The 556,272-nt window shown below is 40.2% G+C and overlaps 5 protein-coding genes and 1 non-coding gene across 12 annotated transcripts; 3 read left to right on the top strand and 3 right to left on the bottom strand.

Annotated features, from left to right (window-relative positions):
- Positions 1–38,071: 38,071 nt before the first annotated feature.
- On the top strand, positions 38,072–39,893 carry LOC126356260 (coenzyme Q-binding protein COQ10 homolog A, mitochondrial). Of its 2 annotated transcripts, none has more exons than XM_050007100.1 (3): positions 38,072–38,629; positions 38,719–38,871; positions 39,130–39,893. In XM_050007100.1, exons 1-3 carry the CDS (start codon positions 38,616–38,618, stop codon positions 39,587–39,589), a joined length of 627 nt encoding a protein of 208 aa, XP_049863057.1. In that variant the 5' UTR covers positions 38,072–38,615; the 3' UTR covers positions 39,590–39,893. The 2 variants fall into 2 exon arrangements, with proteins under 2 accessions (XP_049863057.1, XP_049863056.1); XM_050007099.1 differs by having other exon boundaries at positions 38,407–38,633.
- Positions 39,894–67,610: 27,717 nt separating this feature from the next.
- On the bottom strand, positions 67,611–135,440 carry LOC126356261 (protein RER1). Its single transcript, XM_050007102.1, has 6 exons — positions 135,215–135,440; positions 134,882–135,009; positions 112,148–112,252; positions 92,089–92,185; positions 76,572–76,786; positions 67,611–68,308 (listed from the first exon to the last, which is right to left on the bottom strand). Exons 2-6 carry the CDS (start codon positions 134,951–134,953, stop codon positions 68,216–68,218), a joined length of 582 nt encoding a protein of 193 aa, XP_049863059.1. The 5' UTR covers positions 134,954–135,009; positions 135,215–135,440; the 3' UTR covers positions 67,611–68,215.
- A 47,515-nt stretch (positions 135,441–182,955) lies between these two features.
- On the top strand, positions 182,956–276,776 carry LOC126356258 (tRNA pseudouridine synthase-like 1). Of its 3 annotated transcripts, none has more exons than XM_050007095.1 (6): positions 182,956–183,487; positions 183,572–183,700; positions 235,594–235,728; positions 235,820–235,996; positions 236,141–236,381; positions 275,049–276,776. In XM_050007095.1, the coding sequence occupies exons 1-6, from the start codon at positions 183,441–183,443 to the stop codon at positions 275,235–275,237; spliced, it is 918 nt and encodes a 305-aa protein (XP_049863052.1). In that variant the 5' UTR covers positions 182,956–183,440; the 3' UTR covers positions 275,238–276,776. The 3 variants fall into 3 exon arrangements, with proteins under 3 accessions (XP_049863052.1, XP_049863053.1, XP_049863054.1); XM_050007096.1 differs by lacking the exon at positions 275,049–276,776 and adding an exon at positions 255,279–255,489 and having other exon boundaries at positions 182,996–183,487; XM_050007097.1 differs by lacking the exon at positions 182,956–183,487 and adding an exon at positions 183,807–183,920 and having other exon boundaries at positions 183,618–183,700.
- LOC126356259 (dual specificity protein phosphatase 19-like) lies at positions 275,280–276,776 on the top strand. The gene has a single exon (XM_050007098.1). It carries the CDS (start codon positions 275,280–275,282, stop codon positions 275,901–275,903), a length of 624 nt encoding a protein of 207 aa, XP_049863055.1. The 3' UTR covers positions 275,904–276,776.
- Positions 276,777–277,883: 1,107 nt separating this feature from the next.
- On the bottom strand, positions 277,884–513,261 carry LOC126356257 (protein melted). 4 transcript variants are annotated; one of them, XM_050007089.1, is made up of 18 exons: positions 513,043–513,261; positions 492,041–492,183; positions 491,733–491,893; positions 480,278–480,422; positions 480,023–480,197; positions 476,011–476,174; positions 475,077–475,286; positions 469,491–469,696; positions 440,627–440,785; positions 415,822–415,964; positions 408,477–408,729; positions 404,379–404,479; positions 386,169–386,377; positions 369,940–370,075; positions 342,287–342,426; positions 323,462–323,590; positions 323,132–323,374; positions 277,884–278,780 (listed from the first exon to the last, which is right to left on the bottom strand). In XM_050007089.1, exons 2-18 carry the CDS (start codon positions 492,086–492,088, stop codon positions 278,520–278,522), a joined length of 2,883 nt encoding a protein of 960 aa, XP_049863046.1. In that variant the 5' UTR covers positions 492,089–492,183; positions 513,043–513,261; the 3' UTR covers positions 277,884–278,519. The 4 variants fall into 4 exon arrangements, with proteins under 4 accessions (XP_049863046.1, XP_049863050.1, XP_049863049.1 ...); XM_050007093.1 differs by lacking the exons at positions 492,041–492,183; positions 513,043–513,261 and adding an exon at positions 481,031–481,202 and having other exon boundaries at positions 491,733–491,813; XM_050007092.1 differs by lacking the exons at positions 323,132–323,374; positions 323,462–323,590 and having other exon boundaries at positions 513,043–513,209.
- A 1,570-nt stretch (positions 513,262–514,831) lies between these two features.
- Positions 514,832–514,905, bottom strand: Trnat-ugu (transfer RNA threonine (anticodon UGU)). Its single transcript has one exon. It is a non-coding gene; the product is annotated as a tRNA-Thr (tRNA).
- Positions 514,906–556,272: the final 41,367 nt, after the last annotated feature.

The raw sequence follows: 556,272 nt of genomic DNA, 5'->3' as shown, positions 1-556,272 counted from the left end.
TTCTGCCTGATAATGGCTTCCACTTACGTAAGCCAAAGTTGTGCTCGTGTGGGCCAGAAGGGTGGAATTTTGTTGTTGTGGTCTTCAGTCCAGAGACTGGTTTGATGCAGCTCTCCATGATACTCTATCCAGTGTTAGGTTCTTCATCTCCCAGTACCTACTGCAACCTACATCCTTCTGATTCTGTTTAATGCATTCATCTCTTGGTCTCCCTTTACAATTTTTACATTCCACGCTGCCCTCCAATACTAAATTGGTGATCCCTTGATACCTCAGAATTGCCCTACCAACCGATCCCTTCTTCTGGTCAAGTTGTGCTACAAACTTCTCTTCTCCCCAATCCTATTAAATACTTCCTCATTAGTTATGTGATCTACCCATCTAATCTTCAGCATTCTTCTGTAGCACCACATTTCGAAAGCTTCTATTCTCTTCTTGTCCAAACTATTTATCGTCCATGTTTCACTTCCATACATGGCTACACTCCATACAAATACTTTCAGAAACGACTTCCTGACACTTAAATCTATACTCAATGTTAACAAAGTTCTCTTCTTCAGAAATGCTTTCCTTGCCATTGCCAGTCTACATTTTATATCCTCTCTACTTCAACCATCATCAGTTATTTTGCTCCCCAAATAGCAAAACTCCTTTACTACTTTAAGTGTCTCATTTCCTATTCTAATTCCCTCAGCAGCACCCGACTTAATTTGACTACATTCCATTATCCTCGTTTTGCTTTTGTTGATGTTCATCGTATATCCTCCTTTCAAGACGCTATCCATTCCATTCAACTGCTCTTCCAAGTTCTTTGCTGTCTCTGACAGTATTACGATGTCATCGGCGAACCTCAAAGTTTTTATTTCTTCTCCATGGATTTTAATACCTACTCCAAATTTTTCTTTTGATTCCTTTACTGCTTGCTCAATATGCAGATTGAATAATATCGGGGAGAGGCTACAACCCTGTCTTACTCCCTTCCCAACAACTGTCTCCCTTTCATGACCCTCGACTCTTATAACTGCCATCTGGTTTCTGTACAAATTGTAAATAGCCTTTCGCTCCCTGTATTTTACCCCTGCCACCTTTAGAATTTGAAAGAGAGTATTCCAGTCAACATTGTCAAAAGCTTTCTCTAAGTCTACGAATGCTATATACTCCTTCCACCTTTCTGCTTTCCCTTCTTTGCTTAGAACTGGGTTTCCATCTGAGCTCTTGATGTTCATACAATTGGTTCTCTTATCTCCAAGGGTCTCTTTAATTTTCCTGTAGGCAGTATCTATCTTACCCCTAGTGAGATAAGCCTCTACATCCTTACATTTGTCCTCTAGCCATCCCTGCTTAGCCATTTTGCACATCCTGTCAATCTCATTTTTAAGACCTTTGTATTCATTTTTGCCTGCTTCATTTACTGCATTTTTATATTTTCTCCTTTCATGAATTAAATTCAATATCTCTTCTGTTACCCAAGGGTTTTTATTAGCCCTTGTCTTTTTACCTAATTGATCCTCTGTTACCTTCACTATTTCGTCCCTCAAAGCTATCCATTCTTCTTTTACTGTATTTCTTTCTCCCATTCTTGTCAATCGTTCCCTAATGCTCTCCCTGAAGCTCTGTACTATCTCTGGTTATTTCAGTTCATCCACGTCCCATCTCCTCAAATTCCCACCTTTTTGCAGTTTCTTCAATTTTAATCTACAGTTCATAACCAATAGATCTGCCCCTGGAAAAGTCTTACAATTTAAAACCTGGTTCCTGAATCTCTGTCTTATCATTATATAATCTCTCTGAAACCTGTCAGTATCTCGAGGCTTCTTCCATGGGCGGAATTTTGATGTTTGAAAATCTGTTACTGTTGGTGCCGTTGTCGATGTATGCAGGACCAGCAGACGCCTGTTCAACTCCAGAAGTGGACGGCCAAACTGGATCTTCTGTCATCACGTTGGCAAGATTCATTTGTGAATGGAGTGTAGCACAGTGGAAAAAATGAGAAAAATCCATTTAGTATGGGGTCACCACTTCCATCATCCTCATCAAATCGGTGATCGAGGACCCTGTAGCTCATGCGCTGACCACTTTGGAGAGCAATATTAAATGATGATCTAACACACTTTCTGATGTGAGCAGCTTTATTTTTCACAGTTTACCCATGTGTTCAGAGCACAACTTGACAAACTTTTTGGTGAACAAACACAAGACAAAAAACCAAAGGAGTACAATTGTCCATGTTGGTGTATCCAGCATGCTACATAAGTTAACAATTGATCTTCGATTTATCTGTGCATCTGCCACATCATCACTGATCGACTCTTTCTATTTCATCTACATCTACAAGGATACTCTACAAATCACATTTAAGTGCCTGGCAGAAAGTTCATCGAATCACCTTCACAATTCTCTATTATTCCACTCTCGTATAGCACGCGGAAAGAACGAACACCTATAGCTTTCCGTACAAGCTATGATTTCCCGTGTATTATCGTGGTGATCGCTTCTGCCTATGTAGGTTGGTGTCAACAAAATATTTTCACATTCGGAGGAGAAAGTTGGTGATTGGAATTTTGTGAGAAGATTTCGTTGCAACGAAAACAACGCCTTTATTTTAATGACGACAAGCTCAAACCCCGTATCATTTCTGTGACACTCTCTTCCATATTCCGCGATACTACAAAACATGCTGCCGTTCTTTGAACTTTTTCGATGTACTCCGTCAATCCTACCTGGTAAGGATCCCACACCACGCAGCAGTATTCTAGAAGAGGACAGACAAGCATAGTGTAGGCAGTCTCCTTACATTTTCTAAGTGTCCTGCCAATAAAACACAGTCTTTGGTTAGCCTTCCCCACAACATTTCCTATATGTTCCTTCCAATTTAAGTTGTTCATAATTGTGATACCTAGGTATTTAGTTGAATTTACAGCTTTTACATTAGACTAATTTATTGTATAACCAAAGTTTAATGAATTCCTTTTAGCACTCATGTGGATGACCTCACACTTTTCGTTATTTAGGGCCCACTGTCAATTTTCACACCATTCAGATCTTTTCTAAATTGTTTTGCAATTTCTTTTGATCTGAGGACTTTATTAGTTGACAAAAGACAGCATCATCTACAAACAACCTAATATGGCTGCTCAGATTGTGTCCCAAATCATTCATATAGATACGGAACAGCAAAAGGCCTATAATACTATCTTGGGAACGCCAGAAATCACTTCTGTTTTACTCGATGACTTTCAGTCAGTTACTACGAACTGTGACCTCTCTCACAGGAAATCACAAATCCAGTCACATAACTGAAACAATATTCAATAAGCACAGAATTTCACTACAAGCTGCTTGTGCGGTATAGTATCAGAAGCCTTCAGGAAATCCAAACACGCTGTATCGATCTGAAATCCCTTGTCAATAGCACTCAACACTTCATGTGAATAAAGAGCTAGTCGTGTTTCACAGGAACGATGTTTTCTAAACCCATGTTGACTGTGTGTCAGTAGACAGTTTTCTTCAAGGTAATTGATAATGTATGAAAACATTATATATTCTAAAATCCTGCTGCATATCGATGTTAACGATATAGACCTGTAATTTAGTGGATTACTCCTACTAACTTTCTTGAATATTGGTGTAACCTGTGCAACTTTCCAGTCTTTGGGTTCGGATCTTTTGTCAAGTGAATAATTGTATATTATTGTTAAGTATAGAGATAATGCATCAGCGTACTCCGAAAGGAACCTAATTGGTATACAGTCTGGGCCAGAAGATTTGCTTTTATTAAGTGATTTAAATTGCTTCACTACTCCGACAATATTTACTTCTATGTTACTCATGTTGTCAGCTGTTCTCGATTCGAATTGTGGAATATTTAGTTCATCATCTTTTGTGAAGGCATTTCGGAAGGCTGTGTTTCGTAACTCTGCTTTGGCAGCACTGTCTTCGATAGTATCTCCATTGCTATCGCGAGTGGAGAATGTCTCTCAGGAAGGTGTCAAGTGAATATTTTTCCCTTATTTCTGGAGGATGTGGGGATTCAATCTCGCTACGACAACCCTGTGTTCATTAATCCCTGTATCGGTTTTGTGCTCGTTTACTCAAGATTATTTGTTGCTAAGAGGTCAAGTGTGTTTTCACAACCGTTTACTACTTGCGTGGCTCATGAAGCAGCTACTTGAAATAATTTTCACAGAATGCGTTTAGCACCATTTCATATGATTTTTATGCGTAGCTGCAGAATTAAAAATGTATTTTCGCCAACATATCGAGGGTAAATTAAAGTCACCACCAACTATTATCGTATTAGTCAGGTACGTGTTTGAAGTCAAACTCAAGTTTTCTTTAAACCTTTGAGCAACTGTATCATCTGAATTGGGAGGTCAGTTAAAGGATCCTATCATTTTATTCCAGTTACCAACAATGACCTCTGCCCATACTAACTCACAGGAAGTATCTACTTCAGTTACGTGACAAGTTATACTACTTCTAACAGCAACTTCCTGATAATGAAAAAACAAACTACACTTCTTTGAACTTGATTGATGTCCTCTGTGAATCCTATCTGACGTGGATCCCATACCTCACAGCAATAGTACAGGATAGGACAGACAAGCGTAGTGTAGGCTGTGTAATAGACATTTTTCTTTTTCCAAATGTTTTGCCAATAAATTGCATTGTTTGTTTTGCTTTTCCCACAATATTAACTATGTGATCACTCCAGTTTTTAAGTTATTTGTAACCGTAATCACTAAGTATTTAGTTAAATTACAACTTCTAGATCTGTGTATCTTATCAAGTAAACGAAATTGAACACATACTTTGTAGTACTCGTGGATAATTTCACAAGTTTCATTATTTACAATTACCACTTTTCCATCATACACATATCTTGTCTAAATGATTTTGCAATTTATTTTGATCATCTGATGTCTATACAAGACAGGAAATGACATCATCTGCAAACAATATAAGAGAGCTGCTCAGATTATCTTATAAATCGTTTATGTAAATGATAAAACAGCAGAAGGCATATAAAACTTCCTTCGAGAACTCCAGATAACACTTCCGTTTCATTCAATAACTTTCGATCAATTACTACAAATTGTGACCTTTCTGAAAAGAAATCATAAATCCAGATGCACAACTGGGACTATATATTCCATAAGCACACAATCTAATAAGAAGTATCTCGTGAAGGACAGTGTCAAAAGCCAATTTGACGTCCCCTTTCAAGACCACTCGTTACTTCGTGAAAATAAAGAGCTAGTTGTGTTTTACAAGAATGATGTTTTCTGATTCCATGTTGGCTATCCGCCTATAAATCGTTTTGTTCAAGGTAATTCATAGTGTTCTAACATTGTATATGTTCCAAAATCCAACTGTGAATCGACGTTAGTGATATTGCTCCATAATTCAGAGGATTACTCCTATTTCATTTATTTGGTGTTGGTGTGACCTACGCAACTTTCCACTCATGAGGTACATGCCTTTTCACAAATGAGCAGTTGTGTAAGACTGACAATTTATGAAGATATTGTATCAGCATTTTCTAAAAGGAACCAAACTGATCTATGATCTGTATCAGAGGCCTTGGCTTTCTTAAGTGGCTGATGCTATTTCACTACACCGAGGATATCTGCGTCTGAGTTTCTCATGTTCGCATTTTTTATTGATTCGAAAGCAGAAATATTTAGTTCATCTTTCTGGTGAAAGAATTTCGGAACTTTGCTTTAGTGGTACTGTCATCAGTAACATCGTGCAGTGTCGGTTTTGATTGTGTCTTGCCTCAGGTGTACTGTGCATACAAGCAGAATCTATTTGGGTTTTCTGCCAGATTTTGAAGCAGTTTCGTTGTGTAAACTGTAAAAAGTATCTCGCATTGAAGATCACACTAAATTTCAAGCTTCTCTAAAACTTCGCTGATCTTAGGGTTTTGCATTCTTTTAAATTTGGATTGCTTTTTTTTTATTTTATTTTTTTTATTTTTTTATTTTCCCCCGTTGCTTCTGCAACAGTGTTCTGACATGTTTTACACAGTGTCATATTAATTTTGTGATATATATCTCTCAATTGGATCTGATTCTATTTCTTTGAATTCAAACCAAATCTTGTTTACACTCATATAGATGGGTTGGATGGAGTGCAAGACTGTCTTAGGAAGGTGTCAAGAGCATTTTTGTCTGCTTTTTCAAATAGATATATTTTGCATTTAGTTTTGGTGGGTTTGGATGTTATGGTATTCAGTCTTGCTACAGTGACCTTGTGGTCACTAATCCCTGTATCTGTCATGTATCCCTGTTTGCTCAGAATGTGTGTCCACAATCATGTGCACTTAAAGTGGGCTCCTAAACTGATTGTTCTAAATTATTTTGTGATAAATCATTTAGTTCAATTTTTGAAGATGTTTGTACCTACGACTGGCTTTGAACATGTATTTTCGCCAACATATCGAGGGTAAATTGAAGTTACTATCAATTGTAACTGTATTTGAAATGAGACTCAAGTTACCCTTAAACTGTTCTGTTTTTATATCAGCTACTTTTGATAGCAATAAACACTCCACCACCCACTGTATTTAATCTATCCTTCCTGAACATGGTTAGGTCATTCGTAAAAGTTTTTGGATGAAATTATCTTTGTGCTTGAGCCAACTTTCCATACCATAACCATTTGAGCTTAGGTGCTTTCTATTAGCGCTGGTTATTTCCCAACACAGCCTATGACAATGTACAATTGCAGTCATTATACTGTGTTTGCTCTGAATCGTTTTAGACTGACGTTCTTTCTGTAGTTTTCCAAGACCCTCAGCAGTCCCGGACCTCTACGGTCGCAGGTTCGAATCCTGCCTCGGGCATGGATGTGTGTGATGTCCTTAGGTTAGTTAGGTTTAAGTAGTTCTAAGTTCTAGGGGACTGATGACCTAAGATGTTAAGTCCCATAGTGCTCAGAGCCATTTGAACTGAGACCCTCTAACCTACCAAAACGAGCAGTCTCCTCCACACTGCACTCGCTACATATGCATCCCCTTCCTTTGTGTATTGGATACATGACCTATTAAGTGGAACTCGAAAACTCACCACTCTATGGCACATCTCGGGAATCTGCAGCCTACTCGGTTGCAGAACTGCCTGAGCCTCTGATTCAGACCCTCCACAATTGGTACTGTCAAAGACAAGGATAGTGAGCTCCACCTCCACCTTCATCTCACATCTCATCTGGACTGGCCATCTCTACAACTTCAATCAGCTGCGTGAAATCAGAGATAATCTCTTCCAATTGAAGTGACACACATTGTTTGTACCAACATGAGCAACCAACTGCAGTTGGCTGCATCCTGTGCTCTTAGTGGTATCTGCAAGCATCTGTTCCACATCTGGAATGATTCCTCCCAGTATGTACGCAGAGTGCACATTGGATTCCTTCCCCTCCTTGGCAACCATATTCCTGAGGGTCCCCATTATGTGCCTAATGTTGGAACTCCCAAATACCAGTAATACGACCCTTTGTGAATGCTCAGACTTTCTGTTAAACAGATAGAGCGACAGCATCTGTCTTAGGATTTTTGTCAACTGTAAATAGCACCTGAAACCCCTTTGTCAGATGAACCACAGAAGGCTCCGATCGGCGTCTGTACAGGAACATAATGAAAGACCCCCAGGATGCCATTGAGTTAGTATTTTAAGAACAAGTAAGGATGAAATACCGATTGAAGATAAAACGTCGCAGAGACATTAAGCATAAACCAACGGTTTTTTTTTTCACATTCATCTTTTGATGTACTGTTTTTAGTAGGAGGACACAGTCACAGTTTTTTTCCTTCTTTTTTTCAACAGAATGATGTATATTTGTAGAACATAAGTACTGCATCAAAGTGTATTTAAATGTGCCTGAATAATACAACTTAGAAGACAAATATGAAGCATTTTTATTTGTGAAAGTGTGTGAATTTTTGTGTAATTACGACAAGCGCCAGTGCTCACGGAGTCCTTTTGCTGCCTGCATTTTACCCAAAACTGTAAGGAAGCCCAGTGCACAAGCAGACATTTTTAAACATAATATTATTCATATTCAATTACTAATATTCAATCAATTATTAATTGGTTTATTTTTTTAATATATTACAATTGGCGACCTGTGTGCCAGGACTTCTGGGCACCGGTTGTGAATTGTGTTTGTTAACTATTGTTATAATTAGAAATTTCTATGACATTGTTATAAATTATAAAAATTAATTGTCTGTATTTTCTGTTTGCATAAACCATGACGGGGAGCAAGTATTAAAAAGATAAAAACTGAGAAGAAAAATTTTGAAAGCAATAAGAATTGGACGCAAGTCACATAAAATTTCCCATATTAAGCTGGTTTATTCGGCGCAGCAAAGGTAGGAGGGCTACGCAAGTTGCTTGCGTGGTTACACTTGGTAGCGCCTCTTTTGATGTAGATAGAAACGTTTTCCTCATTATTTACTTCCTTGAATTTTATTTGCGAAAAATTTACAGAAGGTTTACGGTGTGATTCGCATTGTCAGTAAAACAAAACAATGTGACACAATAGTTTGAGCGTCATAAATAGACGTAAAACAGACTTTGACATTGCGTACTTTACATTTATCAAGTGTAATAATTTGTGTATGAAATTTTTAACATTTTGTGAGATTTCCATATTTTACAAAATACATATAACATGGCCGAAAAATATATGCCAGTTGTTGATAACAATAGCGAAAATGCAATCAGCCAAGATGGCGTAGAATTGCGAGATCGAACCATTTAAGTTCAGGCGCCATAACTACTGCAGAAAGTAGATCAGAGTTGAATGTGGCAGGAGTGACACATGATAGCAACGCTTCACCACAGAATGACCTTGACGACACAATGTTTACGATTAACGAAACCAAGTCACGCATCTCCCAGAGCGACATGTTGCTCATGAATGAAACATCGGAGAGTGGTCAAAACATGTATCTTGACAACACTTAACAAACACCACTTGGTCACAGCACCAACATTAACTTGGGAAGTACAGCTGATTGCAACCACAGTAGTGCAACTGAAGCACTGCTATGGCAGTTACTATCTGACATAAATGCAAAATTAGATTATATAAAACAGCAGCAAAGATATGATTTTGGTAAGACAGCAGCAAAACACCAAATTCAGTAATTTGACACAAGGTATGAACACTGTCACACAAGATCTAAATGTAATGAAACAAGAAAAAAAACAAGTATTCAAGGAATTGCAAGACACGGTCTCACAGAAATTCGGTGACTTAGCCAAAAATATTATCACTGAAATAGACGAAAAATGTAATAATATGAAAACACAAGTAAAGCATGAAGAACTTTCTGAAGTTAACAGTAACATTTCGGAGTTAAAACATAGGTAGATTCGGTTAATGACCATCACGATCTCGTAGAACAACAGATAAAGAAAATCACAGACACAAACACGTACATTGTGTCACACAAAATCAGTTGGTTTCAACAGTAAAAAATGTAACCACTGTCGTTAACAAACTAAATAAGGAATGTGAAAGTGTACCTCTAGCTGTAGAAGAGCTTACTTTAAGGGTACCAATCTTAGAAGTTGACTCAGCATGTGCTAATAGAGGGAGAAGGTTAAAGAATATCTGAGAGATATCATTAGACAAGCTGAAGCAGGTACGTTGGATAAGGGTCACACCATTGCAGAGAAGCTAGTAACCGATGGCAAGTTTAGCACAGATGTAGATAAGTCTATTCAGAAAAAGGAAAATTAAATCGTGAACGAGGTAAACACCAACCTACAAGCCGCCGAAAATAGGATCCACAATCTTTTGAAGAAATATATTGCTGGCTCTCAAAATATAAATGTAAATAATACACAGGGTACAGTAAACAAACCACAACCTGTTGGTATACATTCACAAATTGTCACGCATCACACAGCAGGTACCAGTGACAGTTGTAGATTGCAAAATGTAAACACGCAACTCCAATACCTGCACAATAACCATCCGGAATTACAGATAACTACCATAACGACACAAACTCGACCGAAAATGCCATGTGTTTATCAGCTATTTTTGCAGACGAAGGTTTGCTGAGGCATAGACAATTTCCTTCATTCACTGGCGAAGGTAAAAATGCCGTAGTATTTATTAGTGCTTTTCGTCATGTATTTCCACGCAACTGGACGGAAGCACAGAAAATCAGATTTGTCATAGGCTATACGCAAGGTGATGTGCTCTTTTGCGCAACTGAAGTGGCCGAACGTTGCAACACTTATATTCAATTTGAAAGATCTTTCCTCAACAAATACGAGTCTGAAGCAGTGCAAGAAAGACTCAGAACGCAAGGATTTCAAACCCGCACCATTCAGTGGCAAATACGGTAGTCTACATGGTTACTCTGAAAAATGCCTGAACAAGACACGCTACTGGACGAACCCAATACCGCAGGTAGACGTGTTAAAATTTTGAAAAGAGGTTTACCATCGCACATTAGAAAAAAATTAGTCACAACGCCATAGCACGACACTTAATCTATGAGGAAAGACCTGTACCCCACAGGGCAACAGAAAATCAGGCACAACAAAAACAACATGATTACGTAAACCAGTCAGTAAAACGTGATTTAAACACACAGCAAGGTTGGTACACACGACAGCAAAATTTCTTACCCAGAGATAATGAGTACAGTAACGGGAATGGTAAAAACAAACAATTTAAAAGAAATTTCTAGAACAACATGGGTAATTTTAGCACACAAGCGAATTACAATTCAGCGTCACAAGGCTCTATGCCGAATATGAATAGAAGCACTCAGTCGCAGTAGTGGCCGACGCGCGACAACAATGTCATACCGTACGCTGTACCGCAGCCAACTGTTGGGCAACAAAATAACTGCACAGCAGCTAACGACACAAATTTGCGAAGTACACACACAGTGCAGCTTACTGAAATTTCTCCAGGTAATGAACTAAGTCACACTATGGCGTCGGAAAACACCAACTGGCCGTAGTAAAGCCAGAGGCTATTGACGTCTCAGGAAGTGGGGGCAAGGCCGAACTACAGGCATGTTTCATTAGGTTTGACAAACAAGGTGACATCACGGATGATTTGTATCAGCATGCATTAGATACCGTAGATAAGGTCAAGGAAGAACAATTACAAGCAATCATTAAGGTGAAAATCTTTAACATTGACACACAGTTAATTTTAGATACAGGTTCAACTACTAACCTAACATCAAATGCATTTATTTTTTTTATTATTGAAGAAGAGATATATGTTCCCAATATTTCGTGTTCAAAATTGCAAGGTTCTAACTGCTACAGGCAGTAAGTCTAAATTGGTTAAGCATCAAGCACATATTCCAGTACAAATTGAACATTTCACTGTAAAGTGCAACTTTCCTATAATTGACAAACTTATTGTTAATTGTCTTATTGGCATGGACAAGTTCAGAACATACAAAACACAGATTGGCATAGGTAATGATAATGTAAAAGATCAGATCTCTTCTATTGATTTTGTCAAAACACCTGATAAAAGTAAGGAAAAAAAAAAAAAGCCGAGTCAAATGTCGGAGTACCGTATTCCTTTCCAGCTGTGTATTTCACAAACCAATTTGATACTGAACAAGAAGCGAACACTGAGGATCGTTGCGAAATGATAAAGCAAAAACTAAGTGAATCAGAGGTACTGAATGAGATACGACGACGAGAACGTTCTAACTTGTTATTTAAGTATGCGAATGTTTTCAGTAAGGAGCCAGGGGTAATCAAATTCTATGAATGTAAATTAGAAGTCTATCCATATGAAACATTTTGTGTAATGTCATATCCTATTCCATGGGCAAAACGAGAGGCAGTAAAGGAAGAGATCAATCGTATGATTAAATGGGGAATTATACAACCTTCATTTTCACTGTATTGTAGTCCAATATTACCAGTAAGAAAACGAGATGGTTGTGTAAGATTAGTTCTCGATGCTAGAGGTATCAATAAGATTATATTACCAGTACACATAAGACCAGACAATTTGGACAAACACCTTCTAAAGTTGTACAATATATATAGACGACGTGCTGATTGCAACACCCAATTGGTTAGAACATATCAGGCTCATTGAACAGGTGCTTCAATGATTTGCAGTTTATTGAGTAACAGCCAACTTAAAAAAGTCTGGTTTTGGTAGGGAGCAAGTCAAATTTTTAGGACATGTGTCAGAATAAGGTATATTACTCGATCCGAAAAAACATGATGCCATACGCAAATGTCTAGCTCTAACTAAAAGACTTTTAGGACTAGCTTCGTTTTTCGTAAATTTGTACCACAACTAATGAGCAGCGATGCATTGCTCAGTCTGTTACAAAAAAATAGGTTTTGGTATGATAAGTTTCAAGAGGAATTCAATAATATTAAGCAGGCATTGGTAAATGCAAACATTTTTAGCCACCCTGATATATCCAAGGATTTTTGTCTATGCACAGATGCCTCATCTCAAGGGCTTGAGGCATACTCATTTCAGATACAAGAGAAGACGGTAAGGAAGTACCCAGAGTCATTAGTGTCGCTAGTTGCACATTACCAGAAGCAGAAAGGTCTTACTCTGTATCAGGACTCGAAAGTTTAGAGGTAATATGGACATTTAAAAAGTCTGAATATTTTTTGTAGGGCAAGAATACCAAAGTGTACTGTGACCGCCAGTCACTGTCATTTCTTTTAACATGTAAGCTATTGCGCCGTATATTAGATAGATGGTGTGTATATTTACAATAATTAAATTTTGAGATTATTTTTATTAAAGGAAGTTAGAACGTTATTGCAGATGCCTCGTCTAGGCTACCACTAGGTTTAGAGGAATTTGGTGAATTAACAGAGCAAGATGCAGAAATCAAAACTCTATTAATGCAAGGTAATACACAAAGTCTGATTACCATAAATTTTGTAATCAGATGAATATTATACAAAAGCAAGATCGCAGATGGAGCACATTCATGAAAAACCTTAAGCAAGATGAAAGTGGAAAGGTAAGTAAATGGTATCATGAGTACAAGGGCGTTTTGTTTCATAGGAAACAAGACATCTGATCAGTGGTGTGTATGTGTATTTATAAGACACACACATGAAGTATGGGGACACTATGGAGTGAGCAGATGTACTGAAAAAATTGCGACACTTTGTTATTTTCCAAATTTGAGAAGGTGAGTCCTACTGGTAATAAGAAAGTGTACAATATGTCAAAAATCAAAACAGTCCAATGTGTCAAAATATACTGAGCTACACCCAATACTCACAAAATACCCTCTAGATATAGTATCTTTGGAATAGCTGGTCCACATCCAAGAAGTAAAGGAGGAATAATATATGTATTAACACTACACGGCATTTTCTTGAAATATGTCAAAATGTATGCCATTAAAAATGCAACAGCCTCAAATATCAGAAGAAGAATTGAGTGAGACTATTTGAGAAGAGTAGGTAAACCAAAGGTAGTACTAACTGATAATGCTTCATATTTCATTGGACAAAAATGGAATTTGTGACCTCACAGGGCATAAAGCACATATTAGTAAGCTTTTTTCATCCAGAAGCAAGCCCAGTTGAACGAGTCTTTAAAGAATTTAACCGTTTTATTAGGACATACACACCACACAAACACACCACTTGGGTAGAATACGTAACTTCTTTCATGAAAGTTGTCCATAACCTTTCACATTCTTCAACAGATTTCACACCTAATGAATTGATGTTCCAGACAAAACAAATGAATTAAGGGGATTCGCCCATACCAAAGGGACCCACTACAGAAATGACACTACAAGATAAAATCAAGCAAGCCATAGTTACTTTAGAAAACAGAGCCTTGTATAGAAAGACAATTTATAACAAGAAACTGAAATTTGTTATACAATACTTTAAAGGGCAACGTGTCCTCTTACGGACGCACCCTGAATCTGGTAAACTCTAAGAAGTGTCAATTACTCTATTCAGGACCATATGTAATTTATAAAATACCATACCCAGGATGTACTGATTAGCGCTTGAGGAAACAGGAAGAGACAAGGATATAAAAGCCTTTATATTATAATGAAGCTAGATAATATATTTTCTATTAAAAGACAATTGTACATAGTTACATAATTCTAATTTTGTTGTGGAATGTAGTTTAAGATAAAGTAATGTGTTTAGGCATAAGTCATTCTTTTGATTTGCACATAGTCATAAGATTACCAGATCATAGTGCACAGCTTTATACAGTACATGACATAGCTCCATGCTGTATAATAAATCAGACTTTCAAAGCAGTGCGTTCAATTAACAATATAAATATTGCAAACTTTAGGGAAAGCCTACAGCAGCTAGACTGGGATGAAGTGTATAAGGAACCCGATGCAAACTTGAAATATAACTTATTTCACAATACATTTTTAAGGGTATTTGAAAATTGTTTTCCCAAGAAAATAGTTAAACATAATTCCAAGAAAACATATAAAAAAACCTTGGCTAACTAAAGGAATAAGAATATCTTGCAACCGTAAAAGAGAACTGTATCTAACAGCAAGAGGGAGTACTGACCCCGAAATTGTTCAATATTATAAAAACTATTGTGCGGTACTAAGAAAAGTTATTAAAAAGTCCAGAAGCATGTGTATCATGTCTGAGATCAGTAACTCTGATAATGAAATTAAAGCAATTTGGAATATTATTGAAAGGGAAACAGGGCAACCAAGAGCACAGGAAGACTTTAGTGCAATAAAACTGAATGACAAGTGCACTAACAAACAATCAGAAATTGAAAATATTTTGAATAATCATTTTTTAAATGCTGTGGAGAAAATAGGATCTAGATCTTCACTAGAAGAGGCAAGGCTATTAATAGAAGAGGCCATACCTGCGCAGTTTGAAACAACTGTAATTCCACCAACCTCTCCCTCTGAAATCAGTAAAATAATAAACTCACTGAAAAGTAAAAGCTCTTACGGAATTGATGGCATTTCCAGCAAAGTACTTAAAGCTTGTTCCCCACAGATAAGTAGGATTCTCAGCCACATGTGTAATAGCTCTTTGGAGCAGGGTGTTTTCCCTGATAGACTGAAATATGCCATTGTAAAACCATTGCATAAAAAGGGGGATACGTCGGATGTCAACAACTACCACCCAATCTCTCTTCTGACAGCTCTATCAAAAATTTTTGAGAAAGTAATGTATTCAAGAGTAGCCTCCCACATTTGTAAAAATAAAGTACTAACAAAATGTCAGTTTGGTTTTCAGAAAGGCTTTTCAACAGAAAATGCTATATATGCTTTCACCGATCAAATATTAAATGCTCTGAATAACCGGACATCACCCATTGGTATTTTTTGTGATCTCTCAAAGGCCTTTGATTGTGTAAATCATGGAATTCTTTTAGATAAGCTAAATCATTATGGTTTGAGTGGGGCAGTGCACAAATGGTTTAATTCATACTTAACTGGAAGAATGCAGAAAGTTGACATAAGTGGTTCATGTAATGTTAAAACAACAGCTGATTCCTCAAACTGGGGTGCTATCAAGCACGGGGTCCCACAGGGTTCGGTCTTAGGTCCTTTACTGTTCTTGATATACATTAATGACTTACCATTCCACATTGATGAAGATGCAAAGTTAGTTGTTTTTGCTGATGATACAAGTATAGTAATAACATCCAAAAACCAAGAACTAAGTGATGTAATTGTAAATGATGTTTTTCACAAAATTATTAAGTGGTTCTCAGCAAACGGACTCTCTTTAAATTTTGATAAAACACAGTATATACAGTTCCGTACAGTAAATGGCACAACTCCAGTAATAAATATAGAATTTGAACAGAAGTCTGTAGCTAAGGTAGAATTTTCAAAATTTTTAGGTGTGTCCATTGATGAGAGGTTAAACTGGAAGCAACACAATGATGGTCTCCTGAAACGTCTGAGTTCAGCTACGTATGCTATTAGGGTTATTGGAAATTTTGGTGATAAGAATCTCAGTAAATTAGCTTACTATGCCTACTTTCATTCACTGCTTTCGTATGGCATCATATTCTGGGGTAATTCATCGTTGAGTAGAAAAGTATTCATTGCACAAAAACGTGTAATCAGAATAATTGCTGGAGCCCACCCACGGTCATCCTGCAGACATCTATCTAGGGATCCTCACAGTATATATATTCCCTTATGAAATTTGTTGATAATAATCCAACCCAATTCAAAAGTAATAGCAGTGTGCATACCTATAACACCAGGAGAAAGGATGATCTTCACTATGCAGGGTTAAATCTGACTTTGGCACAGAAAGGGGTAAATTATGCTGCCACAAAAGTCTTTGGGCACCTACCAAACAGCATCAAAAGCCTGACAGATAGCCAACTAACATTTAAAAATAAATTAAAAGAATTTCTAGATGACAACTCCATCTACTCATTGGCTGAATTTTTAGATATAAACTAAGTAAAAAAAACTTAATCATTAGTGTCATGCAATATTTTGTGTAATGTAATTTCTTGTACAGACATCTTTTATTAACCTGACACGTTCCACATAATTACGAAGTGTCGTATTCATGATCTATGGAACAAGTATTAATCTAATCTAATCCAGCAAATGGGGAGTAAAACACTGTTTCATGCGATGCGAAAGTATAAACAAAATTAGCATATGGCTTAGCGATTCACGCTCGACTACGCGCTGACGTCAGAAGCAGGAAAGGAAGACATTGACCTGTACGCACGTGCGGCAGACTGGCTCGAGGCACAAACAAAATAGGAATGCGATGTATACTTAATCTAAGTACGGAGTAAACGGAAATACTACGCAAATACATCTACTGACTAAAAACAAAAGAACCTATTGCTATATGTTTACAAAGATCTAATTAAATACTAAGCTATTTACAACCAAATGGAAACATGAAACTATACGAACCCGCGAGAAAAGTCAAATAATTTGCTTTGCAGAGTGAATCATCATCATGGGTAAGAGAGTAAACGAAAGTCTATGAAATGAAACAAAGTATGGAAATATCTGCGGACGTATGTAATGACCAAATCAATCAGTTGCTATCGAGCTACAAAATGCAATTAGTTTTAAGTTATATTCTTTCAGCGACCGGTGCATCGCCACGGCGCAGTAGAAGAGAATTACGTCGTGTGTAGCAGGTACCAAATGGAGAAACGGGCCACACCTCGAGCAAACAATTTAGTTATAAGGATACTTATAATAAAATGGTCATAAAGCAAATGAAAAAATGTAATATGCATCGTCGTAGTATATTTCCGTGACAATTGTCACTACCTATTCACTGCAAAGCACACACAATCATTGAAGCAGGAGACTTTACAGCCGACCATTATGGCCGACCGATTCTAGGCGCTTCTGTCTGCGACCGCTACGGTCGCAGGTTCGGATCCTGCCTCGGGCATGCATGTGTGTGATGTTCTTAGGTTAGTTAGGTTTAAGCAGTGATGGGATGGCTAGGTGCGGCGACTCGAGCTCCCCGAGAATTTCTCGAGCCTATAGTTCTCAAGCAATTCTCGAGAAGCTCACGAGAAATGGCTCGGCGGCGTATGCCGCTGCGCGGCAGTTGGCTGCAACATACGCCGCGCCGCTGTTGTTTCATAAATTAAGTGCCGCCGCTAGACAAACACGCTCGCTGTGCTCGTAACTAGTATGTCTCAGGTTTCATTCGAGTAAAGTTGTTATTCATATCAAAATGGACACTTGAAAACGAACGTCATGGTGCTAGCAATACTTTACGGAGGATGGCGATAACGTTACTTGCAACATTTGTCGTAAAAATCTCCGTAATGTATCAAAAAATACAACGGGCATGATTACACATCTCAAACTGCACAATTTATCGAGCAATAAAACAGCGACGTCCGTGGATACAGATGCTCATTCTTCTAATAGTGCGAGGCAGACAAAATATCCAGGTACGTGTTGTACAAAACGTGAATTCCGTGCAAAAGTTCGGATAATGTCCGAAGCGGTCCGCCACCCTTAAAAAAAGAAAAAAAAAACTACAACATACCCCAAAATCAAACCTATACTATCCTAGCTTTTGCACGATACGATATGTAATTTTATTGGACTAGTTGTCGAGCATAACATAGCCTCTCGCAGGAGCACTGATCTAAATCTTACGTTTCTCTTCAGAGAGGGAAGTAAACGGCAACAACAGCTAGATGAAGCACGAGTGGCCATGATAATCGTCGAGGACACTGGTTTTCGACGTTTTGTTTCACTGTTGGACCCACAATACTCGATACTAAATCGAAAAAAGTTGGGCCTCATGATCGAGGGCGATTACCATAAATAGAAAGAGGCTCTAAACTTGGCTGTGGAAGACTCTACTTGTGTTTCTTTAACGACCGATATTTGGACCTCACTCAATAGTGAGGCATATATTGCTGTAACTGGTCATTTCATTAACACGAATTGGAGTCTGAAAGCTTTAGCTCTCGTGACATTTCCAGAAAAGCATACAGCGCTAAATATTAGTAAGGCGTTAGATAACGTGATTTCAAAATGGAACATTGAAAACAAAGTTGTAAGCATCACAACTGACAACGCCAGTAACATGATGGCGGCCGTACAACTTCTTCACAGTGGCAACATAGATATGCAGCATGTGCCTTGTTTACCACACACTATCAATTTAGTTGTGAAAAGTTCTTTGAACAGCAACAGTGAGCTCTGCATAATACGGGAAAAGGCGAGAAAAATTGTTAGCTATTTTAAAACAAGTTGCAATGCTAATGAAAAATTCCATGAGATCCAGGATCTAATGAAAAAACCTGTTCATAAATTGATTCAGGAAACGGAAACCGGATGGAACAGTACGTTTTATATGCTACAACGTCTAGTGGAGCAAAAGGAATGCATTGCAGCCTGTTTATCAACTTTGTATTAAGGTGTAGAGAACCTCACAGCTGACGAGTGGTGAATTTTGAGCGAATGTTTATGTGTACTAGAGCCATTTGAAGTGGTAACAAGTGAAATCTCAACTGAAGACTACACCTCTCTTTCGAAAGCTATTCCAATAATCAGACAGCTAATCATAACAGTATGCAATGGGAAGTGGGCTACCACGACAGCGCAAGAGCTACAGCAACGTCTGCACAACTCACTAATAGCCCGGCTAGGCTTAATAGAAACAAAGTACATGCCGTTGCCGGTTCAATCCCGCGTCTGGCCATCCTGATTTAGGTTTTCCTTGATTTCCCTAAATCACTCCAGGCAAATGCCGGGATGGTTCCTCTGAGAGGGCACGGCCGACTTCCTTCCACATCCTTACCTAATCCGGTGATCGATGTCCTCGCTGTCTTGTCTCCTTCCCAAAAAAAAAAAAAAAACCAACCAACATGCCATTGCCACAGTTCTCGACCCAAGATTCAAAACGTTAGCATTTACGAATACCATTCATTCAAAACATGCCGTTGCAAGCCCAATTACAGAGTGCACAAACGTGGTAGAGACCGTACGATCTACTCATTCGACTGCTAACGACACTAGCCACGAGTACTATGCCGTACAAAACGCCAGTAGTTCCTTATGGGCTTCTTTAGATGAAGAGGTTTCTAATAAAAATCTAATGAAAAGCTGTTGTGATAGCCTAGACCTGGAGGTACAACGATATTTGGAAGAACCGTACCTACAACGCACGGATAATCCTTTACACTACTGGAAAAAAAAATGAACACAGTTACCCAGATCTATACGTCGTGGCAAAAAAATAGAAAAATAATAATAATAATAATATATCTTGCAATACCTGCAACTTCTGTTCCCGGTGAAAGAATATTTTCGAAAGCAGGACTACTTTAAACAAACAAAGAAGCAGACTAAAAGGCCAATTGGTTAATAAAATCATATTTCTAAACAAAAATCGACGGCAGTGTAGCAATGCGATGTAAAAATACGTTCTGCTGAACAACTTTTGTTTCTTCTGTAAGTAAACTCATGTACGCAGTTTCTGTATATAAAAGGCTATAGTACTTCTCTTTTACGTTTAAGCATACATGCAGAATGTACAAGGTAATTTATTTTGTAAGAATAAAGCTTCTGTTTTATGCGAATTCTGTGCTTTGTTTTAAACAACAATTCTATGATTTTTGTCTTATGAGACACATACTAATACTTCAGTAAACATTAATAACGGTAGTACAGTTGATATCAATCATAGAATTTCAAAGTTTTCCGAGCACGTACGTACGACGAGTACGACCGCTGCGGCTCAGTGCTTCGTGTACTGAAGGTTTGAGCAATTTCTCAGGGAGCGCAGCACTGTCAATTTCTCGAGAGTACCCGAGAAATTGCCTTCGCGTCGCGCGTTTCTCGAGCGCGATCATAGCCCATCCCTAGGTTTAAATAGTTCTAAGTTCTAGGGGACTGATGACCTCCGATGTTAAGTCCCATAGTGCTCAGAGCCATTTGAGACCTTACAGAACCCAGTTAATTTTTAATAACATTTCCACGTATTTAAGAAAGATAAATCTACAATGGTTAACACATTAGATTTCACACTAAGCTATACGCGAATTAGAGTATATAGTATTAAAACATGAAGAAACAACATGACACTTTGTCAATGATTAGTCGGTATACATTATTTTAATGAGCCAAAGTTCATTAGCAACTAGTTCATGATTGTACGAGTAACATTTCCTCATGAATCGTTGATCCATTAGATGAGTATTTCACTCCTCCTCCCCCCCCCCCCCCCCAAACAAAGGAGGTGGCGCCAAGCGTAGTTAGGCCAGCAATGCGCGATGTTTTAGTCCTATTTCCAGCATTTGTGCACCGCCGCCGTCAGTGTCAGCCAGTTTGCCGTGGCATACGGAGCTCCATCACAGTCTTTAACACTGGTAGCATGCCGCGACAGCGTGGACGTGAACCGTATGTGCAGATGACGGACTTTGAGCGAGGGCGTATAGTGGGCATGCGGGAGGCCAGGTGGACGTACCGCCGAATTGGTCAACACGTGGGGCGTGAGGTCTCCACAGTACATCGATGTTGTCGCCAGTGGTCGGCGGAAGGTGCACGTGCCCGTCGACCTGGGACCGGACCGCAGCGACGCACAGATGCACACCAAGACTGTAGGATCCTACGCACTGCCGTGGGGGACCGCACCGCCACTTCCCAGCAAATTAGGGACACTGTTGCTCCTGGGATATCGGCGAGGACCATTCGCAACCGTCTCCATGAAGCTGGGCTACGGTCCCGCACACCGTTAGGCCGTCTTCCACTCACGCCCCAACATCGTGCTGCCCGCCTCCAGTGGTGTCGCGACAGGCGTGAATGGAGGGACGAATGGAGACGTGTTGTCTTCAGCGATGACAGTCGCTTCTGCCTTGGTGCCAATGATGGTCGTATGCGTGTTTGGCGCCGTGCAGGTGAGCGCCACAATCAGGACTGCATATGACCGAGGCACACAGGGCCAACACCGGGCATCATGGTGTGGGGAGCGATCTCCTACAATGGCCGTACACCTCTGGTGATCGTCGAGGGGACACTGAATAGTGCACGGTACATCCAAACCGTCATCGAACCCATCGTTCAACCATTCCTAGACCGGCAAGGGAACTTGCTGTTCCAACAGGACAATGAACGTCCGCATGTATCCCGTGCCACCCAACGTGCTCTAGAAGGTGTAAGTCAACTACCCTGGCCAGCAAGATCTCCGGATCTGTCCCCCATTGAGCATGTTTGGGGCTGGATGAAGCGTCGTCTCACGCGGTCTGGACGTCCAGCACGAACGCTGGTCCAACTGAGGCGCCAGGTGGAAATGGCGTGGCAAGCCGTTCCACAGGACTACATCCAGCATCTCTACGATCGTCTCCATGGGAGAATAGCAGCTTGCATAGCTGCGAAAGGTGGATATACACTGTACTAGTGCCGACATTGTGCATTCTCTGTTGCCTGTGTCTATGTGCCTGTGGTTCTGTCAGTGTGATCATGTGATGTATCTGACCCCAGGAATGTGTCAATAAAGTTTCCCCTTCCTGGGACAATGAATTCATGGTGTTCTTATTTCAATTTCCAGGAGTGTATATTGTAACTCAAGACTTGTATGAATTTTCATTGAAAACCAAACTCTATATCACGAAATGAAGTTCAAGGACAAGCAGTTTATACAATGTGTTAGACGATTGTGTGTCTTTTTTTAACAACTGTACATTCAAGTGTGGTGACATGAACATGCGTGTGCAATGAAATGAATATCGTGGCTTACAGCGCTTGATACATGGACAAGTGAACTAAAGTTGTTCGAGCAAGTACTCACTTCATCAGCAGATGTTGTTGGTCAGGATTCTCTCCACTGAAAATGCGAGTACGTGAGTTAGTACTGACGCCTCGACTGTAAAAATGGAGATCATTTGCCACAGTGTCGGATTTTGAACAATAAGCACACACACTCACTGCACCCAGCATAAGGACAAACGCCACCGCAATCCTTCGATACGTGGCACTCATGCAAAATTGTGACACTCAATGTGACAACACCAAGAAAACAAGTGCACGAAACGTCAAGGGTAGCACATAGCATGTTGACCTTTGGCAACTTGGTCCTGCTGCCCAATCAACAAGTCCGCAAGTGCAAAACACGGTAACAAGAGTGAAGCAAACTGGACATTATCGTTAACCCACAAAATTTAAATATGTAATGGACTCTCATGTTATATATGTACATAATATTATAATTTCTCCTACATTTTTTACGATAAGGTGACATCCATTCCATAAAATAAGAGAAGCTGGCAATACAGATCATCGAGCCCTATTGGCAGATGTAAACAAACAACAACGCTGTATATATCCATAACATGCCAACAGACAGTGTGGGGGCAATTGTACAGGAACATAATGTTAGACCCCCTAGGATGCCGCTAAGTTAGTATTTTAAGAACAAGCAGGGATAAAATACCGATTGAAAGTAAAAAGTCGGCAGAAACATTAAGTGGAAACGAACGAATTAATTTCTTCACACTCATCTTTTGATATACTTTTTTTTATTTTATTTTTAGTAGTAGAACACAGTCGCGTTTTTCTTTTTTTCATAAGAGAAGGATGTGCATTTGAAGAGCAAAAGTAGTGCAGTCTCAGTGTATTTAAATGTGCATGAATAATACAATATAGAAGACCAATATAAAGCATTTTTATTTATGGAAATGTGTAAATTGTTGTGTAATTACGACAAGGACCTTTAGCTGCCTGCATCTTCACAAAAATTGTAAGGAAGACCGATGCACAAGCAGACATTTTTAAATAAATTCAATTCATATTCAATTACTAATATTCAATCAGTTATTAATTCATTTATTTTTTAATATATTACACCTCCCAGAAAATCTTCTGTTGCCTGCCATACATTGGAAATACCTCTCACTGAACCATTGGTGAGAGGTGAATGTTCACCCTCAGTACAGGCAATAGACAGGTTGGCCACAGTAGTGGGCCAATTGGGAAACATCGGGACATGCTGGAGATTCCTTGGAGCCCCAGTGTGATGCCCATCAGTAGTAGCCTCAAGTTGCAATGACCAAAGTCAGCACTACTTGGAACTGTGAGTCAAGGGTCACTATCTCAGCCTTCATCTCAACACATCAATCACAGTTCTTATCCATATTAAAGATGGCAGAAATATACACTAGACCAGTGATAAAATGTGAGGCTATACGTAATAATTACCTAAACAAGCACAAAATATAGGAGTTTAAAGAGCACAGAGGAAATTTAAAATAAGTCACTTCATATGAGAAGCTGTGTCAACTCAGACAAATGCAGTAAACAATTCAATGTTGAATTTTGCCAGATAAATACTCAAACACACAGGAAATATAGGAGTTTAAACTAGTACATACAGGGAAACCTTAAGGTAACTTGCTTTTTATGAGTAGCTGTATCAACTGACAGGCAAAATGGTGTAGTCTGATGGGCTGCTGCAATAAAGAAAGCTACCGCTCGACTCTTGGATCTAATTACTGCAAGTGGCTCTTTGAATGCAAGACAAATGCCTGGTATGATTCAAAAAGCGATACTGTGCCCTATACAATTAGTAAAATGCAGAGCTGTGCCTGATAAATACATAAAACGTACATGAAATATAGGAGTTGAATTCTACACGGCTCTCCTCCTCGAAAGTTCGAGACTGTGTGTGTGTGTGTGTGTGTGTGTGTGTGTGTGTGTGTGTGTGTGTGTGTGTGTGTGCATTCTTAGCGTAAGTTAGTTTAAGTTAAATTAAGTAGTGTGTAAGCTTAGGGACCGATGACCTCAGCAGTTTGGTCCCATAAGACCTTTCCATAAATTTCAATAGGAGTTGAAACTATATATCCATGGGACCACCAGATGAGCAAGACAGTGGTTGTTGTCAGGGATCCTATGTTCCCCATTTTAAAAAGTGGAAAATGGAAATTTTGTTCTGCAGCTAACACAAGGTGGAAGGCACTGTTAGTTCTTTTACACTTAATTGTATGCTATGAGGTGTAATTATGTTATTCCAAAGCCAGCTTAAACATTAACATAATATTGGTTCAATAACTTATGGTTATCTTCATTTTGTGGAAATTTTCTAGAAGTTGTAATGAATTTTTGCCGAAAGAGCAATTTTTCGTCGTCACGTCTTATAATGGAAATAAAATTGTGTTCCATGCTTCAAATAAATCTCTCTTTTTCGTAATTTTCAGCAAATTGTGTTTCCAAAACCTTTACCTATTGTCTTACTTTAATGTTTAATAAAAATGACCACAATTCGAAGCAATATGATCATTCATAGGTAGAGCCTAGGGCGACAATGAAAATGCAGGTAGTTTTCCTCATATACAATAGAACATACCAGTAATATGCTAAACAAGGTACGTAGATATCATGCTTTCATTGGCACATGACACAATACAGTGTACACACCTCGTAAGATATTCTCGAGTAAACATCTTACAGCTACAGATATTCCACTCTTTCTTGCGACAACGTTGATCAGTGGTCATATTTTTGGTGATATCCTCTCAGAACCGCCATTCCCTTCCCTCAGCAGAGTGCAGAGCACGGGGGGATGTGTGATGAGGTTGAGTGGCAAGTGCTGCTGGTACTCTTCTGTGGTGTTGTCTGAATGTGGAGTAAAAATGTTATGGCGTGAGCCATGGGAGTCAGTGATGGGACCGACCATTGCTTGAAGTACGGGGGCTGGGGATGGTACTGCACCTGCTGTCGACAGTGGTGGACCACTTGCGTGCAGTGGTGGTAGCAGGGTCATGGATGCAGATAGTGAGAGGCTCAGAGAGTCAGCTATGTGGGCGATAGGGAGCTTGCTTGCTGGAGAAAGCCAGGAGGATATAGCCACAAAATGTACAGCTGGTGGGGGGTGGAAGGTAGAGATGAGTTAGGTAGCAATAGGGATGGAGGGGTAGTTTGGAACCACATGACTAGCTTCAACCAAGAGTTCTGTGTCAGTCAGTTTGACCATGACTTTGTCTGGTCAAAAGTAACGAATCTCAACTGTAGTAGTTCATGGTTCAGCTAGTTGCAAGTCTGATGTAGAGGGCAGTCGTCACAAGGACTTGCGTCCTGAAGAGCTATTGGATCATTCAAGGTGGAAAGTACCTTGGCAGGTATGACTACCCCAGAAGTTGTGACTCCCCGTTTCAACATTTGAAATGGACTGCTATGGGCCAGTTGTAGGTTCTCACAGTGTGCGATGTATGCACAGTCTGTGAGCTTCTTGTGGATGAATTGCGTCAGAGCGAGTGCACAGACTGGGGAGGCACTAGTGAATTATGGACATGATTTTTGTTATGCTGCACTAACATGGGAAGTTCTGTCAAGTTGGCCATAGGAGTTAATACAACTAATTCCACTGGCAGGCTAAGGGCCTCGTCTTTCAGTGCCATACAGATGTATGGAAAGGCCTCAGTCCATGCACTCCATGACACATGAGTGCCCTCTTCGTCATATAATAGCATTGTTCCATGACACCATTACCATGGAGATGGTATGCCATGGTATGATGGCAAAATATGCCACAGAAATTACAGAGGGCCCTGAACAGTGAAGATTCAAACTGATGACCCCGATCAAAGTTGATGGTATCCAGGCAATCCAAATGGGATATCCAAGCCACCACAAAGTCTCTGGCCAAGTATTCTGTTGTGATGTTTTTGACTGGCACAGCTTTCACTCACCTTGAAACATAATCAGTCAGCGAGAGTAGAAATACACACCCCTTCTTCTTTGGAGGGGGTCCACAAAGTCCAAGGGTATGTCATGAAAGCATCCATGTGGTATGTCAAAACTACAATGGGTTTATGCAAGTGGCGGCCCACCTTACTGCGTTCGCACTTGAGACATGCACAAGTATATGGATGGTAGTCATGCCTGATGCCTAGTTGCACAAAGCTCTTCTTAAAAAAGCAGAGTACCAGGTAAACGAAGTTGTGAAGACTGGCTGTCACAATGATGTGGGGAGGAACAGATGAAACCTTTGCTGGGTCACTGCGCAGAGGATGCTTGCAATCAAACTAGGAATCGATCAGCATTCAGTTTTGATATTGGAGGAACTGTAGCTGAGTAATGCAGAAGTTTTCAGGTCCACTTAGCTATTCCGTGTGTTGTACAAATAAATAAATAAATAAAATATACATATATGCATATGAGAAACATTTAAAAGGGATAATACAATTGTGTTACTAGAAATTTTTCGGCTATCCGACTTCTTATCTTACATTTCAATTGTAGATGCAGACAGCGGACTCCAAGTACTCCAGTGTGTGACATAATTACGAAAATCCTCTTTACTTGTTTTCACTTCACTAGAATAAAAAATACTTAATACTGGTATCAAATTTTTCCTTATTTCGAAACATGTATATACAAAACATTCATAGCCTGTCATCCTCCAAATGGCAATTCCTAACAGAACTTCTTCATACAAGACAGTGTGAGTAAAAAAATCTTGTACAAAACAATGAATGATGGTTTTTTCAGCTTACACATCTTGTATATTTTTTTATCATAGTGCTTCCCCTTTGCTTGTAAATATGTTGTATATAGCTTAGTATTTAATTAAATCTCTGTATATATATATATATCAATATGTTCCTTAATTCTTAGGCAGTAGATGTATTTGTATAGTATTTCCGTTTACTTTGCATTTAAGAACTTGTACATATTGCATTCCTATTTGGTTGTCCCTTCTGCCAGTCTGTTGCGCATGTGCACAGGTCAGTGCCTCCTCTCCTACTACTGACCTCAGCGCGTATTGTTCAGTGTGGACAGCTGAGCCATAAGCTAATTTTTTCTGTACCTTTGCTTCGCATTAAGCAGTGTATTACTTCTCATTGTTGTTAATTTTATGTCCATGTGTACAAATCAAATGAAATACTTTAGCCTACACACATTATCATAAAATACACCCCATAAATAAAATTACACTTAGAGTTATGTACACATATTACATATGGTCCTGAATAGAGTAATGGCAACGTTTCATTGCCAAATTATGTTGATTTAGGATGAGTTCGAAAGGGACTCATTGCCCTTCAAAAAAATTGCATAACACATTTCAGTTTCTTATTATATATTTTCTTTCCATGCTCAATCCTGTTTTCTAGTATAATCATGGCTTGTTTGATTTTGTCTTGCAGTGTCATTTCTGTAGTGGGTGCCTTTAGCATGGGCTACTCCCACTCATTTGTTTGTTATGTCTGCAACATCAATTCGTTAGGTGTGAAGCCTGTTGAAGAATGTGGAAGGCTATTGACAACTTGTATGGACGGAGTTGCAAATTCTAGCCTTTGGGTGTCTTTGTTAGGGGTTTATGTCCTAATAAACCGGTTAAATTCTGTAAAGACTCGTTCTACGGAGCTTGCTTCTGGGCGAAAAAAGCTTACTAATTTGTCCTTTATGCCCTGTAAGGTCATATATTCTTTCCATTTTTGCCCTGTGAAATACGAATCATTATCAGTTAGTACTACCTTTGATTTACCTGATCTTCTCAAATAGTCTCCCACAGTTCTTTTTCTGATGTTCTGTTGCATTTTTAATGGCGTACATTTTGATATGTTTCAAGAAAATATTGTATAGTGTTACTACGTATGTCGAGGGATACTATATCTAGAGGGCTTTTTGTGAGTATTGGATGTAGCTCAATATATTTTAACACATTGGACTGTTTTGATTTTTGACATATTGCTCATTTTCTTAATACTTGTAGGACTCACCTTCTCAAATTTGGGAAATAACAAAGTGTTGCAATTTTTCCAGTACATTTGCCTACTCCATAATGTCCCTATGCTTCATGTGTGTGTTTTATAAATTCGACGACATAATCTTCAGGAATATACACATATAATTGATTAGATTTTTCATTTTTCCTATCAAACAAAACCCCCTTGTACTCATGATACCATTTACTTACCTTTCCACCTTCATCTTGCTTAAGGTTTTGCATGACTTTACTACATCTGCGATCTTGCTGTTGCATAGTTTTCATTTGCTTAGAAAACGTATGGTAATCAGACTGTTGTACCTTGCATTAATTACGCTCTGAGTTCTGCATCTTGCTCTGTTAATTTACCAAATTCCTCTCAACCTTCTGGTAACCTGGACATACCGTGTGCAATAACATTGTGACTTCCTTCAATATAAATGATTTCGAAATTGCATTCTTGCAAATCTACAGTGTAATAGTTTACATGTTAAAAGAAGTGACAGTGATTGATGTCATAGTAAACTTTGGTATACTTGCCCCACAAAAATATATTCAGACTATTTAAATGCCCATATTACATCTAAACTTTCCTATTCTGACACAGAGTAAGATCTTTCTGCTTCTGATAATGTGCGACTAGCAAAACTGATTACCTTAGGTACTTCCTTACCTCCTTCTTCTTGCATCTGGAACAAGCATGCCCCTAGACCCTGAGATGAGGCATCTATGCATAGACAAAAATACTTGGATATGTAAGGGTGGCTATGAATGTTTGCAGTTACTAATACCTGCTTAATGTCATCAAAGTCCTCTTGACATTTATGATGCCATAACCAAAACCTATTTTTTCGTAACAGATTGAGTAATGCATCTCTGCTCATTAGTTGTTGTGGTACAAATTTACGAGAAAAAGATGCTAATGCTAAAAAGGCTTTTAGTTATCTGTATCTTGGTGCTCTTCTCATAACACGATTCTACATTTCATGTGTTAAACTCGTACACTACTAACTGCTCAACTGCAGAAATTCTTTAAACCATCTCTTAAAGTTTACAGCAACATCTAACTCCCACAGAATTGGCATAGGTCAAAATAGAACACAATTTCATGGAGAAGAATGTCACTGGTGACATGTCGACGGGAAGATTGCAGAATCTTGTTCATGCTGCTTTCGTTTCAGTTACTGCACAGGACTGGCAAGGTTGTGCATGAATGTTCAGCAACTGGAGCAAGAGTACTTGATCCGAGATGGAATAGTGGAAACGGCCATTGATGAAGTTGTCATTAATACCATGTCTTCAAGTGATGATGAAACAAACACAAATGACAGTGATCTTTAGTGAACATCATTTTGACAGTTCTTTCAGGCAGTTTCCAAAAATCAATTTCTTACTTTCGATTCACAGTGTCGTAAGTCGTACATTCATTTTTCATTGTTTTCGATACAAAAATAATAGGCTACTTAAGTTATGTAGATGTGTGAGAAAGTTAGTTGATTTCCGATCCAACGGAAATGCCACTTACGCGTACAGTGCCGACTGCAATTTCGTGTTAAGTACAAAACACAGGTAGTGGTACCAGCACTGCTGCAAGAAGCTGACGCTGCCTTCCTCTCCTCGGCAGCCGTTATGCGGGGGGCACGGCTGTTCGCGCCAATCGTCAAGTTATCCTGGACAAACAGTGTGTGAAAAATGTGAGGTTAATATGCGTGCTTCAAATATTATATTAGCACGTATTTTGAAATAAAACGTCGTGTAAGCGTTGAATGTCTTCAATATGTAAACAGTAAGTAACTCACACTATAAAGTGCAATGCACGAAAACTAGTACAGGAAAGCAGTTATCAGCCACCATGAATCACAGCCACAATAACACATCTCGATGCGGCAGATCTCATGAGCCACAAAGCCCACCCGAGATGCTGTCGTCACGAAAATGGGCAGCGGTCTTTCTTTCTCTTGTACCTCGGAGCTCACTGGACTGCATGCGGCCTCATCCCAACCCCTGCTGCAATCAAATTGGCTCTCACAATGCTAAAATACAATTGGTCATTCACGCCTTGGATCGAGCTGTGATAAGTGAAACGAAACCAATGAGGTTAGAAAAGAACCTCCTTGAACCGTGGAGGTAAATTCTTACCTCCATGCCTTGAACGAAACAGTGTTCCTCACTTGGTGTCACTAAATGCCGCTATGCAGCGTTGGCGCTTGTGTTTGTTTTTTCCATGGATGTATCATATTATACCTCCAAGGTTTTAGCACTGCCCGTAGTATTGCATGCTGTCTTTGCGGCTGTTACTTTACAGAATTTTCAATGAAGCAAAGAAGGGCATGTGAAGTGTCTGAATTCATAGTTATAAAACCATTAAACAGAAGAAGGAGGCTGCAGCTAGTAGTAAACATGGATGTGGCAGGAGAATTATCAAGTCGAGTCCCAAGTCACATTCATTGGAAGTGTGAGTGACAGTGAGGCTGACATTTCTCTATTGAAAAATGATAATTTGAAATATTTTAGATATGAAAATAAAATAAATATAGTATCAGTTAATATATATGTTTCAGTGGTATTGACATCTGCTAACTAGATTGTGTATACATAATCCATCAACCAGTGTCTCACAAACTGAAGGATTTGTTTGAGATATGACTGGCTTCGAAATGCGGAATAAATATGCAAGGCTTTGATAGTAATCTCCTGTTTCCAAAAAACGACGAATAACAGCAAGTTTATGCTTCAAAGGAACCCCTTTTCTGAAATCTGTGTTTTGCTTGGAAACAACTGACCGTGTCATATTCATTGATATTTTAAAATCGTACGGCGACTTCCTATTTAAGTTATGAAAACTGATTCCAATTTCAGCTCTCACGGCAAGCCGCACCTGCCTGTGGTTCGTTTTTGTCCACCAACGACGTTTTCTTTGTCTGCTTATTTTGTCAAGTATTTTTAAAGCAGCACCACACATTATTTTTTCCTCTTCACTTGTCATAGCGAGCTCTTGGCGCGAATACGCAATATGAGACGTTGCTGCCAGTTCAGTGTAGCAGGTTATGCGAATATGTAGAAATGTTCGTCTCTGCTACAAAAGGAGACGCGAACGACTAACAGTGTTGCCAAAATGTTGCGTGACTTGTTTCAAACAATGTTGCGAACAAAAACACGCTTTTAAGATCAGTGTAATTGTGGTTTCAAAGAAACGTGTTTTTAATCTTAAGCGTAAAAGCGGCTTAAATTTGTACCCAGATGTTATACGGAGAAAAGTCGCAACTTGTGTTGCAAAAAGTAGCAAACAAAATGCCAGAAACAGAAAGACGGGTCAAAATGGTCTACGTAGTGGCTGCTTAAACAAAGGCAGTTTTCGCACTTATATTTATTTCTCGAGTTGCAGAGCGAACTGAGCGAGTGGCGTAATTATCCGAGCATAGATTAGAAAATTGTAAATGTCTTTTGACACTCATAACGCCCAGCACAAAAGAACATGTATAAGGAAAGAAATTTCTCCACATAGGTGACTGAGGTGACGTTAAGATTCCTGGCAATGGGAGCTACAAATGTCTAGATATTGCCTCTGTAATTTCGGATCGAGCATTGATTGAAATTATACGCAGCACATCCCATTAGCTGTTTATGCTGTCCTGACAGATGATTTCATGAAGGCATTTAAAGTACTGTACCTCAATTCTGAGAAGTTACAGATCACATTTTTACAGTTTTGAACGTACACAAGACACTGTATATTTTTAAAACTTACATACATGGGCAGTGAGCTACATATCAATTTCCTGGCTGAAGTCTATCAGCAACTTTTGCACCAGAATACAAAATTCCATTCTAAACTCTAAATAGGGATTCATAGTATTGCTGTATCCTGAGAGGGAGTCAAAGGACACATAGCTACAGTAACAGTGGTCTTACCTCCGGCAAATAGTCGATGAGAGGAAGATGGTGTGAGATGCTTATAGAACTGCGACAGCTGCTAGACACAAGCCAAAAATGGTGCAGATTATGGAACTTGGTGAGGATAATTAAAGAAGCAGGGTATAAATTCTAAGTGCCCTACTTTCTAGATAAATTTTGAAGGCTCTTCTGATACCATCTCACAATGTCTCATCAGTAATCCATCTGATGCTCTGAATACTTATCTCTGTGGCTGGTGCCGAGGCTAGGCAAATAGTCCAAGTCAGACGTCTGGTGACATTTGACACAGAGATAGTGTTGACTGGAGATTACGGTGTCCTTCTCTTGCTTCTGTGTCGATGTGCTACAATTTACATGGCCCCTAGGTCTGCTTCCAGAACACTCTGAGCCACTGCTCACATACATATATTTGGTCATATCTGGAGACTCGTTCCTGTTGCCGATTGTGTGTTGGAACCCAGGCGGTCTTTTAACCTTGAGTATAACTCTGTCACAAGGCGCCTCAGGGTTGACGTGTGCGTTTCATGTTTCAAACACTGAGGCATTGCTTCCTGGTTTTCCTGTAGCATATTTCTGGGCTTTCTCAGTGTATAATCCTCAAATTTTCCCATGTGTGTATGTCTGATTGGGCCGAGACGTGCAACAGCATATCTGGGAAGTTTTACTTGTAGCATTGTGGCAGGATATTCTACAGTTCACCTCTAAATAACTCTTGTTAGGAACCACATAATTATTATGTTAGGAAATAAAAGAAGTTTAATAATAGCTATGTCCATGAAAGCACAGTTCCAAAATCGTGCATTATCAGCTTAACGCAGTTATCTGACTCTACTCTTCTGTAGAACAAATAAGGCCTACTTTTTTTCCTGCCCTGTCACAACGCACATCAGATTATGGTGAAGGACAGTACTGAGTGAAAGTATGGCAGCAATAGTGCAGCACTAGATCGAATAGATTTCGTTACTTTGCTTGGCCTCACGCAGAAAACAGCTCACAACTTTTTTTTATGTAGTGTTTCCCAGTTTGCCATAGAGTCAACCACTTCTAATTTCTCTGTAGATGCCTTCTGAATGCCTGCGCACATGCAACGATCTGTCTGCGCAATTATCTGTGGAAATGCCTGTGCATGCAATAGATTGCTGCAAATGTGGCATGTTCACCTGTCTGTGTAGAAAAGAAATTTCAATGGCAATCGAATACAGTCTCGTTGAGTGACCTCAAAGTTTTTTTCATGTATTCAGAAATGGAGTAGATTCTATTATAGTTTGTATTCGCAACTTTTGTTGCAAAAAGCAAAAAGAAAACAAAATCTCAGAAACGGTAAGACATATCAAAATAGTTACCTAGAGGGTGCTTAAGCAAAGGCAGATTTTATACACAAATTTACGGGTTCCGTGGCAAACTCGACAACTGGGGTAATTGTTTGAGGATGAATTTAGAAAAGTGTAAATATCCTTTGACATTCATATAGCCCAGTATAATAGGGGAAAAACTTGTATGAGGAGAGAAATTTCTCCACATGAACATCTGACAGTGATGTTAAAATTCCTTGCATCCTTGCAATATGAGCTACAAGGATCTAGAATTTGCGACTGCAGTTTCGAAACAACCTCTGAGCGAAATCATACCCAGCACAAGTGATCTACTTACACTGTACTGAAGGACAGTCTTATTGTTGTTGTTGTTGTTGTTGTCTTCAGTCCTGAGACTGGTTTGATGCAGATCTCCAAGCTACTCTATCCTGTGCAAGCTGCTTCATCTCCCAGTACCTACTGCAACCTACATCCTTCTGAAACTGCTAAGTGTACTCATCTCTCGGTCTCCCTCTATGATTTTTACCCTCCACACTGCCCTCCAATGCTAAATTTGTGATTCCTTGATGCCTCAAAACATGTCCTACCAACCAATCCCTTCTTCTAGTCAAGTTGTGCCACAAACTTCTCTTCTCCCCAATCCTATTCAATACCTCCTCATTAGTTACGTGATCTATCGACCTTATCTTCAGTATTCTTCTGTAGCACCACATTTCGAAAGCTTCTATTATCTTCTTGTCCAAACTAGTTATCGTCCATGTTTCACTTCCATACATGGCTACAATCCAAACAAATACTTTCAGAAACGACTTCCTGATACATAAATCTATATTCCATGTTAACAAATTCTCTTCTTCAGAAAAGCTTTCCTTGCCATTCCCAGCCTACATTTTATATCCTCTCTACTTCGACCATCATCAGTTATTTTACTTCCTAAATAGCAAAACTCCTTTACTACTTTAAGTGTCTCATTTCCTAATCTAATTCCCTCAGCATCACCCGATTTAATTTGACTACATTCCATTATCCTCGTTTTGCTTTTGTTGATGTTCGTCTTATATCCTCCTTTCAAGACACTGTCCATTCCGTTCAACTGCTCTTCCAAGTCCTTTGCCGTCTCTGACAAAATTACAATGTCATCGGCGAACCACAAAGTTTTTACTTCATCTCCATGAATTTTAATACCTACTCCAAATTTTTCTTTTGTTTCCTTTACTGCTTGCTCAATATACAGATTGAATAACGTCGGGGAGAAACTACAACCCTGTCTCACTCCTTTCCCAACCACTGCTTCCCTTTCATGTCCCTCAACTCTTATAACTGCCATCTGGTTTCTGTACAAATTGTAAATAGCCATTCGCTCCCTGTATTTTACCCCTGCCACCTTTAGAATTTGAAAGAGAGTATTCCAGGCAACATTGTCAAAAGCTTTCTCTAAGTCTACAAATGCTAGAAATTTAGGTTTGCCTTTTCTTAATCTTTCTTCTAAGATAAGTCGTAAGGTCAGTATTGCCTCACGTGTTCCAACATTTCGACGGAATCCAAACTGATCCTCCCCTCCATTCGTCTGTAAAGAATTCGCGTTAGTATTTTGCAGCTGTGACTTATTAAACTGATAGTTCGGTAATTTTCACATCTGTCAGCACCTGCTTTCTTTGGGATTGGAATTATTATATTCTTCTTGAAGTCTGAGTGTATTTCGCCTGTCTCATACATCTTGCTCACCAGCTGGTAGAGTTTTGTCATGAGTGGCTCTCCCAAGGCCGTCAGTAGTTCTAATGGAATGTTGTCTACTCCGGGGGCCTTGTTTCGACTCAGGTCTTTCAGTGCTCTGTCAAACTCTTCACACAGTATCATATCTCCCACTTCGTCTTCATCTACATCCTCTTCCATTTCCATAATATTGTCCTCAAGTACATCGCCCTTGTATAAACCTTCTATATACTCCTTCCACCTTTCTGCCTTCCCTTCTTTGCTTAGAACTGGGTTGCCATCTGAGCTCTTGATATTCATACACGTGGTTCTCTTCTCTCCAAAGGTCTCTTTAATTTTCCTGTAGGCAGTATATATCTTACCCCTAGTGAGATAAGCTTCTACATCCTTACATTTGTCCTCTAGCCATCCCTGTTTAGCCATTTTGCACTTCCTGTCGATCTCATTTTTGAGACGTTTGCATTCCTTTTTGCCAGCTTCATTTACTGCATTTTTATATTTTCTCCTTTCATCAATTAAATTCAATATTTCTTCTGTTACCCAAGGATTTCTAGCAGCCCTCGTCTTTTTACCTACTTTATCCTCTGCTGCCTTCACTACTTCATCCCTCAGAGCTACCCATTCTTCTTCTACTGTATTTCTTTCCCCTATTCCTGTCAATTGTTCCCTTATGCTCTCCCTGAAACTCTGTACAGCCTCTGGTTCTTTCAGTTTACCCAAGTCCCATCTCCTTAATTTCCCACATTTTTGCAGTTTCTTCAGTTTTAATCTATAGGTCATAACCAATAGATTGTGGTCAGAGTCCACATCTGCCCCTGGAAATGTCTTACAACTTAAAACCTGGTCCGTAAATCTCTGTCTTACCATTATATAATCTATCTGATACCTTTTAGTATCTCCAGGGTTCTTCCATGTATACAACCTTCTTTCATGATTCTTAAACCAAGTGTTAGCTATGATTTAGTTGTGCTCTGTGCAAAATTCAACTAGGCGGCTTCCTCTTTCATTTCTTAGCCCCAATCCATATTCACCTACTATGTTTCCTTCTCTCCCTTTTCCTACACTCGAATTCCAGTCACCCATTACTATTAAATTTTCGTCTCCCTTCACTATCTGAATAATTTCTTTTATTTCATCGTACATTTCTTCAATTTCTTTGTCATCTGTTGAGCTAGTTGGCATATAAACTTGTACTACTGTAGTAGGTGTGGGCTTCGTATCTATCTTGGCCACAATAATGCGTTCACTATGCTGTTTGTAGTAGCTTACCCGCATTCCTATTTTCCTATTCATTATTAAACCTACTCCTGCATTACCCCTATTTGATTTTGTGTTTATAACCCTGTAGTCACCTGACCAGAAGTCTTGCTCCTCCTGCCACCGAACTTCACTAACTCCCACTATATCTAACTTTAACCTATCCATTTCCCTTTTTAAATTTTCTAACCTACCTGCCCGATTAAGGGATCTGACATTCCGCGCTCCGATCCATAGAACGCCAGTTTTCTTTCTCCTGATAACGACATCCTCTTGAGTAGTCCCTGCCCGGAGATCCGAATGGGGGACTATTTTACCTCCGGAATATTTTACCCAAGAGGACGCCATCATCATTTAATCATACAGTAAAGCTGCATGTCCTCGGGAAAATTACGGCTGTAGTTTCCCCTTGCTTTCAGCCGTTTGCAGTACCATCACAGCAAGGCCGTTTTGGTTAATGTTGCAAGGCCAGATCAGTCAATCATCCAGCCTGTTGCCCCTGCAACTACTGAAAATGCTGCTGCCCCTCTTCAGGAACCACACGTTTGTCTGGCCTCTCAACAGATACCCCTCCGTTGTGGTTGCACCTACGGTACAGCCATCTATATCGCTGAGGCACGCAAGCCTCCCCACCAACGGCAAGGTCCATGGTTCATGGGGGGCGTCACATTGAGGCAATTAAAGTACTGGTTCTCAATTATGCCATGATACATACCATATTTTTACAGTTTTGGACGTGTTTGAGACCAGTGTATTCTTAGATGTTATACAGGTAGCCAGTGAGTTATGTTTCTCCTGTCAGAGGTTCGAGTCCTCCCTCGGGCATGGGTTTGTGTGTGTGTGTGTGTGTGTGTGTGTGTGTGTGTGTGTGTGTGTGTGTGTGTGTGTGTGTGTGTGTGTTTTGTCCTTAGTGTAAGTTAGTTTAAGTTAGATTAAGCAGTATGTATGCTTAAGGATCGATAATCTTAGCAGTTTGGTCCCACAAGACCTTACCACAAATTTCAAAAAACAAAAACAAAAAAGTTTGTTTATAGGTCGAGATTTTCAATTTGTTGCCTTTAGTATATCAGAAACTTTTGCTCCAGAATATAACATCCATACTCAATTGTAGACAGTGATCTGAAGTATCTCTGGAGAGTTTCACTTGTAATATTTTGGCAGTGAATTTTACAGCTCACCTCATAATCATGCTTTTTGTTAAGTACAAATTATATTAGGAAGCGAAAGAAGTGCAATAATAACCGTGTCTCTTAAGGCACTGTTCAAAGATCTTCCATTACCAGGTGAACACCATATTCTAGCCACACTCTTATTTAGAACAAATAGGGCTTACTTTTCTTGCTACGCTGTCACATTTTACAATAGATTATGGCATAAGACAGTATTGAGTGAAAGGATGCTAGCGATCCACTAGCGACAAATCAGACAGCTTTCCTTATACAGCTTAGCTCTGTGCCGTAAATAGTCCGCAACGATTATTTTTTTCTATGTATTGTTTCCCAGTTTGTTGCAGGGCGAACCGCTCGTAATTGCTCTGTTAAAGAATTATAATCAGATGCAATCTTATCTTTAGCGCTGTATTCCTCCATTTAATTTTCCACAAACATGTATGACTCCTATAGATTTCAACAAGTTCGGTAATGAACTATATAGAACACTGCCGTTTGTCTTTCATTTTAAAGATTCACTCTTCATACACAGACGAGAAGCACTATAATGAAGAAACAGGTGATTCAAACATGTTTTAGCCCCAGATTTTCTGTGGTCTTCTGACTGTTTGCACCACCTTGTCTGCGCAGATGTGGTTTGAACCAACAGTTTTGAGCAATTAGTTAACAAAAAATATACATGTCAGTAGAAAAGAGTAATTTTTCAACCATCATGTTACTGGTGTCAGTTTTAGGCGCACGTTGATGTTTCCATATTTGTTGTGGCTGTTGGAAGTGGGTAAAGTAGCGAGATTGAATATTTCTGCCTCAACAGCAGCCTCTACTGTATCGACATCTAGAATCTTCATGAATCAGACAATAAGTATTTTATTGTACAAGTGAAGGTATTACCTAAAACACACAAAAAAAGTCTTTGGTTTGTACTTGCGTCATTCCTTATGCTTTGGTTTGTGGCACCATCCCTAGCAGTTCACTAGGGAAAATGTGGCGATGGCAGCAGGAAGGAGTTTATGTTTTGGTCGTCAGCTGATACGCTGTAGTTGTCAAGTGAGATGCTCAGTCGCATGTAGGTAAATATGAAGACTATGTTTAAGATTGTGAACTGTAAGTTAGAAATTATGCAGACTTCATGTGATTTAATTGCGTATTTCGCAGAAACGTCTTCGTAAGACACAAGTCATGTATCAACCAAGGAAAGATTATTACCTTTTTCCCAGAAGACATAAGCAACCAAGACTACCGACCGTTCTTCAGTTTTACTGGGATCAGCGACAAAAAGAAGGAATATTCTGGGAGAAAGCTAGTTGGGTATGTAGAATTACAGAAACGTTATATATGGGCATTGCCCTTGGGATGCTTTGCATGCACTTTTGTCATGCGAAAAATCACGAAGATGTGAAACGGACTGTCCATTACAACTTCAGATTTCTCCAATGTGTGTCGTATTCAATAAATTAACATCTTCCGAAAAGCGATTATTGTTGTTTTGTTGGATAATTTTGTGTTAGTTTTTCGTCAATAAATCCCAGCCATTTCGTAAAAAGAAACTTTGCTTTTACATTACAGGTATTCCATGGAACAAATGTTTGATGTGGTTTCTGACGTTGAGAACTATAAGAAATTTGTTCCATTTTGTAAAAAATCTATAGTTTTCTCAAAACGACCAGGTCATTTGAAAGCTGATCTTGTTATTGGCTTCCCTCCAATAAATGAAAGTTACACATCAAGTGTAACTCTTGTGAAACCACATCTAGTGAAAGCAGAGTGCACAGAAGGAAAATTGTTTAACCATTTGCTAACAATATGGAAATTTAGTCCTGGTTTGAAAAATAATCCGAAATCCTGCATTATTGATTTTTCTGTATCTTTTGAATTTCGATCAACTTTGCATTCACAGCTTGCCCATATGTTCTTCAATGAGGTAGTTAGACAAATGGAAGGTGCCTTCCTGACAGAAGCAACAAGACGCTATGGGAAGGCATCAGTTCAGACAAAAAGAATTGGCATAGTTTATGCTAATTCGTAACACAATTGTTAGTTTCGAATAGTCTCTTAACTGTTTGATATGTAAGACATATTTTATCTGCAAATTTTCCAGTGCTCAATGAATTTGTGAACTGCTGCCATTTCCCATGCTTGTATTTGAATAATTCATGTACATAAAAATTGTATATATGTAAAAAATCAATATATATTTTTGTTCAAAACAGTTATGTCGCTCCCTAACACCTAGTATAATACTGTAAATCATTTTAACTGTGAGTGGAAACTGTTACCTTAAGATTGTACCTAATGTTATATACTTCATAAATAAATTTATTTTCAAAATATGTTGTTTTAGGTTGTACACTTATTTTGCTGAAATGTGTTTACTTATGACAACCATATTAATTTTTATTTAGTTTGGATGTATCCTCTCTCTCTCTCTCTCTCTCTCTCTCTCTCTCTCTCTCTCTCTCTCTCTCTCTCTCTCTCTCTCTCTCTCTCTCTCCTGTGTGTGTGTGTGTGTGTGTGTGTGTGTGTGTGTGTGTGTGTGTGTGTGTGTGTGTGTGTGTGTGTGTGTGTGTCACACTGTTACTGCTGCTTGAGACAAAAAGGATCATGTCACAAATCCAGATGTCTCTTCAAATGCTGTTACTGCTGCATAATTCACTTGTGAACTAAAATGATTATTAGTATGAATCAGGGCTAGGGTGCATGCTATAGTACTGACTTACTAGTCTTGTTTTTGTGTGACTGTTTTGCATACTGTAGGTGTTGAATGATGGGAAATTTTTGTATGAATTTGATAATTGAATGGACCCGCAATCGATAATATAGTTCACGATAAAACCTTTTCTACTCTTAATGTAAAGACATTAGCACTTCAGATTTTATTCAGTATCGTCACTGATGCATTTCGCTATTGTCTTCAACCTTATTTTATTATAGATTCTATTCTGTGTGGAAGCCTAATCTTTAATGCATTCTTGATCTGTTTTTATGAATCTGTAGCACAATTGATATTTCCGGCCGAAAATGTATGGTAGTTTGTATTAGACAACTGTAAAATATGTTGTTTCATGAAATTTCTTATTTTAAGCTTTGAAATGTTAGAGAAAAGCAAGCCATCCATTCAGTAAATTATGAAGTTTGTGCATTGCAATAAAGGCAGTGCAAATATGTCAAGTATGAGAAGTAATTGCTTTTAAAGTCGACTATTTCTTCCTTGATAATCAAGCAAGGAAGTAAGCTACCCTGGAAGCTGTAGTTCGTAGTGTCTTGGGGAAGGTGATACAAAAATATATCAGTTAAAGATTTCATACAGTGATGCAATGCGGGGAAATTACAAATCTGTCATATTTATGGGAGAGTCAAAGGACAAACTTTCTAAAGAAAGTTGAAAGCAGAGCCAATAGTTTCTTAAGATGTTCCGTACAGAGTTGCCCCCCTTCCCACCAGTTTAATAATTTAAGTATCTGCAAATTTCAGTATCCCCCATTTTCAGACACAGCCTACTGAATTGTACACTCGTAGTTGCTTTTGTTAAAACATCCCCCACTTGTTCTTAAGAGCTAATGTACTTAACATTCAGATGTCCTCCATTATACAGCTGAGGTACGAAACTGTAATTAATATCCACATGCTTCAATTGACTATGTTTGCACTTATATAATTGACATATACATGACTGATGATCGTCATCAACTAGTGGGGTTTTCACAAGTATTAAAATAGGTGATATATTCTGCTTCTGTTGAAGATAGTGAGAAACATTCTGTCTCATTGTTTTGTTAATTGTATGTATCCTGCTGTAGATCTTGTGTCTTCACTGCCCCAGTCGGTATCAACATAACAGAAAATAGCACTTGTATTTCCCTTTTTATAGGACAGCTTAACATCTAGTGTTTCTTTCATGTCCCAAAGAATTTGTTTCAAATCTTCACAGTAGAAATCTGTTGCTTTATTGTGTTACCTACTAAAATAGTTAACTGATGCACTTATTTCTGTATGCTGTCATTGCATACATTAAATAATGTATTAATTCTTTTTATGGTTTATTTTTAACCATGTCAGCACAAGCATATTCACAGAGTTTGACTTCCATTGGTGTTTTATAGGGTCTCTACATCTACACCCATAGTCCGTGAACCTCCGTACGGTGGATGGCAGAGGGTACTTTGTACCACTGCTAGTCATTTTGTTTCCTGTTCCACTTGAAAATAGAGCGATAGAAAAAGGACTGTCTAGAAGTCCCTCACAAGTCCTAATTTCTCGCATCTTTATCTTCCTTACGCAAAATCCAGTTCTCTAAATTTGTGCAATAATGCCTTGCAGGAAGAGCATTTTCTTCCCCCCCCCCCCCCCCCCCCCCCCCCCCCCCCCCCTAGGGATTTCCATTTCATTTCACAAAGCATCTCCATAATGTATGCACTCTGATAGAACCTAACGGTGACAGTTCCAGCAACATCCCTCTGAATTGTTTCGATGTCTGCCTACAACCTGACCTGATGGGGATCCCAAGCATTGTGACAGTACTCAAGAATTGGTCGCACTAGTGTTCTACAGGCCATCTTCACTGTGGATGAGATACACTTTCCCAAACTTCTCCCAATAAATTGAAGTCGAGCATTTGCCTTCCATCTCACCAACCTGATGTAGCCATTCCATTTCAATCACTTTGAAATGTTGCACATAGATATTTAGTAAGTGACTGTCTAATGCTGTACTCAAAAATTACAGGACTGGTTTGCAGTCACTGCCAAACATTTTGTAATTGGACCACCTCATATTTATTTCAGGGAATAATTTTGGATCTCGAACAAGTTCTCGAATTTGAATTTTCACTTGTTCTTATTATTTAAGATTTTGCTTTTATGATTCACAGCTATTATCATCTGCATAAAGTAGCAAATAATTATTATAATCCATGCTTTCAGCATAGATTCCTGTCAACGTGTTAAAATCAAATTTTCTTAATAAAATTGTCAAATGTAGAATTCCAAGTCCATATAAAGCTTTGAGTTTACACACAAGCCCTTCCTTAAGCTTTACATCTTGAGGAACTTTAACTTCATGATGCAAGAATGCTTTTTTGTACTTCCATTTGCCCCATAAACAAATATTGTTCCCAATGCGAGCTGAGAAACTGGAGCATATGTATCATCAGTCATATCTTTTACCTCAGCACAACCTTTAATAACTAAAAGTGCCTTATATGCTTCAGTATTTCAAGGTGCATCTCCTTTTACTTTGAACACTTACTGTCGCTGGCTCTTTTATTTGCTGGAATTGGTGCACAAGCCCAAGTTCCATTAGATGACACAAAGTCCTATTCTTCCTTTATTGCTTTTGTCCACTCTTCAAAATTATGGGGTATGTTTTCAATAAATGCTTCTGTATTCAAGGCTAATACTGTATAATCCACCAAGGATCTAGGTTTCTTTGCTATTCTATTGCTTTTTTTGCAGAGGTTTTGCTTCCTTGCTTCTTTTCAAGTCATGGGCTCTTGAGTTATCTTCAACTGTTTTTCGGTATTCTCTGTTTCATTCTGGTATCGTGGACTTTCTGCTGTGTTTTGTTTTACATTGTCCATTTGAACAGTCTCCTTTAAGATCCAATCATCATTACTTTCACCTTCAAATAGAAATGTATCTATTTCAAATACAATCTTCTGTTTTTTTGGGACACCATAATCTGTAACCATTGGGACAATGTGCAGTAATGAAACATATTAATGACCTGGTATCAAACGTATTTGTCAATAGTTCATTTGGGATGTGGAAGTATGCAACATCCAGACATACAGTTTCTACAAATTTGGCTTCCTTCTACATCATAGCATTGCTCAACTCTCTCCATCTAAAGTTGAAGCAGGACTATGATTAATGATAAACAGTTGCCAATACAGCTTTTGAGCAAAAGTGCTATTCAAGTTTGCATCAGAGACACACACAACAAGCCTTTTCGTTTATGTATTCACAACCATTGTCAAATCTAAATCTGCTGATTTTAAGATTAAATTTTACTTATGGCAGCAGTGGAATAGTGTGCTAACGTTGGAAGTGATCACTGAATTCTTGGAATTACATGACATTCATATTAACACAAGTCTTCATTTTATGAAGATAATTAATTTACTGAGTGGACAAGGGTACATACAAGAACCTGTCAACCATAGAGCATGAACAGGATTAATTATTTACTTCATGGTCGGTTGTTACCAACATCAGCAAACTATGCTGCTGCTGCCGTAAGTAAAATTTTACCAATAAAACACTTCAGATTTTGATTGAACAGTATAAGCTGTGTAAGAAGTATAGCCATTGGTGACAGTTACTGTATTTTTCATTCCATCAAAAGAAACATGTTACAATATGCCTAGCTACAGCTATAACTGTATCACCCTTTCGAATGGGACCCGTTGAATTTGTAATGAAAAACAATGCAGTTTCCATCTATTTCTAGTTTACTCACTACCAATAAATTATTCAACCTGACACTACGAGGATGTCTTTAGTTTTTGTTTGAAATTTCTTTCTACAAACAATGCTTTTAACATCAACTTTTCCAACCTTATTGACCTAGAAAAAATGTATCAGTTGTTGCAACATTTATGCCAATTAGATTTTCCAGTACCTTGACATTCACAAAAGGAACAGATTCATTAACTAAATGTTAAGATGTTAGACTGCCCTCTAGTCTAGAAATTGCTCTACTTTGCCACTTGGAAAACTTACAGTAACAGGTGAGGAAGAAAAATTACTTTCTTTTCCATCTATTTCTTGCTCATTATTTGCTACTTTTGCAGAATTACTACTTTTACGACAAATTAGGTTTGCATTGTGTCTCAATATGATCTGGTTTCCCGCATCCATAACAAATATATTTAGACTGAGCTTCAGTTGTGTTTAGAGAGCAGTAGTAACAACTTCATATTCTGGAGCAATTGTTATTAACAAAATGCACACATCAGTTTCTTCAATATTAGAAACCAATGCTTTCAAATCATGGATTAACTTACCAGACTTCTAAAAATGATTTTCAGGAGTATAGTCATTTGAATTAAACTTCGTAGTCAATACAATATTTTGTAATAAAAGCTAATTAGCTGTTGCTGGATCTGTATGGTGTTTCTTCTTTCGAAGGAACAGACACTGCAAAATAAAATAATTGATAAGCCTGACTGAGCAATGGATCCACTTTCTTCATTGTGAATGCACAAATATGTCTGACCTACTGTGGGAATCTCTATGTAGTGATCTGGAGTATAACTGACAGGGATTGCGGATAGGTGGCCCTTGGTGGGTGTGTGGATCAGCTGTGAGGAGTACTGAGATAGTCCGTTCAGTTGCGATAACACTGTGTCCTGGATGGCACAGTGGTTACCGCACCTGCCTAGTAAGCAGGAGATGCTGGACCAGTACACATTTTCACTCATTGCTGCTTTTTCTGCTTAATGTCCTGCTGCAGCTGATAGCAGTGTTCCCACTACAATATACATATAGTGTGTCACAGCTGCTGGATCTGCTTGGTGTCTGTTCTTTTGAAGGTACAGACACTGTGCATTCAAATAACTGTAGTTGTCGTGACACTTGAGGTCTTTATTTTCTTCTATCATTAATCATATCACACTTTTCATAACATCTGTATCACTTAATAGCTCTTTTATAATTTCATTTTTTGACTTCACTGGTGAAGATGTCAGTTTTTGTGTTCTAAACAGCCAGAACATGACAACTGTAAATTGTCACTAACAAATTTCAGACACAATGTGGTGCACTTTCCATTTAACCAGAAATTACAATCAATGCACACAATTCCTTTAACTACATGTTTTTGGCACTTCTTACACAATGTACTGTTAATTTTATTCTTTTTTTTTTGGGAGCGATGTGACTCTACACTCCACACCTGGTTCCATCTTACCTGTGAACAATGTTTTCTGTTACTTGTGTCCACGCACCTCACATTGGTCTGCTACATGAGAGTGGTTGCCTTTCCCTTACTTTATATATTGTTTTATCCGGGAATTTACAATTGCTAAATATTAGAGTTTTCCATTTACGAGTACTACTGTGTTCTGCAAATGCTAGCTGACAAGTCGGTGTTGATCATGGAGCCTCACCTTGTAGGCTGCATGTCTGATGTGTATATGGGTCTTCCAAAGCTGGTGTTAAACCACATGCACTACCCAAGAAACACAATATTTAACTGTTAAGGATTTTGCTGCATTTGTAGGAAATCTGCTACCAGCGGGAGTGCATAGGTAATAAACAGTACGCAGTGTAGCAGTCAAATCCTTACTTTATTTGCTGGACATGATTACATCGTGGTCTACACCAGTCAGAGGTTTATCACATACTGTCTCAGATTTTTCTATTCACTGTACTGTACAGGGCAGTGATGTTTATTTTGTCAGTCAGTGGCAATGTATAGTTGCTTTGTTGCCACAGAGCTCCCGCCACCTCCATAATGCAGAGCACAAGTGAAGGGAAGAGTTGCAAGGATGTTGATCTGTAGTGAGTCAATGTCTACCATGATGACTGAGATCTCATAGTCTCTAAAGCAGCAGGAGGCCGGAGGGCTCATCCATAGGCAGAAGTAACTGGTACTGGTGTGCTGTCATCGCTAGCAGCCTTGGCAGTGGGTGTCGAGGGTGGAGTGGCAGACAGTGTAACTCTAGTCTCAGCTGTAGATGGGACAGCCACGCCATAAACTGGGACAGTTATGATGAGGGAGCTGTTGGTAGTGAGTCGGAATGTCAGTTTCATCGAGTTCATGTTGCCCAGTAAAGGCAAGGTGCAGTGGTAACAGAGCAAAATTGTGCTGGCCCCAGATCTCGTCTTTGTACTGTGTGAAGATGACCAGGTTTTCAATCAGTGTCACAGATCCATCTTAAGGGAGAAAGTTAGAGAGATTGAGCTGCATTGTGAAAGGGGTAGAGGACAGTTGGTCAGACACAGGGCTAGATGGCAGCTATGTAGACTGTTCAGCAGTGGGCCAAGGTGGTTTCAGTCTATTAACAGACACTGTCGATTGTTTGCTCCCTGTCATAATGTTGAATGTGTTTGTGCCATGAGTAATTACTTTAGGAGGGCCTACGAATGGTGGGTGCAGGGCCAATCTCACATCAACACACAGTATCACATGTGAGCAGATGGACAGGTCCCTATGGAAGACGACCTGTGGTGTGATTGGGAGGGAGGGGATGTATGCAGGTTCTGTATGTGGCAACTGACATGGACGACAAGATTTGGCAGGTTATGATTGGTGGGAGATGCAGTGTGTACGATGAAATAATGTCTTGCTGTACAGGATCTTAGCTAAAGATGCATTAAGGTCTTCCTTATGGGTGGTGCAGACATCAAGCAATACCCAGGGAAGGGCTTCTGTCCATGATTCAGGATAGCACATTATTGCTGCTTTTTATGTGCGGTGCCATCATTCAACGGTGATACACGATTGTATGGAAATGGTGGAAGCTGCAAAGATGACACAGCTCTTTGAATAGAGAGGACTCAACTTGACAGCCATGGTCAGTAGTGAGCGACACAGAGCAGCCGAAACGTGCAATCCATGTGTTCATGAATATTTTGGCAACAGTCTTGGTGGATGTATCAGCAGTAGATGTGGACTCCACCCACCACATAATTCTATCAATCAGCGAATAATGTAACACTGTTCATCTGAGATTCGAAGTGGTCCTGTTTTGTTGAAACCTACCCTTGCGAATTGGGGATTTTTGAAGGGGGCTGAGTGTGATGGCTTGCTTTGCTCGGTTGGCATGGGATGTACTCTCTGGCGGATGTGGCAGTCTTACTGCACACGGGGCCGCATGAAACATTGTCACTAAACATACAGAGGGCCGTACCCATGGTGTGCGAGATTGTGGATGAGATCAAAGGTTCACTTATGAAAAGTGTTTCAGGTTAATTAGTCAGAGCCAGTCACAGGACATGTCAGACCAAACTGGTTTGGTGAAACCAGGGAAGGTATGTTGCTCAAGTTTGAAACCTGTGTCCGAGTCATGAAGGAGGTTCTGTAAGTCTTGAGACTGACAATCTGGTTGTAATGATGCACACCAGTCTTGAACTGTGTTATGAAATTGAGGTATCGAAAACATCTGGGGAAGGTGTCCACACACAAGTTGCATGATGCATCAGCCAGGAGACAGTGATCCGTCTAAACAGTAAGAAGTCTGACCTCTGTCTCTTCTCTAAAGTAGTAGATGGCCTCATATATGGCGAGTAGCTCATAGTCAAAGGTTGACCACTTTTGGTGCATGTCTGAAAGTTTACAAGAGGAAAAACTGCAGAGGCTGGGGAATTCTGGGTATCCCCTATTGTAACATGGCACTAACAGCGAGGTCACCTGTGTTCCCTATTGTTGTAAGGTGGGCTTCAGAAGAGGATGAGCCAGTGTAGGCTAATGCAATAAGTCGTCGTTGATTTTGATCAAAGACGGGTTGCATAGGATGTGCCCACTCAAGGCAGCTAACTAAGTGTAGTTGCTGTGCCAGGGAGTGTGAGAGGCTTTGGAGCAGTGAAACCTCAGTCATCTCGTACTTGTGAGTGGGTGGTGCCAGGAATAACTCAGGGATTATATCTGCATCATTGCCGTGGTGGCCGAGTAAGCTCATAAATCATGTGTCATCATTGACAATCCCATGGGCCATCAAGCACTTGCATGGAGCAAACCATACTCCTGGAAGGTCAGTACAGGATTGGGGCAGTTTAAAACGAGGCTGGATGGTGTGGAGACTGTCCATGGGCTTTATGCATGGAACCAGCCAGAGCATGGCATTGACCAACGTGGCCAGCACGGAGTGTTGGAGCATGTAGTATGCAGTTGCTACATCTCTTGGAAGTGCTTGTCTGGCAGTAATGCAGAAGCACGTGACACGATGGTGTGGACATCACAGTGTATCAAACATAGGGCTTGGGTGAAGTACCATACTCATGTGGGTGTCATGGAAGCGCGGTGTTGTGTGTCTCAAGATCCGATGGGGCAGGCACGGAATATATAATACTCAGTCAGTCAATGGATGCATCCTGCCTCAGTGGGTGGCATACGAGAGGTCAAAAGCATGCAGTGTGGCTGATGTGGATGTGGTGTCAGACATAAGTTGCCACTACGTAGATGGAACATGAAGTGGTGAATACTACAAAAGCTCAGGCCTGCTGAGCACTGTACACAGAATGCACCTGAGAGGCTTGAGATGTGATGTGTGTGGCAGTGGTTAGGCTAAACACAGTATGTTGTCAGAGGTGAGTCTGGGACAAGTGTGATATCACTGTTCATTGCACTGGAATCACTTTTGAGTGGAACGAATAGTGTGGAAATATTTGTGACATGAGACTCCAACACTGTTGAGGGATTGGTCATCATATTTTGCAGTCCGTATGTCAAAGCAGTAGACGAGATAACTGCAGCAGCAGTTGACAGAGACCATTGTCGATGCGTGGAAAAGTCGCTCTTAGGAGCCTGTAAAGCAATTCGGCTGGAAAATTAACTCGAAAAGTCAGTGAAAGGTTTGGAAGTCCACTGGTAGGTGCAATAATGACACAGAAGATTTACGGGATAAACAGGGTGCCATTGTTCGTTACTCCACTTGGTATTGTTTCTGTCTAAATCACTACACTGAAGTTCCTTTAGTCTAGGTCGAATGTTACTTTGTAAATTGTCACATGGAATGTTCGTATCACATCATGGCACTGTTTGCAAAATATCCTCAGAACATTCATCGACACATTGAGGCAATGCGGTGAACGACGGCAGATTTGTTGAATACCCGACTGGCGCAGCAGATTTGCGCAAAATCATGACACGATGTGGTAGAGGGGTTTACCAATGTAAGAAGGGGTTACTAGTGGGAGTACATACATAATAAATGGTATATGGAGTGTGGCAGACAAATCCTAACTTTATTAGCTGGACAGAATTACATCGTGGTCTACACCAGTCAGAGGTCTGTCACATACTGTCACAGATATGTTCATTCTACTGCACAGGGCAGCGATGTTTGTCAGTCAGACTTATAGTCACTATATTGCCACAAGTTAATTATTTGATGCCAGTAAAGTAATACTCAGAAGTTAATTTGCTGTATTTCTTCTGGATTCTCCAGTTTCTCACTAACATTCTGTCCACTGTTGCATAGTGCAAAATAGCTCTCTTTGGGTCAATACACTTTTTTCAACATTTATATGTGGAAATAGGTGGCCAACAGAGGCTTTCTAATTAGGCAAACAGTTGGAGTATCCCAGTTATTTCTCCAAATCTCCCCAGTTTTCCAATTGCTAAAGAACCTTTGTCCCCTGAGGAAAGATGACTTTCTTTTTGTGCAATGCAGATCTCTTCAGAGGGTTTTTTTTTTTCATCCTGCTGCTCAAAGCCAACTATAATAATCACCAATTGTTTTACTTTCCTAAGACTTTTTTTATGTAGAGCTACCCGTTTTCAGTTACTGCTTCACCTGCTATCTTGTTTTAGCATCAAGTGGTAGATGCATACATCCCTCACAAAATATTTTATGATAATAACCAAGTGTGTGTGTGTGTGTGTGTGTGTGTGTGTGTGTGTGTGTGTGTGTGTGTTTGGACAACACACACAAGACTTTATAAAGCTGCATTAAAAAATACAACTCAGCAGATGACAATGGGCATATCATTATACATCATGTACCAGTATATTTAATAGATGTGAACATTATCTGCATAGTATGCCATGAGCTTTTCACCCTGCCTTTATATATACTTGTATCAGCGACCTGCCCCTGCTCCACATGAGTAGCACTAAGTATCTATGACTGAACGAACTGCCTGGCGTAGCGGTGATTTTATTGATGGGCCAGTGCATAGAGTTAGGATTAAAGTTTAGAAAACAATTTTAGGCAACTGAAGCAGTGCACTTTAGGAAAATTCTCAGGAGGCACAAATGTGTGTTCCATATATAATCAGCAATTGGACTGACATGTTGTCGCAGTAATGAAACTTGTGATATGCAGTGCTGTCCAGTATGCCCTGAATCAGTGTGTGTATCTGTGAAAATCTATTAATATCGCTGCAGTGGCTCCCAGGATTAGTTTTCAGGTACAAACAGAAAAATGCAGCAGAGGACTAATTTATAAAATATATTAAGATGATGACGGGTAGGTTCTGGTAATAACAGTTCTGTATGACTCAATGGCCTGATGCGTGCTGTGACTTAGATGGCATTTCATGTCTGCACTGAACATCAACAACTTGAACCATGAACATAAGTGGACAGCATGAAATGGACAGATTCACAACTGTGACAATGGCATCGCAGAGCAAGCAGAGAACTGTTGCCAGTGCAGAAAGTGATGAAGGTGAAATGGTCACACTTGATCACGCAGCAAAAGCCAATTCTCAGCGTTCTGGCATTCCCCACTAGCTGGCAATAGCATAGTTTTCACAGTGACAGCTGACTTAAGTTCTTCATAGTCTAGCCAATTCACATGGAATGTTTTTAAATGACATACACAAACCTTCCTGATAAATCAGAATCCCTACAGTAGTTCCTGACATTAACCTGAGCGTACAGACTAAAGAGAGCACGGGAGTTAAATTTTTTTATATGTAAAGAAGAGATGCATCCATGATATAAGCAGCAGCAGTTGGGAAAGAGGTCCTCCATGTCTAAGTAGTAAGTGGTTCACGTTATACATAATACACTGAATTGGAAAGCCTTTATATCATAGCAAATAGGTAATTAGCTGGAAAGAACTGCAGAGATTTCACTTAAAATAGTTTATACCTGCAGCCTTAAATGGCGTCTCCTGGGTGCTACGGCTCGACTGCATCTGCATCCGAGGTAAGCACCAATCTTGGCTGAGGTAGGTAGTGCTGGCTCAGAAGAGGCATGGGGTAGGGAAGGGTAAAGGTAGGGGAAGATTCTAGTGTTTCCTGATGAAATGTTCAGGAATATGGTGGGGACAGGTTAGAGGGCAACATCAGGAGGCTGTGCAAAGGTTGGTCGAGAGAAGGCAGGCATGCTGGTGGGATAGAAGTCATATGTAAGGTTGGAAAGTGACAGGGGCAGACGGGAAAAAAGGATAAGCGAAGGTTGAAGTGGGGTGTGGGGGGGGGGGGGGGTAGGGGAATGAAGGATATATTACAGGAAGAGTTTCCACCTATACAGTTCAGAAATGCTGGTATTTGTGGGAAGAATCTAGATAGCACAGGCTGTGAAGCAGTTGTTGAAGTTATGTTTCGTCCAGTGATTGGCATAGACACTCAATGACAAACGAGACTGGAGAAGGTCCATCCAGTCAGCTAATGTGGAGATGGGTAACTGGACGTTTGAAAGAGTTATCGAACTTCGTCGGGAAATAATCGAACAAAGACAAGACTTGATTAACTACAATCTATAATTGCTTGTCTCAGCAAGAACTGGATAATGATTTGAATTAAAGTACACTACTCCTGATTGCAGAATTCGATGGAAGGAGGTTTGTGGCTAAGTATGAGCACGGGCAGAGCTGGAGCGAATATTACAAGTCCAGGTGCCAGACCTGACCAACACAGAAGTCCCTCCTGGACTGCTGCCTGTATTGAACTCTTTCACAGACCATGCTACTCTCACCTTTTATCTGTGCGGCAGATTGCATCGTCCCTTCCACATTGACATCTCGGACACCACGTCACCACCCTGCAGGGTCCTACATGATCATATATGGTCACTGCCAATGCACTGCAGCTCTCCACATGAGCTCATATGTAACATTTCCGGCCAACACTCAAACCAGTGCCCTTCCTGTGGCATCTCTGAATACTAACTTAATTGCTTTGGCTTCTGTTCTGTTGCCCCGTTGCATTTTTTTTAAATTTAGAATTGCTGTTTCTGTTCTTCTAAGACACCTATTTTTGCCTTGAAGGATGTGCCATAATCTTCATCTAATGTTCTGAACAGAATCTTACTGACTTTGCCCACAAATTTAAAGAGTCCTTGTTTCTTTATATGGGATTCATGCCATGCCAACTGCCCAATAAGACTTAGTGCCTTCTAAATTTTTCCTATGTTAAGATGGCACGTGTTCTGCACTCATGCAACATGACAACTAGAAAAACTTCTTCAGTCTGTTAGCATGAACCACAGTATTTTTATTTAATTTCAGACAGATTACAACATTAGGCACCTTTGTTCATACCACTGTGTATGGACCTCGTCATTGTATGTGTAACTTACGTGATCTGCCTTGCCGCACACTCTCATCAAACAACAGAGCCTTATCTCCACAATGAAATTCCTTTGGATTCTGGGTCCTATCATAAGAGTCCTCCTTTTTTTTTATCTTACATTATGCCTGCATTCTTGTAAATCGATGAATTTCTTGCTTCACATACGACCAGAATCTCTTTGGATTTTCTGCCAGGTTTCGAGACAAAGTTTCATTGTGGAAACTGTTATAAGCATCTCGCATTGAAGTCCGTGCTAAATTTGGAGCTTCTGTAAAAGATCACCAGTCTTGGGGATTTTACATCTGTTTAAATTTGACATGTTTGTTTTGTTGTTTTTGCAACAGTGTTCTAACCCATTTTGTGTACTAAGGAGGATCAGCTCTGTCATTTGTAAATGTATTTGGTATAAATCTCTCAATTGCTGCCGATACTCTCTCTTACAATTCAAGTCACATCTGGTCTACCTACACTTATATTATTAATTTGGAATGAGTGGAGATTGTCTCTCAGGAAGGCATCAAGAGAATATTTTTCGCTTATTTTTGGAGGATTTGGGAATTACAATATTCAATCTCGCTACGACAACCCTGTCTTCACTAATACCTGTATCGGTTTAGATGCTCATTATTAACTCAAGATTATTTGTTGCTAAGAGCTCAAGTGTGTTTTCACAACCGTTTTCTATTTGCAAACATGTATTTTTGCCAACAGATTGAGGGTAAATTAAAGTCACCATCAACTATTATCGGATGAGTCGGGTACGTGTTTGAAATCAACCTCAAGGTTGTTTTTTTCTTTTTTTTTTTTTTCAGCAACTGTATCACCTGAATTGGGAGGTATGTAAAAGGATCCTATTATTATTTTATTCCACTTGCCAACAATGACCTCTGCCCATACTAACTCACAGGAAGTATCTACTTCAATTTTATGACTAGTTAAACTACTTTTAACAGCAACAAACATGCCACTGCCAACTGTGTTTAGCCTATCATTTTGGAACACCATTACATTCCTCGCAAAAATTTCAGCTCAGCTTACATCCGGCTTTAGCCAGCTTTCAGTGCCTATAACAATTTGAGAATCAGTGCTTTCTATTAGTGCTTGGAGCTCTGGTACTTTCCCAACACAGCTACAATAATTTACAACTGTTATACCTATGGTTCCTATAGCTACGTTCATCCTGTTTTCAGCCTGTATCCTTTGTGACTGAAGCCCTTCTTGTGTTTTCCAGGGACCCTCTAACCCAAAAAATCACCCAGTCCATGCCACATAGCCCCTGTTACCCGTGTAGCAACCTCTTGCATATAGTGGACACCTGACCTATTCAGCGGAACCTGAAACCCACCCACCCTTTGGTGCAAGTCGAGGAAACTGCTGCCTACATGGTTGCAGAACCGTCTGAGCCTCAGATTCAGACCTTCCACTCGGCTCATAGTCAGCTCTGCTTTCATCTTGCAAGCAAGACTGACAGCCTTTACCATTTCTGTTAGCCACTTGAAACCAGAGAGAACCTTTTCTGATCCAAAGTGACACACATCATTGGTACCAACGTGAGCAACCACCTGCAGTTGGCTGCACCCTGTGCTCTTCATGGCATCCGGGAGGACCCTTGCCGCATCTGGAATGACTCCACCTAGTGTGCACACGGAGTGCACATTGGTTTTCTTTCCCTTTTTGTTAGCAAAGTCCCTAAGAGGCCCCATAATGTGCCTAACGTTGGAGCTTTCAACTACCAATAATCCCTCCCTCTGTGATTCCCCGGATCTTGCAGGCTGAGTGGTTTCCTCTGAAACAGGACAGGCCACAGCATCTGGCTCATCGACAGTGTCAGCCACAACAGCACCTGGAAACTGTTTGTCAAACAAACTGGGGAGGCCTTACGTGCAGCCGCCTGGGAAGTCTTTCGCCGCCTGCTTTGCCATGGGGCGACCTCCCACCCGACCACAGGTGAGGGGTCAACCTCAGTGCGAGCAGCAACTGGGTTGGTCACTGGTGAGGACCGATCGGAGGACTCGTACATGCTGGAAATCCGTTTGATCCCCATGGCCGCCCCACAACAGTGGTGCCCATCCACTGCAGCCTCAAGCTGCATAACCCAAGCCATCACAGCCTGAAGCTGAGAGCGAAGAAAAATTCGGAGTAGGTCCATGGAGAAGAAATAAAAACTTTGAGGTTCGCCGATGACATTGTAATTTTGTAAGAGACAACAAAGGACTTGGAAGAGCAATTAAACGGAATGGACAGTGTCTTGAAAGGAGGATATAAGATGAACATCAACAAAAGCAAAATGAGAATAATGGAATGTAGTTGAATTAAGTCGGGTGATGCTGAGGGAATTAGATTAGGAAATGAGACACTTAAAGTAGTAAATGAGTTTTGCTATTTGGGGAGCAAAATAACTGATGATGATCGTAGTAGAGAGGATATAAAATGTAGACTGGCAGTGGCAAAGAAAGCGTTTCTGAAGAAGAGAAATTTGTTAACATCAAGTATAGATTTAAGTGTCGGGAAGTCGTTTCTGAAAGTATTTGTACGGAGTGTAGCCATGTATGGAAGTGAAAGATGGACGATAAATAGTTTGGACAAGAAGAGAATAGAAGCTTTCGAAATGTGGTGCTACAGAAGAATGCTGAAGATTAGATGGGTAGATCACATAAGTAATGAGGTGGTATTTAATAGAATTGGGGAGAAGATGAGTTTGTGGCACAACTTCACAAGAAGAAGGGACTGGTTCGTAGGACATCATCTGAGGCATAAAGGTATCACAAATTTAGCATTGGAGGGCAGTGTGGAGGGAGGGAGACCAAGAGATGAATACACTAAGCAGATTCAGAAGGACATAGGTTGCAGTAAGTACTGGGAGATGAAGAAGCCAGTCTCAGGACTGAAGACCACAACAAACAAACAAAACATTTCAAGGGTTACATTAAGGGGGGGGGGGGAGGGGAAGTTTTGCAAATCAATCTATGAAATGGCACACTGGGTTTCTGCTTCCTGGAAAAGCATAAACGATCATAAAATCATTCAAAAAACAAAAAAAAACTGTTTTAAATACTGTAGATGGCAGTGATGATGATGTTGATGAGTTGGGTTGAGGGGGCACTCGACATCACGGTCATCAGTGCCCTGACGAAAAGTCAACATGAAATCTCATGGGTGGGGAGCACTTTATAATGTACTAAAGTCAGCCACCCTTCCCCACCAGTTTAGGGATGAGGCCTGATAGTTCACAAAATTTCACCACTCTGTTAACACTGGTGGGCAGATCTCCAGCGAGACCAAGGACTGCCCTAATATCAGTATACAGGACACACGTAGCCACAATAAGCTGAACTGAAAGCGGCACACCACAAACTTCACAGAAAGGTGGATCCTCCCCCTGGAGGAGGAAGCCATGTGTGATAGGGCTACGCCCGATGTGCAGTCTGGTAAGCAAAACCTTCCAACGACGAGGCTGACACTTGGTCGGTTTGAGCGACGACAGTTTGTTGTCCGACACCTGCAACCATTCAGTCTCCCACTGACGCATGATGCATCTCTCAGAAAATGAGGTAGTAGCTTGCAACAAGATGATACATTGATGGACAGCACCATCCCAACATGCTTCCTTTGCAGCTTTATCAGCCATGTCGTTACCCTGTATCCCAACGTGGACAGGTACCCAGCAAAACATCACCACCCTGACAAGGCGTTGGAGCCGCTGTAAGCAGTCATGGATGAGCTGAATCAGCGGGTCGACCGGATACCTTTGGTGAAGCACTTGCAGTGCACTAAGAGTTGGAACAGACAACAAAACTCGTACAGTGATGTCTGTGAACCCTCTCCAGTGCCAGTAGAATGCCGTGTAACTCCGATTCATAATCTGTAAATTGTTATGGAAGATGTACTTTAAAACCCCTATGAGGGAAAACCACAGAACAACCGAGAGCATCCCCCTGCTGGGATCCATCTGTATAAATAACGATAAAACTGTGGTACAAACTTAAAATAGCCGAAAACAAACTTGTAAAAACCATATCTGTAGTACAATTTTTCGGGTACTGCGTCAAGCTTAAAATCACTTTGGGCCTCCGAAGACACCAAGGCAGCAGTGCGTTTCGTCGCTGGGTGTGTATTTTCCGAGAGATATCCAGATCCTTGAGGCAGTCCGTAGCACGCATACCAAATGGCTGGGTCGCTTAGGGCCCGATTCCTGAACAGTCTTTCGAAGGGAGGGGTTGGATCACTGAACTGAAAGCCAATGACTGGGGTGATGCTGAGATTTTTAGCGCCTGTTGAGCCAAAAGGATAAGTCGCCGAATCCAGAGTGGTGGTTCACCAGTCTCTGAACTGGGCTGGTCTGAAAGGCTCCAGTCGATATCCGAATGCCCACATAGTGGACAGCATCTAACATCCAGAGGTAGGAAGGACAGGCCGATCCATAGACCACGCTAGTCTAAGTGTGACTGAACAAATTCCCTATAAAACTGTCGGGGGTGGGACCTGTCAGCTCCCCATGTTTTTTCACCAAGGCATTTCGAAATGTGCAACAACCGGAAGCCCTTTGTTCGTAGGTATTTCAGGTGTGGGAGCCATGTTAATAACGAGTGAAATAATAATCCCAAAAAAGTGCACTTTGTCCTGAAAAAGTAAAATGTGGTCCCCCATTGTAAGCTCTGGTTGGTTAAAACTTCGACGAGCACAAAGTGACACACACACACACACACACACACACACACACACACACACACACACACACACACACACACACAGTCTTCTCAGGTGAGAACCGAAAAGCAGTTGTCTGGGCCCAGGTTTCCAGCCTCCTAATGGTCAGTTGTAGCTGCCTCGTCATCGTCATAAGATCAGAGGAAGAGAAAGATTGCAAAGTCATCCACAAACAAGGAGCATTTGACAGGGCTCCTGACTGCAGAGGAAATGCCATTGATAGCGATGGCAAACAATGTGACACTGAGGACACTGCCCTGGGGCACACTTTTCTCCTGAACATAGCAATCAGATATGGCAACGCCAATGCGATAATGAAAACACTTGTCCTCGAGAAATTATTGGATCAGAAGTGGCATTCATGAAGTTGGCGAAGGATGTTGTACCTCCAAGTACTGTCATATGCTTTTTTGAGGTCAAAAAACACACAAACTAAATGGTTTCGACATGAGGACTCCTGTATTGCTGTCTCCAGTACAATTAAGTTCTCAAGGGTGGAACAGTAGTGCCTGAAACCACACTGGAAGCAGCTCAGGTAATCTCAGGACTCGAGCAGCCAGATGAGGTAGCAGTTGACATGCGTTCAAGAGTCTTACCCAACAACTAGTAAGGGTGACACTGCAATAACTGTTAGGGGCACTATGGTCCTTACCTGGTTTCCAGAATGGAATTAAGATAGCCTCCTAAGTTATGGGGTACTGTCCATCAAACCAAATCTGATTGAAACATGAGAGGAGCTGACCTTTCGCTTCAGGGCACAGATGACAAAGCATGGTAAATGGATGTCATTAGGTCCTGGAGCAGTGTCTCTGGCTGCAGATAAAGCTGATTCCAGTTCCCACATGGAGAATGGAAGGTTGTAGACTCCCTCATTATGTGAGGAGAAATAGAGCTTCCACTTATCGGCAGTCTTAAGGAATACCTGAAAGTGGGAGCTTGTCTGGATGATGTAGTAACAATCAAAAAGTGTTCAGCTAAAACGTGAGCCATCTCTTCTGGCATGTCCACCAAGACCCCATTATTTGAAAAGGCTGTAAGGAGATGTGGACTACCCTTGCCTGAAATCCGTCTTATTGATTCCCAAACGTGCGCAGCAGAAGTGGACCGATTAATGGTAGTCGTGAATTCCCTCTAGGAAGCCCTCTTCCATTCTTTGATCACTCACCTTGCATACTATCTCACAGACCTGAAGATTATCTGTAGTTGGACAACATTTGAAATTCCGAAGAGCTGTCCATCTGGCCCTGATTGCTAAAAGACAGTCAGTCATCATTCCACCAAGGTACAAGCTATTGTTCGAGGTGGTTACTGTACCTGGAGATGGACTCCGCGGGAGCCCTTTGGATATCATGAGTGACATGGGTCACCGCCTCTTGTGCATAATCTTTCCATTCAAAAATAGCCTATCAACTGTACTGTAACCAATTTGCACTTTGTATCATCCACCCGCGTGGTCTCCTGCTGGCCACTGTCCTAGGCAGCAGACGCCACTAGAATGTAAATCTGGAGCCACTTTCCTCTGAACTGAATCTGCAACAGCTGAGGAACAAAAGCAAAGCTAAGAGCAATAGCTGAAAAAGACCCTGTAGCTGTGGAAAAGTGAGTCATCTGTGACCCGTGTTTAGACGGCAGTATCCTCAGAATAGCTGAGTCACTCGATCAGCCGACCCCTGGAGCAAGTAGTAGCCGAGCCCCACAGCACATTGTGGGCACTGAAATCCCCCACAAGAAGGAATGGGCACGCGAGTGCCTGGAAGAGGTCTGCCAGTGCGTCTGCATCCAAAGCGTCATGGGAGGGGGGTGGGGGGCAGGTACAAAGAACACACTGCGATAGTAACAGGTGAAAGAACCGTCACAGCAATTGCTTGGATGGTCATGGTAAGATGGACAGGAGAGGAGTGGTATCTGTCATCAAGAAAACTAGCTACTCCACCTTTAGCCCTGCCTACAGTAGTATCATCTTTCCTGTCTATGTGGTAGCCCTATAATGTACGTGTGTCTGTGACTAAGATGCTTTTCTTGTAAGCAGATGCAGAAGGGTTTATCCTGGACCAGCAGCTGCAATTCTTCCAAATGTGAGCGATATCCAATCAAATTCCACTGCAACACGGAAGTCCCTATGGAAGCCATTGGTTAGCGATGATGGTTCTTTCCTTTCAGAGGCGGTGATTAACCGAGGTGGTCAGGGGGAATGTTAGCCGGTTCCGCATCCTCTAGTTCCTCCGATTGGAAGTCCATATCTTCAAGAGCATAGTCGTCATAAGAAAGAGAGAGCGCTCGTCGATCCGAAGGCTTACCTACTGCTTTCTTGGACTTAGAACTACTTTTAGAAGACGTTTTTCTTTACTGACAGGAGGAGGAGGCTGCCTGGGTTGCTGGGATGGCTTCTGAAGTTGGGGAGTGGTATGTGGCTTAGGTGGTAAGTCTACTGCTGACAGCTTCCGAGTGACATCAGTTGCAAGTGGAGTGTTTCCCCCCACAGGTACAGTGACAAGTGCATGTGCTCGTACTTGAATCTGTGGTCTGAGTTTATGTGAAGGCATCACACTTAGCTATCGGTGTTTTAAGGGTTGATGTAAAAACCAGTGGTTGCATGGCTTTGTAAGCCTTTTTAGCTTCACCATAGGGTACGTGTCTGTACTTTCAACTCTTGAATTTTCTTTTCCTCATTGTAAACCCCACACTTTCTGCTCCACACTGGATGATCCCCAGAGCAGTTAACACATTTTGGAGGAAGTGTACAAGAAGTCCCTGACTTGTGAGCGGAGCCTCTACAATTGCCACACGTAGCCTTCCCATTACATCCCGTAGTAGTATGGCCAACTCTTTGGCATTTATAGCATTGCATGGGGTTAGGAACAAATGGGCGGATCTTAAGGCAGATATAGCAGGCAAGGATACATTCTGGTTATTCAGGAGTACTAAACGTTAGAATAAACATTGCCGGTTTTCCAATTTGCCATTGACTCTCCTCATATAATTCTGCACCTCCGTGACACCCACATTCTTCCACTCTTCACACAACTCCACGGGGTCCATCCCATTTTATCAGAGCAGGTAACCACACCCTTACTATAGTTCATGGTGTTATGCAATTCAGCCTCGATTGGGTAGTCACCTACGGCCTTACATCCCAGAAGCTTAGATATTTGAGTGGAATTAGTAGTTTCAACCAAAAGCGTTCCATTACGTAGTCATTTGACACTTTTCAGAAACCCAGCAATAACTTCCAATGCCTTGTTAATATAGAAAGGGGATATCTTCTCAAAGCTTCTCCCATTTCCCTTGATTACAATGATAGTGTTATGGCACACTAATGACCTGTTACTATTACTCTGAGACTTCTGTTTGGGAGGACTGACCAACTGAGCTCTCTTTGAGGAGTGGATGCAGTAGGTGTTGCCTGACGGTACACCCATCCTCAAGAGTAGTGGTTTCATGAGACAGTTTCATAAGGAACCCACAAGACTCTAAAGAAACAACCGTTGACCCAAGCGGAGCCGTGCATGCCTGAGCAATCCTGATTCAACTGGGGTGCGGCAGGTGCCCCAGAGGTTGCTCGCTAAAGACTGTTTCATCTAAACAGCCACTCACCACCTCAGCACATAGCACACCTTGAGGGTGTTTATATATAGATGTGGGTACCTTCCTCGCAGTCCAGGCGGTGAAGCCAAGACCCCCATTCTCCAAAACACACAACATTCCACTGCTGCGCCACATGGTGGTCATTGAAATATGACCAGAGCTTACTGTGACAGAGGACTGGTGGCACTTACCAGTACCCACCTCAGGAACGCCAGGTAGCCAAGCCCATTCTCAGCAAACGAATGCTGAGCCCCTGAGGGGTAAATGGCAGTAAAGATGATATGCTCTGAATGACACTGAGGCTGATGGGAGACAAGGAAATGAATATGTTTCTGCTGTACACTCAGCCAGTGATACCATCAATGATGAATAAATAACGATGAGTAACATCTGTAATTTATGGTACATTTACATGTCATGTAGGCAGTCAAATCAGACATTCTTCTTAACAAAGACTGTCACTTAACAATGGGTAACTTAAAAATTCTTTTACTGATAGCCAGCGTGTACATACAGTGCATAAAATAGCCTACCATTGATGCGCCAACAAACTCTTTTTTTATGATTATACTTTTTAAAATTAGGGTTTGCGTTACATTTTATGGCACATTAGATTCACTTAAATACAGTGTATAACAGATAGTTGAAGACTGCCTGTTGGGTTCCAAGAACACTAGCTAGATCACCACAGAGAGATTGTCTTGTGGGTTGCAAATTTGGCTCACCATCACAAACTGAGACACTCACAATAGTCAAAAAAGGAAGGAAGAAGTAGCTTTGGCAGGAGGACAAGCAGCAGCAAGTAAACACCACCAACCCACAACAGCAACAATGAGACTCCCAAGGGTTCCGCGAGTAACCACTTTAGAGAGAGAATGCTGAGCAGTAAGGGGTGAATTGATGAGAAATTGTAAGGTCTGTGGTATACAATATTAGATTGCAAATCGCAAAGGTACTTACCATAATCAGTATCAAAGCACTTCTAGTAAACTATCCATTTCTGACGGCTCTCAAGAGTCACAGATACAGTATTCTGGCTCTCCCATTCACGAATGGAAACTATCCAGAAACCTGAATCAGTTCTTGTCAACAAAAGCTTATCATACACCTCTTGTATGGCCTCTGCCATATGCACCTATGTCATTGCGATGTTACAAACCAGAAGTTACAACATGAACCTGCCGTATCAATGTGTCCACACTGGCTGCCACACACTCACCATATGGGACTGTGGAGACGGAGACTCCCTGCATGTGAGTAAACTACAACCTTTACCTTGTGGGCAGCAGTCGGTCTGCAGTAGTTTGGAAGTTTCCAGGGAAGACTGAACTATTACACAATTATCTTTAAGGACCTGTTTCTTTGGTTGTGGGCAGCAATCAATAAATATCTCTATTTCAAACCATCCACTACTACCAACCTGAACTCTCAAAAAACCATTAGAGATTTACTGGAATATAAAAGAAAGAGTAATCCAAATTTTTAAATTAAATTTTATGGCAGCACCATATGCCATCTTACACTGATAGACCTAAATACTGTAGTTTTTCCTCAATCAACTCCGTACAAAGTGCTTGTCAAAGATGTCCACCACCTATGATGCAGAGGTAAATCCGATCTCATGGACACTGGAGTGGATTTAAATTTAGCAAATACCGATGTGCTCAAGTTTCCGATGGGCACTTCAAGCAATTTGGGTGCAGTATCCTTAAAAGAAACTAGGCCATCCACGAGATCTTCCATCATTTACAACAAGGAAGGAGGTGATGTTCTGCAGGACTTGTGGAATCCGAGGCAACAGAATTATACTAGTAACCTAGAAAACCTGCTACAGTGAAAACACTGCAGCCATCTGCCAAGGACTGCTGTTCAATATGTCCTCCATGAACATACGCAAAGCCATTTGGTGTAAACCACTTCATGGCCCCAGAACATGTCTAGATTCGAGAGGAAGTGATAGTGGAGGGTCGTAGGGTTAACTGAGTCCTTAGGGCCAAGTGAAAGGTCCAGAAGAATATGCGGCCTAGGTGTACACCAATGAGGTTTGTGAGACTGGACCTCAAGGAGAGGTGGTAACAGGAAGGACTCCAGTTCAGACAGAAGGGACCGGACACAAATTGCAATTGTAAGCACTGATCTGGGCTGTAGATGAGGGAGATCATCCACTGTGCTTGAGAAAAGGAGACTGTAATTTGGATGTACAGGAGAACTAAAAACGTGCAACGTAATTGGCAAACAGTTGTGCATGCCTAACCTTCAACGGAGGGACTCCGGCCTCCACCAGGACCCAGCTCACTGCTCTCATTCTAAAAGCTCCTGTCGCTACGCAAACGCCACGGTGGTGCACTGGGTCGAGTAAACGCAATGCTGAGGGTGCTACCAGACCGTAAACCACACTCCCATATTCAAGGCAGGATTAAACAAAGGCTCTGTAGAGCTGTACCCCAGTTGGTGTTGCTCAGGCAGTGGAGAGCATTGACGTGCTGCCAGCACTTCTGCTTAAGCTGACAAAGGTGAGGTAGCCAAGTCAATCAGGTGTCGAAAACCAGTACTAGAGGAGCAGTATGAAATGCAGAAGTCGTCCATATACACATTAGGTGAGACCGATGGCCCTACAGCTGCTGCTAGACTGCTAATACCCACTAAAAATAGAGAGACACTCAATACGGAGCCCTGAGGAACACCATTCTCCTGAATGTGAGGGAAACTTGGAGACACCAACTTGGACACTGAAAGTATGGAACCACAGGGAGTTTTGGATAAAAATCTTGAGTGGGCCACGGAGACCCCACTCATACAATGTGGCAAGGATGGGGTGTTGCCAGGTCATGTCGTACGCTTAACGCAAGTCAAAAAAGACGGCAACCAGATGTTGGCATCTGGAAAAGGCTGATCCGATCGCAGACTCGGGGGACACAAGATTATCAGTGGTACAGCGACCCTGGCGGAAGCCACCCTGACATGGAGCCAATAGGACATGTGACTCCAGGACCCAACCCAACCATCGACTCACTGTACATTCCAGCAGCTTACAAAGAAAGTTGGCGAGGCTGAAGGGCCGGTAGCTATCCACATCAAGCAGGTTTCGACCGGGTTTGAGCACTGGAATGATGGTGCTTTTCCACCACCATTGTGATAGAAAGATGCCATTGCAGTACATCCAGTTGAAGATGACGAGATGTCGCTTGTAGTCAGATGAGAGATGTTTAATCATCTGACTGTGGATCTGAAGGAGCTGTGTCGGGGCAATGTGCAAGGGCACGGAGGAGCTCCCACTCAATGGGGCGTTATACGGTTCACTGTGGTGTGCAGTGAACGAGAGTATTTTCCTTTCCATCCGCTGTTTGATTTGGGGTCGTATTTCTTAGCATTGAAGTTAGACCTTCATCGCTTAGAGACTGCTGGTGTTTGACCACCAGCAATTTTGTTATTGTAAATGGCACATTTCCCTTGCAACTTAAGTTTTATTTTAGCTGCAATAGTGGGATACAACAATATTCTTTGTTAGTGTGTGTGTGTGTGCGCGCATGAATAATTTTAAAAAGTGCCTTTCATTCCCTTTTGGTATTCAGTCTAGTGCAATTTTTTTTCCTTTCTTAATATTCCCCATTACTTCTTACACTTGGTTATAGAATAAATTGATTCAGTTTCTTATGATCAGATAGATGACAGGTGTTACTGTCTTCAATTTGCAGCTTGAAAAATTTGTACATGATCAACTGGAACTGTACTTACCATTTTCAAATTATCACCTTTTTTATTCAAGATAAATGCATATATCTGGCTAGCCCAGAGCACAGTGTACTTTATTTGTTGGCATCAAATTTAAGTTACAAGACCTCATATATAATCATACAGTCAGCGTATCATCTACCATGTAAAGATGATCTGATTTTGTATTCCATTCTGTAGACTGAATCTACCATTTATAACTGGACACCAATTGCTACACTTGATAACTTTCCTGGTAACACAACCATCACTCTTCCATGGAAATTTACATTTATTTTGTTGCACTCCTCATTTTGGGGCAAAGGACTCCAGCTGTCAGTTGGAAATGAAAGTGCAAACTACTCTTGATGAACTTTACAAATACTGGTGTTGTGTCACCCATAGTCTCAGAGAAAGTTTACCAGTTTTTCACAGTGGGTCAATTGTTCCTTATCTTCAGCACATGTAGCTTCTATGGCAGAGGTGTGATTTTTAACACTCACTGGTATTACTACGAGGGCTGTCTAAAAAGTATCTGACCGTTCACCAGAAAAAATATTTCGAAAACCTGATGGGGTTTGGGACCCTAATCCCCTTCAAAGTAGGCGCCTTGTGCTTGCACACACTTAGCCCAATGATCCTTCCACTGCCGGAAACCCTCTGGAACTCTTCTTTTGGAACGGTATTCAGCTCCACCGTCATCTCCCGCATTATCTCTTTTCTCTCAAAACAGGATACTTTCAATGGCGTCTTCAATTTTGGAAACAATCAGAAGTTGCAAGAAGCCATGTCTAGAGAGTAGGGAGGCTAGCTGTAATTCCATATTTGGCCATGAAATTTTGGATCAACTGAGATGAATGTCCAGGGCGTTGTGATGCAGTTGCCAGTTTTTCGTCATCCACATGTCTGGTCTTTAGCACCAAACTGCGTCACAGAGTTGCTGGAGAACATCTTGATAGTACACCTTTGTCACTGTTTGTCCTTCCGGTGTATATTCAGGAGGCACAGTTCCACAGACATTAAAGAAGACCGTCAGCATTGACTTTATTTTGCTTCACACCTGCTGCAATTTCTTCGGCCTTGGAGACTCGGGATGCATCCATGGCGTTGACTGTCTTTTTGTTTCTGTGTCATAATCTTACACCTGTAACTCATCTCAAGTTATCACGGTGTTCAGAAACCCAGGATTGGTGTTGGTGGTGTCCAAAGGTCCTGTGCAATGTCAAAACGGAGGTCTTTTGTTCCAGTGACAACAAATTGGGCACAAATTTCACAGCCAGTCACTCTGTGCATGTGCAAATCATCACACAAAATTGAATGTGCAGAATCTTTACTCGCTCCAAGCTGTTGGGCAATCTGCCGCACGGTCAGACAATGATCCGCCATCACCAAATTTTGCACCCTCTAAACAACAGTTGCACTCCGAGCAGTTTGGGGCCTGCCAGAACACTGGTCACTCTCCACTGATATGCGGTCATTTGTGAATCGGTTGAAACACTTCTTAATTTGTGTTACACCCATCGCATCTTCTCGAGACACCACCTGAATCTTACGAATTGTTTCGCTTTGAGAATCCACAAGCTTTTGACAAAATTTGATGCAGTTATCTTTGCTCAACACATTCAGTCATATTGAGAGAATTGGTAATCCAATGAACGTGTTGTGTAGCACCTCACTCAGCGACCGACAGGCAGCGACTGACTAACTGGAAGGTGGGGACAAAATTCATGCATATGCATAAAGGTCTCTTCCATTACTATGTACAGTGGTGCCATAACAATATAACTGACACACAAATATGGTAAGCCTACTTTCCATTGAGAACAGTCTCTTATTAACTGTTTCCACTACAGCAATGAGTGGTGCTTGACATTGTGAATTTTGTTTTCTATTCTGATATCGAGCCCCATTCCACACGATTTTTCGTAGCTCTCACCTGTGCCTGTCTCTAATCTGGCTGCACTAGTTGGCATCAATGCTACTTAGTGAGCATCTAGAGAAGCCTATGTTAACTGCAGCTCTTGTGTTAAGAAAAATGTTGTAATTTTTTATGTTCAAGTTCGTAGGCACAACAGGGCTAGTTCTTCATGTAAAGTCATTTTTGAGAGAGAGAGAGAGAGAGAGAGAGAGAGAGAGAGAGAGAGAGAGAGAGAGAGAGAGAGAAGCTTTTAGAGAAATGTGTAAGTCAAAATGAAGGCGACAATGATTTTCATGATGACAGTGATTCATTTCTAAACAAATCAAATGAAATTACCACGAAAACAGTCCACCACGAAAAGTTTCGAAAAATATCACGATGAAATGTTTCGTATTGTAAGCCTTCAGTAATATATTTGAATGAAAATGTACTTTTTGTTTTAATGTATATCCTGATTGTTGGTCAGTAACCTCATTGTTCCCACAGACAGACTCGTGCAATTCTCCGTGCCGCACTCACTGAGCACAACCAGTTGTTAACAGTACTATGAACCAACCAGTAGATAGCAAAATTTATTATCTTAAGAAACTTTAGCAATCTCTAATTCCAGTGTAAGTTCAGTCTTTAGTAGATAATAATTAGGAAAATACTTGAAACAAATCCTAAAGTTACAGCCCGGACAGTGTTCAATGCTTCTGTACTGAATCTTATTGCCGAAGAAAGAATAGCATAAGTTCTTACAACATAGAGTACAGTCTTTGGACTCTACACAAATTATACATCGAATCTTAAGAGCCACATTTTAATAATATGACCCCCAAGAATTATCTGACAGTTTAGTTATCTCTAAACTGATCTGATTAATTCCAGTAGGCACTCCATCATTCATTATTTGTTTCAGATCTTTTAAGTAAGGTTTTTCAATTATAAAAACTTATTACTTCACTGTAGGTAAGTGTCACCTTTACGTAATTAAGGTGCTTTAATTCACATTTGTACACAACAGGACTATTCTTAAGCAATTAAAAACTGTATTTTCCAAAGACTCAAACAAGAAAAACAATTGATGATGATTTATGGAATCTTTACATTTGTGACATCTGACATTATGGAACAATACGTAAAACATATGTACAAAAGTCAAATTTCAAAAGGTACAACTACACAGTAAAAATACGACAAAATATGGTCACCAATGATATAATTCAACAAGAATTAAGTATAAATTTGTATCATTTCTTTCTTACAGACATAAGCATTTGTAATATGCTTGATAGCAAGGAAATGAAATACAACTCTGTAAAATTATCCTGTGGGATTAGAGGTCTGATGACTTAATTGAAACAAAATAATACTTATGTCTTCACTTACAAAGAATAAAACATGGGGCAACTAGGAAAATGACAATGGTGACTAGTAACGACTTCTCTGATCCCATTTAAAAACTGTAGCAGCACCTCAAAGTTCTCAGCCAACAGCAGTACTTGCACTTCACAAAGTCATAATAAATACAATTTCGGGCTTGCCAGTGACAGTTTCTGATTTGTCACTTAGAGCTAACTGTCTTTCCACCGTCTTCATGGCCTTGATACTTGGGTTTACCATGAGTAAATGGGATGTAGCGATACTTTATCATGTGCTGAAACAAAAATTTGGTTGTTTAAAAAATACTTATCAAAGTGATTAATATGCACAACAATTGTATAGCAATTAAAAGCATTCATTTCTACTGAAACATTCATAATTAAGGCCAGAGCACCTCCATACTCAATATAAGCCCAATATTAATGTTGCAAATACACGTCCATGACATGTCACTGCTGCTAGATATGTGCTATGCACTTCTCTCAGTGATGCTGGCAGTAGTGGAGGATAGGTAGAATACTGTGGGATTTTAGAATCCATGCCTCCCTCGTGTGTGACTCCTGTGTTATGGGCAACTACGGACACAGATATTTTTTTTTATTCCGTGTATTGAGCTTTGTGTGTGTAATTCATGTAGCTTGCTTAATGTATTAATAAACTGTTCCAATCATAAACCCCCTGTAAATTACTCTGCTAACAGTTTATGGACCCAGAATTATAAATCGGGTGTAATATTCTAAAAAACAAATTACGAGATCACCGGCTCAGGCAAATTAGCAGCAGCGCGCGGTAATTTGGAACGACATAATCGCTAAAATCATGATGCCAGTAAATACCAATCACTGCCTACAATTGAAAAACTGATGGGAAGAGAAAACTACAGTACCTGGCAGTTCGCTATGCGAACATATTTAGGACACTAACAATTGTAGGGATGCATCAGTGGCAAAGTATAGGACGTAACTTAAGTTTGTGCAGCAAGACCCAAAATTATACTCTACGTCCATCCATTGATATATGTTCACCAGCAAAAGAAGCATGGGACAAGATAAAGCAAGTCTATAAAGATTCTAGTCTCTTCAGGAGAATAGAGTTATTAAAAACTTTACTGTCAACCGGACTGGATAATTGTTTGTCAGTAGAAGAATGCGTGTCAAAGATAATTTCCATGCCACAAGAATTAAATGGCTTGAATTTTGAAGTTAAAGAAGAATGGATTGGGTGTATTCTGCTTGCAGGATTACCAGACGAATATAAGCCTATGGTTATGGGCTTAGAAAATTCAAACGTGCCGATCACAGGAGACTCCCTAAAAAGTAAATTACTGCAAGAAATAAATGACGGAGCTTGTAATAAACAATCTATTAGCGATGCTGCTCTATGAGTCAACAGAAAAGAGTGATGTAATATTCAAAAAAAGGTCCCAGGTGCTATAACTGCAACAAATGCGGGCACCTAGCTAAAAACTGTTGCAGCAAGAAGAACAAAAACGAAAAAAAAACTTTGGCCAAGACAGCCAGCTACCAGACGTTTCTCACAACAGCAGCTGCAGGTAGAGATACGCGGGTAGAATGGTACGTAGACTCAGGCGCATCAGTACACATGTCTAAATATCCTTTTAACGAAGGTAATGTTGAAGCATTGGCAGGCTCACAAGTTTTAAAAGCAAATAATGAAAACTTACCCATAAAAGTTATAGGATCTTCATTTGTAGATGTTCTCACTGGTAACAAGAAAGCTAGAACCAAAGTAGATGATATTCTGTATGTGCCTCAGCTAAGCACAAATCTACTGTGTTAGTAAATAGTGGAAAAAAGTAATTCAATTTTATTCGACAAGCAAGGTTGTTGCATTTACGACAAATGCAAAAATGTGGTTGCTAATGAGTCATTAGCAAACAGAATGTACTGACTAGACCAACCATATGATTGAAATTTTGAAGCAAAATCCATATTGCAGGCAAATAGTGCAGACTTGTGGCATAAAAGACTAGGTCATCGGCATTCTGAAGCTACGGATGCACTTTATGGCCTGTCTAGTGGAATTTCATATAAGGGAACAATAAACACGCCCTGTGCAATTTGCTTAGTAGGAAAAAACAAGACTTCCTTTTGCACGATCTAGTTCAAGAGCCAAAGAAATTCTCTAGCTGGTTCACTCAGATGTGTGTGGGCCGATGCAAACTATATCAATTGGAGGAGCCAAATACTTCCTTCCTCAAATTGATGATTATTCCAGGAAAAGTATTTGTATATTTCCTCAGAAATGAACATCAAGTAGCACAACTGATACAAGAATTGAAAAATCTAGTAGAAAGGCAAACTGGAAAAAGGATCTGCACTCTACGCACCGATAATGGCACAGAATATGTGAATGATAATCTGATAACCTTTTTCAGAAAGAAAGGAAGGAATCCTACAGACAACGCCATATAAACCAGAACAAAATGGAGTGGCTGAGCGTTACAACTGTACAATAGTAGGAAAAGCAAGACGCCATCTCTTTGAAACAAATTTGCCAAATAAATTCTGGGCAGAAGCAGTCTCCACTGCTGATTGTTTAACAGGTCTGACTAGGTCTCCGACTAAAGCGCTAAAGAACAAGACCCCAGGAGGAGCTAGGACAAACAAGAAGCCGAATCTTAAGCATCTTAGAATATTTGGAAGTAAAGCATGTACTCACATTCCAAGAGCCAACAGACGAAAATGGGACAAAAAAATGTTGAGTGTATTTTGGTAGGATACTGCAAAGGTTCGAAAGCATACAAGACTTTTTGACCCTAACTGTCAGAGAATCAAAACGAGAGATGTGATTTCTGATAATACTTTGAAACAGTGTAAAGAGGGAACTGAGTCAAAGGAACCAAGTCAACTTTCTCCCAATGACAGAAGAAGCTAGATGAAGTAACAACAACTGAATTAGAAGAAATTGAACCTGAACCTGTGAGTGTAACACCAAGTAGCAGTTCAATGAATACTAGCAGCAATGACGAAACAAGTCCAGACATTCCAATTAATGATAATGAGCAAGTGCAGCAAATACAAAGGTCATCGAGAATTCCAAAGCCAAAGAAACTGCACGACTCAGTCTAAACAGCCAACTGATTCCAATCCTTCGACATTAGAGGAAACTATGATGTCAGACAACACTGAAAACTGGCTGAAGACAATGTCAGACAAGTTACAATCTCACAAAGAGAACCACACATGGGAGTCTGCCGATTTACCTTCAAATAAAAAGCCATTAAAAGCAAAATGGGTATTTAAAAGAAAGAGATGAAAGGTCTCATTGTACGCTATAAAGCACGGCTACTCATAAAAAGTAGTGCTCAGAAACAAGGCCTGGACTACGATGAAACGTATGCGCCAGTCATATAACTCATTAAGGTATTTATTTGCTATGGCTGCTAAATGTGATCTTGACATAACCACTTAGATGTTGTCACAGCTTTCTTACAAGGTGACTTACATGAAGAGAGTTGTATGAAAGCTCCAGAAGTAGATCAAGTTACAAAGACAGTGAAAGATAATGGTGTACAAAGACTGAAAAAGGCAGTATATGGATTGAAGCAAGGTGATTGCTGCTAAAACTTGAAATTAGATAGTACACTATCACTTCAAAAGGTCAACAGCTGATCCTTGTGTCTTTTATAAAAATCAAGGTTCAGATATTTTAATAGTTGCTGTTTATGTGGACGATATGCTCATTTTTAGTAACAATTCACAAGACAGAGATGCTTTTAAAAACAAACTCGGAGAAAAATTTAAGCTGAAAGATCGTGGTAGCTTCACCAACTGTTTAGGCATCAGATTTAATAGGAACCACAGAGGAGGTTATTTGTGGATGGATCAGACACACTATGTGGAACAAATTCTCAACAGATTTAATATGAAAGAGTGTAATCCAATATGTACACCACTGGACAGTAATCAGATGCTCACTCATGACAGAACAAGAGCAAGAAGCTATGAAGAACATACCTTACTGTGAAGCAATAAGTAGTTTAATGTATGTTCAATTAGCAACAAGGCTGGACCTAGCCTTTCAGATAGGAACTGTTAGCCATTTTTGTAATAATCCAGGCATATCTCACTGGCAAGCAGTCAAAAGAATCTTCAGATATCTAAAAGGTACTAAGGATATGAAACTTTAGTTTTCTAAATCAGAGGACTGCCACATAGTAGGTTACTGTGATGCAGATTGGGCTGGAGATTCTGAAGACAGAAAGTCAACAACTGGATCTCTCCTTAAATTTCAAGGAGCAGTGATATCTTGGCAGCGTAAAACTGCTAACAGTGGCCTTATCTACAACTTACGCAGAATCTATGGATCTGACCTCGTTATGTTATGAGGCTCTATGGCTTCAAAGGCTACGCAATGAAATATCACCAAACCCCAAAAAAGACCCTGTGAAACAACTATGTGACAACAAAGCAGCAATTGACCTGTCTAAGAAAAGCAGCTATAAGACTCAAACCAAACATTTAGATACAAGACTCCACTTCATAAGGGAAAAAATAGAAACGGTACAAATTACTGTGGAGCACGTACCTTCAGACCAAATGCTGGCAGATATGATGACAATCTGACAAAGGCGCGCCATCATCTGCTACTGCAAGATTTTGGACTGAGAAAGTCGTTTTTTGTTTGTGTGTGTGTGTGTGTGTGTGTGTGTGTGTGTTTTTTTTTTGCAGGCATAATTCTAGTGGGGTGTGGGATTTTATGATCTATGCCTCCCTGGTATGTGAAGATCTTGTGTGTTGCTATGGGCAACTATGGACGCTATGATTTTTTCTATTCCGTGTATTGAGCTTTGTGTGTGTAATTCGTGTAGCTTGCTTAATATTTTAATAAATTGTTCCAATCAGAAACTGCCCATAAAATACTCTGCTAACAAATACTTTACATTTACTCCAAGTACCCCTCACACTAATTGGCATGTTACAGGGTGCATATATTATACATAGGTGACGCAACACATCAGTGGGTACCTTCCATAACATACTAGACACACACTGTTTTTACAACATTCTTTGCTCTTCATACACTATTCAGTCTGTTTCAATTTAATTCTGTCTAAGAATGGATTTTAACTGTTGATTATACACTGATAGGATATGTAAGTGGGAATATGAATTGTGGTACGTAGGCTTGATTAATGGGTTCTTTTCAGGGCAACTGCAAGTGTTACTAGTTTGTTCTTTCTAGTTCTCATCAAAATACAGTGGCTTGCTTAGTATCTATACAGATTAGAATACAGAGGCTCTTATCTTTCTAAAATAAATGTTCACAATTTTAGCACTTTCATTGTGCGAGATGCAAGAAAGGTATGGTTTAACATTCCAATTACAGTAAGGTTATCAGAGACAGATTACAGCATGAGACTTGATTTGAGGAAGATGGGAAAAATTACGGGAAGATTGAGATGGGTATGTATTCAGGGCTTGATTTGTGATGGTATGTGCCAGTACACTAAGTGGTACCTCCGACAAAAAGTAAAGTATTAAAAGAACATTATAAGATGAGCTTTGAAGACATGGGGTTCGAGTGCTGCTCTAAAATGAAGAGGCTGACACAGAAAAGGAAGTGAGCAACAAGAAACCAATGTGAGACAAATTCCAGTTCCCAGGAGGGCGGTGATGCAGGTTACTATTTTCCCCATGCACCACCAGCTACAATTTGCAACTTACTGATGCCTTCACATTATGAGTAGATGGAAGCCGTTTGCAGGCATTTTGAAGAGAACTGTTGAAGGTACACCTGTAACAGTAAATGTTAAAAATAAACCCGGCCTAACAGTTACTCATTCGGGGCTCGTTACATTATGTACAATTAAATGGCAACTGCGGATGAGGCGCTTTTGTCTTGATTAAATATTGTTCACACTACTTGCCATAATGGGCATTGTTTATCTGTGAAGGAGGAGATGGACACTGTCGTCCTCGTGTAGGGGAGATATCGTCCGATGAGGCGTCGTGTTATTCGCAGGAAGAGACAATGGAGTCATAGGCGTCCGCGTATGACATCATATTACTTTGGGGAAGATGTGCCGTTGCCGAATGCAATTTGTGGAAACTATTAATGTTGAATTTAATTATGGTGGTAAAACAGATCATGTTGATGGAAAATTTGATACATATGCTGTTCAATTTCCTTCTTTTAGACAATATAATATTAAGGATGAAAATTTTTTTGCTAATAAATATCAGAATGTAATTACTAACAAGGTGAAGACATATTTATCTATTAATTTTAGGGTTGAGAGACTGACTATGGATAGTAGTGCTAATAAGAAATTTTTTGAAGAACAAGGTAATATGGAAAAAGTTAAAGCTTTGTATCAGTAATAAGCTTGGTAAATTACGTATTAAAGGAATTTAATCTACTGGTGTTCCTTAGAGGAGGTATACTGGTAAAAATTCATATCGTTTTGTCATGTATAGTCATCCAGAGAAATCTGTACCTGTGAGTAAAGTTAGTGACTGGACAAGCACTGAAAAACGGTGTGATGCTAGAAATACTCTTTTCCAAACTAATTCTTTTTATGTAGGTGTTCTTTTAAGTGGTAGTGAGTCTAAAGCTGATGATAATGTTCAATCTGAATTGAAATATGTATCTATGATGGTTAAAAATATTGAAACACTAACATTTTGTAAGAGGAAAGGCAATATAACATCTTAAATAAAAGCATATTGTTCCAGCTCATGTTGGCATATTTTTTTTGTTTTGTTTTTTGTTTTTAACGAAAACTGGGAACACATCAGACATTATCCTGATAGTCTCCGGCTAGCTTTCCTGGTTTCTGATACCGATGCTCGAATCGGTAAACTTGCAAGGACATTTCATGGAAACAAAATAAATGTATCAGCAGCTGTTATTATACTAGAGGACTTGTGGTATTACAAACCTAATATGAAGCAGCTTTTAACACAATTTAGAGAAGCGTATAGAGACTTTATGCCTAATGGTATAGGATGTGCTAAAAGTTACTAAGATTTTAAATAAGGTCGTTACAGACCTTTGTGATATACTTATTAGAACCTCAATAAAACAACCTCGAAAGTCGTGCCTCAGGCGCACAGCCGCAGGCCATCCTAGAAAAGGAGGCATCCTATATTATAGGGTAAAAAGGGTAGGCTTACACTTACTTCTAAAAAGAAAAAATGAACTTTCTTTGTGTAAGTGTGGTAATGAAAACTGCATTCACTGGAGGTTTGAAAATATTCATAGGTTGTATGAAGTACTGTATTTCACAGGATGATGTCATTCTATGTATCCAGAGAGGAGAAACATAATTCCGAAAGTGAAGCAACAAGAACGAGGACAAGCAAGCTGGGACCTGCGCCTGCATGAATTGCCAGGGCATGTTTCAACAGTTCATGATTCATCCGCTGTGGCACAAGACAAACAGGTGGCCTTGGTAGGCCCCCACCACTCCTCCTCTTTGCTGGGCTCTAGTATTACAACTCCAACGATTCCAGGATACCCATTAAGTGACGTCACAATTCCTAAAAGTATCTATTGTTCATAATTGATCACATAGCCCTGCATCTCATCTCACAAGCTTCTTTTATGGCATACGTTGTGAAGCTGGATGTCTCTGAAGATCAATCAACAGGTTCCACCACTCACCCTGTTGAATTTTTTTCACTCCAAGTGGATGTAATATGTGTAGTGGCGGCACAATATTTGTCACAATGATACTGATTATCTAAGACATGGCATACACAATTACTCGTGCCAACTTCCCCACGTCACTGCCCAAGACAGAAATAGGATTGGGAATGGAAGCATAATATGTAATATGTTTACACAATGCAGCAGTATGGATTTTGTCACATGTTGGCTCATCAGTAAATATTGCTTCTGGTCCTTGGCTTCATTAAATGTGGAAAAAGAATGTGTGTGCAACGAGGGGGGGGGGGGAGCATGCACACACGTTTCAGAAGAAGAGTGAGAGTTACAGATTCTCAGGACCACTACGGATTGGAGTAAGGTTGAGATGTAAAAACCATCACACTCAATTAATATTAGTGTAAAAATCCACAATTTTTGTAGTGTCTAAAATGATCAGCAACTTTTAGTGTCTAGAATGATCAGTTAACATAAGTAATGATATTTATATCAAAATTTAGTCCAATAGAACAATGTAAGAAATCAGCTTTACATTTCTGGAGGTTCTAAGAAACAGAGATGAAAATAAATAAAATTTGTCTTTACAACAACCCTACTCTGCAATAAACTGCCAGCACACATTAATTATCATGTTTACTCCTCAGTTCATACTGACATGGGGAGTTTCATTTTAACTAATACAATACATACTCTTAGGATTTACTAGTTTGTCATAAGTGCACCATGGCAAGACAAAAAAATTTCATTCACCTACAAAATTCAAAAAATGCAACAGTTTTGGTGCAATTAATTGTACATAGTTATTATACCTAAATTCTAGCCGAGATGATTTTGTCAGTTTTCCTTCTCTCAAATTCCCACAAAAGTGGGTGATATACAAATGTATCAGTGTAGAAACTTACCTTTATCTGCCTCTTCATTGTAATACAAAACAGAGTTATGAAATACATAACAAGAATTGGCCAGAAGACAGGAATGTTGAAGCAGTCAAAAAATGTACAGATGACTGACAATATAGTGGACTTTATCACCGAATACCAGAATTTGAACTCTGGAAGGCGACGGATAAATGGCCTGAATTCTTCATTTGCCTTTGTTGGAAGTTCAGGACCATCATCTGAAAGAAAAACATAAAAAGTGACAACTGTTCAGAGTTATGACAACAGAGACAAAAGGGAGAAGTAGAGTATCAAACAACTAATATTAAAAACAAACAATATCATGTTAAGTGAAATCAATTTATTGTCTTTATACACAAATTTTGGTTTCTTTGGGTTATGAAATTAATAGAGGACTCCCTGGACATATTCTTATGGTATGTACAAAGGGTACTAGTACAGTTTTGCAATACAACACAACAATAAGTTGCAGGAGGCTGATTGCTGTTGTGTTCTGAGAATACTTCATACCTGCATTTTAACAATTGTACTAAGTATGTGGGCACAGTCATTCACTAGCAGAGTTAGTTTGAAGTGCTTGCTATGGTATCACAGTCACAAAGAGAGATTCAGGCAGTTTTGCAGTACAACTTCACCTGTGGTTTAAACATAGACAACTGCTTTGAAGAAATGACTCTTGCACGGTGATGTGTGTCCACACCGTACAACTATATTCAGGTGGTACAGAGAATTCCAACAGAGGACAGGAAGGATACACTCATCAGTTACAGAGGAAAACACTGATGCTGCGAGGAAAATGCTAGGCGATGACATGCGAATAACCTATAAGCAGATACAGGATACCTTAGGAATAACTGCACCCACAATTCATTCGATTCCGCATGATCATTTGCAAGTAAAGAAACTTTGTTGTCTCTGGGTGCCTCATAGACTGACAGAAGAGCAGATCACATGGAATGTGACTAGGTGCTGGGACATGTTAAAGAAGTTTTATAAGGGACAATCTCAATATGTGAATAACATCGTGACAGGGAACAAGACTTTGCTGTGTTATTACGACATGCCACCTAAGACTCAAAAGAAAGTTTGGGTCTTTGAAGATGACACACCTGTAGCTGTCAGAAAATCCTGATCACTAAAGGAGGAACTGATAGGTGTTTTTTGCGACCAGAACTGCTGAGGTGTGTGCTAGTGCATTGTCATGATGGGAAAGGACTTTTTAGCGGCCCAGTAACAATGAATAATATGCACTTGTGCTAGTTTTACCCTTTCCCAGATAGTCTATGAGGATTATCCCTTGTATTATACCAAAAGACAGTTGCCATAACCTTTCAGGCCAAAGGGCTGGTCTTCGTCTTTTTTGGTGCACATTCTCCCTTGGTAACAAATTGTTTGAATTGTTGTTTGGTCTCAGGAGTATAGTAATGTAGCCATGTTTCATCCACAGTGATTAAACAACGTTTAAAGTCCTGCAGATTCTTCCTGAACAACTGCACACCATCCTTGCAACACTTCACACAATTTCGTTTTTTGTCAAGCGTGAGCGATCGCGGAACCCATCTTGCAGATAGCTTTCTCATGTCCAAATTTTTATGCAAAATATTATGTACCCGCTCATTTGAGATGCCCACAGCACTAGCAATCTCACGCACCTTAACTCTTCTGTCATTCATCACCATATCATGGATTTTATCAATGATTTCTGGAGTCTTAACCTCCACAGGGCATCCAGAGTGTTCAGCATCACTTGTGCCCATATGGCCACTCCAAAAATTTTGAGACCACTTGCAAACTTTTCTAACTGTAGGTGCAGAGTCACCGTAATGTTTATCAAGCTTCTTTTTAGTCTCCTGAGGCGTTTTGCCTTTCATAACAAAGGCATGTTTAATCACCACACGAAATTCTTCTTCATCCATTTTTCGACAGTCACTCTACTTCCTTGACTCACACGAATGCCAAACACAAAGAAATAGACCAATATGCCTGAAACTTAGTGTGCATTCTTTCCAAAGATACTACTGACTAAACAAGATCTCTCTGACTTTGCACGGTCTTTTCAAACACCCCTCATACATATAAAAGTTAAGCGAGTGTGTGTAAAGACACAGTTTTATCCGTGAACACTCACTGCCACCCACTTACAATTGTGGTGATAGATAGCCCTTGGCCCTTGATCTCCTGCTATTGGTAATGGAGTTGGGTTGCACTGGGTGGAAAAAATTGTTTTCTCACATACTGTGTTTACGAATAGTGTCAAATGCTTTGAGTGCTATTTCATGTGTCGGTACAATTGCATACATTAACCAAGAGCATCAGAATTTATTGAAAACCTTCTACAAATAGGAGAAGGCGCCTATACAACAGACAAAAATTCTGGCTAACTCATTCTGACAAATTAATTGTGTAATATCAATGACACATAAGCGAAATATACCCACTTATCATTGGAAGTTATACTAGTTCAGAATGGTTATGCGAGTGAGTTATTCTATGACTGATACAAATGAAACTAAATCACCCTACAGAAGTTTTGAACTTGTTGAATGTTCTAGGAATTCCAATATACTGCCTCACATAGAAGGTTGGTTTGCCACTTATTTTACTGCAAAAATCTAAATGCACTAAAACTGTGTAATTGTACAGGAAGATACATCAAAAATTTGTAGAATAATGTCACTGAAACCAGTGTAATGACTGGCAAAGAAAAAGGGCAGATGTACTTATACTGTGAATTCTTTTAATATCATCTGGATTGCCTTGCAGTTTAAAGTGATTGTTGTTCATGCTGTAAGCCAAACTGGAAATAACAAAGCACAGGGCCAAATATTCCAACATAATGGTATTAACTGAAGGGATTACGCTTTTCACACAGCCGGTTCAGTGGAAGAGAGGTCAAAATAAGAACACGTATCAGCTTATCCATAGTTACATTATCATTTTTGAGGACATGACGGTACAAGTTTTCAATGTACTTCAGGTGCCTTTTAACAGTGACAATTTCAATCGAAGTGGCAGCACAGCGGCTGGTGTTGCAGCTTCACACATTTGCATCCAGTGTGCAAAACCCAACAACTGCTTATTTATTTTCATTTATCTACCCTCGTTTGTAGAAGATTTCTACACTAATGTTTCTTACTAAGTCAGGGGATGTAAGGGTTTTATACTGGTTGTAAAATTACAAATAATATTTGTAATGTAACGTGCATATGATACTTTCAGAGATAATATTTTAATATTCCCATATTCTTATATTTCATTCTTAAATTACTTCTTACATTCATCCTTATATTTTATTCCAATGTTTATTCATCATGAAGTTTTGGTGCATTCACTTGCATTGTACTGATCATAGAAACATTTGCACCAAATACCATGCAATCCTGCTAAGGCAGGTTTGCCAGACATGTCCTATGAATCTCATTTGAGAAAGGAACTTTATTAACACTGCTGAATATTTCACACATTGGCAAATAATTCCATGGCAAACCGTGTACAACAGATTTTTCTGAGAACAGGTCCACGCAGTTGATTGTGAATGAATACATGTATTTTTACTGCATTGTGTCTAGTTGTGATATCCCTTTGCTGTGCCATGAACTCTTAGAACCATTCCACAGTTGTCGGATTAAATATTTTACTTGCCAGTAAAACCATATGTCACAGGGTTGGCAGTGTGGCATACACTTCAGAGGAATCACTTTTAATAAACAGGCTGGTATTCCATCTACACCCAGGAATTTTTCCATCATATGAGACTACAGGGTTATAAACACAAAATCAAATAGGGGTAATGCAGGAGTAGGTTTAATAATGAATAGGAAAATAGGAATGCGGGTAAGCTACTACAAACAGCATAGTGAACGCATTATTGTGGCCAAGATAGATACGAAGCCCACACCTACTACAGTAGTACAAGTTTATATGCCAACTAGCTCTGCAGATGATGAAGAAATAGAAGAAAAGTACGATGAAATAAAAGAAATTGTTCAGATAGTGAAGGGAGACGAAAATTTAATAGTAATGGGTGACTGGAATTCGAGTGTAGGAAAAGGGAGAGAAGGAAACATAGCAGGTAAATATGGATTGGGGCTAAGAAATGAAAGAGGAAGCCGCCTAGTAGAATTTTGCACAGAGCACAGCTTAATCATAGCTAACACTTGGTTTAAAAATCATGAAAGAAGGTTGTATACGTGGAAGAACCCTGGAGATACTAAAAGGTATCAGATAGATTATATAATGGTAAGACAGAGATTTAGGAACCAGGTTTTAAGTTGTAAGACATTTCCAGGGGCAGATGTGGACTCTGACCACAATCTATTGGTTATGACCTGTAGATTAAAACTGAAGAAACTGCAAAAATGTGGGAAATTAAGGAGATGGGACCTGGATAAACTGAAAGAACCAGAGGTTGTACAGAGTTTCAGGGAGAGCATAGGGGAACAATTGACAGGAATAGGGGAAAGAAATACAGTAGAAGAAGAATGGGTAGCTCTGAGGGATGTAGTAGTGAAGGCAGCAGAGGATAAAGTAGGTACAAAGACGAGGGCTGCTAGAAATCCTTGGGTAACAGAAGAAATATTGAATTTAATTGATGAAAGGAGAAAATATAAAAATGCAGTAAATGAAGCAGGCAAAAAGGAATACAAACGTCTCAAAAATGAGATCGACAGGAAGTGCAAAATGGCTAAGCAGGGATGGCTAGAGGACAAATGTAAGGATGTAGAAGCTTATCTCACTAGGGGTAAGATTAGATACTGCCTACTGGAAAATCAAAGAGACCTTTGGAGAGAAGAGAACCAAGTGTATGAATATCAAGAGCTCAGATGGCAGCCCAGTTCTAAGCAAAGAAGGGAAGGCAGAAAGGTGGAAGGAGTATATAGAAGGTTTATACAAGGGTGATGTACTTGAGGACAATATTATGGAAATGGAAGAGGATGTAGATGAAGACGAAATGGGAGATACGATACTGCGTGAAGAGTTTGACAGAGCACTGAAAGACCTGAGTCGAAACAAGGCCCCCGGAGTAGACAACATTCCATTAGAACTACTGACGGCCTTGGGAGAGCCAGTCCTGACTACACTCTTCCATCTGGTGAGCAAGATGTATGAGACAGGCGAAATACCCTCAGACTTCAAGAAGAATATAATAATTCCAATCCCAAAGAAAGCAGGTGCTGACAGATGTGAAAATTACCGAACTATCAGTTTAATAAGCCACGGCTGCAAAATACTAACGCGAATTCTTTACAGACGAATGGAAAAACTGGTAGATGCAGACCTCGGGGAGGATCAGTTTGGATTCCGTCGAAATGTTGGAACACGTGAGGCAATACTGACCTTACGACTTATCTTAGAAGAAAGATTAAGAAAAGGCAAACCTACGTTTCTAGCATTTGTAGACTTAGAGAAAGCTTTTGACAATGTTGACTGGAATACTCTTTTTCAAATTCTAAAGGTGGCAGGGGTAAAATACAGGGAGCGAAAGGCTATTTATAATTTGTACAGAAACCAGATGGCAGTCATAAGAGTCGAGGGGCATGAAAGGGAAGCAGTGGTTGGGAAAGGAGTGAGACAGGGTTGTAGCCTCTCCCCGATGTTATTCAATCTGTATATTGAGCAAGCAGTAAAGGAAACAAAAGAAAAATTTGGAGTAGGTATTAAAATTCATGGAGACGAAGTAAAAACTTTGAGGTTCGCCGATGACATTGTAATTCTGTCAGAGACGGCAAAGGACTTGGAAGAGCAGTTGAACGGAATGGACAGTGTCTTGAAAGGAGGATATAAGATGAACATTAACAAAAGCAAAACGAGGATAATGGAATGTAGTCAAATTAAATCGGGTGATGCTGAGGGAATTAGATTAGGAAATGAGACACTTAAAGTAGTAAAGGAGTTTTGCTATTTAGGAAGTAAAATAACTGATGATGGTCGAAGTAGAGAGGATATAAAATGTAGACTGGCAATGGCAAGGAAAGCGTTTCTGAAGAAGAGAAATTTGTTAACATCGAATATAGATTTATGTATCAGGAAGTCGTTTCTGAAAGTATTTGTTTGGAGTGTAGCCATGTATGGAAGTGAAACATGGACGATAACTAGTTTGGACAAGAAGAGAATAGAAGCTTTCGAAATGTGGTGCTACAGAAGAATACTGAAGATAAGGTGGATAGATCACGTAACTAATGAGGAGGTATTGAATAGGATTGGGGAGAAGAGAAGTTTGTGGCACAACTTGACTAGAAGAAGGGATCGGTTGGTAGGACATGTTTTGAGGCATCAAGGGATCACAAATTTAGCATTGGAGGGCAGCGTGGAGGGTAAAAATCGTAGAGGGAGACCGAGAGATGAGTACACTAAGCAGATTCAGAAGGATGTAGGTTGCAGTAGGTACTGGGAGATGAAGCAGCTTGCACAGGATAGAGTAGCATGGAGAGCTGCATCAAACCAGTCTCAGGACTGAAGACAACAACAACAACAACAACAACAACAACAACGAGATCTGTTCTAAAAATTTCAGAGCTGTCTACAGAATTTTTCTGCGCTTACCTTTTACTTATTGTGCATGATCTCCTTTGAAATACTCTCCTCCACAATTTATTCGTAGCTCCTAACATCATTTCCATTTCCGGAAGCAGTCTTGGTGCCCCTCTTGCTGGATTGCATGAAGCACTTTTTGAGAGTTTTCTTTTATCTCATCTATGGTTCCAAATCTTCTCCTTTTCAATGAGGTTTTTAACTTTATTTCTAAAGTCCACAGCAGACAGGTCTGGAGAGTACAGAGGATGAGGCGGCACAGTGATTTCATTTTTGTGCAATAGCCAGGCACTAACAGAGATGAATGTGTGAGCACATTATCGTGATGCAAGAGCCATGAATTGTCTTGCCACATTTCAGGCCATTTCCCTCCCAGATTTTTTTGCAAACATCACAACATGTCCCAGTAATAGCATTGATTAACAGTTTGTCCCTGTGGCACAAATTCATGATGAACTAACCCTTCAAATTCAAAGAAAATTATTAGCATGGCTATGACATTTGGCCTGACCAGCCTAACCTTGGTCTTCACATCATAACCATAGACCCTCATCTCTTCACCAGTTATGATTCTCACACAGAACGTCCTCTTTCTCATTTGTGTGACCCAAAAAGCTCTTTACAGATTTTGAGTCAAAGATCTTCCTGGTCCTGACTCATGAGCCATAGGATGAACTTGGCAGCAACAGGATGCATTTCCAGGTGCTGTGTCAGGATTTCACGACATGATCCAACTGAAATATTACATTCTTCTGCAATCTCTCAGACAGTCAGTCTTTGACTGGCACACACAATTTTGTTGACATTTCTGACACGAACGTTGTTGGTAGACATCAAAGGGGGTCCTTAATAAGGTTCATCTTTAACTTCTGTTTGGCCATTTTTAAACTGTGCGAACAATTCATAACACTGAGTAAGGCTTAAGCACTCATCACGATAGGCTTCCTGCATTATTTGGTATGTCTCTCTAAAGGTTTTATGAGTTTCACACAAAATTTAATGCACACATGTTGCTCCTCTAATTCTGCCGCCTTGAAATTTGCAAACTATGTGACAACGTTCTACTAAATACAGCACTGCACAATAACTGACATACAACAACAATGAAACTTACGGCAGTTGCATATTAAACATAAGTGTGTGCAGAGATGCCAACCGAATTTCGCTTCAACACATCCTTAGCATGAAATTAAGATAATGTTCTGGAATTTTTTGAACAGACTTCATACAATGCAGGATTGTTCTGCCCATCCCACGAATCACTTATGAACAAGAACGGCTCCATTTCAACATATAGTTGCTTAACTTTACCATGAACTGGTTGAATGTTTCTTTTGCCAGTGTGTCAGATTTCCTCACATTTACATACACATTCAGATCTATTGTCGTTAGTCGGTTCATCTTGTACCACTCCAGGACTGAATTTTCCACTAATTTCCATGCAATCTTAAGGTAAGAGAGGCTGATGGCAGGAGTTTCCCGGAAAGTATTTCCCTGTACTGGGTGGTACACGAATGTCAGGTGAGTTAAAAGGTTGATAGCAAGTTCCACGAGTTCTTCACCTTGATGTGGCAATGTTAATTTACTGCCAATGTGATATTCGCATCCAGTTTGATCTTTCTGATCACACAATGAGTGTCAAATTGCAGAAATATATCAGGCATCTGCTTTTTAAAGGTCTCTGCTGTTTACAATATTTCTTTGAACATACAGGGTTTTCCCCTTCTGCTAACATATTTGTTAACGTGTTGCAGCTGAATCCTGTACTTTACATTGAATGACTCAGACTATGTTTGTGACGTCTTTAGTTCAAAATCTTCGGACTGCAATGAAGCTGCTGTTGACTTTGCTTACTGCTGTAACATTTGGGTTTCAGCCAGATGGCTCTTCTTTCTGGCTTCCTCAAAATGAGTGTAAACCCACGAATTGATCTTTTTATACTTTTTGTGGTTTGTCCCACCCTTCTCTACATGGTTCTTTCATTGGCAAGACTCGTGCCATGACCACAGGTGTGTGCATGTGAGTGTCCGTGTGGTTGTGTATATGTGAAAGAGTGTACTATTGCTGGAGAAAGAGCTAGACCTCAAAATTTACTCTGAATGCTGTTTTCTGTTGTGCTGTGCTACAACCATCAATTCATTATAGGTGAGTGGGGTTGCCTTTCCCTTATTTTACATAAAATGAGTGAATTTGATTTCAACATTTTTTTGCAATTTCTTTTGAAGTGAACATGCAGCTGAAGCTTACTGACTTTCCATGCAATCTTAAGGTAAGAGAGAAGTTTCATTCTGAAGAAAATTTGGAAACTACAAGAAGTTTCCTCGTGAGCAGGTCCCACAGATCGGACTTTGTGATGACCTCAACCCACAGGAAAAATAATTATCAAAATCTGAACTGTGAAGTCATACAAAATTCTAGTTGGAAAACCACACTCTGTTATACTTCTCAATTGGTCATGATCCCACTTTGTTCATGAACTGAAAACTAATATTCACGAAAAACTGCTCTGAAATTAACCTGAATCGACAAAATTGTGTATATATTCACTGAAACTTCAAAGGCATCTAAGACAACATCTGAAAGGAATTACAAAAACTGACAATTTCGTGAATCACACACAACACTTAATAATTGCATGAACATGAGAGGGGGCGTTCACCATACATCTACCCACTTTTGTGTATAACCAGTGTGTCTTCTTACTACTACTCGTAGCAATACAGTATCAAAAACTTATTACTGGGTAAACAGTCCCTACGTGAGTTGACAGCCGACATAATTCACGCTCACATCAGGAAATGCACCAATACAGGAATAGCAGCTTTTACGTTATTGGTCAGAACGCAAGCAATTATGGTGGTTGCCGTAATTTTCGCGCGACGCCATATTTCTATTTCGCGACAAAATACTCGTCACTGTCATACGTCTAGTCTCATCACAATACATAAAACTACATAAAATAGCTACAATAATTTTGACATGCGAGAAGAATTAGTTCTAGTGAGAGGAAGAAGTTTATATTTACTGGTGTTTCAACAATGACTACCTGGCAACTTTTAATTCACTGATTGTAATTTTATTTTTGTTAGCAGAAAGCAAACAAACTAAGCAAAGAATTTATTTGAATAGAGTCTGTAATTCTTATACTTTTAATAGAGAAAGAAAGTTTCTAGGTCAGGGGACAGCGTTCGGCGAAGTCTCTGAACATTTTGTTGCATACGAAGCGTGGCGTTGCGCAGCACGATATCGGCGGGTTACGATTATGAGAGCAGGATACAGGCAGTTCCCTGGTTAATCTTCTCCGGCGAAACCTGGTTAATCTTCTCTGGCAAAATGGAAATAAAGTTCCGGCACAGCTGTATCATTAACGCTGTGGTTATTAACAAACCACAAGACAAGTATACGACCATTGTTGACATTTCCTCTCTTTCAAAGTACATTACGTAGACATCGCTCGTTTTTACACTTTATGCAATGTCCGAGACACTATCGTCCATAATTACACAGTTTGTCACATTCATATACTCTTAGCCACAAATACACAGTTCATAGAATTGTTCCTGTGTGTGAAGGACACCGTAAACAATGTCCATTCTGTTTTCGAATTTCAAACTTCGACAACGTCACTGAAAGTCACTTATATTGCACAGTTAAAATCTTCACTTTCACGGCTTGATAGAATGTGATAGACGACAGTTCCACCACCCAAAACTAATACCAGCGAAGTTGATTTGCATAAAAGCACTGTTCGTGTCGGCCACAACAAAGTATTGTTAGCGGCACTTTCACAGTCCGGTTTATTTGCTCTTAAAGTTTGCTGGTGATGGCATTACATACCGCAGTGGTAATCAGAATTAACAAGCTGATAGTTCGGTATCACAGTCCATACAATTACGTATGCTTTTCATGAAACACAGTACTACAGTACTATTTTTTTCCACACACACACACACACACACACACACACACACACACACACACACACACACACACACACACACACACACTATCCACCATCCCCTCTACTACAACAACCACCTTTCGACTATAGATATCACTATCGCTGTCCCCTGCCTATAGATGTTATATCGTTATCGTAAATTACCTAAATCTTTATAAATGTTATTGACTGCATTTTTCACAGTTAATAATATTCCAAAAGAACTTTACAAACTTTACCACAGGTAGTACAAAGCAAGAAACATTTATTAATTGGCAAACAAAACAATCACAATTACATCTTTACATTTAAGAACCACAGTAGAATGTTACATAATCACAATTACAAATGAACAAAAGAAAAAGAATAGAAATCTAAAGAAAATCATAAAAAAAATTTATACTAGTAATTAGCAATGCCTTCACAACTTCTACGGGCACATTTCCTTGCTTGGTAATTTTTGTTTCATGGGCATTAGGTCGTGGTCTACAGCATATTTCTGTGCCTAATGTTTGTCTCTTAATGCTGAAGATACCTCCACAGGCTAGAGATTTGCAAAGAAGTTTCAGACTTAAACAAGTTCAGCTTGCTGAGCTTTAATATGTTTGGAAATGATATCCTAGTTTTTACCGTCTATGATGATGTCTACAAAATTACGAGAAAAAACATTAGGCAAAGAAATACAGAGTGTGCATAAAGTCCAGGAACACTTTCAATTATTTATTGTCAAGAACCAAACATACAGATATCATACATGTCATTTTGAAGAGAAATCCTGAAAGTTTTTTTTCCCATGTGTACTACCACAGCGTAGTTTGGCAATTTGCTGATAGTCAGTGCTAGTTGCAAATATAGTGAGTTCAAGTGCTGAGTGAGCTTCCTGTGTGTTGGAGTTTGGCAAAAAGAAGTGTGCTACAGCTGCTCAACGGATGTTTAGAACCAAGTATGGTAACAAGCCACCAACAAGGAAGGCCACTTACCACTGGCACAACAAATTCATTATGACGAGTGGCTTGTGCCTGGAAAAGAGAAGCGGACGTCCCAGTGTGACTGAAGAGCATGTACAAGAGACATTCATAGGGAGTCCAAAGAAATTGGTGCATCGTGCATCCCGTGAACTCTAAATGCAATTGGTCTCTCCTTTCATCAACCACCCCATTTTCATCGTAAATGCAATCTATCTCTCCTTTCATCTTCCACCCCATTTTCATCGTGAAGTTCATGGGTACCTGAACACGGGGCTGACGGATCGACTGTGCTACAGAAGAGGACAGCTGATTCATGAAATGGCGTCCCTGATCACCAGATCTCACTCCGTGTGACTTTTTTTCTGTGAGGACACATTAAAGATCTGGTGTATGTGCTGCCTCTACCACGTGATGTGGCAGAGCTCCGGGAGAGAATACAGGAAGCGACTGCCACAGTCGACGATGCCATTCTGGGAAGGATAAGACAAGAATTCGATTACCGTATGAACACCTGCCAGGTCAGTCATGGTTAGCATATCTAATGTTTGTAAAAAGTACTTTCAGAGTTTCTCTTCAAAATGCAACATGTATGACATCTGTACAATGTTTAGTTCTTGTGAAATAAATAATTGCAAGTGTTCCCAGACTTTATGTACATCCTGTATGCTGTGGACCATAATCTAATGCCCATAAAACCAAAATAACCATGGTCTCATGGTAGTTTAAAATAACTCTCCAAGTCTGCACTATGTTCAGAATTACATATTAAAGTGGAAGTGGAAATATATTCAGTATTGTAATTAATGAAATCAGAGCTTAGAAACAGTCTTAATAGTGTTCATCTGACTGATGCAATCCATTTGATGACCTGTGGCTTCACTCCAAACAGTGAGATGTTAACCAAATTGCATTAAAAATGTTGATTGATGTAAAAACTTTCTTTTTCACAATAGTAAGCTTGTTCCTAACTTGACACTTCTGCGCAAGATTAAATAACTGAAACAAGTTAATAGATGTACATTAAATAGCATGTGTTCTTGCTTATAACCTTCTACTAAATTAAAAATGTGTGCAACATTTCAAAATGAGTGGACTAAAACTAAGAGGCAAAATAGTTGCTTCTTTTAGCTGCAACGAACAAAACCACAGCAGTCACTGCAGGCCCTTTTCCAATAAAGGAACTACATGCATATCACATTCTTACAGTGACTTGCCTGCCTGTGACCTGCCAACTGGGCAGTTCTTTTGCTCAACCCTGGTCTGGAACTAACACAAGCAACATGCTTCTGTATACAATAAGTGTTTTACTTGTAAGTTTAGTCTCTCTCCTCCCCGCCCCTTATCAAATGAGGAATGGAAATATGCAAAATAACTCATTTACTCATTTTTAAATGCTCTAACTGTCTGGAGGGCAGTCTTGTAGCTGAACTAAGGTGCTTCATTAATTCTAGGATGTGGGCTTTACAATTAAAGTTGTGATTCACTCCATATCGCCAACTGTTCTTGTCCTTTTTGTAGCATGTTTTCATAACAGAAGCATTCAGTTTGCTGGGAAAATACTACTATGAAACGATCCAGTACACAGGTAAGTCAATATATTGCAAAGCCCAGCTGAGAACATTTACTTTAAGAGAATTAACAACAAACGACAGTATTTAGGACATGTAGGATGTATTGAATATTACCAACTTGTTTTAACACTGTTCTCAGAGGGAGGGGGGGGGGGGGAGTGCAAGAGACCCAGCATTATTTTTCAATGTGTTCCAAATAGGCCTTATCTTGTAGCTGGAGAAGCCAAGTTTTTCTTCCAAATAACATGCATTTTGACATTAATGACATTAGAATCTTGCAACATAATTTGAAACATAGCTTAGTCCTGTTACCAGTGCCTCTAGATGGTAAACTATGCCTTCTATTAGTTTTCCACAATATTCTGATTTCATTTCTCACCTAGGGCTTTACATATAATTGCTCCTTAGAACAAAATTTCTCAAAGTAGATATTTTTTTGCCACTAGCCTTCTAAATAGTTTGATAGGCCCTGCCTCAATTTCCAATACTATACCAATCACTTGATTTCCCAATGGCAGATGCACCCAAAGTCCTTAATCAGTTGTTCTATACAGTGACGAAATTCTCAAATTGTATGAGAGGAGTTAGATTATGCGAAATCACATTAGACAAAGTACAGCTCTAAAACAGATGTACTCCAGAATTTTTGAAATTTACATCTTCCCTTAGGATTACCTGATACTGTTTAGAAGTTAAAAAGGTCAACAATTCATAATGTTACCTCACAAATAACTCCAAATCACTGACTCAAGCCATGTATATAGTGACTATTACTATCACCTTTCCAAAATGTTCTATTCACGTAGAGGATTTAACATGCCAAACACTGCAAAAACTAAGAACAAGAATGTTTTTGTATTTTTATCATTTCCTAAATTTCATTTCCTCAATTAAGTGGTAACTACTCATTTCACAATAACTGGATGTTAAGCTATGTCCATTCATATTCAACATTCCCATTCCATTGGTAAAACAATTTCAAAAATACAAGTTGTTATAACCTACATAGTTTGTAGCCTGATTTCATTTTTCTCCCATAATTAGGCATAGTAAATTTACTGTTTATCTTCATGCTTTTCAAGCCCAAAATTTCTATGACACTTCCATTGATACCAGTTTTATGAATGTTGAGTTCAGCACACCAACAGCATCAATCGGAACCAAACCCATATTCAATCCCATAACTGAGACAGTCTCTTGTGTTGACATGACACACACCTCTTCAGTTGGTATTAATCATTTCTACAGTTTGTTATCCAATTTATCTTTAGTAGGCCACTCTCCACATTATTGTTCTGATCCATGTCAACACACTTTCTTTCTCCACACATCATAACATGATCCTATTCTACTAAAATACAGAGGACTGTAACTTGCCCGAAGCATGTACTTTGCTATAGTAACTTCGTGGCCTGTTATATGTTAACCTAGTTCTTCCTGCAACAACTGGTCCACACCTTCTTTCATAACTATGAATTTATAGCAAACCTTCCCTTCTAGTCTGTTTTTCTATGAAATGGTTTTCTATTGAAAGCAAGATGAGCATTGGCAACATCCATGTAACATTCTGAAATGTCAAATTTAAACTAAATTCAATTGTTGTACACATGGGAAGATCTACTGGTGTTGGAGGGCACTCATGACAGTCTGAATATAAAAAGTGACTGTTCCCTCATCCTCCTCCATACCAAGCATCAAAACTTTGCAAGAATCCAGCTGTACAAACAGATTATACTTAAAATTATCAGTACAGTTAATGAAGCTATTAACATTTTAGCTGTGTGAAATGCTCAGGAAGTCACCTACCAGCAGCTAATGAAACACTAAGGAAGGAGGAGTATTTTTACAATGATGAGATACAGGTGCACTGTCATACATTGCAGATGAGAGAGCAAGACAGCATATGGCATGTATGAGGAAAAGAAAGGGAGGGAGGGAGTTAAGCAAAACTGAAGTATCAGCAGACATTCTCACTCACTGTGTTTTGGAACTGAAATGGTGTCACTAATTCATTTTCCTCTTAATACATCCCCCCCCCCCCCCCCCCCAAGTGCCATTTTCCATGTTTTTCTTTGAGCAAGGCAATAATGGTGGATCAGTTGAGGAGTTAATGTACAATCAATTGTTGGGAGCAACAATATGTTTTTCTGAGGAAGTTGTCAATATATTGTCTCATTTACAAAGGAATCAGTCTAAAAAGATCTACACATTTCTGTAATTTTATCTGTGACAAATTTAAAAAAAAAGAAAGAAGATCAGTCTGTACCAGAATGGCTCTTGTTTGAACACGAATGAGGTGAAAGTCAGCACATTACATACAGTGAGTGATGACCTCGTTTCTGAAAACTACAAAATGTTACTCAACAGACAGCATACATGAATACAAATGCCAGTAGAATATATACAACATAGGACAATCTCACCACATTTTCACAATGAATCAGCTATCTCATCTGACAGAGATAAATGTACTGCATAATGTGGGTAACTGAACTTGAAAAGTTACTTACCCTCGAAGTCTAAAGCAGGATCTATTTTAGGTGAAAGGAATGCTATAAAAAGATTTAAGTGGTAGATTCCCAGGGCATATGTAATTATGTACCAACCCTGAAAAATAAGAATAATTAATATTAATAATGTTCTGAAGTAAAAATTGTGGACTTTGAAATAAAGGAAAATGGTTTCCTCAACAGGAGTGCCAGTAAATGCAACATTTATGAACTTTTCAAAGCAGTAAACATACATTCTTAAACTGCAAAGAAAACAAAAGTGCTATGCAAATTAATCGAAATCACTGAACCCGATGAGCACATCGTGACAGATTAATCTACATTTTTTCTGTAAATAAATAAATCTATGTGTTTCAGGCACTCGAAACATCAGGTTTTATAACAGTACTTCTCAATACATTGCTGTGGGTAACACAGATAGGCTCAAAAATTAAAAAGTCTGAGTAACAAAAAAGTGCAGTTTCATAAGTGGTATCTGTCATATTCTAAACTATTGTAAATAAGTAGTGTATAAAATAGCAAGGAAACTTAATATGACTAATGACAAATGCTAAAAAGAACATGTTACGCTATGAACACTGAGGTGTCAATAAAACTATTTTCATTTTCAAATGAAGAAGTAAAGTAGCTCACAGTGCTGCAGCTGTGAGTGTAATAATAATAATAATAATAATAATAATAATAATAATAATAAAAGTGCAATGAGGTGAAAGACAATACTCACTCATCATGCCTCCAGGATAGAAAACACAACAAAACTAACAGTTTGGCCTAGATTCCTACACAAATGATTTAACTCGGAGGTAACAGGTTCTCTGTACACAGAAACTTAATCTGGCTTAAGATAACGTCTGCTACACAGAGGTTCACAGTATTTTCAATAGTGACAGGATGTGCATCCACAGTAGCCTTTCAATAGTTTCATAATACATACATTTAACTCAAACTACACAACTACTTTAGAAGAAATCTACATCAAATTAGTCATAATTTCACTGTGAGATGGACACCGACTTTTTAGATACTGAATCACTGTAAGAAGCAGTAACATATCAATGGCCTCCTCATTTAGCAGATTGGACAATTTGCAATTGCTTGATATTGGTGTACCTTAACCCTGTGGCACATAGCAACCACTATAGTGAACGGCTGTTAATGATAGATTCTTTGGTGTTTTCCATCAGTCCTGAGGCTGCAAATGCACTGAGTTCACCACAATGGGCGGTCCCTTCTGGGGTTGTGCCCTACCTGCATGTGCAACCTCATGACTGACTGAAAATTCCAGAGAAGTGACCATTGAAAGCTATCCACTGCATACTTGAACAAAATAACTGCAAATCAGCAAAACATAAATATGGAAGTCAAAACTTCTGTAAGGGAATCAGAAACACTGCCTTGTAACTGGAGTAGTTAATAGTACATTTCAACAAAGACTGACCTAATGTCAACATCAGTGGTATTGACAGCTACGATGCCACGGCGTTGATGCAAGTTCTTAGGTTGGCACTACGATACCGAGGACAGTGCCCTCTAGCCGGTGCTGTGCAGCTCTACGAGTGCTGCTCCCGATTCAGCCCATTTGATTCAGAGCTGACGAACAAGCAACTTGGCTTCTACTTCATAGGGGGCCAGCAATTACAGACTTTGTTACTACAGTTACTTCAATAATAGTTTGTACTACTACTAGAGGCTATTAGTGTAGATGCCTATCCAGCTTCGCAACCTATGTGCTCCTCAGTGCAAAGTTACGTATGTCATTGACTACTATTCTTTATTAAATGTCCTGTAAAGTTAAATGCTGTACCGAATCATTTCACCTTTTCCTGCTCCTACTCACTTCCTACATTATGCCTACCCTTCAGTTTACAGGAGAAGACCTGCGCACCGCCTTCCAGTTGGGATACAAAAGAAACAAAACAGCACAACAGACCACACAAAATACAAAGAAAAGGCAGGGTGGTGTGGAGGCAATGTCAATGCCTCCATAACCAATGCCCACGCTAACTGAGGAACTTAGATTTCAGATAAAAATTCAAGGACCAATACCTGAAAGGAGAAATACTTTCATGAAGAAAACTGGACAGAAGCAACCATGTGAGGGTTGTCTGCTAACATCCTGAGACAAGGAAGAAACTATTTAGTGCGATGATCCAAAAAATTGGAATCACAGTGAGGGCCCCTACCCACAAAAAAAAAAAGTAGAAACCATGGGTCAACCTGGTATTGGCAATACAAATATGGTAGAGGCTGGTTGATTTCCTGGGAGAGGCAGATGGAAGAATGCCATGTGGTGGAAGTCGTCTTGATTACACGAAGTTTATTAGACCGGACAGTAGCCTCCCAAGAGTCAGGCCACAATTGAGCAAAATGGGATTTGATGTGAAGCCACAAATCCTCCCCTGGTGGGAAAATAAGGAATGGGGGCGGGGTGGGGGGCAGCCAGACAATCAGCAGGTTCATTACCCAAGATACCCACATGGCCAAAATCCCAAAGGATATCAACTGAACAAGCAGCAACACCACCACCAAGATCAGCAAGAAGGTCATGGGTGGCAGAGACCAAGGAGTGGTGGGAAAAAACTGAGCAATACCTTGAAGGCAGCTCATTGAATCTGTACATAACAAAACTCGGGTGAGTGAGGACTGTTTAATGAAGCAGAGCGCCTGATACATGGCCATCGATGGCACAGTAAACACCCCTACATTCGGCAAGCAAGAGATGGTGTTCCATGCCAACAGAAGACTTGAAGGCATATTCCCCATGTTCGGTGGATTTAGAGCCACTGATGTAAGAAACAATGGCATCCTAACACTCCCCTAAGAGTGTTCAGAACAAACAATGGAACACCACTGGAGTGATGGGAGCTTTGGACCATGGAAGAGTTTCCATCCAAATCCGTGGTCAAGAAACTAACCAAGGGGGTGTTGTCAGGAGACAACACATGAAAGAGGACAAGGAGAGGAGATGGAAGTCACAGCAGAGAGAAGCAAGGCAGAGCCCAACCAGTACCACCATCCGAGGGTGAGCAGCGTGCAGGTGACAGACCGAAGATGCGAAAAGGACAGAACAAGGAGGGGTAAGCAGGAGGGAACCGTGATAGCAATGGCATAAGAAACCAGGAGCTGTGAGCACTGAATTGAAACAGGAGGGATCACAGCATCCAGCAAAAGACTATCAACAAAGCTAGTGCAAAAGGCACCAGTGGCTAAACTAGACTACGATGGTGAAATGGGACCAAGAGAAGCATTGTGGAGGGGCAGCTGATCCATAAATTTGTCAACCATAGTCCAGGCAAGACAGAACTAATGCATGGCAAAGATGGAGAAGGGATGTTGCTCATTCAGCCCAAGAGGTATGGGCAAGGAAGCAAAGAACACCGATTTTACGAAAACAACGAACCTTCAGATGACATACATGGGGCAGCCGGGTAAGGTGTTGTCAAAAAGAAGACCCAAGACATGGAATTTGGGAGACCTCGGTCAAGCGTTGGGGTGGAGCTCTGTATCATGATAGACCACAGTACGGTGGCAGAAATGCACCACCTTCGACATAAGGGGAGAGAATTGAAAACAGTGTGAGAGTGTCCACTTGGACGCATAATAGATGGCACCCTGGAGATATTCTACAGAAGCCACCAAGTGGGAGCTAGTACAAATACAGAAATTGTCCACATATGGAGCAAGGGTGATCAACGATCCAGCAGATGCCAGAAGTCCATTAATAGCTATGAGCAAAGGGACCACCATTCTCCTGGGTCCAGAGAGCTGAGAATAGTGTCAACCCAAAATCTTAACGACCAATGGGACAGCGACTGGAGAATAAAAATTGGTAGGGGGCCCAAAGGCCCTACTCCTGAAGATTAATGAAGAGGCTTGCCAAACTGAGGCTTCCAACTGAAGCAGATGACTGATTGGAGAGATAAAAGGTCCCGAGATTCAAGGATCCAATGTGCCAACAAGCCACCATCCATTCTAGTAACTTGCAGGGGACATTGGGTAGGCTGACTGGTTGGTAACTATCAAGGAATGACAGATACGTGCAGGCTTAAGGACGGGAACTACTATATTGTGTCTCCATTGAGGGGGGAAAATGCCTTGGATCCAAATATAGTTGAACACCTGGAGGAGATATTGTCATGGTGGAGGAGGATTGATGTGTTTAAGCAATTGGTTATGGATGGAATCAGGCACAAGAGCTGAATTGTGGAGAAGAAATGACCAGAAGAAGCTTCCTTCAGTAAAAGGTTCATCGTAGGATTCCACCTGACAAGAGGTAAAATATAAGCAGGAAGCTTCAGCCTGTTTCCAGACGAGGAAGGCAGCTGGATAGGAGTCTAACACTAATACCATCACAAAATGGGTTGTGAGGTTGCACGAGAACTGATGGACTGGTACAAAAGCCTCCTGCAAGAGCAAGGCCCAGAATGGGGAGGGAGCCCTTTCACTGTCAGAAAAAAAAAAGGGAGGTGGGGGAGGGGGAGGGGCAGTTCTTCAACTGGAGGGGAGGAGAGGATGGCATGGGAACAGCAAGGGGGGGGGGGGCGGGGAGGAGGAGGAGGAGGAGGAGGAGGAGGAGGAGGAGAGGAGAATGGGACTGGGGTAAGGAAGAGGGAGTAGCCAGAAAGGACCTAATAGAGTCAAAAGTGGAAGTCATTGACACAGGATTAAGTTTCTAACGAGATAAATGACACAGGGATTTATACTCTTATCTCCTTTTCTTTCTTACAAGCCAGGCAATATGGTAAACGTGGAGAATGACAGTTGTGGCAGTTAAGGCACACAGGTGGTGGGAAATAGGGGGTTCCCTTGTGGAGTAGGTGTCCACAGTCAGCACCCAGAGAGCCCACAGAACATTTGGGAGAAGTGCCAGAAACAGAAGCACCAAGAGCCCACCACGGGTGGTCGAACATGTGACTTCCCATCATGCCGTTTGACATAACCTTGACCTTCTCTGGAAGGGTATCTCCCTCAAATGCCAAAAGGTGCTAGTATCGGTGCGGTTGTCCTTCCGACCTTCCTACACATGCTAAACCAAATGAACATCCCTTCATCCCAGATTGGCCAGGAGTTCCTCATCAGTTTCAAGGATGAGATCCCTCTGGAAAATTACTCCCTTGACTTTACTAGGAGACAGGTGAGGTGTAATTGACACCAGTATGTCACCAAGATGAAGAGCTACAGATCTGGTAGCAGTAGTAGTTTTGATCAACAGGGAACCCGACTGCTTGCCAAAATTTTTCCATATTTTCCACGTAAAGTACCTGCATTGTGGCAGTGAATGTGCCCCGTGCTTCCTAGTACAGACCAGGTAGTGGGGAAAGTGTTTCCTCCTCCCAGGATGTAGCAGGGAAGGGAAGCTACAGGGTCATAAGCAGTGGCATTCAATGATTCATTGCCAATTGAGATGACTGTAGAAGAACAACCAGATTACTGGATATTGATACATTTCACATACAAAGCATTCGCCCACACACCACCCACTGTGACCAGGAGCTCTCCCCATGTGCACCAACCAGTTACAGCAAGGACAACCTGGCACAGTGGCCATTGCTGGGCTCTACATGCTCCAAAATGATAAGCAATCACTCCTAGGCAAACATGGGGATGCAACAGTTTGGGCGTCAGAAGTGTGATCCCAGTGTTGTCAGGGGGCTAAGCCAGATGGGTAAATAACAGCCTCACCATGCTAACTGGCTACAAGCCCTGCTGACCTAGTGGGGCGGGTGGGGGCTATGGTGGGGGAAGGATAAACAGAGGAATTCACACCGTGGAAGCTGGGGAGAGAGTTCTTCCCAAAATGGCTCATTACAGGCAAAAAATATGGAAGTGGAGGTCAAACCCCATACAGGAACCAAAAATGGCAAAAAGGGAAAGAGAAAAGGAAAGCAGAACGAAACCACATGGAAGACAGATTGATAGCCAGGTCGAAGGAAGTAAACACACCAAAGGAGGGGAAGGATGGGGTAGTGAGGATGGGGAGGGAGGGGCATGGAGAAGGAAATGCAGGTTGGGAAGCAAGAATGGGTTGCAGTAGCTCGTGGTCCTGTGGGCGCCACACACAAACTCACAAAAGAACCACAAGTCCTACACAGAGTGGTTCACTTGCATTGGTTCGGAAATTACCTAATTTGTTGACATTCATGTGAGATTTTTCCTGCAACTTATATACAATTTATTTATCAAAAATAATGAAATATGAAAGTAAATGAATGTGAAACTTACAATACTATGAATCAAAAGTTAAAAATTGAATTTTTGAATGTTTGCACATTGCATTTATTCAGCTCTATGCAACAGTAACGTTTACAAAATATAATTAGTTATATGTGAGACTTATCAAAATGATATCCACTAAAGGTGACTCATCTGTGTTTGGTTTAAGATTATGATTACAATTACCACCACCACCATGTGGTATTTATCACAACTTCATGGCCATTTCCATTATTCCATCTTGCCTCCAATAGTCTTGCTCGAGCTGCTGCGTTTTCCTGCAGTAGCCTTGGCAGTTCTTTGCAGTGACAGAGAGGAAAGCAGAATTTACAAGATTTTACAATGTTTCCTTCAACATATAGCAGTGACATTGTTCTCCCTGTAATTGTGTTTTATTTTGGCCCATGCCAGCCAGCTCTCTCTCTTACAGATTGCAGTTGTAAGGTGGCAAACTGACTACTCTGTGGCCTCCGCACTAAATGATTTTAACAAAGAAGGACACGTTTTTGTATGGTTTGTTTTTCTTCATTGTTGATAGCAGGCCAGCCTTCCTCATTGTGTCGGTGTAGTCTATTTTCCTGTCTTGCAGCCACTCTACATCATAATTCTGCAATCATTAATTAATATTTATTAAACATTCTGGCAACCTGCCTGCTGTGGTATGGCAGCATTATCCATCACACTCTCAGACCTGGGTGCAATATTAGGAACCAGTGTATTTGCAGATTATTTTTCAAAATTTGTGGACTTCATTTGTCCATGTTCTTGGATACTATGCTAGCAACAGTCAGTCTGAAGTGCTATCCCATGCAGTAACACCTGTAACATTCTGCTTGCCAGCATTTGCCAAATGTCACATTATCTAGCCACAACTTGTACAAGTGCCTTGCCTGATGTCTTCAATCTGTGGCATGAAACTGGAATGCAAAAACACAATGTCAGCCCACCACAGTAACAATTCAATTATTATGCACTCAACACCGAACAAGATTCATTAATTTCAATATTTTTGTGAGGTGAGTGCATCCTCATCTCCATCCAATCTTCTCTTGCAAAACTGGTAAAAGCTACTGCAAGCTTGGTACAATCTGACATTCTAGAATACCTCCAGTGCACTTTGAATAGCCTGCGTATTGTGACTGTTTTGTGCATGACCTGCCACATTTCATCCCAAGTGAAAGAAATTATATTTGTCACGCAGTTGGGCCGCACTGAAGGTATGGCAAAAGCTATATAAACTAAAAAGTCTAAAGTATCCTCTACATAAGCAATTTATGCTATGTTTAGGAATAATGTAATACATATTATTGAAAAATATAATACATGTTTCTGATTAACTACCTAATGACCATTCATCATGAATCAGTGTGAATAAAGGAAAATATTAGAGATTTGAAATTGTGATGAGACATTACTTTTCCTTTACAGGGGTATTAAATATTTGCCTGCATGAGATTTGGAAAATATAAGCAGTGTAAAACTACGACACTCTTTCCTGTGTGTGTAGCAAACCCTTAATTGAGACCATAAGTAAACTGGGCAAGGCCTTTCCCCTCTTGTTCTGCCTCTCATTTCTGTAATATAGTCTCCATCTTTTTCGTTCACTGCTGCAAATTACTGGTTTCCTTTTTTTCTTAAGACTCAATGGTGAACCAGAAGAAGAAACCTCTGATGGTCTTGGGACAGCCTCTTGACTCATTTTATAATGTAAAGATGCATGAACACAACAGCAACACACCACACAGCAGTAAGCAACAGCCCTCCCTCCTCCAAGTTGACATCCGCCAGTTCCATCAACTTCAAAAGGTTGTCTTCACAAGTTAGTGGTAACAGTTTCTTGCATGAAATTTCCTGCTAGATTAAAACTGTGTGCCAGACCAGTTTCCTACGTTCGAATCCCAGTCTGGCAACAGTTCTAATCTGTGTACAAAGTGAATTTTCAGACAAGAAAAAAATTCCCGTATTTTCCTGGTTAAAAATACACTTCTTCCTGGATGAAAATACACTTCTACCATGTTAAATGATGTGTATTTTCACCTGAAGGTGTAAAACTTAATTCTTTGAATGGTAAAGGTTTTAAACACCGACACAGAACGTCCGGGCACTTTATGATGCACTGCAACTTTTACACACTGTATTTTCTTATTATGAAAGTATAAATATGAATCCCACCAAATGCAGTACATTACTTTCTGAAGTACTGAAATCTTGATTGTGATGCACTTTTGTCAGCCAATCATAGTTCATGTCACGTGATCTCACCAGCCAATGACAACAGCTATTTAGAACGTAGGACACACGATGTAGTCAGCCAATAACAATATCACGTAATTGGCACAAACACACAAAAAAAGAAAGTTACTGGTTTAAATTAATATACATACACTCCTGGAAATGGAAAAAGAACACATTGACACCGGTGTCAGACCCACCATACTTGCTCCGGACACTGGGAGAGGGCTGTACAAGCAATCATCACACGCACGGAACAGCGGACACACCAGGAACCGCGGTGTTGGCCGTTGAATGGCGCTAGCTGCGCAGCATTTGTGCACCACTGCCGTCAGTGTCAGCCAGTTTGCCGTGGCATACGGAGCTCCGTCGCAGTCTTTAACACTGGTAGCATGCCGCGACAGCGTGGACGTGAACCGTATGTGCAGTTGACGGACTTTGAGCGAGGGCGTATAGTGGGCATGCGGGAGGCCGGGTGGACGTACCGCCGAATTGCTCAACACGTGGGGTGTGAGGTCTCCACAGTACATCGATGTTGTCGCCAGTTGTCGGCGGAAGGTGCACGTGCCCGTCGACCTGGGACCGGACCGCAGCGATGCACGGATGCACGCCAAGATCGTAGGATCCTACGCAGTGCCGTAGGGGACCGCACCGCCACTTCCCAGCAAATTAGGGACACTGTTGCTCCTGGGGTATCGGCGAGGACCATTCGCAACCATCTCCATGAAGCTGGGCTACAGTCCCGCACACCGTTAGGCCGTCTTCCGCTCACGCCCCAACATCGTGCAGCCCGCCTCCAGTGGTGTCGCGACAGACGTGAATGGAGGGACGAATGGAGATGTGTCGTCTTCAGCGATGAGAGTCACTTCTGCCTTTGTGCCCATGATGGTCGTGTGCGTGTTTGGCGCCATGCAGGTGAGCGCCACAATCAGGACTGCATACGACCAAGGCACACAGGGCCAACACCCGGCATCATGGTGTGGGGAGCGATCTCCTACACTGGCCGTACACCTCTGGTGATCGTCGAGGGGACACTGAATAGTGCACGGTACATCCAAACCGTCATCGAACCCATCATTCTACCATTCCTAGACCGGCAAGGGAACGTGCTGTTCCAACAGGACAATGCACGTCCGCATGTATCCCGTGCCACCCAACGTGCTCTAGAAGGTGTAAGTCAACTACCCTGGCCAGCAAGATATCCGGATCTGTCCCCCATTGAGCATGTTTGGGACTGGATGAAGCGTCGTCTCACGCGGTCTGCTCGTCCAGCACGAACGCTGGTCCAACTGAGGTGCCAGGTGGAAATGGCATGGCAAGCCGTTCCATAGGACTACATCCAGCATCTCTACGATCGTCTCCATGGGAGAATAGCAGCCTGCATTGCTGCCAAAGGTGGATATACACTGTACTAGTGCCGACATTGTGCATGCTCTGTTGCCTGTGTCTATGTGCCTGTGGTTCTGTCAGTGTGATCATGTGATGTATCTGACCCCAGGAATGTATCAATAAAGTTTCCCCTTCCTGGGACAATAAATTCACGGTGTTATTATTTCAATTTCCAGGAGTGTATATTATAGCTACAAGCTAAGTTAAGCTTTCACTAAAATTTTACCTAATGACAAAAATGGCTGGTCTTCTGGGAGTGAAATTTTTCTAAGGGGCTAGTTCTCAAAGTGTTAAGTTAATGAGAGTCAAAAGCTCTGTGAATTAAGAAATTCGTTGCAAATCCTCACACATATAACATAATTCATCTTGCATAAAAGACAATTTACTTCCACAGTAACACTTTTCAATTCACAATTGGCAATATTTTCGCGCGACCTATTAGAAATAGGTTCATTTGAACAGTTGCCAGAAAGTGGTGCCAGGAAACATGTATTACTGTGAATGGACAGCTGTTGTTGTTGTTGTCGTCATGGTCTTCAGTCCTGAGACTGGTTTGATGCAGCAGCTCTCCATGCTGCTCTATCCTGTGCAAGCTTTTTCATCTCCCAGTACTTACTGCAACCTACATCCTTCTGAACCTGCTTGGTGTATTCATCTCTTTGTCTCCCGCTACGATTTTTACCGATTTTTACCCTCCTGTCCTCCAATGCTAAATTTGTGATCCTTTTATGCCTCAGAAGATGTCCTACGAACCGGTCCCTTCTTCTTGTCACGTTGTGCCACAAACTCCTCTTCTCCCCAATTCTATTCAATACCTCCTCATTAGTTATGTGATCTACCCATCTAATCTTCAGCGTTCTTCTGTAGCACTACGTTTCGAAAGTTTCTATTCTCTTTTTGTATAAACCATTTATCGTCCACGTTTCACTTCCATACATGGCTACACTCCATACAAATACTTTCATAAACTACTTCCTGATACTTAAATCTGTACTCAATGTTAACAAATTTCTCTTCTTCAGAAACGCTTTCCTTGCCATTGCCAGTCTACATTTTATTTCCTCTACTTCGACCATCATCAGTTATTTTGGTCCCCAGATAGAAAAATCATCTACTTTATTTTAAGTGTCTCATTTCCTAATCTAATTCCCTCAGCATCAACCGATTTAATTCGACTACATTCCATTATCCTCGTTTTGCTTTTGTTGACGTTCATCTTAAATCCTTTTAAGAGACTGTCCATTCCATTCAACTGCTCTTCCAAGTCCTTTGCTGTCTTGTAACAGAATTACAATGACATTGGCAAATCTCAGAGTTTTTATTTCTTCTCCCTGGACTTTAACTCCTACTCCAAATTTTTCTTTTGTTTCTTTTGCTGCCTGCTCAATATACAGATTGAATAACATCATGGAGAGGCTACAACCCTGTCTCACTCCTTTCACAACCACTGCTTCCCTTTCATGTCCCTCGAATTTTATAACTGCCATCTGGTTTCTGTGTAAATTGTAAATAGCCTTTCGCTCCCTGTATTTTACCCCTGCCACCTTTCGAATTTGAAAGAGTATTCCAGTGAACATTGTCAAAAGCTTCCTCCATGTCTACAAATGCTAGAAACGACATAGGTTTGCCTTTCCTTAATCTTTCATCTAAGATAAGGCATAAGGTCAGTATTACCTCACGTGTTCCAAAATTTCTCTAGAATCCAAACTGATCTCCCTTAGGTCAGCCTCTACCAGTTTTTCCATTCGTCTGTAAAGAATTTGCGTTACTATTTTGCAGCTGGGACTTATTAAACTGATAGTTCGGTAATTTTCACATCTATCAACACCTGCCTTCTTTGGGATTGGAATTATTATATTCTTCTTGAAGTCTGAGGGTATTTCACCTGTCACACACATCTTGCTCATCAGATGGCAGAGTTTTATCACGACTGGCTCCCCCAATGCCGTCAGTAGTTCTAATGGAATGTTGTCTACTCCCAGGGCCTTGTTTCGACTCAGGTCTTTCAGTGCTCTGTCAAACTCTTCACGCAGTATCGTATCTCCCATATCGTCTTCATCTACATCCTCTTCCCTTTCAATAATATTGTCCTCAAGTACATCGCCCTTGTATTAACCCTCTATATACTCCTTCCACCTTTCTGCCTTCCCTTCTTTGCTTAGAACTAGGTTGCCATCTGAGCTCTTGATATTCATACACGTGGTTCTCTTCTCTCCAAAGGTCTCTTTAATTTTCCTGTAGGCAGTATCTATCTTACCCCTAGTGAGATAACCCTCTACATCCTTACATTTGTCCTCTAGCCATCCCTGCTTAGCCATTTTGCACTTCCTGTCGATCTCATTTTTGAGACATTTGTATTCCTTTTTGCCTGCTTCATTTACTGCATTTTTATATTTTCTCCTTCCTTCAATTAAATTCAATATTTAATCTGTTACCCACGGATTTCTACTAGCCCTCGTCTTTTTACCTACTTGATCCTCTGCTGCCTTCACTACTTCCATCCCCCAGAGCTACCCATACTACATCTACTGTATTTCTTTCCCCCCATTCCTGTCAATTGTTCCCTTATGCTCTCCCTCAAACTCTCTACAACCTCTGGTTTAATCAGTTTATCAAGGTCCCATCTCCTTAAATTCCCATCTTTTTGCAGCTTCTGTTTTAATCTAGAGTTCATAACCAATAGATTGTGGTCAGAGTCCACATCTGCCTCTGGAAATGTCTTACAATTTAAACCTGGTTCCCAAATCTCTGATACCTTCTAGTATCTCCAGGATTCTCCCATGTATACAACCTTCTTTTATCATTCTTGAACCAAGTGTTAGCTATGATTAGTTATGCTCTTTGCAAAATTCTACCAGATGGCATCCTCTTCCATTTCTTACCCCCCCAATCCATATTCACCTATTATGTTTCCTTCTCTCCCTTTTCCTATTCTCGAATTCCAGTCACCCATTACTATTAAATTTTCGTCTCCCTTCACTACCTGAATTATTTCTTTTATCTCATCATACATTTCATTAATTTCTTCATCATCTGCAGAGCTAGTTGGCATATAAACTTTTACTACTGTAGTAGGTGTGGGCTTCGTGTCTATCTTGGCCACAATAATGCGTTCAGTGTGCTGTTTGTAGTAGCTTACCCGCACTCCTATTTTTTATTCATTATTAAATCTACTTCTGCATTACCCCTGCCACTGAACTTCACTAATTCCCACTGTATCTAACTTTAACCTATCCATTTCCCTTTTTAAATTTTCTAACCTACCTACCCAATCAAGGGATCCGACATTTAACGCTCTGATCCATAGAACGCCAGTTTTCTTTCTCCTGATAATGACGTCCTCCTGAGAAGTCCTTGCCGGAGATCCGAATGGGGGACTATTTTACCTCCAGAATACTTTACCCCAAGAGGATGCCATCATTTAACCGTACAATAAAGCAGCATGCCTTGGGAAAAATTACGGCTGTAGTTTCCCCTTGCTTTCAGCCGTTCGCAGTACCAGCACAGCAAGGCCGTTTTGGTTATTGTTACAAGGCCAGATCAGTCAATCATCCAGACTGTTGCCCCTGCAACTACTGAAAAGGCTGCTGCCCCTCTTCAGGAACCACATGTTTGTCTGGCCTTTCAACAGATACCCCTCCGTTGTGGTTGCACCTACGGTACGGCCATCTGTATCGCTGAGGCACGCAAGCCTCCCCACCGACGGCAAGGTCCATGGGGGGATGGACAGCTACTGTGACAAAATATACCCATGCTTGTGTTTGCTCTGTCCTACATATTTCACCCCATTTCTGTTACGAATTTCATGCACAGTGGGCTTCACGTGACCACGTGCTGCACTGCAGTATGTTTTTCAGAGAGGAGATATAATGTTATTGTATTTAGGGCAATTCTTTAATCATATAATAACGTAAGAAATGCAAAATAAGAAATCAGTCCTTGACATAATAACAGGACTCTACAACTCAAAGTATCATAATATTTTGCTATGTGGTGTCTGACAAATTTTTCTATTCATACTCTGCAAGAATTATCTACTATTTACAATAATATTTACATCCACACAGTACTGCAGAAATGTAGCGAGAAGAAATACAAATTTCTTGCAAAAATAGAAACAAAAAATTTATTATATAAGCCAGAACTAAGAACAATAACTTTTCCATGACTTTAACAATGTTTTCTGTGAAGCCAATAAACTATACAACTGGAGTTTATATTCTACTCCAGCAGCAAACCTGAAGCTTTGTGGGGAGTTACAATGATAAAACATGGCGTGTTGCCCACTCTATAATTTACCGAAGATTGGCATTCTGTAAATTTAAGACTTAAACAACACAAATTAAGGAACAACATCAAGTCTAGTGGAGGCACCTTACGAGTGTCTGAATATTTCTGTAATAAAAAAACATTGTGTTTCATGGAAAGCAGATTTGTAAAATTATGCTAAAGCCGTCAATATATTTGAAACAAAACATTTCATTCAATAATATTGACCAAATTTGCCTGCTTAATCATCTACAAGCTAACAGATCTTACATCATGTACGAACAGGATATCAATACTCCAAGAGCTTCGTAATTTTGTAAACCATACTGAAATGCATAATTAAGCTAAAAGTGCACATTCATATGTCCAGATTCACATTGAAGTAGTCCCATACCTGATATCAAGTTTTATTAATGTGGTTTTAGGGAGGCTAATTTTCTTTGAGTAGCAGTATTGTATTCTCATGTTTGGCTCCTTATTATAACCTGGTGCCAAAAGATGAAAATATGCACTTTAAATTCAGTGAACAGTTGAAACCAGCCATAGTGCAGAATGAAACACTTTGTTTCAAATAAATTGGCTGCCTCTGCAGAAATGATTAATAAAATGCAAATTTCTTTAGCGATTTAACAAAACTAACTTCATTCTTCTGCAAGATGATTAATGCTCGACTGCCAATAATATGGAAATAAAATTTTACTCTTCTGTAATTATGTGAATGTATTTTAATTTACTTGGTAGCTCCAGCTGCAGAAATCTGTTTTGTTTTCATTTGACGTGAGAGCTGTAAACAAAGAGGAAACGCCAAACTCATGAAACAAATGTGGATCACATGGAGACTACTCCCTCCACGACAACTCTCACTGCTTTGCACATGAGCATATCTGGTAGTTTGGGCATGCTAGAAAAATTTTTCTGGCTGGCATCTGGTTGCTTGCTGCTACTGCTTACACAGCTAACAGCCACACTTCAGGTAGCCAGAAGTGAGAGAAGACACTGCTCTTATGTGACTTTAGCACTGCATATGCTCGTGAGCCCACTGGCAATTGATCAAAAGAAACTAATGCAAACAACTGCAACATCATGCTCATTGAAAGCAGTTTGTTGTTACAAAGTATTTTATAATTTTCATCCTAAAGCCTTTAATGCATTTTGCTGTCAGCAGACACTTATGTGTGCACTGTGTTTTGTTGTAAATGACACAGTTTCTTTGCAGTTTCGGTTTCATTTTAATGTTCTTCTCTTGTCTATGTTTTATATCTGCAGTATTATTCTGCATCAGTGGGATAGAGTAAAATTCTTTGTTTGAGTATCAGTTCTTATTAGTTAAAATTACAAAAATTTAACTGAAACAATCAAAAATTCCTGGAATTCTAAAAAATTGCCTTTTTTTCCAGCTTTCTCCCGGATGAAATAATTTCTGGGATTTCTCCAAATTCCCCAGGCCATACACACACTGTGCTAAGATGTTTGAAATGAGTGCACTTACCACTGAAGAATGAAAATTCATTCTAGTTTCTTGGGTTTTGCTGCAAGTACTTGCTGAAATTGTCAATTTCTGAAAGTTTTTATCAAACTTTCAGAAGCTGTGTGTGTTCAGCAGCTGTGTGAAAATATCAATGTCAAAAAGGAGAATGGCACAAAAACATATGGGCCGAAACAAATATACCATTGGACTCACTAAATACATAACTGGCACCAACAGCCAAGAAAGTGCAAAATGAATTTACCACTCAATCTGTTTCACCAGAAGGGAAAGAAGAGTGGTAGAAAGGTGTCTAAATTTTAGCAGATTTTTTGATGTTACCATTTGTAATAAAAGTAATAAATACTGAATATTAGCTTGTACAGTTAACAATAGATGTTTGCAATTAGCATATAACATCCTCAGAAAGTTTATAATGTAAATGAAGTTCTCTCATTTTAGTTCATTCAAAAGTGTTTCTTGATAACATCAATATGTCCTACGCTGTATCCATTTTTCAACCCGATATTTCTTTTTTCCCTGTTCCTTTAATTTTGCATTTCATCACTATTTTTATTCACTAATAATAATAATAATGCGATAACAGTGACAAGAGCTCTGGCTTTTAAGCACGGCTGCACTTTTGCAACAAGTAGGTGCAGAAAATTCCTGAAATTAACTTGCCCCTCAATTTGAAGTAAACCTCAAGAAGTTTTGTGCTACTGTAAATTCCTCAACAAGTACTTGCAGAAGTTACTTGATAGTGGGCAAGCCTTTCAATGCATACAGTAGTACTTTGTATCCAGTCATAGCTCAGCATAGGCAGCACTTTGGGATAGATTATCATCTTTCAAATAGTGCCAATTTTCTCTGCTTCTGGCAGCACCAGGTAAACTGTCAAGTTATCATGACAAAACAGCAGATCATTATTGGATACAGGACTGTCAGTGAATGCAAATTCATGGTGAGTAGCAGTTGATGGAATGAAACAGGAAAAAGAGGTACAGGTTAATGCACATGTAGACTAGTCATTAATGAGCAATCCTATATTCTACAGACAGTACTGAGGCAAGATGTTCAGTGCTCATCCTTTATAGGATGATTTGGCAAATTTATTTTATTTAAGTTTGTGGCTGGCTGCACTTCCTGTTGCCACAGTGGTCAGTTACTTAAGGGAGATAAGCACTTAATCTGCCTGTGAACCGTGTAAACTTTGTTGTGTGTGTATTTTAATTGTTTGTGATTTGTATTTTCGGAGGTGGCCAGTGCTACAGCTATTGTCGATCTGATGCACAGATTCCATCAGAGTCTGTGCACATCTTTCTGTTTCAAAAGCTAGTGCACTGCGTTTTATACTATATGAGCCAGTAAATCTGTTTTATTTCTAAAGATTGTAAAAAGAAGATTAACACTAATACATGTCATCTTCTGTTTGGCTTAATGTTGCCTACCACAACACTCCCTCTGTGCCTAAATATTCGTCTTCGACTAGCACTTATACATCAACTACTTGGATATATTCCAGTCACTTTGTTTCCTTACAGTTCTTGATCTCTACAGCTTCTTTTAGTAACATTTAAGTTACTATCTGATATCTCAACATTTCCTAACACTCCATCATTTTCTAGTCAGTTTTCTATCAAGTATCCCTTGCCTTGCTCATTCCACAAACAGCCACCCAATTTCTTATTGTTCCACAAAATTTCCTGCATCCTTTGCCCATATTCTGCATGCATTACATTGTCTATTCTATTTTACATTTTGTGAAATTCTTAACTTTTGCTGAGATAATGCCATTAGCAAATCTTCTCATTAACAGTCTTTTACCCTTATTTTAATTGCACTCCTGAATCTTTCTTTTATTTCCGTGTGTGTGTGTGTGTGTGTTTTAAAAAATAACATTTTTCCATGGTTAGGCACCATCAGGTCATGTGAAACTGTCAAACAAAATTCTTTCTGCTGCCTAGCAAAGTTCTTTGGCAGCTGGCATAAGAAACGTCATATGACAGTTTTATATAATCTGATGACACCTATCCCTGGTTTAAATAAAAATAACTTTGCAACTGTGACTGTTTTATTTACAATATTTAAGCCTTTGGGTAGAACAGTATTAAAATACACACACACACACACACACACACACACACACACACACACAGCTATTGTATCTAGTCACTGAACCGAACTGCAGACAGTAACTCTTTCTGAATTTTCTTTTCCATTCTTCTGCATACTCCATTTGTCAGAAAAATTCCAGGACAAGTTTTCTCAAAAGACAGAAGATCACACAAACCAAGTAATGATCCTAGCCACTATCAAAGTAGTCCCCTTCACTATCTATACAAAGGTTGCCAACATTTGTGCAGAGCTTAGATACAAGCAGGGAAATTTTCTAAGGCAATGCTTGTAAGCTCATTTGTCACAGTCCATTGGATGTCTCCAATATCTTACACTCATGGAAAGAAGAGAAGATGAGGCGAGAGGTCAGGCATTAAGTAAGTGTTTCTGTAAATCTTTGAGTCAAATCTTATGACAAACATCACAATTCAAATTAAATTCTTCTGGTTCCGCTTGCACAGTTACATGACTGTCTTCCTGCAGATACGACCTTTCACACTTCACATTTGCATTAGTATGTGCTGTAGATGGGCGACCAACTCTGGGATTGCCTTGTACTGAATCTCTGCCTTTACGAAGTCTTTTATGCCACTCGAAAACACGACTTAACGTTATGTCCATTCTTTGATCACAATCTGCATTCGCTATGTGTCACCATAACTAATGCACCAAGAACCCAAACAGCATGTTGCTAAACACAGCCCTGCCAACTAGTGATTTTATGTGGAAACATGGCCAAGGTCATTTCAGGGATGCACCCATGTCACATAACAAAAAAAAGTTTTTTCCTTTATGGTAATGCAAACTCAGAAATACAAGCCTGACGTGGAACTTTCCTGACAAATGGAGTTTTATTCTTGTCAGAAACTTAAATACACGAGCAATTGAGATGGTCATTCAACTGATCTTACTTTTATTTGCTTTTGATGTCTTCAAGACAGTTCAGATGATATTCTTCAAAAGATCCAATAGTATGTCTCCAGTCTCAAATTATACACACTAATTTGAATGACTGGTCATCACTTCTCACAATAATTTTAAGAATTAACAAAGGAAAGGAATGCTATCTATGCCTTCTGCCTTATTTGCCTGTCTTCTAAGTATGTTTCAGAGTCTGAGTAACACTGGGTCCCCATGTCTTCCAAATCAACACACAATTTTTCCTCTATCACATGAGCACATATGTTCCACCTACTCACATAGGCCCTCAATGTACTCTTTCCAACTATCCACTCTTTCCTCTGTGTTGACCATTGAGATTTCTTCTACCACTCTTAATCTTTATGTCCTTGCTTTTAATATCAACAAAAGTTATTTTGACTTGTCCTTAATCTGACATTATGGTCTTTTTCGATGTCTTCACATTTTTCCTGCAGCCATTTCCCTTTAGTTTCCCTGAATTTCCTTTTCATTTCATTCATAAGTATCTTGTATTGAAGTACCAATTTCCTCAGCATTATTATATTTAGAACGAAATTCTCTCTCTGCAGTGGAGTGTCCACTGGTATGAAACTTCCTGACAGATTGAATAGTGTGCCAGACCAAGACTCGCACTTGGAACCTTTAACTTTTGCAGACAAGTGCTGTAACAACTGGGCTACCCCAACACGACTCACGACACATCCTCACAGCTTTACTTCCACCAGTACCTCATCTCTTACTAAATTTCAGAGGATGGATCATGAGTTATGCTCGGGTAGCTCAGTTGGTAGAGCGCTTGCCCGTGGAAGGCGAAGGTCCCAAGTTCAAGTCTCGATCTGGCACACAGTTTTAATCTGCCAGGAAGTTTCAATATTATATGTAGTTTTTTTAGTCATCAACTGAAATTTCTCGCATAATCCAAGATTTCCTCATAATTATCTTACTTGTATCTTCATTTGTCTCTACATTTATCTAACTTCGGAGATTGCTATTTAACTGATGTGCTTACAGTGATATTTATTATAGCAATAGCTACAGTCTCCAGCATTTTAACAGCCTAAAACATTAACTATTACATCCAAAAATTAAAGAAATTGTTACACGTCAGTGAATACGTTTACCCTCAGTACATTAAAATACACAGCAACTAAGAAACACTTTTTGTAGATTTGCTGACAGATACCTATTGAAGAAATTATGATCAGTGAGAACTGGTATAGCTCACTACATTACTGAGACTTTAATGGGCACTTTTTGTAAAATTACTTGAATAACAAGTACAAACTTTTAAGGAGAAGCATAATCTAATTCTATTTAATGAACTGCCACACACTGGAAATTGTACGTTCAGCCATCATATCAGGTCATTTTTAAATCTGCTGAGACCACAAGAAGTATTTCAAAATCACTCACCATCTATACAAAACTGACGAATGTTCTAATGAAACATACCTGTAATACAAATATTCGAGTTAAAAAACCCAGTATGAGAAGAACTGCAAATATCCACCTCGCTGTTGTGTAAGGTGTAACATCATCTAAAAATTTTTGGTACCTCTGAAAAATAGAAAAATGAGCACTTAGAAGAATAGTTTGAAAAGACATTAGTATGAAAATGAACTTTATGTACCATATTTTTTTAATTTTAGTAACCTAGCCTTTTATTATGAAGATGCGTGCTTATCACTATCTGTGACTCAAGTTCACACTAAATGAATAAGATCTTTTGGCCCAATTCTATAAATAAAAGCACAGTGAGAGCCAAAAAATCTAACCTATGTAATCACTTATTTTCTTTAATAGACATTCCACTTATAGCAATCAATGATAAACTCTTTACTCTACAAAAGAAACTCCAATGCAAAAAAATACTACAACAAAGTTGGAAAGACTACCCCCCCCCCCTCACACACACACACACACACACACACACACACACACACACACACACACACACACACACACACACACACACGCGCGAGTGTGTGCATGTGTGCATGCCAGAAAAACAAGCAAAAATTACAAAGAATTACAACATATGTCTGATTTTCCTTATTACACCACTCCTGCTACCCTTTGTCAAAGCATTTTGTGACTGGCAAACTTAACTGCTGAGTAACACCATTTTCTCTCTCATGCCCTGGTTCCAGAAGTTCTGTTCATGTTACTTTTTGTTACGTGTATGTCACCTATTGCCATTAAGAGATAGTATTTCTACCTTTATTAGCTAGACATTTTCAAATTTAGTCTCGCACACAGTTGAACACAATGAACCGAAGTCAGTATATTTTATTAGTTTATGAAACACTTGTTAGTTTATCAATCACAAAATTTTATTTTCATTTTACTACTTATTAACAGTAAAAAACAGTTAACATATCAGAGATTTATATAATTTTATATACAGGATGAGCATAAAAATTTTACACTTTCAAAAATTCATACAAACAAACGAGTACAACTACTTGGTTGCTTTAAGCCTTATGTTAATAGGGTCTTCAGATGTTTTCTTCCTATGTGTGGCTTCAACTGTTTGGTTGCAGGCTGCTGCCACCAGAGAGCACTAATGTAAAAAATGTCATTTGCACCCGAATGAAAGAGTTGGTGTCCCCTTCAGTTAGCAAAGGATGGTCAGTAAATGCTGTTCAACAAGCATTTCACACACACTTTCACCAGGAGTCACCCAGCAGAATCTCCATTTACACCTGGTACAAACAGTTCACAGAGAAAGTCTGCATCTGCAATGACAAAAATCCCGATAGGTGACCAGTGTGAGCAAAATGCTAGTCACCTCTATGCAGCATTCCAGCAAATTCTACAAAAATCTAGATACGGAGCAAGTAGTAAGCTTCAGAAACTACAAACAAAATCCAAAATACTGCATAAACTGTTGCACATGAAACAAACAGATTTCAAATGGCCCACACCACCTCCATCCAGGAGATTATGCTGAACAATGTGATGTCTGTATGAAGACGCTAGCAAGCATGGATAATGAAGATGTATCAAAGAAGTTAATTTTTAAAGACAATGTTTCACACTAATGATAAAGCTAATTAATAAAAATCTTTATTTCTGGGGTACTGGAAACCCCCATTTCTCCACCAAAAATGAAACTCATTGATGTTCAGTGTGTGAAGTGCAGTGTTAAAAGAGGTTTATGGCTTCTTTTTCATGGAGTAAACTGTCAGTTTTATTTCCTTCCTTGACATGCTCTCTTTGTGGCTTCTGCCTCAACAGAAAGTAGACTTCATCATCATCCTCCAACAAGATGGTGCACCTCCTCACTTCCACTTCACAGTATGGGAATATTAAGTGCATCTCTGCCTTTATGACGGTTTGGCTGTGCTGGTGCAGGTCACCAGACTAAAGCCCTTGCAATTTTTTTTAATGGGGTTCTCCCACTGCTGCCATAATGTTAGCCAAAGCTACAGCAACATATCTCAGCTGCAGCAGAGCCAATCACAATGTCCTGTGCGACGTCTCGGACAAGTGTGATGATCATCTCGGCATTTGCCGTGTGATTCACAGAGCAAATATTATATTCCTGCCATATGTAAAACCTTCCAGAGATATTCTTTGAAGAGGATATGGTTTGAAGCAAATAACTGTACAGTTTTGTTTGCATGAATTTTTGAAAATTTCATGTTCCTCTGTACACCCTGCACAGAAATTCCTGGTAAAAAAGATTCTAGTTTGAAATTTCATTTTGTTCCACCCATTTGTCATCAGTGTTAGCCAATATTTCTTCAAACTTTAAAATCCATAAAAAATTTTAGGGTAAATCCTAATGTCACACATGGCTGTTATTCTCCCCATGACTTCTGTACAAAAGCCACTAGTGTGAAGATTCTCAATGGATTAAGCAGTCTTAACTATAGGGGGACCTTTTGTTCACTTTGAACAAATATAACAGCTGCTTTAGCCATCATTTTTCACATTCAGCAGGCTAACTGAAAATTATGAATAATTTAAAATTAACTGAAGTATTATGAATTGTGGCCTTCAAAGAAGCTCAACATATGTTTAGGAGAAAAGGTCTCAGGCCTATTTAGAGCATCTTGTTTGTAGACTACAGCAAGAAAAACTGCCTGACTCTACAAGTACCTGCCTTACAACAAATGATCAGGCATTTTGTTTCAGTTTTTTTGTACCAAGGTCTAACTGAGTCATAAGCAACCCATTCTACATATACATCTACACGACAAATCTGCAATTCACACTAAAGTGCTTGGCAGGAGGTTCATCGAACCACTGTCAGACTATCTCTACAGTTCCACTCTCAAATAGCTAGTTGGAGGGGGGCAGACAACTTAAAAGATGTAAGTACAAGCTCTGAATTCTCATTTTACTACAATGGTCATTTCTCCATATTTATGTGGGAGTCAAAAATATTTTCCCATTTGGAGGAGAATATTAAGTTTTAGATCACAGACAAACCATGTACACAGTCAATCTATGAACTTTCCTACTACTTATATAATTTTTCCACCACTCCTATGTTGGTAAAATTCCTTGTGATAAAGCTGCTCTGGTTTCCCAAAGACAGAGAGACTGCTTTCTGGGTCCTTCAGAATCTCTTAGTATGGGTATAGCAGCCGCTTTTTCACAGAGCCTAAAAGACGTTAATGTTGGGTGGAGAGAATATTCCACCCAAATGTCCTGCTTTCCTCCACAGTGACATATGCAGTGTAAGGCTGCATGTTATCACACCATTATTGACGTTCCATTAAGACTGAAGAAAATAAACCAGACTGAAAGCTCCTGGGGCCCCAAAGATTCTGCCTATAACTTTCCCAAATGACACCAACTTTGCTTCCTTTCTTGATAGCAAACCCAAATGGAGTTTTTAATTACTCTAGTATTTTATTTCAGGTGCATAACAATACGATCGACAATCATAGTCTGCCACAATTATCAAAAAACCTCAATTTTGAAATCACTCAAGAAGGCTTTGGGTGATGGTTCTTCTCTAAACTTTGTGGTCTTCAGCCAATAAATTTAAAATAAAAAAGAAAAATTTGACTGCACACATCAGATCTTTTCTTGTGCAAAATGTGGAGATGGAAGGCAACTGCTATTAAGCTCATATTGGTTGCTTGTGTTCCCTTGTTTGAAATGTACCATATTTCAACACTGTTAGCACCCATGTAGATATCTCCACATGCATGCTGAAGTCATATGAACTTCAGCAGCAAATTGTTTCCTTTTAAATGAGGAATCAAAGATAGCATGTTGCCAAAACAAAAGGTCGTGTGACACTATGTAAATATAAACTGTGCTCCAGTCAAAGAAATCCATGTTGTCACAATGTGTCAGCCATAGTGTAGAGAGTGAATATCTTTGTTTTTAATATATTTTTCCCATGTGGAAGTTTCTTTCTATTTTATTTACATCTTGATACTATACTCAGTTTTATAACGTTTCTGGAATTGCTGTTCTAAGAAAGCCTCACTCCAAACTTTCCATGTGACAAACTGTAAGTAATGTGAGTTCCGCACAACAGGTGTCAGTATAATTTATTACTTTTGTCCTCCTTAATTTCAAGGGCATTAAATCTTAACACTAAAGTAACAATAATATAAAACAAACAAACAAACACACACACACACACACACACACACACACACACACACACACACACACACACACACACACACACAAAGAAGTAGACACTGTCTAAGCAGTAATACTCTCGTCAGCATTTAATTCCGACATAACAAACTTGCAGTTTTAATGTACTGGTTTTCAGTTGGCAGTGGCACAGGATGACCAACAGAGAAATTATAGACACCATGTGCTTCTTGAATGCCTAAAGACACCTTTAAGAGACAAATGAAGTGAGAAGCACAACATACATAATATGGGAATATTTTAACAATACTAAAAGCGCAATGCTACAAAAATTGAGAGTATTCTGCCTTAGTGCCCAGGCAACCAATAAATAAGTAGAAATACAACATTAATTTAGTCAGAACTGTTTTTGCTTCAGCACTGTGGTCACACACGAGTGGAGCTAGTTATGAGACACCTACTAACTTGTCAGAAGCACTGTAGCATTCACCTGAAACAACTCCGAGAAAACATCAAAATGTAAACTAATGTGCCCCAATTGAGATTTTAATCTCAGTCTTGTTACAGACAATATCATCGCCTAAGCTACTATCACACTTCATCTGAAAGGCAGAATCAAGTAGAATGAGGATGCCCAGCTGTAGGGGAAGATAAGGAATCAGACCTAAAAAATGGTTATTGATAAAGTGACGTGAAACAAAGCGAAGAACCAACAAAAATTTGGAAAGTTACTGTTAGGCAGAACTACAAAATACAAATACCAATAAAGTAGCTACCACGATTCTGAAAGAAGGAATGGTCATCGGGCCCACGTTCCAATTAAAATAATTCCACAAGGGTGGGAGTAAAATAATCAAGATATGCAAAACACAGCTGGAAGAAAGGAGAAAACCACAAGAACGACAGAAGAGCAACAAACACTAAAATGGACAAGATCAGACAAGAAACCCACAGAGACACGCAAGAAACATGTAGAAGGGATCAAAACAAAAGAGCAGATTACCATGGTTGGCTGATCATGAGAATAAAAATGAGAAGCCAGCCACTGCGCAACACATTAAAATCCCCACTCTAAAAGCACTAGAGTGGAGGACACTAAGGAATGAAGGACATGCGCTAAAACTTAGATAAAATGATAAAACCCAACCTTGCGAATAAAACGTAAAATTAAAGTTGCTGTTGAGGCAGTGTTGCCCAACACCGAAGATAGGGTGCTGGGAAAGTTAAAAGACCGCTGTAGAGTGGCTAAAAGGGGGCAGTCCAGCAAGAGGTGGACGACCATCATTTCTGAGCCACAGTGACACGGAGGTGGGTCCTCACTACAGAGGAGGTAACCACGTGTTAGCCATGTATGGTCAATGCGGAGTCGGCAGAGGACAACTGATTCCCTGTAAGTACAGCGTGAAAGACATCCACACATTCATCGTCTCCTTAATGACACACAGTTTGTTGTGCATGCTGTTATCCCATTCCATCTCCCAAAGCCGAAGAACCCTTCAGCGTAAAACAGAATGCAGGTCAGTTTCAGAGATGCCCATCTCCAGAAGCTGTTTGGACAGCCTGTCGGCAAGTTCGTTGCCTGGGATTTCGATGAGTCCTGGAGTCCACACAAACACCACTGAACGATGGGACTGTTCCAGGGCATAGATGGACTCCTGAATGGATGCTACTAAAGGATGGCAAGGATAGCTAGGCGAACAACACAGTGGTGCACTGGGTTAAGTAAACACAATGCTAAGGGTGCTGCCAAACTGTAAACCAGACTCCCATAGTCAAGGCAGGATTGACCAAGCGCTCTGTAGAGCTGCAGCAGTGTAGAGCAATTTGCACTGCAGTTGGTGTTGCTCAGGCAGCAGAGGGCATTGAGGTACTGCCAGCACATCTGCTTAAGCTGACAAAGGTGAGGTAGCCAAGTCAATTGGGCACCAAACACGAGTCCTAAGAATCGATACGTCTCCACTACAGTGAATCGATCGTCATTAAGGTAAAGTTCTGGTTCTGGATGAATGTTGCTACGCCAAGAGAAATGCACGACACGACTTTGCGCCTGAAAACTGGAGTCCATGGGCTAGAGCCCATGACTGCATCTTGTGAATGGCTCCCTGTAGGCTCCGCTAAAGAACACAGGTACTGGACGAGCAGTACGAAATGCAGAAGTAATTCACATACACGGAAGGTGAGACAGATAGCCCTAAAGCTGCTGCTAAACTTAACAGCCACTAAAATTAGAGAGACACTCAATATGGAGCCATGTGGAATGCCATTCTCCTGAATACGGGGAGGGGGACTATGGCAGGCACCAACTTGGAAAGAGAAAGTACGGAGCCATAGGGAGTTTTGGACAAAAATCTTGAGTGGGCCCTGGAGACCCCACACAAACAAGGTGGCAAGGATGTGATGTTGCCAGGTCGTGTCGTAAGCTTTAAGCAAGTTAAAAAAGATGGCAACCAGGTATTGGCGTCTGGAAAAGGCTGATCCGATCGCAGACTCGAGGGACACAAGATTATCAATGGTACAGAGACCCTGGCAGAAGCCACCCTCACATGGAGCCAGTAGGCCACATGACTCCAGGACCCAACACAACCGTCGACACACCATACATTCCAGCAGCTTACAAAGAAAGTTGGTGAGGCTGACGGGCTGGTAGGTATCTACATCAAGCGGGTTTTGACCAGGTTTGAGCATAGGAATGATGGTACTTTCCCACCATTGTGATGGAAAGATGCCATTGCACCAGATCCAGTTGAAGATGACAAGGAGATGTCGCTTGTAGTCAGATGAGAGATGTTTTATCATCTGATAGTGGATCTGATACGGCTCAGGAGCTGTTTCGGGGCAATGTGCAAGGGCGCTGAGCAGCTCCCACTCTGTAAATGGGGTGTTCTAGGGTTCACTGTGGAGACTTTCCTTTCTATCCACTGTTTGTGGGTGCGAAAGGCTGGGGAAAGTTCTCCGATGCAGAGGCTCGAGCATAGTGCTCAGCAAAGTGCTCGGCAATCGTATTTGAGTCGGAAGATAACATGCCATTGATGTCAATGTCAGGGACACCTGTTAGGTTGTCTGATCTTCGTCCAGACTTGGGAAGATGACGTATGGCACCCCAATTGTCAACACATACTTCTCCCAACACTCCTGTTTCTGTCGTTTTATAAACTGGTGAACGTGGGCATGGAGCCACTTAAAGGCTAATAGGTGTTCTCAGGAAGGGTACCACTTAAGTCACTATAGAGCTTGCTGACACTCTTTAATAGCCTCAGTGAATTCCAGCGACCACAAAGGAACTGTCTTTTGCGGGGGGCCACCCTAAAGAATGAGGGATTGCACTTTCTACCGCAGAAACAGATGTTGGAAAGGAAAGAAAAGTCGCCAAAGTGAACACTATAACACCCCATTTACAGAGTGGGAGCTGCTTAGCGCCCTTGCACATTGTACCGCAGGAACATATTAGATATCTTGGCGACAAACAGACCTGATCTTTTTAAGGAAGTTAATCTATAGAAGGTATTAGCGACCATAATACGTCGCTGTGGCTTCTACATCAGTGGAAGTTGCAAAAACCAAAGAAACAGCATAGAGTTTTCTTGTTTGGGAAAGCAAATAAAAGTGTAATTAATGAATATCTTTATAGTGAGTGCCAAGCATGCACCATGGGACACAAAGATATTGAGCATCTATGGTTGGAATTTAAAGTTATTGCTCACCATGTGCTAAAGAAGTATGTGCCTAGCAAAAGTATAGTGGAGAGAAAGGATCCAACTTGATACAACAAACATATTAGGAAGTTGCTGAGAAAGCAGAGAATTTTGCACAGTCATTTTAAACGTAGTCACTGCCCCGCTGCCAACAGAAATTATGTGAAATGAAAGCAGCTGTCAGAAGGACAAAGAGATTATTTTACGAATTTGAAAGCAATATTTTATCTGCAGATTCTAAAAGTAACTCCAAAAAATTTTGGTTGTACGTAAAATCTATGAACGCTACAAATGTTTCAACACCTTCTCTTGCTGACAGTTGGGTAACGTAACTGATGATGATAAACAGATGGCCGAAATTCTAAACCTAGCTTTCAAAAACTCTTATGGTAGAGGACTGCAGCACCATTCCCCCTTTCAGTTATCGAACAAATCAAAGGATGGCTGACAATGTTTAGTGTATCTGGGATTGTAAAACAGTTAAGATCCTTAGACGCCAGGAAGGCATCTGGCCCAGATGGTATGCCCGTAAGATTTTATGTTGACTATGCTACAAATATAGCGCCATTCTTATCCATCATCTATCAGAGATCATCGCAACAGCGGAAAGTTCCACGGGACTGGAAGAAGGCCCAGGTCATAGCAATCTATAAAAAGGGTAGAAAATAGGATGCACATAATTACCAGCCAATTTCACTGACATCAATTTGTTGTAGAATCATGGAACATAGTTCGTGTTCAGACATAATGACCTTTCTAGATTGAGAAGCTCATCTGCAGAAACCAGCATGGTTTTAGGAAACAGTGGCCATGTGAGACATAGCTGGCCCTCTTTGTGCACGATATACAACAAGCTCTAGATACCGGCTCCCAGGTTGATGCCATATTTCTTGACTTTCAAAAGATGTCCGACTCAGTTCCGCACAGTCATTTGTTACAAAAAGTGTGTTCTTACGGTCTATCTGATAACATATGCGGTTGGATAGGAAGTTTTCTAACAGACAGGGAGCAGTATGCTGTCCTGAACGGGTGACAAACAGAAACAAGTGTAACATCAGGTGTGCCCCAGGGTAACAGCTCTGCTTTTTACGATTTACATAAACGATCTGGGTGATGGTATTGACAGCAGCATTAGACTGTTTGTCAATGGTTCTGTAGTCTACAGGAAAGTAGTACAATGTGAAAGTTGTGAACAAATCAATGAGGACTTGCAGTAAATAAATGTGTGGTGTTGACTGGCAGTTATCTCTCACTATTAGAAAGTGTAACCTACTGTGTGTAACAAGGTGAAAATCCCCATTAATGTACGATCACAAAATAGATGCCCAATCTTTGGAAGTGGTAACGTCCGTCAAGTATCTGGGTGTGACAGTTCAAAGTGATCTCAAATGGAATGATCAGATTACACAGGTAACGGGTAAGGAACTCTAGACTGCGCTTTATTGGTAGAATCATGAAGCGATGCAGTCCTCCAACAAGGGAAATAGCTTACAATATGTTAGCAAGTCCAGTCTGAGTATTGTTCATCTGTATGGGACCCTTACCAGTTGGGTCTGATTCAAGAGATTGAGAAGGTCCAAAGATCGGCATGATTCGTGAATGGTACATTTAGCCATTGCGAGAGCGTTTCAAATCTCAAAGAAAGTTTGAAGTGGGACACACTTGCAGACAGACGGCGTGCTAAACAGAAGGGGCTGCTCACTAAATTCCGAAATACAATCTTCACTGAGGATGTAGAGCATATATTACTACCACCAACTTTCAAATTGCACAATGACCACCATTAAAAGATAAGGGAAATAAGAGCTCATACTGAGGCATTCAGACAGTCTTTTTCTGTCGCACGATCCACAAGTGGAACAGAGGGACGGAAATATGACTGGCGCGAATTGTGCCCTCCACCACACAGCTTGGTGGCTAGTGGAGAACATATGTAGATGTAGAAACGATCGTTGTAGTGACCTGCTCAATGGCACTATGTGGGGGAGATTCAGCAGCAACAGCAGAGGTAAAGGCTTAACAGTCTGCCTTGTTTAAAGCCCATCTGGGTAGTCATCCATTGGCACGACGCCAGGGGAGTGACATGAAAATAGGGACGTGGTCGCTACCGTACAGGTCATGTGCTTTCCAGTGGATGGATGGGACAAGACCAGACATGCTAACCGGGAGATCAATGGTCAAACATTTGCCATACTGAAATGTGTGGGGGTACCTGTATTTAAGAGGCAGAGGTCAAGTTGTGACAGTAAATTTTTGACCTCCCTACTTTGTCCAGTAAACATAGTGCCACCCCACAAGGGGTTATGCGCATTAGAATATCCCAAAAGTAGTAAAGGTTTATGGAGTTGATCAATCAGTGCAACCAATATGTTCAGGGGTACTGCACCATCTGGAGGAAGATATACATTGCAGACAGCTATTTCCTGCTCCATCCTTAGTCTGACAGCCACAGCTTCAAATGGGGTTTGAAGGGGCAGAGGTCCACTACATACTGAGAACAGGACATAGATGCAAACTCCACCTGACACACTATTATAGTCACTATGGTCCCTGTAATATCCCTTATAGCCACAGAGGGCAGGGGTCCACATAGCAGGGAACCAGGTTTCCTGGAGGGTAATGCAAAAAGCGAGTGTAAAGTTTATCAGTTGCTGTAGCTCAGCCAGGTGGTGGAAAAAAAAACACCACTTCCACTGGAGGATTATGTAATCGTGAGACCAGGAAGGCATGAAACACTCAATGAGGCAGCCTACGCCTCAGAGTCATCTGCTACCACCAGATGAGTAGCTGTGCGATTGACATCCATTGTGTCCGAGGACCCAGCAAGCTCTAGGTCCTCAGGTTGGTTGGGTGTGGGATTGAAGGGACCAGACTGCTAAGGTCATCGGTCCCTTGTTCCACGATAAAATCACACGAAATAAAAACTGTCAGTCGTTAAAAACGGAGAACTGAGACAAGGGACGACACAATACAAGAAAGACAAAGACCAGACAAACGGAACTAAAATCACACCGAGTGTGAAGGTGGGTGGCCGACCATGAAAATAAGGAAAAGCCAACCACCAAATGACATTAAAACCCACAGTTTAAAACCACAGGCCAAAGGCCCAAGTCAATACAGGAAATAAAAGGACAAACACTCAAATCCTACGATAAAAACCCCCTGCCCAAATAAAACTCAACACGAGGTCCGCCATAGCAACGTCATCACATAAAAGGGCAGGGAGGGTATCAGGCAGTGCAAACGCCTGCCTGAGTCCTGTTAAAAGCGGGCAGTCCACCAAAATGTGGACCACTGTCAGAGCTGCCCCGCAGCGACATAGCGGTGGGTCCTCCCGGCGCAACAAATGGCCGTGCGTCAGCCACGTGTGGCCAACGCGCAGCCGGCAGAGGACGACAGAGTCCTTCCGAGAGGCCCGCATGGAGGAGCGCCACACACCGGTCGTCTCCTTCACTGCCCGAAGTTTGTTGGGCGTGGGCAGGGTGCGCCACTCGATACCCCAGGCACCAAGCACTTTCTGGCGCAGAAGCGACAGGAGATCACACTCCATAAGGCCGAGCTCCAGAGCCGGCGAACTCACTGCCTGTTTAGCCAGCGTGTCAACCCGCTCATTGCCCGGGATGCCGACATGACCTGGGGTCCAAACAAAGACCACGGAGCGGCCGCAACGGGCAACAGCATGGAGCGACTCGTGGATGGCCATCACCAGACGGGAACGAGGAAAGCACTGGTCAAGAGCTCGTAAACCACTCAGGGAGTCACTACAGATGACAAAGGACTCACCTGAGCGGGAGCGGATATACTCTAGGGCACGATAGATGGCAACCAACTCGGCAGTGTATACACTGTTCCCGGGTGCCAGCGACCGTTGCTCACAATGATCCTCTAGAGTAAGAGCGTAACCAGTGCGACCAGAGACCATCAAACCGTCGGTATAGGCCACGGCAGATCCGGGAAACTCGGCAAGGAGAGAAACAAAGCGGCGGCGGAGGGCCGGAGGAGGGACCGAGTCTTTCGGACCCTGTGCCAAATCCAGCCTGATGCATGGTCGGCGCACACACCAAGGGGGCAGACGGAGATTGGCCCGGAAAACAGGCGGGAGAGGAAAAAACTCAATCCCACACAGTAGAGCCCGGATGCGAACCGCGATCGTACACCCTGACCGGGGCCGCCTGTCTGGAAGATGGACGATCGAGTGCGGGAACAGGAGACGGTAGTTGGGATGCCCTGGCAAGCTACAAACATGGGCAGCATAAGCGGCCAGAAGTCGGTCGCGCCGGATCCGCAATGGAGGAACACCAGCCTCCACAAGTAAGCTGTCAACAGGGCTTGTCCGATATGCTCCTGTGGCGAGTCGGATCCCGCAGTGATGGATGGGATCCAGCAATTGCAATGCTGATGGCCATAAGCCACACACCCATAATCAAGGCGGGACTGGATCAGCGCTTGATACAGCCGGAGAAGGGTGGACCGATCGGCACCCCATCCGGTGTGGCTAAGGCAACGGAGAGCGTTTAAATGCCGCCAGCATGTTTAAGCTGCCTAATATGAGGCAGCCAAGTCAACCGGGCATCAAATACCAGTCCCAAGAACCAATGCGTCTCTACCACAGCAAGAGGTTCACCGTCAAGGTAAAGGCGTGGCTCAGGGTGAACCGTGCGACGCCGGCAGAAATGCATGACGCAGGTCTTAGCGGCCGAAAACTGGAAGCCGTGCGATATAGCCCATGACTGCGCCTTGCGGACAGCGCCCTGCAGCTGGCGCTCAGCAACTGCAATGCCAGCGGAGCTGTAGTAGAGGCAGAAGTCGTCTGCATACAACGAAACTGCGACGGACGATCCCACTGCCTCAGCGAGCCCATTGATCGCAATTAAAAACAGGGAGACACTGAGGACAGACCCCTGTGGGACCCCGTTCTCCTAGACCCGGGAGGAACTATGGGACGCAGCAACTTGTACGCGGAAGGAACGAGACGACAGAAAATTCTGAATAAAAATCGGGAGCGGGCCCCTAAGACCCCACCCATGAAGTGTGGCCAGGATGTGATATCGCCAAGTCGTATCGTACGCCTTCCGCATGTCGAAGAAGACGGCAACCAGATGTTGGCGGCGTGCAAAGGCTGTACGGATGGCAGACTCTAGGGAGACCAGATTATCGACGGCAGAGCGGCCTTCACGGAACCCACCCTGAGACGGAGCCAGAAGGCCTCGAGACTCGAGGAGCCAACTCAACCTCCGGCTCACCATACGTTCTAGCAACTTGCAAAGAACGTTGGTGAGGCTTATGGGGCGGTAGCTGTCCACCTCCAGCGGGTTCTTGCCAGGTTTCAACACGGGGAGGACGATGCTTTCTCGCCATTACGACGGGAACACACCCTCAACCCAGATGCGGTTGAAAACATCTAGGAGGCGTCGCTGGCAATTCACAGAGAGGTGTTTCACCATCTGGCTGTGGATGCGGTCTGGCCCAGGAGCCGTATCAGGGCAAGCAGATAGTGCACTCTGGAATTCCCAGTCGCTGAAAGGAGCATTGTACGACTCCGCGTGGCGCGTGTGAAAGGAAAGCCTCCAACTTTCCAACCGCTCTTTCCGGGAGCGGAAGGCCAGTGGGTAATTCGTAGATGCGGAACACTGAGCAAAATGCGCTGCTAACCGGTCCGCAATCGTGTCGGAGTCAGGACACACCACTCCATTCAGCGAAAGCCCAGGGACAGAGACAGGCGGCCGATAGCCATGGAGTCGCCTAATCTTAGCCCAAACCTGCGATGCAGAGGTACGGACGCCAATGGTGGAAACATACTGTTCCCAGCACTCCTGCTTCCGTTGGCGAATAAGGCGTCGGGCACGGGCACGGAGCTGTTTAAAAACGATGAGGTTCTCCAAGGGCGGGTGCCGCTTATGGCGTTGAAGAGCCCGCCGGCGATCTCTAATCGCCTCTGCGATCTCGGGCGCCCACCAAGGCACAGTCCTCCGCCGAGAGGACCCGGATGAACAGGGAATCGCAGATGCCGCCGCAGAAACGATGCCGGTAGTGACCGACTGAACCACCGCATCAATGGTGTCATGGGAAGGAGGTGCGATAGTGGCGAGAGAGGAGAACAAGCCCCAATCAGCCTTATTCAGAGCCCATCTGGAGGGGCGTTCAGAAGAGTGACGCTGTGGTAGTGACAGAAAGATGGGGAAATGGGCACTACCACATAAGTCGTCATGGACACTCCAGTGGATGGATGGTGAAAGTCCGGGGCTGCAGATAGAAAGGTCGATGGCCGAAAATGTGCCATGGCCTACGCTGAAATGTGTCGGCTCTCCCGTGTTTAAGAGGCAGAGGTCAAGCTGCGAGAGAAGAGTCTCGACATCTCTACCCCGGCCAGTAATCGCGGCGCTACCCCACAGGGGGTTATGGGCGTTAAGGTCGCCCAGTAACACAAAAGGAGGAGGCAGTTGTGCTATCAATGCAGCCAACACATGACGCGAGACAACACCATCTGGCGGAAGATACAAACTGCAGACAGTAATAGGCTGAGGCGTCCACATCCTTACAGCGACAGCCTCTAAAGGTGTATGAAGAGGTACACATTCGCTGTAGACAGAGTTAAGGATGTAGACGCAGACTCCACCAGATACCCTCTCATAAGCTGCCCGGTTCTTGTAATAACCCCGATACCCACGTAGGGCAGGGGTCCGCATTGCCGGAAACCAAGTTTCCTGTAGGGTAATGCAGAAGAAAGGGTGACTGCTGACGAGTTGGCGAAGCTCAGCAAGGTGGTGGAAAAAAGCGCTGCAGTTCCACTGGAGTATCGCTTTGTCCATGTCCGAAAAAGGCGTGAAGGGGCCGAGGAGGCAGATCACGCCACTGGGTTACCTGCTGCCACCGATGGAGGACCAGTACAATCTGCTTCCATGGTGTCCGAGGGTCCGGCGAGATCCAGGTCCTTAGCGGACGCCCGGATCTCCACCTTATCCTCGGACGCAGAGCCTGTAGGGAGCAGTGGGGTGGATGCCACCGCGCGTTCCTTGGCCTTAGAGGTCTTCTTCTTCGTCTTGTCTCTCTGGTCCTTGGGTTTCATTGGCTGGGAGGGCTCCAGCGAGTCAGTCTCCGGGACGGAGGAGGAGCGGGAAGCCCTGCGACCAGCCGCTGGTCTGCTTTTCTTCCATTGGCTGACATCACCCTTCCCAGAGGCGGAAACCTGGGAAGGAAGGGACCCAAGGGACCCTTTCCGTGCTATTCGAGCCGGGGAAGTTTGAGGCTTCCCCAGCTTAGAAGTGGGGACTGATGTCCCCGATGGTTGGGGGGTTGCTGCTCCTGAGGCAGGTAGTGCAGGAGCAGCAGGGAGTGAAGTGCCCCCCACCATCAAGGGGGCAGGTGTAGCATTCCGGCTCTGAGAGGTGGCAGTCTGAGGGAGAGCTAATGGGGCCATAACAGTAGTAGCCGCGGCGTAAGAGGCAGTCATTCAAACAGGATGCCTTGGTTCTTGGGGGTCTTTTGCTTTTAAGGTTTCTCTCACTACTACTTAGGTTTGTCCAGCTGGGAGGGCTTCACTGATTCAGTGTCAGGGACTGAAGAGGACTGTGAAGCCCTAGGACCAGCTGCCTGCAGTTGATTCCGCCACTGGTGGGTGTCAGCTTTGCCACTGGTAGGAACCCGGGAAGGGAGTGACCCAAGGGATACTTTCCTGGCGAGAGGAGCCGCAGAAGACTTATGGTTCTACGGCTGAGAAGTGGGGACTGATGTACGTCCCTAATGGCTGGTGTGTCAGGCGGGTGTTGCTATGAAGTAGGTTGTGCAGAAGCAACAGGGAGGGAGGTGCCCCCCACCATCACGGGGGCAGCTGGAGTCTGACGGCTCAGAGCCAGCTGTACGAGGCAGAACGGAAGATGGTAGAATTGTTGTCATAGCAGCAGCATAAGGTGACGTCATATGCACAAGATGTAGCCTCTGATATTTTCTGTTAGCCTCAGTGTAGGCCAGTTGGTCCAAGGTCTTGTATTCCATTATTTTTCTTTCTGGAGAATCTTGCAGTCTAGCAAGCAAATGGTGCTCTCCGTAGCTGACACAGATGGGAGGTGGGGCACAGGGAGTATTGAGAATTGAAGCATATCCGCAATCCCGACAGGAGACATTGGAAGTACAGCGGGTAGACGTATGGTCGAACTTCCAGCACTTAAAAGCACCGCATTAGGGGAGGGATATGGAGGGATACATGGCTCTACATTACAGTGGTAGACCATCACCCCGACCTTCTCAGGTAATGTGTCACTGTCGAAGGCCAAGATGAATGCACCAGTAATAACCTGGTTATCCTCGGACCCCAGTGGACGCACCAGACGAAATGGACACCAGGCCGCTGTAAATTGGCGCACAGCTCATTGTCAGACTGCAAAAGAGGGTCCCTGTGAAATATGATACCCTAGACCATATTTGAGCTCTTATTGGGCATGATGGAAACGAAAACATTCCCAGTTTGTCATGGGCGAGAAGTGCCCATGGCTGGGCAGAGGATGGTGTTTTGATAAAGACTGACCCGGACCGCATTTTGGACGAGCCCTCTACCTCCCCAAACTAGTAATAATAAAAAAAAACACTGCCATCCTTAGCCTGGCATGATTTAGGGTCGTATCTCTTAGCATTGAAGTTAGAGACTTTCTTTGGGATTGGAATTATTATAGTCTTCTTGAAGTCTAAGGGTATTTCACCTGCCTCATATCTTGCTTACCAAATAATAGTTTTTTCAGGGCTGGCTCTCCCAAGACTATCAGTAGTTCTAATGGAATGTTGTCAACTCCCAGTGCCTTTTTTACTTAGGTCTTTCAGTGATCTGTCAAATTCTTCATGCAGTATCATATCTCCCATTTCATCTACATCCTCTCCCATTTCCATGATATTGCCCTCACATACATTGCCCTTGTATAGCCCCTCTATATACTCCTTCCATCTTTCTGCTTTCCCTTCTTTGCTTAGGAGCTCTTGGTATTGTCTTTGTCTTTTCTCCAAAGGTCTCTCTGATTTTCCTGCAGGCAGTCTATTTTACCCTTAGTTATGTATGCCTCTAAATCCTTACATTTGTCCTCTAGCCATACCTGCTTAGCCATTTTGCAGTTCCTGTCAATCTCATTTTTGAGATGTTTGTATTCCTTTTTGCCTGCATCATTTACTGCGTTTTTATATTTTCTCCTTTCATCAATTAAATTCAGTATCTCTTCTGTTACCCAAGGATTTCTACTAGCTCTTGCCTTTTTACCTACTTGACCCCCTTCTGCCTTCACTATTCCATCTCTCAAAGTTACCCATTCTTTTTCCATTGTATTTCTTTCCCCTGTCAGTCGATCCCTAATGCTCTTTCTGAAACGCTCTAAAACCTCTAGTTCTTTGAGTTTATACAGGCCCCATGTCCTTAAATTCCCATGTTTTTGCAGCTTCTTCAGTTTTAATCTACAGATCATAACTAATAGATTGTTGTCAGAGTCCACACCTGCCCCTAGAAATTACAATTTAGAACCTGGTTCTTAAATCTCTGTCTTACCATGATATAATCTATCTGAAATCTTCCAGTGTCTCCAGGCTTCTTCCAGATATACAATGTCCTTTCATGATTTTCAAACCAAGTGTTAGCTATGATTAAGTTCTGCTCTGTACACAAAAACTCTACCAGGTGGCTTCCTCTTTTATTCCTTACCCTCAGTCCATATTCACCTACTACTTTTCCTTCTCTTCCTTTTACTACTATCGGATTCCAATGCCCATGACTTAAATTTTTGTCTCCCTTCACTATCTAAATTTCTTTTATCACATCACAGATTTCTTCAATCTCTTCATCATCTGCAGAGCTAGTTGAAATATAAAATCCCACTACTGTGGTAGGTGTCGGCTTTGTGTCTGTCTTGGCTACAATAATGCGTTAACTATGCTGTTCATAGTTGCTTAACTGTGCTCCTATTTTTCTTATTCACTATTAAACCTACTCCCGAAATACCCCTATTTGATATTGTGTTTATAATCCTGTTTTCACCTGATCATGTGTTGTTCCTTTTTCCGCCAAACTTCAAAAATTCCCACCATATCTAAGTTTAACTTATCCATTTCCCTTTTTAAATTTTCTAACATGCCTGCCCGATTAAGGGCTCTGACATTCCATACTCCGATCCGTAGAATGACAGTTTTCTTTCTCCTGATAATGTCCTCCTGCATAGTCCCCACCAACAGATCCGAATGGGAGACAATTTTATCTCTGGAATATTTCACCCAAGAGGACACTATCATCATTTAACCATACAGTAAAGCTGCATGCCCTCGGGGAAAATTACGGCTGTAATTTCCCCTTGCTTTCAGCAATTCAGAGTACAAGGACAGCAAGGCTGTTTTGGTTTATGTTACAAGGCCAGATCAGTCAATCATCCAGACTGTTGCCCCTGCAACTACTGAAAAGGCTGCTGCCCCTCTTCAGGAACCACACGTTTGTCTGGCCTCTCAACAGACACCCCTCCATTGTGGTTGCACCTATGGTACTGCTATCTGTATCGCTGAAGCACGCTAGCCTCCACCAACAGCAAGGTCCACGATTCAGGGGGGCGGGAGGGGAGGGGGGTCGACCTAGAAGATAAAACTGAGTTATAGTACAGCCTAGAAGATAAAGTTTTTAATTTTTATAAAGCCATTTTGCATAAAGTTGTTTATTACAAATGTTATGTAGGCAACACTTTGTTGTTTGTTGATAGTTCCAAGGAAGATTCAGAAGAAATAGCGAAAAAGGTTAATGATGCCCACACAAAAATTGAGTTCACTGTGCAGCATGAAACTGACGGCAATTTGAACATTTATAGGCAGGACAATAAGCATGCTTTTACAACTTACAGGAGACCGACAACAACCAATGCTGTAATTCCCAATGATTCATGTCTTCCACAAGCTTGTAAAGAGGCTGATTTTGACAGCTTAGTACATAGGGCAGTCCATGTGTCAATGAGCAGAAAGGGTCAAGGACTGAACTAAACATCCAGAAAAGATAGCGGTCAACATTTACATAGCAGTTAATGTCAATAGATTGCTGTGTAAAAGTAATAAGAATGGAAGGACCAAACAAAGAAAATATGAAGGTAGTCACTAAGCCATACAAACAGTCTTCCAAAACTTGATTTTTTGTAAGTTGGTTGGTTGATTGATATGGGGAAAGGGACCAAGCAGTGATCTCAGTTGTCCTATCAGATTAAGGAAGGATGGCTAAGAAAGTCAGTTGTGCCCTTTCAAAGGAACCATCCCTGCATTTGCCTGAAGTGATTTAGGAAAATCCCGGGAAACCTAATTCAGGACGGCTGGAAACGAGTTTGAACCGTAACCCCACCGAATGCGAGTCCATTGTGCTAACCACTGCGCCACCTCAGTTGGCGAATTTTTTGAACTTCATGGTACTGAAACTGCATTTCAGACAAATAATTTAGTGAGGTATGACTTAGTACGATGCCAGCAAAATGATAAGTTTGAAAGATCAGGAGTTTATAAAATACACTGCACTCCTGTGATTCAAAGTATATTGGAGAGATAGGAAGAACATTCTCTATCAGTTAGAAGGAAAATAAAGATGTATTCACTCTAGTACCTACACTCAATCACCCAATGCAAGCAATGTGTACGAAATGGGTCATCCTCCCTCATAAATTTAAGACAACTTAAAAATCCTGCACAAGAAAGGAAAGACAAAAATTTGACTTACTGGAATAATTAGAGCTTATCATTCATGGAAAGGAAGATAATATTCTCAAGGCACAAGTGAAATACATTGGAATGAGATTTCTTAAAGGCTTTGTAGAATTATTTTAAAGCATACATAACAAATCTGTAATATTTCTGTGACTAAATAGCTAAAAAGTGAAAATTTTACACAACAACACTCAAGACGCACCCTCAGGAACTAGGAAAGGTAGACAAAAGAACAGCATTATGGTTGACTCGTTCACTGTACTTACACAATAACCCTGCACAAGTGTTAGCCCACAACAACTCCCGGACACCTGAAGAAGCATTAACTTTACACTCGCCAGGCCCACAGCAGATCAGGACAACACAATCTGGTATGTGGTACAGTACTGAAGTTAACAGTTTTAATTTAAAACATGGACTCACAGTCCAATGTGTTTTTATTTTATGAATGTGACAAGCATGCTGGTATACTTTCTAGTATTTTGACCTCATGAACCAGGTTCGACAACCTGATCATGAGATCATTGTCTCTCAAAATGCAGTGTTGTGTGTAGGGGACAAAACGGATGAAGAGAGTTTAATGTTCTGTTGACAGCACCGCTTATGAAAGAATGGAAAGCAAACAGGCCATGCCCTTTTCAAAGGAACCATACTAGTATTTGTCAGGAGCGATTGATGTAAGTTGCGCAAATCCTAAATTTGGACAGCTTGGAGGGCATTTGAACCATTGTCATCCTGAATGTGAGCCCAGTGTGGTATCACTGTGCCACCTTGCACAGTACAATGGCTGAATGCTACCAGTTATGGCTACACAAAATTTCTACTGGAATTATTAGCGAGGGTCTATATCAAAGGAAAATCACACACATAATGAGAAGTGAGATAAATATGGAGAAAGGTAGACATTTTGCTGCACTTCAGATCAATAAGTTATTGCAAAGTTTATTTCATGTTCATCTTTGTTGTTTTCACAATTTAACAGACCATAGACTATACTACAGATCAGAGTCAATGAACCAAGATTTCAAGTCACTGTCACACACAAGCCCATTTCCACTCTGCACAACTAAGTTCAGAAGCCTACAGAGCCGGAAAAGATGACCACATAAACCATTAAAAATAAGTTATTAATCAAGCTGTCCAAAACTTATCTGAACAACTCATACCCTTTATAGTGTAATTTTTAGTTACAAGTAATGCGGGTCTTTTTCCTACTTCCAGTTGCAGCTATGAAAACAACTGATCTTTTCAAATTTTGGTGGGTTACTAAGCACCAATTTGTGACTGAATATTGTGCAGTTACAGTTACCATTCCCTGCTCTTAAAGAGGCAACTACAGGTTGGGAGTAGAGAAGGGGTGGATGCTCAGCCTTGTTTTATAGTGGAAATTTTGAGACGGTATAGCTCATCTATAGTGGAGACAGCACATTGTTAGTACGACCCATTATTGAGTACTGTTTAAATATTTAGGACCACCACCAGGTTGAATTGAAGAAAAACATTCAAGCAATTCAGAAGCATGTCACCAATAAGTTCACTCGGCATACAAGTATTATGGAGATGCTTCGCAAATTCAAATAGGAATCCTTGGAGACAAGATGACGTTTTGCGAGGCACTGTTACAGAAATTTAGAGAACTGGCAACTGAGGTTGACTTCAGGAAGATTTTAATGTTGCTTTGGTGGTAGTCTTCAGTCAAAGACAATGACTTATCAAATATTCCTCTTAACCTAAATATTGGACCTGAAAGCACATTCTAAAGATCAAGGTGTCAGAATGACACTACTGGCTGCTGTGTCATGTGATAGACCACTTTACATACACAGTACAATAAATTCTACAGACATTTGCTCAATAACACCTTTTGTATCACACTTATCAAAAATAATTATTATACTGAAGACATTCTAACTGAATGTGAGACAAAGCTATATCTACTAATGAAGAGAGAGAAAAAAAAATGCTGGGTATAAATGAACACCCATGCAGGACATGAAGAGTTAATATGCACATCTAGTCAATTCAGCACACTATGAACCAGTGCACGATATGTGGCTGGGTTAAAAAACCACCATATACTTGAACGTAGGGGAATAATAAACCTATATGAAGCAAGATGATTAACAGCAACATTGTTGTTTGTGTCACTTATGCACATACAAAGCAGTATCCACAAGTGCAAAATTGACAAAAACTCCATAGTCAACTAAGCTATCAAATGTAATCTCTGCAGTAGGATACACCATACAGGTAAAATCAGAGGTACCTTGACTGGATTGTCTAATAAAAGGAGACATTTGACAAGAAATAACTTTACCTTATGATATCGATATATCAGTTGTAAATTAGCACATATTCAAATGCATGCATCTCCATTTTCACACCATGTTCTTAGTAAGTCCCACTTTAAAGCAGACTAAAGTGAAAGCCCTACACCCACTACATAACACTACAGCTGAGTATCATATTTCACAATGAATTTTGAGCATCATACTATACAAACAATATGAATTCGTCTGTAAGATACACACAATGATCTGTACAGCACTTACACCTGACATGTAATGAAGACAAACACAATCACTATTTCAGTGTAGTTCTGTCCTATTCGTGCTAAAGTCAGCATAGCATTATCTTCTAAAATTAAGGCATAAGTAGCAATACACACACACACACACACACACACACACACACAAATATGTCCAAAATTAGTTTGGAATTTTACAATGAACTCCACCAAGCCACAGACCGAAAACTCAGTTTTGGAAGAAATTATGTTAAGGTTAGGGCAAAGTCTTATCGAATGTTGGTAGGTGAAATTTTCATTACGAGTTGGCAGACTTTTCCACACACAATTTCAGTGATAACTTGTTACCAACATCTTCACGATATATTACTTTGCTAGGTATTGGATCATTTACTTAATATTTTATTAAATTTCGTAGTTACAACATGCACATATCTCTGAGAAACAGTTGTACCAGTTAATTCGAGCGTTTGTATTTAGAGAATTGAGAAGTATAAATAAAAATTGTATTTCTGGTTTGAGATACAAACCTGGCTATAAGACCGCTTGTAACTACAAGCGAAAACTTAGTCAAACGTGCCAACAGTTACAGAAAAAACCATGTATATGCCTTTACATGAGCTCAGATAAGTACTTCATTTAAAACAGAAACGTAATGGCTGTAAACGTCAAAACATCAATAACAACGTTATGGAAACATACCTGTTGCAATCTTTTCCAAAACAAAACGACAACGTTGCCTTTGGAATTCGATACGGTGTCATCGCCCTGCATCGTGCTCAGATTTACCCCTCATCTACCTCCTCAGAACACAAAGTACAGCCTAATACCTGGAAACATCAGCAAAATAAGACACCTGTCACCACGCAAGTTATTGTCTACAGATGATTCGAGTAAATGTCCATGAAATTTATCGAGCATCATACATAAACAGGATTTTATATTATCTTCCTTTCTACAATTAATGTCATCGGGAACAAATTTCCCGTGACACACATGTTAAATATCACAAAGGACTTACTAAATCATACTCACTCTCAATCTCAGAGGACCGCTTCGCTGCGTATTTCATACGCTCGAGTATATTGCATGGATAACACGTAAACCACGTAAAAACTATTATCATTAACACATGTATATATCCTACATGTCACCGTATCCATACACTCCACGTCGATCAAAGATCACATACTTTCGATCAACACATTCTGAGATAGGAACAAGGAGGTTAGAATGCTCGCTTTTGATAGGAACAAGCCCATTCATGTCTGCAGTATAATAATCTCTGACTACGAAAGTTCTTTCCCGAATGCCAGAGGCAATTAAACCAAATACTAACAAGTACTGTATATTGTATTATTTTGTTCGTATGCGTTTCTGATATCGTCTAGATATGGTATACTGCTTGCATACGCGATGAAAAACCTGTTTATAAACTTTCCTATGAATTTGTTATTAAAGTAGCCATGTGTAAATGAAATGTGGATTTATTCATTCATTTAATCATTTCCTGTATATAATAAATAAATTGGACAAGTAACATTGCATTGAGCTGTGACCACACACTCAACAAAAGTATCGCCACATCTAGTGGCATACTGCAGTTGCATTTCTGTTACATGTATGCAATTTCAGTTTTTACTGGCGGAACTACAGAACGCAACTTTTGTCACGCAAAAAAAGGTCCGCTTGGGAGTAGTTTGTTGCCCACTTTCCTACCACCACTGCTCCCTGGCGACAATACAGTATTGCGAAACACAATCATTCTGCCGCAGTTATCGTGCAGTAACTGCTGCTACACTTCATTCGATTCCAGTGTGTTTTTACTTTATTTCTGAAAAAAATGTGAAAACAACGGTCTGCAGTATTGGAATTATGTTAACAATATATTTCCTGACTTTTATGTGTGTAATATAATGTTCCTTGCTTGTTATGTACCATGTATTCGACCTAGAAGTGCAAATGTTGCTGGTAGTAAATGTGTTTACTCATTATTACTTATTCAACTGTCTCGACTCTAATAGGTTATGGGCCCAGCGATGCATCAGGAATAAGTATATCCTCCTGAGACCTGATGTCCATTATAAAGGCCCGTCCACACGCAACGATCTGTCTGCGTAAATGTCTGCGCACAACACATGTGCGCAGAGAGATCGTTGCGTATACAGAGGATTTGCACCAAACTGAGGTGTGTGCAAACCTGGAAGTTGGAGTTGGAGGTTTGAGCGAAACCTCTCAAATCTGTGGGTTCAAACCATATCTACGCAGACAAGTTGGAGTGTGTGGACAGGAGATCGCCGCAAATCTGGAGAGAAACAGCTGTTTGCTCAGTCTAGTGTTTGTATTTGTGCGCACAGGGCAGTAAAATGGCTGTGTTCTCGACAGTTTGTAAGTGAATTCATTGAAATGTACAGAAACCACCCATGTTTGTGGAACATTAAAAGTAAAGAACATAGTGACCGATTTAAAAAAAAGACAGCAGCATACAATACTTTAATTGAAAAATTGCGGGCAGTTTACGCCTCGGCAAGCAGAGAAACGGTAATAAAAAAAATAATTTCGTTGTGAACTGGCGAAATTATTTGCGGATGGATGTCGAAACTTATAATTCTCTCTTAAAGCTTATAACCCCTCATATTATGAGAAAAAATACCTGTATGAGAAGGGCAATTTCTCCTCATGAACGGCTGGCGGTAACATTAAGATTCCTAGCAACAGGAAGGAGCTACAAAGATTTAGAATTTTCATCTGCAATATCGAAACAAGCATTGAGTGAAATAATACCCAACAGATGTGAAGCTATTTACGCTTTCCTGAAGGATGAGTTCATGAAGGCAAGTCAAGTAAATTAAGTCTGTCAGCGAATTGTTTACCGAAAAGAGTTATCCAAAGTTTAGAAATCTAGGTGATCTGGTGTAGGAGTAGATCAAGTATACCAGCCAACGTTATGGTATTTTGATCTGCTTGCCTTTCTTAGTGATCAAGAAACGCCAAGACCAAGCAGGAGTACAATTGAAGATGAAATTGGAGTGTCCATGTGCGAGGAAATGGAACACGAGGTAATGTAAAACAGAACTGGTTCGCCCTGCAACTCTCGCAGTAAATTTACGAGAGAAAACTGCTTTCGCTTTAGCAGCCACTGTCTACACCATTGTGACCGCTTTCTCTGTTTCCTGCGGTTGGTCTGAATGTTTTTTGCAACACACGTTGTGCACACATACCACAACAGAACTTCCTCCATTTCTATATTTCAAAATAACTGAATTAAATTTTGACGTTTACAGGGAGCGTAGTTGCTTGCCACTGATATTTCATTTCTACACCGACAGATGGCGGGCAAGTAGTAGATTGGTGTTTGTGTCATGTAAACACACCACATTTGCAGCGATCTTTTGCATGTGCACACATCTGCGCCGATGTCTGCGCAGAGAGATCGTTGAGCGTCGACCGGGCATAATGGACATCGAGTTTCCTGTCCTGCTGTCAAAGATTCTGCATTTTCCGTTGTAAACATCGAGGTAAAAATAATAGGAGTTCTCATGACGTCACAAACTTGAAGCCGACCGAAGTCAACATCCGCCATGTTAGCTACCCCAAAACATTCGCTTCTGGTAGTTTGATTCCGTGTAGTCGTGAAGTGTTTTGATGAAAAATGCCGACTTGCGTCACTTACTAGTGTACTAATGCTCCGATTCTAGTCTAAAGTTTAAACAAATCCCACTTCATTCGTAAGTGGACTTATTTAAGCGCTATTTTCTTATATATACGTGAAGTTCTGATGCACTGTATAGTTCTACAGTATGGTTTTATTTCTGTGATTTGAGTTTAGATTTCCTATCAGTTCAATGCCAAGAACTCTCTGGAGATGAGCAATACACTTCGTTTTCATTGTTTGGTTATTACCAAGTAACTGAAAAGTCCTGGCAAGAGATATCCTGGAAATGGGGACTAATGTTCTAAAATGCGATAATTTAATATAAAAGTAGTGTAACTTCATGTAGTTAATTAAATCTTCAGTAAAATCTTTGGAACACATGGTACAGTGGTTAAATTATGAGCACTTAAAGGGTAACATATTTGTTAAAGCAAAGTTCCCAATCTATGTCCAGGCTATTTAAATCTTTACATTAACCAGTGTTGTCGTGTTACCCTGTAAATTGCTGTTATTTGCCACACTGAATGTCACTTGGTATGTACAATTTAAAAACAAAGTAGATGTGTAAACTACAATGGGCCTGACAATCTTAAATTCCGTTCTTTTCCTTCGTAATTTAACGAACCTTTCACTTTGTTGACATGACAGCTGGCTTGTTTATATCATCCCTGCATACATCTATGGGACACCAAAGGAAATAAGGCAAGTTTCTTGCAAACTTGAACATTTAAAAGTTGCATTTGACTTGAAAATGCAACAAATACAAATCGGTGCCTCTAAACTATCAATCATTGCTTTTGGAGTTCTGGCTTTATCAATTATCGACACAGACACAATGAAAGTGAATAGAAATGGATTACGAAAGCACGCTTTTCATAGCACCTACTTCTCTTCTCGGTTATTCGAAGTGTATAAACAAAAAGGAATTACAGTACTGAGGCCAGAAGCTTCATATTTTGGTGTCGTATTACTGTATCGAATACCAGGAAAACGGTTGAAGTTGCGTTCCGCATGCTGTGTTGTTCACTAAAACAGTGTAACATTTACTACATAAAATAAATATTGCGTGCACAAGACAGAAATAACGAACAAGAAGGAATTGTAAACACTCGTCTGCTAATGTTTAGGGGGATCCAAGATGGCGGCAGGCCCCGCCCACTGGCTTCAAAACAACGTACAGCTAGGTCCCAGGCGGCATCTCCCCTCATTCTACCTCCATGGTTGTAATACCACTGGCACGTTTGGAAGGACTGTATGCTGCAGACATCTGTCGAGAGAAACGATCACTCGGAGCCAAGTAGCAGCTTTTAGAGGTGGGCCAAACGGTTATTCTGGAGTAACCCTTTGCACAGTTCCAGTTATTCTTTGATAAACGTTATCGTTAACGGTTATTAATAACTGCCAAGTTATTTTTCGCTAGGTAATACAGAATACTCCGTGGGGCTACAGTTAAATAACGACATAGTTGGAATCTATCAGTTTAGTTATCAGTATAACTGCGAGTAGTGTGAAATGGCAGGAATGTCGTAAGAATCGTGTCATAACCTTAGCTTATTAACTCCGGGTACATTTTAGTTGATGTTATAACGATTATTAGTGTTTCATATTATATGTTTGTAAGTTATCGGTCGCTATTAGAAATATTTTCTTCGCAGCTGCGACAGAAAGTACGCGGAACTTCACCTCAGCACTGTTTAAGCAAAATGTTAACAACGTGCGTTTTTAAGTATGAAGTAATATGTAAACTGAGTACTGTAAGTTAAATTCGAAGCTTAATTAGTTGTGCTGCTAACATAATAGAATAAAGTGTACAGCCTTTTAATACAACAAAAATATACGTAATGTGACAGATTCGTTTACTCCTGTGCTGTAAAAGCTAGTCCTATTGGGGAAAGAGTGAGTACGCTAATTCAAGTTTTATGTCAGATTTGGAAACTGCTCGATTTCTCCAGCTACTGCATGTTTATAACATATGAAGACATGCAGATCGAAAAGGTTGACAGTGTTACATTTCTGGGACTACAACTCGATAATAAATTTAGTTGGGAAGGGCATACCACATTTTTTCACTCTATTATTTCATAAGGAAGCATATTCTGTGATAACTTATCAAACATAGCAAAAGTTTTTCACATGTAAAAGCGTGTAATAAAAATCGTGTGTGGTATAAATTCAAGAACATCTTGTAGGAACCTGTTCAAGGAACTTTGTGTTCTAACCATTGCTTCCTAATATATTTATTTCTTAATGAAATTTGTTACAAGTATTTCCAACCAATAGCTCAATACATAATATCAGTACTAGAAAAGGGAACAGCAATCTACATAAAGACCTAAAATCACTTACCTTGGTCCAAAAGGAGTCCAATGTTCAGGAACATGCATTTTCAATAAACTGCCAGCAAGTCAGCAACCATTAAAAACTTGGTTTCAGATAAAGCACGATTTATGGTATGTTTGAAAGACTATTTGATACAGAAGTGTATGATTCCACCCGTCATCAATATGCCGGGAATTGCTATTCAAGTGTGTCCATGACGTCACTACATACAAATGGCAACAAACACGAAGATACATATAAATAATACAATAACATCTCCCACCAAAAATACAATCAAAACAACTGGACAACTACGGGAATTGGGGCTTTTAGTGTGAGGACAAGCTAGTAAAAAAAAGACATCATGATCCCAAAACACAAAATGAAGAACAAAAAGAAAAAAATCCAGCATTCTGCTACACCAACAAAAATCTGCAGGAATTGGACACTTCCCTTGAACAATATAGGTCAACCATAGGTGAACCATACCAAAACACCAATACCCACAACTAAAAGTACAAAAATTGGAATCGGACATTTCCCTTCACCTACATAGGTCAACCTCAGATGACGATACTAAAACGTCAATACATACAACTATGAAAATGGGAATCGGTCATTTCCGGTGACCTATATAGGTCCACCACACCTACTGATGCCAAAAAACCAACACCTACAACTGCGAAAAATAAAACCACAATCCCAAAAGTCCACAAATCAATCATACCTACATAAATTAAATCACATTCAATACTCAGTAAATACACAAAACATTACAGCTAGAAAAAAATTAATTACCACCAGCAAATTCCGGCATTGCAAACTAGATCGGCAGCCCCCTCTCACACACACACACAAACCAACTCATAAACACCGTGCCGTAATGACATTCACATATGATATATTTACAGCAGACTGGAAGGTCTTTAAAGCTGCCTCCCAAGGAATTGCAGGTATTTATTGGAGTAACAATACTAATGTCTTGTTTGTGATACCCTACAGTTACGATGTACTGGGGTAAAACAACGAGAGTTATTAGCATTACTGAAATAATGAATAGAGACCGATACTTCACCATTAGAAGTAATTTGAAGATGACAGACAATAATGCTGTAACAGAGGAAACTAGAAGGAAATATAGGTTGTGGAAAATATGGCCACTTTTAGAACGTGTAAAGAGAGCATGCCTCAGTTGAACATCTGAAGTGGCAGTGGATGAACAAATGATCCTGTTTACTGGAGCATGTGCAATAAAACAATTTGTCAGAGGAAAGCCAAATCCTGAAGGGCTTAAAATTTTTGTGTTGGCTGCTCCTTCAGGACAAGTCCTTGACTTTGAGATTTATCAGGGTAAAGGAACATCCCCAGAAGTTATTGGTAAACAATTAAAACAAGGAATAGGAGTCTCAGCAGTCCTCAGGCTTTGCCAGAGTCTTCCAGAAGGAAAACATGTGTTCTTTGATAGGTATTGTACCTCTGTTCCTTTACTGGAGTCATTGGCTGAAAAAAACTTGCCTGCCGCCGGATCAATCATGAAGTCAAGATTACCCAGAGTAGTCCATCTGACAGCAGACAAGATTCTTGCAAACCAAGGACGTGGGTCTGTTGACCAGACAGTGAGAAAAGACAAACGCATTTATATTGTAAAATGGTATGAATGAAATCCAGTCATAACTTTATCGATGAAGCTTGGGAAAAACCCTATGGATCAGTGTAAAAGGTGGTCGAAAAAACATCAGGGATACATTCAGGTTCCCCGTGCAGCAGTAATCAGCTTCTACAATAAAAAAAGTGGGTGGCATAGACCAGATTGATAGAATAATGAGTTTTTACAGGATCTGCACCAGAACCAAAAAGTGGACCGTAAAAACAATTTTTCATTGCATAGATCTGGGAATTGCAAATAACTTGATTCAGTACAGAAGTGACTGAATTAAGAATGACGAGCCAAAGAAGAATATTTTGCAGTACCTTGATTTCAAAATTAGAATTGCTGAGCATTTGTTAAGGGGCCAAGAGGAACAACATTCTGATGAAAATGATGAGGAGTGAACTCCTAAAAGGCGAAGATTATTGGCGCCACCATCACCTTCACCTTCTGTAACCCATTTGCCAGAAACGACTAGGAAGAAAAATACCACGAGGTGTAAGAACAGTGGTTCCACGAAGAAAACCAAAATAAGGTGCCAACGTTGTTCAGTTTTCCTCTGTCTAACATCACAGAAAAACTGTTTGTCTGAGTATCATCAGAAATAAAACTATCAAAATTTGTCATTTATTTTACTTTTTAAATATATATAAATTATTTTAAATTAATAATCAGTGTGTGATTCAAGTAATATCTGCCTAATAAGACTATATTTTGTTCAATAAACTACCAATAAAGTACTTTTTTTACATTTTCAACTTCTTTTCTAATGTTTTCTTACACGTCTGAAAGCCTAGTGTCCATTGTAATGGACACTTCAGAAAATCATGATTTTAAAAGAAAAAAAGACAAACATTTGTGAGCCTTATTTCACTATGTTCTGTTTAACAGGTACAGAATATCTGTTTCCATAAAAATCATGACAATTGTCGCCAGGTCTCAGGATGGTATCCATAATATAGCAATGAGAAAGTATTGTAAACGTTCCAAGTAGTGCACTTGCGAGAAGTTCGAGTTATCTTTACAAGACGAACGCAACTCTTTTCTATTAGCCTTTGGTATTATTCTTTACGTTAAGAAAGATTAAACTTACCGTTAAAATGGGTGCAGCGCGAATTCCGCAGATTGAAAGACTTATGAGTCACGAAAACTTTGCAACATGGAAATTTGCAGTAGAAGCGTGTTTGCGTTTGCGCGACCTATGGTATATGGTGGATGGGAGGATGAAATCGACAGACCAGAATTGTTCAAGTAAGGATAAAAAAGCAAAAACAAAGTTCATATTACTGGTAGATTCGGTGAATTATGTTCACGTTGAAAAAACTGCGACACTTCAGACTTCTTAGCCTGGTGACATTATGAAGTGCATTTGAAGATGGAGGTCTTACAAGAAAAGTAGGATTACTACATGCGTTAATTACCACTCATCAGAACAAATGCAAGAATATAAACAAATACATCAACAAACTAATAGCCACGCCGAACCGACTGAGAAACATTGAGTATGAGATCAGTGTCGAATGGATAGGGACACTACTGTTGGTAGGACTGCCCAAAGGGTATGCGCCTATGATTATCGGGCTGGAAAGCTCTGTTACACCGATCGCAGGCGGCAGTGTTAAAGTGAAAATGCTACAGGATGTAAAGAGTACTTCAAACAGTTGTGTATTGGAGAAGGAAACTGCATCTGCTCTTTATTCGAAAAGCCAAAGGAAGAAATCAGTGAGGTGCTATAGATGTCAGAAGAAGGGGCATATTGCATCTCAGTGCAGAGAAAAAGTAAACACAAGGTAAGACAGGCAGCAAAAGAGGTAAATAGTGAAGTTATAAGTACAGCAGGTAACGAAAGGGGTATTTTTAAATTGGATACCATTGACAGTAAACATAGAAATGTTAGTCATTAGTATAATCAGTGGAAGGTTTTTTTTTATGGCACCACTGACTTGGACACCTAAATAGAAAGACTATGTATTTAATAAAGGGTATGGTGAAGGGAATACATAATTATAGAGTAAAAGTAAATCTACAGAGGTGTTCCAGTTAATCCATACAGATGTATGTGGCCTGATGGATTGCAAATACGTAGGTGGGAGTTATTATTTTCTTACGTTTATTGGTGATTATTCACGATATACTCACGTTTATTTTCTTAGTTCCAAAGACCAAGCGAATGACATTTTTTAGGAATATCGTAATATGGTCGAAAGGTGGACAAGAAAGAAGATTAAGATTATAAGGTCTGATAATGGGAGAGAATATATTAACTAGAAATTGAAGACACTTCTGGAAAAATGGGAATCTAGCATCTAACTACTATAAGGTACAGGCCATCTCAAAATGGGGTTGCTGAGAGGGCTAATAGGACCATTATCAAAAAAGCAAGGAGCATGATAACTGATGCTGGATTATCAAAGGATTTTTGGGAAGAGGCGGTATCAACAGCCATATATTTGAACAATAGATCACCTACAGAAGCATTCAGGAATAGAACCCCCTTTGAGATATGGGTGGGAAGGAAATCTGACTTAAACAATAAAAGCGTTTTTGGGCGTGATGAGTGGCACACATTCCAAAACAGCTGAGAGGAAAATGGGATCCAAAAGCAAAAAAGTATATTTTTGCAGGCTGTTGTGAAAATTCAAACAGCTAGTGATTAATGGATCCATTGAATAAAAAGATAATTACAAGCAGAGATGTAGCGTTCTTTGAAAATAGAAAGGACTTTGAAGATGGAAAGACTACTAAGTTAACTGCACCTAGTTCAAGGGGAAAACCTTATGTGAAGAAACAGAAAGTGAAGAACGGGAAGATGGCACTCAAAGGCAAATGATGACAATGACTTTGAGGACGAACAAAATGAATAGAACAATGTATGACGTTCTTCTCATATACTGAAACCGAAAGAATAGCCGGATTTTGATACGTATGCAGCCCAGTCTTTTAATGATGAGCCAGCAACAGCAGAAGAAGCAAAGAGCGACCTGAACTCGAAGAATGGAAAGAAGCGATAGAGAGGGAATTGGAATCTTTATCTCAGAACGGAACCTTTGAGTAGGTAAATACGTCAGCAGATAAGAATGCATTACAGACAAGATGGGTATTCACTTTGAAGAGCCCTGAAAATTCATCACAAAGAGATAAAGCACGACTTGTAACAAAAGGATAGTCATAGAAACAAGTACATCTCATTGAGATATCTTTCAGCCTTGGCAGCAAAATGAAATTTAAAATTCATCATATTGATGTAAAAACAGCATATTTCAATGGAAAATTGGAGAAGAAGGTATATGTTATTCCACCAAAATAAGTCACGAAAACCACATTGGAATAGGAAAAGGTATGGCGTTTACGAAAAAAGTATTTACAGACTTAAACAGAGTGGACATTGCTGGAATCGATGTATGCATGAAACTCTAATATATATGAATATGAAGCAATCTAATGCAGATCCCGGTATATACTATAAAAGGGAAGAGAAGGTGTAGGGAAGCAGCCTACTCACGCCTTACAAAATTCACATCAGTCTTTCCATTGTGTGCCAGCCAGTCCGCTGTAACTATCTCTGACGTCATAAATATTGCGCAATACTTTAAAATCAAGTAAATAACCTGAAACGTTTCTAGCATGTCAGGAGTAATACTAAATCAATATGTGTTGAATATCAGTTCAATAACCTTAACTATTTTCGAAATTTGGACATTTTCCTGTAAAAATCATTGGCGCTACAGAAAAGGGCTAGAAACTTAAAAATTTATATTTAGATTCCTCTTGCATAATAATTTAGTAGAAACAGTATTCTGGATCTCACAAATTCAAATTTTAGTCGAAATTCATGATTCTCTGGTTTTTGTCTTAGAAATTAAGGAAGCAAGATAGATTAAGTAAGCGAATAAATAAAGCTAGGATGTTTAAATTTAAGTAGAAGGGAAATCCGCTATAATCATAAAAATGTGGGAAGTTTCAACAGAATAACTATAAAACTATAGCTATAGCGTATCTCCAAAGAGCAAGTTCAGAGCTCGTCTACTGCGTTTAGTGTAATTAAATTAATTATCTCACCCAAAATATTTGACTTAGCCATGTCAGACTTTTATTATGATTACTTACTTGAGTGTTGATTGCACAATTAAATCGAAAGCTTCATCGGCCATCAGCAAAGGAAGCAATGATTTATTCGATAATTTAAAGTGATGCATTACTAGCCCAGTGGCTAGTCGGGAGAGCAGATTTGATCAGGCGTTCCCTTAGCCGTCCGCACCGCGGCTTTATATGTAAGAACGCGTCGCGAGAAGGAAAAAGGCTCCAGTTCTCTCCAGAAGCTGATTTAGCGCACCACCTGTGCTGGGAGTCGCGTCGCGTCGGTATCTTTGATATAAACAGCCTCGGATGCAGTAATAAGTTACTCGGGATACGTGTAACCATGAAATCATTTTCGAGTGAAGTAATTTTGGGATGACTTTAATGATCTATCTTCAGCTTGCGTATGTCGTATTTTCACGTGCCGCTGCAGGACAGACATTCTACCATTATCAGCGTGGCGTTTGATGAACATTATCATCAAATTACGGCGAGCATTCACTTAAACATTTCATTTTAAAAGTTATAGTTGCATCAGTGCATTAGACTGTGAACTGCTCAGGTAGTTGGATTGTGTGGATTCTTTTTGGTCTGTGACTTTCAGAATATAGTGAACATTTGAGAGAGAATGGTTTTTGATTATGAATCCCAGACAATCTCCTAATTACTCAGAGCTATAAGCTGTAGCTATAAATGTATTTCTCAGATGAATTCTGATTACAGGCTTCACGTTTTGCTAGTCACTTTCTGGTTGCCAATATTGTACTTAGACAGCCAGTGTTGAGAATGGCAAACAACAGCATTAAATAAATAATAGGAACATTAACAATTATTCCACCTGCCGCCCCATAAAGGGATAATAATAATGGCAATATGGCTTGATGACTTCTTTATCCTGACTGACAATGAAAGGCTAATGAGAGTTTTTAAGAAACAGCTGAAAATCAAGTTTAAGTTTCATGATTTGGGAGATGTTAAACGTTATTTAGATATGCAGACCCCTAAGGACGAAGAGAGACAAAGAGACAAGAATTGAGCATAAATCAATCATCATGTACAAAAAAATCGTAAAGAAATTTGTCTTGAATGATTGTAAACCCACAACTACTCCAAAGTAGGAGTGAAGTTAAATATAAAAGAGACAGATGTGGAATGTGAAAAGAACGTTCTATATTTAGAAGCAGTTGGGAGTCTGTTATGTTTGTCTCAAATACCACAACCTGACATTGCTTTTGCCAGCAACGCAGTAAGGAAATATTGCAGAAACCCAAAGGAAAAGCACTGGAAAGCTGTGAAAAGTATATTCCAATAACTAAGAGGAACTTTATACCACGAATTAAGAAACCATAGAGAAGGTAATCCAAAATGTGAAGGCTACAGCGATGCAGACTGGGGGAGTGAATTGGGAGATAGGCACTCCCCTACTAGGTGCTGCTTTAAAATAATGGCGAGCCTCATTTCATGGCCCTGTCAAAAGAAAACACCTGTTGCATTGAGTACCATAGAGGCTGAGTATATAGCGCTATCTTACACCACACAGGAATCGTTGTCAGTAAGACCATTAATATGTGAAATAGAACCTACTATAATCGTGGAACCTATAACGATCTACTGTGACAATAAAGGAGCCATTAATCTAGCTAAAAATGATGTCACTAGAGCTACGACAAAACATGTTGATATAAGGCATCATTTTAATCATTTTATTCCGGACTACATAGAGCGACAGAACATCACCATGAATTACCCTGACACAGAAGACATGTTGGCCGACCTTCTGACGCAACCCTTGGACAAAGAGAAGTATGAAAAGATTGTAGGGCTACTTGGTTTATCTTGTGAGGGCAAACCACTAAATATATGGTCAAATGGGGTGTTGGAATTGTATGAATAACATCTTTCGTGTGATATGGCAGCAAAGTGCATCATGTGAAATATAATAGACCTCTCTGGTGCTATTGAACTCTCTGAGTGTTATGTGTGTAATGTAATGTTCACTGGTGTTTTAACCAATCACATATCACACAAGGGAATAAATAAATAGACTTCATATATGTAACCGAAAAAGCGAGATGTATAAACTGAATAATTTCTGAGACTAAGCATTGTATAACTTGTGGGTTATATGCAGGAAATAGCTCCAGACTGTGATGTGGCAGCTGTTAAACTAAAAATTATTTATGCAAAATGCCTATATCAACGAAAAACAATAAAATTCTAGTGTCTTGGAGGCGGGACGCGCCTGCAGGTGATATTTAAAAGCCAGGTGTTGGTTAGTTTGCCACTGCAGACAGCATTTTCGTCTGTGAATGTTATTTCTTTTATCAATGCGTTTATTCCCCTTAATTTACTCCTGTTCTAAATTTAGTTTCGAATCCAGCAATTAGTATTCGTCTTCCCTGTATTTAACTCTTGTCACAGTTCTAAGCCCATAACCTGCACTATAACATGCATACCCACCCATATGATTTGAATTGACAACGTGTTAGAAACAGTGCAACTACATAAAATTTGTGGTGTCCTGTGTGAATGGTAGCTCATGATGCCACTACAGCAAGTCACAAGCTGCGGCGCCACATTAGATGCGTGTGTGAAACCGGCTTTATTGACAGCATTTCATGATGAATAACATAAGGTACCTCTATATACTTAAGACTTATTCACAACTGATGAAACGGAACGTCACTCCAAACGTTGTACAATGCATTTCAAATTCAGGCATTCACATAGGCCATCCTCAGTACATAACAGAATGACACTCCATTCTCCAGGTTTCTCAGATGATAGTTTTGATGTTGGGTGAGGGAACTGTGTATCTGTCTGCTGACACCAGTACTTAACCTGGTTTCGATACATATACTGTAATTACAGCAGGAGATTTGGAGTATTATGGACAGATTATACATTCTCCAGTTAGCAGCCAGTTGAGCTTTATTCCTGGAATAGTGCGAGAAATACGTTGTACGAACCCGGAGTAATGCTTAACCAGAGAATAAACTTGGGATAACTTAACCAGCGATTTCTGGCTGGATACTGAACTTTTGGGTGAATAATTTTTCAAGCTAGCAGAAACAGTGAAAGATGCAGTTGCAGATAGCAATGACGAGATTTGGCCTGAACTGTTCATGAGAATGAGAAAAAAGTGACGTGTACGTTAGAAACTGGAGCATATGATTGACAGGCGAGACTATTTCTTGGTTTTCTAGAATAATAATAATGTAGTAGTATGCATTTGATTTCTGTACTTCGCGAATTCCGTCGTGTTATTTCCGTAAATCAAGAATATTAAAATGACGATTTGCTCCAAACTAGCCTATTTATCTGGCGTTTATTACAGTTGCTCCAGTAATGGGAAGGACTGTTTCGTTTTATTTAACCATGCCTTAATAGACGAAACCAAATCGAATAATCACATCAGTGTAAAAGATGGTCGAAAAAACATCAGGGATACATTCAGGTTCCCCGTGCAGCAGTAATCAGCTTCTACAATAAAAAAAGTGGGTGGCATAGACCAGATTGATAGAATAATGAGTTTTTACAGGATCTGCACCAGAACCAAAAAGTGGACCGTAAAAACAATTTTTCATTGCATAGATCTGGGAATTGCAAATAGCTTGATTCAGTACAGAAATGACTGAATTAAGAATGACGAGCCAAAGAAGAATATTTTGCAGTACCTTGATTTCAAAATTAGAATTGCTGAGCATTTGTTAAGGGGCCAAGAGGAACAACATTCTGATGATGATGATGAGGAGTGAACTTCTAAAAGGCGAAGATTATTGGCGCCACCATCACCTTCACCTTCTGTAACCCATTTGCCAGAAACGACTGGGAAGAAAAATACCACGAGGTGTAAGAACAGTGGTTCCACGAAGAAAACCAAAATAAGGTGCCAACGTTGTTCAGTTTTCCTCTGTCTAAGATCACAGAAAAACTGTTTGTCTGAGTATCATCAGAAATAAAACTATCAAAATTTGTCATTTATTTTACTTTTAAATATATATAAATTATTTTAAATTAATAATCAGTGTGTGATTCAAGTAATATCTGCCTAATAAGACTATATTTTGTTCAATAAACTACCAATAAAGTACTTTTTTTACATTTTCAACTTCTTTTCTAATGTTTTCTTACACGTCTGAAAGCCTAGTGTCCATTGTAATGGACATTTCAGAAAATCATAAATTTAAAAGAAAAAAAGACAAACATTTGTGAGCCTTATTTCACTATGTTCTGTTTAACAGGTACAGAATATCTGTTTCCATAAAAATCATGACAATTGTCGCCAGGTCTCAAGATGGTATCCATAATATAGCAATGAGAAAGTATTGTAAACGTTCCAAGTAGTGCACTTGCGAGAAGTTACAAGTGTTCACCAACAATCAGGATGGCAACTTCATCTATTGTTGGAGCGTTAAATGTATGTTCGTGTGTTCCAGATGGTCGTTTATCTGCTCTAATCACGACTTTGTAGTCATAACTTGGCATGTGCTCTAAAGCACTCTTGAACAGCCTAACCAATACATGATATTCATGAAGTAGTTGTTGCAAATCTTGAAGAGTTGCTCCGTTCATTGCTGTATTGATTTATTGACACTATCAAGTTGTTCTTCCATGTTGTCCATGAAGTATATTTGTAAAAATGTATGCTGTGCATCTTCGAGAGGTAGCAATTGATCCATTTCGATGGTGAATCTGTCCTTGTATATACAAAATAAAATATTACTGATTTATAAAAACTTTTTTTAGAATTAGTAAACATAATACGTATGAATAAGTATAGTAAGTTATTCTTCTACTATATTGTGTGTAAGTACAAAGATAAATAAATAAATACCTTGAATAAAGGATTAAATCCTCGTTCTTCGATATTGTCTGCCCCAAAGGAGGTCATTTGGAAACAACTATTATATTTTTGGGTGTTTGTAAGAAAATTACGTGAACCGGGTGTTTCGCCACAAAACAATTTCACTTTCCCACTCAGGCAGCACAATCCGTGTGTTTCTCAGGAAAACTTCAATGCGCCACAATACTCGCAAACAACGTCCATCAGCCCAATTCAAACGCAAGGACGCACGCAGTAATCAGTGCTGCAATCGTATATAAACGCTGCTCCATCATATCATCACAAGATAAATCTCTTCTTGTGCGTCGAAAATTATCTACATGCTCTTCACAGGCAACTTGTTGTTCTTCTTCAGTCCTTCCATTCGCAATGTTTTGTATCCTTCTTACATTACAGCTTTGTCGAGAAATATTCGATCGTCTTGGTCATGGCATTGTCAATGATGATTCAAAGAAAATACAAATTATTTCTTTAAATTTGTAATTAATGATATATACTGATACTTAACCATAGACGTTTAGATGACATTTGCGTTTTGTTATTCCATGCCAGATGGTTTTGTCATACCACGTTTTATAGCGGTTGAATGGGATAAAAAGTATCCTATGTCTGTCTCCTGGTTCTAAGCTACCTCTCCACCAATTTTCAGCCAAATCGGTCCAGCCGTTCTTGAGTTATAAATATTGTAACTATCACGACTTTCTTTTATATGTATAGATTATAGTTATATACGCATTTTATAGGAGCAGAGCAGGGATCTAGTCAATGAAGCTACGTAGTTGTAGCATGTGAAAAGAGTGCCCAAGAAGCTGTGTTTTTATTTTGTTCTTGAATATCAAGTTATTTTCAGTGTCGTCCCTTATTTCAGATCGTAGTTAGCTCAAGGTAACTTAAAAGAAAATATCTTATATTGCACTTCTGTGAAGTTCCATCTTTCTGAAATTTATGGCTTATTGTGACTGTTTAATGTAACAAAAAGTTTGGTAGTATACTAATGTCCAGAGCTCACCTAGCCCCACATCTATAGCCGAAAATATTGTTCAGTCCCCCATTGAGATAACAACTTACCATCTTTTATTGAATGCTTCAGAGTAAAAAGTTGTACTCTATCTAGAATAATTCCTGTAAACATATAAATTATTAGTCAATACTCAGTCTATTAAAACTAACAGGAAAGTCAGTCTTTTTAAAAAAAGGTATACGATACAGCTGTTGTGTCTTTCAGTTATTAATATTATTCATAAAATCACATCCATATTTCTCATAACGTAATTGTTATTTGGGTGTCATAAGACTGTAGGTACTTGTCATTCAGCTAATAGAAAATCTACAGTTATTGAATCCACATAACCATAACAGCAGAAGGAGTGGCTAAAAAGTTATGTTTTTAAATTTCTCTTGAACTGTCAAACAAAGTGTGTTATGTCATTTTTCTCCTTTCTTTCAGAAATGACTACGTTCCACTGACAAAGCAGCTACTATTGACACTCAAATTTCTCTAGCGATTTGTTTTTATCCATTGGAGACTTCATTGGTATTGGCAAGGGGATAGCCAGCAGGATTATTAAAAGGATCTGTATGAGACTGTACAACATGCACAAGAGAGGGTTTTTAATTATTTCAGAACTCTGATGTAATTAAGTGAAAAATAAACACACGCACATGGAATAATATACTTTTATTCTGAAAAAAATTGTTTTATTTTTTATTCTCTGATCCTAATTTTGAACTTGATGCTCAATTTTTTAACCAATACAATTTTTCACCCCTTCTCTGGCTCTTCTCATGTTACTTTTGAAGCAGCACCATCTGCAATTCTGTTAATTAGTTCACATTTGAGAACATGTATTTTTATTCTGAAAACGAAACTGTCAGTTTAAGCTGAGATGACTGTAGAAATGGAAGAACACACCTACAGTTACCTCCCCTTCCCTGCCAGTTTACGTATAGCTGCTAAAAATCATTGTACAAGCCAAAATTATGTACATGAGATATTGTTACAGGCTCCTGGTTGGGCATGTGCCATAGGTACATTTCCACACCAGGATTATAAAAAAAGATTACAGTTGCTTATTGTAAGTGTTAGCATCTTATTCTTCTTATATATGCTCAACATAATTATTAATGATCACATTATAGAAACAAGTGTTATATAAACCCAACAAGTGCAGAAGTGGGTGCACAATATTAATTAATTCAGTGAGAGTGCTTTCTGTAGAAACCCAACGCTGCTGTAATGAATTAAACATTCTAACACGTAAATGCAACATCAGACCTGCTAATGACACCTCTCAGGATAGGCTTGTCAGTTAAATCGATCTCTTTGATGTCTGTTCTTTCACAAAGCAGATCTCCTTTCACAACCACTTTCACATTATGTCCCTATCTGGACTGTAACATCCTTCCCTTGACAACTTATCAAATCATAAGTTTCCTTCTACACAACTTTGAACTTACATTTTACATATGGGGCACCACTGCAGCCTCTGCTACCTTTTATAAGCATAATATTTACATCGTTCTTTCTTTGGGGGAAAATCGCACGTCTGTTGTAGTTGCTCTGTCGATCTGTTTGAAATTGTTTATGAATTGAAACTGTTGCATATTTTCCCCTTAATTCGGCAATCCAGAAAGATATCTTACTAATCAAACAAAAGAAATCTGATCCTTCAAGTAATTTTACAATAGGTTATTATACTCTCATACCTGCAAGTATCCTACAAAATTAGTTAAATGACATGCACAACTGTTTTCATTGAATGAGACAGCAGAAGTTTTCTATAACGCTCTTGAACTTGTCTATAGTATTTACCAGCCTCAAAATATCCTCAAACGAATAATTTCGCGCTCTGGAATGCTCATCACTCACGTTAGACATGCAATTCCTGCTTGTGTCAACTAAAGTAAATATGAAATGAAGTACACGAAAATACCCAAAGCGTTCTTAAGTTGTTGTTGACTTATGTGGCTGGAATCGCTGATATGGAAATAAGTAATCAGGGAATAAAATGGTGTTATACAATGTGTTCTCCAAGTTAAATCATGGGTAGCCTCTTTATCAGTTCCCTATCCCTGGATTTAACCCGAGATTGTTCCCTGTCATCATCGATATTTTTTCCATAGAGGTTTTTTCAATATAGTTGCAGACACGCCGAGCTCTAAACGAGTTACAGAACATGTTTCCAGCTACAACAATTAGAACCATTTGGAAACACATTTTGAAGCACAAAATACAGCTCTCTGTGGCAGTGTAGGGATGTGCATTGACTTGCAACACTAATTTTTTTAAAAAAATGGAGCGAACAAGACAGCATACTGTCGAATTGCTGTCATTGTACTTGGCTGAGCAATGAAATACACAAAGCAAGCAGTACATGAACAGCAATAAAAAAAAACGAGACAGTCTGGAGAGAATTGGTGCCACATTTGGTACTGTCACATTCATAAGCATACTTGAAGTTCACAACTTTGTTAAGAAATTAATATTCGGTGATTTACTTGAAATCATACCAAATTAATAAACATCAATAATATCCATATTTAATGATTTTTTCATTTATCTACATTTACATAATCCTTCTGTGATCTACAATCTTCAGATACTGTTTGAGATAGAGCTTGCTTTGAAATGGAAAACAAATCTACAAGGCTCTGAAGAGAATCTCCGGTTAACAAAAATAGAAGATTAACTGCAGGTCTTTGATTAACTATAATTGCTCTCTCAAACTTTGTATCTTTTCTGAAAAAAAGTGTTGCTTCCATATTTGCCACAAATCGAATGCAGTGTATGATATATTCAGCTCCTTCAGCATGTAATTCCCACCATTTCTACTGTGTGTTTTGGTCTTCAAACAATGATGATACCTTTCATTTTGATGTGTTAATCTCAAAGTATTAACAATGGAACACCACACATCATTACAGCTTCCTCATCTCTTAATATACTGTTTGTAGACGATACAAAAACAGTATAACAAATAGCATTGCATACAATACACATACACTATGAGAAAGGTTTGCCACAGTGTGGACACAGGCAGAGACAAGAAACAAATGTTGCAAAATGCAGGAAAACCTGATCCAGTGATAGTGTGTATGTGACTTAAGAGAGATTTAGGTTTTACAGTAACTGAACAGAGGAACTACAGCTAAAGTTTAAAAGAGTAGTTGACCATACACTGGATAAATATGTACACAATAGAATAGTTTGTACTGGGAGGACCCTTTAAGGTACACAATTACTATAAAAAACTTCTAAAGAAACAGAGATTCCCACATACTAGGTGTAAAAGTATAGGGCTACAGATAGAGAGATACTGAATGAAATGCATTTGGCTATGAAGACAATGCATAATGCGTTCAGTGGCTACCATAACAGACTCTTGTCAGATGGTATTTTACAGAAGCCAAAGAAATTCTGGTCATATGTAAAGGCAATTAGTGGCACCAAAGTTTGTTACCAGCCCTAGTGAAAGAGACAGGAACTGAAACTGAGAGTAGCAAAGCGCACTCTGAACTGCTTAACTCCATCTTCAATTGTTCCTTTGAAAAGGAAAACCTCAGAGAATTGCCCCACTTTAATCCTTGTACCACTGGACAGATGAATGAAATAAAAATTAGTGGTATTGACAAACAGCTGAAACTGTTAAAATTGCACAAAGCTAAAGGGGCTGCTGGAAACGCTATCAGATTCTATACACAATTTGTGACAGAGTTAACCCCCCTTCTAACTGTAATCTATCATAGATCCCTCAAACAAAAATTGTGGACAGTTCTTGAGAAAAAGCACAGCTCACCCCCTTGTAAAAGAAAGGTAGTAGATATGTTCAAAAAAACAATCGTCCAATATCCCTGCTAAAAAATTTGTTGTAGAATCTTAGAACATCTCTGAGCTCAAACGTAGTGAGATATATTGAACAGCATGACCTCCTCTGTGCCAATCAGTATCGATTTCGAAAACATCAATCATGTGAAATGCAACTCGAACTTTCCTCATATGACACAGTGAAGGCTTTGGATCAAGGCAACCAGGTAGATGCAGTATTTCTTTACTTCCAAAAAAGCATTTGACTCAATACTACAGCTATGCTTATTGTCAAAAGTACGTTCATATGGGATATAAAGTGAAATTTGTGACAGTATTGTGGACTGTTTGATAGGAACGACACACCACATTGTATTGGATTGAGAGTCGTCGCCAGATGTAAAAGTAACTTCAGGTGTGCCCCAGGAAGTGTGTTGGGACCCTTGCTGTTCATATTGTATATTAATGGCCTTGCAGACAATATTAGTAGTAAAATTGTGCTTTTTGCAGACGATGCAGTTACCTATAGTGAAGTACTATCTGAAAGAAGCTACATAAATATTCAGTCAAAATTTTGATAAGATTTAAAAGTGGTACAGAGAATGGCAACTTGCTCTAAATGTTCACAAATGTAAAATTGTGCACTTCAAAACACGAAAGAAAATAATACCCTACAGATAAAATATCAATGAGACATTGTTGAGATTGGCCAACTCGTACAAGTACCTAGGTGGAGCAATTAGTAGTAATGTGAAATGGAAAGATCACATAGGCTGCGTTGTAGGTAATACAGGTGGTAGATTTAGGTTTATAGGTAGAATACTGGGGAAGTGCGATCAATCTACGGAGGACTTTGCGTATGAATCACTCATGTGACTGGTTCTAGAATTTGTTCAAGTTTGTGGGACCCATACCAAATAAGACTAACATGGGATATTGAATGTATACAGTGAAGGGCAGCATGAATGGTCACAGGTTTGTTTGATCCATGGCAGAGTGCAACAGAGATACTGAAGTAACTGAACTGGAAGACTCTTGAAAATAGATAAAAACTATCCTTAGAAAGTTTACTGACTAAGTTTCAAGAACTGGTTTTAAATTATGACTCTAGATTGTACTAGAAACTCCTATGTATCGCTCACAGATGGATAATGAGGATAAGATTAGACTTATTACTTCACACACAGAGGCATTTACACAATCATTCTTCCCATGCTTCACACGTGAATGGAACAGGGAGAAACCCAAATAAGTAGTACAATTGGTCATATCCTCTGTCATGCAACTCACAGTGGTTTGCAGAGTACAGATGTAGATGTGGATGACGCCTACACTGTGAGTAAAAGACATAAATAGTTCACATTATTGTCATTATGCAATCTGACCTTTTATCTACATCTACATGACTACTCTGCAATTCACATTTAAGTGCTTGGCAGAGGGTTCATCGAGCCACTATCATACTATCTCTCTACTATTCCACTCCCGAACAGCGAGCGGGAAAAACGAACACCTAAACCTTTCTGTTCGAGCTCTGATTTCTCTTATTTTATTTTGATGATCATTCCTACCTATGTAGGTTGGGCTCAACAAAATATTTTCGCATTCAGAAGAGAAAGTTGGTGACTGAAATTTTCGTAAAAATCTCTCGCCGCGACGAAAAACGTCTATGCTGTAATGACTTCCATCCCAACTCGTGTATCATATCTGCCACACTCTCTCCCCTATAACGCGATAATACAAAACGAGCTGCCCTTCTTTGCACCCTCTCGATGTCCTCCGTCAATCCCACCTGGTAAGGATCCCACACCGCGCAGCAATATTCTAACAGAGGACGAACGAGTGTAGTGTAAGCTGTCTCTTTAGTGGACTTGTTGCATCTTCTAAGTGTCCTGCCAATGAAACGCAACCTTTGGCTCGCCTTCCCGACAATATTATCTATGTGGTCCTTCCAACTGAAGTTGTTCGTAATTTTAACACCCAGGTACTTAGCTGAATTGACAGCCTTGAGAATTGTACTATTTATCGAGTAATCGAATTCCAACGGATTTCTTTTGGAACTCATGTGGATCATCTCACACTTTTCGTTATTTAGCGTCAACTGCCACCTGACACACCATACAGCAATCTTTTCTAAATCGCTTTGCAGCTGATACTGGTCTTCGGATGACCTTACTAGACGGTAAATTACAGCATCATCTGCGAACAGTCTAAGAGAACTGCTCAGATTGTCACCCAGGTCATTTATATAGATCAGGAACAGTAGAGGTCCCAGGACGCTTCCCTGGGGAACACCTGATATCACTTCAGTTTTACTCGATGATTTGCCGTCTATTACTACGAACTGCGACCTTCCTGACAGGAAATCACGAATCCAGTCGCACAACTGAGACGATACCCCATAGCTCCGCAGCTTGATTAGAAGTCGCTTGTGAGGAACGGTGTCAAAAGCTTTCCGGAAATCTAGAAATACGGAATCAACTTGAGATCCCCTGTCGATAGCGGCCATTACTTCGTGCGAATATAGAGCTAGCTGCGTTGCACAAGAGCGATGTTTTCTGAAGCCATGCTGATTACGTGTCAATAGATCGTTCCCTTCGAGGTGATTCATAATGTTTGAATACAGTATATGCTCCAAAACCCTACTGCAAACCGACGTCAATGATATAGGTTTGTAGTTAAATGGATTACTCCTACTACCCTTCTTGAACACTGGTGCGACCTGCGCAATTTTCCAATCTGTAGGTACAGATCTATCGGTGAGCGAGCGGTTGTATATGAGTGCTAAGTAGGGAGCTATAGTATCAGCGTAATCCGAAAGGAACCTAATCGGTATACAATCTGGACCTGAAGACTTGCCCGTATCAAGCGATTTGAGTTGCTTCGCAACCCCTAAGGTATCTACTTCTAAGAAACTCATACTAGCAGATGTTCGTGTTTCAAATTCAGGAATATTCCATTCGTCTTCCCTGGTGAAGGAATTTCGGAAAACTGCGCTCAATAATTCCGCTTTAGCGGCACAGTCGTCGATAACAGTACCATCGGCACTGCGCAGCGAAGGTATTGACTGCGTCTTGCCGCTTGTGTACTTTACATACGACCAGAATTTCTTCGGATTTTCTACCAAATTTCGAGACAATGTTTCGTTGTGGAACCTATTAAAGGCATCTCGCATCGAAGTACGTGCCAAATTTCGCGCGTCTGTAAATTTTAGCCCATCTTCAGGATTTCGCGTTCTTCTGAACTTCGCATGCTTTTTCCGTTGCCTCTGCAACAGCATTCGGACCTTTTTTGTGTACCACGGGGGATCCGTTCCATCTCTTACCAATTTATGAGGTATGAATATCTCAATTGCTGTTGCTACAATATCTTTGAATTTGAGCCACATCTCGTCTACATTCGCATAGTCAGTTCGGAAGGAATGGAAATTGTCTTTTAGGAAGGCTTCTAGTGGCACTTTATCCGCTTTTTTAAATAAAATTATTTTGCGTTTGTTTCTGATGGATTTGGAAGAAATGGTATTGAGCCTAGCTACAATGAACTTGTGATCACTAATCCCTGTATCAGTCATGATGCTCTGTATCAGCTCTGGATTGTTTGTGGCCAAGAGGTCAAGTGTGTTTTCGCAACCATTTTTAATTCGCGTGGGTTCGTGGACTAACTGCTCTAAATAATTTTCGGAGAATGCATTTAGGACAATCTCGGAAGACGTTTTCTGCCTACCACCGGTTTTGAACAAGTATTTTTGCCAACATACCGAGGGTAGGTTGAAGTCCCCACCAACTATAACCGTATGAGTGGGGTATTTATTTGTTACGAGACTCAAACTTCCTCTGAACTGTTCCGCAACTGTATCATCGGAGTCTGGGGGTCGGTAGAAGGAGCCAATTATTAACTTAATTCGGCTGTTAAGTATAACCTCCACCCACACCAATTCGCACGGAGTATCTACTTCGACTTCACTACAAGATAAACCACTACTGGCAGACACAAACACTCCACCACCAATTCTGCCTAATCTATCTTCCCTGAACACCGTCTGAGACTTCGTAAAAAGTTCTGCAGAACTTATTTCAGGCTTTAGCCAGCTTTCTGTACCTATAACGATATCAGCTTCTGTGCTTTCTATTAGCGCTTGAAGCTCAGGGACTTTTCCAGCGCAACTACAACAATTTACAACTAAAATTCCGACTGTTCCTTGATCCAAGCACGTCCTGTAATTGCCAAGCACCCTTTGACATTGCAGCCCATCCCACACTTTCCCGAGGCCTTCTAACCTAAAAAAACCGCCCAGTCCACGCCACACAGCCTCCGCTACCCGTGTAGCCACCAGCTGAGTGTAGTGAACTCCTGACCTATTCAGCGGAACCCGAAACCCCACCACCCTATGGCACAAGTCTAGGGATCTGCAGCCAATACGGTCGCAAAACCGTCTGAGCCTTTGATTCAGACCCTCCACCCGGCTCTGCACCAAAGGTCTGCAGTCGGTTCTGTCAAAGATGCTGCAGATGGTGAGCTCTGCCTTCATCTCGTAAGCAAGACCGGCAGCCTTCATCAAATTAGATAGACGCTGGAATCCAGAGAGAATTTCCTCAGATCCAAAGCGACACACGTCATTAGTGCCGACATGTGCCACCACCTGCAGCTGGCCGCACCCTGTGCTCTTCATGGCATCCGGAAGGACCCTTTCCACATCAGGAATGACTCCTCACGGAATGCACACGGAGTGCACACTGGATTTCTTCCCCTCCTTAGCCGCCGTATCCCTAAGGGGCCCCATTACGCGCCTAACATTGGAGCTCCCAACTACCAGTAATCCCACCTTCTGCGATTGCCCGGACCTTGAAGGCTGAGAATGAAAAATTCAACTCTTTTGAGGTGAAAAACTCAACTCTTTTTAAGGACAAAAATACAATTGATCAGGATGTGTGAAGCTTGGCTGACAAATCAATGTGTGTGTAGAGTTCTTACGAAGTTTGTCTTGGCTGTTATTAAGATTTATACTTGCTAGTTCCTTAATTCCTATACTATAATGTAACTTTTTGTATTGCAGATGGTATCTTACAAACTCACTTTCACCGTTCCTTATTAGGCTAAGCAAAGTGACAATGTCTTGCTTTTCCATCAGGTGTGTATTGTAGTACTGATGTTTTCTGCTATGAGAGGGTTGACTTTCTGTGTGATGCAAGTGCTGGACATTATTTGCAGCACATTTTGTTGTGTATTCTTGACTATAACAGTGTAGATTTCCCGAATTTCTTCTTCTTTAGTTTCTCTAGTCTGGAATAATCCTGGAAGTAATATGCTTTAACAAAATGCAAATTTATTTGAAAAAAAAAATACAATGAATTTCTTCAGAGATATTTTCTGTATATTATATGCAAATCAGTGGCGGCTGCTGAGGAATTCCATTGGCGGTTCCAAAAAATACGTAAAATGTATTATGGGATTTTGTTGATAATTCATATAATTCATGTCAAACGAAACATATAAGGAAACAGTAATAAACACTTATTACAACAGCGTCCTTCTTATGGACACTAAGAGTTTTATACATTCCTGGAAAACATGACAGGAAATGTTTGTATAAGAAAGAGAGCGAGAGAAGGGAGGGGGCTCCTTTAGTTATCTTTTTCTCATGTCAGCATGAGATATAAAACGTAACACTGACTCTCAAAATCTCTCTCACACACACAAATGCACGCTACACACATATACAGCAAAATTCTACACTTCTCGCATAGTATGTGCGGATACTTTTACGTGGCAGTCGTAACTCAAGGGTATTTTGGTGTATGATTGCGTAAAATCCCATTGGAGATCGGGCTTGAACTACCATGTTAACGACACTGGCAACCGCAGCTAACAATTATGCTCTAGCGGTTACCAAATGATTTATATGCTCACTTTGCTTTCAGTTGTTCTTCCTGATTGTTTCCTTTTCTTATTTTAAAGTGAGTGCAGAGACCAATTTGCTCTGTCGCAAGGTTAGAATACGATTCCCAAAACACCAGATGGAATCAGCAATCCATATGTCCATTATTACGTTGGTTCTGCCTACCCAGGAACACAGAACATGGACATAGGCTGCGAGCCCTGTAGGGGAGGGGGGGGGGGGAGGGGGGAGTGTGGAGGGCGGGCAGGCGTGGCTTTTCCCTCACTCTGTTCTTCTACCCTCGATAACCAAAACGCCTTGTTTGTTTTACATTCGCGGCTGAGAAGTGTCTGCTACAATACGAGTGCCAGTACGATAAATTATGGAACATGTATTAGTTATTCCAACTTGTAACCTGGATTTTGCGAAGAAAATTTAATCAAATTACCAACATTTGAAAGCTTCGAAATAATTAGTAGGAATGGTACTGTAAATCCATTCTGACTTCTTCTTGTTGGTAAATAAAGCTATCACTCTTGAATTGAAATCTTCAATTTTACTCATGAATGACTTTTCACAAGATAGCTTCCTTAAGGCATTTAGTATTTCTTCCTTCACGATGTTTCGTAAAAACATTTTAATTCTCTTGAGCATTGAAAATAAGTGCTCAACTTTTGACGTCGAGATAGGCATTGTGATTAACAGTTTCTTTGAATGTGTCACGAGGTTTATCCTCTTAGAATCAGAGAAAGAAACGCTACTGCGCCAGAAACTGCTCTCATCTCTGGCCCAGCTTAGAAAACTTGAAGCTCCCCTATCAACTTCCTTTTTTCCAGAAATCTATACATGTCTGTGATTTCAAGGCATTTATCCAGAATATTTGTGATGTATTTGTCAAAATGATTTACTTCAAATAAGTTGGTCAGCAAAATGAAAACGTAATTTTATTTCAAAAAGGATTGCATCACACTCTTCCAGAGCATCTATCTATTTATATTCATCAAAAATCCGTGGCTTCTTGCTTCGTCATTTTCGAAGCTAATCTCGTTAAGGATGTAGTCAATGTCAACTCTGATGATCTGCATTACCGCTTCAAAGTTCTGGATGTCTTGTTTAGCTTTGATCGTTTTGGTTACCTTATTCTGAAGCTGATTAAAAGTATGTCTGCATGAGGCATTATGTTATAGGAAAATGATAGCCAGAAAATGAATTCCTTATCTTGCAGCCTTTATTTGTATAAACCAGCTTTTTCAATAGGAGATGACAATTTTAGCTCTCACTTTTTTCAATGACTTCCATAACAGTAATAAAGAGCTTCCTTGTTTTCAAAAATGTCTTTTACTACTCGCTAATAGTAATTACATCTCGTGACACACACACATGGCACGCTTTTTTGAATAATGCTGGCGAATTAGAAAAGAAAGGACACATAGGTGAAAGATGTGCAAAAAAGATATGGGCATTGCGATTTACAGATGATTTGCCATAGGCATAATAAGCTTGAACTGATGCGCACAACAATGAATGTAGTTTGCATTTGGGTATTTGTCTTTAATTAATTTCTAAAGCCCATTCGACTTACCACTCATAACATTTGCACCACCGTAACTCTGAGCTGTTAGTTTTGCTCAGTCATAGCCAATTAATGGTTCGATGTCTTTCAGAAAACTCTCATTATACTATGAGCATTCTGATTTTCTGGATTATCAAAGTTCCAAAATTATTCAACAGGTTTTCCTTCAACAACATATTGCAAAACAATAACCAACTGAAAGTCGCAAGACACATCTGTGATGGTCTCATCCGCGATTATTACAACATAATCGGCACGTTTTATTCCTTTACAAACTTCATCATGGTACACTTCCAACATGTGTTGCAGTAGTTCGATCTGAACAGTCTTCGAATGGCCTTTAAGCACTGATGCTTGACTGAGGCGAGATCTTTATCCAGTTCCGCACGAAACTGAATTAGCTCATGAAAAAACCCTTATTTTGAAAGCCGTCAGGTCCATTGTAGCTCCTGAGTTACAGTTCCAAATCACCACACAACTGAATTCAGTTTACAATTTAATTCAATATATATATGTTCTTTTGTACACATTTGTTGTGGCTGTCAATTGTTTTGTATATATGGCGAATCTAATTTCTGGTGAATGTTGGTTTTTCCTAAAAATGTAAGACTAAGCACATTATTCATGAATCGCTTTGACATTTTATGTACTTTCATTTTATACCATATATGCTCAATACCAGTTATTCTGGTTTTACACCAAGGAACAGTTCCCCCAAATTACACCCGAGGAATACGAAAAACAGCATTGCATTCTTCACAGCCGCAAATCCATTTGTTCATTTGGTAAATTTCTTGACTGGACTTATGGCATCGATTTTCTGTTTGCTGCTGCAGATTCAGATTCAGGAGAGGCCTACCTAGTGTTTTTGTCTGAATTTTTTCACTGAGACCTGTCGCTAAATGGCGTTTGTAATGACTCCCTTATGCTTGCTATTTCCACAATCACCTTAATTTTCCCATACAGAGCACGTAGCTGTATATGGTCGGTTTGTAAAGAACTGTATTACACGAAAGCAGCGACTGTAAATAAATACTGCACTTTAGTTTGGAAAGTAGATGCTCAACAGGGGGTGAATATGTTTGGTTCTTAGCTGTACCAATAGCCCTGACTTTGTGAAATATACCAATATAGAAACAATGCCTCTTAGTTCCGAAATCTAAGGCCATAACTATATATGTAACGATATTTAAGTATGTTATTTCTATATTCGATTTAATTAAGTATTAAATTGCTTATACCAATACATTAGCATTAACTTGCAGAAAGATTGTAAGACTGGATTACAAGAAGTTAGCAGCCCGTTGTTTTCTAACATGATCGCTAGATCGCAGACATGCTTCTATGGGTTCAGCACTTTACTACCCTCTGACAGAAGCAACGTAAAGCTCTGAGTCAGACCTGCTGTGACTCCATCTCCGCCATAAGAAGCATGAAGAAACCGACAGCTGAGCCTTTCACACAGTGCAGATGGTGCCAACCTGCAGTTTGCTTTAAGCATCAGAAAACTACCACAAGAGTGCCCAAGGCAAAATGCACCTCTTCAAATCATGATTGCATACTCTGAATCAATGTTCTATGCACAATTCGCCTAGATTTCTGTTTCTTTCTTTTTCACACAAATGATGCCATGGCACAATGGCACTACCTCAGAAGCCACTCCTGTTGCAAACAATACAGTTACTTGTTCTACACAAGATCCTCTTAACACAGGAATATCACCACTATTATCTTCTCCAGGTCTTACCTATCTCAGTCAATGTCTGCTTAAAAGGCCTCACATGTGTTTGATAGATCACAATGATCTGTCACTAGGGCAACTGATGAAAACAGCAGGACCATCCAGCAGGGCTTGAGCAGCGATTTACTGTTTTGTAAATCACATGTGTGTAGGCAAATAACAGTGATCAGACACAGATCATATGAAGATCCCAAGCAATTTTACGGATTTCATGCGATTTGGGCAAGCAATATTGCTGCCTGGCTGCAGATTGTTTGTATATAAACAATTTTATTATCAGCAAAAGGACACATTAAGATAGAAAATTAAATGTTTTTGTAATAAACAAAAATGACATTCACTAATATTTCATCATCATTTGACTAACTCTTATTGTTAATCAGTAACAGATTTATATTTGATTATGAAATTAAGTTGTGGTCTATAAATAACAATCTGTTATTGCTCACTAGCATATTTCTGATAAGAGCAATTCGTTTATGCTGTTGTGTCAACTGTTAAGGATGACTGCAATGATAAAAATTTTACTGTTTAATCCATTGAAATGTTCAGAGAATCTTTGGGGAAAATAACATCGAAAGTCTATTTCAATAAAACAAAATGAGAAAAGTGCTGCGAGATGCTGGTGAATGAAGTAAAGTAACAGGTTAGAAAAAAATGTAATTTGTGTACAGTTTTCAAAAAAGGACACATAAAGGTGATTGATTGTTATGCGTCACAACATGCACAGAGAAAAATTATACACAAGAGTTGTGACATTACAACAATTTATGCTACAGAGCTATTTTCATCAGCAACCAGTCCCATGAGTAAAGTGAGTAAATTACGAATTAGTCCATATTTGGTGTGGTTAATGTATTATTTAATCAAATAAGTTCAACAATGGATATGAGGATAACTGATTTGAAGTCCATATTAATTATTTTTATGCTGAATAACATCAATAATATTCACTTCACTACAAAGAATTCGAACAGAAAATGGTAGCTATCACATGTGGACGTGTTAAAAATCAATAAAGTTGTATTGCCATGGTACTCCACCAGCTTCATTGAAATATTTGGCTTGCACTTGTTGAGATGAAGCATTTGATACACTTCTGCTTCTTTCATGCTGCAATTGGTGAGAATAACATCCTATTTCCATCACTCCTCTTCGCTGTCAGCACATGGTGACAATGAATATGTATTTCACCTGTTCCAGAGTAAGAAAATGTGAAGTGTGCAACAAGATGTTACTACTGGAGAGATGTCTTATTTTTAGATTTATTCAGAACTGAGTCTTTAGAATGCTAATTCGTGCAACTATTATCCCAAAAAATGTTCTCAACAATACTTCTGGTTCAAGAAGCTCAGTAATTATAAAACCACTTCTTTCTTTGTTCAACTGGTTCTTGTTGAACAGTTTTATTACATTTTTATGTAATGACAAACCCTCACCTTCAATAAACACATAGGGTAGTTATATCTACACAGCTTTGACAGCAGGGACAGTCACAAAGTGCTGCTGACAAGTTTCCTACAGAAAAAATTTATTTTTCATTAATGCACCATCAGAAAGACACCGTTTCTGCAATAATGAAAGAAATTCATACTCTTATCAGCAATGACGAGAGGCGCCTGCCTGTGAAACTGCTTCTAATTTCAAGAAATTAGATAATTATGAGGTGTTACCTATCATTTGCGGTCATTAAAAATTGAAATCTGTGCCCCATAAATTACTGGTATGCCACAAATACATTTTACAGATTTCTTTGATAACTACACTCCTGGAAATGGAAAAAAGAACACATTGACACCGGTGTGTCAGACCCACCATACTTGCTCCAGACACTGCGAGAGGGCTGTACAAGCAATGATCACACGCACGGCACAGCGGACACACCAGGAACCGCGGTGTTGGCCATCGAATGGCGCTAGCTGCGCAGCATTTGTGCACCGCCGCCGTCAGTGTCAGCCAGTTTGCCGTGGCATACGGAGCTCCATCGCAGTCTTTAACACTGGTAGCATGCCGCGACAGCGTGGACGTGAACCGTATGTGCAGTTGACGGACTTTGAGCGAGGGCGTATAGTGGGCATGCGGGAGGCCAGGTGGACGTACCGCCGAATTGCTCAACACGTGGGGCGTGAGGTCTCCACAGTACATCGATGTTGTCGCCAGTGGTCGGCGGAAGGTGCACGTGCCCGTCGACCTGGGACCGGACCGCAGCGACGCACGGATGCACGCCAAGACCGTAGGATCCTACGCAGTGCCGTAGGGGACCGCACCGCCACTTCCCAGCAAATTAGGGACACTGTTGCTCCTGGGGTATCGGCGAGGACCATTCGCAACCGTCTCCATGAAGCTGGGCTACAGTCCCGCACACCATTATGCCGTCTTCCGCTCACGCCCCAACATCGTGCGGCCCGCCTCCAGTGGTGTCGCGACAGGCGTGAATGGAGGGACGAATGGAGACGTGTCGTCTTCAGCGATGAGAGTCGCTTCTGCCTTGCTGCCAATGATGGTCGTATGCGTGTTTGGCGCCGTGCAGGTGAGCGCCACAATCAGGACTGCATACGACCGAGGCACACAGGGCCAACACCCGGCATCATGGTGTGGGGAGCGATCTCCTACACTGGCCGTACACCTCTGGTGATCGTCGAGGGGACACTGAATAGTTCACGGTACATCCAAACCGTCATCGAACCCATCGTTCTACCATTCCTAGACCGGCAAGGGAACTTGCTGTTCCAACAGGACAATGCACGTCCGCATGTATCCCATGCCACCCAACGTGCTCTAGAAGGTGTAAGTCAACTACCCTGGCCAGCAAGATCTCCGGATCTGTCCCCCATTGAGCATGTTTGGGACTGGATGAAGCGTCGTATCACGCGGTCTGCACGTCCAGCACGAACGCTGGTCCAACTGAGGCGCCAGGTGGAAATGGCATGGCAAGCCGTTCCACAGGACTACATCCAGCATCTCTACGATCGTCTCCATGGAAGAATAGCAGCCTGCATTGCTGCGAAAGGTGGATATACACTGTACTAGTGCCGACATTGTGCATGCTCTGTTGCCTGTGTCTATGTGCCTGTGGTTCTGTCAGTGTGATCATGTGATGTATCTGACCCCAGGAATGTGTCAATAAAGTTTCCCCTTCCTGGGACAATGAATTCACGGGGTTCTTATTTCAATTTCTAGGAGTGTATTATGAATGAAATGGCGCAGTCCATTCCAGGAGATTGGTACAAAATTTTAGTTGTCTTAAAGTTGCTGTGGTCCAAATATCAACTAATTAGTCAAAACATTTATTCACAGACCATGGCTTTTAACTACACACTTTCATTTCTTAATGCAGAGGTTTTTATATTTGACCAAAAGTCCTTCTATATTAATACATGTATGAGTAATTAAAACAATTATTTTATCTCTGATTTTTCATCACTGTTCATGACTTTTCTCTGCACATACAAATTTCTAAACGATTAGTAGGGACTGCTAAATGGCAAAAGAGAATATTTCGTGTGGTACCTCGTTCTTTAATTATGTTTTAGCGCTGCCAATAATACCTTCAGCATACATTCAAAACATTCTACTATCATTGTGCCTAATACTTTGCAACCACCTTGCCTTCTAGGTTATATGCCTAATAAACCAGAACCAACCTCTGATACTGTCTGCATCACTGCAGAGAGGAAGACAATTGAAAATCTAGAAAGTAAAACTGCAAACTGCTGCCTTGCCAGAAATCTCAAAGACGTTGTACTCAAAATACACTGATGAGAAATAACATTATGACCACTGATGTATAGATACAAATTTATAGATACAAATCTGTCCATGCAATAGCAGTGTCACCTAGAGAGGAATTACTGCTAGTCAGACACATGCACGGTGGGCTGCGCAGAGGACAAGTGTCTGAATACACTGTGCACTCTTAACGATGGGCCTCCTCAGCCAGCGATCCACGCAAGTGCCATTGTTAACACAGGGACATTTGCAACTATGACTGCTATGGGCACATGACTGTCAACACTGGATATTGGCGCAATGAGAGAGTATTGTATGGTTTAATGGACCCCGATATCATTTTCATCATGCTGATGGGAAGGCGCGAATCCGTTGTCTTCCAGGGCAGCAGCTCCTTGATACCTGTACTGAGGGACAGAGACAAGCTGCTCGGAATTCTTCACATGAGTATCCATAGGTGCATTGGAGCTCACGTAAGGCACCACGATGGCCAAGGATTATTGTGCACTGGTTTCATACCACATACACCCTGTCATGACAATCATGTTTCCCAACAGCAGTGGCTTTTTTCAGCAATATAATGTGCCATGTCATAAGGATAGGACTGTGATGGACTGGTTTAAGGAACACAGTGGTGAGTTCCAATTGAGGTGCTGCCCCCCCTCCCACTCCCCAACTCGCCAGATCCGAACCCAATGGAATACCTCTGGGATGTGATTAAACATGGCGTCAGAGCTCATCGCTCCCCTCCACGTAATTTATGGATTTAGGTAACTTGTATGTGCAGATGTGGTACTAGTTCCTTCCAGCGACCTGCCAAAGCCTCATTGCTTCCATGCAATGATACATCAGACTGTTATCCATCCCAAAGGTGGATATACTGGCAATTAGGTAGGTGGTCACAATTTTCTGGCTGATTAGTGTATATCATAAGAAAAATACACTCTCCTCACTGGAAGCATTAAGATGATACTGAAATGTTATAGCACAAGGAGCCAAAGACAATTCAAAGAGTTCAAAACTGGAAATAACACCCATAGAGCATGTTCTTACATTGTTACCAACTTACTTCTGGCTGGCCTTCAAGAATATAAAGTGCTGGAGTTCTGACCAACCAACTTCAACATGAAGCAGAACTAAATGTGGCACCACTTAGCAATGTCTGTATAGGATAACCCCCACCCCACCAACCATGTTAAGGGGCACAAAACCTAAGTATAAATATGTCGTTAAAGAAGAATTAAGTTGCATGAGTGCATGCATTGTTTAGATTTATAATACTTGTAAAATTGTCAGTTGTGTATTAAATCAGTTGGAATGTATCCAGGTGTGGTAGCAACAATATTTGAGTCAGTTATTCCTTCCACAACTAGTTTTCCCATCTTAGCAAACCAAAATAAAAGTAGTTACTACAGACATGTGATTGACTTGAATTGATGTGTCTCATCTTATAGGAACTGTTGTGCTGATACCAAAATTGTCTTTCAGATTTGCGATAAAACTATATTTCCAGAGTTATGGAGAATTTATATTATGATCAGATTTTATTAATATTAATTCATACCATGTGCTTGAGTTCCAACTATAGAAAAAACTATCTTTTCTCTTCAGATATTATGCAAACGAACTTTACTTTTGAAAATATCGTTTAAATCAATTTTGATATTGTATAACAGATCTCTTTATCAATACCTCATTCAATTTGGTAATGAGCCAAAGAGTCAGTCTGTGTATGAAACCGACTATCCTTGTGTTATCTTTAGCTACTATAGACCCTCAATCCTTGAAGGCAATACATGGGACAATGGATTTATCCAGTTTCAAGATTAGAAATATTGATTTCCCTTGCGCTGTTGTTGAAAGTATGTGTTGTATGTAACAAAAATAGATTGCAGAAAATATAAGTTGGAAGAATCTGATGTAAAATTTTTCAATCAACTTTGCTTTGATAATTTATTTATTCTAATTCATTTATTAAGAATTCTGTGAATCTATATTGTGATGAATCACAAGGTTACATAATTGTAGACATACAATAAACGAATATACAATAACAAAACTGTAGCAAATTGGTAGGTCAACTAAAAAGCTGTAATAAAATTAATAATGTATAGTCCAAGTAAACATGACATACATTACTGGGAATTGATTAAGTTACAGAAAACAGAATATTCATACATTGACCACCTTAAACAAAGAAGATAGATCATTGCTAGCACATTATAAAATGTAAGTCTCAAATCATAAATACAAATGATGGTACAAAGTTACTAAGCCAATCACTGATCAATCTGCATCTACACATCAAGAGAGTACAATGACTTATCCATAATGTATTTTCTTAATTTGGATTTAAATGTAGACACGACATTCATGTGAATTTTATTATCTGATGGAATGGAATTGAAACCTTTTGTGGCAGGAAAGTGAGAACCTTTTGGAAGAGGACTTAGATGTTTTAGATTGCTGTGTAAATCATGTTGTACCTTGTATTGTCATACTGAGCACAGTTACATGTAAAAAGAGAATGCTTAATAGAGATAAAAATCAAAAAAGAAAATAAATATTGAGATGTGGTAGCTAATATCTGGAGCTTATAGAACAAGCTTCTATGAGATTATTTTAGATGAATGCCATTTGTTATTCTACCTGCTCTCTATTGTGCAATGATCCAAAGTTATCCTTTGAGAATGCTGACAGTTACCTGAAAAATTAATACCGCATGTCATTAACAAACTAAAATAAGTAAAGTAGCCTACTTTTCATGTCTAAATATCACTTACTTCAGATACTGTTGTGATAGTAAAAATGGCAACATTATGTCTTTGCACAAGACAATGAAAATAGGCTTTTCATGACAGATTACTATCTATCTAAACACCAGGAACTCTGACCTGTACAGTTTCGCTAATCGCAAGTGCATTTTATGTAATGAAAATGTTAGGTTTTGTTGAATTGTGTGATAGAAACTTTAAAAAATGAGTCTTACTGTGGTTTAGTGTCTGTTTATTTTCTACAATCCATGAACTTATGTTCTGAACTGCACTATTTGAAACAGTGCCAACGTTTCACTGAAGAGCCTTTGCTACCAAACTTGTGCCATCAGCATACAGAAATACCTGTAATGATATAATGTGTATCATTTATAAAAACAAGAAACAGGAGTGGCTCCATAACTGATCCCCGAGACACCCCCATTTTACTGTGTCCTACTTGTACCACAGACAACAAACATTTTTTATACAGAGGGAAATGACCTTTCGCTGTCTGTTCTTAAAGTATGAGGTAAACAAATTATGAGCTACTATCCATATTCCATAATGGTCCAACTTCAAAAGCAATACCATACACATCAAACAAGTCAAAAACGATGCCTTGCATTCGAAACCTTTTATTTAATTTATCCAGTGCTTCGAAGAGAAAAGAGAATACGTCACTTTGAGTTGTTAAAACATTTCTAAAACACAGTTGTACATGTGACAGCAAATTATGTGAAATGAAATGATCAGTTAACCTTATACACACAACCTTTTCAATAACATTAGCAAACACTGATGTCACAGAAATAGGTCTAAAGTTGTCTACATTATCTCTTTCCAAATTTTTATAAAGCAGCTTTACTACTGAGTACTTTAGTCATTTAATAAACAGGCAATCCCTAAAGGAAAATTTACTAACATGGCTAAGTATAGGGCTATTTTTCCAGGTCACCACCTACATCATACTCACCATCGCTAGCAATTCTATTCACAGTCCCACCCATGGTCACTGCCTGATCTTGTTAAAACAACAGCTATCAGGTATGGGGTCCCACAGGGTTCGGTCTTAGATCCTTTACTGTTCTTGATATACATTAATGACTTACCATTCCACATTGATGAAGATGCAAAGTTAGTTCTTTTTGCTGATGATACAAGTATAGTAATAACATCCAAAAAACAAGAACTAAGTGATGTAATTTTTAAATGATGTTTTTCACAAAATTATTAAGTGGTTCTCAGCAAACGGACTTTCTTTAAATTTTGATAAAACACAGTATATACAGTTGCATACAGTAAATGGCACAACTCCAGTAATAAATATAGGCTTTGAATAGAAGTCTGTAGCTAAGGTAGAATATTCAAAAATTTTAGGTGTGTCCATTGATGAGAGGTTAAACTGGAAGCAACACATTGATGGTCTGCTGAAACGTCTGAGTTCAGCTACGTATGCTATTAGAGTTACTGCAATTTTTGGTGATAAGAATCTCAGTAAATTAGCTCACTATGCCTACTTTCATTCACTGCTTTCGTATGGCATCATATTCTGGGATAATTCATCGTTGAGTAGAAAAGTATTCATTGCTCAAAAACGTGTAATCAGAATAATTGCTGATGCCCACCCACGGTCATCCTGCAGACATCTATTTAAGGATCTAGAGATCCTTACAGTAACCTCACAGTATATATATTCACTTAAGAAATTTGTTTTTAATAATCCAACCCAGCTCAAAAGTAATAGCAGTGTGCATAGCTATAACACCAGGAAAAAGGATGATCTTCACTATGACTTTGGCACAGAAAGGAGTAAATTATGCTGCCACAAAAGTCTTTATTCACCTACCAAACAGCATCAAATGCCAGACATTCAAAAATAAATTAAAAGAATTTCTAGATGACAACTCCTTCTACTCATTGGCTGAATTTTTAGATATAAATTAAGGGAGGGGAAAAAACCAACTTAAACATTACTCTCATGCAATATTTTGTGTAATGTAATATCTTGTACATTCATCTTTTATTAACCTGACACGTTCCACATCATTATGAAATGTCGTATTCATGACCTATGGAACAAGTATTAATCTAATCTAATCTAATCTTCTTTATTAAAATTCTTACATAACATGCATAAGTTAACAGTCACCTTAGCAAACCCTGCACTAGGCTTCACAATGATGGTGACCTGATACTCACTCCCCAACACTCCATCAACTATTGTCCTTCACCTCTGTCAATTGAAATACCTAAGAGCAGGACTTTCTTCTTTCTCTTTGAAACTGTAACTGTCTTAGGATCCTTAACTACTGAGGTCTGCTGCATGTCTCCTACACAGACAGCTACAAAAGGCTCTTCTTTGCTCTCAGTGTTTGCGTAAAGGGGGATATGTTTGATGAAAATAAGTATTCGATAATCGATTACTTAAATTATTTTTCATACATCAGATCGTGACATAATTGGCACATGTTTTTCATTGACTGCAGCCACACAGTTAAGGGTAATTCACACTGACTGTCATGTCATATCATATCAAAACATTCCACAATGCATTTACAATGGCGGCACTCTCACAGGTCGTCAACAGATCGTCACATTAGCGTCACGGTTTTTTCGGGAGGAAAGTTTCGATGGTGTCTCATCTGCTACACAAGCGACTTTTTCGAGTTCTCCCACTCTACAGTATTGGATTTCACGCATTTGTGTGTCCTTAATTCTTATTTTATTATTCTGCTTTGCTTTCATGGTAAAATGAAAATGTCGTTGACGGCTCAGATATTTCTTCCATTGATAGTTCTTTCACCAGCGAGGTTAGATATCTGAAAGCGAAAAATTATTTACATTTTACAATAACAGACCAGTGCTGACATGCACATTCTATATAAGCAAGTAAATGAGATGATAAAACAATTAAAATTTATAATATTTAATATAATAAAGCTAGTTCCACTGAAAGAGAAAAAAAACATAGTTGTTCATCATGTTACTACACTGAATCACGAAGGAAGCTAATATAGGCATGTGTATTCAAATACAGAGATATCTGAACAGGCAGAATACGGCGCTGCAGTCAGCAGTTCCTATACAAGATGCTGCAAAAAACTTAATTTCTACTTGGGCGATATGTTGAACATGAAGGTCTGCATAATTCATATGACACAAATTCGTAATCAAAAGAGGCTAGGAAGTTGTCATATACTAACTGTGCACTTGATGTCTTGACAACAAAAGTTTTTAACTATGAGTACCTAAAAAGGAGAAAGATTAATTCGTTACTTTGTACCGAAGTCTTAATCCTAATTCATAGTCAGTGCTATATGTGTCCAAACTCTCTGACTGTAAATTTAAGATGAGAGGTTCAAGGTTTATATCCATCTTCACCTATCAAAGGCTTCTTTCTGAAGCTTTTCAGTATGTCGCATACAGTGCACACATGATGTAGAAGGGATGTTTTTTATTGGCTCATGTGGAAGCGATTCAGTGTCTTTTATTGACAATGTTTTATTTTCTTCCATGAGGCCTTTAAGCTGTGACCAAATCAATTCTATCGAATTATACAGGGTGTTTATAAATGAATATGGGGGTTTTAATACTTTATAATATTTATTATATTAAACTTACAGTTATAAATGATATGTCAAATGAAAGAGCAACTCAAACAGTTTTGCCAAGAACCTTATAAATGTTCAATGCGAACACCATATGTCACACAGCACACATCAATTCTGTAGCTGAGCGCTGGATACGCCACAAGGGGCCCAATGACGGCTTGCTTTGCGTGGTCTCCACATTCATCCAATCTAACGCAATGCGATTTTTTCCTGTGAGGCTTCATCAAGGATCGTGTGTACATGCCTCTGCTACCATTAGACCTCCCTGAATTAGGAAACTGGTTAAAGCAGCTGTAGCTACACACTTATCAACGTTTGGGAAAAACTCGGCTATAGACTTGATGTGTGTCGTGTGACAAATGGTGCTCACATTGAACATTTATAAGGTTCTTGGTAAAATAGTTTGAGTTGCTCTTTCATTTGACATATCAGTAATAACTGTAAGTTTAATGTAATAAATATTATAAAGCGTTAAAATCCTGATATTCATTTATAAACACCCTGTTCTTCAACGACATGTGGGTATATGCAAGACTATGTGACCACATTCTCATGTAAGAAAGTCAGATTCGTACCCTCTGTTGAGTTCTGTATCAGTCTGGCTTGCATTGCACAGAATATATTTATTTTTAAGCCAGAACACAATATCTTCTTTTCTGGTGTGTGTACTTTGTGTTTCCTCCATAATAGCTGAATTATATCTGTCACAATAATTACAGTGACTCACTTTGAAGCAAGATATGGCAAAAATTGTTCAGTGAATCAGTTACTGAAACTGATAGCGTTCATTTCCAAATGATAACCACAGCCATTTATCTTATACCTAAATACAAGTTTACTCTCAGGAGCAAAACGAGAAGAAAAGTAAGGTGTAGAATAATCATCTGAGAATCTTTTCCTTTGGGAACTTTAAAACAGCCAGTACCAACACTCATTTTCCAGAATTACTCATGGAATGATTCCGATTCACCCATATTTCAAGGAGATAATACTCTCTTGAACTGCCTCCTATGTCACTTCTTTCAAGTAAAAACTATCCATCTTAACATATTTTAAACTAACGTTTTGTATCAATTTTTAGCATTGACAAAGCACTACCTTCAAAGCCAGTTTTCTAATGCATAATTATAATAAGCTTTTGTGATGTTAGATCCCCCCTACTTATATACATTTCAAACATGGAACTCTGTAAAATATCGCTATCAAAACCATCGATTTGTGTTACTGGTTTCTTGCGATTTAGATGCTTTCCAGGCTACAAGAAACCTAATTTTCCCGAGTTTTTACAGTCCTGACACTTTTGTTCACTACTCCCCATACATGCTCTTGCCAACACATGCTCCTGCTGTTCGTTCTTGAGTACTGAAAATGTCAAAAATAGGAGTCACGCTTTGAGGTTCACGTTTGAAAAAGTTATAAAAATAAATGCACTGGCCTGCTTGGGAAGCACTTCATGCTTATTGTTGTCATCTAACATATTTATTTGGAAACCTCTCAAACACATTTACAGATACACATTCACAATTATACTGCTGCAAGAAAATAACATCGACATCTAAATGAATAATTTGGTCAATCTGTGGATGAAACTGCACTGTCGCAAAATACTGCCATAGCACAGTGTGCAGCAGAGAGATTCTCACTGTCTAGTTGCGATTCACGACTGGCTCTAAATTGGACCGCTACACTACGTGACGCGACTATAGTGAGGCCTCCGAAATTTTCCGCGACGTTTTCCTCAGGACATTTCATGTAGTTGTTTAGTAAAATCTTGCACATCACGTCGCTCCATTTGTCACCATGCGCCTTATAGTAGTAGTTATGATGGAATGACTACTGCTGTACTTCATACAATTTGTGTGTTCTCATTTTCTTAATATAAAAAATGTCGAAACATTGGTCTGCAGGTACACGTTCGCAGCTTTTGAAACTACAGGAAGAACAACCTGATTAAATTTTACGGAACAGTAACAATGTGTGAGCATGAGTGATTATTCAGATGCATGCTTTGCAAATAAATGACGTATTCCATAATCTTGAAAGATTTTTGGATGAATAAATAAACGGACTTAATGTGCACCGTAACTAAAGGACAAGGTTTGTATAGATTTCTTAGTGTAAGAGACAAAGCACTGTATAAATTTTGGCTGATTTGCGAGTAATAGCCGTTGAGTGTAATATGACTGCTGTGAAACTAAAAATTAGGTGTACCACATCCACAATGCCACCAATAACAAATTTATTTACATGCTGGTGTTGGTTGGTTTGAGACAGAATTTTCACATTCTAATAGTATTTCTCTTATAAATGTTTTTGTTGCTTTATTTCATTCCAGTGTGAAATGTATTTTCGGAGCCAACAGTTAAATTTCGGTTTCGTTGTATTCAACTCTTGTCACAGCTCTAATGCTATAATCTGCACTATAACGTTTTTATCTGAGCTTATGATTTCTGTTTACGCCATATTGAACTCTATTTATGATTTGTACTGTAGCTCACGGTTGTACTACAGAATCACAACGTTTACATGCGACGTGTCTTCTGAAAGGGGAAAATCGAATTTCAGAAATAGTCACGAGAAATGGCATCTCTGTAGGTTGCAAGTGTGAACCTGCCTTTAAGCTGGGATCACACACGCATCTAAAGTGGTACCACAGCTTGTGGCTTGCTGTAGTGGTATCGTGAGACACCGTTCATACAGGACGCCAAAAATTCTACGTACTTGCACAGATTTCAATATGGCGGGGACGGAAATCAAATGGATGGGTATGAATGTTATAGTACAGGTTATGGCCTTAGAGCTGTGACAAGAGTTAAATGCACGGACGACGAAACCTCAATCCTGGATACGAAAATAGATTCGCACCCGGATAAGTTAAAGGAAACAAACACATTTATAAAAGAAATAACACTCAGTTTTGAAAATGATGTCTGCAATGTCAAACTAACCATACCTGGCATGTAAATACACTCCTGGAAATTGAAATAAGAACACCGTGAATTCATTGTCCCAGGAAGGGGAAACTTTATTGACACATTCCTGGGGTCAGATACATCACATGATCACACTGACAGAACCACAGGCACATAGACACAGACAACAGAGCATGCACAATGTCGGCACTAGTACAGTGTATATCCACCTTTCGCAGCAATACAGGCTGCTATTCTCCCATGGAGACGATCGTAGAGATGTTGGATGTAGTCCTGTGGAACGGCTTGACATGCCATTTTCACCTGGCGCCTCAGTTGGACCAGCGTTCGTGCTGGACGTGCAGACCGCGTGAGACGACGCTTCATCCAGTCCCAAACATGCTCAATGGGGGACAGATCCGGAGATCTTGCTGGCCAGGGTAGTTGACTTACACCTTCTAGAGCACGTTGGGTGGCATGGGATACATGCGGACGTGCATTGTCCTGTTGGAACAGCAAGTTCCCTTGCCGGTCTAGGAATGGTAGAACGATGGGTTCTATGACGGTTTGGATGTACCGTGCACTATTCAGTGTCCCCTCGGCGATCACCAGAGGTTTACGGCCAGTGTAGGAGATCGCTCCCTACACCATGATGCCGGGTGTTGGCCCTGTGTGCCTCGGTCGTATGCAGTCCTGATTGTGGCGCTCACCTGCACGGCGCCAAACACGCATACCACCATCATTGGCACCAAGGCAGAAGCGACTCTCATCGCTGAAGACGACACGTCTCCATTCGTCCCTCCATTCACGCCTGTCGCGACACCACTGGAGGTGGGCTGCACGATGTTGGGGCGCGAGCGGAAGACGGCCTAACGGTGTGCGGGACCGTAGCCCAGCTTCATGGAAACGGTTGCGAATGGTCCTCGCCGATACCCCAGGAGCAACAGTGTCCCTAATTTGCTGGGAAGTGGCGGTGCGGTTCCCTACGGCACTGCGTAGGATCCTACGGTCTTGGCGTGCATCCGTGCGTCGCTGCGGTCCGGTCCCAGGCCGACGGGCACGTGCTCCTTCCGCCGACCACTGGCGACAACATCGATGTACTGTGGAGACCTCACGCCCCACGTGTTGAGCAATTCGGCGGTACGTCCATCCGGCCTCCCGCATGCCCACTATACGCCCTCGCTCAAAGTCCGTCAACTGCACATACGGTTCACGTCCACGCTGTCATGGCATGCTACCAGTGTTAAAGACTGCGATGGAGCTCCGTATGCCACGGCAAACTGGCTGACACTGACGGCGGCGGTGCACAAATGCTGCGCAGCTAGCGCCATTCGACGGCCAACACCGCGGTTCTTGGTGTGTCCGCTGTGCCGTGCGTGTGATCATTGCTTGTACAGCCCTCTCGTAGTGTCCGGAGCAAGTATGGTGGGTCTGACACACCGGTGTCAATGTGTTCTTTTTTCAATTTCCAGGAGTGTATCATCTGCAACTTTACTGTATTCTTTGATATAGGCAATTTGAATAACTAGTTTAATAGCTGCCACATGACACTCTGGAGCTATTTCTTGCACATGGTCCACAGTTTATACGGTACTTTGCCCCTCGAATTACGAGGTTTATACAACTTGCTTTTTTGGTTACATATATTAAGTATATTTATTTATTCTTTCGCAGAATATGTCATTGGTTACCACACCCACCCACCCACCCACACACACACACACACACACACACACACACACACACACACACAGATACTGCTGCAGAAAATCAAACATAGCTTGTTGTTCTTGCAGTAATGGGAGCTGCGAAAGTGTGGCTGTCGACCATTGTCTTCCCTGTTTCCAGAAATAAAATAAAAACACACAGAAACTGAATAGAGTACACCAGCAATTGCTGCACAATACCTGCAACAGAATGGTCGTGTTTGCAATACTGCAGCCAGATAGCAGTGGTGATAGGAAGGTGGCTCTACGAAGTACAACGAAGCTGAATTTTTTGTGCTGTGACAAAAGTTTCGTCTCTTAAGTTGTCCCACTAAAAAATGGAATTCTAATATTTAAAGCCGGGTTCACACAGGCAACAAAAGTATCGCCAGTGCTTATGGCGAACTGCAGTTGCTTTGCAGTTGCATGTGTGAACACCCAGTTTTCGGTGGCGCCATTTAAGAAGCGCAACTTTTGTCACGCCACAAAAAGTTGAACTTGGTTCTAATTTGTTGCGCCATTTTGCCTTCTCCACAATCGAATAACGTCATTCGATTGCTACCTCGCGGCTGGATTCAAACCTTTCTAGTGCGTATTCAGTCGCAGATTTTGTTTGTGCGTTTGCTATTAACATGGAGGTAAGAATTCTTACATGAATGAACATAAAAAAAGTACTGAAATCACTTAAGAGTGGTGCGTCTACAGACGGTATTTATAACCCCAGCCTTGCTTGGTTTGAAGCTGCAGACCGGTTCTTAAAACATGTAGTCGAGACAAGAGAGACGAGAAACACTTTGGTAAGTAATATTTTACATTTATTATGTTTCCAAAACATCTTATTTAGTAATATGTACAGCTGTTTAAGCTGTATAGGAAATCAGGTCGTAGTGTGTGCTGTGAAACATTCCCTGTTGCGATGAAACTGAAAATCTTGCGCCTAAGTAAAGTTCTGTACCTTTAAGACAAGTATTCCAGTGATTCCATGAAAAGTGAAATCAAAATGAATAATTTTGAAACCCAATAGATTTTGTCTTCTTGTACACAAATTCGCTCAGTTCTAATGGTATAATTTGCGCTACAACATTAACACAGTCCCGAATCATTTCAGCTGAGACAGGTGACGCTATTTTGCAAACTGCGCAATTACGACGAATTTGTGGCGTCCTTCGTGAACGGTAGCGCACAGCGCCACTCCAGAATGACTTGACTTGTGGCGAAACTTTCGTTGCGTGTGTGAACCCGGCGCTGCAGTATGCCGCTAGCTGTGGCGACACTTTTCTTGTTTGTGTGAACATGGCTTTACAGTATCTTTTTTCTTTATTCCATTATTAACCGTATTTAGTATAAACTTGAACTGACCTATTGCCTGGGTAAAGCAACTTCTAGGGCCTTCCACTAAAATTTATTTCAGTAAGATCTTCGTGTAACCGTGCTGACTTCTCTTCTTCAGAATCATTTAACAATTTTTTTATAAATGTATCAAAATCAGTTGCAGATGTAGATGGTTATACCAAAAAAGTAAAACTAGGTCAGAAGGCAGAAGAATGCTTCAACAAATTAAAAAAAATTCAGCCAAAGATGTAGAGAACACTATATTGCAGCTCAAAAACAAAAATTCCGCAGGGTGGGATGGCATACCTACTTAAGTAGTTAAATCAGCTGCCAAGATAATAGCTCACTCCCTTTCCTCAATAATCAATAAATCACTCGAAGAAGGCCACTTTCCAGACGCCCTGAAGCATGCAGAGGTAAAACCTTTGTTCAAAAAAGGCTCAAGAGAAGATATGGGGAACTACCGGCCAATTTCTATTCTCCCAATTTTCTCAAAAATATTTGAAAAAGTGGTAGTAATACAAATAAAAAAATTTATAGAAAAATCAAACATACTGTCAGATAATCAATACGGCTTTCAGAAAGGCAAAAACACAGTAGACGCCATAAATGAGTTTGTGAAAAAAATTTGTTCTGCCTTAGACAAGTCTAGCAAAGTTGCAGGATTGTTCTGTGACCTCACAAAAGCATTTGATTGTGTAAACCATCAATTGCTCCTGTATAAAATGGAAAAATACGGAATTGGAGGTCGTGTTTTAGAGTGGTTCAGGTCATATCTCACAAAGAGAAAACAAAGAGTAGTTATATCATCAAGCAAGGGAAATTTCTTCTCTGAATGGATGATTATTTCACAAGGCGTTCCACAAGGCTCTATTCTGGGTCCAATTTTATTCTTACTTTACATAAATGACTTGCCACTAAACATAAATTCACACTCAGTTTTATTCGCTGATGATACGTCTGCCCTCATCGAAAGCAATCACTCAGAACAAATTCCCTCAACTGTCACAAATCTACTAGACAGTTTAGAAAACTGGTTCCAACTCAGTGGGTTAAAATTGAATATTGGAAAAACACATTTACTACAGTTTAAAACTAAAAATTGTAAAATAAATGAAATTCATATTGCCTGCACAAACCAGGAACTGAAAGAATCAGATTGTGTTAAATTCTTAGGAATACATTTGGACCAAAATTTATCCTGGTCTTCACATATAGAATACTTGGCAAACAAGTTAAACAGCCTGACCTTTGCTATGAAGATTTTGTCATACTCAACTAGCATGGAGATAAGAAAAGTAGTTTGTCACAGCTATTTTGAAGCTGTTATAAGGTATGGCATTATCTTTCGGGGTAATACAAGCAAAATCATTAGAATATTAAAATTACAAAAATCAATTGTTAGAAATATGTGTAATGCAAGACCAAAAGAATCTTGCCGCCCACTATTAAGAAATCTAAAAATATTAAGTGCCCCCTGTTTGTACATCTATGAACTGATTATTTTTGTGTACAGTAACCCTACGTTATTCACAGACAACAATTTTAAGCATCAATACAGCACTAGAAATAAGACAAACTTCATGCTTCCTACTCATAGATTAAAGTTATATGCACAAACCCCAGAATATATGGGCATGAAAATCTACAACATGCTAAAAAAGAGACAAATAAACAGCATGGAGCTAGGGCAACTGAAACCAAACCTGCACAAGTTACTAGTGGAGAAATGTTATTACTCCATAGAAGAATTTATGAATGATGATGTGGGATGTGGCAGTCAGAGCAAGGAAACATCACCTGTAAATTAAGCTTAGCAGTTTTGTGTAAAATAAATGATTTTAAAAATATGTTTACTACGTAAACACTGCTGTTCTATATTACTCTGTGATACATGTAAACTGGAGTGTTGATATGTTGTTTTTGTAAAACTGTATATACAAATTGAAATTGTAATGTAAATGTAATGTTGACGAGTCCCCAGTACATCAGATCTGTGATTTGACTTTGTACGTTATGGGATAATAAAAATTCTGATTCTGATTCTGATTCTCATCCAGTCCAGTTCGACTCCAATGCAAGCGGACCGGGCTTCGATTCCCGGCCGAGTTGGAGATATTCTCCGCTCGGCGACTGGGTGCATCTTATGCAGTAGTTTCATGCTAACAGGCATTAGGTCTAACTCCGCTACAACTCATACAGCTACCAGACCAAATGGCTCTCACAAAAAGACGAAACTGAAGTGTACACTGGTAGCGCCGTGTCAACAGCATATACCAAACTATTTCACGCAGCGACTGACTCAACCCAGTGTCGTTATATAAATTACGCTTAACCTGATAAGCAATGCTGAATTACGAACGGTCTCCATTTCTAGAAAATTGCGCATGCGCATTTGCCGTTGGAAATTTAAGCGCAAGCAAGTTGAAAACTGAAAAGGAAAAAAAATAGGCATTGTGTGGGTCATAAGCTGTGCAGCGTATTTCCGATGTTTAAATTGGGCAGCTTCTAGAAGGCGTTGACTTGATACAAACAACTGAAGGCATTAGAAATATACAAAGTAAACAATAGTGCCTCTATTATAATATATTATGAGAACAGGGAAAGACGAGTGTTTGTTGGTAGTTGTTGATGTAGGGACGACATAAAACTGGAACGTGTAAACAAATTTCCTTCCATGCCCCGATATCTTCTGTATATATCATATGTCGGAACATATTTCAGGTTGTATAGTTAGTTTGCCTCTAAACACTCATTTTCCGCATATTACATCAGGAAGCAATGATTAATATTGTGCATGGTGTACAGGGCAGTGCAGAAGCAAACTTTCCGGACAGAACCTGAAGTCAAAGATCCGGAGTCTGTGCAAGGAATTCTGGAAATAGCATGTAGAAGATTTAAGCCGGCAAATGAACCAAAAGTGTATGTTTCTAGCAGGTAAATACATGCAGTATGTGTGGCACAAGTCTGTTAGCTTTTATCAACATGTAGTAGGGAGACAGTGTAATAAATGTGACATGACAACTATTTGCATTTTCTTTAGTAGTCATAATGCAGTGTACTACTGCTACTATTACTAGTAGTACTGCCACCACTGTAACTACTCTCTGCAAACCACCATGAGGTTCTTGACAGAAGATACACGCCATTTTATCAGGTATGAGGGTTTCTTCCTGTTCTATTCTCATGTGGAGTGCCAGGAAGATTGGTAGTTGTAATGCATCTGTGCATGCAGTAATTATCCTCACCTTACCCTCAAGATCTTTATGGGGGTGATATGTAGGGGGTCACAGTATATTCCTAGAGTAATCATTTAAAGCCGGTTCTAGAAACTTTGTTAATAGTCTTTCTCGGGATAGCTTACATCTCGTCTTCCAGTTCAGTTCCTTCACTATCTGTGTGTCACTCACCCACAGATAAAACAAATCTGTTACCGTTTGTGCTACACTTATCTGTATATGTTCAATATCCCCTGTTAGTCCTATCTGCTATGGGTCCCACACACTTGAGCAGTATTGTAGAACTGGTTGCATGAACGATTTATAAGCAAGGTCGCCTGTAGATTGACTACACTTCCCCAGTGTTCTGCCAATAATCTGAAGTCTACCACCTGCTTTACACTTGACTGATCCTATGTGATCATTCCATTTCATATTCCTACAAAATGCTACACCCTGATATTTGTACGAGTTGGTTGATTCCAGCTGTGACTCATTGATATTATAGTCATAGGATACTACATTTTTCGTTTTGTAAAGTGCATAATTTTACATTTATGAACATTTAAATCAAGTTACCAATCTCTGTGCACCACTTTTAAATCTTATCAATATCTGACTGAATATTTATGCAGCTTGTTTCAGATAGGCCTAATACTTCATGATATATAACTGCATAAAGCACGATTGTACTATCAGTATTATCTGCAAGGTCATTAACATACAACATGAACAACAGAAGTCCCAACACTTCCCTGGGGCACACATAAAGTTATTACATCTGACGATGACGCTCCATTCAAGATAACATGCTACAACCTCCCTACCTAAAAGTCCTCAATCCAGTCAGAAACTTCACTTGATGCCCCATAGGATTGTACTTTTGTATAATAAAATGCTTTTCGGAAGTCAAGAAATACAGCATCTACTTGAATGCAGCCTGACAAATATTTTATATTAGTGATTGCTGTACTCAGTTTGAAAACATGACCATACTGTCACATCTCCCCTGTCCCAAAACACGCATACAAATATGTGAGTTGCATGTTCCATGGATCATTTGCATGATAAATCATAATGACAAGAACAAGTTATTTTACATTGACACAGCAAATTAATTTAAATGACTATACACTAGGATCATTTTTAAGTTCATTTATTTATTTTAAAATATACAGATGTGGCTTAGTAATTCCTACCCACTACCCTTTACACATTCAATACTAGAACTGCTATGGAATAGGACTTGTCAAGAAGAAACTGTTGTTTTTATTTTAGGATTCAAAAAATGTGTTTATTTCCTGTTTTAAATCTCATCAATATGGACACAAGGTTTTTGAAGTTTCTACCCTTTTTATTCCCTCACTGTGAGTTACCTTTGACATTGGTGTAGTATCGCTATATGTGCAGGAGTCGGTATGTTGTACATTTTTGAAATTGAGTGTGAGACGATTTGCTAAGAAACCACTGAATAATACATTTAAGAACATTATGTACCAGTTCTTCTGTTGTTGTTTGTATGCTTAGATTGTTTATAATACTAGTATCATCTGCAAAAAGAACTAATTCTGTTTGTTGCATATTAGATGGAAGGTTGAGAAGTAAGAGTGGCTCTAAGACTGAGGCTTGTGGAAGTCCATAAGTGATTTCTCTGCAGTCAGAAGAAGTTCTCCTGATTACAATGGTTGAGTTATTTAGTACAATTTTCTGCATTACTTTTATAGGTATGACATCATCCAATGGTTTGTACCACCAATTTCAGAAAAACCTCAATTCATCCAGGAGGATATTGTGATTCACAGAATCATATGCCTTAGATAGTTCATAGAAAATATTAGCTGCTCCTTTTTTTTGTTATGGTAATGCTTGCAAAATGTGCCGAGTAAGTGTGTAAATGACATTCTTAGTTGAACAACTCTTCTAAAATCAGAACTGTTTTTTTAATAAGGATAATGTTGTTTCATAGGTAGATACTCTTTCTGGACTGCACTATCTTCCCCAAGATTTTGGAAAGTGATATCTATAATGAATTGGGTGGGAACTTATTGACATCTCTGCTACGTTTCTTCCATAGAGGGGTTTAACAGTGGCAAATTTTAATCTCTCTGAGAAAATGCCCCAAATTGGTGATGCATAACATATTCCAGGAAAGACAACACGTATTAGTCTTATATGGGAACAAGACTTTAGTAATGTGTTGGAAACATCGAATCCAGATGAACTTTTATTTTCATAATTTCAGAAGGAGAATTGGGGAGACATCCATATGATCGAATTTTATGTGTGTAGCTTTTCCAACATATTGCTGTGATTTTTCTATTGAAGTGCTCATCCCTATATTTTCTGCTAAGTTTAAGAAGTGATCATTAAATGTAACTGCTGTTTGTGACTGATCATTTATAGTGCTTCCATTTAAATCAGTAGTCATTATATCTTGTTCTTGTTTCATTACATTCCATATATACCTAAACACATTGTAAAAAATTACTGCTTTCTGACGTAATGTGCATTTTCCTTGAGTTTTTTTTATCACTCTTCTTACTCATTTTGAGTAGTTTTTGTAGTATGCAACTACTGCAGGTTCTTTACTTGTTCTTTCCCTTTCACAAGATGCTCTAATCTCTACAGTGATGCATGTTAGTATATGGCTTTCTAATATCCTTTCTGATTAATTTATGGGGAAAGCTATTTTCAGATAGTGATATGAATTTACCACGGATTGGATTAAGCTTAGCATTTATTTCATTACAAATTTCATTCTAGGTCATCTGTAGTAAGATATTCTTCAGAACATTTGTCCTGGATTATTTATCCTTCGTAACTTATTTCCATTGAGAGGAATTTGTACTGTGAAGTATTGTCTTATTTATCCTAAATTACTGTACATCATGATCAGAGAGATCATTTTTTACTGGGTAAACAGTTATTTTGTTGGACTGAGCTTCAGCAGGAAAACTTTATCAAAATTTTACTCAATTTATCTGCTTATTCTGGAAAGTTAAATTACTGAGATCAAATTGTAGAATTCAAATGTTTCCAGACCATTTTTTCATTGGAATCTTTTAGAAAATCTACATGGAAAACACCAAGACAATTACCTGCTTGAGCTTAAGAGATAATTCATATGCCTCATAAACAGTTCAAAATGTCTCAGTATGTTCTATATACTGTTATATTATTTGTATTTAAAATAAACATTGTAAGTGTATGTAGATGTCATTGGGACATTTTGAACTGTTTGAGGCATATAGATTCCTTACTATGCTATCTGTCTGACTACAAGAAGCAGTTACGGTTAAAAGTGGCCAGTTTTTCAGTATAATTCATGCACAAATGGTGTGATCTTTGCGAAATCTAATTGTTTCAGTATTTTTGAACTTATGTTCTGTCTTTACATTCTTATTCTTTTTCCACATTAGTTTTATATAAGTAAGGTGCTGAAGTGCAATCTTTCATGTTTAACTCTTCTAACCCTGTGGTTATGTGGTGTTCAGATAGTCACTTGACGTTATCTCTTCAGAGCTCTCTAAATTTTCCAAACAGACAAGAAGCTCTTGTACTTTATTACTCAAGCCTATAATAATCTGATGAAACAACCTAACTTACTTTTCTGTGCGTTCTTAAGCATTTTGTAAGACTTTTCAGTTACTCTAACTTCCCACAGCAGGATGCCTGAACCTTGACTCTGACCTAAAAAAGGTACCCCTATGACATAGCAATCTTACTTTGTGTATCAGTGTCCCATCTTCCATGCATTTTCTGCACGAAGCTCGGCCAATCAGCCAACCTATATTTCCAACAATATAAGGAGAAGATAGATTGCCGTTCACCATAAAGATGATGCATTTAGTTGCAGACACTTACATAGTAGCTTTTGGCCAAAGCCTTCTTTGGAAAAGGAAACATTCACACAAGCAAGCAGGGGGGAGGGAGGGGGGGGGGGGGAGAAGAATGTGGTGCAAAGGAGGAGAGGAGTGGGAAAGGAGAAAGATGTGGGGATGCATTGGCAGAGGGCTGCACACAAAGGGGGTGGGAGACGAGAGTAAGGAGGAGGTGATTGGAAATTATTGGGTGGAGGGTGTGGGGCCAGGACAATTTTGGGAGCAAAGAATGTATTGTAAGGATAACTCGCATCTGTGCAGTTGAGAAAAGCTGGTGGTGTGGGGGAGGATCACGGTGGCTCGGGTTGGGAAGCAACCATTGGAATTGTGCATGTTATATTCAGTTGCATGTTGTGCCACATAGTAGACTACATTGCTCTTGGACACAGTTTGTCAACAGCCATTCATCTTGGTGGACAACTGATTGGTAGTCATACCAATATTTAGAGCTTTGCAATGATTGCAGCAGAGCTGGTATATGACATGGCTGCTTTCACAGGTGGCCTGGCCTCTGATGAGGATAAGCCTGTGACAGGACTGGAATAAGAAATGCTCTTACAGTCCTGTCACAGGCTTATCCTACCCTACCAGAGGCTGGGTCACCTGTGAAAGCAGGCATGTCACATAGCACTCTGCTGCAATCATTGCACAGCTTGTTGTGTGGGTATGGCTACCACCAGCTGTCCACTAGGTTTAACAGCCACTGCCAAATGTGGTCAAGAGAAAAGTAGATCACCTTGTGGCACAGTATGCAGCTGAACGTAACATGCTGGATTTTTAATGGCTGCTTCACTACCTGAGCCATTGGTGTCGCTCCTCCCCCCCCCCCCCCCCCCCCCCCAGCCCTCAACCCACCCCACCACCACCACCACCACCACCACCACCACCACCATCACCAGCAGCAGCTTTTCTGAACTGCCCAGATGGGAGTTGACCTTACAACACATTCTACAGACTGAAAATTATTCTGGTCTCTACCTACTGTAACCTACTGTCCTCGCAACCACCATTCAACAGCCCTATTCTCATCTCACACCATCTATACGTACCGCCCTCTTCCAATGCACCCACCCATCTTTCCCTTTCTCACTCCTCTCATTATTTGCTCCTTCACCCCCCATCCCCCCCCCCCCCACACACACAAACACAAACACTAACCTTCCTGCCCCACAACCAACACTGCACCTATTTGCACTCTAGTTCCTGCACACTCTGCCAGATGGTGCTCTTCTCTCCCTTCCTCCCTCCTGTACCCTGCTATCCTTTCCCCTTCCCACCTCCTGCACATCTTTCTGCATGACTGCTGCATTACAATCTGAGCTGTCAGCGATGGTGGCCATGTGTGCATGAAGTGTGCTTATTTGGGTGGTTGAACGCATGTACGTTTCCTTTTTTGTTGAAGGTCTTGGCTGAAATCTGATGTGTAACTGTCCTTTCATTTTGCCTGTCTGCATGTCAATGTGTCATCTTTACATTGAGTACCAATCTACCTTTCCTTATGTTGCTGTCTTTTTGTTCTCCATTCAGTTCCCCTCTACAATTACTCCAATTGCAACAACATTTGTTATATTTTACTCACTTTGTTTTATCCCTGATAAATTCTGAATTTCAAAGAGAGTATGACAGTCTACAATGTTCAGCAACTTCTTTTTTTTTTTTTTTTTTTTAAAAAAAGATATTGATGTTTTATTCTCAGCAGATAACACCACATGCCAGTTATTAGGCAGTGTAGTCATTGAGTCCATGAGGAACAGAGATATGCAAACACTGAGAAAATAGTTTTCTCCAATTTATTCCCAAATATAGATTACAATAACACACATGTTACACCATCTGCTATCATTGTGTCTATCACCCTACTATAGTGGGAATTAGTGAAGTTCGGTGGCAGGAGGAACAAGACTTTTGGTCAGGTGAATACAGGGTTATAAATACAAAATCAAATAGGGGTAATGCAGGAGTAGGTTTAATAATGAATAAAAAAATAGGAGTGCGGCTAAGCTACTACAAACAGCATAGTGAATGCGTTATTGTGCCAAGATAGACACTAAGCCCATGCCTACTACAGTAGTACAAGTTTATATGTCAAATAGCTCTGCAGATGATGAAGAAATTGATGAAATATATGATGAGATAAAAGAAATTATTCAGATAGTGAAGGGAGACGAAAATTTAATAGTCATGGGTGACTGGAATTCGTCAGTAGGAAAAGGGAGAGAATGAAACATAGACGAAGTAAAAACTTTGAGGTTCGCCAATGACATTGTAATTCTCTCAGAGACAGCAAAGGACCTGGAAGAGCAATTGAACGGAATGGACAGTGTCTTGAAAGGAGTATGTAAGATGAACATCAACAAAAGCAAAACGAGGATAATGGAATGTAGTCAAATTAAATTGGGTGATGCTGAGAGAATTAGATTAGGAAATGAGACACTTAAAGTAGTAAATGAGTTTTGCTATTTAGGAAGTAAAATAACTGATGATGGTCGAAGTAGAGAGGATATAAAATGTATACTGGCAATGGCATGGAAAGCGTTTCAAAAGAAGAGAAATTTTTTAACATTGAGTATAGATTTATGTATCAGGAAGTCATTTCTGTAAGTATTTGTATGGAGTGTATCCATGTATGGAAGTGAAATGTGGACGATAACTAGTTTGGACAAGAAGAGAATAGAAGCTTTCGAAATGTGGTGCTACAGAAGAATACTGAAGATTAGATGAGTAGATCACATAACTAATGAGGTGGTGTTGAATAGAATTGGGTAGAAGAGGAGTTTGTGGCACAACTTGACTAGAAGAAGGGATCGGTTGCTAGGACATGTTTTGAGGCATCAAGGGATCACAAATTTAGCATTTGAGGGCATCGTGGAGGGTAAAAATCGTAGAGGGAGACCAAGAGATGAATACACTAAGCAGATTCAGAAGGATGTAGGTTGCAGTAGGTACTGGGAGATGAAGAAGCTTGCACAGGACAGAGTAGCATGGAGAGCTGCATCAAACCAGTCTCAGGACTGAAGACCACAACAGCCACTCTACCCCTTAATAATTACATACCTAATGTCCCACCAGTGAAAGTAAAGGAAGACTGACACTTCATCCAGTCCTTTGCTAGTTAAACAGATTTTAAGCTGACAGTTCACCTCGTGCAGGTAGCCAGTGACTCAGCTATGGAGACATTCTATTACGGATGCCTTCGTGGATTGATGCAAATAATCAGTCAACATTTCCAAGATGGTGGCAGGTACTCACAAATGCACACAAGTTGCTGTGTGCATGCTTTAGTCCTTACAATCACTCGCCCCAGAGAAGAGGAGCTCACAATGACCAACTGGGCGTCATGAATATGTTACACTAGTTGTGTCATCAGAAGACACAGCAACTTTTATTTGAAACTGACGAGCAAGCTTTGTATATGACATGTGCTATAGATACAAGGCAAATTAATAAAAGTATTAAGAATACAATTCTAACAGTTAATTATGGATTAACATCACTGGAAGATTAAAAACACTTAATCCATTGATAGTAGTAATTACATTTTTCTGGATATCCTTAAGTAACTTGTCCTTGGGGAAACTAGGCAGAGAATCACTTATACGTGTTGTTATATGTGATTTGTTGTAATAAACTGTTAAGTCTTGTTAATGAAAACTTTCCATCTGCATGAAAAGTAATTGGGAATATGGAAGGTGTATCAAACAGAGCACATGATAAATCACAGTGGGTAGTACTTTAAATTAATCCAATGCCATTTGAGTGTGGTAGATAGTTTAGGTATATCAAAACTTTTATATAAAAGTGTCATATTGAGGGTCAAATTGTAGTAAATTATGCAGTCTGAAAGTCATTTAAGAAATGGCCCATAAAACTGCGTTAAAATACTAGTGCAGTCATCTCTTGGAGGATTATTCGTAAACAATTCTTTCTCACAGCTGTGTACTGTACTGTCTAAGAATAAATTTCTACTCCACAAGCACACTTTGTGGTGTGTGGCAGAGAGTACTTTGTAAACCACTGTCACTTCTGCCCACTTTCCTGCTCCATTTGCAAATGGTTTTTGGGAAGAACGATTGCTTTTGACTCTTCTAGTAATGTACACTCTCCGAAAGTAAGACTAAGCCACCCCATGATGCAGAATGCCACTTGTGCAACATCTGTCACTCTCTGTTTATCTTACCTGGTAAGAGTCCCAGACTGATGAACAATAATCAGATATTGGTCGAACAAGGGTTTTGTAAGCTATTTCTTTGTTGATGGATTACATTTCCTGAGGATTCTTCCAATGAATCTCAGTGTGGCGTCTACCTGTTCTGCAGTTAGTTTTGTGTGGTTGTTCCACTTTAAAGCTATCCATCTGCATACTTCTAGATATTTTATGAAAGTAACTGCTTCCAGAGATTATTTTGTGATCATGTAATTGTACAGTAGCGGGTCTTTCTGTCTATATATAAACAATATGTTACATTTGTTTATGCTCAGGGTCGGTTACCTCTCCCTGCTCCTAGTATCGATCCTGTGCAGGTCCTCTTGCATTTCTCTAAAATTTTTGAGTATTGCAACTTGTTTATATAAAACAGCATCATCTGTGAAAATCCCCATTGAACTTCCACTGTCACCCACTAGGTCACGTACATGCATTGCGAAAAGTAATGGACTTGTAACACTACATTGGGGTAAATCTGAAGTTACTTTTACATCTGAAGACTTGTCTGCAGTGTTGAGAATGAGATGCTGTGTTCTGTTTGCTAGAAACTCATCAGTCCAATTACATAGTTTCTCCATTGATTCATTGTGCATATAGGACAGCAGCCAGTCAGATATTTATCAAAGAAAAATCACCAAACAGTAGTGTGTTTTCAGAAATTGTTATTTTATTTACACGACCAGTTTTGGCATCTCATTAATGCCGTCTTTAGGCCCCTATGCACTCCATGTATAGAGAATCAGTTACATTGATGCATGCATAAACAGAGCCATCAATACCTGAATTCCGTGAATTTTTTGTGAAGTGTGCATTTCGAAGACTTGACAATGACACAGTTGATCTGATGTTCTGTATGCTCATATTTTATTCAATAGGCAGCAGTAAGGAACTGTATTGAATGCCTTATGGAAGCCAAGGAACACAGCAACTACCAGAATGCCTGTATCTACTGCTTTGTTGGTCTTATGGATGAACACAGCATGCTGGGTTTCACACAGTTGTTGCTTTCAGAACTCATGTTTATTCTTACAGAGGAGATTTTCGGTCTGCAGAAATGTCATAATACACGAACGTGAAACATGTTCCAAAATTATGTAACAGACTGACATCAGGAGTAGGCGTTCAGTTTCATGTGTCTGTTCGGAACCCCTCCTTGAAAATACAGATGACCTGTTCTCTTGTCAAATAATCAGGAACACTTTGCTCATTCAGAGACCTGCTAGAAGAGGGAAAGTTCTTTCACATACTGTATGTAGAGTTTTATTTGTATCCCGTCAGGTCGAGAGGCGTTTCCTATGTTGAGCCATTTCAGTTGCTTTCTATCCTAGGGTCACTTATTTCAATATTGGTCATTTTGTCATTAATTCCATGATTTAAAGGAGATACTACAGTGCAGTCTTCTTGTGTGAAACAGTTATGGAAAAAGTATTTCAACCCTTTCTGTATTATCCTCCATTTCAATTCCATTGTAGTCACGGAGTGTGTGGAAAGATGGTGTCAATCCATTTACTTGTTTAACATAAGACCAGAACCACATAGGATATTCTGTCACATCAGTAGACAGAATTTTGTTTTCGAATTAATTGAATGCTTCTTGCATTACTCTCCTTACATTAATTTTGGCTACATTTAATTTTTGTTTGTCTTTGAGGCTTTGGCTGCATTTAAATTTTCAGTGATGCTCTCTTCGCTTTCGTAGAAGCTTTATAACATGGCTATCGAACCATGGCGGGTCTTTTACTTCCCTCACAATTTTGCTTGGCACATGCATGTCTAAATGGTATTGTATAATGCCCATGAACTTTCTCCATTGATGCTCAGCTTTGTTATTTCTGTAGCTGAAATTTTCATACTGAGGCCTGTTTCTTGTTACCCATCCTAAGCAGAAAGATCTTCATACCTTTCTTTGTATTCCTTATTTACAGCAGTATTCAATGATGCTGTAATGGCATTATGAGCACTGATTCCCTGCTCGACACTAACTGTGTTGAAAGGATTTGGTCTGTTTGTCACCAGCAAATTTAAGATGTTACCTTCATGAGGTAGCTTCTGTGTTAAACTGCAGAAGGTAATTGTCATATCAGACATTGAAAACAGTTTCGTGAATACCCTGTCCTTATTACCTGCCTGAATCACGTACATGTTCCAGTGTATAGTAGGTAAGTTGAAATCTCCACCTAATACTACATCATGAACTGGAAATTTACGGAAAACATTCTCTAAGCTTCCCATCAAACACTTCTTACTGTGGCTGTAGCAGGGTGTCTATAAAGACATCTGACAATCATGTTTGATCCACCTTTGACAGTTGCCTTCATGCAAATTATTTTGTATTAGGAATCGTGCAAATCTCACTAGGTAGTATTGTAATTTTTATGGCTGTAATCATGCCTCCACCACCAGTGCTCAACTTGTCTCTGCAATATGCAGTCCAACCAGAGTTTAGAATTTCATTGCAGTCATTGCTGGTTTCAGCCAGTCTTCTGTCTCTAACAATATATGGGTATTATCACCCTTTAAATGTGAGATTAATTCTGGAACCTATCCATCGGCACTCCTACAGTTACCTAATAACTGTATAAACATTTTTTTCCTCTGCTATGACAAATCCTACCCTGTGTGGAATCAGAATGCATCTTACTGGGCCTGTGGAGGGATTTGTATTCCCAATAGAAATCACATTTGCATGCCACATACTCTGCTGCCTTAGTAGTTGCTACCTGTGTGTAGTGCATATCTGACCTATTAAGGAAGGGGTCCTACAACTCTATAATTGATAGTGGAGACCAACCAATCTGCATCCAAGATCATTTCAAGATCGTTTGTGCCTCTGGTTTAAACCTGCCACACAGCTCCCAATCAAAGGAAGTAGTAGATCGGGTCTGGGAATGATGCTGCAAACAATAGCTTTGCTTCCACCCTGCAGGTCAGGCCAGCTGTCTTCACCAAATCAGCCAATTTACTGTAAGAATGTAGGGTGGTCTCTGAACCCAGGTGACAGGCATCATTTGTGCCAATATGAACCATGATTTGCAGCTGAATGCACCCAGTGCTCTCAGTTGCCGCTGGCAGAACCTTGTCCACTTTTCGAACGAGTGCCCTTGGCAAGCAAACAGAGTGGATGCTGGCCTCCTTTTCTAACTTGCTTGCTATTTCCCTGAGGGGCTTCATCATCTGTCTAACATAGCAGATCCTAAAGACAAGCGGTCACATTCTCTACGCTTGTCTGGATCTGTTATGCAGATCAGCCACATCCCAATAGGTGAGGGTCTCATGCTGGCTTATATGTGCTTGTCGCAGTAGACAGTACCTCAAACCTGTTTTTAAGACATAAGGGGAAAGTCATACCACCAGAGATTTGTCACCCTGCTACAGTTTACCAACCAGTGTCAGGTGTCAGCTGGCTGGTATGTGCGAGTCTGAAGATACAGCAGCGTCAATGGTCTCAGGTGACACTATAGGCTTCAGAGATTCCAATGCATTTATCTCGGGTGGCCCAACACCCTTGCATCCCAGGGGAGCAGCCTAAAGCCTGTTGACAGTGGCCGACACAGGTGCCATCTGTTTATGGTCAGTGGCCCATTCCCCCTGCATCCATACACAACAGAAGCAGTGTCCCTCCATCTTTAATCAACTTCTGTGTGTACTGCAGCTAATCTGACACAAACGTAAGAAGTTAAACTCACTCTACACAAACACTGAAGACTCACGAACTCCCATAATGAAATAAATAGCTCTACTAAAAACAGATAAATAAAAAGCCACTGTTCACTTCTACTCAAAAGCATGTAAAAATACCACTAAACTGAAGAATGTGTACAATCTGTGTATAGACAATAAGCTGCTGCTGAACTCCACTCTGCCAATTATGGAAAATTAACTTATTACCACATGTACACATAAGCAGATTGTGCTCATAGGCCTATTGCCACATCAGAGGATAACTGTGTATTTTTCACATTTTAATATTATAATTTGATCTAGTAGGAGGTGTAGAAACAGTAACAGTTAATTCACCCTCAGTCATCAGAGAGTGTGTTGTAGTTAACTTACTATAAGGACATAAATTATTACAATTAACAGGTAAACCATAGGAGATATTACATCTAGCTTACATTCAGTTAGTAGTTGGACCTGCAAGAACTGGTCTCAAAGCAATAGCATGGTGCACAAACAATAATTTGAACTACTTTCTAAATTCTTTAAATTGAGTGCATCAATTCTAGCTTTTTATAGACTGCCAGCAATTCATAACAAAAATGGTATGTTTAAATTTTAAGTGAGCACACACGACGCAGTTCTTCTAACAACTCATGTAGGGTTGCTTTCATCTCAGAAGTTATGTTCAGTGTGTAATGAATTACTTTACACTCTCTCCGATAAAAATTCTGTGGTTAGTAGTGGTTCTCTATGTATTTCTTAGTGTAATTATTTCATTAAAGAAGTAAATTGAATTCATATTAGACTGCTGGTCAGAAGCTAATATTTTATCTGTAATATTCAGTCAATATTGGCTGGTTAAAGTAACAAATAAAGTACTGTTATGTTTTCCTTGCATACTGTATGGTTCTTTAGTGGATACAGGAGCAAGGTACAGATGCCGTCCATGAACAGAGAATTCAGATATTAATTTATTCTGCATCCAACATCAAATGGTTAAAATAATACGTAACTTTTTTGCTGTATTTTCAATGTCAATTGTGACTAGTAGATTTGAATGTAGAAATATATGCAGATACAAAAGATGTATAAATCTGTCATTCTACAATACAATATCTATTCAGATGATGTTGAACCACGGCCATTATGAAAGTTTGCAAATGTTACTTAACTGGTAAACACTCGAAATGGGAGACAGTCCATGACTGCTTGAACGTAAGAACACCAGCCACAGAGATCCAGACAGGGGATGCTTGCATCTCATTGGCAGTGGTGTAATTGTTCATGGCAGTGCCCTCGTGCCACCGTAGTGGCTGTTTGAAATGCAGCAGCATAACTGGTGGAACATGTATTTGAAAGTGCAGGCGACTGGATATGGCCGATAACGCATGCCTTCCCACCCACCTTGGAAGGTACGGGTAGGTTTATGCCATGAATAGTGGTGAGGCTGGTTGCTTGGCTGGAGGCAGAGCAACCCACGTACTCACATTGTGTCTTGCGAGCACCAGAGAAACTGTTCTGGAAAACCAGGCACAGGATGCATCCAACAGCATGGATAGGAGCATGACGGGTGCTGCAGAGGGTGCTAGCTGACAGTGACAGCATTGATGTCCATTGGAGAGGCAACCTGCAGCATTCGCGGCAACAGTGTCGGAGGTGGGCAGGCAGAGACTTCCATTGGTGAGATGACCACAACTGGAGGCATCTGCTCGGTAAGTTGCATAGGGGACTGCGTTGTGGCAGACAGATGTGTCTGCACTGTGGGAGCCGGACACCATGCACTGAAGAAATCTGAAACAGTTTAATCTATGGCAGGATCGCTGAATTCACGGGACCACAGCTAATTTTGGTGGTGCTGATGTGTGCTTGAACTGCCGTCGAATAGTATGCTGCGCTCTGCCAGCTGATATGAGATCAGTGCCAGATTCCCATAAATGTGGTGTGTTGTACACTCAATATTGAACTCTGATGTTCGGGTGAAACTTCAGGTGAAGTCTGAAGCTAGAGCAGAGCTTCTGCCAGTGAAATATCAGGAGCAGGCAAAGTACGATATGAACTTAAAAAAAAAAAAAAAGAAGGCATTGTCAAGTGAATGTGAAGATCAAAGTTTTGACATTTGCGTCTTGAACGTTCAAACAAAACATTCGGTCTCGTCGTTAGACTGTTGTGAGAATGGTGCTATCTTGACATGCTGTATTCCATTTTGTTTGCAAAATTCGGCAAATTCCTTGGAAGAAAAAGGAGGTCCATTGTTAGAACAATTGTTTGTGGAATACCTCCAAGACAAAATACAGAAGCGAATGCCTTGACAGTGCTGGTGGCAATCGTCGACTGCATTGGGATAACAAAAGGATATTGCTGTAGATGTTGACGATATTCAACCGATATATTTGCAAAAAGGGGCAAGTAAAGTCTATATGGAAGGATCACCATGGATTATCAGAATGTAGCCAGGAGAAAAATTCTGACATTATGCTGTGACATGTTCTGTTTGCTTATCTAAACCAAGCCACATATAATGTTGGTATGCCAGATGCTTAGTGCAAACTGTTTCCAAATGTCCTCTATTGGAATACTTAACACCTCTTGTGAGGCAGGGATTAACATTCTTGTCTGTTCATTAACGGGAAGTGGAATCGTATCATTCAGAATAGGTAAACTGTAGCAGTGTACAAAATATTGTTGCACTAAAACGAATCTTTGTGAACGTAACTTTATTAGCAATCATAGTGATTGGTCATGCTCTGTGGCTTGTGCGATCCACCATGAATCAATAGGAAATAATCCAGGGTTGCTAATCAGAAAAATCAATATGTAAACAAGAAACTTGTGGTGCATTGAATACTGCATCTGTGCCTACAGGTAAATGAGACAGTATGTTGGCATTTGGCTGTTACACCTGTCGGTGATACAGAATTGCGTACTGGTAATTTCACAATAATAGTGACCAACGTTGAAGCTTGTGTGTTGTGTGGTTGGGAACTTGGTTTGACAGATGAAACTTGCAGTCTGTGAACAGGAAAAATTATCTGCCATACAGGTAATGTGAAATTTGGTGACACTATCTATTATAGCCAGTGCTTCCTTCTCCAGCTGACTATAATTAATCTGAGCACTGTTCAAAGTTTTGGAAGCAAACATGATGGGGTGTTCTGTTTTTCCAGATTTGTGGGATAAAACTGCTCCGATGCCACGGAATGAGGCATCGACTGCAAGCAAAAGTGGTTTGAGCAGATCATAGTGTGTAATGCAAGATTGATGAAGCAGTTCATTTTTCAGTCTTTGGAAAGCTCGGGTGCAGTCTTTTGTCCAATGGAACACAACATTTTTATGTCTGAGGCAGTTCAGGGGCACAGCAGTTTGTGCTGCATTAGGAGTGAACTTTAAGTAGTAAGTAAATTTTCCAAGAACAACTTGCTGTTCACGTAAATTTGTTGGAGTTGACAATTGCTGAATTGCTTGCAAATGTTTTGTTGAAGGACAAATGCCATTGGCATTGATGATAAATCCTAAGTATTCTATTGCTGTGTTGAAAAGAGAACATTTATCCTAGTTACATTTGAGGCTCACTTCAATTAAAACTTGAAAAACCCAGTCCACATTTTCAAGGTGTTGTTCCAGAATCTGTCTGGAGACAATTGTCATCAAAATAACTAAAACAAGAAGGCATCTTGGATGTTACTTGCTCAAGAAATTTCTGAAACAATGCATTCGCAAAAGCACTTTCGAAATGTAGGCATTGATATTCAAACAAGCCTCGCCCGTTCGTCCTGTCAGTGGGCAGGTGGCCGCTCCTTCAGCAGGGCCCCAGCAGGCACACGGGGGCAAAGGCTTGCTGGTTATTGGGAGCTCCAACATTAGGCGGGTGATGGAGCCCCTTAGGGAAATAGCGTACAGGGCTGGCACCAATGATGCCTGTCACTTGGGTTCTGAGGTGATCCTCAGTTCGTACAGGCAGCTGAGGGATTTGGTGAAGACCGCTGGCCTCGCACACGGGGTGCAAGCATAGCTTGAATGATTTGCAGCATCATTCCCAGAGTGGATTGGGGTCCTTTGGTTTGGAAACGAGTGGAGGGTCTCAACCAGAGGCTTTGTTGACTCTGTGATGGTCTTGGCTGCAGATTTCTAGACTTGCACTGTTGGGTGGGGAATTGTAGGATGCCCCTAGATAGGTCAGGGGTGCACTACACAAAGGAAGCGGCTAATCAGGTAGCAGAGTACTTGTGGCGTGCACATGTTTTTTTTAGGCTAGGCAGTAGTGCGAGGTGTCCCTATGAACACTCACCAGTCGACGTGCAGGCAGGGAAATCAGGATGCACTCAGTGTAAAGACACTTCAGCTATCAAGATATTAGCAGTAAATTTTCAGAGTGTTCGGAATAAAGTTCCTGAATTTACTGCCCTCCAGGAAGTGTGTGGTGTGCAAATTATTCTCAGGACTGAGACCTGGCTGATCCCTGAGATGGAAGATCTGAAATATTTATTGACGGTTGGAACATGTATCGGAAAGACAGATTAGACAACGTAGGAGGTAGTGTCTTCATTACAGTTGACAAAATATTGTGTCTACTGAGGTCAAAGTAGAGTGTGATTGTAAAGTTATCTGGACACGTTTAACAGCGCTAGGGGAGATAAAGTTAATTGTGGGGTGTTATTACTGGCCACCAGGTTCCATCGTGACAGCTCTAGAATCATTCAAAGGGAGTCTACATTCTATATCGCAGAAGTACCCAGATCATGCTATATTAGTCGGAGGCAACTTCAACCTGCCTAGTATAGACTGGTATATCTATGGATTCATTGCAGATGGTACAGACAAGCCGTCGTATGAATTACTTTTGAACACATTATCCGAAAACTGTCCTAAGCACCTAAATCGACAGCCAATACGTAATGGAAATATTTTAGATCTGGTAGCCACCTACAGACCATACCTCATTGACAGTGTCAGTGTTGAGACAGGGATTAGTGATCATGATGTTGTCATTACGACTATGGTTACGAAAGTTAAAAAGTCGGTCAAGAAGGCTAGGAGAGTATTCTTACTAGAAAGAGCAGATAAGCAGTTGTTAGCATCCAGTACGATGGATGTGTAAGAATTATGGGCAAATTTTAAACACATTGTAAATCGTGCATTGGACAAGTATGTGCTGAAAAAGTGGGTTACGGACGGAAAAGACCCACCGTGGTTTAACAGCGCAATTTGGAGAATGCTCAGGAAGCAAAGGCAGTTGCATTCACGGTACAAGAAAGATTGGGAGAATGAGGACAGGCAAAAGTTAGTAGAGATTTGTGCTGCTGTAAAAAGAGCGATGCGCGAAGCATTCAACCACTACCACTGTCATACCTTAGCAAAAGATCTTGCTGAACACCCAAGGAAATTCTGGTGTTACGTAAAATCGGTAAGCGGGTCGAAGGCGTCCATTGAGTCACTCACTGATCAGTCTGGACTGGCAAGGGAATACAGCAAAACAAAAGCTGAAATTTTAACTTTAGCATTTGAGAAATCTTTCATGCATAAGGATCGTACAAACATACTGCCGTTTGAGTCTCATACAGATTCCCATATGGAGGACATAGTGATAGACATCCATGGGGTTGTGAAGCAGCTGAATGGGTTGAAAATAAATAAATTGCCAGGTCCTGATGGATGGGATTCCAATTCGGTTTTACAGAGAGTACTCTACTGCATTGGCTCCTTACTTAGCTTGCATTTATCATGAATCTCTTGCCCAACGTAAAGTCCCGAGCGACTGGAAAAAAGTGCAGGTGACACGTGCATATAAGAAGGGTAGAAGGAAGGATCCTCAAAATTACAGACCAATATCCTTACCATCCCCCCATGAACCATGGACCTTGCCGTTGGTGGGGAGGATTGTGTGCCTCAGCGATACATGTGGCCGTACCGTAGGTGAAACAACAACGGAGGGGTATCTGTTGAGAGGCCAGACAAACGTGTGGTTCCTGAAGAGGGGCAGAAGCCTTTTCAGTAGTTGCAGGGGCAACAGTCTGGATGATTGCCTGATCTGGCCTTGTAACACTAACCAAAATGGCCTTGCTGTGCTGGTACTGCGAACAGCTGAAAGCAAGGGGAAACTATAGCCATAATTTTTCCCGAGGGCATGCAGCTTTACTGTATGGTTAAATAATGATGGCGTCCTCTTGGGTAAAATATTCCAGAGGAAAAATTTTCCCACATTTGGATCTCCAGGCAAGGACTACTCAGGAGGACGTTGTTATCAGGAGAAAGAAAACTGGCAATCTACGGATCAGAGCGTGGAATGTCAGATCCCTTAATCGGGCAGGTAGGTTAGAAAATTTAAAAAGGGAAATGGCTAGGTTAAAGTTATAGTGGGAATTAGGGAAGTTCAGTGGCAGGAGGAACAAGACTTTTGGTCAGGTGAATACAGGGTTATAAATACAAAATCAAATAGGGGTAATGCAGGAGTAGGTTTAATAATGAATAAAAAAATAGGAGTGCAGGTAAGCTACTACAAACAGCATGGTGAACGCATTATTGTTACCAAAATAGACATGAAGCCCACGCCTACCACAGAAGTACATGTTTATATGCCAACTAGCTCTGCAGATGATGAAGAAATTGATGAAATCTACATCTACATCCATTCTCCGCAAGCCACCTGACGGTGTGTGGTGGAGGGTACCCTGAGTACCTCTATCGGTTCTCCCTTCTATTCCAGTCTCGTATTGTATGTGGAAAGAAGGATTGTCGGTATGCTTCTGTGTGGGCTCTAATCTCTCTGATTTTATCCTCATGGTCTCTTCGCAGGATATACGTAGGAGGGAGCAATATACTGCTTGACTCTTCGGTGAAGGTATGTTCTCGGAACTTGAACAAAAGCCCGTACCAAGCTTCTGAGCGTCTCTCCTGCAGAGTCTTCCACTGGAGTTTATCTATCATCTCTGTAACGCTTTCGCGATTACTAAATGATCCTGTAACGAAGCGCGCTGCTCTCCGTTGGATCTTCTCTGTTTCTTCTATCAACCCTATCTGGTGCGGATCCCACACAGCTAAGCAGTATTCAAGCAGTGGGCGAACAAGCGTACTGTAACCTACTTCCTTTGTTGTCGGATTGCATTTCCTTAGGATTCTTCCAATGAATCTCAGTCTGGCATCTGCCTTACCGACGATCAACTTTATATGATCATTCCATTTTAAATCACTCCTAATGCGTACTCCCAGATAATTTATGGAATTAACTGCTTCCAGTTTCTGACCTGCTATTTTGTAGCTAAATGATAAGGGACCTATCTTTCTATGTATTCGCATCACATTACACTTGTCTACATTGAGATTCAATTGCCATTCCGTGCACCATGCGTCAATTCGGTGCAGATCCTCCTGCATTTCAGTAAATTTTCTATTGTTGCAACCTCTCAATACACCACAGCATCATCTGCAAAAAGCCTCAGTGAACTTCCGATGTCATCCACCAGGTCATTTATGTATATTGTGAATAGCAATGGTGCTATGACACTCCCCTGCGGCACACCTGAAATCACTCTTACTTCGAAAGACTTCTCTCCATTGAGAATGACACGCTGCGTTCTGTTATCTAGGAACTCCTCAATCCAATCACACAATTGATCTGATAGTCCATATGCTCTTACTTTGTTCATGTATTATGAGATAAAAGAAATTATTCAGTTGGTGAAGGGAGATGAAAATTTAATAGTCATGGGAGTCTGGAATTCTAGAGTAGGAAAAGGGAGAGAAGGGAACATAGTAGGTGAATATGGATTGGGGGTAAGAAATGAAAGAGGAAGCCGTCTGGTAGAATTTTGCACACAGTATAAATTAATCATAGCTAACACTTGGTTCAACCTTCTTTCATGAAAGAAGGTTGTATACTTGAAAGAACCCTGGAGATACTAAAAGGTATCACATAGATTATATAATGGTAAGACAGAGATTTGGGAACTACGTTCAAATTGTAAGACATTTACAGGGGCAGATGTGGACTCTGACCACAATCTATTGGTTATGAACTGTAGATTAAAACTGGAGAAACTGCAAAAAGGTGAGAAATTAAGGAGATGGGACCTTGATAAACTGATTAAACCAGAGGTTGTAGAGAGTTTGAGGGAGAGCATAAGGGAACAATTGACAGGAACGGGGGAAAGAAATACAGTAGAAGAAGAATGGGTAGCTCTGAGGGATGAAGTAGTGAAGGCAGCAAAGGATCAAGTAGGTAAAAAGACGAGGGCTGGTAGAAATCCGTGGGTAATAGAAGAAATATTGAATTTAATTGATGAAAGGAGAAAATATAAAAATGCAGTAAATGAAGCAGGCAAAAAGGAATACAAAGGTCTCAAAAATGAGATTGACAGGAAGTGCAAAATTGCTAAGCAGGGATGGCTAGAGGACAAATGGGAGGACATAGAGGCTTATCTCACTAGGGGTAAGACAGATACTGCCTACAGGAAAATTAGAGACCTTTGGAGAAAAGAGAACCACTTGTATGAATATCAAGAGCTCAGATGGAAATCCAGTTCTAAGCAAAGAAGGGAAAGCAGAAAGGTGGAAGGAGTATATAGAGGGTCTATACAAGGGTAATGTACTTGAGGACAATATTATGGAAATGGAAGAGGATGTAGATGAAGATGAAATGGGAGATACAATACTCCATGAAGAGTGACAGTGCACTGAAAGACCTGAGTCGAAACAAGGCCCCGGGAGTAGACAACATTCCATTAGAACTACTGATGGCCTTGGGAGAGCCAGTGATGACAAAACTCTACCATCTGGTGAGCAAGATGTATGAGACAGGCGAAACACCCTCAGACTTCAAGAAGAATATAATAATTCCAATCCCAAAGGAAGCAGGTGTTGACAGATGTGAAAATTACCAAACTATCACTTTAATAAGTCACAGCTGCAAAATACTAATGTGAATTATTTACAGACGAATGGAAAAACTGGTAGAAGCCAACCTCGGAGAAGATCAGTTTGGATTCCATAGAAACGTTGGAACACGTGAGGCAATACTGAGCTTATGTCTTACCTTAGAAGAAAGGTTAAGGAAAGGCAAACCTACGTTTCTAGCATTTGTAGACTTAAAGGAAGCTTTTGACAATTTTGACTGGAATACTCTCTTTCAAATTCTAAAGGTGGCAGGGATAAAATACAGGGAGCGAAAGGCTATTTACAATTTATACAGAAACCAGATGGCAGTTATAAAATTCGAGGGACATGAAAAGGAAGCAGTGGTGGGGAAGGGAATGAGACAGGGCTGTAGCCTCTCCCTGATGTTATTCAATCTGTATATTGAGCAAGCAGTAAAGGAAACAAAAGAAAAATTTGGAGTAGTTATTAAAATCCATGGAGAAGAAATAAAAACTTCGAGGTTCGCCGATGACATTGTAATTCTGTCAGAGACAGCAAAGGACTTGGGAGTGCAGTTGAACAGAATGGAGAGTGTCTTGAAAGGAGGGTGTAAGATGAACATCAACAAAAGCAAAATGAGGATAATGGAATGTAGTTGAATTAAGTCGGGTGATGCTGAGGGAATTAGTTTAGGAAATGAGACACTTAAAGTAGTAAAGGAGTTTTGCTGTTTGGGTAGCAAAATAACTGATGATGGTCGAAGTAGAGAGGATAGAAAATGTAGACTGGCAATGGCAAAGAAACCGTTTCTGAAGAAGAGTAATTTGTTAACATTGAGTATAGATTTAAGTGTCAGGAAGTCGTTTCTGAAAGTATTTGTATGGAGTGTAGCCATGTATGGAAGTGAAACGTGGACAATAAATAGTTTAGACAAGAAGAGAAGAGAATAGAAGCTTTCGAAATGTGGTGCTGCAGAAGAATGCTGAAGATTAGATGGATAGATCACGTAACTAATGATGAGGTATTGAATAGTATAGGGGAGAAGAGGAGTTTGTGGCACAACTTGACAAGAAGAAGGGACCGGTTGGTAGGGCATGTTCTGAGGCATCGAGGGATCACAAATTTAACATTGGAGTGCAGTGTAGAGGGTAAAAATTGTCGAGGCATACCACGAGATGAATACACTAAGCAGATTCAGAAGGATGTAGGTTGTAGTAAGTACTGGGAGATGAAGAAGCTTGCACAGGATAGAGTAGCATGGAGCGCTGCATCAAACCAGTCTCAGGACTAATGACCACAACAACAACAACGTCCTTACCATCGGTTTGTTGCAGGAATTTCGAACATATCCTCAGTTCGAATATAATGAATATCCTTGAGGCAGAGAAGTTGCTGTCCATGCATCAGCACGGCTTTAGAAAGCATCACTCATGCGTGCGAAACGCAACTCGCCCTTTTTTCACATGATGTCTTGCGAACGATGGATGAAGTGTATCAGACAGATGCCATATTCCTTGACTTCCAGAAAGCATTTGACTCGGTGCCCCACTGCAGACTCCTAACTAAGGTACAAGCATAAGGGATTGGTTCCCAAGTATGTGAGTGGCTTGAAGACATCTTAAGTAATATGTTGATAGAGACAATAAACAGGAAAGAGGGAAGGAGAGGGAAAGTCAAAAGGACGTGGGTTTTAAGGGAGACAGTAGGAGTCATTCCAATCCCGGGAGCGGAAAGACTTACCTTAGGGGGGGGAAAAGGACAGGTGTACACTGGTGCGCGCACACACACATATCCATCCGCACATATACAGACACAGGCAGACACATGTGAATGCAAAGAGGTTGGGCAGAGATGTCAGTCGAGGCGGAAGTACAGAGGCAAAGATGTTGTTGAATGACAGGTGAGGTACGAGCGGCTGCAACTAGAAACCACATTGGAAAGTGTGGTGTTTCCGCCGTCTATCTAACCTTTGTAACCTCTTGATTCATTCCTATGAAATCCCCAAACCACCTTCCGTACCCTCTGGCTCCTACCCTTGTAACCGCCCCTGGTGTAAGACCTGTCCCATGCACCTTCCCACCACTACCTACTCCAGTCCTGTAGCCCGGAAGGTGTACACGATCAAAGGCAGAGCCACGTGTGAAAGCACCCACGTGATTTACCAACTGACATGCCTACACTGTGAAGCCTTCTATGTGGGAATGACCAGCAACAAACTGTCCATTCGCATGAATGGACACAGGCAGACAGTGTTTGTTGGTAATGAGGATCAACCTGTGGCTAAACATGCCTTGGTGCATGGCCAGCACATCTTGGCACAGTGTGGCGCATTGTTACACTGTCTGGGTTATCTGGATACTTCCCACTGACACCAACCTATCAGAACTCCAGAGATGGGAACTTGCCCTTCAATATATTCTCTCTTCCCGTTACCCACCAGGCCTCAACCTCCGCTAATTTCTAATTGCCGCTGCTCGTACCTCACCTGTCATTCAACATCTTTGCCTCTGTACTTCTGCCTCGACTGACATCTCTGCCCAACCTCTTTGCATTTACACGTCTGCCTGTGTGTGTATATGTGCGGATGGATGTGTGTGTGTGTGTGTGTGTGTGCGCGCGCATGCACACACACACACACACACACGTGCGGCGCGCGCTCGTGCGTGTGTATATCTGTCCCTTTTCCCCCCTAAGGTAAGTCTTTCCGCTCCCGGGATTGGAATGACTGCTTACCCTCTCCCTTAAAACCCACATCCTTTCGTCTTTCCCTCTCCTTCCCTCTTTCCCGATGATGCAACCTTGGGTTGCGAAAGCCTGAAATTTGTGTGTGTGTATGTGTGTTTATTGTCTCTATCAACTTACCAACGCTTTTGTTTCGTAAGTTACAGCATCTTTGTTTTTAGATATACATAAATGATCTTTTGGATAGGGTGGATAGCAATGTGCGGTTGTTTGCTGATGATGCTGGGGTGTACGGGAAGGTGTCATCGTTGAGTGACTGTAGGAGGATACAAGATGACTTGGCCAGGATTTGTGATTGGTGTAAAGAATGGCAGCTAACTCTAAATATAGATAAATGTAAATTAATGCAGATGAATAGGAAAATGTTTGAATACTCCATTAGTAGTTTAGTGCTTGACACAGTCGATTAAATATTTGGGCATAACATTGCAGAGCGATATGAGGTGGGACAAGGATGTATGTAATGGCAGTTGTGGGGAAGGCAGATAGTCATCTTCGGTTCATTGGTAGAATTTTGGGAAGATGTGATTCATCTGTAAAGGAGACTGCTTATAAAACACTAATATGACCTATTCTTGAGTACTGCTCGAGCGTTTGGGATCCCTATCAGGTCGGATTGAGGGAGCACATAGAAGCAATTCAGAGGCGGGCTGCTAGATTTGTTACTGGTAGGTTTGATCATCATGTGAGTGTTACGGAAATGCTTCAGGAACTCGGGTGGGAGTCTCTAAAGGAAAGGAGGCGTTCTTTTCATGAATTGCTACTGAGGAAATTTAGAGAACCAGCTGACTGAAGTACAGTTTTACTGCCGCCAACTTACATTTCGCGGAAAGACCACAAAGATAAGAAAGATTAGGCCTCGTACAAAGGCATATAGGCAGTCATTTTCCCTCTTTCTGTTTGGGAGTGGAACAGGGAGAGAAGATGCTAGTAGTGATACGAGGTACCCTCCACCATGCACCGAATGGTGGATTGCGGTGTATGTATGTAGATGTAGATGAGTAATCACAACAAAAATTTTCTTTGTCTCTTTGTCCAATGGTAATTGATGATAGGCTTCTGCAAGATCAATTTTTGAGAATAACTGTCCTACTAGGCAATCCAAAATTTCCTCTGTATGTGGGACTGGGTAGGAATTAATGACTGTCTGCGAATTTACCATGCGTTTGAAATCCACACAAAGACTATTCTTCCCATTTGGCTTATGTATGATGACTAAGGGTGATACCACTGACTTGCTGAAATAGGTTTTAAGACACCAGTTGATTGCAGTCTCTAAATTCCTGTAGCCATGTCATCACTTAATGCCTGTGGCGCAGGGCGTGGATGACAACATTTGGGTTGCACATTATTTTGCAGCATAATGTGAGTGCGAAAATCTTTTGCACATTCTAGAGTACCATCAGACAAACGTTGATCATCACAGAGTTTCTGAATGGCGACGTGCAAAACTTTTGTGTCAGGGGTATGCACATTGTCCTGTATGTCTAATCCAAAGGAATCAAATGCATCCATGGGCTCACATGTGAGCAGATTACAGTGAAAGGGACTTCCTTAGTTGTGTTTTTGTACTTTGCAGGTAAGTGGCATGTTCCAAGGACTGAAATGTTGTCACTATTATAGATGGTGAGATGCAGATTAAAGTTTGCAAAGGTGTTTGGCCAATTTTTTTAATGTATATCTAGGTTAAGCAACAAAACAGTAGCTCTGGTATCTAGTTAAAAAGCATTGACTGGTTACAAATTTGAAATGTAATCCACAGTTTGCAGTGTTTTCTCTGAATTCAATTATCCTTTCTGTGTTGTGAGAAGCAGTTCTCTGTTTCCACATGCTCACTAGAGCGTTCCTGAATTTCGAGACTGAGAGAGCCTTTTAGAAGTGTGTAGTATTCGCATTAAATGCATGTTGTGTGTTTCCTGCACCTTTGCTTGTCTCGTTTTTGAGCAGGAGCAGGTGCCGAATCTGAACATGAAATGACATTGATTTCCATCTGTTTCTGCTTTGTATTATTCCAGTGTGAGGCAGAGGAGAGCTTTCTAGCCTTTTGCAGGCAGACCGGTTTTATATGTCCTATGCTATTACAAAAATTGGATTTAGTTTGTCTGAAGAAGCAGTTCTTCCAATTATTGGTGATGTAGCATTTCACACGACTTTGCTGTGCACGGAGTTGGGGCAGTGTAATTAGCGTTTTGCTGGTGCAGCAAATGCTGTATGTAGTGTGTCTGGCATTATTTACGCGGTACTGACTTGAGAGTGCTGGGACTGGGGCTTTGGCAGGGCCGTGAGTTGTTTATATCAAGTGAAGCGATAATGTAGACAAAAACCTTTCTCAGCTAAATCTTGAACTTTGCATGCATCACTAAGTTTAAACCCTTCTCTGAGGCTAGGGTGTGATGCTTTAGAATTTTGGTCCTCAGTCTCTGAGCTGATAACAGCATTGCAAAGCATTTCATCCTGATAAGTTGTGCCACAGGCACAATTCTATTTACAGTCTGTAGCCATGCCCTGCAATTCAGCAATCTATTTTTATAGGATTTGTCACTACGATGTGGCATGCAGAAAAATTTATACCGTGTAGTGGCAACGTGTATTTGACTATCTAAAACTTTGTCTGATCTTGCAATAATGATCTCATAGGGTTGGTTTTGGGGCTCACTGAGGGGAACCAATTTCACTACGAGACAGTAGGTGTACACTTCTACATATGTGATTCACCTGTGATTTTGTAACCATCAGAATGTTGATGCAGCTGTGTTACATATTCTTTCCACATTTCCTTCTTCTCATCTAACTGCCAGAAGTGCGGAGGCAGCAGCTGAATTCCTTTTTTAGCTTTTGATTCCTTTTGCTGCTGGGCTGCTTGCACTTGTAGGAGGCAAGAAATTGCTGACAGCAGTTCTGTTATTTTTTGACTCTGAAACTGAACAAGAGATGTTGGATGCTGCTCAGTACTTAGATGTTGCTCTCTATGATTTGCCTTGGTTCCTTAAATATGTCAGCTTAAGTATTTCAACCTACGTATTCCAACTTACACACACACACACACACACACACACACACACACACACACACACACACACACACACACACACACAATTCAATAGGAAGAAAAAATTGCCTTGTCCTGGTGTCTAAAGCTCCTTGTTCCACTTCCTTTTTGCTCTTCGCCAGTCTGTTATGACTTGCATGCTGTGTGGTTCTTTAGTGGATACAGGAGCAAGGTACAGATGCTGCCCATGAGCAGTGAATTCATATATTAATTTATTTCACATCTAATAACAAAAAGTAAAAATAATACAAACTTTGTTGCTGTATTTGCAACATCAGTTGGTAACAGTTGATCTGAATATAGAAATACATACAGATACGAAATATTTATAGATCTATTACTCTTTGGTACAATATGTGTCAGAAGATGTCAAGCCCTGGCCCACTATGAAAGCCTGTTAGTGTTATTCAACTGGCACACACACAAAATCAGGGACAGTGCAAGAATGTTTGAACTTAAGCGCATCTGCCACTGGAGTTCCGAAGAAGGATGCTTGGATTTCATTGGCAGCGGCTTAATTGTTCATGGTAGTGCCCTCGTGCCACGGCGGTGGCTTCAGGAAATGCAGCAGTGTAACTGGCAGTGGGCATATGTGGAAGTGCAGCCGACCAGATACTGTTGATACTGCATTTACAAAGAATACTCCTTCCAAAATTGAACCAGATATTTTGTGCCTATTTGAGGTTTTGTGTGGCAAAAGGTTTAAGAAGCAGTTACTCTAAATACACATGCATTGTGAAAGCAATTTAGGTGTTATAGTTGTTATACCGAGAAGTTCCCATTTCCAAAGCTGAGTCACTATCCGTAACTAAATGAATTGGATCAATTTGCTTCCGAATAGAATTTAGTTATTGTAGAATTTCATTTAAATTGTACTTAAGGACAAGGTCAATATTACTTGTTGAAATGACTGTGTGGTTGTTAGACTAATTCTTCTGTAATATTCTCACCTGTCAGCACCTACAGTCTTTGGAATAGGAACTCTTGCATACCAGGTGGAATACTTTTGTCATGGCTGACTCTCCCAAGGATTTCAATAATTCTGAAGGATTGCAGTTAACTCCAGGTGCCTTGTAATGACTTGGTCTTTCGGTGTTCTGTTAAGTTCTTCCTACTGTATCATAACTTCCATCTTACTTTTTTACTTCCTCTTCTCTTTCTATAATACTGTCTTCATTATTGTTTATCTTATAGAGGCCCTCCATATATTCATTTAACTTTTCAGTCTTCCCTTAATTGGTTAGTATGGGTTTGGTATATGAGCTGTCAATATACATACAGCAGCTTTACTTCTCTCCAAAGGCCTCTTTAATTATCCCATAGGCAGTATCTATCTTTCCTCTTGTCATGTGTTCTTCTACAGCCTTGCATTTCTTGTTGAGCCATTCCTGCTCTAGCCATTTTGCATTTCCTTCCAGTCTCATTTTATGGACATCTGCATTCCCATTTGCCATTTAATTTTCTGCTTTTTTATATTGTCTTCTGTTGGCAGTATGTTTAATCTCTCATGTGTTATCTAAGAGTTTCTATTGGGGTTTTTCTTTTTGCCTATTTAATCCTCTACTACTTTCTGTATTTCATGTCTGTTTTCCCATTCATCTTGTGTTGTGTTCCTTTCCATTTTTTTAGAAAATTCTTGCCTAATGCTACCTTAGAAACTAACAACCTCTGGTTTTTGCAGTTTATCCAGGTCCCATCTCCTTAATTTCCTACCTTTCTGCACTAAGCACACTGGACTCTCATTCAGGAGCATGACAATTCAAACCCACATCTGACCATCCAGAATAAGATTTTCCATGGTTTCCCTACCTTGCTTCTGATAAATTCCAGGATACTCTTTTAGAAAAGCCACAGCCAATTTCCCTCTGCAACCTTAAAATAATCTGAGCTTGCACTCCATCTCTAATGACCTCATTGTCACCAGGGTGTTAGACCCTAATCTTCCTTCATTCCTGCCTTTCTGTGTATTTTTTAATTTTAATTTGCAGTTCATGACCAATAATTTATGGTTGTAGGCAACATCTGCCCCTGAAAATGCTTCACAGCTTAAAAATTTGGTTTTGAAATCTGTCTTATATTTACATAATCTATCTAAACCTTCTGGTGTCTCCAGGTCTCTTTTATGTGTATAACAACCTTACATGATTCTGCCACTGGAAATGCTCCACTGCTTAAAAATTTGGTTTTGAAATCTGTCTTACAATCCTCCATCCTTGCTACCTTCCCTGTTTTCCTTTCCCTGTTGCTTCATAACCTGGGTTGTGAGTAACTAAATCCACTTTCCCTTCTTCCCTTTCTTTCCCCTCTCTCCTCCCTGATGAAGGAACATTTATTCCGAAAGCTAGGAGCTTAAATTTTCGGTTGTTTTTTGTGTTTCTATCGGCTGTACTGAGCTGAGGTAAGTACTGGCCAGCCCCTCTATCTCTTTGTTAGTAATTGTTACAATTACATAATCTATCTAAACCTTCTGGGGTCTCCAGTTCTCTTTGATGTATATAACAACCTTACGTGATTCTTAAATCAAGTGTCAGTGATGATTAAATTGTGCTCTGCGTAGAATTTTACCAGGTGGGTTCCTCTTTTATTTCATTCTCCTACTCCTTACTCTCTTATTATTTTTCCTCCTCTTCCTTATCCTGCTGTTGAATTACAAACCCCTATCACAGTTGAATTTTTCTCTCTTTAAATATCTGGATAATTTCTCTTATCATTTATTCTTTCAATATCTTTGTCTAGTTGGAACACGACTGTAGTGAATGTTGGATTTATATCTATCTTGGCTATCACAATGCATCCACAATAGTGTTCATAGTTGTTTACTTGTATTATTATTTTCTTATTATTAGATCAATTTCAACATTACCCTTATTTGATTTTGCATTAATTACCTTGTACTGACCTGACCAGAAGTTCCGTACATCTGAAGGGTGGACCCTTTTACCCAAGAGGATGCTATTATCACTAAGCCATTTTGAAAATATGCGCATCCTATAACGTGTGGAATGGATGAGACATATGAAATAGCTTATCTGTTCCTGTTCACACTATTCAACATGAGTGCGCAGCAAAGTAACAAGATCAGAATACTGTAAAGGCATGGACTCAGACTCTTACCATTTTAAGATGGGGAGGTGTGGAATACAGTGGTGAAAGCTAGTTAGTGCTCTGTGCACTAATGAAGTAATATTAGCAAGACAAACATTTATTTGATTTAAGTGTTACAATTATCTTCTCCGCAACTGTGGTGAGGGTAGAGGATGTAGCACCCAGCCTTGGAATGTGCTGAGTCATCCATTTCACCACCTTTTCAGTGCCACTGTCTCTGTTGCAGCTGCCCACATAACACCAAGGTACAGTGCAGGGCAGTGGGCTGATTAGCTCTTACATGGTGTCGACCACAAGATTGTAGACCCCATGGTACCAGGGCTCTCTTGTGGACATCAAAGGGATGTGCTCAAGTAAACTCCGGCAGAGTCTTTCTTGTGTTTGTTAATCCTGTATTGTCTCTATTGAATCCTTGTGCTCTAATACGAGTTTACTATTTTATTTTTTGTTTCTTATTAATACTATTTAGCTGCTCAGCAGGTATTTGATGCATTTGTTATTTGGGGAAATGAGTGGCTTTTATGTCTCAAGCAAAAGCAGAGTACACAAACTGTTGTAGAACAATGGCAGCATTCGTTGCGGTAATGCTTGTAGTTGTGATGTGATATTGTTGACGCTGAATATGCTGGAACATTTGGTCTGTGGAAATTCATCCTTTTTGTGATGCTGTCATTTCATCCATGAAGTCAGAGTTTAAGATGTTATTGAGGAATGGTAGATTTTGGGTTGGTAATACTTCTAATGGTTTTTCTGACCAATACAAGATAGGTTGTGATAACTTGATTGTGGTCAGACTGGTGATGGTAGCTGGAAGGCAGAGTTGTGCTCCGGCTATATAAAAAATCGTACCTTTTACCAACTGTGATCATGCTGGTGGGTTTTCCATTTTTGTAACAGTTAATGATGACAACCCCGGGTGAGAAAACTGAATAAATCCAGTGTGCTCCCACACTATGGAAATGTTGTCATTGGGGCAAAACTTCTCTTCAGCACTGTGCTACTTCTGCATTCCTTAAGAACAACTGTAACTGAATTTTGATGCTTTCCCTTAGACATTCTTGTAATTATGCTAGTGACACAAGGACATGAAACTCCCTCGGTCCTGAATTAATAGTACTTCCTGTGTTTGTACCTGTACGCACTTGCCTAAAGTTCCACACTTTATCAGATACAGTGAGCAGTAAAACACTGGGGTCATGCGATTGTGCCCATTCTCAGAAATAGAATGGATATATGCAATTTTATTCTATCTGAACTGACTTTAATGGTTTCTAAATGATAGAACAGTGCTAGGATCTTCTCAGTTAAGCTCATTATATGTTGCAGTAAAGTGGGAAATTGTTATTGTGTCGGGCGTAATCCTGGTAGGAACTGTTTTGTAAGTAACAGTGCAGAACTCATTCAGCTGTGTGTTGCGTGGTAAAGCGCTTCTTGCAATATTGCTACTTCTAGTCTCTGCCAGTGCTTGCAAAAGCCCAGCTACAGTCATTCTCCCATCTGAAATGCTTGACTGAGTCTGAATTCTTTCCAAGTTATTATTTGTTGTCCACATTAAACTTCTGGTACATTGCACAAGTACTTTAATTAGTTTTCTTAGTACTCTCGTATTATTTAACGCATTCTGTTCCATGTTTGATTGCGGTGTAATATCCCATTCTACTGTGGTTTTGGTGGTATCCGCTATTACACGTATTTGCTCTGCTGTATTATTTGGATTTTTTATTCTTCAGTGTTGCTGTGCTGAACACGGTTTTCAGTAATTTCCCCTCTTGCATCCATCTCTCCTCTTTTTCTTCGTATTAACTTATGTCTGTCTTTGTATTTAGTTCTGTCTCATTATTTCCATTAACTGATTCAGCTGCACTCACAATTCCACAATTTCGCATACTAGAGTCTCGGCTCTTGGTACTCATTTTGTATTTCTCCTGAGACTTTCTCTTTGTGCACTTCTTCATGTAGTTCTGTGAATATCTTCTGCAAACTGCGCATACTTTTGAGGTTAATCTCAATGTCCACTAATGGTTAGTTAGTAGCACATCCAGCTGTCTGAAGAACTTAGAGGCTGGTTTGGAACTGTATTCAGTACTCTTTCCTTGATGAAATGAATTATCAGGAATGTGATAACCTTCCTGGACATCCATGGCAGCACAGCACCTAAGAGAAAGAAACCTTTTATCAGTTCCCTCCCCCTTCCAACACAGTGTGTACATGTACAAAAATGAAAATAAAGTAGACTCTACCCAACTTATTGACCAATAATGCCCAGGAAAACGTCTGGAATCTTATCATCAATAAATTCATAGCTGTACTTAAAGATAATGAATATACAGCAAATCATAAAAACAATATAAAAATCTGGTCAAAGATAATGAATATACAGCAAACCATAAAAACAATATAAAAATCTGGTCATAAATACTTTTCTTGCAACATGAGTGCAAAAAGCATTTTGCTGTTAGGAATATTTGTTCCAACTTTTTAGCTGCTTTTTTTATACTGGGGTAGCTGATGGGACAGCTCGTTTGAATGGTTTAACCCTTCTCACATGAGTAACACGTACTGTTGGGAGCTGCAGTTTAACGTTTACTTGCGAAGTCATTTCAATGAGTTAGTATGGGCCATGTTATCTGTTAAAACTTCTTGATTTTACCTTTAGTTGTATACGGGTTTGTTAACTATAGTCACTGACCATTTCTGTATTGTGGTTGTTTCCCTACATTGTGCTCCATCTGTACCTGATGTTCCAAGGCTTTAGTGTTGGCTTGTTTCACTCTTTGTCAGACATAGTGGTTTAACATTTTGGAAACAGTATTTTACTCTCTCTCTGTACATCCATTTACTTGTGGGTGAGAAAAGCTTGTTCGTAAAAATGCAAAAGCAAATTTAAGGATCCAGTTATTTGTCATGGCTTGTGTTCCGGTGTAAAGTCAAGTGCCGGTGTGTCAGGCAGGAATGCTAGAACGGAGAGGGCTGTGAGACATCATCAGCCAATTGCACGCTGACCAATTCCTCTCCAGTACGACAGTGCAATGGCAGTACCCTCTACATGAAGAGGACATAAGCCCATGTCTAAGAGTTTCACAGCAGTGAGTTCAAGAATAGCATCAAGACTAGTCATTTTGCTTCTACTGTGTAGCATTATCTATGCTGAAGAGATTTCTTATTTTGTCTGTCGCCCTTTGCTTGCAACACATCTGTATTTCACAAAGTTAAGTATTGTAATCATTTCCTTTTGTAATAAATTTCATAAATATGATTTGTTTGAATTATTGTCTAGCAATCGAGAAAGCAGGTTTCCTAGGCACCCCATATTTGACTAGTAGGCAGGATACAACAGCTTGTGCTACCCCCCCCCCCCCCCCCCCCCCCCCGCCCCCCCAGGGGGTCCACAATTCTTTTGTGGATACGTGCATAGCGAGCACGGGACCCCGAGCTAATGTGGCCCTCCTTCCTTTCTGGATGGCATACCTTACTTTTCCGCATCCTTCCCCATCCCCCATCTCCGCCCCCCCCCCCACCCCCCACCTCCGCCTCTTTCATTCCCTTTCTCCCCCTCTGGGAATATGTTTTGTGCTTACGTCCGGAGACGGACGCTCCAGAATGTAACACATTCTTTGTTTTCTCTGCTTGCAAGTCTTCATCCTTCCTTTGTCCTTCTCTTTTCCTTACCTCTTCTCTTTACCCTTTTCTCTGCTGCAGTGTTTGAGACCTCTCTTCTTCCCTTTCCCTTTCTTTATTTTTCCCTTTCACCTTTTTTCCTCCCTGTGCGTGTCTGAAGGCTGACCCACGCATTCCCATGCGTAGCCGGTGACGGGGTAACGCGTAATTCCCTGCCCCAGGTAGACAGGTAGGACACATACGTGTTGTTGTTGTTGTCTTCAGTCCTGAGACTGGTTTGATGCAGCTCTCCATGCTACTCTATCCTGTGCAAGCTGCTTCATCTCCCAGTACCTACTGCAACCTACATCCTTCTGAATCTGCTTAGTGTACTCATCTCTCGGTCTCCCTCTACGATTTTTACCCTCCACGCTGCCCTCCAATGCTAAATTTGTGATCCCTTGATGCCTCAAAACATGTCCTACCAACCGATCCCTTCTTCTAGTCAAGTTGTGCCACAAACTTCTCTTCTCCCCAATCCTATTCAATATCTCCTCATTAGTTACGTGATCTATCCACCTTATCTTCAGTATTCTTCTGTAGCACCACATTTCGAAAGCTTCTATTCTCTTCTTGTCCAAACTAGTTATCGTCCATGTTTCACTTCCATACATGGCTACACTCCAAACAAATACTTTCAGAAACGACTTCCTGATACATAAATCTATATTCGATGTTAACAAATTTCTCTTCTTCAGAAACGCTTTCCTTGCCATTGCCAGTCTACATTTTATATCCTCTCTACTTCGACCATCATCAGTTATTTTACTTCCTAAATAGCAAAACTCCTTTACTACTTTAAGTGTCTCATTTCCTAATCTAATTCCCTCAGCATCACCCGATTTAATTTGACTACATTCCATTATCCTCGTTTTGCTTTTGTTAATGTTCATCTTATATCCTCCTTTCAAGACACTGTCCATTCCGTTCAACTGCTCTTCCAAGTCCTTTGCCGTCTCTGACAGAATTACAATGTCATCGGCGAACCTCAAAGTTTTTACTTCGTCTCCATGAATTTTAATACCTACTCCAAATTTTTCTTTTGTTTCCTTTACTGCTTGCTCAATATACAGATTGAATAACATCGGGGAGAGGCTACAACCCTGTCTTACTCCTTTCCCAACCACTGCTTCCCTTTCATGCCCCTCGACTCTTATTACTGCCATCTGATTTCTGTACAAATTATAAATAGCCTTTCGCTCCCTGTATTTTACCCCTGCCACCTTTAGAATTTGAAAAAGAGTATTCCAGTCAACATTGTCAAAAGCTTTCTCTAAGTCTACAAATGCTAGAAACGTAGGTTTGCCTTTTCTTAATCTTTCTTCTAAGATAAGTCGTAAGGTCAGTATTGCCTCACGTGTTCCAACATTTCGACGGAATCCAAACTGATCCTCCCCGAGGTCTGCATCTACCAGTTTTTCCATTCGTCTGTAAAGAATTCGCGTTAGTATTTTGCAGCCGTGGCTTATTAAACTGATAGTTCGGTAATTTTCACATCTGTCAGCACCTGCTTTCTTTGGGATTGGAATTATTATATTCTTCTTGAAGTCTGAGGGTATTTCGCCTGTCTCATACATCTTGCTCACCAGCTGGTAGAGTTTTGTCATGACTGGCTCTCCCAAGGCCGTCAGTAGTTCTAATGGAATGTTGTCTACTCCGGGGGCCTTGTTTCGACTCAGGTCTTTCAGTGCTCTGTCAAACTCTTCACGCAGTATCGTATCTCCCATTTCGTCTTCATCTACATCCTCTTCTATTTCCATAATATTGTCCTCAAGTACATCGCCCTTGTATAAGCCTTCTATATACTCCTTCCACCTTTCTGCCTTCCCTTCTTTGCTTAGAACTGGGCTGCCATCTGAGCTCTTGATATTCATACACGTGGTTCTCTTCTCTCCAAAGGTCTCTTTAATTTTCCTGTAGGCAGTATCTATCTTACCCCTAGTGAGATAAGCTTCTACATCCTTACATTTGTCCTCTAGCCATCCCTGTTTAGCCATTTTGCTCTTCCTGTCGATCTCATTTTTGAGACGTTTGTATTCCTTTTTGCCTGCTTCATTTACTGCATTTTTATATTTTCTCCTTTCATCAATTAAATTCAATATTTCTTCTGTTACCCAAGGATTTCTAGCAGCCCTCGTCTTTGTACCTACTTTATCCTCTGCTGCCTTCACTACTACATCCCTCAGAGCTACCCATTCTTCTTCTACTGTATTTCTTTCCCCTATTCCTGTCAATTGTTCCCTTATGCTCTCTCTGAAACTCTGTACAACCTCTGGTTCTTTCAGTTTATCCAGGTCCCATCTCCTTAATTTCTCACATTTTTGCAGTTTCTTCAGTTTTAATCTACAGGTCATAACCAATAGATTGTGGTCAGAGTCCACATCTGCCCCTGGAAATGTCTTACAACTTAAGACCTGGTTCCTAAATCTCTGTCTTACCATTATATAATCTATCTGATACCTTTTAGTATCTCCAGGGTTCTTCCATGTATACAACCTTCTTTCATGATTCTTAAACCAAGTGTTAGCTATGATTAAGTTGTGCTCTGTGCAAAATTCTACTAGGCGGCTTCCTCTTTCATTTCTTAGCCCCAATCCATATTCACCTACTATGTTTCCTTCTCTCCCTTTTCCTACACTCGAATTCCAGTCACCCATTACTATTAAATTTTCGTCTCCCTTCACTATCTGAATAATTTCTTTTATTTCATCATACATTTCTTCAATTTCTTCATCATCTGCAGAGCTAGTTGGCATATAAACTTGTACTACTGTAGTAGGTGTGGGCTTCGTATCTATCTTGGCCACAATAATGCGTTCACTATGCTGTTTGTAGTAGCTTACCCGCATTCCTATTTTCCTATTCATTATTAAACCTACTCCTGCATTACCCCTATTTGATTTTGTGTTTATAACCCTGTAGTCACCTGACCAGAAGTCTTGTTCCTCCTGCCACCGAACCTCACTAATTCCCACTATATCTAACTTTAACCTATCCATTTCCCTTTTTAAATTTTCTAACCTACCTGCCCGATTAAGGGATCTGACATTCCACGCTCCGATCCGTAGAATGCCAGTTTTCTTTCTCCTGATAACGACATCCTCCTGAGTAGTCCCCGCCCGGAGATCCGAATGGGGGACTATTTTACCTCCGGAATATTTTACCCAAGAGGATGCCATCATCATTTAATCATACAGTAAAGCTGCATGTCCTCGGGAAAAATTACGGCTGTAGTTTCCCCTTGCTTTCAGCTGTTCGCAGTACCAGCACAGCAAGGCCGTTTTGGTTAATGTTGCAAGGCCAGATCAGTCAATCATCCAGACTGTTGCCCCTGCAACTACTGAAAAGGCTGCTGCCCCTCTTCAGGAACCACACGTTTGTCTGGCCTCTCAACAGATACCCCTCCGTTGTGGTTGCACCTACGGTACGGCCATCTGTATCGCTGAGGCACGCAAGCCTCCCCACCAACGGCAAGGTCCATGGTTCATGGGGGGGGGACACATACGTACCCCCTGGTAATGGCCACGCCCAGGGAGGGGTGATTACGTGAGCTGATACCTGCCGAAAGTGCTGATTGGTCCCTCCATCTGTTTCTCGGGAGGTGTGTCCTGAGGTGTCAACAATCACCTAAGGCGGGAGTGCCCTTAGAGGGGGCCCCTACAAGGGAGGAGCGCGCCATAGGAGACGCCGGTAATCATGGGGGATACTTCTGCAATGGTTTCCTCATCTTTCACTCTGTCTGCTCACAAGCGTAAGTTCACTAAGTCTCAGCCACAGACAGTTCTTCCATCATTGCCACAGTTCCTTGTTGTTTCTCGGTCTGACGAAGGTCACGACTTCTCCACGGTCAACCCTTTCATTATTCAGAAAGGTGTCAACGCAGTTGCAGGTCCTGTAAAGTCTTGTTCCAGATTACGGAATGGCGCCTTGTTGTTAGAAACTGTCAGTGCCCTCGAGGCACAAAAATTTCTGTGTACTTCACTGCTACACACCTTCCCTGTCCGGGTGGAAGCGCACCGCACTTTGAATTCCTCACATGGAGTCGTTTATACACGCTCCCTAGACGGATTGCCCGCTGAGGAAATTCAACACTACCTGTCTGACCAGGGTGTAACGGCTGTTCATAGTCATGAAAAGGGTTGACACGAACATCATTCCAACCTGTACTGTCTTCTTGACATTTGACAGAGTTCAACCCCCATCGAACATAAAAGCGGGCTATGAGATAATTTCCATTTGCCCTTATGTCCCCAACACTACGCATTGCTATCGGTGTCAGTGGTTCAATTATACCAGCCAGTCCTGTTCCAACCCGGCCAAATGTGTTATGTGTGCCAAAGATGACCATAAGGGTGCTTGTCCACCTCCATCCCCTCGTCACATCAACTGTATGGGTGGCCACACTGCTTCCTCCAGAGATTGCCCTATTTCTAAAGATGAAAAGCTCATTCAGGAAATCAGAGCGAAGGAAAAGGTACCGACCTTTGCTGCTCGAAAATTATTCGCCAGTCGAAAGCCCACTGTATCTCAGATAGGAAAATACAGCATTGTCCTGGGCTCTCCTCGGCCAACAAAGGAGGTGGCCACGCAGACTTGTGATCTTACCTTTAGTTCCACAGTCGTCAGATCGGCCAGCGCAAAGATCACCCGTTCAACCTCCCCACTTTCGCCTGCTCACTCTGTGGCTCACCCTTTATCGAGTTCTGTTAAATCTCGAGCCCAAAAGTCAGACTACCTGGACTTCCAAAAAAGGATCTACTTGTGAAAATTTTTTACGTACCCCAACTTCACAACCATCGGTTCCTCCTTCATCTAAACATCCTGTTTCCAAGAAGGCTAATAAGAAACCCAGTTCCTCTCCTTCTCCGCCTTGGCGTGTCTCATCTACAGCACCACCTGGCAGTAGCCACACTCGGCCGTCTTCTGTGTCGCCGAAGCGCACTGCTGGCGGCCGATCAACCGGCTAATCGCTCGTGGCAGGAGCTGCTCCTGAACAACCTATGGATCAGGATCTTCTGCTTTCGGCTGAAAGCCGTTCCACGCTGTCTCGGTCGCAAGCTCTGAGCAGTAGTTGAGTTGACGGCAACCTTGGTCACATTCTTCCATTTTCTGTCCACCCTATGTCCAGTATCCATTTGAATATCTGTGGCATTAGAGCCAATTGGGGTGAATTGACGATCCCCTTACCATCCTACTCGCTGGTCATCTTCTGTCTTCAGGAAACAAAGCTGCATCCCCACGACCGCTTTGTTTTCCCCCATTTTCAGTCAGTCTAATTTGATCTCCCCTCTGTTGAAGGCCCTCCAGCACATGGAGGACTCACGATTCTTCTCCATGATACTCTCCATTATCACCCAATCCCCTTAAACACTTCCTTCCAAGCAGTTGCTGTCCGTCTTTCCCTTTCTGGATACACCTTCTCTCTTTGTACTGTATACATTCCATCGTCCACACCAATGGTGCGAGGTGATCTCCTTCATCTTCTTGGTCAGCTTCCACCCCCCTATTTGCTGGTTGGGGACTTCAATGCCCACCACCCGCTTTGGGGATCTCCACATCCTTGTCTGCGTGGCTCACTATTTATTGACATTTTGCCACCAAGCAGATCTTGTCTGCCTCAACACTGGGGACCCTACATTTTTGTCTGCCTCTACGAGAAATTTCTCTCATTTGGACCTTTCGGTCGGTACTGCTCCGCTAGCTCGGCGCTTCGAATGGTTCGCCCTTGCTGATACACACTCGAGTGACCACTTTCCATGTGTCCTTTGATTGCAGCCACAACTGCCATATATGCGCCCGCAACACTGGAAGTTGGCCCAAGCCGATTGGACACTTTTTTCATGTCTAGCGACATTCAATGACTGTCACTTTGCTAGCATCGACGATGAGGTCACTCATATTACAGACGTTATTCTTACAGCTGCAGAACGTTCAATACCACGCACCTCAGAATTGCCCCGGCATCCCCCCATTCCTTGGTGGAACGAGGCATGCTGTGACACAATACGTGAACGGCGATGTGCTCTTAGAGTTTTCAGACACCTTCCTACTTTGGCCAACTGTACCCACTATAAGCAGTTCCGTGTGCAATGCCGTTGTGTCATCTGCGATAGCAAGAAGGCAAGCTGGGACTTCTTTAATAGCTCATTTAACACCTTCACTCCCTCCTCGGAAGTTTGGAGTCAGATTCGACGGTTATCTGGTGCGCCTAGTTTCTCCCCGGTCTCTGGGCTCACTGTCGCGCATGATGCATTAGTGGACCCTGGGTCCACACTTTGCTGAGATTTCGAGCTCTTCAAATTACCCGCCAGTGTTTCTCCCGAAGAAACGTGCAGCGGAAGTGCAACCTCTTGCTTTCTCCTCTCAAAATCGTGAAAGCTACAATACTGTTTTCTCCATGTGGGAACTCCAACATGCACTCTCTTCTTCTCGCTCCTCCGCCCCAGGAGCGGATGGTATCCACATCCAAATGTTGCTGCATTTATCATACCCTAGTCTGTGTTACCTCCTTCGCCTTTATAATTGAATTTGGACCGACAGTACTTTTCCCAGACGATGGCGGGAAGCTATCGTCGTTCCTGTTCCGAAACCTGGAAAGGAAAAACATTTCCCCTCTAGCTATCGCCCCATTTCTCTCACGAGTAGTGTATGTAAGGTTTTAGAGCGTATGGTGAATTTCCGTTTAGCTTGGTGGCTGGAGTCCCGCAGTCTTTTTAACACCTGCCCAATGCGGTTTCTGAAAGCATCGTTCTGCAGTTGACCATCTTGTTGCTCTCTCCACTTATATCGTGAACAATTTTCTCTGGAAACACCAAACAGTAGCAATATTTTTTGATCTGGAGAGAGTGTACGATACCTGTTGGAGGACAGGCATTCTCCGCACACTGTTCTCTTGGGGCTTTCGAGGTCAGTTGCCCCCTTTTCTTTTATAATTTATGGCAGAGTGCACATTTAGAGTGCGGGTGAACTCTACTCTCTCCCTTACTTTCTCCCAAGAAAACAGGGTAACCCAGGGCTCCGTGCTAAGTGCTGTACTGTTTGCCATTGCCATAAATCCAATTATGTATTGTCTCCTTCCTGATGTTTCGGGCTCCCTCTTTGTGGACGATTTTGCAATCTACTACAGCTCTCAACGGACCAGCCTTCTTGAATGACGTCTTCAAGGCTGTCTCGATCGCCTCCACTCTTGGAGCATTGAAACAGGCTTCCGCTTTTCTCCCAGTAAGACCGTTTGTGTTAATTTTTGGTGTCGTATGGAGTTTCTTCCACCTTCCTCACATCTAGGACCTGTCAACCTTCCATTTTTGGACATCGCTAAATTCTTGGGTCTTATGTCCGACAGAAAACTGTGCTGGTCCTCCCACGTTTCCTATCTTTTGGCTCATTGTCTGCAATCCCTCAACACCCTCCGTGTCCTGAATGGTACCTCCTGGGGAGCGGACCAAGTGGTCCTTCTCCGACTCTATCGCGCCTTTGTGTGCTCGAAATTGGACTATGGAAGCATAGTTTACTCCTCTGCTCGGCCGTCTATTCTTCACCGTCTCGACTCTTTCTACCACCGTGGATTACGTTTAGTGTCTGGAGCTTTTTACACCAGCCCTGTGGAAAGCCTTTATGCTGAGACTGCTGAACCTCCGCTGTCCAATCGGTTATCTGTCCTTCTGAGTCGTTATGCTAGCCATCTGTCTTCCATGCCTGCAAATTCGGATCATGACATTTTTTTTGACGCCTCCTTGGATTTAGGGTATGCAGGCCGCCCTTCCTCCCTACTACCGCCGGGAGTCCACTTCCGTCAACTGCCCCATTCTCTTTCCTTTCGCTTTCCTAAAAGCTTGGGGTACAGCAGAGCCTTGGCTCCGTCCCCGGACCTGCCTGCTCCGTGACCTTTGTCCGTTTCCCAAGGATGGTACCCCTTCACTTGTTTTATCATCGGGCATTTTCTGCTCTATGTGCACAAATGAAGGAAGCCACATTTATTTAAACTGATGGCTCAAAAACATCGTTTGGTGTAGGGAGTGCCTATATTGTTGGCAACACCCCAAATCGATTTCAGCTTCTCGACCAGTGTTCGGTTTATATTGTGGAGCTTTAAGCTGTTCTCCAGGCTGTCCAATACATCCGTCGCCATCAGCGGATACAATATGTTATCTGTTCAGATTCTCTCAGCTCTCTCCTCAGTCTCCAAGCTCTCTACCCTATCCACCCTCTGGTCCACCAGATTCAGGACTGTCTACACTTGCTCCACTTGGGGGCGTCTCTGTGGCGTTACTCTGAATCCCAGGACACATTGGTATCTGTGGAAATGAGGCGGCCGATATAGCAGCCAAGGCTGCAGTCTCTCTTCTTCGGCCAGCTATTCGCACAATTCCCTTCGCCGATCTGTGGAGTATTTTATGTCTTTTTGTTGTTCTTTTATGGCATGCACGTTGGTCGACACTTCCCAATAATAAATTGTGGGACGTGAAAGCTCTTCCCTGTGCTTGGACCTCTTCATCCCGAACGCGTCGTCGGGAGGGGTAATTTTAACTAGACTCCGGATAGGGCACTGACTTTTTAGCCATCGACATCTTTTAAGTGGCGATCCTCCCCCACTCTGTCCCCACTGCTCTCAGCTGTGGACGGTAAGACACCTTTTATTTGAGTGCCCCTATTTTACTCCATTACGCACCTGTCTACAGCTGTTGCCTGATATATCTTCCATTTTAGCAGATGACACGCGCTCAGCCGAATGCGTTCTCGAGTTTATTAGTGCCAGTGAGACGACGTCAGTCATTTGAAGCTCTTTTTGGGGACACCCAATCCCCTTCTATAGTGGTTTTTTAAGCTTTCCTTCTGCTTTTTGTTTCTCCAATTTTTTGAGTTTCGTCCCCATTGCTGCTGGTTTCCAGTTTCGTTTTTTTACCTTTTCATTAAGTCACAGACCGGGTGCTAATGACCGTAGCAGTTTTGCGCCCTGAAACCATAACAAAAAAAAAAAAAAAAAAAAAAAAAAAAGCTTGTGCTACTGTGTTAGCTTGTTGATCTAGAATTGCTACCATTTCAGTGTAGCAAGAAAAATGATCCAGTGTTATTAATATACAACTATGTCGTGCAGGGTCCTAAAATATCCAGTCCAATCATTTCAAATGATTTTCACTTCTGGAAATCTTTGCAGTGAGAATTTCCACTGACTAATGTCAGTCCTTTGTGCATAGGGTATATAGTTTTTTACATGCTGTCCCACATTATATTTCCGGGTTTTCCACACGTATTGTTTGGCAAATTTTCTCTCCATAGCTCTGCGACCATCATAACCTGCTAACATGTGGTCATGTGCTTGTTGCAAAACCTCATCTCTGAACTCTGCCGGAATCACCACAGGTGTTCTATATTTTATTGATCATGGTTTGTACTTGATCTGCAGAGTAAGCCATCATGTGTCATGATCTGCAGCTGTAGTCTGAATGTGTGACAATCTACGTCAGCTGCCCGTGTCTTCTGCCATTGAGCCACATTCTTATCTAGTGTTTGCTGTACTATAATTTTTCTGCTCAGCATATCCATGTTTATATTCCACGTTCCTGGTTTCAGGACTACCTCATAATCAAATTCACTCACTTTACTTTAAAGATGCGTGGCTGTATACTTCTTTAAATTGCTGACCATGTAAATAACAGGAAAAGCAAGTAATTCCATAAATGACTGCTAACACTTTCTTTTCTGTTGTAGAGTAATTCCACTCCACCTTACTGAGTTGTGTAGATGCATAAGCTGCTGGATGTTCTTTACCATCTAAATTTTGACTGAGAATTCATCCGGCCACACTACTGCTGGCATCACAAGAAATGATTAATTCTCAATGCCTCAAATGCTTCTTGGCATTCTGGTCTCCATGTCAAATGTGTCACTTTTTCTTAATAGTTGGTGTAATGGTTTGGAAATTTTTAAAATATCGTTGACAATTTTTTTGTAATAACTGCATATGCCCGGGAATGACTAAAGTTGTTTGGTTGTTTGCAATGTTGCTAAGTAACAGACTGCTGCTGTAAACCCTTTCACTGCTGTGGGCGTATGTACACATCCTCTTACACTGTTCACCATGTGGTGGAGACATATATACATGCGCCGCGTGGGTTTTTCTACAGTGCTATGGACTCTGAATGCGTCCTGAGCTGCCAACCTCTCACAGCTGTGGATAAGTTATTTCCATATATTGGTGAATACAAAAGTTGCCTGAGTATTTATCATACAACATATGTGCCTCATTACATGATATAATTTACAAAATATCTCATTTTGATATCCTGAATCTTTTATGAGATATGATGATTATTATGACCACATGATTCACGATGTGCAAGGATGTGAAGCAGTGCATCATGCATGACTGTTCTTCGGATGTAAAACACAACTCAAGAATGAAATGAGGTATCCTTCTGCTCTCAATTTTAAATAAAATTTTGGAATTTTATCTACATTTCATTCACTGCAGTGTAAGTTAAAATCAACCATATGCAAAGTTTATACAATGTGTTTTTATCTCTGCAAAATCAAAATTTCATTCAGTGTTTTATATAATTTGAGGCAGCACAGTAACTATGGGATATAATGAAAAGAAATTCAGTCTTTTTCAAAAGACAATAACAGAGAGTAAGATGTGCAAAAATCAAAATTTTCCCCGTATTAGTTTTCTTAAAAGCAAATAATAAGTATTTCACAGCAGCCAGGAAGTCCGCATAAGCAACACTAGACACGTCTTGCCCAACCATCCATAGGATATAAAATGCAGTAACTAGAGAATGAAATGAGATATCATTCTGCTCTCAATTTAAATAAAATTTCAATACCTTACCTACATTTAATTCACTGGAATGTATGAGCTAAAATTAACCGCATGCAAAGTTTATGCAATGCGTTTCCACCTCTGTGAACTCTTTAAAATGTTGTGCAGTGTTTTACTTAATGTCATGCAGCCCAGTAAGTTAATGGATGACTAAAAGAAATTCATTTCTGTATCTAGTGGAGATATCAGACTGTAAGATGGGCAAAAATCAAATTTTTTTTCACCGAAGTTTTTGAAAATTGTATGATAAGTAATTCATATTGGTCAGAATGCCATCTCGAAGCATAGGCATCAGCATTTGGTTAGCAGTACGCCTCAGCACGGAATGCAAAGAGTATGTCTGGAGCAGAGAAAGGGTTAATTGGGGATCAGTTTTTGCACCATCTCCACAAATCGCTTGCTATAGGTAGCTAACCTCTGTCTGTGCAAAATGGCATTTATCTTTGTTGACCATCAGATGTGCTGTTCATAGCCTGTTAAATACTTGTTCCAAAGATTTTACATGTTCTTCCATATCATTTGAAAATACAATGTCATTCAAGTATACCATACAAAGTAACGCATCCAACTGTCTCTGAAATGTAGCTGGTGCACTTTTGAGTCCAAATGGCATTCTGCAATACTGATCCTGTCTTCTGGAATTACTTCTAACTGATGATATCCACTTGTTAAATCCATTCTTGAAAAATATCTGTATTGGCATGTATTGTACAATGTCTCAGTAATATTGGGGATAGGATGTGTGTCTGTAACAGTTTTTGCATTCAGGTATCAGTAATAACAACAGAACCAGCATTTCTTTGTACCATCTGGTGATTTCTTCAGAATAGTGATGATGATTGCCCTCCATGGACTATTAGTATGTCCTAATATTCTTCTGACAGTTGTTGATCAATGAATTCTTACATCAGTGGACACCTATGCTTTGGTAAACAGTATAAATTTCTGTAAACTGGAGTGTTGTTACCTGCGGGTTATGGTGTTGTGTAACAGGCATCACTGGTAGCAGACCATTTGTTTTAAACAAGCCTAGAAATCATAGCAATTTAGCTTCCATTGCTTGTCAAACACTTCCTTGAAAGTGATTTACTTTTTTTACATAATGCAGATGCACTAAAGGTTTGCTTGCAGCTCTGGTCATCATATGACCTATGAATAGTTCGATCCCGTGTCCGGCCATCCGGATTTAGGTTTCCTGTGATTTCCCTAAATTGCTCGAGGCAAATGCCGGGATTTTCCTTTGAAAGGGCACGGCCGACTTCCTTCCCTAATCCGATGAGATCGATGACCTCACTGTCTGGTCTCCTTCCCCAAACAATCCCCTCCCCCCCCCCCCCCCCCTCCCTGTGCCACGCATTGGCATACAGAATAGTGCATGTTATCTTACACTTTGTTGCTTTTCAGTGGTTATACCACAAATAATACTTCTTGTGGTACATCGATATATACAGGAATCCAAACCAACTTCCCTGTATACATTACTATGGGAACCAATCTTTAGCATATGTGTTGACAGTTCAGTGAGCAACACATCTATGATTGGTGTACCTTGCGACATTGCCTTACATACAGTCATTGTTCCCAGTGTAAACAAAGTTCCATTCAGTTCAATTGTACATCAGAAAAGATCAATTTAAGCACAAAGTTTATCAAGGAAGTATAGTTTGATAATTGCTGGATGACATTCACCAACATGTAGCAACACTTCTGTGTATCCATGAAAACTCTTAGGTCCAATGACTTCATGTTATTGTCACCTACTGTACATAACCTGTACTGTGGAGATTGAAGTCTCTACCTACCTAACATGCCCTGCCTAAGATCCCCTGTACTATGCCTAACAAGCAGCATTCCACCCCTACAAACGTACACGTGCAGTATTCCGTTCTACTGGAAATGCTATCCAACAGGCAATGCATTCCAGTTTTGCATTTAATGGGCACTTTTACGATGCTGTATCTCTTGTTTCCTTTTCCTGCACTCTTTCTGTATGAGCGACTCGACCATATTCGTAGCCTCCGACTGACAACAGTGATTTGCAGATGACCCTTATGTCCACATCTACAGCTCTTTACTTAGAAGTTGAAGACCTGACAGTCATTACGCACTTTCACAGCAATATTGATTTCTTCCACCAGCATGGTGATCTTAATAGCTGCAACCAGGTCAGATGGATTCTCCAACTTGGCTCTTTGTGTCGTATCAGTGGGAAAACCAAGTAAGAAGTCATCAAGAGCATTATTCTCAGCTTCAAGCAAGGTAACTGCATCAGCCTCTGCACTTCATACCAGCTCAGATTCTATTCGAGTACGATTCCACTGACTCATTGACCTGGTGCACCAAACTACTTAGTTTTACTTAGAAAATCTCGCAGTATTTTGTTTCCAGCAGTGCTGGCTCAAGCCATCAGCTAGCTCCTGGATGTTTCTGCCTTACTAAATGCCCTGTGATACATTATGTATGTTTCAGCTTCACCTTCTAATCATAAACTAGTTCCACGTAAATATGTTTAATCATCCATTTGCACAGTTTATTGGTAGCTAATGCATCCCCCATTGTCTTTCCAGTAAAAGGCTTCATCAAGATTGCTGCTGATGGATTGAGAGGAGAGAGGGGTACAGTCAACACTGTGTTAGCTTCCCCTGATCCCGATTGCAACTTCTGTACTGCACCTTGTAAACTTTCAATCTGCAAGATTGTTAATTTTCCTGCTCATATATTTATACTCATCCCTTTAAAGTGGTAATAGTTTGGCCCATTGTAGCAACTTGTGTTTGTAGTACTTTGCATTTTCTACAACAGCTGTTACAGTAGCAGAGATGTGGGAAAAATCTACACTTATATTATGTATAACAATCAAATAAATTATTTTCATGTTAGATCGTGGCCCAACACAATTCAGAACACTCCTCTGCTAAAAGACCAAACTGTGTACATATGTCACATGTAGGTGGTACTGACTTAGTAGATGGCAACTAATGCCTCACTAAATTACAACATTTGCACATCACTGGTGTTAAATAAACTTCCGTGGCATTTCCTCTAAACAGCGATAAGTCTGCAAGTTCCTGTGGTTTAACAAATGACACTTTGACGTTAGCATCAATGTCTGTACAATTCAACAAGGCCCCACACAATAAACACAACCAGAAAGAACAACAGAAAGATGCTCACTCACTGCACTGCATTACCCCAGGATGGAAGTCCAGATGGCAACGACAATGATGCTGCAGACATGCCCCACACAATATACACAACCAGAAAGAACAACAGAAAGATGCTCACTCACTACACTGCATTACAGCAGGATGGAAGTCCAGATGGCAACGACAATGATGCTGCAGACATGCCCCACACAATATACACACCCAGAAAGAACAACAGAAAGATGCTCACTCACTACACTGCATTACCCCAGGATGGAAGTCCAGATGGCAACGACAGTGATGCTGCAGACATGTTTCAACTATGGCAGCAGCAGCAGCAGCTGATGTAAACACTTCTGACTCCAAGTTGCAAGGGCTTGAGATGAAACCCTTATGTCTGCAGGATGGCGAAATGTGGAATATGGTGACGAAGACCAGTTGGCACTCTGTGCTTAATGGAATTGCATTAGCAAGACATACATCTATTCAATTTAAGTGTTACAACTGAATCATCATCCCTTGCCATGGAAAGGGCAGTGGGTCCAGCACACAGCCATGGAATGTGCTGACTCATCCACTTCAGCACGATTTTGAGTCTGTTGTCTCCGTCAAAGCTGCTCTTTTACGGTGGTGCCATGCAGGGTAGTGGGCTGCAAGCATTGCTCATACAGTGGCGTTGACCACGAGATTGTCAAGTGATTTTTACTAGGGCATTCTTGTGGACATTGAAGGCGTTATAGGTGGTAGAGCAGAGTTATGGCATGGACTCTTCACCAGAGGTAGGCTGTGGACACTGGCATCTGCTCACAAATGTGATTTGGGGGGCAGCAGCCTTAAGCACGACTCCCATATACAGTGACAAGTTGATGGTGAGCCAAACGCCACCAGTTTGACTATCAGCAAGCTGGAGGTTGAAATCCTCAAGACTTCACAACAGCAAATCAGACCTTGGCAGCTCGCAGTTAACATGTTCGTCAGATCAGGTGGGCTGGCTCTGAGCACTATGGGACTTAACTTCTGAGGTCATCAGTCCCCTAGAACTTAGAACTATTTAAACCTAACTAACCTAAGGACATCACACACATCCATGCTCGAGGCAGGATTCGAACCTGTGACCGTAGCGGTCGCGCGGCTCCAGACCGCGCCTAGAACCGCTCGGCCACTCTGGCCGGCTCAGGTGGGCAGCAGTCTCGAAAGTAGAAGTCATCTGTCAAATGATAGGCAGCACATCACAGAATCTGCATTGTTGCTGGCTCACACTCTTTAGTGTGAAAGTTGTTACTGTTTGACAATAGTGCTCCAAGTGGTGAAAAAGCAGACGTTCAGATGAGTCGTAAGGTTAATATTTGTTTTAAATTATTTTATACTTAATTAACTGATTAGTTGTTATATTTTTGTCTTCCATGCATTAGTAAGTTACCAAGAGACAAGTAAAAACAAACAGTGATTCAGTGGCATAAGCTACAACTCATTCATGAAGAAATACTTTTGAATATAACTATATTTGCAGCTTATTTTGCTGAAAGCAATCGAATATAAACACATGTCATGCATGAGGAGCATGTATTTCTGTTGTTGTCAGCTGGTATTTTCATAGGTACTTTCCTTGACACAATTTTTTTTTTTATGGAGTCTAATGATTAACCAATTCTAATACACCAATATTTTTGTAAATGTAATTACTTTTCTTTCAGAAGTGATTGTGTTGAAGATTCTTGCCATTTGTGGCTCAGATTTAGCAACAATTGTGGAATTGGTTTCTCCTGTGAACAGTTTTATTGTTGTTGATGAAATATTATCACATCTGTGTGGTTTTTCCTTACACTACAGTTGTGTTGGTTCAGTTGGTACATTGAATAATGTAGGTTGGATTTCATATAGGTTTACTGCATTCCACATTCACTGATTTGGGTGAAAGTGTAGCAAACGAAACTCTGCTTTGTTGGATCGATGTACAATGTCTTTTGTAAAATGTCTGGTCTTGTAGTGCTTACTAGGACTTTGCCAAGGAAAACAATATTATTCAGTAGCTGTCTGTACGTTGCAAGATGATCATTAAATTGTCCTGTAATGCACAATTTCATATCTCCTTAGGAAACTAAATAATCACAAATGTGGTGTAATTTTTTAGTTATCATTGATTTTTATGGCGCTACATACACACTCTATTGTAAAAACTATGTTACAAATCAGTGTTAACATTAGTATTCTCATTCAATCCATAGTGTTGGTTGCTGGCTGCTTGGCATGCTGCTATCAGTGGGGGGTAACAAAAGCAAGATGGAGTGTCATGACTGTTGGCATGGCATCTTCACCAGATGTAGGCCATGGACACCAGAATCTGCTCACAGATGCAAGCCATAAGCATGCATCCCGAATACAGTGATAAGTTGATGGTGTGCCAAACACCATCATTTTGGCTCTCAGCAAGCTGGAGGTAGAAATCCCCCAGACTTTACAACAGCATATGAGATGTTGGCAGCTCACAGCTACTATTTTTGGCAGGTCAAGTGGGCAACTATCTCGAAAGTAGAAGTCATCTGGCAAATAGTAAGGAGCACATCGCAGAGTCTGCATTGTAGCTGGTTCACTGTAACTGAATTGCATATGGGCTTGTGAACCTCAGTATTTATTAATGTTCATCTGAGGCAATGATGTTATGTCTTGCCAAGGATGACTGTGTGTGTCCTCATTTTCTGGCTTCATCAGCATTGTTCACCGCCCTTCGGTGTCATAAAAGTGACTTTCGTTGCTTGGTGGTTTTCTGCCATGTGAACTGGCTGATGGGTGTTCTTGTGGAATATTTATTCCTTCTTGTTGTTCTGTGCTGTGCTGTCAGAATGATATTATAATCTCTTCTCAGTGAGATCATTTTGCTGAATTAAGGATTCAGTCTTCTTACCCAAGTGAGGTGAAGCAGTAGTTTCCAGGGTGTGGCATGTTATTTGCAGTATTGGCTGTCTGCCTATTTGTCATTATGATTGTTACATGATGTGTTGGCCTGGTTTAACTTGGCATAGAATTGGCTGGAGATAACTCGATAAAAAATTTCCATTTGTCCATGATATCTTTCTGCAGCAAAGAAAATTTTCCATTTGTCCATGATATCTTTCTGCAGCCCAACAACACTGTTGCATGCTTACAAATGGCCCCGAAAATATGGTGGATAGCGAGGTACATGGAAACTCAGAGAAATGAGCTCACAGGTGTAGCAACTAAGGATTCTTTATGGTACTTGCAGTGTCACAAGATGATGCTCATTTGTTGGTGCAACTGCCCCACAGAGAAATGTACTTGTGTGTCAGCTGGGACAATAATAGTTGGAAGTGAGGGTCAACAAGATGCAGTAAGTGGGATCCACCATTCACCACTTGGCCACGGCCTATCACATACTGCTCCTGCTCCTAAGAAGAGAGAGTAATTACAACACTCCTCTGAATCATGCCCTCTGCTTTAAAATATAGATTTGGCTTCTAGTTATAGGGTCCACCATTGTGAACTGTTTATCATTTACAGATTTTGGTGTGCCACATTTTAAATGACTACTATATATTGTAACTAGCGACCTATCCTGGCTTCACATGGGTAGCACTAAGTATCTGTGGCTGGACTACTTCTTTGTACCATATTATGTGTAGATATACATTAACATTCCCTGTGAACCTATCTGTTAGTGACAGCTGTACTAAACTCCTTACAATAGTTCCTGAGATTAGCCATTGCATAAAGATAGAAAAATGTGGGGGGGAGGAAGGATGTGCAGCATCTGTTACTTTACTGCTTTGTCCACTAGAGATTCTGCCTCCTCTCTGACTAGGTCGTGGCTTCCATCATTGCTAAGAGATGTCACTCCAAGTGCTAATTAAATATGGAGCAGATAGAAATACATGTGTTTACACACTCATCATTACTTAACGGTAATAAATTATATACACAAACCTTCATCATGGCCCAGTCTATGTATTAGTGAGAACTGTATCAAAATCACTGGAGTAGTTTTTGAAATTAGCCCGAATCTACTAACAGAAACCACAGCGGGAGACGCTAATTTATTAAATTTACAGACAGAAGATAATAGGGAAGACATCACATTTAGTCTTTGTTCAACCTTTAGTCTTTCACGTGCTTGGCCTCCCCCCTCTCTCCTCCTCCTCCAGCTGCCTTTTTCAGGATGACTGGCCTGCATTATTTCTGGATGTGGTATTTTAGCCTTTCTCCTATTATAGTGATTGTATTGTAGCACTGTATGTTTAAAAGAAGACTACATGTAAACATTTTAATTCAGCATAATTTTGATTAAAAATTGCTTTATGAATGTTTGAATTTTAGTTTTGTAATGATACTTGTCTCCAAAACTTTTTAGGAAAACTGTAAAGAATTACTCATGCATTTTTTATTACTGTGGACCCTCCACTGTCATAGACAAAAGAAAATTGTTTTCTATAGTATGTAAAAGAAAGGAAGCGGAAAAGTGATCCCACATATTTTAATCTTTTCAGAACTGACAAAGGTGTCCATGCGTTACTTTCATCTGCCCATGTTGATCTAGAGCGCCATACAGGTGGTGGGTATGACCCAGAGTGTCTGACTGTAGGTTTCAACAGGTATTTTGAGAAGGCCAAAGTTGGACTTAGGTAAGGATTTGTGGAACAAAGAGTAAGCAAGGTGTTTTGGTACACCAAAAGGGCTGCTTAGCTCAACTGTCAATTACTTATGTCCTTTTAGAGTGCAAAAGTGTCAGCTAGTCCCAGATACATTTCATTCAAGACATAGTGCAAAGTGCAGAACCTACTTGTACCGTCTAGCTGTGAGGAAACAAAATGCACCAACACTACAAAAGATGGGCTTCAAATACTTGGCTGAAATACCATTTTCTGAATGGAGGAGATGTTATTTTATACAGTAAGCCATTTTTTTTTACCTGCCACGGCAAGTAAGATGTCTGTACTTCACATTTAAATCAGGGTACTTTTACTTACTCTCTCAGTATTAATTGTGTGCAGTGGGTTGTAGCACTTGTAATTCTTTTTATTTTTGTTTCATGAGGAATCCAGAATTCAATGTTGATGCAATGAAACAAGCCGCCGCACTTTTCCCAGGAATAAAAGATTTCAGGTCATTTATGGGTGCTTCGCGAGACGATCGGGACATCAGGACTGTAAGAAGTATGAAAGAACTCTGTATCAAACCTGGCCAGCAATTTCTGAGCGATGATTATATGCCAAGTTGTAAGCATTATGATTTTTGGGAAGTAACGTGTAAAGGGCAGTCATTTTTGTATCGACAGGTGAGTGACTTTTCAGCGAATACCACAGTGCCATGTGTAGTGCTTTTGCATTTTGTTTTGTAAAATGTCAAGCTTCTCTATGGTTCTGATGCCACATAAAACCATAAGTCCCCATACAAGATAAGATACATGTCATGATCCATTGAGGGGAGATCCTAAAGGATGTAGAACATGTTATAAAACAAAGATTCCAAGACTTACCAAGCGGGAAAGCGCCGGTAGACAGGCACAATAAAATAACACACACAATAACAGCTTTCGCAACTGGCGGCTGCTTCGTCAGGAAAGAGGGAAGGAAAAGGAAAGATGAAAGGATGTGGGTTTTAAGGGAGAGGGTAAGGAGTCATTCCAATCCCAGGAGCGGAAAGACTTACCTTAGGGGGAAAAAAGGATAGGTATATACTCGCGCACACACACATCCATCCACACATACACAGACACGAGCTTGTTGAAGTTGATGAGGTGGTAAGGTAAGGAGTATGAAATTCTATTGTGTTTTAATTTTGTCTAGCAGTATATGTCATTGATGACCATCTGTCAGTTTGTGGCAGGTTAATTGCATCATGTGAAGCTTAAAAGTGGGATGTTTGCAGTTGTAATTGATTATTTGGAACCAGTTGGACATTTTGAGCTAAATGTTTGTTAACCTCAAGTGTTTCTAGGAGGCCTAGTTCTCTTCCTTTATTGGCTATATGTAGCACTTCTGTGTGGACTTCATATCTGTGTCCTTCCATCAGCACATGTTCAGCAAAGGTGCAGTTTGACTTATGTGATCTCCAGCTGTGTTTGTGTTCAGCCTAGTTGCTATAGCCCTGTCTTTTTGTTCAATATATAGTTCGTTGCACTCATTGCAATTGATTTTATATCAAAAGATACTAGTTTAGCATTATGTGGGAGGTCTTTAGTTTTGTTGATGAGGCCCATTGAATTTAAAATTCCAAACTCAGATTTATATTTTGGCTTGGTTTCTTGATAATTTTGTAGTTTGGTGTGATGTAAGTAGGCCTTCCTTGTGTAGCTTAGGGAGTCCATACAGATTAGGAGCTTCTTTTTATGTTAATCAAATACTTAGCTTTGTGTTTGAGTATTATGCTTTTGTAGGTCTTGGTCAAGTTTTTAATTTCTTTGTTGAAGGTTTTTGTGGGATCTTTGGTGAGGATATGGTAGGAATTAGATGTAAGGAGTTGTTTCACTTTCACAGCAAAATCACTGTTGTCCTTGAGATTAAAAGTAGTACTTTTATCTGCTTTCATGAAAAATGATGTTATTTTGAGTAATTTTTTTTCTTTAGGTTGTTCTTTACACTGAAGTGGATAAAAAAAATCATGTGATACCTTCCAGTATTGTGTCAGACCTTCTGCAGAAATACTGAGCCATGCTGCTGTTATAGCAATCCATAATTGAGGAAGTGTTGCATTGCAGGATTTTGTGCCTTTACTGACATCTCAATTATGTCCCACAAATGTTAAATGGTATTCATTTCGGGTGATCTGGGTGGTCATATCATTCGCTTGAATTGTTTGAAATGTTCTTCAAACAAGATGCGAACAGTTGCGGCCTGGTGACATTTGTAAAAATTTCATCATTGTTTGAGGACATGAAGTCCATGAATGGCTGCAAATGGTCACCATGGTGATGCCTGAAATGAGATATTTTGGCACACTCTTTGCACTGTGGATCTCGGGAATGATTTCTGAAACAGTGTGTTCCATGTACCTAGCTCCAACTACCATTCCGTGTTTGGAGTCTGTTAATTCCCATTGTGCAGCCATAATCACTTCAGCAACCTTTTCACATGAATCAAATGACAGCCATGTCAATGCACTGCCCTTTTCTACCTTGTGTACCCAGTAGTACAGTAGTCTGTGTGAGTGCATATCACTATCCCATGACTTCTGCCACATCACTGAAGTGCTAATATTATCTAAATTATTACATGCATATACATTATACATACAGTTATGTAATATTAATCCATCCTGGATTTTCTATTGTTCTGCCTTGCATTTTCCAGTACAGTGCTGGCAATCTCCTCACTCGTCAAATAGCAGATATCTTCATGGACCATTTCAAAAAACGGTTCCTATATAATGAACATCTCCAGCAAAAATATCAAATATTGTCACAGATATGTAGATGGTGTAATGTGTCTGTGGTCTGCAGCAAAAGACAATTTACACATTCCTAAACTCACATCTAAACTCACATCTAAACTCACTATACAAAAACATACAGTTCACCATTGAGATTCATTGACTTCTTGGACCTTAACACAGGTTTTATTACAAATATACATAGTTTCAAAATTTACAGAACATCCACAACAGACATGGCAACACCTTCACATTCACAACAGCCAGTGACATACTAACATGCTGCCTTTCTATTCCATGGTGCCTTGTCTTATATCCATACCAGTGTTAAAACAGAGTTTTCAAACATAATTAGACACCATCGAATGTATTCCATCTAACAGTGGCTATGTCCCTGACTTAACTGACAACATTCTACACAAAAAACAAGAAGAAAAATGTTTCCCTATGTGTATACTACCTCCGTAGCAACAGTCACATGTAAAACCAACTGGTGTACTATCCCATATGCAGGAAACCTGTCTGACAAATTAGGTAAAACTCTCCAACCCTGTGATTATAAAACTTCATTTTACTTAAGATGCACCACAGCTCAAGTCTTATTCAACAGAAAGGACAAAACAGATTTATAAAGTAACAGTGATGCTTATAAAATCACTTGCAATGACTGCAACAAACTGCATACTGGTCAGACAGACAGGGCTATAGCAACTAGGCTGATTGAACACAAACACTGCTGGAGATTACGTAAGTGAGACTCCACCTTTGATGAACATGTGCTAAGGGAAGGATACAAGTACTACCGTACTTACTCGAATCCGAGCTGCACTCGAATCTAAGCCACACCTGAAAAATGGGATTCGAAATCAAGGGAAAAAAAAATTCCCGAATCTAGGCTGCACCTGCAATTTGAGACTCGAAATTCAAGGGGAGAGAAAAGTTTTAGGTCGCGCCTCCAAATCGAAACCAAGTTGGTCCATTTTAATATGAGACACAATCTAGGTCGAATGAATGACGATACAGCTACAGTAGTTTGGTTCGAGTCATAAGCTTAGCAGTTACGCTTTACCAGGTAGCTATTGCTATGTGTCGGGTGCTCCGTCCGTATTTATACGGGTACCGTACCCTTCCTTTTTCATGTGCTTCATCTGGTTTGAATTGATTGCTTATTTTTCTTTGATCTCATAAGTGCCGTTCTCTATGTTATAGGCGTTTACGTCACTCTAAGCTGAAAATGCATTACTGTACTGTGTCATGCATTGTTTTTCGCATTCTGATAATGAGTGTTACGGCCTGTAGCCGCTCGCGTCATGGCTTGCTTTTGTGTGTGCTACCGCTGCTTACAATGAAAAAAAAAAAAGAGAGTGAGAGAGAGAGAGAGAGAGAGAGAGAGAGAGAGAGAGAGAGAGAGAGAGAGAGGGGGGGGGGAACTGTCTCATATGCGAAACAATGGTAATAGACTGCTATTTGTTGTTACTTACACTGCTGCTTTCTTTGATAATGATCAACAAGAATCAAATAATTGACTGCTTATGATAGAAGATGTTCTGAATGAGAGTTTAGCGAAAAATTTTCTCCGTCTGAAAATCTTTGCAGACGCCTCTTTAGTACATAACATTCTGCACAAAAATTTGTCATCTTAGATTTAAAAATCTAGTCAATTGCTGTGCTTCATTTCTGACTGTATCAGTATTAAGCATAAGAATAATACAAATATAAACATGACATGATATGTACATTCTTCCACGTTTGCTGTTATCTCACTCTAGTTTCGTAGTTTATTAGGCAGACAGGATTTAAATGATATAGCAGCAGACATGAAAGAATACATGGCAAAATGATTATATTCGTATTATTCTTATGGTGAAGAGAATACTGCATGTGATTCACAAATCATAAAAGTTCCTATTAGCAACCATCTCTTCTCACAGGTAGTAAAAAAATTAAGAATGTAGAGTTGGCCATATTGACAAAAACCCCAAACAGTCTTGCCAGTCGGATTTTCGTAGTACATTGAAACGCTGCTTCATTCGAAGATGAACAATACGGAATTTGTATTTACTTCATTGGATAATGTAGGAAAATGCAGTGGTCGAAACTCGGGGCGGAGAAAAAAAGCTCGTCTTCCACCTTTTTTTTTAAAATTTATTTACTGACGCAGAGGTTTTGGCGCCAGAATTTATCTTTGTGCCTACAAAGCAAGCCTGTGTAGCGCTACATATATTCGACGGCAGACGTTAGTTGTGGCAGCACCTACCAACATTTTTCAGAACTTTCGCTAGGTTCTAAGCCGCAGGCGGTTTTTTGGATTACAAAAACTGGAAAAAAAGTGCGGCTTAGATTCGAGTAAATACGGTAAGTCCACACAGAACTGCTACAGATAGCCAATAAAGGAAGAGAATTAAGCCTGTTAGAAGCACTTGAGATAAACAAACGTTTAGATCAAAACATCCAGCTGCTTCTAAATATTAAATTACAACTGAGAACATCTTCACTTTTAAGCTTTGTATGATGCAATCAACCTGCCACATACCCACAGGCCGTCACCAATGACATACACTGCTAAGCACAATTAAAATGTAATAAAATTTCCTATTCCTGACCTTGCTTACTCACAAACTTCAACATTAAAACAATATAATTTGTAATACTGTATAGTTTAATAATGTACTGTTTTTAATAGTGTCCATTGTGCAAAGTATAATTTACAATGTAAAACATGTTTATTGTATAAAATAAGTGACTAGAGCTCAGTTGAACAGTTCTCAGCCAATGTCACGACCTCACAAACTACAGCATTATAACCATAAACCTTTAATGCTGAGTATTTCAACTATTTATTATGTTTAATATTGTCCATTGTGTAAAGTGTAATTTACAATGTTAAAAAGCAAGTTTGGTGCACAACATTCTGTGCAATTTGATTTTGTGTTTGTTTATAATGCTTGGTTACATAAAAACTGGAGTCCCTTGCAGACACTAGTCAGTTGCTTCCTGATGATGGCCCAGTCATCTGAAAACTAGTTAGAAATAACCAACAATCAGCAAAGCAATACAGTTTACTTGTTATTCAACAGTAAATATGGAATTGTTCTAACAAAAAGTGACAGAAGAAGGCATAAACCAGTTTACAACAGTTATTTATATCGATGACATTACTGCACTGAGGATTTTATGTGACATATTATTTGATATTAGTAACAATGTATATGTCAATTAGTGTTAAAATATTTGGTCAATGGAACAGAATGAACTGGCCAACAAGAAATCCTTTAGCTGTTCTTAAGCTGAACTTTATTAAGTTTAACTATTAATAGCTTCTGACAAGTTACTAAACCCCTCCGCACCCTGGAACATAAGAAAACACAGTGGTTGCCGACCTAGCAGATGGCCCTGCCCCTCCACAGGTTCAGCCTGGTCCATCGTCCAGTGCTGCCACTACCACTGTTGGGTTGTGACTCCAAAGCATCCTCATGCCACAAAATCTAAAGAGAGCATCAACTGCTGATGAAAATGGGAAGAAAGCAGGCTGACATTGACCATGTCACTCTCTCTCTGATGTCACTCAGAATTCATCTTCAGAACCAGTGGACCTTGATGTCTGCATGGGGCACTTATCTCGCCCCCAAGACTGTGCCTCCAAGCATTGTGGGCTCCCCTCCCTGATGGAGAGCCAGAGTGTAATGCTACCCCATTGATAAGTTGCTCCTATACTACAGTGAAACATTAATGGGTTCAGGACACATGTAGAGGAATGCCCCATGTTTGTGTTTGTAGGAAATGCATTTTAAATCATCTGATGCTCCCTGCACTATGAGGCTAAACCCTCCATCACAAGGATGACCTGACTGGGGAAAGGGCCAAGAGAGGGGTCACTACGTTTGTGATTAATACGTTCCACTCCTCTGCTCTCCCCTGGCTACTGACTTGCAAGCAGTTGAAACTCATGTGAGTCAGAGGATCACTGCTTGCTAAATTTACTTCCACAAGATGCGATAGACTCTGAGGCTCTCACAGATCTTATACAGGGTGTATACGACCCGGGACAACCGGGAGATATGGGAAAAACCGGGAATTTTTTCATCTGGGAGAAAACCAGGAAAAACCCGGGAATTTTTTATAATTCTGGGAATTTTTCATTGTTTTAGTTTTCAGTTAAATATTTGTAATTTTGACTGGTAACAACCGATACTCTAACAAAGTATACTACTGTATCTCACTACTGCAGAATATTACTTCAACAATAAAACATAAACAAGAGAAAAAAATGAAAATAACTTAAATTCAAAGGAAATGCGCCATATACAACAACGACACACAGTGCTCATGCAAGCGTTTTTCAACAGCTAAATGTGTCAAAGGCTTTAGGAAGACTATGCAATGCTTCATAACAAAAAATTGCCTCCGATGAATGTGAAGTCACAACTGTTTACATTAGATTTGTTTTAGCAGTTACAACCAGACTCATGCTCATGCACAGTTGCGTCGCAATTAAGCAGTAGATTCTCCCGCTTCTGGCTGTGCAAGCAGTCGCAGCAAGCAGCTAGATGCTACTGGGAAGAGGGGGCTCCAAATTCATATTCTTGAGGGAAAACAACTTGTTTCACAAAGCGCCTAGCATCCGGTACATGTTTGTCTATCAATTATTCAAATGATTTTGAAACGCTTCCCCGTTGATTTTTGAACACGTTTTAAGTTGATTTCTGAATGAATCATAAGTTGATTTTTGAAAGTGTGCATAGTGTACATGATGTCTCTGTCAGGAGAATCCTCGTCACATCTAGACATAAACTTTCCGCAGATGAAAGGGGACAGGGCTATATGAACTGAGTGGAGTAAAGCCAATGGATGAATGTCAGTCGCTGTCTGATAATGTGGTTGACTGGGTTTGCGAATGATAGCATTGTTATAATTACTAGCGAAATCAGCCGGCCACAGTGGCCGAGCGTTTCTAGGTGCTTCAGTCCGGAACCGCGCGACTGCTAAGGTCACAGGTTCGAATCCTGCCTCAGGCAGGATGTGTGTGATGTCCTTGAGTTAGTTAGGTTTAAGTAGTTCTAAGTTCTAGGTGGCTGATGACCTCAGATATTTAGTCTCATAGTGCTCAGAGCCATTTGAACTAGCGAAATACATAGATTCAGACTACCAGAATGGAAATAAACAACTGACAGGAATAACAGTGTGTACAAGAAAATGAAATTTTAGAAGAAAGGACCAATTGTATAGTCCTCGACTAGCAGCCGCTAAGTTCTATTCTGGAAGTAACTCGGAAAACGTGTTGTACAAACATGTAATAAAGGCTAACCGGAAAACAATCGCGGCATAAAACCTGTGATTCTGGCAGGGTTTGTGAAATTAATTGGTGAACAAATTTTGACAATGGCAGGAATAGCTGCAGAATTGATGATGACAAGATTGTTTGTTAGAACGAGGAAGTAGAAGAAACGGGGACATCACACAAACTATGCAAGAATAAGAAGATTCCAAATTTATATAGAAATTTCTTAATACTATTTCTCAATCTCATGCTTGAGAAGCTGGTGCGTATGAATGAAATGTGAAGCTATATCCTAACATAAAGCTTTTTGACATCTCGTGGAAATCGGGTTTTCTGCCGGATATCAGCGTCTTCCAAACACGATATTTCGACGTCATTACTTGACATCTTTATCAGGTGTTCCCTGAGACTGATGAAGACGTCGAAATATCGTGTTTGGAAGATACTGATATCCGGCAGAAAACCCGATTTCCACGAGATGTCATCAAATCGCCGGGAAAGTCTGCATTTGATATTGGCACTTTGTGAATTATATTCTGTCGTTTTATAGAAATGGCCATTTGTGCCAAAACAGTCTTGTTTATTTGGTGTGTCTTACAAAATGGCTCCAATATTAGAAAGGCCTCTTCTGTTTTATCTAACAAACAGTGACAAAATAGATGTAATCAGATCGAGAAACTACACCAGTCTTGGGTATTATTTGTGTTAACAGCTTTTTCAGTATTAGGTAACGATATTTAGATTTTTCATGTAGCAAATCGTTTGATGAGCTTTGATGAGGTAATAGATTCTTTTGCAGAAAGGAAAGCATGCCATGTAAAGCTGTAGCAAGATTAGAGAGAGAAAAAAATGCTAGGAGCTAAGGATTGAAGAAACATGTACTTTCTTGCTTGTCTCTTTTCTTTATTGGTTTTATGTATCCTGTATTTAATTTCACAACACACAAAACAGCAAGTTATTAGCTAATAGGCAATAAAGAGTGCAGGTTTTCTGAAGAATTCTTGTTCTCCTGATTACAAATAATCCCATCCACTATTAATTGCGAGATTTTTTTTTTTAAAGAGGGGCAGGCTGTCAAACCAGCCAACTGGGAGCAGGAGAGGCATCACAGGACATTTCACTTTCCACTGTCCTGAATATAGATTGATGGCAGCCAGTACAAAATGCACATGTTTCAATGCCACAGAGCGAAATACAGTGACGTGCGATAGAAGAATGCTTTATGAAGAGGCGTGGCACTGCACTTTGCCACACTTAAAACCTCGAACACACATGTTTTATAAATCAGACTTTTCATAAAGATGTGCGCTACAAGATGAACATATTTTTGAAAATTTGGTGCCGCGCCGGGTTAGCCGAGCAGTCTAAGGCGCTGCAGTCATGGACTGTGTGGCTGGTCGCGGCGGAGGTTCGAGTCCTCCCTTGGGCATGGGTGTATGTGTTTGTCCTTAGGATAATTTAGGTTGAGTAGTGTGTAAGCTTAGGCACTGATGACCTTAGCAGTTAAGTCCCATAAGATTTCACACACATTTGAAAAGTCGATTTTTTTAAATATTGACCCAGTTCGCAAATATTGTAGATATGGGGCTGGTGCATAGAGCAGTCTGAGTTGTAGTGGATAGTCTTCACCTGACCCATGTTTACATTTAACGATTTTGCGGTTTCCCCTTTGTTTACCCTCATGTCAAATGAAAACAAAACAGATATCTGTGGCCGGGAGCTATCAAGTGAATTAAAATACATTCACATAATTACGGAAGGCTAAAATATCTCTTCAGTTTCAGATTTTATTTTATTTCCACCTTTCTGACTGTCAAGCATTAATCGCCTTGCAGAACAATGTCGTTATTTTTGTATGTTTGCTAAAGAAATTTGACTTTATTAACATTTTCCACAAAGGCAGTCAATGTATTTGAAACGAAATGTTTAATTCCACATTACTGGCTAGTTTCAACTGTTTGCTGCATTTCAAGTGCACGTTTTCACCTTCTAGCACGTATGGCATTATGCCATAATAAAGAACTAAACATGATATAATACTGTACTGGTGCTCCAAGAAAATGTGCATCCCGAAAACCACATTGAAAAGCTTCATATCAGGTCGAGGCCTACTTGATTGGTAATCTGGACATACGAATGTGCACTTTAAGTATGCACTTTAAATGTGCACATTTTTGTATGGTTCACGAAATTTCGATGCTTTTGGAGTATTTGCTGATGTCTTGTTTCTTTTATGACATAATGTATGATCCTTCAATGTTTTACACGTATGTACATACGGGCTTCCTACGTCATGGTAACTGCGCAAGTGCAGTGACACCTGTTATCTGGCAACTAGCATGAACACACAAACAGGGAAAGTTAATACGTAGTTTAAATTAATATACAGTGTAGTTGCTGTTGGCTGACTACATCACGTGTCCTATTCTCTGAATATCCGCTGTCATCGACTGCCGAGATCACGTGACATGAGCTATGACAGGCTTACAGAAATGCATCACAATCTCGATTTCAATGATTCAGAAAGTAACGTGCGGTGTTTGATGGAATTCCAATATATACTTTCGTAATATGAAAATACGCAAAGTACATGTTGCTGCACATAAAAGATATTTCCAAAACGTCTTTTTTCTTTTAGTTTCGTTTTCTAAAGTGCTGGGAAATTCTACGCTCTTGTATAAAACCTTAATCATTCAAAGGATTTATGAGGGGAAAATACAAAACTTCCTAGCAGATTAAAACTGTCTGCCAGACCGAGACTCGAACTCAGGACCTTTGCCTTTCGTGGGCAGGTGCTCTACCGACTGAGCTACCCAAGCACGACTCACGCAATATCCTTTCTTTCAGGAGTGCTAGTTCTGCAAGGTTTGCAGGAGAGCTTCTGTAAAGTTTGGAAGGTAGGAGATGAGGTACTGGCGGAAGTAAAGATGTTGAGGACGGGGCGTGAGTTGTGCTTGGGTAGCTCAGTCGGTAGAGCACCTGCCTGTGAAAGGCAAAGGTCCCAAGTTCGAGTCTGTCTGGCAAACAGTTTTAATCTTCCAGGAAGTTTCATATCAGTGCACACTCAGCTGCAGAGTGAAAATCTCATTTAGGGAAAATACTCTCTCACTTAACATGGAAAAAGTGTGTTTTCACCTGGGAGAAAGTATTTTTAACCAGGAAATCTGGGAATTTTTCTTCCTTGTCCGCATATACACCCTGTTATAGGACAAGTGCCCCAACCGTTTCTGCTACTGGGAGACGTCAATGCCCTTCATGGATTATGGGACTTGGCTTTGACTTGCCCTTGGTATCAGATTTTGGAAAGCCTCATGACATCTCTCAAGTGTCCTCAACAAGGCACTCCCACTCGTCCAACTCTTTCTGCTCTCTGGCCCTCGTGGACTTTGTTTAATGGGAAGTCACTGATGACCTACATTCCAATGACCACTTTCCACTTTTTCAGTTACTGGATGGAGCTCTCCCTGAATGATAGTGGTTGAGCCAACTGGCCGCTGTTCAGCCAGCTGGCTATGTTTGATCACAAGAGTGATCCACTATGCTGCTGACATCTCCATCCTGAAGTCCTCAGGTCATCTTTGTAGCCAACCTGTCCCTTGGTGGATTGATGAGTGCTGTTCAGGACTCCGGGTCAGGTGTGCGGCTCCTTGATGGTTTCACTGCCATCCAATGGTGGAAAATCTTGTAGCCTTTTGATTGTGAGGGCTAAGGCTCATTGCCTCATCAAAGATAGAAAGAAAGTGCCATGAGAAGCGTTTCTGGACTCTTTAATCAACCATATCACCTGTTCTTCTACAGTAAGCGAAGCCATCAGGTGGATTTTTGAGGTCAGTAAGGTGTATGACACTACTAGGAGGCACAATATTCCTAATCAACTACATTGGTGGGGCTTTTGTGGCCACCTCCCCATCTTCATTTGGTCATTCCTCCCAAGACACCTTTTTAGGTACAGAGATGGTGAAGTGCTGTCAGATAGTTTTGTGCAGAACAGTGTTCCTCATGTCAGTGTTTTAAGTAACACCCTGTTTTTTTTAAATTAACAGTATATAATGTCTACAGTAAGTAGTTTGGTTCAGTATTTCTTATTTGTCGATGATTTCGTGGTCTTCTGCTCTTCCTCCAAGACAGCAGCAGCAAGCCTTCAGTTGAGCTTACCATGAAAAACTTCCTGGCAGATTAAAACTGTGTGCCCGACCGAGACTCGAACTCGGGACCTTTGCCTTTCGCGGGCAAGTGCTCTACCAACTGAGCTACCGAAGCACGACTCACGTCCGGTACTCACAGCTTTACTTCTGCCAGTATCCGTCTCCTACCTTCCAAACTTTACAGAAGCTCTTCTGCGAACCTTGCAGAACTAGCACTCCTGAAAGAAAGGATACTGCGGAGACATGGCTTAGCCACAGCCTGGGGGATGTTTCCAGAATGAGATTTTCACTCTGCAGCGGAGTGTGCGCTGATATGAAACTTCCTGGCAGATTAAAACTGTGTGCCCGACCGAGACTCGAACTCGGGACCTTTGCCTTTCGCGGGCAAGTGCTCTACCAACTGAGCTACCGAAGCACGACTCACGTCCGGTACTCACAGCTTTACTTCTGCCAGTATCCGTCTCCTACCTTCCAAACTTTACAGAAGCTCTTCTGCGAACCTTGCAGAACTAGCACTCCTGAAAGAAAGGATACTGCGGAGACATGGCTTAGCCACAGCCTGGGGGATGTTTCCAGAATGAGATTTTCACTCTGCAGCGGAGTGTGCGCTGATATGAAACTTCCTGGCAGATTAAAACTGTGTGCCCGACCGAGACTCGAACTCGGGACCTTTGCCTTTCGTGGGCAAGTGCTCTACCAACTGAGCTACCGAAGCACGACTCACGTCCGGTACTCACAGCTTTACTTCTGCCAGTATCCGTCTCCTACCTTCCAAACTTTACAGAAGCTCTTCTGCGAACCTTGCAGAACTAGCACTCGTTCTGCAAGGTTCGCAGAAGAGCTTCTGTAAAGTTTGGAAGGTAGGAGACGGATACTGGCAGAAGTAAAGCTGTGAGTACCGGACGTGAGTCGTGCTTCGGTAGCTCAGTTGGTAGAGCACTTGCCCGCGAAAGGCAAAGGTCCCGAGTTCGAGTCTCGGTCGGGCACACAGTTTTAATCTGCCAGGAAGTTTCATATCAGCGCACACTCCGCTGCAGAGTGAAAATCTCATTCTGGTTACCATGAAAAGATTGAAGCAGGTTGCTGGAAAGACTGGTTTTACATTTTCTGCAGGAAGTGTGTGTGGGTGTGTTCATTTTAATTGATCTTGTTGTATTTTTAATTTACCTGCATTGTGTATATGGGATACCATTCTTCCTTTTAAAGACTCGGTGTGGTTTGGGGCCTCATTTTTTACTTTAAGCAGCCGGCCGCGGTGGCCGAGCTGTTCTAGGCGCTTCAGTCCAGAACCACATGGCTGCTAAGGTCACAGGTTCAATCCTCCCTCGAGCATGGATGTGTGTGATGTTGTTAGGTTTGTTAGGCTTAAGTAGTTCTAGGTCTGGGAGACTGATGACCTCAGATGTTAAGTCCATTAGTGCTTAGAGCCATTTGAACCATTTTTTTTTTTACTCTAAGCTGTTGTGGTTACCATACCTAAAAGACCTGAAGGCAAGGGTCCACTGAATATGTTGTGGCTGTGCCCACTTTTAACATTTTGTGGATGATGGGAGGGTGGTATAAAAGTTAGGTGCGTGAGTGGTTAGAATACACTTTATTACAGGATCCAACTGAGCACTTAACTTCAGTAATGTCCAACCTGAAGTTCTGTAGTTAACAGGAAACAAATAACATCTACTAATTCTTGAATCTTGTCCAAGTCCATATCACTTCTATATACAATGACTAACGAACCCTCACAGCTAGCTAAGGTGCGAGGAGATGACTATCACTGTGGAAGATTAGAGTACAGTGCAACGTATTGAGGTGCAGTGCAAACTGAGTCCCGATGTGGCATACTGAGGTATTGAGATTGAGATGGCTTGGTCAGCGGCAGAGGTCTATATGCACGCTACCTAAGGGTGCATTATCGGTGCGTAGCCTGGGGGCATGTCTTGATCTTCTCTTGTCATAGGTGTGCTTAGATCAGTGCCTGCTATACAGTGTTTTACGCCAGCACAGAACATCTTGAAATGTTTTTGTCACAGGTATTAGGATGTGGATACGGCACCATTGCTTCAATTTTATAGGGTCTTCGTGTGATTGCACATGACCTATGGGTGCACATTGTACAGGTCAGCAAGACCTTCTTACATGAAGATCATTCATGCTGAACACCACGAGGTGATCAGGCTGGTCATGGGTGCTCACAGTACCAGCCCCGTAACCTGTTCCAGTGCTGAGGTTAGTGAACCACCACACTTACCATTTGGTGTCAACACCTCTTGGTGTGCAAGTTCTTTGCTGCCCCCAATTCACAAGCATCCCATACCATTGCTTGTCCAGCTATGGAATGACTCTTTACCAATAGTCTATGGGCAACGAGGTCGTTCGGGATCCTTGCAAAGTGTGTGCTGGAGCCCTTGGTATGGGGCACATACAGACTCAGATCCAGGATTTTAACTTACTGTGACCCTGGTTACTGCAGAGGCCCTGAATAATTTTAGACTGAACTCTGGTTTATGTTTGTAACACAATATTTTCTGACATTTTAAAGAGCACCATGCCTATGTGTAGTGTGGTGTCACCACCAGACACCACACTTGCTAGGTGGTAGCCTTTAAATCGGCCGCGGTCTGTTAGTATATGTCGGACCCGCGTGTCGCCACTATCAGTGATTGCAGACCAAGCGCCGCCACACGGCATGTCTAGAGAGACTTCCTAGCACTCGCCCCAGTTGTACAGCCGACTTTGCTAGCGATGGTTCACTGACTTCTACACTCTCATTTGCCGAGACGATAGTTAGCATAGCCTTCGGCTACATTATTTGCTACGACCTAGCAAGTCGCCAGTATCCGTACTATTGATATTGTAAATCATGTACCATAAAGAGCGATGTTTGTCATTCATAGATTAAAGTTAAGTATTCCATCAGCTACGTCCGTTTTTCTCACATCTAATTCCCTTGTCATGTTCCAGACCTCACGCCAGCCTGCATGAGCTGAGACGCGTGCATTTCGGCCTCCTTTAGAAAAACACGGTTGGCTCTCCTGCCAACCACAACATGTAGCTGTATTCAAGGATGGATGTAAATAGGAGTATTCAGTTGGCTTCTGTGTTGTTTTCCCTGATCATGTCCTCAAGATTTGTTTGTCTCTAGGCTTCATTGCTTTTGATGTTGAATTATTTGTGATCTTGATAGCTGTAGAGCAGATGATGTGTGCCATGCCTACTAAAATCCTCATGTATTCTGCTCTCTGAATGCCTTTCTGTCTCTGTGATGCTTCTATCCATTCGATAAGGTAGTCCAGGACATGCAGTACCCCCTTCTCTGCTTACAAAGGCTGGCAAAGGAGGTGTCTCTTTGCTGGGTGTCAGGGCACATGGATATTGGTGGGAATGAAAGGAAAGTTGTAGTAGGGAAGGAGACTTGTCGTGATCCTCAGTGTGCATCCACTGGTATGCTATCACTTCACTCTTGATGTACAGATCCATGTGTGAATGGGTAAAAGAGTGGCTGGAAGTGAAAGACAATAAGATGGATCTTGTGAAGTCCATGACACAGCTGTGTCGCCTTCAAATTACCCAGGCGGGATGGGGTTCTCCATACTCGTCTTTGCAAAGGCCACAGCCCATGATGCATGGCTTCTTGCTCCAGCAAGAGGACCCTTCAATATGCGGTGCTTGTGGCGTACAGATCACTGTATGCAACAGTTTACTAGGCTGTGTTTTATTTTCAGACCAGAAGGCAGCAGATTTGCTGACAAGTCTGCCATATATATTTAAGTGACATTAAAATAAATGTGGTTAAAGTTCTAAGGTTTTGTGATATGTCCAACTTTTTTCATAAGATCTTGGGGACATGTTCTTAATATATTAACTGAGTGAGCCCTCACCCAAGTTTTTTGTAAGTGGTGAGCCAGCCACTTTTCCAGGTGCTGCTATTTCAGCTCTTCTCTCATATTTCTTGTTCAACATTCGGTTTAAGCACTGTTGAGGTATTTTACAGACAGGCTCGCCCTTGTTTTTTGTAAGCGGTTAGCCAGTCACATTATTAGATCCTCTGTTTTCTTTAAGTTTTAATTCTAAATATAGCATCTTACACCCTTTCTCCATTGTCGTATGGCATGTGAGATGCAGTTATTGTGTGGGTCAATGCGAATAGGTGCAAGTGAGTGTCATTTTGTTGGTTTACTGCTGCCAGTGTGACACCATTTTTAGCTCTTTTATCCCCGTTTGTTTCTTTTAATATTTGTAATGGTGCTGATAACCTCAGCATTGAATGCCCATTAACTTAAAAACAAACACACACAATTTGTATAAATGCTTTTAGACATAGAAAACTTTAGCTTGACATGATGAGCCATCCCAAAAGTTACCCTATATGACGTTATGGAATGAAAATAAGTGAAGTCTGCTAACTTTTATATTTTTATATCACCTCTATTTTACAACATCTGCATTGCAAATAACGATTTGTTTAGGGACTTTATAAGTTCTGTAGTATGTTGCTCTTGATAGAATTTGCAATCCCTTGAATTTAACTCTGTCAGCCTCTTCTATGAGCTTGTCACCATATTTCAGACATATGCTGGGAGGAAACATCTTACAAGTTCTAAACTGTGTTCAGTTTGTCTTTTCAAAGTTTGGTGACAAAGAACTGGTTTCGAACCATTTATTAATATCCATGAAAATTTCATTTACTGATATTTTTAAAGTTGCACTATGTTTGATATTTATTGCAATGTTTGTATCACTTGCAAACTAAATTATCTTGGCCTCCGGTAAATGCTACTAATGAAAGGTCATTAATGTGTGCAAAAATATAGGGATATTAAGATGGAATCTTGTGGGAAACCAAATGTAATCAGTTCCCAGTTAGATGATGACTAAGCATGACTCTTTCCTGTTGACACTCTTTGTTTCCTGTCAGAGATATAATTTGAACAATTTTGTGGCTGTTTCTGTTACACCAAAAGATAATGTGAGTTGCACCAAAAGATGCAGTGACTTACACAGTCAGATGACATTGAAAAATCACAGAATACACCACTAGCATGTGATTTAGTGCCTAACAAATTAAGCACAGTATCGGAATTCTTTACAAATCTAAACTGTAATTGACAATATATTATTTGTTGTCAGCTTGTTAAAAGCCACTGATATAATACCTTTATGAAAAATTCAAGAATGTTGGCAAAAGTGAAATTGTACAGAAGCTTGGTGATATTTATTTCGTCAAAGTATTTAAACCAACAAACTCTGGGAGGTTGTAGGGGACATCAAAACAAATATACTTCCCTAATGTCATTTTTTCCTATCAGGATTATTTAAACCGGTGGAGGCCATACTACGCTCGTCAGTTGTTACAGGCCGTATTAAGATCTTCAGTTGTTAGAGGGCGTATTGCGCTCTTCAGTTGTAGGCAACTGCTGTCCATCAGTGTAGTAGTGCATTGTGTTTGTTTACTAATGGAGTGATACACCTGGAGTGAGTACACTGACATGGTTGGTGTGGATTACGTAGAGCACCACAGCAGACGAGCTGCACAGTGGGTTTATCAACAACAATATACTAATTGCCATGTCCTGCATCATACAACTGTTGCTGCTGTGTACCAACGTCTGCGAGAGACTGGGTCATTTAGCAGATTATCTGGACAGGGACGCTGTCGCACGGTAAGAACGCTGCAATTTGAGGAAGCTGTCTTGCAGCATGTGGAGCGGGATCCTTCAATCAGTGTGGTTCTTCATTAATGTGTGGATCGGTGTTGTTGGGACTGTTTAATTGGGCCGCATCTGCTACCTAGGCCATTAAATGACCGGCACTATTACAATTTTCTTGCCAGAGCTTTGCCAGAATTGCTGGAAGATGTCCCGCTCCCTACAAGACAACGCATGTGGTTCCAACATGACGGGGTGCCGGCACATTTCGGTCGTTGTGTGCGTCGATTCCTGGACCGACGGTTCCCAGAAACATTGATTGGTAGGGGTGGTCCTGTACCGTGGCCAGCTCAATCCCCAGATATGTCCCCTCTCGACTTTTTTGTGTGGGGCTAGATGCGCAACCCTGTTTACGCAACTCCTGTTGCATCAGAAGAGGATCTGGTTGCCCGGATAATAGCAGCAGCATGAACAATTCAGGATACTCCTGGGGTTTTGCCCATGTCAGACAAAACATGATCCGACGGTGTAACCTTTGTTTACATGTCAAGGGAGGCATTTTTGAAAAGCTACTGTAATTGAAATTTGGTTGTGTTAATGTGTTGTCCCTTGGTCAAAAAAAAATAAAAAAAAATGGAAAAGTGTTTCTTGGTTTAATTAATTTGCGACCACAGAAATCTTCCTCTACTGGATTAAATATTCCTCATAGGAAAAAATGACATTAGGGAAAAATATTTGTTTTGATGTCCCCTACAACCTCCCAGAGTTCGTCGGTTTAAACACTTTTCACCCTGTAGAGGCTTAACTTCAACTGATCTGGAAATATTTCAGTGATAGTGGTTAGACAAATAATTTAATATGTTATTAAACTCAGAAAAACACTCTTTAATTAACTGATATTTTATCATAACCACTTGTGTTTTTGATTTTGAAGATTTTCTGTTGGACATTGCTTCTGCCTGTGTAGTATGGGCCATATTCATATTACTGATGTTATTTATGGTGGCTAATGTGAGATATTTCATGACAGCATTTACTGACCGCAACAAGCCCATCTTTTCAGTGACATTTATGAAATGCTTGTTAAAAAAATATTGTCACTATATGCAGTTGGTACCAGTACATGCATATCTGTTACCGATATATTATTTACTGTTAAAACTATCTCCTCATCCTCACACCTGGTTCTGCTAGTCTCATCATTTACTATATCCCATATTGTCTTTATTTTGTTACCAGATGCAACTATCTTTTTTGTGTAATGCAGTAGCTGTGATACATGTTTTACTATTATCAGTATTTTGTGGTATGCCTTGCAGTGAGCTATAACATTATCATTGTTGTCATCATCATGGTGACTGTCACTGACAGTTTTCTTTTTGTGCTGCAAGGTACATTTATTCTGTGAGTAATTCATGAATTTTTGTAGACAGTTGTGAACTAGGTTACTTTTGGGAGAGAATAGTTTTCACTTAGGTACGGTCTTATTTATTAATACATTATTGTATTTTCTATTCATGTCATGAGGACTGTATTCCTCAGCCCAGTTTATGTTTTTAAGGAGTTTCCTAAAATAACAAATTTTCTAGCATACAGACTTCTCTTCTGAAGACAGATCTAATAGATTTTGTATCCTTGTTAGCATTAAAACTGAATATAAGGGAATGCATATCACGGTCTGACAGGCCATGAGTAGTTGTTTTTGTAATATAATTTCTTTAATTAGGCTCTTTTTCCAGTTAGCTACCCTGGAAGGAAATGTGCGTGTGGGCGGAGGGGTAAAAATTGTAGAACAAGACCATGGCTTGACTACTGGAGCAGGTTCAAAATGTATGAAAGTTGCACTAATTATGCAGAGGTGAAGAGGCTCACACAGGATAGACTAATGTGGAGATCTGCATCAAACCAATTGTTGAACTGAAGACCACAAAAGTTTGGAAATTTATAGAATTAAGTTGAGTGATAATGTTAACTAGAGCAATAAAGTCTTACTGGAAGAGTTCTATAGGAAATCTATATTAAATCACCAGTAACCACTATTTCGTTATTTTTAACTTTTAAATAGGCCAATAGAGCTACACAGAGACTTATGAACAGATTAAAATTACCTGCAGATGCTGAGTAGACACATACCGTTACAAAGGATTCATTGGGAAATTCTACTTCTTTTGCAGATACTTCCATATGCTGATCAAAGCAGAGCTTATTATTCTGTATTCTTAAATTTATGACAATTTCAGATGAATGTGGCAGCTTCCTCTTTCATCATTTCTGCTCTCCAGAAGTGAGATTCTAACCTAAATCCAATAACCTTTAACATAAATGTAACCGTAGGCTTCTGCGGCCATTGTCAATGTCAATAAAAGTCTTCTGGGTTGAGTAGTATCAACTCGCCGACCTACAAATTAGCAAAAGAATTGGCTCCGAAGCTTAGACGTTTAGTGAGACATACAGATGCATACGTCAAGGACTCCACCCATTTTATAGCACTTTTGAAAGAGAAGCGTGTCTCTGATACGGATTTGATGGTCAGTTTTGACGTGAAATCTTTGTTCACGAATGTACCCGTGACGGACACCATGAACATCTTAGAGGAACGCATGGCACCTGACATCAGCGAGCTAGTGCGCCATTGTTTGACGACCACCTATTTTAGGTGGAAAGGGGATTTTTACGAGCAGATGGACGGTGTTGCTATGGGTTCCCCTCTTTCACCTGCTGCAGCAGACATTTTTATGCAAGCATTTGAAGAAACAGCACTCCTGTCCGCGCCATTACGCCCGGAATGCTGGCTACGATATGTGGATGACACCTTTGTTATCTGGCCACACGGAGAAGAGGAGGTTCAGAACTTCCACGAACATCTTAACCAGCAGCACGGCAAAATTCATTTTACCATGGAGATTGAAAAGAACGGGGTATTGCCTTTTCTCGACGTAGAAGTTTATCATAAGCCAGACGGGAAGCTTGGACACAGAGTTTACAGGAAGCCCACCAACACGGACAGGTACCTGCATGCATCCTCCCACCACCATCCTATGCAAAAGAATTCGGCCCTGCGAACTTTAACTAAGAGAGCCTACAGGATCAGCGATGAATATAACCTGCAAGCTGAACTGCAGAACCTCAGGACCATTTTTGGAGCTAATGGCTACGACATGAGGCTGATACGCAAAACCATGGCGCCGAAGGAGGAGGGCAACAGGGTAATACAGAACGAAGCACAGAACACCGCCGTGCTACCGTATGTACAAGGGGTTACTGAACGTCTGGGCAAAATTCTCCGTCGGGCAGGTATTAAGACGATTTTTCGTAGCAACAACAAAATAAAAGACATTCTGGGCTCGACAAAAGATACAATTGACAAGTTTCATGCCGCCGGAGTTTATGAAATCGAGTGTGAATGTGGACTGGTGTATGTAGGTGAGACTGGGCGTCCAATAAGCACGAGGCTAACTGAACATGAGAGATATATCCGCCTCAAACAATATAGCAAATCAGCGGTGTCAGAACATCATGAGCAGTGCAGGATGAACATCGAATTTCGAGAGGCCCGAGTACTGGCGAAACAGCCGTTTAGTTTGAGGAGGAAGATTAGAGGGGCTATAGAAATAGCCAAGCGACCCGATAATATGAACAGAGAAGACGGGTACAGACTTCCAGCGTCTTGGCTGCCTGCTGTGACAGCTTTGCGGAAGGACAGCTCGCACAAAGCAATAGGCGTGCGGTAGGCCACAGCGGAGGATGGTACACAGAGCGCTGACGCGGCCTAGTCGATACTAGGCAGTTAGTAAACAACGCTACGCTGCAGTCGCCGCTAAGTCTCCTATTCGCCGATTTCCACCAATGGCAGGCAGTAAAGGAAACTCCAATGGAAAACGCCTATTTCCGCCAATAACAAGACGCAATGCAAACGCCAATAAAATGAACTCCTAGTACCCTTCCTCCTCATCCTCACATCCAATCACAACACTCTTCCATAGTATATATGTACCCACACTTGCGCTCATTCAGCAGTTAGCAACACACCCTGAGGAAGGCGTCTTGCAACAGACGCCGAAACGTTGGAATTTTATAAATGACAATGCGGTCTCTAACCCAGAAGAATTTTATTGACAACCTTTAACATACTTATGTCAGTGGTCACATTATAATGTCATTGGTCACATTATCTTCAGGGAGGCAGATTGTGTCAGGTGGATTTGATGACTAATTCATCAATGCAAATAAGTAGTTGATTAATTTTACTCTTCAGTGCTCAAACCTTCTGATTCAATAAGAATATCTGGCATTTCACACTGATTTCCTCCTCAAACAAAATGTTTGTTTCAGTTCTGGCTCCTCATAAAACTTGGTTTCTCTCTGTCCTCCCTTCCTTAAGAATGGTGCTGGTCTGAAATCTGTAATGACTAGTATCGTACCACTCGACAGTGCTTTCCTCTGGTTTCTGCTATTAGCCTGACCAGTGTATGCTTCCTTTTTGTGTTGAGGGAAACTGATTTTACATCTGCATCTATATCTACATACATAGTCAGCTACTGTATGGTTTGTGGCGGAAGGTACCCTGTACCACTACTAGTCATTTCCTTTCCTGTTACACTCTCAAATTGAAGGAGGAAAAAAAGAACTGTCTGTATGCCTGCATATGAGCTCTAATTTCTCTTATCTTATCTTTGGGGTCCTTAAGTGAAATGTATGTTGGCGGCAGTAGGATCATTTTGCAGTCAGCTTCAGATGCTGGTTCTCTAAATTTTCTCAATAGTGTTCCTTGAAAAGAATGTTGTCATCCCTCCAGGGATTCCAATTTGAGTTCCTGAAACATCTTTGTAATATTTGTGTGTTTCTCAAATCTATCGGTAACAAATCTAGCAGCCCACCTATGAGTTGCTTCAATGTGTTCCTTTGATCTAACCTGGTACAGACCCCAAACACTCAAGCAATATTCAATGGAGGGCCTTTCTTTCATATTATCTCACACAGAATTTATTTATAAGACCACTGTTCCATTTTAGGAAACGTTTCGTGCACTCTTAAATAGTATGTAGAGAACCTGAAGCCAGCACTTGTCAAATTTTTAGGCATGTTCTTTGGCAGTAGTGTACAATCCTTGAGTGATCACTTCAACTGTTTGTTCTGACCACAGGAGGCTGAATTGTGACAGTCAGTTTCTGTCAAAGCCGATATATGAAAATTGACTTCCAAGCCATCAGATAGCCAGCTCCTCCTTGGTATTCCATCCTTTATCACAGTGTGTTTGGTGGGCATAGCTCGACGCAACTGTTGATGTCAGCAAGCCATTGAAATGGTAACCAATACAGGCAAATCTGTTAAGACTAATGTCAATGAGTTCATTAATGGAAGATTTTAATGATAAGCATTAATATGAACATGGGAGAGGTTGAAAAAAATCAGCCATCAGTTGTAAATAAAGGTTTATTGGAATTCCTGACCTTGGTTTCAGTAATTACGAAATTATGTTCTTCAGGAGTTATAATGGACCCTGAAAATTACATTAGTGATTACAAAAATATTTTAAACAAAAAAGAAGTAACAGTAGCAGACAAAAAATTGTAAGATAAATGTACTCACTTGTTACATCACATCCTAATAAAGTACATACAATAAGACTAGACAGCTTGTCATATAGGACATTCATCTGAAGAACAAAAAATCACAAGACATAGCTTAAGACTGTACCAACATTGCATTTCAAGCTTGAAGATTAAATGTTGAATGTAGTAGTCCATTGACACAAGACTCTTATCGGAGTAAAAATTGACTTATGCAGGGTGTTACAAAAAGGTAAGACCAAACTTTCAGGAAACATTCCTCACTCACAAATACAGAAAAGATGCTATGTGGACATGTGTCCGAAAACGCTAAATTTCCATGTTAGAGCTCATTTTAGTTTCGTCAGTATGTACTGTACTTCCTCGATTCACCACCAGTTGGCCCAATTGAAGGAAGGTAATGTTGACTTCGGTGTTGTGTTGACATGCGACTCATTGCTATACAGTACTAGCATCAAGCACATCATTACGCAGCATCAACAGGTTAGTGTTCATCACGAACGTGGTTTTGCAGTCAGTGCAATGTTTACAAATGCGGAGTTGGCAGATGCCCATTTGATGTATGGATTAGTACGGGGCAATAGCCGTGGCGTGGTACGTTTGTATCGAGACAGATTTCCAGAACGAAGGTGTCCTGACAGGAAGATGTTCGGAGCAATTGATCGGCGTCTTAGGGAGCACGGAACATTCCAGACTATGACTCGCGACTGGGGAAGATCTAGAACGACACCTGCAATGGACGAGGCAATTTTTCGTGCAGTTGACGATAACCCTAATGTCAGCGTCAGAGCAGTTGCTGCTGTACAAGGTAACGTTGACCACGTCACTGTATGGAGAGTGCTACGGGAGAATGTTGTTTCTGTACCATGTACAGCGTGTGCAGGCACTATCAGCAGCTGATCGGCCTCCACGGGTACACTTCTGCGAATGGTTCATCCAACAATGTGTCAATCCTCATTTCAGTGCAAATGTTCTCTTTACGGATGAGGGGCTTCATTCCAAAGTGATCAAATTGTAAATTTTCACAATCAACATGTGTGGGCTAACGAGAATCCGCACGCAATTACGTCATCAACACAGATTTTCTGTGAATGTTTGGGCAGGCATTGTTGGTGATGTCTTGATTGGGCCCCATGTTCTTCCACCTACGCTCAATGGAGCATGTTATCATGATTTCATATGGATACTGTACCTGTGCTGCTAGAACATGTGCCTTTACAAGTACAATACAGCATGTGGTTCATGTACGATGGAGCTCCTGCACATTTCAGTCGAAGTGTTTGTACGCTTCTCAACAACAGATTCGGTGACCGATGGATTGGTAGAGGCGGACCAATTCCATGGCCTCCACGCTCTCCTGACCTCAACCCTCTTGACTTTCATTTATGGGGGCAGTTGAAAGCTCTTGTCTACGCAACTCCGGTACCAAATGTAGAGACTCTTCGTGCTCGTATTGTGGACGGCTGTGATACAATACGCCATTCTCTAGGGCTGCATCAGCGCATCAGGGATTCCATGCGACGGAAGGTGGATGCATGTATCCTCACTAATGGAGGACATTTTGAACATTTCCTGTAACAAAGTGTTTGAAGTAATGCTGGTACGTTTTGTTGCTGTTTGTTTCCGTTCCATGATTAAAATGATTTGAAGAGAAGTAATAAGATGAGCTTTAACATGGAAAGTAAGCGTTTCCGGACACATGTCCACTAAACATATTTTCTTTCTTTGTGTGTGAGTATTGTTTCCTGAAAGTTTGGCCGTACCTTTTTGTAACACCCTGTATACAGGGTGTCCCATTAATCACGACCACCCTAAATAACTGTTTGTCCAGATGCAAATTACAAAATGTTTCAAGCAAATGTTCTTTAGCCATCAGGGAGACATCAATCAACAGGATTGCCTTCGATGTAGCTTTGTTTTTTACAGAGATGGTATGACTTTTTTAAATGGTGGCCTGTATTTTTTATTCAGTAATTAATTTCCTCTCCTAAAGACCTACTCAAAAACATATCACAGTGTACCATTCACTGAAACACAATATTATTAGTTACATAACACAACATTGACGTTGACGCTCACAGCACTTAGTGCTGGTACTTGGGGTAATGGGACACATCCATGTACTCACGTTGACAGATGACAAATGTAAACATAAGTAGAATGCACACCCATAATTCCGTCAACCATTGTCATTTGAAGAGTTGTGCGAGTAGAATGTACACCAACGAAGATAAGGTAGAAATGCTACTCATCTATGGGGAATGTAAGTTAGCAGAACAGTAATTGCAATACTGTTTTCTTATGTACGGGTGCATCTAGTACAGTAGTTTAGCCCTTATACTGTTGTGTAGAGTAGGCATACAGGAACGAAGCTGCCGAAGTTACTGTTCTCGCTTTCGTTGCTATGAATCCAAATGTGAGCACATGACAGCTTGAACATGAGATTGGCATTGCTAAAACCAGTGTATATTGTATTCTTAAACATCACCAGTTCCATCCTTACTATGTACACCTACATCAAGAATTGCATGGGAATAATTTCCAGAATAGTGTACAGTTTTGTCAGAGGGCACAGTAGCAAATCCTCGCGAATCCGAACTTCTCCAATGTTCTATTTACTGATGAAAGTTGCTTCTCAAACAAAGGACAGATGAATACAAGGAACATGCATTATTGGTCCCGTGACAACCCACGATGACTTAGATAGGTGAAACATCAGTGTCAATGGAGAGTTAACGTCTGGTGTGGGATGCTTGGTACTACAATTATTGGCCCTTATTTCATCAATGATAGTCTTAACAACACAGCGAATGCCAGCTTCCTCAGACGAATTCTTCCTCCTCTTCTGGATGAAGTGTCGCTAACAACCAGAATGCTTATGTGGATGTCCAGCAGGTAATGCCTTGCATGCACGTTGTGTTCTGAACCGAAGCTACCCTGCCAGATGGATTGATCAAGGAGGAACAGTTACTTGGCCTGGTAGGTCTCCTGATTTAAATCCTCTGGACTCTTTTTCTTTGGGGATGCATTAAAGACGTTGTTGATCGCAATATTCCAACAACTCCAGAGGACGTGCAGGATTGTATCATGCTTGCTTTTAATTCTCTTCAGCAGGCAACACTGGATGCAGTAAATAATTCTTTCATTCAATGAGTGTATCGGTGTCCAGGGTCACCACTTTGACTCTCCTGTACCACTGCCCAGTAGTAGAACATTCAAAAGTGCTCAAAGTCAATTTTGTGTTAGGTTTTTACTTGGTTTTCATTTGTTTTCTGACAACTCCAGCAAGTGGACGAGTTTGTGATCGTGGGCTCAAAGTCAATGTTGTGTTATGTAATGAATACTGTTGTGTTTCAGTGAGTGGTACACTGTGATACATTTTTGAATAGGTCTTTAGGAGAGGAAATGAATTGCCAAATAAAAATACAGGGTGCCATTTAAAAAGGTGAGGGGAGGGAATATTAACTAAAAATTATTAAACCCTTATTGTTGAAATGGAGAAACTTCGTGTAGCTCCGAAGAAGTTTACAAATATTAGATGAAGTACAACAGCCAACAAATTCCATGTTCAAACACATTACAAGAAAAACATGTGGAAAAGGCTAAGAATAAAACTATGTACATATAACAATTGGCCTACAAATGTGAGCTTCACGGATTATCTATCTGTCCCATAACTTGTAACTGAGCTTTAGACTTGTAATGTCCCTTTGTCTCTACATGTGGATTCTTGCTGTCTCATTGCTTGTAATCAAGCATCGCGCCATTGTACTGTCTCCGAGTCTCTAGAGATTTAAATCTCTGTCTCACGTCTTGTAATCTTGAAGTTGCTGTTCTGCTATTTGTGAGGCTCTGGATGCAGTAGTGTGCTGCCCCTTATATTGTAGTAGGTGACATGCTGTTGGTCTTTCTCGGAGGCTCTAAATGTGGAAGCTGTGGCATGCAGCATTGGTAGACGTGTGTTCATTTCATTGATGCTCTCTTGTCTGTAATATTATTTACGTTTCATGGACCATGGGCACACCTGGCCAATTGCTGTATGTTTCCTTTGAGGCCTTTTGGTATAAGCAGTGTCTGTAAAGATGCAAGAAACAGTTAGTTGCAAAACTAAGTGGAAGGCAGCCGTATTTTGTTACCTTGTATGTTCTCCTGTAGTTGTGATGTAATGTGAGAGAGGTAAAGTTGGTGTGGCTTCGCTTGTACACACACTTGGCTTCTCCACTTATGTGATTTGAAGGTGTGCACATCTCCGTGTGTGCTTTGTGTATGTTGTCATTTGTGCATGGCGGTATAGTGATGTACATAATGAGTAGTGTACAACATTTGTAATCCTTTCGGAATGGTGTTTTGGAGCATATAAACAAAAGTTAATTATTTGTTATTACCTTACATGTAATATTGTGGGAGTGTTATAAATAACTGCATCATCTGCAAACAGCCTTAAAAAGTGTCTGACACTTTCTACTTGGTCATGTACGTACATTTTTAACAATAACTGTCCTGTCATACTTCCTAGGGGTACTCTGGAAATTACCTACATGCCTGTTCATTTTGTTCCATTAAGAGCAATTTTTTAGTTCTGTCAGCAAGAAAGTCTTGAATCCAGTCACAAATCTGGCCTGATGGTTGATAAGCTCGTATTTTTTCACTAAACAGCAGTATGAGAAGGTGTCGAATGTCTTCCTGAAGTCAAGGAACATGGCGTCTACCAACGCCCTGTGTCCAAAACACTATGAATCTCTCGGAGGAACAGAGCGAGCTGAGTTTCACAAGATCTCTGTTCGTGGAATCCATGTTGATTGTTATAGAGAAGATTTATGTTTTCCAAAAATGTCATAATTCTTGAGCATCAAACATGTTCCACAATTCTACAACAGATTGACATCAATAATGTAGGTCTAAAATTGCATCTGTCATACGGCCCTTCTTGAAAATGGAAACTACCTGTGCTTTTTTTCAGTCACTAAATACTTCATTGCTCCAGCAGTCTGTGATAAACTGCTACTAGAAGGGGAGCAAGTTCTTTCACATAATCTTTATAGAATCTTTTAGGTATCTCATCTGGTCCCAATGCCTCTCCCCTATTAAGCAATTGTAGTTCTTTTCTGTTCCTTGGCCGCTTATCTCAATATCTGCCATTTCGATGTTTGTACTATGGCGAAAGGAGGGACTGTGTTACGCTCTTTGTGGTGAAGCAATTTCAAATGACTGAATTCAGTATTTTGGCCATCTCTCATTATCTTCTGTTTCAGTGCTAGTATGGTCTCCAAGCGAATGAACAGATTTTGAACCGCTTACTGATTTTACATAAGACCAAAACCTCCTAGGGCTTTTACTCAAATCAGTTGACAAAATTTTACTTTTTTATTGAACACTTCTCTCATGCCTCTCCTAATGCTAATGTTCGCTTTGTTCAGATTTTGTTTGTCAGCTAGATTTTGACTTTTCTTGAATAAGAGATGAAGCTGTCATTGTTCACAGAGCATTTTTCTAGCACGGTGGGTCTTTCCCATCCCTTAAGATCTTGCTTGGAACCTACTTGTCTAAGGCATACTGAACACTGCTCTTTAATTTTTTCCGTTTCTGCTCCACATCTTCATTGTCATCTCTGAATATTTTATGCAGACTACTCAGATACTGTGAAATTTGTATCCTGTCACTCTTGCCAAGCATACATATCTGCCTGCATTTCTGAACATTCTTTGTAAAACCTGTAGTCACAGTTTTTATAGTAGTAAATTGTACATGTGTTGGGAAAGAACCAGAGCCCCAATCACTGATAGAAAGCACTGAAGCTCAGATCATAGATACTGAAAACTAGCTAAAATTGTAGATAAGTTTAGCTGAAATTTTTACAAATGACGTAACAGTGTGTGGAAAATATAGAATGCAGCTGGTGTTGGTATGTTTGTTGCAGTCAGAAATAGTTTTTGCAGAAGGCTTTTGGAACATATACTGTGTTAGAACATTATGAATTTGCCTTGCAGAAAAAGATAAATTGACACAGTCAGCATGGATTCAGAAGATATGATTCTTGTGACATAGGTAAGTATGGATAGAGGTTACAATTGACAACTGGTATTAATTAATAACTGGTTCCTGTTACCGACTCCCTGAGTCATATGATATAATTACTGAAAGGCTCAAAGAAAACTTCAGTATCCCACTCATGTGGTTATAGTTGGTGGTGACTTCAATTTACACTCAATATGTTGGCAAAAATATATGCTCGAAGCCAGTGGTATATAAAACATCAGAAACTGTACTAAGTGCTTTCCCCAAAAATTATTTTGTAGCAGTTAGTTTAGGGGTGCACTTGAAATGTAAATGGTTATGAAAACATACTTGACCTCTTAACAGAAAATAATCCTGAGAAAATAGGGTGCTTCATGATGGATACAAGGATTAGTGACCAAAAGGTCATTGCAACAAGATTGAATACCGTAACATCCAAGCCTGCCAAAAATAAGCACAAAATATGTCTACTTAAAGAAAGCAGAGAGAAATTTACTCATCAACTTCCAAAGAGTCAGTTTACATTCCCTCTGAACTAACCATCCAAATGCAGACCATATTTGGCTCAAATTCAAAGAAATAATATTGTCAGCAATTGAGAGATTTATACCAAATAAATTAATACAAGACAGAAATGATCCCCCATGGTGCACAGAACATGTCAGAATACTTTTGCGTAAGTCACAAAAATGGCATGGAAAATTTAAAAGAACGCAAAACCTGCAAGAGTGGCGGAGTTTTACAGAGATTTTAATGTAAAATGCTTTTAATAATTTCCACAAAGAACCACTCTCTTGGAATCTGACAGAAAATCCAAAGAGATTCTGATCATATGCAAAGTACACCAGTGGCAAGACACAATCAATACCTTCACTGTGTGATAGCAATTGCAATGTTACCAATGACAGTGCCATTAAAGCGGAGTTACTAAATACCATTTTTCGAAATTCCTCCACCAAAGAAAGTTAAGTAAATATTCCAGAATTCAAATCAAGAAGTGCAGCAAACATGAATAATTTAAAAGTAGATATCCTGAGTGTTTGAAGGCACTTAAGTCAGTTAACAAAGGCAAGTCTTTTGGCTGAGGATGCATGCCAATCAGGTCCCACTCAAAGTATGCTGTTATGATAGGTTCATAATTAGCAATCATATACAACTGCCAGCCCGACAAAAGAAAGATACACCAATACTCAAGAAAGGAAATGGGAATAATCGAATGAATTACAGACCCATACCAATGACATCGATGTGCATTAGGCTTTTGGAACATATACTGAGTTTAAACATTATGAACTACCTTGCTAAAAAAGATTGACACAATCACATGGATTCAGCAAAGGAACTTCAGTCAGTTAATAAAGGCAAGTCTTTTGGTCGAGGATGCATGCCAGTAAGGTCCCATTTGAAGTATGCTGATGTAATAGGTTCATATTTAGCAATCATATACAACTGCTTGCTCGGCAAAAGAAAGGTACACCAATACTCAAGAAAGGAAATATGAGTAATCCAATGAATTGACCCATACCACTGACATCAATTTGCTGTAGGTTTTTGGAACACATACTATGTTTAAACATTACGAATTACCTTTCCAAAAAAGATTGACACAATCACATGGATTCAGAAGATATAATTCTTGTGGAAAACAGCTAGTTATTTTTTTCTTATTAAGTAATGTGTGCTATTGACAAGGGACCTCAAATTGATTCCATATTTTAGATTTCCAGAAGGCTATTGACACCATTCCTCACAGGCAACTTCTAATAAAATTGTGTACTATAGATTTACAATTTCCTGTCAGGATGGTCACAGTTAATAGTAGCTGATGAAGAGTAATGGAGAAGTGATATCTGGCATTTCCCAAGGAAGTTTTATAGGCATAGGCCCTCTGCTGTTCCTACTCAATGTAAATTATTTACAAGACAATCTTAGCAGCCATCCTATATTTTTGCAGAAGAATCAGAAGATGAAAATCAATTGGAAAATGATTTCTACTGAATACCTTTAAAGGTACGGAATGTGGCAATAGACTCTTAAATAACAAAATGTGTGTGGTTATCCATTTGAGTACTAAAAGGAATTCGTTAAATTTTGGTTACACAGTAAACTACACAAATCTAAGGCTGTCAATTCAACTAAATATTTGGGGATAACAATTACAAGCTATTTAAATGGAAATGATCCCATAGATAATGTCATGGGGAAAGTGAGTCAAAAACTGCATTTTATTGGCAGAATACTTAGATGATGCGACAAACACACTAAAGAGACTGCCTTTACTATGCTTATCCATCCTCTGTTAGAGTATTGCTGTGCGGTATGGGATCCTTCCAAATAGGATTGATGGACAAGTTCAAAAATATTCAAAGAATGGCAGCTCATTTCCTATTACTGCAAAATAGGAGGGATCGTGTCACAGATGTGATACACGAGTTTCCATGGAAACATTAAAAGGCATTCTTTGTTGTGGCGAGATCTTTTCAAGAAAAATGCAGTCTCCAACTTTCTACTCCCCGAATGCAAAAATATTTTGTTGACGCCCACCTATGTTGGGAGAAATGATCAATGTAATAAAATAAATGTTTGTTTCCTGTGTGCAGTTTGAGTGTAACAGAAGAGAAATAATGTCAAAGTGATTCGACGAAACTCTGCCAGGCACATAAGTGTGAATTGCAGAGTAATGCTGTAGATGTACATACTTGTATGTGAATAACTTAATGAGATGAGACATATGTATCAGTAAGTTTTAGTTTCAAAGTTATACCTACCTGCTATGCAAGTTATTCAAGTCCATTGATATATAACTTTAATATTATGTTTAGTTGTATTTTGTAACATTTCTTGGGTAAGAAAGTTGTTTCATAACAGAATTCTGAAACGCATACTAGAATAACATAACCATTTTGTTAATATACTATTATACTGTAAATGTACTATCATTTTATACACTGATGAACAACTCAATCCATTATCTCTTCCGTACACTTGAATTTCAAAGATTTTATGTGCACCATCTGTCTAAGTATGTTAGATTTTACACACACACACACACACACACACACACACACACACACACACACACACACACACACACACAAGTGTGCACTCCTCTTGCAGTTATTCAAGTAATTTGGGGGGGGGGGGGGGAGTGGGATTTGCACAGTAGGGGTATTTTGCAGGAGTAGATGTAGTTCAGTTATACCCATGGGTACATAGAATCAAGGGGTGGAGATCTTTGTGAAAGGAGAGCTATCAAGAAATGGTAAATTTTGTAGTTGGAGGAGGAGGAGGGGGAGGGGCAGGTTTCATTGTCTAAGTGGCATTATATAAGTATTTATTTTTAATTATTTATTTATTTATTGTTCCGTGGGACCAAATTAAGGAGAAGTCTCCATGGTCATGGAACGAGTCAATACATGAAATTATAACACGATATTAGAAACAGATAAAATGAAATATAAAAAAACATATTCAGGTGACAAGTCGTAAGTTTAAATAAAGAAAATCAACAATGTAACACTGGAATTTCCTTAATTTTTTAGCTCTTCCAGAGCTCCTCTACAGAACAGAAGGAGTGAGCCATGAGGAAACTCTTCAGTTTAGACTTGAAAGAGTTTGGGCTACTGCTAAGATTTTGAGCTCCTCTACAGAACAGAAGGAGTGAGCCATGAGGAAACTCTTCAGTTTAGACTTGAAAGAGTTTGGGCTACTGCTAAGATTTTGAGTTCTTGTGGTAGCTTATTGAAAATGGATGCAGCAGAATACTGCACTCCTTTCTGCACAAGAGTCAAGGAAGTGCATTCCACATGCAGATTTGATTTCTGCCTAGTTTTAACTGAGTGAAAGCTACTAACTCTTGGGAATAGGCTAATATTGCTAACAACAAACGACATTAAAGAAAATATATACTGTGAGGGCAATGTCAGAATTCCCAGACTATTGAATAGGGGTCAACATATAGCTCGAACAGCCCGTTTTTGAGCCAAAAATACCCTTTTTGAATCAGAAGAATTACCCCAGAAAATCATACCATACAACATAAGCGAATAAAAATATGCGAAGTAGACTACTTATCGTGTTGAAGTGTCACTTATTTTATTTCAGATACTGTTCTAATGGTAAATAAAGCAGCATTTAGTTTCTGAACAAGATCCTGGGCATGGGCTTTCCACAACAGCTTACTATCTATCCGAACGCCTAGGAACTTGAACTGTTCCATCTCGCTTATAATATGCCCATTCTGTCTGATCAAAATATCAGTTCTTGTTGAATTGTGAGTTAGAAACTGTGAAAACTGAGTCTTACTGTGATTTAGCATCAAATTATTTTCCACAAGGCATGAACTTATTTCATGAACTACATTATTTGATACTGTTTCAATATTACACACAAGATCCTTCACTACCAACCTGGTATCATCAGCAACAGAGATATTTTTGAATCGCCTGTAATACTAGAAGGCATATCATTTATATAAATAAGAAACAGCAGTGGTCCCAGAACCGACCCTTGGGGAACGCCCCCACTTAACAGTGCCCCGTTGGGACTGAACATCACTACCACTCTCAATATTGCGAAGCATTACCTTCTGCTTTCTGTCCAAAACCTCACAGAGAAAAGAGAATATAGCATTTTCAGTTGTTAAACCATTTCTAAAACCAAACTGAACATTTGACAGCAAATTATGTGAATTTAAATGCTCCAGTAACCTTGTATATACAAGCTTCTTGATAACTTTAGCAAACACCGATGGCATAGAAATAGGTCTATAATTGTCAATATTATCCCTGTCTCCCTTTTTATAAAGTGGCTTCACTACCGAGTACTTTAATCGGTCAGGAAACCGACCACTCCTAAAGGAAAAGTTACAGATATCGCTAAGTACTTGGCTGACATACATAGAACAATATTTCAGTATTCTGCTAGATACCCTGTCATATCCATGAGAGTTCTTGGTCTTTAGTGATTTAATTATTAACGCAATCTCCCTCTTGTCAGTATCATGGAGGAGCATTTCAGGTAACAGTCTCTGAACACTTTTTTCTAAGAGCGCTATATGATTCCCTGTTGGGATTAGGTTTCTATTTAGTTCACCTGCTATATTCAGAAAGTGGTTATTAAATACTGTACATATATGCGACTTATCAGTAACACGGACATTCCCACTATGCACTGATTCTATATCCTCGAACAGACCAGCCACTTCCTTTACGACTGACCATATGGTTTAATTTTATCCTGAGACTTAGCTATTCTATCTGCATACCACATACTTTTTGCCTTCCTAATAACACTTTTAAGTACCCTACAATACTGTTTGTAATGGGCTGCTGCATTTAGATTCTGACTGTTTCTAACGTTTTGATATAATTGCCACCTTGTTCTACAAGATATTCTTAACCCTCTAGTCAGCCACCCAGGCTGTCTGTTTGTGCTAGTACCCTGTTTTGAGTGTTCTAACAGAAAGCAACTTTCAAAGAGCACGAGAAAAGTCTTGAGAAAAGCATTATATTTATCGTCTACTGTATCAGCGCTATAAACATCTTGCCACTCTTGTTCCTTGATAAGGTTTACAAAGGTCTCTACAGCAACTGGATCAGCTTTCCTAAACAGCTGATGACTATATTTAACACGTGTTGCAGTACAAAAATCTTTTAGAGTTAAAATTTGTGCATCATGATATGAACGGCCATTCACCTTTTTGCTAACAGAATGCCCTTCTAGTAACAAGGAATGAACAAAAATATTGTCTATGGTTGTTCTACTGTTCCCTTGCACTATTGTTGGAAAGAATACGGTTTGCATAAGATTATATGAATTAAGGAGGTCTACCAGCATCCTCTTCCTTGCACAATCACTTATACAATTAATATTGAAGTCACCACATATAACGAACTTTTTGTATTTTCTATAAAGTGAACCAAGAACCTCCTGTTGTGAAATCGGAGTCTGGGGATCTATAAATAACAACAGTTAGAAGTTTGGCTCCATTAAATGTAACCACGCCTGCACAGCATTCAAACACCTTTTCAGTGCAGTACTTTGAAACATCAATTGATTCAAGTGGGATGCTGTTTTTCACATACATGGCTACTCCCCCACACTGCAAAGAGCTCCTCGAAAAGCTGCCAGCCAACCTGTATCCTGGTAAAGGAAGCCTCTGAATTATCTCCTTATTTAAGAAGTGTTCAGATATACCAATAATTTCAGAGTTAACATCTATAAGCAATCCACAAACTTTATCTCTAATACCTTGTATATTTTGATGAAATATACTAGTTCCCTCATTACTCGGATACCTAAGCTTTGTCAAAAGTGGTTCCTTTGTTAGAGAGACTTCCCTTAAGCAGGAATACCTATCAGCTGACTTCAATGTAAAAAAGGTGCAGCTCTAACACCCACTACTGCCGGAATTTTTCCATGAGTGATCCCATCAATCGCACCTATGCTGTCACCTATAAGCTTTGATAACCTCCCCTTCCCATACCTGTTGAGGTGCAGGCCATGTCTAGTGAAACCCGTCCCGGTGATAGACTCCACCGACACCACTGAAATGTGACCCATGCTTTCTGTCATCAGCGCACCCCCAAGTCTCATGTTATTACGCCTGATGGCTGTATTAATATGAGGCCGATTGTGACGCTGAAACAGTTCCATGAAATGCACATTCGTGTTGCTAGTCTGAGTGGCTATCTTTTCCAGGTCACCATCTATGCCATACTCCCCATCCCTATCAATACTATTACCAGCCCCACCCACTATTACTACCTGATCCTCTTTAGTAAAGTCCCTACATAACCCCTCTTTGTTAAGTCACCTGAGCCAATCCTGCATTAGGCTTCACAATGTTGGTGACCTGGTACTCACTCCCCAGCACTTCTTGCAACTGCTGGCCTACACCTCTGCCATGAGAACTACCTAACAGCAGAACCTTCTTCTTCCTCTTCAACTTTGCAACTGTTCTAGCCACCGTAACTACTGAGGTCTGCTGCATACTTCCTACATCTACAGCTACTAGAGATTCCTTTCCACTAGACTCTGACAGTTGGTCATATCTATTGTAAACACCAATAGTAAAACTATCTGAAAATCTTCTTCTCCTAGCAGATCTCTTGCCAACAGCCAGCTCCCATTTCCCAACCCCCTTCTCCCTCCTCATCCTATCTAGCTCCTCCTGTGCTTTTTTCAACTGCACCTGAAGGGCGCGTATCTTACGCTCCTGCTCCTCTATTAACTTACTCTTGCTACATAACCTGCAGTTCCAGGAGAGGATCTCACCAGAATGCCCACTGGCTTCCCCACTGCATCCCCCCCAGTAAAAATACATTGAACAAGTCTCACACGGCAATCCACTACTCACGAACCTACAGCAAAGCCCACACTACAGCAAAGCCGACTACTAAAGTTCACTTATGGTAAAATTTTACTTTTTCTAAGTTCCGCTACTACAATAAGAAGGTGTTAAAATCCTGACTACAATAATCACACACTTACTTTACAAGGGAAATAACTACTATTATTAACAGTATTAATAAACAACAAATGTGAATATAACAAAAGACTAATACAGAAAGAGAATCAAACGTCTAATGACACAGTAAGGAAGCTGAAAACAGTTTCCAAAAGGTTCTTCTGAAATTATTTCACCAGAAAACACAAAAAACGCCGGTTGAAGACTACTAAAGTTCCTAAATAAACCACTATACACAAACAATTAATTAGTACTTAGCTTTCGATGCGCCGCTACAGCTGCAACTGCAACTGGTCAGCGCGGAATGTAAACACTGGTAAGAGGTTACCTTGCTCGATATGAAACACTCACAAATATCAGGTCACTATGCAAGAAAGGCAGATGTGAATGAAGAAACCACTAATAAGTCACTTATATAGTAAATATTATCACAAAAACCATTAAAATATGTGTCTGAAACCTAAAAATATATAAAAAACTTAGAGCGATCTGACATGCAGTCACTCGCTTATGATGTCACACCAAAGATCTAAATGGCAGATCATAAGTTAAAGTGAAATAATGTTAAAACGCTGAAGCTTTCCACACCTTTTCTAGGTCGTGCCTGAACTACCTCATTTATGACACTGCCAAATTCACTTTAATTTTTTGTTCTTTATTGCTCATTGTTTTCTTTTCTAATTTTGAAAAGTGCGAAGAGACTAATCCTGCCCCATAACAGGGTGTGAGCAAGACTCCCATGGCACCAGAAGGGAATCGGCCATCCCTATGACCATGTGTTAGTTCTGCTGTCACAGATACACAAATTGTGGGTGTAGGCTGCCAGCCCTGGGAAAAGGGGATATAACTTGTTCCCCTACACTGCTTCTTCCCTCTTGTGGTCTGAGTTCCTGTTTCTTTACACTTGAGGCTGACTACAACATTAAGGTGTCTACTTTTATTACATCCACAACTAATAGTGAATAAACACTGTATTGTTAAAGCGACTATTGGTGTACCAAATATAAAATTCCTTATACATACTGTCAGTGTAGACTCTAAAAAAAGGGGAGTACTCTGGAATCTTTTATTATTTTGCAAAGATTACTTTTATGGAAAGGTTACTGTTTCTTTTTCTCAGTGTTGAGCACACTCAAACACAATCTTAATTTTTCCTGTAATTTGTAGTAACTGTAAATTGGTTGCATGTTTTTGTAAGTAAAACCGCAGGCTACTGTGTGACAGGGGTTTATACCCTAGTGAGTCCCACAGCTGTTAGATATTTGTGTGCTGCCTCTTTAATATAAAAATGAGTAATACGTTTGTAGCGGTTGACAATTGAACCATGTACAGTCCTCACAGTAAGACCTTGTTACTATGGTATGTCAATAACTGTGGTAAAATATGTCTTTGATTGTTTTAATTATGAGAGGCTTCCAGTTTAAATAATGTTTCATGTGAGGCTAGTTGCCATTAACCCTTTGCTTGTTAACATGTTAGACGTTGAGGAGTTTGGTGTAAATAAAATGTCACATTTTGTTTGTTTAAAGAAATCATGTAGACAGTTTTATAATAATGTATTTACCTCCTCCATATATAGACCAATATTAGCTTTGAACATTACTTAACTCAAGACTTCAAGTTTATTCAAAGAACTTTCGACACAGTAGGTGTGATACATTTTTGGAAAAATTATGGTTTGCACACAGCTGTATAGTGACTTTAGAAAACAACCAGTTTCCATCAGAAAGAAACCATCAGGTATAACATGCTATCATTTATCAGATGTGTGACAAGTCATAACTTAACAAGCATCATGCCATAAACCAACATGTTAGATACAACTATAATAATGGACTACTTACAACACATGGTAGGTAATGTTTGAACTATATGGAAATACTGAAGAGACATACAATTTTGGCCTCTTTTAAAGAGCGACAATACAGATGTGTGCAAACCATTGTAATCTCCTCAAAGTGATGTTGATTGTAAAAACGATATCAATAACATTATTTGTTCACTCATAGTGGGTGCTGCAAACCTCTCTGCCCATTGATGTTCTAACTTTTATTGGATCTTGAGGCTACACATGAAAGAATGCACAGAGAGAACAAATAAATTCAACATAACATTTAAATAAGCTATCTCCAGCTGTAGTTTGTGCTTAATTTTCATGTGAGTTACTGAAAATTTCTTGATTATCATTTCACTTTCTATAGACCATTATTTAATACTTACAGCAAAATGTGTTCTCTAGTGTTCACTAGGAGACAGTTGTTGGTGCATCCATGTCTTGAGTGAGAAGTCTGTAAAGTTGTTCACAGATAATTTATTTGACAGATGTGCAATATAATATGGTGTGTGATGTGAGCGAGTATGTAGCTTCGAGATGCAGCCAGCAAGTATTACATTTCATGATTGAATGCCATTAACTTTAAAAAAAAAGTCATATAGTCACACTTTTTACACAGGTACGAAGAACTGTAGCAGCTCTGATTGCAGTGGCTCAAGGAAGACTAACTGTGGAAGACGTCCAGTACATGTTAGATGTACCTAGTAAAGACAGTTGGAATCCTAAGGCTGTTACAGTACCCCCCTATGGGTTGTTCCTTGTTAATGTAGAATATGATCCACAAGATCTTTTATATGAAATAAACTGATAATCAGTGGACAGAGAACAACAATTTGTAGAGATGTGTTAAATGTTTATAAATCTTGCAATGAGCTTCTTAAGTAGTTTAATACAAAAAAAGCAACATCTTCGGCCTTGTCAAACCACAGTAACTTCTCCAGATGGCAGAGTTCACAGAGAGATTATTAAAGATGGTAAATGCGTGCACTTGCCACAGACAGATTCATTAGCACCTGGCTATGTTGTTGATACAAATCCTGATCTGAAGGTTGCTCTCGTATTACCAGGTCTTTTCTGTGGCTCCCAGGATGTTGTACAAGATGTTAATCTTCTTCATAATTATGAAATAACACACATATTAAGTTTAGGTGTGAGAGTTGAACAGTTTGATGGTTTTGAGTATAAATTTGTTGAAGCTCTGGATCTACCTGACACAGACATTGTATCATTTTTAGAGCCAAGCTTTGAGTTTTTAAAAAAAGTGAAAGACAGTAATGGATGTGTGTTTATTCACTGCAATGCTGGTATATCTAGATCTGCTACTGTTGTAATAGCTTACCTCATGAAAGAATGTGATATGACATTTACAGAAGCATTTACATACTTGAAGGAGAGAAGGGAAGCAATTAGACCAAATGATGGGTTTATCAAACAACTTAAACAGTACGAAAATTCATTAAAAACCACAATTTAATAGTATCAACATTGATATATTATATAATAATCTCCAGCGTAAAAACAAATTTGGAATGTGTGCAAAAATATAAATAATGTATGTATATATTAAGTACATCAGTATAAATTATCAGGTCCCCAGTGAATTCAGTATGAGCAAATTCTTACAGTATTTAAACCCCTTCAGAGTCTCCAAATTAAAACAGCTTGTTAAAAAAAAATTGAAAAGTTTAAATATTTTTTACAAATATACATTTCATATACATTTTTGTTACATTGGCTAAGCCACTAAGCTGTGGAATGGTACACGATGACTTCTGCACCTTAGTTCATTCTCCATTTAAGGTTGGTTTTTTTATTTTAGGAAAAACATTCAGTAACACATTTTGTTCATTGGCAATGAATGCCATAAATCGACATTGTGATGTTGTAGTACTGTGACTGTTGTGATTACAATATCCTGAGTCATCAATATCTTAATGGTACAGGGTGTTATGTATAAGATCTAAGCCTGCTGGTTAAAAATACTCTCAACTTCATGATAGATTTCCATTTACAAGTTAAAACTGCTGTGAGTCAAATAATTCCTTTAGGTCACATTCAACTGAGATTACATTACAGTGATGAAGGTGCTGCTTGTGATGCATAAATTTATTTGGACTGATTAGTTTGGAAGAAAGCAGAGCGTTCTTGAATAACAGCAACATATTTTAAGTAAGCAGGGTTATTTTATGAACTCAGCAAGAGGTCTTATGTTACTAATACTCTACCAACATATGTAAATGCCTAAAAATAAATGCTATTAATACTGAGCATACACCAACAAGGAATTTCCATTCCTTACATAAACGTAAGAAAACAAAATTAGATGCTGACACACACACACACACACGGTGGCTGCATGTGTATACATAAAATAAAATAAAAAAAAAAGTGATAACTGAAAGGTAGTAAAATCAATTAACAGGTATGTGTAGTGTTGTCACACACCAGTCAGCTACAGGTAGATGACATTATAAAGAAATTTAAATTTTGCCTGAACATAATGTGTGTGATGTTTCTGTGCATGAGGTATGGAACAGATGTAAAGTAAGGAATCATACAATACAATCCACTTTACAAGAATGTTATTTTCTTTCTGTATTAAATCATAATATTTAACTTTGTGTGTTCAAGTAACATATTATACTGTGTTGTAAATTAAGCCATTGTGCATGAAATTAGTTATCTGAGGAAATTTCATGGGCAGCAAATAAAAATTTTATTTAATGAACTCTTCAAGGAAGACATTGTTAATTGCTTTTGTCTTATTTATAAACAGAAAAATTACATGTTACATGAAAAATAAATGTATTTTTAAAAAATCGCTGTCCTGCCACATATTATGATAAAAATTTGTCTGTAAGAAGTATTAAAAAGATGGTTTGACAGAGTACCTTAAGGTTCTTTTCATAAGAATGTGGCAACAAAAATGCAAGGTAGTGAGCAGAAGTAACTGCTTAAAATTTTAAAATCACCAGTAATTTTACAAAATGTAATATGGTCAGTTGCAAATGCCTTCAAACTACTACTACTACTACTACTACTACTACTACTCCTGCTGCTGCTGCTTCAAGATAATGATATGACAAAGGGCAGCAGGGGAATCACAATGAAAATATGACTGTAGTGAGTAGTAGTCCTTGTAGAGGAAGGGAGGTTGACAAGATCACAAAATTTAATGTAATGTTTTCATCAATAAAAGTGTAATACTGAGAAAGGTGATGTTCCTCTGGTTAACTGAGACAAATTCTTGGTAAATAGTGTGTGTTTGGTTGCATGTAATGGATGGTGTTCTATTTGTAAGATGACTGATTTCATGTATAAAAAAAAAAGCAGTTTCACAATATGCATAAAAAAAGACAGATTGGCATAATCTTGGCAACTTCTACTGAATTTTGGATTTGGCAACAACAAAAGCCTCCAGACAAGATCTGATTTTTCTGGTGTGTGTGTGTGTGTGTGTGTGTGTGTGTGTGTGTGTGTGTGTGTGTGTGTGTGTGTGTGTGAAAACACAATTCCTCAGGTTTCTCCAAGTAGACAACTAACAAGTATTTTCAATTGATGTCACAATCTGTCGGGAACCTTACAATCGATGTTCAGTCTCCCATAAAGGTGTGACAACTAAGGACTGACAGAAAGTGTAGAAAATCTCTTTATATCAAAGTATACTCTTTAAATTGATTACCATAGAAAAATCTTGAAACAAGCAATGACACATCACCATATTTACATTGGGGAACAATTTTTACAACTTGCACAAAAAGATCTTTCTGTGGGTTGGAGAGAGAGAGAGAGGATACAGACACATTACAGAAGGTATCATGTATGTTCAGTATGGCCCACATATCACTTGTGATCTTATTTAAAAGATTTCTTAAATTTACTTCTTAATATTATTAATGTCTTATTGACAATGATGCCATCACACACACACACACACACACACACACACACACACACACACACACACGGAGACCCGCATTCTAAGCAAATCCTGGAGTGTGTTAATGGCTGTTGTTCTCTATTAAGTACTATAAAAATATGTTTAGTATGATGGTGCCATATATACATTCTCAAATAAAACAATCTAACTTCAAACAGCAGTACGTAAGCTGGCTCCTCGAGCAGGAAGTGAATTACTTTTAGCAGGTACCTCCCGAGAATGAGAATGAGCAACAACAATTGAAAGGCACTGCACCCATTCTTCTGCATTTTTTCCATCCTTTGGTTTCAGTATGAGTGACTGGTCTCCAGTAAATATCTCAAATGCTTTTGGGATATTGCGAGCACCTCGACTCACTTTAACACTCCTTATTTGGTTTACTTCTATAGGGGTAACATCCTTGTCATCTTTCTGGAAGAAAACAATGGAAGGGAAGATAATGAATCATATAATAATGAGAACATTTATCAGACTCTATTGCAGACTAAAACTTAATCAAATTATTTTATTCACATCTTTGATAACAATTTCTTAACTGTCTGCACAATTAATTTTGTTTAGCTCTGAACAAAACTGATTACGTGGACTTTTAGAAAAACTGATCAATGACTGTGAATAAAATGGTTTGAATATTCCCAGTATTCCTTAACTAATGATGACATGTTGCAATAAATAAGACATAAGGTTTACAAATAATGTTGTAAACTATAAATACAAGGCAGAAAGGGTAGCGGAGATAGAATGAGATTAGCTTGATATTACAAATTACTGAAAAAACTTGTCACTTGGTGCCAACCTGTATAAGATATTTCTTGCTATATCATCACATATCTTTAAAGGTGGAATTAACATTTGTTGGTGACAAATATATCAATAAAACTGTACCTTCTAATTTTTCAAACTGACTTATAATCTATTGTGTTACATTGCTGTTGCTGATATAAGCTTGATCTGTGTGTTTTAGGATTTTCTCTTGTTCACTGTGGATGTGTTTGAATGCTGCAACTATGGCATAAACTAAACAAAGTTGTTGTAGAAACAGCCATCAATCACAATTTTATTTAAAATTCTCATACTCAGCTTTCAATCCTCAACAAGTGAAAGATATAAAACTGAGAGATTATATTGTAAAGAACATGTAAATAATTGTAATAGTTGTAATATCATCACAGCAACAAGGAGTGATCAAATCTTTTGATGACTGCAAATACACAGGTGTGAAAAACTTGAGGAGGAAAGTAACTTTTGCATGATGTGTCGCTGCCATGAATGCAGCTTGATGAAACTTAGACCATACATAAAAAGAACTGCTATAGTATAGTACATATAGTACAGAAGGTAACTGAAAAAATTCACAGTTAGGAGCAGAAGTGACACTTTTACTCAAAAGAATAATTAACTGTAGTCACTGTGATTTATGATGTATATTACAAAAGAGAGAACAAGATTCTTAATAGGATGTGTGATCACCATGGATAGCAACATGTTCCCATGCTGGGTGGTAAGGAGTGCTTGTGGCAGGGCACCATTCCTCTACCAGTGTGGCTGACAACTGCTGTATGATCGTTCGTGCATGTGGACGTGCTGCAATATGTCTCCCTAATGCTTCACACACTTGCTAAACGGTATTTACGTTGGGGAAATGGGCAAGCTAGTCTAGTACATTTGCTGAATATCCTCTTGTTCCAAGAGCTCCTCCTCCTCCTGCTCTTTCTCCTGCTACTCTGATGCAGTTGCACACTGTCATCCTTAGAAATGAAGTCGGGGTCAAATACCCCTGAAAAGACACACATGAGGAGCAAGTACAGCATCACAATAATGTTGCCCAGTGTGTGTATGTGCGAACGCGCGTGCGTGTGCACGTGTGTGTGTGTTCAAAGATTTGGAGGGCAGTATGCTCATGCAACATTACACCTCCCCACACCATAACACCTGGATCATGAAAACAATCATGTTCAACAATGTTCTTGGATACATTTCGTGTTCCCACTTCTCGTCTTATGAGGGTACAACCAGAATAACTACTTCAACCAAATCTGCTCCCATCTGAGAAGATCATGCATGCAACCACACCTCATTGGTCCAGTCCCTATGCTCTTGGCACCATTATAAACAATGCCTCTGATGTGTGGATGTCAACAGAACAGAAAATGGTGCTTTTTGGGCAGAGGCTATTCCCATGCTGTTAGCATACCAATGTGGAGTGTCAGATTCAATGTGGTTGCCATTGCTGCTGCTGTTTGACCTGAGTCCCTTCATGCATGTTGCACAATGCAGCAGTCACTGCATCTTTAGTTGACTGTGGTTATCCACCTTCCCTGCTTCCAGAAACAGTGCCTGTGGTTCAGAACACTCCCCATGCACGTGAAACAAAGCTGTGAGCAATACCAAACTCCTGCGCTGCACTCATCCCACTTTGTCTCTCTTCCAGTTTCCCGATGATTCTTGCCCATATGAAGTCATCCAAATATTTTCTCTGTGCCATGTTGACAATGAACAACACCACCATAGTGCACAGTAACTGCTAGCTGATTGAAACACACTGTGTTTCCCATTTCTTCAACTGCTTTATGTAATGGGGCCACACTAATCTCATGCCATGTGATGTCCAGGTTTCTGTGCACGACTGGGAGTCCTATGGCAAAATGCTCCTGCACTTCATTCATTCCCACCGAGCTGTTCGTATGTTATGTTGCTTTATCTATATTGCCTTCAAGTTTTGTCCATGTCGTTTCAAGTAAAAATAAGACTGGTTGTGTTTCTTCCATAATTACCTATAATTTTACAACTTCTTCATGAAATGAATAAAAACATAAATTAACAAAGTGACAGACAGGCTGCTCAGACCTTAAATATTACCAAATGCAGCACCTAGAATAGTTGCTGGAAAAAACAGACAAAGAAAACATAACACCTTGTTTTTGGAATGACAAGTTTCTTCTTCAGGGTGAGAAAAGAGGAAAACATTTGTAAGGTCAGTTAGAATATGGGTTAACAAGTAACCATAAGGTATTAGGAGTAAGGTGAACACATGTACATATATTATTTATTTACTAATGGCAATGACAGAATAGTTTCTACACAACTAATGAAATATGAACAGGTCATGGATACAAGTGGCATTCAGTAAGTAATGCAACACTTTTATTTTCTCAGTCAATTCAGTTTGAAAAATTGAGGAATTTTTTGTGGGACATAGTTGAATATTTGCATTTCAGTCCCTTCTGATAAGGTGGCTGCACTATATGTAAGCCTTCAAAGTAAACCGAAGCATCGCAGATATTTGTAGGTGTTAGCTGGGTTCCTTGCCACTTAACAGAATACTATAAAGGTCAATTAAGGACCATCTATGCGGAATCGGAGCTTTACTAAGCTGATCATGACAATTTTTTTTTTCAAACATGTCTGTACACCCCAAAGCAGCTCACAAAACTTCGCTGCACTATTCTTCCTCATCCCCCCCCCCCCCCCCCCCCCCCCCCCCGCCGCAGCCCGAATCTTGCATCTCCTGACTTCCATCTGGTTGGCCCAATGAAGGATGCACTCTGCGGGGAGCTGTATGAGGATGATGGGGAGGAATACAGTAAGATGGCACAAGTCCAGTGCCTTGAACAGAGATTGTGTTAAGAAACAGGGTTCTTTAGGCAAAAAAGTGGGGAATAATATTGTGTATTATGATCCTGAATAAAACCAACCTAAATTCAGAAAAAGATGTTTTGTGTAGCATACTGATCACCTCTGTAATTACTGAACACATCAAAACTACACTTAATGCTGCAGACAGTTACTGTATGTGTATTCTAAGAGCCACAGTAACTACTTTCATTCATTACTGGGTATCAGTCATATTTCCCACATCTAAACACTTCGCTTCACCTAGACCTCAAACTTGCATCAAAAGCAACTAGGCAAGGTTAAACCAGTTACTGTTGTTTTAAAGTAATAACATGAAATAATCACTTTTACAACTAATGACAAGCAGACTGTACCAAACTTTGGCTGAGTGCCAGACAAGTAGCATCGACAGACATTTCAGTATCTAGATGAAACATGACTGTATCTTTCAGATTAAAGCAGTAAATAACAGTAGATCATATGCTGCCGCGGTGTAGTTCTTAGTTCTCCCACTCGGACATATTTTAAGATAAGTTTAAAGGTATAACTACGTTTTTAAAAACTATGTTCTTATTTATAGTGGTTGACTTCACAGCTTGTCATTTGCATTTACACAAGGGTAATTTGTATATTTCTTGTATTACTACATTATAACATCATTCTTAAAATTTACACATGCATCCACTGAAATAAACTGTCACAGTATAGTTGAAAAGGGTTGGAGCTGGGGATGTATTAGGGTGCATAGTGGGAATGGCACATAAAGGAACTGGGAGATATATTTTATAGCTTCAGAAGCTATTGCACTAAACACAGCTATGATTATATTGCATATACATCTACATACGTTGCGTGGCGGAGGGTACCTCATACCACAACTAGCGTCTTCTCTCCCTGTTCCACTCCCAAACAGTATGAGGGAGAAATGACTGCCTATATGCCTCTATACGAGCCCTAATCTCTCTTATCTCTTTGTGGTCTTTCCACGAAATGTAAGTTGGTGGCAGTAAAATTGTACTGCGGTCAGCCTGAAATGCTGGTTCTCTAAATTTCCTCAGTAGCGATTCACGAAAAGAACGCCTCCTTTCCTCCAGAGACTCCCACCCGAGTTCCTGAAGCATTTCCGTAACACTCGCATGATGATCAAACCTACCAGTAACAAATCTAGCTGCCTGCCTCAGAATTGCTTCTATGTCCTCCCTCAATCCGAACTGATAGGGATCCCAAACGCTCGAGCAGTACTAAAGAATAGGTCGTATTAGTGTTTTATAAGCGGTCTCCTTTACAGATGAACCACATCTTCCCAAAATTCTACCAATGAACCGAATATTAAATGCTGTATCTAATGTCATTACTGTGGTTCAATGGCTAGCATATTTAACTATTAGTGTAAAGGTTCCATGTTCATTCAACACCTACATCTACGCTCACCAAATCATTGTACCATGCACGGCAGTACATTTTATTGTACCATATGTTAAGGTTTCTTCTTGGAGCATGGCAATAATGACTGCTTGTACTCATACCTCACTGCGGGCTGTTATTTGTCTTATATGAATGATCTCTACGGGGCTGTAGATAAATCACCATTTCTAACCTGAAAAACTATTTGTGAAGTTTTCTTAGCGGATTATTGCAAGGATATGTTTTTTACTACTATATGAGTCGTCCCCCGCCCCCCCTCCCCCCATGAACCATCGACCTTGCCGTTGGTGGGGAGACTTGTGTACTTCAGTGGTACAGATAGTTGTACTGTAGGTGCAACTTCAACGTAGGAGTATCTGTTGAGAGGCCAGACAAACGTGTGGTTCCTGAAGAGGGGCAGCAACCTTTTCAGTAGTTGCAGGGGCAACAGTCTGGATGATTGACTGATCTGGCCTTGTAACACTTACCAAAATGGCGTTGCTGTGCTGGTACTGTGAACGGCTGAAAGCAAGGGGAAACTAGAGCCGTAATTTTTCCCGAGGGCATGCAGCTTTACTGTATGATTAAATGATGATGGCGTCCTCTTCGGTAAAATATTCCGGAGGTAAAATAGTCCCCCATTCGGATCTCTGGGCAGGGACTACTCAAGAGGACGTCATTATCAGGAGAAAGAAAACTGGCAATCTATGGATCGGAGTGTGGAATGTCAGATACCTTAATCGGGCAGGTAGGTTAGAAAATTTAAAAAGGGAAATGGATAGGTTAAAGTTAGATACAGTGGTAATTAGTGAAGTTCAGTGGCAGGGGTAATGCAGAAGTAGGTTTAATAATGAATAAAGAATAGGAGTGCGGGTAAGCTACTACAAACAGCACACTGAAAGCATTATTATGGCCAAGATAGACACGAAGCCCACACCTACTACAGTAGTACAAGTTTATATGCCAACTAGCTCTGCAGAAGACGAAGAAACTGATGAAATGTATGATGAGATAAAAGAAATTATTCAGATAGTGAAGGGAGATGAAAATTTAATAGTAATGGATGACTGGAATTCTATAGTAGGAAAAGGGACAGAAGGAAACATAGTAGGTGAATATGGATTAGGGGGAAGAAATGAAAGAGGAAACCGCCTGATAGAATTTTGCACTGAGCATAACTTAATCATAGCTAACACTTGGTTCAGGAATCATGAAAGAAGGTTGTATACATGGAAGAAGCATGGAGATACTAGAAGGTATCAGATAGATAAGACAGAGATTTAGGAACCAGGTTTTAAATTGTAAGACATTTCCAGGGGCAAATGTAGACTCTGACCACAATCTATTATGAACTGAACTGAAGATTAAAACTGAAGAAACTGCAAAATAGTGGGAATTTAAGGAGATGGGACCTGGATAAACTGACTAAACCAGAGGTTGTATAGAGTTTCAGGGAGAGCATAAGGGAACAACTGACAGGAATAGGGGAAAGAAATACAGTAGAAGAAGAATGGGTAGCTTTGAAGGATGAAGTAGTGAAGGCAGCAGAGGATCAAGTAGGTAAAAAGAAAAGGGCTAGTAGAAATCCTTGCCTAACAGAAGAAATATTTAATTTAATTGATGAAAGAAGAAAATATAAAAATGCAGTAAATGAAGCAGGCAGAAAGGAATACAAACGTCTCAGAAATGAGATCGACAGGAAGTGCAAAATGGCTAAGCAGCGATGGCTAGAGGACAAATGTAAGGATGTAGAGGCTTATCTCACTAGGGGTAAGATACATACTGCCAACAGGAAAATTAAGAGACCTTTGGAGAAAAGAGAACCACTTGTATGAATATCAAGGGCTCAGATGGAAACCCAGTTCTAAGGAAAGAAGAGAAAGGTGGAAGGAGTATATAGAGGGTCTATACAAGGGCAATGTATTTGAGAACAATATTATGGAAATGGAAGAGGATGTAGATGAAGATGAAATGGGAGATATGATACTGCGTGACGAGTTTAACAAAGCACTGAAAGACCTGAGTCAAAACAAGGCCCCGGGAGTAGACAACATTCCATTGGAACTACTGACAGCCTTGGGAGAGCCAGTCCTGACAAAACTGTACCATCTGGTGAGCAAGATGTATGAGAAAGGCAAAATACCCTCAGACTTCTGGAAGAATATAATAATTCCAATCCAAAAGAAATCAGGTGTTGACAGATGTGAAGATTACCGAACCATCAGTTTAATAAGTCAGAGCTGCAAAATACTAACGCGAATTCTTTATAGATGAATGGAAAAACTGGTAGAAACCTACCTCGAGGAAGATCAGTTTGGATTCCGTAGAAATGTTGGAACACGTGAGGCAAAACTGACCCTATGTCTTATCTTAGAAGCTAGATTAAGGAAGGGCAAACCTACATTTCTAGCATTTGTAGACTTAGAGAAAGCTTTCGACAATGTTGACTGGAATACTCTTTTTCAAATTCTGAAGGTGGCAGGGGTAAAATACAGGGAGCGAAAGGCTATTTACAATTTGTACAGAAACCAGATGGCAGTTATAAAAGTCGAGGGACATGAAAGGGAAACAGCAGTTGGGAAGGGAGTAAGACAGGGTTGTAGCCTCTCCCCGATGTTATTCAATCTGTATATTGAGCAAGCAGTAAAGGAAACGAAAGAAAAATTTGGAGTAAGTATTAAAATCCATGGAGAAGAAACAAAAACTTTGAGGTTCGCCGATGACACTGTAATGCTGTCAGAAACAGCAAAAGACTTGGAAAAAGCAAAACGAGGATAATGGAATGTAGTCAAATTAAGCCTGGTGATGCTGATGGAATTAGATTAGGAAATGAGACATTTAAAGTAGTAAGGGAATTTTGCTATTTGGGGAACAAAATAACTGATGATGGTCGAAGTAGAGAGGTTATAAAATGTAGACTGGCAATGGCAAGGAAAGCGTTTCTGAAGAAGAGAAATTTGTTAACATTGAGTATACATGTAAGTGTCAGGAAGTCGTTTCTGAAAGTATTTGTATGGAGTGTAGCCATGTATGGATGTGAAACATGGACGATAAATAGTTTATACAAGAAGAGAATAGAAGCTTTCGAAATGTGATGCTACAGAAGAATACGTAAGATTAGATGAGTAGATCACATAACTAATGAGAAGGTGTTGAACAGAATTGGGGAGAACAGGAGTTTGTGGCACAACTTGACAAGAAGAGGGGATCGGTTGGTAGGACATGTTCTGAGGCATCAAGTGATCACAAATTTAGCATTGGAGGGCAGCGTTGTGGAGGGTAAAAATCGTAGAGGGAGACCAAGAGATGAATACACTAAGCAGATTCAGAAGGATGTAGGTTGCAGTAAGTACTGGGAGATGAAGAAGCTTGCACAGGATAGAGTAGCATGGAGAGTTGCATTAAACCAGTCTCAGGACTGAAGACCACCACAACAACCACAACAACAACTATATGAGTAGCTACTAATAGGTTTTCCAACATTTCTTTCACTCTCATCAGTCAAACAAGCCGGTGATTGTGACTCTTCAGGCTTTCCTGGCAAATCTACTATTACAGCTTCCCTACCATACTTTGGCAGTATTTCCTCAAGTATCACATGAATCCTCAACACACACATTAGATGTGTATTTCATTCCCCAATGAAACTGAAGAGTTTGTTACGTACCATCAAAGATAACCTCGGACTCAGGAAACAAAGTGTGTATGAGGTCCCCATGAGTGAGGAATGATGTACCATATATTGCCCAAACTTGTTGTGGGATGATAGAATGATGTGGTGAACATCATTGTCATACTCATCTGGGATAACCAAATAAACCAGCATGAGCAGAACACTGCTTTTAGTATAGGATACTGCATGAAATAAGAAAAGAACAATTATATCCTCAGCTTCATCTTTCTGGCATTGCATGAAAAAGAAGGCAGTACACGTTTACATGCTCTGTCAGTCACACTGCATGGAACACAGTGTAGGTCAGGCCCTTACGCCTGGGCCATTAGGCTCATGATCCCAACATATCATCGACCTCACCATTCTGTGGTACTACATCTGTCTCACTGCTGCATAGCTTCTCTACCCTGTTGCCACACTGCCTACCTCGTCTTCGGTTCACTTCCTTGCCTCTGTGCCTTACTTCCTTGAAATAACTTTGCCATCTCTCCTTTAAGGGTTTACAGGCAAAGGGATGTAGAACAACAGTTTGGTACCCCTAGACAATTTGGCTGTACCAGCCGGACAGGTTGGGCAGCAACTTGCAATTGGTTGCTGACGATGATGTGGTGTATGGGAAAATGTCGAAGATGAGTGACTGCACAAAACACAGCTATGATTATACTAAATGGTGTGTTAATAGGATTATGTGATCCACTGGAAACCATAGTTAATTATTAGTGTATAGGTCCCTTTTTCATTCAACACCTACATCTACACTCAGCAAATCACTGTGTCGTGTGTGACAGTACATTTTATGGTACCAACTTAGACAAAATTTCTAGATGGTGTGATGAATGGCATCTGTCTCAAAATGTAGAAAAATTTAAGTTAATGTAGATGAGTAGGAAAAACAAACCTGTAATGTGCAGATACAGCATTAGTAGTGCCCTGCTTGACACAATCACATCATTTCAATAATTGGGCATAATGTTCCAAAGTCATATAATAAGGTGGAACAAGCATGTTAGGATTATGGTAGGGAAGGTGAATGGTCAACTTTGGTTTATTGGGAGAATTTTAGGAAAATGTGGTTCTTTTGTAAAGGAGACTGCATACAGGACACTAGGTGTGATCCATTCTTGAGTACTGTTTGTGTGTTTGGGATCTAAAACAGGTTGGATTAAAGGAAGACATTGACGTAATTCAGAGGCGGGCTGCAATATGTTTTACCAGTTGGTTCAAACAATATGCAAGTGTTTTGGACATGCTTCGGGAATTCAAATGGGAATCCTTGGAGAGAAGGCAACATCCATTTGAGGAACCCTGCCTGACTCGGTTCACGCCTCCATCCAACTGTAACCCACCCCCACTGCCCCCTATTCAGACCTTGAAACTTGCCTCATCATCATTCCCCAAATGCCTCAACTTGTAAACTAACCTTACATCCACAGAAGGAATTGCAGTCCTCCATCTAATAACTAATCCTGACCTTAGAATCATACCTGCGGACAAACACTCCACCACTGTTTTTTGAACAGGAAGGATTACCTGGCAGAGGAAGGATTCCGCCATTTGTCAGATATATCCACCTAAAAACCTTGCCACAGTGACTCCATCCCAGAAATCCAGCAGGATCTCCAGTCTCTCCTCAAACCCTTAGACTCATCTCAGAACCTCTCTCCACAGTCCATCGCTCTCCTCATCCCTGCCACTCCCTGCACTCCTACTTTCTACAGCTTCCTAAAGTCCATAAACCTAAACACCCAAAATGCCCCATTGAGAGAATCTCTGCTCTCATAGACCAACACCTTCAGCCTATTACCCGGAACCTACCTTCTTATATAACAGATACCGACCATTTCCTCCACTGACTCTCCACAGTTCCTGTCCCTTTACCAACCACCATGGCTACATGGCTACATTAGTACCTCTGCCCAAATCAAACATACTAAACACCCCAACAATATCTCCACTTCAACAGCTGCCACCCATTTCATACCAAGAAGTCTTTTCCATACAGCCTAGCCACCTGTGGTTGTCACATCTGCAGTCTCCGTCTCAAAATATACCAACGGTCTCACTGAGACCTTTACAGGCCGTAATTACCCTTCTGACCTTGTACAAAAACAAATCTGTTATGCCTCATGTTTCCAGTGAGTCATTACTTCCCACAATTTCACTGTTCGGCAACAGAGGAGCATTCCCAGGCCTGGAGCAACTGAATTACATTCTGCACCAGGGTTTTGACTACCTCTCGTTGTGCCCTGAGATGAGAAATGTCCTGCCCACTATCAATCCCACCCCTTCCACAGTGGTAGTCCACCATCCACTGAACCTACATGATATACTTGTCTATCCCTACAAAATCCCTGCTTCCAACGCTTTACCTCATGGCTCATATCCCTGTAATAGATCTAGATGCAAGATCTGTCTCATACATCCTCCCACCGGTGTCTACTCCAGTCCCGTCACAATCCCATCAAAGGTGATGCTACGTATGAAACCAGCCATGTGATCTACAAGCTAAACTGCAAAGACTATTCTGCATTCTATGTGGGCGTAACAATCAACAAGCTGTCTGTCTGCATGAATGGCCATTGATAAACTAGCCAAGGAAAAACCATACCACCCTGTTGCTGAACATGCTGCTACATCCAGAATCCAGTGAAATTTTTTTAAGTGCTTTATCTGAAAACTACCTTGAGCAGTTAAACAGAGAACCGACTCGTGGCGATAACATATTAGACCTTCTGTTGACAAACAGCCCCGAACTATTTGAATTAGTTAATGCAGAATAGGGAATCAGCGATCATAAAGCGATTACTGCATCGATGATTTCAGCCTTAAATTGAAATATTAAAAAAGGTAGGAAGATTTTTCTGTTTAGCAAAAGTGACAAAAAGCAGATTTCAGAGTACTTGATGGCTCAACACAAAAGTTTTGTCTCAAGTACAGATAGTGTTGAGGATCAGTGGACAAAGTTCAAAACCATCGTACAATATGTGTTAGATGAGTATGTGCCAAGCAAGATCGTAAGAGATGGGAAAGAGCCACTGTGGTGCAACAACCGAGTTAGAAAACTGCTGCGGAAGCAAAGGGAATTCACAGCAAACATAAACATAGCCAAAGCCTGGCAGACAAACAAAAATTACGTGAAGCGAAATGTAGTGTGAGGAGGGTTATGCGAGAGGCGTTCAATGAATTCGAAAGTAAAGTTCTATGTACTGACTTGGCAGAAAATTCTAAGAAATTTTGGTCTTATGTCAAAGCGGAAGGTGGATCAAAACAAAATGTCCAGACACTCTGTGACCAAAATGGTACTGAAACAGAGGATGACAGTCTAAAGGCCGAAATACTAAATGTCTTCTTCCAAAGCTGTTTCACAGAGGAAGAGTGCACTGTAGTTCCTTCTCTAGATTGTCGGACAGATGACAAAATGGTAGATATCGAAATAGACGACAGAGGGATAGAGAAACAATTAAAATCGCTCAAAAGAGGAAAGGCCGCTGGACCTGATGGGATACCAGTTCGATTTTACACACAGTACGCGAAGGAACTTGCCCCCCTTCTTGCAGCGGTGTACCGTAGGTCTCTAGAAGAGCGAAGTGTTCCAAAGGATTCGAAAAGGGCACAGGTCATCCCCGTTTTCATGAAGGGACGTCAAACAGATGTGCAGAACTATAGACCTATATCTCTAACGTCGATCAGTTGTAGAATTTTGGAACATTTGGAACACGTATTATGTTAGAGTATAATGACTTTTCTGGAGACTAGAAATCTACTCTGTAGGAATCAGCAAGGGTTTCGAAAAAGCTCGCGCTAGTCGTCCACGACACTCAGAGGGCCATAGACATGGGTTCACAGGTAGATGCCGTGTTTCTTGACTTCCGCAAGGCGTTTGACACAGTTCCCCACAGTCGTTTAATGAACAAAGTAAGACCATACGGACTATCAGACCAATTGTGTGATTGGATTGAGGAGTTCCTAGATAACAGAACGCAGCACGTCATTCTCAATGGAGAGAAGTCTTCCGAAGTAAGAGTGATTTCAGGTGTGCCGCAGGGGAGTGTCATAGGACCGTTGCTATTCACAATATACATAAATGACCTGGTGGATGACATCGGAAGTTCACTGAGGCTTTTTGCAGATGATGCTGTGGTGTATCGAGAGGTTGCAACAATGAAAAATTGTACTGAAATGCAGGAGGATCTGAAGCGAATTGATGCATGGTGCAGGGAATGGCAACTGAATCTCAATGTAGACAAGTGTAATGTGCTGTGAATACACAGAAAGATAGATCCCTTATCATTTAGCTACAAAATAGCAGGTCAGCAACTGGAAGCAGTTAATTCCATAAATTATCTGGGAGTACGCATTAGGAGTGATTTAAAATGGAATGATCATATAAAGTTGATCGTCGGTAAAGCAGATGCCAGAGTTAGATTCATTGGAAGAATCCTAAGGAAATGCAATCCAAAAACAAAGGAAGTAGGTTACAGTACGCTTGTTCGCCCACTGCTTGAATACTGCTCAACATCGTCGTATCGGTACCAGATAGGGTTGATAGAAGAGATAGAGAAGATTCAACGGAGAGCAGCGCGCTTCGTTACAGGATCATTTAGTAATCGCGAAAGCGTTACGGAGATGATAGATAAACTCCAGTGGAAGACTCTGCAGAAGAGATGCTCAGTAGCTTGGTACGGGCTTTTGTTAAAGTTTCGAGGACATACCTTCACCGAAGAGTCAAGCAGTATATTGCTCCCTCCTACGTATATCTTGTGAAGAGACCATGAGGATAAAATCAGAGAGATTAGAGCCCACACAGAAGCATACCGACAATCCTTCTTTCTACGAACAATACAAGACTGGAATAGAAGGGAGAACCGTTAGAGGTACTCAGGGTACCCTCCGCCACACACCGTCAGGTGGCTTGCGGAGTATGGATGTAGATGTAGATGTAAAGATGACATTCATCATTTCCTTCCCACCAACAACAGCTTTTCTGAACTGCACAGGTGAGAGCTCTCCCTGCAATATATCCTACTTTCCCATAACCCTTCTGGCCCCCACCCCCTCCCCCAATCTTTGTCTAACCTCTCAATTTCACCTAGCTGCCCTACCCTCCCGCCACTGCAACGCTGCATGCTGCCCAGCAACACTTCATCGTCCTCCACCCCTACCCTGCTACCCCTCCTGCTTCTCCCATCATGCGCTGCTGCTGCTACTCTTAGTGAGGCTTCAGTTGCCAGACACTGTGATCACATGTGTGTGTCTATCTCCACTATATGGTGAGTAGCAACTATCTTTTTCATAATATTAATGGTAAATTAAGTTTCTCAAATAATTGGCAATGATGTGACAGTAAATAATTTGGAGTAATGATGATTTCCTAACACAAACTTTCACTAGGAAAATGGAAAGACGAAAGAATCATACGAGATTTCAGGTAGCAACTGCAAAACATATCAAATTGTGTCCTTTGCAAAACATATTGTAGGCAGCACTTAATTGTACAGTAGGTGCCAACTAAAACATTCAACATAAAAGGCCTGAACTCAATTATTTTATTCTATGTTGTTATTGTTGTTGTTGTTGTGGTCTTCAGTCCTGAGACTGGTTTGACGAAGCTCTCCATGCTACTCTATACTGTGCAAGCTTCTTCATCTCCCAGTACCTACTGCAACCTACATCTTTCTGAATCTGCTTAGTGTAGTCATCTCTTGCTCTCCCTCTACGATTTTTACCCTCCACGCTGCCCTCCAATACGAAACTGGTGATCCCTTGATGCCTCAGAACAAGTCCTACCAACCGATCCCTTCTTCTGGTCAAGTTGTGCCACAAACTTCTCTTCTCCCCAATCCGATTCAATACTTCATCATTAGTTATGTGATCTACCCATCTACTCTTCAGCATTCTTCTGTAGCACCACATTTCGAAAACTTCTATTCTCTTTTTGTCCAAACTATTTATCGTCCATGTCTCACTTCCATACATGGCTACACTCCAAACAAATACTTTCAGAATCAACTTCCTGACACTTAAATCTAGACTCGATGTTAACAAATTTCTCTTCTTCAGAAACGCTTTCCTTGCCATTACCAGTCTACATTTTATATTCTCTCTACTTCGACCATCACCAGTTATTTTGCTCCCCAAATAGCAAAATCTTTTACTACTTTAAGTGTCTCATTTCCTAATCTAATTCCCTCAGCATCACCAGACTTAATTCGACTACATTCCATTATCCTCGTTTTGCTCTTGTTGATGTTCATCTTATATCCTCCTTTCAAGACACTGTCCATTCCGTTCAACTGCTCTTCCAAGTCCTTTGATGTCTCTGACAGAATTACAATGCCATTGGCGAACCTCAAAGTTTTTATTTCTTCTCCATGGATTTTAATACCTACTCCGAATTTTTCTTTTGTTTCCTTTACTGCTTGCTCAGTATACAGATTGAATAACATCGGGGAGAGACTACAACCCTGTCTCACTCCTTTCCCAACCACTGCTTCCCTTTCATGTCCCTCGACTCTTATAACTGCCATCTGGTTCCTGTACAAATTGTAAATAGCCTTTCGCTCCCTATATTTTACCCCTGCCACCTTCAGAATTTGAAAGAGAGTATTCAAGTCAACATTGTCAAAAGCTTTCTCTAAATCTAAAAATGCTAGAAACGTAGGTTTGCCTTTCCTTAATCTATTTTCTAAGATAAGTCGTAGGGTCAGTATTGCCTCACGTGTTCCAACATTTGTACAGAATCCATACTAATCTTCCCCGAGGTTGGCTTCTACTAGTTTTTCCATTTGTCTGTAAATAATTCGCATTAGTATTTTGCAGCTGTGGCTTGTTAAACTGACAGTTCGGTAATTTTCACATCTGTCAACACCTGCTTTCTTTGGGATTGGAATTATTATATTCTTCTTGAAGGAATTACGCCTGTCTCATACATCCTGCTCACCTGATGGTAGAGTTTTGTCAGGACTGGCTCTCCCAAGGCTGTCAGTAGTTCCAATGGAATGTTATCTACTCCGGGGGCCTTGTTTCGACTCAGGTCTTTCAGTGCTCTGTCAAACTCTTCATGAAGTATCGTATCTCCCATTTCATTTTCATCTACATGTGATAATATTATGAAATATCAAAGGCACCAATTATGTTGCACTGCTTTCCCATCTCTGAGTAACACCTTGGTATATCACTGTCGTCAGATTATGCAGAATGGAGGGCAAAAGACTATTTCTGGAATACATTACAACCAAAACTACTACATTGTGGAAATGTGTACATAAGCATTCACCATGATAACATTTCTAGTAACTATTTTATTTTTGTACTTAATAGTTTAAATTAATTGCAACAGTATTACTGCCTTTTATTTCATTCAGAAGTAAATGTTTTCAGAAAATTAAAATGAAGACAAATTTCTGTCTCTGCCGCTGATCTGAAGAGCTCTAGCACACGAGATAAAACAGTAATGGTTGTCATTTAATCTAAACATGCTAGTAATGACCACAAAGGTGATTAATTCATTACCAGGGAAAATGTTTTCAATCATAATGAGAGTGGCCGAATGACTTCATGGTTCTATGAAGGTCATAATAGATAAAAATACTTTAATCATGATAAAGTGGATACCTTTTATGATAGTAGTATTAGAGTATACATAGATGGAAGGAATGTTACAAGAATTCTGAGACGTCCATGCAACTAGCTAGAGAAAAAACTTTCATTAGCCAAGATTACATAAATCATTCTTTATTGTTGACAACAACTTTTGACAGATGTAACTGTCATCTTCTCGTCTTCAAAAAATTTTTGTTATAAAATATGTTCCATTATGAGTTAGTATTCATGGAACACATTTTACACTGAAGTGCCAAAGAAACTGGTATATGCATGTGTATTCAAAAACAGAGATATGTGAACACGCAGAATGGCACTGCAGTCAGCAATACATATATAACACAACAAATGTCTGGTGCAGTGGTTAGATCAGATACTGCTGCTACAATGGCAGGTTATCAAGATTTAAGTGAGTTTCAACATGGTGTTATAGTTGGCGTACGAGCTATGGGACACAGCATCGCCAAGTTATAGATGAAGTGGGGATTCTCCCGTATGACCATTTCATGAGTTCACTGCGAATATCAGGAATCTGGTAAAACAACAAATCTCCGAGATTGCTGCGGCCGGAAAAAGATCCTGCAAGCATGGGACCAACGATGACTGAAGATAATCATTCAGTGTGACAGAAGTGCAACCCTTCTGCAAATTGCAGCAGATTTAAATGCTGGGTCATCAACGAGTGTCAGCGTGCAAACCATTCAATGAAAGATCATCAATATGGGCTTTCAGAGCCGAAGACACACTCATATAGCCTTGATGACTGCACAACACAAAGTCTTACGCCTCGCCTGGGCCCGACAACACCAACATTAGACTGTTGATGACTAGAAACATGTTGCCTGGTCGGACAAGCCTCGTTTCAAATTGTATTGAGTGGATGGATGTGTATGGGTACGGAGACAACCTCATGAATCCATGGACCCTATATGTCAGCAGGGGACTGTTCAAGCTGATAGAAGCTCTGTAATGGCGTGGGGCGTATGCAGTTGGAGTGATGTGGGACCCTGATGTGTCTAGATATGACTCTGACAGGTGACAGGTACGTAAGCATCCTGTCTGATTGCCTGCATCCATTCATGTCCGTTGAGCATTCTGATGGACTAGAGCAATCACAGCAGGACAATGTCGCACTCCACACATACAGAATTGCTACAGAGTGGCTCCAGAAACACTCTTCTGAGTTTAGACACTTCCGCTGGCCACCAGACTCCCCAGACATGGGGAGCATATCTGGAATACCTTGCAAAGTGCTGTTCAGAAGAGATCTCCACTCCCTAATACTCTTACGGATTTATGGACAGCCCTATAGGATTCACGGTGTCAATTCCCTCCAGTACTACTTCATACATTAGTCGAGTCCATGCCATATCCTGTTGCAGCACTTCTGCGTGCTCACAGGGACCTACATAATATTAGGCAGGTGTACCAGTTTCTTTGGCTCTTCAGTCTACAACAAAAATTTTTTTTGAAGCCAGAAGATGACTGTTATAAATTTTGGAACCTACTGCCAACAATAAAGCCTAATTTAAGTGAACTAGGCTATTGCAAGTTTTTCTCAGGTACATGCAGATCAGTCCTTCTGAGTTCTCAATATGGGAAAATTTACTTAATATAACTAGAGGTCTGTATGGATCTGAAAAAATGATAAATAGTTAGTTAGTTTCATATTCCATGGATCATAAATACATTTGTAGATATGGCTATATTCCGAACAATTACAAGTTTTCTTTTTTTTTCTTTTTCTTTGAAATAATTGTTATTACTAGACATCGGACTTAAATTAGGTACCTAAAATAGATTCTATAGGTGACCAAAATCTGACTTTTAACTGTCAAGAAATATAAATAGATCTGGCCTTGTAACATTAACCAAAACGGCCTTGCTGTGAAAACGGCCTTGCTGTGCTGGTACTGCGAACGGCTGAAAGCAAGGGGGAAACTACGGCCTTACTTTTGCCCGAGGGCATGCAGCTTTGCTGTATGATTAAATGATGATGGCGTCCTCTTGGGTAAAATATTCCGGAGGTAAAATAGTCCCCCATTTGGATCTCCGGGCGGGGACTACTCAAGAAGATGTCGTTATCAGGAGAAAGAAAACTGGTGTTTCTACGGATCGGAGCGTGGAATGTCAGATCCCTTAATCGGGCAGGTAGGTTAGAAAATTTAAAAAGGGAAATGGACAGGTTAAAGTTAGATATAGTGGGAATTAGTGAAGTCCGGTGGCAGGAGGAACAAGACCTCTGGTCAGGTGACTACAGGGTTATAAACACAAAATCAAATAGGGGTAATGCAGGAGTAGGTTTAATAATGAATAGGAAAATAGGAACGCGGGTAAGCTACTACAAACAGCATAGTGAACGCATTACTGTGGCCAAGATAGATACGAAGCGCACACCTACTACAGTAGTACAAGTTTATATGCCAACTAGCTCAACAGATGACGAAGAAATTGAAGAAATGTATGATGAAATAAAAGAAATTATTCAGATAGTGAAGGGAGATGAAAATTTAATAGTCATGGGTGACTGGAATTCGAGTGTAGGAAAAGGGAGAAAAGGAAACGTAGTACGTGGATATGGATTGGGGCTAAGAAATGAAAAAGGAAGCCGCCTGGTAGAATTTTGCACAGAGCACAACTTAATCATAGCTAATACTTGGTTTAAGAATCATGAAAGAAGGTTGTATACATGGAAGAACCCCGGAGATACTAAAAGTTATCAGATAGATTATATAATGGTAAGGCAGAGATTTAGGAACCAGGTTTTAAATTGTAAGACATTTCCAGGGGCAGATGTGGACTCTGAAAACTGCAAAAAGGTGGGAATTTAAGGAGATGGGACCTGGATAAACTGAAAGAACCAGAGGTTGTACAGAGTTTCAGGGAGAGCATAAGGGAACAATTGTTAGGAATGGGGGAAATAAATACAGTAGAAGAAGAATGGGTAGCTTTGAGGGATGAGGTACTGAAGCCAGCAGAGGATCAAGTAGGTAAAAAGACGGGGGCTAGTAGAAATCCTTGGGTAACAGAAGAAATACTGAATTTAATTGATGAAAGGAGAAAATATAAAAATGCAGTAAATGAAGCAGGCAAAAAGGAATACAAACGTCTCAAAAATGAGATCAACACGAAGTGCAAAATGGCTAAGCAGGGATGGCTAGAGGACAAATGTAAGGATGTAGAGGGTTATCTCACTAGGGGTAAGATAGATACTGCCTACAGGAAAATTAAAGAGACCTTTGGAGATAAGAGAACCACTTGTATGAACATCAAGAGCTCAGATGGAAACCCAGTTCTAAGCAAAGAAGGGAAAGCAGAAAGGTGGAAGGAGTATATAGAGGGTCTATCCAAGAGCGATGTACTTGAGGACAATATTATGGAAATGGAAGAGGATGTAGATGAAGATGAAATGAGAGATACGATACTGCGTGGAGAGTTTGACAGAGCACTGAAAGACCTGAGTCGAAACAAGGCTCCCGGAGTAGATAACATTCCATTGGAACTACTGACAGCCTTGGGAAAGCCAGTCCTGACAAAACTCTACCATCTGGTGAGCAAGATGTATGAAACAGGCGAAATACCCTCAGACTTCAAGAAGAATATAATAATTCCAATCCCAAAGAAAGCAGGTGTTGACAGATGTGAAAATTATCGAACAATAAGTTTAGTAAGCCATAGCTGCAAAATACTAACACGAATTCTTTACAGACGAATGGAAAAACTAGTAGAAGCCGACCTCGGGGAAGACCAGTTTGGATTCCGTAGAAATACTGGAACACGTGAGGCAATACTAACCTTACGACTTCTCTTTGAAGAAAGATTAAGGAAAGGCAAATCTACGTTTCTAGCATTTTTAGACTTAGAGAAAGCTTTTGACAATGTTGACTGGAATACTCTCTTTCAAATTCTAAAGGTGGCAGGGGTAAAATACAGGGAGCGAAAGGCTATTTACAATTTGTACAGAAACCAGATGGCAGTTATAAGAGTCGAGGGGCATGAAAGGGAAGCAGTGGTTGGGAAGGGAGTAAGACAGGGTTGTAGCCTCTCCCCGATGTTATTCAATCTGTATATTGAGCAAGCAGTAAAGGAAACAAAAGAAAATTTCGGAGTAGGTATTAAAGTCCATGGAGAAGAAATAAAAACTTTGAGGTTCGCCTATGACATTGTCATTCTGTCAGAGACAGCGAGGGACTTGGAAGAGCAGTTGAATGGAATGGACAATGCCTTGAGAGGAGTATATAAGATGAACATCAACAAAAGCAAAAAGAGGTTAATGGAATGTAGTCGAATTAAGTCGGGTGATGCTGAGGGAATTAGATTAGGAAATGAGACACTTAAAGTAGTAAAGGAGTTTTGCTATTTGGGGAGCAAAATAACTGATGATGGTCGAAGTAGAGAGGATATAAAATGTAGACTGGCAATGGCAAGGAAAGCGTTTCTGAAGAAGAGAAGTTTGTTAACATCGAATATAGATTTAAATGTCAGGAAGTCATTTCTGAAAGTATTTGTATGGAGTGTAGCCATGTATGGAAGTGAAACATGGGTGATAAATAGTTTGGACAAGAAGAGAATAGAAGCTTTCGAAATGTGGTGCTACAGAAGAATGCTGGAGCTTAGATGGGTAGATCACATAACTAATGAGGAAGTATTGAATAGGATTGGGGAGAAGAGAAGTTTGTGGCACAACTCGACAAGAAGAAGGGATCGGTTGATAGGATATGTTCTGAGGCATCAAGGGATCACCAATTTAATATTGGAGGGCAGTGTGAAGGGTAAAAATCGTAGAGGGAGAGCAAGAGATGAATACACTAAGCAGATTCAGAAGGATGTAGGTTGCAGTAGGTACTGGGAGATGAAGCAACTTGCACAGGATAGAGTAGCATGGAGAGCTGCATCAAACCAGTCTCAGGACTGAAGACCACAACAACAACAGCATTTAAATAGTTCTTTCTCAGTGTGGATTCCGATGGAATATTTCAGTGACAGTATTTCTCCAGAAAACTTTTGAACTGGCTATTTTCAACTACATTATATGGTTTGTTTCCTACAACAATGGCTCGACACAGGTCAAGATGAAATTCATTTTTGTTTGTTGCATTTGGTTTAGTTACAAACGTTTATTTCAAGTTCGATTTATTTTTTTAATTTGCCTGGTGTCCATTTGAATGTGTCTGGTCCAAGTTAACCAGGCGAGAAACAGTGGCATCACTAGACTGACAAGAAGAAGGGATCACCAATTTAGTATTGGAGGGCAGCATGGAGGATAAAAACCGAAGAGGGAGACCAAGATATTTACAGACTAAGTGGATTCAGATGTAGGTTTCAGTAGTTACTCGGAGATCAAGAAGCTTGCACGAGATCAAGAAGCTTGCACAGGATAGAGTAGCATGGAGGGCTGCATCAAACCAGTCTCTGGATGAGGCTTAGTTGTGCGGTTATCAGCGCCCATACAAATTCCCAACCTTTGCTCAGTCCAAACTCACCACTTTCATAAATGACGATGAAATGATGAGGACATCACAAATATCCAGTCATCTCGAGGCAGGTGAAGTTTCTGGACTGAAGGCCAAAACAACAACACTGTTTTCTGAGTGGGTGTAGAAGATAACAGGTTAACATTTTACCTACGTCCATGTTGCATACATTGCATTAAATAACTCTTCTGTCTGTAGAGAAATCAGGAAATTCTTGTAACCACTGATGAATCAGAGGTTATTTGGAGCTGGCTACTTTCGGCATGCTTGACTTTCCACAAATACACTGTTGATGTGAAATACTTATATTTCACCACCTCCACGCACCATGATGACTGACGGAATGAAGACAGTGCAAGAATTTTAAACAGGCTGCTCTGACAGGGCAGGAAGGTGCTGTAGGCAGATCACAAGTCCACTCAGTGTCTTGCTGGCCCATTTGACGGTTCACAGCGAGCGACAATGCTCTGTGGAGCAGGACGGGCTGGAACAGCCTGGCGTTCACACAAGCATACAAACCAGTTATCATTCAATTACTGTTTTCTAAGTTGCCGGGACGACCAGAAGAGTAGTTTTAATCACACAAATTTTATTTGACTGGATTTTAAAAAATCAGATACAGTCAGGTTCTAGCATGGGATTAGGTATTTTTAGGATTTTTAAAAATTAGGTACAATCAGGTTCTAACATGAAATTATGTATTTTAGGTACTATAAAATTACAATTTTCGATAAAATAGTTGTGCAATTCTTAGCTGGGAACACCATGAGAGAATGTTCATCATAAAAGTTTTTTACTGAATTAGGATTTTTAAAACTTGGGTACAGTCAGGTACTAACCTAAAATTAGGTATTTTTAGGTGCCTTAAAACTAGTGTTTTCGATCATGTATGTACCAGTTTTATTGTTTTATTTAATGAGGAACAAAATAGGTTTTTACCAAAACTCTGAGGTTAAGTTGTTACTCCCCCCTCCCCCGTGATCCATGGACTTTGTCATTGGTGGGGAGGCTTGCATGCCTCAGCAATACAGATAGTCGTACCTCAGGTTCAACCACAATGGAGGGGTATCTATTGAGAAACCATACAAAAGTACAAATGTGTGGTTCCTGAAAAGCGGCAGCTACTTTTTCAGTAGTTACAGGGGCAACAGTCTGGATGACTGACTGATTTGGCCTTGTCACTTCAACCAAAATGGCCTAGTTGTGCTGTGCTGGTACTGCTAACGGCTGAAAGCAAGGGTAAACTACAGCCGTAAAACCGAGCGAGGTGGTGCAGTGGTTAGCACACTGGACTCGCATTCGGGAGGACGACGCTTCAATCCTGTCTCCAGCCATCCTGATTTAGGTTTTCTGTGATTTCCCTGAATCGTTTCAGGCAAACGCCGGGATGGTTCCTTTGAAAGGGTATGGCCGATTTCCTTCCCAATCCCTCCCTAACCCGAGCTTGCGCTCCGTCCCTAATGACCTTGTTGTCGAAGGGATGTTGAGCACTAACCACCACCACCACAGCCGTAATTCTTCTCGAGGGCATGCAGCCCTACTGTATTGTTAAATGATAATGACATCCTCTTGGGTAAAATATTCGAGAGGTAAAATAGTCCCCTATTCGAATCTCTGGGTGGGGACTACTCACAAGGGAACCTCCCCATCGCACTCCCCTCAGATTTAGTTATAAGTGGGCACAGTGGATAGGCCTTGAAAAACTGAACACAGATCAATCGAGAAAACAGGAAGAAGTTGTGTGGAACCATGAAAAAAGTTAGTAAAATATACAAACTGAATATTCCATGCGCAAGATAGGCAACATGAAGGAGAATGTGAGCTCAGGAGCGCCGTGGTCCCGTGGTTAGTGTGAGTAGCTGCAGAATGAGAAGTCCTTGGTTCAAGTCTTCCCTCGACTGAAAATTTTACTTTCTTTATTTTCGCAAAGTTATGATCTGTCCATTCTTTCATTGCAATAAGTTTAGTGTCTGTGTTTTGTGACCACATCGCAAAACCATGTGATTAGTAAACGAAAGGATGTGCCTCTCCAATGGGAACCGGAAACATTTGATCGCAAGGTCATAGGTCAACCGATTCCTCCACGGGAAAACACATTTGATATATTCTATACGACACTGGTGACGCAAGGTCATAGGTCAACCGATTCCTCCACGGGAAAACACATTTAATATATTCTATACGACACTGGTGACGGCATGTGTGTCACATGACAGGAATATGTTGTCGACCCACCTAACTTGTACACTTGGCGAATGGGTAAAAAGATTCTTCTACCTTGCCCGATTTAGTTTTTCTTGTGAATGTGATAATCACTCCCAAAAAAGTGATGAAAACATAAGAGTTTGTCACATAAACTGAAAATAAAAAAATTTAACTTTCCACTCGAGTGAAGACTTGAGCCTAGGACCTCTCGTTCCGTAGCTGCTCCCGCTAACCGCAGGACCACGGCACTCCTTGACTCCCAGTATCCTTGATGTTGCCTATCTTCGCATGGACTACTCAGTTTGTATATTTTATTAATTTTTTTCATAGTTCCACACAACTTCTTCCTGTTTTCTCGATTGATCTGTGTTCACTTTTTGAAGGCCTATCCACTGTGCCAACTTATAATTAAATCTGAGGGGGGTGCGATGGGGAGGTTCCTTTGTCAGGATGATACAGGAAAATTACAGAGACCTTTGGAGAAATGAGAACCACCTGTATGCATATCAAGAGCTCAGATCCAAAACCAGTCCTAAACAAAGAAGGAAAAACAGAAAGATGGAAGAGGTATATAGAGGGGCTATACAAGGGAGATGTACTTGCAAGAAATATTATGGAAATGGAAGAGGATGTAGAGGAAAATGAGAAGGGGGATATAATACTGCATGAACAATTTGATAAAGCACTGAAAGACTTAAGTTGAAACAAGGTCCCAGGAGTAGACAACATTCCATTAGAGCTACTGAATGTCTTGGGAGAGCTAGCCATGATAAAACTCTTCCATCTGGAGAGCAAGATGTATGAGACAGGCAAAATACCCTCAGACTTCGAGAAGAATATAATAATCTCAATTCAAAAGAAAGCAGGTGCTGACAGATGTGAAAATTACCAAAGTATCATTTTAATAAGTCACGGCTGCAAAATACTAACACAAATCCTTATCAGAAGAATCAAAAAACTGGTATAAGCCGACCTTAGAGAAGATCAGTTTGGATTCCAGAGAAATGTGGGTACACTCAAGGCAATACTAACCCTAAGACTTGTCTTAGAAGATACGTTAAGCAAGTGCAAACCTACATTTATAGCATTTGCAGACTTAGAGAAAGCTTTTGACAATGTTGACTTGAATACTCCCTTTCAAATACTGAAAATGGCAGGGGTAAAATACAGGGAGCAAAAGGCTATTCACAATTAGTATAGAAACCTAATGGCATTTATAAGAGTCGAGAGGCATGAAAGGAAAGCAGTGGTTGAGAAGGAGTGAGACAGGATTGTAGTCTATCCCTGATGTTATTCAATCTGTATACTGAGCAAGCAGTAAAGGAAACAAAAGAAAAAATTTGGAGTAGGAATTAAAGTCCAGGGAGAAGAAATAAACACTTTGAGGTTTGCCGATATCATTCTAACTTAGATTAGATTAGATTAATACTTGTTCCATAGATCATGAATACGACACTTCGTAATGATGTGGAACGTGTCAGGTTAACAAAAGATGTCTGTACAAGAAATTACATTACACAAAATATTGCATGACACTAATGATTAAGTTTTTTTTTTTTCTTTTCTAGTTTATATCTAAAAATTCAGCCAATGAGTAGTAGGAGTTGTCATCTAGAAATTCTTTTAATTTATTTTTAAATGTTAGATGGCTATCTGTCAGGCTTTTGATGCTGTTTGGTAGGTGCCCAAAGACTTTTGTGGCAGCATAATTTACCCCTTTCTGTGCCAAAGTCAGATTTAACCCTGCATAGTGAAGATCATCCTTTCTCCTGGTGTTATAGGTATGCACACTGCTATTACTTTTGAATTGGGTTGGATTATTATCAACAAATTTCATAAGGGAATATATATACTGTGAGGTTACTGTGAGGATCCCTAGATCCTTAAATAGATGTCTGCAGGATGACCGTGGGTGGGCTCCAGCAATTATTCTGATTACACGTTTTTGTGCAATGAATACTTTTCTACTCAACGATGAATTACCCCAGAATATGATGCCATACGAAAGCAGTGAATGAAAGTAGGCATAGTAAGCTAATTTACTGAGATTCTTATCACCAAAATTTGCAATAACCCTAATAGCATATGTAGCTGAACTCAAACGTTTCAGCAGACCATCAATGTGTTGCTTCCAGTTTAACCTCTCATCAATGGACACACCTAAAAATTTTGAAAATTCTACCTTAGCTACAGACTTCTGTTCAAATTCTATATTTATTGCTGGAGTTGTGCCATTTACTGTACGGAACTGTATATACTGTGTTTTATCAAAATTTAAAGAGATTACGTTTGCTGAGAACCACTTAATAATTTTGTGAAAAACATCATTTACAATTACATCACTTAGTTCTTGGTTTTTGGATGTTATTACTATACTTGTATCATCAGCAAAAAGAACTAACTTTGCATCTTCATCAATGTGGAATGGTAAGTCATTAATGTATATCAAGAACAGTAAAGGACCTAAGACCGAACCCTGTGGGACCCCGTGCTTGATAGCACCCCAGTTTGAGGAATCAGCTGTTGTTTTAACATTACATGAACCACTTATGTCAACTTTCTGCATTCTTCCAGTTAAGTATGAATTAAACCATCTGTGCACTGCCCCACTCAAACCATAATGATTTAGCTTATCTAAAAGAATTCCATGATTTACACAATCAAAGGCCTTTGAGAGATCACAAAAAATACCAATGGGTGATGTCCGGTTATTCAGAGCATTTAATATTTGATCAGTGAAAGCATGTTCAGAGATAGCAAAGGACTTGGAAGAGCAGTGGAACAGAATGGTCAGTATCTTGAAAGGAGAATCTAACAAACATCAACAAAAGCAAAATGAGAATAATGGAATGTAGTCGTATTAAATCAGGTGATGCTGAGGGGCTTAGGTTAAGAAATGAGACAATTAAAATAGTAATTTAATTTTGCTATTTGGAAGGCAAAATAATTTATGATGGTTGAAGTAGGGAGGATATAAAATATAGACTGGCTATGGCCAGTAAAGTGGTTCTGAAGAAGAGAAATTTGTTAACATCGAGTATAGATTTAAGTGTCAGAAAATCCTTTCTGAAAGTATTTGTGTGGAATATAGCCATGTATGGAAGTGAAACATGGATGATAAACAGTTTAGACAAGAAAAGAATAGAAACTTTTGAAATGTGGTGCTACAGAAGAAAGCTCAACATTAGATGGGTAGATCACATAACTAATGAGGAGATAAGGCAGCACTCCATTGTCAGGCTACGAATGGCTTACTGGGACCATCCGACCGCCATGTCATCCTCAGAGGACTGAAAGGAGGCATTGGTTGGTAGGACACATTCTGAGGCATCAAGGGATCACCAGTTTATGGCTCTGAGCACTATGGGGCTTAACTTCTGAGGTCATCGGGCCCCTAGAACTTAGAACTACTTAAACCTAACTAACCTAAGGACATCATAGACATCCATGCCCGAGGCAGGATCCGAACCTGCGACCGTAATGGTCGCGCGGGTACCAGACTGTAGCCCCTAGAACTGCTTGGCCATCCCAGTCGGCAGATCAGCAGTTTACTACTGGAGGGAAGTGTGGAGGGTAAAAATTGTAGAGGGAGACCAAGAGATGATTACAATAAGCAGATTCAGCAGTAGTTACTCGGAGATGAAGATGTTTGCACAGGATAGAGTAGCATGGAGTGCCCCATCAAACCAGTCTTTGGACAGAAGACCACAACAACTGTTATTATTAAATATGCAGATGTCAGTTATTTATTCCTACTCACCAACTTTTACACATTACAATAACATAAATTATATGGAATAGAAGGATCTGTCAAGGAGAATTTTTTTCAGTTTGTTTTCAAATTTTACTTTGCTGCCTATCAGATAATTTATATCACTGGGTGAATTACCTTATTTTAGAACAGTTCATGAGGGAATAAATATACTATTGAGCAGCAGTGAGAGTGCTCAGATGTCTACAACATGGGTGAGCAGCACACAACATCCTTACAGCATGTGTTTGAGTAACGAAGCCTTTCTTTTTTAAAGATGAGTTACCAGAGAACATTATTCCATATGACATTACTGAATGAAAATATGGAAAATATGTCAACTTACTGATTTGTGTCTCACCAATATCTACAATGATTCTAAGTGCAAATGTGGCTGAAATCAGGCCACGGCGATCAACTAGTCTTCACAAGTTCTGCAACAATCATCTCATCATAGTTCTTGCAGCAGACAAGGGCAATGCAGCCGTCATAATCAACTGAGCTGATTATGATGCAAAGATCTGGTTGATGCTGGAGGAGGAGACATAGAAAAAACTATCAATGGACCCAACATCCAGAATAATGATGAAGATGTCGAAGCTTCTCAAGTGTTATTCACAAGAAGAGAATGTCGTTAAAAAGCTCTTCCCTCATGCGTGTCGACCACCTACATCTACATCATACTCCACAAGCCAGGGTATATGGGACAGGGTAATTTTTGTACCACTGTCTGAGCCCTCCAACCCTGTTCCACTCCTGAAAAACAAGTGAGAAGAATGATTGTTAGTAAGGTTCTGTATTGATTCTAAGTTATTGTATATTCTCCTCATGGACACTTCATGAGATGTATGTCAAAGGAAGAAATATGGTGTCCGACACTTGCTAGAAAGTGCTCTCTCAAAATTTCAGTAGTAAATATCTCCATGATGCACAACACCTCTCTTGTAATGGCTGGCAATGGAGTTTGATGAGCATCTCTGTAACACACTCATGCTGACTAAACAAACGATATGTGACACTCTTCATTGAATCTTCTCTCTCTCTTCTATCAGCCCTATCTGAGTCTCATCGAATGCGCTCAAGTACGTATGGTAAGGACACTATTAGCGAAAGAACATGTCGGGAGTGGTTTCAACGCTTCAAGAGCAGTGATTTTAATGTCATAGACCGGCACAGTGGTGGAAGAGAGAATGTCTTCGAAGATGCAGAATTGGAGGCATTGCTGAGTGAAGACTCATGTCAAACTCAAGAAGAATTGGCACGATTAGTGGAAGTGACACAGCAAGAATTTTCAAAATATCTCAAGGCTATGGGCATGAGTCAGAAAGAAGGTACTTGGGTCCCATGTGAGCTGAAACCAAGAAACGCTGAACATTTGTTTGTGAACATTTGCTTCAGAGGCAAAAACAGAAGGGATTTCTACATTGTATTGTGACTGGGGACAAAAAATGGGTTCATTACGATAATCCTAAAGGCAAAAGATCATGGGGGTATCCCGGTCATGTCTCCATCTCGATGGTCAAACAGAATATTCATGACTCCAAGATCATTCTCTGCATTTGGTGAGACCAGCTTGGCGTCGTGTACTATGAGGTGTTAAAACCATGTGAAACATTCACAGGTGTTCGTTATCAAACACAATTAATACGTTTGAGCAGAGCATTAAAAGACAAACGGCTGCAATACAGAGAGAGGCACGATAAAGTGATTTTGCAACACAGCACCACTCGACCCCTTGTTGCAAAAGAGGTCAGGACGTACTTGAAAACATTAAAATGGGAAGTCCTACCCCACCTGCCATGATCTCCAGATATTGCTCCCTCTCACTATCACCTGTTTAGATCAATGGAGCATGGCCTGGCTGACCAACACTTCCGATCTCATGAAGAAGTCAGAAATTGAATCAATTCGTGGATCACTTCAAAAGATGGGAGAAATTAGTGGCCAGCAATGGAAAATACTTTGAGTGATACACGTGCAACCAATTTGTTTCATTAAAGCCTCAAATGTTGGGGAAAAAATAGCAAGACCATAGTTGTACACCTTGTACATAAAATACTGTGTGAGTGTGGAGAGTTTTATGTTGGACAGACTGTATGTACTGCTGAGTAGCCCTGCGTAGAGCATGGGAGATGTGTTCGCCTATTCTATCCTGAGAAATCAATGGTAGTGGAAAATGCTCTAGAAAATTGACACCATTTTGCATTTTCCGAAGCATCTGTCATTACATCACAAAAGAAGCAATGAAGATACAAATTTCATTCACCACCATCAATAAAGCCTGTCGCCTGCAGCTGAGTACAGCTTGGAAACTTGCCACTGAAAGGATGAAGTGGGTGTGCCAAGTGCACAATGAAAACATTACCATACATGGTGCTGGAGGAAGCACCAGTGACATCACTAAAGATAGCATGGCTATATAAGGACAGCAGCAGCAGCAATCATTTAATAACTATCATTTGACTATGGCCGAGGAACACTCAGCCAAAAGCTTGTGAATTTTAAACCACTTGACGTGCTAGAAGCCCAAGAGAATTTTATCAGTATATATCACAGCAAAATATGCATTTGGACATCTCTCTTAGTGCCTTCCTTATAGGGGGTGGTGGTTTAACAATGCCATATTTCAGTCTCTCTGGAAAAATGTATTGAGTCAGTGATGCGTTGGACATTTCAGATAAGACACGGCTTTTTATATAGGAACAAATCTTTAGGACTCCATTGGAAACACCATCAAATCCAGATGAGGTTTTATTTTTGAAAGCATATGTAATTTTCTTAATTTTGGAATGAGAAGTTGCGAATATATATTCAAATGACTGAACTTTATGAGATTTTATTTTTCAACATACTGCTATGAGTTTTCTTTTCAACTGTTTGTTTCTATAGTTTCTACTATATTTAACAAATGATTATTAAATTTAATTGCAACCTGTGACTCATCGTTTATAGCCCTTCCATTCAGTTCAATACTGATGTTGTCCTGTTCTGTGGGTGGTTGTCCTGTCTCTCGTTTCACTACATTCCATATAGGCTTAAGTCTATAGTCGAGTTACTGGTTTCTGATATTATGTGCTTGTTCCTTGATTTTTTAAATATCTTTTCTTAGTAATTTTGAGTAGTTTTTGTAATGTGCAATTACTGCAGGATCTCTACTTGTTCTTGACAACAGATACAATTCCCTTTTCCTTTTACAGGACACTCTAATCTCTCCAGTCATCCATGGTTTTTTTATATTCGTGTTTAATGTCCTTTCTGATTAGCTTATGCGGAAAGCTATTTTCAAATCATGATATGAAAATATCATGGAATAGATTAAATTTATGTTACCATTTGGTTTAGTATAAATTTCATTCCAGGTCATCTCTTGCAAACTATTTTTCCTGGAGTCATTAATAATTTTAACCGATTTCCACTGATGAGTATCTGCACTGCAAAGAACTATCTCATTTATCCTAACTAACTGTGCATCATGATCAGAGATGGCATTTTTTACTGAGCACAATGTAATTCACTTGCTTTGAACTTCACCATTTCATTATGGTCTTACCGTCTTTATCCACCTGTGTTGGAAAGTTAATTACAGAAATCAAATTGCAGAGTAAAAAAAAGTGTGTACAGATCAATTTTCCTATCAGAATCCTTTAGAAAATCTACTATGAAGGCACCACAGTTTATTAACTGCTATCTGAGAGATAGCATAGTAATGAATTCAAATTCCTCATGAAAAGTTCAAAATTTTTCAGTGGGGAACTATACACAGTTATAATTAAAAGTGAACTACTATCAAACAATAGGAACTCCAGTTTGGAATAACAACTATATAAGGAAAATGACAGACTGCTACTCGCTGCAAAGGACACATTGAGTTGCAGACAGGCGCAATGAAAAGAATATTGCACAGTTAGGTTTCGGTCAAAAACTTCTTAAGAAGAGGAAACACACACACACACACACACACACACACACACACACACACACACACACAAGCAAGCAAGCACACTTCACGCACATGACCTCCATATCTGGCAGCTCAGACCAGAATGCAACTGTCAGGTTGAACGAAATCAGCTACCTGGAAGGGGCGAAAATGGGATGGGATAGCAGTGTAAGAAGAGGGAGGGGGAGGGGGAAGAAGAGCACTGCCTTGTCGAGCAAACAGAGACTATGAAGGCATGACAAGAGTGCTACCAGGCACAGTGTTGGGAGACTGTGGGGCAAGGAGGTGCTGGCAGAGGAGGGGGGGGGGGGGGGGTAATGGAAAAGGAGAGGAGCAGAGAAGGGGAAAAGACAGGTGGGTGCATTGGAAGAGGGTGGCACACAATGAGGCTAAGGGTACATAAACAGAGAGGCTGGAAACTGTTGTTGGGTGGTGTGTGGGATCAGCAGATTAGTGTAGGTTGAGGCGAAGTTAATTTTGGGAGCAGAGAATTTGCTCTAAGTATAACTCCCATATGCACAGTTCAGGAAAGCAGATGGTGAAGACGAAGATCCAGATGGGCCGTGTTGCACACCAGCCGCTGAAATCAAGCACATTATGTTCAGCATCATGTAGTGCCACAGGGTGGTCTACTTTGCTTTTATTCTACTCCATCAGAGGCTGGGTCCCTATGAAAGCAGCCATGTCATGTATCAGCTCTGCTGCAATCATTGCATGGCTTTTTATATTGGTATGACTATGAACCAGGTGTCCTCCAGGATGAATGGCTGCCACAAAACTGTGGCCAAGAGCAAAGTAGACAACCATCTGGCACAACATACAGCTAAACGTAACATACTTGATTTCAATGGCTGCTTCACAACCCAGGCCATCTGGATCCTCCCCTGTAAGACCAGCTTCTCTGAACTGAGTTATCCTTACAATGCTTTTTCCATGCTCAAAATTATCCTGGTCTCAAACTACTATGACCTACTGCCCCACACATTTAACACAACAGCTTTCACCCTCTCTGTCCTATCACTTTCTCCCTATTCATGCCCCCACCTGAGAGGAGGCAAGCTGGGATAATTTTAGTTCCCCTCTTGTTTTGTCATCTGATTCCTTAAAATTCGTTTTGTTACTTTTAACTGATTACCATTAGCATACATGGGTATAATCTGAATTTTGATATAAGAGAAAGATTGGCCCTCAGTTTTAAAGGATATAAAACCAGATCTAATTTTGTGCTTAGTTTTAGGTATGTTATTGATTTTCTAATTTATTTTGACTATTCCTTGTTAGTATCTTTTGTTATAGGGTGAAATGAGTAATTGTTTCATAACTTAAATTCTATTGTTGACGTATAAACAAATATAAATTCTGTACTAATTATAAACATTTGGAAGACGAATCAATAGCATTCTTAAAGGATCCATTGGCTCTATTCAAAAACATGTTACAAAACCAGCCCTTCATTAATTCCAAATTAATCAACAGTTTTGTCAAAAGTATTGTTTACATAACTGTTAATTTCAGCATTCAAACAAATAATTTGGGCTAAACCTTGTAGTAGATGAAATTGTTAAAAACTCGAAATTTTTCAATGTATTAAGTTAATTTAAAGAATTAAGTTTTAATTGTAATTTACATAAATTAAACATCTAAAACTGTGAAGTTTCGGCACCTATTATTGAGAGGATATATAAGGTCCCAATTTTTGGTTACGAGACAGTCAGCCCACGGCCAAGTTTCAGCCGAGTAACCTGTGCTGGTTAGAACAACAATGCTTCAATTTAACTGTGAAATAAGTGTTAAAACAATTAGCCCACATGCAAAAACCAATGACAGTGACTGCTCCATATGTATGTGATTATCCTTCAAGATCTGTGGACCTTGTGGTTATGTTTTTACTGCTCGTAGATGTTCAACAGTAAACTATTGTAGCAGTATGCAGAGTTTTGCCTGCAAACTATTAATGAGGCTTATCGCAAGTTAAACAATAGGACACTAGCCATGTAACTGTATTATATTTGGGGGGGGGTGGGGTTGTGAACAGTGAAATTAAAGTACTATGAAAAACAAATGTGCACCTGTCGGCTACATAATTTGCAGTAGTCAACATTGGAATCCACAACCCATATTTTCAGCCAGTGTAGCAACGCAGTACGTTGACACCAAGGACAACGAAAGAAGAAAATAAAAGCATGTGGGACCACCACACACCCTCACTAAGTGCCACCATGTGCAAGTGCACCCACCCTTCCCTTCCCTTCTCCTCTCCTTTTTACCCCCCGCCCCTACTAGCTCCACCTCCCTGCCTCAACACACACACACACACACACACACACACACACACACAGTGCTCTTCTCTCCCCCTGCCTGTACCGTATTATCCCTTCCCAGCCTCCTCCAGATTGCTGCTTTCATTCGCTGCATTCTGATCCAAGTTGCCAGAGATGGTGGTCATGTGTGACTGAGGTGAGCTTCATTGTGTGAACAAATGAGTGTGTGTTTTCTATTCTTAAGACTTAAGAAGGCTTTGCTGAAAGCTAAATGTGTAACAGTCTTTTTGCTGTGCCTGTCTGCAACTCAACACGTTTTGGGAGCAGAGAATTTGCTGTAAGGATAAGGTGAGTAGCAATCCTTCTCTTTTCTTACATTGTTGAACTGTTGTTCAGTACTAAGTTGGGAGTATACACTTCTGTGTGCCGGTCACTAAAAAATTTACTTGTCTCAATGTTTTTGAATGTGTGTTCTGTCTTAACGTTCCTCCTTTTTCCATACTAGTTCTACATGTGTAAGATGCTCGAGTGTAATCTTTTATGCATAATTTTTCTACCCTTGAGGTTATGTAGTGTCCAGATAGGCACAGGATGTCTACCTTCCAAGAGCTCTCTACATTTTACAAATAGACAAGAAGCTCTTCTACATTATTACTCAATCCTACAATATTTTGGGACCAATGACCTTGCTGTTTGGTCCCCTCCCCCCAACTCCACCAACCCAGGGCTCTCCCTAATGCTGTAATTTCTGCCTTTACCCTCATTGTTCCCTGCTCTGAAAACTATGGCAACCTAAGCCTCCTTTCAAAATCTTTACAAAGATACCTTAAGTCCTCTGTCACCTGGATAAGGCTCGGACTTAGCTTCACAATACTTATGACCTGGTACCTTGTCCCTTATCTCTCCTGTACCATCTGGCATACAGACCTCCCATGGCTATGACCTAGCAGCAAGACACTTTTTCTGCCTACTATCTTTTGGAACCAACCTACACTTGTGGTTTTTTTGCTAGTCATCCACTGCAGCCTACTGTTACCTACAGCTGGATGTGGCCCTTCAGCTCCTACTTCAGTAACAAGTCAAACTGATTTGAGACTCTAAGCTCAAATGTAGATGAAGAAGTTGAAGAGCTGGTCCTTTCTCAACCATTGGTGTTCATTTCCCCCCCTCAACCACTGCTTGTTTACCAACTCCTGACAGTACCTTTTCCATTTCAACATATCTAGTTCCAATTTTGTGTGATCTAAATTCAGCCTGAAGGGCACAAACTTTGCCTTCTGTTCAGTGATTTTCTTGTCTCTTCTGCAGAGCCTACAGTTCCTGGAAGAGCCTCATTGAGTTTCCTATTCAGTTCCCCACCACAATCACCCATGCAAAATTCCAACCCACAATCAACACAAACCACTCCCTCTCTGATCATTCCTTGGCAACATCCACACTAATCATGCATTGCAATACAGATTACACACTTAAAAATAGAAGTACATCACTACACTACACTAATTTTATTTACTTATGAAATTCCTGATCTGCACCTGCAAATGTTTATCACTGATCCACATCTGTGGATATTAAAAACTTGGCTTGCACCTGCTTAAGACTGTATGTAAAGCTGTGAATAAATGGCTGGATGTTGTGAATGTCATTTGTACCAAATTTTTACATTTTTATATCCAGCAGCAGTACAAAATATTTTTGTTCCATATTTCCTTTATGGACAAAAATACTTGTATCACTAGATTATTGATTTGTCAGACCAGGACTCGAACCTGGGTTATCTGTTTATCATAAGTGGTCACCTTACCACTTTGACTATCCAAGCACGCTCCCTAGACTGAACCAAATTTCCATAGACACCTATCTATTTCTTCTCAATTAATTCATTTACCCACATTCACACATCTCGTGATTTCCATGCAGGTTTTTAGAATAAAGATAAACATTAAGTCGTGCAATACCATCCTACAAAATGACATATGAAAAATTTCCTAAACATAATTAAAGCAATTCTTTGGCCAACAGAAATATAAGAAGCTGACATGCCTATCACAAGAATTGCCAGTCTCCGACCAAATGCAGCAGACAACATCCATTGTGAGGCTTAGTAGCAACAAACGGAGCGGGCACAAGAATATGTGTTTGGCAATGCACACAGGTTGTCTCTAGTGAACGTATCTGTCAGCCCCCGATAGCTGAATGGTCTGCACGACAGAATGTCAGTCCTAAGGGCCCAGGTTCGTTTCCCGGCTGGGTTGGAGATTTTCTCTGCTGAAGGACTGGGAGTTGTGTTGTCCTAATCATCATCATCATCATTTCATCCCCATCGACACGCAAGTTGCCGAAGTGACGTCAAATCAAAAGACTTGCACCCAGCGAACGGTATACCTGATGGGAGGCCCTAGTCACACGACATTTACATTTTTTTAGTGAATGTATCTTACTATAACAGATTTTTATCTTTATCATTATATACTGATATGCTTTACAATACATTAAACACAATTTGCTGCTTCAAGCACTATTTACTAATGAAATTAGCATAATGTTTTGAATTTGTAAATAACAGAGCTGTACTGTCCTGGATCTGAAAATAATAATGTTAACAGCACACTGAAACAAATATTTTAACAAATTGGTCAAAATAGCATTACTTGTAGTTATATATGGATTTTAATAAACCAGGAAAAAGCATGCTCATGAAATGAAACATATTTCTGTGTTTCACATGAGTCAAAGAGAAAAAGAATTGTGAAATCATTGCAGTTCATGTATACTGATGAAAGATACATTCTGATGGAGAGATCTCATACTGTAGTAGCCAGAGCAACTCTTCTGTCATGGAAGATCATCAGAAAATGGCTTTATCAAAAGCGCAAAGCTAATATTTATATCCTACAAATCTGGAAATTATCATGAAGAGATGAATGGTGTTGAATTTAAACACTGCTTTTTAGATGTATTACATGATTTAGATGATGCTTGTGTGATTGTCATGAATGCCTGTTGACAAAATAAGTACAAAGAAGCAACAAAAGCAAAAACTATTTCAATCTTGGGCCGCTATACGAAAGTGGAGATGTTGGAAGAAGTCATCGGCTACAAGAGCAGTTACCAGCAATTTGAATTTGACAGCTTAACAGCAGAAATGGGCCATGAGAGTGTGATGAAAAATGTGAGAGTTCTAGTTAATGGACAGGTTGTATTCTAAAAATGCATTCAGAATGAAAAATGTGCAGAAGTTAATTCAGGAACCCATTCATGAAGTTTCTGTGGAACACTGAATTACATGCATAGACTTGGTTAAAATTTTCAGAACAATGATTTTCTGAAGAAAAGCACTAACAGACACTATGTGTGTGTAAAGGAAATGAATGTGCATAAAATTGCTGAAATAGCTGCACACCGTGAGGATGTAGCCTACAAAATGACATTCCTGCACTAACTCTGCCTCACTCGGATTGAATCACATAATAACTCTATTGGACACACCTTAACACCTTAAGACAATGGAGAATGGGTGAAAGGTACTACTATACCACGGATTAAAACACAATTAAAATCACAGAAGAGCTACACCAATGACACAGGTAAATGTGACCAGCTAACCACTTACAAAAAATGTTTGTGACCCAGTCACCATCCTAAGAGACTGAGTTTTTGGATACACTTAGTTCTTCAGAACAGGACATTTAAAAATCATTACATGTCATGTTTCGTTATCTTTTCCCTTCTCAACGTTGTCTTCCCTTTCCTATCTCTTCCCAAAAATTTATCAATATGAGGCACAACAGCAATCAGGCATACACTGCCTATGCTGGCCAGTTTGTCAATGTTACTTGTGGGAAGAAAAAACCCTCGTTTCTACTTTGCTCTGTGGTTAAAACGATGTGCAAAGGTATTCCAATAATGAAATGGACATCAGTGATACATATATTGAGAGTGAAGCATTGTTTTTGAAGAGTTCACTGCAATGTGCTTTCTGTTGATTTTGGTTATGCACTGTGCATAACATGTGCCTGACAGCATTGTTTTATAGCACAAGTTTGGCTCGACATGGACAGACATAGTTGACATCAATGTTCTGACCAAGTATCATCTAACTGCCACAAGGCAGAATCACTGTATTTTGCACCAAGGTTTCAGACTTATGACATCTGAGGTGTACAATGAGTGGGAGAACTGTGCAGAGAAGGTGGAGGAGGTGCTTTTACACTTGACCCTCCTGCTGTCACTTTCGCTACTCTGTAGCAGGGTGTTATATTACTGCTTGATAATATTTTTTTTTTTTTCGAGAAAAGAGAAATATCCATACTGAAAATGGATATGAATGGTACACACCCATACTATGAGTGAAGTACTGTTCTTGAAGAGGTCACTGCAAGTTGTTCTCTTATTGACACTAGAAGTAATTCTTGCACCATCATTCAGCATTCTGAAAATACTATCCCTGTAAGTTGAATATTTGAGCAAAACTTCAAATGACTTGATCTTCAAGTATGTTTAATTTTGTAACGGACAAAAAATGTCTAGTTAAAATGTACTTCAACACTTTCACCTGTAGTACTTACAGTTACATCTGAAGAACATCAGCTGCCTTTGAGAGTTAACTTACATCAAGAAGTACTATCACCAAGAATTGCTAATATGCCTCAAGGACAGAGTACAAGATTATGACCAGTATTTGTTCCTAAAGATTATGATCAGTATTTCTTCCTACTTTGATTTGCATTCAGGGTCACAGGAAGCTGAATAATAATGCAAAGATAGATGCAATTGTCCAATGTAACCCTTTCAGGAAGATAAGCTGATAAAATTTACTTTCCATAATGTAGGGAATGTAAAAAATTAAGGTTATCCACAGGAGACATAATGGTATTTCATTATTATCCACACACAGAATTTTGGGGAAACTAGTTTGGGGATTATGCTTGAAGTATTGCTGAAAGCACAAGTAGTATGTGGCTTCCAAGAAATCGTGCACTTTCTGAAGCAAAAAAAATGTTTTAAAGCTATCTGCATAGTATTTATGATTTTGTGTGTAATGCTTTGAGATACCTGTGAATGACCATGCGGCAATTTTCAACTAGCTGCAGTTTGCCAGAATCGTGTCAGGATTGCCAGAATCGTGTCAGGAACACATAACAAAATTCCACTGCCTTGCAGAAGGGCTGTTGATCATTGTCACGGAATAAATTACACTATCTGAAGTACCCAGAAAATATGGTCGGATGTCAATGTAACTTCGTACACCCACACACAATCAGCAGGTATGTAAATGATTAGAGTTGTAATTCTCTTTGCCAGATAGAATGGCCACCAGAGAGCATTAGTGTTGTTTCATGACCTGGTAGGGCGTCCAAGGAGTGTGAATAGAGTCAGATGTTGAGCAATCACTGAGAAGGACATGGAGACACCATGTATTTGTTTGGGACACCTGACAAAGTTTAAGAGCCTCATTTTAAGTCTATATTTGGCCAGCTGGTGGAATTGTGCAATATCCAGATTTACAAGGCATTTGGAGGTAACAGTGGCCTGATGAAATACTGCATGTGGGCAGGCATAGTTGTCATCAATGTTCTGACCGAGTATCATCTAACTGCAACAAGGCAGGATCACTGTATTTTGCACCAAGCACACTGTAACACTTTTTGCTTCCATCTGAGAATAAGCAATGGACTACTTTCAACATTCTGTGTCACACTGTACCACTGGTCAGAGACTAGCAGCAGCCGGACAAGAGAATTACTGTCCCACCAGTAGGCCGCATTCGGAGTGGTGCTGTGAATGCGAAGCATGGACTGGTGACAAATAGTGTAGCACTGTGTTGCACAATGAATTGTGGTTCTGTACTACCCGGATATAGAGTATGGCAGTGACCTGCTGAGAAGTTCCATTCTTTCAATGTTTTGGAGAGGCACAATGGTACGACTTCTTGTATCATGGTGTGGGAAGCCATAGGGTATGATTTCAGGTCACAGCTGGTGGTGACTGACAGCACAGTGTTATGTCATAGACATCCTGCATCTTCATGCATTACATCTCATGCGACAGGACAATGCTCGTCAATGTATGACACATGTCTCAATGAACTGTCTGCGTAGTTGACATACTCCAGTGACCAGCAAGATCCTCAAAACTGTCCCCGATAAAATGTGTGGGACCAGCTTGGATGTCAACACAGTCCCAGTGCCAATATCCTGGATATCAAGTATCAGTAACAACTGTTGTGTGGCAGCTTGGCTCAGGAAAGTTTAGAATGGCTTTATGACAATGTTCCCAACCAAATGAGTGCATACATCCAGGCCAGTGGGGGCACAACTAAATACTAATAAGTGGCCCATACTGCAAAGTTCTTTGCCAATTTGACTTGATTTTATTATCACTGAAATAACATCACATACCATCTAAATCTGTAAAGTTTACGTCTCCCTTCTTGGGGGTTTCACCTTTTTTGTCGGGTAGTGTACTTAGTGGTAGCCACAGAAAATTCGAAACACATACAAAAGAGAATCACTATTCTTTTGGTATATCTAAAATAAGATTCTGTTCTGTTCTTGTTACTATTGTATTAGTAAGAGTCTTCAGTGGAGACATTGTGCAGACAATCTTTCAATCATGGAGAAATTGTCTCTCTGATGTTAAGCAATGGTACATTAAAAGGATAATATTTTCTAGAAGATCACACATGAGTGTAACCAAATGGTATTAAGATCATATACCTGCAAAGATAAGAATGTCTGAGCAAGAATTAGAATGTCATTGGCAAATCACTAAGTTTTTATTTCTAATCCAGAACTTTATTTGTCTTTCCTAATTTATCTTTAGTTTCCTTTACTGCTTGCTCAATTTACAGACTGAATGTCCTTTGGCTCTCATAACTGCTTTCTGTATTTCATTTCTGCTTTAAGAATTTCAAAGAGCATACTCCACTGAACATTTTGAAGACCTTTCCCTTAATTTAAAAAATCATAAATATCTTCACTTTGTGTCTATGCTGGCTGTGATTGTGTTCTCTATGTGGTTCACAGTAATTTATACACATTTTTATTTTATAATTTATTATTCAATTTACTCCTGTGTTACCTCCATTTGATTTCGTTTTGATTACCCTTTACTCCTATTCTTTCTGCATTGCATATCACTAATTCTGCCATTTCTCTATGTTCTCTAATCTATCTTGTGGATTATGGGATCCAACACACGATGCTCTGACTCATGGAGTGGCCTCCCCCCCCCCCCCCCACCCCCTTCTCATTTTGATGATGGTATCCTCCAAGTATCCACCTGAAGAAGGGACTATTTTATCCAAGAGGATGCCATCACCATTAAACTACACTGAAGAGTCACATGTCCTCAGTTAGTAGGCTGAAGTCCCCCCCATGATTAAGGGGAGGCAAGAATGAGGAGGAGAGGGGAAATGGAGAATATTTGCAGCATAGTAGTCAAGTTATTACATAATTCATGGTTATATATTTGTAAGACTGTAGTAAAATGAGAGGGCAAAACAGTTGTTCAAAGTTGCAACTTAAAATTTTTATTGACATTCATTCCCATTCTTGAGAAACAGCTGCACAAAAGCCCTGAAAGAGGATATGTGGTGGCTGCAGTTTGTCTCTCTAATGCATCTCAGATATGCTTTGTACATTTCAGATACAAAGCCCTTACTGGCCACTCCACATCTTCACTTAAGAAAAATCCATCCAGCAGTTTGACATGGACAGATATTACAATTCATGAAGAGAAAGTATGACCCACTGCACCTCTGGAAAGTTGCACAGGTTCATTCAGCCCTTATCTCTGGGCCTCTGGACATTTTTAGTATTCCTTCAACAATCAATGAAAATTCATATGATCATACTACATGGTGCCTCCCCACAATAAGCCACCACAGTTACCAACCGGCATCTTTCCACTATGCCACTGAGGTTCTACTACGACATACTAGGTTAGTGAATAAAAGTTCATAGTGTTTTTCCATTATTTTAATAAACACAACGGATACTCATAACAGTGACTTTAGTCATCAGTAATACATTCTCCTTCACTATTTACCTGAGTCTGCAAAAGCAGGGGTAACTTTTCGATTCTGCAGCTGTAGAAATCACATGGTTTTTAAGAAAAGAAATTGTCGAGCCATGTTCGGAATGCATTTTCATCTGGAAAGGAAGTTCCTTGAACAATGTTTGATAGTGTGTGGAAAAACTGAAAATCTGAGGGCGCAGGTTCATGCAAAAAAGGTGGGTGTGGAATGACACCCCAACCGAATTCCTGTGTGGTGTTTTTGGACCATCTAGCAAAATGCAGGTGGGCATTATTATCATGGAATAGTCTCACTTCATGCAGTCTTCCTGGTTATTGTTCTTTGACTGTATCTGCAAGACGTCTCAGCTGTTGACAATAAATGTCAGCATTGAAGGTTAACCCTCAGGAAGCAATTCATTGTACATAACACTGCAGCTGTTCCACCAGATGTGTAACATTATATTTTGTGGATGAATGAAGGTCTTTGTATGGAGAGTTGCTGCCATTTTCCATCACCAGTAAAGATACTGGACAGGAATGGTCGCTATTGTTCACGAGCCAATTTATAATGAGCTAGCGAGAAGCACATATAGCCAGCCACTGGTTTCTGTGATTCTGGCTTAAGAGTATGCGATAGCCATACACCTGATTTTTGAACCTCCCCCACTGCATGTAAATGTCACACGATGGTGGAATGGTCACAATTTATCACATCTGTTTTTTCTCGAGTTCACTGATTTGGATCATTGTCGATTAATGCATGTAAACGATCTTCATCAAACCGCAAAGGTCATCCTGAACATGGAGAGTCACTAATGTCAGAACGATCTTCCTTAAATTGAGAAACCCATTTCCTTGCCATGCTCTGTTCAATGGCATCACACCATGCACAACGCAAATATTTCTGGCTGCCTCCACTGCTGTCATCCCTGTACTGAACTCAAACAGAAAAATATATCAGAAATGTTTTGATTTCTCCGCTAGGCACTCCACTTTCTGGCGTCCACAGCTCCACTCACTATCTCCAAATGACAATACATAAATTCAAATAGCACAGTGACCCACAAACAAAAAACACATGCAATAAATAAACCCATGGCCACCCAAATACCAACATGCGAAGCAAAAATGCTGCAAACTTCTGCACCAACCTAATACTTTCCACCTACATAAATTTGGGAAAAAAAAGAAAGAATTTTGTTGTACACTAGAACTGAAGTGAGACTCATCTGCGAGGAATACATTCCTTCATTCTGGATCCAATCTCAAGGATACTGATCACAACAAAGGGGCCCACCTCTACAATATTGTGGGCAATAGACACACCGCTTGATGTCTGGTGTACAAATCAATTGCTCTGAGCATGTGATACATACTCTGACAGGGAAACTGCAATTTCTTAAGTAATAGCAAACTAAATACAATTTTCTTGGAATCAGCATTACAACCCACTATGCAGCTAAGGTCAGATATTGATCCTAATGTGGAGAAGTACTTTTGATTGACCTTACGCTAGCCTACAACAAATGCTTTCTCTACCTTGAAATTGATGCCGATGACTTGAAATAACAATGTGTGGAAAACTCTACGATAATGAGACAGTGGTCTGAGTCAGACTTGCTTCAAGATGTTCACAGATTCTACACTGTGAGATAGTGTTCAAATGGCATTTTTGTGATGTTATATTGCAAAAGTTAGCAGAAGACTATACTCAGCTCACAATGCATCTGCAAACATAACACACGTCATGAGCCTAACACATATTTTTCTTACGAAAAATCAAACAAAGGAAATTCCAGGATGGAATAATGACAATATTATAAGGATATTTGCTACTCACCATAGAGCGCAGATGCTGAGTAGCAACTATCCTTTTCATAGTATTGATATCTTTTACTTCTGTTTGATAACCGAATACACTTGTAGCAGCAAAGCATACTTTCCTATATAGACAGCACAATTTTTTTGGGAGAGGGGTGGGGGCTGGAAGAGTGTCTTGGCACAGCCAGTTAAAGTAAATCCTCATCTCTTCTCTTTTCTTTCCCTCTCCTGCGATTATGATTAGTTTTTGGACATTACCTAACATATTGCTTATTTTTATGAGGCACATACATAAGTACGTGACAGTCAGTGGAGAAGAAATCCTGTCTTTAAGCTACTGTGTGTCACTGTGGCTGTGGCTGGGTGTTTTTGGGTGTCTGTACGAGAGCACTTGAACTAAAAAAAAGAATGACGGCTTGAAAATCAGTGATATTCTCTGTACAATAATGTCTGATAGAGTGCCATCATTTGCAGCTAAGGTGTTGTCTATACTCATTTTTGTTTATATGTTTCATCCATGGATTAACATTATTATAATATACAGTCAAAAACAATTTATACTTATGCATTGTTCATAAGAATCTGCAAATAGTGCTATAAAATGATGCTTATGATAACGTACAGTTACAGTTTAATTAATAGCGAGGTGGCTGACATGACAGATATCACATTCTCTAAAACGAAAAAATTTTGACTGTGCTGAGTCCTTGTAAAAATTTGCAGCTTTAACATCTCACTGTTTTTAGCACCAATAGTGAAAGTTTTGAATTCCTACACAAAAAATCAACTTGTTTTTAAGTTTCCAGAGTAATTAGGATACAGAAAATGCAATGTGTTATTTAATAAATGTACAATGGCTGAAACAGCAAACTGTGTTTAATTTGTTGTTTGTTATCACAATAATCATCTACCTCACAGCAATATCCACTTCAAGAAGAAATAAATTTAAGTCTAATCTCATAAGCAAGCAAGTCATTTAAATATAACTGCATACCGAGCCTTTGTAGGAAAGATGTGCTCCAGAAAGTGTGAAATATCGCGTCCTCCACCTTCTGAAAATTTTCCAGCGACCTTTCTTTTCTTTCAACTGTCCTTCAATAACTGGCTGGCTGTCTTGAAGGAAACCCACTGCTCTCTCTGGATGGTTGCATAGAAAACAACCCCACTGTCCTCCAGAACATTCAAATACATCAAAGAAACCACTATGCCTGAGTTCATTCAATAACGCATCTTGATCCTAGAGAAACAAAAAGTTAAATTGCCAAGCATATTTAAAATCAAGTTAGTAGAAAAATATAAGAAATAGAAAACTTTTACATTTTACCTTTGAACATGGAAAAGCAGATGTGACTAGTGTCAAAAATGTCTTATTCTCGCACTTCAGAATGTCCCAACAATTTTTCAGACTACTGACAGAAGAATCACGTGAACTGAGTGCTGAATCGGAGCGTGCCTAGAAGAAAAAAGCACATATAAATAATTACTTTCATTGTTGAACTTCTTTGTTTCTTTCATGGTGCTGTGGCATATATACACTGAAAAGCCAAAAGACTGTGACCACCTGCTTAATAGCTTGTCTGTCTGTCTTGGGAACGAACATCACTGATACTGCATATCAGGGATCTGACAGTTTGTTGGTAGGTTTGTGGAGGTAAGTGGCATTAGATGCCTATGCACAAGTCATGTAAATTGTGTAAACAATGGCCTGCTGATTAGCGTACACACTAAGGGCCAGTAGCGACTCAGATGGGTTACATAGGATTTACATCAGGCGAATTAGGTCACCAAGACATCAACATGAGTTCACTATAATGCTCATCAAACCACTGTAACACAATTCTGGCCCTAGACACAGACAATTATACTGATGAAAGATGACATCGTCACCAAAAAAGACATAAAGCATGAAGAGATGCAGGTAGTTTGCAGCTGTCAGTGTGTCTTCGATTACTACCATAGATCCCATGCAAGTGCAGGAAAATGTCTCCTACAGCACAATACTGCTCCCACCAGCCTGTTACTGTGGTGCATTGCACATTTTGAGACTCCATTCACCACGATGACAGCATTTGTGGAGACGATCGTCAACCTAATGTAGCGAAAATGTGTTTTACTCAATGAGTCAATATGTTTCCATAGATCAACAGTTGAATTCCAATGGTCCCATGCCCATTGCAATTGTAATTGACAATGTTGTTGTGTCAACATGTGAACACATAGGGACATTCAACCGTGGAACTCCATTTTCACTAAAGTATAACGAACGATGTGGTCTGAAACACTCACGCGTGCACCAGCAATTTGCTCTTTCCGCAGAGATGGCACAGATCACCCTCTACCCTACTTTACAGAGCAGATAAGCCTGCAAACCCCATGTTCTGTGAAGAGTCATGGATGTCAAACCATTTAGTGGTTTCAATGTCCTTCAATCTCTTTCTATAGGTGCTCATTACAGCTGCACGTGAATATTTGACCAGCTTCACTTTTTTTGAGATATCGTTCACAGGCTCTGCATATTAATAATCTGACATTTGTCAGAGTCATTTATCTCAGTGTATTTTCCCATTTGCAGCCCATATTTTTGCTACGGTGACCCCCATCTGTGCCTGCTCTGCTTACATACCTTTGTTATCACCTAAACTGCCTGCAATGTCACCAGGCAGCATCCAATGTTACAGTGGCTTACACAGACTGACATTTTCAGCATGTTATTTACTAGGGCCAGTTGTAAACAGAAATATTTTGTGATTCTTGAAATTTTCCCAGGGTAAAGAGTTTTCCAAAAAGTCCAAAAAGTTTTGGGATTGCAGCTAGATGACATCGAGTTCATGCCACAATGTTTCAGCTGACAACCATTCAGCCACCTTCAGGTGAGTGTTTTGCATTGGAGACTGCTAGTTCACATCAGTAACTTTGTACCAAAAATTTGTACAGAGATGCCCAAGGGCTGTGTTATGCAAGCTATGAGAAGATCCTCACATCATGGATAAGTGGAAACACCACTGTGCTGTTTCCACATGAGGTCTAAGACCACAATATTTACAGCTTGATGAGTGAATCAATGTTCCATAAGATTTATAAAGACACTACAGATAGAGAAAAAGAAAAACATCAGCATTGCTGAATTCTTCTTCCATTCTGCAAGAAGCTGAGATTAAGACCTCACAGCTCTGTTCAATTGAAGTTACATGGTCTTCCAAAGATACACAAAGGTCTTCAATTATGTCTTATTGTGTGGTGTTGTGACATACAACTTCGACATCCTGTGTCTTTACTGAGACCTTTTGTGGCGAAGTGCTAGCATCATATTTGAAGCTCTGTTGACTTTATTAATAAACTAAAGTTGCTTTGACTCAGGAAGTTGAACTTACTAGTAAGCTTTAATGTCATCTCACTCTTCACTAGGGTATGATTCAACGATTTGTTGCCACTCATCAGCAGTAAGTTCAAAGTCGATATAACAGCACTGTTTCGTCATGGTCTTTCCTCAACCTATTTTTTATTCATCAGCAAATATTTTGAGCAAATTGACAATGTTGAATGGTTGTAAGCTGCAATATTGTGGCAAGAAGTCGACGTCATCCTGCTGCAATTCCAGAAATTAATGGAATAAGAAATATTTTACTTTTTAAGAAGAGAACTTTATTTTTCAAGATTATCATTGCCACAGTTTGGGAAACTATCCCTCCACCACCTCACAATTGTTGTTAAACCTTTTCTATGACTTTTTTTTAGCTGCTGAGTGCCCAAGTGTTTAGCATGAATCGTTCCTCCTTGCATTGCAACGATAAATTTTCAAATTATCCTTCAGTTTGCAAAAACCTGAAATATGCTAGATGTTAGGTCCAGCCTGTTATTGGCATCAGTCAAGCAGGTTGCATCCTAAATCAGTACAAAAGCATGAAGTATCAAGGGAGAAAAATAATTTGTCTTTTCATCATGAAGTGTTGCAACATAGCCCCATTTGACAATTGTGGCTCAGTTGTTTGACATTTTGGAACCACCTATGCAGATACTTTACAGAACTACAACTGGTGATTAGATTATTTCATATGTAAATTCATAACTGGTGTTGAGGTTCAGTATGCCAAGCAGACATGTCTACAATGACGTTTCTTACACTGATGAAATTGTGGCACTGGCTAAGGCTTGGGTCATTTTCCAGTGTGTTTACTCTTTCCATGCTGTGGCTTCATTATCATCTATCACTTGGCCCTGGGCAGTACTTCCAAAAAAGCTGACATTAATGTTTTGTTTCTACAGTGTGCTGTTATTGAATTCCTTGCCAACTGGGGAAAATGCACTGCTGAAACTCACCTCAGACTTTAATGTGCCTATGAAGAAGTCTAAAAGGGCACCAGCAGAGATGGTTGTAACATTTCAAATAGGAAACACGAGTATCCATGATAAGCCCTGTAGTGGTTGCCCTCGAACTGCCCCCATGGATGGCAAAAAGGAAAAATTCTGATTGATTTTCTTGAACCTGGGTAAACCATACAGATTGCCTACTATATTCAGACACTTTTTAGTTCTGTTGGGCATTACATGATAAATGACCTAGAAAGAAGATCATCTGCAACAGGATAATGCACATCATCACACAGCTCGTGTCACGTTGGAGGAGGTTGGGATATTTGGGTGGGAAATTCTTCCACATCCTGCCTGAAGTCACAGCTTTGCACACTCCGCTACCATCTTTTCGATTCTGATAAGGAATAGGTGTGAGACCAAAGCTAAGAGATGATGGAGGATTTTGGGCAAGCAGTGTCTCACTGTGTTTGGGAACCTAGAATGGAATTCTGTCATAAGAGTATTTTCAAACTTGCAGAACAATGGGAATAATGTGTAAAAAGAAATGGAGACTATGTTGAATAGTGGCAGAAAGTATATTAAGAGGATGTACTCAGTTTGTCTAAAAACATTAGTATGAAACATCTTGAAAATTGTTGCTCATTACTTTCGGTATAGCACTTTTTTATGCTCAGTTGTTATATTTAACTATCTGCATGTGCGCGTGTGCACACACACACACACACACACGGGGAGAGAGAGAGAGAGACAGAGAGAGAGAGAGAGAGAGAGAGAGAGAGAGAGAGAGAGAGTTTGGTCAATAGTACAATTCCTACCTACCATACCTGCTAATGAGCTGACTTGGCACCTGATTTCTTCTTTGACTGCTATTTATAATTACATGTACCCTTATGCACATGCTTCCATACAATTTAAGACAATATAAAATGACTCACAATGACAATAGATCACATAGGTTTTGTCCATCAACAGTGGCGACAAGCTTCTCATTCGCATTCGTTGTATCTATTGGCACTGTTACATTTTTCTATTATTCTCTCATGTTAAACCTTATGTATCATGTTAGGGTCTCTACTTGTATGTTTATGTTGAATAAGAGACTGACTAACAGATGTATTTATTGTTGGACCCCATTCCTTGATTCCTGACTATCAGTACTTATTTTATCCTTAAAGAGCCTTGCTTTGATTAGCTCAGAGGTATGACCATATCCCAATGAGCCCTATAACATTGACAGTTTCATGATTTTATAGAGCTGCACTCCAAGATCAGAAGCAGCCAAAATGTATTGTACTAACAGATTGCAAATGCTATATCAACATTACAAGTTAAATCACCAAATACAATATTATTTCTTTTTTGACAGTTACCATCCACACCTTGGCCTGCTCGTTCTCAAGACATCAATCCCCTAGGCTTTTGGTTATGGGGACACTTGAAGGAATTGGTCTACACTACACCAATCAAAGGTGCACAGACACTAAAAGTTCACGTTTTCAATGCGTCCCAGCAGGTACAACAACAACCGAGTATACTTCAAAGGGTGCATTGTTCCTGATGCTGAAGGGCAGAGGGGTGCATTGTTGTGAATGGGTGCCATATTGAACACCTGGAAAAGGCATGTTTATTGCAGAAAATATGCATTTCCAGACACTTATTTTTCTTGTCCCGATGAGTACTGCCACCTCTCAAAATATTAGACATTTGTTTTTGAAGACCCTGTATAATTTCAGCACTCTAATATTGTCTAGACTCTGGATCCCTCATTTATCATTCCACAATTTCATTTTTTTTTTTTTTTTTTTTTTTTTTTTTTTTTTTTTTTTTGTCTTGTTGATGTGACTCTCGTTTCAGTACCGCCTTTTAAGCGACGACTGTTATCATCCAGAATTTAAACAAAAATACCTTTTCAAAATAATTTACATTAATTTCAACAGATCTCTACATTCTTTGAGACCACTTACTGACACTTTTTATCGCAAGAGTATTCAGGGCACATCCATCATCATATGCCTGCAGCAACGCTACACCTGAAGAAAGTGATTATCTCAAAACAACTCTTCACTCTTACCTTTGTACTAGTCCAGATGATAGACACAATGTTTCCATTTCATATGAACAAAGTCTATGATGACTACACTGACCAGATACTAACATGAATAAAGAAATTTTGATATTTAATTTGACTCCTCCCCTCCCCTCCCACACACACACACACACACACACACACACACACACACACAAATTACATGTCAGACAAAAGTGTTCTTGATATAATGTGAAACTGAAGCTTTTATGTGTGAGGTCAAAGTTTATATGTATTAATCCCATGACCTAGCTTTTGACATTAACTTCAATTGTTAGTCTGTCCTGTCAGAAAAGATGCTGAACTGATACTTCAGTTTGTACTGATTTTTACAGCAATTAGCCAACATTACCACTGATGTTTTGAAGAACAACATTTTCACCTTTTGATCATCATCTTCATTTCAGGTATCATGACTGCAACTTTCACCATTTGGTCATTTTCAAGTTGAAGACTTCATGCCTATTTTATAATCACACTGTTCAAGCAATGACATCCAAATAAATTTCTGCTTAATTTTCAGAAAAACAGTGTATTACTGTACACAGATTCATATTACAATGGCAACTTACTGAGCTGGTGTAGTCAGAGTGTGGAGTTGGTGCAGAAATGTCGCATTTCACTGCTTGAACTGTACTGACTATGGTGTGGGATGTTTAAGTATGCAAGAAGATGTTTAACTATTTTAACATATGTATCAGCATGAAATTCTCCATCTGAAAATGATCATACAGCCAGAATAGGTTAAGTGGTGAAATAAAGTAGATATTCATGCTGCTGTAAAAAAGAGCGATGCGCCAAGCATTCAACCACTACCAACGTCATACCTCAGCAAAAGATCTTGCTGAAAACCCAAGGAAATTCTGTTCTTACGTAAAATCGGTAAGCGGGTCGAAGGCTTCCATCCAGTCACTCACTGATCAGTCTGGCCTGGCAACAGAAGACAACAAAATGAAAGCTGAAATTTTAAATTTAGCATTTGAGAAACCTTTCACGGAGGAGGATCGTACAAACATACTGCCGTTTGAGTCTCGTACAGATTCCCGTATGGAGGAAATAGTGATAGACGTCCCTGGGGTTGTGAAGCAGCTGAATGGGTTGAAAATAAATAAATCACCAGGTTCTGATGGGATTACAATTCGGTTTTACAGAGAGTACTCCACTGTATTGGCTCCTTACTTAGCTTGCATTTATCACAAATCTCTTGCCCAATGTAAAGTCCCAAGCGATTGGAAAAAAGCGCACGTGGCGCCTGTATATAAGAAGGGTAGAAGGATGGATCCTCAACATTACAGACCAATATCCTTAACATCGGTTTCTTGCAGGATTCTTGAACATATTCTCAGTTCGAATATAATGAATTTCCTTGAGACAGAGAAGTTGCTGTCCATGCATCAGCACAGCTTTAGAAAGCATCGCTCCTGCGAACGCAACTCGCCCTTTTTTCACGATATCTTGCGAATCATGGATGAAGGGTATCAGACGGATGCCATATTCCTTGACTTCTGGAAAGTGTTTGACTCGGTGCCACACTGCAGACTCCTAACTAGGGTACAAGCATATGGGATTGGTTCCCAAATATGTGAGTGGCTCAAAGACTTCTTAAGTAATGGAACGCAGCACGTTGTCCTCGATGGTGAGTGTTCATCGGAGGTGAGGGTATCATCTGGAGTGCCCCAGGGAAGTGTGGTAGGTCTGCTGTTGTTTTCTATCTACATAAATGATCTTTTGGATAGGGTGAATAGTAATGTGTGGCTGTTTGCTGATGATACTGTGGTGTACGGGAAGGTGTCGTCATTGAGTGACTGTAGGAGGATACAAGATGACTTGGACAGGATTTGTGATCGGTGTAAAGAATGGCAGCTAACTCTAAATATAGATAAATGTAAATTAATGCAGATGAACAGGAATAAGAATCCTGTAATGTTTAAATACTCCATTAGTAGTGTAGCACTTGGCACAGTCACGTCGATTAAATATTTAGGCGTAACACTGTAGAGCGATATGAAGTGGGACAAGCATGTAATGGCAGTTGAGGGGAAGGCGGATAGTCGTCTTAGGTTCATTGGTAGAATTTTGGGAAGATGTGGTTCATTTGTAAAGGGGACCTATTCTTGAGTACTGCTCGAGCGTTTGGGATCCCTATCAGGTCGGATTGAGGGAGGACATAGAAGCAATTCAGAAGCAGGCTGCTAGGTTTGTTACTGGTAGGTTTGATCATTACACGAGTGTTACAGAAATGCTTCAGGAACTTGAGTGGGAGTCTCTAGAGGAAAGGAGGCATTCGTTTCGTGAATCGCTGCTGAGGAAATTTAGAGAACCAGCATTTGAGGCTGACTGCAGTACAATTTTACTGCCGCCAACTTACATTTCGCGGAAAGACCACAAAGATAAGATAAGACAGATTAGGGCTTGTACAGAGGCATATAGGCAGTCATTTTTCCCTTGTTCTGTTTGGGAGTGGAACAAGGAGAGAAGATACTAGTTGTGGTACGAGGTACCCTCCGCCACACACCGTATGGTGGATTGCGAAGTATGTATGTAGATGTAGATGCAGATAAAGGTGAAAATGATGTTCTTCAAAATGCCCTACATGACTATGAACCTTGTTCAATAAAATATTACTTGTAATGTTTATTAAAGATGAGGAACATCACTTACCAACAATGCTAACATTAGTAGCTGGTGTGATGGTGTCAGATACACAAATTAAAAAACTATGTTGAATCTCAGTATTTTCAAAAATTCAAAAGTATAAAAAGGGCAAGAAGAGACACTGTGGTTTCCTGACTTGTACCACAAGGCTGAGTGTCTGCCAAATGGATCAGAAGTGCATTACACACAGAGGTGGCTACAAGAATAGCTGATTCTGAATGGAATACATAGAACAGTTTTTTTTAGAATTGGGCACTCTCCATCCAGTAAGGGATAAACATTGCTGTAGATAGCTCCAAGATATTCATATCAGAGCTAATGAAATACCACAAATAGATGAAAATATCAAGTTATTAATGATAAATAGTGCCCAAATTTGGGGCACACATAATTCTCAGCACCAAGAGTTGATTAAAGGCAGAAATTTATAACTGCAAATTTTTACTGCAAATCTCAGTGGTTGCCAAGAAGACATATTTCAAGGAACTGAAGATGGCAGTACACAATAGTCTTAAATGACTTATGTTGGAAACTGAGTCTGCATGCGAAATGATCTACACACAAATTAAATCACGAAATAATTGTAGTTGGAGCCTTCTATTGGTCACCAGTGTCAGCTGCAGAAACTATTGATAATTTCAGAGAAAATTTTGTTCCTTAGTATGTATGTTTCCAAGTCATGCTGAAATTTCAGGTAGATTTTAATTATTTCACAACTGACTGAGAAAACTTTAATATAATAAGCAGTCAACAAGAGAAAACCTACAAACAGTTATAACAGTTTTACCTGGAAATTACCTAGAATGGTCTGGCACACTAGCCATGATGGAAATACACTATGCTTGTTGGAAAAAAACTGGTCTTACCTGTTTCAGGATGTTCACATACAGCCTGGGATCAGGTAAAAAAACAAGTAGGAAAATCTTCATGCCCATAAAAATGGCTAAGGAGGTGGTTTATTTTTATTTTTTTATTTTTTTTATTTTTTTTATATTTTTTGCAGACAGGAGTTAGAATCATTTAATTAAGAAAGGAAGGGCGGAATATTAGATTTTAAATCGAGGTCATTAGAGACTGAGCACAAGCTTGGATTGTTTAAGGATGGTGAAGGAAATTGTCCATGAATCATTCTTCTGACATTTGTCTTACATGATTTAGGGAACCAAGAAAAACCTAAATCTGGATGGCCGGACATGGATTTGAACCACAATCCTCCCGAACGCAAGTCCAATGTGCTAACCTGTGCATCACCTCGCTTGCTACTTTGATTCAGAAAGTGATCAAAACCACTGACCAAGCTCTACAAAGATGTTCCTAGCAGATTTGTTGAAGAGATGGAAGGATCTCCGTACTACAGGGAAAATAAACTGAAGCATCTTAGAAAACAGCAAATATTGTACAAACATATAAAAGAAGCAGAATATGCAGATAGGCAGATGATAACTGAAAAGTATTCATCTACCAAATGTCAGTGCATGAGGCCTACAGTAATTGCAATACCAAAATATCTTATCAGGGTGCCTGTCTCAAAATCTTATGGAACTGTAATCATGTGTCAAGGCTATCAGTGGCACAAAAATCAATGTCCATACACTTTCAGTCAAAACTGGAACCAGAATAGAATTATGCCTCCAAATGATCCTTCAGATTTGAAAATCAAATACTTTTGCCATCTTTCAATACCTATGCTGCTGCTGCTAAGATTAGTAACAACCCTGACTTCAATGGCCACTTCACAATCTAAGCCACCTGAATCCTCCACTTCATCACCAGCATTTCTGAACAGTGCAGATGGGGGTAATCCTTACAAAACATTCTCTGCTCCCAAAATTATGCCAGTCTCAACCTATGAGTGTCCTTACAATCTAGACCCACAAATTTTGCCCTCTCCATCCTATTGCCTCCTTCTAATTGACATCCCCTCATCCATACTGTTCTGCTCTCTGCCATCACACCCACCAGTCTTTTCCTCTTCTCTCCTGCTTTCCTTTTCTGCTTCCCCCCCCCCCCCCCCCTTCCCCTCTATCACAGCATCCAGATGTGGTGTCTGTCAGCCTTGTCTTGCCACCTTCTGGTTATCATGGTCCACTCTTCTTTCACCCCACCCGTACCCTGTTCTCTCTCCCCCTTCCCTGCCCGACTCCAGAATGCCACTTTCATTCAATGTGACAGTTGGAGTCTGGCCAGAGATAGTGGTCATGTGTATGTGGGTTGCACTTGCTTTCTTCTCTGAAGAAGGCTTTACCTGAAAGCTCTGTGTATAACAGTCCTTTCATCAAGCCTATCTGTAATACAATGTTTCATCTTTACAGTGAGTAGCAAACTGTCCTTTTCATAATAATGTTAATCACAACTAGAGTCAGTCGGTCAGTCAACTAGATTCATACAAATATTTAGGAGTAACAGTGTACATATATTAGAAGTGTAAGGATCATGTATGTTCACGTATAAAGAAAGCAAACAGCAGGTTACAATTCATTTGTAGTATACTGGGAATTGTAGAGAGACGTATACAAAACACTTACACAACTTGTACTTGAATACTGCTCAAGTGTATTAGTTTTGCTTTAATGGCAGACACTAAATATATACCACAGGATGGTGCAAGTGGCCAAAGGTTAATTTGAATGTCAAGGAGTGAAACAAAAATTTTAGTGCCACACACTCGAAGAAAGATGCTGTCCATTTTGCAAGAAACTATTAATATTCTATTTGAAAGAGACAAAATTAAGCAAAGACCGGCTCACACAAAGGTGTAGAAGTGGTAATTCTTCTCACACTCCATCCGTAAATGGAAAGGGAAGAAACCTTAATGTCAGATGCAATGAAAAGTACAGAGAATCCATTATGACTATGGAACATCAAACGTCTCCAAGGACACTGACAACCTTGTAGTTGGTGTTAATACTGTAACTAGTAATGGTTTGCTGGAGGCCAACGATTTATGTACAGAAAAAATGCTGTAAAACTGAAGAACAATGTCACAGTTATAAGACAATACCCAATTTTGTATGACAACATCTCAGCCTACTGTGCTAAATGCTTATTATCTGAGACCTATTAGCTCTCGTTTAATCAGTGTGACTCTTCTACTTATCAGAACACTCTACTGTGGCTAAGAATGATTCTGATTTCCTAAGTACTAGAATTACATATATACTGATTGGCAAACCTGGCAATGCTCTGCAATTGCTAAATATGTACGGAATTGGGAAATTAGATATGCATCCTAGTTTGGGGCATCCCTGTGATTTGCGTCAGAACACAAATTTCAGCTCCTCATTGTAATTTCGTTCACTTTGACAGTGTGGAATTCAAAATGATAATAAATCAAATACAAACTGAATGGAAAAGAATTCTTCTTCTTTTTGTACACAATACACTTATGAAGCTTCAGAATATACAACATTTTTACTATTTTGGATACTGTGTTGAGAGTATGAACCAGTTTTCTGAACTACAAGTTCTTGAGAGGGCAATATACAATTGACCATATGAAAAATTTGTCTAAGTGCTTAAATTCCCTGCAATTGTACTTGAAACCGACTGCTACAAAGAAAACAAAATAACATATTTTCACAGCACATCTATACCTTCACATACAGGATGCTCCTCCTAGAAGCTGTCAGATGCATTTTCTCCATTATTTTGACACATATTTACAATTTTGTTTTTGGAATGTGTAGCTGGACTCAGCCCAAATAAATACTGCCCATCATGTTTTCAATGTGATGCCCAGTATTGATGGAAAGTGTCAATTTGTTTCCCATTATAAATAAAATGAATTTTGAAGTGGAATTTTAGATGCTCATTTGATAGAGCGAGCCTAAGTTAGTTTAGTACTATGTTCATTTTATTGATATGTATTAATACGGACAGGAAAACCCCAGCAGCAAAAGTAACTCCCTTGCATGCAATGGCAACTCCTATCATGCAGCAGCACTGTTCAGTCTCTGCTGAGTTACTGGTAATTCTTTCATGTTTTGCTCTCCCTGTTGACCGATATTAATAAAACGAATATCACACTTGACTCATTTGAAACCACTCCTTGTAATGGGCACATAAAATTCAGATTTACAAATCATTTTTCTTATAACGCGAAACAAACTGATGTGTTCCATCAACATTGGATGTTTGAAAAGTATCTTTTTGTGCTGACTTGAGCTACACACCGCAAAATCAAAATTTGCAAATATCTGCCAAAACACCAAAATATATGTTATTAAGTATAGAACTGTTGTTTAAAAAATGATGTCCTAATAGTATAGAGCAGGCTGTTCCGGCTCATGAGCTCATGCATAAGCCAGGAAGCACTCACTTGCTGACAGAGCACCACCCCTGTGCCATGGGTGTAGGCTGTGATTGTGTGGGGCACACAGCTGTCGCGAGCACGTGTGCAAGTGAAGAACTGGTCAGGGCGTGATGACACGACGAGCTGCACGTCCACTCTAAATGGTGCCTTGGGCACAGCTGTCTGTGAAATTGCTCTAATTCTAAATTAATTTATGCAAAATTAGTCAAATTAGAAACTGAACGCCATAAAAATGTAACAGCTGATAGGGGGTCAGCCAGCTATGTGAATGTGGCAATCAGAACAAATCAGTGTGTAACCTTTGCACAGTTAACAGACAATTTATTGATATTGTTCTTTGCTTTTTACAGATTTTTTTGTGAGACAAGTGCAATCGTATAGATGATATCTTGTTTTCTGCAGCAATGCACAGCATAGGCTTCATTGTAGGATCCTAAAGCAATGACCCTACATTGTTTTTTATCCTCTTCATTGCAGAGAATAGCTGCTCACAACAGTGCGTTGTCCTGAACAGGCAGATAATCCCAACTGCATTTGCATGAAACTTGGGGATGTTTCTACCTTTTCATTTTGATTCCACTGAGACAAATTTAAATGACTGCAGTACCTGGCCTTTAACAATGTGGTATTTTGTAAGTCAATTAGCTGCAATTGCATTACAGATAGCACACCATTTGGTACAACCGAAAAAGGCTACTGAGCAATTGCAATTTCCCCTCTATAATCTTCAATTGTTGGAACTGCAGCACGAAACTATTTATTAGTTGTTCAATTATACGTTGATAGTTTACAAAGGAGATTTCAGCAGGTAAATTTAGAAAATGTAGGTGAGAACATGGGACTTTCATTCCCCATTTGTCTCTCCAATGAATGGAGCTTATTTCTGAACACCTTGAGTTTAGTGACTCAACAAATCTTTTCTCTGCAGCTATGTAGGTGCACTGTCATATTAGCTAGAAAAGCAAGGTGGTATCCACTTTGGTCCTCTGAGGTGAGGAATTTCTTTCCCTTTCATACCTAGAAACAAAGCAAGTTCCTCACAAAACACACACAGACACACACACACACACACACACACACACACATACATTTACTTCTGCTATTTCACCAAACAGTGCTGTGGTGAGGTGTATCTCCATGCTCAGCATATCTCAAAGAATCCCTCTGAATTGAAGAGGGCTGACACTGTGCCTTCGAGCAAAATTCCCATACTTCTCGACAGGGTCCATTACATGACGAAGTTCCACAGTTTCAGCACACAGTGCCTCCTGATGAATGAAACAGTGTATACCATAGATTTCCTTTCCAAAGTCACTCTTCAGTTTATTTTTTAAGAGAGAGACAAAACCTTGATGACACTCAACAATTTGTAGCACACTTTCTGTGGACACACAATGAAGGTTTTCCCACAGCAAGTTCATTATGTCCACAGATTCACAAACAGTTTCAAAAATATTGAACCCTGTTGTCGTGTAATTCAGTGGCACCTCATCTAGCAGCTCCTCTGTAACTTGCAGTTGAATGTCCACACCACATACAATACAAACAAAGATAGTTGAGCACAATTGGATATTTTGTATTTTTATCAAGCATGAGGCAAGAAGTTGTGAAACTGTGAGCTGTATTCCTGAGTTGGGCCTCCAAATCAGCTCCCATCTCAAGAATTTTATGGGACACTGTTTTCACCATTTGTTTTGAGAGCCAAACATCTTCACAAGCCCTTCCCTTGGAACTATGCATTCTGCTGTTGTTACCAGGCATGATTTGACGAGAGGTTGCAAAGAGAATGGTTTGCCATCATTGTTATGATGTGAGCTACTATGTAACTCGCACAAATTACAGCTTTATTTAGATTTCTTCAGTAGCATTCAGCTGTAATGAATACACATATTATGTAGTACAAGTAGTTTTTTAAGAATAATTCTAAGAAATTCTCTATCACATATTTCTACACCTTCCTGTATGGTGCCCTTCAAATTAGAAACCAGTTCCTTGCAAGCACCCCCTTCTATTTTATCGTAATCTACTGTGACTGTAATGACGTTATTAATTGTATTTCTTTGCAGAAGCAAGCATTTTGTGACACCAGGCACAGTATTTCTGTTACTGGAAAGATATGTTTCTTCTAGTGAAGCAGGCCGTGGGATTTCATTACTAGGCAGTTTTGTTACTTCCACACCTGTACATCCATGAGAACTAAACAGGCAGCGGCACATCTATTTAATTGTGTCTGCAGAGCACTAGGATGTGTGACATCAGCCTGCCCCGCCACTGCAGCTCCCAGCTGAGACAGAGTGGTACTGCCTGTGGGGCACTTGTTTGAATGAAGAGTATGGCTTTAGCTTCTAGGGTATGAGTGGTAAGAGTTAGTGAAAAGGCATGTACAATTGATCTTCGTAAAAACACTCTGACTGTAAATCAACTTCAATGCACTTGAATGTCTCACCTTGAGCCTTTTTTTTTTCATTTTTACTGCAAATTAAACCTTGATTGGCTTAAATTGAATGGTTCAGTTGGTTAGGGTTTTTGGTATCCAGTGTATGAGAGAGGTATGCTCTGCTGCTGTATCTGTGAGGATAGCAGCTTGAATGACATTATTTCACATAGTTTTAACCTGGTACAATCTCTTGGAGCCAGTGGATCCTTCTTCAAACAGAAGGGTTGAAGGGGAAGGAAGAATGGTGAAGGAAAAGGACTGGGGAAGTCTAGGAAAAGGGTTAGATTTCAGGAAAGTCATCCAGAACCACGGCTCAGGAGAGACTTACCATAGGGGATGAGAGAGAAAGACTGATTGTTGGGACTCGGACAATGTCTTTCCTTGTCATCCCACATGGTAAGTATCCCCTGACCCACAGTTTGGGTGACTTTCCCAAAATCTATCCCTTTTTCTAGACCTCTCCAGTCCTTTTCCTTCACACTTCTTCCTTCCCCTTCAACGTTTCTGTCTGAAGGAGCCACCAGCTGCAACAGCTTGCCAATTAAAACCGTATTTTATGTGTGTGTTCTGCTGCCACTTGGTTAATAGATTTTTTAATCTCTTCAATTAAATAATTCTGTCAATAATTGATTGTTTTTGTTAGTGTGTGTATAAAATAAAGATGATGTAACTTACCAAATCAAAGCATTGGTATGTTGATAGAGACACTAACAAACACAAACACAAACAGACACACAAAATTCAAGCTTTCGCAACCCACGGTTGCTTCATCAGGAAAGAGGGAAGGAGAGGGAAAGACGAAAGGATGTGGGTTTTAAGGGAGAGGGTAAGGAGTCATTCCAATACCAGGAGCGGAAAGACTTACCTTAGGGGGAAAAAGGGACAGGTATACACTCACTCACTCACACACACACACACACACACACACACACACACACACACACACACACACACACATCCATCCGCACATATACAGACACAAGCAGACATATGTAAAGGCGAAGAGTTTGGGCAGAGATGTCAGTCGAGGCGGAAGTCCAGAGGCATCTGACATCATATAGATGTATACATTGCACAGATATCATATGTATGTCATTTTGAAGAGAAACGCTGAAAGTTGTTCCCCCCCCCCCCCCCGCCCCCCCCAAGTATACCGCCACAGCATAGTTTGGTACAAACATGGTGAGTTCGGGTGCAGAGCAAGCTGTCTGTGTGTTGGAGTTCAGCATAAACAAATGTGCTACAACTGTTCAACAGATGTTTAGAAGCAAATGCAATGGGACTCTCCATTCATCTTTAAGCACAACGGGGCTCCACCCCGTTTTCATTGTGAAGTTCATGGGTACCTGAACACGGAGCTGCTGCATCAGTGGATGGGCCATGCTACAGGAGAGGACATCTGTTTCATGAGATGGCCTCCTCGAGCACCAGATCTCATTCCATGCGACTTTTTTCTGCTGGGAAACATTAAAGATCTAGTGTATGTATCGCCTCCACCATGTGATGTGGCAGCGTTCTGGGAGAGAATATGGGAAACGACAGCCACCGTTGACGATTCCATGCTGGAATGGATATGGCAAGAATTCGATTACTGTATTGATGTCTGCCAGGTCACTCATGGTTTGCATATCGAATGTCTGTTAAAAAAAATCTCAGAGTTTCCCTGCAAAATGCAATATGTATGCATCTTTACAATGTTTGGTTCTTGTACAATAAATAATTGAAAGTGTTCCCAGACTATGTACAACCTGTACAGTTATAAACTATTAAAGCTTGAGAATGTACCTCTTCATTTAATGCCAATTTCTGTTGGTTCTGTTGAACATGCGAAAGGTTCTTTCTGTCTTGATCATGACTATTTGTGACGATTTTTTTCTCTGTGAGACCGCACATTTTTATTAAAGGTTTAACTGTATTTTTCAATAGTAAATCAATGCCACTAAAAGTTCACTTACTAGGTCAAATGCTGACGCTAAGAAATAAGCACTGTAATTTGGTCCAACAAATTGTTGCTACTGCAGAAATTTGATACACTTTTAATAAAAGGACACACTTCAAATTTTTTCTGTAGCTTTGCAATGAAAATATATTCCTTCAGTTCCTACTGAAATGTCACAACACACTGTTATTGAGGCTCATCTGCTTGCAGGTTTCAATATTAAGTCGTCATTACAAAGGTAAGAAATTGTTGTTTTGTCATTTTGTGTTGAAAGTGCTAATTACTGCCATTCATGGATAAGTATTAAATAAATCTGTAAATATTATTCATCTTACATATGTACAAAAATTTGTACCGGGATTTGAAATTTCAGTGGGAGCCTTTTCCTATCCCACATCATAGTTTGAACTGAAATAGTTTAAAGCAAAATTAGGCCTGAATGGATTACACTAATTACTGGGAACATCTTTTGGCAAAAAGAGTGACAGGTGACTGTACCCTTCAGGCAAAGGAAAATACTTTTATTATAGCATTGACAATGTTGTTTTTTCTGCTTTCCCTAAATGCCTGTACGTTGAGTTTTAATTTTTACATTATCCTTCCAAGTCTTTCCCTACCTCAGCCATAGTAGTATAAATTAGAAAAAGAATTGGAGTACCATGCCTATGGAGCTATTATGGCCAGCATGTTTCCCCTGTTTGCATTAAAGATGAGTTTTGCAGTACAGCTGATTCACTACATTTTTACATGACTCAGATACCATATGTGAAATGTTCACTCTGAGAATTGTAAAGATGTAAATGTCATATGCTATGTACGACGAGTTCATATGCAGGAATTAACTAAGGAGTACATTTGCCACCAAATGCTTCTTCAAATTTATTTGTTTGTCTAGTGCAACTTCTGGATTACTTCGTGGGACATAAATAACTTTGTGCACCATTTGGTGGCACTGCTATTTTGTTTACATGCAGTAGGTTGCTCGGGAGCGTTTAGAACACAAATAAAATGCTGACTGCAAGTAAACAATTGCGAAGTTATCTGTCACATATAGCAGCACCTTATGTAATTATTCTTGCCTGTAAATGAGATTTTCAAGTCAGCATGTTTGACATGTGGTGGCACATCTCTCCGGAAAGCTAGCAGGAACTTGTCGAGCCTACGAAATGCAGAATCACTGCTGTTGTTAATACGAGACAATCCACTGTGATCCACAAGTATAAATATGGATGCTAATACAGACTTTAAACTTAAAACATTTTAGGACGTAATAGTTTTCAGCAACTTTTTGAGGAAAATAACAAATAACCTGAATATGGTAGTGGGGTTTAGCAGGAACTAGCTTCACTGGGGCTGCCATGAAATAACTTCTTGTTCACTTAAATTCCCGCAAACATTAGTAACAGGTGTGAAGCACAAGGGAGCCTTTAGTGACACCTGTGGAGGACAAAACAATAGACATCTTGCTGTAAAGTTCTGGCTATAGTTTGTGAGTAAAGCAGGGGCTGAAACAATTGTCACAAGGACTCAATGGGTGGACATTCTTTTAATGATCATGAAACATATGTTACTGTCAGTAAGGAATTTATTTTCCAAAAGACTGATCACAATTAGTCAATACAGTTTCTGAAATATTTATTATCTTGAAATGAAAAAGGCAATACTCTGAAACAGGTGGAATGCCCAAAGTGGTACATTACTAAACAGAACAAAATGTATAAACACAATGCAGAGGATAATTTTCAAAAAGGTAGGACTAACAAAAATGTTTTACAAGCAGTCACTGTACACAATACTATACTCTGAAGAACTAGATTTGAGGCTACAGTCACTGGAGAAGTATGGATGAGTTGTGTGCCTATAAGAACTCTCTTGAAGTAACCATAAGCCCATGATAATGCACATGATATGCACTAATTTTATAGACTTACTGCACTGTAAAGTGAAAACCACATTACACATCAGATTAAATGGAACCAGAGAGAGAGAGAGAGAGAGTGAGCCACTTACTGCACTCCATATTCAGTCTTCTCAAAACATGGTAAAGTGTACTTATCTTCCTTGGTTTCTAGGAATCTCATGTACATCCCTAACATTATGGTTCACATGTCCGCCTCTGTACCGTAGTGGTAGTGTTACCGCCTACAACGCAGTGGGCCTGGGTTCAATTCCCGGCAGGGGACTGGGTGTTGTGTGTCCTTCCTCATAATTTTCATCATCACTGACTCGAAGACGCTGAAGTGGCATCAACTAAAAAGGACTTGCAATATGGTGGCCGAACTCCCCCGAATGGGGCCTTCCAGCCGACAATGCCTTACGATCATTTTCCATTTCCATGGTTTACATTTTAGATACATTTGTTCAGTTTTGTGTTTAATAGAATTAAAAATAGATAAATAAATAACTCACCTGTAGAGCTAAGAACATAAGATGAATCCAAATACGTGGATTTCTAGTCTTCATTGTGAAGAATGTTCTGTTGTACAGACAATGTTCACCACGTCCTTGACATGCAAAATGCAATTTTGCCACCTTTTTAGCTCGCCTCTCTGTCAAAGAATGTAAAAGAACTTAAGTCATACCTAAACACATTTTATATATAAATATGAGGTGATGAGAAGTAGCTATTGTTATCTGATGTCTGCTTACATTCTCTTCCTTACAGGGTAACATTCTGTAAACCATATTGTATATATTAAAAAAAATTCAATTTATGTATGATTTTGTTTTCATATGCAATGCATTATCATAATGTCAAGTTGTCAATAAAACTGTGAATCAAATTACTTATCATTCATATAATTAGGTTCCTTACTCCTCATTAGATGAATATCATGAAAATGTGATTGTCCACAAGAGATTCATGAACTTAAAGGAAATCTATGAATGCATACATGGAGGTGGTCACATGTAAGAGTTGTACATTTGACTACTGCTGAAATGTGATTGTGATATACAAAAGAATAATGAGATGTGAAATGAAAAGTACTAGTCCAAGTTGGAATTCTTCCTCAACATATAGTTTTTTCCAAACAACTCCCAAGGCTCCGATATTTGTCAAACAGTGACCTTCGCATACTTCTACCACATTTCTGCTCTTCATCCAATTTTCCATCCCAGCTACACTCCACCTGTACCCTCCTTTCCTTACCTCTTTCTCTTGTACCCCAGATCCTCCAGCTTCACCAGCACTAATTTCCTACAGTTTCTTCCAACAGCTCCTCATGCTGATCCTCACCATTCTACATCTACATCTACGTCTACATCCATACTCCACAAGCCACCTGACGGTGTGTGGTGGAGGGTACCTTGAGTACCTCTATCGGTTCTCCCTTCTATTCCAGTCTCGTATTGTTCATGGAGTCTCGTATTGTTTGTGGATAGAAAGATTGTCGGTATGCCTCTATGTGGGCTCTAATATCTCTGATTTTATCCTATTGATATCTTCATGAAATATACATAGGAGGGAGCAATATACTGATCGACTCCTCGGTGAAGGTATGTTCTCAAAACTTCAACAGAAGCCCGTACCGAGCTACTGAGCGTCTCTCTTGCAGAGTCTTCCACTGGAGTTTATCTATCATCTCCATAACACTTTCGCAATTACTAAATGATCCTGCTCTCTGCCGAACCTTCTCTATCTCTTCTATCAACCCTAACTGGCATGGATCCCAAGCAGTATTCAAGCAGTGGACTACAAGTGTACTGTAACATACTTCCTTTGTTTTCAGACAGCATTTCCTCAGAATGCTTCCAATGAATCTCAGTTTGACATATGCTTTACCGACGATTAATTTTATAAAGTCATTCCATTTTAAATCATTCCTAATGCCTACTCCGAGATAATTTATGGAATTAGCTACTTCCAGTTGCTGACCTGCTATATTGTAGCTAAATGATAAACGATGTTTCTTTCTATGTAATCGCAGCACATTACACTTGTCTACACCGAGATTCAATTGCCATTCCCTGAGCTATGCGTCAATTCGTTGCAGATCCTCCTGCATTTCAGTACAATTTTCCATTGTTACAACCTCTCGATATACTACAGTATCATCTCCAAAAAGCCTCCAATGTTATCCACAAGGTCATTTATATATACTGTGAATAGTAATGGTTCTACAAACTCCCCTGCAGCACACCTGAAATCACTCTTACTTCAGAAGACTTCTCTCCATTCAGAATGACATGCTGTGTCCTGTTATCTAGGAATTCTTCAATCCAATCACACAATTGGTCTGACAGTCCATATACTCTTATTTTGTTCATTAAATGACTTGCGGAAGTCAAGAAACATGGCATCTACCTGGAAACCCGTGTCTGTGGCCCTCTGAGTCTTGTGGACAAATAGTGCGACCTGGGCTTCACACGATCGTCTTATTCGAAACCCATGCTGATTCCTGCAGAGTAGATTACTAGTCTCCGAAAGTCATTATACTCTAACATGATACGTTTCCAAAATTCTAAAACTGATCAACGTTACACATATAGGTCTATAGTTCTGCACATTTGTTTGACATCCCTTCTTGAAAACGGGGATGACATGTGCCCTTTTCCAATCTTTTGGAACGCACTATGCTCTTCTAGAGACCTACGGTTTACTGCTGCAAGAAGGGGCAAGTTCCTTCGCGTACTCTATGTGAAATCAAATTGGTATCCCATCAGGCTCAGCAGCCTTTCCTCTTCTGAGTGATTTTAATTGTTTTTCTAACTCTCTGTCATCTATTTTGATAGCTACCATTTTGTCATCTGTGCGACAATCTAGAGAAGGAACTACAGTGTAGTCTACCTCTGTGAAACAGCTTTGGAAAAAGACATTTAGTATTTCGGCCTTTAGTCTGTCATCCCCTGTTTCAGTACCATTTTGGTCACAAAGTGTCTGGTCATTTTGTTTTGATCCACCTACCACTTTGACATAAGACCAAAATTTCTTAGAATTTTCTGCCAAGTCAGTACATAGAACTTTACTTTCGAATTCATTGAACGCCTCTCGCATAGCCCTCCTCACACTACATTTCGCTTCACGTAATTTTTGTTTGTCTGCCAGGCTTTGGCTATGTTTATGTTTGCTGTGAATTCCCTTTGCTTCCGCAGCAGTTTTCTAACTCGGTTGTTGCACCACGGTGGCTCTTTCCCATCTCTTACGATCTTGCTTGGCACATACTCATCTAACACATATTGTACGATGGTTTTGAACTTTGTCCACTGATTCTCAACACTATCTCTACATGGGATAAAACTTTTGTGTTGAGCCGTCAAGTACTCTGAAATCTGCTCTTTGTCACTTTTGCTGAACAGAAAAATTCTCCTACCTTTCTTAATATTTCTATTTACAGCTGAAATCACCGATGCTGTAACAGCTTTATGATCACTGATTCCCTGTTCTGCGTTAAATGTTTCAAATAATTCAGGTCTGTTTGTCACCAGAAGGTCTAATATGTTATTGCCACAAGTAGTCAGTTCCCTGTTTAACTGGTTAAGGTAGTTTTCAGATAAAGCACTTAAAAAAAATTCACTGGATTCTTTGTCCCTGCCACCCGTTATGAACGTTTGAGTCTCCCAGTCTATATCCGGTAAATTAAAATCTCCACCCAAAACTGTAACACAGTCGGGAAATCTACTCGAAATATTTTCCAAACTTTCCTTCAGGTGTTCTGCCACAACAGCGGCTGAGCCTGGGGGCCTATAGAGACATCCAATTACCATGTCTGAGCCTGCTTAAACTGTGATCTTCACCTAAATTATTTCACATTTCGGATCTCAGTCAATTTCCTATGATACATTGCACTTTTTATCACTATAATCAAGCCTCCCCCTTCACTGTCCAGCCTGTCTCTGTGGTATACATTCCAATCTGAGTTTAGAATTTCATTGCTATTTACATCTGGTTTCAGCCAACTTTCCGTCCCTAATACCATGTGGGCATTGTGACTATTTATTAATGAGAGCAGTTCTGGGACTATTCTATAGACGCTCCTGCAGTTTGCTATCACCACATTACGTTTTGCCTACCGCTACCTTGTCACATCTCAGAAGGTGTCTTGTCGGTCCTAGGGAGGGAATTCCCTAACCTAAAAAACCCACATGTGCACTCCACAAGTACTCCGCTACCCTTGTAGCCGCTTCCTGCACGTAGTGCACTTCTGACCTATTCAGGGGGACCCTACATTTCTCCATCCGATAGTGGAGGTTGAGAAATTTGCACCCCAGATCTCCGCAGAAGCAGCTGAGCCTCTGACTTAAGCCTTCCACTCAGCTCCAAATCAGAGGACCGCGATCTCAGTTCTGGGAAAGACACTACAAATAGTTAGCTCAGATTCCACCCCATGAGCAACGCTTTCCGCCTTCACCAACTCTGCCAACCACTTGTTTGAAATGAGGATGATCTCTGAACCCAGAGTGCAGGAGTCATTGGTACTGACATGAGCAACAATTTGCAGTCGGGTGCATCCAGTGCTCTGTATCGCCGCCGACAGTGCCTCCTCCACATCTCGGATGAGACCCCCGGCAAGCATACGGAGTGCACACTGGCCTTCTTCTCTGACCTTTCTGCTATTTCCCTAAGGGGCTCCATCATCCGCCTAAAATTGGAGCTCCCAATCACTAACAAACCCCTCCCGCCGTGTGCCTGCTCAGACCTTGCTGAAGGAGTGATGACATGTCCACTCACAGGCAGAGCAGGCGATGCCATACGGCCAGCCTCCACACTGACCCTCCACCTCGCGTGACGCGTCACTCCCCTTGGGGAGAATGTGGCCCAACCGCGCCCGGTACCCGCACCCGCGCCCCGTACCCACTTGTCTCGATAGCAGGGACCATGGGTGAAGCATGTAACATCTGGGGTGTACCATGCGATGCACCAGACTCCCCACTGCTGCTATGCTCTGAGGCACCAACCTAAAGATGGCTGACCATGGCGATCAGCATGTTCAACTGTTCGCAAACAATGGCCAGCTCCACCTGCGTCCGAACAAAGCAGTCACACATCCTAAGAAATCAACAGCTAGACTGCTAATTTACTAAAGGTGGCTGATAGCTGACTGAACTGTGGTTACTAGGCACTTCTTGTTGGAAGCAATGAAAATAAGAACTGACTGACTCTGGTCTGTATTCAAAACAATCACGAAATCTATGGAACATTATTACTAGTACTCGAAAATTAAAGGTTCCTAAAAGAAAAACACATGGAAAAAGAAGTGACAAGTAATAAAAACACAATTAATACCATTCTGCATTGCTGCTGGCAAATTGATCTTGAACATACCATGTTGTTGTTTTGGTCTTCAGTCTAAGAGACTGGTTTGATGCAGCTGTCCATGCTACTCTATCCTGTGCAAGCTTCATCATCTCCCAGTACCTACTGCAACCTACATCCTTCTGAATCTGTTTAATGTATTCATCTATTGGTCTCCCTCTACGATTTTTACCCTCCACGCTGCCCTCCAATACTAAATTGGTGATCCCTTGATGCCTCAGAATATGTCCTACCAACCGATCCTTTCTTCTAGTCAAGTTGTATCACAAATTTCTCTTTTCTCCAATTCTATTCAATATCTCCTCATTAGCTATGTGATCTACCCATCCAAACTTCAGCATTCTTCTGTAGCACCACATTTTGGAAGCTTCTACTCTCTTCTTGTCTAAACTATTTATCGTCCACCTTTCACTTCCAAACATGGCTACACTCCATACAAATACTTTCAGAAACGACTTCCTGACACTTAAAACTATACTCAATGTTAACAAATTTCTCTTCTTCGTAAAGGCTTTCCTTGCCATTGCCAGTCTACATTTCATGTCCTCTCTACTTCGACCATCAACAGTTATTTTGCTCCCCAAATAGCAAAGCTAATTTACTACTTTAAGCGTCTCATTTCCTAATCTAATTCCCGCAGCATCGCCAGACTTAATTCGACTACATTCCATTATCCTCTTTTTGCTTTTGTTGATGTTCATCTTATATACTCCTCTCAAGACACTGTCCATTCCGTTCAGCTGGCGGCTTCCTTTTTTATTTCTTACTCCCAATCCATATTCACCTATTACGTTACCTTCTCTTCCTTTTCCTACTATCGAATTCCGGTCACCCAAAACTATTAAATTTTTGTCTCCCTTCACTATCTGAATAATTTCTTTTATGTCATCATACATTTCATCAATCTCTTCGTCATCTGCAGAGATAGTTAGCATATAAACTTGAACTACTTTAGTAGGCATGGGCTTCGTGTCTATCTTGGCCATAAAAATGCGTTCACTATTCTGTTTGTAGTAGCTTTCCTGCACTCCTACTTTTTATTCATTATTAAACCTACTTCAGCATTTCCTCTATTTGATTTTGTATTTATAACCCTGTATTCACCTGACCAGAAGTCTTGTTCCTTCTGCCACCGAACTTTACTAATTCCCACTATATCTAATGTTAACCTATCCATTTCCCTTTCTAAATTTTCTAGCCTACCTGCCCGATTAAGGGATCTGACATTCTACGCTCCGATCTATAAAACGCCAGTTTTCTTTCTCCTGATAACAACATCCTCCTGAGTAGTGCCTGCCCGGAGATCTGAATGGGGACTATTTTATCCCCGGAATATTTTACCCAAGAGTACACCATCATCATTTAACCATAGAGTAAAGCTGTATGCCCTCGGGAAAAATTACGGTTGTAGTTTCCCCTTGCTTTCAGCCGTTCGCAGTACCAGCACAGCAAGGCCGTTTTGGTTAGTGTTACAAGGCCAGATCGGTCAATCATCCAGACTGTTGCCCCTACAACTACTTAACCTCTTCAGGAACCACACAATTGTCTGGCCACTCAACAGATACCCCTCCATTGTGGTTGCACCTACGGCACGGTAACATACCATAAGTTCCACAATCTTTTCTTATTCTTTTTTATTCTCGCCCCCCCTCCCCCTACCATCCCACCCCCCTCTCTACTCCACATCTCTTCCATGTAACCCTACCCCCATTCCCACCAATCCCAGAAGACTGACACTGTGATGGAACAGTACAACAATGTAGCATCTGAAGACATTGGGTGGAGGAATGAACATTATGAAAGGGGTACAAAAAATTTTTGGTTGGGAAAGAAACACGTCTTTAAATGCTTATAAAAGAGTTTCTCATTATGTTCAATTGCTGAGAATGATTTCACAGATCTACAACCATACATGGTGAATGGAAAAACAATAAATAATTCAAATGGATATTTAGCCAAGTCCCAAATAATAAGCATACAAACATGATGAAGTTATGCTAACTTTAATAAGCCAGTTGCATGTCCAGCCATTGGACATTGGATACAATGCTAGGAATCTTGCATTACAGTTTTGGACACGATCTTAAATACAGTTACTTTGTCATTTACTTTCTATGGCCTGCTATGTAATGGTAGACGAATGTGGTTAGCTAGCTTTTTACATTCCATAAATAATTTGGACGATTTGTTCACGGAATTGCTGTGGAATACAACAGGTTACGAGATGACACAGACTCACTCACACACACACACACACACACACACACACACACACAACTGTGGCTTCAGCTGCCAGAGACAGCAGTCGTGTGTGTGTGTGTGTGGGGGGGGGGGGGGGGGGTGTCTATTTTTGACAAAGGCCTTGTTGGCCGAAGCTTATATTGTGACAGTCTTTTTTTAGTGCCTATTTGCAACTCAGTATCTCCACTATATAGTGTGAAGCAACATTCCGTTTCATAATATTGTTACATTACCGAATACTTATATTTTTCAGTACTACTCATGTAACTACACTTAAAACTAAAAAACTATTTTTTTAAAAAGCTAGTCAGATGTTTTTAAATAAAAATTTGTCATTGGAGTAGAAGCAGTTGTCCAGAAAGAAAATATTTCAGATAAGACTTCAAACTTGCTTCGCTACCTGTCACACATTTTACATTATCAATCAAATTATCAAATATTTTTGTTGATGAATATTGAATTTTTCCCTGAGCCACTGACACCTTTAATAATGGGTAATAAAGATAATTTTTTTCTGTTGTTGTAGATATGGGCATCAGCACTCTTCTCAAATTGTGGTGGATTATTTATGTCAATTTCATTGCAAATAGACAGGGTGTCCCATTTATCATGACCACCCTAAAAAACTGTTTGTCCAGATGAAATTACACAATGTTTCAAGCAAATGTTCTTTAGCCATCAGGGGGACATCAATCAGCATGATTGCCTTCGTTGCAGCTTTGATTTTTTACAAAGATATAAACAGTGGTATGACTTTTTAAATTGCACCCAGTATTTTTTATTCAGTAGTCATTTCCTCTCCTAAAGACCCATTCACCACAGTGTATCGTTCACTGAAACACAACATTATTGTTGTATATGCGGACAAGAAAAAAAAATTCCGGTTATTTCCCAGTTAAAAATATGCTTCCTTTTGTGCAAAAACACACTTTTTCCGTGTCAAGTGACACTATATTTTCCCTCAAAATTGTAAAACTTATCAATCCTTCGAATGTTTATGGTTTTATACACGGGCGTAGAATTTCCCGACACTTTAGAAAATGAAACTCATGGGAAAAAATGCGTTCTGGAAAGCTCTTTGATGTACAGCTACATGTTCACTGCATATTTTCGTATTATGAAAGAACAAACTCGAATTACACCAAACACTGCATGTGACCTTTCGAAGCATTGAAATCGAGTTTGCGATGCGCTTTTGTAAGCCAGTCATAGCTCATGTCATGTGATCTTGCCAGCCGATGACAGCGGATATTCAGGGCATAGGACATGTGATGTAATTAGCCAATAGCAACGTCACTGTTAAGTAGTGTGAACCACAAACAGGAAAAGTTAATGGTATAAATTAATATACATAATTTTGATACAAGAAAAGGAAAGATTTCACATATGATATTAGTCTCTAAGGTTAATATGCTACAAGAGAAGCTTAACTTTACATATAATGTTGATCTTTTCTGCACCTATTACACCTTAAGATATATCACACAAATGTGCCAGTCAAGTTTTTAATAATGACATAAATGACTGATCTTCTGGGCTCGAAATTCTTCTAAATGGTACATCATCAAAGAGTTGATTTTTAAGTGAGAGTCAAATGCTCTATGATTTATGAAATTCATCATACATTCTCACGTTTTACTTTGAAAGTAACGCTTTTCAAACCACCATTTGCAGTATTTTCCCGCACTGTTAGAAATAGGTTCGTTTCAGCAATTGCCAGAGAGCGCCAGATAACAGACACCACAGTGCTTGCCCAGCTACAATGAAGTAGGAGGCCCGTATGTCCACATTAAAGGATCTTACAATATGTCATAAGAGAAACAAGACATCAGAGGATACTCCACGAGCATCGGAAATCCGTAAACCATACTAAAATGTGCATACTTAAAGTGCACATTCATGTGTGTGGATTTCCAATGAAGTGGGTCTCCAACTGATATTAAGCTTTTCAGTGTGGTTTTTAGGATGTAAATTTTCTTGGAGTACCAGTACTGTATTATCTCATGTTTGGTTCTTTCTTATGGCATACTAAAATGTGCATACTTAAAGTGCACATTCATGTGTGTGGATTTCCAGTGAAGTGGGCCTCCAAGCTTTTCAGTGTGGTTTTTAGGATGTAAATTTTCTCGGAGTACCAGTACTGTATTACCTCATGTTTGGTTCTTTCTTATGGCATATTGCTATACATGCTAGAAGATGAAAATGTGAACTCAAAATGCAGGGAACAGTTGAAACTAGCCAATACTGTGGAATTAAATGCTTAATTTCAAATACATTGACTGCCTCAGCAGAAAAGATTAATGTTGTTGTTGTTGTCTTCAGTCCTGAGACTGGTTTGATGCAGCTCTCCATGCTACTCTATCCTGTGCAAGCTGCTTCATCTCCCAGTACCTACTGCAACCTACATCCTTCTGAATCTGCTTAGTGTACTCATCTCTCGGTCTCCCTCTACGATTTTTACCCTCCACGCTGCCCTCCAAGATTAATAAAAGCCAAATTTCTTTAGTAAACCAACAAAAATAGCTACATTGTTCTGCAAGGCGATTAATGCTTGACTGTCAGAAAGGTGGAAATAAAATAAAACCTGAAACTAACAACATATTTTAATTTACTTGATAGCTCCCAGCCACAGAAATCTGTTTTGTTTTCATTTGATGTGAGAGCAGTAAACAAAGAGGAAACAATAAAATCACAAAATGTAAACATGAAGCACGTGGAGACTACCCACTTCTCAACAATAACCCAGACTGCTCTGCACATCATCAGTTCCGGATCTAAGATTATTTCTGAATTTCCGAACCAGGGCAATACTTTATAGTTCCCCCCACCCCTTCCCATGAAAATTTGAGACAGGATGTTACAAAAAAAATTTCAAAAACATGTTCATTTTGGAGCGCACATGTTTCTGAAGAGTCTGATAAATAAAACTTAAGTGTTCAAGGAAATATAAAACATGTTAATTGGTCTTAAGTGTGCCAAAGTGTAGTGCCACACCTCTTCACAAAGCATACTTCTATCGCATGTCACTATTTCACTTTGTGGAATTGAAATGTAAATATTTTGTAATGGATGCTATCAAACTATATTCAGGACAGTGTAAATTAAGATGTCCTGCGGTGCCTCTCCTGTTCCTAGTCAGCCGGTTTGACATTCTGCCCCTCTTTTTTTTTTTAATATTGGATGGGATTATTTGTAACTCGGACAAAGAGAGTTCTTTAGAAAATTTGCACTCTTTATTGCCTGATAGCTAATAACTTGCTGTTTTGTGTGACAGAAAACTAAATATAGGAAAATAAAACCAGTAAAGACAAGAGACAACCAAGACAGTACACATTTCTTTAATCCTTAGGTCTTAGCATTTTTTTCTCTCTAATCTTGCTACAACCTTACATGGCGTGCTTTCCTTTGTACGAAAGAATCTATTACCTCATCAAAGTTCATCAAACGTTTTGCTATTTGAAAAATTGAAATGTCGTTGTCTAATACTGAAAAAGCTGTTAGTATAATTAGTACCCAAAACTGGTGTGGTTTCTCGAGCTAATTATGTCTATTTTGTCACTGACTGCTATATAAAACAAAATACTCCTTCCTAATATTGCAGAAAATGTAACACACACCAAGTAAACGAGACTTTTTTTGTCACAAATGGTCATTTTTATAACACGACAGAATATAATTCACAAAATACCAATAGCAAATGCCTATTAGGCCTACCACAAGCAAAAAACTTTATGTTAGGAAATAGTTTCACATTTTATTCATACGCTCCAGTTTCTCAAGCATGAGATCAAAAAGTAGTAGTACGAAATTTTTATACAAATTGGGAATCATCATATTCTTTCATAATTTGAGAGATGTCCCTGTTTCTTTTCCTTCCTTTGTCCTAACAATCAATCTTATCACCATTAATTCTGTAACTAATCCTGCCACTGTCAAACTTGTTCTCCGGTTAACCCCACTAACCCTGCTAGAATCACTGGTTTCGTTATCCTGCAATTATTCTCCAGTTAGGCATTGTTACATGTTCGTACCATGCGTTTTCTGCACTACCTCCAGAATGGAACTTATGCGGCTGCTAGCTGGGGACTGTACAACTAGTCCTTACTAGTATGGCGAGCTTGCCAAACATTTTTGTCAAAATTTAATTTTCTTGGATACACCGAGAAGATAATACGTAATCTTTCTTACCTGTTATTCCTGTTAGTCGTTTATTTCCACTCTGGTAGTCTGAATCTATGGATTTTGCTAGGAATTATGAGAACACTGTTCATTCGCAAACCCAGTCAACCACATAAACAGCAATTGGCATTCATCTGTTCAGCTTTACACCGCTCAGCTTGTATAGCCTATTTTGTTTGCAGGAAAGTATATTTCTAGATATGACGAGGATTCCCCTGATAGAGACTTCACATACACTATGCATGCATTCACAAATCAACTTATGATTCATTTAGGAATCAACTTAGAATGCGTTCAAAAATGTTCAAAAGCCAACAGGGATGCATTTCAAAATCATATGAATAATTAAGACCAACGTGCGCTGGATGCTATGTGCTTTGTGAAATAAGACTTTTTCCCCTTCTCAAAAACATGAATTTGGTGCCCTGCTCTCCTCTCCTAGATCCGGGGCTGCTGCACATGTGTGAATCTGGCAGCTTGGGCCCGCCAGTAAAATTTTTCCTGGTAACATTTAGCTGCTTGCTGCGACTGCTTACACAGTGAACAGCCACATTTCTGTAGCCAGAAGCAGGCGAAGGTACTACTCATATGTGACTCAACTGCACATGAACCCGCTCAGTACTGCTAAAATGAACCTAATGTAAACAGGTGCGATGTTACGCTCATAGGAGGCACTTTGTTGTTATGAAGCATTGCATAGTCTTCCTAAAGCCTTTGACACATTTTGCTGTTGGCAGACACATGTACGAGCACTGTATTTTGTTGTTGTATATGGAGCATTTCCTTTGCAATTAAGTTTTATTTTCTTTTCTTTTCTCTCTCTCTTTCTTTTTGTCGCATTCATGTTTTATTGCTGCAGTATTATTCTGCAATAGTGGGATACAGTACTATACTTTGTTAAAGTATCGGTTCTTACCAGACAAAATTATAAAAATTTAACTAAAAATAAAAACAATGAAAAATTCCCAGAATTCTAAAAAATCCCGGGTTTTTCCTGGTTTTCTCCGGATGAAAAAATTTCCACATTTTTCCCAGGTCTCCCTGTTGTCCTGGGTCGCGTATACCCTGATAACACAACATTGACTTTGAGACCGAGATCACATACTCGTCCACTTGCTGGAGTTGTTAGAAAACAAATGAAAACCGAGTAAAAACATAACACAAAATTGACTTTGACTCTCCTGTACTACTGCCCAGGAGTAGAACGTTCCAAGTTGCTCAAAGTAGTGGCCCTGGACACTGATACACTAGTGCACTCGTTGAACGAATGAATTACTTCTGCTTCCAGTGTTGCCTGCTGAAGAGAATTACAAGCAAGCACGATATGTTCCTGCAAGTCCTCTAGAGTGTCTTTAATGCATCCCCAAAGAAAAAAGTCCAGAGGATTTAAATAAGGAGACCTAGCAGGCCAAGTAACTGTTCCTCCTCGACCAATCCATCTGGCAGGGTACCTTGAGTTCAGATCACCGCGTGTATGCAAGGCATTATGTGCTGGACATCCGTGTTGATACCCCATAAGCATTCTGGTTCTTAGCAGCACTTCATCGAGAAAGGCAGAAGAATTCATGTGAGGAAGTTGGCATACACTGTGCCGTTTAGACTACCATTTATGAAATAAGGGCCAATAATTGTAGTACAAGGCATCCCACACCAAACGTTAACTCTCCATTGACGTTGATGTTGATGTTCCACCTGTCTAAGCCATCGTGGGTTGTCACTGGACCAACACTGAATGTTCCTTGTATTTACGTGTCCTTTGTTTGAGAAAACACATTCATTGGTAAGTAGAACATCGGAGAATAAGTTCAGATTGGCGAGGATTTACTGCTGTGTCCACTGACGGAACTGTACACGATTCTGGAAATCATTCCCATGCAATTCTTGATGTAGATGTACATGTTAAGGTTGGATCCAGTGACATGGAAGAATACGATGTACACTGATTTTAGGAATGCCAATCTCATGTTCAAGCTGTCGTGTGCTCACATGTGGATTCATAGCAATGGAAGCGAGAACAGTAACTTCTGCAGCTTTGTCTGTGCGAATGCTACAATGATTGCATTGTTGTGGGTTTAAACTTCCTGTTTCCTGAAGTGTCGCAACAAGATGAGAAAACATCCATCGGGAAGATGGGTTCTTGCCAGGATATCACTTTCTGTACAGTTCCGCTGCCTGTTTAGCAATTCGCCTAGCTTCAACAAAAACAATAAAAGAAACGTTATGTCGATGCAGTTTGTAGGAAGGACCGCCTTTACCGTATGCCTACTCTCTATAACAGTATTTAAAAGAACTAAACTACTGTACTAAATGTACTCGTACATAAGAAGACAGTATTGCAATTACTGTTCCCGTAACTTACATTCCCCATAGATGAGTAGCTTCTCTTTGTTAGTGTACATTCTACTCATACAACTCTTCAACTGATGATGGTTGACTGAATGATGGGTGTGCATTCTACTTGTGTTTACGTTTGTCCTCTGTCGACGTCAGCACATGGATGTGGTCCACTACCCTGCACTATTCGCTGTGAGTGTCAACGTCAATGTTGTGTTATGTAAAACATTGTGTTTCAGCGATTGGTATACGGCGGTACATTTTTGAATAGCTCTTTAGACGAGGACATTAAAAAACAGGGTGCCATTTAAAAAAGTCACACCACTGTTCATATCTTCATAAAAAACAAAGCTACAATGAAGGCAAACATGCTGATTGATGCCCTCCTGATGGCTAAAGAACATTTGCTTGAAACATTTTGCAATTTGCATCTGGACAAACAGTTATTTAGGGTGGTCAAGATAGATGGGACACCCAGTAGGTGTCCAAGGAGCAATGGTCAATATTACGGGGTATGACAGAAATGATCATTCAAAGCAAAAAGTCTAGTAAACATGAACTCTAAAACATGTAAAAGTTATGAGCACTTCTACATCTACATGACAACTCTGCAATTCACATTTAAGTGCTTGGCAGAGGGTTCATCGAACCACAATCATACTATCTCTCTACTATTCCACTCCCGAACAGCGAGCGGGAAAAACGAACACCTAAACCTTTCTGTTCGAGCTCTGATTTCTCTTATTTTATTTTGATGATCATTCCTACCTATGTAGGTTGGGCTCAAAAAAATATTTTCGCATTCGGAAGAGAAAGTTGGTGACTGAAATTTCGTAAAAAGGTCTCGCCGCGCCGAAAAACGTCTATGCTGTAATGACTTCCATCCCAACTCGTGTATCATATCTGCCACACTCTCTCCCCTATAACGTGATAATACAAAACGAGCTGCCCTTTTTTGCACCCTTTCGATGTCCTCCGTCAATCCCACCTGGTAAGGATCCCACACTGCGTAGCAATATTCTAACAGAGGACGAACGAGTGTAGTGTAAGCTGTCTCTTTAGTGGACTTGTTGCATCTTCTAAGTGTCCTGCCAATGAAACGCAACCTTTGGCTCGCCTTCCCGACAATATTATCTATGTGGTCCTTCCAACTGAAGTTGTTCGTAATTTTAACACCCAGGTACTTAGTTGAATTGACAGCCTTGAGAATTGTACTATTTATCGAGTAATCGAATTCCAACGGATTTCTTTTGGAACTCATGTGGATCATCTCACACTTTTCGTTATTTAGCGTCAACTGCCACCTGACACACCATACAGCAATCTTTTCTAAAACACTTTGCAACTGATACTGGTCTTCGGATGGCCTTACTAGACGGTAAATTACAGCATCATCTGCGAACAGTCTAAGAGAACTGCTCAGATTGTCACCCAGGTCATTTATATAGATCAGGAACAGTAGAGGTCCCAGGACACTTCCCTGGGGAACACCTGATATCACTTCAGTTTTACTCGATGAGTTGCCGTCTATTACTACGAACTGCGACCTTCCTGACAGGAAATCACGAATCCAGTCACACAACTGAGACGATAAGCCATAGCTCCGCAGCTTGATTAGAAGTCGCTTATGAGGAACGGTGTCAAAAGCTTTCCGGAAATCTAGAAATACGGAATCAACTTGAGATCCCCTGTCGATAGCGGCCATTACTTCGTGCGAATAAAGAGCTAGCTGCGTTGCACAAGAGCGATGTTTTCTGAAGCCATGCTGATTACGTGTCAATAGATCGTTCCCTTTGAGGTGATTCATAATGTTTGAATACAGTATATGCTCCAAAACTCTACTGCAAACCGACGTCAATGATATAGGTCTGTAGTTAAATGGATTACTCCTACTACCCTTCTTGAACACTGGTGCGACCTGCGCAATTTTCCAACCTGTAGGTACAGATCTATTGGTGTGCGAGCGGTTGTATATGAGTGCTAAGTAGGGAGCTATAGTATCAGCGTAATCTGAAAGGAACCTAATCGGTATACAATCTGGACCTGAAGACTTGCCCGTATCAAGCGATTTGAGTTGCTTCGCAACCCCTAAGGCATCTACTTCTAAGAAACTCATGCTAGCAGATGTTCGTGTTTCAAATTCTGGAATATTCCATTCGTCTTCCCTGGTGAAGGAATTTCGGAAAACTGCATTCAATAACTCCGCTTTAGCGGCACAGTCGTCGATAACAGTACCATCGGCACTGCGCAGCGAAGGTATTGACTGCGTCTTGCCACTTGTGTACTTTACATACGACCAGAATTTCTTCGGATTTTCTACCAAATTTCGAGACAATGTTTCGTTGTGGAACCTATTAAAGGCATCTCGCATCGAAGTACGTGCCAAATTTCACGCGTCTGTAAATTTTAGCCCATCTTCGGGATTTCGCGTTCTTCTGAACTTCGCATGCTTTTTCCGTTGCCTCTGCAACAGCGTTCGGACCTTTTTTGTGTACCACGGGGGACCCGTTCCATCTCTTACCAATTTATGAGGTATGAATATCTCAATTGCTGTTGCTACTATATCTTCGAATTTGAGCCACATTTCGTCTACATTCGCATAGTCAGTTCGGAAGGAATGGAAATTGTCTTTTAGGAAGGCTTCTAGTGGCACTTTATCCGCTTTTTTAAATAAAATTATTTTGCGTTTGTTTCTGATGGATTTGGAAGAAATGGTATTGAGCCTAGCTACAATGACCTCGTGATCACTAATCCCTGTATCAGTCATGATGCTCTCTATCAGCTCTGGATTGTTTGTGGCTAAGAGGTCAAGTGTGTTTTCGCAACCATTTACAATTTGCGTGGATTCGTGGACTAACTGCTCGAAATAATTTTCGGAGAAAGCATTTAGGACAATCTCGGAAGACGTTTTCTGCCTACCACTGGTTTTGAACATGTATTTTTGCCAACATACCGAGGGTAGGTTGAAGTCCCCACCAACTATAACCGTATGAGTGGGGTATTTATTTGTTACGAGGCTCAAACTTTCTCTGAACTGTTCCGCAACTGTATCGTCGGAGTCTGGGGGTCGGTAGAAGGAGCCAATTATTAACTTAATTCGGCTGTTAAGTATAACCTCCTCCCATACCAATTCGCAAGGAGTATCTACTTCGACTTCACTACAAGATAAACCACTACTGACAGACACAAACACTCCACCACCAATTCTGCCTAATCTATCTTTCCTGAACACCGTCTGAGACTTCGTAAAAATTTCTGCAGAACTTATTTCAGGCTTTAGCCAGCTTTCTGTACCTATAACGATATCAGCTTCTGTGCTTTCTATTAGCGCTTGAAGCTCAGGGACTTTTCCAGCGCAACTACAACAATTTACAGCTATAATTCCGACTGTTCCTTGATCCAAGCATGTCCTGCAATTGCCAAGCACCCTTTGACATTGCAGCCCATCCCACACTTTCCCGAGGCCTTCTAACCTAAAAAACCGCCCAGTCCACGCCACACAGCCTCTGCTACCCGTGTAGCCGCCAGCTGAGTGTAGTGAACTCCTGACCTATTCAGCGGAACCCGAAACCCCACCACCCTATGGCGCAAGTCAAGGAATCTGCAGCCAATACGGTCGCAAAACCGTCTGAGCCTCTGATTCAGACCCTCCACCCGGCTCTGCACCAAAGGTCCGCTGTCGGTTCTGTCGACGATGCTGCAGATGGTGAGCTCTGCCTTCATCTCGTAAGCAAGACCGGCAGCCTTCACCAAATCAGATAGCCGCTGGAATCCAGAGAGAATTTCCTCAGATCCAAAGCGACACACGTCATTAGTGCCGACATGTGCCACCACCTGCAGCTGGCTGCACCCTGTGCTCTTGATGGCATCCGGAAGGACCCTTTCCACATCAGGAATGACTCCTCCCGGAATGCACACGGAGTGCACACTGGATTTCTTCCCCTCTTTAGCCGCCGTATCCCTAAGGGGCCCCATTATGCGCCTAACATTGGAGCTCCCAACTACCAGTAATCCCACCCTCTGCGATTGCCCGGACCTTGAAGGCTGAGAATGATCCTCTGAAACAGGGCAGGCAGCTACATCTGGCTCAGCCAGAGACAGTGCCTGAAACCGGTTTGTCAGACGCACCGGGGAGGCTTTCTGATCAGCCTCCGGGGACACCTTTCGCTGCCTGCCACGCCTTGGAACGACTTCTATACTGTGACACAAATCTCTTCTACTGCTTTCCATATTTTGAGAGAGAGTAGTATGGATCCAAACAAGAAAAATTTTTCAGTAAACATGGTCCCCAAAGTGCATACCTTAAAATCTATAAGCACTTGTTCATTGTCACTGCTGTGAAACGCATCTCTTCTACTGAGGAAGTGGTCATAGTATGTGTGTCAGCAAAGTGGTGGCTTCATAGGAGCAAATTATACACAGTTTCCAGACTAAGTAAGAACTGGCAACATAAAACCAAGGGTGATTACACTTTGGTAACAGGAAAAATGGAACTGTTGAACCAATAAAAGTAGTATATCATACATTAAGTCCTGGGAAATTAAAGAGAGAGAGAGAGAGGGGGGGGGGGGGGGGGGGGAAATTAGGAAAAAAATGGTAATGCAGGACTCCTGATGGAAACAATGAATGAATCTATAGGTTCTGAGTGGAAGGTAACCAAGAAGTGAGATGTGAGATAAACTCTCTTGCCTACACCAAGCCCACCAACACGTCAAAGTACATTTATGTTAATGACCGTTTGGAGTTACATATTCTGTTCCTCACAGCCTCTATCTTCATTGTCAATGTATACAGTGTGTTACAAAAAGGTACAGCTAAACTTTCAGGGAACATTCCTCACACACAAAGAAAGAAAATGTGTTATGTGGACATGTGTCCTGAAACGCTTACTTTCCATGTTAGAGCTCATTTTATTACTTCTCTTGAAATCACATTAATCATGGAATGGAAACACACAGCAACAGAATGTACCAGCGTGACTTCAAACACTTTGTTACAGGAAATGTTCAAAATGTCCTCCGTTAGCGAGGATACATGCATCCACCCTCCATCGCATGGAATCCCTGATGCGCTGATGCAGCCCTGGAGAATGGCGTATTGTATCACAGCTGTCCACAATACAAGCACGAAGAGTCTCTACATTTGATACCAGGGTTGCGTAGAGAAAAGCTTTCAAATGCCCCCATAAATGAAAGTCAAGAGGGTTGAGGTCAGGAGAGCGTGGAGACCATGGAATTGGTCCGCCTTTACCAATCCATCGGTCACCGAATCTGTTGTTGAAAAGCGTACAAACACTTCGACTGAAATGTGCAGGAGCTCCATCGTGCATGAACCACATGTTGTATTGTACTTGTAAAGGCACATGTTCTAGCAACACAGGTAAAGTATCCGTATGAAATCATGATAACGTGCTCCATTGAGCGTAGGTGGAAGAACATGGGGCCCAATCAAGACATCACCAACAATGCCTGCCCAAACATTCACAGAAAATCTGTGTTGGTGACGTGATTGCACAATTGCGTGCGGATTCTCATCAGCCCATACATGTTGATTGTAAAAATTTACAATTTGATCACTTTGGAATGAAGCCCCTCATCCGTAAAGAGAACATTTGCACTGAAATGAGGATTGACACATTGTTGGATGAACCATTCGCAGAAGTGTACCCGTGGAGGCCAATCAGTTGCTGATAGTGCCTGTACACTGTACGGAAACAACTGATTCTCCCGTAGCACTCTCCATACAGTGACGTGGTCAATGTTACCTTGTACAGCAGCAACTTCTCTCATGCTGGCATTAGGGTTATTGTCAACTGCACAAAGAATTGCCTCGTCCATTGCAGGTGTCCTCGTCGTTCTAGGTCTTCCCCAGTCGCGAGTCATAAGATGGAATGTTCCTTGCTCCCTAAGACGCCGATCAATTGCTCGGAACGTCTTCCTGTCGGGACACCTTCGTTCTGGAAATCTGTCTCGATACAAATGTATCACGCCACAGCTATTGCCCCGTGCTAATCCATACATCAAATGGGCATCTGCCAACTCCGCATTTGTAAACATTGCACTGACTGCAAAACCACGTTCGTGATGAACACTAACCTGTTGATGCAACATACTGATGTGCTTGAAGCTAGTACTGTAGAGCAATGAGTCGCATGTCAACACAAGCACAATTGGGCCAACTGGCGGTGAATCGAGGAAGTACAGTACATACTGACAGAACTAAAATGAGCTCTAACATGGAAATTAAGCGTTTCTGGACACATTTCCACATAACATCTTTTCTTTATTTGTGTCTGAGGAATGTTCCCTGAAAGTTTGGCCGTACCTTTTTGTAACACTCTGTATATTGTAAGCAGACAGTTTCAAGAAATATACTATTCATGTTCTGGAGTCTTTCAGTACAAGCTTGTGCACAATAAAATCTCTTCGAACAATAGGGGTCAGATCAATGTGGAAGCCAGCACACCAAAATGGGTACCATGATCTCCCAATTTACAAAAAGTCCCTGGACTATACATGACATAATAACACACCACTACAACACAGATATTATTCCTTACAGAGAAGTGTTGATGTACAATCAGTATTTCCCACTTCCCAATATCTATCCTTCGTCTACCATACAATGAAAAACCCAGGATGGAATAACGACAATATCAGGAAACACTCATTATGTGCGCTCAGAGGCCAGAGATAGTATTGATGTGTGGGTTGTGTGTGTGTATTCTACATTAGAGGAAGGCTTTTTGGTCAAAAGCTCATATGTATAGTGATATATTTGTTGTGCCTGTCTGTGACTCAACATCTCCTCTTTATGGTGGGTAGCAATATATCCTTTCCATAATATCACTGTCATCTACTAGAATAACTTTACATTACTCCCCCAGTCTTCATAATACACATTCTGGACTTTTCTCAAACCCTAATCATGACTCTCTACCCAGATGACATTTGCCTATGTGAGATATTTGGACACAAAAATAGTTAGGAAATCCTTCTTATATAATAACTCACTACAGAAGGACCCCAAGCTTGAATTGCTAAAACTGATAGGAAACATGCTTAAAATATAATGTTGTACATCTTTGAATAGCTGTCAGTACCATTTATCTGTAAAACTACGTGTGGTGGCACTAGCATCAACTGAAGGCCAGTGTACTACCCTCTTTGTGTTGTCACAGTAAATATAGAACAAGTGAGATTGTCGTTGTGTTTGGTACTGTGAGTGGGGCAAGGGATCCACCATTTGCATGCTTCATACTTGATACAATTACGCAAAAATGTAATGGGAACTTAACAGAAACAAATACCAACACACTAAAGAGGAAAAGAGACTGTTTGTTGGTGGAGAGGAAACAGTCCATTGGATATAAGAGATCCATAAGTTCTGAAACAACATGTACTAAATAAACCTGAAGTCAAAGTGAACACAAAACCTTCACCCACAAAAATATTATGAACAAGTTGTAGTGTAGTGGCCATGATGTAGTATTATATAAATGTCTGTCCCTCCCTTTTTTCTTTCAATGGCTTACTTAATACTTTTGATTCAACTAAACTCTAATTAATAATAGCAGTAAGACCTAAATTTAACGCAAAAGGCTCTAGTCATCCATAAGGCCACATAATAAAAATATTTATCTGAAAATTTATTTCTTTTTTAAATTCATTACTAATAATGCCAAAGAGCACAGGAACTGGTGTGACACAGGTATAGGTGAAATGTTATGTTGAGAAAGTGGTGAACCACTTCAGAGTGGCAATGCTATTGCTAACACATATAGTATAAATAGTTAGGCAATGTAGTGCCCCTGAAAATTGCTTCTTTTATGAATGTTCTAACAAAAGGTGCACGTAGCTCTTTCATAGCACAAGAAATCTTCAGAATGACTCTAACGTAGGGGAATACTCGGAGAAAGTATCACTGATGTTAAAATGTAGCACTATTAATTTATTAACCCTTCACATTATATAGCACACTGTTAATCACAAGTTTAAGAAGGAAGTGTAGAAGGGGCCCTAATTAGGTAAACTATACTTTCATAATAAACATAAATTCTTTAGTTAATAAATTTGAAAGTAGCATGAGTAGTTTATATTGTGGGAGCATAGGTATAGTGGACAAAGGTGACTGCTAATGCTTTGGCACATAATCTGAGACTCAACAGCTAACTCCCACTGTAGAAGGGTGCTTGCAGTAAAGCTGTATAAAAATATTATCCTCAGTACTAAAAAGCACTTTGACAAATTCTAATGAAAGTTAGACACAACAATGAGTGTTCAAAACAATTTCTGAGTAGAAGCAGGTTCTACTCCACTCAGATCCACATGAGGTATGTTTCAATCAGGCACTGACTTTTATATAATATACATAATTTTTGCCCATGAAGTTATTCAGAGTGACAGTAATTCTGCATTCTCCAGTGAAGAAGCTACTCCATTACAATTGGGAAGTGATTCTGGCACTTGGCTTCATATGTGCACTCTTTTCAAAGTCTGCTAAGTTTTCGCTCATGCTGATGGCTTACTGGTTGTATGATTTAGTTTTATCCATCCATTGATAGTTTTATCCATCTATTGACATACTTAAAACATGCAGATGGGCAAGCCTTTCATTTTCGAAGCATAATTTCAAACTCTGTTTCGAAAGTATGATCTAAGGACCTGTGCGACAGTGGATTTTTCAGTTTCTATGGTTTGTCAGTTCATAGTCCCAGATATCATCTAAATACTTTAGTATTTCTGATGAAGTTGGTTTTCCATCCCACTCCAACTAACATGTTAATATGAGACCTTAACTTTTCTCGGTGAATCGAATGTTCAAATAAGTTACGGGTTTGCTGCCGGGTGAGGTCGTCAGACACCGCCAATATTTTGACAGGAGCACATCCTGCCATTCTCAAGGCACAAATGCAAGGAAGAAAAAATGAGCAAGCAAATTTAATACCTTGGTTCATAGAGGAGAGACAAGGAAGATACCACACACAGAACAAGTGTCAACACAACCAAAGATAACCAACATCAGAAATATCGATGGTTACTATTAATCAACAGGTGAAGTAGCACTAATTTTGTCCCTCTGTTTTTTTTTTTTTTAAGGTGAGACAGAGCCGGATTCCAAGTAGCATTTAAACAAAATCCACCATCTCCATTAATAAGGTTGCTTGATAGTCTGATTTCAACAACTTCCTTAATAACACTATCCCGATAGTTTGATGTGCAAGCCAGAATCTCCGTGTTGTTGTATTCCATATGATGACCGGTGTCAAGGCAATGTTCTGCAATAGCGGATTTGCTCGGCTGTTGGAAGTGTGTGTGATGCTTATGTTCAATACACCGGTCTTCCACAGTCCTGATTGTCTGACCAATATACGAAATGCCACAATTGCAAGGAATACGATAGACCCCAGCCTTACGCAAACCAAGATCATCTTTTATGGACGCCAACAGGGCCTTAATCTTCGAAGGTGGTCAAAAAACACATTTTACATCATATTTCCGTAAAATACAGCCAATCATGTTGGAAATGCTCCCTGCGTAAGGCAAAAAGACCATAGACGTAGGTGCCACTTCGTTGCTATCATCACTCACCCACTGCACAGAAGGCTGATGGCGCAACGCACGTTTGATCTGCTTCTCACTATAACCATTCTGACGAAAGGTGACTTCGAGATGTGCTAGCTCAGCTGCCAAACTTTCAGCGTCTGAGATAACGTGGGTCCTGTGAACCAAGGTGCGAAGTACTCCTTCAAGCTGAGCTGGATGGTGACAACTATCAGACATATTTTGTCTGCTTGTGTCTGTGTATGTGCGGATGGATGTGTGTGTGTGTGTGTGTGTGTGTGTGTGTGTGTGTGTGTGTGTGCGAGTGTACACCTGTCCTTTTTTTCCCCTAAGGGAAGTCTTTCCGCTCCCGGGATTGGAATGACTCCTTACCCTCTCCCTTAAAACCCACATCCTTTCGTCTTTCCCTCTCCTTCCTGAAGAAGCAACCATCGGTTGCGAAAGCTAGTAATTCTGTGTGTGTGTTTGTGTGTTTTGTTCATGTGCCTGTCTGTCGGCGCTTTCCCGCATGACTATTGAATAAAAAGTAAGTGGAAGTCAGCACATGTCGAAACAAATTTGTTAATTTGACACCAAACTTAAACTCAATTAGAGAGAGGAACGCGAGTGAAAAGAGAAACCACATCAAAACTGAGTAAAATATCAGAGTCATTCAAACGCAATCCCTGAAATTGACATACGAAATCTGCAGAGTTCTTAATGTGGTGTTCACACCTACCTACTAGTGGGCTCAACAAACTAACAAGATGTTTAGCTACACGACGTGTTAGAGCACCAATATTAGAAACAATAGGTCTCAACGGGACAGCCTCTTTATGGACCTTAGGGAGGCCATATAATCTACAGCACAGTAAGAATTAAGACTCTTGGTAGTCTCCTGTGACAAAGAACTTTTCTTCAGGAGGCTATTTGTTTTTCTCTCAACACACTTAGTAGGGTCAGCACCGATTTTGCGACATGCCGAATCAGAAAGTAGACACTGCATCTTTTGAATGTAATCGTGCTTGTTCAACAAAACGGTGACGTTACCCTTGTCTGCAGGTAAAATAACAATATCAGGATCCATTCTAAGTGAACGTAAGGCAGCCGCCTCAGCTGCTGTAATGTTACACTTGGGTGGATGGGCCCCAGCCAACACATGACAAGCTTCCCTCCTAACCTCTTCTGCACCCTCAGAAGGTAGTTTATAAACAGCCTGTTGGATAGAACTAATAAAATCAACGACTGGCAAACTCTTAGGCATCGGTGCGAAGTTCAAACCTTTCCCCAGCACAGACAAAGCTGTGTCGTCAAACGTTTTCTCCGTGAGATTGATCACAGAATGTCGAGAATTAGAATTAGACACTGAGCCAAGGAACATTCAAACTTTGCCAAATGACGAGCAGTTACAGATTGAAATTCCCAGTCAGACTGCGACCAAGAGGCACCGTCCACCCAATCCCAAGAAAATTCAGAAACATTAGACACCATCATTAAATGAAGCAGAAATAATTCCTTAGAAACAAAATCTAATTGACGGCGAGCATAGTGGATCCTTTCACGAACAAGAGTTAAACCAGCACGTTGCTTGATGCGATTGGCGGCAGGAGAATTAATATGATGCACAACCTTAGCAAATGTTGGAACCACACTATGATTTCGACACTTCAGTAAAAACGATAATGCACATTCCAACCTTACTCTACTGCTGCGAAATTTATCCAACCTCCGCAGGCAACGATACATTTCCTCCCCGTAGAGGTAAACAATGTAAGACCTTAACTTTTCCCGGTGAATCGAATGTTCAAATAACTTACGGGTTTGCTGTCGGGTGACGTCGTCGGACACTGCTGATATTTCGACAGGAGCACACCCTGCCATTCTCAAGGCACAAATGCAAGGAAGAAAAAATGAGCAAGCAAATTTAATACCTCAGTTCATAGAGGAGAGACAAGGAAGATACCACACACAGAACAAGTGTCAACACAACCAAAGATAACCAACATCAGAAATATCGATGGTTACTATTAACCAACAGGTGAGGTAGCACTATTAAATTTGCTTGCACATTTTTTCTTCCTTGCATTTGTGTCTTGAGAATGGCAGGGTGTGCTCCTGTCGAAATATCGGCAGTGTCCGACGACGTCACCCGGCAGCAAACCTGTAAGTTATTTGAACATGTTAATAGTTCCTACCTCATTAGTATTACATTCACAATCTCTGAATGTAAGCATGACTGATGGACATCCCCTGACTGCAAACATTGTAAGGTAGATTCCTGAGGTTAACATCTTTTGTCTGCTCTTACAAATTTCAAGGTGCCAGAGTTGACTGTAGTTACCAAACACTGGTATTCGTGTACTGCCAATCAGGAGAGAAATTTGTGCCTTAACAGCAAATAATATATTCATGATAGTTTTGGCTAAGATTATTTTTATTTCAGTGGTTAACCAGGCAATGACCACTTCTTCACAAAAATCCAAACTGAGTAATTATAGCATGTGATAGTGAGAGCAGAGGAATGGGGCTACCCTTGTTTGCAAAGATAACTGTAAGTGCTGCATTGTTGGTGTCTGAGGTGCTTGCAGAGGCTACAGTCTGTATGAATTCTGTTGGCATGCTGCCTATACAGATGAAAGAGTAGCGAGACACCAAGCACTCAAGTTACTGAACACTTATACTGAGCACACACATCTCTTCAGAATTAGTCTTGTTTATTATGAGCATTCATGCAGTAATATTGATAGGAGTCATTTATTTAAAACCCACCAAACCAACTAAGCTCCAAAGTTTATTCATGCTCAAATACTAGACAATATTTATGAGGATTTTTATAATGCAGTTAAAATTCTTATAATGGACTAAAAAACTCTTATAACTGCATTCATTCAAACTTCAACTGAGGTGTAGTTTTAGCTTGTGTAACATACAAAAGGCAAGACCCTGGTTAAAGGAAACAAAACATCAAACCTGAAAGTTTTAAAAGAATCTGCAAGATCATAGTTTGACAGAGCCAGGGACAATGGATCTGTAATCCACAACTGGCACATGCATTTACAAATAATGATCTTGATGTTCAAGAACATATTTCTGCAAAAGTGACTTACTGACTTATCTTTTGGCGGCCCCACTCCCTCTTTTCTATTGTGTACTTTCACTCACATCTGTTTTTGCTACTAATTGTGATATGCAATGTATACAAATCTTGTACTTGGGCATCCCTGACAGTCCCTGCCATCTAGGGCCCCCAACTGGTTGCTACTAATTCTGATACATCCTGATTAGAAATATTACAGTTGTGGCATCTCTGGTGCCCCTCTCAGGTTGGTGCCCTAATTGGCAGCTTGTTTTGCTTGGATATTAAACCGGACCTGGGCACTGGATGAAGCACAGCATATAAATTTTTCCTTTGTGGGGAACCACACTCACATAGTACTTTTTGAAAGAACTTTCCACCATTTGACTTGCTATTCATTTATTTTATGCACTCATGATTTTGGCTTTATAGCCATTCTAAAGTGCAAGTTAAAATGCTGCAAAATGATTAACCTGCCTAAACGAAACACATTGTCAATGATGATATGTCACTTACGCATATCAGACATTTTATGATATTTCAATTTGCACTTCAGAATGTCTATAAAGCAAAACCTGCCAGGGTAGCCGAGAGCACTAACGCGCTGCTTCCTGGACTCGAGTATGCGCGCCGGCCCCGGATCGAATCCGCCCAGCGGATTAATGACGACAGCCAGTGTGCCAGCCAGCCTGGATGTGGTTTTTAGGCGGGTTTTCACATCCTCCTAGGTGAATACCGGGCTGGTCCTCAAGTCCCGCCTCTGTTACACAACTCGCAGACATTTGAAACATATTCCCACTATTTCCTGATTTACACTTGACACAGACAGCTGGGGTACACTATTTCCTTCCCGGGAGGGTATGGGGTGGCAGCAGGAAGGGCATACGGCTGCCCCTTACGATTAACCATGCCAAATCCGTACTTAACCCTGCCGACCCTGCGAACAATGTGGGATAAAGGCAGTAGTGAAAGAATGTCTATAAAGCAAAAAGCATGATTTCATGACATAAATGAAGAGTAATTTAGAGTCAAATAGTGGAAATTTCTTTCAACAACAGTATTTTAAATGAGTACTGAGAAGAGTAAAATGGCTATCACCAGGCTCCTGAATTCATACAGCTGTTGTGGAAGACTGCACAATATTAAGCTGTAGGTGCTTGAAGAAAGGCTCAAATGATTCTGTGAAACACAGCTTACAATTTTTCTTCGCAGGTTTGGCAGAAATAGTATTTATTTTATTCTATTTGATATGACTTCCCAGTCAAAACTACATTTACCTAATTTTTCTTTAATGCTTGAAAAATAAGCAATGATATAAATCGCTGGCACTAGTGCACAAAGCAAGACCCAAGGCAGTCATTGCAATATACATACAATATAATGAAAATGCTTTAAATTAGACCAGTTGTAAACTGACATGTACAGATTAACATACCTTCAATTGTACACTTTGCTGGTGGTGGTATTCGTACTGATACTTTGTCCATGTAAGATTTTATCTTGTCCAAATGTTTTTCACAAAAGTGTTGAACTGTATCCCGCATTGGGTATGGCTCAAAAACACTAATTCTCTGAAATATGAAAAAAGACTATTATCAAATAAAAGATAGCATAATTATAATGCCTATGAAAGCCTCTCCCCATGTTAGTGTTACAAAAAGGAAATACATAATCAAAATTATGATATTCATATTCTAACATCCAAAGAAATTAACAAAACATTATTCCTCTGAAGTTCCTTTGAATGCATGAGAATACAGCTGCTGCAGGAACACAACACTTCAACTCTTGAGCATAAACCTGGAATACAAATAAGAAACATAGCTTGCAAGGATAAAATATTACCAATGGAACACTTAATCAGAGAGACAAGGATGGACTTGTTCATGCTCATACAATACTTTGCTGTTAACAGAGGTTTTAACATAACAATTCTGGTTTATACAGCATCCAACCACAGAAATTCAAATAAAATATCAAATCTCTTCCCACATCCACAATGACAGCTGTCATATATGGCATACATTAGAAGTATAATATGAGATTTATGTACATAGAGATTTGTTAACATCATGTGAAAGCCAAACGACATGATCCTCTACTTTCTGTTAAGTGTAGTCCACAAACATAATACAGAGAAAAGCAATTGGCAAGTGACTACATTTATCCTCCACCTATATGGTGGATAATGGCTTGCAAAGAACAAATGCAGAACAAGATGAGGCATAATGGGCACACACATGCCACACCATGGATGTGTATATGAAATGACAATGGGATAAGATATGACTGTTGTCTTATTTGAAAGGTTTCTTATCTAAAAGTGTTGTAACTTGGACACACAACACAATCAAGAATGTTAGTATGTTACTAGACTGTGGCATGTACACCAATCACCATAACATACACTGAACACAATAAGATAAGGCACATGTATGCAAGCAGTAATAACATGATAACGGACCGAAAGCGCAGTGCAGCAGGGTTTCAACAGGACTCAACTGTGGCGGGCCCTACAGGAAGTTCCCAGTACTGCTCTTTCGCAGTGCACACTTGCGGATGACAACACACCGCTAATGAGCACATCACTTCATTCCTATTCCCTTGGGGAACAGCTCGGATTCGTGAGATGTCCATGGCGTCTTTCTCCACGAGGTAGAGACAGAGATGATATGCTGATACTGGGGTGTATGGTCAGAAGTACTTGAGGCCCGGGCAGTGTCACAGTCCGTCTTCTCATGCCAACCCATACAGTAGGATGGATGACATCAGTGTGAGCTCAATGTCCACATGACCTCCAGGACCTGAAGGTGGTGGTGGTGCCCCTGCAGTTGGTGGCTGTGGTGGAGGAGATGGTTCTGGTGTGGATGGTGGCTGCATCTGTTCTAGTAATGGTATTGGAGAATCTGTACAGGTTCATCCACCAGTGACGGGGGGTCCCTCATATGTTGTGGCAGGGACTCAGTCGCAACAGGTGATCTGTCAAGCGACACAAACTGATGTGGTGACATTAGTATCCCGGCCAGGGTTGTCCAGTCACCCATATGCAGGTGCAACTGGTCACAATGATATGCACAGAGACCCTCCTCCATACGGATGTCACAGAGATAGTCGCCGCAGCATCAGGAGATGACAGTGGGTATACATTTTGGGCAAAGACCAAACCCTCATGCCCAGACAGCTACCCTGGGATGAAAACAGGATGTTGGCTTCACGGGTTGGCATCCCTGGCTGGGCCTCAGGAGGTTCAGGAGTGTCTGGGGTTGATGCCCATGTAGCAATTTGGCAGGGCTGTTGTCACCGAACGGCATGAACTGACAGGAACACAGAAACTGACCCAAGGCAACGCCAGACAGGGACCGAGTCACATACTTTTTCATTTGCATTTTGAATGTTTTGGCTTCACTGTTGGGCTGCCAATGGAAGGGTGGGGTGAAAATGTGGCGAATCACGTGGGCTATGGAGAAGGAGGCAAACTCCCATGTCACAAACTGAGGGTCATTATCAGAGACCGATGCTACTGGAAGTTTTTCGATGGAAAAAAATTTCGATCGGGCTCGCACAGTGGCAGAGGCCAAAATTGATGGGCAACAAACAACATATGGGAACCAAGAGAATGCATCAATTGATATTAGCCAGTAGGAGTTACGGAAGGGCTGGCACGACGGATGTGGAGACAGCCCCAACCTGCGAATGCTGTGGTCATGGAGACAATATTGCACACAGGGCAGCTTGCTATGATCCACACTGAGAGCCATAACCTATAAGTGATGTTGCTTCCAAATCAGGCCAAAAACATGCAAAAGGCTAATGCCCAGGTGTATGACACCCCCGTCCCCTCGACCGACGTAGGACGCGGAAGATCCACAACGGCAGAGAAATTCTGATGAAGGGTTTGATACCAGCACTAGATACTTCGAACCCAAGACAAACAATAGAAGACTGAAAGAAGTGGCACTTTTCCAAATTGCATTTTAACCCAGCAGCCCGTCACACCGAAAAACGCATACTTCAGTAGTTGAGATGTTCAGCAGAGGAGGAGACAGAGACCATAATATCACCAAGATAGTTGGCACTGCAAGACACAGACCTTGTGAGTTGTTTGAGAAGCCGTTGAAAAATCACCGGGGTGCTGGCCATGCCAAAAGACGTGTTAACGACCAAGAGCCATTGAGAGTCAGGTTCAACAGGAAGCTGCAAAAATGCATTGGAGAGAACAATCTTGGAAAAATACTGACCACCAGCCATGGCAATGATAGATTGAGCATTGACAGAAACTTTGAAATCACTGCCAGGCCTCCTTGACAATGACTAAGAGCAATTGGTTGGACAATCCTAGAGGCCGTGAGGCATTTGAGCTCCACCCTGACTTGGTCATGGAGTGCCATCAGCAGCGGGCAAGGCTGAAACAAGCGGGGTGTGGCTGAAGGTTCCCTGGTGATGTGAGCTTTAAAATTATTGGCACAACCCAAGCCTGCAGGAAACAGGGAGGAAAAATCAGAGCATGAAGAGGTGGGTTGTGTATAAGGCACTTGATCAGAGACCAGATTAAGTTAATCAGAAATAGTAAACCCAAAAAGCTTAAAGGCATCCAAACCAAACAAATTTTTGGTATGTGCATTGTTCGCCACCAGAAAAGTGAGTGGACAAATTTATATGTGACTGGGGTTGAGAAACTACCTAATATTGGAATTCTTTGTTTATAGTAGGTGACTAAAGAATGTGACAGTGGTGCTAAAGGGAGACGACCCAAGTCCATGTGCATCTGTAAGTTGAGTAATCACGCGGCAGCACCTGTGTTGACTTTCATGTGCAAAACGTTCTGATAAACCTTGACATCAATAAAAAGCTTATTGGGTGCAACGGGGATTGCTTATACACAGTTGACATCCATGTCAATATCTGCAGTAGGCTGTTGGAATTTTGCATTACAAACAGGGGTAATGTGGCCCATCTTGTTGCACTGGAAACAAATGATCACTTAAGACAATATGGCCTACCATGAGTGACAAAACATGACAAAGGAAGCATGGAGTGCTTGTGTTGTTGTTCATTACCAGGCTTCCTCTGCTGCTGTTACAGCGGCTACTGCAGAGAGCTGGGTCGGACACCGTGATGTTTTGCTCACACGGGGACGGCTGCCACCATATCGTCTGCATGAGAACCGTCCAATAAATGGGGGGAAGCAGGTTGAGCTTCTGCAACCTCACACCATGATTAAATTTGAGTACCTGCAGCCCTCAAAACATCAAATGATTGTGCAATAGTCAGAATGCTGGAGAGGGAGGGCTTTTCACATTGATGGGCCTGTTCATGAACCTCACGATTGGGAGCTATCTGAAAGGCTGCTTCACAAACCATTTCGCCAGTATATTATTCTTTAAGTGCGTCAGCGAAAGAATCTTATAGAAAAGTTCTGGTTTCTTGTGACACTGATAGAACTAAACTCAAGCGGCAAGGACATGCGTCCGTTTACAGTAATATTTCAAAAGAAGGTCACACATGTCATCAAAAGAGAGTGTAGATGGATCTTGCAAGGGGACAGCTGGCGAAGGATTTGATACATGCGAGGCGATAACCAATGCAAAAAGAAAGGTAACATCAGTCAATCCAAACACATTTTTTTTAGGCTTCCCACTATTCAACAGACTCATCGTACGCCAGAAACGGAGGGGGATAAACGAGCGTGATAGGAAGAACAGGAGGTGCAAGGTGCGATGCAACAGGCGACATAGACTGAGACAGACCCAAATTGGCCAAAACAGAGGCAAGTGTTTGCAACACCTGGGTTTGACTGTACTGTGCTGTGGCGAATGCCTCCTGATATTGATTAAGATGCTGCAATGCCTCTGTAAGAAACCCTTGCTGATCAACCAGCCAGTGTAAAAACTCATCAGTAGCACCATCAGACATAGTAGACACAATGGACGACCATCACTTGTGTTGTAACTTGGACACACAATACAACTAAGAATGTTAGTACACATTACACTGTGGCATGTATGCCAATCACCTCAACATACACTGAACACAATAAGATAAGGCAAATATATGCAAGAAGTAATAACATGATAACTGAGCCTGGGCATAATACTGCAGGGTTTAAATAGGTACTCATCTGAGGCCAACTCTATTGGAAGTTCACAGTATTGGTCTTTCACAGTGCACTCTTGTGGATGACAACACACTGCAAACACACGCGACTTTCAAATGTGCGCAAATTACTTCAGAAAGAGTGATCTGCAGAAAGAGATGACAAGAGGTGGTTACAGCTGCAATAAAAAGTAGTTAAGATCTCCTAAGGTTATACATGAAAAGACATGTATTTGTTCTTACTGAGATTGGTCTGGTTCAGTTGTGATGGTATAAGTGTATCGAATACATCTACATCTACATCTACATCTACATCTACATCTACATCTACATGACTACTCTGCAATTCACATTTAAGTGCTTGGCAGAGGGTTCATCGAACCACAATCATACTATCTCTCTACTATTTCACTCCCGAACAGCGAGCGGGAAAAACGAACACCTAAACCTTTCTGTTCGAGCACTGATTTCTCTTATTTTATTTTGATGATCATTCCTACCTATGTAGGTTGGGCTCAACAAAATATTTTCGCATTCGGAAGAGAAAGTTGGTGACTGAAATTTCGTAAAAAGCTCTCGCCGCGACGAAAAACGTCTATGCTGTAATGACTTCCATCCCAACTCGTGTATCATATCTGCCACACTCTCTCCCCTATAACGCGATAATACAAAACGAGCTGCCCTTCTTTGCACCCTCTCGATGTCCTCCGTCAATCCCACCTGGTAAGGATCCCATACCGCGCAGCAATATTCTAACAGAGGACGAACGAGTGTAGTGTAAGCTGTCTCTTTAGTGGACTTGTTGCATCTTCTAAGTGTCCTGCCAATGAAACGCAACCTTTGGCTCGCCTTCCCGACAATATTATCTATGTGGTCCTTCCAACTGAAGTTGTTCGTAATTTTAACACCCAGGTACTTAGTTGAATTGACAGCCTTGAGAATTGTACTATTTATCGAGTAATCGAATTCCAACGGATTTCTTTTAGAACTCATGTGGATCATCTCACACTTTTCGTTATTTAGCGTCAACTGCCACCTGACACACCATACAGCAATCTTTTCTAAATCGCTTTGCAGCTGATACTGGTCTTCGGATGACCTTACTAGACGGTAAATTACAGCATCATCTGCGAACAACCTAAGAGAACTGCTCAGATTGTCACCCAGGTCATTTATATAGATCAGGAACAGTAGAGGTCCCAGGACGCTTCCCTGGGGAACACCTGATATCACTTCAGTTTTACTCGATGATTTGCCGTCTATTACTACGAACTGCGACCTTCCTGACAGGAAATCACGAATCCAGTCGCACAACTGAGACGATACCCCATAGCTCCGCAGCTTGATTAGAAGTCGCTTGTGAGGAACGGTATCAAAAGCTTTCCGGAAATCTAGAAATACGGAATCAACTTGAGATCCCCTGTCGATAGCGGCCATTACTTCGTGCGAATAAAGAGCTAGCTGCGTTGCACAAGAGCGATGTTTTCTGAAGCCATGCTGATTACGTGTCAATAGATCGTTCCCTTCGAGGTGATTCATAATGTTTGAATACAGTATATGCTCCAAAACCCTACTGCAAACCGACGTCAATGATATAGGTCTGTAGTTAAATGGATTACTCCTACTACCCTTCTTGAACACTGGTGCGACCTGCGCAATTTTCCAATCTGTAGGTACAGATCTATCGGTGAGCGAGCGGTTGTATATGAGTGCTAAGTAGGGAGCTATAGTATCAGCGTAATCTGAAAGGAACCTAATCGGTATACAATCTGGACCTGAAGACTTGCCCGTATCAAGCGATTTGAGTTGCTTCGCAACCCCTAAGGTATCTACTTCTAAGAAACTCATGCTAGCAGATGTTCGTGTTTCAAATTCTGGAATATTCCATTCGTCTTCCCTGGTGAAGGAATTTCGGAAAACTGCATTCAATAACTCCGCTTTAGCGGCACAGTCGTCGATAACAGTACCATCGGCACTGCGCAGCGAAGGTATTGACTGCGTCTTGCCACTTGTGTACTTTACATACGACCAGAATTTCTTCGGATTTTCTACCAAATTTCGAGACAATGTTTCGTTGTGGAACCTATTAAAGGCATCTCGCATCGAAGTACGTGCCAAATTTCGCGCGTCTGTAAATTTTAGCCCATCTTCAGGATTTCGCGTTCTTCTGAACTTCGCATGCTTTTTCCGTTGCCTCTGCAACAGCGTTCGGACCTTTTTTGTGTACCACGGGGGATCCGTTCCATCTCTTACCAATTTATGAGGTATGAATATTTCAATTGCTGTTGCTACTATATCTTTGAATTTGTGCCACATCTCGTCTACATTCGCATAGTCAGTTCGGAAGGAATGGAAATTGTCTTTTAGGAAGGCTTCTAGTGGCACTTTATCCGCTTTTTTAAATAAAATTATTTTGCGTTTGTTTCTGATGGATTTGGAAGAAATGGTATTGAGCCTAGCTACAATGACCTCGTGATCACTAATCCCGGTATCAGTCATGATGCTCTCTATCAGCTCTGGATTGTTTGTGGCCAAGAGGTCAAGTGTGTTTTCGCAACCATTTACAATTCGCGTGGGTTCGTGGACTAACTGCTCTAAATAATTTTCGGAGAAAGCATTTAGGACAATCTCGGAAGACGTTTTCTGCCTACCACCTGTTTTGAACAAGTATTTTTGCCAACATACCGAGGATAGGTTGAAGTCCCCACCAACTATAACCGTATGAGTGGGGTATTTATTTGTTACGAGACTCAAACTTTCTCTGAACTGTTCCGCAACTGTATCATCGGAGTCTGGGGGACGGTAGAAGGAGCCAATTATTAACTTAATTCGGCTGTTAAGTATAACCTCCACCCACACCAATTCGCACGGAGTATCTACTTCGACTTCACTACAAGATAAACCACTACTGACAGACACCAACACTCCACCACCAATTCTGCCTAATCTATCTTTCCTGAACACCGTCTGAGACTTCGTAAAAATTTCTGCAGAACTTATTTCAGGCTTTAGCCAGCTTTCTGTACCTATAACGATATCAGCTTCTGTGCTTTCTATTAGCGCTTGAAGCTCAGGGACTTTTCCAGCGCAACTACAACAATTTACAACTATAATTCCGACTGTTCCTTGATCCAAGCACGTCCTGTAATTGCCAAGCACCCTTTGACATTGCAGCCCATCCCGCACTTTCCCGAGGCCTTCTAACCTAAAAAACCGCCCAGTCCATGCCACACAGCCTCCGCTACCCGTGTAGCCGCCAGCTGAGTGTAGTGAACTCCTGACCTATTCAGCGGAACCCGAAACCCCACCACCCTATGGCGCAAGTCAAGGAATCTGCAGCCAATACGGTCGCAAAACCGTCTGAGCCTCTGATTCAGACCCTCCACCCGGCTCTGCACCAAAGGTCCACAGTCGGTTCTGCCAACGATGCTGCAGATGGTGAGCTCTGCCTTCATCTCGTAAGCAAGACCGGCAGCCTTCACCAAATCAGATAGCCGCTGGAATCCAGAGAGAATTTCCTCAGATCCAAAGCGACACACGTCATTAGTGCCAACATGTGCCACCACCTGCAGCTGGCTGCACCCTGTGCTCTTCATGGCATCCGGAAGGACCCTTTCCACATCAGGAATGACTCCTCCCGGAATGCACACGGAGTGCACACTGGATTTCTTCCCCTCCTTAGCCGCCATATCCCTAAGGGGCCCCATTACGCGCCTAACATTGGAGCTCCCAACTACCAATAAGCCCACCCTCTGCGATTGCCCGGACCTTGAAGGCTGAGAATGATCCTCTGAAACAGGGCAGGCAGCTGCATCTGGCTCAGCCAGAGACAGTGCCTGAAACCGGTTTGTCAGACGCACCGGGGAGGCTTTCTGATCACCCTCCGGGGACGCCTTTCGCTGCCTGCCAAGCCTTGGAACGACCTCCCAATCAACCACAGGCGAGGGCTCAGCCCCACAGTGGCAGACCGATCTGGGGACAGATGGGATGAGGTTGACATCCCCGTGATACCCGAGTCCGGCTCCCCACAGTGGTGCCCATTGGCAACAGCCTCAAGCTGCGCGACCGAAGTCAGCGCCGATTGCAGCTGTGAGCGAAGGGATGCCAAGTCAGCCCTCATCCGAACACAGCAATCGCAGTCCCTGTCCATTCTAATTGATGTTTAACAACACTGGAAACATAGATCATGTTTAATGTTCTGTGTAACACTGAGGTCATTACAGATGAAACACAAGCTTAGAATGGGGAAGCCTCTGTCCTCCTCAAATGAATCATCAGGTATTTGCTTCAAGGAATTTAGGGAACCCACAGACAAACTGAACATGGAATGCTGGATGGGGATTAAAACTCTCATTCATGCTAACCACTGTGTCACCTTGCTCAGTAGAAACAGAAGGGTCCTTTGGTATGAATGGAAGTCTGAGTAGATACCAGGTTTCAGTTTAGCACCATCCATGGGAGCTCAAAACAGTTCTAGTTATTATGAAGAAGAATCTTGTAATGGGAAACCAGTAACAATGAGAAGCTATATGAGCAAGGCAGATGCATTATAGAATAACAGAGGCAGAGAGACAGTAAGCAGAAGGCAAGTCAAGTAAGGATTACTGGATAAGAATTTGAGTTGTTATAAACCACAAATATGGGATGTGTGTGGAGCCACAAAGTTGACTTTGAGTAATGTATTGAGTTTGTCTGCAATCATGAAGGAAACTGAGTGTTAACAGAGTTGAAACAATAAGAAACTCTCTATACCTATTTACTTCACTTAGTTACTAAAGGTCATATCAAATTGTGACTTGAAAAAGGACAGCAATATATTACTAACAGGCTTCCACTTGTATATTATATGGATATACTGTCTGCTTGAAGTGGCTGTATTCATAGTTTGTATATTTTTCATTTCAGGATTTTATGTGATAATGTGCAATGATATTAAACAATGTTTTTATGTGTGAGAAAGGAAGCTTGCATTCGGCATTTCTAATTGGCAACTGATTGTATGAAGTTGCTACAAGATGAAAACTGTAAACAAGAAGCTGCCAACAGAGGAATGTGAAACATAAAAGCATGTAGTGTTTGAAACAAAACCACATTCAAATGTCACAACACTGCTACACTTATGACAACACTTAGAGAGAGCACTAAGGTCAAGTAATGACCAAATAATATATGACGAGTTCTGGGTGTTTGCCTTGTAAATGCACGACTGTGTTTCAGTAATATCTCCACATTGACCATATACACATTTTGCTGCTACATTCACCTATATCTTCTAGTAAGCTCTTTTTAACTTGAAAAATGTGAAAGGCAACATGATAATGTTTTTCTTTAGTCTAATGTTTCCTATTCTTTTAGTCAAACAAGATAATTATGTACCTTTGAGCCATTAATCTCTTACTACAATTATTTCATTTATCATTTCATTCAGTTACTTGGTACTTTACCAGGAGCACTCGAAAGTGCAGAGCAGAGTTGTCACTAGTGCATCATAGCCAACACACTGAATGCTACATTTCATTTAACCCTCTGAAAACTGTAAAATCCCAACCTCCCTTCCCCAAAAGAGAGACTTATATCAGCATATTCCGAAGAACCGTTATTTCGTGCAACATGTTTTAGACTATATGTAGAATGTTTAGGTATACACATTTCCTAATAACAATTCCAATTATTTTGAATGATGTACTGATGATTCAAAAGCACTTCTGGACACACATCCACTAGCATCAGTGGTGTGGACTGAAGACCATATGCAGTCATAGAAGACAGTTTCAGAGAAGTGAGTGTTTAATAAATTGCAACACAGAAAACAAGTACGTGTGTTAACTTCATTTAGGGTATATACATGGACAAGGAAAAAAATTTCCCAGATTTCCCGGCTAAAAATATTTTTTCTCCCGGGTGAAAACATACTTTTTCCCTGTTAACTGACAGTATATTTTCTATTGGAACTGTATAACTTATCAATCCTTTGAATGATTATGGTTTTATGCAAGGGCGTAGAATTTCCTGACACTATTGAAAACTAAACACAGGGGGAAAAAAACACATTTTGGAAAGACCTTTGATGTGCAGCAAAATGTACGCTGCATATTTTCGTATTACAAAACTATAAATTCGAATTCCACCAAACATTGCATGTTACTTTCTGAAGCATTGAAACCGAGATTGTGATGCACTATTGTAAGCCAGTCATATTTCACGTCACGTGATCTCGCCAGCTGATGACAGCCGGTAGTCAGAGCTTAAAACACGTGATGTAGTCAGCAAATAGCAACATCACTGTTAAGTAGAGCGAACACACAAACATAAAAAGTTAATGGTTTAAATTAATATACATATTGTTGCTAAATGAAACGCAAAGCTTTCTAATATAATGTTGGTTTGCACGTATTAAATATAAGATATATCAAACAAATGTGACAGTTAAAATTTTAATAATGACATAAATTTCTGATCTTCTGGGCTCGAAATTCATCTAAATGGCTCGTCATGAAAGAGCTGATTTTTAAATGAGAGTGAAACGCCCTGTGATTTAAGAAATACATCATACATTCTCACATATAGTTCCGGTGTAACTGCCAGAATGATACTTTGATGGTAACAGTTTTCAAACCACCATTCGCAATATTTTCCCATGACCTATTAGAAATAGATTCGTTTCTGCAGTTGCTCAAGAGTGCCAGATGACAGGTGTCACTGCGCTTGCGCAGTTACGATGTCGTAGGGAGCCCACATGTTCGTACATGTAAAACATTAAAAGATTTTACATTATGTCATAAAAGAAACAAGATATCAGAGGATACTCCAAGAGCATCAGAATTTCTTGACCCATACTAAAATGTGCACATTCGTATGTCCAGATTCCCAGTGAAGTAGGCCATGACTTGATATTAAGTTTTCAATGTGGTTTTCGGGATGTAAATTTTCATGGAGTACCAGTACTGGGTTATCTCCTGTTTGGTTCTTTATTATGGCATAACGCCATATGTGCTAGACGTTAAAAAAATGCATTTGAAATGCAGCGAACAGTGCGTGGAATTAAACACTTTGTTTCAAATATATTGTCTGCCTCAGCAGAAAAGATTAATAATAGAAAATTTCTTTAGCAAACCGACAAAAATAACTTTATTGTTCTGCAAGGCAATTAATGCTTGATTGTCAGAAAGGTGGAAATAAAATAAAATCTGCAACTAACACATTTTAGCCTTCTGTAATTATGTGAATGTATTTTAATTCACCTGATAGCACCCAGCCACAGAAATCTGTTTTGTTTTCATTTGATGTGAGAGCAGTAAACAAAGAGGAAACAGCAAAATCACTAAAGGTAAACACAGGTAACATGGAGACTACCCACTTCCCCACTGTAACTCAGACTGTTCTGCGCATCAGCCCTGGATCTACGATATTTCCGAAGCGGGGCAATATCCCGCCACTCCCTCGAGCATTTGAGATAGGACATAAAAAATAAAATAAAAAATAAAAAAAAAGAATTTTCAAAAATATGCTAATTTTGTAGCACACATCTTTCTGAAGAGTCTGATGCATAAAACGTATGTGTTCGAGGAAATGTAACACACGTTATTTGGTCGTAAGTGTGGCAAATTGCAGTGCCTCGCCTCCTTACACAGCATTCTTCTATCGCACGTCACTCTACTTCGCTCTGTGGAATTGAAACATGTATATTTTGTAATGGATGCCATCAAACCATATTCAGGACAGTGGAAATTAAAATGTCCTGTGGTGCCTCTCCTGCTTACAGTCGGCTGGTTTGACATCCTGTCCCCCTTTTTTTTTTTTTTTTTTTTTTTTTAAAGAACTCTTCAGAAAATTTGCGCTCTTTATTCCCTATCAGTTAACATCTTGCTGCTTTTTGTGACATCAAATTAAATACAGGATACATAAACCCAGGAAAGACATAAGACAATACATATTTCTTAGCTCCTAGAATTTTTTTTCTCTCTAATCTTGCTACAGCTTTACATAGCGTGCTTTCCTTTCTGTGTAAGAATCTATTACCTCATCAAAGTTTGTCAAACGTTTTGCTACATGAAAAGTCGAAATGTCGTCGTCGAATACTGAAAAAACTGTAAACACAAACAGTACCCAAGACTGGTCTGGTTTACTGATCTGATTATGTCTATTTTGCACTGTCTGCTAGATAAAACAAAATAGGCTTCTCTAATACTGCAATAATTGTAACACACACCAAATAAACGGGACTGTTTTGGCACAAACGGCCTTTTTTGTAACGACAGAATATAATTCACAAAGTACCAATATCAAATGTCTATTAGGCCTACTACAAGCAAAAAGCTTTATGTAAGGGAATAGTTTCACACTTCATCCATACGCTCCAGTTTCTCAAGCATGAGATCGAAAAGTAGTAGTACGAAACTTTTATACAAACATGGCATCATCATATTGTTCCACAATGTGTGTGATGTCCCTGTTTCTTCTCCTTTCTCATTCTAGCAAACAGCCTTATTATCACTAATTCTGTAACTATTCCTGCCAATGTCAAAGCTTATTCGCAGGTTAACTTCACTAACTCTGCCAGAATCACCGGTTTAGTTATCCCACAATTATTCTCCAGTTAGGCATTGTTACATGTTCATACAACGCATTTTCCGTGCTTCTTCCACAATAGAACTTACAGCGGCTGCTAGCCAGGGACTGTACAACTGGCATATAATAGTATGGCAATTTGGCCAAAAATTTTCTGTCAAAATTTCATTTTCTTGGATACACCGAGAAGGTAATACATAAGCTTTCTTATGTGTTATTCATTTATTTTCACTCCTGTAGTCTGAATCTATGGATTTCGCTAGTAACTATAACAATGTTTATCATTCGCAAACCCAATCAACCACATAATCAGACAGTGGTTGCCATTCATCCGTTCGGCCTTACTCCGCTCAGCTCGTATAGCCCCTTTTGTCTGTATGAAGTTTGTTTCTACATGTGACGAGGATTACCCAGACAGACACATCATGTACACTATGCACACATTCACAAATCAACCACATGATGCAGAAAGTTTAAAACAGGTATAACTTCTGTGGAAAATGCTGTGAGTTGCACTATGTATTCAGAAGTCAACTTACAATGTGTTCAAAAATGTTCAAAAACCGACAGTAGTGTGTTTCAAAGTAATTTGAATAATAGATTAACGTGCGCTGGATGCTAGTCGCTTTGTGAAACACGGTTTTTCCCCCCTCAAGAATATACGGCCCCCACTGGTTTAAATAATCCTCATAGGACATGAAATTAGGGAAAAATTTTTGTTTTGATGTTCCCTACAACCTCCCAGAGTTTGTTGGTTTAAATACTTTCCACCCTGTTTTAAACCAGTCAACTAACAACAAGAGCACCTCTCTGGTGTACACCAGCACTTCATCACATCCCAGTTTTGTCACTTAAAACATGTTAACTAGTATGAGAAGCAGTTTCCCTCTACATGTACCCTCAAAGAGATCTCTCAGGTTATATGCTCTGGTGCTACAAATACCCCTGCATACAAGAGGGATTCAAATGAAAACCTTAACAGTGCAATAAAGTTCCTCGAAGTATTACTATCAATTGGGTAATTGGCAGAAGTTACCCTCATGTTTTGACAAATGATCAACAAATAGCAGTTTGTTGTTGCATCCCATACAGAGAAACTGTGTTAGTGTGAATTGGCTGCCCCATTGCTGCCTTGCACCACATTAGAACAGTAATCTCTGCTAAGTTTTTTGAGTAGTGAAACTGCATCACAGGATAAAAACACAGTACCATGATTCATGTGTGTTCCCGCAACAAGCACACCACATGATGCAGAAAGTTTAAAACAGGTATAACTTCTGTGGAAAATGCTGTGAGTTGCACTATGTATTTCAAGTGACAAGGTTCCAAGACATTCTTCACTCACCACGTAAATGTAAACATTGGTATGAAAATGCACTTTTAGTATGAAATGTGGATTTTATCAGCTGACAAGCATCAAAGGAATGCTACATATGAAGACATATTTTTACTTGTGACAAACTTGTAATTTTATTTTTGACGAACTTGTGTGGAATGTGCAATATACTCTATATTAAAGTGTTAACATGGCATGAGTAATGAACACACACTGCAACATGACAAAAGTTTTCAAAGATCTGAAGACGACAGTCTTACCTGTCAAAAGTGATCAATAAAAAACAGTTATGAACAAAATCTTGGCTATAAAAAGTTTGTTTAAAGTATATACAGATCACTCCTCCTCATTTCTGATTATGAGAAACATCAATTAAATTTTCATCAATTTACACACCACAGAACTTAACATTTTCCACTCTGTTTATTACTTCTTGTTGGTACACTATGTTAATAGGAAGTGAGACATTTTTGACAGCACATAACTGGATGTAAAACTACATTCATGGCTTAGAATTAATGGTAGGGTCAGACTGAATGATGTCATTCTGACACATGACCAAAATATTGGATGATGACTAGTGCACATAAATATTGCTTAGTTTGTCCCATACGTGAGAGGGCCTGGTTAGAGTCTCAATAGTGGTCTTTCCCAGAACTTCTTTTTGTAGTTTTTCATTAGACAGTGTACTCTAGTTTACGATCTTTTTGAAGGTGATCCCTTGATGGGTGTCATTTATGTTGCTCAAGTGCTCACTGTAATCTTTAATAGACAGGGCTATTTCATGGCTCCATCATGCTATAGGTTTCCAGTGGTAGGGACGTGAGATGAGAGGGAGGCTTCTGACATTTGGAATATGACAGTAATGTTACATCAAAATGTAACTTCACGTCTACCTTGGGAAAGGAGATTATGGTTTAAGGAAATGCCAATCGACATTCTTTAAATTCCAGCAGGGAGGATGCTCTGATAGGTAACTGATGTGTCACAGAAAAAAACAATTGGAAACATATTGCTGTAACATAAATAATCATGCACCTTCCAATAACCAAACAACGGAAATCTAAACCAGACAAGAGAAATCTAGGGCAACTAATAGCCAAGAAAACGATGTAACCTGGGCTAAAAATGCATGAGAAATCCAAAGTTTAACACACACACAATATATGTTCTATAAAATTATGAGACAGAATTGCCAGCCAACAGTTATCTTCGGCAAAAATGTCAGCCATGCCAATAGACACATATAAAATATATGTAGAGCCCAGCAATTCTGTCTCATAATTTAATAGATTTTGCAAGAGGATTTTTCTTTTGCCACAAAATATCTCTTCTGGTAGAATGCTTTTCAGAGAAATTTTGGCACTCTGTGGTCAGTTAGCACACTGTAGCCATACAACTGTGTGTGTGTGTGTGTGTGTGTGTGTGTGTGTGTAAAGTTTTTTCAGTCTAGTTTATATGCCTTTGAACAACTCTACTATTCAGTGAGTTGTTAACTTTACCCATCATGTTTTTTTCAGTATTTATTAATTATTAATTTATATTTATAAATGTAACAATGACTTGTGTTGCAGACTTTTTTGTTGAAGAGGGAGAGAGGGGTGGAAAGGGGAGCAGACAACAAGTTAAAAGAAGATTGACAATTGTAATTTCAATACAAAGTTTACCTGAGCAGTAGCAGCTACACTGTTCTGACAATTGTTAATAATAGTGACGCTTGTATTAGGGCGTCGGGTAGTGACAGCAGATGTAACTGGAGGTGGTGGACTAGCTGCCACATTTCCTGAGCCACTGAGACAGGATCGGCCACTGGAGACTGCTGTTGCTGCCAGTCGTGTCCCTGACTGACTCATCAGACAAACATTGTTATTCCCACCTGGAATAAACGCTAGTTTTGTCTTACATAGACACATAATGCACAAATTTAAGGAAATTATACCAGCACACTAATATACAGGTTGGGAGGGGGAGGGGGGAGTGGAGGAAGCTACAAGAAAACAGCAATACTAAGAGGGCACAAAAAGTGACGTGGCAGGAAGAACAGGACCTCTGGTTAGGTGAGTACACATCCATAAGTGCAGAATCATTTGAGAGTAATGCACCAGTTAGTCTAATAATGAATAAGACAATATGAATATGGGTTAAAATCTCAGCAACTACAAAAAGGACAGACTGATACTCACATCAAAGATGTGAATTGTAGACAAGCATAACAAAAAGACTGTTACCAACAAAGCCTTTGGCCAATGCCAACTTCAGGGGGGGAGGGGGCGGGGGATAAAAAAATAAAAATAAAAAATTAAAAGAAAAATGCGCTCACGATCGCTATCATTGGCATCTCTGACTGGACTCTGAATCCAGACAAGAAAGGAAAATACACACACACACACACACACACACACACACACACACACACACACACACACACTCTCTGTCACACATAAGCAGCACACGACATGCGCACACAACCGGTATCTCTGGCACTTTAGCTGGACTATTATTACCAACAGCCTAATGAATGTATTATCGTAGCCAACATCCACCACATTAATATAAGTTCATATGCCAACTAGCCTCACAGATTAAAAGAATGTATGAAGTGATAAAAGTAATTATTTGTCTAGTATATGGAGACAAATATTTAACTGTGATATGCACCTGAAAATCATAGCAAGAAAAGTATGATAAATAAAAATAGCAGGAGTAAATGGACTGGGAAAAAGGAATGAAAGGGGAAGCCACCTCATAGAATTCTGTACAGAGAATAATTTAATCATCCCGGGCACTTGCTTTAAGAATCATGCAGACACCAGAAGTTTTCTGACAGACTATGTAATGGTAGGACACATATTTGAAGCTAGATTTTGAACTGAAAATCATTTTCAGGGGCAGATGTGGACTTTGGTGACAATATGTTGATTATGAAGTGCAGAATAAAACAGAGAGGACTGTTAATGCTTAGGAAATTAAGGAGATGTGATTTGGATAAACTGAAAGAACCAGATGTTGATGAGGGTTTCAAACAACGAAGCATTAAGTAATAGAGAGTAAGATGGCAGACAGTGCAGTGCATCATATTGAGAACGCTCTTGTGATGATCGGAAAAGTGTCAGAAGAAGGAGAATATATGAAGAAGGAAATGAAGAATGATTTACTAGAGGCGGTGAGTGAAATAAGAAATTGCATAGAATCTTTGAAAAACGAAACAAAAGCAAATAAAGTGGAGAATAGGAATCCTACAAGAGAGGTTAGGAACATCCAGCAAGAGGAGACGAGTGGGGGAGAAGACAGCTGCACTGCACTGGTGGACAACTAGCGACATCTATTGGAGAAACTCAGGAAACAGCACATAGCAGAAAGTGGCCTGCTGGGCACCTAGCGACATATATTGGCGAAACACAGGAAACAGCACATAGTGGAAAGTGGATTGCAAGTCACGTAGCGACATCTATTGGCGAAACGCAGGAAACAGCACATAGCAGACAGAGAGAGACACACCTACAGGACATGAGAAGAACTTCAACAGAGACATCGGTGTGGGTAGCTTTCTGGAAAAAGCAAAAAAAGATGGAAATAAGACGGAAATGGGAGAACTGAGGCATAAAGTGGAGGAGATAACTGATTTTCTAAAAAACCAACTAGGGATATTAATACAACAACAAATAAAGAAAACTCTAGAAAAGGAAAGCCACCCAGACGCAGAGAAAACCAAAACTGATGGAAACAACATACAAACTAAATACAACAACAAAGTTAAACCAGAGGGAATGACAATATACAGAAATCCTCTGCTCCAGCAACAAAATCAGCTACAAGTCCAAATCAATGCACATGAGCAACATAATAAAACCCGAAATCAGGTCAATGAACTAGAGGATCCGACTTGGAGTACTGTGGTAGGGAGGAGCTGGTACAGAAAAAACCAGAGTAATTATAAAACCATAATGGGTACAAAAAAAGACGAAGAAATGCAAGCAGCAGAAACAACAGCATGGCTACACATCAGTAACTTAAAGAGAACCACCACAACTGCTACAGTAGTGAAATACCTTAACAAGAACGGAACACTGGGACAACTAGAATGTGAAGAACTGTGCACACTGGGCAACAAAAAAGCTTTCAAAGTAGGCATTCTGTTTGAAAAGCTACAAATCACACAAGAACCAGAATTCTGGCCAGAAAACATAAAAGTACGTCGATTTCATATTCCAAGACGATCAATGGAAGAGGGAGCAGAGCTCAACTAAACTAAGAAGGAAACCAGAAGACTAAGAAATAAAAGCAGTCTTGTGGAATACAGAGGGAGTAAAAAGTGCTCTTAACCTAAAACCAACAGACATTCTGCAAAACTCTGATCTTGCAATTCTAACAGAAACCTTCCTGATAGTCAGCTGGCAACATACAGATTTCTATAATTATCACCTAATTGCAAAGAAGGGAGAAAGAGGACGACACATGGGAGGAATATCTATCCTACTAAAACCCTGGATGGTGCCCACCAAAAAAATCATAAAACAAGAAAATAGTATGCTAGTAGAAGCGGCAAACGTAAATATAATTGCAGCCTATTTTAAACCGCACACAAATGCTGCAGAAATTATTGACGAAATAGTCACACACATCAAACAATGTGACAGCAAACTCACCATTATTGCAGGCGATCTCAACTGCAGAATAGACACAGAAAACTATAAAACAAAACTAGTCATTGAAACCCTAGAAGAAGATGGTTTCACCCTACTTAACGATAGGCAGATACCTACATACATATGCCACACTGAGAAAAGCATCATTGATATCGCATTAATAAGAGGTGACATAGAAGGAAGCATTCAACCAATATGACATGACTCCATTACTCCTATACGAAAGCACATTCCAATGAATATAAAAATAAATATCGTCGCGTCACCGCCAGCAAGAAAGACCCACCAAATCACACAAAGAAAAATTGATACAGAAAAATTAACAAACCAGCTAAAACAATTAACACAAATAGAAACTTTCATAGAGGAAGGAGACCTTGAAAAAGCAGCAGACCGAATAGAAGACCTCCTAAAAAAATTCAGTGATACAAACAATCCCCAAAACAAGGACGACCAAAACATGGTTCGATGCTGAATGCTACAGCAAAAGGAACACTGTTCTAAGAACCCTCCACAGACTAAGAAACCAGCATGACGAGGAAACATACAAACTGTACACAAAAGAGAGGAGAATCTACAAAAAACCCTAATAGAAGAGAAGAAAAAAGAATATATAGAAAGAGAGGCAAAAAGAGAAGTGGATGAAGCAGAGAAAGACCCATACACAGCAGCTAGACCAAGAAAAATGGCTCATACACCAAATATAGACCTGAAGGAATGGGAAGACCACTTCAGTAAGATACTGAACAAACGAGAACTCAAAACACCCCCAAAGAAAGAGAAACAACATCAAACAAAGGAAAAAGACAATACTTGGGAACCCCTAAATGAAGAAGACGTGAAAGAAGTAATAAAAGCACTGAAGAACAAGAAAGCAGCAGGACCTGATAATATATATAATGAACATATAGAAGACGCAAAAGAGGCCCTCCAACGCATATGGACCAAACTGTTTAACAAATGCCTGGAACTTGGAAGAATTCCGACACAGTGGTGACACTCGACAGTAAAAGTTCTCTACAAAGGTAGAGGAGACCCAATGGACCCAAACAAGTACAGAGGCATAGCCCTGGAGGATAATTAATTCAAGATGTTTTCAAAGATAATAACACAAAAAATCCAAGCCTCTGTGGACAGTCATCTCCCAGAACGACAAATGGGTTTCAGATCTGGAAGATCAACACTTACGGCCAGGCTTCTTCTAAACAACATCGATGAAGCGCTACAAAAGAAACAAATGTTCTACAAAGTGTTCATAGACTTTACCAAAGCCTTTGACCTATTGGAAAGAGAGCTCATAGTTCGAAAACTGGAAAACACAATGGGAGAAGATAGCATATGGGCAAGAATAATCAAGTCAATCCTCGAATACAACTTAATTACAATATCAAGACAACCTCTCTTTTTCAAACCCCATTCTGCAATCAAACAGAGTCTTACAGGGTGACCTAATGAGATCCTTGCTGTACATTCTTGCCACTGAAGAAGTACTCCGAATTGGAAAAATGAAGAAGATGTGTATGTATATGCATATGCTGACGACACAGCCATAGGTTCAACAGGCATACAGAAGCTGCAGAGAATCATTGGTGCAGTGAACACAAACTACACATAAACATAACAAAGAAAGAAATGGTAATTTTCAGAAAAGGAGGCAAAACACCCAAGAATGCAGAAATCAGTATCAGAGGGGGGGGAAAAAAAAAAAAATCTCATCAGACTTTAAATACCTAGGAGTAACATTGCAACCAACAGCCAAATGCTTCACAAAACATACAACAGAACGTGCAGCCCAAGCAATAATAGCAATACAGGACATCAAAAACATCCGCCTACTCAGTCTAGAAACAGCCATGAAATTTTTCAACACAAAAATCTTGCCAATCCTGGCCTATGGGATAGAGGTTATATGGGACCACCTGACAGAAATAAATCTAGAAACACTAGAAAAGATAAAATCGACCTATCTAAAAAGAGCACTAGGTCTCTCAAAGACAACAAGATCTAGACTAGTGTACCTGCTAGCGAGAGAGACATTCCTAATTGAAGACATCAGACTTCGATATATGATGCCACACTCCAGGGCTTCCAGAAAGCAAGATCATAGAGGACCAATGAGAAAAAATATGACCAGAGTTCTATGGCACCGAAGCAATGACGAACCGCTCATGGGCAGCACCAAACTTCGAACAGCGACATGTCGTAACTAGACTTTCTATTCACGGCTTTCATCATCTAAGCTGCAAAAACAAAACTTATCACGACCCAACCGCAACATCTGTATGTGAACTGTGTAACGAAGCCTGTGAATGATATCACATAGAACTGTGCAGTAAAAGAGTGAAATCGATAAACGAATATGCAAAAATGTAAAATGTAAATGTAAAATGTTAAGCAAAGTAACTGTATATGAATGGCTATTTGGCTGCAATTTTATTAAATATAAAATTAAGTTATGGTTGAATGAAACAGAAGAAAATGTTATATTATGTCATGGAAATGTCGTGTGGCTAGGGCCTCCCGTCGGGTAGACCGTTCGCCTGGTGCATGTCTTTCGATTTGACGCCACTTTCGCGACCTGCGCGTCGATGGGGATGAAATGATGATGATTAGGACAACACAACACCCAGTCCCTGAGCGGAGAAAATCTCCGACCCAGCCGGGAATCGAACCCGGGCCCTTAGGATTGACAGTCTGTCACGCTGACCACTCAGCTACCGGGGCGGACATATTATGTCATGAATTGGTAGCTTTGGGAGATTAAGTAAGACATCACACCATCAAATAGGGGAAAAGACAAGGTCCAGTAGGAATTCTTGTAAAGCTCATGAGTACTGAATTCAATTGATGAGGGGGGGGGGGGGGGGGGGGAGATCAATAAAAATGCAGCAAATGGAGTAGGCGAAATGGAATACAGGAGCCTAAAAAAATCTGTCCAACAGAAAATGCAAAACTGCTGTGTAGGAACAGCTAGAGCACAAATACAAGGCTGTAAAAGCATGCATGACACGATACAAGAAGCGAAAGAGGGAAAGCCAGAAGATGGAAGGCATATATGGGAGGGCTACATAAGGGAAATGAACTTGACAGTATTATGGAAACAGAAGAGAAAAATAGATGAAGGCGAGATGGGAGATATGATCGTGTGAGAGGAATTTGACAAAACACTGAGAGGAATAAGTTGAAACAAGGCCTCTGGGGTAGATGATATTTTCTCACAATTGTTGAGATCCTTGGTAGAGGCAGCCATGACAAAACTATTCTACCTGGTGTGTAAGATGTACAAAACAGGCGAAATACCCTCAGATTTGAGGAAGAATGTAATAATTACAATTACACAAAAAGCTAGAGCTGACAGTTGTAAATATTATTACCACTGTTATGTAAGTCATGTTTGTGAAAATAATTACAAGAATTATTTACATAAAGATATTAGAGCTGGTAGACACCAATCTCTGAGAAGAAGATTTTGGATCATGTAGAAAAACAGGAACATGTGAGTCAATATTGACCTCACAACTTATCTTGAACATCCACAAAAGTAAAAAATCGGTAATGGAATGTAGTCGAATTAAATCAAGTGACGCTGACAGAATGATATCAGGGAATGAGACACTAAAAATAGTCTATGAATTTTGTAATTTGGGCAGAAAATAACTGATGGTAGCTGAAGTACAGAGGATATAAAATGTACATTGACAATTAAAAGAACAGCATTTCCAAAAAACAGAAATTTGCTAACATGGAATATAATTTTCAAGTGTTAGGAAGTCTTTTCTGAAGATAGTTGACTGAATTGTAGCCTTGTACAGAAGTGAACCGTGGAAAATAAAACAATTTGGACAAGAAGAGAATATAAGTTTTTGAAATGTACGTAAATAGTGTAACTAATGTGGAGGCGCTAAATCAAACTGACAAAAAAGAAATTTATGGCGCTACCCCTAAAGGGAGGAATGTTTGACAAGAAACTTCCTGAGCATCAAGGAATCATCAATCTGGTAATGGCAGAAGTGCGGAAGAGTAAAAATTGTAGAGGGAGAGAAAGGCTCAAATACAGTAAGAAGGTTCAAATGGATGTGTGTTAGAGCAGTTAAGTAGAGATGAAAAGGCTTGAACAAGGTAGACTAGTAGAGAGGGTTACCTCAATTCAGGTTTCAGAATAATGATCAGAACATTATCATTCGATGACATAAAAGAAAGCATGGCCAGTAGTACATATACAGTGCACTGGGTGGTAAATGTAGAAAAATTACAGCTTTACAAAATTTTCAATTTTTTTTAATACTTAATAATGAAATGTGTAGTGGTTTGTTAACCTAGGTGTATGGAATTATGAAATTCCAATGTCTCATTGGAAATCAAGAACTACAAATGAAGTAACATTATGGACAGGATAATACTTCTTACACTAGTGTATCCACATAACGGTCACTCTGAAATAAAAACATACTGACTCCAAAAACCACTACAAGCATAAAGACACCTTTCCAATTCATTTTTCTATAATGGTGAACATATATCCTCTTTTAATTTGGCATCTAGACTCTGGCTGTACATAGATTGTACAACTGATATAGGTTGAGTCAGTTACATTATAACACAGTAATGTACCAAACTAAATTATCATGTAATGACAATATTATGAAAAAGATTGCTATTCACCATACAGAAGAGATGTTGAGTCACAGTTAGGCACAAAGAAAATATGGGTATACATTTAAGCTTTCAGCCAAAAGACCTTCTCCCGAAGCAGAAAAAACAGCCATTTGCAAAAAGACTACTTACATACAGATCACTGCTGTCTGTTGCAGTAACTGGACTATGGACTGCAAGTGCGCCTGATTGGAGAATCATTCCGGTGAGGGTAATGGGGGTATGGAGGGGTGTTAGGAGGTGGCATGGGGTGGGTTGAGGGGAGGGATAGCAGGGTAGGGATGGGGGAAGTGAAGTGCTGCTTGAGGGCGCATCCAGGGACATGGAGGATATAGGGTAGGGCTGTAAGGTGCAGTGGGATGTTGGGAGAGAGGGAGGTGGAAAATATACCAAGGGTCTCACTGAAGCCTTCACAGAACGAAATTACCCTCCCAACCTTGTACACAAACAGATCTCCTGTGCCTCGTATCTCCAGTCACTTACCACTTGCCACCGTATTTTACGGACTATAATTCAAGGGCATCTTACACTTGAAATTAAAACTAAAACGTCCAGTGATTTAAAATTCCCGCCAGTCTTAAAAACAGCCATATATTATTCGATGCTAGAGGAAACTTACACTATGTATCTGGACACTCCCAAAAATACACGTTTTTCATATTAGGTGCATTGTGCTGCCACCCACTGCCAGGTACTCCATATCAGTGACATCAGTAGTCATCAGACATTGTGAGAGAGCAGAATGGGGCACTCCACGGAACTCATGGACTTCAAACACAGTCAGGTGATTGGCTGTCACTTGTGTCATACGTCTGTAGGCGACATTTCCACACCCCTAAACATCCCTAGGTCCACTGGTTCTGATGTGATAGTGAAGTGGAAACGTGAAAGGACATGTACAGCACAAAAGCGTACAGGCCAAATTCGTCTGTTGACTGACAGAGATTGCTGACAATTGAAGAGGGTCGTAATGTGTAATAGGCAAACATTTATCCAGACCATCACACAGGAATACCAAATTGCATCACGATCCACTGCAACTACTATAACAGTTAGGCGAGAGGTGAGAAAACTTGGATTTCATGATCGAGTGGCTGCTCATAAACCACACATCATGCTGGTAAATGCCAAACGATGCCTCACTTGGTGTAAGGAGTGTAAACATTGGACAACCTGTTGTGTGGAGTGATGAAGCACAGTGCACAATGTGGCGATACAATGGCAGGATGTGGGTACGGAGAATGCCCGGTGAATGTCATCTGCCAGAGTGTGTAGGGCCAAAAGTAAAATTCGGAGGCGTGGTGTTATGGTGTGGTTGTGTTTTTTATGGAAGGGGTCTGCATCCCTTGCCATTTTGCGTAACATCACAATACAGGCCTACATTGATGTTTTAAGCATGTTCTTGCTTCCCACTGGTGAAGAGCAATTCGGGGATGGCGATTGCATCTTTCAGCACAATCGAGCACCTGCTCATAATGCACAGCCTGTGGAGGAGTGGTTACATAACAATAACATCCCTGTAATGGACTGGCCTGAACAGAATCCTGACCTGCATCCCATAGAACACCTTTGGGAAGCTTTGGAATGTCAACTTTGTGCCAGGCCTCGCCGACCGACGTCGATACCTCCTTCTCAGTGCAACATTCCATGAAGAATGGGCTGCCATTCCCCATGAAATATCCAGCACCTGATTGAATGTATGCCTGTGAGATTGGAAGCTGTCATCAAGGGTGGGCCAACACCATATTGAATTCCAGAATTACCGATGGAGTACGCCACAAACTTGTACGTCATTTTCAGCCAGGTGTCCAGATACATTTCAGCAAACTGTTACCTCTATCAGGTAACATTGGATTTAACTGGCAGGTAGATTGATGCAACAAACACAAGTTGTGGGGATTAACAAGCTTGCTAACATTGTCTCCCACCCGAAACACCATCACAAACCCAGAAGACTGTCTAGCCTATGATGTGCCATTGCAACAGCCTATGATGCGCCATTGCAGTCTACAGTGCCAGTGAACTTGAAATGAAACTGATTTGTGTCATCAGTTGTTCTGGTCTTCAGTCCAGAGAATGGTTTGATGCAACTCTCCATGCCACTCTATCCTGTGCAAGCCTCTTTATCTCTAAGTAACTACCACAACCTACATCCTCCTAAAACTGCTTAGAGTGTTCTTCCCTTGGTCTCCTTCTATGATTTTTAACTTCACGGTTCCGTCACACTGATGATCCCAAGATGCCTCAGAATGTGTTCTACTAACCGATCACCTCTTCTAGTCAAGTTGTGCCACAAATTCCTCTTCTCCACAATTCTATTCAGTACTTTCTCATTTGTTACATGATCTACCCATCTAATCTTCAGCATTCTTCTGTAGCACCACATTTCGAAAGCTTCTATTCTCTCCTTGTCTAAACTATTTATCGTCCATATTTCACTTCCATACATAGCTACTCTCTCTACAGATACTTTTAGAAAGGACTTCCTGACACTTAAATCTATACTCGATGTTAACAAATTTCTCTTCTTCAGAAACACTTTCCTTATCATAGCCAGTCAATATTTTATATCCTCTCTACTTCAACCATTATCAGTTATTTTGCTCCCCAAATAGCAAAACTCCTTTACTACTTTAAGTGTCTCATTTCCTAGTCTAATTCCCTCAGCATTGCCTGATTTAATTCGACTACATTCCATTATCCTTGTTTTGCTTTTGTTGAAGTTAATCTTATATCCTCCTTCCCAAACACTGCCCATTCTGTTCAAAAACTCTTCCAGGTCCCTTGCTATCTCTAAGAGAATTACAATATTATTGGCAAACCTCAAAGTTTTTATTTCTTCTCCATGGATTTTAATTCTTACTCCAACTTTTCTTTTGTTTCCTTTACTGCTCAGTATACAGTTTGAATAACATGGAGGATAAGCTACAAACCTGTCTCACTCCCTTCCCAATCACTGCTTTCCTTTTGTGTCCCTTGACTCTTATAACTGTCATTTGGTTTACACACAAATTGTAAATAGCTTTTTGCTCCCTATATTTTACCACTGCCACCTTCAGAATTTGAAAGTTTTCTCCGCCTCTACAAATGCTGTAAAGTTGTGCTACGTCCGCACTATAAAACAACAAATATTCCGTGACAACCAAATTTATTTGACCTTCTGTCACTCAAAACAAAACTTAAGTTCGACTACACAACACTTCGCAGGCTGTAGCACCAAGGAGAAATCAGAGTCACTAGTAGAGAATACAAGTCCAAACCACTGCGAACCAGTCGATACCAACGCGTCGCAAATTTCCAGCCAGGGAGGCCACAGTACGGTTCGGTCGTCGTGAATCTAGCAGCCGGGTAGTAACACAGTCATCAGCGAAGATTGAACGGGCTCAGGGAGCTCGCTTAAATCCGCAGGTCCGGCCAATCAGTGTTGGTAGATGGCGGCCTTATACGGTTGCTCACTCTGGTGGCAAGGGCAGTGCTGCCAGGGTAATCCGTATCGATAGTGGTGCGTACGCTGCCGCTCACCCCGCGACGACGCGTTCACTTGCGCCAGTTGTTGACATTGTGTGTGGCACCAGCGGTAGTCGCCGAGTGCCGCGCGTGTTGTAGCACGCCGCGCTGAGTTGACGACTGCTGTGCGGCGGCTGATACGACACATAGGTTTGTCTTTCCTTAATCTATATTCTAAGATAAGTCGTAGTGTCAGTATTGCCTCGTGTGTTCCAACATTGCTCTGGAATCCAAACTGATCTTCCCCAAGCTGTCTTCTACCAGTATTTCCATTTGTCTGTAAAGAATTAATGTTAGTATTTTGCAACCATGACTTATTAAACTGATAGCTCGATAATTTTCACATCTGTCAAAACCTGGTTTCTTTGGGATTGGAATTATTATATTCTTCTTGAAGTCTGAGGGTATTTCATCTGTCTCATACATCTTGCTTACCAAATGGGAGAGTTTGTGAAAGCTGGTTCACCCAAGGCTATCAGTAGTTCTAATGGAATGTTGCCTACTCTCAGGGCCTTGTTTTGACTTACTTCTTTCGGTGCTCTGTCAAACGTTCTTTTCCAAAATATTGCCCTCAATTACATTGCCCCTGTATAGACCCTCTATATCCGTCTTCCATCCTTATGCCTTCCGTTCTTTGCTTAGGACTGGTTTTCGATTTGCACTCTTGATATTCGTACAGGCGGTTCTCATTTCTCCAAGGGTCTCTTTAATTTTCCTCTAGGCAGTTATATCTTCCCCCTAGTGATATATGCCTCTAGATTCTTACATTTGTCCTCTAGCCATCCCTGCTTAACCATTTTCTACTTCCTGTTGATCACACTTTTTAGACGTTTGTATTCCTTTTCACCTGCTTCATTCAATGCATTTTTACATTTTCTCCTTTCATCAATTAAATTCAATATCTCTTATATTACCCAAAGATTTCTACTAGCCCTCATCTTTTTACCTACTTGATCCTCTGCTGTCTTCACTATTTCATCTCTCTAAGCTACCCATTCTTCTTCTATTGTATTTCTTTGCCCTGTTCTTGTCAATCATTCCTAATATTCTCTCTGAAACTCTTAAATTCCCACCTTTTTGCAGTTTCTTCAGTTTTAATCTACAGTTTATAACCAATAGATTGCGGTCAGAGTTCACATGTACACCTGGAAATGTCTTGCAATTTAAAACCAGGTTCCTAAATCTCTGTCTTACCATTATATAATTTATCCAAAACCTCCAGGCCTCTTCCACATATACAACTTTCTTTCACAATTCTAAACCAAGTGTTAGCTATGGTTAAGTTGTGCTCTGTGCAAAAATCTACCAGGTGGCTCCCTCTTTCATTCCTTGACTCCAGTTCATATTCACCTACTACTTTTCCAACTCTTCATTTTCCTACTATCAAATTCCAGTCCCCCAAGACTATTAAATTTTCATCTGCCTTAACTAGCTGAATAATTTCCTTTATCACATTATACATTTCTTCAATCTCTTCATCATCTGCGGAACTAGTTAGCAAATAAACTTGTACTACTGTGGTAGGCGTGGGCTTCGTGTCTATCTTGGCTACAATAATGTGTTCACTACACTGCTCATAGTAGCTTATCCACATTCCTATTTTTTTTAAATTTATTATTAAACCTACTCCTGCATTACCCATATTTGATTTTGTATTTATAATCCTGCATTCACCTGACCAGCAGTCCTGTTCCTCCCGCTACCGAACTTCACTAATTCCCAAAATACCTAACTTCCATTTCCCTTTTTAAATTTTCTAACCTACCTGCCTGATTAAGGGATCTGATGCTCCATGTTCCAATCCATAGAACGCCAGTTTTGTTTCTCCTGATGATATCCTCCTGAGTAGTCCCTGCCCAGAGATCCGAATGGGGGACCACTTTACCTCCAGAATATGTTATTGAACTGCTGCTGCAACTACTGGAAAGGCTGCTGCCCCTCTTCAGGAACCACATGTTTCTCTGGTCTCTGAACAGGCATCCCTCCGTTGTGGTTGCACCTACGGTAGGGCTACCTTTATTGCTGAGGCACACAATCGTCCCCACCAACGGCAAGGTCCATGGTATATGTTGTGTGTGTGTGTGTGTGTGTGTGTGTGTGTAACAGTACAATATTTTTGTTAGCAGCTAGTTTCGTAATGGAAAAAAATTAAAAGGGATTCATATCATGCGGGCTCTAAATTGAAAGTAATAGCAAATGCAGAACAATTTGGAAACAGAGCAGCTTAGCAGCATTTCAGCCCTCCTCCAACAGAAAAAAACCATTTGCGATTTGCAGGCTAGTAAAGAAGAACTGAAAAAAATAAGAAACACTAAATGTGCTAATAGAAGACAGAATGCTAAATGGCCAAAACTAGATGATGATGTACTGAAATAGATTCAAGGACACTGTCAGAATGGCTCTGAAATTACGACAAAAATGATTCAAATACACTTTTGTAGGCTAGCGCTACAGTGGAACTTTACAGACTTTCAGGCGGGGTTGGTTGGTGCTACAAGTTTATCATGTGTCATGACGATGCAGATCAAAACCAAAATAGCTCAGTAAATGCCACATAAGTAAGAAAAGAAAATATTTTCTTTCCATCACTTTATTATTCAACACCGAAAGAAAACCAGTGTGGAACTGAGACAAATAGCGAATATGGACAAAATCCCTCTGATATTAAAGTTGCTAAAACATGAGGACATGATAAAATGCAGTATATGTTTGTCCTTTCATGTTGTGCTGACGGGACTCAATTTCATACAATGATCATTTTCAAGTACAAAAAAACTCCAAAACCTTCTGAAATACCACCAAGTGGTGTTGCTCATGTAATAAAAGGATTGGATGGATGACGTTGGTATGAAATTATGGACTAACAGAGTGTAGGAGAGAAGGAAAAGTGCTTTACTGATGAAGAGTTCTCTTGTTGTGCTAGATCAGTTTAGTAGTCACTGAAAAATTCTATGAAAGAGAAATTGAGGTATGGAAATACAGAGCTTGCTGTTATTCTGGGAGGACTTACTTCACAATTGCAACCTCTTTATGCCTCGATGAATAAACCATTTTAAGTGTAAATGAGAGAGGAATAGAACAAATCGATGATCGATGAAACCCAACATGGATTCACACCAAAGGGAGATTTAAAACAAGCTACAATCAAACAAGTGCATCAGTGGGTACAACAGTTGTGGTCTAGAGTGTGAGCAGACATTATTGTTAAATCTTTCAAGAAGTCCATCATAAGTAACACTCTCAATGGCAGTGAAGACCATCCTGAATATAAAGGGGATAATGATGCCGACAAAGAGGAAGAGGAAGAAGAAGAAGAAAGTCCAGATGATGATTTTTAGGTATTTTAAAGGTCAGTTCAGTTTTATAAACTAAGATTTTTTTCAGGCTAGATTTGTAATCTAATGCTAAAATTGATACACATCCTTTAAAAAAAAAAAAAAACTGCTTAAAAATTAAAGTTGGTCTTACACTATGTAAAATACGGTACCCAGGTCTTACAGTCTGTAAAATATGGTACCCACCATCTAGCCACAAAGGAGCACTCCCCTCACGACTCAGTACCATGAGGACTGCAGCAACTGTATCACATTCTCCACCAGGGTTTTGACTGTCTCTCATTGTGCCATGCAATGAGGAATTTAGTACTCCCTATCCTTCCCACCTCTCCCACAGTGGTTCTACACCACCCAATGAACCTATGCCGTATCCTTGTCGACTTCTCTCCACCCCTGCTCCCAACGCTTGTCTCTTGGCTCATAAGCCTGTAATAGACTTAGGATACAAGACCTGCCGCAAACTACCTACCCTAGTCCAGTCTCAGGCCTCTCCCACCCATCAAAAATAGGGTACCACTGTACTGCTCTCTACATGGGCATCATGACAAGCTGTCTGTCTGCATGAATGGCTAGCCACAAACTGTAGCCAAGAGACAGCTGGACCACCCAAATGCATAACACAATGGCCAACACAATGTGCTTCAATTCAATGACTGCTTCATAGCATGTGGCATCTGAAGCTTTCTTATGAACACCGGCTTTTCTGAATTGCGCACGTGGGAACTGTCCCTGCAGTTTATCCTATATTCACATAACCAGTCTTTTTTCCACTCCTATGTCTCTCCTTCACACACACCCATCACCATCCCCACCCCACCCCTGAACCTCGTTACTGCAGCCAGTTGCAGCCCTACCCTGTCCCCACCATATCCCTGCATGCTACCACAAACAGTACTCCTCCTTACCCGAAACACACACACCAGATTGCTTCTCCCATCAGGCACAGTTACAGTCTGTAGTCCTGCACTGCAACCACAGTGGTTATGTGTGAGAGTTCAGCTTGTGAATGTGTATGTGACTTCTACTTCAGAAGAAGACCTTTTGTCCAAAAGCTTAAATGTATAGCGCTCTTTTCATTTTGCCTGTCTGTAACGCAACATCTCTTCTATATGGTGAATAGCAATTTATCCTCCTATTAATATTGTTGATAATCCATACTAGGCTTTCCATTGTTTTAAATTCCCATGTAAGTGAGTAGTGACTACATAGTTGCTTACTAAAGTCAATGGAAATGGACATGAAGTTCCATGCTTCTCGACAGTGTAGGGGAGCGATTCGGGAGACCCGCACCGCTGTACTAGGTAAGGTCCTAATGGAGGTAGTTTTCCATTGCCTTCCTCAAACAGTAATGGGGATGAAGGATGATGATGAAAAGGGCACAACAACACAGTCATCTCGGGCCGGTGGAAATCCTTGACCCCCGCCGGGAATCGAACCTGGGACCCTGTGCTCGGGAAGTGAGAACGCTACCCCGAAACCACGAGTGGCGCACACAAAAGTCAATAGATACTGCAAAATTAAAGATTATAGTAAAACATATCAAAACAGAAGACAAGACTGGAAGATGCAAGAAAATTATTGGTAATGCTTATTGCTGTATTTGGTTACTGAAGCCAATAGGTGTTATCATTAAGCACCAACTGAAATTTCCGAGAATATGAATATAATACAAAAGAAACTGACAGCCTCACAGCATACAATTTCAAGTACTGACTTAGCTTACAGGAAACTCATCAAAATACAAAAACCAACTAACAGTTTTTCTTAAAATACAATTAATATAATATATTGCACTGGATACATAATATATTACTTTTTAAACTAGCAAACTTTAATCTCAGGCATATATCCAGACAACTGCTCATTTCTTTCTTCAAAATGATTCGAGGATACAGTATTTTCGTGTGGCATTGAAGGAAAAAAGGTATGGACTGTTTCAAAAATATGTATTCCTGTTAGCAAACAAAGCAGCAGCACATTGAACCACTCACAAAACATACAAAAACAAAAGTTCAAATTCAAAATATTGTCACATCATCTACAAATTTCACATCCAGAACAAGATGTTTCTATTTTTCTACACTCACAAGCCACAGTCAAGGGATGAGATCATTTCTGTAATGGATGGTCAGGCAAGAAGATAGTTGGCATGAAAGTGTTATAAGGAATATGACTACATAGAGTACAATTAACTCTGTCACAATGGCAAAATTATCCATTTGGATTCTTCACAGCTATTGCATAAACTATGATCAATGCTGCTATTACAGTACTGTGGAAGTATAGTACTCCACAACGAAAATGTTACTGTTACAGATGTTTACAACATCCTTTCCTGATCATCATAGGAATTCTGTTGTGCAGCATTGCAGCCTATTTAGATCAGTACAAGCTCATGCTATATTCTATGTTGTTAACCAGACAGTTATCTCAGAAGAGTGAAGGCAAGAGTATAACTGAAGAAAGACTAAATAATAAAAGTCAGTATAACTGCTATGATGCACGACGTTTTGACTGCTGAAGAGATATTTGTGGTTTGTGTACCGGTAACATATTGCAGCAGAAACTTAAGATAATGAAGATGGCACATCATCACAGGATTAATTATTTGGAAATGTGACACTATAGAAGATTACTTTGAATACCATGGACACACAGTAAACTAATGAACCAATCCTGAGGCAGCTCAGCATCAGAACAAGACTGTCAACTCTTGTCAACCAAAATTAGTTGAAATGATTTGGTCACATTGCCAAAAAGCAAGATGAAATTGAAAGAAACAATCACAGATGGTAAAAGTTGATTGCTGAAGACCTAGAGGATGCGTACCATTGCAGTGGATAGATCAGATTAATAGTTTAAATAGGGTGTGCTTGCAACAGGCCCAATATAGAGCTTTGTGAAGACAGGCCATCAAAGGGCTTATCAATGAGGCCACTATATCCTTGTGTAGGGTTAGACCAAAGAGAGAGATCAATGTATAGTACCCCCACCTTCCAGCTCCAGTGCCCTTGCATAAACCATAAAGCAAACAGAGATGAGTGTGGTACAAAAATCTCCTCCCATTGCAACTGCCTTCAATTCAGACCTTTCTTCACCTGGTCTCTTCATCTTCTTCATGGTCTTCCAATTGGTATTCATTCACATTCAGTCCATCCTAGGGTTCTTCTCACACAAGTCCAGCCCTTTGTCCACATTGTGTGAGATGCACAACAGCATGAAGTAGGGGGCTGCCTGTAGGGGCCAAATACAGGGGGGACTGTGTGTGTAACGGGATCACTACAATTGGTGTGAAGGCCTCGCAGGAACCCTGAAAAGTAAGCCAGTGGAGTTCTGGTGAAGCTATGAAGGCCCAGCAAGCCAGCTGTGGACAATCCATTTGCTTTCAACAATAAAACGAGCCTCAGATCATACAAATAGATGGGGTAATTTAGAAATTAACTTGTCTGCTCTGTAACAAATGATGAGGAGAACAAATACAGACTGTATAGAGAAATGCTTGGAGGGAAAGTTTATCAGCAACCAAATTTTGAATTTCAGATTCTGCTCAATTTTTATTTTATTTATTTCGAGACTTTTAATCACTCACATTTGGTAGTAAATCCTACCAGTGACATATTTTACCAGGCCACAAAATGCATCAAATCATGAGAAATTTACAAAAGCTGTTACACATTACTCTACTTTACATAATCTGCATATTTTTTTTTTTTTTAAAAAAAAGGCAAAGAGGTACCTCCTGCTTGGATAACTAATGGACCTGGTTGAGTAGTGGGCTGCGGGTATGATGTAGAGATTGATAGCATTAGGTCATCTCTCAACCCTGTACCACTGCCCCTGTGAACATGAGGAAAAACATAAGACAATAAAGCAAACTCTGAACAGTACTTTAACTACTCATGTTTAACTGCAAATATTATTGACATTAATCTGCATGATGTATCAAGATCTGTGTGTCAGCCAATTATTACATACACAAGAAACTTAAAACAGCACTTTTATTTACAAAGAAACAGAAACTAACATCAAACAGTTATATGGTGTAAAATTTTTGCTCCTAAATCTGCAAGCAAATTATACTTGTGAGAAAGTTAGCTATTATATGGCCAAAGAAAGACAACGAATTACAAATGTTAAAATTCAAGCTTTAAAAACAAAAGGTTCTTTCCTGAAAGATGACAAGATCAAGACTAGGAGGGGTCTCTCATATGTACAGCATGTGGTTCTTGCCTCTCAGAATTTATATTCCAATTTTTCTCTTTTTAAGCACACAATACTGGAAGAAAAGATGTGTAAGTTAGACGTAATCTGGCAATGGGGCAGGTACATGCTCTGTATGCCTGATTTCTATGATTCAGGCGGCACACGAAGTAAGAAACAGCACTGTAGAGGCTAATGCCAAAGAAGACCTGCAATTTGAGAACCGTAAACATCACATTGCACTATGCCTGCAATATCTATGTGGAAGGACCTGGATCTCATTAAGTTCTTCGGCACTCATGTATCCAGTATTAAGTAAATTGTATGAACGAACATTATTCCTGCACATTTTCTAATTGCATAAAATATTAAGGACTTCAAATAAGTTGCAGGGCATTAAAGAGCAAAATTGGGAGATATGACAGTCAGTGCCCTTATTTGTGTTGAACATCCAAAAAAAAAAAAAAAAAAAAAAAAAAAAAAAAAAGAAAAAAAAAAAAAAAAAGAAAAAAAAGAGGGAGGAGAGAGAACTGTTAGCAAACACTCCAGCAGTGAGTGTTTCTTTAAGGCTGACCTTGGAGATCTTACCTGCAGAGTCCCTTAGATGAAGAGTCAAACAATCTAGCACTGGCTAATGCTCCATTTGCTCTCTGCCTGTATAAGAGACTGCTGTATGGCACTGAATGTATGAGAGTCAGTCAGAAGTAATACCGCCTATTTTTTCCTCCTTAAATAAAGTTTGTTAAGTGAAAAATTTGAATTTGGTATTATTCCACAAAGCTTCTTCTCCAATCCACTGCAGTAATAACATTCTACTTCAGCAGATGCCAGTATCACAGTCACTTGCAAAATGGCCAACTTCAATGTCTGTATTAGAGAGCGTACTGTGATAGAATTCTTGAATGCAGAAGGTGAAATACCCATTTGCTTTCATGAAAGACTGAAAATATGTGCGGTGATGCAACAGCGGATATCAGCACTGTTAAATAATGGGTTCATTGCTGTTATGAAAGTGAAAGGCAAACACTGCTCACTGACGAAGCACGGCAGCAGGCCAGTGACTGCTGTGACTCCACACAACATCCAGCGAGTTGACAACATCACTCGTAGTGAGCACCAGGTGACTGTAGGTTATCTGTGTCACATTACCTCCCTTAGCAAAAGGCAGTGTGATGATGATTATTCAACAACTTGTTTACTCAAAGGTTTGTGCAACTTGGGTAATAAGAATGTTAACCAAAAGAATAGATTGTCAAAATTGGATGGGAAGTCTTGCCTCATCCTCCACACAGTCCTGACTTAGTCCATAAGACTTCCATCTGTTCAGGCCACTAAAAGAAGGGCATCATGGGATTCAGCTTGAAGATGAGGATGCTATGAAAATGTCCATGTGTTAATGGGTTTGGAAGCTGAACCACGTGGTATGAGGCAATTCTACATGTGAAAATAAACCAAAAAAGTTCTACGAACATATGTCCAATTTTTTATAATTACAGAACTGAAGACAAGAGTGAATATTACTTATTGAAATGCTGTGTAGGTGCTGTGGTGGACAGAATAATGGTGGGACAGGGTTGTGGGGGTTCTCCAACAGATGGCAGTACTGTGACAACAGCTGCAGGTGTACCCAGTGTGGAAGCGTGGATTGGATCAGTGAGAAGCCCTGAGGCCATGTGCATCTCATGCTTCAGTGTTGTTCAATTAAGCAAGTCCATTGTGTCTGAAAATACCAACATGCCACATATGTTCACCCATGCAAAAAACGCAGACATGTTGTTTACGCACAGGTACTGTGATAGCAGTGCTGTGAGGCTGTGACAGGTTACCAGAGATGTTTCCCTGATTGACAAACCTTGTGCCAGGATACTTCCCACAGTTTTTCAAACATTAGTGAATGCGGAACACTGCCCAGTGTACAGGTAACATCAGAACATGAGGCTGTCCAGTCACTTGAGGAAAGGGAAGACATCATTCGAATGGTACACCAGAACCCCTCCACCAGTACAAGGCACATTAGCCATCAGCTCAACATTTCACAAACATGAATATGGCATATTAAATTCCAAGGGTTTGTACTTATTCTATGAGCAGCCCATGTAACATCTGCATGCATGTGACTCAGTAAGCAGACAACAATTTTGTGAATGGTTGGATATACACAGAGACTGTGTGCAATATACTTTATTTACAAATGAGGCTACTGTTGCACGCAATTCTATCATGAACACCTGCAATTTTCATGCACTGGCAATAGAGAACTCTCATGGCACTGGGAAAACACGATTCCAAGTTAGGTTCTCAGTGAATGTCTGGAATGGTATGATTGATGACCTTGTGATAGGGACTACCTTCCTGCCAAATCTCATGACAGCCAAAGCATGTGTACATTTCCTGGTAGAAGACCTAACTGCACTTTTTGAAGATGTGGCATTACAGCAACAATAGCAAATGCACCTGCAACAAGATGGATCACCAATTTACTGTACCAGACCAGTATCCCAGTAACTGAACAATACATTTTGTCAATGGTGGATTGTCCATGGTAAACCCATTAACTGGTCTGCTAGATCACGCAATCTAACCCCATTAGACTTCTGTTTATGGGGCTGGTTAAAGAGGGATGTGTACTCTACGAAGGTACTTGTTGCTCATATCACTGATGCTATTGCCCACATTAAAACCGCTATTGCCCACATTAAAACCAATGGAGATGATGTTCGATCTGCAACGTAATACATCCTCCAATAAGTTGACAAGTGTGTTGAGATGGGTGGGGGACTTTTTGAACACCTCTTGTAGGATGCATCAGTCATCTGTCACACCATTATTCTGTTCGGCACAGCGCCTACACCGCTTTTCGACAAGCCTTGTCTTCATAATCATTTGTGGTTGTGTGCAGCCTTCAACCTGCTCCAGTTCTATAATGACAGAAAATTGGACACATTTTCACAGCATCTTTTTTGTTTATTTACACATGTAGGATCGCTTCATAAATTATGTCAAGCTCCTGTTGAAAATCATCCTGTGTTTGTCCTGGTGACATTTCAGTAGTACTACAAAGCAGATTTGGTAACATTAGAATACACAGCCTATCATTCTGAATCTTGTGTCACACACTCTTTCTGTTAAAAGTAATACTTGTGCATTACACTGCGAAGATTTAAATGTTTTTCTGCATCAATGTAGTCTTGAGGCCTGAGGAAGACCACACACTGTCCCTCCATTTTTAGGTAATAAACCTATCCTACCTTCACATGTAATATAGCATGGCCAGGTAAACTGAAAAATGAAACAGATGTCTATTTGGAGTAAAGGAGACCACTCGCTGAAAAGCAGAAGCACCGAGTCGTCAATATGCACTTGCAAAAAGAAAGAAAATTTGCTATGTCTTTGTGGACATAAGAACTACAGAAAAATCTAAATTTTTGACAGATATTTACTTAAAGTGAATGTCTCAATCTCTACTATTAATATAGTTAAGGAAAATTAATGTTCATTATTTCACGAGGCTCCTGTAGCTATTTATTTAGGTGAAAATAGATCACCAATATCTTTAAAGTGGCAAGAGAAATGAACAAGTTATATGGGCCATCTTATTATCGAGTATGGAATTAGAAAACAATGATTGGCTCACATGCTATTTTTGCTTGGTGATGCTGTTGTGGTGACAGTCACACCACCACTCGAGACATGTTGGTGATGTGGCACCGCTGCGGCAACAGCTGACGCATGGTACTGTCTCCCTCCACCTCCTGCTCCATTGATAGCTGTAACACTCCTATTTCCACTGGCTGCAGTTGCAACAGAAATCTGGTTTATCTGTTGGCTTGAACTCAATCTTGTCATGCTCTTATGCAAACCTCCCACAGATCCAACACGACTGCCACCTGAAAAAAGTAGTTTATTTTTTTAATTTAATGTTAGTTGTGGTCATGATAGTTTACAGATTACATTACCAAAGTGTACGAAATTGTACATGCAAGGAACATCATCTTATGCAAGGACCAACACAAAAGAGATCCTTCACCAAAGAAGATGAAGTAAATATTCCAGAATTCAAGTCAAGAGCAGCTACCAACATGAGTAACTTAGAAGTAGATATCCTTGGAGTAGTGAAGCAACTTAAATCACTTAATAAAAGCAAGTCTTCCAGTCCAGGCTGTATGCCAGTTAGGTTCCTTTCACAGTATGCTGACGCAGTATCTCCACACTTAACAATCATGTATAACCACTCACTCAACAAAAGATCCATACCTACGGACTGAAAAGTTGCACAGGTAAGGCAGTAGGAGTAAGCCACTAAATTACAGGCCCAAAACATTAACGTCGATATGCAGCAGGATTTTGAAACATATATTGTGTTCAAACATTATGAATCACCTTGAAGAGAATGATCTATTGACACACAGTCAACAAGGACTTAGAAAACATTGTTCTTGTGAAACACAACTAGCTCTTTACACATACGAAGCATTGAGTGCTATTGACAAGTGACTTCAAATTGATTCCGTATTTCTAGATTTCCAGAAGGCTTTCGACACTGTACCACAAAAATGGCTTGTAATGAAATTGGATGCTTATGGAATATAGTCTCAGTTATGTGACTGCATTCATCATTTCCTGTCAGAAAGGTCACAATTCATAGTAACTGACGGAAAGTGATCGAGCAAAGCGAAAGTGATTTCTGGTGTTCCCCAAGATAGTATTATAGGCTCTTGCTATTTCGTACCTATGTAAACAATTTAGGAGACAATCTGAACAGCTGTCTTGGGTTGTTTGCAGATGATGCTGTCATTTATCGTTTGGTAAAGTCATCAGAAGATCACAACAAATTGCAAAACAATTTAGAAAAGATATCTGTTGTCCGCAGCTCGTGGTCTCGCGGTAGCGTTCTCGCTTCCCGAGCACGGGGTCCCGGGTTCGATTCCCGGCGGGGTCAGGGATTTTTCACCTGCCTCGTGATGACTGGGTGTTTGTGTCGTCTTCATCATCATCATCAATCATCCCCATTACGGTCGGAGGAAGGCAATGGCAAACCACCTCCACTAGGACCTTGCCTAGTATGGCGGCGCGGGTCTCCCGCGTCGCTCCCCTACGCTCGGTAAACGGAGTATGGGACTCATCATCATCATCATCATCATCTGTATGGTGCGAAAATTGGCAATTGACCTTAAATAATGAAGAGTGTGAGGCCACTCATATGAGTGCTAAAAGGAATCCGTTAAACATCGGTTACATGATAAATCAGTCAACTGTAAAGACTGTAAATTCAACTAAATATCAAGGAATTACAACTTAAATTGCAAAGAACACACAGAAAATGTTGTGGGGAAGGTAGAGGAAAGACTGTGTTTTATAGGCAGAACACATAGAAAATGTAACAGACCTACTAAAGAGACTGCCTACACTACACTTGTCTGTCCTCTTTTGGAGTACTGCTGCACAGTCTGGGATCCTTACCAGATAGGATTAACGGAGTACACTGAGAAAATTCAAGGAAGAGCACCACATTTTGTATTATCGCGAAATAGGTGAGAGAGAGAGTCATTGATATGATACAGGATTTGTGGTGGACATCATTAAAACAAAGGTGTTTCTTGTTGTGCTGGAATCTTCTCACGAAATTTCCATCATCAACTTTCTCCTCCGAATGTGAAAATATTTTGTTGATGCTGACCTACTTAGGGAAAAATGATCATCATAATAAAATAAGAATAATCAGAGCTTGCACAGAAAGATATAGGTGTTTGTCTTTTTCTAAGCAGTGTTGAAGATTACAATAATAGAGAATCATTGTGAAGGTGGTTCGATGAACCCTCTGCCAGGCACTTATGTGTGATCTGCAGAATCGATGTAGATTTCTCCCTGTGAAATTACTACTACATCTAAATAATGCTAAAATTTCTTACAGAGAAAACAGTAAAACATAAGGTTGATAATGTGATAACATGAAAATCAGTTAACTTAGATTAGTAAATCATAAGAAATACATACACAATATTATCAGTTACAGAACGACGCTCTTTGGAGCAGGCATGTATGTTTACTCAGTGCCCTCGTAAATATAGGTGTTTTCTCATGGAAAAACAATTTCCTAAGGCAATACTATAGCTTAAATAAGTGAATTATTATCTACTGTGATCTATATATTGAGTGTGTCTCTTTTACTTATGTAGTTCTTGTGAAAAGTTAACTGTTCTAAGGTGCAAGCTATTGGCATGTGTGTTTACTCAGTTTGCTTGTAAATGTAAGTGTTTATTCATGGAAAAATAATTTATTAAGGCAATATTGTAGCTTAAATACGTAAATTAGTATCTATTGGGATCTATATATTGAAGGTTTTGCTTTTACTTGTGTAGTTTTTGTGAAAGAATAATGGTTTTAAAGTGCAAGCCTTTGGTGTGGGTTTGTTTTTGTTACTGACTGCAATAAGTTATGTGATTATTCACACTGTTGGCAGAAACTAAATCTCATATCTGTGCTGTGCCTGTTGATGCACTTGGGAGGTGGAGTTACACTAGTCATGGTCTGCACCTGAATAGGAGAGGGAAGGATAGATTAGTTGATCTTCTTGCAGAAAATGTAAGGGGGGGCCACATGTACACCAGACAAAATACCTGTGATTACTGGAGTCAGAAGGACACATTTTTTAGATTAGGGTCAGGTTACAGGCAGAGAGTATTGAAAGAGATTGATACAGAACAGTGCCATAATGTCTGTAGCAGTATCCAAAGAAATAAAATTTGTGTGTTTCATCAGAACATTAGAGGACTGAAAAATAAGATAGATGAGCTTCTTGTGTGGCTAGAAAATGGTGTAAATTCTGAAGGTATAGATGTTTTGTGTCTCTCTGAACACCATGTAACTGCAGGGATGGAGAAGTTAAATTTAAGGGATTACAGATTACCATCTTATTCATGTAGAGTCCACATGGAAAAAGGAGGAGTTGCTACTTATACAAAAACTGGACACAAAGTCAAAAATATAGAATCAAATAGTTTTTGTGTAGATCAGATCCTTGAAGCATGTGCTTGTGAGTTGCTACTGCAATATACTTCTATAGTAATTGTAACAATCTACAGATCACCTCTAGGTAACTTTCAGCTACCTGTCACGCAAAAAGAAGCAATTAGTGGTTTGTGGTGATTTTAATGTAGATTTCTTAAAAGATACGGGCACAAAAATTAGCTAGAATCTTTGTTTGGTTGTTTCAATCTAGTATCTGTTGTAAATTTTCCAACTCGTGTGCAGCAGGATAGTAGGTCACATATCGATAACATTTTCATAGACGGTGCCCAGGCAGAAACAATTAATGTGTACCCAGTTGTTAATGGGCTATCTGATCATGATGCACAGTTAATGGAAAAAACACATATAGCACCTTACTGTATTCAGGCAGGTTCATACAAGGCAGGGAGCCTTATTAATACGAACAGGATACAGAGCTTTAAGTGCACCCTAGAAGAGGTAGAATGGGATGAAGTATACACAGAAAATGATGCTGATGTCAAATTCAATTTATTCCACTGTAAATTTGTCTCAATATTTTAGAGTTGCTTTCTTGAAATGTTATAAAAAAAGCCATTACAAAGTCAAGTAAACCACGGATTACTAAGGGAATTAAGACATCGTGTAAGAGGAAGAGGGAAATATATGGACAGGGCCAGAAAAAGTCAGGATCCGACGTTACTTGATTACTACAAAAGACACTGTAATATTTTAAGGAAAGTCATTAAGAAGTCGAGAAGCTTATGTTTTCTGATAGAAATTAATAATGTGGATAATAAAATTAAAACTATATGGAATATTGTCAAACAGGAGACAGGGCATCCTGACAGTGCACCGCATACCATAGCAATACAGCTAAATGATGATGATGTGAGTGATAATTCACAAGAACAATCACTTTCTGAATGCAGCAGCAAAACTAGGGTTAAAGGGTTCAGTCGAAGAAGCAAAAAAAAAAAAAAAAAAAAAAAAAAAAAAAAAAAAAAAAAAAAAAAGTTTTAAATGTCATTTAGAAATAGCACCAACATCCCCCACTGAAATTAAACTAAACTAAGAACTAAACTCCTCCCGAACAGGCCATGAAGGCCCAACGGTACCGACCAGCCGCCGTGTCATCCTCAGCCCACAGGCGTGACTGGATGCGGATAAGGAGGGGCATGTGGTAAGCACACCGCTCTCCCAGCCGTATGTCAGTTTCCGAGACCAGAGCCACTACTTCTGAATCAAGTAGCTCCTCAGTTTGCCTGACAAGAGCTGAGTGCATCCCAATTGCCAACAGCACTCGGCAGACCGGATGGTCACCCATCCAAGTGCTAGCCTAGCCCAACAGCGCATAAGTTCGGCGATCTGATGGGAACTAATGTTACCACTGCAGCAAGGCCATTGGCCACTGAAAATAAGGGAATTATAAATATACTGAAAAACAAGAGCTCATGTGATGTTGATGGAGTCTCTCACAGAATTTTGAAGTGTTATTCTAATTTAATAAGTGGAGTCCTTAGCGATATATGTAATGCTTCGTTGGCACAGGGAATTTTTCCAGACAGATTAAAATACGCAATTGTCAAACCTCTTCATAATAAAGGGGACAAGAGTGACCTAAATAATTATAGACCAATCTCATTGCTGAATTCATTTTCTAAAATATTCGAAAAAGTTATGTATTCAAGAGTAGTCTCACATTTAAGTGAAAATAATTTACTCAGCATGTCACAGTTCGGATTCCGGAAGGATTACTTGACTGAGAATGCTATCTACAAATTTACCCATCAAATAGTACAAGCCCAAAATAACAAATTATCGCCAGCTGGTATTTTTTGTGATCTCTCCAAGGCATTTGACTGTGTGGATCATGTCACACCCATAGAAAAGCTCAGGTTTATGGAATTGAAGGCTATACACACAGCTGGTTTGAATCATACTTAATGAACAGAAAGCAAAAAGTTGTGGGGAATAGCATAAATAACGTTGTGAGGGAGGTAAATTCTAGCGAATGGGGAGTTATCACAAAGGGAGTCCCACAGGGTCCAATTTTAGGTCCTCTGTTGTTCCTTATTCATGTGAATGGCCTCCCACTGAACGTTTAGCAAGCAGAACTAGTACTTTTTGCAGATGACACGTGTGTTATAATAAATCCCGTTCCAGAAAAAGCAGCTGAAGATATTGCTAAGGATGTCTTTCAAAGAATTACTAAGTGGTTCTCAGAAAATGGGCTCTCCCTTAGTTTTGAAATCACTCACTATATCCAGTTCTGTACACCGAATAGTCATACCGACAATTGATGTAGCATATGAACAGTGCTCAGTTAACAGGGTAGATTTCTCCAAATGTTTTGGTGTTCACATTGATGACAACTTGAACTGGAAGAAGCATATTACTGAGCTTCTCAAACAACTAAGTTCAGTTTCTTTCGCTCTTCGTATAATCACTAGTCTTGGTAATAAACAGATCAGCCTCCTAACGTACTTTGCATATTTCCACTCAATAATGTCTTATGGAATAGTTTTTTGGGATAACTCATCACTTAGACATAAAGTATTGATTGTACAAAAGAGAGCAGTGAGAATAATTAGTGGTGTTCACCCAAGGACGTCATGTAGAAATCTTTTCAAGGAGTTAGGTATTTTAACTGCACATATATTCACTAATGAAAGTCATTACAAATAGTCCATCTCAATTCGCGAAGAACAATGATGTTCATACATACAACACTAGAGGGAAAATGACCTTTCCTAACCGTTATTGAAGCTGTCAGTTGCTCAAAAAGGAGTACATTATTCAGCAACAAAAATCTTTGATCATTTGCCCAACAACATAAAGTGTCTGACTGGTAGCAGATCAAGTTTTAATCTAGCTTAAAATCATTTCTTTTTGACAACTCCTTCTACTTCATGGATGAGTTTCTGTTTCAGAAATGGTAAAAAAAATATTATTATTAATAATAATTTGTACCTCTTAATGTAGTTGCATGAATAGAACTAAAAGTTTCAGTAATAATAATATTAGCACTATTCATGTGTGTATATATATCTTGTAATCTGACTTGTTCCATATCATATCGATAAAATAATAGGGGAGAATGATCTACGGAACATGACATAACTAAAACTAAACTGAAAAAGAAACATTGGACTGAAACATCAAAGAAGATAAAGGTGCAATTGTCTGTGGTCTGTGTACATTTCCTGTGTCCCTCAGTCCACCCTCTGGCAGACTGTTGAGTGGAATCAACACATTCAAGATACTTAGCTGTATTTCTCATATTTCACTCAGCTTCATTTGGTAAGCAGTATTTCATTTATATTAATTCAGAATTGGAGAAGAAAAATTTCTATATCTATTACAAACAGTGCACAATAGTAACGTCTCCTGAGCTCAACATCATTCTCTTCATTGGAAGGGGCGGGGTTGGAGCGGACTGTGTTGACTCAGCTTCTTAGACTGAGGGGATGACATTAGAACATGTGTGGCATATAGTTGTATTTTTCTGGAGACCATTTTCCAAGCAGATTGGAGGGAATCCAAGGGGCATAGCTGCATGTTTTTGGTCCATGAGTCACCAGTAGGTTATAGCTGAAGATTCTGTGAACAATACCAGCATTTCTCTTACTCTTTTTGACAGCAGTTGCCAGTTTAAAGTGGGAAGGATGTAAAAGATTAAACTATTAACCTTAATTTTTAGTGTGTGTGTGTGTGTGTGTGTGTGTGTGTGGGTCGTGGCAAATGTCCTCTAGAAAACACACACACACACACACACACACACACACACACACACACACACACACAAACTCTGGTCAATTCAACAAGCTCCATGCTTCTGTCTCACTTGAGGACTTCATGCAGAGCACACTTTCCAGAATTGTAGAAAACACGATCATTGTGGCACCATACCTAAGTATACCTTACATGACAGTTTTTGTGCATTGTCTTCTTTCCTTCTTTCTTGGTGCAGTATCCATAGACATACTCACCAACATTAAGTCGTGTCATGCTCCGATGGGCAGCTGATGTGTGCAGACGACCTGTACTACGGCTATCACCTCCCAATCTTGGTCGACTAACTACCAGTCGATTTGCTTCTTGACGATTTAGCCATCCACCTTCCTGCTGCATTCTTTTGTTTAAAATAGGAAAAAATATTATAGTACAACACAAATAAAAACATGAACAGACACACAAAAGAAACAGTGACATTTAATACACTTTATGTTCACAGTTATACAAGACTGTATGATTACTTTTATGAAAGGCATTGTAAAAAGCGTGGTTGAGGCCACCTTTTTAATTTTTATTGTCATTCCCATTCTTGTTCATTTAAAAATGACACAAAGAAAAAAAATATATATGCTCCTTTAAGCACCTGATGTCTCTCATATGGCCCGTAAGCAAAGCACATGAAGAAAGTCGCCATAAAGTCTGTATTTAATTGATGCAACTCAGTGTACAGGCTTAAAATTGCATTTTCTGTAACTGTTTCTAATAATTTGTTCCTGTTCAAGCACATTCACATTATGTACTCTTTATTCATATTTATGGTGAGGTGTTACTGACCATAAGTACAAATTTCATCTATATCATGCATAAACATCCTTACATTTATTAAGTAATGATATTTTATTATAACAACCTGTGAGATTTGTCCACTCTATACGTCAAATGTTTCATTTATACTGAGAACATTACCATTACCAAAAATGCACATGCTTTCACAGCAAGTGTCAATATCACTAAAAAACATTTTGGTTATAGTGCAGTGTCATCTTATAATACACTTAAAGTACTAAAATGTACCAACGATTCTGCTGTTCTGCAGTGACCCTTCTGATTAGCTGAGGTGTAGGTGCATCAATTTATTGCTTTCATAACAGTGTCACTAGACCACTGACATCACATTTATTTTATTGATCCTGAAACAGCACTGGTAGCCATAAGGAGGAAAAGAGGAGACACGTGGCCGACTATTTGAGGGTTTCACAACATGCTGGCAATTGATAGCAAACTATGAAGCAACGACAAGGTTCATGGGTCTGTGATTTCCTGCTGTTAGTAGCAGAAAGAAGATGCCAGTTCTGCATATGCTGTTTGTTTTGCTGGTCACAGCACTATCCAGTTAAGCTGACGTGCTGCAATCACATGTGACTCATCATACTGTGATTGCTGGTACTGTTGATGACAGGCAGTCTCAGGATTTCCAATGCCTGTCTTATTTTTCATGTGCACTTCTGTGGCTGTCTTGCCAGTATGGTGCTCTGCTTGTGCAAATCTGTTGTTTCCCTAAGCGAACATAGCACTCATACTTTGCTATATGCTTGATAACAGGCCTCCCAGTTTCCCCAATGTAAATCCGTGCAACACTGAAACTTCCTGGCAGATTAAAACTGGACACTGCCAAGACCACCAAACAAGCAGCATACACACAGCTGGTGTCATCTTTCCACTACTAACAGCAGCAAAACATGAATCCCAGCAGTTTGTAACTGATTTGCATGCAACTCACAAATAGTCGGACACATACTCCCCCCCCCCCCCTCTTCTACCAATGTTACTTTAGGAACAATAAAATCTAATAGATATGTCAGTGGTCTAGTGACACCATCAGGAAAGCAAATATACTGATGCACCCACACCCCAGCTCATCAGCTTTTGCACTGAGGAAGGCTGCTACACCTCAATTGAAATGTCAAAATATTTTATAGGATGACATGGAAATATACTGAGAATGCTTTTAATAAGGATACTATTATTGCCATTTATCCTTCAGACACGTCAGGCTTTATATTGTTCTGCAGATGGACACACTGCAACCAGTACAACAAACTGGATTCTGTTCACCAGCAGTCAAGCCACTCACATAAATTGGGAGATACACCACTTCTCAACTGACCACCTGGTACATCAAATACTTTTGAGAAATCTAAGAAGACAAAACCAATATTTTCATTTCTTGTGTCCTAAATTTGTAAAATATTATGTGGAATATGTTTCATGAGTGATGCTTATTTGTGCTGACTTTCTTCCTAGGAAGCTAATAATTTTCAAAGACCTTAACTATATACAGTAGCTATAGAGTATGTTCTGGGATGCTGAAGCCAACAGAGATCACAAAACTCTCTGCATCTATTTATTTATCTAGCCATTTGACTTACTACCAGGAAAAATGTACTGTTACAGTCATACACTACTAATGTCCTTAGAGGTGTGGTGGGAGAGGCTGTGGTGGAGTGTGAAAGTGTTGTCACACACACACACACACACACACACACACACACACACACACAAACAACTGGTGATAAGTTTCCATGACATTTATTTATAGGTTCTGTGAGACTATTCAAGCCAAAGCTTCAGTGACGTGGAACAAGCAGTACAATGTTTATGGACAGCTAATTAGAAAATTTATAAACCAGTGACATGGGATGAGCAGTACATTGTTTATGGACAGCTAATCAGAGAATGAATAAATAAAAACAGTTAGCATATGAACAGATAACATGTCACAGAGAAACTCCTCAACTACTATGAGGAACTCCTGTACAGGAAGAAACCTCTCAACTTTAATTTGAATGTTAGTGATTTATCATTCAATTTTTCAGTTCTGTTGGCCTACAGAAAATGAAACTTGCCGATATACATCCATGCCTGTTCCAATCTCAGAATAGCCCTTGCATCCTACATCCTCAATTAATTGTTTGATATATTCCAATCTGTCTCCATCTAGTTTTTACCCTCTACAGCTCCCTCTAGTGCCATGGAAGTTATTCCCTGATGTCTTAATACACATCCAATCATCCTGCCCCTTCTTCTTGTCAGTGATTCTCCCCCCCCCCCCCCCCCCCCCCACCCCACCCCACCGTTTCTGAGGAGACTGAATGCTGCTCCAAAAGCACATTTTCAGAGGACAACCTCCTCATTCCTTACCTTATCAGTCCACCCAGGTTTCAGTATTTGTCTGCAGCACTATATCTCAAACACTTCAATTCTCTTCTGTTCCTGTGTTCCTACCATCCATGATTAACTACCATACAATGCTGTGCTCCAAACATACATTTTCAGACATTTCTTCCTCAAAGTAAGGCCTATGTTTGATACTAGTAGACTTCTTTTTGTCAGGATTGCCTTCTTTGCCCACACCAATCTTGTTTTTATGTCTTCCTTGCTTCGGCTGGCATGGGTTATTTTGATTCCAAGATAGCTTCATCTACTTTTTGATCACTGATTTGGTTGTTAAGTTTCTTGCTATTCTCATACCTGCTACTTCTCATTACTTAGTCTTTCTTTGGTTTACGCTAAATCCATACTGTGTACACATTAGACCGTTCATTCCATTCAACAGATTTTGTAATTCTTCTACACCTTCACCGAGAATAGCAATGTCATCAGCGAATCTAATCACTGATATCCTTTCAACCTGGCTTTTAATCCCACTCTGCAACTTTTCTTTTAGTTCTGCCTTTGATTCTTGCATGTATGGACTGAACAATAGGGATGAAATATTGCATACCTGTTATATCCCTTTTTAATTCATTCATTTTGTTCTGAATCATGCAGTCTTATGGTTCCCTCTTGGTTCTTGTACATTACTTAGTCTTTAGCTCACTCCTTTTTTTCTCAGAATTTTCAACATCTTGTACCATTTTACACTGACGAATGCTTTTACCAGGTTGACAAATCCTATGACACGCCTTTATTTTTCTTCAGTCTTGCTTCCATTATCAAGCTCAACCTTCAGGACTGTGACTCTGGTGCCTTTACCTTTCTCAAGGGCAAACTAGTTGTCACTTAACAGTTCCTCAACTTTCTTTTCCAGTCTTCTGTATATTATTCTTGCAGCAACTCAGATGCATGCACTGTTAAGATGATTGTGGGATAGATCTTGCACTTATCTGCTCTCGCTATCTTCAGAACTGTGTGGATGATACGTTTCTGAAAGTCTGATGGTATGTTGCCAGTCTCATAGATTCTACACACCAACTCGAATAGTAATTTGGTTGCCACTTTCCCAAATGATTTTAGAAATTCCGATGGAATGTTGTCTATCCCTCCTGTTTTATTTAAATAAAACAGGAGTCTTCCAAAGGTCTTTTAAATGCCAATTCATACTGAATACCTCGTCTCTTCCATTTCGATTCCAAGTTTTTCTTCTATCACGTCATCAGAAAATTCCTCCCCCTAAGAGACACCTTCACCATACACTATTCGCTCTCTCATCTGCATCTAAATGTGGAATTCCCATTACCCTCTTAACGTTGCCACTCTATTCTTCATTTCATCAGAGGCTGTTTTGACTTTTCCATATGCTGCATCAGTCCTCCTGACTATCATTCCTCTTTTGATTTTTTCACCAGCTTTCCTGCACTTCCTTTTTATTTCATTCCTTAATGATTTATATTGCTGCACCTCTGTCTCTTCCTGATCATTTATGTACTTATGTTCCCTGAACCTATGTTTGTCTGTCCAGCATTTGTGATTGCTCTTTTTAGAGTTGTCCACTCCTATTCAACTGAACTACCTACTGTGTTATTCCTTATCACAGTGTGCAAACTTCAAACATGTCTCATCATTCCTCAGTACTTTAGTATACCACTTCCTTCCACCCTGATTTTTTTTTCATATGATTCTCTTAAACTTCAGTCTACTCTTCGTCATTACTAAATTGTGATATGAGTCTCTATCCGATTCTGAGTATATCTTACAATCCAATACCTGGTTTGGAATCTCTGTCTGACCATGATGTACTACAACTGGAATCTTCCTGTATATCTAGACCTTTTCCAGGTATATCTCCCCCTTTAGTGATTTCTGAACAGTGTGTTTGCTGCTACTAACTGTAACTTATTGCAGAATTCAATTAGTATTTCTCCTCTATCATTCCTACTACCAAGCCTATATTCTCCCATTACTCTTTTATCTATTCATTCCCCTACAACCATATACCAGTATTTGACCTCAAGATAGATGACAGAAGAAAAATGTCTAAACCTCCAGGAAGATGGGGGAGGTGTTTCTGGCAAGTCAACAATACAGGAACAACCACCTTAAGAATAACCCCCATCATGAACATAAAAATTTGAGAAACCAGGTAAATGCTTCAAATAATAAACCTGGCCACTGAAAAAAAGACTGAAGAAGTGTTTGCTTCAAACGCAATAGACCTGGTCAATATGTTAAATGAACAACTTAGAAACAGTGTAAGTTGGTAGGGGATGGGGATGCCCCAATAAGCAAAATTCTATCACTACCAAGCAAACATGTAGACAAAAATGCGTCCTTTTTACATTCTGGTGCTGCTGATCACATTTGTAATCAAATTGAATAGGTTACAAGTTACAGGCTATTTAAAAGTGAAGTCCCAATGTATATTGATGATGGTAGCTTCACTCCATCACAAGAAAAGGTGACAAACATTTTAGCCTTTGGTAGAGAAAGATGGAGTGAGGAAATATGTCAAATGTTTATATATGCCAGTGATTCAGTTTAATATATTCTCAATTGGACCAGTTCCTTACAAGGGAATAACATTTAAATCTGAAAAGACAATAGGCAGACTCTTCAAAGAAAAAAATGTTGTTGCAGTGGAAGTTCATGAAAAAAGTTAGGTGGAATGAAGTTTAGGATGTCACTGAGTGAAAATGACATTATTCAGGCAAATATGGGTATGCAGGCTTGCACACCAAAATTTTCCCTATGTAAAAATGTTTTTGAATAGTTGACAAATCTAGTTTAAGTAAAAAGATAAAAGCTTATGTGTGGGCTGTATTATGGGCAAATTCATTAGTTGCCCTTCCATAAAAGTGACTCAAAGTCTGCAAAGACATGCGAGTTGATTCACAGTGATTTTTGTGGTCCTGCACAAGTTAATTCAGTTGATGGTTCAGGGTACTTTCTTTTGTTGAAAGATGAGTATTCCAATTAGCAATTTATTAATCAAGAGGTGCACAAAATAATGCCAAACCATGGCATAATGCATCAAAATTCAGAACTGACTATAATTTATTAATCAAGAGGTAGTTAAAATAATTCAGAATCATGGGATAATTCACCAAAATTCAGTAGCCTACAAGCCCCCAACAGATTGGTGCAGCTCTACATGAGAACAGAACTTTGGTGGACACTCCAAGGACAATGTTTCATGCAAGCCACCTGCCAATAAGATTATGGGTCAAGGCCATAAACATGGGAATTTATATTTTGAACAGAACAAGTAAAAGCAATGTTAATGAAAAAGCACCTCACAAAGTATGGACTGCATTGGACTGTGATGTGGCCAAACTCAGGGTATTTGGAGAGATGGTTTACCAGGTGTACCTGTATGAAATGAGCGTTTTTTTGTGAAAATGAAACACTAATTTTGAATTGAAAAGTAAAAACATTTTATTCAAAGTACTGATCATTGCTTTCTATACATTTTGACCCCCTTTCTAGCAATTTGTGGACACCACGCCAATAGAAATGTTCGTCTTTTGAAGCAAACCAATCAGACAACCAATTTTCAACTTCTTTGTAGGAATCGAAGTGTTCCTCAGCCAACACGTGTCCCATTGATGAAAACAAATGGTAGTCGGAAGGGGCCAAGTCTGGTGAATACAACGGGTGGAGTAGCAGCTCCCAGCCAAGTGTTTTGATTGTATCCTGAACCAGTTTTGCTTTGTGTGCAGGTGCATTGTCGTGTAAAAAATTACTTTGCCATGTCTTCTGGCCCCTTCTGGTCTGTTTCGATCAATGCATAGTTCAAATTGACCATTTGTTGTCTGTAGCAATTAGTATTCACAGTTTCACTGGGTTTTAGAAGCTCATGATACACCACACCTTTCTGATCCCATCAAACATGCAGCATTGTCTTCTTGCCCTATTGATCTGGTTTTGCAGTCAATGTTGATGGTTGTCCCAGATTAACCCATCGACAAATTTGTATCTTAACGCTCATTTCATACTGGTACACCTGGTACATATACATTACAAAGGAGAGATGGTAGAAATGGGATTCCAAAGCTGAAAAAGGTTTCTTGGCTGAATATGATACACAGGTGAAAGGATATCAAGTTGGTTTTCTCAAGAAGATCAAGATAAAATACACTGAAATGTTGTTTTCATGCACAAATTAAACTGGGATTGTCAATCTGAGAAAAATGTCAAGAAAGATGATGAACAGTTTCTAATATCTGAGGCCATTGAGGATGAACAGCCTACTCGAGAGGGTGAATCAGGCAGAAGACTTTAATTAAGCCACCCGCAGATGAAATCAATTGTATTAAACATAATTTCATTGCAGATTGCACAGAATTAGTGAATCAAACAGGTATAACTTATGAGATACAGCAAATATCAAAAGGCTGGTTAGATTTGCCAACCTCAATGTGTGTGACACACTGCTGGGCCATTCCATTGATTGATATCATATCAATTCCATACATGCAGAGCTTTCAGTAGTGCAGTGACAAGTTTTCAGCAGATTCGAGATATAATGTCTCTGGCAATATATGCTTGAAAGAAACAAAGCTTGGCCATCTTGTATAAATTATTACATTCACTTCAGCAAAATAATAAAGAAATATTTCTTGGGTGATTTTCATAGAGATAACTTAAAGCAAAGTTGGAAGAAAAAATAAATGCTTGAAAGAATGTGAAGTTTACGTTTTTATAATTCCGGCACTAACTGCGGGATAAACATACCCTTTATTTGTAATAACTTACCAATACAAGGCCTTAGAATGTAAAATTTTCCAATAGTTTACAAATTGAGGGCAAAGTTGATTATTTTTGTAAAAATGCCAAAAATGAGTATTTTTAGCCGACATTGCAAGAAAAAGTCACCTGCAAACTCTTTTAAACTGTTTCCATTATGAAGACCATATTTTAAACCACCTAAAAACTAAATTTGCTTTTGTCGTGTAAATATACAAGGCCTTCACAAAGCTATAGCAAGGTGCATTGAAAATGAGCCCATATTCCACTGGTCCTCAAATTAAATCTGACATCTTTTATTACATTCTACAATTTTAGCATTCACTGGAGAAGACATATCAAAAATCTTGATGACTAGGAAGTGAGATCACATCAGAACAACTTGAAAAAGTTCAAAGAGGCACTGTTTTTCGTCACGAGTTCATTATCACATGTTTCGGCCTGCTTGTCTGCTGAAATAATTACAGCTGACTATAAATTTCTAAATTTAACTGTACATTACCAGGGCACTGGAGATATGGTAGTGAAATTGTTTCATAACAGCTGCAATATACATTATATGAACTGCCTTCAAGCTTTACACCGTTTTCACTTTTGTAAATTTTGGTGAGGGTAATAGCAGTCTCACTGACATTTTTTGGAAAGTATTAAAGTTACAGAGAATTTTAAGTATTTCTTTTTTAGTTGTTCAATGCCACAGATGTGCTATTTTAATTCCAGTTTCAGGTATAGTACATTTTGTGTCCACATAATTTGTGGTTTATGTTGAACATTAGTGTACGAAAGAAAATTTGTATAAATGTCTGTTACAGTCCATGGTGGTTTAAACACTGCTGGTTTCTTTTAAAGTGGGAAAAGCAGCACCTCCATCGCCACAGACGCCATGCCCAAAGCTGTACAATAGCAGCCATAGGTGTGTTTTCTCACAAATGATTCCAATCCTAGTGGTACATTTCTCTGGGTCAGAGGACACAGCTAGAAGAAGTCTCTTTTAGTATCCTAAGCTTATGTTTCTGGCAAGATACTTGAATTTTTTTGCATGTTTCGTTAATTTGTTTTGAATGTCATGAACAAAATTATACTGCCAGAGAGATGGTGTCACTGATAATGCTGGAGTAACTGCAATAATATGCTGATGATGCTTGAGTAACTGTAATAATATGTTGTTCCAGAATCCAGTGATTGTCACACCTTTATGACCAGTAAAATAAACTGGGCCATGTGTGTGCATAAAGCTTATTAAAGCACCCTTCCTCTCAGAAGAAGTCTCGCAGACATTACGAACCTACCATTCTTTTTTATAAAAGTGTGCAGCATGTTGTCCTTGCTGGAGGTCTGATTTTAATATATTTCCTCCAATACTGTCAATAAATTTTGGCCAGAAAAGATCGTGCATCAGTTGAAAATCTAATGACCTGCACTGTTGTTTCATCAATTGGCAAAAATGGTATTAAATTTGCTTTTATTAGCAAAAAGGATATCAAGTGAAATGAAGCATTTCAAGGAGACATGAGTGCACTCCAGCAAGAACTAAAAAATCATAATTTTTTTGCGGATTGATGAAACAACAATTCAGGTCAGCAGAGGTTCAAATGATGAATCGCCATTTCTGGCCAAAATTGGTGACAACAGCGAAGGAGATATATTAATAATCGAACTTCCAGCCACAGCCATATAATGCATGCATTTATAAGAAAGAGTGCTAGATTGGAAATATCTAAGACTGCTGCAGACAAGAATGATGCTTTAATAAGCTTTATGCACCAACATTGCCCAGAAATTTCATTTTATTGGCCATCAGGGAATGACAAGTGTTGGATTCTGGAACGGCACATTATTGCGGTTATTTCAGCTCCATCAATGACAGTGTTTGACTGGCTATTTTTCCTCCTGACAGTCAACATCAAATCAATGAAACCTCTCAAAAATTCATGTAGCCTGAAGTATACATTAGCTTAGGATACTAAATGAGACCTCTTTATAACTTTGGCCTTTGATACTGAAAAAAATGTTTCATCAGGCTTGAGATCCCGTGTAAAGAAAGCCTAGCTTCGGGCTTGGCACCTATGGCGATGGGGATGCTGGTTTTCTCACATTAAAAGAAGTGGTTTTTAGTACTGTCCATAGCAGCACATTAATACAATTTTTCATTAGTACAGTGAAGTTCAACATAAAATGTCATACTTTAAACTGGAATTAAACTATCAATTCAATGACACTGCACAATTAAAAAAAAGAAAAAAAGACATACTCAAAATCCTCTGTAAGATACATTAAAAAAAAAAACCAGCAGACTGCTTTGATACTGCACCAAAAATTTGCAAATGTGACAATGGTTCTTCAGTAGTACTGGCCTTATTACATCACTTGATGCAATAGGTGTCGCAAGATAAAATATACAGACTCTGTATATTTGCAACAGTTGGCCTTAGTCTCTAACATAAGATACATGTAACTTACGGAAATATCATCATGTGATGTAATAAGGCAAATACTTCTCAAGAAGATATTTTTACAAATATCAAAATCATGGTCAAGGGCTAATAAACCCGTATTTGCAACTGGTTGGCTGATTTTTCAATCTGTTCTGAATTACACAGTTGTTGTTTCACAGCCACGTTTAAGATTTTGAGTTAAGTTATTACATACAAAGTTTCACATTTATCCTGCTATTACTTCTGGAGACATAAAAAGCTTAGCTCCACATTTTTTTCAAGAGTCTGTTTTCCTGGCTGGCTTTGCTTCAAATTATCCATATGATAACTGCTCAGAAATCTTTTTCTGTTATTTCACAGTTGGACAAGATGGCCAAATTTTGTTTCATTCAAGAAAATACTGAAGACGATATTAAGTCTCAAATTTGTCAAAAAATTATGCTCTGCAAGTATTTGACTGATCATTATGAAACTTTACCAGTGTTTATTGGGAACATGTGTGAATGTTAACATGCAGTTTTATCAAAATTCACGATTGTCATGTGGAAACCTCTAGACCATCTGGCATGGATTGACTCTGTTATAAACTTGTCTCATACAAAGATGCAATGGATTTTGACAGTTCAGAAAAATAGAAGCAGGCCATTTATAAGATATGCATGCACTTAATCTTAATGAAACTTGGATCATGACTGAAACCCCAGCAAACTATGAAATATTTGACAACAGGTGGGTATTCAAAATGAAGATGAAAACAGATGGAACTGTGGATAGCTTTACGGGCTTGAACTGTTTTTAGAGGATTTCGATATAAGCATGGCATGGACTACACTGAAACTCAAATTGACGACGGTCCTCAAGTAGAATCGGAGTCTGAGAAGTCATCTATATGTTGCTGACTGATTTGGGGAAGGAATTTTATGTAACTATGAGCAGTGTTAGTCATTATGTAGGTTTAGAGTAGTTTCAAGAAGGCTCTTATCTTCTTAAATCAAGAGGCATATGCGACATCTGTTCTGGAATGATACTACATGAAGCACTGCAGTGCTGTGGCAATACCTGGTGATCACAGTTAAGTGTACTCTGAGCTGGGACTCAGTTCAAAGATTATCAATGCTCCATACCATCAACTTGTTGGAAGCTTGCTCCACATACCAACGGCAACTAGAACTGACATCATTTGCAGTGCACAATGCCAGTCAGCACCCCAAAAAAACCATAAAATACACAGTGGAATCCTGTGATGAGAATCTTAAAATACCCAAAAGGAACATTCTCTTATGCCTTATTTTACCCAAGGGGTGCGGAGTCAAACTCAGTGAAGCCACTATAGCTTGGAGTCTCAAAGGCAGTAAGCGGTAGCCTTGTCAACAACAGAAGCAGAATACTAGCTTCCTGTCAACCCGTAAAAGAAATTGTGTTGATCCAGTCAATTTGAAAAACATTATGAGGCTAAAAGAAATTACTACCACCTTATATATGGATTGTCAAAGTGCCAACCAGTTGATCAACAACAATCATCATAAACAAACAAAACACACAGATGTGAAATATCATTTTGTATGAGAAATATTCAACTTGTTCCTCTTCAACCTGGAATATGTCAGCTCTGCAAATCAGCAAGCAGATTTTCTCACCAAGCCACTTGCTAAAAGCAATTTTGATAAACTAAGGCAGCAGATTTTTGTTGTTAACACTGAAGATGTTATAAACAAAAGACAGTGAGAGTATTCAACATTTACCATATTAATAGAAGTGGGAGTGCAGTAATAATGAATTAAAATGTATTTTTCCCTCCCATATTCGTAAACAGTGCTATACTCCCATGTTTGTGTTTCGTACGCTTTCCAGTTGCATACACTATGCTGCCATCTGGGACTTGCGCAGTGAAGTTACACGTAAAAAGACCACATTTTCTTCTTGAAATGTATACATGGTTGTGTGCATTACTGGATACATTTTGTACCCATTTAGCAGTAAAACATTCTCATTATCCTACAATGAGAATTAGTGATAATTTACAGTGTCTTCTGTGACAAATCTGATGAGAACAACTCTATCACTAAAGTGTTCACAGTAACTCACTTTTAGCCCAACCACCCTCTTCATAATGAATCCTACTCCCATTGTACTATTTTCTGCTGAAATTGATATTATCCTATATTCATCTGACAAGAAGTCTTCTTTCTGTTTCACTTCACTGACCCTCACTACATCTAGACTGAATATCTGCTTATCCATTTTCACATTTTCAGACTTCCCTACCATGTTCGATCTTCTTCTGACATTCCACACTCCATCTTGTAGAATAGTACCCTTTCTTTGGATATTCCCTTTTTTTCTCATGGTCACCTCCTCCCTGGCAGACTCTTCGCAAAGATTTGAATGGGGACTCTTCCTTAATATTTTGTCAATGGCTTATTTTACCCAAGGGGTGAGGAGTCAAACTCAGTGAAGCCACTATAGCTTGGAGTCTCAAAGGCAGTAATTTTCAACTGCAAGCAACATGACCTGTGGGTACACCTTGTGTCTTTAATGCACCTTACCAAGTCTGAACGAGGTCTTGCAATACAGCTACTAGAAGCTGGTTGCTCCTTCCACAATATTGCAGAACAACTTGGCAGGAATGTAATCACTGTGCATGACTGCTGACAGGGTGGCCACGAGAATGTATGGTCAGAAGATGACCGGATTCTGTAGGGCCGCATGGCACTAACAAGATGAAAAACCATGGTGTTTGTCATATGGCTCTGGTGCATCGCACTGCATCTGCGGCAGTAATTTGAGCAGCAATTAGCATACAATGACACAATGAACGGTTACTTCACGGACAGCCCTGAACCAGACGCCTTGAGGCATGCATTCCACTAACCCCAAACCACCGCCATCTGCAACTTCGGTGGTGTCAAGCGAGAACTCATCGGAGAGCATGGTGGAGTTCTGTTGTTTTCTCTGATGAAAGCTGGTTCTGCCTCGGTGTCAGTGATGGCCATGTGTTGGTAAAGAGGAGGCTAGTTGGGGGCCTGCAAACAAACTGTCTGCGTGGTAGACACACTGGATCTACAATGGGGGAGTGTGATTTCACATGTCAGAAGAGCACTCTCATGGTAATCGCATGCAACCTGACTGCAAATTTGTACATCAATCTGCCGATTCAAACTGTTGTGCTCTCATTCATGAACAGTGTCTTAGGGGGTATTTTCCAACAGGATAATGCTTGCCTACATACTGCTGTTCCAACCCACAACGTGTCGCCATGTTGCCTTTGGCCTGATCATTCACCTCACCTGTCTCCAAGCGAACACATATTGGACATCAAAGATGACAACTCCAGCATCATCCTCAAATAGCATTACCTATCCTCTATTGACAGACCAAGTGCAACAGACATGAAACTCCATTCCACCAACTGAAATCTCGCATCTGTACAACACGATGCATGGATGTTTACATGCTTGCAGTCTACATTCTGGCAGTTACATCAGTTATTAATGTAATTAATGTACCAGCATGTCACATTTGCAATGGCTTATCTCGCACTTACATTAACTTGTGATCTCGCAATGTCAACCACTTACAAATGTTACCCAGAAAAATGCACTCCTGAAGAGGGGCAGCAGCTTTTTCAGTAGTTGCAAGGGCAACAGTCTGGATGATTGCCTGATATGGACTTGTAACACTAACCAAAACGGCCTTGCTGTGCTGGTACTGCGAACGGCTGAAAGCAAGGGGAAACTACGGCGTTATTTTTCCCGAGGGCATGCAGCTTTACTGTATGATTTAATGATGATGGCGTCCTCTTGGGTAAAATATTCCGAAGGTAAAATAGTCCCCCATTCGGATCTCCGGGTGGGGACTATTCAAGAGGATGTCGTTATCAGGAGAAAGAAAACTGGCGTTCTACGGATGGGAGTGTGGAATGTCAGATCCCTTACGCAGGCAGGTAGGTTAGAAAATTTAAAAAGGAAAATGGATAGGTTAAAATTAGATGTAGTGGGAACTAGTGAAGTTCGGTGGCAGGGGGAACATTACTTTTGGTCAGGTGAATACAGGGTTATAAATACAAAATCAAATAGAGGAAATGCTGAAGTAGGTTTAGTAATGAATAAAAAACAGGAGTGCAGGTAAGCTACTACAAACAGAATAGTGAACACATTTTTGTGTCCAAGATAGACACGAAACCCATGCCAACTAAAGTAGTACAAGTTTATATGCTAACTATCTCTGCAGATGACGAAGAGATTGATGAAATGTATGATGACATAAAAGAAATTATTCAGATAGTGAAGGGAGACGAAAATTTAATAGTTTTGGGTGACTGGAATTCGATAGTAGGAAAAGGAAGAGAAGGTAACGTAGTAGGTGAATATGGATTGGGAGTAAGAAATAAAAAAGGAAGCCGCCTGGTAGAATTTTGCACAGAGCATGACTTAATCATAGCTAACAGTTGGTTCAAGAACCATAACAGAAGGTTGTATACATGGAAAAAGCCTGGGGACAATGGAAGGTTTCAGATAGATTATATAATGGTAAGACAAAGATTTAGGAAACAGATTTTAAATTGTAAGACATTTCCAGGGGCAGATGTGGATTCTGACCACAATCTATTCATTATGAACTGTCGATTAAAACGGAAGAAACTGCAAAAAAGGTGGGAATTTAAGGAGATTGGACCTGGATAAACTGACTAAAACAGAGGTTGTACAGAGTTTCAGGGAGAGCATAAGGGAACAATTGACAGGAATGGGGGAAATAAATACAGTAGAAGAAGAATGGGTAGCTTTGAGGGATGAGGTACTGAAGCCAGCAGAGGATCAAGTAGGTAAAAAGACGGGGGCTAGTAGAAATCCTTGGGTAACAGAAGAAATACTGAATTTAATTGATGAAAGGAGAAAATATAAAAATGCAGTAAATGAAGCAGGCAAAAAGGAATACAAACGTCTCAAAAATGAGATCAACACGAAGTGCAAAATGGCTAAGCAGGGATGGCTAGAGGACAAATGTAAGGATGTAGAGGGTTATCTCACTAGGGGTAAGATAGATACTGCCTACAGGAAAATTAAAGAGACCTTTGGAGATAAGAGAACCACTTGTATGAACATCAAGAGCTCAGATGGAAACCCAGTTCTAAGCAAAGAAGGGAAAGCAGAAAGGTGGAAGGAGTATATAGAGGGTCTATATAAGGGCAATGTAATTGAGGACAATATTATGGAATTGGAAGAGGATGTAGATGAAGATGAAATGGGAGATACGATACTGCATGAAGAGTTTGACAGAGCACTGAAAGTCCCGGGTCGAAACAAGGCCCCCGGAATAGACAACATTCCACTGGAACTAATGACAGCCTTGGGAGAGCCAGTCCTGACAAAACTCTACCATCTGGTGAGCAAGATGTATTAAACAGGCGAAATACCCTCACACTTCAAGACGAATATAATAATTCCAATCCCAAAGAAAGCAGGTGTTGACAAATGTGAAAATTACCGAACTATCAGTTTAATAAGTCACAGCTGCAAAATACTAACGCGAATTCTTTACAGACGAATGGAATAACTGGTAGAAGCCGACCACGGGGAAGATCAGTTTGGATTCCATAGAAATGTTGGAACACGTGAGGCAAAACTGACCCTACATCTTATCTTAGAAGCTAGATTAAGGAAGGGCAAACCTACATTTCTAGCATTTGTAGACTTAGAGAAAGCTTTTGGCAATGTTGACTGGAATACTCTTTTTCAAATTCTGAAGGTGGCAGGGGTAAAATACAGGGAGCGAAAGGCTATTTACAATTTGTACAGAAACCAGATGGCAGTTGTAAGAGTCGAGGGACATGAAAGGGAAGCAGTGGTTGGGAAGGGACTGAGACAGGGTTGTAGCCTCTCCCCGATGTTATTCAATCTGTATATTGAGCAAGCAGTGAAGGAAACAAAAGAAAAATTCGGAGTAGGTACTAAAATCCATGGAGAAGAAATAAAAACTTTGAGGTTCACCGATGACATTGTAATTCTGTCAGAGACAGCAAAGGACTTGGAAGAGCAGTTGAACGGAATGGACAGTGTCTTGAGAGGAGTATATAAGATGAACATCAACAAAATCAAAACGAGGAAAATGGAATGTAGTAGAATTAAGTCGGGTGATGCTGAGGGAATTAGAGTAGGAAATGAGACACTTAAAGTAGTAAAGGAGTTTTGCTATTTGGGGAGCAAAATAACTGATGATGGTCGAAGTAGAGAGGATATAAAATGTAGACTGGCAATGGCAAGGAAAGCATTTACGAAGAAGAGAAATTTATTAACATCGAGTATAGATTTAAGTGTCAGGAAGTTGATTCTGAAAGTATTTGTATGGAGTGTAGCTATGTTTGGAAGTGAAACATGGACAATAAATAGTTTATACATGCAGAGAATAGAAGCTTTCGAAATGTGGTGCTACAGAAGAATGCTGAAGATTAGATGGGTAGATCACATAACTAATGAGGAAGTATTGAATAGAATTGGGGAGAAAAGGAGTTTGTGGCACAACTTGACTAGAAGAAGGGATTGGTTGGTAGGATGTGTTCTGAAGCATCAAGGTATCACCAATTTAGTACTGGAGGGCAGCGTGGAGGGTAAAAATCATAGAGGGAGACCAAGAGATGAATACACTAAGCAGATTCAGAAGGATGTAGGTTGCAGTAGGTAATGGGACATGAAGACTCTTGCACAGGATAGAGTAGCATGGAGAGCTGCATCAAACCAGTCTGAGGACTGAAGACCACAACAACAACAGTTATTTTTTGGTGTCGTGTTTTTTTCCCCATCAGTGTATTATAATACAGCTCTCATTTCCACCTACATGATATTCTAACACCATCAGTTATCCAAGGAAGGTTGCTTATTAGACCAGAAATGTACTTGTACTTTTTTAATAGGAAAGCACTATTAAAGAAAGTGATAATAGTTTTGAGAAATATATTTGATGCTCTAGCTGTCTGTTTGTATACTTCTTGACAAGTTAGCACTTCAATATTGCCTTTAAATGTCTGTATTGCAAGTGGACTCATATTTCTAAATCATTTGTTTCCTACTTTGGATAAGACTCTGCCATGATTCCTTCCACCATTAGTATTCATTCATCATGGTCTGACAGGCTGCCACTAATTTTTCTCACACTGTCCCCATCACTAGAGAACAATCTATGAAGATATAGTCTGTGATGTACTAGGTTGTAAGATTCAAGTAAATCCATTAATGTTCTTTTCTCTTGAAATACTGTCAGAAATTTTATACTGAAATTGCCACCACAAAATCAACCTCATGCCTCTCTCAAGAACCAAGCCTAGCACATCATCAAGTCTGGAGAGGAAAACCCTGTAGGCTGAACTGGAGGATCTGTATAATGAAAGTTGTCTCTCGAGAATTCAAACTTTTCTGTATAATCTTCAAATATTTGGTCTTTCCAATGTTTTGACATGTCAACTCTGTTGAATGAGACATTACATTTGGCATAAATGGACACTCTTCCCTTCTGTAACACAAATGGCTACTCCTTGCTTCTGCAAGAAACTCCTTGCATTGAAACCAGATAAGATGTACACCTCCATATGAAGCCTTAATCTATTTTCAGTACATAAATGATGCTCACAGGTACAAATAGTGTCAGTGTCAAGGTTTATTAGAAATTCAAATATTTTGCCTTTAATTCCCCTAATATTTTGATGAAATAAGCTTAGTCGTACATTCTTATCTGCAATTTACATTTATCAAAATATATTCCAGCATTAAAGGAACTTTCTTGAAGTAGGGATACTTCCTATCTGCCTTCAACATAAAAAAATGTCTAGTCCTTCTACATGTTATCACTGGAATTTTGCCATAAACGAGCCCAGATCCACCTACTACAGTGTCACTTGTATTTCAGTAACCTCTAAAATTCCATATTAACTCACCTCACAGCTTTGTCACAATGGGGATGAGCATAATCCTGGAACACCGAACATTAGTGGTCCAAGTCTGAGTATCAATCCTGTCCAATTCACCACCTACATCATAAGCCCAATCCACACCCAACACTATTCCCCATTCCTTCCACTATCACTATCCAATGCCCTTTAATAAAATCCACACACAAAGCCCCTAGAACTTAGGTCAATTTATGGAACCTGGCACCTGGTTTAAAAATGTTGGTGACTTGGTACTTCTTACTTAATGTCTCCTGCAACTGTGGGCCTATGCAGTGCCCATGGATGCTATCTAGGAAAAGAATCCTCCTCATCTTAATTTTTCAATCTGACTTTGGCTTACGAACAACGTCGACTGTCTGTTGCGAATTACTTACTCCTACTTCTACCCACCCCTCCCTCTACATTGCTGTGGTTCAGCCTGGATAAAGAAAAGAGAAGGTAAACATTTCTAATGCGTATAGGAATTGGATATACATCCTAATCTCCTCCTCTCTGCTGTCCTGTCCAATTCCTCCTCCTCCTCCTCCTCCTCCTCCCCCTCTCTCTGTCTGTCTCCTTCTTCTCCTTCCTCATCTCTCTGCCCTCTCCTTCCCCTTTTCCTTCCGCACCATGTATTTGATTGTTGCACAAATTGGAAGCATTTTCCTGTAAGTTTATTAATCACGACCGATACACACAACAGAGACTTTAGTCATCAATAACATTTCTCTGTCACTATTTACAACAGTCTGCCAACATTAGGGTAAGCTTTTGTTTCCGCAACTGTAGAAATCACATTGTTTTGAGGTGACGAACTCGTTGAGCCACATTTGGAGTGCATTTTCATCTAGAAGGAAAGTTCCTTGAAGGCTATTCGACAGAGGGCAGAAAAAGTGAAAATCTGAGGGTGCAAGATCAGGTGAATAAGGTGGGTATGGAATAACATCCCTATCAACTCCTTTATACCAATTTTTGTCAGTCTAACAGAATGCAGACGGGCATTATCATGGAGCAGAATCACTTCACGAAGTGTACCTGGTCGTTGTTGTCCGACTGAATCTGCAAGAAGTCTCAACTGTTGACAATAAATGTCAGCAGTGATGGTTCCATCTCGGAGAAGCAATTTGTAGTACACCACACCGTTGCTTTTCCACCAGACGCATAGCATTATCTTTTGTGGATGCACGAAGGTCTTTGTACAAGAAGTTGCAGCTTTGCTTGGGCTCAACCATTGCTTTCTTTACCATTTCTCATCACCAGTAATAATACAGGATAGGAATGGTTGGTGTTGTTCACGAGCCAAGTGATGATGATCAAACATAGATGCACATATGACGTCTCACTGACTGTAGTGATTTTGGCTTAGAGCACGCAGCACCTGTACACCAGAATTTTGAACCTTGCCTGCAAATGTCGCGCAATGGTGGAATGATTACAATTCATCAGGTCTGCCAATTCTCGAGTATGTTAACATGGATCACTGTGTATTAACGCATTTAAACAATGTTCATCAAACCCCAAAGTTCTTCCTGAACATGGAAAAACACTAATGTCGAAACAATCCTCTTTCAAACAAGATAACCATTTCACTGTCATGATCTGTTCAATGGTGTTACCCTCGTACATTGCGCAAATGTTTCTGGCTGCCTTCACTGCAGTCACCACTCAATTGAACTCAAACAGAAGAATATGTTGGAAATGTTCTGATTTGTCTACTTGGCAGTCCATTTTCTAGCGTCCGCAGTTACACTACCTCCAAATACATGTAAACTCAAACAGCAACAGTGAACTACAAATCAAAAATGACAATGAATAAACCCATAGCAATCGGAATACTAACATGCAAAATAAAATCACTACAGACTTATGAACCAACCGGATAAATGTTTACATTTCAAAGCAATTGGTGTAGAACTTTTGGATATATATGATTTTGAACTAATGAACATTTACATTTTTATTTATAAAAATTCCTGCTATACAACCTGTACCTCCAGAGAAGGGCCTCACTAGCTCCCCCACTACCTTCCCAGTACAATAACCACAGTAAAACCAATAGCTACATAACTCACAACATACCACACAACTCACTAATTTACAATAATTCACACACTTCACATATATGGTCAATTTTTACAATATCTTTAAACAAATGTGATAAAATAACAGGAAACTTCACACAAAAAATCTGCTATAAGCTACCAGTAAACTATATACATTATCCTACTAAAAACACGAAAGCTTTATGAGAGTATGTAGATTAGCATTCCTCAGCTACAGGAAACCTAAAACACACACACACACACACACACACACACACACACACACACACACGGGGAGAGAGAGAGAGAGAGAGAGAGAGAGAGAGAGAGAGAGAGAGAGAGAGAGAGAAAATTTCAAATGAAAGACATTCAATATTGAGTTTCACTGAAAGAAACTGCTAAATCCTTGACACTCTACTTGAAACATAACGCTTAACTTTGGATTGCATGGAGTAGTTTCAACCAAACTCTGGTACAGATTTGATTTAATATCTGGGAACAAAAAAGAAATATTGTGGAGCAGGCCACTTTTTTATCAGCCACCACTGCCCAGTTACTTATTTATTCCAATCTTATAAAAAGACAGAGAAAGCAAAATAATAGCAAAATAATATATATAAAGAGGACAATCAGCTTGGTTTTTACAGTTTTTAAAAATTATAACTGTAGTATACAAATAATGAAGCAAAATCTTTTATAAAAATCGCTGTAACATTAATTTAACACAAAACTTGATTACATATAAGATTTTTTAATTTCCCCTTTTGATGTAAGAATAAACAAAATTTTGGGTGAATCCACTTTTCAGCAAGCAACATAAAGCTGAGAGAAACAGGGCGATCTCATATCCATTCCAAGGTACTTATCAGACTACCTACGTGATTCATTACTATATCTGGTAAAAAGGCAACTATGTGATTGGTTATTTCACCAACGCCATCTTTTTAACTACAAGAATGACACTACATAGTAATAATATCAAATTTTCATAGATTTGGAAAACATGAGGCTAGACTCCACACATTAACTCAATCACAGATGATTCTTGATTACAAAAACTGGATGTCAATTTTATCTTGCCAGAAAACTCAGCAGTGGACTTATCTTCTCCAATCCCCAGTCCGTGGCTTCAGAGAATCAGTGTGTTCTCATCCAACATATGTACTGTCAGGTTTTGTTTTTAAGTTATCCTTTGCATGTGACCTCACACACAAAAATATATAAAAAACAAATGTTTAAAAAATTATAATTTATATACAGTATTTATACTTAACTTTGTTTATTAAAAGTTCTCTTTTACACTACACTCACAAGGGAACCTCCCCATCGCATCCCCCTCAGATTTAGTTATAAGTTGGCACAGTGGATAGGCCTTGAGAAACTGAACACAGATCAATCGAGAAAAGAGGAAGAAGTAATGTGGAACTATGAAAAAAGTAAGCAAAATATACAAACTGAGTAGTCCATGCACAAGATAGGCAACATCAAGGAGAGTCAGAACTCAGAAGTGCCGTGGTCCTGTGGTTAGCGTGAGCAGCTGCGAAACTAGAGGTCCTTGGTTCAAGTCTTCCCTCGAGTGAAAAGTTTATGTTCTTTATTTTCGCAAAGGTATGATCTGTCCGTTCGTTCATTGACGTCTCTGTTCACTGTAATAAGTTTAGTGTATTTGTTTTGCGACCGCACCACAAAACCATGCGATTAGTAGATGAAAGGACGTGTCTCTCCAATGGGAACCGGAAACATTTGATCACAAGGTCATAAGTCAACTGATTCCTCCACAGGAAAACACGTCTGATATATTCTACACAACGCTGGTGACGGCATATGCGTCACATGACAGGAATCTGTTTCGACCCACCTAACTTCTACACTTGGTGAATGGGTAAAAAAATTCTTCTACCTTGCCCGATTTAGCTTTTCTTGTGGATGTGATAATCACTCCCAAAAAAATGATGAAAACATAAGAGTTTGTCACATAAACTGCAACAAATGAATGCAACAGTTTCACAGTCGCACAGTTTTCCCTGTGCTCTGTCAGATAATAATTGTCTGAAAATAAAAAAAAAATTAAACATTTCTCTCAAGGGAAGATTTGAACCGTGAACCTCTAGTTCCGCAGCTGCTCATGCTAACCACGGGACAATGGCACTCCTGAGCTAACACTAACCTTTATGTTGCATATCTTACTCATAGACTACTCAGTTTGTATGTGTTCCTTATTTTTTTCATAGTTCACGCAACTTCTTCCTGTTATCTCGATTGAGCTGTGTTCAGGCCTATCCACTGTGCCAACTTATAACTAAATTTGAGGGGGGTGCGATGGGGAGGTTCCCTTGTCAGATCTTACTATTTTTTTATCTACACTACTGGAAATTGAAATAAGAACACCGTGAATTCATTGTCCCAGGAAGGGGAAACTTTATTGACACATTCCTGGGGTCAGATACATCACATGATCACACTGACAGAACCACAGGCACATAGACACAGGCAACAGAGCATGCACAATGTCGGCACTAGTACAGTGTATATCCACCTTTTGCAGCAATGCAGGCTGCTATTCTCCCATGGAGACGATCGTAGAGATGCTGGATGTAGTCCTGTGGAATGGCTTGCCATGCCATTTCCACCTGGCGCCTCAGTTGGACCAGCATTCGTGCTGCACGTGCAGACCGCGTGAGACGACGCTTCATCCAGTCCCAAACATGCTCAATGGCGGTCAGATCCGGAGATCTTGCTGGCCAGGGTAGTTGACTTACACCTTCTAGAGCATGTTGGGTGGCACGGGATACATGCGGACGTGCATTGTCCTGTTGGAACAGCAAGTTCCCTTGCCGGTCTAGGAATGGTAGAACGATGGGTTCGATGACGGTTTGGATGTACCGTGCACTATTCAGTGTCCCCTCGACGATCACCAGAGGTGTACGGCCAGTGTAGGAGATCGCTCCCCACACCATGATGCCGGGTGTTGGCCCTGTGTGCCTCGGTCGTATGCAGTCCTGATTGTGGCGCTCACCTGCACAGCGCCAAACACGCATACGACCATCACTGGCACCAAGGCAGAAGCGACTCTCATCGCTGAAGACGACACGTCTCCATTCGTCCCTCCATTCACACCTGTCACAACACCACTGGAGGCGGGCTGCACGATGTTGAGTCATGAGCGAAAGACGGCCTAACGGTGTGCGGGACCGTAGCCCAGCTTCATGGAGACGGTTGCGAATGGTCCTCGCCGATACCCCAGGAGCAACAGTGTCCCTAATTTGCTGGGAAGTGGCGGTGCGGTCCCCTATGGCACTGCGTAGGATCCTACGGTCTTGGCGTGCATCCGTGCGTCGCTGCGGTCCGGTCCCAGGTCGACGAGCACGTGCACCTTCCACTGACCACTGGCGACAACATCGATGTACTGTGGCGACCTCACGCCCCACGTGTTGAGCAATTCGGCCTCCCGCATGCCCACTATACGCCCATGCTCAAAGTCCGTCAACTGCACATACGGTTCACGTCCACGCTGTCGCGGCATGCTACCAGTGTTAAAGACTGCGATGGAGCTCCGTATGCCAAGGCAAACTGGCTGACACTGACGGCGGCGGTGCACAAATGCTGCGCAGCTAGCACCATTCGACGGCCAACACCGCGGTTCCTGGTGTGTCCACTGTGCCGTGCATGTGATCATTGCTTGTACAGCCCTCTCTCAGTGTCCGGAGCAAGTATGGTGGGTCTGACACACCGGTGTCAATGTGTTCTTTTTTCCATTTCCAGGAGTGTAATATATGGATATAAAGATGTAACAAAGCAATACTGAGTAATCAGCTAGTCCTTCTTATAAATAGTAGCTCCATTTCATTTGGCTAAGACTGCTTGGTGCATGAGAGAATCACAATAAATGAAAATTAAGAGAAAGAGGTTTTTTTCGCACATTAAATGTAAAATGTAAATGAAATTTTGCAACAATTTCAGTTGTTTTTAAAGCCACTGATACTTATTTCCATAATACTTATTTAACAACTTGTGTATAATCAGAAAGTGGTGCAGTAGTGACCTCTTTATTCATAGAAGAAAGTTTATATTTGAAAATTTAAAATTTCTAGTTTGTACTTGTTTTTTTTATGTTTTCACATCATAATGATTGACAAATATTTGGGAACAAGTTTCACTGACAAGTTATCAGCTGAAAATTTTGAATGGAAAGCTGTTGTATGCAGTATCTCAATTATTTAGGGCTTTTTGAGGGATATTTTGCAAAAGTTATACTAAGACAACAAAAATTTTTAGAAATAGGCCTTCTTATAGACATTTCACCTTGGGTTTATCAATCATTCTGGCTTTTCTTGTTTTGTGAAGTGACAGACCAGACTTGGCTCCCTCCGCCCCCCCCCCCCCCCCCCAAAAAAAAAAAAAAAAGTATTGAATGGCACCACTGATCCAATGCTACCTTTGCTGTTCTTCATCACTGATCACTGTTCTTCATATTTATCTATTGCATACCACAAGATAAATTTGAACTTGGACCTCAGTACAGTACTTCTATGCATGCCATGAACTAGAAAGCTTCTCCAATTTAGCAATCTTAAAACTTCGCATAAATTAACGTTAAGAAAGTCATACAAATGTAGTGGATACTGCAGGCAACAGAACTGGTAATTTCAGTAGTTCAATGTAACATCAGAACTAAATTTTAAAGTGAGATGAAGCTTACCTGACCATTTGAGATGTGCAAACAAGTTCTTTGTTTGCTGCAACAGATGTCAAGGCAGACTGTTGTTGAGAATGAAGAAGCTGTTGCTGTTGAAGATCAGGTCTACTTCCTCCAACTTTCACAATTGTTACACCTCCACAAGTCTGATTAACCTGCGAACTTAAAATTGAACAAAAGTTTACAATTTATATGTTCCGTAACAACTATGTAATTTTTGGAAGCAAAGCTTACAATTTTACATTAATCTGAGTCTAATAAGCATAAACTGATTTCTGGGACACACATTAAAAGAAAAAAAAGACAATTTAATCACATCTCATATCTACAAAAATGAATAAATGAAACTGTGTGGTCCATTTGATACATCTCACTACACTGTAAATACAAAAGTAGGTGTTTAATTCCCTGTTGAAAGTATATTTTTTTGGGTGAAACAAGACTTTCCAACAATGCTTCAGTTGTGTGAAAATGCCTAGACTCATGTGAATCAGATTTCATATTCAACAGTGTCACTGCACAAATGGCTGTGCATGCTAGTGCACACAAAGGGAATATCGTTACTAATGGAATCATGTACAGTAATCATCAATATTCGATGTCCAGGCCCCTAGAACCATTTTTTATTCACAAACAATTCAATGAAGTGCAGTTTTATATGGGTATATTTCATTTTTGTGCACTTAAATGTGTGACCCTGCCTAGTTGTTACTGGAAAACACTTTTGTTTATGTAAAATTAAAAAATATATATATTAATTCAGCATGAATGATACTGAATAAACAAACAATAGTGAAAACTGTGTATAGAATAAATTTTAACCAAAAGTAAAATTGTATGTACTGAGAACCTTAAAAAATATCTAAAATGGTAACAACTACATCAAAGAAATAGCAATAGCTCCATTATAGACTGCCACATTACTGACAAGGAATGTTGTTGTTGTTGTCTTCAGTCCTCAGACTGGTTTGATGCAGCTCTCCATGCTACTCTATCCTGTGCAAGCTTCTTTGTCTCCCAGTACTTACTGCAACCTACATCCTTCTGAACCTGCTTAGTGTATTCATCTCTTGGTCTCCCTCTACGGTTTTTACCCTCCACGCTGCCCTCCAATGCTAAATTTGTGATCCCTTGATGCCTCAGAACATGTCCTACCAACCGGTCCCTTCTTCTTGTCAAGTTGTGCCACAAACTTCTCTTCTCCCCAATTCTATTCAATATCTCCTCATTAGTTATGTGATCTACCCATCTAATCTTCAGCATTCTTCTGTAGCACCACATTTCGAAAGCTTCTATTCTCTGCATGTATAAACTATTTATTGTCCATGTTTTACTTCCAAACACAGCTACACTCCATACAAATACTTTCAGAATCAACTTCCTGACACTTAAATCTATACTCAATGTTAACAAATTTCTCTTCTTCAGAAACGCTTTCTTTGCCATTGCCAGTCTACATTTTATATCCTCCCTACTTCGACCATCATCAGTTATTTTGCTCCCCAAACAGCAAAACTCCTTTATTACTTTAAGTGTCTCATTTCCTAATCTAATTCCCTCAGCATCACCCGACTTAATTCTACTACATTCCATTTTCCTCGTTTTGATTTTGTTGATGTTCATCTTATATCTTCCTTTCGAGACACTATCCATTCCGTTCAACTGCTCTTCCAAGTCCTTTACTGTCTCTGACAGAATTACAATGTCATCGGCGAACCTCAACGTTTTTATTTCTTGTCCATGGACTTTAATACCTACTCCGAATTTTTCTTTTGTTTCCTTTACTGCTTGCTCTGACAAGGAATAGTTACAAGGAAACACAGGATCAAATACTGAAAAATCCAGGAAAGAATAATGACTCACTATAAAAAGGATAGATTGCTACTCACTATACAGCGGAAATGTTGAGCTGCAGGCAGGCACTACAAAAAGGCTTCTGTGTGTCTGGCCTCGGCAGTCAGACACACTGGTCATGTGGGTGAGAGTTGCATCTTCGTGAATGTTTGTGTGTATGTGTTGTCTAATTCAGAAGAAGGCTCTTTGGCCAAAAGTTTACTTGTTTAGGAGTCTTTTTATTGTGCCTGTCGGCGATTCAACATTTCCACTATATGGTGCGTAGCAGTTTATCCTTTCTTAAAAGCAATCTCAGGAATTTACATGTAGGAAACAAATATTTCTTTTATGCTGTTACAAGGAAGAAGACTATGACACCACTTCATACATTCATTCATTATGGCCTGTAAATAATTTCAAGAAGAAGAACAAAATCAACAATGGAAACTCTACACGGACTACAACAATATAAGGAAAAAGATAGATGGTTACTGCTCCTTAATCATCAATAGTTCTGAGCTTGCAAGGAACAATATCAAGATAAACATCCCGTTAAGTGTGATAAGAACTAGGAAGATCGTGTACAGCTTAATTTGGAAAAACATTCCAAATACAGTTTCTAAACAGTATTGAAAGAAGATATATGTAGTTGATTAAATGATGGATTTTAAGATCAGGTACATCATTACAGAAATTTGACCTACATTCAGAAGTTTTAACTAAACCCAAATTGTTGAATGATTGTTGTCACTCTAGTGGCTGAGTGCAGTTAATTTTTCTATAGCTAGAACTTTTGCTTACTAAAACATATCATGCAACAAGAAGTGGATGTCAATGCTAGTAAACCTACAGGATAGTGCACTTGTTCAATGATCAATTTTTGATCCTGTAACAATTTAGAACTCAACTGTGGCATTTAGAACAGAAAATGCAAAAAAAAAAAAAAAAAAAAAAAAAAAAAAAAAAAAAAAAAAAACACTTATCTGGTGTTTGGGGACGGGTTCAACAATTAAGGTCCACAAGCATTTGATCTCTTAATAGAGCCTAACAGTTTACACCCTGCTTGCATAATGCAGTTACATGTTGTTCTTCACTACAAATTGCTCTTTGGAAGAAGCACCCAGCACATCTGTGTCAAATAAAACAATTGGATCAATAGTGATGTGAGACACAATATTGTAAATGACAGGGATTGTACCAAGAACTATGCAGTGGGTACGTTTTTCTACCAGCTTGAGTTCTATTCCTTGCTGACTTGTTACAAGATTGCTAGCTACTGTCTGAAATGATACTATATAAACACCACTGTTTGACTGCTCCCTGGATGAACAAAATGGGCTATGCTGTAAAGTATACCACATTTTATTAAATCAAATGTTGCCCTGCAGCTATTTTCTGGTGGTTTCAGCAAATTAAAATGCTTAAAACATCCTCAAAGGAAGAATCTGTCAATGTCAGTGCATATTTTATATAATTTCCCTGTGTGAGGCTAACCAAAACACAGTATGGAGTTTGGCATTTTTGCTACATAAAATAACATCTGCAGCTAAGCAAACCACAATAAAAATATCTGTAAATGTTGCTTTGTACACTGTGAAATTGCAGCCAAGAAGACACAGAATGGGTCTGAGTGAAGAAATGTGTGTGAAGTTTTTCACAATTTGTTGGATGGTACATCTGTGGGGTTAACCAATGGTGCTAGTTTATGAAGACATGATTTTTGGTTTATTCTGAGAGGGGAAATAGTTTTTCAACTAGCTTTGTCCATTAGCTTAAAATGTAGGAAGATCAATCTTCTTTCGGAAAACAAATGACAGGAATGCTAAGGATAAGGGTTGCAAAATTATAGTTAGGATTCTTAGTTTTGTTGCTGAAGCTGTTGCGTTTGTATTAGTTGTTCCAGTCATAGTTTCAAAGTTTCCAGGTCCATACTAGATGTTGGCTTTCTCACTACAATATATCCCCTGTGATTTGTACTCCCTAACAGTGGTGAAATTCATACTACCTTGTTTCCAACATAGAGACTTAGCTCCCATTGATTCAGTAAACCAAGACATGTGAAACACAAAATGCTGTGTCCATGTAGCACAAAATATTAAACTAAAATGTGATCACCTCTTATGTTGCAAGAATGTCCATAGAGGAAGAAATGACTGTCATTAGCATGGCAAACAATGATCAATTGTAAGGTCAGAAATCAAATATGCAGACCGTAATATCATAAACAGAGCTACCTGAGAAAAATTCTATAGTGCATAAAGATCACAACTTAAGTATAAATTCTGTGCATTTTAGCCACACTTCTTTGGTTGCGATGTCACGGGCTTCCCCCAATGTACTCAATGGCTACACCTGCTGCCCAGTACTCTCTCTGTAGCAGAAAGATCAGTACTGATTCTACCTCTGAATTGCTACTGACTTTGGATACAACTATTATGTTGAACTTGCATACCAAATATACGGGGAGTTTCATAATTAAGTAGAAACAACATCAGAAGACAGAGAAAATATGACAATGATGATGATGATGATGATGATGATGATGATGATGATGATGATGATGCTAGTTTTAGCACACTCATCAGCCTGGTTACCAGTGAACTTCCTGAATAGCTTGGTTGGCAATCCCCTTGTCAAATATGACTGTATGTATCTTTTGAACTGATCAAAGAAGTCTTTCCTTACAAATAATGTTACTATGGTGGTTTACTAAGGAAATATATTAGTAGTGCTTTGATAATGTGTGACACTGTCTACGTTTTAGAGGAAACACAGACTGACCCACTACGTGAGACCTGCAGGCCAACACTCACCAGTGTCAACAATGCCCTGGGCAGTACTGTCCCTGGTTAAAAACTATATTTCACAAATGTGTCTAGAAAGTATAAAAAGTTCCTTTTTAGATAATTACAAGGGGCAGTGAAATGAAAATGAGAAAGAGTATATAACAAGCATGGTGTGGATGTTGATAATGCAGGTAGGTGTGTGTACAGAAGCACCAGCACCAAAGTTCATCACAGTGTTACTTGTCTGTGAGATGTGACAACATGAAGTCAGCAACTATGGAGGCTGGGAAAAAGATAAAGTGAAGTATACTGCAGTATTTCACTGTGGACAGAGTGTCAGGAAGTGAAATGCGTGCCTGAATGTCTGCTGTGTATGATGAACTCAATATGTCATGTGAACATGTGTTTGCAGGGAATAAATGATTTCGAGAAAGTTAGATGTCCCTGAAAGAAAGCAGTTAGCCAGAACAGGATCATCATTTCATTACCCATTCTGTAATTACTGCAGTGGATGCTGCTGTCAGAAATGACCAATGGCAGGTGGTGGAAGACATTTGGGTCATGTTGGGCATCAGTCACAATACCGCTCATGCCATCATGACAAAGCATTTGAAGTTCTGGAAAATCTGTGCTGGGTTCAATACAGCCTGACAAGAGCAGAAGTTGAATAGAGTGTTGACATCACTGCAGCACCTCAAACTGTATCACAATGAAGAAGATTGTTTCCTGTCCAGTATTGTCACAGGAAATGAAACATGGTGTCACCATTTTCAGCTTTAGAGCAAGTATCAGAGCCAACAATCGAAACAAATGGACTCATCTCCACCACAAAAATCTAAAGTCATGCAAACCAGCTCTGGGAATGTCATAGTGAGCTTTTTCTTTGAGTATAGTGGTCTGCTGCTCATTGACTTTCTGGAACACAGCACCACAATTAACAAACAATGGTACATGGACACTTTGTAAAAATTGAAGTACATATCCCAACAAGTATAAATGCTCAAGAATGATGACAGATGACATCATGCTGTTGCAGGATAATGCCCGCCCTTATGGTGCCAAGGTTGTTCCAACTACACTGCATAAGTTTTACTGGAAAGCCCTTACATATCCTCCATCTAGTCCCGATCTCTCATTGTGTGTTTTTCATATTTTAGGAGCCCTGAAGAAAGACATTCATTGCTGTCTATTTACTTCAAATAAAGAGGTGTGTGGCTGGGTAGTGTCTTGCTTCCATAGGCAGTTGCAAATATTTTTCCACGAAGGCACTGACGATCTTGTCTCACAAAGTGATCAATGCATTAGCAATTATGGCGTTTACTTTTGAAGTATACATGGTTGTACCAAACTTTAGAGGAATGATGTTCAGACTGTGTGCTGCAGGATCTGCATTGTTATTAGCGTTAGTGTCATGACTTGCTCTTCGGCCTGGGTACGGGTACAGCAACATAGGACTGAAACACAAGTATCAGTGTGGATTACAGTTGTAGACAGTCAACTTGGGTCTGGACAAGGTGAGCATGGCTTTACTCATAGAGCCGTTTTATCAAAACAACAGTGATAATGCTTCTGCACTTCCTGGGTATCGGCACATTAAAGGAATATTGAGAGGTCCTCTTTCTACACACAGGAGAACCTGAATCATAAATTCGAATTAGCTGGTGATTTCGGAATTACTCCTGGGAGAGCCAGATAGCCAACTGTGCCATAAATTGTTGAAGAAATTTCTGTTGCTATGGTTTAGAATACTGTATGCAACGTGTAATCTTCAAACAGTGCATGAGAGACGTCACAATAGCTGAACATTCCGTGGTCTAACACTTAAAAAGTTCGGCAAACAATTGTGAAATTGCTACGCGTACAAACTTCCAGGCTGTCATGGATGCAGGTAGTCATCATAATGAGTAAATACTTTAGTCTCTCACAAGATGCCAGCAATCAGGATGCCCGTGAACTCAGGTGATACTTAGGGCAATAGTAGAAAGTGATGAGTAGGAATTGTCTGTTGACAAACAACCTGGGAAATCCGAGTGTCGTTTATAAAACCTGTTGAGTTTATGATGCAGCCACCATACTTAGCAACTTGAAGTACTTCAATAAGACTAGAACCAGATTTAGCTACAGCTTTTGTGGCAATCTCCATGTTAGAGATAATGCCCACAATCACATCTTGAATCAATGATTCTGTGTACCAGACTTTACAGTTCTGACAAGCGAAATTTCACCTGCGTATAAGATCCTGCAAGTCAGCTGCCTAAGCTGCACACAATTGTTTATGACACTGATTAAACTGTAGCCTAGCTGCAACAAGATGTGTCTGCTGACCATAGTATTCAATTAAGAGAGTGCAGGGATCACTGAAAGACAATTCACTTGGGCCCAAGAGTTGTTTCAATTTTTGTACCACTTCATATAAAGGACTACTAGAAGACAAAAGGATTCTGCTGCCTACCAGAAATGTAACAAGCAAAACAATGGTGTTCAAAATGACAGAGGCAGACTTCCCAGCTCTTCAATGACATTTCGAATCCAGCGAATGGCAGTGGGGTCATAGCCACAGCCACCAACTGATGTGTTTGTTGTTGCTGAGACAGGAGCTGGAGAAGAGCAGACTGCTGCTCTTTGTGTCATTGCTCTTGATCTGCAATTTGCTGCTCCTCTGGCTGCTGCTACTGCTGCTGCTGTTGCAGTGACAGCAGTTGTTGCCAAAGTTCCATAACTTAAGAGTACTAACACAGGAACCAGAAGCAAATGCATCACGTGAATGTGTGATCGAGTCTCTGGTGGTGCCCGACAGATGCTAACTGAAGTGTCTCAGATCTGCCATCAATATCTTCCAGGCACCCTCTTGGTTTACTCTCGTACTCTTTGGAGTTCATAAATCCCTTTTTGTTCTCTTTAACTACGCACTACACTTTTGCCCTCATCGCCCAAATGGCTACTTGGTTCCCTCCTAAGGCCTGGTCTTCAACCTTCACAATGCCACTTGCCTGTACCTGATCACAGTGTAGCATCTTTCATTCCACCTGAGCACAGGCTGCCTCTTAGCATATTCTGATGTCTTTGTTATGGATGTCTCAGCGGCATGGAGGAGCATATTTACAATATGACACACCTAGTATTGGACACAGTTCATGAGTCTGAATCTCACTAACTGGTTATATAATGTTCAGTTCCTCCTGCTGAGTGCCCAAGATGATTTCATTTTGGGGTCTCTTCTGTTTGTAAAGTGTATCCAGACAGGGAAGCGTTCACTTTAGTGAAGATCACAGTCAATTTCCCAGTCTGCATTATGTGCAAGGGCAGGTGAATAGAAGGAAAAATCAATAGCAATGAATGTATTGCTTGACCTCTGTTCAGAACACAGATGTCTCATGATAAATGATACACTCCAGAACTCAACCCCTGGGGCAGATGTGGGAACCACAAAGCGTATAATATGTGTTAAAATCCCCAACAACAAAGAAAGGCCTGGACAGTTCGCTAATTATGTTCACAAGAGTCTCTTTATTAGGTGAGAATTACATTGAGCATATGATGTTTTTCAGCAATGCATGGGTGATAGTTAATGCCAGCAAGCTGGAGTTGAACAGGACAGGTGAGATGTGGAAGAAGTTACTATTCAATTATGCCACCTCACTAGTAGCTCTGTTAGCAGGAAAGTCATCTTTAAGTGGAGAGAGTAAGCTTCTAGTAAGGATGCTTCAGTGGTTTGCAACAGTATCTCCTGTAGATGTAGGCAAAGTAGCTTTGTCATGCTAAGAGTTTGAGTTCCTCCAAACAAGTTCTCAATCTGTTCTCATTCCACTTAATTAAGGGAGCTGATTTCAGTAGGATTTCCTTATCGCCTTTCTGTCTGCAGTGGTACTGTTTGGGAGAAGTCAGGGTGGAAAAGCAATTGGGGTACTTGGTTCCTCTATGGCTACACTGATGTTTACAACATCGCCATTGCCACCAAAAGGCAACTGACAGTTTTTATCCAATTTCCTTTGGTTTTAGTTGGCTTTTTGCTGATTTTTTTTTCTCTATTGTAGGTGGTGCTGTTTGTATGGCCAAGCATACTGACTTTTAGCTCCTTGATGGTGAATATTTTTGTTTGGAAGGCCTAATGGATTAAGAACATTTGACAGTTCAGAGGAAGTTGTCCCTTCACAAGAGCAGCTGCAAGTACATTATCTGATGAAAAGTATCTAGATACCTACTGGGGGAATTAATACGGAATTTGTACTCCCTTCACCGTTATGATGGCTTGAACTCTGTTGGGGACACTTTCAATGAAGTGTCTGAATGTCTGTGGATGAATGGTAGCCCATTCTTCCTCAAGAGCCACAGCCAGGGAAAGTAGTGGGTGCTGGTGCTGGTGTAAAGTTGTTGAAGTAGCTAATTGGATTAAGGTCAGGACTCCAGCCAGTCCATTTCAGGAATGTTATTGTCCACAAAGCGATTGCTTGACAGATTCTGATTTATAACAGGGTACACTGCCATGCTGATAAAACAATTACCATCTCTGGATTGTTCCTCTACTGTACACAACACGCAATGCTGTAAAATTTGTTCATATTCTTCTGATTTTAGCATTTTTTAAGTGTAATATGAGCATACTTTAACCACAAAAAACACCCCAATACCATAACACCATCTCCTCCATACTTTACTGTTGCTACTACCCATGATGGTAGGTAATGCTCTCTAGGCTTTTCCCAAATCCAAACCCTTCCATCAGATTGCCACAGGGCGTAGTATGATTGATGACTCCATATCACTAATTTCCAACAACCCACTGTCCAGACACATTGCTCTTTATAGCACATCAAGCCTCGCTTAACACTGACTACAGAAATTTGTGGCAGAGTCTTGCATGACCAAGTAAGTGAGTGCAAAATTCGAGCTTGATCAAATACAGCCTAATGGGATCGAGTGCCTGCACTAGTTACTGTGACAGAGTATAGGAGCTATGACCAAATTTTATGTAATGTTTTGACTCCAAAAATTTTAATCGCATCTTTATCCTTGCAAGACCACATCCAACACAGGCTTCTCATTCGTGGTTTGTTTGTAACTACGCTGTATAAAGAAGCCATTGCAGTAAGTAGTAATACTGAAACTAATACGTACATATCAAAGAAACAGAAGCGTCTAAAAAACACATGGAATAAATTTCCATTTGTTGTAGATGAAAACAGAGGGTCTACTGTGTGTGTGTATCACACATAATATGGTGTACATTACTTTTTCTCCAATTGGCAATGACTCATTCAAAGAACACAGTTGTAAGAAATCCCACACTGCCACAGCTCCTTCAAGAATATTGAGAGTAATAAAAAATAGTACAACAGCAAAGTCAGTGCCAATGTTTGCTTAAGATAAGAGACCTTTTAATGCTGTTTCTGGTGAAGGTTTCAAATAACTAAGCCAAGAATTAATTCATCTAGGTGCATGTTATCGATAAGTTAGCATTTCAGATGTCATGCTGCATACTACTGTAAGCAGACACATCAAAGAACATGATGATGCAATTCAAAACAGTGTAGCACTTTCAATTACTAAATAAGTTTTTTAACAAGACATGTTCTACAACAGTAAATACATGGGATGATTCATACAATAAGGCGCATAATTTGATTTTCACAGCACATTACATAAACACAGATTTTTCCCTTGTGAATAGTGTTTTATTTACAACCATATTCCCAGACATTAGAGGGATGGGAGTGAATAATATCAAAGATACACAAGAGAGGATGACTGTTTGGAACAATTTGACAAATAGGTTGCATAATTTTGTTTTTATCTCCAATTAGGATGGTAGTACAATAAAACTTTGGAAAACTGCAAAAGCTTTCTTGTGCTGCTCGTTGCATTACAAGACTTAGCCATACTTTGTTAAAAGAGGCCACAAACATCACAGCAACAATAAATACTGCGGATTGCATTTTACAGTACATGCAGAAGAGTGGCTTCTGCTCATGTTTGGAACTAGAGGTTACCAGATGCTGAAATAGCTTGTACACTTTGCTAGATTCCTTATACACTCAGCATAATGAAGTTGCTGCTTTAGTGAAGGAAAAGACTTCTGCTTACAGATTACATGGATATGACAATGAACTTACAGGAAGAACCATACACTTCCCAAAATCATTTAAAGAGAGCACAGATGAATTAGCAAGCAAAAAGAGCCTATAACCTGATTAGTTCTTTTTTGGTTTCATAAACTTCAACAGACCTACAGTGTCAAAGACAACAGTTGTGAGGTGAGTTTTATTGCAGTTACAAGCACTGTTCCATTATGATATGAGGAAAGGATGGATTTGCAATTAACTAGCATAACTGATGTATATTTGCAAATATGTGCTTGTTGACAGGAAGTACAAGAACTGAAAATCAAGCCCTGACTTTTCTGTGTGAGGATGTTGATAAAATTGCTATGTTCATTTGGTTACTTTTTAGTATGTCAATATGTTTAGTATGTATATGTTATAGCGGAACAGAAGTATTATAATTCATATAATATTTCACCAATGTAAAATACAGTTTTCTGGGTATGCTTTCATGATTTCCACAATAGTTCTGTATTACTTCTCTCTCTTTTGTTTATCAAATAGAGCCGTCAAGTGCAGTGTCGCTGCTAGCCAGAAAGAGAGATCACTTTAAAGACGGGAAGAATAACAAATACTGCACAGCAGATAAAGCAGATGTCTATACTTTCATGCACCTTGGCAAAGACGACATCTTAAAATGGTGAAGCAGACATGAAACGTATATACCAGGCCTGGCTGCTGTCACAAGACCTATGTTATGTATCCCAGCAACAGGCATAACTAATGAACAGTGCTTTATTAAAGCTGGCATGTTATTAACTAATCACCATAGCCAGTGAAAACCACAACACATCAGTGATCTACTGCTGATCAACAGTAACTATAAATTTTCTTTTCCTGCAAACAATGAAAAGTTCAGCCATACATATACAGTATTCTTTGTATATTTTCTTTATAGAGACACCTGTCATCTGTATTTCAGAGATAGTATTTTTTAAAATGTGTATACAGTTCCCTGTCAATGAAAGGCACAACAGATCTTCTGTTTGGAGACGAGTCTTATCTTTTCCTGTGATTCTACTGAAATATCAAATGTTTTCCACATGCAGTATGAAGTTCGCATGTAAGCATTCTCGAAAACATTACTTTTATTTAAAAGAGAGAGAGAGAGAGAGAGAGAGAGAGAGAGAGAGAGAGAGAAGAGAGAAGAGAGAAGAAAGAAGAAAGAGAGAGAGAGAGAGAGAGAGAGAGAGAGAGAGAGAAAGGCGTTGGATTTTTGCAATCAGTGAGGGGAGGTGAGCCATCAGCCAAGACTGGTAATGCTCAGTTATTCACATGTCACACATCAGACAAATAGTACATGCTGTAGCAGTCATATGGGTCTGGACAACAGTGTCTTGGTTCCCTATATGCTTGGCCATTGCAAACCACTCTTTTAAACTCCCTAAGCACGGTCACTGTGCTAGCTGGAATGCTGATGGCACTTTGGAACTCATTAGTGATGCCTTCTGTCAATTTCATGTAATTTTTTACAACCACTCTCTGCAGTGCTTGCTGGCCCCTGTTCATCAGTATGAGATCTCCCATGTCATGGTTCCTCTGTAGTTGGTCCTTTGTGTTTCCAGTTGTCAATAACATTACTAACAGTTGACTTGGGCAACTTTTGGAAGGACTGAGATGTCACCAATGGTTCTGTTACTCAGGTGCCATCCAATATTTAGTCCACGTTCAAAATCGCTGAGCTCTCCTGACTGACCCGTTGTACTGTTACTGCTTCCCTCCTGTCAACACAATACTCCTTGCCCCCTTTCATACTGGTGGGTCAGCTACTTATTAAATCTGGTGGTCAATTCTGTGTTACATATTGGTGTCTGCGTACTTTTGATCAGATAGTGTACACATATTTGTTTCTGACACTGATGTCTGTGTTTGTATTTAGGCATTTTCTTGCTAACTAGTTTTTAAGAATTGTGGCACAGTATGTGGTTTGTGCTGGAGATTGCACTGCACTGAAGGCTTTCTTAGTCACACCATAAGGGAATCTCCACGTCATCTTTCTTTCCTGTAAACTCGCTGGTATCTGCTCCACATGGAATGCTTCCCTGTACAATTCATACATTTTAGCGGAGATGTACAGGATCAAGTTGCTTCATGTGCCTTTGACCCACATCTAACACACACAGCTTCACAGTTACAACCAAGAGTTGTACATCCAAAGTTCTAGCATTTAAAACATCTACAGGGTTTTGCTTGTAGGGTAATATTTTGAGGCAGACAAATACAGCTGTGGTACACTCTGGTAGTGGGGGAGAGTTAACTGTTAAAATAAATTCTTTTTTTCTAATGACTAATCCACTCTCTTCATGACATTATTCACCTCTGTAATGCTCATACTTGACCATTCTTTCCACATTTCTTTAGGTGTCACTTTCCAGTACATCGCTGCAGGGACCTACCTCCTTTCTGAAGTATTTTAATTACTAGAGGATAGTCACCTAAGATTAGGAAATAGGTACATTTCAGAAAAGGTCACCCACAACCTTGGGTCAGGGGAGAATTACTGGACAGGATGAGAAGGAAAGTCTTTCCTACTCATTCTGACAAGCAAATCTCTCCTGGTGCAGGGTTCTGCCAGGAGGAAGAGCCACTGTCTCTGAAAGCTTGCAAATTTAAATACCTATACATGTGTGTTCTCCGGCCACCACTTGGTGAGCACATTTTTTCTCTATCCAATTACATTACAAAAAGGCACTTGGATCACAGCAATGCACTCTCTCTTTATTACTACTCACATTGGTATTACTCATTCAGAAATTCTTCTACAGAGTTCAAGTTGTCAAGTACATATGATTTCAGTTTGTATTTGAATTTAATTTTACTATCTGTTACACTCTTTGAATCAGGGGGTAAGTGGTTGACAAATTTTTTGGCTGATACCTCACTCCTTTCAGTGACACACCAAGAATAAGCCCCAGGAATATGTTATGGACAGTGTTGTCATTTCTTCTTCTAGTGTTATATTTATTAATGTTACTGTTTGTTTCAATTTCTGAATGATTACTGACAATATACTTCATAAAGAAATACATATACTGTTGGGCCGTACATCCAACTATTTACAGCATTGTCTACCAGACATTTTAGAGTGGACATGACATAGTGTCTTTATTAACCACTAGTGTGCAAAAAAAACTTTCTTATTCAATGAGGAGTTACCCTGAATCTGATGCCCCAGACATTAGTGTGGGGAAAACAGGAAACATCAGTCACCTTATTAACAATATCATCTTCAAAGTCTGCCATTACCCGTAATTCAAAAATAGATTAGACGTAATGTTTTAATTCAAGTTCAGATTTCAAACAAAACTAACACCAAAGACTTCAGAATATTCCGCATTATCTACTGTTTTTCCTCTCATACATTATTTCTAGCATTGTGGTAAGACATTGTGCAATACAGAATTTTATTGTTTTTTCTAAGCCCAGTGACAGTCCACTGCACAAAATGTATTATTAATTTAAATGAAATTATTTATATGTTGTAGTTTGCAAATGCCTGTACACTAAATTTTCTCAACACTGCTTTGCATAAAAAATATATTCTTCACTCCAGGATCCCCATTAGAATTTAAAGACCATTTCTGTAATACTTGGGTAACAATCAAAGGTACTGGCAACAAATCTAGCACTGATGAAGTTTCTTCATTAGGCTTGATTATAATATGTATCACTGTGTACTAGTTTCCTTAAACAAACAACAGTTACAAACAATGTCTCTGATAACACAGTACAGGATGTTCCGTTTATTTGACACCCGCCAGAGCAGCGCAGTAGATGCCAGGCAGCAATTGCTCCATTGTCCAGTGGTCAGATGCTGTGACACTAGTCAACTGCTGTGGTACGATGTGACATTTAAATGTAAGTAAATAATTTTTTTGAGTAAAAAGGAGATGCTGGAACTGCCTGCCATTATTTACCACTTCTGACATCAACAGGTACTCAAGAAATTATTAATCACATGATGTAATTCCTTCTGAGATACTTAATTAATTGATTCATGGATATTATCCTTGAGGCCTCTATCGTCATCTCCGGGGAACACCACCTTGACAAAGCACTGTCCGTGCAGGTGGAGAGGCTTGCGTATCCACGTGAAGCTGAGGGCTATGCCGAAGGTATAGGACTTAGTGCCAGGAAGGCCTTAGCTAATTGATCAGACTAAGAGTGTCCCACAACGTCCTATCTTCCTTATCCACTCCTAGTACTTACCCAATTCTCTTTCCCAACCCAAGGTGTGATGCAATCCGTGCCGAAGGGTGCATGCCACATGGGAAGATGTGTCACAAACGGAGCCTTAGGAATAATGGGCGACTTCCCTGAGTAAATAGCCTTACACCGCGCAGGGTATTCGTAGTGTGGACCATGTAGATCCCCAAATCTCGTGGGACCCAGATGGACACGACAAAAGAACATAAATTAAAACAAAATGAGGGACAAACTGAGACCTCAAACACTCAAACATCGCGGTCAGGACTGATGGAATGCATTCCCACTACTGAATAAGGGTCTAGACCTGAGACAGAAGTGGGAACTGTAACCTATAAGTTGGACCATATCAAGTTTAAAGCCTTGTCTGGGGCCCAGAGGAGGAGACTCCTCAGGGAGCAGAGACAAAAGGAAGGGAAAGAATGGGATGAGTAGAGGGAATTAAAAGGGCTTGATCCCAAGACCCCCCAGAAAAAACTGTCTCAGGTTGAAGGGGATACACAGACCCCCCACAAAGTCAAAGATAGGCAGCAAGAGGATAACATAGGAATCTAAGACTCCCTCCTCCCTACGTAAGCGAGCCCAGAAAAAACTGAGGCAGGAAATAAAGAAACAGACCTCAGTTTTTAAGATGGCAGTTATCAAAGAAGGCTATCCACTGGTATCCATCACCTCGCAGCAGGAGGAACTTGTACAGATGGACCTTTTTGGAAAGATTGGAGGGTGAGGAGGTGGGGTAGTGTAGTAGTAGTAGAGAGGTTTTGGGCACACGACAGCAAGGTCTTCAGCGCCCGTTCAGTAACGTAGCGAGGGGGAGGAGGGGCGCTGGTCCAGGACCCAACTTTAGGAAGGTCTATCTAAATCGTGGTACCCTAATATTTGTGTGTAAGGGGGGGAACACACGGTGGGATGGCTTAAGGACAAGAGGCCCACGATATCCCTAAGTGAAGATGCGAAGCTGCTGGTCATGATGGCAGCGGAGCTTCTCAAGACTGGAAAGGTATCAATATAGGTACTAAAGATCCTTAAGGATGTCTCTCCTAAGACTGTTCGAGAAAATAGGGGTGCAGAACCCAAAAGACTTGACAGAGGGCTGGAGAGTAATCAACCAGAAGTATGAACGTTGGTGGTGGGGGTTGGAGATATGTCCCTGAAGGCGATGCAAGAGCAAGACCTGAAATTGTTTTTAGGGTTCTCGCAGATCACCATCAGGGTAATCAGAGATCTCAAAGGTCAAGATAGAGATTGGAGGTGCTGCAGATCGATCTGCAGCACAGTAAAGGGGCCACTGATGCCCTGAGCTGTTGCCTGGGGAGACAGGAAGTGGATGTGGCCCTGACACAAGAACCCTACTTCTATAAAGGGGGTGTATCAGATCTCGGTGGCATCAGAGTTAAGCTGATTTATGCTATAAATCTAAGAAACTCCAGAACATTTTCTTTCACGCCAATGACGGATTTCTGCTCCAGGGACCTAGTGATCATCAGGATGCAGCAATGTGAGGAAGGTATCACGAGGGAAATTTTTTTGATCTCAGCATACCTTCATTACGAAGACGGCTCTCCTCCTCTTTTGGAGGTGAGGAGACTGATAGAAGTTTGCCATCGGAAAAGCGACTAACTGTTGGTTGGATGTGATGCCAATGCCTACAACCTAGTGTGGGGCAGGAAGGACAACAACAGTAGAGGTGACTACCTTCTTGAATTTCTCTTAGCTAACAACTTGGAGGACTTGAATAGAGGTGATTAATCTACATTCAGGAATAGCAGAAGGGAAGAAGTAATTAACATAATCTTTCATTCCATGATGATGGGCAGATATGTCAAATAGTGGCATGTGGCGTTAGAACCATCCTCATCAGACCATGTGTACATTAAATTCAAGATTGAGATGGGAATCAGACGGACCATGACCTATAGGAATCCCAGGAAAACAGACTGGGAGACATATAGGAGGGACCTTGATTTAAGCTTATCAGAAATTAAAACCTCGATAAGGAATCCAGTAGAGTTTGAGGAAGTAGCAGAGGCTGTTACCTCTGCCATAGTGACCTCATATCAGAACAACTGCACAATCACCAATAAGTGCACAAATAGGAGTGTGCCTTAGTGCAATAACAACTTGGAAATGCAAAGAAAACATGTACGAAGACTGTTTAACCTTGTGAGACAAAAAGGGCAATGGGCAAAATATCGTGACGCCCTTGTGAACTACAACCTTGCAATCAGACAAGCAAAGGAGGCATCATGGAAGGCATTTTGTGAGGAAGTGGAGAGCACGGCTGCTTCAAAGAATCCTCACTAGAGTACCAACCAACCCAGGAGGTACCTTGAGGAAGGAGGATGGGGAATATACAAAGACAGCACATGAGACACTAGAACTGCTCCTCAAAACTCACTCTCCTCAATATGCTCTGCCGGACAACACAGACCAGAATGTGATCCCGGAGAGACAATGGTTCTCAGGCACTCAAACAGAGGTCTGGGAATCAGTCAAGCAGCGTATGGACTTCAATAAAATCCAATGGGTGGTAGGAACATTCCAATCGTTCAAGACACCTGGCCCAGATGGAATCTCTACAGCTCTCTGCAACATGCAGGAGAGAATCTCGTAAGAGTCCTATGCAGGTCATTCACGGTTAGTCTAGCAGTAGGAAACATTCCCAATGCTTGGAGGGTAGTGAAGGTTGTCTTCACTCCAACACAGGGAGAATTGATCATACCAAGGCCAAGCATATGAGAGCAATCAGTCAGTCCTCCTTCATTCTCAAAACATTGGAATAACTGGTTAATGTATACATTGAGGAGAGGAGGCTAATTAGGTCCCCTCTACATTCAAACCAACACGCATACCAACCAGGTAAATCGTGAGATAGCTCTCCATCAACTCCTTGCGAAGGAGGAGAAACCACTTAACTTCCAATAAATAGGCCTCTGCATCTTCCTGGTCATCGAGGGGGCCTTCAGTAACACGTCCTATGATTCCATGGTAAGGGCAGCAGAGGTTCATGACCTAGGACCCATTATATGGAAGTGGACCAGGGCCAATGCTTTGTGGAAGGAAGGTAGAGGCTACCATAATGAATGAAAAGATAGTAATTAAACCACTAGAGGTAGCCCACTAGGAGTTCTGTCCCCTTTATTGTGAATCTAGTGGTGAATGAACTCATTGAGGAACTAAATTCCAGACAATACTTTTGCCAAGGATACACAGATGACCTTGTCATAGTAATAATTGGCAAATTTACTGACAAAGTTGGAAATATGGTACAAGGTGCAATGGACATTGTACAAGACTAAGAGGACTGTTGTGTTGCCATTCACAAAGAGGCACATCAAACACTCGATGAAACTCTACCTGTGAAGGGGATAGTGAAATATCTAGGGGTGAGCTTAGATGAGGAATTAACAAGGACCCCTCACATTAAAGCCCCAGAGGTACCCACTGGATATACACCACAGTGGCTAGACCTACGATTTCCTTCATGGCCGTAGTGTGGTGGAAGACAGTAGAACAGCAGATTGCAGCTAAGGAGCTTGCTAAGGGATGGAAGCTATGCTGTACATTCGTCCACTACACCTTTGGGTCAAGATGGAGGCAGCATCTGGGGTATACAGATTTAAAACTGGTAACTGGATCTCATTGGGATATCCAGAATCACACACTAAGATACTGAGTGAGGTAAATAAAGGAATGGCTGGGGAAATGCTGGCCAACTACATTATAACTCCCAACTGCTTCAACAAGCCTTACAATATAAATGGAAGCAAGGAGCAGTGGGGAAAAGCAGTTCAACACCATATGGGGGACACCGTTTGTTTCATTGATGGGTCGAAATCAGGCCAAGGTATTGGGGCAGGGGTGTATGGGTTCAGTCAAGACTTAAGGGCATTATCTCTCTAGGAAAACTGCCCTCGTTATTTCCAAGCTGAAATTACTGCAATCATGGCATGTGTGGAGGAGAATATGCATATGTGCTACAACAACCGTAACATCTACATCTATTCAGACAGTCCTGAAATCACTGGCAGCTCCTGCAACGAGATCTAAGACTGTTGCAGAATGCCGCAGGGCTCTGGTGGAGCTAGGGGGAAGCAATCAGGTAAACCTATTGTGGTTCCCTGCCCACTCAGGGATCTGTGGCATGAATAAGCCAACAGATTGGCCAGGATGGGGGCAAAAACTCCATTTATTGGACCAGAACGTGTCCTGACAATCACCAAGGCTATGATCAAACTAGAACTATGGAACTGGCTTAGGGAACAGAACGTAAAATATTGGACCAAGCTCCATAAACAAAACCATGGTAAGGTAATGATGTCTAAACCATGTTTTAAAAGAGGCTCTGTAATCCTAGGATTGAACAGGAAAGGGATCAAACTCATGATTGGACTGATGACCGGCCATGAGAATTTCAGAAAACACCTACACACAATGGGTATGACAGAAGAAGACCCTAAATGTAGGATCTGTGATGAGGGTGAAGAAACTGCATCACACCTAATCTTCTAATGCACGACATTGGAGAGCAAACGATACAGAATCTTCAGGAAAACTAGAGCTGAAGAAATTGTGTCTAACAAAAAACTGGTAAAGGGATTTCTTGCACTATTTAAGGGCATTGGTTGGCTTTACTAGATATACAGGGAGTGATACTCAGTTTCGGTGTGGGCAGTGGCAGGTTAGACCAAACCTGTTTTAGCTTCCCTGTCAAAATCAAATCAATCCTCTATCGTGTCAGGATTTGTTGTGTATGCTTCGTCCTTCAGTGCACCCCACAAATAAAAATTGCACAGAGTTAAATCAGGGCTTCTAACAGGCCAGATATTGTCACTAATCACTCTTTCATCAAACACATTGTGAATTGCATGCAAAGAAACATTGGCAGCATGAGCTCTTGCCAAATCCTGTTGAAAAAATGTGAAGCTTCATTCTCTTTTACTCAGTTCATTAAAAAACGGTCACAAAATGTTTGGCACATATCTTCCACTTGTAAATGTGTTATTAAAAAAAAAAAAAAAACTGGGCACATTATTCTGTCACCACTAACTACACACCACAACCCTATTTGCTGATCATGAAGGGGTTTCTCACGGAGCACAACAGGTCTGTTTATGCTCCAATGTCGACAGGTTTGGGAATTAACATACCCATGTAAATGGGACCTTGCCTCGTCTATAATCAGAATGAGGTTAAGGGTCCATTCCACCGTCATGCACTTGTTTTAAAACCCATTCACAAAACTTAAACATGTGCGCTGGATTCGCAGGTTGAAATTCTTGTACTGCTGATTCTTTATAGAGCCTTAGCCCAGTTGAACACCTGGAAACTTCTGCTCAAACAATCTTCGAACAGTACGAGCGGACTCTGTACACGAATACGAATCATAAACAAACACTAATTGTGGAATTAAACAATTCGCTCTTGCCATTGTTGCATTTGAAAACTTAACTACTACAATTGTGATGTCTGTTTCACTGCTTGAATGACACTGGCTGACGAAGCGCATATGTCTGTATGGCCTTCAGGCTAAAACCCACAAAAAAAAGTTGGGGGTGGGGGCATAGTGCAGTCCTGCAGGACCCATTCGACCGGCAGGTGCGGCTTCCCTGCCCAGCCTGCAATACCCCGGGCAGTCAAAGTGATCAGATAAATGGAACACCCTGTACTTGAGCTGCTCTCAAAGAACAGCACAAGCGAATGCTTCTGATAAATCACAGGAAATACCAGTTGGTAATATTCTGTCTTTCAAATTTTGAATAATATTACCTGTGAATTAAAAAAATGGATTTTTCTGTGGAAAGATCCCTGCAAAACTCAAAATTGAGACTGATTAAGTATTGTTTTTCTGTGTGATTGTAAAAGGAAAATCAGCAATACAACTCACGTCATATGTATTAAGTTACATTTGCAAACCATCTCTTTTACCTAAATCCTTCAAAAAATAATATTAAAACCTCCAATGATTATCATTTGCTTTCTTTTAAGTCTTACAGGATCTGATAATAATACAAATTTTTCTAGACATATTTGAAAAATTTCCCAATCGAGATCTGCGTGATGCAATAATTACAAATGAGTTTTCGGAAAGTGGCACTCCTCAAGTTCATTTTCAACTGTTGGTCTAAGCAGTTTGATAGTTCGAGCTTCATGTTATTTTTAAGTAATGATAATTGTTATTTTTAACATACATGACAACTCCTCCTCTCCCCAAATTTTCCTTGCAGAAGTAAGCTGCTAAACTTTTAATGTTCTCTTTTTAACTGATGGTTTCCTTTATGTTCACATGGTGCTCTGACAGACACAGCACATCAACATCTGTTTTTGAATTTCTAGATCAAACTACACAAGTGATTCATTAACTTTTTTCAGCCATCTAATATTCTAATGCCCTGCAGCTAGATCAGTGAAACAAGTTTCTTTCATATGTCACAAATCATTTATTTTGACCACTTTTAAAACAGTTTGCCTGAATGGAGTATGTGGCCTAAAAAGTTCAACTGCTGCACTCTTAATAACAGGAACATTTGTGCTGATGACAGTTTCAGTTCCCCTATCTCCACCTGTTAAGATGTAGGTCATGCCTTCTGTACCCCTACCTCCCAATTGCAGCAGCATGCACAACAATGGAGATACTGTTACCAGACATTAGATCCACAAGTAATTGTCAAACTAAACAGATAGCTTTGTTCATCCAGGGTTGATGATGACACACCACCCCCTCAATCTCTCTCTCTCTCTCTCTCTCTCTCTCTCTATCTATCTACCTACCTACCTACCTACCTACCTATCTACCTACCTTCCCGCCCCGCCTCCCCTCCGCATCTCTCTTCTTCATTATTTCATTTCGACTCTCTGTGACTTCATGACCTACAGTATGACAATGTCTTCTGTCTTGCACTATCTGTCAAAGGTTTGTTGGAATCCATTGCTTATATGATACCATTAATCCACCTCGTCCTCTGGCACTTCAATCTTCCTCAGCAATAAAGTCTTTTAAAGTGAATCAAGTATTCTCACAATGTGTGTTTCATTTGCTGTAATACTGACATATTCTTTCTCTTTGCAATCTGTGGAACTCAAAAGAGTTTTCCCCAATATCACGACTGCATTCATCGTAATGTGCTCTGCATACATAGTGCCACTCCACATCATCGACAAAGACAAATTTGTGAGAGAGGTTACTGCATCTAGTTTATCCTATTTACTCCTGACATTGTACTCTATTTTCTTGGCCAACCTCTTGTTTGCTCCCCCAACTTTCACTACATGGTCTTCTCAACTCAAATTGCTATTCAATGCCTCAAAATTCACTATTACCTCACAAATGCTAGCACTGGATACCCTGATTCCAGTTTCTCTTGCAAATGTTTGTCTGTACCCCTTCCATAACATTATCTAGAAGCAAGACCTATCCAAACTTTCTCCAATTTTCTTATTAACGGCCTGTTGTCTCACATTTCTTTCTACAGCTAAATAATGCTCCTCACCTTCTAGAGGTAATAGGTTATACCTGTTCCTGAGCTCAATGCTAATAATGCTCCAAATTACTCTCTTTTCACCACTGTCCTGACTCCTCCTCCTATGCACCCCCCCCCCCCTCTCTCCCGATAAGCAGCTATAATATTTTTTTTATTTTTTGGTCCTGATCTCTGCTTGAAATACACACAAATTTCGTCTTGTTTTGTGATGTTCCTGTGTTTTAAGCTTAACCTACATATGCATGGGACAGACTCACGGGGAATATCTCCTTATGATCTACTGCAGATGCACCAGCGAAACTGCAGTTGACAACCTCTGCACACCATCTGTATTCTGTTATCATCCATGGTCATATTGTTATAATTAACTACAAATAAAAATGTGATTCTACATATTAGCAGCTTGTAGCTGTGGGTTTTTTTTTCTTCTAGATAAATAACCTTGACCTTCTGTACAATAATAAAAACAATGGCAGTATTTTTAATTACTTCTAATCCAATAAGAAGTGAGCCCTGCTTGAAAGCAGTGGAAACCTAAACATCTAACTAAATCCGATGTTCAATGTGTTTCCTTGCAGATACTTGTAAACAAATTAAGCTAGCTCATTACAACTTTCCACATTTAATAACCTTATATAACTTAACTGAAATCAAACCTATATTATTTTCTAGTCTTTACAATGAAACAGAAATGCAAACAAATCTAGATGAAGCTTAAGCATGTACTTTTCAATGGTACAAACTTTTCACTTTTGTGAATAATATAATTTTAAAAGTCAAACTTGTTTTCTACAGACTACAACAGACGACAATACACTTATGCAAGATGTAATGTAATACTGACATATTATTGTTGGTATCTGCTTACGAATTTAACTTATCTTTATGGCAGCATAAAGTGGCAGCATCTCATGTAGTGGAAGCAAACACAAGTCAACAAATCTTATCTGCTGAATTATGAAGAGTGGTACAGCAATATCTGTTACCACATGCAGTGTACTTGGATCACTCATTTTTCTAGTGACCGCAATGCAATGAAAGGATGGCTCAAAAATATATTCTATTCAAAACGATGAGCAGAAGCTATAAGCTCAGTAGCAGTTCTACAGATAACTTAGAAGAGTCAGTACAAAACAACCATAGAATGATTAAGTGTTTAACCTACGTAACACCCTAAGCAGTAAATTAAGCATGCTTTAGAAATTCCTGATAATGCCAAAAATTTGTTTCCAGCAAAATTGTGCTACATATTATTATCAGAATGAAACTGTGTCACAGGAAGATATGTTTGAAAAGTGGAGTGACAATAATTTTGTTTCCCCCAATTGGATTTTCTCTCAGTGTCATTTGGAGCATTAACAGACAATATTTGTGTTTCATCTTACACTTTCCATGTACGATTTCACCACAGTGCATATTTGGAAAGTATTTGATTATACAATCAAACATGAATGTGAGGGGAAAAAAAAGAGAAATCTTAGGAACTTAATCTGTACACCATATTAACAATAAACTGTAATAACGTTCTTTTGTGGCCATTTGTTGACATACTGCCTGTAGGCTCCTGCCTCAGGTTCTTTATCCAATGTAAGTTTGATGATTACTCTGACATTTTACCAGTATGAATAGTTGGCACTGTCAAAACTTCAACCTCCATCGCTGGTGGCAGATATATACCAGTCATGCCAATGTCTGAGGGCTTTCTCACGGTCACTACCACTGTGATTCTCCTCTTGCTAACTGTAATGTCTCATTCGCTGCAGAACAGGAACCCAGATTCCATGCAGCATGAAGTTTTCCTCTTTCTTGTTGAATTTAATTTCTTTCTATGGCTTCCCTAAACAAGCTGGCACAACAGCTACTCTCCACATTTAGAATATCCATGTCATTGAATTGGTAGGTCTCTCGCAGCATGTTTTCCACCACATTTTGTTTCTTCACTTGTTCCATCCTGCAAAACCAGTTATGATCACTGACAATTATGTTGATGGATAGTCCACCATTTCCACATAAGACTTTTCCATGTGTACAGGGTATGCAGTATTTGCCACACATTGCAAGTGAATCCCTTTTGTCCTTTACCCATCTACACACTCTTTGATCTTCTTGGCTGGTTTTTAGACAGTCTTCATGCTGTGTTTGTGCAGTGTATGGCCAACTCTGTCCATCATCCTAGGGATGTATGGCAGACAGGATCCAACATTTCTTCTTCTGATGTGTCACTTCGACAAGTGTCGGATTTTGTGACACTTCTTACGCAAAAGGCAGACTGACCAATGCTTCCCAGAATACTTTGCATGTGTTGCATCTAATGTCCAACGTGCTACCGCTCCCATATTCATCTTGCGTGCATGTTCCCGTTTTATGCTTGCAAGAAAGTAGAAGTACAGCATTTTTGTTGATCATTTAGCTTCTTGAAATATTTGCTTTCTATAATGCTGAACACTGTTTTTCAATGGCAAGTAATACTTATCATGAAATGCTTCCACATTTCAAAATCAATTAATAAGTGTTCTGATGGAGTCAGTGAACTAATTATACATCACCTGCATTAAAGGATTTCTCTTCCGAAAGAGCTCCTTGAATCTTGAATATTTATGAACACTTGCACAAGCAAACATAATTTCTGCTATGGAGTTTTGTGTTTTAATAGTTTAACAATATTCTTGCACTTAAAGAACTCACCAACTTGCTTTTGTGCTTGTGTTTGAACTCAAGAAAGCATTTTTAAACAACTGGCCATTGGTCTACGACTGTCTACCCAGCTGGTCCTGTCACCACCCGTTTACAGGAACATAGTTCATAAACCAATACCCTGTAACTTTAATTTATGACTGTTTTTTTTCTGAAATTATCCCAATGAGATGTCTGGTTATAAAAAAAAGAGAGAGATAAATCTGTCTGATGCATTTTCACCAAAATAAGCTAGTGACCACACCATCTACAAGCTGTCAATAGATAGAAAGAGGATACAAAGAATCACTATGCAGGGTGTTTAGAAATGAATATCGGGGTTTTAACGCTTTATAATATTTATTATATTAAACTTATAGTTATAAATGATATGTCAAATGAAAGAGCAACTCAAATAGTTTTACCAAGAACCTCATAAACGTTCAACGTGAGCACCATTTGTCACATGGCACACATCAAGTCTATAGCCAAGTTCTTCTCAAATGTTGATAAGTGTGTCTTCAGTGATTGTAGCAACAGCTGCTTCAGTCTGGTTTCTTAATTCAGGGAGGTCTGCAGCAGAGGCATGTACACACGATCCTTGGTGAAGCCCCAAAGGAAAAAAATTGCATGGTGTTAGGTCGGGTGAATGTGGAGGCCATGCAAAGAAAGCCCTGTCATAGGGACCTCTTGCGGCCTATCCAGCGCTTAAGTACAGTGAAGTTCAACCAATCACGTACTTCACTATGCCAGTGCCCAAATCGAACATTTATAAGGTTCCTGGTAAAACTGTTTAAGTTGCTCTTTCCTTAGACATATCATTTATAACTGTAAGTTTCATGTAATAAATATTATAAAGCATTAAACCCCGAAATTCCTTTATAAACACCCTGCACGTTCTACAAAATCTGCCAAGTAGCTATAAACATAATTATAAAAAAAACAATAAAATACTTAAAGCCACACACTGCAAGCAACTTCTGTTACATTGTAGACAATGCTGAAAGCCCTGAAAGCAACAGCAGGTAGAAGGCGAAGTTTTGTAGACAAATCAAAACAACTGAGACAAAGACTGAAACAATACTGTGCCAAGTGGTCACAGCCACGATCATATTTATAATCTTTCAACAACTAAAACCTTTCTTACTTTGTTGAAACTGTAATTAAAATACAGTTAATCACGTTTGGTCAACTTTATAACAAGTTTATTGTGACTAATTACTTAATATTTTTCTCTTAATTTATTAACATTCCATTATTTTACAATTTCGACCTCTCTGATACAAATAAGTGCCCTTTTTCATATGATTTACATATCCCTTTACTTTTGTGAAATTTCTGACTTATTTCGCAATCTGTCAAATATCTTTACATTTTCGGTGACATCACATCACTTTGACAACATTCCCAATAAAGCAATCAAGGATCTCACTCTGTTGCACAATGTTTGGACACACTAATCAGGGACGTTAAGTGCAGCTTACCCCCAACAGCAGTTCCAGTGCAGATATGCCCCAAACCACGGAAGTGTAACAAGCAAGTGATTAAACTACAGAAGTGCAGACTTCTCAAGATGTAACACAATAAATGTACTTAGATGCGTTCACGGCCAAACACCTCATAAAATTAAATCTGGCTCTAAAATAAAGGATAGAATGAAACAATATATTGTTACATCTGGACAGTGGTGCTTATGTGTTCTTGCTAAACCAGCCTACTTACTTAAGTTCAAGACAGTTGTTCTTACAGTCAGCCAATACAAACCTGTAGATCAGTGGACTCGATCATCTGTCTTTGCTAGAAAAACTTCTAGTTTTACTAACTTACAAAGTCACTCATCCAGTACATTTCCTTGTGGTAGCTGACACCACAATTGACACTATTTTTGGGATATACTCTTGTCATACTTCTGGTTCAAATGGCTCTGAGCACTATGGGACTTAACATCTGAGGTCATTCATTAGTCCCCTAGAACTTAGAACTACTTAAACCTAACTAACCCAAGGACATCACACACATCCATGGCTGAGGCAAGATTCGAACCTGTGACCGTAGCGGTCTCAAGGTTCCAGACTGAAGCACCTAGAACCGCTCGGCCACACCAGCCGGCCTCTGGATTTACAATTCATAAAACAACAAAAGAGCTAAAATACTATCTCCACAAGTGTTCCTCTAGGCTACCTCCCATGACAGGTGTGGTTTTCAACCTCTTTGGACTCAAAAAGAAAGTGGAAAATTTTACACAGCTGTCACCCACATGTAAATGATGCCTAATACCATTATTATAAAGTGCACTGTGGTCTTACAGTAATTTGCAGGACCATCCCAACTGAAGGCTAGGGCCACCCCAACTGAAGCCTACAACATGGTGGAATAGCTTCAGGGCTTCATATCTTTGACATTTTGCATCCACTGCTTACACCACATCACTCAAGCCTCTCCCTTCCACATGGGTAATTTGGCAACTGCTCATGACAGCAGGGCACTCTTCGACCAACACAAGTCTGTGTTGTATAGTTAGTTAGTTACATGTTCCACAGTCATTTGGACAATTCTTCTGTCAAAGTTATGTGGAACAAAGCAGTCTATACAATATGTAAACATGATTAGTGTTAACATTAATGATCACGTTATTTTTTAGTCCTACTCATGCAGCTACACTTAAAACTTTAAAAATAAAAACCAAGTGTCTCCCCCCCCCCCCCCCTCTCTCTATCATTTTTTTTAATAGACTGTTTATTTTATGTTATTATATAATACTCCATGTCTTATGCCCATGGAATTGTGTGGCACCATTGGAACCAACTCCACTTCCACCGTTCTGTTCAGCAACTGTGTTCTCCACCTTTGGAGGAACCTCCAGTCCTGGGATGCCTCATTCATCTCGCACTGAACACCTCCCTGCCCAGCTTCTCGCTGTAATGCCCATGGACATCAATCCATCACCTTCTCCATTGGCAGCTCCACAGGACCACACACCACCTACGTTATTCTACCTCCTCAGTGGTCACTGCTGGGGAGGAAGGCTGCAGTGGTGCTGGCATTACCATGGAAACTGAACAGGTGGCACAGCACAACTGTCAGTTGCCATGGCACCACTACTTAAATGGCTCCGATCCTCAGGCACTCTCTCTGATTGAATCATGCAACACTCTGGCATGTAAGCTAATGGAGGGCTGGTTTCACTAACTCCTCTGTGTGAGTGGAGTGTGCACAGTAAGCTTTGATTACAGTGTTATTTTTGGGGCCTCTATTTGTAATAGGTGGAACTATGATACAGCTTGGACTGAGCTTTGCTTCAAACAGGGTCTTGATCAGATTTGAAAATCAGTAAAAATATGAGACTATGCTTTATGAAGAATATCTACTTATGGAAGTTATTGTGTATTATTTTCATGTAAAATAAATGAATAAAATACAAAAACAGCGTATAAGATATATTTTTCTGATGAAATGTGGTTACACATTGTGTTTTAGATAATTTCTTTTTGAATTTTCTTTTCCAAATCACACCAACTGTTGTACAGCTGTGTGTGTGTGTGTGTGTGTGTGTGTGTGTGTGTGTGTGTGTGTGTGTGTGTGTGAGAGAGAGAGAGAGAGAGAGAGAGAGAGAGAGAGAGAGAGAGAGAGACTTTCTGGGCCAGCCACAAAAATGAAATTTACCGCTTTCCAGTCTCTAAGCAATAGTTTCTAAACACGCCCAGAAACAGTAAAGAAGATGACAATCATTAAAAGCACAGTAGCTAGCAATTTCTGATATAGTTAGGCTTTAGAACTCTCATGCTACCACCTGTGCACTGGTGCAGGATGCTGTGCAGCTGGGACTGAGTTGGTCTGGGTTTTGTGCCCACGCACCTCTGCCAACATCTTGTCTGTGAACAACACTGGATAACTGCTACACAGCAATGTTGCTTCTCTGAGCAGCGTACCCTGACTCCCACGGTCTGCTTTGTGCAACTGCTCTAACACAAAATTCAGTGCCTCCTGTGCCCGGTCCTACAAAAAAAACCAGTATCATTACTTACTTTCAACATATCATACAAATAGTTTTGGCAACAAACATACTTAAGCGTTGTCTGCTTATATTTTAATTGTTTTAAAACTGATAATATTGGAATATATTTTGTCATACATGAAATAAAAAGTAAAAACTATTAATTAAACCTACTATAACAACACAAAAATAAACTTAAATAAATGTATCATCATCTTACACACCGTATTATTTTACTTTTTCTTATATGAGTTTTTGTAATTTCAGAAAAAGTTCTGTTATGGTATGTCATGATTCTCATTATGAAAATGGTTTTGCAAGAAACATAATATTGCATAGTTAAATTTTTCAACTAACTTATAGTAATATTTCTTAAAACCTTGCTGACTCAAGGCTGTTTCACATGTATTTCTTTACTTGGATTTTTTGAACTAAACTGTCAGTAACTTGAAATAAATATAAAAACAAGTACACAAAACTATCTCAAGAATGACAATCTGTACATAATTTGTAGCTCACAGCTCACAACCTTGACACGACACCAACTATAGCTGGAAGAATTAACCTGCCACTTTGAATTTGTCATAATTGTCATTTTGGGGGATTGAATCCACTGGAAGGCTCTCTCTCTCTCTCTCTCTCTCTCTCTCTCTCTCTCTCTCTCTCTCTCTCTGTTTCTCTGTGTGTGGGGGGGGGGAGAGAGGGGGGGGGGGGGGCGCATGCACATATGCGCGCAAGAGAGAGGGTTATAGGGGGAAGGCATTATACCAATGAAAGAGCTGAAGCTTTCTTACTGATGAACAGGTAGATGAAGAGAGTGAAAAATGGGAGAGGGAATGATATGGAATCTCATATCCTATTGAGAAAAATATACATATACAAGTCTGTTGTCAACCAGAAGGATAACTGCAACACCTACATAAGTATTTTCACAAATTACGACCTCAGCATCTGTGAACAACAAGTTGTTAAGTAAATGATACTTTTCTGTCATGTGCTTCCTAATCACATCAGTTCTTATTCATAATGAAAGTGATTTCTCTACAGTGCAAGCAATTTAAAACAGTAGTCACACAGCCTGATGACATATGTTTACTGCCACATGTACTACAAAGCTTGTCACAGAGGCATTGAATTCTGATAAACCTGAATTTGAGGCATTTATAAAACTGGTAGACAGAGGAATATGTGGTTGTACTTCCATCTGTCCCATGCAGATAAATGTATTTGGTAATTGCCTGTTAATCAACATTTAGAACTTATATCTGGAATTTAATAACCGCTGGTTTCTCTTCATTGGTTACTTTCTTTGTGAGTATATTTCTATTAACGATATCAACAGTTCAATCAATTTTGAATATTATTTCCTGTTTGTCAAATGCTAAATACACTCCTGGAAATGGGTAAAAGAACACATTGACACCGATGTGTCAGACCCACCATACTTGCTCCGGACACTGCGAGAGGGCTGTACAAGCAATGATCACACGCACGGCACAGCGGACACACCAGGAACCGCGGTGTTGGCCGTCGAATGGCGCTAGCTGTGCAGCATTTCTGCACCGCCGCCGTCAGTGTCAGCCAGTTTGCCTTGGCATACGGAGCTCCATCGCAGTCTTTAACACTGGTAGCATGCCGCGACAGCGTGGACGTGAACCGTATGTGCAGTTGACGGACTTTGAGCGAGGGCGTATAGTGGGCATGCGGGAGGCCGAATTGCTCAACACGTGGGGCGTGAGGTCGCCACAGTACATCGATGTTGTCGCCAGTGGTCGGCGGAAGGTGCACGTGCCCATCGACCTGGGACCGGACCGCAGCGACACACGGATGCACGCCAAGACCGTAGGATCCTACGCAGTGCCGTAGGGGACCGCACCGCCACTTCCCAGCAAATTAGGGACACTGTTGCTCCTGGGGTATCGGCGAGGACCATTCGCAACCGTCTCCATGAAGCTGGGCTATGGTCCCGCACACCGTTAGGCCGTCTTCCGCTCACGCCCCAACATCATGCAGCCCGCCTCCAGTGGTGTCGCGACAGGCGTGAATGGAGGGACGAATGGAGACGTGTCGTCTTCAGCGATGAGAGTCGCTTCTGCCTTGGTGCCAGTGATGGTCGTATGCGTGTTTGGCGCCGTGCAGGTGAGCGCCACAATCAGGACTGCATACGACCGAGGCACACAGGGCCAACACCCGGCATCATGGTGTGGGGAGCGATCTCCTACACTGGCCGTACACCTCTGGTGATCGTCGAGTGGACACTGAATAGTGCACGGTACATCCAAACTGTCATCGAACCCATCGTTCTACCATTCCTATACTGACAAGGGAACTTGCTGTTCCAACAGGACAATGCACCTCCGCATGTATCCTGTGCCACCCAACGTGCTCTAGAAGGTGTAAGTCAACTACCCTGGCCAGCAAGATCTCCGGATCTGCCCCCATTGAGCATGTTTGGGACTGGATGAAGCGTCGTCTCACGCGGTCTGCACGTCCAGCACGAACGCTGGTCCAACTGAGGCGCCAGGTGGAAATGGCATGGCAAGCCGTTCCACAGGACTACATCCAGCATCTCTACGGTTGTCTCCATGGGAGAATAGCAGCCTGCATTGCTGCGAAAGGTGGATATTCACTGTACTAGTGGCGACATTGTGCATGCTATGTTGCCTGTGTCTATGTGCCTGTGGTTCTGTCAGCGTGATCATGTGATGTATCTGACCCCAGGAATGTGTCAATAAAGTTTCCCCTTCCTGGGACAATGAATTCACGGTGTTCTTATTTCAATTTCCAGGAGTGTATTTTATTACAAAATATCTTTCATAGGGATTTTTATTAGTAACAACAGTACTCTCATGTTGTCCATTAAACTGCGTGAAATTTATTGTGTATTTGGTGTATTATTTGTAATTTTTTTTCCTGCAGCAAGTTTTTTCTTAATAAGAAACTAATCATTTACCTTACTGACTTGGTTCCTATTTTCAATTATGCACTGAACTTCCATACTGACTTCATCTTCACAAAAGCTGTGTCATAAAGCACCACGGAGCTCGTTGCAGTAACAACATCTCGATCAATATCCAAATTGAAACTTTCTGGCAGATTGAAATTGCGTGCTGGACTGAGACTCGAACTTGGGACCTTTGTCTTCTGCAGGCAAGTGCTCTACTGGTGGAATTAAAGCTGTGAGGATGTGTCATGAGTTGTACTTGGGTAGCCGAGATGGTAGAGCACTTTCCCATGAAGGCAATGGTCCCAAGTTCAAGTCTCAGTCCAGCACACAGTTTTAATCTGCCAGGTAGCTTCATATCAATACACACTCCGCCACAGAATGAAAATTTAATTCTGAGTACCCATATTCTGTGAGACTAGTGGATCCTCCTCCTCCTCCTCCTCCTCCATACAAACCTTTTTCAATAAAGGATCATAGAAAGCATCTGTGGAATGTAAACTGACTACTGAAAATCTGGATGGATTACCTAATGTTACTCGCATGGAACCTTGTACGCTTTGAATTTTTTTTGCAGCAAAGTCAAGGTTCGCTTCGAGGAAAACTGGTTTGTAAAACTCAATAAATTTATCATAAGCTTCTGTCTATACATTCTTATTTACATAGTGTTTGAATCTCCCTTTCCACAAGGCCTGTTGCTCTTTATACATTTTATAATTTCCATAAAAAAATTCTAGGTTCAGCAATGGGAATCCAACATGATTGTGTCACATACTACAGATTACTGACAGCAATCTGTGAAAAATACACAACAATCCTACTGAGTACTATGGGCAATAGACAGAGGATTTTGCGAGAGAGCACACAACAGCATGTGAGACAAGCCATGTTCCAGGAGTGTACGTCTAAATGCACTAGCTGGCAGGTATGGAGCTCATCTGACTGGTAGCTTAACTGCACACCTCCTTCTTCAATGAATCTGGATACACGCAAACATTCTTGCAAGCAGATCTGCATGGCTCATCTGAATTGTGCATTTAGGAGTGTCCATGTGAGAGCCCCTAATGACAGAGAATCATCCAGGATGCTTTATTTACTGTAGGTACATGGAACTAAAAATGTAAACCTAATGAAACTTAACCACAAGCAACTGAAGGAAATTTCTGCTAAGAGATTAACATTAAACCCATAACTCTGTCAAAGAACACGTGAAAATAATTGCAAATAAAATCTTTACAGAATGTACCGAATACATTTACAGTGAAATTTGTGTTCCTGAGACAAAATTTGGCTACCCTAATTTCATTAGAAACTGTAACAGATTGTATGTTAGAGGACTTGGTTTTATATTATTATATGGTAGCTGAGTCGAACATGATCAAGAAATGTTACTGTTTAAGATCTTACAGTGGTAATATGCTCCACAACCTGTGTACTGTGAGATGTACATCAATCTGACCGTCATACAGAATTTATAATTAACAAGCATGTCATTGATCTAGCGGTACATAATATCTGCCACTGATGACTGGTTCTACATCCTGAAGAGAGTCATGACGTTTTTAGCAAATGGCATGTTTCATTTACATGCTTCCATGATGATGAAAGATGTTTGTAAGCTTTAATAGTATGTAAGTTTCACGACATCCCACCGTGGGAGATAGTATTATAATATGTACAAGTAGGAGAATACCTTGTACCCAACCTCTCTAGAAGGCGGGATGGCGAGTAAGCATCTCCCCCTGCTATGTGGGGCCACTCGTTACTCGGTGTCATGATTTGAATGTGTTCATAAGATAAAAAGAAGAAGAAGAAAAAAAAAGGTCATGGGTACAATGGACACTGTGACAAATGACTGTCGAACTGGCGTACGTAGAGAAAATGTTTTGTCTTAATCTCATCCAAGCAACATCAGTTTTTAAGATTTGTCAATCCACATTGTATACGACATCGTATAGTGAGACATGATGGTTTGTAAGAGAAAGTGTCAGTATAGAAGGTTTAAAGTTCAATCATTCATGTCATTGAAGTAACACAGAAGACAATTAATGCTCTCCTTCAGCACTCATCCCTGTGCAAGGAGATAAAATCCTGTGAAGACTGCTGCAACATGGTTAGGTGGAACAGACTAGCATAGGCACCTCACCAAACATCGAGAAAGGTGATTGAGAAAAATTTAATAAATAAATCATTGAATATCAATGGGTTACAGATTGTGTACAGCAAAAGTAACACTGATACCACACCAAAAACTATCTATGTTCCATTTCAACCTGAATACCAGTCTGGCTATCAAACATTTTAAATGCATGTTATGGTGATTAAAAGATATCCTTTAACAAATACTTACAAGCTGTAGAGCACCAAGCATTCAAGATTTTCAGTAGAATATATTTTTCTTAAAAATATAACAAAAGGAGAGGAGTGTACTAACAAACCTTGCTCAGTTTTCCTACAGATGAAATGACTTGTGCAGCTAGACAAAGTGTATTCGGATAACTCTCAGCAGTTTGTTTTATTTTTGGTACGTGATCCAGCAACAGCTGAGGTCTTTTTCCTGCCATGTCCAAGAATACTTGTAATGTGGCTGATGCAGTAGGACCAGCACTTAAATACTCGCATAGCTGGGGTAAGCTAGGTTCCAGCAACTGCAACAACAAACAACATACTCAAAGTACACAGTCCCAACACAGATGACCTCTCAAGTGGTTACAGTAAACCATACTGTATGAAGCTAAATTTGAATGTAAATTGATCAAGTTGTTTTATAAGATGTTAGCATTTTAATTTTGCTCATTTTAAAAAACAATATACAGTTTGTTCAATGCTGAAATGAAAACTGTTTCACTGGAAAGTAATGACAATGACCAGCAGTCTAGTCAAGGAAAATTATCTTATTATGAAGCACAAGAAAACCATTCACAGAAGACCATTCACTGTTCACACTTACCACCATACAATAACACACCCCTGAAAGTCATGTATTTCACCCACTTGTCTTCAAAATCTTCGAGCAGTTAGACGGCTTAATTAATTATCCCATCATAATGATGACTGACCTCAATAATAAAGAAATGAAGTTCATTTAATATTCCCTTTAAATTTTCGAGCAAAAAACTATCTCACAATTTCTTCCAGGTTGCAAACAACAATACAAATAATACATATTGCAAAATGTGTTTTATTTGCTGTTACTCTGTAACAGTGGAGTTGCATCTTATCAGGCTCTAAACCCTAGTGGGATTTAATACTCTGTGAAAGATATCTATTTGAAGCTCAAAGGGAGGATCTGATTAGGAACCAGTGAAGAACTGAGAAAAGAAAGTGCTAGTTTGCAAAATCAAAAAAGAATTTATGGTTGCTTATGCTTACCTGTGGTTTCTCTTTTGCGATAAGAGCAAACAGATTTAACAGTGCCAATTTCTCTGAGTTATCACATAGTGGCATCAATGATACAAGTGCCATCACATGATCGTGAAGAGGTTCCTTATTAACAGCATACATTTGTGGAAGCACACGACACAGGGGGTAATTTCCTGTACATGAAAAATTGAAAATTTAATTTTGACAGTCAAATACAGAAATCATTAAACAAAACAATAAACACACTAATAGGAATTTATGAGTTCAACAGCACAATGTGACATAGTCCAGTCCATGGAAAACAAACCAATTCCTTTGATATTACAGGATTATATCACTACAAAGATGGTACAAAACTCTTTCACTTGCCAGCAACAGTAATTATCTACAAACACATATGTTACTATCATGGAAAAAACCTGGAACAGCACACTGTGCAGTATCCATTAACTTTAAAGGAGGTTGTGCCACAGAAATTGCTATAAGTTATTTATCAGTACTGTTGCTGTGGTGGTGGTTATTATTCTCATTTCAGTTTGGAGGGGTGGTATGATGCTATCACAATCAGCACTCCATGACATACAGAGATGACATTCATTTCAAATATGCTAAATAATCATTTTTCCTTTTTTATTGCCTTTATGTGTTTCTTTTCATCACGCCTTTTCTCTAAATGTAACACTCAACTCACACTCTTCATAGTTTGCAACAATTTTTTTTGTTTTGTTTTTTGTCAAGGTACATATGGCCAATGTTCACACATCTGGTATAAATACTATTGCCACCATTTCTCAGAAAGAGATTTTGATTTCTAAAATATACTTTTTCATCACATTCTCAGAAATATAATAATGATAATAATAAAAAGAAAACACTGTCTCTTAGTTTTACTCTTAGTTGCAGGGACAGGCAAGTAAAGGAATTTCAAAAGACATGGCTTAGATAGCTTGCCCACATAAGTCAAATAAGACAGTCCTAATAACAATACCATAGCAATACCATAGTGTTTGGGTTCACTTTACATATCTAGGAGAGAGATTCATTTTCTCAGGACTGGAAAGAAGCACCTATAACAGGCTGTTTCTATAGTGACTCACTGAGCGGGAACACGCTGGAATACTCACTGCAGTGTATGGGAGCACATGTGGCAGGGGAAAGCAAACTCTCTACCCCCTAGCCCACAAGCAGCCGTAACTGAGGCAACAAACCACTTTCGGACAATGATTAGTCATTGAAGCCCTATTCCTTAATTGAAAGTGACATTTGCAGTGTCTTGTATATCTCAAAGAATTTAATTCTGCTACAAAGTACAATATTCAGCATAATTATACGTCTTCATGCAGTGCATTACATGCAGATGCAAGGTGAAGCACGCAGAGAGCTAGTAGCCAGGCTTAATGGTGACACACCACAAGACGTAAGCATAAGAAAGAATTCTTAGTGCAGAAGTTATAGAAATATGCAGAAGTAGTTCATGTACTGTTTATGCTTTTCATGTGCATGACAGTGAAGAAAATGCAAGTGGGGCAGCATTCTGAGCAAGCTACAAAGCCACTCAAACTACAGCAATGGATGGAAAGCTGCTTTCAGTAGGACTTCTCATAAAATCACAGATGGTATTAGTTGCAGAATGTTTGTTTCCAAGGAAGCTGCAGGCAATTCAAGGAGTTAGCGTTTCGAAGCAAACAGTGTCTTGTTGAATTGTGGACATGGTACTAGACTTACAGACACAGCTAAGGAAAAAAGTTAAGAGCTTTGATCCATTTTTCACTCACCTTTGATGACAGCTCAGATCTATCCAACTGTGCTCAGCTTTTCAGTATTTGTGTGAAGTGTCAATATTGAGCTGCAAGCAACTCTTGGAGGCAGTACCGCTAGATTAAACTGCAACTGTATTTGATATTTTTGAAGCTGCTTGTAAATCAGTGGACAATATGAATTTTCCGTGAGATAAGCTCCATTCTGTAGCTACAGATGGTGCGCCAAAGTGATCAGCTGGCCGTCAAGATTTTGCTTCTCATTTAAAAAATGAACTCAAAAGCAAATTTAGGAAAACCATTTCAGTGTCCATTGCTTCATTCACCAAGACGCACAATAAGCTGAAAAAATGGAACTAGGTGATGCAGTAAAATGTGCTGTCACCTTTGAGAATTTTATGCTGTGTCAGGGTGTAAATCACTGCCAGTTTGAAATATTCCATCAAGATATGGAAGTGAAGTATGGGGACATACTTTATCACAGCACAGTTTGTTTGCTTGGTCAGGGAAAAGTTATTGATGTTTTCTTTGGCATTTATAAGGAAATATCTCTGTTTCTTGAAATGCAAGAGGAAGAAATGCAGTGTCTGAAAGATTTAAGACAGATACCAGACCTGCCATTACTAGCTGACATCATATGCATCTTGACTACTTAAATTTGTCATTGCAGGACAAAGAGCAGCTAACAGCTGACAAGCACAACCAAATCAGAATATTCATGGAGAAGTTAAATTAATCTGAGTTGCAAATGAGTGATGGAATTTTAACAGTCTCCAGTCCTCTTGACTACTTTAAAATACATGAAGATACCAGTTTCGGCAATTACCAAACCAAGATGAAGCATCTCATCATGCCTTTTGAAACAAGATTCTGGGAGCTCATGGAAATGAAACTGTTCAACATGAAATGTTCTGGAGAATGTGAGATGCCCTAGGAAGCAGGTTAATTTGGTGGCATCAGTTTCATAAATACATGTCTGTTCATACACAACATGAAAACAACTTCACAAGGCCTGTTTCCTGCGACAAATGACACAAACAGGAATATGTATTTTGATTTCCACCAGTTCTGCAATTTACTTTGCTGCTTTGATGCATAATGTGTTAAGAAATGGCTACTGACCAACTGTTTTGAATATTATGCCTAACAGAAGTGTCTTCAGCATCTCATGCTTTTAAGAATCCAACACAAAACTCACAAAGAAACTGCTGAGAATAACTACCCCATGGCTGACACACAGTGCAAAGTCTTCATTGATGACTCCACCACCATGATACCATGTGCTAGAAATTAGGCTTAGTGATAAGTGTGTCAAAAATCAACGTGCTCAAGTAAATTGTCACAGTAACATCTGTGATCAACTTCCTTTTACAGGCAGCACAAAATCATCTGGAAGAAGCGGCACCTTTCTGATGTCTGGGAAGCATAGTTTGGAATGATAACTACTCAGAAATTTAAATTGTTGTTCATATTACTTAGGTTGTTGCTCCTACCTTACACAAACTGCACCAAAAATGCTGCAAATATATGGACAGTTTTCATGTGAAACATATCCAAATATATGGACAGCTCTCATGTGAAACATATCCAGGAAATTCTTTTAATGTAATGGAAAGACCAGGTACCAGAACATAAACACTGCAAGAAGATATAATATAGATACCTTGGAGCCCCTCATGCTGAATGGCCAGCTTAAGACATCATTTGTGTACAGTGATAATGTTAGTACAAAGTTGTCTGCATCTTCAAGACTAAGTTAGCTTTTCTACCACATCAGCATATACTCCAAAAGATGAGGAAGATCACTGCCATTGACATAAACATTGAGAAGGACATCGATGACATCATCATCATCATCATCATCATCATCATCATCACATAACTGAATGACTATCTAATAGATGTCAAAAGTATTTTTGAATACTTTAGCCTTACTGGCTACATAGTTTCCTGAGTCTTTTTGCAGTATGTTTTTGTAGAACGGTTAACTGTTTCATTCATTCAAGTATTGACCTATTCCTCTACTGATTAGGGGTCTACGGTTTATTTTATTTTATACTTTGCCAAAGCATAATTTTATAACTATTTTATGAGTAATGGCATGTCACAACAAAGTCTCTTTTATTTACAACCTTAATATACAAAGAGGAAATGACATGGTGAACAAAAGTAATACAATATTTTGGGCTGGAACAATAAAGAAATAAGAGATGATCACCATTTAAACAAGACATAAGAGTAACTTACAACAGACTAATACTAACCTGATATTATTGAATCAATGATAAGTTGTATATGTTGCGATAAAAGGTCAGCATTTTCTATAGCTGCAAGCGAAAGATAAGAGGCCATATTACGAGAAAGCTCCTTGTTGCCTTTGTGCAGGAATTTTACAGCAACTGGCAATGCTCTTTTCATAACATCCTTTTTGCCATAATTCTAAAACAAACATTTGTATACCATAGTCAGTACAATTATAAGAATAAAGCTAAAATAACTCTACTTCTAGAAAAACTTACCAGAAAAATGCAAGAAATTATATCGGAGGCTATTTTTGCATGAGGTGGATCCTCATCTTTCGGGGATGGTTTTAAATTGTGATTCAAACATGATTCCAACAAGCCAACTAAAGCTTCAGAATGTTGCTGGATTGAGCCAGTTTCTCTGTCAAAAGATGATTCAGAAAGTAAAATTATATTGTCATACATTCAACAAACAAGATCAATTTCATCAACCATGCAAACACAAAACAATGTACAGAAGTTTTATAGCTCATCAAGCCCCAGTTCATAATACAAGATGTGATGATCTCTTTGCACTTAAGTCTTTTGTCACATATCAACTGTCTCTTTCCTTCTCGATTTAATGAAGAAGTTGTGCAATTTTGGTCAAATTTTAAATAATTTCTATTGTTGTTTCCTAAAATGTTAAAGCTATAATTTTCTATCACATCTGTTTAATCTATTTTTGTGCTATTTACACATTACTATTTAATAACTGTGTGTGCAGTGATTACATATATTAATTACAGCATGTCTAATGATGTGATTAAATTAATGGATCATTAATTTAATCTGTAGCAAGCTACTACTAATAAAATTTAATTTCTTTTATATCATGAATACATTGAAATGCATGTAACATCTTAATTATTTCAACATGAAAAAAGGGATGAAGTAATCACTCTCAGAACACATAGAAATAGGTGTATTCATAGCATGCGGCATCCATTAACAGGTCAAGAGGAGATTACACAGGCAGAGAAGCTTTACCTGAACTAGTGCACTGCATGTTGCATCCATATATAACTGATTTAGTGGTTAAGCCTACAGAAACAGCAATGAAGGAGATGAAGGTCCGAGTAAGTATCATACATGACTGCAACTCAGAGACAAGGGACACCAAATCCACGAAAATGTGCTGGTAACGCCTATGAGATTCAACCTGGAAGGAAGAGAAGAGTCCAAAAAGTGCAAACCAAATGTTGAAATAAAAGGAATGGCATACTAAGGCCACAAAGCGACTCTGGAATTCAAACATGTGAAAGTTGAGGCAGAACAATAAAATAACAGTAGAAGGCTACAAAATAGATAGGCAGGATGGGTGAATGAAAGATCAGTAAAACAAAACAATGGCAAAACAGCATGCAACAACAGTAAGCAAGACTGAAAAATAAGAAAATCCCCAAAAAAAGAAGAGAGGAGAATAAACAAATGGAAAAAAGATACTGTAACGAAGACAAAAAATGCTAAAAATTATGAAGTGACAGTAGAAAATATAAATCAGTGAGGGTGGAGGGGGGGGGGGGGGTGGAATGCACCAATATAAATACTGTACTTAAGCTCAATGCAGATCACCCTGAATGTAATGACTTCATGAAAATTAGTGTTGTAAATTAGATAAAGACAACACACTGAGAAAATGGTAGAAAATATGTGACTCTAAAATGAAAGACAAGATAATAGATTTTTATATAGGAATCTCTTTATCTGCACAAGGGTATCCACAGTATTATCAGCTTCCTGAACTGAATGTTCTTACTATGAAATTAATAAAGAAAGAAGAGGCGAAACAAGATTCAAGAACACATAGTGCTTAATTTTTATACATATTTTGTTTTCCTATCCATATCAAATACCACAAATTGTTATTGGTGTCCCCTTTCTCCTTCTAGTTTCATTACTTACTTTAATAATAGTGAGACAAGGTGTCAACATAGTGTCTCCCACAACAGGAGCAAGGCCAACAGAAAGAAATGGAAATTTGTGAATGACTTCTGAGCAAATATTGACCTTTTGAAAATGGCAGTCCTACAGTTGGGGAAAAAGACAAAGTACGAACAATGAAACAGAAAGGTCAGACAATCAGAATAACCTGCCAATAATGATAGAGCTAACATCTCTGACCCACCTTTCAGCATATTAATATAGTCATTAGTGATGTATTGAAACTAATGTTGTTCGACTGCCACATGTTCGAAGAAGAATGTTATGGAGCTACAGGATAGAACACATGAATGTCCGTGAGGACAACTTTATTTTCTGTCACTGATTATTAATCTCACTGACTGCAACTGTCTTTATCAATACTGATTTTTCCATTATTGAAAAATTGCCTTCCTCACCAAGCTAGTACAACGCTGCAGTGTTCATACTTCTGCCCCACAGTGCCTATATGATGCGAACTACCCATCCAGTTCATCAACATAGTTGTTATGTTGGATTTCTACTCACTCTACCACCAGCATTATCAGCAAACCAAAATCTAATATACATAAATTATTAGGCACTGTTAACATCAGAACTGCACATGGTATCTCTGCCCATAGCGTGTTTTAAAAAAACAACTGTGCAGAACTGTCTCCCATTTGGACCCTTCAAACATGACATAAATATCAGTCATCAGAAGCATCACACTAAAATCAAATGTGTATCTCTGCGAGTTCCAAAATCCATATTTCATTTTCAAAATGAAATACTATGGAGCTTGTGCATGTGTACTTCAATTAACCTTCACGTAGGCATGTTGGGGTATTGGTACCCCATTGTGGAATTACGTAGTGTTGCAGCATAACACAGAGCTCTGCAAAGTGTTGGCGTTCTAAGTATTTGTTTACTTGATTTGCCCCCTTCCTTTCCTCTGCCCTCCTTCCTCATCTCAGAGCCCCTAAGTATTGCATTGTCTCCCAAGGAAAGCGTAGTGGGGCACTCCATACACTGCACTCTTATACTTGTTATTTCTGACAATTTTTGAATGTGTGTGCCATTTTCACTTTGTCTAAGCAAAGGATGGAGCCGTAAAGATATCTTTTCACAAAAGTATTTATTACAAAGGTTTAAAAAAGCATGTAAATAATTTTTTTGTATATTTTTTGCGATGTAAGAGTTATTAACCAATAAAGTGTTTTTGTTATTAACCAATAAAGTGTTTTTGTCTATTTGTTTCTATGTCCAAAGGATTCATAAAGCTTGAGGATATAGCTGCAAACCTTGAAGAACTCGAAGAAGCCAAGAGACCTGCAATAAACCTTGTTAAGTTAGCTGAAAGAGAAGATGATCTGAGCAACGAAAAGTTTATTTTAGTGACCAAGATCATGAAAGTAACTCCAAATAGGAAGAAGAAAGTAGGAGTGAGGAGAAAGAAGTTCAGAAATTGAGTTTATCTTAGGAAAAGACAAACTATCACAACATAACAAAAACCAGCCTTCAAAACAAAAACAACTAAGTAAAAAAATATAAAAGTTTCACCTAGTCACACACACTATTCAAACAATATTTCTAATGAAGCTGACACATTTTTCAAGCTTTCTGAATCTAATATGATGGATATGATACTATCTCATACTAACATATTTGTAATCTTAGAACAAACTACAAACATACAAGAGACTGTAAAGTTACAGATAGATGGGAAATTACGGCACTATTCGACATTTTATTTTTGGCACTCGAAATGAAAACTTGATAAGTCAGGTGCTCTCAGAAAGCTTTTACAGTACATGCAGCCAATGTGAAATGGTCATATAATCCTATGGAATATGTGACAACCGATGAAATTTTGATTGGATTTAGAGGCCACTGCTCCTGGATCCAGTATATACCACCCAAACCTGCCAAATACATGATAAAAATATTTGCCACGTGAGACACAAAGAGTTTTTGCACAAGCAATATTGAAGTATATGTGGGAATGCAGCCAGATGGACCATTTCAAGGATCAAACAGCCCAGCAGAAATTGTAAAAAGGCTTGTCAATCACATCGAAGGTATACAGAGAAATGTCATCACTGATAATTGGTACACTATCTGCCAGTTAGCGGAAGATATGTTAGAGAAAAAATTGACAATTCCAGCACCTCTTCACAAGACAAAAGAGAGATCCTGCGTGAATTTTTGCCTCTAAAAAACCAGCCTGTCAGAGTTTCGAAATTTGGTTATCCAGGTAATAAATCTCATCTCAAACTTAACAAAAAGAAATTGTTCAGTGATACTCCTGTCCACAATGCATGATACAGATGAAACTGACCCTGAAACAGGTAAGCATTATTATTAATTACAATCGCACAATAGGAGATGTGGATACTGTAGACAAAATCATAGCAAGATATTCTGTTTCCAGAATTACAGAGATAGCCTATAGTGTTAATTCATACAGTGCTAAATACAGCTGGGATAAATTGCCAAATTTTGCATTCACTTTTCAAACCAGGAAAACCTGACAAAATTTGACATTTTTTTTAAGAAATTTGCTTTTGCATTGACAAAGAACACTAAAAAATAGATTGAAAATTATATCACTGCCAATCAATGTCTCTGAATTTATAAAAAGGAAATTCCCTTCAGAAGAAGTCACTGACACACCAAGATCATCAGAGAAGAGGAAGAAAGGGCGCTGCCATGTGCGTGGAGAGAGAGGGGGGAAAAAAAGCGCCTCCACGACAAAATTTTGTGTGAAGTGCAATAAGTTTACTTTTCAAGCACATCTGATTACAGAGCCTACGTGTGTTATATGTCATCAACAGGAGACTGACTGATACATCATTTATTACTTTTGTGCAATTGATTTATTGTAGGTACAGTATATTTTTATAGAGTTAAAATAAAATAATTAAAATTAAAATTTATAGTCATCTTTCTGTTACTGACAAGTTAATTGTCTGTTGTATAAAATTAATTCATGTATTTCTTCCCTTTGTTACATACATCTATAATGAATTCCTTCATCCAGTTGCTGATTAAAGCTATCGAAACAAACATATAAAAATATATTCTGCAAAACATAAATATTTAACTGATTCCTAAAGAAATTAAAACTTATCATAGAAGATGGGGTACTCAATACTGCATGTGCCTACACATGCAAGAAAAAAATAAGCACACTCTTTCAAAGATCAAGGTTGGTCATCCTTAAACCACAGGACTTTCTTTGGCAATTATTGCAAAATCTTGATGTATTTTTTTGCTTGAAGTCAGACTTCAATGAGTGATCTACATCACTGATTTAATTCTACAATTCTATGCTATGTTTTAAAATGAGATCCTTGGATTTCAGATTTTCAATGTCAGAAAGACTTTTGCACAAGAAACTAAGAAAGAAAAGCAACAGCTGGACATCCGTAACACTTTAGGAACAAAAAGAGCACAGCTGTCAAGAGAGAAAATATATTCACTGTATGACAATTTACCCAAAATTAAAATCAAATTCACAAAAGTAGCTCCTTTGCTGCATTTTCTGTTTTTATCAATGTCAATGAAAATGAGCCTATAGTTGTAGTCTGGAACACCTTGCAGAATAATATTAGGTATGTTTTCAACCAATGAAAAATCTGGAATGGGATAGCAAAAATGAAACCAGATTGATTACTACCTGCACATTTAAAGTACATTTCAAAGCAGACTAAGCTACAGGACAACCTTTCTCAGACATGGACATATACACATGCACGCAACCCCCCCCCCCCTTCACCACACACACACACACATTTAAACACACGACATGTACACACATAGTCACTGACATCTCCAGGCACTGTGGTTCAACTGTGCTCAGCAGTGATGTCACATGGGGTGGGGAGTGGTGATAGAATGTAGGGATGGGGGAGGTATGGGTAGCAGGAGAGAGATGGGGGAAGGTGCTGTAGTGTGAAACTGCAGCGACAGGGCAGGCACAGGATGGTGAGCTGTTAGATAAAGCATCAGGAGGCAGTGCTGGTGTGGGGGAAGAAATAAGATGACTAGGAAGGGGCACAGGAGGAGGGGCGTAGGGGGGGGGGGGGGGGGATAGCAAGGGCATGTGAAGCTGGAGCAGGAGAAGAAAGTGGACGGAGGCAGGTAGGTACATGGACTAGCGAAGTTTGTGATCAGTGGGTTTATGGCAACAAAGAATAGGCTGTAAGAAGTGTTCCCACCTGCGCTATTCAGAAAAGCTGGTATGTGTTGGGAAGAATACATATGGCACAGGCTGTGACAATCACTGACTTCATGAGTTGCTTCACTTCAAAGACTGCTTCACTTCTCTATCGTAGAACTGAAATAATATTAGTAAAATACTATCACTGGTGTAAGGTACTGCAGTGTGTGAAAATTATACCAATAAAAGTACCTAACTGATGGCAAATATAGTGATATTTGTGAGTTAAATTTATATATTTCTATGAAGGTTCTCCCCAGGCATCAGTAGATAATCATGGCATTCTTGAGGGAATTGAAATCATGATTGTTTATTAATAAAAGATTTTCTGTACTATTTGTTTTATTCTGTACGAACTCCTGGATGCTAAGATGGTATACACAACTAAAGAGTGTGTGTATTTTGTAGTACATGTCACGGTTGTTATTAAAAGTTTTCTAATTTATTTATATGATATCTTTGTAGATTCAAGAAAGGGCATTGTTGTAATGTGAGCTGATGAATAAACTTTTTATGGAGTTACAACATGTTCCCTTTAGAATAAAGGAAAAAAATGTACATGGGTTAACTAATGCTGCTTTCATAACATGCCTGCAGGATAGCTAAATGCTTCAGAATTTTTCAATAGAGTGAGAAGAACTTTGATATGAATTCAAAATATTTTCATTGGTAATACAGTTTCTATGAAATTAGACACACTCTGCAAACAAAGGTCACAGAATTCAACAAGGAGAATAAATCAGTCTTCCAAGCACTTTAGCCAAGATATTATATAAAAAAAAAGAATAGAAAATCAAGTGACACATTACACAGTACTGGAAGAAATGCTTTGGCAAACACAATAGGTTACAACTTTTAGCCTTCTTCAATATAAGATACTAACTTGCTTATTACCTGCTTCAAAATTTACTGCTTTTCCACAAAGGATAACTATTTCTATAAAAATTATCAATGAGAAACCAATGCTGACTAATGGAAAGTATGTTGTGTTTCTGTCTCAAATATGATTAAATGGTATTTGTCATAATTTTGCTTCTCCATCATACATCACTATAGTGAGGTTGATGTCTCACAGTGATGACACACAAGGAATTCCGATTGAGATGAACTCTGGTCTATTCATGTCCGAGCTACAGAGGTAAGCAAACTAGAAGACAATTCTTCTTTCTAGATCAGCTCCTAACCCTACTTAATTTAGAATGTCTATGAAATAAATTAATCTTCACATTCCTGCAGAAATGATAATTTGACAAATACGTTTGAAATTTACTAAACGCTGTGTAGTATGACTAAAAATTAGTTTTATTAATATGTTGCTCTGTAGGCAGATTACAGTTTAACAATGGGACTTGATGACAATGTCATTTTAAATATTTCACATGGGGACAACAACTACTTGTCATCACCAATGTCTTCCAAATTTATTGTTCATGCAGGGCTTTGTCAGAAATGAAAGTAATAGGAGTGAGGGGTGAGAGCTCCAGATGGACAAGAGTTCATAAGAAAATGGAATTTTTGGTATGGGCTGGTGACACATGAGCCATTTATGTTAGAGTAGGCTCTCAGCAGTGGTTGGCAAAGTGGAATGATAATATGAGAGTCACGGGATTGAGTCCCTATAAGGAAACTTATTTTTATTTTTTCAATTTTTACATTTCTTACACTGCAAATAAACCATGACTATGCTCGTATGTTGTAGTTGATGTAATGAAACCTCATGTGCAGGACAATTTCTTTTGTTAGCTGACTCATGGGGAGGATAAGCAAATTCACAATTATACAAGGAGATGTTTAAAAAATCTCATATATTGTATCTGATGTGATGAAACCCCATGTGCAGGACAATATCTTTTGTTAGCTGGCTCGTGGGGAGAATAAACAAATTCACAACTATACAAGGAGATGTTAAAAAATGAAGAAGGATCATCGTGATGTGATATTAAAGTGATTCCCCCTACATGCACTTCAAAAAATGGCTCTGAGCACTATGGGACTTAACATCTATGGTCATCAGTTCCCTAGAACTTAGAACTACTTAAACCTAACTAACCTAAGGACATCACACAACACCCAGTCATCGCGAGGCAGAGAAAATCGTTGACCCCGCCGGGAATCGAACCCGGGAGTGGGGTGCGAGAACGCTACCGCACGACCACGAGCTGCGGGCCCTACATGCACTCCACTAGCACAAGCCTGTGATATCCAATTTTATCATCAGCTAAAGATTAAGGAGCTTCAAAGCTGCTCTTATCTCAGCCAGAGAAAAAAATAAATCATATCCTGAGAAATCTGCACTGAAATACATTATGTCGTATATCACCAGCTATCCTCACCAATATCTAGCAAAATGATGTGTTAAGTGTGGTTTGTTGGCAAACTGAGCCATGAGTGAGAACCTTTTGTGAATGTAAACCAGACTTGTTTTTGTATAGAAACTTTAAAACAACCATGTAATTGTAAAAACTACACATTTATAATGTGCGCAAACTGCTGAGAAAATTACTGCTTCCCCTGTTTTTACTACAATATTACCCCAGCATCTGTAAATCGTCAACTGTTAAATAATAAAAGTATCTAATTTTATGCATGCAGTTCTCATGTACATCCTACAATTCCTTCCTGGAAATTTATTTGCAATATCAAATTTTTCTCCGCCTTTCCTCTTCTGAAAATATTAATAAATATGATAAATCGAATATTACTTTGTCTTGTGAGCAGTAGAAATAACATAAAAATTGTAAACAAAAAACGTTTACATATAGGAACATGACCCTATGACTCTTGTATTAAAAATGTGTACTACTTCCACTGTGTCAACTACTGCCTTGAAGCAGCTCGTACCTTGCCTGACCCATGCCAAAAATGCTATTTTTTACAAAAGCTTGGCCATTTGGAGCTCCCACTTCCATAGCTTTCACTTCTGGACAAGCCCTGCACAATATTGACTAAATCGGTAATGGCAACTTGTCAGTGTGAGCTGATAAACATCTTCTGGATGCATCATACCCCTAGGAATGTTACTCTCTCCTCTCTATACAATTGGGAATGAATTTTGACACATTCTTCATTTGTCTATTCATCTTAATTTTTTTTAAAGTTTCAGAATATCATCCTCCTGCAGCCTGCATAAAACAACGGGAACCACTTTTGTTGAATTAAATCACTCAGTTATTATGCCAAAAGTGAACATAAAAAAAATCTTACAGGACCAATCTCCAAGAACCTCATAAAATGATACTTACATCCCTCTCAATGTCTAGATTCGTATTTAATTTAAAGCTTTGGTAAAATCAGTTAGTGTCACATACATTAACAGCATCTAAGAGACATATGTGTTGTTGTGGCCTCCAGATTGAAGACTGGTTTGACACAGCCCTCTCCCCTATTCTATCCTGTGCAAGCCTCTTCATTCCTGAATAACAACTGCAGCCTACATATATTTAAACCTCTTGTGGTATTCCTCCCTTGTCCCCTTTCTCTACAATTTCCCTTCCCTTTAAAGCGAGAAATATGTGACCTGTAATTTCATCACAAATGTACTGTAGTGCTGTCCCTTTTTGTCACAGCTTATGATTATGCTTTTTTTTTTTTTAGAAGAAATGAGAAGAATTTCAACTTCTCACAACTCATGATTAATAAGCTCTGAAGATGATCATTAAATGCAATCAAAATTAGTTATCAGTGTGACAAACTGCAACTGAGACTGTTATAGTAAAAATTTTAAAAAACTTATATTTATACTAGACGTTAACAAATTCCTCTTTTGTAGAAATGCTTTTCGTGCTACAGTCAGTCTGCATTCTACTTTTGTCATTGTTCACCTTTCAATCACTTTTCAAAACACTTTACATTCCCTCAACTGCTTTTCCATATCGTATGCTGTCTCTGACAAAAATACACACTGTCAATGATTAACGACAAAGCTCTTTTCTATTATCACTCAATCTTAACTCCCTTTTCAAATTAGTACTTGGGTTCATTTACTGCTTGATCAGTGCACAGATTGAATAACATTGGGAACAGATTACTATCCTGCCTCACTCCCTTCTCAATCATTGCTTCAGTTTCCTGTCCATCAGCTCTTATATAACTGCAGTTTGGTTTCTGTACAAGGTGCAAATAACCTTTTGCTTCCTCAATTTTATCCCTGCGAGCTTCAGAATTGAAAGAGTGCATTCCAGTCAATGTTGCCAAAAGATTCCGCTAAATCTATAAATATATATTAAGACAGTAACTGTTCTCGAAAGAACAGATACTGTAAATGACCGTGCAGCTTTCCCTGGAATAAATGATTACTAACTGAAACCCTCAGCCACCAACAGGTGTTGCTGATATACCTCGATGTGGACAGCTGAAAATGTGTATCCCAACCGGGACTCGAACCCGGGATCTCCTGCTTACATTACATAGGTAGAATTGTGGACAGTTGGGAATGTGAGTCTCACGGGAAGCGTGCAAGGAATAAGTCCCTGCAGTCGCGCTATTCATCTGTGTCCTCGGTGGCTCAGATGGATAGAGCGTCTGTCATGTAAGCCCGGGTTCGAATCCCGGCCGGGACACACATTTTCAGCTGTCCACATCGAGGTATATCAGCAACACCTGTTGGCAGCTGAGGGTTTCAGTTAGTCATCATTTAAATCTATAAATGCTTTAATGTAAGTTTGTCTTTATTAAATCTAATATTCCCTAAGGCCAGTTTCTTCATTTTTTCCCATTCTCCTATAAATAATTCATGTCACTGTTTTGCAAGCATGATTTATTTAGCTGATAGTTTGGTGTTATTTACACCTATCAGCAGACGCTTTCTTTGGAATTGGAATTATTCTCTTTGACATCCAAGGATATTTTGTCTGCCTCATATGACTTGCATACCAGCTAGAATAGTTTTCTCATGGACTTGTTTGATTAACATCTCTCTGTACTGTGAAATTTTCTCATTGTATCACATCTCTCAACTCAATTTTTTTCTACTTCTTCTACCATTTCTGTAACATTATCTTCAGTATTGTCATGTGCTTCACCTCAGAGCTACTGTACACTATCTGTGCTCCTGATCTATAGTTAAATGGAGATGTTGATTCTTGAGGAGGTGCTTGATAGTGGCATGGCTTGTCGCACATCTGATTGTGATGTCACAATACACCCGAAGAATTTAATACACGCAAAGGTATGCTATTCTTTACAATCACCTACTTAAACCCAAAATAATGCTGCATCCGAATACTAATTAACTGAAACAGAGAGATCCTGGAAGAAGAAGACAGTTCCTTCAGCAATAACAATATTGGTAAAGTTTGTCTTTGCTTCTGTATTATGACTACAGATCAGTATCCAAATAAAACACACACACACACACACACACACACACACACACACACACACACACACACACACACCCCTTCCCCAACTTGCAACCATGAATGGGATATGGAAGAAAATCGGTAATTAAAACATCATCACTTTAGATGCCACCTTGATTTTGGAGCCACACACGGCAAATCCAAATATAATAAATATAGTTAAATTAAACAAGGCAAATAACGCATCCCACAATGAGCAACTCACCTTATACATGACGTAACACGAGTAATGCAGATTTCTACAACACTCTGGTCATTGTCATTATTCACATAATCAGGCAAACTGGTAATTTCTGCAATAGTATTCACAACTTCTGTCAGATCATTTACTATAGCCTGATCAGCTACAGAAAATAAATCACCCGCCTTAAACAGAGTTGAAAGGACTAATCAGACAGATGTACAGAAGCCCAAAATGTGATGTGATAATACAGATTTATTTTTAAATTACATTTGACACTAAAAGACAACAATGAAAATTACAAAATTATGTTAGTTAAAAAGAAAAGGTACCTTTGATAGATCCTTTTTTCCTAGAACCTGCATAAAAAGTTCATGCATCTTTGGAATGTACTATTGTCTTGTCCTTCACAAGCAAAGATCTATGTGAGTATATAAAATTACTACACATTCCTCTTATAGTGCAAAATAAGATGCTGCAACAAAGAAAGAAAATTGAGTACATGTAGTATTCAACATGTAGTATTCAACATGTGAATTCCACGAAAAACTACCAGTCTAAATTTTTAAACACATCTGTTACAATTTAGTACTTGAACAGAATACAAAAACATCTACAAAATCTTATATGTGTGATTGCAACAATCATCTTTATTTACACAGTTTTTTTTCTTTTTAATGGTCTGTATTTCCTACCTATTAATTAAGTGATGTGCACCATGTCATGATAAAATTTTATGTGTGACAAATTTGAGGATATTGCTGAATGCTAAAAATAGGTTACACATTCAACTTAATAACTACTTGATTCCTATTAAATATAATATTCTTAGTTTTTTGTCTTGAACGATTTGATGTATGGGAAGTTATCTGAAATGGAAAAAATCCTTTGAATCTACAGAGGCAGTATTTCTTCGGCACTGTAATTTGTGAAGTGTTTGTTGCCTCTTTGGTTAAGGCATATCACAAGTGTGTTGAGTGCATTATAATGAATAACCACTGAGGTAATTTTGGCCATCTGCATGCTATCATAACTGAACTGACTGTCAATAATTGTGTGGCTGCAAGCGAAGTCCAAATAACATTCTGCAGTGGAACAGCCCGATACCTGAATAAACCAGGAAACAACAAGATTCATTACACCAAATTTAATTTCTCTATCTTGGTAACAGGAATTAAAGAAAAATTGTTTCTGCAATGAAACATTGTCATCAGTCTTCCCTCCCTTCTCCATGCCAACTGAAAAGGATTGAAGCACCATCGGTGGAAGGAAGAACAGTAGCCCGAGTTTCTTGTTTAAGTGTCAAAACTGGATAAGTTACAGCCACGGCTCTTGAATGTGTACGCTACATACATGATAACAAGTCTCATGCATATTGTGCTCATTGAGCATGAGCCCCATCACTGATCACTTTTTAAGGATACCTCTGATAAAACATTGATTCCGCACAGATGAGCCCCAAAGTAAATTTCTAACTGATAATCATTTATCGCTGTAATAAGTGGTAATTGTTCTTAAATGTTTGCAACTAAGATATAAAAAATAACATGTTCAATCAGTATGACTGATACATTTCTCCACATCATTTGCTAATACTTGTGTGCGATATACTAGTCCAGCTAATCCTGTTGCATGTGGGAATTCTAACGCATACATATGGTGTCTGCAGCTTTGAATAACCAGGTAAACACTCTTATTTAATAAGAGAGCAATTGTTATAACACATGCACAATAGCTGGTGAAAAGATGCAGCAACATCTGCTGCTATACATTAAAAAGAAACGTGTTTGAAGAACAGGGCTGACAGAAAATTCTTCTGATGAGTATTATACCCGCACGCATTTATTTGCTGAAATGAAGTGGCTACCAGTGTTCCATCTGCACTAAAAACAGGAGTGAGAATTTGCAGATTCTTTCTAATGAGACACAACAGCTGAGAACAAAGTCATTACTGCAAAATTAGAATTGTGTTTTATTCCTTTTTTTCATTCATCCAGAACACCAATATTTCATTTCTGACATTTCAAATGTTAACCATGCTGTTAACCATATAGCCATGTTAAAGGCAAGTCAGTGACTGAATTAAAATCACTTGACACAATGATATACTGTGGAATGCAACTATCAAAGATAACACAGTTGCCAGTCAGCATACACACAGTGATTACAAATGATGTAGTTGATTACTAAAACGGATGGCAGCCATTTGAACAGTAAGCAACAAAGACTCAGAAAATAATTCTTCTGAGAGCGCCGATGTGAAATGATTGGTTTCCACAAATTTTCAAGCTGGAAATCCTCATTCTGGATGAGCTGATTATCTGTCAATTGAAATTGTACAGCTTCCTTGACCACTGAATCTTTTCCTTTCATTTTTTTTTCTTTTTGAGTCATCAGTCTTCTGACTGACTGCTGCAGGCTGGCACATATTCTCTCTCATGTCAGCCTCTTCATCTAATAATAGCACTTGCACAATATGTCATCAATCGTTTGTTGGTTGTATTCTATCTGTCTCCCCCTATAGTTTTTATATCCCACAACTCCCAGTGCCATGGAATTTTTTCCTGATGTCTTAACCAATGTCCTATTATCCCCTCTCTCTTTTTCTCATCAGTGTTCTCCGTATGTTCCTTTCTTGGCCTATTCTTTTCTTATCAGTCCATCTAATTTTCAGTATCCTCCTACAGCACAACATCTCAAACATTTTGAATCTCTTCCTTTTGTGTTTTCCCACAGTCCATTGTTCAGTACCACATAAACTTCATCTAACTTGTGGTAACCAATTTTTATGTTAAATTCATCATATTGCCACAGCTGCTGTTGTAAATGGTCACATCTCTGACTACCTAGGCCAGCTATTAGTGCTAAAGGGAGATCCTTGTATAAAACCACAGAAAATTTATGAATACAAAAGGAATCTCTCTGTTATCAACATTGCCAAACTGAGAGAGAGCCTCGGTCATGAATCTTGGCATCTAGTATTTCAAGACGAAGGAGTGAATAATAAATGGGATGCCTTTCTAGATATATTATCTTATCATCTAAATAACACTAGTCCCATCAGAAAGACAAATATTGATAAGAATAAGGCAAGACAGTCAAGGCCCGTGGAATTTGATAATACTACCAAAGAACTGAAAGACAAAATGGAAGAAATGTGTATGATACAAAGAGAGACCAAAAACAATGACCCCAGGGATAAATACAAACAATACAAGTACCAGTTTCGGAAGCAAGTCAAAAGATTAACTCGAAAATACAAAGAGTGACGTACACGTCTTCTCAGACAGCCCGGAAGAGGCTTAGCAGAAAAAATGGCCAATATGCAAAACAAACTAAAAGTAAGAGGAATCACCAAGCCAGGCGAGCCATTAAGTGAAGTGTTGGAAATCCTGGGAAACATCCATAACAAAAAGTGCGAAATGTGTCATTATAGGGGGAGGAAACGACATTTATAGAAACGAAAGTATCAATGCAAGAAGAGTACTGAGGGAAACTCCAGGGAAAGCTACTCATTCTGAATTATATGTGCTACGTGTTCCTTAAAGACATGACTTGATGGTTGAGTCCTGCGTAAATAAAGAAATTACCAGAACAAATAGGATATTTAGGAAGACATGTAGCAGCTTCCCAAATGTGACTTTCATAAATGCAACAAGCTCACAAAGAGAGCACTTCACAAGGCATGGTTTACACAGAAACAACTGCGGAAAAACTATTCTGTGCAAAGAAATTTTGGAAAAATTTGACAAACTACAAGGGCAGACACAGACACCCATAATACTATCAATGAAGGAAGAGGCAGGGAAGTCTCCACTGTGCCATATAAAAGCAAAAGAAACAACCTCATCACCAACAGAAGCAGACCCACAAACTTCGCCATGCCTGATAGAGGAAAAAGAAGCAACATCATCACCAACAGAAGAGGACCCACCACCCCCACCCCCAAAAGAGGAACAGATAACGCAAACAACAGGAAAAGAAGTAAGGTCATCAGAGACCCGACAGATAAGATATGAGAGGGGAGAAAGAAAAAAGAAATCTATCAAAGACCAGGACTTGCTATATAATGAAGCCGGAAACCGGCCACCCTACAAGAGGCTGTCATCAAAGGAAACTCAGGATTTTCACTGGCCCAAGACCAGCAATGCCACAACATAGCAGACAATCCGAGAAGCACACCGGTACTAGAGTGTCAAAACCAGATGTACCCGGAGATGACAAAACCAGGAGAAAACGAAGGGAGAAAAAAACATGAAGACAATGTTATGGAATGTAGAAGGATTGAAAAACGCAGCATGCATAGCTCCAACAGACTTTCTCGCCAGTTATGACGTAGCAATATTCACAGAAACTTTTCTCACAGATCATTGGCAACACGCAAAATTCTATAGCATAAATATGCTGGCAAAGCAAGGAGAAAGGAGGCGACCCCAAAGGGGAATAACAGTCCTACTGAAACTGTGGATAACACCAATTATAGCGACAACAGAACTAAATCACTCCATTCTAATAGAAGTAAAACACATCACAATATTAGCAACCTACTTCCAGCCAAGCGAATCGGCCATAGACATAATTGATGAACTGGGCCAACAAATAAGACGGAGCAAGAAAAACATCCCTTTACTTATCGCAGAGGATCTAAACTGTCGGTTGGATGTACAGAATCACAAAACAAAATTAGTAATTGAATCACTACAAGAAGAAGGCCTCATCCTGCTAAACAACACAAACGTCCCTATGTACTTCTGCCATAGTGGCAAAAGTGCTACTGATATCTCCCTTATAAGAGGAAACACAAAAGGGGACATAAGCCCACTTTGGAATGCAAACCACACGCCTATAAGAAAACACACCCCGATGAACATAGCCATACAAAGTGACTGGAAGGCAAGAGAGAACCAAGAGAAGAGACCGCTCTCAAGGAGACTGGATCCAAGGAAATTGGAAGAATACCACGACCAGAAAGAACAAATTGAGTCCTTAATCGACAACTCAAATGTAGAGGAGGCAGCACTTGAAATGGAGAATCTCAACTACCTCCAGGAAAGTGAGAAGAGCTAAACCATGGTTTGATCAAGAGTGTTATCAGCAAAGAAAAGAAGTACTCCAACTTTACACCAACTAAAAATGGACACAGATTATCACTCACTATTACAAACGTACACTGAGAAAAGAAGATCCTACAAAACACTAACAAGGAAGAAGAGAATGGCACACAGGGAAGAAGAGGGAAGAAGACTAGCTGAAGAAGTCAGGAGAGACCCATTCATTGCAATCCGCCCCCGAAAGCAGGCACAGTCACACTATATAAGCATGGAAGAATGGACAAGACATTTCAAAGACATTCTCAACAAAGATGGTAGAGAAGGAGCACAGGTAGCAAGTCAAGAGCTCACACCGCAAGAGATGTCAGCCTGGTCCCCACTCACTCCAAATGAGGTCCGAAACATCACTGAATCAACAAAAAGGAAGAAAGCAGCGGGACCGGACATGCTTTACAACAAATACCTTAAAGACACAGCCCATCTGCTAGCACCAACATGGACAAAACTTTATAACAAATGTATTGAAATAGCAAAAATCCCAGGCCAGTGGAGAAAATCAATAGTAAGGGTAATGTACAAAGGGAAGGGCGACCCAAAGGACACAAACAAATACAGAGGAATAGCCTTGAAAAACATCCCTTTTAAGGTATTCACGAAACTAATCACAGGAAGAATAAGACACACTTTGGAAGACCACCTCCCAGAATCTCAATTCGGGTTCAGAGAAAAAAAGATCCACTATCACAGCAGAGGAGCTGCTTTTAAAAAACATATGGGAAACCATCTATAAGAAGCAAAACTATTATGCTGTATTCATAGACTTCACAAAGGCCTTCGACCTCCTCGATCGATCATTAGTAAAAAGGATGCTCGACGAAACCCTGGTAAGAGACAGCGTATGGACGAGGATCATAAACTCCATAAATGAATGGAACGAGATAAGGATCTCTGACAACCTCGACCTGTCTGAACCAATAAGGCAAACAAACAGAGTACTCCAAGAGCCCGCTCCTGTTCATTCTGGCAGCAAAGGACATTGTGGAAATCGCTGAAGACAAAGATGTCGAAGCATATGCCTATGCAGACGACATTGTGATAAGCTCAAAAAACTTAAAGAAACTACAGGAACTATAGAAGATGTGGAAAAATGGAGCACAAAACACAATTTCGTAATCAACACCGACACGACGGAAATGATGGTATTCAGACCAGGCAGGCAAATCTCAAATACGACAAGAATTGCACTACAAGGAAAGCAAATATCTATCACAAAAGATTACAAATATCTAGGGATAACACTCCAGCCATCAGTAAAGTGCTACACTAAACACATAACAGAGAAAGCAACACAAGCCATCAGAGCGATAAACGAAATAAGTTCCATGAGAACACTAAATCTAGACACAGCTATGGCACTCTTCAAATCAAAAATAATACTGATACTGGCTTATGAGATAGAAATCATATGGATACACCTAAATCAAAAGAACTTAGAAACAGTAGAAAGAGTAAAAGCAACCTATATCAAAAGAGAATTAGGGGTAGCAAAAACCACAAGATCAAGATTAGTCTACCTTCTCACCCAAGAATGTTTCCTCATAGAGGATCTGAGGACAAGGTTCTTACCTCCCAACACATCAGCATCGGAGAACTAACTAAGATCACTACTCAAGAAAAGAGAGGAAGTACCAACGGAATTCTATGGATCCAGGGCCATATCTACCGCACTTGGACAGCAGCAAATTTTGAGATGAGACACGTACTTATAAGATTCACAGTACATGGATTCCACCATGAAATTTGTGCAAATACAACATGCCACGAACCGTCAAACCTTTGCAAGTGTACACTATGTGGATAGTCTTGTGAGAGATACCATATAGAAATATGCAACAAGAGGACCAGATCAATTAGAGACAATGCAATAAATGGTTCAAATGATAATCTGTTATAATACCTGCACTGAATGTAATCTACTACACTCAATACATCCTTGTAATTCACTCTCAAATGATTGTAATCTAATGTATAACTATAATGGCTATTTTGCTGCAATAAATAATTTATTAAAGACACTGACATTTCAATACATAAGGCATGTTTCTCTATTTACGGTATGGGTATTTTAAAAAAAATAGTTTACATTCACATTGCTAAATTTCTGCTTGTGGAGGTAAAACAATGTATTCTAATTTTTACAGAACCATAAAATCACTGGAGAAGGTTGAAACTAGCTGGGAAAAAAATAAAATTAATACAGAAAAAGTGGAAAATTCCATCTTCTTTTAATAAATTCATTGTTGCAGAATCTGTTAAAAAGCATTGTCTTGAACTTCAGTCTACAGTTCATCATCACTAAATTGTGAAACTAGTCCACATCTGCCCATGAGGATGCCTTACAATTCAATATCTGATTTTGGAATCTCTGTCTATGATGTAATCTAGTTGATATCTTCCTGTGTCTCTGGGCATTTTCCAAGTAAAACTCCTCTTCTTGTGATTTTTGACCAGTGTATTACTACAGTGTACTAGTGTGTGTCATAAGCTGAAATTTGTTGCAGAACTCAGTCAGTCATTCTCCTCTATCATTCCTACTACCAAGCCCATAATCTCCCTTAACTCCTACTAACATTGTCTAATCCCCCTTGATTATTAATTATCATGTACCTCTAAGTACTGAATTATCAATTCAAAATTCTCATATAATTTTTCTCTGTCTTCATCTTGTACTTGTGATTTTCGGCATGTATACCTGAACTATTGTTGTTGGCAATGGTTGCTGCCAATTAATGATGAGAGCAACCCTGTCAGTGAAATGTTAACAGTAACTCATTCTCTGCCCTAATTTATTATTCATAACAAATCCTGCTCCCATTATATCATTTTCTGCCACTGTCGGTATTATCCCAGAAATCCTCACCTTCCTTCCGTTTCACTTCACTGACTCTCACGTTATCTAGATTGAACCTTGGCACTTTCCTTTTCAGATTTCCTAGCTTCCCCACCACGTTCAAACTTCTGACATCCCACGTTCTCATTCTACAATGTTATCCTTTTGCTGGTTAATTCAGTCTTTTTCTCATAGTTACCTCCCCCTTCATAGTCCCCTCCCAGAGATCCAAAAGACAGACTAACCTGGAATCTTTTTCCAATGGAGAAACCATTGAGGCACTTTCTCAATTACAGGCACATACCATTGGCATATTGTCTCTCTTTAATGCAGCAGTTTCCACTACCTTTTGCATCCTCATGCCTTTGATAATTGCTGATTTTTCTGCCTTTTAAGGGCAGTTTCCCAGTCCAAGGGCAAGAGATTGGTGAGAAACTTTGTCTGCTGCTCTATGCTCTTTGACAACACCATTGGTAAAATAGGGTGATTCCTTATACAGGAATCCTTTGGCCACTAAAGCGGCAGAAGGCAGGTGTGTTGCTGGTGTTTGATGCACCTATATGCCATCATCTTCAGGACTCACTTTTATTTCTGAAGCTGCATTTATTTATGGGTTGGGTTGTAAGGTGCCTGCTTCACGAGTGTGGTAAGTCTGTCAAAATTATTTTGTATTTTAAACTTATGATAGTTGGTAACAGTGAAGTTGAAAAAGGTGACAAAAGCAGAGAGTATATAACAACATACCAGGAAACACACCAACAAAGCACACCATGACAAAAAGCATGGCCACATTTCACAAAATGCTTAATACCAGGCAACAACGTAAAACTCAATACATAGATAATTTCAGTTTCAGAAATAAATATGAGACTCACAGCTAATAATACATTGGGTTGTAACATTATGTTTTGAAGAAGGTGCAGTTTAAAAAAAATCAAATTTAATTCACAAACATGGGAAAATGGGACCAAGAGCTTATAAGTTCTGCAAGATGAGTACTTGCCAGTAAAATTTCAATAGCACTTAAATGCATTGATTAGGCTGATCATATGGAGGGATTTCACTTTCCCCTGTACTGGTATTTATAAAATATGGATACTTTTGTAGCCAAAATGTACGGCAAATATTCAATAATACATTATTTAATATTACAGTATATATGGACTAATTGTATTGCATTATATAGTTTATTGTTCAAATACAAGCTGCAAGATACAATATTATTCTGAAGATTTGTGTACTAGCATAGTTGGCTGCATTAAACCTGATGATAATTTACAATATGCGATATATAAAGGGAAAACATTGCCACCAAAATTCCTGAAAATTTCTTGACCAATTTATTTCAGTTTTTTACATGATAATCTATAATTTGGACACAGAAAGGTTATACACTCCTGGAAATGAAATAAGAACACCTTGAATTCATTGTCCCAGGAAGGGGAAACTTTATTGACACATTCCTGGGGTCAGATACATCACATGATCACACTGACAGAACCACATGCACATAGACACAGGCAAGAGAGCATGCACAATGTCGGCACTAGCACAGTGTATATCCACCTTTCGCAGCAATGCAGGCTGCTATTCCCCCATGGAGACGATCGTAGAGATGCTGGATGTAGTCCTGTGGAACGGCTTGCCATGTCATTTCCACCTGGCGCCTCAGTTGGACCAGCGTTCGTGCTGGACGTGCAGACCGCGTGAGACGACACTTCATCCAGTCCCAAACATGCTCAATGGGGGACAGATCCGGAGATCTTGCTGGCCAGGGTAGTTGACTTACACCTTCTAGAGCACGTTGGGTGGCACGGGATACATGCGGACGTGCATTGTCCTGTTGGAACAGCAAGTTCCCTTGCCGGTCTAGGAATGGTAGAACGATGGGTTCGATGACGGTTTGGATGTACCGTGCACTATTCAGTGTCCCCTCGACGATCACCAGAGGTGTACGGCCAGTGTAGGAGATCGCTCCCCACACCATGATGCCGGGTGTTGGCCCTGTGTGCCTCGGTCGTATGCAGTCCTGATTGTGGCGCTCACCTGCACGGAGCCAAACACGCATACGACCATCATTGGCACCAAGGCAGAAGCGACTCTTATCGCTGAAGACGACACGTCTCCATTCGTCCCTCCATTCACGCCTGTCGCGACACCACTGGAGGCGGGCTGCATGATGTTGGGGCATGAGTGGAAGACGGCCTAACGATGTGCGGGACTGTAGCCCAGCTTCATGGAGACGATTGCGAATGGTCCTCGCCGATACCCCATCCTACGGTCTTGGCGTGCATCCGTGCGTCGCTGCGGTCCGGTACCAGGTCGACGGGCACGTGCACCTTCCGCCGACCACTGGCGACAACATCGATGTACTGTGGAGACCTCACGCCCCACGTGTTGAGCAATTCGGTGGTACGTCCACCCGGCCTCCCGCATGCCCACTATACGCCCTTGCTCAAAGTCCGTCAACTGCAGATACGGTTCACGTCCACGCTGTCGCGGCATGCTACCAGTGTTAAAGACTGCGATGGAGCTCCGTATGCCACGGCAAACTGGCTGACACTGACGGCGGCGGTGCACAAATGCTGCGCAGCTAGCGCCATTCAACGGCCAACACCGCGGTTCCTGGTGTGTCCGCTGTGCCGTGCGTGTGATCATTGCTTGTACAGCCCTCTCGCAGTGTCCGGAGCAAGTATGGTGGGTCTGACACACCGGTGTCAATGTGTTCTTTTTTCCATTTCCAGGAGTGTATATGTATTTAGTACATATAGACAACAATGGTGCAATAAAAAGATAGATTGCTACTTACTGTAAAGGTGACATGTTAAGTTGCAGACAGGCGCAATTAAAAGACACTTACACATTAGCTTTTTGCCACAGTCTTCATCAGAAAAAGAAACTCATACCATTCATTCACACAAGCAAGCGGGCAAGTACAGACAACAGCTACCGGATTTGGCTGTCATTGTGCGTGTGGCGTGGCTGTCTAAGTGAGTAAATGTTGTGTGTTTCTCTTTCTGCTTCTGACGAAGGCTGTGGCCAAAATCCAATGTTTAAGTGTTTTTTTTTTTTTTTTTTAATTGTGGCTGTCTGCAACTTAATGTGTCACCTTTATGGTAAGTAGCAATCTATTTTTCCTTACACTGCTAATGCTGGAGTTTCCATTGTTCGATTTAAGTACATATTAAAATATAAATATATTAAAAACAAAGATTCCAAGACTTACCAAGTGGGAAAGGGACCGGTAGACAGGCACAATAAATAAAAACACACACCCACACTATACACACATTGGGATGGATGTAGGCTATATTGTATATATTGAAGGACACCATCAGCTGTAATTTCATTTCCAATTTATTTTACAGACTTCCGGTTTCAGTGATATAATACACCTTCATCAAGCCTTTTGTACTAGATAGTGGCTGAATTTTCCAATGACAAATATATGAAAATAATCAGTCTTCACATAAGCTTATGCAAATGCAACATTAGCAGAAGACAACACATAGAACATATCAGAATCAGCATGAAGACCACTCTGTAGGGCAAGACCCAGAACAGATGTTAATCATTGGAAGTACACAAGATCAAGGAGCTTGGCCCACTCTTGAGATGATGAGACTTAGCACTCCCAGCACTCCTTCTTACTCAATCTGATTTTATAGTGAGCCTCAGTACAAAGTTGCTTAAAAGTGAAAAGGTTGGTCTGCGATCCTGCACAGCTATTGCAATGGTTTTGGTATTCCACGGCACCCGCTGACAATTGATGGGATGGGGGGGGGGGGGGGGGGGGGTGGAGGGGAGAGGAGGGGCGGCTTTGCAGAAAGGGGCACAGCAGTTCCAGTGGCATGGATAATAGTGTCTGATATGTCTTTCACAACTTTATCAACACATCTGACAGAGAGGTGACATATGTAACAGCAGAGGTATACAAAGGCCAGTTGACTCTATGAAATGCTCAACGTTGTAGTCGATCTGTTTGGCTGTGGCAAGGAAATGATATGATCACCAAAAAGCGGTCACTCTCACAAAGGTCATCGCACAGCGACCAATGTAGCTAATCCACAATATTAGGGGAAAAGATCTTTAGATCGATAGTTGACAAAATTCCACCGACGGCAGTGAAGTGGATAGGGGAACCATCATTGAGGAAACACAGATACAGGTCTGTGAAAAGTTGGTCCATTAGAAGGCCCTTGCCTGACAAAGTGGTACACACAGAGAGGTGCTGTGGGATGGAGACCCCTAGCCACAGAAAAGGCGGCAAAGCTGTTAGATTAATGTGGCCATTTCAGCATAAGTAATTGGGCTTCCTGGAAGTAGGTATACATTTCAAATGATGATTGCTGAGATCATTTGCTCCTGCACTGCTATTGCCTCCAATGAAGTACAAAGGGGATCCTATTCCCTGACAACATCTGTACGAATCAAAGTACAGACCCATCCAGTCGCAACAGTTGTGGCAGAACATACAATAACCACGGAGCGTAGGAGAATAGTCATCAGAAAAGTGCTTTCCTTGGAGAGCTATGCAACCCGCAGAAGAAGAGGAAATAAGGTGGTGTAGTTCCTGCAGGTGATGATACTACCTATTACAACTCCACAGAATGATCATATGATTGATGGCCAGGTTAGACGTGAAGGGGTCAGAGGACCAGTCACGCCACAGTATCAGTGCCTGTGACCAATCGGGATGGAACCACATCCACAACCATTGGCTCAGAATCCAACTGCATGCAGGACATCTGGGATCTCCAAAGGCACTGGAGGAGCCTTGTCCCAATTACTATTCTTCTTCTTTTACCTCAATAGCCTTTGGTGGGCAAGGTTCATTCAAGGAACTATCTGCATTGAGTGTAGGGACAGATGATGAGCAGACAGACCTGGGACTCAAATGCAGGAGCACCTTTGGTCATTGTTTGGCGTCTTGCCTTTGGTCTAGGGGTTGCCAGGGAAAGGAATCGCGAGTGAGAGCCCTGTCACCGGTGGATGCCGAGGAAGGAGAATGCTTCCAGTGCGGAAAGTGGTTCTCAAAAAGTGTACTGCAGGAACCAAGGAGAGGAGGATGGTGGGAGATCTGGTTTGGGGAAGGTTGAGGTGGGGGTGGGGGGCAATGGTCACGATGTCAGCATAATTGATGGTCATATCCACAGGATGTAGGTGTTCACATTACTTCTGTGCCTCAGTATATGACAGGCAGTCAACAGATTTGTATTCCTGGATCTTCAGTTTTTCTTGAAAACTGGTGAATGAGGAGGGTGATGTCCCACACATTTGACACACACAGATGGATGGATGTTTACAAGGACGACTTTCATGGAGTGATTGTCCAAAATTGCCACCTTTTGGGTCCCTGTAGGTGGATGACATTTGCCATACACTTAAACATCTGAAGCAGCTCAGAGGTGGTGGGATATACCATTTTACACCACAACTATACACCATGACCTTAACTTTCTCTTGGGAGGACATTCCCATCAAAGCCAACGAGAAAGGTGCCTGTATCCATACGATTATTCTTGGGCCCTTTCTGTACATGTCTGATAAAATTTGTGCTTCACTGCTGGAGATTAGTCCAAAGCTTCTCATCTGTTTGGAGCATAAGATCTCTGTGGAAGATTATTCCTTGGACCATGTTCAAAGTTGTGTGTGGAGACAAGGGTCACAGATACATGACCATGATGATCATATGCCTGAAGAGATGCCTATTGGGCAGCAGAGGAAGTTTTAATTCATATCAAATCATTACACATTTTTCCCAGAAATGTTTTTGACAGAAAATAATGGTTCACTTGCAGTAAAAGTATCCCCATCAGTCTGAGTACATACCAAGTACTGGGTGAAGTGTTTCACTCCCGGACATCTGGCTTGGCCCTCATTCCATGGCACAGCCAGGGAAAAAAACATCGTGATGTCATATCTCTCTGTACAGTAATAATACTTCTCATCTGAAGTAACTTCTGGGACCTCACGGCCATCAGTGGAAGATATTTTAATTGGCTTCATGGGCAAATCTTTCACCATGGCACCACCCTCTCCGAACAGGTGCTCTCCCCCCTTGCCCCCCGATCGTCATCACCTAGCCACAGCAATGGTTACCTGGCCAGTAAACCATGGCTTGGAGTCCCCATACCCCAGTCATGACGCACATCTACTCCTTGGCTTGCATTATGAGTTTCCTACTCAGTCACCAACGGTGCAACACCTGCGTGGTCAGGGGGCTACCACCCCCTCCCACAACAAATGGCTACCATGCTGGGTTTTAGGTGCAATACTTTTGCAAGAACGGAAGGAAACAAAGAGAGAAAGGAACAAAAGGGGGAATATATACGTTACACTGGACAACCTTCCCAGTACAATGCAAATTTCTGTAAAATTCAGAAAAGAGGTAGCAAGTCAAATCAACAATGGGCATCATACAGTTAAGAATGAAAAGTTGTAGAAAGCCAGAAGGGAGTAAAGTAAGCTTCCAAAATCTCAGACAAAATCCAAGCACAATTGGCACCAAGAACACCAGCCAATGGAAGGGTAAAGAGGAAAAATGAATAGCAGTATACAATTTGCAGCACAGAATGGGAAGTAGTACTGCAAGGGCTAGGGACACATGGTGGCAAAAGGTATACTCACAAAAGTGATGAGAGTCCCCTGGGGGGAGGGGGACTGGTACTCTTGGAAGAAAGGATATGGTGGATACATGGCTTAGCCAGCATCTGGTACCGTGTGCCAAACTGAGAATCGAATTCGGGGCTTTTGCCTTGAGCAGGCAAGTGGTGTACCAACACAGATCCATCTGTTTCATGGCTTAGCAGGCAAGTGGTGTACCAACACAGATCCATCTGTTTCATGTATCTTGCACACTGGTTGGAATAGTTCTGTTATAGTTGGCTCTCTCAATGATATCAGTTATGATATGTGACTGTTGTTTACATTGAATTCCTTGTGTTAACTTACATATTACTCTGTCAAATTCTTCTTGTAGTCTCATATTGACCTTCCTCTTTCTTTCTATAATATTGTCTTCAAGTTTATTTCCTTTGTATAGCCCTCGAATATATATCCCTTCCACTTTTAAGACTTCCCTTCTCTGCTTAGTACTCACTTGCCATCTAAGCTCTTGATATTCATGCAGACAATCTACCTTTCTCTCAAAGATTCTTTAATTCTCCCATAGGTGGCTTCTATCTTTCCCATTGGCATGCATGCCTCTACAGTTTGTATTTCCCCTGTAACCATCCCTGCTTTATAATTTTGTAATGCTATCAATTTCATTTTTAGACTACATGTTCTCTTTTGCTTACATCACTTGTTTTTTCTTCTTCTTTTGACAATTAAATTTAAAATCTTGAATGTTATTGAAGGATTTGTACTCGGTATTCTCTCCTGGCCTTGTTGTTCTGCAGCATTCACTATATCACTTCTCTAAGCTACCCATTTGTCTTCCAGTGAGTTTCTAACACCAATATTTGTGTGTCTAATGCAACCTTTCATATACTCGACAACACCCTCTATTCCGTGAAAGAATTTCTGTTATTCTAATGTGTAAAAGGTGATGGGTCAGAATTACTATCTGTATATTTTCTATATAAAAGAAAGTAATAGTGATATTTAAACATTCATTTGTGACGTGAATGTAAAATAACTTCATCCACATCATTGCACTTTATCGTACAGATGATCCGTGGAACATGAAACTGACTACCTACTGTAGTCAGTGTTGGCTTTGTGTCTATCTTGGCTATGATAATGTGATCACTGTCCTGTTCATAGTAGCTTACTGTCACTTCTTTTTTCTTACTCATTACAAGGCCCATTCCTGCATTATTTCTATTTGATTTTGTATCAATAACCCTGCAACCAACTGACCCCCAAGTCCCTCTCTTCCTATCATGACATTTTACGAACTACCACTAGAACTAACTTCAACCTATCCATTTCCCTTTTCTTATTCTTTAACCCACCAACACAACCAAGGGATCTAATGTTCCAAGCTTCAAGCCACAGAATACCAGGTTTGTTTTTCCCAATGACAACATCCTCCTGAGTAACTACGGCCCGGAGATCCAAATGGGTGACTGTTTTACCTCCAGAATATTTTACTCGAGAAGATGCTAGCATCATTTAACCATACATTAGAGCCATATGTCCCCATAAAGTATAATAACTGTACTTTCCTCAAGCTTCCAGCCATTCACAGTACCAAAATAGCAAGCTATGTTGCCTAATGTTCAAGGGCAGACCAATCAATCATTCAGACTGTTGTCGCCTCTACAACTACTGAAAAGGATGCTGCCTCTCTTTACAAACTATATGCTAGTCTGGCCTCTCTGCAGATACCCCACCAAAATGTATAGCTATCTGTATTACTGTGATATGCAAGCTATCATAATATGGCTAGGCGCATGGTTTGTGTAAGAATTTTAATCAGGAAGTGAGGTTATTCCATCTTTTCGAGTGTTAAAATTTATGATGATCCTCAGAGCTTTGTTTTTCTCAGGACATACCTGGATTTGTATCATGATACAACTGGACACAAGCGGAATTCAAATTTTCTGCTGCTTCACTTCTAGGGAATATCTCTAAACCATTCATGTCATTTAGTCCCTGATAACAGGTTGCTAGCCTCCATGCATTGTTTTTAATGGGGTGCTTGTGTTTTGCTCTATTAACATCTTTCCTCAGGTATCCTTTCGCTTCCCTTCAGCTACTATCTACTATTCATTTGAAGTATATCACTTCCCTTCATGTATTCTATGAGCTTGTTCACCATCTTCTTCAATTTAAACAACGCTGTTATGAATTCAGGGCATGAATGAGGTTTTAATGTGAATAGTATGAATAGAACAGGGCATAATCAGTATAAAAGTCAATTTCGGGGGTTGCATAAGATGTACGATTCACTGAGGAAATAATTTTTTTTTACAAAGTTAGAATTTAATAAACATATCTAACGTATAATAGTGCCAATACATAACAGATGTAAGTACTAATTCATATATGGATTAAAATGGGGAAGGAGGAGGAGGAAGAGGATGAGAAGAGTTGGGACAATGGAATTTAATGAAGAAATTTAAAGAAGAGAACATTTTGAAATTTGATTTCCTATGCAATTCAAACTGCTTGTGGGAAGTATGTAACACCACTAGTGTCGCATAACGAAAGTATTGTGTGGAGAATGACAAAAATTGTTGCAAAGACATTTCTAACTAGTCACTGTACCACGTGGACTAAAGACGTATTGGTAGGTTTGTTGGTTGAGGGTTAAGGGTGTAGTTCATTGAGAATTAGTGATGTCTGAAGTATGTGTTTTGATCATGAAAGTGCCTAGGAGCGGTAAGATCAGGGCAGTGAAGACAATACTGATGCCAGAGCTGAGAAAGAATGTACAGAGAAACATGTGGACTGGGCCAATAAGTGGAGACCAGACCATATGGGGGGGGGGGGGGGGGGGGCGCTACCAGGGCTCATCCAATACCAAGAAAAGCTCCAGCCTGCATCCAACTTCCATCAACCTGGTGAAGGATGAAGACAGTTAAAGAGCAATATCTATCTTCAAGCCGGCAGATTCTGAGCAGAAAAAGTGAGAAAGCTAAAAATGTAATGGACATCAGTTGGACTGTCAATAATAAAAGCAGGAAGAGAGAAATGGGTACGGCAGCAGATGGGCATCTCCTGGGATCTGAATGTGATGCTAAACCTGCCCCCATCGCTCTTCCACCCCTGCTCCAGTATAGTCAAACTGCTAGAGAGCACCCACTGTTCAACATAAATCTCTAAAATATAAACCAGGGTGTCACAGAAAAGCAATTAAAACAGAGTAAGAGAGGACTGAAAGAGTGAGCTGGTCAAGGAGGTAAGGTAGGGGCTTCCCCAGACCCAGCAGGCAGCAGATGCCCCAACCACCCCATCCCAAAGGTAGTATATAACCTTATATCTGAAAATAAAAGGATAAATGGATGAAAAAGCATATTCTGTCCTATCCACAGTTTTTGAGCCATCAGTGCACAACTGGGTAATACCCTGAAACTGCTGAAGAACTGAATGTAATAAGACATTGAAAGTTCATGGGGGCAACTACGACCTAGGTCCTAACTTGTGGTTTGGGTACCAACCAGGTGGCAGTGCACAAGAGAACATGGGGAGCACATACCAGGGAGGAGAGCCGGGGATCCTAGCAGAGTGCTGCAAGGGGATCCCCACTGGTAACCTCACCCATGGGCAGGTACCAAAAGATCAGTGGCCCTCGTATGCAAAAGCAACGGTATACATTGGATGATCAAGGAACTGTTGAATGGTAACTTCACAGGAGACCAAGAGGTGATATCATTGGAACTGAAGAGGTAATATACCTGCTTCAGTAAGGAGACTGTTTACAGGGTTAGTTCAGATGGCATCAGGAGCCAGATAAACTCCATGATAATGGACCAGTTCTAACAATTTCAAAGCCAAAAGCACCACCGAGCCATAAACCTGGTAACCACAGTCTGGTCGGGATGAGACTGTGGCCCAATAATTACAGAAAGAGCAGTGCGATTCATAGCCTAAGACGTGCTTATAAGAAACCAGTAGCTACCGCAGGTGAGGTTGGGGCAGGGTAGTTAGCGTCTTGCAAGGAGGCAGCAGGAAGCAGGCTTGGAATGCAGGAGGGAGGGGTGCACAGCCCAGGTGTTTGTCACACGGATACCAGAGCTGGTGAGGTTTGGCGCACAATGCAGATGATGTGGAGGTGTGGACTGGGAGTGAATGACAGGATAGAGGAAACAGAAATGAGTAATGTGTGGGGAAGAATGGGTTAGGAGAGATTGAGGACAGGAGGTTTACAGTAGAAAATTATGTGTTGTAAGAATAACTTTCAACTACGTACTTCAGAAAAGCTGATGTTGAGAGGAAAGATCCAAATGGCAGGGGCTATAAAGCAGCCAGTGAACTCAAGCATTTTGTGCTCAGCTGCACGTTCCACCGATGGCTGGTCAACTACTTTCTTGCTCACATTTGGAAGTGGCAATTAATTGCTGGGAGGAGCTGGTTGGTGGTCATGCCCACGTAAAATGCTGTGTAATGATTGCAGCAGAGCTGGTATATGACATGGCTGCTTTCACATGTGGCCCTGCCTCTTATGGACAGGACAAGCCTGTGACAGGATTTGATCAGGATGTGCTAGGTGGGCAAACCAGGCAGTTCTTGCACCTGGGCGTTGCTCAGGGATGTGACGCCTGTGGTGTGGGGTTGAGACTGGGAGTGTCATAAGTGTGGACCAGGATGTTGTGTAGCTTGGGTGGGCAACAGAATACCATTGAGGGAAGGCACACACTTTGGGTACGATGTCCCTGCACATGGTGATAGATAATCAAAGCCCTCATGAAGGATGTGGTTCAGTTATTCAGTCCAGTTTGATAATGGTTGACGAGGGGGTACTCCTTTGCATTTTATTCTAGGGAGCAATAGGAGGAGGAGTGGTGTGTGAGGATATGCACAGGAAATCTAATTTTGAGCCAGCACAATGAAGGTGCTCAGAGCTAGCAAGGTTTTTATTCTCTTTTCTCTGTGCCTGTACATAACTCAACATTTCTGCAATTTTGGTTGTTTGGTACGTTGGTGTGCAAAGATAACAACAGGATGAATCTTTTATTTTTATTTTTTTTTATTTTTACCATGTTATACGATATGCACGGCAGTCTGAAAGTATGAAAGAGGTAGGGAGATTAGAATTCAGTGTCTCAACAGTGACAATGTTAGTAGAGATGAAGAAAAAATTCAAACTAGATAAGAGTGCAGCATAAAACTGGCCACTTCTCTTTGCAAATGAACCATCCTAGCACCTGTCTTAAGCAAACTACGGTACATCTACAACTGTACGTTCAGACAAAGAGTCAAATCTGGCCCTTCTGAAAGCATGCCCACTGTCTTAAACATTGTGCCACCTCACTTAGTGACACCATATGAGACAGAGCAGAAGCTTGAATAGGGCAAATATACAGAAGGAGATTCGGCATCTTCTTTTGAAAGACACCATCACAGTCTTTCTATAAAGTGATTTCATTAAAGCACAGAATACCTACATCATGATTACCAGGTGATTTGGAACATGTTTTTAACACAAATTCAACACCTTAACCACTGCACGAACATTTCAGTCAGTAAAAATTCTTGAGTACTGATCTACAAAATGGAGTGGTGGGGAATTTTCTAAAAAAAAGTTAGAGAGGGTTATTTAAAAATATTTTGCGAAATTTTATCGACAAATGTAACAACCCATAGGCCCGTATATATAGTGATATATACATATAAATAAAATATACAAAATAAAATATAAAAATGACAATAAAAACAATATTTTGAGCTTTGGAACAGAATATTTTTATCTTCATTAATAACTGTCAAATAAAACATGTACATGTGCATGCATTGCACCTATGCACAAGATACAGCTCTCTGCTAGGAAACAGTGTTACAGATAGCTGTGTTTGAAGTTTGGGGGAGGTAATTATGCTATATGTAACAGCCACACTCCATGCACTTCTGAAGTGAAGTGGCTAACCTGAACTCTACTCGCAAGAAGAATATTTATTAGCTAGAGTACTTCCAGTCACTGCCCTTTATCTTCTGCAATTAATCCAACAGCGGTTTTCAATAATCAGTAGAAAACCAATATCTCAATTAAAGATAGTTCCATCTCATTTAAATAAAAGTAATTTCAAGTGTAATTGTCACTGGTGCTTTGCACTTGTCCATCTTTCTACATTTTAACTTTCTTAGCTACATTTTAACATCCTTAAAATTGACATATTACCAAACAGTAGATACATGATCAAAGTTTAATGACTTACTTGATGTTTACATTAATAGTTATGAAAAGACGTGTACTACATGAGAAAGTGGAAAGTGTGTGCTGGCAGATACATTAAGTATTACTTAAACTCTTTATCTGCGCGGCCATGGTGTTCGTAGTTGTTTTGCTGTTATTAAAGGTACTTAATTCAATCTAATAGCATCGACGCTATTTCAATAGCTTTCATAAAGATTATTTGTTCCATATCATGGGTATCGACTCCACTACGAGAAAGTAAATTAACAAACAGCGACGCAATACAGGATTTCAAATCACATTTTACTTCCAAATGTATAATACTTGCATTCAAATGATCGGCTCAAGCGACAGTTACTAGAAAAGGAAAACGTGCAGAGATAATCAACAATGAATCGGAAAAAATACACCCAACTAGTGACTGCGAAGCCGAATTTATCATTTTACGTCAAGTACAGCCTCTCTGTTCCTTCTTTATTGATATTTGCTACTCTACTAACAAACGTCAGTTACCTTCTGCTTCTTACAATCCAGGAAGGTAAATGTCAACACGATTCGACAGGATCCAGGGAAACAAATTATACTTACAAAAACAGGTTCACATAGATCGGTTTTCTTCATGTTACGTTCAACGACTTTTTTTCAGTTAACTGAGACGTATCATATGTACCGCCAATTCTTTGCAACATTATTTTTCGTAAACACAATATGCCACATCTTTCATGTGGCTACTTTCACCCATTGACACTATTTTTAAACAGACAGGTTAGGCAACGTAAACATCCGTAAACAAAAACGCAACCATAACAAACATATGCTCGCCGTTTATTTCGTGAAAGGAAAATATAAATTTTGGCGCCTTTAACAACAGTACTACTACAATTAAAATTGTTGTTGGATCCGATGGAGAGGAAGGCGAAAAACGTCATTTTCACAAGGAGCGAGAAGTTGACATACATAAATTTACCATTTACTTCTGGAAATTGGGAACAAGTGGTCAACGATCTGTCTACGCAGATGTCGGCGCATCCAATTTTCATGGATAGTTTAAATCAGCTGCCAACATGCCAGCTGAGCTCCAGGTACGCAGGAAACAAATATCAGCGGCAATCGGCAAACCTCTCCAGAAGGATAACTGGGTTCATGACAGTAACAAGTAATAGAAGAAATACGTCTGTGGTTTGTGTAGGCCACTGAGACGTCATCTCGTAATTGACAACGCCAAACATCTCTTAAACATCGTGGGTTGGTGTGTGTGTGTGTGTGTGTGTGCGGGGTCAGGCAACAGCAGCCGGCCGCAACAGAAGCAGCAATAGGGAGGTAACCGATTTTGTGTCTTTTACGAGTTCCTAACCAGGAAAGAATTTTGTATTATCATCTGGGTGCTTTAATAGTTTAGTTTCTTGTGTTTCTGCGTGTTTATTTAATATTTAAAAGCCACAGATACCGCGTTTTCGTTTACGTCGGAAAGTAAATTGACTTTATGACATTTTACAAGTTCCTAATCAGGGGCGAATTACTTAGTTCCACCTGATTGCTTCGTAGTTAGGTTTTTGATTCTCTGCGTGTTAATCTATTTTATTAGACACAGTTACTGCGTTTTCATCAGGTTTTACAGTAGAGTAGGGCGGCATGTGCTGATAGTCCATTTACCTGCATAGTTTAGTTTTCCATGGTCTTTAGTATGGACAGGACTGCAATTGTTGTGTGCGGGTGCGAGTCGAGTTGGTGACACTTCGCTCTCAACTTCAGGCTGTGATGGCTTCGGTTACACAGCTTGAGGCTGCAGTGGATGGGCACCACTGTTGTGGGACGGTCATGGGTATCCAACGGACGTCCAGCACGACCGAGTCCTCCAATCGGTCCTCACTGGTGGTCAGCACTGAGGTTGACCCCTCACCTGTGGTCGAGTTGGAGGTCGCCCCGGGGTGTAGCAGGTGGCGAAATTATTCCCAGGCGGCCGCACATAAGGCCTCGCTGGTTTGTCTGACAAACAGGTTCCAGGCGTGGTCTGTGGCTGACACTGTCGCTGAGCCAGATGCTGTCGCCTGTCCTGTTTCAGAGGAAACCTTTCAGCCTGCAAGATCCGGACAATTACAGAAGGTGGGATTATTGATAGTTGGGAGCTCCAATATTAGGTGCGTTATGGGGCTCCTTAGGGATGTGGCTCCCAAGAAGGGAAAGAAAACAAATGTGTACTCCATGTGCTACTGGGTGTAGTCATTCCAGATGTGGAAGGGGTCCTCCTGGATGCCGTGAAGAGCACAGGATGCAGCCAACTGCAGGTGGTTGCTCACATTGGTACCAATGATGTGTGTCACTTTGGATCAGAAGAGATTCTGTCTGGCTTCTCTAGAATAAATGATAATTAATTGAAACCCCCGACTGGGACTCGAACCCAGGATCTCCTGCTTACATGGCAGATGCTCTATCCATCTGAGCCATCGAGGACACAGATGAATAGAAAGACTGCAGAGAATTATCCCTTGCACGGTTCCCATGAGACTCACATTCCCAACTGTCCACAATCTACACATGTAATGTTCCTAATAGATATTTGCCCATACACTCATTGTTCGCGCCAACTAAGGTGGCTCAGATGGATAGAGCATCTGTCATGTAAGCAGGAGATTCCGGGTTCGAGTCCCGGTCAGGGCACACATTTTCATCTGTCCCCAGCTGAGGGTTTCAATTAATTATCATTTATTCTAGAGACGCTGCACGGCCATCAGTGGTATCTGTTCCTTCGACAACAGGTAGTACATTCATATACCCTCGATATGTTGGCGAAAATACTTGTTTAATTCCTCAGGTATGCATAAAACTACATCCGAATAGGTGCTAAACGCATTCTCTGAAAATTATTTCGAGCAGTTAGTTCATGAGCCCACACGAATAGTAAACAGTTGTGAAAACACGCTTAACCTCTTAGCAACAAATAATCCTGAGTTAATAACGAGCATCAAAACGGATACAGGGATTAGTGAACACAGGGTTGTAGCGAGACTGAATATTGTAATCCCGAAATCCTCCAAAAACAAACGAAAAATTTATCAGTTCAAAAAAGCAGATAAAAATTCACTGGACATCTTTCTGAGAGAAAATCTCCACTCCTTCCAAATTAATTATATAAGTGTAGACCACATGTGGCTTAAATTCAAAGAAATAATATCGGTGGCAATTGAGAGATTTATACCAAATAAATTAACAAACAACGGACTTGATCCTCCTTGATACATTTCCACAACGAAACTTTGTCGTGAAACCTGGCAGAAAATCCAAAGAGATTCTAGTCGTATATGAATTATGTTAGCGGCAAGAAACAATCAATGCCTTCTGTGTGCAATAGCAATGGAGATACTATCGAAGATAGTGCTGCCAGAGCAGAGTTACTAAACACAGCCTTCCAAAATGCCTTCAGAAAAGAAAACGAAGTAAATATTCCAGAATTCGAATCAAGAACAGCTGCTAACATGAGTAACGTAGAAGTAAATATCCTCAAAGTAGTGGAGCAACTTAAATCACTTAATAAAAGCAAGTCTTCTGATCCAGACTGCATACCAATTAGGTTCCTTTCAGAGTATGCTGATGCATTAGCTCCGTATTTGACAATCATATACAACCATTCGCTCGACGAAAGATCCGTATCCAAAAGACTGGGAAGTTGCAAAGGACACACCAATATTCTGTTAAAAGAAAAGAAAAACAATTCCTTGAGGTCTATGTTTATGTGTTGCTCCATGACTCTGCTGTCAATATCTTTATTCTTTGCTTTTGTGTAACTTCTGTGTTTTTGTAGTAAATGTGTTTTTTTCGTATCCAGGGTGTAATTATAAAGTTAATAAAATGCTTTCTTGCCTTTAAAATAATATTTATCATCAGGTTATGGGCCCAGTACACGTGTAAAGGCAAACAACATAGTTTAAATTAAAACAATATTTGTAATGAGCCTCTGTCTGTAAAGAAACATTATTGCTAGCGGCGATTATAAGGTCAGCATTGATAAGCTTGAAGGACCTGAGAACTGGGCCAAATGGAAATGGCATATTTCTATGGTGCTGCGTTCATATAGACTAGAAGATATTATTAACAGTACACATGAACGTGTAGAGTTGCCGCAAGATGCGACAAGTGTACAAAAAGAAGCGTATGTGGAATGGCACAAGGACGACGCAAAGGCAGCAAGTCTTATAGCAAGTGCGCTAAGTAAACCCGTTGCAGAACTCGTCTCAACGTGCAAGAATTCTAAAGAAATCTGGGACAAATTACGCGACCGATTTGAACGTAGCAGTATTCAGCGTTTGAATATGTTGATTGAAACATTTATCCGTGTTAAACGTGATGAAACGGAAGATATTAGTGCATATGTGGACAAACTTCAAAAGTTATTTGTGAACCTTAACGATGAATTAGCAAAACATGAAGAAAATACGCTATCTGAAATAATCTTAAATGGTCGAATTTTGTTTACACTGGGAAAAGACTACGACAATTTTAAGGATCTCTGGGATACGATACCGACACTAAAGCAAAGCTTGAATTTATTAATTGAAAAACTCTGTACTATTGAACTGCGTGAACAAGCCATTAATGGAAGTGCAGCTTTCGTCGTTTCTAAAACAAGTTATCAGCAAGTAAAGATGACGAAGTCACAATTAAAGCAGAAGTTTCCGTGAAATATATGCAAACAATTAGGTCACTGGCCAGCAGAGTGTCCACAGAACACTCGTGGCGGCAATAAAAGAAAAGAAAAGAAGCGAGAAAGTGAACATACTGGATTTACTTCATACGCTATGGGTGTGTGTACCAGTAATCACATTGACCCAAATAATTGGTATTGCGACAGTGGTGCTACAAATCATATCGCTCCTAACGAACAGTACTTCGTTTCATATAGTGAATTTGATTCTCCTCAAGTAATTTCATTGGGAAAACAAGATGTCAAAATGTGTGCGTACGGTCAAGCAACAGTTTACATCCAAATTCGACGAAACAATAAATGGTATAATGCTAGAATGGACAATGTTTTGTACATCCCTGATACAAGTGCTAATCTGTTCTCTGTGAGAGCCATTGCCTGCAGAGGCTACAGTACTAATTTTAGTTATAATAATGTCTGTGTTCGAAAACAAGTCAATGGCAATATTGTTATGACAGGTTATGTGAAAAATGGACATTGCAAGTGTACCATGAAAGGTTTGGTCATCAAAATAAACAACATGTGAAGAATATTTTGAAGGCATGAACATTAATGTGGAAGATGCCTTGAGTGAATTTTGTGATGACTGTGCAGTTGGAAAGATGCATAGACTGCCATTCAAAACACGAACAATATGCTCTACCAGTACTGGTGAATTAATCCACGCAGATATCAATGGGCCAATGAGCACGAAATCTTTTGGAGGTAAGCATTATTATGTATGTTTCAAAGACGATTTTAGTAAATTTTCTTCGAATTTTCTTTTTAAGACACGAAAGTGAAGTGTGTACTGTGCTTAAGCAGTTTTTAAATGAAGCACGGACTAATAGACATGTTGTCAAACAATTTAGATGTGATGGTGGCAAAGAATTTAATAATAAGAATGTCAGTGAACTGCTTGCATACAGGGGAATAGAGCTTCTGATTCCTCCTCCTTACACTCCTGAACAAAATGGTGTGGCTGAACGGGAAAATAGGACCATTGTTGAAGCTGCCTAGTCAATGCTAAATCCGAGTAAATTACCTAAAGGGTTGTGGGTAGAGGCATGTAACACAGCAGTCTATCTAATAAATCGTACTGGAAAATCTTCAGTTGAAAATGAAACCACTTATGAACTATAGCTTAATCGACCAGTAGGACGACTTGATCATCTCAGAATTTTTGGCACAGACTGCTATGTTCACATTAACAAACAATTCCGTTCCAAGTTTGATAATAAGGCAGTTTTTGGAAGACTTGTTGGATATGTTAATGACAAGGATGGGTTTAGAGTTTGGATTCCATCTAAAAGAAAGGTGGTGTTGAGTCAAGATGTGAAATTTAAGCCAGAAATTGTTTGTGATTTACATAGTGATCATGTGGAATTTGAAGTCCCTCAGGAAGAATTCATCTAAAGATGACCAATGTAAATCCCCTAGGCTGTACACTTCTGGAGGAAGTCAAACTCAAGAAAAAATTGGTACTCTCGATTCTAGAGAAAGTCAAGAGTCGAGTGAATGTGATGAAAATAAAGAATTAACAGAATTTCTAAAAGCAGAAGCTGCTGAATCTTCTAACGAAGAGAAGCAGAAGAATAAAAGACAATGAAGAAAACCAACCTGGATGGATAGTGGTGAATTTTGTATGAGAACAAAAGTTGATGCACTTGAATACAAGGATCGAAACTGTTTTTCAGAAATATTGCAGTCAAGCGAGAAGGAAGAGTGGATGGAAGCTATCAGTGAAGCACTTCAATCACTAAAGAAAAATAATACCTGAGTGCTGGTTGACCGTCCGAAGAATTCCAAAGCATTGCAAAACCGTTGGGTTCTACGGCGAAAGGTCGCAGTCAGTGGAGGTACTCGCTTTAAAGCCAGATTGGTTGCAAAAGGCTGTATTCAGAAAGCAGGAATTGATTATGACGACGTCTTTAGTCCTGTGGCACGTTATGACACCATACGAACTGTGTTGGCTGTAGCTGCATCTAAGAAAATGCTGCTAGAACAACTCGATGTAAAAACAGCTTTTCTGAATGGAATACTTGAAGATGAAGTATATATGGAACAACCAGAAGGCTTCGAAGATGGTACAGGTCGAGTGTGTTTCTTAAAAAAGATTCTTTATGGGTTGAAGCAAGCACCACGTTTCTGGAACAAACGTTTTGTTGAGTTCATGAAGAAAGCTGGTTTTTTAAACAGTGATGCAGATCCATGCCTATTTTATCGTAGACAAAATGGAAATAGCCTTTATGTGGCAATCTACGTTGATGATGGCCTGATCGACAACAGTAACAAGAAAGAAATTGCTGTTTTTATGTACAATATGAATTCGAAATAACAACTGGCAATCTTGACAAATTTCCTGGCATAAAAATAAAACAATATGAAGATGGAGCAATAATGATAAGTCTAGAGAACTACATAGAAGAAATTCTGCAAAGATTTCGAATGGCAGAATGCAAAACAGTCTCAACTCCTATTGGACGTGAGGACAATAATCCAAACGAAGAAGTTTCGTCATCTGTACACTACCGTGAAGCAATTGGTTGTCTCATGTACCTTTCAACAGTAACTCGTCCAGACACCACTTTTGCAGACAATAAAGCTGCTCGAGCTATGGAGAAACCACCACTGAAGACTGGAATAGAGTAAAGCGCATTTTCCGGTATTTGAAAAGGACCTTCAATTTTGGAATTGTATATAATAAAAAAGAGTTAAATATTTACGCTGATGCAAGGCGCTCAACAACTGGAATTCTTGCAAAGTACTCAGGTAGGTGGTGCAGTGTCATAGACAAGTCAGTTGCAGAAAGTAGTAGCCACTTCCACAACCGAGATGGAGATTAGATTAGATTAGATTAGATTAATACTTGTTCCATAGATCATGAATACGACACTTCGTAATGATGTGGAATGTGTCAGGTTAATAAAAGATGTCTGTACAAGATATTGCATTAAACATAATATTGCATGACACTAATGTTTAAGCTAGTTTTTTTTGTCCCTTCTCCTCCCTTAATTTATATCTAAAAATTCAGCCAGTGAGTAGAAGGAGTTGTCATCTAGAAATTCTTTTAATTTATTTTTAAATGTTGGTTGACTGTCTGTCAGGCTTTTGATGCTGTTTGGTAGGTGAGCAAAGACTTTTGTGGCAGCATAATTTACCCCTTTCTGTGCCAAAGTCAGATTTAACCCTGCATAGTGAAGATCATCATTTCTCCTGGTGTTATAGCTATGCACACTGCTATTACTTTTGAACTGGTTAGGATTATTAACAACAAATTTCATAAGTGAATATATATACTGCGAGGTTACTGTCAGGATCCCTGGATCCTTAAATAGATGTCTGCAGGATGACCGTGGGTGAGCTCCAGCAATTATTCTGATTACACGTTTTTGAGCAATGAATACTTTTCTACTCAACGATGAATTACCCCAGAATATGATACCACACGAAAGCAGTGAATGAAAGTAGGCATAGTAAGCTAATTTACTGAGATTCTTGTCAACAAAATTAGCAATAACCCTAATAGCATACGTAGCTGAACTCAGATGTTTCAGCAGACCATCAATGTGTTGCTTCCAGTTCAACCTCTCATCAATGACCACACCTAAAAATTTTGAAAATTCTACCTTAGCTACAGACTTCTGTTCAAAGTCCATATTTATTACTGGAGTTGTGCCATTTACTGTACAGAACTGTATATACTGTGTTTTATCAAAATTTAAAGAGAGTCCATTTGCTGAGAACCACTTAATAATTTTGTGAAAAACATCATTTACAATTACATCACTTAGTTCTTGATTTTTGGATGTTATTACTATGCTTGTATCATCAGCAAAAAGAACTAACTTTGCATCTTCATTAATGTGGAATGGTAAGTCATTAATGTACATCAAGAACAGTAAAGGACCTAAGACCGAACCCTGGGGGACCCCGTACCTGATAGCCCCCCAGTTTGAGGAATCAGCTGTTGTTTTAACATTACATGAATCACTTATTTCAACATTCTGCATTCTTCCAGTTAAGTATGAATTAAACCATTTGTGCACTGCCCCCCTATTCCAGCTAGTGAAGGAGCGAAATAGTTAGTTTGGTTACGCTGTCTGCTATCAGAACTAGTGGAAATGTCGGGGCAGCCTCCAATTCTTTACATTGACAATATTAGTGCATTGAAGTTAGCAAAAAATCCAGAATATCATCGACATTCTAAACATATAGAGGTCCAGTATATCTATGTTCATGAAAGATATCTGAATGGTGAGATTTTCTTGGAACACATTGATGGACACAACCTGTTGGCAGATATTTTGACGAAACTCCTTGAACGAGTTCGATTTAATTTTCTATGTTCAGAAATTGGCATACAAGAGACAAAGCAATAATTTCATGATTTTTTTTCCTTTGGAGGAAGTGTTAAAAGAAAAGAAAAAAATTCCTTGAGGTCTATGTTTATGTGCTGCTCCACGACTCTACTGCCAATATCTTTATTCTTTGCTTTTGTGTAACTTCTGTGTTTTTTTAGTGAATGTGTTTCTTTTCATATCCAGGGTGTAATTATAAAGTTAATAAAATGTTTTCTTTCCTTTAAAATAACATTTTCCATCATATTCAATAAAGGTAGTGGGAGTAATCCATTATATTACAGGCCCATATCATTAACGTCGATATGCAGCAGGATTCTGGAACATACACTCCTGGAAATGGAAAAAAGAACACATTGACACCGGTGTGTCAGACCCACTATACTTGCTCCGGACACTGCGAGAGGGCTGTACAAGCAATGATCACACGCACGGCACAGCGGACACACCAGGAACCGCGGTGTTGGCCGTCGAATGGCGCTAGCTGCGCAGCATTTGTGCACCGCCACCGTCAGTGTCAGCCAGTTTGCCGTGGCATACGGAGCTCCATCGCAGTCTTTAACACTGGTAGCATGCCGCGACAGCGTGGACGTGAACCGTATGTGCAGTTGACGGACTTTGAGCGAGGGCGTATAGTGGGCATGCGGGAGGCCGGGTGGACGTACTGCCGAATTGCTCAACACGTGGGGCGTGAGGTCTCCACAGTACATCGATGTTGTCGCCAGTGGTCGGCGGAAGGTGCACGTGCCCGTCGACCTGGGACCGGACCGAAGCGACGCACGGATGCACGCCAAGACCGTAGGATCCTACGCAGTGCCGTAGGGGACCGCACCGCCACTTCCCACCAAATTAGGGACACTGTTGCTCCTGGGGTATCGGCGAGGACCATTCGCAACTGTCTCCATGAAGCTGTGCTACGGTCCCGCACACCGTTAGGCCGTCTTCCGCTCACGCCCCAACATCGTGCAGCCCGCCTCCAGTGGTGTCGCGACAGGCGTGAATGGAAGGACGAATGGAGACGTGTCGTCTTCAGCGATGAGAGTCGCTTCTGCCTTGGTGCCAATGATGGTTGTATGCGTGTTTGGCGCCGTGCAGGTGAGCGCCACAATCAGGACTGCATACGACCGAGGCACACAGGGCCAACACCCGGCATCATGGTGTGGGGAGCCATCTCCTACACTGGCCGTACACCTCTGGTGATCGTCGAGGGTACACTGAATAGTGCACGGTACATCCAAACCGTCATCGAACCCATCGTTCTACCATTCCTAGACGGGCAAGGGAACTTGCTGTTCCAATAGGACAATGCACGTCCGCATGTATCCCGTGCCACCCAACGTGCTCTAGAAGGTGTAAGTCAACTACCATGGCCAGCAAGGTCTCCGGATCTGTCCCCCATTGAGCATGTTTGGGCCTGGATGAAGCGTCGTCTCACGCGGTCTGCCCGTCCAGCACGAACGCTGGTCCAACTGAGGCGCCAGGTGGAAATGGCATGGCAAGCCGTTCCACAGGACTACATCCAGCATCTCTACGATCGTCTCCATGGGGGAATAGCAGCCTGCATTGCTGCAAAAGGTGGATATACACTGTACTAGTGGCGACATTGTGCATGCTCTGTTGCCTGTGTCTATGTGCCTGTGGTTCTGTCAGTGTGATCATGTGATGTATCTGACCCCAGGAATGTGTCAATAAAGTTTCCCCTTCTTGGGACAATGAATTCACGGTGTTCTTATTTCAGTTTCCAAGAGTGTATATTGTATTCGAACATTATGAGTCACCTAGAAGAAAACGGTCTATTGACACAGTCACATGGGCTTAGAAAATATCGTTCTTGTGAAACACAACTAGCTCTTCATTCGCATGAAGTGTTGAGTGCTATTGATTCCATATTTCTGAATTTCCAGAAGGCTTTTGACACTGTGCCACACAAGCGGCTTACAGTGAAATTGCATGCTTATGGAATATTGTGTCAGTTTGTGACTAGATTTGTGACGTCCTGTCAGAGAGGTCACAGTTCGTAGTAACTGACGCAAAGCCATCGAGTAAAACAGAAGTGGTTTCTGGCGTTCCCATAGGTAGGCCCTTTGCTGTTCATTATCTATATAAACGATGTGGGAGACAATCTGTGCAGCTGTCTTTGGTTGTCTGCAGATGACGCTGTCGTTTATCGACTAATAAAGTCTTCAGAAGATCAAAACAAATTGTAAAACGATTTAGAAAAGATATCTGAATAGTGCAAAAATTGACAGTTGACACTAAATAATGAAAAGTGTGAGGTCATCCACATGACTGCTAAAAGGAATCCGTCGAACTACGGTTACACGATAAATCAGTCAAATATAAAGGCCGTAAATTCAGCTACATACATAAGAATTACAATTACAAACAACTTAAATTGGAAGGAACACATAGAAAATATTGTGGGGAAGGCTAACCAAAGACTGCGTTTTATTGGCAGGACACTTAGAAAATGTAACAGATCTACTAAGCAGACTGCCTACACTACACTTGTCCGTCCTCCTTTAGAATACTGCTATGCTGTGTGGAATCCTTACCAGATAGGACTGACGGAGTACATCGAAAAAGTTCAAAGAATGGCATTATCGCGAAATATGGGAGAGAGTGTTACTGAAATGATCTAGAATTTGGTTCAAAAATGGCTCTGAGCACTATGGGACTCAACTGCTGAGGTCATATGTCCCCTAGAACTTAGAACTAGTTAAACCTAACTAACCTAAGGACATCACACACATCCATGCCCGAGGCAGGATTCGAACCTGCGACCGTAGCAGTCGCGCGGCTCCGGACTGAGCTCCTAGAACAGCTAGACCACCGGAGCCGTTCCAGAATTTAGGCTGCACATCATTAAAAGAGAGTCGTCTTTCGTTGTGACGGAATCTTCTCATGAAAACCCAATCACCAACTTTCTCCTCCGAATGCGGAAATATTTTGTTGACACCGACCTACATAGGGAGAAACGATCACCGCGATAAAATAAGGGAAATCAGAACTCGAACTGGAAGATACAGGTGTTCGTTCTTTCCTCTCGCTATACGAGATTGGAATAACAGAAAATTGTGAAGGAACTCTGTGCCAGGCACTTAAATGTGATTTGGAGAGTATCCATGTAGATGTAGATGCCTCTTGGAACTCGGCGACCATCGCTCACAGTGGACGAAGAGTTTTGCAAACCACTGAGCAAGCACATATCCACGTCTGTGGTCCTGACGAACTGACCCGCTGCTCTATAAGAGGAAGACCAAATGTCCTTGACACCGAAATGGCACGGGATCCCAAACAATTCATCACGGTTGAAGTATTTCATGCGCTACCTTCGGATCATTTACTAGTTAAATTACGACTCGGAGTGGAGCCACAAGGATCAACTACGAAACTACCGTGAGCACATCTCGGATACTTTAGCTCAAGAGCGAGAAAATGAAGGGAAGAACATAGATACTGCAATGGAACAACTGAGCAACATCTTGAATGAAGTACTCACAAAAAAATACACCACAGCCAAGAAAATCTGATCGTCACGTTTCTTGAACGGTCAATGGAAATTCTAGAAGCTACCCAGGAGCAAAACAGACTCTGCAAAACAATCGGCATTTGGTAGACAAACTGGCGTCACTTAAACGGGGAAGGCAGTCTGAGATGTGTCTTCACTAGAAGCAGATCTAGAATATCTCCTTTGAGCATGCCTAACAGAACAATTTTCACACCTGTTGATAAGGCAGATGCCTTGACAGCTGTCTTTCAGTCCAATTTCTGACCAGTTGTCTAACCTCAAGAAATGCCACAAATACAGATGACTGATGAAAACGCCACTGCATTACTGAAAGAACAAGAAGAGGAGGACGAGACTGATATATTTGTCTTCAAACCAGAAGAAATCCAGTGCTGCATCAGATACTTGCCAAATAACAAGGCTCCAATACAAGACGAAATAACTGGCAAAGGGTTGAAGGAGCTACCTCAGGAAACCTATGTACACCTGACAAACACATTCAACAGTGTAATAGGGCAAAGAGTATACCCACGGTCTTGAAAACACGCTATTGTCGTAATGGTTCCCAAACCTGGTAAATGCCAGAAGGAACCCGAAAACTACAGATCGATGAGCTTGCTGCCACATCTTAGCGAAACATTTAACGACTTCTACTCAGAAGACTCCAAGAATCCTTATGGGTAGTAGCGCATTACCTCCAGAACAGTTTGGTTCCCATGAGGGTAGCTCAACCTCACAGCAAATGCTTGACGAAATTCACTAGCTTTTAACAGTCGGGAATACTGTGGTGCCGTACTTCTTGATGTGTAAAAAGCTTTTGACAATGTGTGACTCCAAGGGCATATGTATTAGGTAGAACCTATGATTTCCGGAAGCTTATGTAACACTCCAGCAACATACCTAACAGACAGAAGTTTTCAGGTCTGGACTGAAGAAGCCATGTCTACAGTTCAACTCATAGAATCAAGACTACGGCATAGGCTAACTCACTACTCCATCTATATCTCAGAACAACTGCAGTTGCTGTGAGTAGGAAAAGCCATCTATGCTGACGGCACTGCCACATTTACACAAAGCAGAGGGCCACAGCCATACATAGACAACTCCAGAATGTCTGCCACGGCTTGGAAACTTAGTCTTTCAAATGGATAAGAGGTTCTGACACATCAAAGAATCAAGGCATAATATTTACCAAAAGAAGAGCACCATAGGCTCTGCAGTTCCCACTTTCTGGTTACCTACTCCTTGGACAACATCCTCCAAGTACTTGGGAGTCGCCATAACGGAGAAATGTGCAAGTGTTCAAAAACTGAAGCCACCATTCGCAGGGACGAATGCGGGCAGTGACTAGTGATTTGAAGGGTATGAGAGGCAAGGAAAGACAACTGTACAATGTAAAAGGCTGAATACTCAACAACTCCTGCTGATTAACAAAGTCAAAATTAGATGAATGTAGTTTCCTTGTACTCTGTAATTAGGCCTGCGTCGTAGGAAAGGAAATTGTAGTACCTATTCAAGAATATGGGCAGAAGTGAAAACGTGGAATGATATCATTTCAAGATAGTCGCATGAAACTTAAAGAGCAGCAAGTACTGGAATATTTCATAATTAACTATATTTTCATTTTTCGTTTTTGTGTAACATTTCCTGGCACATCCTCTGCGTCTGTCTTCTGCGGTTATTTTCAGTCTTTAATATATTGGCGCTAGAGAAGCATCCCCATACTGTAGCCACCATTTGCAGGGCAAACCTATATTTGCACTTATTAAGTTAATAAATCTTTAAAAGTGCTTTTCTATAATCGACCCCACTAAACACATGAGGTATTTTTCAAAATTCCGGTAGCGCCGAAGGACATTCAGAAAACCATTTGTAATAACACCTTTCACCGCGCGGGATTAGCCGAGCGGTCGAGGGCGCTGCAGTCATAGACTGTGCGGCTGGTCCCGGCGGAGGTTCGAGTCCTTCCTCAGGCATGGGTGTGTGTCTTTGCCCTTAGGATAATTTAGGTTAAGTAGTGTGTAAGCTTAGGGACTGATGACCTTAGCAGTTAAGTCCCATAAGATTTCACACACATTTGAACATTTTTGAATAACGCCTTTTGAGCTTTTGCAGTACATATTTATGCCTTTTGGAATGAGTAACACGACAGAGACATGACAGCATTTTATGCATGAGGTTTTGCTTGTGTCGCCATTCCTGTTCTGTTACATAGATGACATCCCCATGTTTTCACCTACAGCAGTTTTTCAGTGTCTACAGTAACATGGTGTTGCTATTCATAACGCTTAGCGTGTTTCCGCCAAGCAAGAGGTGCAGTGTTTTGGATATGTGGTCTTATCAGCCGGTATGTCAACCTTCCTGGACATCTGGCAGCAGTATGAAATATGCCTTTACTAACAACCTACGGAGGATTGCACAGACTTCTGAGAACAAAATTACTATCGGCGACAATTTCCAGGGCTATTACAGTCAGTCATGCGTGGCATAGGGTAATGGTAGGGAACTGTAGAGGCAAAGAGTGCCCTGTAGGCCCCCATATCCCCCCTCCCCCCTCCAATCTCAAGGAGCCGTTTGTTCTTGTGTACCATGTGTAGCAGGGATCCCTAATGACTATCTGATCTAGTTGCAATACCTACTCTCCAAAGATCCTTGAACCGCACTTGCACTATATGATGATCTTATTTTGGTTTAGCCATAAAGGATATGTCATTTAAGTGTCAGAACACTGTCCAGGCAAAGATGCAAAATAAACATGCCCACACCAAAAAAAGATTTGTACAAAAAGAAAGATGAACCTATATCTGTATCCTTCTGTTTCCTTAAGCCGATATCAAATTTTTCACTCTTAAACTATCTCTTCCTGTCTGTGATTCTGGGAGGACATGTGCGTGTATACCAGGCAGCTAAGTGTATTTGTGTAAGATTTTTACAGTATGTCTTCTGGAAAGGGAGGCGGTATTTTTGATTTCTAAATTACTCATCCTGAAAATAATACTTGGATACACAACAGTCTGCAGTCTTCGGATATGATTATTTGTGATTTTATTATAATGCATTTTTTATCACAACAATGGATGACATTTCATTTCTTCCAGAAAGAAAAGGTAAATGTCACTCTGTTCAAAGAATAGTTACTAAATCAAACAATTTATATTGTTTTGGTGGTAATAGTAGCGAGAGACTGTGGAGTTGTGAACTTCGATGCTTGAATTTTTTGCTGGTCATAGTATTTACCAGCTACACACCTTGAAATAATCTACATTATTGGCACCTCTTTCTGGCGTCTCACTAAATACATGCATTAATGGCGACCATACAAACGATAATTAAAATAATGAAAATATATAAAATAGGTTGTAAAAATTTTTCATCTTATTAATTGTCTTTTGTTTTGTTTGCTACATGAAACTAATAATATTGGCAAGGGAAAGAGAGGAAAGATAAAAAAACATAAGCGTGGACAGAGAACAAAATTTGTATGCAAACTATAAGAAAAAATTGTGAAACCCATCAAGAAGCTAAGAAAATTGTAACATATACACTCTTGGAAATTGAAATAAGAACGCCGTGAATTCATTGTCCCAGGAAGGGGAAACTTTATTGACACATTCCTGGGGTCAGATACATCACATGATCACACTGACAGAACCACAGGCACATAGACACAGGCAAAAGAGCATGCACAATATCGCCACTAGTACAGTGTATATCCACCTTTCGCAGCAATGCAGGCTGCTATTCTCCCATGGAGACGATCGTAGAGATTCTGGATGTAGTCCTGTGGAACGGCTTGCCATGCCATTTCCACCTGGCGCCTCAGCTGGACCAGCGTTCGTGTTGGACGGGCAGACCGCGTGAGACGACGCTCCATCCAGGCCCAAACATGCTCAATGGGGGACAGATCCGGAGATCTCGCTGGCCAGGATAGTTGACTTACACCTTCTAGAGCACGTTGGGTGGCACGGGATACATGCGGACGTGCATTGTTCTGTTGGAACAGCAAGTTCCCTTGCCCGTCTAGGAATGGTAGAACGATGGGTTCGATGACGGTTTGGATGTACCGTGCACTATTCAGTGTCCCCTCGACGATCACCAGAGGTGTACGGCCAGTGTAGGAGATCGCTCCCCACACCATGATGCCGGGTGTTGGCCCTGTGTGCCTCGGTCGTATGCAGTCCAGATTGTGGCGCTCACCTGCACGGCGCCAAACACGCATACGACCATCATTGGCACCAAGGCAGAAGCGACTCTCATCGCTGAAGACGACACGTCTCCATTCGTCCCTCCATTCACGCCTGTCGCGACACCACTGGAGCCGGGCTGCACGATGTTGGGGCGTGAGCGGAAGACGGCCTAACGGTGTGCGGGACCGTAGCCCAGCTTCATGGAGACGGTTGCGAATGGTCCTCGCCGATACCCCAGGAGCAACAGTGTCTCTAATTTGCTGGGAAGTGGCGGTGCGGTCGCCTACGGCACTGCGTAGGATCCTACGGTCTTGGCGTGCATCCGTGCGTCGCTGCGGTCCGGTCCCAGGTCGACGGGCACGTGCACCTTCCGCCGACCGCTGGCGACAACATCGATATACTGTGGAGACCTCACGCCCCACGTGTTGAGCAATTCGGCGGTACGTCCAACCGGCTTCCTGCATGCCCACTATATGCCCTCGCTCAAAGTCCGTCAACTGCACATACGGTTCACGTCCACGCTGTCGCGGCATGCTACCAGTGTTAAAGACTGCGATGGAGCTCCGTATGCCACGGCAAACTTGCTGACACTGACGGTGGCGGTGCACAAATGCTGCGCAGCTTGCGCCATTCGACGGCCAACACCGCGGTTCCTGGTGTGTCCGCTGTGCCGTGCGTGTGATCATTGCTTGTACAGCCCTCTCGCAGTGTCCGGAGCAAGTATGGTGGGTCTGACACACCGGTGTCAATGTGTTCTTTTTTCCATTTCCAGGAGTGTAGCTTGCATGGCTGCACTAGGCAGTGCCTCACTCATATCTAGTAGTAGTGGTGGTGGTGCCTCTCCCCTCTCATCTTAAAAATTGTAGCATTTTAAAGTATAGTAAAATAACGTATTTATTAAAAATCAATGTTTGCCAGATAATTTGATTAAATACAAGTATGACAACAATGAGTTCCAGTATATGTTCATAACACATGCAGAATAATGTAGAAAATTTTCTCAGAGTAATTAAGAAAGGGATATTCATATTAAAATATTGCAATTAGTAAATCACAAGGACAGAAATGGATACACCAGATGAAACCATTGTTACCAGTTCAAGTACCAAATGTCACTACAGCTAACACAACAACAATCGATAGTGGGCATGAACAAGTCATGGAGTCAGAAGACAACCGCAAGTATTATTTAAGTTCAGCTGTGATTGAGGATAGCAATATTATGATAAATGATATGACTTAACTTATAGTAGACGAAATAAATTCACAAACATCATCGAGAAGCATTTATTCACTTGAGGCTAGTAAAAGGCGTGGTAGTATAGATTCTAGCAGATTAAAAATTTCCGCATTTTGCGAAATAGACTCGAAAGTAATCAGATACAACTCAGCAGGTATTCAAAATGATACCGAAAAATTGATACAACTTATACAAGGGACGATGAAAACTTTTAATGACTTTAGGAATGAACAAACAATAATTTAATGAACAAACACATAACTTCAATGATCTAACACAAAAATTTAAGACAAGAAGTCGGAGTTTCTTCAAAGCAACAAACACAAACATTAAATGATTTTAGAAATTATGTGACATAAAAACTTGAGGAACTTTCGAATGAACGAAGGCAAAAATTTGATGACCTTCAGAGGTGGCAAGCTACTTTCTCATTTTAACAACATTGTCAGTCAATTAGCATTCATATTTTAAGGACGAAATTGTGAGAAGAAAGTCCTTGTAACTGCATGTGTAATCTGTAGAGAACTTGTATCCAGGGGGTGGAGTGAAGGCGACCGAGAACAGGGAGCGAGCCGAATTTAGGGCCATAAATGCTGAGCGCATTTACCTGGCGGTGCGAGTGATTCTGGGAAACACTGTTGCATGATTATTACCTGTAGAGGGAGCTTTGACTGAAGCTCTCTCCTCCTCTTGTTTACGGTCAGACAGAAGGGCGTCAGTTTGGATCAGGCACCAGTCCATCATGGAAGATGGCTGAATGGCTAAAAGTGGATGGAGGAAGTCATTTAAGACAGACTGTTGTAAACTGAGATTTTGTGCAAACAGTGGGAAGGTCATAAGACTCTGTGCACTCTCATGTTAGAAGTTGGGACGATACGGATAGAGTCGCTGGTGTATGTGTCTAGTAGAGATAACACAGTAAGTCCTCCCTGACTGTGGGAAGTCGTCAGGTTCCTTTAGTGAGTGACAAGAACACATATTTTCTCAGGCATGGTTGTCTGGGAAGCTTAAAAACCTTCTTTCAGAAACTGGGAATGGTCAGCACGGAAAGATTAGATCACTCTATAAATGAGGTAATGTGGTACTGCCTAGGTAGATGTTTTTTGACAAATCACGTCCTTGCTTACCGAGAGAATGATGCTTCCCTAGCGTAAAATCTTATTTTTTCGTATGAGAGAGTTTTGGAGGTGCTGATTGGCTCTTCTCAGTACATGCAATATAGAGATTTCTCCCAAGTGTGGGAACCCTTATGCTGTGTCTGGGTTGGCTACCAGGCCAACAGAACAGTAAGATGAGTAGAGCATAGTTCGGTTGATTTGTGCAAGGTGGGGTGGTTTCATTTTGCTAATTCGGTTCTAGTACCATGACTTGATGGAAAGTGGCTGCGATTATTCGATTTACTTCGTCCTCTGGTCCTGCACTGGTGCAGAACTTCAGGTCTTTCCCTAGTGTGTGAGAATTTGTAATCCGTATCTCGTGGTGGACTAAGAGCCCGTAGCAGTTTCCAACTGGACCGACAGTGGAACTGAATATCATCTCCGGCATATTATGTATCACTAGGGTGGAATTATTCGTCCAGAGTTGACTGTCTGACGTTTTACAGTTCCAGCAAGTACTGTCATGCCTGTGAGCCAAATTAATTTGATCAGGCCAGTGAACGGTGCACCTCACACTGAAATCTGACAGGATTTAGGGCTCTGATAGGGAAGTATCTCCTGTTCTGATAATCAGAACGCCAGACCACTTAGTTTGCATATTTTCATGGACACATCAGAACGCTAGAGCTGCCGCAGTGCACCGCTCATCGCCCACAGTGCGCCGATTTCTGCTGCTGCCTGAATAAAGGTGAAAGGGTAAAGAATCGCTGCACTGGTGTAGGGTTGTTAAGCGACATTCACAGCTCTCTGTTTTCAAGTAAACCATAGTGTGTGGTATAGCTGATCGTTGTTGATTCTATTTGAATAGATTTGGGCCTCACAATGGACTCATGTAAACAAGTCAGATTGCGTTGTAAAAAGGATTAATTCAGGGGAGAATTTGTGTTACTTGCACCCACATGTATGCTTTGTCTGTGAAACACCATTCCTTAACTGATTTGTTTTTGATATTTTTGATTAAGATTTATCAGCTGGTTCTCCAAAAAGTTGCAGTTACTAAAGATTTAATAAAACTTGTCATTATTTTGTAAACCTAAATACACATTTGTTCTTATTCATACTCCCTCTACTATTCACTGTTTTTATTTTATTGTGGTGATACAAGGCTACACCAGAAATTTGAGGTTCGTGATTATTAAATTAGTTAATTTAATTATTAATCTGACTTCTAAAAGTGATTACATGCATAGGGAAACAAAAGTGCCATGAGTAAATTCACTAATTCACATAGAAGACTCATGAAAGTAGCACACAATTTGAAGGTTACTGTCAAGATAATATTTTTCTTTATATAAAGATAATACATTTATCTTCACATATGATTATAGCAAGTGATGGCTTGCAATTGGTGACCATGCCATGACCTCGAATCGTCACACTTTTGTGAGCTGGTTCATATGTTAACTTGCGAAACAGGCACATGTTTTTCTTGTTTCTTTCGAAGTGAGACTATGGTGCATTGAGACTATTTAGACACAGGTTTGGCGCTATGCATCTCAGCAATGTGCAGTATTCTGTAGGCATTTTATTTCAGTTTATGTATTGATTGTGTCTTTTACTTTTAGTTTTTTATTTTACTTTTTGCTCTTTTATTTTGCTGTGTCTTTTCAGAGACTTCTGCGTCACTTGTTATCTGATGTTGCGTCAGTGCTAATAGAGTTGTGCAAGTTTTTGTGGAAGAAATTTGTTGATGGGGATGTGTACGTTATTTTAGAGTGGGCTTTCTTTCATGGGCTTAGGCATAATTGTGTGCATTATTTAAAAGAAGATCAAAGTAGAGTTGTGGTGTGTGATGCATTAGAATCGGAAGCATGCAGAAGTAGCAATCGATTTGAATGCTTAAGAGAAGCAAAGTTCGTTTTTGTTGTGAGAACTAAATGGAACATGAGCTAGCCATTGACTAAGAACAATACAGAATGGCGGAAGAAGTTCATTTAACTCAGTCGGCAAGCAGGCCGCAAATGTCAAATGCAGAATACTCCGATGCTTAGGGTTCAGTTCAATCAGATAATGAAAGGGAAAATGATACCGAGGCGCAGGCCATGTATGTTCTGCAATTTTGGAAAGAGTAGTGTCAGGGAAAGTAACAGTCCAATTTCGCAGGCAAGGTTTCATAGGGCAGTTGAGTCGCATGCATCTAGTCCATGGAAGTATGCAATTAGAATCAGTCATTGAATTTATGCAAGAGTCAGAGAAGGGACGACAGGTGGAGAAAAAACAAAGGAAGAAAAGGGAAGAAAAGATACGGCAGGAAGAAGTCCAAAGACAGGCGACCCTCATTAATGAAATCAGGGAAATTCAGTAGTGACAAGACAAGGCGGAAAAGAGACGGGACGGAGTCATGCAATAAATTAAGGAAATTCAATGGAGGGCTGACGAGTTCTGTCGAAAACATAAATTAGATCACAAATGAAGTTAAGAGTGTAAAAGCAGGGGTTGAAGACATTAGGAAAACGTCAGACGAGACGCAAGAAGTAGCAGTAGAGTCCAAACAAGACGCTAGATTAGCAGTACGAGATGCACAAAAAGAAAACATTCTCATGCTGTGTAAAATCAGGCAGTGCTTGCAAAGGTTGAAGTTAGCACAAAAAACAGCTATTTCTGCTCTTAAAAACAGGAACAGAGAGTAGTTGAAACGACACAAGAAAAAATATTAGAAGTCAAAAGACGAGGAACAACTTCTCACTACTCAGCAGAGCTGGTGGATCAAATGCGACAAACATGCGAACAGGTTGTTCGTCTAGAAATTCAGCCAGAAGGAATAGCACGTAACTGTGATTTCGTTGGTCACCAGGAATGTCAAGGACAAAATTTTGCAACTCAGCCTGTAGCCACATCCCCTGGCGGCAGGTTGATATACTTAACAGGGTACAGCACTCGCCAGGGCGCGCGTAGTCAGTGGCGCATAGCACACAAAGTTATATAGCTTGACCACAATTGGACAGGACTCAGACATACAGAAACATTATTACATGACTCTGATGACAATAGACGAGGGTACAGCAGCATTCAGGGATTGGTCGACCATGAAATCTTGGGCCCACACGCGCCGGAAGTTAGGTAAAGTCCAGTGGCGCGAAGTCATGAACTTAAAACATTTTCTCTCAATAAAAATTTTGAAATGTTTAGAGAGAACCACGATTCATTACATCCGACGTAATAGATCGTTCAGTATGGTAGCCACTAGTATACAAATTGGAATTTGTCTGTGGATACCCGGAAGGTACAAAAGCAGAGTACATACGTATGTAGCATTGCACAAAACTGTGATAAGCAGACATGATTTAGACGCCGTCATTCATGTACCAGTAGGTGACATCAGTCTGGCAGGCAATGTCGACAATGGGAGCCGTATTTTGACCATATTAGAGAGTGTATACAAGAGGTACATTGACAGGCACCCATGGCCTGCGTTCAAAGATCACTAGAACAATAACAGATTGTGCCTCGATGGGGCAGCACACTCAGGTGCAGTTTGAAACTCAGATGGCGTTTAACTGCCAAAGGCATATGCTAGAGACAAATTTCCTTGTTATCCACACTCGAACTATTGAATTACTATTTTGAATAGACTTCTTAAACGAACAGCAGGCCGTTCTGGATGTAGGACAAGGTGAACTATCTTGCAGAAAGAGGGCGTGGTCAGATTGTCATTTGTAGATCACGCAGTACGAACACAGATCCCAGTAGAGACTTTAAACCTTAGCTACAATACCAGTGAGGAAGGAGATGTAGTGCCACTATGTCACTACAGAAGAAGATTGACAGCACAAGGGGCTACACAAATTCAGCAAGAGGTGCACAATGCAATAGATAGCATGCTGAGCGTTTAGATGATGCCGTACCCCTCTGTGTGACAAGGTGGATCTTGAGAATCTGTTTAGAGAGAACGCAGATGTATTTTTGTCAAAGACAGGTGCATTTACAAATTTCGAAAATGCATTCAGGGTATGGAAACACAACAAATGTTTTGTGCCTCCCTGTTTGTTACCACTGGCATACCAGTAGAAAGTCTGCTGGGAGATTAAGAAAATACTGAACGAAGATACTACCAAACCAGCGACCTCCACATACAGTAATCCAGTCACTTTGGTTGATAAACAAGTCAGCTCGATTGGTTTGGTGCTAGATTCGTGACAAATCAACGCGATTATTGAACCCAAGACAGACTGGCCCAGAAAAGCTAGAAGAGCTGCTACAAAACTTCCATGGGGTCACAGTTTTCTCCACGATCGGTTTAAGACCAAGCTTCTGCCAAATAACCATCCGACCTGACTGTCGGAAACACAGTGATTATAATTAAAGTTAAATTTTCAAACCGCTGTAAAAATAACACCACTGGCCAGAATAACGTCAATTTGCAACGGAATATTATCAGAGAAGGGGGAAAACGTATGGGAGAAGCAAAATAAATACTTACAAAATGTAGGAACAGATGGCGCTTAAGCATCATAATTTAATAGGGCTCGACTACAAATGACAAATGAATCATACAACAATGCTCAAGGTGTATGTTTGACGTTAAACAAACTTTACTACTCAGTATTCATGGGTGTACAGATGTGATCCATCACGCAAGATCATATCACATCGGATGGGAAAAGCATCAATCACGTCGGTTTTTAATTGTCCTGAGACCAAAAACAGTATAAAATGTCTGTCAAAATCAGATGGAATTATTAAGTACCGTGTTACTGGCGCAAAACATGTTCAATACACTGTCCACCGTTTTCTGCAACAAGTTGAAGAACAGTATGTTCCACAACTGATCGAAGTGTTTCCGGGGTCACATTCAGAACGTGTTGCGCAATGCGTGCCTTCAATGCAAGTTTGCAATCGCAACAATGAACACGTCTTTCAGAGAGCCCCATAGCCATAAGTCACACTGATTAAGATCAGGTGATCGGGACAGCGAGTCTTTAGGGAAATGGCGACTGGTAACTCTAGCACTTCCGAAATGGTGCTTCAGCAGCTGCTTAACTGGATTTGCAATGTGCAGAGGTGCACCATTTTGCATAAAAATGATCCCATGTACACATCCACGCTGTTGGAGATCTGAAATGACGAGGTTGCAGAAAAGACACTCATGGTACTTATCAGTGGCGGTACAGGCAACAGGACCGGAAGCACGTGTCTCTTCGAAAAATTATGGCCCTATGATGAATTATGCTGTAAACCCGCACCACACAGTGACCTTTTCAGGATGAAGTGGTACTGGTTGATTTGTGTGTGGATTTTCCGTGGCCCATATCCGACAATTCTGCGCATTGACATATCCTGTCAGATGGAAGTGGGCTTCGTTTGTCAACAAAATCTTCCACAGCCAGTCATTGTCCACTTCAATGTGAACAAGAAATTCTAAAGCAAAGGTCTCTCTTGCTGGCAGGCCAACAGGAAGCAACTCGTGCACATGGGTAATTTTGAATGGATAGCAAATAAGGATGTTTCATAGAATTTTATGCACTTTACTCGTGGATATGTCCAATTTTTGGGCAATTCTCCGTGCACTACACGTTTGCACACCACCATTCGCCTCCTCCTGTATTGCTGTGGCCACTGCTTCCACTGACGTCGAACCAATTCGTCTCCTCCCTCTACCAGGTTGCACACCAAAAGAACCCGTTTTCGAATTTCCGAGTAATTTCCTTCAGACCCACGGCCGTCATCGGACCAACGCCTTTTTTCTAACCCTTCAGTGTCCGGAACTTCTGCAGAGCGACCTGTGCACAGTCATCATTCTTGTAATACAGCTTTACAAGCAGAGCGCGATCCTGCATTGAGTCAGTCATGGCGAACGTCGCAGACGCGAAAGAACGAAAAGCTGCGTACCCAGCGTGTTTATACAAACTTCAATGGTTCGTGCACATGACAGGTGTTTTCATTTATGTGTTCTAACACATCCAGCGCTATCTGTCGACCAATTTTCACACTTTTTTTTCTTCTGTCATACGTTTTCTCCTTCTCCAATAATATTCCATTGCAATTTGGCGTCATTCTGACCAGTGGTGTTATTTCTGCAGCGTTTCGAAAGTTTGATTATAATCATCCTGTATGTCCCATTTCCTCCGTCCGTAATTACTATAAATTCAAATGGTTACCATTTTGTTTGAATCTCTCTTCAGCTGCTTTCATTAGGGGATTAGACAATATCCTTAGCAACTCTATTAAGCAGAAGATCACCAGCTACTGACTGCGGAGCTGACGTGCGTGCAACACAATGTGATTAGCAGATATCCTTTGTACCTTCAGAGACTGTGGTGTAACAGCAAATATTATCAAATAATTTATCAAGACGTCCAAAGTCCAATTCCTAGGCCATTTCATTAAGGCTGAGGGATCTTGTTGGATCCATAAAAAATAGGAGCCATAGCGTAACTTCCTATCCCAAACAACAAAAAATCAACTCCCTAGGTTTCTTGGTGCTGCCAGTTTCTGCAGGAGGTTCCTACACATAAAACAACTGGCAACACTAGGACTTCGCCAACTCACCGCAAAGGAGTCTACATGGATAATGGATGACACGGCTGAAAATGAGTTCCAAACACTCAAAACTACTGTCGTTAATATGCAAGTCCTGTCTCATCCAAATCTAACAGAGGAATTTTGTATGGTCATCGGCACTTCCTATTCTGGCCTTGGGTTTATGATCTTGCAGAAGTACCAAGAAGGTGGTAATACGGTGCATGAAACCATAGCTTTCGAAACCGCGTCCCAAGTGAAAGCGAAAAAAATTATTCTGTCACCGAGTTCGAAGCACTGTCAGTCGTCTGGAACTTGTAGAAATTCAGATTCTTCTTCTATGGTCGAAAAACGAGAGTATACTCTGACCACTAGTCGTTAAAAGTTTCTTCTCACACCAAAACTCCACAATAAATGGCTGACAAGATGGGTTCCCGCATTACAGGAATTTGATTTTACAATCATTCACATACCTGGAGAAGAGAATACCATTTCCGATGAGTTGTCACGATCACTTATAGGACTGGATAGAAATGGTGTGAACGCACTGCAGGAGAAGCACTTCAATCTATGCCATATTAAAATACAGCATTTGAAAATTATGTGACCCCGAACTTGAGAGACATTGCTAACGAACAAGAGAAAGAAACAGCTCTGTCAGCCTTGATGGAGAGAGTCAAGGATAGCGCGGAAACAAAAATTAGGTCGTTCTATTTGTTATGTAAAGGAGTGCTTTCTTACTGTGGCGGAGGGGAAGATTTATTGTACCGCATTTTCAGCCCTGATGAACTCGTAAATAACGTTATATATCATATCCATTTGAGGTACGTGTATTTTGGTGCCAGAAAGTGAAGTTATGCACACAGTGCTAGTTTGAAGATATGGAAATTTGGATAAGGAGAGTGTTGGCTATGTGCAAGGCATGTCAGAAGTCGAAAAACACAATAGTCACGATGCATTCGCCACAGTACCCTAGCATTCCGACGAAATTAAAGTATCTGGCCGCCAAGGATCTAATGGGACCACTCCCACACACGAGAAGGGAGCACTGTTCCATTCTAATTGTTGTGGAGCTAACATCTAAATATGTCACTCTGACACCATTGAGGAAGGTGGGGCATGGCGATTTAAATTTAGGCAGCATAGCATTCCGCTGGCGCCACTAACTACTTGGGTTGCCGATATCGATCTGATCATATGTCTTCAGCTAGGGTCTTTGGTTGAGGAGCGTGTTGTTGGTTTGGTAGGATTTTGTGCAGCCAGTTCGTTGCAGGGCACATGGGTGGCAAGTTGTTGTTTTTGGAGGCTTCTGCCTGTCCGGTATGGTCCTCTAGAAGCCGCAAGCGGTTAAACCGGTTGGAGGCAAACCTTGCTGGGTGCCTTAAGGATTGGTAGCACCGAGTTGTGGGAAGAGTGCAAATTACTGTTTCCTTCTGATGTGCGTTGGCATAGTACGTTTGGCAGCGGACTACACATTTCTGTTCCCTGGCCCCAGAGCAAAGACATGTTTGTTCTCTGCTGCATTGGCACTTTGTGTTGCATGGCATCTGTGTTCACTTGCAATATGGTGTCTCTAGCAGTTGTGACATGATGTCTCAAGTCTTGTCCTATTTGCTGAATTCAATAAGTGCATGAGATTCAAAGTTTATTCTGCAACCCCGAACTTCCTCCTCTCTATACTTGCTCTTTAGCTACACGTTTAATCTTTGCACTCTTTTGCTACTTATGGAGAATGTTAAGTTTTAAGGCATTTTACTTATCAATATAAACTGTTGAACCTTTCCTTAGATCCACAGTCATTAGCTAACTCCACTCATTGTGAAACTTGCCTGCTTGTTCTCTGTTGGCTGAGATAGCTGTCTGCTGTAGTTCTCAGTTTGCTTTGTATTTTGGGCGACTTTATATGTAATAAAGGTTATTGTTAACGCTTCTGCTGGTGTGCACCAGGTGGGAGTCATATTTAAGTTGCATGTCCTCCCAACTTCCAACCTTCCCTTTATTTTGGGCAATTGTATTTCTATTTAGTATCATTGTCAATGTTTCTGCTGGTATGTACCAGTTGAGAGTCACATTTAAATCGTGTGCCTTCCCAGCTTTGCCTGTATTTTGGAGGAATGTACACACATCAAAAAAAGTTTTGCATCAGTATGGTTCCAAGAACTCCTGAAGACAGATGTTGACTTTGGATATTGCATCACAGACACAGTTCCTTTGACTGATCAGAGACATCACTAAATCCATCCAAAGTTGTAAACAACCATGCATGAGCAGCAGCTATTAGACAGAGGGGGTCGGACAGCCAATCAGATCCAGTCATCCCACCAGAAAGGAGGTACATGACTCATGTAGTCTGTAGTTTAACCATGCCTAGATGGTCAGTACCGCGGTTCGATCGCGTCCACATTGTTGCTTTTGAGCCAGGAAGGGCTCTTTACAAGGGAAGTGTCCAGGCGTCTTGGAGTGAACCAATGTGATGTTGTTCAGCCATGGAAGAGATACAGAAAGACAGGAACTGTCGATGACATGCCTCGCATAGGCAGCTCAAGGGCTACTACTGCAGTGGATGACCGCTACCTATGAATTATGGCTCGGAAGAACCCTGCCAACAAAGCCACGATGTTGAATAATACTTTTTGTGCAGCAACAGGACGTCGTGTTATGACTCAATCTGTGTGCGGTAGGCTGCATGATGTGCAACTTCACTCCTGACGTCTATGGCGAGGTCCATTTTCGCAACCATGACACTGTGCAGTGCGGTACAGATGGGCCCAACAACATGCCGAATGGACCACTCAGGATTGACATCACGTTCTCTTCACCAGTGAGTGTAGCATATGCCTTCAACCAGACAATCGTCGGTCAGCCAGAACGCCATAGGCACACTGTCCAGCAAATGCAACAAGGCGGAGGTTCCCTGCTGTTTTGTGGTGGTATGCCGTGAATGCCATCCTCTGACAGATAGTGCTACCATATTGGCAGCATACTGGCGAGGCATTCGCCTTTATGGACAATTCACGCCCCCATCGTGCACATCTTGTAAATGACTTCCTTTTACATCGCTGGACTAGAGTGGCAGGCATGTTTTCCAGACATAAACACTATCGAATATGCCTAGGATAGACTGAAAAGTGCTGTGTATGGATGATGTGACCAACCAAGCACTCTGAGGGATCTGCGCCGAATCGCTGTTGAGGAATGGGACAATCTGGACGAATAGTGCCTTGATGAGCTTGTGGATAGTATGCCATGAGGAATACAGGCATGCATCAATGCATGAGGACGTGCTGCTGGGAATTAGAGGTATCAGTGTGTGCAGCAGTCTGGACCACCACCTCTGAAGGTCTCTATGGTGTTACAACATGCAATGTTTGTTTTTCACGAGCAATAAAAAGGAGGGAAATGATGTGTATGTTGATCTCAATTCCAATTTTCTGTACAGGTTCTGGAACTCTCGGAACCGAGGTGATGCAAAACTTTTTTATGTGTATATTTTATTGATTAAGGGATTTTTATTAAGGCTTATACATTGTTCGGGACTTTCCAATAATCATAATCAGTGGCAAGACTTATTACCCTTTCTGTATTTTTGATAGGTGTTATACACTTATGTAATGTGTTACCTATGCTTGGAAATAGTTAGTACAGTTTTTGCCTGCCATTGTAATTCATTTTACTGATAACATTGTTTGTTGAACCTGCTTGCAGTCACGCCTAGTTGGTGTGACTTCTTTCTTGTGCTTGGGAACTGGACACCTCTAGTTTCAAGCCCTGCTCTTAGTGATACAAATTGTCAAATTTTGTTATCAATGACTTGAGCCTCTTCAAGTTTTTAAAATGATTGTGGGTGTTGTTATTTTTTTAACAAGATTTTTAAATTGTAGTTATAATATTGTTCTTAGCCAATTAAGTGTATTCCATAAAACAACAAATGATGAAGTATATGGGTCTGCCTTCCACATGTTTTCCTTTAAAGTTATCCCAACCCCAGTTATGAGGTATCAATTGGTATATGTAGAGCAGGGTTACTTTCTGTTCGGCAGAGGGAGTTGGGGCTGTCTACCCTTTGACGTCATTTGTTGTTTATTGTGATTATTGTGGTAATATTTTGCACCTTACCAAGGTATTGTAGTCATAAATTGTCTTTGTTCTTAGGGAGCCATTATTTATCATGGATTCCAGGTGGTGTCTCGGAATTTCGCACCTGAGAAAATAATTCTTACAATACAAACTGAAAGCCTGTCAACTTCCAACTGAAGGTAGCATCGTAGAATTGGCGACCATTACATGTGGTGTTCGACAGGACACTGAGTCTTTCAGCAGATATCATTGGGGTGATAGGTGCCTCTCTTCACATCATTTCAGCTGCATTGGATGAGGTACAGCGAAATTTTCCTTTCTGGAAGACAGACAATCCACACCTATACGGTCTGTAGGGTTCAAGCACATATGGCGCACTTAGGGAATCGCCTGTTAGACTTGAGGTAATGGAAATGAGCGTTTGGCATCATTGGCTGGGAGGCCCCTTACGGGGCAGGTCTGCCCACGTTGGTGCACGTCTTATTACATTTGACGCCACATCGGGTGACCTGCGCGCCAGATGGGGATGAAATGATGATGAAGACAACACAACACCCAGTCCCTGAGCGGACAAAATCCCCAACACAGCTGGGAATCGAACCTGGGCCCATTAGAACAGCAGTCCGTCACACTGACCATTCAGGTATTGGGGTGGACTTGGACTTAAGGTGTGTTGAACTTAACGATCATAAGAGACTGAACGTTAAGCAGTTGTGTGGTTTGGCAAGGGACTTGCAGGTTAGGGTGGAATCACTGTGTCTAGAAAGCGAGGACATAGGCTAGAGGCAGGAAATTTCAAATCATAATCAACTCAGCACTCCAAGTTCCAAAGTCTACCTGGTTCGCCCTCCAATTATTTTGCTAAGTTACCCAATCCGATTATGTGTCTCCTGACTGATATTCAGAATTGTCTGTTGATAGTTCAAATCAAGTGCAGTAAATCTTGTAGCCGTTTGTGCGATTTGAGCCTCATATGGATGCCATATGCATAACGCAGCACATCATCCTGCCCTTGCTTTACCCTTTAGCTAAAGGGATATTGCATACTTTGTTTTCAGAAACTATGAGGCATCAGGATTCTATAGAGCATCTCAGGACTCTTATTATAGGCAGAAAGTTGTTGGCACATATGCGAATTGAGCCTGAGCGTAAGTATTATTGCATATTCCGGGTTAGAGGGCATGTGTCCTGAGGATCGATCACGTTTGGTGTTTACTCACTGTTCTACCAACTTTGATGAACTACAAGAACTAGAAGATTCTATTGAGGTGCTGAATTTTGTCGATGGACATTGTAGGGTAAACGTAGGTCTGGCACCAGTCTTTCAGTTTCCAGGGGTGAGAAACCCTCTCTCAAATTTGTTTTACTTGAACTGTGGCGTTGTTTTCGTTGTGGTGCACACGGCCAAGGCCGGATCTAGGAGTTTAACAAATGGGGGCAAGCTTAAATTTACCGCCACTTCTTTCACCTCCACCCATAAAAATCAAAAATTTTTGAGAGTAATTTGGGTAATATATTTCGAAATAAATGTCAGTATTTGACATATTAACTTATTTTATTAAATGAATTGAGGTCGAGGAAAACAAACATAAGCAATTTCAAAATATCCAAGAACATAGCATAAATCTCATACAATAATGAATTTAAATCTTCGCTTTACGAGCTTTTTTGGCTGCAAAAACATTTATGATATCATCATAGTTTATGGAAGCAGCTCATTTGTGCTCTATGGAGACTATACAGAGATTTGTTAATATTTATTGAGCAGCCACGCTTCTTAAATGATTTTTAATTAGTTTCAGCTTGCTGATGATGTAGTGGCATTTTGCAAGTCTCTCTCTATTACCAGGGCATGGTGCTGAAGCTTTCAAAAATAAGTTCTTGCTTGTTTAGATCTTCTGCATAGGTATCAGAGAGTTCTGCTGCTTTGGCCTTTAAGACCTCCACTTCCGCTTCTTGAATTTGGACACCACACAGAAAACTAAATTTTGCGCTAATCTTCTCCAGTGTAGTAAACTGGGTACTCAGCTTCATTATCACTGGCAATTATTTCTAACATCTCGAATAAATCTTCCTTAAATGTTTGGATAGTTCATCCTCACAAAGCACATCGGTCATTTTTTCTTCCTTGTGACCCTTTTTTCTGAGAATACCGTTGATACCTCATTATCTTCTGCTAGCACTTTCACCTCAGAAATAGCTTCAAAGGTACAAGAGTCTCTGGAAGTTTTCAGAAAGTTCTAAAGACCTTGAATGTTTCGAACAGCTTTATCAACTGTAAGGTCTTCTCTTTAGGGAAACTGATTAACATGCTCTATTTTTTTTCAATATTGCATACCAGAAACAATTTAAGGCAATATATTTGAGTTTTCTCATATTTTTTAAAATAGACCTTTCCACTATTTTTGATTCTGGTGTTGAGAATTTATAAGTTTCAATTTCTTTGAGAGCCTTTACAACTTTATGAAAAAGGTTATAAACTGCTTCAACCGCCTCTACTCTTGCAAAACCGCCTAGTTTTGCTCTGCGGTTTAATGTTGTGGGTACATGTTTTTGTGATATTTCCCATCTTTATGTGGAACCCACAGAGAATAGATACAAACAGTGGACAGTTCCAAAAACCGTTTCGGCTTCAGCAGAAGTGTCAGCTGCATGTGCTCCTACTAAATTTAAAGAATGAGTAGCACATGGTACGAAACAGGCCAGGTTTTTCTTCTCAAGTATTCTTGACTGGACCCATTTGTACTTTCCAGCCATGTTTGCCCCATTGTCATAAGACTGACCTCTGCAGTATTTAATGTTCAACCCATCTTGTTCTATATTTTTCAGTATTTCGTCACTGACCTCCTATTTTGTCTGTAACTATAAAAAAGTCAACAAAACCTTCCACAACCTCTGAGTCATTTGCCTTGACATACCAACGTACTTGAGTCTTCTGCTCATTGTGGCTGATCTCTAGAATGCAGTCAAACTTCAATGAAAAGTATTAGCACCTAAAACATCTTTAATTATGCCTTTTTATATTTTGTCAGCAAGCAAGTCAAGGAACTCGTCCTCTATATGCTTGGAAAAAGAGCTAATCTGCCCTTTCTTGTGGTGTTCAGTATGCAGACGAATGGGGACACTATAGTGTGATGTAAGATCAATGGTATTTAGGAATTCACCACTCTGTGGATCACCGAAATCACCAACTTCTTTTGTTCCTCCAAACAGACTTCCTTGCTTTGCTAGAAAAACGACAGCATCGATAATACAGTGTGACACTGCTCTCCAGTGAGATTCTTCTTTTTTCTATCTGCTGTTGCAGCTCTCTGTCAGTGCCTTCGTTTCCGAGAGAAGACTCTAGAGCCTTCCAAGAGCAAACACAAAATTTATTGTTTGGTGAATTTTCATGGGCAAGCAATTTTTCACTAATTTTTTTTTCAATTAGCAATCCCCTCCTCTTTAGCTAAGAATCATTTTGACTCAGAATCTGAGCCTAAGTGACAAGATGATCTGCAGGGAATACAATATAAAGCGTTTTTGCTCTCACTATAACCTAGCCATGATGTTTTAACTTTTGTCCCATTTTTTAACTGCTTTAGAAACCAATCTCTACTTAAATTGCGACCTTCTCTATAGCTCTTACTGACGTCAGGATCACGTTCGTTTTCTGCTCTCATTTTTATAATGTTACATCCTTCATAGTCAAAGAACCTCTTTGGCCATGTACCAAGATAGTTAAAATCAAACTGAAACTCAGAAGTTTCATCCTAGAGCTGAACACTAGCTGATGTTCCAGGAAGTAGTGTTTCACATTCCTTTACAGCGTCGTCTATTACCTTCCTACTCAGTCCATCTTCGGTTTCACGTGAAACCAAAAGATATATAATCCATACTGAACTTGAGAGATTTACTGTCTTTGAGTAATTTGTTTAAGGGGGGATGAGTCAATCCATATGAAGTGGTCCAATGAGGATTGCTTGGCCATTTTTAAATATTTTTTATGTGAGTACCCTATAACTGAGAAGTTCAAAACAACTTTGAAAAAAATTACCTTGCTCCGTTACTGAACAGTGGCCATTTTTATTTGTAAGTGCCAGACGATTTTCCAGTTTGGAGACGTTAGCGATAATTCGAAGACCTCTGATTGGGATTAAGTTACAAATCTGCAATTGGTAGTGTTGTTTTTAGAAAAGTCTCCTTTACAACAGTGTCCATTACACAAATACCCTAAATTCTATTTGTATTATACAAGGGTTGGAACTTAATTGTCACAACTATTTATTTATAGCTCGTACAAAATAGATATGTGTTTCAAAGTTTTACTGACCTTCAAAGTAGTCAACAGCATTGTGTATAACCCGTTGCCAGCAATGTGGATGTCGTAGGACACTCTTAATAGTGTCAGTTCGTTGACAGTTCGAGCAGCGCAGTCTATTTTCCGACGAATTTGTAACATTTGTGAAGTGAATGTCGTGAAGTGTTTCCCTCAGTTTAGAAATCGAGTAGAAATCACGAGGCCCTATATCAGGGGACTACAGTTGGTGGTATAGCACTTAGCAGCCCCATCAGTCAAACAAACCAGTAACAGCTTGCACTAAAAGTGCTTGAGCATTGTCCTGTAAAATGATGTATTCCAAAAATGAACAGCATAAAGACAGAAGTGATGACTCTTTCTGCAGGACCTGACCATCATTTTGCAGGACAATGCCAAAGCACCTACAGTGCAAGCTGTTACTGATTTGTTTGAAAATTTTCGGAAATTTGTGGTAAGGCCTTATGGGACCAAACTGCTGAGGTCTTTGGTCCGTAAGCTTACGCACTACTTAATCTGACTTACGCTAAGGACAACACACATACCCATATCCGAGGGAGGACGTGAACCTCCTCTTAATGGTATAAATTGTCAAATTTTTTTATTAATGACTTGAGTCTGTTCAAATTTTTAAAATGATTGTGAGCGTTGTTATTCTTTTAACAATGTCTTTTTAAATTGTAATTATAACATTGTTCTTAAGCAAGGAAGTGTACTCCATGAAACAACTAGTGACAAAATATTTGGGTCAGCCTTCCACGTGTTTTCCCTTAAAGTTATCCCAACTCTAGTTGAGAGGTATCAAAATGGTACTGCACAAACAGCGAGCAAAGCTTTTTGCAAGATTTCCGGCCACAAGTAGGAAATGTGGATGGAATTATTTCCGACAATGGAACCCCATTTAGCTCAAACAAATGGAAGGCTATGTTAAGACGGCAAAGGATAAGACCAATCTATGCGTCTACAAGATATCCCCAATTGTCACCGGCAGAAAGAATAATAAAAACCCTCACGAATCTCTTCCACATTTATTGTGCAAAGAGGCACGCAACCTGGGATACTGTCTTACTCATTTTCCAGGACATAATGGACGAGTCGCCAAAGGACTCACCAGAATGGCGTCAGTGGCCATGCTGAAAAATAGGCAGCCCAAAGATCTGATTCGCGAAGTAGTTGACTTTCTGCCATTTGTATAACTGGCTCTCAGATGCTTGTGGGTGGTAGTGTGAAGAGGGAGGATGCAAGGGACAGGAAAGCTCAGAAATGAGAGTTTCAGATTGGATAAAAGGTCCTTGTCAAAAACTTCTGACTATCTAATAAGTAAAAGTATCTGTGCCACAAATTCTACCCCACCTATAACAGACCTGTTAGAGTTTATAGGATAGCTCACCCAAACACAGCGGAACTCAAACATTTGAACTGTAGAAAGTCCTTAGAGATTTATCACATCTGCCATGTGAAACCCTTCATAGAATAAGACTTGTACAGTCATATCATTAAGTTAATGCTAAGAAGCATTACATTCCAATTCATTTATGTACTCATTAGTAGCAGGGCAAAGACAGCATCAATCCACATTGTGGGTTGCCTACATCAGGAGCAAGCAAACATTCCAGGGCAAACCTATTGTTATCTTTTAATTATTAATCCCTTAAGCTATTGTTCTGTTAAGTGGTTTAAGACCCCCTGGGGATAATCTGTCCTCAACCTGTTATTAATATTTAAACAACTGCAGCGCTTTTTCATTCCAATCACATAAGGAAAGACATAATTCCACCGTCACAGATCACTTAAACATATCTAAAAAACTTTCTTGCATCTCTCCACCCATGCAGACTGCCCAGAGTCAGGGTATGCCAGGAACTGGAAGCGCCAATGGGCTTGCTGCACCACATCAGCTGTCGACTGCTTCACAGCTCTGTGAAGTACCACTCTGACCCCCAGAACAAAAACACACACCCTGTTCGTGCCCTCCACCATCTCAAGTGCTCAAGTCCTGTTTCTGCATGTGTGAACCATCCTGTGAGATACCAGGACACATGACGCTCCTTCCTTTCAATAAATGATTTCCAGTCACATGATCGTGATTAGGGAATATGAGGTGCACACAGTAACTAATAGACACACAAAAACTGACAATGTCACAAAACTAGTAACAGGCTGACTCAAAATACATTTAAAAAAAGATAGGAACTAAATCTGGTATACAAAGAGAAAGATAAAGAAAGAGAGAGAGAGAGGTGTAGTTTGTTTTGCAGATGATTTAGGAATTAGCATGGAATATTTAAACAATCACAATCTTTCATTCCTGCCTCATCTCTTGTGGCACACTTTCTTTGTGGTGCACTTGCCATTGTACATGGACTGCTTTACGAATTAGAAAATCTGGTGTTTAAGCAACATGTGGAATATTGTCAAACACATACATATCTTGAAGGTGTCACAAAGCTTTGCAATGTTGCTTCAGAAGATGTACCACAGGAAATATTAATTAAATCGTTAATATAGTCGGTTAAACAATTTGCTTCACAAATACACACACACAAACACACACACACACACACACACACACACACACACACACACAGACACACACACACACACACACACACACACACACACACACACACACACACACACAGACTTTAAAACCACTCGAAATAAAAAGATCGACACTGCACAGTATTATTTTGTGTGCATAAATAAGAGTGTTGTGTTTTTGATGAGAAATTTCGTTAATTAATCCAAACCTATTATTATTTGATGTCGTGGCTAGAAGTAGTAATGTATAAAACGATGGTTGAAATTTCAGATTTCGACGTGAATTTATACCATCACAGTTATGGAATTTCCAACCACTACAGGTTTTTTAAGTGTAGTTTTCTTCAGAGTACTATAGGACTCGTAAGTTGACTGTTTTCTTACTTACACTATGGTGGAAGAAGAAAGGAGGAAAGGGATTGCAACAACAACGACTACTGCTGCGATGTATTGAGAAACAATCTATTCACGGCTAGGTTACTGAGATCCCTGAAAACATACATCCCATGTACTCACCTTCTGGACTTCTACACACAGACCACCTACTCTTCAGTGCCAATGTGCAGAGACAGGAGAGACCATAGGCATTAATGCAGCACATGGCCAGAGGTGCAGAAACGCATGTCGCCCAGAGAGAGAGGACTACCAGCTGTGGAGGATCTCTAGGAAGAGCGAGGTGGTAGAAATTCGAATGCTATCAATTCTCCCATCACCAACACTTGTCAGTGCTCGATATTAACTATCTCAATTTTCCATGGAGTATAGTCACAACAAGTGCGTTCCCGAACGCCACCTGACGCATACTGAGTTTTAGTTCACTATTCACCTGTCCAGGATCTGCGAGTTAGACTTTTATTGTGGTCCCTAGTGCACCAAATCGCTCTAAGCCACACAGACCAGAAGCTTTCTCCAAACTGGGTTTCTCCGTACAAAGGCTGGGCTGACCGACACCTGGAAAAAAGCCATGTGCTAACAATACTGTCTTTGGCCCGACCTGCTTGCTGCCATGCTTTCTGTGGCCATCTCCACACTCACAAGGATATTTACTTTCTGAGAAAATGATTTGTCAATTGTGAATTAATTTTCAAATCCTGAAGATAAAGACAGCTCAAGAGAGCTCAGCTAACCAGCAGTTGCACATTCATCTCCTGATGAATCCAGACACAAAGAGGAATTGTCCTAGGGAAGGAACCAGGTACATATTTATAACTGTAATTACAATTAAATATTACAATTGCTGATGCAGTCTAACATCAAGCACTGTACTAGAAATGTGTTCTCTTGATGGCTGCAGTTATGGAACGAAACTTGTGTTGAAATACCAATATCTATATAACCTCTTTATGACTGTACATAATTTTCCACGTAAAATCTCTCATACCCTTATTGCTCTCATAACATTTCCTGTTACCATTTATAGATGTATAAAGAAAATTATGCTATTTCCACACTCACACACTTGCTGGGTGTCGTTTTTGCACTGTCCAGTAGCTAAATAGTCACCCACCATCACACATTTGTCGATGAATAAATGATGTACTTACAATTTTAAAAAGCCCTACCGTCTTTTTTTTATTTTATCAGTTACACCACTTCCACGAGACCATTTCATATTTTTGATACTTTTAAATCCAGCCAACACACCATGGCGTTTTATATACTTCAAGTACACTTTTATAGCTTCAAGTGTGTGTAGGATGTCTGTGAGAAAGGTAATGTTATAATTCTAATAGTGAATTGGAGAAGTGTTAGAGTATTGTGCAAACTATGGTTACGCTTTAGTTATCGCTATTAAAGTAGGATAGTTACTGCACAACTCTGTTTATTCAAGAACACAGCTGTAACTACACATTATAAAAAATATTCTAGAGCTCTTACTTCCTCAATGTGTTACGACAATAAACTTTGAGGATTACGGATTTGTGGGGAAAAGAGAATGTTACTGCTTACAACGTGTTTGAGTGGGTGAAATCAAGAAATGTGCGCAATGTGCGCTCGCATATTTATGTGAAATGTTGTCTCACAATTTGTACCACTATTAGGTGTTATATATCGCACAGATTCTAGTTGCTACCTGAGATGTTCAAATAGGATGAACTCGTTTCAAGGTATGAGCCCTGCTCTAAGCTGTATGACTCGAGTGCACAATGGACCACCATCAATTAAAGATGTATTGTACTGGGTGTATAGCCAATTGATCAATGATACTAATAATAATACTATATTGTCTACAATCAAGTAAGATGCCACTACTTTTTTAATGACCGGTTGCTTTTGCCGGCCAGAGTGGCTGAGCGGTTCTAGGCTCTACAGTCTGGCACCGCGCGACTGCTACGGTCGCAGCTTCGAATTCTGCCTCAGGCATGGATGTGTGTGATGTCCTTAGGTTAGTTAGGTTTAAGTCGTTTTAAGTTCTAGGAGACTGATGACCTCAGACGTTAAGTCCCATAGTGCTCAAAGCCATTTGAGCCATTTTTTTGAACCGGTTCCTTTTCATCATCGGTCCTATGATGTTGAGCATAGACAGTTTGTATTTGAAGATATGGCATGAACAGAAGATACAGATACAGTTAAGACATTCCCAGCAAACATTTGATCATTGATGTCTTTCAAGCTCTTCAGCCCCAGTGCCTCATGTGGCGACTTCCAGTTGCAGCACATCCCCTTCTAACCAGAAATCATGTCCCCAGTCACTGTGAAATAACGGATCACGCCATCTTACATGGAACAAGGAACAAGGGAGTTTGGATTTCAGGTTACTCCCTGTCTGTGAGTGCGTTCACCAATCTGTCCAAACCAGCAGACCCAAATACCGACTTATGCCAAGACAGTGATGGTAGATAAGTGCCACCCCATCCCCAGTTTACCTGATTCTTTTGTCAACACTGTAGTGTGAGGTCGATTGTCTTGTTCTCACTCGTGTGCGCTAATGGTCAGTTTGCTCCTGATTTACAGGCGTGTTACCAGTTTAGGTGAAAAATGAATCGTTCTGGAGCAGCATCAGATAGCAGCAGTGGTAGTGCCAGTGGCGGCACAAACGACAGAGATCGTTAGAGGAGGCTGCAGAATTACCTGTTAAGTACAGATTCAAATCGTTACCTGAATACATTTCTTCTTATTGTTTCAGTGCAGATCCACCAACACAAAATCGAGGATGAAATGAAACCTGAGGTGCAGCAGAGGCGATAACAGCAGAGATGGTGGCAGCAGCTGCAGCAGCATTGGCAGTGATCTCAATAAAAACAGGATACACAATTGCTGTGCTTTGGACCCTCGGAAATCGTGACGCTCATTTACATCTACATCTATACTTATACTCCGCAAGCCATCCAACGGTGTGTGTCGGAGGGCACTTTACTTGCCACTGTCATTACCTCCCTTTCCTGTTCCAGTCGCGTAAGGTTGGCGGGAAGAACGACTGCCGGAAAGCCTCCGTGCGCGCTCGAATCTCTCTAATTTTACATTCGTGATCTCCTCGGGAGGTATAAGTAGGGGGAAGCAATATATTCGATACCTTTGTTGATAGACTACATTTTCTAAGGACTCTCCCAATGAATCTCAACCTGGCACCCACCTTCCCAACAATTAATTTTGTATGATGATTCCACTTCAAATCTTTCTGTACGCATACTACCAGATATCTTACAGAAGTAACTGCTACCAGTGTTTCTTCCGCTATCATATAATCATACAATAAAAGATCCTTCTTTAAATGTATTCGCAATACATTGCATTTGTCTATGTTAAGGGTCTGTTGCCACTCCCTGCAACAAGTGCCTATCCGCTGCAGATCTTCCTGCATTTCGCTGCAATTTTCCAATGCTGCAGCTTCTGTGTATACTACAGCATCATCCGCAAAAAGCCGCATGGAACTTCCGACACTATCTACTAGGTCATTTATGTATACACTCCTGGAAATTGAAATAAGAACACCGTGAATTCATTGTCCCAGGAAGGGGAAACTTTATTGACACATTCCTGGGTCAGATACATCACATGATCACACTGACAGAACCACAGGCACATAGACACAGGCAACAGAGCGTGCACAATGTCGGCACTAGTACAGTGTATATCCACCTTTCGCAGCAATGCAGGCTGCTATTCTCCCTTGGAGACGATCGTAGAGATGCTGGATGTAGTCCTGTGGAACGGCTTGCCACGCCATTTCCACCTGGCGCCTCAGTTGGACCAGCGTTCGTGCTGCACGTGCAGGCCGCGTGAGACGACGCTTCATCCAGTCCCAAACATGCTCAATGGGGGACAGATCCGGAGATCTTGCTGGCCAAGGTAGTTGACTTACACCTTCTAGAGCACGTTGGGTGGCACGGGATACATGCGGACGTGCATTGTCCTGTTGGAACAGCAAGTTCCCTTGCCGATCTAGGAATGGTAGAACGATGGGTTCGACGACGGTTTGGATGTACCGTGCACTATTCAGTGTCCCCTCGACGATCACCAGAGGTGTACGGCCAGTGTAGGAGATCGCTCCCCACACCATGATGCCGGGTGTTGGCCCTGTGTGCCTCGGTCGTATGCAGTCCAGATTGTGGCGCTCACCTGCACGGCGCCAAACACGCATACGACCATCACTGGCACCAAGGCAGAAGCGACTCTCATCGCTGAAGACGACACGTCTCCATTCGTCCCTCCATTCACGCCTGTCGCGACACCACTGGAGGCGGGCTGCACGATGTTGGGGCGTGAGCGGAAGACGGCCTAACGGTGTGCAGGACCGTAGCCCAGCTTCATGGAGACGGTTGCGAATGGTCCTCGCCGATATCCCAGGAGCAACAGTGTCCCTAATTTGCTGGGAAGTGGCGGTGCGGTCCCCTACGGCACTGCGTAGGATCCTACGGTCTTGGCGTGCATCCGTGCGTCGCTGCGGTCCGGTCCCAGGTCGACGGGCACGTGCACCTTCCGCCGACCGCTGGCGACAACATCGATGTACTGTGGAGACCTCACGCCCCACGTGTTGAGCAATTCGGCGGTACGTCCACCCGGCCTCCCGCATGCCCACTATACGCCCTCGCTCAAAGTCCCTCAACTGCACATACGGTTCACGTCCACGCTGTCGCGGCATGCTACCAGTGTTAAAGACTGCGATGGAGCTCCGTATGCCACGGCAAACTGGCTGACACTGACGGCGGCGGTGCACATATGCTGCGCAGCTAGCGCCATTCGACGGCCAACACTGCGGTTCCTGGTGTGTCCGCTGTGCCGTGCGTGTGATCATTGCTTGTACAGCCCTCTCGCAGTGTCCGGAGCAAGTATGGTGGGTCTGACACACCGGTGTCAATGTGTTCTTTTTTCCATTTCCAGGAGTGTATATTGTGAAAAGCAATGGTCCCATAACACTCCCCTGTGGTACGCCAGAAGTCTGTAGACGTCTCTCCATTGAGAACAACATGCTGTGTTCTGTTTGCTAAAAACTCTTCAATCCAGCCACCCAAGTGGTCTGATATTCCGTAGGTTCTTACTTTGTCTATCAGGCGACAGTTCAGAACTGTACCGAGCGCCTCCCGGAAGTCAAGGAAAATGGCATCTACCTGGGAGCCTGTATCTAATATCTTCTGGGTCTCATGAACAAATAAAGCGAGTTGGGTCTCACACGATCGCTGTTTCCGGAATCCATGTTGATTCCTACAGAGTAGATTCTGGGTTTCCAGAAATGAGGTGATACGCGACCAAAAAACATGTTCTAAAATTCTACAACAGATCGATGTCAGAAATATAGGCCTATAGTTTTGCGCACCTGCTCGACGATCCTTCTTGAAAACTGGGACTACCTGTGCTCTTTTACAATCATTTGGAACCTTCCGTTCCTCTAGACACTTGTGGTAAACGGCTGTTAGAAGGGGGGAAAGTTCTTTCGCGTACTCTGTGTAGAATCGAATTAGTATCCCGTCAAGTCCAGTGGACTTTCCTCTGTTGAGTAATTTCAGTTGCCGGCCAGAGTGGCAGTGCAGTTCTAGGCGCTACAATCTGGAACCGAGCATGCACTGTAGCAAAGAGATCTTTCAACATGTGAATTGTGCTAAAACAAGGATAAGTGCAAAGTGGTTAACACATTTCTGTCATGGACTTCACTGGAATGGTTCTAGTATATCTAGTATATCGGTGCTACAGTGCTTGCTGGGAATGTCTCAAACGAACCAGTGTCTTCTGTGTATACAATATCTTTAGTTTATAACTGTCTACACTCATCATCATAGAAACCATGGAGTAAGAAGTAGCAGTATCCCACTTGGTTACAGAACATATGAGATTATTATTATTACTGAGCTACCAGCTACACACCCAATACAATACATCTTAATTAATGGTCGTCCATCAATCTGGAATCGCACATTGGAGCCATAGTGCTTAAAGCAGGGATCATACTTTGAAATGGTTCAAGTTGTGTAAGGTACATGTAATAATCAAAGCATTCGTGTGGCGACGACTCTTCATCAGTCTTGTATAAATATCTGAGTGCACATCACACAGATTTCCTGATTTCACGTGCTCAATCACGCTGAGGAGCTACCAGCTACACTAAAACCAGTGACTGTAGAACAACAAGGACGAATCACAAGTCGACACGCACGGAGAACCCAGAAGCGGTCGGCGACCAAATACAGGTCGTCCGACTGACCAAACGACCAACCAAGGTCGTCCCCAGTCAAGCCATGTGTGTTGGCAACAGTCGGGCGAGTCATGGCTGTCCGGACCTTACTGCTGCTCCATTCCGACTGAACTCCCGACACACGACGACCCGGAAATACTAGCGGTCGCTCCAAACATAGTACAACAGTGCTCTTATCGATAAGTGTTGCTGCCGCCACTCAACGGAAGACAAGCCAGCAACTTAGTGACGCCAGTACATCGAATAAGAAACGGGATGGCAGTGACGCAAAAACAAGATGTCAAGCAATAAACGGTAATAACACGAGCCGCACATAGCTGAATGCAGTAGCAACTCTAGTTTTACACATCTCCCTCTTGAGTTGATGGTGAGCAGGGCACCTTAGAATTCCAGGTCTTGACTAGAGGCATGATTGAAGATTTCACATATCTCTGCAATCTTCTCAATCCCCTTGACATAGATAATGCTATCAATGTAGTTGAATAATAGGCCAAAGTGAAATCCCCTCCCTCCCACTTCTGATTAATCGGGAAAACCGAAACAGGTCGTGATAGGACCACATTCGCAGACTGAGGAAGGGGATGGGGTTGTACAATTAATGCCTAATTATTTTCTGAGATATAATAAGAAAATCTGTTAGGAAAATGTGGACGACTTGGAAGTAAACAGAAAGGAGTCT

This window comes from Schistocerca gregaria, chromosome 3 (genome assembly GCF_023897955.1).
Source record: "Schistocerca gregaria isolate iqSchGreg1 chromosome 3, iqSchGreg1.2, whole genome shotgun sequence".
NCBI classification, from domain to species: domain Eukaryota; kingdom Metazoa; phylum Arthropoda; class Insecta; order Orthoptera; family Acrididae; genus Schistocerca; species Schistocerca gregaria.
The sequence above is the reverse complement of the archived record's forward strand: the minus strand, read 5'-3'. Positions and strand labels throughout refer to the sequence as shown.

Bases quoted from the DNA above. Each gene is read 5' to 3' on its own strand.
- LOC126356260 (XM_050007099.1), top strand. From the start codon at position 38,554: ATGGCAGCAGGAAGGAGTTTATGTTTTGGTCGTCAGCTGATACGCTGT. The intron at 38,634-38,718 runs GTAAATATGAAG...CGTATTTCGCAG, and splicing joins AGATGCTCAGTCGCATGTAG to AAACGTCTTCGTAAGACACA. The intron at 38,872-39,129 runs GTATGTAGAATT...TTTACATTACAG, and splicing joins TCTGGGAGAAAGCTAGTTGG to GTATTCCATGGAACAAATGT.
- LOC126356261 (XM_050007102.1), bottom strand. From the start codon at position 134,953: ATGCAGGGCGATGACACCGTATCGAATTCCAAAGGCAACGTTGTCGTT. The intron at 112,253-134,881 runs GTATGTTTCCAT...TCTATTTTTCAG, and splicing joins TTTGGAAAAGATTGCAACAG to AGGTACCAAAAATTTTTAGA. The intron at 92,186-112,147 runs GTATGTTTCATT...CTTATTTTTCAG, and splicing joins CTCGAATATTTGTATTACAG to GGTTGGTACATAATTACATA.
- LOC126356258 (XM_050007095.1), top strand. From the start codon at position 183,441: ATGCCCCGATATCTTCTGTATATATCATATGTCGGAACATATTTCAG. The intron at 183,488-183,571 runs GTTGTATAGTTA...CATGGTGTACAG, and splicing joins TATGTCGGAACATATTTCAG to GGCAGTGCAGAAGCAAACTT. The intron at 235,729-235,819 runs GTAAGGATTTGT...ATGTCCTTTTAG, and splicing joins AAGGCCAAAGTTGGACTTAG to AGTGCAAAAGTGTCAGCTAG.
- LOC126356259 (XM_050007098.1), top strand. From the start codon at position 275,280: ATGTTTATAAATCTTGCAATGAGCTTCTTAAGTAGTTTAATACAAAAA.
- LOC126356257 (XM_050007089.1), bottom strand. From the start codon at position 492,088: ATGCATGAACTTTTTATGCAGGTTCTAGGAAAAAAGGATCTATCAAAG. The intron at 491,894-492,040 runs GTACCTTTTCTT...ACTCTGTTTAAG, and splicing joins GAAAAAAGGATCTATCAAAG to GCGGGTGATTTATTTTCTGT. The intron at 415,965-440,626 runs GTAAGCTTCATC...TTTAAACAAAAG, and splicing joins TGCACATCTCAAATGGTCAG to AATGCAGCAGGAAGGTGGAT.